Source organism: Anticarsia gemmatalis, chromosome 22 (assembly GCF_050436995.1).
Source record: "Anticarsia gemmatalis isolate Benzon Research Colony breed Stoneville strain chromosome 22, ilAntGemm2 primary, whole genome shotgun sequence".
Lineage (NCBI taxonomy): Eukaryota > Metazoa > Arthropoda > Insecta > Lepidoptera > Erebidae > Anticarsia > Anticarsia gemmatalis.
The window spans coordinates 3,548,188-4,082,709 of NC_134766.1; the positions used below are offsets into that span (position 1 = coordinate 3,548,188).

Here is a 534,522-nt window from a genome sequence, read left to right on the forward strand (position 1 = left end):
AAGACTTTTATTGGCAAACAAACATCAGTATTTATAAAAATGTAGAGTGTAGTGTTGTTTTTATAAGATCTAAAGGTCTAGAAGCCTATAATCTGGGATAAGATGATTCATGAAAGAAGCTAACGATTCCGAACACTTAGAAAAAAATGGAAAAGCAAGAATAAAAATTAAGTTATTCGAGATGTAGCAAAACTGATTTGCTAAAGTTTAAAAAGGTAAAGAGTATTTTTATAACAAAATCTTCGAAATTAATTTCATTACTATACATTTTATCATTGTACTAACATAATAAAGACAAATGCGTAAAAACCACTTACTGTATTTTAACTCTTGGGACGTCGTGCGAAGAACGTTTAACACTGGGACCTAAATCCCATGTTTCTTACTATTTATACAATAGTTATAATTTTTACCACCATAAACGAAACGAGGTCACCCACATAATAAAATAGGTCTTTTCAATAAAATTGCATTTAAATCTAACGACTGTTGGAGTAATTGAGACCAATTCATTAATCTTTACTAGTTATTACTGGTTACTTACATTGTATTTTATATCTTTATGACTATTAAAACAAATATTGAGGTAAACTAAAGCCTATAAGAATCTAGTTAAAAAGTAATTATAAGCCTTCTTAATTATATAGTAAAAAGATGCATAATAATTGTGCATCTTTTTACTGACATAGTTTTCATGACTTAAATTTTTAAAATGCTTCAGGAACTGATTTAGCCACTACCAAGGCAAACATTTCCTACCTTCAGAAACATGGAAATGCCCATTGGACTGACGGTCCTAAATGGCTCCAGGAATTTAACTAGGATGCCGTTTGGGATGGATGAAAACGTAAATCCAAATTGCTGTAGGCTTGACGAAGATAATATAATAAAAAAATTAATTAATTCTGCGGGAAAGTGAGGCCAAGTACTTATTACCTGATCATCAGCATCGCGTTAGTCTAATTGCAAGTCGATGTAATCGTCACTGCCAAAATACATCAGAAAAGTCATCGTCAATAGCTGGTTATTATTACCCATTAAATATTCTTCTTTTTCTTGTCCTTATCCTACATTTAGTGCGGTCGGCACGACATCCATCCTCTAAAACATGCTGATTCGGCTAATGTTTTTACAATCGGCCGCCTTCCTGAAGTCAAACCTCCTTGGGAATTAAAATACTTAGAATCTAAATGATGTCAAAAGAAGAAAAGCCCTTCCATCTGTATATTTATCGCATTAAAAATTGCTTCACCATAGTAATTACTGAAGAATGAGTCAAACGTACCTATGACTTCACTGTGACAATTAGGGCACACATACCTTTAATTAACTATGAGACATCATTCTACAAAGAGGTTTGTACCTCAAAGGAACCTTGTTTATATTAGCTATCAATGATGTATTTCATAGATAATAGGCCTATTTTATTAGTTGGTGTTAAAACAATATGTCTAGTTAAGATACTGATGAGTTACGAGCGCGAAAATAACTTCCGTAGGTGTTATGTAATTAGTGATCTTGTTGATTAGGTGTCAAGGTTGCAACGGAAAAGAGATCATCCGTAGTACAAATATGTTGTGAGAAAATTTAATGCTGAGGTGTTATGTGCCAAATTAAATGGGATCTTGTTTATTTTTAATCTTATTTATGTACAACTATTATTTAAAAGTGGTAATTGAAAGAACTTTTGGGTACTTATTTGAAGAGATTTGCGTAATATGTTAGGTATCGGAAACATTTTGAACTAGGATTGTTAAAAAAAAATAGCATATCGGACTCTACTAAGTTGAAGAGATTTGCGTGATACTGTGAACTACTGTTTTGAATTTGCCATATTAACGCTTTTAAATTGGTATTCGTATTTATTTATATTATTATTTTTTTCAAAACATGCATGTTTCAAAGATATTTTCTGTAATTAAAATTACATTATGTAATTCATAAGCTATTAATTTCGATTCGTTTTATAATCCCTTATGATCCAAATTCCTATAGATTTATTAGAGCCCACTTTTATTGTTTTCAATTCATGTAAGAAAAATTTAAATAAAAAACGATAACAACTACGCATATGCGGTTTTTTTATGCAAGAAAATAGTAGGCAGTTAAAAATTAACTGGGTAATTAACTTTACAGTTAATAAAAACAGGTTTAAAAGATAATTAAACGAAACTCTAAGAAGGTATTTAATTTATTAGCTGCGTACGAGCAAAATAATATTGTAATTTTTTTTACAAAATAGCATTTTGTTAATTAAATAGGTAGGTATTTAGTTTTTGTAAAAAGCCAAATTAGTCTTTATTTTAACAGAAAACTAAAATATGTATCGCTAGACACTATTCAAGCATTTACAAATTGATCACAACATACTACCTACTTAATAAACATCAAAAAGATGTACCTATTACGTTTTTTTTAAACTAGAAACAAATTAGGATACGTGAACGTTGTAAGAAAATATTAAAAAAATAACCTAGTACTTAGTACTTCAGGTCTATCGATATAAGGGATGCAAATTCTCCCCCATCCCTATTCCTACCTGACGTCACTTCAGACGAGGGGTGAGAGCATGCGCGGGAAAACGCAGCCATTTTGTTTTTGTTCGTCAAACTTCGTGTAAGTTCGGCAATTTTCGTAGCGTGAGGTCACATCCATCGTTGGTGCCGCAAAATGAAAATTGTACGCACGGGAATATAGACTTTAGTAGACTTAAATTAAGGTTTAAATTTGAGGTATTTTCGTAAGAAATTGGTGCATTGAAATGTTTTCTATCTAGGTATAATGGGTTCCTATGAATTTGCGTCATAACCAATTTTATCAGTGTCTACTGCGTTGTAGAGTATGTTCAGAAATACGATGCACTGCGTCAATGAAAATTGATTTTTTAAGGGTCATGGTCGTTTATAATTATGTGTAAAATACATTAATAGAAATAATATCAGATAGCAAATTTTTATATTGATTTTTAGGTATAGGTAGAGTAGAGTAGAGTTTTACAGTTACTACCTATCCTTGAATATGATTAACTGAACAAATAACTTTAAATGTTTTTTCAGTTCTAGTAATTGTTTAATAATCAATCATTGCAGTTTCAATAGGTATCTCTTACAAAAAGTAAACTCTTTATTAATACCTACTTCTCAATAAACACTTTCGCCTACCTACCTACAAAAAGTTATGCAATTTTAAGAGCATCTGAAAAACTGTTGTTTACTCAATTATTGTTCAAACACGAAAATACCCGTAAACAACTATGACGCACCTAACAAACAAAAATCCAGACGAAAGAACCTCCTCCTTTATTTAATGTCGGCTAATTAACTCATAGCTAAAAGACGATACATGCAAAAAAACTCAAACAAATGAATGCAAAATAAGACAACAGAACGCATCATGAAGCCCGCCATTACATAATGGAGTAGAGAGGCGAAGGAAATTGAAAAAACTGCCAATATTGTTGAACAATGAATGAATGATCGATGTGAGCCAATCACAATATGAGTGGTGTTCTATATTACTCACTAGCAGCCACCCACGACTTCGTTCGCAGGGACTTTAGGTTTCATAAAAGAGCTCATTACCAATAGCCGCGCGAATCGATGAGGTTAAGCTACGCTTGCCGAGGTTGTTCTGTGGATGGGTGACCATCATATTTATATTGAGATCCTCCGTGTTTCGGAGGGCGCGTTAAATTGCGAGTCCCGGCTGTCATTTTCGAAGACTTTTGACAGTCGTTAACAGTAGTCAGAAGCTTGAAAGTCTCACAACCAGTCCTACCGAAGGGTATCGTGTATAACCCAGGTAACTGGGTTGTGGAGGTCAGATAGGCAGTAGCTTCATGTAAAATACTGGTATCCAGGTGCATCCGGTGAGACTGGAAGCCGACTTCAACATAGTTGGAAGAAAAATAAAGTGTTTCCCCCTTTTTATCTCCTTCGGAGGGGAATTTCCCAGTCTAAGTGACATAGACATAGACATAGACATATATTTTATTGCATCAATAAAAACTGTGTACAATGGTGTTACAAAATATTAATGTGGTCTCAACAGTTACCCATTTCGGGTGTTGCAATTTTACATACCTAGTATAGTAATAATATCACTACTAACATTACTGATATTTACAATATTTAAGCCTTATATCTACTCTGTCTTGGTTTCAAGAAACTCACGTAGACTATAAAACACATTTGCAACTAACCATCTCTTAAGGGTATTTTTAAATATATTTCCATTTAAACTTTTTATATTGACAGGAATGTGATTGAAGACCCTAATAGCTGTGATATAAGTGCTTTTGTAGTATATTACATTATTTATAATGGGCAAATTTATATTATATTTATATTTATTTCTTACATTCGATCTGGAGTTAGACTTAAAATCAAACATTTCCTGATTACATTTAACAAAAATGCACAATTCTAATATATATATTCCTGTTAGTGTGAGCAAACCCTTCTCTCTAAAAACAGTTCTCAAAGTCTCTGTGGGCTGGATATTGAAAATGGTTCTTATGCATTTTTTTTGCAAAACAAATGTTGATTGAATATCAGTGCAATTGGCCCAGTGCTCCTCTACATTTCCTAAACTATCTTCATAGCAAAATTGTACTTTCTACGCTCACTAGTTTCGACTGTACATTGTCCATCAGTCAGTCAGTCACTCAATTTTACATAATATATTCTCGTCATGAATATATGCTAACAGCGCTGTGTATTTCCGTGTAACAGAGTTCCGTATAAATAACTTATTTATGAAATTCTCGTACGGTACCCCTGTGGGCTCTTGGATTAAGTTTTCATAAGGACTGATGTCAAACTGGTGATAATAGGTATTTTATCGGGTACAATAATAACAACGTTTTGGAAGCTAGGATAATAATAATTTAGAGGGTATTAAACTGTTTAAAGTAATGTCCGATTATTTCGGAAAGAGCTTTTGTCGTTAAACTAGGTTCCGACCGCGATTTCCTCGCGGATTTCCGATCTATTATCGGTGTAAAAGATGTTTTCCGGTATAAAAGAGTATGCATTAAAATATACATATATAAAATCTAGCCTTCTTCCCATAGGTGTAGGCAGAGACCAGAGAACGGCACTTGCTACGATCTTTGCAAAGTTCCTTTGCTTCATTCACATCCATACCTACATCTTGTCACACAGGACTGTAAAAATATTTTAATTGCAATGCAGTTAACGTTGCTTATAATAAAATATAATTACCATTTTGATACTGGTCTATGATTTTCTTTTATAATTCTAATTCAATAACTAACATCAATCATTACTTTTTACAGGAACTTTTACAAAATAGTTACAGAAATACCGGAAAAGCTTTCTATTTTTAACTAGCCGTGGCAGCCGGCAGCGGGACCGAATGAATGAGTGAATGAGTGCACGAGTTGAAAGCGACGGTCACCTACGGCTACGCTGTGCTATGCATTTTTGAACATTCACACATTTCACTCTGCCCCTGACCTTTTGTTATACAAAAGATATCTTAGTTTTAAAAAACTATTGAGAATTTTTTGACTACCTATTCAAAAGATGTAGTTTAAAATAAGTTTATTTGGTCAATGTACGTAGTAGTTTTACTGCTTTGGGCGTTGTGGCTTCGATTTTCAGTTAAGACAATTTGGTACAGATTTCTTTTTTCAGTTTACAGCGATATTAATTAAATATTTAAACTGCTTACGTAAATCTATGCTACGTGTTTACTAAATCTTTAAATTATTTAGTTTCATCTTTAGTTTATCCCAATTTGTGATCTTAGTTGCGGGGTTTTTTTAATTTCTTCATAAGAAACTATCAACTGAACCGAGAATCGAACCACAATCTAGTTACTACGTTATATTTGTTCACTACCACTACTATGTTACGCAGTACCGACACACAAGACAAGTAGATATTAACATTTTGTTTCCAAACAGCTTAATACCAAAACACGAGATTAAGTGCGAGTTTTCAAATAAAGTTAGTCAACACTAATGGCCGCCGCCTGACACTACACTTAAGTATTTAATCTGATCTATGTGTGAAACTTTACCTAATATTACCAGGATGTTATCACGAAAAGTTTGACGTGAAATTTAATAACTACCTAATAGCATCAGCTTTGAGTAGGTACTTTTTCATAAGATTGTAGCTAAAGAATACAAGTTCCTATATTTTTATGACTCTTTTTTTCAATATTATCAATATTTTATAAGTTTGACGTGAAAAATAAATACAATCTTTGTATTTCACAAATTACATTTCCGTCGGATTCTGATTTCCCGAATTTTTTAATATTTTCCTAACACATAAAATGACATACAAACATAATATCACGCCTTTATCCCATAGGGGTAGGCAGAGACCAAAGAATTTGAATTTCCTAAAACCTTATAAAATAAAACCTTTTAGACTACAATTACACATCATGCAAAGGCAAACTGAATGCATTTTTCGTTATAGCACCTGTCTTTAATTTAAAAGGCGGCTACTCCGACACCAAAAGCTAGGCTACTACTAGCGTAGGCAGCTTTCTTTCGGAGACTTTTACAAACATACAAAAATAAAAAAAACACCGAAATAGATGTACGCGCATAACTTTTCAACAACTAAACTAAATCGGATAATTCTTATTTTAATATTTGTAACTCTCAAAACAAAGTTTGTATGGGATCGATGGGATTAGAATGCCCACAGAAATGGAATCAAAGGGATTAAATATTGTACTATAGGTACCTGGACGAAGTAGGGCCAGTCCGCTAGTTATTTAACATTTTATAAGTATCTACTTGATTCAGAAGTAAGTTCGGCTCCCACTACCAGTTACATGGTATTGTATGTCACCCCTCAGCAACCGATGACCTACTTCACAACTACTTATTTATTATTTATTCGCCAACTCGCCGTCTCGGCCGTGGGAACAATGTTCTGAAGCATTAAGAAGTTTTACACCTAGTTGCACTTACTTCAAGTGAAAAAGTTTACCCTTTAGAATATCAATGATATAGTGTAACTTTATAATGCGTTCAAGTGTAATAAAATGATTGTTTTCTTAACTGTTAAGGCATTGTTCTAAACCAGGAATCCATAGTCCTACCACAATCTACAATTCTACATCATTTTGTGTAAAAAAACTAAAAGAATATAAAAAAGATGTACCTACATGTGTTAGGTACATAAGATAACGTTGTCAAGTGTGAAACTGCAAATGCAATCGCTCCCAGCTATCAGATGGAGCGCATCTCTACGAAAATTCAATCAGAAATAATATATCGAGACGTGAGATACGAAAATCCATTTTCGAAAAGGTTTCCAGCTCACACCGTGAGGACATAGTTACCTAGATAGGTAATATACCTACATATTGTATTCCTATGTATATAATAAGAATATGATTTACAATGAAAATTAGAAAAAGTGTCCAATACGATGTACTTTCTAAGCAGAAATATCGCAATTCCTTTTTTTTTTACCCAGACTCATGATTTATCCACTTTAATCTTTTTTGTTACTACCACTACTACTACCACTGTTTATTATCCAAAAAATAAATATGTAAAATTGTATGTAAGTATAATGATTATGAATAAGAGACTGGTCTTTGAACGTTATGAAAAGTTACCCAAACGATAAATTGACGAAAATTTGCGTGTGTTTCTATAAAATATCGAGCTTATGCTTATATTAGACTCTTAAACGTTATATGTATTGACAAGTTTTTAATCTTTTTCAAAAGTTCCTTAAATGATAAAAAGTCGAAAATTTGTCTATGCATCTTTAAAATACCGAGCTTATGCTTACAGTTCGTTACTAAACGTTATATTTATTTACAAGGTCCTTTTCATCCCTCGGTTTATCGGCAAGTTCCCCCATCGCGGCTAACTACGGATGATGGCTATTTGTTATGGCGAGCTGACCCAGATTTGGAGTTATATGAGTGGGCGTGAGTATTATCGTTTGTTTTGGATACTGTGAAAGTATTTTATATGAATCCATAATTATTTAAGAGGTCTTTAAAGTGGCGTTAAGTAAATAAAAATATTTAAATACAAACAACGATTATATCATAGCTTTAAATAAATCTATAATAATCTAAAGCGTACAATCTAATAAATAATATCGCGCCTTTTTACCACAGGGATAGGCAGAAACCAGCAATGTCCCTTGCTTCATTAATAAGTATGGGTAAAAAAATAAAAGATTTCTAAACAAAAATATCGCCATAAATCTGCGGTCTTTTTTAATACCATAGATATTTCAACTTTTTAATAACAGAAAAAGGTTAGCTTGATACTGTTTCCATTTTCTTTGACTTTGAGAAACTGTATTCTTTTAATAACATTGTCTTTTTATCGCAACAGTTTTCAGACTTTAATCAAACAATAATAATCTTATTAAAGTTTTATAAAAGTTGAACACTGCTACAAATATATTAAATTGCAGAGCGAACAAATAACACTAAGAAGAAATAAAACATTTGTATTTGGAAAACATGTAATATTTATATCATAACTTTTAGCAGCAATATAGACAAGGCATTTTTCCTATTTCTAGTAATATACCTAATCAGTGCAGAAAGCAGTGCCTTTATGGTAAAATGAAAGTCGAAAAAGCCTTATTTAGCCCATAGAGGTAGAGACCAGAGAATGCCACTTGATACGATCCTTGCAAACTTCCTTTTTAATTATGCAAAATTTGCATTTTTTCAACCTTCGAGTTTTGGCAAACTTATTGATTACTAAGAATGCAATGTTCGTGCCTAAATCTACGCACAAAAAGGCAGTATCTTAGTGTTGACCTTCAGTGACATTGCTGGCTGTGAGCCAACGTATTCAAAATCGATGCAGCCGCGCTACTTGTACCAGCTGCCTAGTGCCTACACGATAGAACTTAGTACATGTTGGGTCCTAGGATACCTAGCTTGTAATGTTTTGTATAATGTTCACGAATTTTGGGAGGATGGTTAGAAATGTAGTTATGGTTTGGTTATAGTTTGAACTGAATGATTGTTGATATTTTTTTTAAGTTATCTTGACTTTTGTTTTTCTGTGAGAGTTAGAGATTACAAAAAATGCCTGAGCTAGAATTATCAATTCTATTTTATAGTATATTTTGTTTATAATTGTAAAATAAAAAGGTTGGCATAGTTATTGTTTGAGAATTTTTAAAAGAGCTCTTCTTAGAATATGGGTGGGATTCGAATTTACGTATTCGATTTCAGATCGATAGAATGACACTTTAAATACTGGGATGTATTATGCTGTTTATGTTACTTAAGTAACGACTCGCGTACGTACTAAAATAAACCTCGTTAAAGTAAATAAATAATTAGTACTAAATCCAAATCCTTAAGTAACAAAACTACTTATAGCCGAACTGAAACCACGTAACGCCTACTTAAAAAATAATTTAGAACCCCATTGCGAAATTCATCGAAATCTTTTCAATTACTTTCTGACCTACACACAAGTTATAAGATACGATCACTACCTACCTATTTCAAACACTCGATGCATGGTGTAGGGTGGTAAAGGTGTTTGTAGAAATAATGGCTTGTTCCCCGTGGTAGCATGTTGTGGCGTGTTGTGCATGGTCACGGCCAATGTGGGTGAAGGGCGGCTCAATGGCAAATGTTACGTAGGAGGAGTACTTTGTGGAAAACAGAATGAATTTACGTCATTTTTATAAAGAGTTTAGTGTGGGGTAGATTTGCGATCTGATTTGAATGTGGTGAAAGGTGATGTCAATTTCCGTGATGGTAAATGAAAATGTTGTGTGAACGTATTTGAAATTGTTAAATCGTGGGGACTTACATTTTGTTATGAACTATCCTCTTAGTACCTATTGAGCGCTAGTTTTGTGGCTACTACAAATATACCGAAAGTTTAAACAACGGACACAAAGTACCCACAACCAGACGAAAATCAACGATAAACGGGTCTTACATAAAAAAATATCGTAATCATATTTTTTATGTGTGGAAATCGAATTCACGTAGCTACGCATAACGGGCGACCACTACGCCATGGACGACAATAATCGTTATATCTACCTACTTTTTTTAAGGATCAATATTTTAATTAGTTGTCCTATTTACATCTGACTACTGACATAAACATGCAAAGAGGGATTTAAATACCAATATACTATTCCAAAAAACTACTTACGTTTTAAACAGTCAGTTGTAACGTACAGCAATCATGGAAAACTTGTCAGTTTGTACCAAAACTTCACACAAAGATTTATGACTTTATTCTAGCAAATAAATATATTATCTTCCAGGATTGAAAGCACAAATAAAAGGCCCCACTTCATTCTATAGTTTATTTCAATAATGAATAACATCACGACCATTCAGAGAAACACAATTACCTGGCACTTTACATTACTATGTACAATTTAGCCGAAACACCGCCAGATGGCGTTCTTATGAATAATCACTAACTTTTACAAGAATTCACTAAATAGGAGTAAATGGGTTTATAGATAATTTTTCTTTTTATTTGCTTGACTTTTCAACTATATTGTAAAAAAATATTTATGAGTAAAAAAAATATATCGCCGAAAAATCTAAAAACTATGTTTAATTTTATGGAGTATTTTTCCGTAAGCATTACATACTATTAAATATTCATGAGCTGTTGAAAGTTGAAATGCTCTGTTTGAAACGTCAAGCAAATGTCAAAAATAATGTTGAGAAATTACAAAGATATTACGTAGGTAAATGTAGTTGTAGAAATGTCTTTTTTTGCTCAATTTAAATATAAAGACAAAAGAAAATAGTAGATTTCAAAGAAGAGTCTTATCACTATTTTTCTGAAAGAATATTGAAGTTATTTACCAATATTTTAACTTTAATTTTGTTGCGTTTTGTCAATAAAACTATTTATTCCCGATTAATGACTAACATGTAATTTAATGCTAATACGTTCTAGCTTCTCTATGCTTATATTGAAAACATTAAACTTCGACTATTACAGAGAAGAATATTATTTACAAAAGTGCAGGAAACAAAGCCCAAGGGAATCTAAACTTTATTATTGGAATTTTATAAGCGATTTTAGAACTTTGCCAAGTCTTAACTACTTTTCTAGTCATTCTAATAGATCACGCGCCACTAGCAAATCTAAAACTATAATAGAATAGCAAAATAGATATTTTCTTATTAAAAAAATATTAAATATTATGCCGAAAATACAGTAATTGACAAAAGCGATGACTTTAATTTCATAAAAGGCGCATTACCTGACGTAACTTCTGAATTCAAACTTTACATGTTTTACCGCTAGACGTCGCTTAGCGATGGCAAATCTCGTTTTTTATTGCTTTTTTTCATAGATAATGTAAATTACGTTTATCGTTCATTTATTTGTATTTTGTATGGCCAGTTTCAATGAAACTGACCACCGTAGCCGTATATCGGCTAGGAGGACATTATTATTATTTGTATTTTAGTGTAATACACCTTTAAAGATTGATTTTAGCTTCCCTATAGTTAGGTTTAAGAAATAGATATAATAAAATATAAATCTACGTACATCAACATCTACAACCTTTCCAGTCTATCCAAATACGAATTCAAAGCTTTCAGATGCCTAACAACAATATTTAAAGACAAGGAACTTTAGGTTTAACAATCGCAAAATAAAAATGGTTCAATAAGACAAAAATATCGAAATATTACGAGAGTAGCTAGATATATAAGGGTATATTATAACTACACAAATACATACTTATTAAAATACTAAATTTCTCAATCTAATTTAGAACTAATTAAACGACAATTTGGCAAATCTTTAAATTCAAAAATCTGCACAACTTTTGAAACCCTTATAAAATGCAGTAAGTATGTGGACGTCTTCATAAAAATAACACAGCTGATCCTCATATTAAATTAACAAGTACCTTGAGTAGGAAAATACATACATATTTATCTACTTCATACTAGTTCATGTAGGTATCAGCTGGTATTCTTTTAACCTCTTTTTGTCATATAAGTTGACGATCCCACACACATACTCTTAGTAAGGTAAGATTCAAAATATGACACACATAGCTTGTCGCAATGGTTTCGCCAAATTTAAGGCATTTTTCACAGTTTTCCATTGCCATCAGCCAATCTATGCATGTTCGATAATATATTTACAGCGATATGTCTAATTATAAAGAACAAATCTAATATTTTTTATGTCTACTTTGAACTTTTTTGGCGAATTATATTATAAAAATACTCTCGATTAGATTTCTAATTTAATCTACTTGAAATATTTACATTTTTAAGCATAGATTTTTTTATTTTTAGAATTGTTGTGGCTTGTCTATGACTATTGACTATAGCGCTAGTTTGGGCGGGAAAATCGTAGGTACTTAGAATTAATATGTTTTATTGTTTACTAAATAATCAGTGATTTTGTGAGCATGTTTTATCGAAAAAGGTACTGATTATCTATTACCTTCCTGTTATATTTGCAATACCTTACTAAAGTTAAACTCCTCATAGCAAAATGCATATGAAACGTAGATGAAATATTAGCATAGAATAACTATTGTAGTAAGTATCGTAAAAGCAAAAATAGTCATACAATAACCTTTTTTCATCTACAAATAGCAACTAGTAATTTATATTTCAAAATAAACAATATTATTATAGATATACGTATACAAAATATAGAAATGCATAGACATGTTCAAGAACCATTTAAAATTAAATATGAAGCTCTCCGAACGCCTTATGTCAAACATTTTACAATTTAAAATATAATTTAGTACAGACTATATTCCTTTCTTATGTCATACAAGTACTTATTTTTATTCTTTGGCACAACACCGCATGCGAGCATGAAGCGAGGCATCGTTTTTTATTAATTATAATGATATGCAATGATTTAATTAAAAATTATGAAGATGTAGGTGCAATTTTAATAAATGCAACTCTTGTAGTTATTAGTGAAATAAATTGCTTGTTTTAAGAAAAGCGATGAAAATTGTATGTTAAAGTAATGTAGTAAGATTTTTTTTTATGAAGTAGTAAAGTTTAATGCTTTGTGAAATGTGTTGTTGTTAAAATAAATTAAAAATGATAATTTTTGCATGCTAGAGAGTGCTTCAAACTCGAGTAAAGTATATTTTGTAAATAATTGCTTTAAAATAAATAATAAAATAGGAAAATAAGTGCAAAAACCAAGGAGTAACTGAAAATAAAACAAAAAGTGTATGTATTTGTGTTTATAATTTTTATTTTTCAATATTTTCTCGTAAAAATCCGGCAACAATCGCTTCGATATCACATTTTGAGAGCGATCAGGAACGTTTGCCCCGCTTCATAGCCTCTTCACATATCTACCAACAAGTTTATTAAGAATTACGTCTATCCAATCATTTAAATAGTTTTTCAAAATACATTGATTGTTGTATTGTGCAGTTGTTCGAGAATTTGTGATGTTTTGTTATTTATATTGATTAAAGAAAATGTAGTGGAAAACAAATAAAATAAACATGGAAAAAGCAGACATCTGTTACTACTTGAAAATATTCAATAGTCAGAAAATTATTTATTCTATATTACAATATAATATAAATATTTTTTAGACTATTTACGCAAAAAGTCTCGTATAATTTATGAAAATATTTAAATTTTTACCTTTTTATTATTATCACTTAATATTGTTAAAGTTAAGTAAATGTAAACTTTAACTAATATAAATAACAAAACATCAAATAGTACAAAATAAATAATATATCACCGAATGCCAACTAATAATTTTTCGAACAACTGCTAAAGGAAATATGTTTAAAATGAAACTTATAACAAAAAAAAAACATCATTGAAATATTTCGGAATGGACATCAATGTACTGCACAAGAAACTTTTAAATAACATGAAAATATGATACCAGACCACATTTGACCTCAATAAATAAAAAACAGGGTCATTTTCTGGTTTACAAAAATACAATATAGAATTATAGATTCCAGAATTTTGTTTTGCTGCAGTGTGCAGTACAATTTCTCATCCTAAAATTACTATTTTCTGTAAGTAATTATGTAATACATATCTCTCCAGCCGTATCTCGGTAACACAGTATTTTGTATTCATTATATCATAATTAATATATTATCAACTGACATATAAGTAAAGGATTATCACTAAGATGGAATTTCACAAAAAAAGAAAACATATTTTCCACGATCAAGTTCAGACAGTCAATTTAAAAGTTTGTATACAACACTTTTTAGTCGATATTATTCATTTTCAACGTCAGCGAAAGTTTCGCGAATCGATAGTCCATTTAGTCGATTATTCTCCCGGCACAACACTGTCCCGATTAAAATAATAAATTATGTCCGTAACACAAAATCACATCACTAATCACTGCTGTTTGTACTGAAGTTGGGTAACGTTATAACGCAGTTCCGTTATAGTGTTGTACGTTATTAATCGTCTCATAACGTTACGTAACTGATAACGTTATAACGTGTCACGTTGTCGTTATAACCGTTATAGCAGTTACTTGTTGACGTCACCTTTGAGTGCGCGTTCGAGCACGGCTTTGGAGGCAATCTCGACGGTGACAGTTTTGCTGATGGTGGACAACTGTCCTTGTTCGTTGCCGCCTGTGATCTCCGTCAGAGGTTCCGTCAATATACGCAGGGAAGACACTTTGGCGCGGTGGTACGCGCTCACTGTGTTCATGCCAAGGAATCTGGAAACAAGAATACAACATGTTTATATTTGACATTATGATGTTACTAGGATTGAGGTTTATAGTATTAGTAGTTAACTGAAATTTTGGTAGTTAGATCGAGATTCGATTAGTCATTGTTGCACAAACTGGATTATATCGGCATTTCTGCTGTGCCAATGCAAAATACTCTCGACATACAGTGTTTCTGTTTAACAGAGTACAATCAATTTTGTTAAGTCAATTTAGTACCTGTTATTATGTTTTTTTACCATTTTCACATTTAGTTAACAAGATAAAACAAACAAAAGAACACAGTGTCAGGTTTGAAATAAGATATCAAAGAAACATTATAAGTAACTTATGTCAAAACGGGCATTTGAAAGTTACAGTGTTTTGGTTTGGCAGGACATGCCTACAAGCACACATACCTGATGGCGACATAGCAGACGAGCAGCGCGGCGCCGGCGGCGAGCACGCGCGCCACGGGCGAGGCGGCCAGCTGCACGCACACCCAGGCCGCCGCCGCCGCGCCGCACATGGCCGCCACGGCCAGCGCCGTGCGCGCCCAGTGCGCGCACGTGAACCCGCGCTCCCACACCACCCTAGAGCAAACGACACGCTGTTATACACGAGAGTAAAGAGTTGAGACATCCTCAAAGACTAGCCTTTAAATGTTAAAAAAACTGTTTAAGTACAAATGTGTTATACACGACAATGAACAAAATAGCTTCCTTTACACACATGTTCTATCGCGAATGAAACAACAATCGCGCGTGAAAGAGCGTGCGTGTAAAGGGTGTGCCCGCGAAGAAAATCACGAGCGAAGAGTGCGCTGTCTTTCCCGTGCGTAATCCTGCACGCTTCTAAGAAAACGCGATAGAGCTTGTGTGTAAAAGCGGCCATTGTCTAGCGACACCTTAAAAGACCAGCCTTTAAATGATTACAAAAATTAAGAAACTGTTTTAGTACAAATGTGTTATATACGACATTGAATACTAGACTGTCTGGCGACACCTCAAGAGGCCAGCTTTAAAATGGTTACAAAAATGAAAAAACTGTGTTAAAACAAAAATGTTATTGTTAATTTCTTACCTGTTCGTCTCTTGTACGATGTAGGGTGTGTTGCACACCTTGCATTTTAGACCGTCAGGGCTCTGGGCACTCTGTGAAAAATACGAAAATAATAAATTACCAAATCAACAACATCATAGCATGAAATCAATTTTCGTTCTCAACAATGTTCTCATTTTTATGTTACACAAGTTGACCCGGCGAACTTCGCATCGCATTTATTTTCACTTTTCTTTCCGTAAGAACCATACTCGTACTTCAAGTAATATGATAAAAAAGTGTTATCAAAATTGGTTCAGCTGCTCACGAGTTTGTCGCTTAGTAACACATATTACTATTCATTTATATATTATAGATAAATTTGTTTCACAACATACCTCAACAAGCCAGCGACTGAGACAGTCGTGGTGCACGGCGGACACGTCGCCGGTGCAGCGACACGGACGGATGAGCGGCTCCGACCGCGAGCTGTCGTAGCAGATCCAGCAGTCGCGGGCCGACCCGACGCTACCCACTAGCGAGTCGGTTTCCACATTCTAACACACAACACAACGTTATAAAGATATATCTCATTAAACCTATTAGAATAGTCCTAAATCATTAAACCCTTTGACCGCCGGCTATACTCGACAAATCAGAAAGTGCTCACGACGCTTTCGTCGGCAGATGTCGACAAAAATATAGCGACAGTGGCGGTCAAAGGTTTAAAATAAGGGTTACCAACTAGTCATTCCTAAGCTTTTGACTCTAAAAGTCTTAATAATTACAACAATCTTCTTACTCTCTACTTATGTAGTCCTCGAGAAACTAACGACATGAGGGCAAAAGACATATCTGAACTTGACCTGTCTTTAAATAACTTTACTATCTCAACTTGAATAGGGTAAGGGAAAAGACCTCTTACAGAGAGCGCAACACAATTTCAATCAAAGGAAAGTTTGCCTTAGTAGACAAAAGTCATAAAGTAAATATCCAGTATCTACTCAAAATCATTAAGTAAAAGAAAAGTATAAGACAAAAATACTACTTTATTTGGCACTGAATGTGTATTATTCTCCACACGACACTTACACATCGTTGCTGCTCCCTAGCTTGGATAGACGTAGCGGGTGCAACGTTAAACAAGACCCTGAGTATCAACCACTGCCAGTAGAAGAGCAGACAGCGCACCATCTTACTCCAGCGCACTCGGCGACGCTGGACCACGTTCTGAGGATCACTGCCCGTTAGTTACCGAACCGACACGACAGATAGCGAACATTGACGAAGCGACCGCTTGGACCAACATGAGAGAAAATCTTTCACCATTATCTTATTATACATGTTTGATTTTTTTTAAATATAAGTGACTTGGTGTTTTTTTAAGTTCGTTCAAGCCACAGAAATTATCTTGACCAAGACTTTTCATTGTTATATAACTATTATTGTATGTACCTGGACTGAAAAAAGACGCTACCCGTGATTATATAAGACCACCCATATACTGGTCAGTGCTGATGACAAATTACTGTCCAGGTGAGTGCTTGAGGAATATCAAAATCCAATAATTACGATCAAAATATAAATAGCATCTGTGCTATATCACGATATTGTCAAAAGTATATTAAAAGAGTTTAAAAAGCGCTATTTGCGCAATTTTTAGGACCAACTTATCAAAGCAAAGCGACGTAGCATTGTAAGCTGGAAGACTGGACGACCAAATACAATAACGACATTCGGAGTTCGTTTAGCAACGAGGTTTCCGACACGACGAACATACCCAAATCCAACGGAAAAAGCTTACTTATAACCAAATATAACAACTATATAAATAAATAGTATCATAATAACTCTTTATGATATAAATAACGTCTTAAAATTGCAAAAGTGATATGCTATTCTTATGCTGTCGTTATTTTTTTCGTAGCAAATGCTTAAACGTTATAATATGCTATTTCTCAAACAATTTATAGGACATGGTCTTGTTTTGTATGGAGACTGGTTTTAGGTTCATAGCATTTTTTAAGCAGCTTGAACTTTTAGACATGGATAGAGCATAATGTACAGGGTGTAAAATGACAAAAATAAAAATTCATGAGACCTGCATTTTTTTGTAAATCAATTTTGAAAATTCGTATACTATCAGATTATTATTCAAATAACAGCAACATTATAAGTATTATTTTAATGGCAACATCAGACGCATATGTCGTAGTTGTCATAAATCTGTGGTTGTCATTGTCAAAAGTAGACTGACGTTATACTGCTGACTTATACGAAACGTTCCGTTATACATTGTTTGACAACACTAAAGAAATAAAACGCTCCATTTTATGTAACGTATGCATTATAAGTGTTGTTATTTTTCTCATGAATGCAGGTGTTAAAAAATCTATTTTTTTGTAATATCCGTACACTTTAAGATACTCTATGCATATATTAAAATTTATTCTGCTTAATAAATGTTTGTATTTTAGGCCCAAAACGGGACATGTCCTTTACTATTTTGTTTCTTACAATAAAATAAACAACTAATTAAAATAAAATTCTTTAAGATTACTTTTTTTACCGCCTGAATTTTACATATAACTTTAGGTCGACTAAGTACATCATCATCGTATATACATACTACATTTTTTAAGGGTTAGTACTACCCCTTTTTATCCAACTAAAGTTACCCAATATAATATGTACTTAGTTTATGTATAGAGGTGCTAATGACCCAGCATTAAGATACTAAGGATCATAGTTCAGTTGGACAGATAACTGCAATAACAAACTATTTGTCTGTTTACTATCGTATCTCGTCAATATTGAATATGTATCAATTAGGACTGTTTTCTCAAGGCATTTGTTTTTTATAATTTTATTGTATAAGAACAGATGTTAAACATATACATGTATCTCCGGCCACCTACTTTCCTGAGGCAATAATCGGTACTATATTTGGTTAAGTAAAATTTACTAAAAATATAGAAAAAATATACATTTTTATCATTTAAACAACGATATCCTAGTATCAGAATAATTTTTTTTATGTGGTTAATAGGTCAACAACATCAAACAAATTGAAGCTGCTAAAAAAAAATATACCGACTGCTATCTTAATTGCCAAAAATCATCATTTAACTAACCCCTCAATATTACTAACCAGAAAACATACCACAATTAGCCCATAAAAACACTAAGAGGCTCTTAAAATTCTACGGAATGGAGTACTAATATCTTCAATACAAATATTTTTAAAGTTGAATTTGCAGAGTTTATATAACGTATTTTTCTGATATACCAGATTTCTGATATCAGAAAAATATATTTTTATTTATATATACCTTTGCGTCATGATGATGCGCGAGCAGGTCCGCGAGGCGCGCGTCGTCGAGCTGCTTGGCGAGCAAGCGGCGCGGGTTGAGCAGCCACAAGCGCTCGGGCGCCATCGAGTTCCACAGCACGCACGGGAACCATAGCGCCACGCCGATCTCCGCCAGACGGAACACCAGGTCGTGCCAGTTGCGCGATACTACTGGTACTCTACACAGAACAAAACAATACCATTTACAATTTAATATTCCAGTCTCACCGGATGCAGCTGAATACAAGTGTTTTACATGGAACGACTGCCTATCTGACCTCCACAACCCAGTTAACTAGGTTATAACACGATACCCTTCGGTAAGACTAGTTGTCAGACTTTCAAGATTCTGACTACTGTTAACGACTGCCAAAGATCTTCGAAAATGAGAGCCGGGACCCACAATTTAACGTGGCTTCCGAAACACGGAGGAATTCGATATGTATAAGATTCACCCATCCACAGATCAACCTCGGCAAGCTTAACTTGACCTCAGAGATCGATCCGCGCCGCTGTTGTTAACTAAGCCACGAGCTCCTCGAGAATTTAATATTCTGATATATTTAACAATTAAAGTCTCCAACCCTCACTTGGCTAGTCTGGTAGACTCAAGATCTAACCCCTTCCTCTAATCGAAAGGATACCTTGCCCAGCAATGGGACCGGTGCAGGGGAAAAAAGTGTTACAATTACAGTCGATGTATCTTAAACTGCCTTAAATATAAACGAAAATATGGGTGACGAAGATAAACATGCAAAACTAATTGGCAGTAATTTGGGGCAGAATAGTCATATTATCAATTTACTCTAGTTTACATTGTTTTTTAAAGAATATTCAGGTAATTTTTAACAAATTGATCGCCAAAATGAGGACATAGATTAGTAGAAGGGAGAAGTGAGACGTAGAAATAGCAAAACGTTTTGACAAAAACACTTAGCATCTTTAAAAATGACAGCCAGGACCTACAATTTAACGTGCCTACCGAAACACGGAGGAACTCAGAATCAATAATACGGTCACCCATCCACATATCAACCCCGGCAAGCGTGGCTTAACTTGAGAGAACGATCCGGGCGGCTAATACTTACTTAGGCACGAGTAGGTACCACTTTACTAAGGTAATTTTTTACTGTAAAATACATATACTTTATTAACCCCCGGTTTCTGAGGTACATTTAGTTAGCGGTAGTTTCCTATTCCATAGCGTTTAACTATTGAATAGATAAACTACCGCTAAATGTACCTCAGAAACCGGGGGTTAGTCTGTCAAAAGGTAATGTAAGCCACCTACTTGGTCTTCCAGAATTCGCTAAGAGTCTCCGAGGCGAGGAAGCCAGCGATAAGTATGAGCATGAGCGCCTGACTGATGAGGCCCACGCGCGACTGGTGCAGCTGCGAGTGGTTCACGGAGCGAGGGTCCACCGTGCCGTCGCGTTCCGCCAGGTCTGTCTGTATACCCTGCAAGGAAGATTACTGTTGTCATATTGGCAAAAACAAGAATGAGTCCAGCAGAAGATGCATCCGTGGCGCAGTGGTTTAAGTCGCCGCGCCGATACCACCGCATCGGTCGTGGGTTCGATTCCCACACGGAACAGTTATTTGTGCGATCCACAAGTAATTGTTTCGGGTCTGGTTGTGCTTGTGTCCTTTGTCTGTATGTTTGTAAAAGTCCCCGCGACACAAGAGCAAGTCTTAGTACGGGAGTAGTCTTAAAAAAAAAAAAGTAATGGACCACACCTCTCGATTTCTTAGGTTTTAAAAAGAAAACCGCGAAACTGTGAATTAGTATCGTGCAAATTTGTGGTGTACTTCATAAAAGTTTTTAGTATAAAACCTCATATAATACTTAAGTGACAGAAGTCTAGTTAAATTATTGAAAAAATGCTTTCCTGCAAGAAAATAGGTTAAATTTAGTTATAATTCGGATGAAAAAAAGCACGATAAAACACCTGTAGGAACATAATGTAGGCTGTCTAGGAGGAAACTCTTCAAAATATAAAATTGCCTCATCTTGGATGCGGGAAAATACATAAAGAATGACATAACGTCGTGATTGTAACATAATTGAAAACACATACGATCAATCATTGTGTAAATTACAAGTGATAATAAAATATCTATGTGAAAATTACTTGGTTAAGGAAAACTTAGGAATACCTAATGTACTCATCAATGATATTTGTAATCATTATAATGTAATTAGACTTAGTAAGAAGAAGTTTGTGAATAAAACATCGATGCGGTAACAGGTTAATTAATATAAGAGTTATGTCATTATCTTGTTACTATATGAATGAAATTTTCATACAAACATGAAATCACGCCTGTTATACCTTAAGATGTAGTCAAAGGTGGTTTTGTAATTGTCACGTGCTCCAACGGTGAAGGAAAACATCGTGAGGAAACCTTGCATGCCTAAAATTTGTTTAATACATTTATTGAGGGCATGCAAAGTCCCCAACCCGCACTTGGCCAGCGTGGTGGACTCAAGGCCTAACCCCTCCCTCATTACGGGAGGAGACCCTTGCCCAGCAGTGGGACAGTAATGGGTTAAATTTATTTTATTTATTTATTATAGTCTCATTTTCTATGTGAATGTCGGTTGTCCCGTAATTGGAAAATGTGACAGCCTTAGTAATTAAGAAAATATTTGATTGTATTTATACTCGCATTTTCTGTGGGAAAACCATAACAAATAAATAAATAAATAAAAGGTGTATGAAATATATCCGTGTTTTGCCATCCACAATGTTAGTTCCATGAAAGAGGGAGTAAACCTATTGGTATGGTAATAGGGGACGAGCCTATGGCTAGAATTATTGCTCGACAATATTTAGTATATCGTCCTAGAAGGTCCTAGGTTGAAGCTCGTGTTTTAATGTAATTAATTCATCAACAAAACTGTAAGGGATTTTCGACCAAATGCTATAAATATGTTTCTGTATTCGGCGGTTTGAAACTAACACTACAAATTTGGAAAAAAATGAACCTGTTAATGCCCCAAGTGAAAGTATGAAATAAGTAAGGTTAGATGTGCAAAAGTTAGTATAACATATAAAAGATAAGTTACCTGTTTAGTGACGAGTGTGTCCTGCACGTCATCGCCGTCTGCGGCGGTGGAGGGCCCCGGCCGGGGCGATATTATGGTGCATACCTTTGTCTCCTTCAAGAACTCACCGCGAAGCTGGGGCAGAAAGAGACAGAATTAGAGCATCATTACACCACTCCATTAATTGTCTAACGAAATTTCAAACTACAATTGAGATGTTTTTGTTAAATTATACCAGACTGTGTAAATGAAATCGAGGTTTCAGAAACTCCTAACAATATACAGCTTGTACTAAACACACCTTCTTAAAATACAATACTTTTAAACTGCATTTTTAACAGATCATTACGTAGGATTTAACCGTTAATATAGGGTACTTAATACGACAAATTACAAAACGCCGTATTTTTTTTAACCTGATACGATCCCGACGAGCAAAAAGCTCTTCAAAAACGTCCTTCCTTGTTTTAAGTAAATAAGTACAGAGACCTATTAAGCCCTATGAGAGACCTTGCTGACTAAGTGCGTATCCATCGTTGGACACTTACGCACCGTGTTTTTCTTCGGCGTGTCACAAATGATAATATTATCCAATCGAGCGAAGACAATGCCGCCATCATAATAACAGACAATAAGCCATACGCTCATCATTTACACCGCCATTGTTCTTACTTAGTAGATGGTGATACAGTGGAAATAACACAGTAAAGTTGTGGTTTATTCCTAACCGAACCAAATACGAATGTTCGACATAATTTGTAATATATTTTCGAAATATTTTTGAATCCAGCTTACAATAATATCTAGGACAAAATACCGTTTCGAATAACGAGAGTAGCCTACTGACTGAAGAACTAAAAAACCTACTTATTCTAGTTATTTTTATTACGAATATTTATATTATATAATAATATAGTCTCTATTTTTCAGTAAGCTTCATCGGCTTAGATAGATTGCATTCACTGGTGAACGATCAGTAGTATAGACATTGGTTTAATGGATTGCAGTCGTATTCAAGGTAGATAGATAAAGTTAAGCCATTTACCGACACGGGTAGGCAGAGACAAGATAACGCCACTTGCTACGATCCTTAGGTACAAACTTCCTTTGCTTCATTCGCATCCATACATCTTGCTTGTTATGCAGGACGTAGAATATGTAGATGTATTCTTAACCGACTTCAGAAAAGGAGAAGGTTCTCAATTCCACTTTATTTTTTTTAATATCAGGATATCCGTATAATACGACAGCAGTCGTTAATCCAAGTATATAAATGGTAATAAAGATTATTCGTATTCAAGCAGTAGTTTCTAGTAAATAAGTGCAATAACTGTAACTAGGTTTATGATATATTTTATGTCTACCTTCCGCAAGTCTAGGCCAATTGTAACGTCTAAGTGAGGGGACAATTATCCACCCACGCCCAGTTAAATTGAAACACTAGACTTACGAATCATTATCACGATTACGTCTTCTGAAATGTGTGCACTTGAAATAAGGACGTAAAATCTCATATTGTTCTTCTACTTGATTTGATTGCCTTCGTGGCGCAGTGATTTAGGTCGCACCGCCACTACTATTGAGTCGATGTTCGATTCCCACACGGAACAATTATTTGTGCGATCAACAAATAGTTGTTTCGGGCCCAGTTGTTATTTGTGTTCGTGGTTTGTATGTTTGCAAAAAGTCTCCGCGACGCAAATCTTACTGCAAGCATTGTCTTTAAAGGAAAAAAGCGTCTTTTTGGGGGTGCCTTACACTGCCTTGTTTAGCATTACAAAATGATAAAGAGAGAGAAAGAGTAATTGCTAATTGGAGCAACATTTCTTTATGCTAGCGTTCGTATACAAAAATAAGTTCATACATAATGTAATGTCAAAGTGTGGCTGTAGGCTGCAAATGCTGCTTTAACAAAAACATCTAGTACCCGCAAAAGTTAACACCTCCCAAAATCGTGTTCAAATACTATCTGCATTGTAAAGCAACCGTAGTTTTACTTTACTGCAACTTACTGCATACACTGTGTTATTAGTATGTAATCAATATCGGTATGAGTTGTCGAAGTAATGCTACAATAATGTGATGCATCTATTGTTATGAGAAACAAGTGCACACTAAAATAACACAATCTCATATTAGTCAACACTTTGTTATTTATTGTTGCCGCAAATCTATTATCGTAGTTCAATTATTTGTTAATACTTTCGTTATAGACTGGCAATAACATAGATGTTGATCAATTGCAGTTGTTTGGTTTAACATAATTATTTAAAATCACAGATTATGAATAACCGAGAGATATGTCCTGAGGTAATTTTAATAACAATACATAACCGGTCCTTTCTAAAAACATGCGTTTTTTATGTCTATATAGTATTCTATTCTTGTCTAACCTAAATCGGAGGAAACAGACTTTCAATATTAGTATGAATTCTTGAATGTCCAGTTTTTGAGATTGACCTTTTTCAGATTTAAACAAAATAATTAAAACAGTTATTTTTTAAGACCATTCAGCACATATATCGTACTACAATCAGCAAAAACGTACAAACACACACGCTAACACGCATTTCATTCGACGCTATTTTTGTGTAGTATACATAAAAACACTTTTAGACATCTTATACAACACTACAGGCTCGATTTAAACACAAATCGTTCTATTTCTTTTTCAATTTAGGACAATGACTACGTATTTGGGCTTAGTTCTTTAACCTTCATGTTTCAGCCTTGACGACGCTTTACAGTCGTGATATGTCCATAGACACACAATATAAGTACTTCTTGTATACAACAAGCATGGCTGTAATGCGCTATTGTGAACCATCCTTGTATGGGACTGTTATTGTAGCTTTTCGCTGTGATATTGTGTTTGTTTTTTGGTTTGTTTGGTTTATGAGTTTAATATGCAGGTGTGATGTCAAAATATCTTATAAAATGTTATATATTCTATTTATTGCTAAGAAAAGATTTAGAGAGAATGTCTCTTTACCAGTATGGAATGATGCAGAAAACGTATAACTATATTTTAAAATATACCTACTGTTTGCTGTCTGCATAAAAATGTGGTAAACAGCGTTTATTATGCAATACCAGAAGATTCTAGAAGCTATATTAATGTAAACAATTACCCTCTTATTCATAAACACACTATAAACCTATTTTAGTTAAAAAGCTACTATAATATGTTTTCTCTTTTTCATTTGGCTAAGGAGCGAAAGAAACAAAAAACTTTATAAGCTTTTCATAACTTCATATATTTTTATGTATAAGAGGGTGAATGTTTAGAATAAAATATGTGTGTAAATATGTGCATACCTTGAAGTAAACTTCGACTCCATAAATGAGGAAGAAGATGACCACAATGAACAGTAGCACCGCGTAACAACCGTTGAACACGTGCTGGTAGAAGCTCTGAAACAAACATCACATAGTTACATACTTTTACAAGAGCTGCCATGTCATACTTCAATTTTATACAAACAAGACTACAAGAGCAGAAGCAAGCTCGAAGTCAAATAAAATGTAGTAAATATTGAACCGCCCAGATTCTACCCAAGTTCCACATCTATACTAATCTATACTAATATTATAAAGCTGAAGAGTTTGTTTGTTTGTTTGAACGCGCTAATCTCGGGAACTACGGGTCCGATTTGAAAAATTATTTTAGTGTTAGATAGCCTATTTATCGAGGAAGGCTATAGGCTATATATCATTACGCTAAGACCAATAGGAGCAGAGTAGCAATAAAAAAATGTTACAAAAACGGGGAAAATTTTAACCCATTCTCTCTTATGTGACGCAAGCGAAGTTGCGCGGGTCAGCTAGTCATTCATAAACTGCCGTGTCGTGATGTATAAGCCATAAAGACACACTGAAGTATATATAAAGAAGCGTGTGTAGAAAGCATTGATCACGTTTTAAGGCTACTCTACGTAAAAAACCTATTGGAGAGACCAATAGCGCGATTTTATATAGTCAGTAGTATCGAGTAACAACAGTTTGACATTTAAAATATTCTGTAAAAATAGTTCATACGGCTTCCGCTAGAGGCGCTAAACAAATTTTCGTACAATATTTCTCTACAGATAGCCAGTTGTCGATAGTGGTATAGAATCGTGCTATAAATCTATACTAATATAATAAAGCTGAAGAGTTTGTTTGTTTGTTTGTTTGTTTGAACTCGCTAATCTCAGGAACTACTGATCCGATTTGAAAAATTCTTTCAGTGTTAGATAGTCCATTTATCGAGGAAGGTTATAGGCTATATATCATCCCATTCTCTCTTACGTGACGCAAGCGAAGTTGCGCGGGTTAGCTATTCTTTTATAAAGATTTCTTCTTCAAATAAACACGACGGTGAGGAATACCTCTAAATATTTACATGCTATTGTCTATAATATTATAATGTAACGGGTGTTCAGCGCGATTGAAAATTAAACCCGACGTTTCGATCGAATTACATTGACCGAACGAAACGTTGCGTGTACAAGTCGCGAGTTTAAAATAGTTAATAAAATTAATGCCAGTGTGTGTATCATACCTTCTTTTCAGCAGAAGTGTCAGCAACGTTAGTCGTCAAGACCTCGGCAGCAAGCAGCGAGTAGCTGATCACGTTGAACGTGGCGAACGCCAGGAACGACTTGGACAGGAACCGCGGCCTCTCCCAGCGGATGTCGCGCAAGTGGAATACCTGTAGACAACACAAACAGTCAAAGTTAGAGATGTTTAAAATTATATGGATATTTTAATTACACTTTACTAGAAAACTTGCAGATAAAAGTTATGCAAATTTAAGAGAATATGTATTTTTTTATGATATAGAAGAGAACATCATATGACGTTGCTTATTAAGCACTGCAGCAGACTGAGATAAAATTAATTTTGTACTCCTGAAATATGGCCACGCCCTCAAGACAGTAGTAAGCAATATATTATTATGTCTCAGTAATTTCTTCTTATCAATTTAAAAAGTTAATACTCCTTTTTCGTAGTCTAATCGAAGTTTACATAGCAATATATTCATAATAATATATTTATTATACACTTATTTTAGCGCTGATAGTCTAAAAGATCTTTAATTGTCCTTCTACGTTAAAGACTTGTTACTAAACAATTTCTAACACAACTTAGTAACAGCAAAGCTTCAAATTCTCACGCACGAAAGCTAACTTAGCATACAAATACTTTAATTTCAGATATTATGACGTATTTGCGAAACACGTGAAGAATGAACAATACGGTTTAAGTTAAAAGCTCTATACATTTCCATAGAGTTTGCTCTCGCACGCTCGTTGCATACGAAGTGTTTAATTACGTCTCATTAGTAGAACAGCATGCAAGCGACGGGTTTGATTAACATTCACGTGGTTAGAGCCTAAAATGGGCATATTGGCTCTTTGCAAGGTTGTCACTTGGTGTATGTAAAAGATTCTTATTATATCAAGCTAATTCTACTTTGCCACTGAAAATTGCAATTAAACGTAATGCATATGATAAGTGCGCGTTTTATCATATGCATTTTTCTTTTACCAGTTTCAAGGATCAGCATTATATTACGTTTCTAGTAATGAGAATTGGGTTTGAAGTTTGCATCTATACATTTTCCCCCAAGATTCATATCATGGCGCCTCTTATAGCTACTTTTGCACCAGGTAGTACACTGTAGAAAATATAAACGGATATGCTTAGTAACAAATAATAGTCAAAATTAAGTGTTATGATCAAAGTGTTTTCGGTGGTGTTGGTAGCAGCTTCTTACATCATCAATGATTTATACCAGACATAATTATATTGTTAAAACCATTTGGTGATTAAAAAGAGTGGCCAGGAGTTTGTTGCCAGCTCTTCTCATTGGCGCTACCTTCCGAACTGGCGGTAAATTCAATAAGTGTCAGCATTTGACCTAAATGAATAAATGATTTGATTTTGATTTTAGTATTGCTTCATTTCATACTGATTCACTTATCAGTTGCTTTTCCACCAGCATGTTAAGTATGACATCACTAGTGGAAAAGCTACATTACGATGTGACAAATAGCCTAATTAGCACTGACGTACAACTAGACAAACAGCTCCATTAGTAAACAAAAAGGATAGGCCTATATTTAGGAGTGAAGTGATAATGAAATAGACTTCACATTTACATGTTAAATCCATTGTCTTAGCACTCATTTTTAGCCTCCTTTTATACCTTACTGTGAAGTATATATTTTTTTTATCAATACTATATTTAGGTCTACTGACCACTTTTAACTTAATTTGTGCTTTAGCGTATATTTCTACTAAACACAAATCATCCATTTCACATAAAATGATTTTTTTTTATTCCGTCAAAAGATACAAATTTAATTGAATTCAGTTATCTTTCTGAGAGTAGGAAATGAAAATCCATCCTATATTACATTTCCAAAAACATCTTCAATTTAAACTAATTACGAAAGGAATTCTGACTTTAATTTAATGCTTTTATCTGGTTGATTTGCCAGCCCTACCCGTAGCGTGTGTGACAAACGCGTAAACTACATAATACATAGAGAACTTCATGTGCCTCACGTACCAACATTTACATATATTAACTGTTCAATAATAACATGCCACTCCTACTTGGGACATGACTAGATCGGTGAAACATATCTTTGCCATAGCCATGAGCCATTTTTAGCCATCTAGATGTCTCTACCTACCCCTATGGGAAGAAAGCGTGCTCATCAGCCTAATCTAACTTCAAACTGCGTTAAATTCAGCTTCCAGTCTCACCGGATGAAGCTGAATACCAGTATTTTACATGGAGCAACTGCCTATCGGACCTCCATAATCCAGTTACCTGGGTTATTACACGATAACCTCTTGGTAAGACTGTGCTATGAACTACTGAACGTAAATATTTCTTGTTGCCGCAAGAATTGCTGAACTAATTGTAGACCGATCAAGTATTTATTCTGCGTATCCATTCATGTATCTATACCATTCTTTAGTACATAAACGAGGTTCCTATAGCAAAAGCCAGGATACTATTAAGTAGCAGACGCCATCGTAGCAAAAACAAACATACGTAATTACATAAAAAAGTTACAAAACAATGAATAAAAAAGTCACGCGATCAAAACAGTATCACTTAACACATAATTAACTAAAAAAACAATATATAATGTAAAACGATTACTGTAATAGACTTGCAATCGTTTTACGTTAATAATATAATTGTTTTGTTACTAATTACTTACTCAGAAAATGCGATAATTTTTATCTACTCACGACAAGTAGTTGTATGTTTGTATATTCGGATAATTTCACATAAACTGCTTTAACTATTTTGGTGGGACTTTCACGAAATTAAAGTTTAGGGGTTGGTCTATAACTGTGACTTATTGCATGATTATTTTATCAAAATTAATGGTAAAGTTAGAGTTAGAGGATCACATCGCGTTGTTGAATGGTGTTTAATGTTCTCATGTCCTATTGTCACTGAAAATTATATGGATGTAACAGCTAATTAAAATGAGAGTACATACACACGGACAAACAGAACAATTAAGGTACTAGAGTGTTTATAACTCGACACTCGCAAGTGAGAGGTTTTGGTTAAGACGTTAGTATATGTAGTGTGATTTAACTTAAACACAATTTACACAATATAAATGTACACAAAATAAGGGCTATGAAAACATACTCTACTACTTTTTAAAATTACACCACTATTGTAGAACTTTTTCAAGATTTTCCGACTATTAAGGTTTCGTAGATTTCCGACTTTTTCAAGATTTTACTACTAAAAAAAAAGAAAAAATAAAGAAGTATCATGATGAAATCTTTTAATTAGCGTTGATTTTTCTATCAAATCGTCAGCATTTGTCAGGCAAAACAAGTGCCGATTGCTTATTTACAAAACGGTTTCTAAGCCGAGTCAAAGGGTTATCGGCAACTTGAACGCTAACTATAAAATAAAATAAAAAAATAAGCTTTGAATAAAGTCTAACATTTTTATTATTAAATAGGTTCTTTAGAAAAGCGACAAAGACGCAGGTTTACCTCATCAAACAATACTTACAGCTACAAAGTGCGTCGTATTCATATCATCACGTTATCCATTGAATGGTCCGACATAATGCAGGCACATTACGGTAATACCGGCAATATGTCTGTCAATTGATGAGCTTGTTTAAAATATATTGCTTTATTTACATTCCTACTGAATGACAAGATTATATACATTGGTGATATCATATCGCCACTTATAGATGCATTTTATTATGCCAGTTAGAAGGCTTTCGAGCTTCGAAAGAGTGCAATACCGAATTGTTACTTTTAGACACCAAAATAACAACCTTTACTACAAGATGCGGTTCTTTTAGGATACAATATCGACAGCCTAACGTATGTTAGAGTCGGCTTCCAGTCTTACCAGATGCAGCTGAATACCAGTATTTTACAAAGAGCGACTGCCTATCGGACATCCACAACCCAGTTACCTGTGTTATAACACGGTTATAACTAACACTGCCATATTAAAATGCAATTTATGTTTCGCTTCTTAAAATTGACTATATTCCGTTCAAAGAAAGAATCAGTCCTGGATACATGGAAGTAAAACGGAAATAATATATAAGTTTATTATAATTGACTGCATTATGTTAAAGGAAAGGTACATCTATGTTCCATGGGACTAGTTAGTATATTTTTCCTTACTCCTTTTTCTTCTATTAGAAAATTATATTTAAAATTCTGTAGAACATACATTCAGGAAGATCCGCCTCACAGCCTTGCTCCACTCCATTAGCCAAACACAATACGCACAATAGTCAACAACGACATGTGCAATTAAATATCTCATTAAAAATTGTATAGCACATTAACTTAATGGCACTAACATACTTGGTACAGCCTTTTAAAGAGCCTAGTTGCTGTAGGTTATAGCGAAAATATGCTAATTGTTTGTTTACTGGTCTGATGGGCAAAACACTAACGTATCGCAACGAATAAGACGAGACATAGATACAATATGAAAAGGCTTGGTCAATAGTACCTAGGTATCTATTTTTTTTATCCTTGAAAAAATGAAACAAAATCAATAGACCGGTAAAAATAGAAAATAAGTTACAGGAAACACTTTCGTTCTACAGTGGATTTTGCCATTTGTCCTGGCAAGCATCCTAGTTAGCAGTAAAAAAATACGTACTTATTTTTCAACGTAGTTACTTATTTCGAAAATAATGACTCAACTTCGCTTTCTTCTGCTCATTAGACGAATCCAATTGAATCTCTTGCTAAATACGCAAGTCTTCTGACAAAATGTCAGACTAAAAATAGTCTATATTTTTACAAGCTACACATAATTACTTTAGAGCAATTTCCTCAAGTGTTAGGTAATCATTTGTCATCATTAATGTGTCAACAATAATAAGTTTCAAGACGTTCTTTAACTATCAACACCCCGTGACGAATTTTTGACTGCAGATGCAAACAAATTAGGTATAGTTGTTAGAACAGTCTGGATTGTAATCTTAGACTATTGCGTAGGTGTTTGTAGATTACCCGAGCACGAATATACGGACGAATTACTAAGTCATGTGAACGTTCGAGTTTCCTGTTAAGATATTAGTAGGTACCTGGCATTTGGTATACCTATAATAATGTCCTTGCCTATAGCCAGCTACGGCGATCTGTTTCATTAAAACTGGCCAACAGTGCAGGGCTTTGTTTATAGTGCCCAAGTGTGTGCACAAAACACAGATACACGCTCTATTCCTTTACTCTCATAGCCCGGTTTGCTACCTGTATACCACCAACACTATACCTACAAGATATAAGATTCCTTCTAAAATTAAATAGCACTTACCAAGCTGATAAGCCAGGCTTTTCCGCGGCAGTAAATATTATCTTACTAACATTGTAAACAAGATTTTTTTATGTTTGGATGGAAATTTCATACTCAATCACATTAACAAAATGGAAAAGATTATGATAGAATTTTATACCCAGATTGTTTATGCCTGGATTAACACCTACCACACACTTTATACCCCAAGAAAACTTTCCACGGACGAACTCGCAAGCAAAAGCCAGGATAAATTAATTATAAGTAAGGCAACGTAGGCTATCTGCGGTTACAGTAAGTTTTCAACAATGATTAGTAGGACAACGTAAACTAGCATAAACTACATCAAACGCGAAATAGACAGTCATCTTCTAGCGGTAACTATATAACTGTTTTTGATCAAAAACTTGTGAATTCGAACAGTTCAATAGTCCACTGAGTCAGGCAGTGCAAATCTATTGAGCAATCAGTGATAATAGTCGCACAGTCGCACTCAATAGTCCTGGCCCACATTCTGTGCTCCGGTGACTTTTCACAATGGAGGGAAACGTACCAAATAACATTAGAAAACTAAATAAATTGTAACTGCTTATTCATTACGAAAATATAATCTGATTCACTTGCAAACTGTTTTTTTTTTTTTGCAAAATATTTTTGTGTTTGAAGTAAGTTTAAGCACGTCTAAGCAATTATTGTATGATTCTTAAGTGTTTTCTTTTTGTTTTTAATTGCCTAAGCACGCATAGACATTGTACAAACAATGATAACTGAAGAAGAAACGCACTTACTGTAACGAGATAAGGTTTGATTTCTTTTCATAGTTTATAAGGTATAACTAGCTTAAAAACTACGAGATCTCATTAGCCTTAATAATATGTTATAAATCTATATATATAAAAATGAATTGCTGTTCGTTACCGATTTGACTAATTTTGGTCTTGAATTATTTGTGGAAGTCCAGAGAAGGTGTAAAAGGTAAATAAATTTGAAAATGCGCGGTATTAAATAAAGACAAGAAAGCGTGAACGGAGCTGCGCGGGTCAGCTAGTAATTAATATTTTTGGCGATTAAACGTTATTCTATTTTACAGTTACATTAACATCAAAACATCTATCAATTTGAACAATAACAGAAAAAATCTATCACATGTTTGTAAACAACATTTAGGATTAACATAATATAACAATGATCAGAAGCATCGCGTTGTTTTACCTTTTTTGTAAATATTTACGTGTTTCATTCATACTACGACGTAACGTAGTTTTTCATAGCCGTCATACCAAACATAGCTACCGTTAATTAAACTCATGGCGCGATAAAAATAATCAAAATTGTTTGTTTTCACATAAAAATTGATGGAATTCTTGTTTTAGATTGAGAAGTAAAAATACTAATTAGTTGCTTTGTTCTCGTAACTTTTTATTGCATTTCCTTTGATTTGCTTGTTGACATTATGTAACTTTATGATTACGGAATAATTTCTCATTCGATAATGCTTTTTACAAAATACTATTAGGTCCACAAACTGTATTAACAATGATTGAATAAAGCAGTTCTTAATAGCTAAATTTTAATTGAAACTAGCTTCAAATAACTTTATTCAATGTAAAAAACATTTAATCTATAAACAAATATATACAATATTTAAGGGGAAAAAATAAATAAAATCGACTTTGGGAAGTGTGCTATGAGTCGTAGTATTTCTCCACTTCGCTATCGACCGGGAACGTTCGCATTTAACAATACAAATAAACAAAAATTATTACTCTAAGAGAATGCTGATACATACTACTACTAACTACTAATCGTATGGTTAGTGGTCAACCTAATGTCAAAGTTGTTCACGCCGCCCGAAGGCCTTTGACGTGGCTTAACGACTGTTATCTTAATTGGCAACAACCGGGACGTACTTTTTACGTGCCTTCCGAAGCACGGAGACGCCCAGCTCAAATACCACTACGCGGTCACCCATCTATGGAATGACCGCGCCAAGGATTGCTTAACTCACAGATAGTTTACCGAGCGGTGAGCGCAACTGGCTATGGGCGCCTCGCTGATACATAGGCCTATCAATATTTCATACATAAGTAATTTGTACACTATTAGTAACGCGTATTTCATAATTTAACTACAACTACTACAGATCAGATATCATTACAAATTTACGATATCCTACGACCTTCACAAGATCCGTTGTTTCTATAGTAAATGGTGCCTTATATATGAATTGCTAAATTGAATTATTTACATGTAAATATGTTTGTCTGTACTGATTTCATGAATCGCGGTCGATGGAAGGATATCGATCATTTTGGTAGACTAATGAAGATGGGGCATAATTAAATTTTAAAACTTGGTTGCTAGTATTTACTGTAAAATTAAAAAAATATGGTATTCTACTGCACTATCCAAGTGCAAATATAAAGTTTAATACTCCTACTTATATTATAAATGCGAAAGTTTGTGAGGATAGATGTATTTGTGGTACTTTTTCACGAAAAAACGACTGAACAGATTTTCATGAAATTTGCTACACATGTAGTTCACAACCTACCTACACATATATGATATTTTTTGACCCCTCTTTCATTAAAAAAAACTACAGAACGGATTTTCATAAAATTTGGTACACATAATTCATAACCTAGACTAACACATAGGATTTTTATCCCGGGGGAACTATTCACGCAGACGAAATCGCGGGCAGAAGCTAATCTTTATATATATAATTCTTCTGTAAGTGTGTATGTCACTGAACTTCTCTTAAACGACTGGACCGATTTCGACGAAATTTTTTGTGTGTGTTCAAGGGGATCTGAGAATGGTTTAGATTCACAATTTTGTCCGCTGGACAATCTTTTTTTAATTTATTAGACAGGACAACGTCTGTCGGGTCCGCTAGTAAACTTATAATAACAAAGTCATGAGATTTCTTACACAGTCAATATTCATTACAATTTTTATAACGGCTTTATTTTCATTTCATTTTTGTAAATAGCATTGTTAAATACGATATGTATCTGTTATTTATGGTTCTAATGATATTTGTTAGCAGTCGTGAGTGCGTAACGTGTGATAAAATTACATTGTTATCTTACATGTGGGTGGTATCTGATTACAGCAGTTTGGTCAGTCAATTAATGTTTCGCTCATTAATTTGGTGTTATAAAATGTTTGGTAGAATTTTGTTACTGATTGCGAAGTAAATATTTATTGAAAATGAAAGTTTTATATTAAACTAGCTGACCCGCGCAATTTCGCTTGCGTCACATAAGAGAATCATAATTTTCCCCGTGTTTATAACATTTTTCACGAGTACTCTGCTCCTATTGGTCGTAGCGTGTTGATATATAGCCTATAGCCTTCCTCGATAAATGGACTATCTAACACTGAAAGAATTTTTCGAATCGGACCAGTAGTTCTCGAGATTAGCGCGTTCAAACAAACAAACAAACAAACAAACAATCAAACAAACAAACTAACAAACTCTTCAGCTTTATAATTTTAGTGTAGATAGTATAGACGAGCCGCAGTTACAAATTTAATTTAGCTCCCATAGTTTTACGAGATTGTTAACGTTGATATCTTTACAGAACATTTAAAAATCTAATCCTATGTCTAGTTTCCATATCTAGTTTATTTCAATAGATGACGGATTGATCTCTTTAACGCAAAACTATCGACTAGTTCTTGATACAAATTGGTTCACACATAGATCGTAACTGGACTTAATTAACACGTAGGATATTCTTTCTCGGAAAACCTAACCACGCGGACGATATGACGCCAGCGGGAAGGCCTAGGAACTGGCTTTTCCAACGACTATCAATAGTGATAAGTGCTAACAGTTTAACAAACTATATTCTATTTTTTCTTATATTGATCTATCTAATTATATACATTCACATCAAACTGTATATTTCCACTTTAGGTAATAAAATACTATGTTTAAATGCCTAAAATACTATGTTTGATTGCTTCCGCGGCGCTGTGGTTTATGTCGCCGCACCGCTACCATTGTACCGGGAGGTCGTGGGTTTGATGTCCACACGGAGGAATTATTTGTGCGATCCAAAGATAATCGTTTCTAGTCTGGTTGTACTTTGTATCCGTCGTTTGTATGTTTGTAAGTCCCCGCGACACAAGAGCTATTCTTAGTACGGGAGTTGTCTTTAATAAAAGAAAAAATATATATTACCACTTTTCAGTACTGACACTGTGTATAAATCTAGCAGTTTCCTTAGTAGTCAATCATATTAACCTAGTTTTCAGTCTAAACTAGCCATGTACAAAAAACACGTACGTTTCAAGATCTGTGATTACCGTTGTTGGCACGAAGGCGGTCAAATGTGTTATTTTTACAGACAAACTACTCGGTCTACGGTCTACGGTACTACGGTCAGTATCAAGTTATATAGCCATTAGCTTGCAGTTATGTGTTAAAATTCATATTTTTTTAGTTATTGTTGCACTGGTACATTCTTGTATGATTCTTTACATGGGTTCTGGATCTCGTGTAATTAATGGTTTGTAGCAAATCTTATATTGTCAAACTATAGTGAGAGAAGTGTCATAAAAACCTTCACGCAATTTTTAGAAGATAAGCTCTACGAATAAGCTTCTGTTTTAAGTCTGCATGAGATAGATATATTGAGATATAATAATTATTTATTTGAGTGTAATCGAAAGCTTTTTTTTTCTTGGCTCTAAACGCTCCCGCCTGCCTAGATACATTAGGTAGTAAATTTGACCTCCTCAAAAAAACACTTTACGTAGTCAATTGTTTTCAAGAAAAAGGAAATCTGTCAAAATGTACTGAAAATAACAAAGCAAAAACAATGAACAAAAAGTAAATAATGGACCTACAAGTCATTGACATTCCATAAGAAATATATTTACAGTTACATAGAAGGTAAATATTTTTTTGTGTTTCATTGTTTACTCGCAACGGCACGAGTGCGTATTTTGTTAAAAATACCGTAACCTGAAATGTTTATAAAAAAAAGCAAATAATTTAGACCCATTACTATCCTACAAATTTCTTCCCGTAATTAGAAACCTTGCATACCTAAAATTTGTTTAATAAAGTTATCGAGGGCCTGCAAAGTCCCCAATCCGCACTTGGCCAGTGTGGTAGACTCGAGGTCTAACCTCTCCCTCGTTCAGGAGGAGACCCCTGCCCAGCAATGGGACAATAATGGATTAAAAAAAGAAAATAAATGAGAGAGAACCCAATGTGGCGGGTTTAAGCACTTTAGATTTATTTAAGAACTGTTTAACCTTAATCATCACAATGTCTTTCTTTATCGCTGAAGCAAGATATTCTGAATACACACGCAAGACTTCGAAGTTTTGAGTGTGTTGTCCTGGTTTTGAACCCTTGATCACATGCGTGGGGTGCTTTTACGACTTAGAGCTCTTGCCACTCCCTAATCCGGAAATATATGCGTTATAATCTATTTTATTTATTTTTCAGTTAAAAATTCGCCTTGATTGTGATATATTGGGGTCGATTGCTTTACGAAATTGACTCTAAAAGATCTAATTACCAAGGATGATTTCCTTTTTAGGCAAAAGGTTCTTTAGATTTAGCATATTAGAGATGTCATACATAACAGAAATGTTTGTTATGAATATAAAATGCAATAAAGTGTTAAATTACGGCATTGTCCTCATCACTTATATGGTAAAGCGACCTCGGTCTAAGACATTGATTTTAATATGAACTCCTGTCAAGTTTACGTCAAAATTCATAATGTATACTAATATTATAAAGCTGAAGAGTTTGATTTAAAAAAGTCTTCAGTGTTAGATAGCCCCTTTATCGAGGTAGGTTATAGGCTATATATCATCACGCTACAACCAATAGGAGCAGAGTACCAGTAAAAAATGTTACAAAAACGGGGAAAATTTTGACCCATTCTCTCTTATGTGACGCAAGTGAAGTTGCGCAGGTCAGCTAGTTTATAGATAAAAATACATTGTCAACTTCCGCCATAATTACTGTGTTGTTTATTAACAAAATGCATAATAATACAAGCGTTATTTTTTATTAATGATTGAAAGCAATGCGGAATATACAGTTATTTACGGAATAAGTGGCATTAAATTGTATATTTATATTTTTAGGACACAAAAATCGTTCACGTCAGTATCGTAATAATTGCGTGCGTTTTTGTTTATCCTCAAGGTTGACAAGAGAGGCTCAAAAACACTCAAATTACAATAGAGACGAGAAATGTTATTGTTTTTTTTTCTAAAGACAACTCCCGCACTAAGAATTGATCTTGTGTCGCGGGGTCTTTTACTAACATACGTACAAACAACGGACACAAACTAAAACCAGACCCGAAACAGTTATTTGTGGATCGCACAAATAATTGTTCTGTGTGGGAATCAAATCCACGACCTCCTGACGCAATGGTACGACGCACTGCGCCACGGAGGCAGTCATAGACATTTTATTGCCAAAACTATAGAAATCTAGATTACATTTATAACTATGAACATTAGAGCAACATATACTTATTAAGCAAAGGATGATTGCTTCGATACACGAGTAATTGAACTTGCAAATTCAAATGTTCATTACCAGAAACAAATATTATGCAAATCGCTTGTTATTATTCAATGGAAGTGAGAACTTTTTTCTCAGTTCTTTCTATCTCGATGACGTCAATTTTGTGCTTGAACCCTTTGACGTAAAAACAGTTTATTACTAATTAATCACCGAACAGAGAAACTGACAAATTTCAAAAATACCTACTGACCTAGAAAACCAAAAATAAGTTGAATTAATTTTTCAAAAAATTTATCACTGTAATTAATTTAATTGATGTAGTCAATTAATTGGTCTTTTGACATAGCCTAAGGTCGTAGTGTCTAGTGTATCAGGAAGTAAAGATACATGCGCATATTTTGGTGACAGGCCATGATGTCATAATTGTCTGACAGTGGGACAGAAGCTAATTTGGATTAAAGAGCGTCAAAGGAAAACCTCCGATTAATCATCCTAATCGGTTCTGCTTTAGGTCTTTGCTATGTTACTAAAATAAAATGGGTCCTAAAATCGGTTTCCGAGCTGGTAGATTACGGGTTTTTCTATTAACTAAATTTCAGTGACAGGATGAAATTTACTAAAAGAAAAAACGCAAAAGGGTTTCAAAATACACCCGTTTTTCGCCACATAATATTCGTCCAATGCTACAGAGAGTGAGTCTATCGCTTAGTTTCAAAACACTTAAGCCTAACCGTCGGGAATATACATTTTTACTATGCAAACACATAATATAATTACGCGTATATTTACTTAGTTAGATAAAGGTTGCCGAAGCTCGGTCAATGTTAAGACCGAGGCTGTCTCAACAGGTTGTCTTATGAACTGTAAATGCTGCAACCTGTTTGAACTAGGAAGTTTATTGACTATGAGGGACATTGAGGGACATTTCACTTGCAGATTTTTATTAATATTTTTTAACCCATGACTGTCCCACTGCTATGCAAGGGTCCCGAAAAGGGAGTGGTTAGATCTTGATCCTCCTCCTTCTTTTGAAGTCGGTTAAAAATGTATATTTGTAAGTAACATTTGGACCCACTACGCTCGTTTTCACCCTCTCTTTGAGCACCTTTATTCATAAAATACTTGAAAAAATGGGTATAACATATATTTAACGCTAACTGTTCCTAGTTTAACATGCGTGTGAGTCATATATTAGCATCTTCCCTGTACCTCAAACTTGCGGTCAAATAAAAAAAGGTTCTAATACTTAGAAAGGTATTACAAACATATGATTCATAACAAACACTGATATTTACATGTTCCTTCGTACCTTTTCATATTAACATGTGGTTTTAACCCGCAGACGAGTTAAAAACATCTTTATATTTATTTTTCAAATGACGTCTGCACAAAGCCTATTCTAGAATACCAGGAAAACTAAATTGCAGACTAATACGGCATGAAACTAAGACTATCTTTCTAAGAATTGTTGCAAAAAGTACAAAAGGCTCTTGGAAAAAACTTAGTTTTGTAATTGTCCTATTAAATAGGATTATAAAAAGAGAGATTCTTTAGGAAGTTGATTTTTTCAATAAGTCCCAGTTTCATTACTTCTGGATACCTAATCTTTCAGATAAATTCAAGTTTCAACTAAATTTGTGTGAGTTATCTGACACATAAATTTAACAGGAACTTGTCAGACATGAGTGTAATTAGCCGTAATATTTAAGAGCTATAGTGCTAAGCATCGCCATTTAAAAAAATTATCTCAATATACTTTAACAATTTCAATTTCATATTTTTATAAACTCAATTGAAAAAAGGCGTAAATCGTATAGAAATATTGTTAACTAACGCTTTTTTTATCCAAACAGAAGAAAAGCCTTAATCGTTAACTATCACTTTTCTCACAGTAAAATTCTCATCTTAACTTTGTCAATCTAAGCATTACTAAGATGTCAAACTCAATAACTTAATACCTATCATAAAAGACCTTCAACATAAAATATGATATATTAATATGTTATACAAATTACGCAACACAAATTACATATGTTTCTGAACTGTTATAAATTGCAATATATTTAAGAGGACAGGCGACGTTCTTATGAATACTTTGAACTTATGACAAAGTTATTTAACTAAGTTTAAGTTAAGATACCTAAAATAAAGTTTTTTGTTATAAAAAGTAGTTTTCAATGTCACCGGTTTGGTAAAAAAACTTTGTGACCAAAACACATATCTGGTGAAGTTTTACTTAAACCAATGTAACACACATAAGTTTAGGATAAGTTTGCATCTACGTGTTTAAATTTTCTTAGATTATTTTCTTATTTAAATAACTTTAGTAATAGTAGAGATAAATACACTACACTCTACCCATTGCCGTGCGAATTAAACATGTAATTTTATCAAACTCTTTCGATAGTATATAACATTATCTCATTTCTAAGATTGTTTCAATGTGTTCCAATTTGCGTAATATTTATTTATTTATCTAAATAATAGTACTACTCCTAATTCAGGCAGAGTTAAAAAAAATCGGAACAAAAGTATAACCAAACTTCTATTACAACGGAAATAACACAGACCAATAAATATTAAATAAAAAATAGACATAAAAAGGTCTATACTAAGAATCATGGTAAACGTCAAGTCGCTAGACAAAAGATATTTCTTTTAATGTAAAAAGTTTATAAAACAGTAACACAAAGGAGTATTGTGTTCATTCATGAAGAATATCAAGTTATAAGTTCATGGACAGGCTTGTTTGAAAATACCTTTATTCCCTATTGATAACTGAAAGCCTACCCCACTATTATGAACATTGAGACGTGGAATAAAACAAAAACATTCTACAGTTATGAAAAACGATGGTAGCCATGTTTAAACAGTGACAGTATTTCATTTGTTAATCAAAATATTGGCGCCGACTTGCAGTCGTTTAGTTGTAGTTATTTCAAGGCCCTAATGATAAAGAGAAGTTCATAATAGCATTTTTTATTCATCGTATAGTTAGTGGTCAACTGAGTATCAAAGTTGTTAAAGTTTAAGGCCTTAAAACCTTTGACGTGACTTGACGAATGTTATCTTAAATGTTATCTTTGACAACAACCGGGGCCGCCTTTTAGCTGCTTAACTCTGTGGCGCGGTCAGTTCAATTCGTAGGTCGGAAGAAGTGCTACTAGTCTTATTCTTTTTTATTGAATTATTATCAGTCGTAGTCTAGAGTTTGGTAACGTGTATATAGCAATAGCCTGACATTCTGAGATATCATAACTTTATAAAAGTAAAAAATGTACTTAAATACTTAATTTCTACTTATTTATAAATGCTAATGTAGCTCTATCTCATCTTCATGTCTAAACCATACAACGGATTTGCATGGACGGATTTCAAATTTTGTACAAAGATCGTTTGAATCCTGAAGAAAAGACGTAGGTTTGTTTTTGACGCCAGGTGGACAAGCATTGGACATCGGTGACCAGTACTCCGAACATAAAACTTATAAGTATCGAGTATTTATATCCGAGTATGTTCAAAATACAAAAGGTTGACGACAGTCTGTGAGCCCTTGCAAGGTCATCAGACAATGGGTCAGGCGGGTCAATTATATGGCAATACGCCAGGCCCTTTGATACTTACATTATTACTAAGTTAATTCTTAAAGAAAATAGCTTTGTTTGATTCCATGTTTGATACATGTATTAATCAATACTTGGATCGATATTTAAAAATGTGCGGGGCATACCTTGGTTAGGACAGGATCTGAGAGCGTGGTGCAGATAAAGAGATGATCTATTTTCAGCAGTCAGAAGAATTAGATCGTGAATCATTGTAATTAAAAATGAAATAAAATCAATAATTCAATGTATGTTGATGTTAGGTACTATTACCGAATATGCGCAAAAAAAGAAGGAAGGCAACTCCCTCACTAAGAATTGCGCTTGTGTCGCGGGGACTTTTACAAACAACGGACGCAAAGCACAACCAGACCCGAAACAATTATTTGTGGACCGCACAAATAATTGCTCCGAGTGGGAATCGAACCCAAAACCTCCGATGCCGTGGTATCGCCGTGGTGACCTAAACCACTGCGCCACGGAGGCAGTCGCATACATAGATATTTTCCTCCTACTTCCTATTGTATAGGATTTTCTCGTACTTGTCTAATCAATTAAAAAGACATTGAATAATGAGTAACTAAGTAAGTAACATGTTATCCTTCGCATCATCTCCAGATATGACGTATCTACTGAGTGTAAGTTATTAATACTCCAAGGTACTTTTCATTAGTAACGTTCAATGTTCTCAACTAAGGGCCATATTAAAGATGAACATAATTCTATATGCTAATTATGAAAGTAAATATTTACGTCACTACTGTGTCAATATTTTTGATAGACACTTACCTCCGTGAGACCTTTTAATCGAGGCTACTAAGAGTGACCAAAACTACTAAGCTTTTTACCCCCTGAGGCTTGACGGGTCATATCTGGTACGTCTAAAGAAATAAAATAATGTGCGTTTCGTGCTTGCTTAAATTAAAATAACCGTACGGGAAACGAAATGTTACGTCTTTGTCAACATAATGAAAATAAGAATTGACATTTGCTGTCATTCGGCGTTTGTCAACGTGGCGGACAAAAACAGACCTGCGCGGACGCCGGGTAGCCGTCGTATGCCTCATCCTCAGAAAGTTAAAGGTTTCTAGGGGATAAAAAGCATCCTGTGTCTGTTACTCCTTCCCACAAACACTATTTTAAAATTGTACAACTTTTCCGGAAGCGTCTTTTCTCGTACCGAATTCGGATATACCACCCTATATGCCTCCATTACTCCCGGTTTCAGAGGTACATTTAGCGGTAGTTTATTTATTCAAACTGTCATTTTTATATGAGCTTAAACGCTATTGAATAGTTAAACCACCGCTAAATGTACTTCAGAAACCGGGGGTTAGTGCTCCCCTACACTCCAAGAAACATACATGATAAATTTTAACATCTTGCATTCAGCAGTTTCGGCTGTATTTGATCCGTCAGTCATTACCTTAGTAACGGTAAAACTTCCGTTTATATAAAGATAACACGTAATACATTTTACCTCGAACAAAAAACATCGCATTATGTGCAGAAATTAGATGACAATAACTTTAGGCCGGGACTCCACCAAAGCAGAGATGTGTGCGGTGTGCTGTGTGCTGTGCGAGAAGAGATGTTTTTCAGCTCGCGGGACTCCACCAAAGCGGAGATGTGTGATCTCTCGTCTCCACTGCGCGTCGTCCGCGCACAGCTCACATCTCCGCTTCCATCGCGACATACAAATATTACACATCTCCGCACAGCGATCTCCACTGAAGCTGAGCGGAGAGGAGACGTGTCAATAACTCAATTCTATTGGTTGTTTAAAAAACATCTCCTCTCCGCTCGTCTCGTCTCCGCTTTGGTGGAGTCCCGGCCTTACACTTCCACACAGCAACAGTCTAAAAATAGCGCACTCATCGCAAAAAATCGCCTAATACAACAGAATATAGGTCATAGTGATAAAAATAATTGATAATAAGTAAATCTATCGTGATTAGCATACCGGTTGGACTCGCCACATCGCCGGCGTGCGCGAGGTGAACCGCACGAAAATCAAGGTCCACATCATATAAGTTACTTATTGTTTGTTTGTTCCGTGTTTCATGAAATTTAGAAGAGTCTGCGTACGTGATGTGGAACAGATACTTTACTTAATACTTCTTTTTATTTTGTTAATTGGTTAATGCCAGTTAGTGGTCAAAGTAATGCCAGCTTAATATGCCTAAACATCTTTGGCACAACTAAACGACTGCTTTGACTGTTCTTATTGATAAAACGAGATCGATTTTAACGTAGAAAATCATAGATTAAAGAGAAGATACAGAAATGAGCTGGCCTAAGGTTGATCCAAGATCCACCCTGGGTCACGAGTCTCAGTGGCACATGGCCTATATTTTCGATTCCTTTTTTTTCTTAGGAAACTTTCGTACTTCTTGGCTTAGTACTATATCAATTTCAGAAAGTATCTATCGTCTAACTTTAACAATTTAAATTAACAATAATATAATTGCTTGTAAACGAGTATAACCACTTGATTCAAAAAGTCTTTACTTCCAACATCTTCCAATCAATCAGTCGATTAATTTCGCGGAACGCTGCACAATACAATTTGACCGCAACATGACTCAACAGTGGATTCCGTTTATTTTTGTTATATTGTACCCGAGAGTTCCTTATACCTAACAGTTCTTGAAAGAAAAGCGAAGTCTCTAGGAAACAAACATCGGAATGAAAAACATCGATGCATATAAACATCAATTTATCGAACCATCAATGTTTTTAAAAACGCGATAATTGCGAGCAAAAAAGCTACCTTTCCTCTCTTTTAGAGCACATAGAGTTGCTGATTTTCAACATCTTAAAGTTGATTCAGATCTGAGACCTACCGTTATTTTTCCCGCGTCAAAAACATTGATACTGTAACATCAATACATTGATATTTTCCTGTCAAAACATAGATGTATTACTTGCATTCCTAAAAGTCCCCAAACAGCAATTGGCCAGCGTGGTGCACTCAAGACCTATCGCCTCCCTCTTTCCGGGAGGAGACCACACAGATAAACAGTGTGGAGCTCTTTTAGATTACGTCGCCTTGTAAAAAGTTTTAAAATAAATATTTTTTGACTGCTTATTCTTAAAATAACGATTCATAGTAATAAGTGGCATAATAGGTATGCAATTAGACAATTAGTCGCTAACTCACTTAGCAACGACTAGTTAAACGTATTTTAGTATATTTTAAATAAATAAAACTCACGTGCGAAGAGCTATATTAAGAAATTTTTTGGACTAATTATAAATAAAATCATTTTATTATTAAAATAAATTAATGCATATTTTTAGTAAAAAGTTCGTTAATGTCATTTTCCGGAGTATTCTTGCACACGGTAATTATTTTTATACATTTACATCATAATTTGTTTTTTTATTCTCAAATTTAAAAACTAAGAAGAGCTTTGTACTATGGTAACCAATGCGTGATTTTATGTATTTATGTATGATAAAATTACCTAATAATTTTGTATGAACTATGACAATGTACTGTATGGATTATGAGACTTACATTGTTAATGGCGAAACGTTGGTGTATTTCATACACCTCTACCTAAAACAGGCGCTCGTCGGGTAAAACATGCGTGATTTTATGTATATTTTTATGTCTATATCTGTAATAGTTATGGCCATTTCAACTATGAATTCAACACCTATTTATCGATTTCTATTAATTCTAATTACCGTATATTGTTTCCCAGTTGTCTGTTCTCACGACTAGTTAGTAATTCCACAGGACGGACACCTACACATGACAACGGTCACAGGAAAGACTGAATCGATCAATTAATTCAGCTTGTTAAGGTCTAAGGAAACTAGACTATCCAGGCTGATCATTTCCTGGAGATTTCCGGGGCCACAAACGGAATTTCCTGGACATTTCTGGGGCCACACAAACGGAATCAGAGTTTTCAGCTCCGGTCCGAGATTGTGCTAAGTAAGAATGATGCAATACTACTATTTCTTCATTCCGGGACAGGAAAATGACATGACTAGACACGGGACAACACGTAAAATTCCGGGACAATCCCGGAGATCCCAGCCATCTGATAACCCTAATTTACCTTAGTTCGTATATAGCAGGAAACGTTAGTACTATTAAACATCTTCAAGTAAAGTAGGGTTCTAAAAAAAAAGAAAACATGTAGTGCTTCTACATGTATTATTTATTTTCAATGTTGTGAAGGGATTTGGCTGATTTACAATCGACAGCCTGCCTCTACATTGTAAAAATAAAATTAATTGTTAAATGTCACAAACGCATTATAACTAAATATTATAAAGTTTTTCATACAAAAGCTGTTCGACATATTACTATGTAGTAAGCCGTTTAGTAAAATTTACGAAACAATTAAGTGCCTATACCGAATATTCAAAGGTTTTAAATACAAAAGCTTTTCGACATAGTAAGCCGTTTAGTAAAATTTACGAAACGTTTAAGTACCAATGAAGGAGAATCTTAAGGACACATCGTGCACAAACACTGCAAAACACGATTTCTTAACTATCTACCCATCATCCTTTATAAATTATATTTTTGTGTTTTAATGAAGATGTAGTTCCGTCTTCACTTCCGATTTACCATTTAACCCAATTTGAAAACCAAAAAACTAAGTTTGTAAAATAAATACGTAAATTATGTAGTTAAAAAATAAAGAAAAAGAGTGGTAATTAAAATGATTATTTTGAATAAGCTAGGATCGAACCGTTGACTACACAATTTATTTTGTTAAGTAAGTATAGCAAAAAGGTTCACCTATATACGAATCGAAGTAGATTCATAAAAAAATAAAGAAGAGATTAAATATAGAATATATGTCTATTAGTATTTGGTATAGACAATCATAAGACTAATATTAATATTAGGCAAAGGTAAAGGCCGCAATATGCCAAGTACAACAGAAAGTTGCGAAACTACTAAAATGTATTGTATTACATTATAAACTGGTATGGACTGTAACAAAAGTTATTTACATAATATATTATAATAATATTATTAATAACATAGATAGCTGAACTTGACATTTACAAAAAAATATATAAGGACGTTTAATTTTTAGCAAACCACTTTGATTTTGAGCCTCGCCTAGAAGTCATAGGTTTAAAAAAAACTCTTTTTAAAGCTACTGCCGCACTAAGTATTGCTCTTGTGTGGCGGAGACTTTTACAAACATAAAAACATTGGACACAAAGTGCAACCAGGCCCAAAACAACTATATGTGATTATTTGTCATAGCTGATGCTATATAGCCTATAGCCTTCCTCGATAAATGGTCTATTCAACACAAAAATGTTTTTTCAATTCGCATCAGTAGTGCCTTAGATTAGCGCGTTCAAACAAACAGACAAACAAACAAACCCTTCCGCTTCATAATATTAGTAAAGATGAGCATACCTCAAAATAAGTTAAAATATCATATACCTAGTTATATTAGCCTATGCTTCATATACTGCTCTCAACATCAAAACTACATTGAAGGGCGGTTTCCACCCCGACGAACAGTTAGCTGCACCTGAGCGCTCCCACGTTTCACCGCGAGCAATGTCACGGCAACATGAAGGTCATATTAACACGTCATTATTTAATCGAGAGTATTATAAGAATTTGTACGAGAATACCGAGAAATTATAACTGTATGGCCGTTGACGAGTAGCATTTAAAGGCCGGGTTTCATCGTTTATTAGATAGCTTTAGATAGTAAATTAGATGGAACTTTGACAGTTGTTTCCAATATTTACTCTGACTTTATCCAGCAGGTTATCTAATGCTTAACCAGAAGCCGTGAAACTGACCCTAAGTATTGCAATTTTCGTTTTCAATAGCCATGAGCCAATGAGTGTTCAAGAATTTATAAATGGATCCTGTCCGCATTAAAGAGATTCCTTGTTTAGTGTGTTCGGATAAACCACTTTTTTATTTAGTTTCAGGACTTCATCGCGTTATTGATATTTAAGTTTTAGGTTCCCAAGCACTTCCTTTATTTTTTATATTTTTCCTTTTTGAATGATATTGATTTGAAATTGAGAGAAGAAAAATATATATTTTTTTTTATGTCAGCATTTATCAACATAAAGTGATATTATAAAAAAGACCTAAATAAACACCAAAATGAGTCGCACAATAATAAAACGATTACGTCATTCCCACGCCTAATAAAATATCCACTGAGTGTGAATTAACATAAATTAGTAGGTGCGATGTAATGAATGAACACAAATGTGTGTGTCGGTGTGTGTGATCATAAGCGAGGACCTTGCACTACATCACGGATGGGACAATACATACAAACAAACAAAGAAAAACGACCTTATATCTTTATTATAATATTTTTATAATATTTTTGTTCAGCCTCTGCCTACCCCTATAAGAAGAAGGCGTGAATTTATGTATGTAAGTTAAATAAATTACAAATTTAACCCATTAATGTCCCACTGCTGAGCAAGGGTCTCCTCCCGTAATGAGGGAGGGCTTAGGCCTTTAGTCCAGTATAGTAAGTTAGCGATATTTTTTTATGGAAATCAATTATCGGTTAATTGATGAAAAAAAGATGCTTTTTATTAGTAGGTTTAATTATTCTGTAAATCTGTTTGTTTTTTTTTTCTTATAGAGGATGCCTCCAGATGCGTCAGATCATATATTATTGTATGCTATAAGAACGGAAATGCCTTACAAGTTTTAAACTCTATCTAACCCCAAAATAACAAAAGTTGTAAAAGTCTAAGAGAATATGACTAGACAAGTCTCATGCTAAAAAAAGTATCGCGAATTTAAATTAATCTGTCAAGTCAGTCTCTAATGTGCTACGGCCTTTATAAAGCCAATAAAACTCAATTAGAAATTATAATATTTTTTATATTTCGGTCAAGTGCAAGTCTTCGTGCCCGCGCCAAGGATGCACAGATAATAAAATTCGTAACGTATAATTTTATGCTCATCGAGATAAATATCTTTGAACGACGTATATGGTATTATGATGAATATTTTCATACTTCCTCGTAATTTTACCGCTATTTTAAGTGCATGAAAGGTAAGGTGAATGTATATATGTGTCATTTATCGCTATGGTTATGGTTTTTTATCACTATATAGTATAAAGTAAAGTTGCTTCCCGCGTCTGCCCTTATGTCTGTTTGTATGCTTAGATCTTTAAAACTACACAACGGATTTTGATACTGTTTTTTTTTTTAATAAATAATTAGAGTGATTCAAGAGGAAGGGTCTTACTTGAAAATTATAAATGCTTTTTGTAAAATTACTTTTAAAACCAATTTTCAATGCGATGTTTGATTGGGCAACCATTCTAGGAATTGAATTGTGTAATTCACAAATACTTATTTCGGAGATCACACAATATCTTTATCCTCATTATTATTATAACGCTAAATAATTAAGCGCACAAATCGGCATTTTTTAAATGTTTGGGCGACATAAAATATCTTCTGTCAGTGAGACGACTACTGTTACTAACATCATAACATATCAAATGAAACAAAACAATCCGATCAAGTCCAGTAATGCTTATACAAAGACGATACACCGATAATATTTCTGAACACACCTTGTACACGTCATAAGAGTATCATTAATACAAAAGTTTACCACTACAAGCTTCTTTCAACTTCATAACTTTTAAACTCTCGCGTTGCATGTGTAATGTATAATAGAATACGGGAATTAACGCGAACACGCATTTTACCTTAAAACCTTTTCTTCGACTTTTTTTCTTTCAACTTGTTTGACTGCCTCTGCGGCGCTGTTAAGGACCAATGCGTCGGGAGGTCTTGGGTTCTATTCCCATAGGGAACAATTATTTGTGCGATTCGCAAATAATTGTTTCGGGTCTGGTTGTACTTTGTGTCCGTTGTTTGTATGTTTGTAAAAGTGAAAACACAAGAGCAACTCTTAGTACGGGAGTTTGCCTAAGAAAATAGGGCAACTGGTAGGATATAACCTGTATTAACACATAGGATACTTTTTACCCCGGGAAATCTATTCACGCAGACGAAACCGTGGGTAAAACCTAGTATATTATGTTTGTTTGTCGTATGGTTAGTGGTCAACCTAGGGTCAAAGTTGTTCAAGCCGCCCGAGAGGCCTTTGACATAACGACTATTATCTTATTAGACAACAGCAATCTTATAAGCACAGATAAAAGAAGAATTTTTCTACTCTAAGTAGGTCAGTTACATAATAAATAATATTATGGCAATCGGCCATGTTTACACTCACTGGTATGTAGTATCAAGTTCACGCCGCGAAGTTGAAGGCTATGTTGCAAAACTCGCGCGGATTTGCGCTGTGATAACTAAATATATAAATAACTATTATTTACTAAACCTTCAGTTATAATGCTGTTATCTTGCTGATATAAGTTGACCTTATTTATCAGAAGATCGGGGTTGGAATAAATATTCCTGGATAGTGCCTAAACTGTGCTATTTGCGTGAAATTATTAGCATAAAAGTAGTTTGGTGCTCAAAGATATTAATTAATGTGTTTTACTTTAAGTTAAAGATTCTTACGGTTTTGTATGACAAATTGTCATTGTATACATATGAATTATTAATTAACAATTTTGTAGAGAGCGTAGCAAATGACGTTCTCTGGTTTCTATCTACCCTTTGAGAAAAAGGCGTGGGTTTTATGTTACGTAGAGATCAGTCAGGTAGTTCTTGAGATTTGTTCGGTAGATAATCTCTACAGCTATGTAATTAGTTTACCTTTGTATATCTATACAAATATTATAAAGCTGAAGAGTTTGTTTGTTTGTTTGAACGCGCTAATCTCAGGAACTACTGGTCCGATTTGAAAAATTCTTTCAGTGTTAGATAGCCCATTTATCGAGGAAGGCTATAGGCTATATAACATCACGCTACAGTCATTAGGAGCGGAGTAGCAACGAAAAATGTTACAAAAACGGGGAAAATTTTTGACTTATTCTCTTAAGTGACGCAAGCGAAGTTGCGCGGGTCAGCTAGTAATAACTATATACGTTTGATACTTATAAAATTTACTGTAATAACGTTATAGTAATTACCGTTTTACCGTTGTAAGTTAAACTAACTCTGCAATACTAAACAAGATCTGCTTATTTGGAAACTAGTAGTATACCTTTCGACTGTTATTTTTAGCAATACTTAATTATAACCCACAGTGAGTATTTATATCGTTACTTAATAAACTATTTTAAGCCGGTTCTACATTTCAATATTTAGAGGTTAAATATTTAAAATAGAGGTACTTTTCACAAATATTTTCTGAAATATACGTCACTAGTTTCTGTCCATGACTTCGTCCGCATGAATACATTTAACGGGGTGAAAAGTATCCTATGTGTTAATTTAGGTTACAATATATTTTATAGTCATTTCATGAAAATCCGTTGAGTGTTTTTTGTGTGAAAGAGTAACAAACATACTTACACACAAATAATTCCTCTTTATAATATTATTATTATATTATAGAAGTATAGATAAATCCGCTCAAGATATATTCGCTTTTTACTAAAGAAAGTTATTAACTCTCATTATAAAAACATTCAATGTAAAATTAAGTCCTTCTTATTTTTATTACTACCAGTAACATTAACCCTTTACACTTTTGTCAATTTTTGCCTTATAATAAAATACTTTTACGAGAGACTATAAAATCCTACACAAACGAATACGCCCATAAACTTATGTCCTTATTTAATTTATACTTTTATTAATTTTGAAACTTATTATTTAACATTTTTCTTATGCCTAAGTTTCCGTTTTTTAGTGGACGCAATTTTATATTTTTTTTGTGTATGGGGCTGGCCCCGACTCCATTCTCTAAGATGGCTGCCGAGGGCAATGCTGGAAACCCTGCAAACTTTAACTTAAGCTTCTATGGACCTCCACTACACATTAAAAAAATAAAATTGCGTCCTCTAAATATAACTTTTCGATGGAGTAATGTATTATGAACAAATAGTTTATCTTTTCACCGTATGTATTATCACTGTGTACTGACACAACCTGTTGTCTTAGGTGTCCTACATGCCCATATTATAATTGAAGATGACCTTAATTAGACCATACACAAATACACAATGCAACCTCACGCAAGGATATAGAAAATCTAATAATATAATCATTACTTCGTAAGTCAACGGGTAAAAACTATTGGTATTTTTTTTTGTTCGATTTAAATTCAGGCAAATGTATGTTTGGCGTAAAAAATAAGAAAACGATTTAGATATTTTTAATTAAAACAGTCAATTTTCTAACCTGTGTTAACCCAGGATCCCGTGGGAACTTGTAGTTGTAAGCAGAAAATACAGTTTTCTTTTAACTTTTAAATTTCATGATTTTATTCACAGCCTGCGGCCAATCGCATATATTATTTGTTTTGAATTTAATTACTTCAAGTAAATATCCGACTATTACCGGATATAGCAATTATAAAACAATTAGTTTTACAGGAAATATACGTTAGTTTTATTTATATTGATTTTAACGTAGAGAAATCTTTAATGAACTATGAATGTTTTATTCGTAACGCATGATATCCGTGACTTTTAGATTATGTACTTTAAATTTAATATTTAGAAAATAAATTATAAGAATAAAAAGTATTTTTTAAAAGTTATTATATTTAAGATTTATTTGTGTTTTAATCGTAGAAATACTAAAATAATAACACACCTCGTTAACAAAAAATCATATAATTTTGATTTGAACGCGTCAAAGTTATTTATCGTGTAATAATTAATAATTTATGGTTAATTGTATACTTAACTATAATATTGAACTTTTATGTTGAATTAAAATAATTCATTGCAGCCGAAATTATTTTATCGTAATTTTTAACTCACATTACTGTCAAATTTACGGCCAGTTAAATACCGGAACAGTATATTAACACAACGTAAAAATCAACAAAACATAATCTTACGACATTACTATCGAGTTTCATTGATAATATATTTGTAACAGTACTCTTGAACTTTAAAAAATCAACAAGTAAGGGCATAAATAAAAGAAAAAGTCGCCGGCCCGGTGCTATAGAAAAGGAAGTGCGTCCACAGTTCATTGCACTTACCTTGCTAACTTATCCGTAAGCACTTTTATCACGACACTTAAAAAGTCATTTAAACTACCATTTTTAAAACCATAATAACCAATTTCACTTTTAACTTACAACCTTTTTTTTTAAATCATGTCCAAAAAACACTTGCTTCAAATAAAAAAAAATAAAACTGTAATTTTTAATTTCGAAATTTAAATTTATTTTTCTTCATAAAAAGTTTGAAAAAAAAGTTTGTGATAAATGAGGTCGCACTACGTAGAATTGGCGCGGCAAAATTGGCGCGCGCGCGCCTTTACCGTGTACGGTGTATTGCAACACTGGCTGAATGGGCGGTGTGGCCGAATGCCTGACCCTTGATGTTAGAACCGCGCTCTACCAAACACTATGAATTAACTAACTATTAGGTATAGTAAAATTCTATACCTACTAGGTATATGAATGAAAACAAAAAGTTCGTTATATTCGCTTTGAAATATAATTTTTTTCTTTCAGTATCTAATAACAATTTTAGCCTTTAATATAATCGACGTACCACTATTGCAAAAATATCGCATATTGTGGACTGAATTCGTACGCATATCTTTATTATTATTTTTAATAAGATTCTTCAGGATATCAATAGCAACATTACTTGCGTTTTCAACGGCTATAATAGCATTTTAAGTCAATATATCTACTTAAGACCCTTTTTCTTAAACATTCTTATTTAAAGCAATTAAAATAATTATTTACTTCAAAAACGGTGAGGAAGCGCCTTCGGCTCGGCCTCGCTATTCGTGTCAATCGAATGATTTATAAAAGGTATAACATCAACTAACAACATTCCGTCTATTTGAACATATTTCAACTCTACGTATTAGGCTTCGACACTGCCGTGCCTATAAACACCAAAAACGTATTTTGACAAGGTTTTTATTGAATTCAAAACGTAGTTATAATAAATTATCTGAATCTTAATAAAAAATAAGCCTATTGAAATTAGTTATATAGTTAAGCAGACGCAAAAACAAATGCTGATATGCGAGTTGCAGTGGCTAAACTTAGATCTCAGGACTTGAAATATCTCGTATTATATCAAAATCGATTCCGTAGTTCAACTTTGAATGCCTAGACTATCAGACAGATCGAATTAAGTGTTTTTATTAGTCCTTTAAAGGTTAAATAAAACATAATTAAAATACAGGAAGATACAAGGAATTTAAAATATGTCCACAGTTGACAAAATAGATAGATAAATTGCGAGATCGTTGTCCAACACTGGTTACCTCTCTTGGTAACCAATACTAAAACAAAGTCTGATTATATCATGAAGGAAAGATCAGGAACAATGCTTATTGTTTCTACTTTCATACATAAATAATATTGATAATATATAAGACTATGAGCACTGTTCATTGAACAGTATGCTACTTGAAATATCCTGCTTAATACGAATATAATTTTTATCTAGACACGTCTCTTCTTCACTATAAATGACGATTAAGGTATTCTTAGGTAATTGCGCTCACCGGTCGGTAAACTATTTGTGAGTTAAGCAACCTTCAAGGTGGACATAACATAGATCATTTTATTATCATAGATCGGTTAGTGGTATTCGATCTAAACATCTGAAATTCTTCTTGTCGTATGGTTAGTGGTCAACCTAGTGTCAAAGTTGTTCAAGCCGCCTGAAGGCCTTTGAACATCTGAAATGAAAAGTCGGCACAAATAATATAATCTATGCCATCAAAAACATTCTGTAAAAACCTCAAGTCTCGCCGTAAAAAGTTGTGAGATCTATATAATACCAAGTCGATTAATCTATTTAGTCTCTACTTAAAGGACCTTCTGTCTTAAGTTATTACGTATGTTATTATCATGCCAATTTAAAAAACATACCTCTAAAACAAATAGACCGACCTGGCCATCGCATGATTTGATTATTAGTATGTATCACACTACACAGCACGACAAGAAGTTAATGCTCCTGAAATGTTAATGGCGAATTTGTGTTTTCTTGCGATGACCAAGTCGATCTATTTGTTTTAAAGGTATTTTTTTTTAAATTGGCATGATAATAACATACGTAATAACTTAAGACAGAAGGTCCTTTAAGTAGAGACTAAATAGATTAATCGACTTGGTATTATATAGATCTCACAACTTTTTACGGCGAGACTTGAGGTTTTTACAGAATGTTTTTGATGGCATCTCACTTCTTTTTGTAGAGCGAATAGAGCAAACATAAGTCCAATTTGTATGGAAAGCCGTATTTTTTTCATAATTCAACATATTTTCCTATGGGAATGTTGCTCAGTTTCATGGGCTAAACACCCTTACCCACCCTATACCCCCTCCCGTTATGTCTCATACAGTAGATACATATTTACACCTATTTATTTTATTTTCTACAGAAATAATAATTTAATTCATTAACTGCAAATGTAACCTTGTAATCTTATACATTTATATGGGATTACAAAGTTATTGTTGCAGTTAGTGTATTTAGAAAACTTGACCGAAATTAGAAAATATTGAAATTTTCCCATGATTAAGACACTAAACCCTATTTGTATTCTAAATTTTAAGCTTCTAAGTCTGCTAGAAGTACCTTAGACTTTTGATGATCGGTGAGTCAGTGAGTCAGTGAATCAGTGAGTGACAAAATTCAAAATTTTAACAAGTTGTCATTCTTAAACTACTGGTTCAAATTGACTGAAATTTTAAATATACCGTGTTTATACAATGACTGATTAGTTGCTGAAAATCCAGGCTTCTTGTTTTATCCACTAAGAAATTATAGGGATGTCAAAAATAGCCCGAATTGCTTCGAGAAAAGGATGTTACGGCCGTGCCGCTTTTTTTTTGCTCGACTTGCGGGGGCACTTCCGTGCCCCCAGATTACGATGACAGTCGTTAAGTCAAAGGTTTAAGTTTTTGACATGGCGGGTTGAAACTTTGACACTAGGACCTATATGTAATCATTAACCAATAACAATTCAATAAATACATAGCTTTTTTGAGCAGTCAGTGGATCGAAATTGATTATATTGTTGTGCTCATCGAAGCTTTGTTCATATTATTTCACCAGTGAATTTTCTTATATATGTATACGTATGTGTATAATTTTATAAATTCTAATGAATTCGACGGTAAAACACAAATTATGTAATTCAATAAATTAATCAATCTCGCTGCGTTCTTGTCACGTCGTCGTATTTACTTTGATGTTGTTTATTTATACTCACTATAAACATACTGTGACTAATCTTCGTAATAAGGCCAATTAAGAATTTATTATAGAAGGATAGCCGGAGAATATAAACGACCCAGGGGGTTTTCGAGGACTACAGGAGCGACCTTTGCGCAACAGTGGGACACTAAATGTTGACAAATAAGTAAAGAATTTGTAAACTAAGAAAATGTTATTTTTCATCATCATCATCATCATCTCAGCCGGGAATCGTCTACTGCTGGACAAAGGCCTCCCCCATCGAGCGCCAATAGGACCGGTCCTGGGCCGCCCTCATCCATCGGACTCCGGCAACCCTTACCAGGTCGTCGGTCCATCTTGTGGGGGGGCCTGCCAACACTACGTTTCCCGGTTCGTGGTCGCCACTCCAGAACCTTTCTGCCCCAACGGCCGTCGGTTCTGCGAGCTATGTGCCCTGCCCACTGCCACTTGAGGTTCGCAACTCTTGTTAGTTATTTTTAATGAAATAGGTATATATTTATATAAATCTCCGATCAATAAGTTATCAACTAAGCGACCATTAGTAAGCCATTATATCGCAACCAAATACGTACATTAAATAAAGGTCCATCACCCAAACTACTGATTGAATTTCGTAAAATTTAAAAACAACTTCCTTATTATCTGTATACAAAGTAATAACTAAATCGCCGTTTATGTGTATACAAAACCTTTGGCCTCATTACCAAAACATTCGTTTAAGATAAAAGCTCTAGTTTAACAACAAAATAAGTATAGAGTATTATCATTTAGTCCCCGGTTTCTGAGGTACATTTAGCGGTAGTTTATCTATTCAATAGCGTTAAAACTCATACAAAAAACATTGATAGATAAACTACCGCTAAATGTACTCAGAAACCGGGAGTTAGTCACCGGTTTTACCACGTCTAAATATAATTTCACTTATCACACGGATATTTGTCGGTTACTTGCATACATTTTTGCTGTTACTTTATTTATAGGTTAACTAGTCCTCAGGCCCAGTTTCACCACTTCTGGATAACTGCTAGATAACGTATAATTTAAATAAAATACAGTTTGTTTTCATTCATTTGCTTTCACGTAATCGGTTAGGATATCTGATACTTATCCACAAGTCCTTAGTAACCGGTTTTTAAACCGAGTTAAAATGTTATCGTAGTATTGTTTCGGATATAACGTGTTATAGCATGAAGGGCACTTAAGTACATTGTTATTGATATTTTGAAGGTGATTAAAAGATATATACTAGCCTTCCTTATTATGGGTGTTTTAGAGCTGTTTATCAACGGCCCACATGATTCAAAAGATGGTTATTGTTGTTTAAAAAAAATTTGATCGCTACTTGCGACGAAAATAGTGTCCGTTCAATTCTCGGGTCGGACTGGGATTAGTTATTATTGAGCCTAATCCCCTGCAACACGGGTTTTTCCTTAATTAGAGCAAGCTGGACTTTCACATCTTCAAGACTTGTTTAAAATAACTACCACGCTTGCAGGGTTTTTTTAATGTTTTTCTTTTGCCGGTACGTAAAAAATATTTCTAACAACAGAGCCTTAAAAACCATCGATATATGTTTCTACACGATACGATCTTCACTATTAAAGAACGAGGAAAAAAAATCTAAGGCTGATTTTAGTCTTACGCCGACGGCACGCGCACCGTCAGCGCTTATGGCCGAGATATATGAACTTGTAGGAAGCGTTTTTAAATGACGCGTAGCTATCAGCGCGCACAGACGTCAGCGCCGATAGCTGCTAAGTAAGGAGGTCAGTACGATACTGATATGCGCTGAGCTATGAGCGCTGACGGTGAGCGTGAGACTAAAATCAGCCTAATACAGATCTTGGAACACTCATTAAGTTAAAGCCCTCGACCATTCAGACGGATCCTTATACCACTCGGTTCTATTGTGCACAAAAAATCGAAAAACAGCTCTTATTTCCCAATACCACGGACCTAGTATTTGTTAGCTCATTATCTATACAAATATTAAATTGAATTAGCACCATGTAGTATATTTCTAGACATAATATTTGCCCAAGTTTGTCCCCGTGTCAAAACATCGGCTGTTTTTGTGACCTTTCTATGGTATTTCATTGTCGGCCTACGGATGCATATTTTGCAATGAGCTTGTCAATTAATAGAGATGCTCACCTCTTGAGAGGCTGTAGTGAATTAATTATGTAATTAATTGTTAATGCGTGTGTGATAAGATATACTTTGTCGCGTGCCTTCGTACATTAACTTCGTAGTTAACCGACTTAGGAATGAAGAGGTTCTGTGTCGTACTGTATGTATTTTTATCATGTGTATATTCACCGATATACAAAGCTTTTACTTTATTGAAAAACATACATATAAAATCACGCCTTCTTCCCATTAGTTCCCATATGAGTAGGCAAAGCCCAGAGAACGTCACTTGGTACGTTCCTAACAAACTTCCCAATATTTGAATATCATTGCTGTTAGATCTCATACTGAAGTTGATTCCAACAAATCTGGTACCCAGAAAACTGACTGCTGTTGTCCTTACCGTCAACGTCACTACTTTTTTTGGGTTATGATTTTAGAGACGAGTTGCCTACTATCGAGTCCGAAAAAGTGGAATTTGTCCCAGGTCCGTGTTTCAAAGTGGACGATTTGCCTCCTAACCCTTTTTTTATCCCACTCTTTGGTAACTTAAATTAATAAACAGAACGGTCATAAACATCTATGATTAACAGAAATATAATGTTGACAGATTCATTTTGTAAAACTGACAACCGAAAATAACCACTTTTATTCAGTCATTTAAGTCGTATCGGTCATGCCTGTTACGTTTTGTTTGGGAACCGATTTCAGACAACCCACGGCACAGTTCTTTATAAATTTTGACATCTTTGATTGACGCAACGAATAATGTAATACTCGTAATATATTGTTTATATACCAGATAGCAACAAAAGTTGCTGCAAAGTGTTACCAACAAAATAACGCAACCACTCAGGACGACATACATACATACATAATATCACGCCTTTTCCCATATAGGTAAGCAGTGACTAAAGAACGATACTTGGTACTATCCTTACTCAGGACTAGTCTCTATTTATTGATGCTAGGCCATATACAATCGCAATACCACTCAAAATTATACCGAGATCCCATTCATATATCCAAGAAGAGTAAGTAGTCTTTACCATAAATCATTTTAAATAAGAAATACCATAAGTTCAGCAAAGATAATAAATGCAAAACGTCTGCATCCAGCCCGAGACGCAGTTAAAAAATAAACAATCAACATATTCTCGGAAAGACGTTTTGTGGTTTATCCTCTTGAGTTGTGAATAGCAGGCTCGTTTTATTCGTTTATTCATAGTGTTTAATGATATTCTAATATTGGGAAGTACTTTTTAGGTAGTAGTGATAGCCATGTAGGTCCCTTGCAGTGGGACAGTCGTAGTAATTTGCTACTTACTGGGACTGGAGGAGAGTGAATTCTAAGGATAGAGGCAAGATGCAAATGGGGGGTGAGCATTGTTACGTAAGTAATCCTAAAATATTGTTACAGGAATAGAAGAACACTCCCATAAGCTTTTTTACCTCTTATTTCGTACCTCGACATAAGGGACAAGCCAATTTTCCTTAAATTTAGATAAGGTAACACAACTAAGGGCTTACACTGGCTTCAGCTTGCTTGGAATCAATTAAATCAAAAAACTCCATCAGTTGCAATAGCTACGGAACCGATTCCAAAAGTTCACACAGTATTCGTACATATTTCGCAAGATTACTATGAATTACAAGATGTCATTTGTGTGATAACATCTAGATGCTGCTTGGATACCACATGGGCTCCCATCAAGGCGAGCACGTGACCATCATCGTGTTTAATTGTCATAGAGGGCGCCACGTGACCGGAAGTCCAGATATTACACATTGGAATTACATTTTAATCATATGTTTTGGATACATGTGGATTTTCTTAAGTGTTTTTTTATTATGTTACCTTCCGCATTATAAGAGCGGACTTAAAGCGCGCACTAGACGGTTAGCGATCAGTGAGCATAGACTTATCGCGGACATTCTATAGATGGGTAGCCGGGTAGCATGAGCTAAGTATCTCCGTGCTTTGGAGAGTACGATATAAGTCGATGCTGGTTGTTGTCAATTCAGGACAGTAGTTAAACACAACAGACAATTTCAAAAGTTGTCTGGCAGTTTGAACAACTTAGATACAAAGTTGATTACTGGCCATAAGATAAATGATAAAACGGATTGATTTACAACATATGAATAAGCATCAGATAACCTATCTGCAGGATAAAGTGACAGCAAATGAATTGTAACAAACAACTATCAAAACTACTATTAACTATCCGCTAGCGGTGGTAAAGGGGACTTACTCTTGTATAGAAGCATATCTAGTTTGAGTAGTGACTCGAACCTACGGCAGTCGGTATAGCGATAGTAGTATTCGCACCACTTTTAGTACTTAACCATAGAATCACGCGCGATGTCAAACACGTTTATGATGTTTTTTTCTACGACTAAAAAGGTTTATGGTTTGTAATTTGGATAAATTACACTTCAAAAAGAAATTAGACTTAAAATACATATTTTTGTTTTCAATACTTCTAGAAAAAAAAGTATAAGACGCAAAACAACTGTGCAAATATATTGCCCGGTTTAAACACTTTTCGGTACAATAAAAAAATACTCGTATAAAACCTTGTAATAATACGTACATTACTGATGATTGCAGGACTCGTTGTATTCACCCGAAATCCGATAATAAGTGCAAATATTTGTAAAATCCGTTCGACTGACCGAAATCACTGTAAAATTTGTCAACAACTACGATTTATATAGGCTATTTTAAGACAATAAAGAGACCTGGGGCGACATCTATATCAGAACAACGAAACGGTGGAGCTTTGAAATATCGATCGATGTAAAAGTACCGTAACGCCATCTAGTAAAAACATATAGTACTCGACAAGAATAATTTACACACTGCAGCGACAGGTAACGACGCCTACAGTGCATAAGTTTTGTTTGAAAAAACATAGATGGCGCTGTACTCAAACAATTATTTCGAGTATACTTTTAGTTTCTAAAATACGCTTTGTAGATTTTTCATGAATCTTCAGTAGTTAAATAACAATATTGTTGGACTTACCTCTGCCCAGAAGCAGACGATGAGCGATGATCCAGACATGAGTAGAGGGTAGTAAGCTGACAGGAGGCTCGTCGCCCATCCCTCTTGGAATGCAGACTGAAAATAACAAAATACCGGTCAATTTCACAGTTCAACAAGTTTCTATATCTATTATAAAGAGTCTAAAACGCCAAAATTACCCGCGAAAAAATACATCTACAGATGGAAAAATCGCAAATGTTGTATAAATGGTTTTTTAATGACAAGTAAGACCGCCAATTTCATGATCGGATGACAATGAATGAACAAATCACAACCTCTCAAAAGTAAGCAATGAGTAAAAGTGGAGTTGATAAATACACAAATGATTATGAAAAAGTGACAGATAACTTATCTGCTAGATAAAACGTCACCAAACGCATACAGCTGTCATTCCTTCAGTTAAGCTATCTCATACTTATTCTATTCCTCTTATCGTATTCTCCTGAACTATTGATGAGTGAACATACCCCAGGGTCGTTGCCGCCACTCACCGGAGACACAAAGTAAGCTCCCCTGATGAGCGAGGCGAGGAACGCGACGAGGTACAGCATCTTCTGCGTGGTGACCTTGCACGCGCGGAGGAAGGTCGGCGCCTTGAGGCGGCGGTACTCCGTGATGATGCAGATTGTGAGCTGAACAGCGCACACGAATGCTACTAGCAGGAACACGCCGCCGATGCCTGGAAGAAGGGAAATTGGGGGTTAGTGTAAAATGAATATGAGTATTTTGTTTTGCTTTTGTTCTTGTGATGAACGTGTATTAGTTCTAGCTGAGTTCGAGTCTATATCTTTATTTGAATTCGGTTCCATTCGATGTTTTTTGATCAGATAAGTAACGCCTTCTGCACAGACGATTATGTTTGAACTCGATAGGTCACCATAGATCTTCAGTTAGCTACGTTAAGCTCAGTAATTTAGACAACTCATTCCTCTGAAGGCAACCTTTATATTTGCATAAATGGCACTTATGGCACCTAATTCCTAAAAACTGTAAGATTGATATAACACAAAGATAGTTCTTTAAAGATCACACACAGATTTTCGACGATCGAAAGCCAGGAACTCGTTGATTAGATAGATAATGTTACTCACATGCATGATAAGGCATATTAGGTCCAGCGCACTCGTCCCCCGAGTACCGTATCTCGCACAGGCAGGTGCCGTTCATGCAGTCGCCGCGGCCGCTGCAGCCGAGCGCGCAGCCGGCGCCGCGGGCCGCCGCCGACATCACTGCGTCCGCGTAGTACGCCAGCAGCGAACGCATCTTACGACGAGCGACGGACTACGCCGCGCTGCGGTACTGGAAACAATAGAAAGACATCTTTAGTACATTCGGTATTCGATATTTGAGAGACTGAACTAGTTAAATAAGCTATTGCCCTGACAAATATGGACGGGTTTCCTCCAAAGAGGTAATTATATCAAGTCGGTGCGAGAAGTCTAGATTGGCGTTTAGTACAGTAAATTTAGTACAGTAAGTTACTCCTCACAAATCTGGTGGAAAGGTAACATAGAGATAACTAGGTCCATAACAGTTTCGTTTGTATCTGCTATGCGTTACTCAAAACTCAGGTGTCATAGTTCATTCTTATGATCTAAATTATTGAGGATCAGTATAAAAACATTTTTGTTTACGTGTTTCTCTGTCAAGCAGTATGACAATTTCTATGTTTCATGCTACTCTACTTTACGAAAAGCATTAACCAGTAAGTGACAACAACGACCTAAGATAAAATTTTCACACTTTTTCGATTTCATTTTCAGCGTTCATGAACCCTTTTCACCAAACCTACTAAAGCACACACAATCTTAAACTCAATTCAACCTTAACATTATTGCAATTCTAAACAGATCTATAATTCTATAAAGCTGAGCCTTGAACAAAAAACCAAGCTTATTTACGACACGTACCTAGCAGTTTGGGACAAAGTTTCGCACGAGCCGCGAATGTGTGTGGCCGTGAGTTTATCGATTATACGTTTCCGTACCACTTTAGTGACGATACGTAGATGCGATAGTTCCGTGTGTACAAACGCATACATACATAACTAGCTATTACCCGCGACTTCGTCCGCCGCCTGAATTTCCGTGAAATGCGTAATTTTTCCGGGGTAAAAAGCCTAGTAGCCTATATTCTTTCTCGGGTATCATTATACCAAATTATATATATATCTCTATACCAAATTTAATGCAAATTAAGTCAGTAGTTTAGGCGTGATTGAGTAACAGACAAACAGACAGAGTTACTTTCGCATTTATAATATTAGTATGGATTATCATGTCTTGTTTCAATGGGGATGGACAAAGGCGATACATGATTAGTTGCGATCCTTGTAAACTTCTTTTGTTTCTACCTCGAGTAGCCTTTGCCCGCGAATTCGTCCGTGAGTAGATTTTTCCAATCGATCTAACCTCATTCTGTGTACCAATTTTCATAAATCGTTCCATGATTTAACTAATACCTTTTATGGCAGCAACGCATGAAAAATGAAATTGTGGCTATAAATAATAAATACACAAAAGATGCCTAATTCCAAGAGGAGACACTTGCACAGCATTGGTACATTAACTTAAACATTTTTTTAGAAAGCTAGTTGCAAAACGTAGATAACAGAACTGGTATAAAATTCCGCAATTTATTGGTAAAGAACCTGAACGAGAGAAGCTCAAAATCCCAAGAGTAATTCTCGCGTCGATAAATTGTTTGACCCATCCCGCTTATCTTTGCGATATTTCCCAGCGCGTTTCACTCGCGAACTGTAGGCCATTTAACGTAATACGTCTGGGGAATTGCTGGTTTTCCAAGTAATTTATCGAAATATATGAATGTGATTTAATGATAAAAAATTAAGAAATTTATGTTTATATCAAGCAGATTTTAAAGGTACCACTAAGCTTTTATTTTAGTAAACTAAGCAGTCTTATTAAACACGTTGTCAATTGGTTAGAAAGAACTATACTCGGGCCATTTCAAACGTGCGAACTAAGTCATGTCATTTCATCGGAGTTTCTCGCTCGCACTTAGACATCGTCACATTCCTATGATTTTTTTATTATGACGTAGTTCGCACGTTTGTAACGACCTGAGTATAGTCAAAAATTACATAACTATGTACCTAGTTATTAACAACAAATTTTCCTGAAATATAATTTAAAATGTGAGAAGTGAATTAATGTGACATTCTTTTTCTTCACAATTTTATTGCCATAATACGCATACTGGTTGTAAATTTTTGATTCAAGTTTACTTCTTAAATAGCTATATTATCAGCCAGTTTTCTTACAATATGGAGTTTGGATCGGTGCCAATCAAACTGCTTGTTACTTACAAGATGTCTAGCGAAATGTAATAGAAAACTCTACGGCCCTTTTGCGGAATCAGAGGCGTGTTATATAATCTTGTTTACTATTTATATACGAGTTATATAAGTTTTTATAGGCAACAAACTCTTGAGTAGTCGACCAACAAACCACGTTATTATTGCGGTTTTCTTACAAACCGATTTCTAGACAGACAAATAGAGTTTTGATTAGACTTTTCTACCAAAATAGAAGTATATACTTTAAAAAAGAGATTCACAGACGTTCTAGTCAATCATCTAAATTTTTTTACCTCGAAATTAAATAAATAAGCTGAACACTCCAACATTATTTAGATACTCTTAAAATCACATAGGTTTGAGGAGCCCTTAAATATTTTCTCAAGACAAACCTCGCGTTTTTGGAAATAACTCGCTAGTTTTGTCTCATATCGTCACATTTAAAGAGCTGCATAACTATACCCTTTTGCCCTAAAACCAGTGTCAAACACCTCTTAATTAAAGGGTAAAATCCACTTAACGTAGTAGCAGAATCGATTAGTACAGACAGTAGTAACACTCTACTGCTATCGATTACAAAACCTTATAAATATTTTTTACTCTTACACGTGCTATTAACATAACAATCATATAAATACAATGCCTAACAAAATTACAGGCATGTTAATGTAAATTTTACACGTACAAGCTTTTTACTTAACAAAACATGATTAGATCGCACGATTAAATGGCGGAGCTATGATTACAAAATATTTGTTGTTTAATATAGTTTTTGACTGTGACTTAGTTCGCATTTATTTGTGATATTTATTGTTAAACATATACAAGACCTCGCGTCTCGTTTCAATTAGGTTAAACACATATTATGCAATGCTAGTATATAAGATCTCTCGTACTTCCCTTGCTTCATTCACATTCATATATCTATCATAATATGTCGTTACGAGTACTATCATAGAACAAATAGTATTGCTTTGCCCTTGTGCCCTTTTTAAAGAGGTTTTTAGGTAGGTACTAACATACAGACAAATAAAACCTTTTTACTTATTAGAATGGCTAATGTAGATTAATATCCAACCAAAAGCTGTCACCTTCAAAGGCATGGAAAAGGCCCTTTATAATTACCATTGTAGTAGTTTAACCCTTGACCATGAACTCATAGTAAGGTCTTAAACCTGGATTAAAGCGAAAAGGTCGAGGTTTTATATTACAAAACTATCACGTAAAGGATTAGACAGAGTTATATGAATACGCGAGCATTTCACGACATTATTTCTGAAGTTTTAATAATTTTGCTCTCGTTAATTCTCTGCTATCTGGTAACACAGATTCTCAATGGATTGGAAGATATAAAAAGATGCTTAAAAGGCTCAAAAACTGCTAAGAATTAGAGTAAAAGAAAAGCATGAGACAAATAAATAGCTTGACCACACGCTTATTTACACCTATATACATTTATACCTATGAGTAAAGAAATACTAAATATTATCATAATTATAGATAGGTACATCTACCAATATGGTAATAGTGGCGAAGTAATGTTACAAAAGTTGTTAGTATTTTAATCTCATACAAAGTAAACATGTACATCGCCCTTTCCGAATCATAAACAGTTACCTTTCTCTTGCGACACGAGTTAACTTCATTATTGCACTTCCTATTCACTTATACAATTGACTAATAACACAAAACTTTCACATAATTATACCATTATTCAAACCGCCATTAACACCTTAATATTTATTCAAACTTTTTATAACATTTCTTTAAGAACACAAGAATAATAAGTCCTTTCTATGAATTCAAACTTTTGTCATCAAACTTTTACGCAACACAACACAATTTTACAATGTTATTTCAAACTGGAATCAAACACGAGTTAGGTTAATCTTCTCACAAATTTTTAACAAAAATATCCCACTTCTTACTAAAAATCATCACTTTTGACCACAATTTCGTAGTTTTTTATGACATTTTCTTTAAATTTTCTCGACACTACACAACATGAGAAGTAATCAACACTTTTAGAAGTAATTTTGCAGTATTTTATCAACTTTTCTATCAATTTCCACTACACAGCATCAGATAACTATCGTCTCAATCTAACTGGTACAACGCAGTCACGTCGTACTGTGTGTGTAGTGTGTGTATACAGCGTGTTTACGTAACGCGACCACGTGGCCGAGGTCGATGCACCGCTGCGCCTCTAAATATACTCGCGGCCTTATCCACACCAAAAGTATACGATACAAAGGTTGGACAATGCAAAAGGTTTATGGCAAACGAGCTTCTGCTCACAACTTCGCGAAAAACTACATATTATAAACTATCTGTGTACCAAATTTAATTTAAATCCGTTTAGTAGTTTTGATGTGATCGAGTAACAAACATACATATATTCTCATAAACTCTGACATCTAAAATGTAGGATTATGTTGAATGATGATCTGAAAGGATGTGGCCACCACCTCTGGAATATACTTAATATGAACAGTGCGACAAAAATCTAATATTGAAGTAATATCATTGAAATCAATATTAAACAACCTCAAGGGCTATTTTCTTTTGCAAAATTTCCAAGTACTTTTAGTTTACAACTAGGAATTTATGCGAAATAATTTGAGCCGTCAACAGGTTGTTATATCTGCGAGCACGGTTGATGAGATGTGTATGAAGTGTTCAACAAAGTGTAAATATTGTGCGTAAGAATAGATTGGAGTAAACATTATGGAACAAAATACTAATACTGCCTTAGTACTTGCTGATCTTGAGGATGTGGATCGGTAGGCTGTATTCACATACACAAAATTGAAAGTTTGTTGTTAAGTAAAAGTATTGTATTGTACCTAGGTTAAAATAGCATAGTGTGTAAGCGTCTTGATGTCAAACTTTTATTATATTGTTTTCTAATAAATAAAAAGCGCGAGTACTACTATTCTATGTAATGAATAACTGTACAAAAAGTTCCATTACTCCTACGTCCTCTAATCGTCCATTTTTTATAGAAAATTGTTTATTAACGTAGTAATGTCATTACACATGGAATTATTATAAGTAATTACTTAAAAAAAATAATGAATAGTCTAACTAATTACATTCTATTATAATATAGTAAAGAGTATCGTAGAATGTGTGAAGAACGATTCAACTAAATATTAATTTATAATGTACGCTAAGGTCATGACATTGTATTATCCTAAAAGAGAGTTGAACTACAAATATTGTGTACATTGAAAATGAAAGCTAAAAAAATGTTCTAAGTGAAAATACTGTAACGAAAACAGCTGTAGAAATAAGATGTGATTCTGAATCCCATGTTTAACATAATGGAAGTTGTTTTACCGCAAACACAGAATTCAGTAGTTGGTTATTTCCCTTTACAAACTTTTATAAGCCAAGCAAAACCAAGCAAAGTTATTTTATTTATGTTCTTACAAATTAGCTGTACAAGACATCAGCTACCCCCGGGTTCTGAGTACATTTAGCCGTAGTTTATCTATTCATTTGAGTCAGCCTGCGACCACGGCGAGTGCAACCTGCGCCGAAACGTTAGGCATTTTAAGGTAAAATGCGTGTTCGCGTTAATTCCCGTATTCTATTATACATTAAACATGCAACGCGAGAGTTTAAAAGTAATGTATTCAATTGAGTTTTTTTATATGAGTTTAAACGCTATTTAATAGATAAACTACCGCTAAATGTACCTGAGAAACAGGGGGCTAGCAGGTCAATGTTTAAAAAAACTTTTGTTACAGACTGCACAACGTAATTTCACAAATTATTTTAATAATCCATTACTAAAACGCTCTAATCAACACACATATCAATTATGAATCATTTTCAACAAACAGATCCATTAAAACGCGATATTTTCCCAAATTCCCAGCACGATAACGTGTGTTGTGTTCTAAAACAATGAACATCATAATATTTACATGTTCGTAAAACAAATATATTTTTCCAATAGAAAAAGAGCTTATAACACAATCATATTAGGTCGGGGAAAAAGTCTTCTCGCATTATAGTATGTATGAACTTGTAATAAAATCTCCTTGGCTTCAAATATCACAAAAGAGTACGCGGTTCATTAGGTTTCTTTCAGTGAGCTCGTGAGGTACCCAAATATCGAGCTTTTTTGTGTAGAGAAAAGATTTTATTACAAGTTCATACATATTATAATGCGAAAAGACTTTTTCCCCGACCTAATAGTAGAGGCACTTAAGTCTTTTTTCCTTCTCAACTCGTTGATGCAGGCTGTTGTTATATTTTTACAACGAGCTATGACGCATAATCCTTTACGTTTTATAATGTTCGAGAAGGGCAACTCGAGGACAAATCAAATCCTTTTAATAAAGTTATTATAAAAACTTCATACCTGATTTGTACTGGCATTTATACCAGTCTTTTGTACTGAATAATTATTTTTACAAACTGAGGAAATGTCCTTCAAAAAGGTCACCCACAAAATATTACACTTCTTTATAACCTACCTATCGACTGGCTCGACCTTGTCCGAGTAAAGTGCAATTTTATCCCGATAATTAATGAACATTTTAATCCTATCGATACCGCACAAAGTTTGTACCGACATTTACAAACATATCTATACTATTTGTTTGTTTGTTTGTTTGTTTGAACGCGCTAATCTCAGGAACTACTGGTCCGATTTGAAAAATTCTTTCAGTGCTAGATAGACCATTTATCAAGGAAGGCTTTAGGCTATATAACATCACGCTACGGCCATTAAGAGCGGAGTAGTAACGAAAAATGTTACAAAAACGGGGAAAATTTTGACGCATTCTGTCTTATGTGACGCAAGCGAAGTTGCGCGGGTCAGCTAGTCTAAAATAAAAGCCGAGACCCACGATTTTACGTGCCTCCCGAAACACGGAGGAAATCGGTATAATTTGGTCACCCGTCTACAGAACAACTTCGACAAGCTTAGCTTAACCTCAGATATTCGTGCTGATATTGTTACTTACCCACAAGTTCCTCAATCTAATAGCTACACACAAATATATTGAAAAATATACGAATATAAACGTTATTACTAGCTGACCGGGCAAACATTGTCTTGCCATATAAATAAAAAAGTGTCACTTAGGGGTATGAAAAATAGATGTTGGTCGATTCTCAGACCTACTTAATATGCTCACAAAATTTCATGAGAATCGGTCAAGCCGTTTCGGAGGAGTATGGCAACGAAAACTGTGACGCGAGAATTGTATACATTAGCAGATAGGGAGCACTAAAAGGAAACTAAATACACAATGTCTATGGTTTCAAGTCACTCATCAATCATGCTTACAAGTAAACATGAGCTAAACAAATTGAGTTCACAACGAATCATTCAGGTCAAACCGCTATTGTGACGTCATAGATGTCGTGACCAATTACAACATAGTAATTGTAGTATCGTAGGGTACTATTACATTACGTTTAATAGTTCGTCCCTTTTATTTGTATAACATCCTAATTAAAACACGAAAAATGTAAGAATGTATAAAATTGTATCTAGTACCTACGCCTTTTAAAAGGGTTTCTTTAGATACCTTTTTTATTTGCATTATGCTATAATATTTATATTATGCAATTTAGACGACTGGCCGATCAACATTTTTCAATAAAAAGTACATAGGAAAATAACGTCTTCTTTTCAGAAACATTATTTCTGGCAAGAGCGAGTTTAGTCAAACAAAATCATGTAATTTCAGAATGGGTTACAATTTACAGAAAAAAAGGCTCCTTTGTTGGGTGATTAATTTCGGGATTAACAATAAAGACCTACAATTACGCCAACATTTATAAAAAAACCAAGAAAGCAATGAAAAATGCACACGAACGACTTAATCTCGTACGTATTATATGTAAATGTGAAGTGTCTTGCTAAAAGAAAAAACATTATAATTCACAGACGTGTAAATAAAAACAAAAACTCTTTAGCTTCTGTAAAACGGATAAAACCGGCCGTACAGCCTTGACAGACAGCTTTGATGGTACCGTTTTTATACATAACTAGCTGACTCGCGCAACTTCGCTTGCATCACATACGAGAGAATCGGTCAAAATGTTCCCCGTTTCTGAAACATTTTTTACTGGTACTCTGCTCTTATTGGTCGTAGCGTGATGATATATAGCCTATAGCCTTCCTTGATAAATGGGCTATCTAACACTGAAAGAATTTTTCAAATCGGACCAGTAGTTCCTGAGATTAGCGCATTCAAACAAACAAACAAACTCTTCAGCTTTATAATATTAGTATAGATATATACAAGTTGTATGTACATATGTACACCAACGGGTTCAGAATAACTACCAATTTTATACCACGTGTTTGTGCTTTTATTCCTTCGTTTATCTTTATTTTACAAGTTACTGTTATTTGAGAGTTCGTATTTTGGTTTTTATGACTGTTTGAGTGCTTGCTTTAAGGAATAATGTGGAAGTATGTTATCAGGCAGTTACGGCATCCTACAGTTAACTTCTGAGTTATGTTATACAGTTTTAGGCATGGGGAAAATGTTTTTTCTCAAGGATAAACTACTTATTATTCTTCTAGTCAAAAGTAATAGCCGAAAAAGGCAGGTGGGCCTTTGAATTTTCCTGGACTATCACAAAAAACATATCACTTTAAATAAATTTAGCACGGTGAACATAAAGTCACTAACTACGAACATAAAGAAACTACTTCCCTCATTGGGAGGAGACCCTTGCCTAGCAATGGGACAGTTTTAGTTTAGTAAAATTTATTTTCTTTGAAATATTTATTATTATTATTATGTTCGTCTGTTTCATATCTCGGGACTACAGAGTCCCGGACATTTGGAAGGCGTGCGTGGGGCCGAAGCCAACACGTAGAGGCCCTTTTTAGATATAATTTATTCCAAAATTAGACTGCAGTGTCAATAACTGATTCTGGTCAACAGCAACCTCAAACCATCTTGTTATCAGATAAGAACACTCGAATCTTGGAGTAAGCAAACGTGATACATTGTATTGAAGTGCCACTTTATTTGACACTGTTTATGAGTTGAGTAGATATCACACAATGTAGCAGGAATTATTGTTATCTCTATCTTAAATAAATAGTAATACATAGCACATAATGAGTTATATTGTACCTGTGTAAAGTTTACGAAACAACACATTTTAACTAACATTTTTCGTTTAGTTATTTATCTTTCTTACAACTATCTTTATAGATTTGTACCCAATACAACAATGTGGCATATTCATAAATTTTACTTAGCCCGAATTAAATATTGTAATTAATTGTCTTAGTATGACTATACTTAACATAGTAAAGTGCAATTTTAAATATATATCCATTAAGCAATTCTATATTTTTTATAAATAAATAAAATTATAACACTTCCATATTTTGTCAGAAAGCAGCACTTTCAATATTTAATCCTCACACAACTTTACAGTGCAATATTTCAAACTAAAACATCAGATAAAGTACCCATAAATAACAATTCTTCAGCAATAAAAGTCACAAATAAAATTAAAAATACATATCAGCAAATTAAATTTTGCTAAACAAAGTTACTCCAATATACTTAGTGAACGGCCCTTCGTATAAAAGTCATTTACCCCTAAAACTGGGAGAATTCTCCACATCTCTCGTCCAAGAGTCATTGCCCTACAACACGAGATTCCTCAGAAAACCAATTTTCTCCGTAATATTGACCTTTGATCTCAAGTTTCTCACGGAGTCACACTTTCACTTAGATATTTATTTATGAGTCGCCCACGATTCTGTTCCCGGGGGACATGTAAGTCAGTAATCCCTTCAAAGATGCTTTATGGGTTCAGCGACCTTGGTACCTAACCCATTTCTGAATAAATGTAAAAAACTTACATACTAATTTCAATATTTGATTTATTTCTAAAATCCTCCTGTTTAAACTCTCTTCACCTTCCTTTTAAACTTCCTATCTTTTAATGATACGTCTTCAACCAAAATAAAGGTCTTGCTATCTCCATCTTAGTTAGCATTGCTTCTACGTATAGTAGTCTACTATGTAACCCTATGTCTCATTTTTGCCCACATTCATACCCTATGGGGCTTTAACCCGAACAATTTTTTTTTATAAAACCCCATGTCCGAGACATAGCAGACATAAACACCCAAATTCCATTCATCAACTCAATTGACTACTAGATCCCTTCAATACCGGATGTACGCTCAAACAACACACAATTAACCGGAACACTACAGTAACATGATCTACAATAGTTTACGTAACAATGGTATCGGCGGTGTTATAACAACGCAATTACCTATTACCACACCGGTTGTGTAATGGCACATAAAATATAATCCGCTAAACAAACCGACGGAAACCTGTTGTTGTGTACAGTCATAAGCAAGAAATATCCGCCTGGTCAATATTCGACTATGGCCGCCAGTTTAATAGAAAGCCTGGTAGGACTCCGTTTATCAATCAAGTGTATGCACAATGCACAGGTACACTCTCTATTCTATCACTCTCATGGTGAGACGAATATTCAACGAACAGTGGGAGGTAAGGCGCAACCCAGGATCAACGGCTCTAAGTGCTCTTCGAGGCACGAAGGTCTACATCCTCTGAGAACACAAACTCTGAGAATTTCTTAACAAATAACTCAGAAAATATTTTTTAGCCCGACCCAGGAATATATCGTTACGCGGCTTTTGTAAACCAATAAAAATGCTATTAGAAAAAGGGCAGTCCGTACATATTATTGCTTCTGACTGTACAAGGACTTACTTACACGAATACACAATGTGGACGTACTCTCTTATACATACATATACATTATACATACAAATGAACAGCAAATAAACTTTAGTTGATGTAGGTAAGTTTTCAAGGGCCTCTGAGGCAAAAAAACTACTTTAAGTTTTTTGTTATGAATAACAGACAGGGTACTTAGAGTATAATAAATTTAATATGTGTATTTTTATTTGATTCTCACATTAATAAGGTGGAAAAAGAGATCAATTCTATGAACGTCAATAAAAAATGTTAAGTACATTGTTTTATATCCTATTTGGTATACCACAAAAAACTTAAATTAAAAGTTCATCAGACAAACTAACCTAAAGAACAATAATTACAACCATTTTTCGTAAGTAAAATTAATCAAGGACAAGTGGTATTCACCTGTTTTTTTTTATGAGAAATGTTTTCTTTAGAGGTTACCAAGACGCTGCATCTGTACATATTCATTTTAGTACTTTTATGTTTTTAACAAAAAGACAAACACCTCATAAACATTATATTATTATAGCTCTTTCATTTACTATGTCAACAAACAGCTACTGCATACAACACAATGCTAGTTTTTTCCTGCACGGTGTCCTCGGACGTGCGCCCGCGCATATCACACTGTGTCAAACTAACATACAACACAGATAAATGTACAAATTAATTTGTATTGATAGACTTTAATTTAATATCTATTGTTACTAATATTATAAATTTTTGATATTTGGTTAAATGTTGAAGCTACAGAACTGATATTAACGAAATTTGGTACAACAAATTCATAACCTTGATTAACACAAAGGATAGGTACTTTTGACCCAGAGAAATCGTTTCACGCGGACAAAATCGCGGGAAGAAACTAATATTTCCTTGACAAAAGGTGTACGACCAGATACCTAAGTGTCACTGGAGTTCATTGCATAAGGGGCGGGGCCCAGGACCACACGTCACGGTCTCCTGTGGGAGAATTATCTATGTCCAGCTGAGGACGCTTTTTCATTAACACGATGATGGTTGTGATTCATATGACCGAATGGGCGGCTGTGAAATGGCGATTTGATAGGAATAACACAACTTAGCATTATAGGAATTAATAATATAGTATTTTGGTAAAACGTTTTTACTCTACGTGGACCCACCGTTGCAGCGATTAAAATCTAGTTATAAGCTGTTCAATTTCATACTCAAGTAAGAATTTAAAGCTGATTGTCTAAAACACAAAATAGTAACAATTTGAATAGCAGCTAAATCCTGTTTAGAGTCTTATCTTAATCGCTGTAATCTCTTAATTTATCTTACTTTTATACAATTCAATCAACAATAAATTGTTATCTTTCAATTAGACAAAAATTATATTAAAGAATTGAACTACCAATGAAACGAAAAACAAAATGGGGATTTCCAAAAAAATGTGTGCAATGAAGGTATCTATGTTATCATTCGAAATTATCTAAAGAAAAATATTGTGTTTTTTGATAACAAAAAATGAAAAAACAAAATTTTGTAGGTACCTTATTTAATACCATTAGTGACGTATAGCTGGGCACGGGTATTATTTTCAAAGTACAGAGAAATAAAGCTTTGAATAGACCAGTTAATATAACTTCACAAGTTCAATAAATCAACTATAGTTATCTTATTGGAACTTCAAGCTCAAAGAAAGGAGCAGTACGCTTGTAGCAATTCCCGAAATTTCGTGAAGTAGTGGTTAAACATACCCATCTTTTTTTGGCTTTACTCCAAAACCTCGTGAGGTTTTAGGAGAGAGGCACACGTGTCCACTTCTATAGTATAATCGTCTATCCATATTTCAAGACCATAATTACAGTCATTTATTTCTGTAAAGGCAATACAGCCTTGAATAGGGAGGTTATTGGTGATTGATTGGCTTCAAATGGTTTTACAATCACACTTAGTTTCTTGGTTTAGATTGGAGTAAGAAGGTCGGGTATTGAGCAGAGGTATAGCAGACCCTGGGGAAAAAAGTGACAACATGATACGTAACACCTGTGACAGGAGAGGACGATGATTTAGCATAGTTTATCAAGAAGACAAGGTAGCGATTCCCTTTCACTACACCCGGGTACTATAGCGCTACCTTTTTTTTTTTTTTAAATTTGAGGAAAAGCTGACAGCGCTTCTAACGTACTTCGCATTAATACTTTTTCAGGTATTTTTAAACAGCAAAAAGTCCCTCATCCATAGTGATATCGCGCTATAGACCAAGAGAGAAACAAAACAGCGATGACTAACTAAAACGGGAGAGGACTCTTATACCCAGAAGGTAGAGAAAAACTTTCAAAAAATTAACTTCCTTAGAAGATTGTTTTCACAAAAAGTAACCCGATAGATTGTTTCCTCAACAAACACGTAAGGTTAAAAATAAATCCTGTAATACCATAATGATTCACTCCCAATCCGGCCTCCGTATCACGTGCCTTTAAGGGCTTAACAATAGATTCGCGCGTCGTCAATCAAACAGGTTAATGTATTGTATTCTAATTATTATTCCGGTGATTTATATTCAACACTTCGAAAACTGACCGAGTAAATTTATGTGATAGGTATTGAATTGTATAGAAGCTTGATTTAATACGGGTCATTGTTTTAAGGTGCTATCGTTAGCAGTCCCATGGCTACTCCATCTATTCTAGCTATTCGGCCCATTTTTACCCACTGTTGAACATAGATCTCCTCGCCAGTATGCTATTTTTTAAGATATCTACTCCATATACTGTAATACTGAGCCTAGCTGTCTTACAAAATTGTTAAAAATTACTAAAGTTTCATAGTCCACTTAAATTATTCAATTAAGTTTACATTACCCAATCTAATGTATTATTACAAAACGTGTACAAACTATCTCTATTAGTCATAAATTAACGTGACGTGCTATCAATCTAGCAGATTAAGATATTATTAGCATATCACAACCTCTTATCATCCGATAAACTTTATATCAAGCCGTAAATTATTTACTAAGGCTTGCTTATGTGTCGCGGGGACTTTTACAAACATACAAACAACGGACACAAAGTACAACCAGACCTGAAACACCTATTTTTGGATCGCACAAATAATTGATCCGTGTAGGAATCGAACCCTCCCGACGCAATGGTAGCGGCGAGGCGGCCTAAACTTCACCACAGAAGGCAGTCTAAAATATTTTGTGAAATTGTATACGCACACGGAACCACAGCCATGTTGTTCGTTATGAATGGAGTCTGGAGTCTGGAATATTGTCTAGATCTAGCACAAAGGCACACGTGTCAGGTTTTATACAACCTAGATGAATACTGGCTGTATACTCTTACACTCTTTCCACGTGCAAAGATAAAGCAACCATTTCTGAAAGGTGTTATTGCGGGGTGTTTTCTCGTAGTCATATTTTTTTTGTTTTTTTGGATGAAGAGTACTGTTGTGTTGTAGCAAGTGCTGTCAGCTGCAGTCCGGTGAGCTGATTGGTGAAGAAACAATTACAGGATGGAATATAATTTTTGCGAGTGCAAAAGTTGCCGCGTCTTAGTATTTGAACTGAGCGTCTCCGTGCTTCAGAAGATACGAAAAAGATGTTCTTGATTGATTAGTAATCGTGAAGTTTTGATTATACCGTCACAAATCTTAGATGCCGTCATTCCTTGCAAGTTTTTCTTTCCAAAAACTAATTTACATACAAAGGAAGTACGCAAATCGAAAAACAAAACAGTAGTTGCTACCCATTGATTTCGCTACCTGTTAATTTCGTATCTAACTATAGGTACCTACCTAAGGCTGAGCTCAAATGAAGACTGATTGAAAACAGTCTCATGACAAGTCTATTTTCTTTCTTCTTATACCTACGTATCAAACAACTCTGTTTATGAAACGTCTAGTTCGAAGTGTGCATTGTCTAAAAAACCTATGAAGTTTGAATGTGTGACGTCATTTATGCGATGCGACAACGTAACGCAGTGTTGTGGCTTGGCCCTTAGCTCTACCCTCTGCTTAACACTTCAATAATATAGAGTCGATTACGTCATAACATATCACAACTCTTTCCATGCACTTTTACTAAACCAATCATGCAAACGACATCACAGACCTATCAACTACTAGACGTGCGATTGATTTACGAGCACTTATCAATATTATCTACCACCTATAACAACACATTTATCTAATCTATTTGAAATTTTCCTATGATTGCAGATGACTTTCAATACCACACAGGTAATGTAGCAATATGATTGCTAAGATTTTTCGAGATTTAGCTGTCATAAGTAGGTAGACAAAATGGTATCTACGAGTAAGATAAAAATAGCTCTTATACAAACATGTCAATACTTTGAAGTTAAGCAAATATTGACGGCATGAAATGAACCTTCTGCGTGGGAAGCGGGTATTATTGCGTGCAATTGGAAAATTGTTGATATTATAGTGGAGAATTTTGTTTTGTTATACAACTTATATTGTGGTAAGTTCTGCACAAATATCGACCTGGAAGGCAATAATGTGTAATCGCTTTAGATCTTCAACGATAGTCAATTATAATGCCAAAATAAACTATCACGTAGTATTTTTTCTATGGTAACTTGTTTAAAGTCCACTAACGATTACAAAGTATTAAAATTTCTTATGAATAGCTACATAATTTCGTAGAAATTCTACGTAAGAACGTACTCAAGCTATAAATTCATAAACGTCCACGTACGCGTATGGAAGTAGAATCATAAATAGCAAACATACAAACAACACCCATTCAAAAGAAACGTTGTAAACATCGTAAAAACACATCGTAAGTGAACGTTATTGCTACAAATACTTCATTAAGAAAACAATTTAAGTACTGCATACTTTGTTCGCACTACAATAAAAGATTAATTGATAAAGAATATTAATTCATTTTATACCAACTCAGTTTACAACTGTTTTAATTTATAGAACTCAACTGTATCTATACCATCATCTGCAGACATAAACTATACTGATTTACTGATCTTTAATGTGACAAAACATTTTAAAGGCGATTTGTAATTTATACAAGCCAAACGGATCTATGTTTAACAACATTGCATAGGGTACACACACACACTTAAACCAGAAAACATAATAATATCTATTTCTAGTCAAAATGTTCCTAAAAATTCGCAATGCAGACATCAATAAAAAGACTCTATCTCATCAGAAATACATATCACTGTTTATCCATTCACCAACACTACAAATTCAGGGCCATCAGTACAACAGACTCAACATCAAACGTACTAAAAACAAACCCCTGGTTTCTTAGGTACATTTAGCGGTAGTTTATCTATCCAATAGCGTTTAAAATCATATAAAAAAACGCTATTGAATAGATAAACTACCGCTAAATGTACCTCAGAAACCAGACAAAAGCTACGCGAAACATCTGCATCATAATATGACGTTTGAATGAATGCACCAGATGTTACAAGTACCTGTCCAGTCTAGACGAGAGTACACGCATTGCCAAACGTGACTAAGTAGACTGTTTTATACGTACAAATATATTCAAATGACCTATGAATAGTATGAATGAGAAATAAGGAGGAAAATGTGAAGTACATTAGAATAAAGTGTCGCAATTAAAATTATAATCTTTACGATTTTGAATAATCTTTACGATTTTACTTACAAATTTTACTATTAAAGGAAATTAAGTAAATTAATTCCCCTATATATACTTCAGGATATCACCTTGGCTATTGAAAATTCGCTTAAAAACTAGAATAATGGGTAAGGTCTTGGTCCCTTACTAAAATCGACCAAACACTATGGGCCCCTGATCACAGGAGGGAAGCTGGATATGGACCTGACGCACGATTTTGTCACGAGCGTCCGAAATTGTACCTACGCTACTACCCTCATGAAAGCTAAAGCTGAAGAAATTTCGTGAAACAAATAATAGTTTAGAAGTGAGTATGGCCGAGTGGTAAAAGTTGACACCTCCCACGCATGTGGTCGCAGGTTCGAACCCGAGGCAACACACCAATGACTTTTCGAAGTTATGTGTGAAATGTCATTCATCGAACTTTAATCAATCGTAAAGAGTCAACAGCAATGACGCGAGATAACCGTCAATTAAGCGGCTTCTAATTTAATTCTCATTGATTAACTGAAGCACTAGTAATTGGCATCATCATTGTTTACTTAACCCTGGTGAACTAAGATTATGACTCGTGGGAAATGGGAAATAATTGTGAATGTTGCAGACGATGAGACGTCGATATTCTTCTATCCATTGAGTATATAGCATGTCTTGTACAGTGGAGAAACACGTGTAGATCTACCTTCTAGAGTTCTAGACATATTATTGTACTTTGTGAACTTCTAAACTTGTCTGACACTTCCATTTATCATAGTTTAGGATTGATACCTTAGCTATTGATGTGTTTTATTTATTTAATTTAACTTATATACATATAATACACTTACTAATATTATAAATGAGTTTCTTTCCGTTTCTTCTCACGAGCAACCAGCTTTTCCGAAAAGGTCAATAAATCATATGAATATTTCAAAGACTCTGTACAAAATTTATGACAAACAAGAATTTAATTTGAAAAACAAAACGTCTCTATGACATGTCTAGGACTCTAAATAATCGTATTAACTCAATTCTCAACGAATGAGCTGCATTAAAGTAAAAAGCCACTATTAAAAAATCCACATTAAAAAATGTAATGTTTTACTAAGCAACTCAAAAAGTATATAATATTTCGGTCAACAAACTCAAAAAGAAAAAATGGCTTCATTACTTGGTTTTGTAAAACAACGCTCACAACTAATTACATTTTCTGAATACTTAAGCCATCAAAAACATTCTGTAAAAACCTCAAGTCTCGCCGTAAAAAGTTGTGAGATCGATATAATACCAAGTCGATTAATCTATTTAGTCTCTACTTAAAGGACCTTCTGTCTTAAGTTATTACGTATGTTATTATCATGCCAATTTAAAAAAAAACACCTTTAAAACAAATAGACCGACCTGGCCATCGCATGATTTAATTATTAGTATGTATCACACTACACAGCACGACGAGAAGTTAATGCTCCTGAAATGTTAATGGCGAATTTGTGTTTTCTTGCGATGACCAAGTCGATCTAATTGTTTTAAAGGTATTTTTTTTAAATTGGCATGATAATAACATACGTAATAACTTAAGACAGAAGGTCCTTTAAGTAGAGACTAAATAGATTAATCGACTTGGTATTATATCGATCTCACAACTTTTTACGGCGAGACTTGAGGTTTTTACAGAATGTTTTTGATGGCATCTCACTTCTTTTTGTAGAGCGAACATAAGTCCAATTTGTATGGAAAGACGTATTTTTCATAATTCAACATATTTTCCTATGGGAATGGTGTTCAGTTTCATGGGCTAAACACCCTTATCCACCCTATACCCCCTCCCCCGTTATATCTCATATAGTAGGTACCTATTTACACCTATTTATTTTATTTTCTGCTGTAATAATAATTCATTAACTGCAAATGTAACCTTGTAATCTTATACATTTATATGGGATTACAAAGTTATTGTTGCAGTTGGTGTATTTAGAAAACTGGACCGAAATTAGAAAATATTAAATTTTTCCCATGATTAAGACACTAAACCCTATTTGTATTCTAAATTTTAAGCTTCTAAGTCTGCTAGAAGTACCTTAGACTTTTGATGATCGGTGAGTCAGTGAGTCAGTGAATCAGTGAGTGACAAAATTCAAAATTTTAACAAGTTGTCATTCCTAAACTACTGGTTCAAATTGACTGAAATTTTAAATATACCGTGTTTATACAATGACTGATTAGTTGCTGAAAATCCAGGCTTCTTGTTTTATCCACAAAGAAATTATAGGGGTGTCAAAAATAGCCCGAATTGCTTCGAGAAAAGGATGTTACGGCCGTGCCGCTTTTTTTTGCTCGACTTGCGGGGGCACTTCCGTGCCCCCAGATTAACGTAATTTGTAAGATCTTCATTACATTCAGGGTCGGACCATTTGTCTGAATCTTTCTTCCCATTTCCTACACATAAAGGGAAGCTCGCACATTTTTCAAACTACCCTCGGAAGCCTGTCTCGCGGGTACATAGAGCGAAAAGAATTATGAGGATACGATATCTGGGAAGTAAAATGTGAAAAAAAGTAGTTCAAGCGAGAAAAGTTATGAGAGTCACAATGTTCTCAAAATATTTTATTATTATATTTCGGACTTTATCCGTGTAAGAATCATCTCCAAATTATTCGGACAAAAAAGGCAGTAAGAGTCTGACAATTTAGTTGATAACCTTACCTTGGCATGGACAGTCTATCCAGCTTATAATTAATAGTTTGTGTATTAACAAAATAAACTAACCATATCTAGAAGACCAACATCATCTGCATAAACCTACAATCAATGACGTTTTTAATTCTAAATTTCGTATACCTCAGCTAGCCGCGAACCTTGTATAAATATAAGGTTCCCTACTAAGTTGTTGGACTATAGTTTGTCTTCTATTCTGCTTAGTATCGTTTAAACCAATTCAATAGTTTCAAAGATAGAGCTGCAAAAGAATGATTTATTTCTCTATAACACACTACTACGGATAGTGTCAAATAGTTTGCTTACTCATCCGTGTGCATAAAACTATAATTTATAACCCTTGATAACGTAATTGGATAGAGGTTATTATCTGTGGTAGAGAACGTATAAATTTTATGAAGCATGACATGCTGATTCATTTCGAAAGGCCTTTTTTATATTAAAGGTCCATATCTTATTACAGGAGAATAGCTTTGCCCAGTACTGGGACAGTTAGTTTACAAATATTGTATCAGTATTTTATTTTCACCGACTCTCTTTCCATCCTAAGGTTGCCAGTAAGAACCTTGTAGGTAAACCTATGCGATAAGGCCGCCATTAATACCTACATTATATATTTCCTTCCTTCATTTTCTAATTGTATAGTGTACGAATAAAAAATACTTTTATTTCATAACATTTTCAGTATTTATTCCTGCGTAAAATTGTTCAATTGATGTTCAAAATAATAAGTCTAAAACTACTATCAGTATATACCAGTCGGCATAATGAATAGAATTAACGGTATCATTGTTATCAACGTTAAAACAAACAAGTACTTATTAGCATTTATCCCTTTGCTTGATAACGTGTTGTGTCTTTTTCTCTCAGTCGGATCTTTCACTTTTATTAGTTTATTATTTGTTGTAGTTATCTTGGTTTTTACATAATTATATTGTTAAAACCATTTGGCGGTTAAAAAGAGTGGCCAGGAGTTTCTTGCCAGCTCTTCTCATTGGTCCTACCTTCCGAACTGGCTGGCCCTAAATTCACTCTTTGTATCATTGACTATCATAAGTGTGAGCATTTGACCTAAATGATTTGATTTTGATTTTAATTCTGTGATATCTTAAAAAGAAAACAAGTTTTTCAACCTGAAGATTAATAATTTTCAGATGACATCATTTTGACTGATATTTCTATCTTTATCGAAGCTTTCTATAAACTTTATAGCATGAATGTATTTGTAAATTTTACGTTTGTATTAATTAACAATTATGGCGAGGTTTTGAAATTAAAGGTAAAGGAAAACTTTGGCATATTTCCTAGTAATTAACTAATTCCAAAAATATAAAACTAAAGCCCAAATAACCTTGTATTTCAGCTTATCATACAGCGTTAATTAAAAACAACAGGCAAACTAATGAAAATGGGTTAACTTTAAGTGATGAATTGGCAGGAAAAAGTTAATAAATGGCAGTAGCTTACGCATACGACTGAAAATAAAAGTACCTATACTTTCCTTTAAATAATAATTACCAGTAATACTACAATGCAGGGAAAAATATATTATTCAGTTGGAGAAATAACTGCCAAAAAGTACAAGCCAAGGAAAATAAAATTTAATTGTATTTACTACCTATGTCACTGAATGCCAAATCGGAATCTCAAATTTTCCGGTTATTTTCAGAACTACTAGTTGGTATTATATTATTATGTGAACAGAATCTTTTGTACTGTAAGTAAAGATATATGGATGTGAATTAAGGGAAGTTAGTAGGCATCGCAGCAAGTGGCGTTCTTAGACTTTGTCTGCCCCATAGCTATGGAAATATTACGACTTTTGTGTCTAAAATGTAATCGATTGTTAATTATTTTAGTGCCGTCATAACTCAAACCAATACCTTCTTACATTCTACAAAGTTACGACAATATCTTCCTACAATATACGAGTACTACTACTAACCCATTCGGAGACATATTGACGTATTAATACACTCTTCATCCTTTAAAAAATACGTGCAGTAATTACAAAGTAGCGCCCATATGGCCATGAACATACACCATGATCGTAGAGCCCAGTTAAAGGGAGACCGGCCTTGGAGGATCATTCGTCAACATGCTGATAGCTACTGTTTACATACTTCATCGCACGGGACTGTTATATCTATTAGCACATGTAAATATTATTTAGTTATGTACTCTTGCGGTTCATTTGTAATTCGTGCGGAAATCGTGATAAAGTTGTCCGGTTTGTCAAATACCTACTGGTGATGTTTTATGTGTTGTGTGGTTTATTTTGTCGATTGTTCGAGAACCATCGACCAATAGTTTATTTATCGATCAGTTATTAAAAAATAATAATAAGATTATCGGTCTATCTATAATAAACTATTTAATGCTTTTTTGTTGATAAAACTAAGCAATATAACGCTTCTTTTCATAATTTCCCATCTCACGTGTACCTACTATGAAACCACGAGCACGTTTCAGGTCGTTTAATTATAAAAATAATAAAGAAATAAACTCAATAAGAATTCCAAAAAAGTACCAGTTTTAATTAAAAAGTGTAAAAGACAGACAGTAATTAACATTTTCGAATTCTAATGAAGTAACAATCAACTGTTGCACTCGCAGTACAAGATACTAACAATGTAATATCTAATTAGTAAAACTAATAGCCTTAACATTCCAAAAAATGAATAAACGTGGACAGCTGCAAAAACCCAAAATAATCACATCTATGTATACTAATATTATAAAGCTGAAGAGTTTGTTTGATTGTTTGTTTGAACGCGCTAATCTCAGGAACTACGGGTCCGATTTGAAAAATTCTTTCAGTGTTAGATAGCCCATTTATTGAGGAAGGCTATATATCATCACGCTACGACCAATAGGAGTAGAGTATCAGTAAACAATGTTACAAAAACGGGGAAAATTATGACCCATTCTCTCTTATATGACGCAAGCGAAGTTGCGCGGGTCAGCTAGTTTAAAATATAAAACAATGACATAACATAATAAGAGAGAAATAAATTTGAAATCGTACTCGGCTCCAAATACTTCCACACTTCAGGTGATTTGGCAAGCTCGTGGCAGACACTTGGCAGAAATACTGCCGCACAAGTATGCGAACACATACTACTACATAACTCGATTTATAGAAAAAGTTGGACGGTACATAGAATTTATACTTTTGAAGGTTGGAAAATGGAAATAAAGATAACTTTTTGAGGTGCGGCCAACTGTTCTTTTATGATCCTTATAATCATTTTGAAGGGTTTCTGGTTACTTTATACTTAATGATAGATCTATACTAATACTAATCTATACTAATATTATAAAGCTGAAGAGTTTGTTTGTTTGTTTGTTTGAACGCGCTAATCTCAGGAACTACTGGTCTGATTTGAAAAATTCTTTCAGTGTTAGATAGCCTATTTATCGAGGAAGGCTATAGGTTATATAACATCACGCTACGGTCATTAGGAGCGGAGTAGCAACGAAAAATGTTACGAAAACGGGGAAAATTTTGACCCATTCTCTCTTATGTGACGCAAGCGAAGTTGCGCGGGTCAGCTAGTGATAGATAAATGTTCAACGTGTGCCTTATTGAAAAGTCTCCGTTCATCGTTTTCATTAACTATCATACAGTCCACAGACACCTAACGTGCATGACACGTAACCGCACAAACTTCGGGGATATGATCTTCCCAAGTGCGTTTGGAAATAATTATTTCCATGCATGTATGTATGAACTTAATTACAGGTTTATTAACCACATAATATTTAATTTAACCGAGCCCGCTAGTTTTCATGAACCTTTAAAAACTATTATAATTAGAGCAATAATACAATTTGTAAAGATCAATTTGAAACAATAAGAAAAAAATGTGAACACTGTACTTGAAAAAGCACAGCACTAAATCAAAAGGCATTTAGTAAACAACTTTGATATACGATTGACCCCTAACCGCTTCAAATAAAAAGCTAGTCGAATATTTTATAGTTCATCAGAGTATTTTTACTGGCGACACAAAGGCGCCCTTGATGGAAGCCAAGGGACGGGACGGGACAAATTCTTGTCATTTTATTACACCACAAATAAAATTCTTGATAAAGAATTAATATAGCTCTTACAAGCTAATACTTTCTGTCTACAACTTAATATAAGAAGATTTTTTATGCTCTCTACATTATCCTATGCTATCCTGATACACATAATATACATATAATTAGTATACCTAGAACTTATTAAGATGTCCATTTATACGTCCCTCTTTTACGACTCCTTCGCTACAAATAATCTTTATTTTTTCACGCAATTATGTATATCTTCTGATTTTTGAAGACACTACCTAAATCTTCTGCAATAGATGGACCCAGGCCAAAGATGATGACGATAATAATTGGGCAAACTTTCCTCATTCTTGCCAAACCTCTCTTTTTTACCCAGCTATCTATTATCTATTCGGTGGAGTAGTTCCCGAGGTTACCCCATACAAACAAGTTGATACGTAATATTAGTATAGATAACCTTTCAAACAATATTGTTACGTTCCTCGATTGCAATTGAAACGAGTAGCAGATAATGTCCGTTGCATCAGAGATGATAATGTTTCAACATTTACGTAATAATACTAATTGATTTGTTTATGTCTCATTGAACACCATAACAGTGTGAGAGACGTAGAGACGTACTAGCTTGGTATAGCTGTGTGTAGAAAGGATTGGAATATTGGTGTGATGATAAATATTTTTTGTCAAAATATCACTGTCAAACTTGTGGTCGCAGACTGACTAGAGCCTGCGACCACGGCGAGTGCAACCTGCGCCGAAACGTTAGGCATTTTAAGGTAAAATGCGTGTTCGCGTTAATTCCCGTATTCTATTATACATTAACTTATATTTTCTTCTCAAGGCAGTATATTTGATACTTAATAAAACTGTGGTTTTTTTTTGGAAAATAATACTTCTTTTATGAGAAAAGACTGTATCGTGACGTCACGACTAAGCATTTTAGTTGTAATATTATAATTGTCTATTTGTAATAACTTGTAGTACAACAATATAAAAGAAGAATTTCACCTATTTTAAGTCCGCTATAGCTTAAGATTTCGACATCATAAACGTAAGATTTTCTCTATTTTCAGCAACATATTTTACTCAAACAAAATTTTCATATTTTCCACCTGGACTTTGTCACGTCTAACAAAACAAATGGCCATTATTCTCCATAAAAAGCTGTCAAGATGACATAACTGATCGAGAACAAGTATGTAACACGTACACGTGTCTTCCATATCACCGGGTGCATATTGTATGATAATATAACACTTCAGACACCACACATGTTCAGCAGATCAATAAATTACTTCACACGGTTGAAAATATTACACATTTCTTTAAAAATAATTGTTTGTACATTTCGCATAAAATATATTGGTGTTTGAACACTTTTAATCTTTTACATATAATAAAGGAAGTAGATATTTCTCTTTATGCACGGTTTAAGCACCCTTTACGAAAAGGTATAAATAATAAAAAAATAGTGCTGAAAAAATCGTACTAAAAGAGAAAAATTACTATTAAAAAACAACTATTGATATTCAAACTTGACGTAGACGATAAAAATATATAAAAGACGGACATACGGCTACTTTTCACGTTCGAGAATTTTCCATCAGACAATGACATATGCCAACAATTAGTAAAAATAAAACACAAGACCTTGAACTCGACAAAATTCATGAAATTCACAAGTCAAGGAAAATGCTATTAAATTGGCGAAAATACTTATTTTTCACGTAAACGGAAGTCATTATACAATGTTGAAGAGTGCGAAGCGATCATTTGTTAACCGATATTAAAATAAGCAGGAGGTTTTAAAATTTTCTGTATTTTTTCTTTATGTTTGTTTAATCATCGTTTTTCTATAGGCGGGAGGCGATTTTAATTAATCATTTTTAATGAAATCTGGTACTTCCTAAGTAGTATGATTTCAATTTGGTCCAGATTTGACGAGTAGTTTTAAAAATATATTAGCGAATTCTGTGGTTTCTGTCTAGCCCTATGGGAAAAAGGCGTGATTTTATGTGTGAATGTATAATAATTATATTATTTCAGGGTTTAAAAAAAGTGACATTTTCCTTTGAAGTCAGTTTTTATATAAGAACTAGGTGACCCGGCAAACATTGTCTTGGGGGTATGAAAAATAGATGTTGGCCGATTCTCAGACCTACTCAATATGCTCACAAAATTTCATGAGAATCGGTCAAGCCGTTTCGGAGGAGTATAGCAACGAAAACGGTGACGCGAGAATTTTATATATTAGATTATTTTTTGTGGAATGTCTGTAACGCTTCATAACACAGGTTAACGAAAATAGACCGTACACGTGCTCACGCGCAGACTAAATGTCACTTATAGATAGGGTTGGCAAACACTTGAAAGAGATTTGGCTTACATCTGTTCTGAATTATAAAAACATGTTGAAATAATGATTTGATTAGTGTTTGAACAATAAGTGCTGATGCAATTTTGCATTTGTTGAAGAAACACTATGAGTAGAAGTAAATTACACTAACCAGTTCCAAGTTCAATTGGCAGTAGGTACCTTAGTATTGTCTTTATTGAAGTACGTTAAGTAGTGATTGAAGAGAAAGATCTATATACAGCAGCATAAAGAAGTGGGTTTAACATAAACATTTATAAAGTGTTTCTATCGATGCTTTATTGTATTTGCATGTATGCATTTCGGAAGCACAATTTTCTCAAATATACTTAAACACCGTATTGTCTCTGATCACTGAAAACTAAGATCTAGAATCCCAGAGTTACAAAGGAATTATAGGGTACTAAGCGACAGCCCTGCGGCAGACCCGTCGATGTTTGTCACAGCTCTCAATACGGCAGCATTTAGTATTGAATTATTTATAGCAAGCATCGAGTATTATATTTAACTCACAGAATACGAACGGTCGAACACGGCTCCCTTTTGAACCAAGTAAATGATAATAATAGATAGGTAATAAAATATAAATACACAAGCATTAAGTATATCAACGAAACAATCTCATAACTATATTAATTACCTTCTCTTCAGACTTAATTTCTTAAAACATTACAGAAAAATATGTATATACGAATACGTCACCATATTTTTTTTTATCATTACTCGTCCTGCATAAATCTGCTTGTATTGGGCTCTTACCATTTCGGCTAATTACTGATTGAGTATTTCACTTCAAACACTATAAAATTGTACACATATATATCTTGTAAATACATAGGCAACTGACATACGTATGCAAAGATGCTTTTAAACTGTGCGTGGGAGGCAATCAGCAATTAACATCGCTGCGAATTGAATGCATTTTCAACACTGATTGAAAAGTTCCAATACGTCTAAATTTATACGTTTTGATTTAGAAATATAATTACTATAGAACATTTCTACCTGCTTGTATATTGAGTGACTATAAGTAACTTTTGTGTATGACACTAGGTCCGTTTTAAAAACTGGGATTAGTTTAACGAACTTTTTAAATCTAATTAGTCGTCTAATTGTCCTTATATTTCCAAATAATATCTATATATTTTGAATATCGGACTTCTTTGTTACGCTTAAAGTGAGGAAAATCGTTGTCATGAAAAATGAGTAATAAAAATCACCTCATACTAAGATAAAAGTAAAATTCAGTCATCATTATGCAGCAGAAAGACTTTCAATGCAGGTTTTAGTCTTTCCAAGATTTCGATTAGATTTTTTAAACATAAAACCTCTCTTTTTAATATTTCACTTACATTAACAAACAATTATTGGGACAATTGGACGCATATCCTTAAAATAAACTGAACGAGAACTTATGTCATCAAAATAATAATAGTCTGTACTAACAAATAGGACCCACACAAATAATTTATTAAGTTAGATCAAATATTGATAATAGTGTAAGAACTAAGTTAAGCTCACAAGTTAGTAAAGCTGAAAAGTGTCAAATTGATATTTTAATATATAAAATTCTCGCGACACATTTTTTGTTGCCGTACTCCACCGAAACGGCTTGGCCGATTCTCATGAAATGTTGTGAGCATATTGAGTAGGGCTGAGATTCGGTCATCTATTTTTCATGCCCCGAAGTGACACTTTTTTTATGACAAAACAACGTTTGCTGGGTCAGCTTGTTATTCATAATTATAATCTTCTATCTATAGAAATCATTATTACAATAATGGCAATGACATCGTGATAGTTAAGAATTACTTTAAAAAAATTACGTCTCTAAGCTCAAATCCATGACAAATCACGAAGAAATCTTCAAATATACTAAACTTCACTCTCATTGCCAAGTTTACACACCTAGACAATATTTCTGTACTCATAACTTTTAAACTCTCGCGTTGCATGTTTAATGTATAATATTCATGTATAATAGAATACGGGAATTAACGCGAACACGCATTTTACCTTAATGCCTGTCAGCCTGCGACCACGGCGAGTGCAACCTGCGCCGAAACGTTAGGCATTTTAAGGTAAAATGCGTGTTCGCGTTAATTCCCGTATTCTATTATACATGAATATTTCTGTACATTTATAACAAACTTCACTCTCTATTTCACTTATATCGTTTGTTCAATGGCGTCACAGCCAGACAGCGATTATCATCCTAGACGGTATGACGTCTGACTACGTCACGCGCAAAGGTTACCTAGTACCTACTATGAAAAGGGTTGGTATTTATGAAAAGGGCAGGTTTTACTTTGTAAAGACGAGTAGTATATGCCCGTAGTATCGTCTGCGTTGGTTTTTACCCGACTGTGCGAAAGAGAGTAATGTGGCTTTGTACTTTTTGTTGAATTAGGATCTTATAAAGTTCTTTTTCAGGTCATAATATATCTATAATTTTGTAGAATATTATCTAAATCAATCAATCAGTAAAAGTATAATATTAATTAATAATGATTTCCAAGATTCTACAAAGCATTGGAAAAATAAATATACAAGTTCTAAATTATCAATTTGAAGTTTATCATATAAGAATAGTCGGCATATTAAGTACAAATAAAAGAATTATTGTTATAACAAAATTACCTATTATTTCGTCATTACTAAAGTAAGTAGGTAAGTAAATTTAATCTCAATTTCTGGAAACAACTATAATTAAACAAAACTTATTTATTTCCTCAGACAATAAAAGTAATGACAGTTAAGGTTATCAAAGTCACTAATAAAAATTATATCTAATTTTAAACAATTTAAATGGAAATTATTATTTCACCTAGATATCCATACTCCATTACTCGTTAACAGTAGTCATAAGCTTGAAAGTCTGACAACCAGACTTACTAAAGGGTATCGTGTTATAACCCAGGTAACTGGATTGTGGAGGTCTGATAGGCAGTTGCTCCATGTAAAATACTCATATTCAACTGCATCCGGTGAGACTGCAAGCTGACTCCAACAAGAAAGGCTAGGTTGATGGTGATGATAATTCACACTCTTTTACTAACACTAATCAATAAATGTGACTTGGTCTGCAACATTTTCACGCCTAAAACTCTAAACCGATTTTTTACGAATTTGTACGGAGAGTTCAAGACCTGAAACCAAACTCCGGTACTTAACTTTATTTCTTTCAGAACCAACCTATAATTCTTTTTCTTTACTCCTCTACCGTAAATGGAGCCGCACCATTGAGCTAGTGGTTGTATAAAAATGGCTTAAAGCTGACCTGCAGTTTCATTTAATTTTAGCTGTCAATGGACCTTGATCTATAAGCTATTATCCACCGCTGACCTAGCCTTATTTCTGATACTATCTAGTTAATTCTGGACACACCAGATTAGTGCTTAATTTTATCTCTGGAAAAAGATGTTGTCTCGGAATTATTGACCAATATCTATGAATTGTTTGCCATCTTTTTAGAAAGAGGAAAATCTAAATGATGAGGTTGAAAATATTATATCTCGTATATTCGTAGTTTAGTCAACCTAGTGTCAAAATTGTTCAGAGCCTTTGACATGGCTTAAAGACAGTTCTTTTTACTAGCAATACTGGGACTGACTTGCTTACGCGCTTAACAATGCAAAGAGACGCTCAGTTAAAAAAAAAACCTCAAAATGGCCACCCATCCACAGAATTTCCGCGCTAAAGTTGCTTAACCTACGAATCACTAACCGCTATAAGTAAGATTCCGAGCGCAAAGTCCACCTAAACATCATCACGTATATGCTAATTTACTTGTTATTTTGATTTATCGTTAAAGCGATAATGATGATATCACTAATTCATAAATATTAATTAACATTATACTGCACGCTAGCAGTGAATCTAATTAAAACGGGTTACTTCGACAATAACAAATAATAAATTATCATGAACATGTATCGATGAAATTTTATAAAATTTGTTCATTTGCGGAATATAATATTTGTAATTATCAATAAAAAATACGTGCTACTGTTTTTCTATTTGTACAATTGATAACTTTTTCCTATTGATTATCATAAAGGCAATGTATTTATTGTACTAATTTATTAATCATTAGCTTAAACCTTTTATACAATTTAATTTTTAGCTGTTTTTCAGCCATTTTATAAGTTTAAACAACTGCTACTATATTAGTTAAGACAATTTTTATTCAGTAATTTCTTCAAACTACGTAAAAAGTCCGAATTATTTAACTCTCTCAATGGTTTGATATCCATTCTAATACAGAATTACATACATTTATATGTATAGAAGTCGTACAAGTGCCCACAAATGCAATTTGTAGTGTTACATAGTACCAGTCTGGTCTATTTTAGATATCGTTGCTAAATCTATTAAAGGGTTTCCTACTACGAATAGAACTGTCAGACGGCCTGTCTAATATGTATTTAAGTCTGTGATGCAAGTACTTTGAAAGTAATGAGCTAGTGATGTGGGGATTATATATTCGTAGTTATGTAAATAATAGGTTTTGTTTGAGTTAGTATTCGAATGACCGCCGGTTTCTGAGGTACATTTAGCAACAGTTTGTCTATTCAATAGCGTTAAATTTCACACAAAAATAACGCTATTGAATAGATAAACTACCACTAAATGTATTCAGAAACCGGGCATAGGCGAGTACCTTACTTCGTATATACCTTACTTCGAATTTAAAATATTGTGGCTCTAGTACATATTTAGCTATAGTTTTAAAAACATTTTAGTCTGTTATTTAAAAATATTAAGAGATGAAAATAAATAAGTTATTATTGCCAAATACACGTATACAAAAACACCAAAGCTTCGTCCAATAGGTCAAAGTTAATTGAGTTAACAGTCACAATAAGGAAAATATTCGCGAAAATATCACACATACCTACAATTTATCTCCCTACACAAACATTGTATAATATAAATTTGCTCCACATTGCACAAGTATAAATATATGTAGGTACTTATATTTCGGTAAAAAGCGAATCTAGGAAGGTAAGGATTCAATTGATTCATTTACCCCCCATTTCTGAGGTACATTTAGCGGTAGATTATCTATTCAATAGCGTTTAAACTCATATAAAAAAACGCTATTAAATAGATAAACTACCGTTAAAAGTACTCAGAAAGCGGGGGTTAATCTTTTGTTTACTTCTCACAAACACATTTTCCCGCTAATTTGCACGAGTAAAGTAACCTATCGGAGTCTTGACACTTGAACCGAGATAGCTTACGACGGTTAAACAAACATATTGACAATCCAGGCCAACGTTCCTAAATAAATATAGAAATATATTTCTCTATAAATAACACGATAAGGGTACACGACTCGTACAATTTACGCATTAAATCCGTCCCCTTTGTGTCCTTTTCGATAAATACCGTTATCTGAATTGCAAACAGATAATTTCCTTTGACAGTTATTGATTGTATTTTCGATATTTTTTGATTTTCACGAAATAAAAATTTTATAATTCAAATATTTAATAACAATTGATGAAAACTTTCGTTTAATGTACTCACTCGGTAACATTCCCGTGTGATTCACAGACATTTTGTGACCGTTACTTCTGCCAAAATATGATGCCAAAATACGAGAGAGCACAAGCTCTCACGAAATATATCCCAAACTGTGTCACTGAATACAATAAAACACAACACTTAGTCGATTAAGAAAAAAAAACAGGAACAATCGACTGGATACCACAACACAAGTATTAATAAAACGATTTTTTTTTCACTTCACTATTTTTGGAACACAAACTTTTTAAATCGCGTTGTAACTTTTTAAATTAGAGTGGGACACGTGCGATCACTGCGCTGAGCACACAACACTAGAACTACAAAGTTCGCGCGCGTTCAAAGTAAATAAAATAATTATCAACAAAGATACCGATACATACGTCGCGCACTCAACGCGTACTGCGCGCCAATACCGAGCGCGAATAATGATATCCAAATGTAAAACTCGTTATGTATTTATTTATTCCGTGTCATATACACTCCTTTGTTCTTTTTTTGGGTTCCGTAAAGGGTAAAACGGGACCCTATCTAAGCCCCTGCTGTTTGATTGTCTCCAGACTGTATCTCATAAACCGTGATAGCTAGAAAGCTGAAATTTTTACAAATTTTGTATTTCCGTTCCCGCTTTAACAACATATAAACATTTAAAATAAATATTAAGGGGTTGTAAGTCCTCATACAATAAATGTGTTTTCTCATAGTTTTTGCTCAATATTAAAAACAGTAACAGGTAGACGCTTCAAATCTTCACAGAATATTTACTTGTATATTAGCTTTCAAAATAAATAATTAAATAACAATAAAGTAAATATTAAAGGACGCCTCCCAAATAACAAACGTAATTTTTAAGCAATTTTTACTCGATCTTAACAAAAAGGTAGAAACTTGAACATTTGTAAGTAAATATTTATAAATATTATGACTTGACTTCGTCGATTGACTCGCACTTGGCCGGTTTTTTTTACATATAGCACGTTGACTTTTGACACTATGACATGGTGTCAGCGGGAAATGATAACGAAATATGCATTCGTTTAACGGACTCGTATTTTAGTGCATGAGTCAGAGTTTAATCGCCTGGTGACGGAACTAGCTATTTGATCGTCCCGAGGGACTCGTGTCCTAAATACGAATTTCACGATTATGTACATAATTTGTTTGATATTTTAACACATTGAGACTTCTATTCTATAGTAAATATCATATAGATAATATTACAAAGATCTATATTTTTTGTTACCTTAACTTTTGCATACAGAATTCATATCCGAGAAAATTGGTCGATCAGGCCCAAAATAATCATTATTAACCCCCAGTTTTGAGTACATTTATCGGCAGTTTATCTATTCAATAGCGTTATGTTTTTGTATGAAATTTGACGCTATTGAATAGATAAACTACCGTTAAATGTACCTCAGAAATTGGGAGTAAGAGATCTAAAACTAAAATAACCTCTCTCTAATTCCGTTTTTTTTACATTCAGCCAGACATATTGCCGCTGCTTTTTTAATTAGAGCAACAAGATAATCGTCTAAAATCCTAATCTTAGTCGATCAACTGTTTACTAACTAAATAGTGGAATAATCCTTGAATTTTCGGCCGCAACCTTCACAAAATGGCAACGGCTCACTTCCTCCTAATTAATATTTCAAAATATAACTAAACATTGAGCCTTCGGACATTAGAATATCCGTTTTAAAACGGCACTGAAATAAACTAAATTTGACGTGGCCATATTTTATTTTCTCTTTGTGATGTTATTAAACAATTTCACAGCTGGCAATTTATATTATAATAATTATTTTGAAACAAAATAGTTCTAGAACTAATTTTTCCGTATTAAATTTGATCAAATACAAAAATTAATGTACATATTACAATCAAAGGATAAAATAATTTTGTAGTTATATCAATTAAGTACCTAGATCACTAAATAAATTATTTATGTAATTATTCCGTTCGCATATATCAATATTATTAAGGTATAATATACTCTTTGATATAAATTAAATAATTATCTAGTTTTACCCTCAAATTCGTTCGAGTTAAATTATCCTGGTTATAAACTGTCTGTGTGCCAAATATCAAAATTCTTCAGCAGTTTTTGAAAAAGTAACAAACACCTATCCAAACACCAAAACTATCGCAATTATAACAGGAAAGGAAAGCTTCAAAAGCTTGGTCAATATTTCAATAATGAAAAGACTAGTTAACTTTCCCGTCATATTAGATGCAAGATTCTTATGTAGTTCCTACACTATGCAAATAGTTATTCACAAGTCACTTCTGTCTGCGATTTACCTCCCTAAACAAACCACTGAACCAATCAGAAAACCGGAAAAGCGCCCCAAAAGAAAATTCCTGATGAGTCAACGTAATATAGTTAGAGATATCGATAAGCCGTTAATTCGCTATCAGTGGAGCACGCGATAATATCGACATATCGACGTAACACCAATCGGAAATGCCGATACATTGACGCTCAAACAAAACTACGGTAAATAACCGATATTCGACCAATTTATCGTTGTTTCGACGTAATACGTTTGTTGTTATTGTATTTATTGCGTTCTATTCAACCTTGATATAAACTATAGGTTTTCATAATATTGTGGACTAAATTTACAAGGAAAATTAATTCGGCACCCTCCTATACAAATAAATATAATTTTTTGGTTAATTACTATTCCTTCTGGATCTCTTGCCGTTGCCCTTGCCCCACGAAACCTCGGCGCCCACTAGGAGGTAGCATTGCCCCTGTTGATGACTTATGAAATAAACCAATAAACTGTCTTATAATGTAAGAGAAAAACCTCATTCACTCTTTGAAAAAATACACAGACTATCGCTACAAAAGAAATAGGCCTTTTTCCTTAGCTTTTCAAAGCTGGAATGGAATTTCTTAATTTAAAACCAACAGCTTTTACATCAAAGCATACTATACATATATTGTTAAATTTTTGACAATACATAATGACAAACAATGTATTTTTAAACAACAGAAGACTTATCCATTCTCTTACTTCACTTAATATGTCACCAATATATGCCGTTTCCCAGATACCACTTCACAAATATCATTTTAACAAACCCCAAACCACTACGTACCTCTAGCTACAACAAACAGGAATCACATTGGCACATTGTAAACAAACGATCTATAATTACTATAGTAACTTGTTTCTCAGTTCAAGGACGATATAAACGTGATTGGTGGCTTTGAATATTACTATACTATTATTATTTCGCATAAGATGAACTTTGTTTTCAAATGTATAGTTTGTTGTGATGATAAGAATAACTTCTGAGAGTTATGGTGTCTAATTTTGATGGTTTATGTTCACGGTAGAGTATTTTTAGAAGTGGGTTGAGGTCGACTATAGACAAGTGAATCTGTGTTTACGAAAAGCTAGATGAATTCTACCTATATAGAAAATCGACTTTACAATACACTGAATTGAACGATCAGCGTTCAAAAAATCAAAAATAGTTGCAAGCTTTGCAACTTAAGAAAAAAATATTTGACTAATTTTGTTTTCAGTGTCTAATCATTTGATTGCGGGAATGATTTTGACGATAACCATAAAAGGATGAGAATACTATAAGTAAAAAGTTAGGCATGAAATAGCTTTCACTATTGGACAATCATTCTTGCAAGTTAAATAACAAAAAAGCTATACAAAAACGAAAACAAACAATGAATGACACAGAGTGACCGCATTGAGCGTCTCGCGGCCATATTGGTGTATCAGATCCGGTGTATGGATGCAAGTAAACAAACTGGTTGCAGGGTCAACGACCCCGCGGTACAATTACCACTCACTTATATAACGTGTACTTTGTGTAGGTCGAAATATCACGAGATACATTAGCATATGACTATACTCTATAGTTTGGAATAATAAAAGCGAACTTTATATTTCTTCGTAGAGGCAACATTTGAAAAAACTGAACTGAAATTTTAGATAGAAACCCAAAGACCCCAAATCACTGTTTATCAGAGGACAAATTAAACCTTTAAATGTCCATTGTTTCCCCCCCTACAAACATGAAAGGGTTAAAAATATAGGCATCAATTAAAATGTCTAAACTCCACGTAAATAAATACAGTTATTATAAATTTTGGTGCTAGTTTTAAATTTATCACACATGTGCTTAAGTGCATTTAGTCCCTTTTCACACATGTGCATAACTAGTTAATTTCAGTAACATCCACAGTCCGTACAAGTATTAGTAAATAGCAACACATGGCTCGCATATTACCTTATGAGCATACAAACACAGATCTTCAATCACAAACACAAGTGTGACCTCCATTAGAATAAGCATATCTAAGCTTAAAATTACAGCCATAGATTCACTAAAAAAAAACCAGCTATATTAAATTAATCTTTCAGTCTCTATCGGATCAAAAATGAAAGGTCATGTTTGCTGAAGCCCATCAAAAACGTATAAGTTCACCCGAAAACCAGGAAACCAGAAATTCTGGATTGGTCAGTTCAGCCAGTCCAATAATAGACTCCGCAGTTCTCAACGAACCACGGTCCAAAATAAATCATTAACCATTAACTCTTTAAAGGCCGAAAAATAGATAAATAAAACCAAAGTACCAATACAACTAGCTTTTAAAGTTTCCAGGTCAAACCATCATCCTAATTACTCATCCGAAGCAACAATAAAAAGCGTAACCAACCGAAATACATACAGTTTATTATGATTACAAGCCAAAATAAACCTCAATGCTCCAAATATCTGTTTGGCAAGCAGAACCACATGGTACAGCTAGTTAACATGCGTTGTTTAATTATAGATATCGGTATTTATGTGATTAGTCATCCGCTATTTAGGTTCGAACCTAGATTCTTTTTCAATTATGGTATACAAGATGCTAAATGGTTAGTCGTTTTTTTGTAAGCAGAACATTGTCTGAAAATAACCTTAATGAGTAATCGAAATGAGCAGTTCAATGCAACTTCGACAGTTTTTAAAGAGGCTGATTAATACAAAAATGACTACGTATCTACATATATCTTTGTATGTACATCGTGCTTAAAATAATTGTAAATTAGTCTATTCCACATTCAGGCATTCAATTTAGGGCGCATTCAGACAGAGGGTAAGAGGGAGGGTTTATTTCTTAATCGCTTTAAGTCGATAACTTCAAAGTTAACACCATAACACCTATTTAATACTCATCATCAGCCTAGCCAGCTGGAGCGATTGCCTATCGGACCTCCACAAGCCAGACACCTGGGTTATAACACGATACCCTTCGGTAAGACTGTTAGTGACTGTTAACGACTGTCAAAATTCTTAAAAAATACAATTCAACACTAGTTAGTAACTGATAGTACATGAGAAAAGAGACAAAAAAACCTTAACTACCAAACCAAAACAAAAAACATACTTCATATTCCGGTTGCTAAGCTCATCAGCATCCAATCAACTACATCACACGATAATGACGTACAAAAAGAACTAGCAATAAAACCTAGTGACGATAGACATGCGCGAACGCATGCCGCAGGGCTGCCAATTTAATGAGACATTAATCAATATTGAATTATTAATACGGATAGTGTTTTATTTGAGCAATTAACATACATTGACAGAAAGTTTTTTGGCGCTTGTTCATGATATGAACATGATTCACTATAATGGTTTTAATACTTCTGGTTAACAGGGGAATATAGAATTTTATTTTAACATGATTTATTTGTAGAATGCTCCATTAAAGACCAGCACTTCCAATTCGTTATTTTGTATCATCTGTGGTATATGTGCACTGTGGTCGTTTTGTGTTAATTCACGAAATAAAGATATGCGACAGAAATCCTCAATTGCATTTGCATATACATACATACATAATATCACGCCCTTTCCCATAGGGGTCGGCAGATGCCAAAGAACGTCACTCGGTAAAATCCTTACGAATTTCATTTCAGAATCCCTTAAATCTAATGTTAATGAAATAACTTGAGATTAAAGAGATTGAGATGCGTTTTATTGAGGAGTGTTTTCTGACATAACATGTTATGTACAATGTATAACACAACTGTTCACATTAGATTACAGTTCGTGATTTACACCGCTATCCTGTTGATATTGTTTATCTTAAGTGTTTGCGATTCCATAGTGGTCAACTCACGTGTCACGCACGCGATATGAAGATACACCTAGTTTATACATTGCAAAGGCAATTTCACTCTATGAAAAAGAAAGACAAGACCGTAGAAATACATCGACACTTTGTTGTTTATGTCATTAGTCTCATGAACATTCATATCAATTTATTCTAACACCAGTTGCCAATTTCGAGCTACTGCTGTAAATATTCAATTTGAAATAAAAATATCACAATAACTTAGAGTCTTACCAGCAGTTCCCCGGTACCTATTAGAAGCTTGATTTGATATTTGAACAATAAAATAAACTCTTTTGATAGAGTCAACCCTACAAGGTTTCCGGCTCATAGCGTCGTTTTTATTGCGTCATTAAGACTAGATCCTCTGTTGTATATTCGCTTGCACGTGTTTGATAGAGACGGCAAAAACTAAACAAGAAAAATCTCTGAGAAAAATCCTTCAAGTGAAAAGATGCTACTTGGATAATGATAATTTAATTAATCAAGATTGTTTATTTCAAAATTAACATAAAAAATATTCAAAATTCTTATCCATATTATAATTGGACATTTGACATTTGGTACACAATAAAGATAAGTATGTTTAAGAAACATATGAATTAAACTAGCTGACCCGCGCAACTTCGCTTGTGGCACATAAGAAAGAATGAGTGAGCATTTTCCCCGTTTTTGTTACATTTTTTATTGCCACTCTATTCCTATTGGTCGTAGCGTGATGATATATAGCCTATAGCCTTCCTCGATAAATGGACTATCTTATACTGAAATATTTTTTTAAATCGGACCAGTAGTTCCTAAGATTAGTGCGTTCAAACAAACAAACAAACAAACAAACAAACTCATCAGCTTTATAATATTAAGTATAGATTAAGGGGTTCATATACCGTCAACATATATTACAATGCACTATGCATAATGGTTCCTCAGGATATTCTAATTGTACCTAACGCAGCATGATATAATCTATATCCAGAGTATAGAAAAGGTTTCAAAAAGGGAATATAGTGCAAAGTATAAAAATAAATAAAATTCATCACCATCCCACTACTGGGTAATACATACTACGAGAATAAAGAGGGTGCAAGGCCTTGAGTCCGACACGTCAGCAAAATACATATTGGGAACTTTATGTTCATCAACTTAATTAAAAACGCTTCTGTCAAAATATCGCTGCATAACATGCATAACTTCACGACCTTATAAAAACATTTTCAAGGACTGTTTGTATCAGCAGGTGTTTCCACTCCATGAAGTACCCACAAACATTTACTTTACAAACCCAAGCTTTCTGCATGACACGTGTTTGTTCACTCGTGTTTTGACAAATGTCCAAACATACGTTTGTTTTCTCTACAGTCCCTACGGTATTAGTGTAAGCATTCATTTGTATGTTGCTTTGCTAAACATTTTTGATAAGGCGCTTATACAAATCAGACTAAAATATGGTAAAATTTGTGCTAAAAAATCCATGTTGATATGATTTTTAAATGTCTCTTAACTAAGCCAGTGTATTGGACTATACTAGTGTGCGTAGTACTCGTAACTAGGTCCTGTATGACAAGATGTATGGATGTGAATGAGGCAATGGAAGTTTGTAAGGATCGTACCAAGTGGCGATTTTTGGTCTCTTTGGACCTACCACTCTAGAAAAAAGGCGTAAAATTATACAAGTATGTACCTTAATCCATTAAGGTATAACTTTATGTATAGTATTTAAACACAATTTTAACATACAGCGAGACGGAAAATTAACAAACTTTGTTCATTTTACGACGAGTAATACCCGATAACATTATATGTGGTTTACCTCAAAGGGGTCACGTATACACGCACCTAAGTTATAAATAACAAAATTTATGACCTAGAAAACTGTTGAAACTATTCATATCAAATAAAGCACGTAAAACCTTCATCTAAAATTCCTTTAGTATGCCCGGATCTATTTTCAAAATGGGGTCGAATTAAGGTCACAGTTCTTTCCGTTGACCTAAATGTTGACACACCTTAGAAAATGACTAGATTTGATGACCCTATTACAATTTCTTTTGTATACTATTACATAGGGACAGGGAGCTTTTCTTAAAACTTTTTTTGTAGAAAGGAAGACTGAAACCTTTTTGCGTGGGCAGTTTCATTGTGCCAACTAAAGGCTTAGAAATGCGGTTTTATAACGGCTTTTCACGAACTGTACTGAAAATAGGCTTCCCTTTTGTTAGCAAATAATCCAGCAACATGTTCTAAATAGAGTTATCGACTATTATCAATTTACCTGGAAACAGCCTACTGCTTGATTCTGGGAAAACTATTTAAGGGTGTGCACACATCGCATTTTAATGGCTGACCGCGTGTGAGATGGTATGTTTGTATTGTATGCAATGTCATGTAGTTATGTTAGTAAAGCTGCAAAGTTCGTCTTGTTTGTGAAACTTAAGTCTGTCAACGTTATAAAAATACCTAGTGTCGCCTTAATAACTAAAAACTGCGAGAGTTAAACTGAGTTTGCAATTTCTAAAAGAGCCTATTTCACATAAAAAGATATAACGCATATTTAATTGAGCTGTACAATAACTACTGCTCTTAATTCTTGATTACTGAACATTTTATTTCAATTTTGATTTATAAAATAGCATTAAAAAAGAGTATATTGGCTACAAATACGTAGATGCTTTATAAATATTGACCACAAACAATTTAAATATAGACAGGCTACTTGAAGGTTCGGGGAAAGCTATTTTATTCAGCGGTTCTTTGTAACTATGATTGAATTCATGCCCTTTGGAAAACACGTAACTATAACTTATGTTTAATGGAAAAAGGTGGACAATATACGAACAACTAAGTATTATTTATTATTATTGTATAGTATCCAGATAACTACAATGAGAGGAAAGTTACTGCAAAGAACATACTCTGGAACGTAATCTCCTTGTTAAGTCGTTAACTGAAGTTTAAACGCTTTAAAAATAACAACTAAAACATTACTACTTAAACTATTACATACTTTATTGAGATAATTACTCTAATATTACAAATATACTAATAGTTCCTACGTCGCATACCTATATTAATTTCTTTTTGTAGGTCTCTCGCAGATGCAAATATATGAAAAATACACGCACGTAATCATTTCAAGTTTTATACTTCCATAACGAAATACCGCGCTTTCACTGACCACAAAAAATACGAAAAGAGGAAATCCATGCAATTTTCTCGAATAATTACTCGTTTGGTGTCAGTTCTTTCCTAAGAAGGCAATTTATATGAGTACCATGTACCGTTCACGGACATCCGGAGCGCCGCAGCTGGTCTGAACTTTATATCGGAAATCTGGCGCCAACTTCGACACCCAACTAATAACTAAGATTAAACTTAGTTGGAGAACTTCTGAGTGATATTTTATCTACTCCAATATCTCTACAAATTAGTTACTGCAGATACTCGAGCAATTTTATTATGAGCAGGATTAATAATGAGATTTTGGCTGCCCTTTTTATGATTCTGCTGTCATAAGTGCTGTCTGTTCCTTTGCCTTTCTCTCTGAATAACTGTAATTAGAGTACTAAGTTTCTTTTAAAGCAGTAGGTTTACTACTTTATAAGGCACTCTGACACACGGAATGCCATCAGCTAGTCAGACACTTTGTATTTGAATAAGACCTATTAAGCAACGACGACATAACACCAAATTTACTCTTCCTTAGGTCAATTTCTCCACATCTGAATAAATATCTTATACTGTCATTATTTTCCCACTTTAACTATCTAATAGATTATCCGATACTTGTCAATAATCTGTGAAACCCTTAATCTTTCAACGAAGCAATCCTCACAATCAATTACATAAGACAGAGGTTCTCAAGTACACATACAAACATGTTCCAGCGTTCCACGTGTAGTCTTGAACGAGCCAATTGTCAATATTAGTGTTTAGTGTCCATTCGGTGATCGTTTGACCTGAAACATTTCACTCGGAGTGCATGATAACATGATGACATGATTTGGGCTAAGGAATATTGTGATAGAAAGGCGTAACTTGGCTATTGTAGATAATTATTCCTTTTCCGCCCTGATCGACCTGAAGTAAAATTACTCACAGCTGAAAAATAAGTTTTTTTGACAAAGGCAACTCTCGCGCTAAGAGTTTTTCTTGTCGCTGGTACTTTTGTAAACGTACAAACAACGGACACAAGGTACGACCAGCCCCAGAACTACTATTTGTGGATCGCATAAATAATTCTTCCGTGTGGGAATCGAACCTTACCCACTGCGCCACGGAGGCAGTCATATGAAAAGTTGTTACCCTTTTAGGGCGGATAAATTTTGGAATGACGTATGCTGACCATAAGAAATCAATTTACGATAAACGACGTATAAGCTGTAAGTCTCAGTTCGCACTCGTCACACTGCATAGAGAGATCAGAAATGTATTCAGCCTGAATCCTTTAAAAACTTGTTTATATATTTTCGCATTATAATTTGTTTTGCAACTCGTTTATTACTTAAACGCGGAAACGCGGAACTCGTCAACGCACTACTTCCTTAAGTCAATCAGAGTTATTCAAATGATGCCGTAAAATAGTCTGTTGTCTGTTACAGTTGCATATTGATCTTCCGACAATGCGTAAAGCTACGCAGAAAGGCTTTTTCATGACTCTCACTTAAGTATTTTTGTATCGACTTATTACCCTAAATTACACTAGAAGAATCATAAACCTTTGCTTTGGTTAATCAATAAAATCATTTCTTCGAATAAGGAAACAATGTGCTTTCACATACCTACAACTACTATATAAAAAATTGTTGGTAAATCTGCGCTATTTTCCTCGTGTAAAATAATTTTACTTTGGTGTGTGCTTATCGTTTCGTCGTAAGCAGACTTCCTGCCACTAAAACAATAAGCAAGACTATAGGCATCTCATTAAAACAGTCGTTTAGAGGAAAAATACCAACCGTCTGTTTGTACAACTGCTTAGCGGATTATTTAGGTACCGTTATTTGACTTGTAAACATACAAGTAGATGTCTATTATATGTCATAGTATACCAGAAACGCGTTTTATAAGCACTATTCACCTTTCCAAAAGTTTTTTGTGTTTTCAGTTACTCGTCTCTTTCTTATACATTTTATAACAAGAGAAAGAAAGAGAAGAGAATATATTAAATATGATTTAAACGCCAACTGTGTAAATATTAACACCGAAAACTCCATGCCTAAAAATGTATCCCCGTAAAAAGCTGGCCAAACGCAAACACTGCTATAGGCATAGTTCATATTCGCCACAACATACTTTTTCCGCTCAATACAGTCTGTGTTCTTAAAAACTAAACTGTCAATACCAAGGTTAAACAGTAAACAAGGGCAAAAACGGAGCAAATCGATTTTCCGCTTGACAATACATAACAATCAGCTAACACTTAAATTTTCTAGAAAATACTAATCCTGTCTTGTCAATTGCAAATATATTTTCCTTAAAAAATATAAAACGTATATTCAAAGTTCGCTTTTCTGTTCACTAGATGGCGTTGTCTAAACTAAAATCTTCAACGTATTGTTAACTTAATCAGGCATACAAATACAGGTATTTATTTTATTTAACTATGCGCAGGAGCACGCGTTTGTTTCGTGTAGTTTGTTTTCATTTTCACAGCAAAGGAAATTTCTAAAGATTACAATATTTAATAACAATGATATATACTGATAAAACTTGTGATAATTTCACCTAGATATAAATAAATACCTTTTTAGTGCTACCTACAAACTACATACGTCATTGATAAAAGCAGGCGATCGGATTAACAGTGATTAGCGAATTACGAATCCGGATTCATTTATACGTCATCTTCGCTTTACCACGACCACGTGAATTCTTATCGAAAACTCTTTAAGTGAAAATAAACTAATGTATACTGTCAAAACTAGTGCATTTTCAGATCGGATAGGATAATTATTTCTAAGAATTTGAGACCAAAAATAAGTTTTAGTTCCAGAAACTTAAGAATAGTCTCCAATGTTCGTACTTCTAAATAGTCCCCGACAAAAAGCCTGGTTTCCAGACAGTCTTAGTCAACTATGTTTAAAAACAAGACTTCCTAAAAGCACTTAAAAAAAGATCAAGTGGTTGTTTTCTCACATCGATGATGCAGCATCCGCTATACATTCCTGGAACGGAATCCAGATATAACAAAAGTGTTCACAATGTCAGCTAAACAGTTTATGTTGTAAATCTAGATTCTAATACTTTTTACCTTGATCGTGATCTAATAGAGCGTTAATCATGTGATAATGTGGGCAACACTACACAGAATATGGTGTAACAGGAAAAGAAACTAAGTATTACCCTGTTGATAGAACAGGCTTTGGAGAAAACACCTCAAAATCAGAGGAAATACGTAAAAGAACCATGAAAAATAGCTTATTAACTAGAAAATTAAGCAGCTTTGGAAAGAATAACAGCAGATTTTTTGCCACAAAATGATTCTCCACAGATCGCAATAGACTTTCCCACTATTACATGCGGCTAAAATTATAAATGGCGAAAAATAGGTGTGTTTCATGCTCTCTGCCCATATCTTCGTGTATAAATAATATAGCAGGTCCTCTGTTTATCCTAGAACCGTACTATTGGGATTCAAGTTTATACACCATTTTAATTAAACTATGTTCTGATAATAGTCATGATAATTAACAATTTGCCTACGTGACTAATAACCAACAGTAAACAAAGCTTAAGTACATAGAGACGAAGAGAAACACTTTAATTTGTTTGTTGACTCTAAAGAGTACATTGAAACAGTGACGCTTTTTTGATAATTACTGAATAATATTTATGTTCAACAATGTCTTGGTAAATAAATATTGAAACTACCTATTTCCTCTGAACAGTGCTGTCTGAACGTGTGTTTGGAAGCACACACAAGTCTGTTCTTTAGTAACTTTTAACAATTTTTGGTGTAGGTACTTATAACTGTTGATCATGAGGTCTTGGGTTCGATTCCCGGGTCGGACAATTTGTTATTGGGCTTTTTTTATTTATATTTTAATAATCCTCAATAGTTGTCCAGAGTTTGGTGACGTGCCGGGCCTATAGCAATAAACCCGCCTTCTGTTACATTGACCTAACATTGTATATGGCAAGATCTGGGTCTATTATTTACTTCTCCGAGAATAAAATTAATATGTGAGACTGTGCAGAAGTCTTTTCTTTCAAAACATTTGATATGACTAGTCAATTTCATAATCATTGCATAAATCTATGACACTGCACTTAGAGTATCATTTTACAATCGTAAACTGCGACTAAAAGGTGTCATTGACATTATTGCAAAACAGATTATGCGGTTACGACCTTCACAAAGGCAATATTGAAGGACAGCGAACTGCGGTCAGATGACGTATATGAAGAGTGTAATGAGATACTTGGATACTTAGGGAAAAACTGCCTTTTAAATTAACACGAGCCTATGTGAGGAAAATGGAAAGGTATTGTGGTATGGAGATTTTTTATTCATATTCCTGATAGCTCCCGGTATAAAGTTTGTTTAAAGGAGGAAAAGTTGCCCATTCTGTGAAATTTTAGAGTGTTGCCATACAAAAAAAAACTGTTTCATATCATTATTGTTTCTAGTTGCGCCATTCTACAGCTGAAATTGGCTCATTTTGAGGTATACGGACAAGATTAATTACGGTATTTTTATATTTTTTTAAAAATATATCTTTTATAATTGACAGTAAGCAACTTTTGTGCAATAAACAAAAATTATATGAGCCACGTAATCATAGACTTTAAAAACTAAATAATCTTCTAATTAGAGCCACTTGTTTTAATTAATATCCACGGAAGACGGAGCAATTGCCTTTCGCTACGTGCGAATATTTCGCTACGTGTGACGTCACGAGTGCGCTTGCACTCAACGCACCGAGCGTGCTGCGAGCACGAACAATTGACAATCAGGCATATAAAAACTGTTTTATGTTTAACATTTGATCACAAAGATGTTTACGTTAATTGGTAGCTGATTGAGGGTGTGGAGGTTCCTATTTCCGCGATAGGTTATGGAACTGTTCTTTGATATCTAACAGTATATTGTTTTAAAATGTTGTGTGAAGTGAGACTTTTACGGTAGTTTTTAAAGCCTTGTCTATCCTCTATTTACGTAATAAAGGACTTGTTTTCTTTTTCTTTATTTAATCATTTACTGTTCCACTGCTGGGCAAGGGTCTCCTCGCAAATAAGGGGGAGGGGTTACGCCTTGAGTCCACCACGCTGGCCAAGTGCGGGCTGGGGACTTTGCATGCCCTCAATAAATGTATTAAATAAATTTTAGGCATGCAAGGTTTCCTGGCGATGTTCTACATCTATCATTTTGATCTGACTTCGTTTTCTATAACCCATTCATGGATAGCAATTCTTACTGAAATTACTAATTGGTAGATGATTTTAGCATACTCTACATTTACAAATCTAGATCATGTAAGAATACTAGATATTCAGCCTTCATCTAGAGTTGCGTTAAAACTGCTACTCGTAAAAGTCGCTATGAATGAAATATATCTTTGTGTTTATAGTTACAAACCTCCTACACAATTATATGTTTAGCAGAAATCAGGTTTCAATAACAGGAAAATTGGAACAAAGTTCATTGCATATAAATATAAATGCACTCTGTTTTCACATTAAATAAGTACAAACACATATCCTTATTAGTTTCTTTTTATATAAGTACTGCAATTAAAATGCGAAAACAATTACTAATTAACACGTGATCTAGGTCCGAAATCTTAATCACGTGGATTTAGATTTCGGATTTCAATGTAACTAGAATGACTTGAAACTATGATGCAATAATTGAAAAAACTCTTTAATCCATACTAATATTATAAATGCGAAAGTAACTCTGTCTGTCTGTCTGTCTGTCTGTCTGTCTGTCTGTCTGTCTGTCTGTCTGTCTGTCTGTCTGCTACTCAATCACGCCTAAACTACTGAACCTATTTGCATGAAATTTGGTATGGAGATAGTTTGATACCCGAGAAAGGACATAGGCTACTTTTTACCCCGGGAAAATGACGCATTTCCCGGGAAAATTAGGTTTCGCCACCGAAGTCGCGAATAATCAATATTACAATGACATTGAATTAACAAAATTCCGTTGTCATGGCAACAGTTTTAATGGCGGATATGCTTAAGCGCGAGTTATATGAGATACAAGCTGACCCGCGCAACTTCGCTTGCGTCACATAAGAGAGAATGGGTCAGAATTTTCCACGTTTTTGTAACACTTTTTACTGTTACTCTGCTCCTATTGGTCGTAGCGTGATGATATAAAATATGCTTTTTTTTCACGAAAAAAAGCATATTTAAAAATATTCTTAAAATTATTTATATCCCTTATTATAACGAAGTCGCGCTAAGGCATATCCGCCATTAAAACAGTTGCCATGACAACGGAATTTTGTTAATTTAATGTCATTATAATAGTGATTATTCGCGACTTCGTTCGCCACCTGAATTTTCCCGGAAAATGCGTCATTTTTCCGGGGTAAAAAGTAGCCCATGTCCTTTCTCGGGTATCTAAATATCTCCATACCAAATTTCATGCAAATTGGTTCAGTAGTTTAGGCGTGATTGAGTAGCAGACAGACAGAGTTACTTTCGCATTTATAATATTAGTATGGATAAATAATTTTAAGAATATTTTTCGTGAAAAAAAGCATATTTTGTTGTTAAGGAATAATTAAGCTTTGTATTAGTAAAAATAAATCACTCACGCGAGCGGAGCCGCACGGGTCAGCTAGTTTTGATATAAATGCAGTCGCAAAATTGCATGATATACATATGTATATACGATAAGCAGTATGCATCGGTCCTCTCACATGATTTCAGCATACATTACTTTATTTTAATTAAGCAAAAACGACGTGAAACTATGATACAATAACAAAAGCTATTTCAATTACGTCTAAATATATCAATGCAGTAGCAAAATTGCATGATACATATACGATAAGCAGTATGTATTGGTCCTCACATGATTTCAGCATACTTCCAAATATACATTAGAAGTATATTAAGCGGGAATATCTCCTACCCCCGGTTTCTGAGGTACATTTAGCGGTAGTTTATCTATTCAATAGAGTTTAAACTCATATAAAAAACGCTATTGAATAGATAAACTACCGCTAAATGTACTCAGAACCGGGCACTAATCATAAAACTACGATAATAACGAAGACAAAAGCAGTTCAAAGTACAACTGCAAAATCAACACTCCTTCGATGAATACAACGGCCAGGTGTCCTCTCTGACGTCACAGCACACGAGTGCACGTGCACTGAAATGCACTTAAAACACTGCGCCCGCGCATATGACTGCACTCAATGCACTGTATTATACACTATTGGTAATTACTCGTTTCACATTGTAATTTTTAAGTTTATTAGCTGTAGATAAAAAAGTGTTATAATTACAAAATGTTATTTATAGTGGTAAAAATATAATTATAAGGAAAAAAAATACATATATATACGTGTACAGGAAAATTCTGTTTAATCAAAAAGTCACGTGAAACCATATCGGAATGGAAAAAGCCATTATTACTATGACCAAAGTTCCTCTTTCAAGAGCAATTTTACATTTATCCTTCCCACATAAAAAAAAACACAGTAGCGACAAAGAAAACTAACTATATTACCTATTTTGATAAGAATCGAGCCATCTAACAACCGTAGCGCCGCGTGTGGTGGGTTCGAATCCCACCCGGGACAAATCTTTGTGTGATGAGCACGAGTATTTGTTCTGAGCCTGGATGTTAATTTATCTATATAAGTATGTATTTAGAGGTATATAAGTATGTTTATCAGTTATTTGGTTACCACAGTACAAGCTCTGCTTAGTTTGGAATCAAAATGACCGTGTGTGAGTTGTCCAATAATATTTATTTATCTTTGGCTACTTTTTCAAGTCTCCCCGACCTAGATTTGAACAGAATTGAGCATAATTATGTACGTAGGTCTGTACATAGATCCTTCTAGCAATATTGCATGCAGATAAACACGTAATTGTAAGTACATGTGCACTCGAGGCGTCGCCAGCGAAACGAAAGTTAACTCATATACTAAATGATCTAGCGGTATTTTGTAGGTGTTTAGAACTAACGCTTTGAAGAGATCCGTTGACTGAGAGTTACAGCGACAATATACTGTATTAAGTAGCGATTTTTTGGACGTAACGTTATCCGAAGGATAATTTTGATGTTTTGACATGTATAATATGGTAAAGCTGACAAAACTGCATTTTCTTTCGTCGAATATATTTATATATGGCGATGGATAAATTGGTCCAAAGTTAAATTTTTACGGTACCCACAAGGATTTTTTGAAAGTCAACCATTATAGTAATTTTTCAAAATGTTATCTGCAAAAAAGAATTGTAAATCCATTTTCATATGAGGACAAAGTTCCGGTGCTATATTTGGGCTAACTGTATTCTGTATGATATATTTTATTTTAAATATTGGAGGATAAAAAACTAGGTTTGGCTGACGTCAATACTTTGCTACTACATTGACCCTAGTATAAATAATATAATTATAACTGTAAAAAGAATCGCGCCTCTAAAAATAATAGATAGAGTTCTACCTAGTAATTAAATAAAACTACACGTCTCTATCTTTACCTGTTTAACTGTCAAGCTTAAACTGACACATATGCATGAAATCATGCCATTTCGTATGGGTGTAGGCCAAAAAAGAAGAGTAAGAGGAAGAGGGAAGAGATCAAAGACTGGCAAAGACTGCCACTTGCTAGGATCAATTTATCAATATTCATGAACAAACTCACCAAAAATCTGCCATTAGTAGAAATGAGACTCCGTAAAAAACGCAAATTTATACAACGTAACAGGCAAAGTAAAAATATACTGTAATTCAGTGCACTTAATCCGCAGATACAGCAGATAGTACCGTTGCACCAAAAAGTTTACAACAAATAAGCTCATTATAATCGAATAAAAATAATCTAGAGTTTTTTATCAACAGCGAAGTGAACCTATGACCTCATTGAGAACAATTACACCATTCCAAAGAGGTAACAACAATACTTATCGGGAGAACGATAATTTTACTGCGGCAAAACATGACTGTGGAACTGATAAAATTGGTAGGTAACCAAGCACGCTGACAAAAAAAAATTGTAGGCTAAAATATGTAATTTATCATTAAAGTAAACATTCACGCATATTAGCAGTAATAATAGGCAAGTAATAGGCAAGAAAAATATACGTCTTACTTCGAAAACCCATTCAATGAATCTTGATAAGCTGATCTCTTATTTAATTTTTGGATCACACAACAAAGAACCGTAAGATTAACTCATTACATATTACATCAAATGGTAGTTAAACATCAAAGATACTTATTCAAAAGCAGTGAAACCAGCCATTAAATAAATTTTATAAAGAATGAGCACTTGTTTCTGCCATAGAGTCAATTTGTTTAGCCCCAAAGAATGTTTCTGCAGCCTTCGACGCCATATTATTGTTACGTGATGTAAATATCTAGAAGTTTATTATTTACTTTCATGATGCAAGTAAATATTACTAATTCCAGTGCACATTCATCATAAACATAAAACTCATTGTGGGTTAAGTTTAAATCAATAAAGACGATAACGCATTGTTTATATACCTATGTACCTTTTTATATTAAGTTGTTTTTTTACTGAAGACTTGTACAACGACCTACAGCATTCTACTGAAGTTTCTGGGCATCCCTCTGACCTCCATAACTTATGCTAGATAGGTGATTTTGTCAACAGTTGCTTTTTGGGATTCCATACCCCAAAAAGGAAACTCCAGTTTCACTTCTTCTTAATAATTTGCGGGTACTTTATGTATCAGATACTGACTTATCGATAAGTCGAAAAACTAGCCCTTAAAGAATTACTAATTGGAATAACGTCTATTTATTTTATTATTTTTTCAGTTTATTACAAAGAAATTATCCAATATTTTAATTTATACATAACTGTAGTTTATTAATCAACAGTTCCCACGACAAACTACGTAGCAGTTTAAGACAATTGTAGTTTTTCTACAAGAGTCATCGGCCGGCGGCTCCAGTCCTTTTATCGTAATAATTTAGTAGGAAGTTACTACCATAAAAGACTAAGCAGCCGTGACTTGCATCTACGTTACATATCTCCATTTTAAACCAAACTGTTTCTGAATTCCAACTATATACATGCCCAAAATATTATGTAGAGCAAATGCGTCACATTATCTCTCTTTATTACTCACTACTTCCAAGAAATAAAATAAACTGTTGTCTTTTTATGCCAAAATACATAGTTACAGAAGACAGTAACATCATAATATGATAATGTTATCAAGAACAGTAATATATGGCAGCATTGTCTGTGTTAGAGCTTATCTGATCATTTGAATATACAAGCACTTTACTTAAGACTCTTGAAAACAAAAGGATATAAGAAAACTGTACGATCTGAAGTTGAGACTGTTGGGTCGTTATCGACTTTAGTTCAAGTAGGACATAAATTAATTAAGTTATAGACTTCTAAGCTTAAAAATGGCCTACTAAAATGTATTTTTTTGTTCATAATCTTCAGATGGCACCCCAATTTACCACAATGGACAAAACCTTCTTCTTATCGTATGGTTTGTGGTCAACATAGTGTCAAAGTTGTTCAAGCCGCCCGAAGGCCTTTAACGTTTGACTTTGTATTTCAGGCACCCGAATAGTGAGGATCAGAGAATAAGAGGCGCGAGAATCCTGACTTGATCCTAACATATTAAGCAACGGACCCGAAATAGGTAGGCCACCAGGTAGACACCATGTAATTTTAAAAGAGTAACTGCTTTAGTTGCCAATCTTGAATGTATAGTTTTCTTCGTAAAGAGTTTATTGTTTAAACAACTCCCGGCAATGATTCCAGGTGGTGCAACCCTGACACAATAATGACATGACGTCGAACATCTCGTGGCAATGGTCGCGATGGCGATGACTCAACACCGGAATTCATGGCGTCATTTATTTACCAACAGCACTGGAAAACTATAGGTTCTATAGTAAACAATTAGAGACGCATCAATAGATGCTTAGAGCATAGTACCCTTTTCTTTTCTCTGAATGCTTAGGGCACAGTTATAGCGGTCCATGCCTGAGACAGAATAATTGCTAGTATTTTTCAAGATTGTCTGGGCTTACTTGGCAAAATTACGACGAAGTATAGCTTTCAGCTAGAAAAAAGATTCTTCGTAAAATAAAATATAGCAATTATATTATTATATTCCAGATATTTTCGGTAGTCGTAGTAAGTGATAATAAGATCCCGAAAAAGATAATCAACTTGGACAATGTAGTATTGACCTGACCCGAAATATGCCTGTAAACGGCTTTACACTTTGGAGTGTACTATCGAACCAACTGAATCATGACCCATTTTGCCGATAATTCGCTTGACACCGTCAAAACAGTAAGAATTTCATCTTTATCGTCAAATAGGCACTTAGGACATTTTAAACATGCATACGACTGTGTTATGATGTATTACGACTACAGACAACTTTGACCTTTGTTATTACAGTACGAAGATACTTTTTCGATAAATCACTCTTAATTTGAATCTAGAATGTAAATAGTCTAAACTCTTTTCATTACGAAAAAACCTATTTGTGTCAAATATCAAATAGCACGTCATTTAGAAATCTGTGAAACGATTAGGGTAGCCACTATAGTCATTGCCCATCATACAGTGATTGCCAATGTTAAGGAATAATACGTTTATCTTAATTTCTAAAGTAACCAGTTCAAATTAATTGCGATGCGATATAAGTAGGTATGTCACTTTTAGAATATTGGTAACATTTTTAATTTATAGAGCTCATGTCCGACGTTTGTGCGACAGGTGTGTAGTTCGAAAAGAAAAAGTAGGTAAGTTAGTTGCAATATTTGTTAAGGATAACACATTTGAATTAACAGTATTCGCTAGTATTTTTTGTTTTTAAGTGTTTTATATTGAATTAGTACAAAGTTATTGAATTTGTTTCATTTCATTGGATTGATGTTCTTTTAGAAAGAATATTTAAGTTGCGTTTATAATAGAGTTTATGTCAATGTTTTACTAACTAAAGATACTATTGACCAAAATTGTGTACCAATTCCTCAACCGGGTAATAACTATGCTGGTTACCCTATATTATTTAAATTTTTATAGTTACATTATTTCCTCTAATGGCCGAATAAACCATGTCCTGAGTGGGTATCGAACCCACTCCTGACGCGTCGCAGTCGTAACATCAACCCACTACGCCACAGAGCCTGTTGAAAACGGTAGCAAAGCATTATTGTATTGGCGCACAAAGATTTGTCGCAATAATGACAGATAACAAATTCATTACTAAGGAAACGTAGGTTCAAGCCAATTTCGACCTACGCGTATATAGACGTGTTTTAGAAAATGAGCACATGGTGGGTCATGATTCAGTTTGTTCGATAGTACATATTCCTGTACAAATTCCGATTAGCTTCAAAACAGTGTAGGCACGTAATCTAGTTAAACTAACATTTTCCTCAAAGATAGCAACCAATAAACACGGTAAACAGAATCGGTAACAGCTAAATTGCGTTATAAACTGAAGTCTGAAAGCATTACAGATTTACTACGGAACCCGTGCTCTTATGTAATATATAGTTTAAGTGGTATGTGGAGTGAATCATCACGTGATGACGTCTTTTTCCATAGAATATGGATGATAGGAACAAGAGTAATGATGCTTTTTATTGTCACGTGGCATGATATAAGTAAGTCGTTTTTCGACCAATGCGATTCATCTAAAGAAATCGAGTGTTTTTTTTTATTACATCATCCCTGCGTTATATATCCCAGGGTGAAGGTTTCACCGTTTAAAATGTTAGTTCCATAAACCACTTCACCAAAATTTACCCGATCCGGGGATCGAACACGGAACAAGCAGGCAGGGCAGTTTAAACATAATTTGCAACGGTAATCAACAACATAATGCGTCAACGTACTTAAGAACTAACGTACGTAAAAACTGTATGTCAGTTTTAAACAGTAAAGTTACCCACTGAAAAAATACGACGTCAACTCACAAAACCTTTTTTCCAAAGGCCTACAATTCTATACTTCACGTTTCAGTAAGTTTAAAGCCAATTAGTGCCGAGAGAAAAAAACTGAATGTTGCAAAACAACCTAGCTCGTACATTCAATGTATTCATATACAAAATCAAATAAAAATCTACTTAATAATGTTCTTCATAAGTATCAAAATACCTTGACACTCGTTTTCATGAAAGCAAGCGCGATTTCACATATATAGAGTAAAATAAACTCTATACTGAACACATAAGGTATATTTTCGCATACAATATGTTTGAGTTCAGTGCAAATGCACTAAGTTTGCACTGACACTGTTCACATGGAGGTATAAAAAGTGTATGGAGGAGGAAAGGCATCAATAATAATTATTGTGTATTATTATAACAGGGTATTACCAGAGTATTATAATGGGCAATGGTTTTTGGGTTCGTTTGTTAATAAATACAAGGAAAAGGCAGCTTTATGTGTATTTTATAGACTTATGATTGTATGACAATAAGTTGTGGATTATTACTAAGTGCTTGGTCTAGACATAAAGTTTAGTTTCTAGTTTCTCTATAAGAATATTCTTTACCACCTAGCTTCTGCTCGCAACTTCATCTTTCATGAATTTCCTGAAAATCTATTCAGTAAGCTTTAAGTGAAGGAGTAACAAAGAGACAAACAGACAAACAAACAAACATACATCCTTATAAACATACTTATTTATAATATAAGTAGGTAACATAAAGACATTTTCCAAGTACAAGTGCACCAATAAAATCATTTATTTGTTTGACTTTAAATGCCTTTGAAAACATAAATTCGTGACTAATACAACTCATTGTGGACATTTTCTAATCAGTAGCGGTAAAAACAAGTGTACCTAGTTTTATTTACCTTCAGTTTGCGGTTACACTAAGTATAGACACTAACCAAGAACTGTCCTAAAATAGTGACCAGGTTTTAGAGGTTTGTGGTAAATATGAGTAATACTGAGTTTCTATTTAATTTAGTTAACTGAAACCATTTTAGGGCATGTAAAACCTTTGTTTTGATGAAGACTATAATTTTAATTTGTGTCATGTCTTATATTTGTCATCATATTTTTTTTAAAGACAATATATTTACTTAGAATTGCTCTTGCATCTCGGGGACTTTTACATACATACAAATAATGGACGCAAAGTACAACAATATGTTGTTCTATGGGTTTGTAGTGGATTTTAGCTCCAAAGAAACAATATAAGTCTAGCTATAAAAATAGTAAGATAGTAAAAGAAAACCTGTAGTTTAAAATTGGTTGTACTCTGAGTACATACATAGCGTACATTTAAATCCCAAATTAAGGCTTAAAAACTAGCTTTTAAAAGGTGTGACATCCATTTTATAGTTCTCAGTCACAAAAACCTATACATAACAAGTAAAACTGAAAAAACTGAAACAAATATGTTTCCACAGACTAACAAATACACATGTATATGTTAAAATCTTATTTGATATGTGCATATTTCTTCACATACAGATGCTTGGTTGTTATCATATTTATAACTTTATTTTACATATACTACTGTGATATATTGTGGACTCAAGCTACCTGGAAAATTATAATTATATACAGATTTGCTTTACAGACAAAAAGCTATATGTATGTATGATAAAATGTATGAGGCAAGGTCTATAAGGATAATCCTTACAAATCTTGCTTCATTAATTTCATACAGCAGTTGCATTCTTTAGTCTGTGCCTACTCCTATGAAAAAATATATATTCTATGTATGTTTGCTGAAAAAGCTATGTATGCATTCTTTCATGAATGATTGTCAGTGGTTTAAGCGGTCACCTCGCCGCAACAACCTTAGCGCCGCGTGTGGTGGGTTCGAATCCCACCCGGGACAAATCTTTGTGTGATGAGCACGAGTATTTGTTCTGAGCCTGGTTGTTAATGTATCTATATAAGTATGTATTTAGAAGTATATAAGTATGTTTATCAGTTATTTGGTTACCATAGTACAAGCTTTGCTTAGTTTGGAATCAAATGACCGTGTGTGAGTTGTCCAATAATAATAATAATAATATTTTAATATTTTTAATCTATGCTTCTTCATCAGTGCTAAGTGGCCAAATCAGTCAAGTTTGGTGTTTACCTAAATGTGTTTTGTGCATTACCTAAGGCTGTAAAGAATCAAGTGCCCCTTATTTTGCTAGTCACCATGTATTCTAAGTTATCAACTTGGAGTAAATTGATTTAGGACTATTCTTTAATCAGTGAAGCCATCAACTAGCTTTGGTTCTTCTTTGAGACATGTGTTTTTGATCTACTTACTTTAAACATTTCTGTGAAAAGTTAGTCATAAAATTATAATAAGCATATGAAATAAGAAGGTATAGGAAAATATGAAAATTGCATTTACAATATTTAAGCAATGTAAATTTAAAGTAGTGTGTTTATTATGTAGAAGCTATAATCTGGACATAGTGATAAAATTTCAATAACTTACCTTACCCTACCTTGTAAAAATTGCAATGCCTGAAAAAGGTTACTAAGTTGCCACTACCCTAATATAAGATCCTTTTGTATATTACTTAGTAAGCAATAAATGATTTGAATTTGAAATACTTAGATTAATTTAGTAATAAGTGTAACCTATCTTATTGCCTACTGTTTTTATCTCTCTTTCATGACAATATGCTTAAATGAATTAATAACTCTGTATATCTAGAAATCTAACAATGTAAATAGTCCTTATAAAATAGGTAGCTGTAAGAATGAACTTGGTGGTGCAATAAAATTGAGGCGCCCATAGCCAGTTGCGCTCACCGGTCGGTAAAAAAAAAACGATCTGTGGGTTAAGCAAACCTTGGCGCGGTCATTCCATAGATGGGTGACCGCATAGTGGTATTTGAGCTGGGCGTGTCTCCGTGCTTCGGAGGGCACGTAAAAAGTTGGTCCCGGTTGTTGTCGATTAAGGTAACAGTCATTAAGCCACGTCAAAGGCCTTCGGGCGGCTTGAACAACTTTGACACTAGGTTGACCACTAACCATACGATAAGAAGAAGGTGGTGCAATCTCTAGTACATTATTTCTTAGCAATGGAACCCAGGAATGGAAATACTTCCATTTAGAAGTCAATGTCACTCAATACACCTTTAATTCAGTTAAAGGTTTAGAATTTTATGTTAGAAGGAATTGGTTTCCTGTGTAATTAAAACGCAGCTCATATTAAACTTAAATAAATAAATCGAATAGAAATCATCTCGTAGTAGAAATCATTGATACAAATATATCTCTGTATGTATCATAAAATCTATCGTGTAACAAACATTATTATAGAAATGCATCATCTTTCAAGTGGGCAGTGTGTGAATTAGCACTCCACACCGTGAAAAACGTCCTCCATTGAAAAAGACCTAATACTTTGAACATTGCACTGTATTTGAAAACAATGAGAATTTAAGACAGTGATGCTACTACGTCACAGAAAGAAGGCAGCACTAGCAATCATAGTTACGCGATAGGAAGTCCATAAATCCTGTTCTTAGCCTTTACGTAAAAAAATAGCCCTGTTGTCTTTGTCAATAGTAATTGCTACCTCGTGAAAGTACATTCACAGTTTCGTTCCTTTCAATCGTAGACCTTCGTACTTCGATGGGCAGCGTTAAACTTAACAATAAATATCACGTTCTACTCCAGCTTAGAGTGTAAAGTAGTAAAACAAATAATTAATTACATAAAATCGTACTCACCAATTTTTGTTGTTATCGTGATTCCTGCTTACACAATCGCCAGAAAAACTGCCTTTGGCACAACTAAACACAAAACTAATAAATCACACACACTGGTTAATTATCGCACGAAATTTGGACAAGGAAAAAGAACAAAATAAATTCAAATAAGAAATATCGGGGAAACAACAATATTCATTCGACAAGTCGTAATATCACCACTTGACAGCTGAAATATTATTAATGGTATAGGGTGGTAACCAACTTACTAATAATAAAATTCACAATAATTGAGAAGAAGCATTAGTCGAATATCAAATTAGAAGTATCATTTTTTTTAAATTAAGAAATACAATGAGTTGTATAAAAATATACAAAACAAGCTTAAAGACGGTATAATAATTTTATAAACGAGCTTACATTAGTAAAAAAAAATATATATAACCTCAACATCTGTTGTCATATTAGTCGATCGTATTCACGTTGACTCTATTTAGTAACATGATACAGATAAACAAAAAATAGAGATGTTACTAAGATAAACGTGAATCCGACTAAGAATCGGTTAAATAACAAGAATGGATAAAATTACTTTAAAAGTGTTAGACAAAACACGAAAACGACTCTTTTTACAGTGTTTTGTCGAAAATGAACAGGAATTTTAATTTGAATATGACTTCATTTTATTAAAACATACTAGAGCATACTTGGGATGGTATCATTTTATTGATTTTCTAACATTGTTCTCAAGCAACTGGTTTGATTGTGTTTATAATGGCTCCACTGTGTGTTTTATCGCTATCATTATGTATTTTAAGTTTAAATGGAATACACGAGTGTATAGCAAATCAAACTCCCGTGACGTTCACTTTTAAAGAGTATCAATACAAAGATTCTCCAAAGAATGTAGGTTAAAAATATGCCGCTATAAATAATAAAATAAATACATTTTTATCACTTTGCTTTCAGTTGCTTGATTACAGACACTATTGATATAAGTCTGAATAAAATAAAAGTTATGAATTAAAATAATTCGAGTTTATTTACGATTTTCCCGATAAACTGCGTTGAAAACAGAATAATAATCGTGGATGAGAATTTATTTGTTCCAGCGTAATAGAATTTAAATCTTTTCAGGAAATGACATTCAGAGAATATGAAACAGCATGTGAACAAAGTGGTGCTTGTAGCCACATGACTGGATTATTAAAAACACGCTGCGTTCGAGAATGCGTTTCACCATCATGCTACAGAGAACTCTATCAAGTTGACCCGGTAACAAAAACTTTAAAAAAATAATCTTCGACATACGATATAATAAATGAATGATTTTTTTAAAGTTCTATTGCTAATGTTTCAGCTCGAAGAAGGAGAAATCGATGTTCGATTGAATTCGTTCAAGGGCTGCTTTGTTCAAAGAAGTGGTCGACCTAGAAATTGATTTCGTCCAAATGTAGCATCGTCATTAGTACTGTGTGCTAATAAAATTAATAAAATCCGTCGAAAAGTGCGCTTTATGTTATTAGTGAGTATAAACACCAAAATAACTAGCACAATAGCTAATATTGATTAACACCTCCATTTTTACACGGGGTATATTTTAAACATGAAGGAGTTACCAATAGGTACCCAAAAAATATTTTCAACTTAAACATGCTCAAAAATGACAACTAATAAGATATGGATTTTTTCAGCTCCTCAAAAGCACTGCTGGTGACGAAGTTACATTTGTAAATGGCGTAGCAAGGAAAGTGTATTAAATACAGACTCAAAACGAATACAAATAATAATATTTAAAGTATCCATTATTCCTTAAAAATGCAAGATAATAATGTGCACATGATCTCTGCCTTAATCTTCTTTAGCATTATTTTAAAATATATGACTACCGGAGTGTACATACCTACACAATTGACAACGCAGGTACGAGAAGCGGGCTGGCACGGAATACCTATCTTATTTTCCAGCTTCCAAATCACATTCACAGGCGAGGTGGCAGAGTATAACAGAGAATATTTAAAGGCTCTTTTAAACTGAACTGAATGTTATAATATTTAAGACTGAGAGTTTTATGGAACGTGTAATTCTATTTCCAGAACATAATATTTGATTGTCGACTGGAGGACTTGAAGGACTCAATTCTTTCTTCGCGCTACTTTAAGCTTATTACATTTTCCTGTAAACATAAGTGATTTAGATAGTGCATTCTAAGTAAATAAATCATTTTAAAATAATTATATATTTGTTTAATTAGTTCCCATAAAAATCGTAAAGTAGTTACGCAGTTTGATATTTTGGCTGATTTGTTAAATACCGACACCAGTAGGGTCCCCTACCGAGATCTCATGTGGTAGAAAATTCGTTATCCCGCAAATACCGAGGTTAAAAATGGTGTACGGTATCAGAACAGAAGCTCTAACACTGACTACTATCTAAAAAATTAACAAATTAATATAAAGCAATAAAAATGTAATATAATGATAATAAAAATACTTCAGTGATAAACCTATTAGTTCGAAATAGTAATTGTAGGTAGACTTTATCATCGTTAAACAAATAAATTTCTCAAATTGCGTTTCCACTCGATACCTAGTATTGTCTTACTGTCATATAATTTGACATATTTAGTCGAGTCTGTCCCACTCTAGTTTGATTGGAGAAAAAAGTTGTTTCACTTGCATTCGTGAGAAGCGGTCTAGTGAGAAATTCAGCAAAATGGCATCCTTGTGCAGGCAAATTATTAGAGGAAATGCATTTAAAAGTGTTCTGTTCTCCACTGCCAGGCGGGGATATGCCGACAAAAGTAAGACAATTCAATATTACCAACCAGGGTTTTTCATGAATCGCCATCCCTGTCACTTTAGTTACGTAATGTCAAAAATCGCGTAAAATTACACCTGATTGAAAATACATTCATGTTTATACAATTTAAAGTAGAAATTTGTTGACGGCCGACTTATCTGGTCTCACAGACGCTGATCTAGGAAACGCCCTTTGAAGAAAAAAAAGAATCTGATAATGTCATATGACAGGCACACGTTTTATTGATTATTTTTGTTATTGTTCATTGATTATGAATAAAAATATGTGATACCTATTTATTTTAGAACCCTTCCGCCTTTTCCTATAGTTTTTAACGGTAGCAAAACCTTCGTTAATATATTCATTTACAAAATCTGTAGGTAATTTTTAGGTTATCTGTCTTATCATTATATCACTGATATCTGCTAAACCTTTGCTACAGTACACTAATAAGAAAAACATGTCCGTTTGTTGTAAACATGTCAGAAACCATTATTGCAGCCAGACATTAGAAAATAAAAGTTTTAATGCTGTCTAACATTTATGTCTATTTTACTTGTATCAGCAGAAAATGAAGTAGGTCTGAGGGAGAAATAAATTTAACATAATTTGTTCACGATATCTGCAAAAATGTTGCAACTCCAATTTGTAAAAAGAAAACTTGTCAACACTGTACTATTATAGTTAATTTAAAAGACAAAAATTTTTCATACTTTTTTAACTATTCTCATTACAATTCTTAAATAATTTCACCAATCCCAGTGATGCCCGACCCCCTGGAGCACGCCACTGGTCTGGAGCGCAAGGAGCTGCTGGCCATGCAGGCTGGTAACGAAGATCCCTTCAACATGAAGGTCCTGCAGAAGGCAGCCGGCACCCGCGAGAACCCCACCCTCGTGCCATCCTGCTTCGATGCCCGTATTGTTGGTTGCATATGTAAGTATTACTTCACAATTGATAGTTAGTTCTGCAGACCCAAAAGTAGGTATTTTAGCAACTGGCAGACAGGGTCAGCGTATCCCTATCGTAGAAAGAATTGATTTTATCTATGCTTGTATCTAAAAGTGAGCCCTTAGTACCACTTGAACTATTAACTTAATACATCTGAGGTTTATGTTAACATAATCCTAAGGAATAATCCTATGTCAATATGATGGATCTCAATAAAATCAATAATTTTAAGATACTTTTGTCAAATTTTCATATCCTATTTCACCTTCTATGATAAGATCAATAATATAATTATAATAGATAGATTGAGTAAAACACAATTGATTACTCTGAAGATATTGGTTTAGCAATCTGCTATATCACAACCTGATGTACTTCACCCATATTTTATGACCTGAAAACTGATGGAGAATGACTTCCAATTCTATTTATTACATAGTATGTTTATGGGTTTGCTATAACCAGCTTCATAGTCAATAGTCACAGTCACGGTTATTTGATAACTGTTGAGGTAAAACAAATATTGTTTTCCTGCTCTACGCACACCATAAACTAAGTTCTAACACTTAAATAATCTGACACATTGTTAAAGTTATACTTATAAATATCTTTGGACAACTCACACATGGTCATCTGATTCCAAACTAAGCAGAGCTTGTACTATAGTAACCAGACAACTGATAAACATACTTGTATACTTCTAAATACATACAGTATATCCATACAGTTATATTATTGTGTTTCTTGCCTTTGGCTTAATGATTCGGGATTGGCATATAAAATTAAGATTAAAGACCGTATATGTTGGCTTTCTTCAATTCTTTTAGATTTGCTTAAAAGAAGATTGGTAACTAGGCATTGTCATCATTACAGTGAAGGACCTTTATTCTTTCTCTCAAGTACCATGGATGCGTTACAATGTGAACTTACACTTGTCCTTTCTGGGTGGAAAGTTATTACTTATTGTAGTTATTATCGCATCTCGTGACTTTCTACTTATACCCTATACATAATCAATAAAAATAATGTATAGAGATAATTTTGGCGATTCGCCAACTAGTAGTGGCAGTGATCAATAAAATGCTTGATGCTTGCTTGTGTTTATTGTTTATCACTATAGTGACAGGATATCTCATCTAAAGTCGTGATCAGAGCATTTCTAAATTGTTGTCAGGAGTGATTAACTATATCATAATTAGTTGAACGAAACACTAGATCGAAACAACATTACATGAAAAATGCAAATAAATAAATTGCAAGGAATATGGTCCTTCTTAAATGATGCGACAGATATCTATCTTCTTCCGATATAGAATGTAGGCGACCAATAATATCGGGTCGTGTTACGTAAAAGCGGGCAATGACCCCAATGCTTACCTATGGAAAACCTATTTCAGGCTTTTACTACTGAAACCTTTTGAATTTCACCTTCAATTCACTATAGACTTGTATTGAAGCAAATCAGTTATTATATTTTTAGTTTTGGTAAAGGAATGGTGACATGCTAGAAGGAAAAACACAACATAAATATTACGTCCTTCATAAAGGTCAAGTGCACGGTACTATAGAGATTATTTCCGTCCTTCGACGAACATTATTACAAATTTTAGTTAATTAGTGTTTTACTTAGTTCCACGTCCGTGTTACATAAGTAAGACGCATTGGCGTATCAAGGTATTTTTCCTAGTGGAAGGGGGATGTAGGTATGTTCTACTCAGCTGCTCAGGTGACTTACTCACGACTGGATCGAATTTGAAATTGATTGAGTTTGAATGCTAGTTTAAAGGGAAAGTAATGTGAACCCAACAATTTATTTAGTTACAATTATAGTTAGTTACACTATAATTCAGCTTCAGTACGATTTGACGTAAGCTCGATCTGACTAGATCAATTACAAATTCGGTCCTGACGAGAGTCAGTCACCAGATCGAGTTAGGTGTCTGATTCACTAATTCAATTTTCCCGTTAGAGGCGTTTCGTCCCTTGCTCTTTCCTATCCACTCTCGGAGGGTTTAGCAAAACGCCTGAGTAATGAAATGTCTTTCAATGATATTACGGGAATATGTATTTATTATTAACAAATATTTCTCTTTACTTTCAGGTGAGGAACACGCGACCGCAGTCACTTGGCTCTGGATACACAAGGTAAAGTTCATAAACTAAGGATTTTAACTATTGAACACAATCGCCCATTGTTTGATAAATAACAATGGCTAATTATGCAGAACTGATATAAGTGAATTAGTACGAGTGTTCAGGCCGATGTTTTTAATCAATTATGTTTAGTATCGTCTAGATATCTATACTCATCATTAGACCAGACATTTTTTTTTATCTTTCTTTTCTTAATGCCAGCTGATGAAGCGGTTATGTATTTTAGTTGGTTAAATTGCAATTACTTTTTTTGACTAGAATGTGTTATGATATTGACTACTAATAGATTACGGATCAAGATGTTAAAAAGCCTTGCGCCAGAACGCTTGTTCGTGGGATCAGATAACTCGAGAAATAGTCCCTAGCTTTTATGTGTCAAATAGACTTACTTTTACATTTTTTTATAATCGAATATATATATATTTTTTTAATTCCAGGATCATCCCCGTCGCTGCGAGTGCGGACACTGGTACAAACTGGTCGAGAAGCAGCCCGTCTAAACGCAATATTTTAGTTTTTTAGTAGTGGTAATACTTCACACGCATCGCACTCTATGGTCCCAGTACTGCCATATAAATAAATGTTTGATGCGATAGTTTCAACTTGATTACCAAATCGACAAATCATTAAATAATTATAAGCATAAACAGTGTTTTATTCTGCCTTGCGTTAGTGTAATTTGTTGGGTTCTTGTCTGTAGTTAAATAAATAATTTAATTACTTACACTGATATTTTATTTGTTACTAACAAGAAAACTGCTCATGTTCTCTGAAGAAATCGGTAGCGTACCTAATGCAAGAGGCGCAAGCTGAGCAACGCTCCACTCTTGACTCCTAATTACCTCCAGCTTACGATTGATCCAAACAATCTCCACACAATAATTATTAATAATGGCTAAACTATGAACAAGGTTTGTGTAGAATTAAACGCCAGACTTTCAATTTAATGCGTTACTTAGGCTCTATTAATTTAAAAATATAAAATAAATACCCGAACTTGAGTCACAAATCATTAATCTAATAAAAATAACAACGGTTCTCTAATTATTATAACTACTAAGTAAATCGTAAATAAACTGCGAATAAATGGATTTTATTAGGCTTTGCAATACTGCAGAGTACCTTTACTTTTTAGTAAATCGACTAAAACTATTTAGTGACATTTTGGCCAGCCTCTAGTGACCTCGATATATCAACAAAACGTCAAACTCTATTGTCATTTGTCAAATTCAGACAATTTGGGCTGGAGACGAAGTTGTATTTATTTGAATAAATATTTGTAAAAAATAATTATGTTCCGAGCGTAAAAGACCTCGTATATAATTAGAACTAGATTTATTTGGTACAAATAACGTAAAGCAACAGGTATTTGCTGCACAATTAATTTGTTAAACATAAATTAAACAAAACATTAAAATACCTAAACTTAATCAATTTTAAAGAAAACCATGCTTTTTTCAATGTTAAATATATATTTATCACACTTTAACGTTACTATAAACTTTAATTGATCGTGTAGAGCTCTTTTTTATCAGTAAAAGCACATATTTTCTTTAAATAATAATAAAAATTTACTTCTTAAATAAGTTATTCTCTTTTAGCGATGGCTGCTAACGCATTGCAGTCACATATAGCAGATGGGTTTGCGGACGACTGTGACGAGCTCATGCACAGATGTCTCAAAGAATCACCAGTTAATTTCAAAGTATTCTACACAGTGTTCAGAGACATGCAGATGTCTAGTTTATTTGAGTAAGTATATTAAATACAACTTTTATTACTAATTGCATGACCAAGTGCAGCGGTGTAACTAAATCTTCAAGGGTGCCGGGTGGCCTTTTGTTTAGCAGACCAAAAATGTGTCTTAGTTTTTTTTCTATTTATACCTGTGAGAGGAATTATTTATGCTTTACTGTGTATTTTACTGTAACTGGCTCCACCATTAATGTTACTGTATTAAGGTATCACTGATAATATTAATGATATCATTAATGTTTTTAGGGAAAGAAGCTCAGGTGCAGAAATAGCAGAATTATCTGAAGAAGTTATAAATATAGCTAAATATTATATGGTTGCTAATACTAGCAACTTTGAGGTGAGTTATTAACTATTAATTAATTGTGAAGAAAAATAAAATTATTGTTTTCTCTTTCTTTGATGATAGCTAGGTAATTAAAAATGTAAAAAAAAATAATTCATATTATTTGACATTGTTACAGTGATCACCTATCTTTGTTTAGGCATTCTAAATTGCTACATGAACACATGATATTAATAACAAAATAAAACATCTTTTAAATCATCTTGAAACATTTACCCTCTTATTCATAAAAATATATGAAGTTATGAAAGGCTTTTAAAGTGTTTTGTTTCTTTCACTCCTAAGTGAAATGAAAAAGAGAAAACATATTATAGTAGTGTTTTAACTAAAATAGGTTTATAGTGTGTTTATAAATAAGAGGGTTAAACTTCATTATTCACCATCTACCAATTTCTTTCAGGAGTCAGTAGTGGGTCTATTCCTAGTCTACGCTTTAGTAAAACTGCAGCCATTCAAGGACTTTGCTCACTTGCACTTAGTGGATGAAGATGTTCCATACATCGAGAGGATAGAGCAAGTGGCTCGGAGGGACAAGCGGGTGGACATATTGTATATACTGGGGACTATACTGGCTGAACATACGAGGTTTCATGCTGCGGCCAGAGAGAGGGGCATGGAGCAGTCTTATAGGAAATATTTAGAAGGTAAGGTACTTTTCAATATTATATAGTTGTTATTTTATGTGACGAATGTGAAGACATGTCTTAGATTTTGCATTTTATAGTTGTAGTTTATTTATGATTTAGAATGTTATTGTTATAGGATTTATCATCATTTGATGTTGATGTAACAAATATTTTTTACATTGCTGGCAGAAGTTGTATGACGATTTTTCATTAAAATGTTGGCATAGATAAACAAGTTGACTTTTGATATTCATATCTTATGAATATCAAAAGTATTCAATAGTAATTTACAAATCATACCTTTTAGTTATAAGTCAACTGTTATCAATAACATCTCAAGGTTAAGAGGTGCAAATGTCGTCCAACAGAATCACTGCACAATAAAACCATTCGGGGAATTCCCTACATAGTCAATCAGTGTTGCCGATAACAAAAAATCTAAATTATCTTTAACAGGGTGTCCAGCACTAGACAATTTGAGCATGCGTCCCAAAGGTGTATTCCTGCGACAGAATGAAGAACTGGATATAATCAAAGAAATGAGTGGCCTTCATTTGCAATATGAAAAATCTAAGCAAGCTATAAATGGTATGTATGTATAAGTGAAAAAGTAAGGCTGGCGCTCATAGCTCAGCGCGTATCAGTATCGTACTGATCGCCTGAAAGCAGCTATCGGCGCTGACCAATGTGCGCGCTGATAGCTACGCGTCATTTAAAAACGCTTCCTAGAAGTTCATATATCTCGGCCATAGGCGCTGACGGTGCGCGTGCCGTCGGCGTAACACTAAAATCAGCCTTATATGTTTTGTGTAATACAGTTAATAATATAGTTGTTTAAAACATATTATGTAGATCTGCTGATCTAAAAACCTTTAGGGTCATTATTATCGTGTAGTATGCTTTATTTTACAATATTATTTACTGTCAAGGAGTAACCTACACATTAAAAAAGTACATCAAAGTAAAATATGTTCCATCAGTCTAATGTGAATGCGGCTTTCTTTAATCTGCCTGCCCTACCTACCGACCTGGGAACAAGGCGTTTTTATGTATGTTTATATCTCGTTAGATGGAAGAGAGGGAGGGAATAACATGTGTAATTGTATTGTACTTAATAAATTATTTCTTTGTTCCCAGCTGGTCATGTAGACTATACTGATAAGAACTTTGCCAATGACTTGGGCACTTCATTAATGGACATCATTTCTGGTATACATGGAAACAAAAAATCAAGTAAGTGCTTTTATAGACTTAATTTGTTTTTGTCAATATTTTAAACGATATGTTGGCTTACCCACGACATGAGTTCGAATTCAATCATTTTGTGTTCGAGCTTATGGCAAATCGTATGTCCTTTTTATTACAAAACTAGTGCTTAATTTTTATCCTACTTCCTACTAATATTATAAATGCGAAAGTTTGTGAGTATGTACGTATGTTTGTTACTCTTTCACGCAAATACCACTGATCCGATTACGTTGAATTTCAGTATGTAGGTAGCTGAAGACACAGAACAACACATAGGCATTTTATCCCGGAGTTTCCGAGGGATCGGGATTTACACGGGAAGGGCTTCCACGCGGATGAAGTCGCCTGTAGTAGAAAAAATATTACAAACTAATTTATTTATAAATATTGCAGATGATAAAACTGAACCAGCAGGCTCAGATGATGATGAAGATGAATATGAGGAAGAAGACGCAGACAGGGTCAAGTCTATCAAAGCTAAGGCTATGAAAGCCAAAGTGAAGCCTGTTGGACATCTTGTAGGTGCTAAAGAAAGGTAATACAATATAATAATTATAGCATAAGTGGCTCTCATATGCAAAACCACCGTCTCAATTTTGAGAAAACTTGTAATTAAATTCTTCCAAACTTACTTCAATTATAAATGAGAATGTTTGTAAGTACATATGTTTGTTTGTTCGTTCGTCTTTCACATAAAATAGAAAATAATCTGAATTAACTCGTAAGATACTTTGCTTGATTTACCTAGAGAAATCTTTCCACTTGGCCGAAGATGCGGGCATTAGCTAGTATAAAATACATACCAGTAACTATACATAGCGCTATATACTTTCGGAAAAGCAAGCATAATAATAAATTATATGATTCTTTTACAGAGCTACAAAGAAAAGAAAACCACAAGATGAACCGAGTGGATCACAATCTAACCCTAATTCGTCTAAAAAATCGTTACTGAAGGGCCGGAAACGGAAAAGACTGTCGAGTGTATCCAGCACCAGCAGTTCCCAGGAAGATGAGCCTCCTCCACTGCTCTCTGAACACGAGAGCGATGGTGACGTCATAGACATAGACGTAGGCAGCTTCGACAAACCAAAACTAACTGCTGAAAACACATCGCTTGAAGAAATATCGGAAGTGGCAGTTGACAATGATAAAATAAGATTATCATCGTTACCATGCGTTATAACTAGCGAAGATGGCGGCCAAACTTATCAAATAGAAGTAATCGATAAACTAAAGGAATCGACTAGCGCAAATACTGACACCTCTAATTCTGTAATCGTAAGGAATGTAGGGGTGTCTTACAGCACCGGCATGGCTACTAAAATATTAGGGCCAAGTGATAAACGCGATCAAAAGAAAACGATTCTCAAGTCTCGTTTCAAACGTATGGGAATAGACCCTATTGCTAATTTCCAAAATGGGACATGACAATAGGCGGTACTTAGTGCAATTAGATGTTTATAATTGTGTGTGCGAGCGAGATGGTGATAGTCATGGTATATAGTATAAGCAGAACAGCATATATTAATATAAGGCTCTAAAGACTATGTATAATACTGTGATACTCTCGATAAATAAACTATTATAGAGTAGTTTTTTGTATTTTTTACGCTCTCTGCCTTCTTCATGCATAAACTAGAGAACCGATTTGGATTAAATTTTTTATTTAAAATAATTTCGGGTCAAGCAAAGACATAGGATAATATTCATGCCGGAAAGCCCATGAGATCGGAAATTATCCCGGTAATAAGGCCTATAGCGAATAACTGTCGACCACGCGGACAGAGTCGCGAGCAATGAGTTAGCTAGCTATATGTGAACGCAGCCATTTCAGCAGCTACCTTTCCCCTTCCTGAACGCCTTCAACAAGATATTATTCGTTTCTGATTCACTTCGCTTTTTTCTAATGATAAATCTATACTAATATTATAAAGCTGAAGAGTTTGTTTGTTTGAACGCGCTAATCTCAGGAACTACTGGTTCGATTTGAAAAATTCTTTCAGTGTTAGATAGTCCATTTATCGAAGAAGGCTATAGGCTATATATCATCACGCTACGACCAATAGGAGCAGAGTACCAGTAAAAAATGTTACAAAAACGGGGAAATTTTTGACCAGTTCTCTCTTATGTGACGCAAGCGAAGTTGCGCGGGTCTGCATAAAGTCAAACACAAAACACAGAAGTAATACACGACATTTTCTTTATTGTTATCTATAATTAGGTACATTTTAATTATATTCTATACAATTTATCGTATATAGGACACATGTTTGAACTTTATTTAGGCCAATGCAAATAAAGGGTAGTTTGAAAAAGTACAGTGTGAGAGTGAGACGGCAATATAATGCTATTGCACATGACGTAACGTAACATTTTCAAATGAGAAAGAAATTTTATTAAAGCATAATTATTTTAGGTCCGTATCAATAGGCTGATATCAAACTAGGAAGCATGGTTGTTTGAACATCAATGTTTGTTTGTCGTATGGTTAGTGATCAAGCTAGTGTCAAAGTTGTTCGAGCCGCCCGAGAGGCCTTTGACGTGGCTCAACGATTGTTATCTTAGTAGACAACAACCAGGACCGACTTTAAACGTGCCCACCGAAGCACGGAGACGCCCAGCTCAAATACCACTATGCGGTCACCCATCTATGGAATGACCGCGCCAATGGTTGCTTAACCTGATCGTTTACCGACCGGTGAGCGCAACTGGCTATGGGCGCCTCTGAACATCAATGACATAAGTACACATCAACATCAATAAATAATTTAAGTGCTGTCCAAACTCAGAACAAAGAATATTGTTGTTATAAACTTGTTTTAGTATGTCCAATGAGTTTTTAAAACCGTGTTTCCAAGTCTATAACAGTCTAATCATACGGACGTACTGAAAGAACAAAAATATGGTCTCGGCTCTAAATAAAAAATAATAATTTTAGTCACAACACATACACAAATATAGGTGTCATTTTAAAAAGTTTTTTTTTCTTTAATAAAATTGTCATTGAAATATTTTTGTGGGTATTCTAAATTAAAATAATCATTTTGGATTCTAAAGCTGGTTTTAAGGGCAAGTTAAGCAAATAAATAACTTAATACAATATACAAGTTACATAGCAATTAGGCCTTAAATTAAGTATTATTATATTAACTGTTTTATTAAAATATTCGTTATGATTATAAATTATCAATGTTATTCGTAACTATCGGAGAAAGAATTTAAAATTTTCACGAACTGATTCTGTATATCAGTATCATATTATTATCATAATGGTTCGGAAACCTGTCGCAAGAGGGCTTTATAAAAACGGGCGCCGTAAAATGAACGAAATATCAAGTTTCCGATAGTTACTGTCATTTATAAATCCCGTTTCAAAGTGTCCAAGGCAAAAAAGACCAAGACGATTATTATCATTTCATACAAACTGACAAATAGGAATTAAGAAACATTTTTGCTGAGCCTGAGCAAAGTAGTAAACATAAAAATGAAATTAATTCAGCCACTTTTTAGCTTAATCTATGTGTAATAAGGAGATTATTTTCAAATCTTGTCTTTTTACTTTTTATGTAATGGACAGAATAAAACGGGCCTCAGTACATCCGGGGGCGGCCTAAAGTAGTCCTACTATGTAAAACTAGACTATCACAATGATCAACAATCACTATAACACCTATTTTGTTCTATTCGCAGTCGTACAGGATCGCTATGTCGACATACGGATAAAGTTACATTGAAAAAATACAAATTATTATGTTTTGTATGAAAAAGGTTTAATAAATTTATAGTTTTTTTTAAATAATGTAAGTCACGATTCTGGTCTCTGCGTAACCCGATGGGATAAAGACGTGATTTAATGGATGTATGGAAGTAAAGAAATAAATATATTTATGATTTTGACTAAGCTTAAAACGCTTCATAAAGTAAAGTTTTCTGAATAATAATATGTATGAAAGATGCGGTGTTTTCTTCGAACGTAACTTTATCCATGTCATAATCTAAATTTCAAGAATAAGCGTATATTTTTAATTCGTAAAATGTTTTCATTACGTATTTATTTGCAAATATCTATCCACAATGGAATGATTTTAAATGCATCCATTATATTTTATTTCGTGATAATTATACAATTTTGTAATACTTAAATTATTTGGCGGTTTTCTCTCGCACAACCATTCATAACGAACAAAAACCAAATTATCGTTACAAACTGAAGTTTTCAAACCTAGATAGAGGTACAATACAAAGGTTTTTTCATACATCTCAGACTTAATACAAAATCATCCTGAGAGTATAAAGACTAATTTTGTATATTTGAGTATTTTACGTAATAAAAGAGGAAGAAACAATAATTGATAAGTGCCTTATAATCAAATAATAATAAGGTAGAACATTATCGTGTTCTCAGTCAAAGTGAATTGCAGTTAATACAACCTTTGAATATCCCCTGTATCAAATAAAGAGCTCAAGTTCTAAAAGTTTCTGAAATTAGCCTTAGAATTTGCACAAAACACCTTTATGAGATCCAACAGTTTCTACTTTTTGACTAAAATAATAAAAATATATTTTACACAGTATCATCTCACGCCCGCCAATAAATACGTGAAATTTTCTACTCGTCACTAACTAATAAGACGCATATAACGCACATTTGAACTTTTTATTCATCTTTGAGCTCTGAAAGAAGAATTAAATGCAATACCAGAGAGTAGAGTGCTCTGTACATAATTTAAATTTGACATACGTAACATTTATTTAATTTTCAAGTTCAACGAGAAGATTCCTGTAGGCTGGAACAAGGTATTTTCAACAATTATCATTTCTTTCTACTATCGCTAGTTCGTCGTCTTCACCGGAGGTGTTGGTTTTAGCGTCGTAATGCGCCAGGTTCGCTTCAGACGAGCCGTTGCTAGACTCGTGAGATCGCGGACTCGCGCTCGTCTTCCTGACGTACAGTATATTAGAATCCAACCTGTTGTGGTCACTGAAGTACGCGCTACCATCTGATATTCTATTCAACTTGTGTATCTGCTCTCTGAGCTCACAAACCTGTCCATACAGCTTCTTATTTTCTCTAAGAATAGCTATATTCTCCGTCTCCAACAACTCTCTCTTGCTCCACTGTATCGTGTTCTCAGATTTAAGTCGTTCTATCTCCATTTTCAACTCTGCTGTTTTTTCTTCTAAAACTTGTTTAGCTGCTATTTCGTCCTGTAATTCGTTCTGTAACCTCTCCACTTCGCTGTGGCTCGAGTCCGTCGACCCTAACGTCCTGTCACTGTGCAGTTCCACTTTAGTGCTATGTAGTTCAGCTGTTAGACCTTCGATTTTGGACAGAAGGAAAGCTTTTTCGTCTTTTTCGCTCTGCAGATTTTTGCATGTTTCATCTAACCTTAGCCTTAGTTCACTCAACTTATTGGCGAGTACGTTGTCTACATTGGAGAACTTGTGCGAGTCTAAAGAAGCCCTCTGTCGTATCGAAGGCTGGTCGTTAGGTGATATGTAGCCTACGTTCTTTCTCCTTAACTCCACACCATCTTCAGTGGTAAGGTCGCCTGCTAAGATTCTGCTCTCGCCTATACTTAACAGCTTTTCGTTGTCACGTTTCAGTTCGATCAGCTGTTGTTCCATGTCTGTCTTTTCAGTTTTGGACATAGATAACTCCTTAGAGAGTGTGTCCACTTTGTTTTTAAGTTGTTTGGCTTCTTCCCTGGCTTTATTACGTTCATTACGTACCTTGCTCCACTTTTCCCGCCAGTTTGCGGTGCAGTCGGACCACCAGCGCATAGTTTTTTCCATCTGTGTGGCTCGTGCTCTCGCCTCATCGAGTTCTCGCTGGTAGAGAGCCTCTTTGGCTTCCCAGTCTGTGTTGGTGTACCTCATGCCTCCTCCGTCGTGATCTCTACTTCGTCGGTGACTGCCACCGTGCGAGCTTTGAGCCATTTTTCATTTGTTGTTAATTCCTGGAACAAAATAATATTTTACTCTCTCGACAGCATATCATCACATGCTTTAGGAATCTCGGGCTTGGGCCTATATTTTTAAAGGTAAGAGAACCGTAACGAGCCATAAAATATCTAAGGGCACTTACATTCGAAAAAAAACTATCGCTTATACAATGTCTAACACTTGTCAAAAACACTTGTTTTTCCAGTTTATTTCAGCAGTATGAAACAGCCGTGCGAGTTGCCTCCGTGTCCGCCGTGCCCGGCGCCTACGCCGACACCGTGCCCTCAGATCTGTCCCGAGCCGCCTGGCCCGCCGCCGTGTCGCCCGAAGCCTATCATGCGTGGCCTGCACTGGGCTCAGACCATGAATATAGTCAGAAATGGATTCATCATGGCAGGCATTGCGGGCGCTCTTCTCTATGTATTTGTTAAGAGAGTAAGAGAAGAGACTTATAGAGATTTCTATGCGTAAGTATTATTTAAATACTCAATTAAAGTAGGAGTCAATCCTTATTCATCACTTAAAACATAGCCGTCAAATTGACAATCTGTTACAAGTTAATACAAAACTGGTGAAATACTCTTTGATTTTTATTTAATAAGTCAAATAAGTCCTATGTTCAAAAAAAGGCATATTTCTTTAAAAGACAACTCCCACACTAAGAATTGCTCTTGTGTCGCGGGGACTTTTATAAACATACAAACAACAGAGACAAAGCACAACCAGACGCAAAACAATTGTTTGTGGATCGCACAAATAATTGCTCCGTGTGGGAATCGAACCCACGACCTCCCGACGCAGTAGTGTTGGCGTGATGACCTAAACCACTGCGCCATGGAGGCAGTCAATTTCTTAAATATCTCAGTTTTTGGCTGCCAGTGTGTAGAATTTTGTACTTCTATGGGAAAAAGGCTTCATTTTATGTATGTTGAAAAGTGAATGTCAATCTGGCTGTATTTTAAGTCATGTAATCAGTAGGTAGTGTGCAGTGACAAAGAATTTGATTTTCAATAATTGGTATTGAGCTGCACCTTTGAAATGCATGTTATTAGACTTCATTTTTCGCCTAACAGCCCTTTTGGAGGTAAATATTGAATTAATATAGAGACAACACACATTTCGGTTCTGAATGACTCTTTTTGTACAATATAACTCAATGCTTGTTAATTAAATTTTAGTAGAAATCGTAGTAGGGATATTTTGACCAAATAAAATAAGTTGTCCAGCTGAATAATTGATAATTCCTGCCCCTCACGACGTTTAATTATTATGAAATTCAATATCAAGCAGGGCAATACAAAAATGTACAGTGAGAATGCCATAGTGGTACCTTTTTTTTTATATGCTGTACATTTAAAAAAAAGTGAAATTCAAAAGATTAAAAAAAAATGTATATACATTTATTTTAATTTGTTTGTATTAGTACCTACACGAAATGAAAGTAATCGATTGCCGAGTTGATCTGTCATAACTCATAGTCCTTTCAATATAATTAATATTAGGCTTAATCAGTACCAGTTAATTAGCATATATTAATTACAGTGGGAACCTACATAAAAAATATAACAAGAAAGTATTTTAACGACAATATTAAAACAATTACCAGTTACTTTGTTAGGATCATAAAGGTGTTTGTCTGAGTCAACAACTCTCTCGCACTTGTTTATCTTACGTTAACTAAAGTATATACGCATTTGTACTCAATTAAGCATACCTTGGTAGCATATAATCACTATTCAAAACATATTGACGTTGATTTTCGTAGAATATTTCTTAAATTTAAACTCTAAATAATAAAAGCATCACTCACTTCGTTCGCCACTACTTTTTTATGCGGTACTGTGTTGCTATAATAAACAATCTGTCACTCAGTAGAAATAGTGTCGCATTTTTTGCACGACAGTAAAGTACTGACAAACCGGGTTAGATTGTCTCCTTACTAGTAAGAACAAACATCTGAGATTATCTGGACAGTTATTTCTGCTTATATTTGATATATCTTCCTATGAAACTGTTAACGGACTGTTAAAATTGGCACATTATAAAGCTATAGCTAAATGAAATTATGAGAATAGTTTTATTGGCAAGAAATATAAGTAGTGAACAAGGCTAATAAATTCGACAACCGCAATTTGGCTTTCTATCTGCCCCTCGAATTAAGTTAAATTCTCCCCAAGTTTCTATACCAGATTAACAAAAACAAAATGATGATTAATGAATGGCGTAAAGCGATGTGGTGTATATCTATTGCATATTGCTGTTAATTTCTGTTGCTTATTTTAGTTAATTGATTACAAGCGAGCCATATATATTTATTATGGAGATATTTAAAGAATAACAGGAAACATGTTCTAACGTGGGTATTTTTTATTTTCCAGAAAAGCAGAAATGGAGGATTGGGCAGATGAAATGGCCCGAAAGGGACTTTTTCAATCAGTACCAAAAGATTCTTTGAAAGATAATCAAAAGCCTGCTTAATAACATTACATACTGTGTATTGGATATAATTATTTACTTTTTAATGTTGTCTTCCTGATATAAATGAAGTTATTAATTACCATGTTAAGGTGTTATTAATATTTATGATTAAAATATATGATGTTTTCAAGGCATGGAAAATATGTAAATTATTTTAATGAAAATTAAAAAAGGTGCATTTAAAGAAGGATACCTATTTTATTTACATCATCGAATCGCATTTGTCTAGATAGTGTATAGCGCACGATAATGAAAAAAAATCACTCTGAAAAAGGTTCATACTAGCTTTTCTAAATTAACAACAGGAAGTGATTCGTGTCCTCACGTTTCGTGGCGGCAGCCAATCAAATTGCTTTAAAAATATGAAGATTACATTATTATCCAATCACAGATAGCTTTCAGTGGAGCATGAAAAACTGGAGATATGACTTTGTAACAGCGGCACGAATAGAAAAATAAATGTAGTAATTATATTATTAACATTTAATATCATTTTTTAAATGCCCCTTTTATTAACATCTGTATTTATTGGACCTAATAGTGAAGAAATATTTATTTTTTAAATAATTTCCGTACAAAAGTTACCAAAACTTACGCTTGTTAAAAGCTACGTCACGTATCTATGTTTGTCTACTGCGAGTCAGTGCGCATGTCAAGTTGAAAATTGCAAATGGCGGCCGTTGTTATTGTTCGTACCGAATTAACTATTTGTAAATTATATACCAATCTTTTTAGCGATTTTTCTAATGGACTGTTATATTGATGCGATGCTTTAACTTCTCATAATTCGGCGCGTCACGTTTTATGTACGTTTTTAAGTGTTTTGAGTGTTTTTTTGCTATTTTATGTGTGTCATGCAAATGGGGTAAGCTGGAATTATCGGATGTCGCTTAGGTTGTTTTGGATAGTTTCAATAAGAAAATGGAGTGAAGTTCTGTGATCTAAAGTGTAAAAATGGAAACTGCATAAAGTTTTTCAACTATCGCTCTAGCATTAGAGTGTAGCGAGAGACGGGAGCGGCTGTAATTTACGAATGTTCCATGCTGTGACTGTTCTCCCCGTACATTTCAAAATGGCTGCTGCTCTTCACGATATATGAGCTTTGCGTCACTGGAACATAATTCAGTGGATTTGATTCGTGATAAAATTGTAGTGTTTCTAGTCGTGTGATCGTTTGTGAAAAAGCAAAAATAAGTCTCGGACAGTTACCCGGGTGCACCAAACCGGGACAGCAGTGGTGTGTCATATGTTTTTGGTGTAGAGTGGACACTGACCATAGGACCGATATTGCTTTGCGTCCGAGCCGGACGGTAATGTTGCGCTTCATTTTCCATGATGATTTGGGACACCAGGGAATAGAAATTGTGTGGAATTGAGCGGAATGTGACATTGTATGAGAGGTGAGTGCAATTTTTGGTTTATTTACATTCGGCGGGGTGTCGGGACGTGCGATGTTCATTTCAAAATGGACACATTGGTGGGTGACAGGACGTCGGTCGACCGGCGAGGACGTGCCTCGCACGGCGCCCGCCTGAAAACTCCGATAACAGGCGATATAAGCGACTTTAGAGTCATAGTTTAGGATTTACGAAGTTGTGTAACATGCCGCCGTGTTGTCCATACTTTAACTTTGTTGTCACACGCGCTACCACAATAATGATTTCAGTCGTAGTAAGTGTACCTATATCAATGTCTATTACATCTTCATTTGGTGCCCTACTTGCTGATTAGTGTTTGCAAATATACAAACTGTCAAATAAATATCATAAGGTTACCAGATCAATGCACTCATGAACTTTGTGTAGTTTTACTACTAACGTGAATGTGTATTTATTGTGATTGATGAATAAACAGAAATATGATAACATAGTTGGTAAAATTGCATTTGATTGAAAAACCATAGACAAATCACATAACCTATTAGGACAAGATGTGATGGATGGACTGGATTGATAGTATGTTATCATACGTGTTCTTTTTATTGGTTTTAATATTTAGAAAAGTAATTAGTACTAGACAAGTGAATTTTATACAGAACTGAGTGATGTTGTTACTAATCTTACAACAAAATCTGTGAAATAATAGTCTCCCTTTGATCCCCATTATCATGATAACACTGTGACTCCCATAAAATTCTTAGATGTGAAATTTGTCATATCCACATACCTATTTGAGGTACTTAGTAATCATTACAGTACATTTTCTTGACTAAAATATAACAATCTTATTTACCTATGATTATGACTTTTGTATAAGTGTCATGTTCATTGAAGTTATTTAGATAGTTTTTTTTTATCTTGTTCCTGTAAGATGAACATACCATTTTTGAAAGTCACTCATTCATTAGTTATAATAAGCAATAAGTACAGTTTGTAATGAAAATCTCATCTAAACTTGTTGATAGGTACTAGGTAGATAATTTATTGGCCATAAAACTAAATACTGTATTTATGTATAGAGGTATTTACAATTGAATACACTATATTTTAAAAATGTTTTTAGGAATATGCTTACTATAACATACTGCTTGAAGCTACCTTTATGATAAAAAACCTGTTAGTCCCTAACAAATGAATGAATTGAAGTAGGTAATTAGGCTTTTGTGTAATATTTAGTAAAGTTTGTATAGAATATAATAGATAAACTTATAGAATATCAGCCTTTACTTAACAAAATAAAATGTCATTTAAATATGAAGTTATTAGTTCTATACCTATTACAATACCCATTAGTTATAACTAGCAATTAACTTCAATTTGTGCTAACTTACATTACTTCATTATATTCATAATCTTCACATTATCAATCTTTAGGTATATATAAAGATATCACCCTTGAATTTTTGCATCTATTTCTTGAATTTGAAATATTGATTTGCATCGATTCCCACACGGGACAATTATTTGTGCGATCCACAAATAATTGTTTCGGGTCTGGTTGTGCTTTGTGTCCGTTGTTTGTATGTTTGTAAAAAGTCCCCGCGACACAAGAGCAATTCTTAGTGCGGGAGTTGTCTAAAAAACATAGGAAAATAATCAATTTAGGAAAACTTTTCATATAGCTATTTCAAGATTTTTGATGAATAAGGATGTCAGATAATGAATTGGAGTTTTTTTATCAATTTGTTACGTCAGCCCCAGGCTTTAATTTAGAGGAAGTGATTATAATATTCAATTTCCCCATACCAATAGGCAAGTTTGAGTAGACAATTTACAAATATTATTAGCATTTTCAGTCATATTTGTAGTTTCCAACACATTACTTTCAACTTTCTTGCTAATAGTTATTTGTTAGTATAAAACGTAATATTCAGGATACTCAAACAGGCTAAGGAATATAAATTGGTAGCTACACAAACTAACTCATTTTTTATCATCACAATATGTTCTTGTATTTCTCCTATTTCAGCGGTTTTTCCATTTTTTGTTCATTTTTTAAATCAATATAATCATATACCTTATACATTTAGCAGTTAATATTTTAATGTCATTGTGATCAAAATTAATAAAAGAATACTGACAATCAAAATGCAAAGATACATATTCAATTAATTAAATTGCATTTCATGGTATTAATTTGTTTGTTTATTTATTGAAAAAGCCTGTATTCCTAGGTGTCACATTATCAAATACAATAACAGTAGAAAAACATGAAATACTGCTTCTTTGCAATAATACATTCACTGTTCATCATCATAATAAATTAGTCATTATTTTTTAAAACCAAAATGCCAAGATTATCAATGTTTTATTGTGGTTCAGATTATAGATTAAGTATGCACTTTGTAGTGTAAATATTGTTGAACTTAATTAAAAATTACATAACACATATATTTATTTATGTAGTTGCAGTCTGATTAAAAGTTTTGTGACAAATTGGCCATGAATGTAAACTAAATCTTATCACCATTTTTGTTTTCTTAGTAAGGCCCTGTTTCACCTCCTCTAAATATCTATCAAGTTTATCAGATGAAATTTTGACAGTTGCTTTCATACTTTTTTAGCAAAAAAATTGCCTGTCACTTATTTATAAACTATGAAACTGGCTTTAAGTGGAATAAAATACATAAGTATGTTCATTGTTGATGTGTGATGTTATGTGACCGAGAAAAAACTATATAATAAAATTGATAAATCCTGTACCTGCATTCCTGTAGGCATTCAGTATTAAAAAAGATCTGATTTTATTCTAAGAAAAACATTGATATAGAAATTGGCAAACAAACATATCATTAATATTTTAAATAACATTTTTTCAACAATTTGGCTCAACTGTTAAAATATTTTAATCATAGTTGCTATCTTGACCAGTTTTTAATAGCAGATGAGTAATCTTTGTAATTGATTGCACGGAAACTGTTAGTTTTATACAAAATATAGGTAAATATGAAATGATTGATGGCTCCATATATAGTATATAATTATGTATAGTGTTATATATTATTAGGTGGAAATAATAACAAACCATAATTTCATAAGTGAAAAATATGTATTTTAATTAGGTAATACAATTATAGTATTGCCAGTTTGTAGATAATATTTTTATTTTGATTAATTAATAGATTGTATTGTTACAAATATTGAGCATCTGATAGGAAGATAGGTTTTGGAAGTTATTGAAAATGAATTTTATTGGTAGAAAAATGTCTTAATTTGATGAACTCACTTGGTAGTACTTTTGCAACATTTGACAACAACTATCAATAACATAATATAATCAATCAATTCAAAATATAATCATGATCTTGTTTTAAATTATTTCACTGATTTCAACAAGCTAATTAATGATGTTTTCTGAAAATTTGCAATTCGTGTAATAATGTTTTTTTTAAGTAATAATGTAGAAAAAATATTTTATTGACCTTGTAAAATTTGTTTCAATAAATGACCTTTATTTTGATTGTGTAATTAATGGTGATGTTATTGTTGATGCAGCATGGCAGCGGACAGCGATGGGCTAGGCTCAGCGGACGGAGCTGGCGGGGGCGGGTCGTGCGGCGTGGTGGTGACGTGCGAGGGCGACCTGCGCGACCCGCGGTTCCCCGCGCGCCTGCGCCGCCTGCTGCGCGAGCTGCGCGCGCTACTCGCCGAGCCGCATCCGCACACGCTCAAAGTTAACAAGGTAACAATACACACTTGTTCTATACTTATACTGCTTAATTCACCGCCTTTATCCCTGTTTTGACGTTATCAAACAGTCACATTCAATTTAATAACCCACTGTGTGGGAAAGAGATTCCAAGTGATTTAAGCATTGGATATTAACTATAGTTTTTCATTAGAATTAGGAGATTTCGCGTATGACGCTTGCTGTATTATATTTGACAAGAATTTTTATTATAAGTAGCTCATAATATCACTTGTTACAGTCTGCATGCACCTGATGTGCATGTAGCGCCATCTAGTTTTATATGATTGCAATGAACTGTAAGTTTCATATCAGCATAGCATAATAATATCTATTCAAACATAATTATATTTATTAATTAAAATTAAACAAAAAATATTTTCTTTTGATAATTCTAGTGCCAGGCTTCCAAAATAGGTGTAGTAATAATTTAATTTCTTTTTTTGGAACAAGTACCTCTTTGTTATTTTTTTTTGGGTTAATCAGAATGAGTCATGGCTGGCCGCTGTGTTTTTTCAATCATTTTTCACGCTTAGTTATACTCTCACTCGCTCGAGACACGCAATAACGTTCGATAAATAGTGACATAATACCAATTAGTCTCACTAAAAATATTTAGTAAGACTATTGTGATGAATCAATCTTTGTCTCAAAAAACTGTTATATGTTTAGAAAAATATAATTGACAAATTAACATACGTATGTTTTGTCACATAACGATTCAAGAAGACAAATGTAAAAAATGACAGACTTTGAAACAAAAAAAATAAATCTCTAAAAATAAATAAATCTATTTTAGGTATCTTTTCCACGAAATTTAATTCGTATTCTCAAAGTACTTAAGTAATTTTACAACTAAGCAGGCTAGATATTTGTGAGGGAAATTTTATAGATGTATTTACTTGTAATCGCGTTTTACTTAGTAACTTCCTTAGTGCGTACAATGACTCGAGTCGAGTGTTTGCACGACAAATGAGAGCAACATCTAAAGGCTTTCACACATTTCGCTCGAAATATTATATGAATAAATACTAATGTTTATACCATCTCTTTCCTAAAGATGTAGAAGGAAAAGGATAAAATATAAATAATCAAACATAAACGGTATTTTCTCTCACTTTTGCAGTAAATCGGTATGACAAACTATAAGTTTACAGTTGTATTCGAACTCCGAAACCTAAAAAAAACTAGCCAAAAAATTAGCAATACACACTTTTCAATTTGAATTATTTTCATCTCTGTCTCTCCAATAAAAAAATACTATAGGAAGGAAAGAGACAGAACAAAACGTAACATTTCTGTAATTTTCTACAGGTTTTCCCCAAAAAATATGTTTTTCCCTTACGCTTGTGTTGACCCTTACCGGTTTAGTTTCGGTCGGAACTGGGCCAGAGCACATGCATAAACAAACACACTAACCACCTGTTATCAGCCGGTATGACACCTGTTAAGACAAATATAACTTGCGTCGCGATATTCATTCGATTCTAATACAATTTATTAGGTATTTATATTTTTGTTAGTTTGTATTACTTGATAGTACTGATAATGGTTTGTGTCGCGCTGGTTCAATGAAGCAGATTACATAGATTGGTTAAAAATAAATCGGATATACCCATATGATATGTTTTACATAGACGTATATGTTAAAGCAACACTACTTTTCTGATTGTATTTAAAGCGGTAACTATTAAAGATATTAGAAATATATGTTTAGTAGGTATAATTTGAGTGTCCTATAAGATTTTTTTTATACAAATAGGGTTTTTTTCAAAAGGCGATCAGTAATATGACACTTTAAGAAATATTGATAGAATTTATTAAAACTGTATGTATATTAATTAAATTCGCGTGTTCTCCAGTTAGAAAAAAAAAAGTTTGTGGATTTTATTTCCGTAATTATACCATTCACAATCAAAACCATAGGTATCTAATCAACTTCGATTTCAGTGCACCTTTTAGTAGTCTAATTTCCATAAATTTTATAGACCAATAAAGTTGGGTCTATTAAACGAATTGGATTTTAAATAAATCTACTAAATAGGACTGGCAAATGGCAAAGTTTAAACATATCGCATGTATCTAGAAAAGTGATAGGTTTCCTTTTCAACTATAAAATATTTATTATCTGTAATTTACCTTAGCAACTTATGAAATTCTTTGAATTTTGATGACATATCTACTGAGTATCTGTAGGTCATCGAATATATATCCTTATACGGTGACTCAATATCTAGCAAAGCCCACCCCCTTACTATTGTGATATTTCGAATCCACTAGTTAAAAGATCCAGAAAAGTCATTGTGACACATCATTTCTATCTACTTTCACGTTCTAAATGTGTTAATGACGCGGTAATGTATAGGGCCTATTAGTTTCTCGATCGTAAAAGCTAAGTTTGCGATTGTTATTGGGGCGGGCTCAGCCAACCAGCCACAAAAAGGTTTATGGCTCAATTTATGCGTTCGTTTCTTTATAGCGGGTCGCTAGGCAAAGGTCGGAAAATCATTCGACACGTGTCGGTTCATCGTAGTAAGTGTATAGTGTCGCTAATCCGTGTGTGGTGTGTCAGGTGGAGCCGTGGAACTCAGTGCGCGTGACGCTGTCGGTGCCGCGCGCGGCGGCGGCGCGGCTGCGCGCGCTGGCGGCGGCGGGCGCCCCGCAGCTGCGCGCGCTCGGCATCCTGTCCGTGCAGCTGGACGGGGACGCCGCCGTCAGCCTGCGCCTGCAGCACGGCGCCGAGCTGCGCATCAACACCGACCCCGACGGTGAGACGCTACTTCTGATTGTTTGCACGTTCACCTATCCGGTCTCAAGATAAAGCCCTTGGAAAGGCTTGCTCATTTTTTAAAACTTGAATGTAGTTTATTTCTCGTTTTGTCTTTCAATCTGATCATGCGCACGCTGTGACTTTCTAAACAATATTGTCGTTTAAACAATAATATGACAGTGATATATAATGATATATCCATTGTAGATGCGAGCACGTCGAGAAGTCAACCGAACGCGGAGCTGCTGGCGGGTCTGAGCGGCATCGGGCACATCCTGAGCGCGGAGGAGGGCGCGTCCACGAGCAGCTCGGAGGCCGCCGCCGCCGCGCCGCGGGACAACTTCAAGTCGCCCAACACCGTGTGTCCCATGGACGGCAAGATCCCCCAGAACATCCCCACTCCCAACACGCAGGACCGCTGCGAGTTCCCCTTCGGCAGTATGACGCAAGCGAGGGTCATACATCGGAAGGAGAACACGCTAGGTGAGAAGCATATTAATCGATACGATAAGCTTTGTAGTTTCATCACTATTGGACATTAAAATTTGTAACTCAACATTTTGATGATGAATTTGTAATAGAAACAAATCTTAATAAATAGGGTTAGAAATGTGTAGATAAATACTTATTAGGACTGAATCAGTGAGCTAACCATAATATTTTATTATTTCAGGAATAGGCGGTCCAACCGGTAGCATAAGACCGGCGGCGGACGGTCCGTTCGCGCGGCCGTCGACGTCCGCTTTCTCGGGGCCTCCGCCCCCGTACCCGGTGGCGCCCCCGGCGTCGCCGGCCCCCGCCGCGCCCCCGCCGCAGCAGTCGCCGCCGCAGCCGACGTCGACCGTGGCGCTGCCCACCGTGGCGATGTCGTCGCCGCTGCTCGTCAACCTGCTGCAGAACGACGCGCCGGCGCCGCAGCCGAGGCCGAAACCGCCCCCGCACCCGGCGAAGCTCGATCGGTTGGAGGACGGCCAGGTGAGGCGATCGGTTTCCGAACGTTCCGTCCCTCGAATGCGACGATTCGCCGTTAGAAAAATAATTATTATTGTAAATAACGAACGCTAAAGTGCAATGGTGTCTCGCGACAGGTGGAGCTGGCGGTGGGTCGGGCGCACTTCGCGGACTACCGGTCGGCGCGCACGCCGGCGCCGGCGGGGTCGCGCTCGCCCGCTCCCCTGGCGGCGCCGGGCGGCGCGGGCCCGGGCGGTGCGGTGCCGGCGCGGGCGGCGGTGCGCGCGCCCGCCTTCGTGCGGCGCGGCGTGGCGCCGGCGCGCGGGCCTCCGTCGCCGGCGCCGTACCGCGTGCACATGTCGGCGGCGCCGCCGTCGCCCGCGCCGCCCTCCCCCGCGCCCGGCCGCTCCGTCGTCATGCAGTCGGGTACGTCATTTTCTATATTCTTTGTCTCGATTCGCCACCCCGAAAGAGTATTGCGATCCCTCAGATTCGATCTTCCCCCGTTCGGTTGACTGACGTCGATCGTGTTCGTTTCCAGGCGGCTACTCTGCGGTGGCGTTTCCCCCGCCGCCGCCGCCGCCGTACCGGTCGCAGGTGCCGCGGGCGCGGGGCCCGCCGCCGCCGTCGCAGTCGGCGCCCCCCTCGTCCCCCGCGCCGCCGGCCCCGCACGCGCAGCACTCGCGCGTCACGCCGGAGGACCTCCAGGCGTTATTGCCTCCTCCTACCGCTTCTATGGACCAGAAGACGCAGTCGAGTTTCCAGGTGAGCGAAGCGTTGCATTGTGTTGTCGTTACTGGCTTTGTATTAGGTTAATGTTTATGTGAAATCTAAACCTAGTGCGATTTAACAATTCTAAACATACATATTGCGATTGATCGCAGGAATTCCAGAGGTATCAGCAGCAGTACATTGCCCGTCAGCGCGCGGCGTCCCGGGCCACGACGCAACCCGACTGGAACGAGCCGTACCGGGACTCGCTGGCGTTGCTCGACCTGCCCGACAGCGATCTCGAACACCTCATGCCCACGCTCGGGGATGACCTCAACCTCGATGATACCGCCTTCTCTGCGATATCAGGTAACACATTACTGCCACTGACAGATTGGTCCCCTGAACCGCATAATTTCTTTTGAGAGTACTCGTTATAAGATCGAGAATATATTGATGTGTTTATTTCAGAATTGGATGCAAGCGCGAAACTGGACATGCTATTATCGGGGAACAACTCGACGCAAGCGACGCCAGACTCGCTACTGCAAGAGATCACTGGCGACCAGTACGTTAACAACAGCAATACGTTTACGGAACCGCAAACGCCTCGCAACGACGTGCCTTCTAACCCTCCCAAATCGGAGCCCTATGAAAATTCCCCGCAGACTTTTATGCTCCCTCCCCCCGTCCCCCACCAGTCCACCTCCAAGACGTACGGCGCCACGCCCAACCACTCGGGCGCGGCGCCGCTGGCCTTCAAGGCGGCGGGCGCGGCGCCCAGCCACGCCATGCCGCCGCCGCTCAAGCTGCCCGTGCGCGCCGCCAGCTCCGTGGCCACGGCCACCGTGGGCTCGCAGGCCAGCGCGCACGAGATCGAGGAGCAGAGCAAGCAGTACCTCATCAAGACGCTCATGCGCGACGACGACGTGCCGCCGCCCAAGGAGGAGAAGAAGGCGGAGGAGCTCACGGTCGCGCAGTGCAAGATCAGGGAGAGCGTCGAGGCCGCGCCCGAAATGTTCGGCATCGCCAAGACCACGACGGACGACGACCCGCGCCGCCCCGACGACGAGCTGAGAAGGAACAAGCTCGCGAGAAAGGAGAGGGATGATAAATTAGCTCAGAAAGGCGGTAAGCCCCGCACCGTGGGCGCTAAAGAAAAACCCGCCACGCTCAAGGACAAGATTGTCCGCGATGGGAAATCTACCAAAGTTGCCTTACCGCGCCCCACGCCCCCCAAGACCGTGGCGGCCGCAAAGCCCGTCGTGCCGGCCAAGCCGCAGGCATCGCCCGCCGACGCGCCCAAGTCTCCCCAAACGGAAAAAGAATCGATAAAACTCAGGTTAAAGTTAGACAAAAACGAGCCTGTAGTTCAACCGGTCTACAAGGCCGACATCAGCTTTGTCAATCAACAGAAAGGCGAGAAAACGCCGGAAGGTGAACTCAGAGTCCCGCCGCTGCACATCAGTCTTCGAGGTCGAAACTCAGCTGTCATAAAGAACTCCAAAAAGGAGAAGAAAAAATTTGGTCCCGGGGACCTTCATACGAAGAAAATCAAGATCAGGAAATCTTCGGAGTCCGACGACAAGTCTCACCGAAGGGACTCAGAGGAGTCGATAGCGTCTAAGTCGGGCGAAAGCACTGAAAACAAGACTGATGAAGAATATCTGAACCTCAAAGGCATAAAGCTTAACAACCATTACGAGGGGGACGCGATCAAGACAGAGATCACGGGCGACAACAACGTTGTGTACAGAATGAAGACGATATCGAAAAACGCTCACATAGTCACCAAGTCTCACGACTACAACAAACTAAATAACAAAGTGCAAAGTATAGACTTGAAAATGAAAAAGAAGTTAAAACTACTCACTGAAAGTAGCAAATCATCGGAAAAAGAGCGGGACAAAGAGTGGCGGAATGACACGCTCGACAAGGAAGGCAAATATGCGCAAAACGAAGGTTACAGAGAGACGCCCAACAACCATGAAGTGAAAAAGAAGTTACCGACTCAAAAAGCGGACAATGGTGCGAAATGTGATAGTAAGCCCAGTGAGGGAAAAACAGTGCAATCGGACGTGGATAGTGCAAAATCCGGTGCTAGTGAGTTGGATAGTAGGTTGCTCAAGTGTCATAAGGACTTAGAGTGGACGCTGAGTGGTGAAACGCCAGACGCGAGTTACGACCCGCGCTGCGCCGACGATGACAATAAGTTGAAAAGGACACTCGCCGAAAGTGCTATTACCTCACCCAACGGACTGATCACCTCTGATAAGAAGAGGAAAACCAGTCACAGTTCCTGTACAGGTATGTATTTCCTTACTTAAATCATGCATTCAAAAGATAATTACATATTTAGATGCATCCATTCATCCTCACACATATCCATTCCTAAGAAATTTGGTTTTCAGGTAGACCAGCAGAGGAGCCGTCTTTCTATGCATTAGTTCAGTAAAACATAACATACAAAATATGAAGAAGAGTACAGGATCATTCCAAAATTTGTATGGGGATATTTATAATTATATTTGGTTGTTTAATGAGTGAAGAGTGTCTGCACATATCGCCTGAAATGTATGGAAGATATCATATTAGTTCTTGCAAAGTGTTCTACATCAATAGGGATGTTACCTAATTTTTAATTTTTTTGTCTGTGTGATTGTAAGAAAATATTTTATTGTTACACAATTACGTAGATACATTGAGTTGAATAGGTGCATGACGTCACAGTGTTGTAATTTTTTTTGGAAAAAAAGATTGCCTTCCACTTTGGAACTTTCCTCAGTCCGATTTATAGAAAAAATACGTGTCAAATATTTTCCCATTTCGTGATTGATGGACGTATTAGAATTTCTAACTTTTAATCATGGAAACATCCCTATTATGTAACCAGATATGAATAACTTTAAAACTTTCTGCTTACAGAACCGCCGGGCTCGACGAATGTCGGGACTATACCGACTCGGGTAGAGTCGCCTCCTGCCTCGCCACGGCGGAAAGAACGGCCCAAAGACAAGTCTTATTGCAAACTGGTGGCTGAAAGAGCAGCCAGACCCGACGCCGATAAGTTCGGTAGTCGCTCACCAGCCTCACAAGCGCAGGGCGAAGACTCTGGCATAGAATCCATGGACGCTCTATCGGAGAAGTCGCCCAATCAAGCGAGCCAATCACCGCCCGGTCCGCAGCGTAAAGAGAGACTCGACATGCCCCGCTCCACCAGCCCCGCCTCAGTGCAGAGGATAATAGGCGTGATCGATCAACCTCCAGCCTCCGACGAGTTGCTGGAGAGGCTGTCGCTAGCGGGGAGCCAGCCGAGGTACGAGCCGGTACCGCCCGATATCGACGACCTCGGAGACATCGAAGCCGAGCTGGCGAAAATGCACGCCGACCACGTGAACGGGGACGACGCGCCGCGGCGCCCGCCCGACGAACCGTCGCCCAGTGCGGCGCGCGCTCCCACGCCCATCCTGCGCCACGACGACGAGCCCAAGCCCGCGCCCGGCCAGCCCGCCGAGCGCGCCGCCTCCGAGCCCGCGCAGCCCGACCCGCCGCGCTCGCCGCCGCCCGCGCCCGAACGCGCCGCCGCCGCCGAACCGCACCGCGACAAGCCCAAGCTCGACGACTTCGACCCGCCGCCCAGTCGGGTCTCGCCGCCGCTGTACACCTACTCCAACCAGGAGAAGTTGGGCCCTACCGAGCCCGACGTCAAAGAGGAGCGCTCGGCGGGGACGGAAAACGGTGACGCGACCGAACGGAACGAGATCGACGAGACGAAGCTCGAGCGGCTCCCTCTGAAGGCCGACTTCCCGGATAAGAGTTTGCTGGAGCAGCTTCTGATCGAGATTCCGACGCCCGACTATGGCGGCAAGCGGCCGGAATCGCCCTCGCCTTCTGCGCTAGAACGCGTGGCGCGCACCAGCGTGCGGACGCGTTCCAGCAGTAAGCTGAGCAGCCCGGCCGACGGCCCGCGGACGCCGCGCCTCAGTCCGGCGCTCGCCAAGCTCGAGCGCGCCGACTCGCCCGCCCTCCAGCCTCGCAACTGTCTACGAGGCGGCTCCGTCGACAAGACGAGCCCGCGCGCTCCCAACGCGCCCGCGCCCGCCGCCACCCCGCGGCCCGCCGTCGCGCCCGTCAAACGACGACGGCGCGAGTCAGAGAGCTCGGGCGCTTCCACGCTCAGCTGCGAAGAGGGTACCTCGCCCGCCGGCCGCCCGAAGAAGAAGCCCCGACGGACGGACGGGCCTCGGCCCGCGGCGCCGACCGTGCCGCCCACCGCCGCTAAGCAGAGAAAAGACTCGGACAGCGATAGCGACGAGCCGCTAATCTGTAAGGTTCGCGGCAAAGCGGGTAAAGGCGTGCGAGGACCCGGAAGGACACCCGCGAAAGGCGCCGAGGGCGTCGGGACGCGCCGCTCCGTTCGACACGGGACGGTCCCGCCCGGACCGGGACCGGCCGCGCCGCCGCCGCCAGGCCCCGAACCGGCGCCGCCGACCGCCGCCGCTACGCCCGTTCGCAGGAAAACTAGAAGCGCCGGTGAGTCCCACGAAGCGATCGCTTCGAAATAATACCTAGCGTCGTATGTAACTCGGTCGGTACTAAAGTGCGTCTCGTCCACAGTCGGCGAGGGCCCCGGCGGAGGAGCGGCGGGCGCGGGCGCGCGGCGGCGCGAGGCCAAGTGACGGCGGCGGCGCGCGGAGCCGCGGCCCGCGCCCCGCGCCGCGTCGCCCCCGTCGCCAGCGCGCGGCCCCGCCCCGCCCCGCGCCGCGCCGCTGCTGCTGACGCTGGACTGACCCCGCGACCCGCCCCCCGGGAGGTAACGCGAGCGGTCGCCGCGCGCCGTAGACCGCTCCCGCCGTTCGGTCGCCGCCGCGGCCCGACGGGCGGGTGCCGAGGACGCCGGACGAAAAGCTGCCACGGATCGCCGAGCGCGGAGCTCGCGGTCGACGGTGGTCGTTCTCGCGCCTCGGCCGAAGTCGAAACGGAGCTCTATCGGTGTAGGTCACGCTATATTTAAAATTGTAAAATATTTGAGCGAGTTGAAATTCATGAAAGTGTTCATTGATTTGCGATCGGTAATAGTTCTTTACGAATCTCAATTTATTAGATGCAGTTGTGAATTAACATCTGAGTGTGGGGACTAGAGACGTTGCGATACTGACGTTTGAGACATACTATGTTGATATTTTAACGAAAAGTTACATGAAATTGTGTGTTTGTGTATTTATTGAATCGGACTTGTCGCCGACTTAGTGTTTTTAGAGCTCGACGACCGACGACGATGTGGCTTGTGCGCCTTTCATCGTTTCTGTGTGGAAACAAAACTTTACTGGTTTTAAATTTATTCTTTAGCAAATTATTGTGGCATGCATAGCATGCTGGAAACACCAAATTTTATTGATTTACAACCGCGTGGTCGTCGCTTGTTAAGCTCTACTGAGCTCGTCGGAAATAATATAATATGGATTTAGTTTAGAACTTAATTTAGAATAACTTTCTTTGGTTGATGAATTGAATATTCATGCGATATTGCCGATAAGACAGATTTAGAATTTTGTTTATATCGGGTTGCATGTGTACGTTGACAATTTATTGTACGATACACTATATAATGTTTGAAAACCAATCTTCCATAAACTTCTGACTACTGGATTACATTGTTACGTAGAAGGAATTGACTTGAACTGGTTTCAGAAATCAGTTGAGTCTTTCAATAAGTAGATTAAGTTGACTCAAAGTCCACAATCGAATTTTATTAAAAACAACCATGAAACCTGTTCTAAAATGAGTTCTTTCTAAATTCATCCTAATTAATCTATTGATATTCAACTATCGATAACTAGACGTTCAATCGATTTCGCCGGATCCAATCAAATACTGACAGTTATACTGTTAGTATATTTATTTTTAGTGAACAAATGTTACCATTCACTATAAACACTCGAGTTTTTGTTCTTTTAAGTGTAAGTTAATTTCTATCGAGTAATTTTAAGAGTGTTTGTCTTTAAGTGTGAGAGCTGACACACTAGTTTTAATACTCCAATTAGTTGATTTTCTTTTCAATCAGGCCTTGTAGGAGATACTATAGTAACCAGGTATTGGGGGTAGGTTGAAGGATCTACTAATTATAGTGTTAAAAGTAGGGTAGTCTAGGAAAACTTGAAATGTTGCCACTTTGCGCAATCGGCGCCGTGGAGAGCCTTAGTTTACTAGTGAATAGATGTGTATCATTATTGTACAAAATGCATTCGACATATAGGCACATTGTTATAATAGTATAAATACCCGAGAGATATAAAGAGAATGAAATAAATGCATAAAGTTAAATATTTTCATACGTTTTTGCACGTAACTTCGTGACGTCGATTCGGTGACGTGAACGCAGCGTTGTAGTTTTAAAATGTTTTGGGGCGGGAGGCCAACATATTTTATTTGTAATATATTAAAAATCGACCACAATTATATCGATGTTCAGCAGATACGTGACGCTGAATGAATAATATGAAATGGTTCAACTCAAAGATGATGTCCTCCCGCACAAAACGCTGGCCGCTATTACGATGTAACGTTAGCGTTTTTATATTTAAGAGAATTCACGACCAATAATTGTAATTAAATGTGGAACTTGATAATTTCTTAGTGAATGAGATAATAATTGCGACTGAATGTTTTAACAGTTTGTCTGTTCGGGCTTCCAGTAAAACTAAAATTTTATTTTGACGCCCCGTTTATTTAGTTTTCCATCCATTTTTCTACTGTCGTTCCCACCATCGATTGAACTTATTTATTACCTAACGTTTTTACACCAAATCTATAGACAATGAACCAGTGAAACTTAGCTTCTTAATTTGCACTGTACATAACGTTTATCAAATGAATTTAGTTTTCTAATATAGACGCTAGTGTTTTTTATCACAATTATTAAATAATATATGATCACCTCGATATAGGAACGCAGTGTCCGGAAATTTATCGAATTAATGTTCATCATCTTCACTAAACAATTGGTTGTTACAAAATTGAACCTTGCAATATGAAATTAGCTAACTAAAACAATTTTATAATGATACTTAATGAAAGAAATGGTGGACATGAGGACACGGGGTGGCCTACAGATATATATTTAAATAAGGATAACGGTGTTTCAGAATGAACACGAATCTGTAGGCGTCTGAAGTCCTTATAGACTTGTTTTGTTCCTGTGTATAGGGATATCAACTCAAAGCAATAATTTTGGATGTGACGTTTTATTTAAAAGCACATTTTAGACAGCTTTACACTATTAGCTTAGATTGCCGTTACATTACTGTTTTTGTCATAATTTCCTCCCAAACTATTGGTTCGTTCGTCCCCTCTCCCCTTAATGATAATGTTCAATGTTGTTTAGTCGAACAGTGATAGTGCTACAAAACAATACACACCTGTGTATAGTACGTACGTAGAATATAATGAGAAAATATTTTAATAATTAGTAATGAATTTATTGCCTGGATAAATTGTGCCCTATAACTGTGTGCCGTGGTAATGTGTCTGTTAATGAAAATATTAGTGTTAGAGCGAGACGCGGCTAGTCTGAGCGGTGGACGGCGGGATACTGTTTTGTAAACGCGTTTGTTTTTTCTTAAATTAAATTATTAATTACAAAGATCGGTCCGGCCGATGTACAATCTCTTGTAAATTTTTATGTATAGATGGGGATATTAATATATGTTACGTTTTAAGTACTTGTTTTTCTTTAAAAATATCATTATTTACTTTGGGGAGTAGCGTTGTATATAGATGGCGTCGAATAGCGATTCGTTCCTCCCACGGACCGACTCCTGTAGACATGCAAAAGCCTTATACTGTAATATAAAAGTATGACTTGCAAGCTTGTACCATATAATTATAGTGAATGAACTCTCAACTAGCTGTGTATATTGGGTGTATAGTTATCATTTTAGTTTATTTTGTTTTGTTTTTATTTTCGACTAATGATAGTAATTTATGCCGATAAATAAATATCTATATTGTACGTTTATATATCTACAATGAAGAAAGAGAAATACAAATAGTTTTTAATAACACTTATAAATATAGCATATAGGGGTTACACCACACGAGAGTAGGTTATAGTTTTGTTTACATTCTATTGAACTTGTAAATAGATTGCAGAAATAGTAAAATGATGAAAGAATTGATACAATAAAAGTTAACTTTATGTTATTTGTAATATTTTTTCTAGTACGTGTTGATGGCTGCGGCAAGCGCGCGTGCCGCGCGTGAATCAATTTAGGACAATGATAAAGAATGCCTGTAATTATTTTTTGTTGCTGGCAATTTTATGAAGTTCACTTTTTTATTGTGCATTATTTTCTCTGTAAGTTGCTTTCACTGTCGTTTCTAGATTATTTTTAAAAATCATATAATTATTATATTGCTAAAAGTACGATGAGTCATGCTGATTATCATCATATTATTATGAATGAAGAAATTATATTGATAAAAGTACGATTGAGTCATGCTGATTTATCATCATATTATTACGAATGAAGAAATAAGGAATATTATTGTTCTGCTATTATTAAATTTGTAAAGTTAGTTTATTAATAAATGAATAAAAAATACTCTTGGTTTTAATTATAAACAACCTTTTTGTTTAAGCTGGTAAGTATACAGGTAAAGAGACTATATAAGACCTACTGAATTACTTAACAAATATATATACTTATTACAATAATAATTGTTGAATCTGAGTCTACATTCATGAAAAAGTACGAGAATCACGAAAAGTAGAATGGAGGGCACTTGTACAATAAAAATACAAAGAACTTGAGTAAAGAAAACAATGCGATATTTCTACATTAAAGTAAGAAATATAAGTATTTGTACCGGAATATATCGCTCTAGCTCGCTGAATAAAATATCTAATTCAATCAACTGAATATTATATTTCTGATGTACCTACACGAGAAATATTTACTTTATTTACATGTTTTATGGAGAAATTAGTAACCTGAAAAGGCTAACGAGTAATAATATAAATAGACATTATACTAGTGCATAGTAATTTGATTTTAATAAATTCCTCCAGATAACGTGCATTGAGAAAACGTTTTTTATTAAATCACCCGTTTATTTTTGTTCTCCGGTGGTAACAATATTCAAGTAATAAAAAAATATTAAATATATTATCAAAGGAACTTACCCTTGTTGCCTTTCAAGGAATCGGATTAAATTTAGAAATAAGGTCTTTAGAGCTATTTTAAAACACCAACTTGCGCTTAATATTATAATCTAAGTAAATAATATCAATTAGAATTGTTCGTTAATGCTATCATTACAAATAAGTACGTAAAGATTATAAGATAGAGTTTGGCTCAGTTTGAATTTCCCGCTTGTTTAGTTTTTTTTAAGAAACGTTTTTAAATTACAACCTGCATGTTACGTACATACAAATTAAATATTAAAATATATTAGAATTTTGTGTTAGAAAACTAAATCGGATAATTTACTCAGTAAACACAATGCAAGGAAACAATTTTGACAAGGTTACTGTAATATTTACTAAACCATCAGTAAGCAATTTCACCAAAAAATTTATCACTATTCACTATTTAGCCATTATGATATCTTAAAATATGCCATATTTTGTTTTATATATTTATAAAAATAAATAAATCGAAATTTTTCGTCAAAATATATTGTTACTATAATAAACGGACGACGTGAAACGAAACGTTGATTAGAGTTGTACAAAGAAAACATATTGACCTACTTAAAATGTGCCGTGATTGGTCAATTTCTTATGCTGTGGCCAATAGAAATCAATAACTGCTTATAATTTTTGGTGTGATTTGTTGTAGAAAACAGTCTGAATTTGCACTTGGTGTTCAGGTGTGTTCGTGAAATTTTCACAAAACTACACAAATAAAAGTGAGTATTTTAGTATAAATCTCATTATTCTTCTTATTTCTTCTGGGGAATTAATTTTCTGATGTGTTTTCTTTACTTTTACTGGCATTACTTTGATATCGAAGTGATTTGCGTGTTATGTAAGAAGGTTGTCAATAGAACATCATTGCTCACGAGTTTGATAAAACACGACAATTTTATCAGCTTAAAGAGGTATTGAATGTCTCTTTCATAAAAAAATACAATTATATCTTCCCAGTCCCGTTTTGTACTCTTCTCTGGCCGGTAATTAAAAGTAAAATATAGGAAATACTGACAAACGTCAAAGTACCTAAGCATTCAATTTTGGAATAATCCAATTGATTTTCTGCCTCTTGATTCTTCTTTTGAAATTTACTTAAAACATAGGAACATCGTAACAAATTCGTAAAATGCTCGCAATTTTTCATTTAAAATGTTGATAAAAGATAAAGAAATGATTTATTGTACATACTTCCTCATTCCCTATATATTAGAGAAGTTTAAAACTCCTAGTACTGACAACATAATGTTAGTTAATAATATATTATCATCGAAGTAAAAAGAGCTTGACCACCATTCTTTTTTCATATTTCTTTTTCCTAGGGTGGGGTTATGTTGTATATCCTTATCAGCTAACCTTAATGTTGCTCAGCCGAGTAAAAACCAACTTTTCAACCAAGGGGATAACAGTCCCCTTAGTTTCCTATTAAAACAATAGGTAGGAAACTACAAAATCTATGGAATTGGATGGACATACTAAAATTGTTATTGCTATGCATAAGTTAATGTTTTGTCCTAACCTATACTGTCCCTGTATCTAGTAATAGTAATGTAGAAGTACTAAGTTACTATTGTCTATATCAACTACATAATATAATATATAATGTTGTTGGGGAAAGTCTACCTCAAACACTTCCATAAGTTTTGATCTTTAGCTATTTCCTGCATACTATTCAGACAGACCTAAGCCTACCACTAAATCTTATTTCCTCTCTGAGATTCATCACTATTCTCGCACTAACTTAGGCTCGCTCTTTCTAATGAACATTGGAAAAATGTCTGAAATTTATAAAAATTGAATCATTCTTAAACTACTGAATGTACCACTGTATGTAATATACCATGTCTATAATAACATATTTTATTTGTATCAGATGGCAGACAAGGCAGTGTCGACTATCGCTAAGCCGCAGATGCGCGGGCTCCTCAACGGACAGATCAAGAAGAACTTGATCATCTCTCTGGTCCTCGCCGGTATCTCCGGTGTCGCCTTCAAGCAGCTTGTTGGCACTGAGCGCAAGAGGAAGTATGCTGAATTCTACAGGTAAAGATTCAATATATTTAAATGTGTATAGGTAGCTAATAAGATTAGACATGATTTTGGCTAGGTTTTTGAAATCTACTAGTGAAGTATCTTAATATGCATGTGAATATTCCTAAAACATTAGTTTTGAGAATTCCACAATTAACTGGTTTCGTAATTCGGATCAGCTAAGCGCCATCAAAGTAATATAAACATAAACGCTATGAACTTCCCAAAAATCATCAATTTTACCATAAATCTTATTCTGCAAGAAATGTTAAAAAAGGATCTTCAATGTTATGATTCTTTCAGAGTAACCTAATGATTTTCTTTTAAATTAGTGAAGCCCTGATAAAAAATACTAATTTTAACCGCATTGTAATAATGTACCGCATAATAATGTACCTAATAAGTTTTTTGCTTTTTTCAGGACATACGATGCCGAGAAGGAATTCGAGATCATGCGTAAGAAGGGTCTATTCCAATCCTGCTAAACATAGACAGTTCTAGTGTAGTATTATTTTTATTTTGCTGTGAAAATGGTTTAATTAAATTAAATTCCAAATACCTAAATCTGTTTTATTTTTCTCCATTCAATTCCTTGAGTGTTGCCATTAAAAAAAAATCTAAGTGTGATTTTCAGGGAGGAATTCATGTGTTGTTTCGCATCAGTAATAGAAATAAAAGACCACATAATATTTTCCAATAATTTAATCAGGACATCAAGTAATACGTAACTTTCCAGAATACATAAATAATTTTAACAATTCAATCGATTACACCGTCGCCTTACCGTTTATATTACATTAGTCGCTTAGATTTTAGTTCAAATTGATTGCTACATTGACTAACATAGAATATCAGATGAGACAGGGACCAGCCTGTTTCCACTACAAAGTATTATTCAACGCTAAAATAAATTAATAATTTCATCGAAACTGTTCACACATCAATAAAATCTATTAGAGCTTCAAATTGCCGCTGAAACGCTCTGTACTTCATGCAACAGTAACGACAATATAGATTTGATTGATGTTGCAACAGTCAAAATTGTGTATATTTAAATTGTTCGCTCGAAAAAACGCAATGAACATTGTGCCTATCCAGCGAGCGAATTGGGAACTCGATTAAAAAGGATTCTTTAACTTTCTAACAACTCCGTTATCCGAAACCGATTAACGATCGCTGGGTTAGAAAATCAAAAGTTCCTATTTTTGTGCGATAGATTATCTTATTTTATGCAAGCCATACATACTTGTATGATTGTAGGGTTCCGTAAACTAAAACTTATTGAGCAAAAATTACTTATTAAAATAACATTGAATCCTAAATAGAAAACACAGGCATACTCAAAAGGTATGGAAGGGAAGCTGATTTCATGCACCAGGCATATGAAATTAATCTTATATTAGGCTGCGGACGGACAAAATGGACGACTAAAAAAAACAAAAAATAAGAATTTACGGAACCCTAATTGAAACATAACTTACACAGATAAAAGATTTTAATACAAATTGTTATTAATTAAATTATTAGAAGTTAAATATGGCAGCGGAAGTTACGATAAATAAATCACATAGAAGACATTAAGATTCAGTTCAATCACTTTACACGATAAATTTAGATTAAGAATGAGATAAGTAGTCATCACTCATCATACATTTAAGTATATTAATCAAGTTAACTTAAAATCTAAACCATAATTTAAAATGTTAGTCAAAAGAGGTATTTAAGTCATAAAATTTGGCTTTATTAAGTTTATATTATAATAGAACAACCTTTTAATGTACGTACGTTTTTGTTAAGGCAAAAATGTTAATCTAACTTAAAAAGAAATGTTGCATTAGTTATGAAAAGTACACTATTGTGTTATTAATATCTTACTTCTGGTTAAAGTGTGGTTCTATTAAATGTAACAGCAGTGATTACTTATCTCACAACTAGAGATTACAACTAGATTATAGTAGATTGCTTTGGTCGTATATAGTTTTACAGCCACCGACGAAATCAATATTTTAAAATATTATTTATCGATGCAACATCGATACATGGACTGGGAGTATCTGTATCAAGTATGTTAATACCCTGTTGGGTAAATAAGCCGATTCAAATGTTTATAATGGCTTGACAAACTTCTTTTTGTTAAGGTTTTTTTAAGCTCTGTTTATAATTAGCACCAGCTAAGTGGTCACTATCCACCACTAGATGGCGCTGTATTCACATTTTTTCATAATTTACTGGCAATATAACTCGTCTCTGGTTAATTTTCGAATTATAATGACACGTGTATTTTACTTTAAAGAAAGGTATTTTCCTCGTTCCATCATCGATGTTACTCCGATAATAACATAAATAATTATTGTGCTTTAGGTATCTATTGTGTGCAACCCTTACGTTTATTCAAACACGAATATATCCTATGTTTAATTTGCTATTTACTTATAATGTAAGTAAGAAGTATAAAATGGCAGTACAAATCATAATGAGGGCATTTACAAGAGGTATGGGAATATAGGTATCGACGAGTTGATTAAATATTCAAAATTAATATTAAAATTTGGATATAAAATGATCGAAGTGTGAGCTGTTGTGTAAATTATTGTGTATCACATAATAGGCTGTTTGTATGGAATACCTCAGTTCGGAATAAAATTTGTTTTGACAGATGACACGTGGATATAACTTTTGGCGCCAATACAACCTAATTAAAAAGTCATCACACATTTTAATTTATTATGAGTAAGTAATAAGTATAAAAAATATCGAATAAAAGCGAGAAAAATACAAGGGTAGGAAATTTTGGTAGTTTAAAATGAATTAGACTTAGGTATACTCTTATTCTAAGTTTCACCACAAAATTACATCTAAACATCAACATTACAGATAAAGAATTCACTAAATACAATTAATTTAATTTCAATAATGTAATTAATAAGCGTAATAGATCAAAACATTAATGTTTTTTTTATTTAATTTCATTTTCGTGTTTACTTGGCGATATTAAGCCACTGTGATTGCTTTAGCGATTCTCGAAGAGGTTGCAAGCCATTTTGTTTTAATTTACTTTCGGCCGATGAATGAGAAAATTAACTGGAAACGTTCTTATATTCTTATATTCAGGAGGTAGGTAAGCAGACTTACCTATGTTTTTTTGGTACTTTATATTTTAGAATTTTTATTTCTCATTTTAAATATTCTATTCTGGTGTCTAACACAAAAATACCCAACTATGACATGGCTGCCAAGAAAGATGCTAAATCGATAAGGGTATTTTATAGTTGGTAACATTTTACTAAAAATGTTTCAAAACTCTGAACTGTAGTAATTTAAGCGATCATGCATTAGTTACCTCGGTTTGTCGTTGCTACCTGTATACCAATACTTAAACAACTCGAGGTAAATAATGCATGGTAATGTGACTACCGCACCACACGTTGAGAAACTTATTCATAGCCTTTTATCAAAAATATTATAATGCAACGGATCTTAAGCGCGATTGAAAACCCAAATATTGAAATGTTTATCTTAATTTTCAGCCTTCAGACCCATTGCATTAGATTTTTTTGTCGAGTTTAGAATCGTTAAGACTTTTATAGTTAGACACCAGAACAATAAACCAAAAAGCAATAGTGGCTTTCAAATCCCTTGCCCGTAGTAATCTTATATTCGGCCCCGCTATGAGCTCTCCAGTCCCTTCACATCAAACGTCTTGCCATCTAACTTTTCATTACCATAACCTCTGTCATCATATTCGACCTCCTTGCCAGTGGCTACCGACTCTATGGTCGGACCATAGAGCTTAACACAGAGGATTTCCTTGTAGTTTTCTAGAGCAAGGGCGAGGACTGATCCGCCTAGCAGTACCTCGCATGATGTGATTCGCTCTGGTGGTGTGTATACTGCTATGAGCTTGCCTGTGGAACAAGAATAAATTTATATAGTATTCGCATAACATAATGATAAACAAGAATATTTTTTTAATCCGTAAGTACCGTAACAATCGGAGTTCACAAAAAAAAAAACACCATTCCTGTGTCTATGCATTGTCTTCTCCTATATTATGAGAAAGAGAAGAAGAAGAACGAAAGAAGACCATCAAATAATTTCAAGAAATATTTTGCATGCGACGTTCCCTGGCGATGTCTTTCTTAAGTAAACCAATAGAGCATTATTCTGATACACTGTGATGTAAAATACGCCGTCGTCGTTGTTCCACGCTTTTACAATGTCGAACAGTTCTCAATAACAAAAGATAACTACAGCTAGTATATTTATGTACCTGTGTGTAAGTCCCAGAGCCTCACAGATAAGTCCTTGCATGTGTCATCAGTAGACATGAGCACTCCGCCGGACTTCGCCAGCCGCAGGAGCGAAGGAGCTGCCACGTGTCCCCGTAGCGTCAGTCGACAGTTACCTGTGTATTAGATCCTTATGATGATATTGATATGGAAAAACCCAATTATTGGAGGCAATGCATAGGACCTTAGTTAAAGGGATATTTAAACCACAAAGCTGAATTTAAAATTTCAGGTATTATGATTAAGCCTGCTGTTTCATTCGACCCAATAGATAAAAAATATATAATAAGTATTTTACTCTTTCTCGGAATAATTAACGCAATTAAAATAAAATTGTGGATTAAGTATTAAAAAAGATATAAGAAAAATTACACGATAATCGAAGGGTTCTTGTTTTTTTTGTCTAATTCCATTAAAAACCAAGTCACCTTCTCAAGCGAACTTCCGATAAAAAAAACACAATCAAATATCACATGTCTAATGGCCAAACATTATTTTGCCACTCACCAGTAACAAGGTCCCACACCAATATCCTAGTATCAGCAAGTCCCGACACGACACAGCCGTCAACGGAGCTGATGGCCAGCGCCACGGTGTCGCAGCCAGGCTTCCACTTCTTGAACAACGTGCCCGACTGCAGGTCGTACACCACGATGAAGTTAGGACTCGGCTCGTCGAGCTCTCGGGATACTACGCACACGTATGAACCTGCGGAATAAATGATAATACCTAGTTATTATCTGTCGAAATATAATCAGATAATTTTGTAGCGTCTCAAATTTCAATCGAAAAAAAAAACTTTTTTTTCAATTCATTAATTCCTAAAAAAAAAGAAATTAAAAAAAAGTGTACAAAAACATCTATGGAAATTTTTTTTTATTCTTCGTTTGTTAGCTTATGCACGCTCGGTATGGTATGAGTGTCAGATTCTACAAGTAAGCATATAAATACAAGCGAGGTTGACATAAAATGCGAGTACCGAAACGTAACAACGACTGCATAACTGCTATAACGTACTATACTGTGGTTTAATAAAATTATGGACCGTTTAGTCGTACTCCTAAGAAAAGGGTTACATCACGAGTAATATCAAAATCAGTACCAATATTAAGTGGTGCCATCTGGTGCTCCTTTCTTCAAGCCCTTGCTTATTACAAAAAAGTTACTAAATGTGGTTACCTTCATAAGTAATAGCAGCCTTAGAGGTGATGAAGTCATGATGAGGGATGCGCAGGTCATACAGCAGCTTGCGTGACGTCAGAGACCACACCAGCAGCGGGAACGGCTTCTGAGTCTCGTCTCCACATACTAACACCCTGTATCATAAATGTATAGTTTTATTGTTGCCATTAAACTAAATATGATAAAGTTAGAAATACAATACGATGATGTTTGTAATTTAGGGAAGCTTGACCAATTGAATAACAATTTATATAATAATACGTGTAGTGCAAAAACATTACCTACGTGTAAAAATGATTTATCAGATGTATTTTTTATTAATCGTTACTGAAATAGATTGCGACAAATAATAATTGTAGAGCTCTTACTATACTTATACTAAGATTCTTTTTTTTAATAAAAAAATCTTCAATGGTTTCTTTGACTCTACTGAACGGATACAGATATCTATACTTCGTTAAGCCAGTAAATGAATCAATAAAAGCAATGTAATAATGTATCCATTTAAATATAAGTTTTGTATTTTTTTTTATTTGACTGATTTTAATAAATGATTTGATTTTAAAACAGAAACATGTAAGGAAACGTAGACAATCTCAGCAGCAGTTTGTTATTTATCTAGTAGGGAATAGATGTACGGCTATTCCACAAATTAGGTCGTCTAAATATAACAAGTTAATGTGTTGACGCACGCAACGTTATGCGTGGTTTATTTGAAACATATCTCTTATACGCCATCATGTTATGAAATGTTAATTCTGAAATAATTCTGACTAGTTAGCTTCGTCTCTGTCCAGAATACAAATCTACTTTTACACAAATATAACCCATGTAAATGTGGAATGATGTATTACTTTTAAATTCAAGTATTTTTTTTGTCAAAAACATTAGTTATAGTATCTACTTATTAAGTCGAAAGAATCTCGTGTTATATGGATACTAGTAGTATGTATTAGGTATCTACGTACCTTCCGTCGCCAGAAACCAGCAATGAATTGAGGAATCTATCTTCACCAGCTTTGAACGTTGTGACACAGTCACCTGAAATTACATAAAAAATTATGAGTCTAAGAAGAAGAGTCTAAGAACTTTGTCCATGTTTTACACAAAAGTAAACTCGTAAGTGTACCGTGTGTGTTTATAAAATGGTATCAATTAAGTACAGAGTGTACCGACAAATAAATAAAACATATTGTTAGAAATTTGTGAAACATCACAGTAAACTTCTTTAAACCATCTTGTAAAGAAAAAGGATCGTTGTTGGATTAGATTTACACAAACAACTTTTCCGTAAATAGCCCGGTAAATAAATAAGCACTTCAAGATCATCGGTAGTAATAATACAGTAAGGGCGCGTTCCCACTATGTCGTGACGACAGATAATCGTGTAGTTTTAAGTGTCGTGGCTTATATGTTTAAATGGAGGTGTTCACATACAGAACGACACGACTTGTCGTCTTCGACATTTTTTGCAGTAACGACAGATTACCGTGACAGTGGGGACGGCTAGATACGACAGTCACTAAACAATAAAACATTTTGACGACAAACAATCGTTGTAATGGGAACAGCTAGAGACGACAGTCGTCCAACGATAAATTAATCGTTACGACATAATGGGAACGCGCCCTAACACGATACCTATTGAATAACGTTGGTAGATAGTAACCGAATTTAGCATTTTTTCTTTGCTTACCAGTCTCAATATTCATGAGGTTGACATACATCCTGTTCCGGGAGAGTGCGACCAAGTGTTTAGGGTCGTGCAGGCCATAGTACGGCATCTTCTGGTTCATCACACCCTTCAGCGCCACTAGGAACGTGCCCTGGATTGTACAAATAGTGTGTCATTGGCAAAAGATTGACTACCAGCCGCAAAAACACAATAAAAATCTGAAGAAAATGCAGAATGCACTTCGTAAACTATAAAAAAGACATAATAGTAAGAAATCTTGTGATCTGTAGCACGATTTTAATTATCAATACTTGATACGTAGGTACAAGTTTGTCATTTTTTTTTTCTTGCGGAATACACTAGGGGCGCTGATTAGTTTACCACACAATTTCTCGATAACTATGGCGGAAAATGGTCGGTATGAGAAAATCTACCCTCTGACCAGACCACATCATTATATAGTTAATAATATGATCATGAAATTGTTTGTTTCAGCACCAGTCACACGGTGACTTACCTGGTCGAGGTTATAAACCCTGAGCTCCCTGCGGCACAGCACCACGCACTTATACTCGTCGATGGGCACCAAGTTGATAGGATGCGTCACACCTGTCATCTTGCGGACCATCTTACACCTGGAAAACACGAGTTTTTTCTATAACGAGGGATGGAAGAGATTAGAATAAAATTATTAACCTTCTCTAAAACTTCTGAAAGTATCAACGTTTAAATAGGTCCAAATTGCTTAACAAAACGTACGCATTCATTACGTTAGTCGCATTGATAGAACTTCAAACGGAAGTTATCTTACACCGGTTGAAATATAACAACACTATACTCACTTCGTAACATCCCACACACAAATCTCTTCTCGTTCAGTAGACACGGTCGCCACAAACTTCCCCCTGCTATCAAATCTCACGATTAGATCATAATTCTTCGTATCAAACCCGTCTCCCATAGAAAACTCCCTCTTTTCCTTCACTTCTAGAAGCTTCCAAAAGTCCTCATTCTCAGGATAAAACGTCGGTACAGGCGGTTCCGTAATCTCTGACATCCAACCTTGAACGATAGGACTTTTAATTTGATGTCCATCGCGCTGTCTCTTCTCTAGCGTCATTCGGAGTAGCCCATAAAACTGGCGATGGTCGTAATCTAAAGCGTAAGAATGTGTTTCGAGGAAGTCTTTTAGTATTTCTATGTGTTCGGGCAGTGGGTCGAGGTGGACTAGGGCTATGTCTTCGAGGAAGTGGCAGCAGTCCGTGGCGGCCAGTTTGTCGTGGATCCAGTCCAGTTTGGTGAAGTATGGCTGGTGGGCGAAGGTCTCAGGCTCATCTTTGTATATGTGGTAGTGCTGGAACGGAAGCTCGTCGAGTTTACGAGTGTTGTAGCTGTAAGAAAAGAAAAACTTTAGTAAAAAGGCCTTCAAGATAGATTTTTGTGGATAAATGACATTAATAAATGGTGAAGGTAGACTTACTACTCATCAGAAAACATATTCTCCTGTGAAACAAGACGGCCCGCCATCTTGGGATCGTTTTCTGTGTACCACACACCCTGGAATATATAAAAATCGTTTAGTCGTTTATTCTCTGCACACATATTTTTTTTATGTTGACATAAACGCCTATGTCTTCTTCGATTACTCCCCTAAGATAACTTAAGATCTTACCGGAGAATTGTAATTTACTTAAACTTTTATACAGAATCTAATAGGGATCAGAATCGATTAATAAACGATTGAATATACGCTATTTAGAAATACAACATTATTTTGCATTACAAATGCCCTTTTTGCAAATCTATAACAGTTATTCACCATCATTCAGTCACATTAAGAAACCGAAATTTTATGAAATACATAGAAAAAAGCGTAACTTAAACAGTTATTTACCTGATAATACTCGACAAGGATCTGCCTGACAGCCTTATCGCAGTCAGTTAAGTACCGGTCGGCGGCCGCGCTGGCGAGCGCCGCGTCCCGCCAGCGAGCAGCCCCGCGCGAGTCCCAGCGCAGCCATGGGGACAGCAGCGCTGCTAGCTGTGGCCATACTAGAGATGCTGGCGCCCACGGTACTAGGGAAAGAGAAAAATATAATGGTACCAAGGGAAAATTTAATAGAAAAGCATTTGCGATGGATATGTATAGGATAGGTATGGATATATAATAGAAATATGTTTAATGACTGATTAAGAACGTAGCTGAATTTTTTGTTAGTAGAAATTTAATTCGATTCGAAACTTTTATGTAAAATAGAGAATGTAAAACCTGTATAGAGTAGTCTCATCGAGCGTTATATGCTAAAATACGTTGAAAATTTAGTAAAGCATCTCGCCTAGAATACAGGGAAGAAAGAACGCTACTACATGCAATATTCCGATTATTTTTTGTCTACATTTCTTACGTCATTATAACAATATGCTCCAAGTTTTGTCTCACAATTTTCGTGCAATTTAAACTTATGAAACAGAAGTGCAATACTGTAACGACTTACAATAAGTCTCCTCACTCCTGAACAGTTCATCATGTGCCAATATATCCAGTATCTCAGTATCATCGAGTCCTCTCCTGGAAGCCGTGAGCAGCGCGAGGCAGGTCTTCACTCGGTCCGCGCCGAGCGCCGACTCCGTGGTGATGAGGATCTGCGTCAGCTGTCCCTCCAGGTCCTCGCAGATCACCAGCTCGGGAGTCGTTTCTGGCTCCGACACTTCCGTGAATGTCTCCGCTGAGAGAGAGATCTGCCACGCTAGGATCTGTAGAGAATTAAAGTCATTTAAGTTATATAATTTAAGATTAGTAATAATTGCCTCAAAAAAGAAATGTGTATTTTGGATCTCAGAGCAAACTACGTGTTCAAAATACATATCTTAGAGCTTTTTCTCATTTGAGAAAATACTCTTTTTATTTTATCAGTTAAGTGAAATTAAAAACAGCTTGAGGATATTTTCGGTAATCATTAAAAGCCGGAGTCTGAATAATGGTAGGTCCTCATTGATTAATATCGATAACTACTACTTTTGCAATAGAAATAAATACATTTTACGCCTTATCAGATTAACTCAACTTCTGTGTACAACAAAGTGGAATCGTTCAAAAAAATATTTTTAAGAGTTATAGTATAGTATACATTCTTGTCAATCAAAAACCAACCTTAGCATAAAGCGGCAGGGTGCACTTCTGCACGGCCTTCACGGCGGCCTCAGGCGGTGATGCTGCGCCGGTCTTGCTGTAGGTGGCGGCACACGCCGTGAGGACGGCCTTGGCCTCCTCGGGGCCCACGGGCGGCGCGCGGACCACCTTGGGCCCGTCCTCTGATGATAGCACTGCCATGATCGCTGAGCTCGACGGCTCGTCTTTTTCTGGTGATAAAAGATTTTTTAGCTGAGTCTGTTTGCATTGTGAATGATATTGTTTGTTTGTTTTGCTTTGTAAGTTTTTCGTATATTGATTTTTCTATACGCTTTTGGATAACTCGACAACAGTCTGTCATACAAAAGGTATATCGATATTAACATTTGTAGAAACATTTTATGTCAAACATATGATTCGATATTTAGTAACAGTAAATTACTGTAAAGGGCGTTTAAACCACATTTATTTGGGTTGAAATTAATTTAAGTTCAACATTAACCATAAAACTGGATTTCACAGTTTTAAATTAGAAGTTAATAGAGAGCATCGATACTATAAGACATGTTTCTACCCAAAGGGAGCATTCGATACTACATGTTTTACCCAAAGGTTTAAACAGAAGTAAATATTATCTGTCTACAAACCAACCTTCAGTGACAGTGACGATCATCTTGACATTATGCGGCAGTCTCTCGGGCAGCCAGCGCGCGGCTCGCAGCGCGTCGGCGCCCACCACGCACAGCAGCGCGCCGCGAGCGCGACCCACGCCGCCCAGCAGCGCCGGCAGCGCGGCGGATAGCGACCACACGTCCTGCGGAGTTGAGAATCCTTATAAACAAGCATTTACAAATAGAATATAACAACAAGACAGAACAGACAACCTCCGTGGCGCAGTGGTTAGGGTGGTCACCACTCCACTACCAGAGCGTCTGGATGTCGTGGGTTCGATTCCCACACGGAATAATTATTTGTGCGATCCATAAATAGTTGTTTCGGGTCTGGTTGTTCTTTGTGTCCGTTATATCGTACATTTAACAATGCGGTCAAACAATAGTTTATTTTGTTTTTTTAACAATTCCCAAGGCAAATCAAAAAACAGGGTATAATTTATTAAATATAGATAAACTCAACTAATGATGATTACTCACATTGCGTCCCCTATACACGGTGCCGGTCAACAGCACGTGACACTGGTCCACGATGGACTTGAGCAACTGATGCGAACTGCTCGACTGCGGCGTTAGGCCCACGAACCTGCAAGCGAAACAAACCATTATTGACACACTTCACAACTTACATTGCATAAGATCAATGAGGTCGAAAGGTTAAATTGTATATGTCTCCTCTACTTTTGATATGATTTATTAACATAGTTGTCTTTATCTTCCAATAAATTTAGGTCTGCGATATAATATACAGAATTACAGATATAATATTATATTAAATAGAACCTGAACTCATTAAACAATTCTAAGCTTAGCTACGACGCCAGGTCACATTGGAACTAAAAACTAAAAGGACAAATCAATCGGTCTGAATTTTGCACTCGTGTAACATCTTTTAAACTAGTATGAAGAGGTGATTACCTGACAATAACAGCTAGGTCTGGCTGGTATGAGTGCGCTAGAGTGACAGCTCTCGCTACCAGCGTGGCCTTGCCGCAGCCCGCGCCGCCGATCAACGCCAGCGGGACCGTACTGTCGCCTGTTATATATCTGAAACACAGAAATTAACATGATCTTTACATTATAGAATAGAAATTTACAAAAAAAATTACTTTATTTACAGAAGATTTACTATAGGAAATAGTTCCTAAGTAGACGATACTCATTGATGAAATGATGTTGACAAGAATATTATAAGCACCAGAGTCATCGTTCTTGATAATTTCGTACATAACTACCTACGTGGCGCAGTGGTTTAGGTCACCACGCCGCACGGAACAATTTTATTTGTGCGATTCACAAATAATTGTTTCAGGTCTGTACTTTGTTCGACACAAGACCAATTCTTAGTGCGGGAGTTGTAAAAAAAATAAAATAAAATAAATATATTTTAAAGTCATTAATCGCGCTTTAAATCATTAGATTTGGCACTACAAACCTTATAGTAACCTAGCTAAGAGTTGAAAACCAAAAATTACATTATACTAGATACATATAAATTTATTTAATGTACTTCCCTTTACTCTGTAAATACAACGACATCGTCTAGGTAAATGTATTAATTATACTCACGTCTTAAGTTCATTGAGCGTGATCTCTCTGTTGGAGGTGCACTGCGCCGCCTTCTGACAGAATGTGAGGTGCTCGTTCACCTCGTCGAACACACTGCAAATACATAAACGATTTATATGGTTAATTTATTAGTTATCACATTTGATTAAAGGCAATTGAGAGGATTCGACAGATTTAGTGCTATCTTGTACAATTGCAATTCAATCTGTCAACTTAGTCTATCCTCACCAGAAATCATGATTCAGAATTATATTTTAGGCAGAAAAGTCATTCAAGGATTTGTGTATCTTAAAGATTGAAAGATACGGCTTAGTAGCATATACTTATATAATATATTAAGCATATTAGGTAATATAATAGCACATTAAGTATAAAAAAAAAACCATTGACATATCTATTAATTATTATGTTTGTTTGTTTTATAAGCACAAAAAAATATCTTGAAGTTCTAAATAAATGAATTATGGTAAAACATCGATTGAAGAGTGTAAATAAGACAAGCAAGTATTATAAGTTCACCTGGTAGGTATCCCGTGGTATCCGGCGGGCGCGTCGTGGTCGGCGACGAGCGCGTCGAGCAGCGCGTCGAGGCGCTCCTGCAGCGCCGCGCTCACGCCCTCCGTGTACTCGTCCTCGCCGCCCGGCGCCGCGCGCCCGCGCACGCTCGCGCGGATCACGTTGCGCTCGCTCAGGTGTTGCTGGGGAACGAGTACAAGACAAATTATGTATTTAAATTTTTTTAAGTGCTGGGTGTTACGGCTGATTAATAAGAGTATGATAGTCAATTTCGGCTAGACTTCTTGGTATGCTTTTCCAATGGGAGGTAAAAAAATGTATTTTAAAAGCTTTGTTCAAAGTGCGTTAGTTTTGTTAATGCCGAAGTAACCCTAAAGTTAACCATTATTATCAATGACTTTGGAAACTTTATAAATCCTGCTAAAAACCCTTAGCTTATTTATATTCTTAACTTTAGTATATTAACCTCCTACCGTTAATAGTAAAAGTTTATAATTTTTAGCTTTTCAAAAGACACAAAGCTGTTGTTTCCCTTACCTTGAGGTCCTTCTGCAGGTTGTTAAGTCGTCGCTGCAGCTCGTGATGATGTGCCGCATCAGCGACGTCGGCGGGCTCGGGCTGCGCGCCGCCCGCGCGGCACACCCACACGCAGCGCCGCGCCGCCTCCACGCTCATCAGTACTGTGTGCTGCACCTCCTGCAACAGAAGAAGATTATGGTTTAGAGCAGGGGTTCCCAACCTTTTCTTAGTTCGGGACCACTTTTATATTATTCTTGTTAGCAGGGACCACTATGTTAGTATATTAAAGATAAAGTGTAATAATCATCCTGAAAATTTAAAGTTGTAGAGTTATTCGCGGACCACATTTTGACTTCCGTGGACCACTGGTGGTCCACGGACCACCGGTTGGGAACCACTGGTTTAGAGTATATTAACCTAATAAGTTAATTGGTGACAATTTATGTTTAGGTTTAAAATAAAGAAGCTACGCAAATGAACTGCTCCATAAAACTATAATAGACAACTCCAATTAGTTGCAAATGCAGGGATTTAGAAGTAACTTTAGTAGTTGATGGTAAAATAACCATATCTGATTGATGAAAATTACACTCGATGTGATCAAATCAGGGACTTTTTATTTCTTTCTTATATCGTTAAAATAACGGTACATATCTAAAGAAGCTAAGAAAATGTTATGGCAATTCATGACTTGAAATTGAGTAGGTTTTTTAACCACATAATGAGAATAATTTCCAGAGAGCTATAATTTCTTTCACACCACGAATACTCATGTAATTTTTAACAATATGAAATATTCACCGACCTGTTCAACAACAGTAGTGAGATAGGCATCGCAGGCCTCCTGCGGCAGCGTGCGGACCAGCACGTTGAGCGTCTTGGCCATCTCGCGGCGCCAGCGAGCCGGCGCGCCGCGGACCAGCCGGTAACATGGCGGCGTGGTGCTGCAGTCTAGGCTGTACCTGGATAAAGAGGAAATAGGATGAATTTAATAGCTATTGTGTACTAACATACGAGTAAAGTTAAAAATAACTTTTTTAACGGTTATTCAAAATATTAGTTATTCGAATACCCTCTTTATGGGTTGTGCTAACAGTCACATCTTTTACTTTTTAAACCAGATTATGGCTAAAGTTTAATTGCTCTATGATCAAATCTGTGTCAATATGGATCTTAACTTTAAGATTATGACTATAGCAGATTGATCAAATTGGGAATTTCTCATTCTAGTAATGGTAAAGTATTCAGTTCCTTATTTCTTAGAAAACGTTGCGATCAATGAGTTTGTATTTTTGTGCGTTGTCCGTAAACATTCATTTAAATTGTTATTTGACTAGACGCTGTAAAAATGCAGTTCAGTCAGTTAAATTCATTCCAAACCATCCCAACTTATATAATTGTTTTACCATTTATTCAAGAGTGCTTTATCATTGTCGTCGTCGGCCGCTTCCAGCGCGGCCTTGAAGTCCGCGCACTCCAGGGTGTGAGGTAACAGCGGAGTGCCCAGCCCAGAGTTCAAGAACAGTACAGGTACCACCGCGCCGAGCTCCGACTGACCTGCAATATAATGGTATAGGAGTTGTAGTAGTGTGGCCTCAATATGCTACGATAACTATAATATGAGCAGTAATAGCCGAGTGGTATAAGTTGATTCCTACCACGCAAGTGGTCGCAGGTTCGAACCCGAGGCAACACACCAATGCACACATGCTCAAACGGTGCAGGAAAAACATCGTGAGGAAACCTTGCATGCCTAAAATTTGTTTAATACATTTATGGAGGGCATGCAAAGTCCCCAACCCACACTTGGCCAACGTGGTGGATTCAAGGCCTAACTCCTCCCTCATTACGGGAGGAGACTCTTGCACAGCAGTGGGACATTAATGGGATGAATTTATTTATGATATAAAGGAGTGTGGCTGATTTCCTCAGGACGCTCCAGAAAACGTCGTGTATAAGTTTCTATAATATAAAATTTCGTTTTATTATACTAATCGAAATCCAAGGGGTGATTTCTAACTAACTAAAGAGACTTTATGAAAACCCGTTCAGATTTTCAGGCGTGTGCCGTAGAACATTTTTTGTGCAGAAAATCGTAGATCGTAAACAAAAAAATGTTTTCTTAGGTCAATAAAATAGAAAATAGGTATGTATGAATAAACATTTGAGGATTGTTCTACTTTCCTAGTCAGAAGCAAATATTTACAACAGGAGATATACGGGTAGTATCTGCAGTCGCCTTGTGGAGGCTAGTTTACATTCAATATTGAACCAGCGCTACATTGACACTTGCCAACCTTGCTTTATTGCTAGTGGACAGTTCTGTATATTTGCTTGTATCTTGGACTCGAGTAAGAAAATCTCCTATGATCTCTATTAAATCTTCAATTGCAGACAGTAAAATACAAATCATTATGCATCTATTTACGTTATGATCGGTGTGTATAGGGAGCAATCACACAGGCTTTTACTCAACTGAACGCGTTAAACTGTTACTAGTAGTAGGTTATAGGCGGAGTATCTTCTTATATGTAAAAATATGTTATATCGCCAAATATGTTGATAAGCGTAAATCTCAAGAACGGCTCAACCAATTCGACTAATTGCATGGCTTTAAGACTCGGGAAAGGTTATTATAGTGAGAAAAATAAACAGAAAAAAATGCAAAGAAAGTTTGCGTGCGGCGCCGCGTGGGTCAGCTAGTCCATTATAGAACATACTTAAGTAATATGACAAGCAAATAAATAAGTCTTCTTCTTATCTTATGGTTAGTCAATAAATAAGTAAAGTACACTTACGAGCAAGTTCCGCGATACACAGCACAGGGAAGCGATGGTCCCTCTGCTGCTCGAGCGGCGAGCGCCAGTGCAGGTCGGCCACGTGCACGCGCCAGCCGCGACGTCGCGCGCGTACCCGCAGTCGCGCCGCCGCGCCGCACTGCAGCGCGCCCTTCTCCGCACAACAGTCTACAACATGGATGTATACCAAATATAGTTGTGTAAAGACACTATTTGTATTATATTTTCCTTATGACTAATGAAAAAATATATTATGCTGTATTAGGACAGCTTTCTGATCTAGAAAATCTTGAAAACTTTGCCATTGCAAGACGAGAAAAGTATGTTTTAGATTCAATTAACATACAATTAAGAAATGTACAGCTGATACATTCCAACAAAAGAGATATTTTATTTAAATATTTATCGATTGCAGTTAGACGCGTAATCTTAGGTCACGATTCACGAGCGGACAAGTTATGTAGAATCTCAGAAAACTATTTGAAGGCTGACCTTTTATAAACCTCTTATCCCCGGTTTCTGAGGTACATTTAGCGGTAGTTTATCTATTCAATAGCGTAACAACTCATACAAAAAAACGCTATTGAGCAGATAAACTACCGCTAAATGTACTCGGATACCGGGGGTTAACTAACTATTTACAGCTCTTACCTTGTGAATCCGCAGCGCAGACATAAATAAGCATAGCCCGACGCCTGCGCTGCCTGAGTCCAGGCACCTTGCCCAGCAGACAGTTCCTGTGCTCCTCGGGCAGCGCCTGCATGGACGCCGGCATGGGCGGACCCTCGGCATCCTCGCGCGGAGACGTGCACGCTACCGGTGATGACAGCGATATCGAATCTGGAAATTAAAACAATATTTCGAACATTTTATTTTGCTTTTTGTTTTTTTTTGAGGTAAGTATGTGATAAAATGGGAAATAAATAAAAAAAAAATTAACTTTTAAATGTTTATTAGCCGCGTACTGACTGTCCAGTGTCCGAGCAGCCTCGCGAGGAATTATCTAGGTCTCTTTATTTCAGATCGAAATGAGCGGGACCGAGTACAGATATTGTTTGTCAGTACGCGGCTATTCATAAATTTGACTATATTTGCAGCTTTGCCTTGATAAGGTGAAGTTTATGTATGGTAGGTATGTTATTATATATGAGTTTATGTTCTTTCTTAGTCACAGAAATGTCTTATGTTAAACAAAGGAAAATTGCACTCTAAAGTTTCATTCTATAACTCTCAAATGCGATCGACAAAACACCCTTCAACAACATATAACCTTAAAAAACATGACCTAAAACCCTTTCGACGCTCCCAAAAACTCTACACCAATCGATACCGAACCCTGTCAATTCAAAGAGCAGTGTACTTAACACAAACAAAGTGAAAATGTTAATATTTCACCATATACAGTATTACACAGTTTTCATTAAAGTAATGGAGGTTATGGAAGGCATCGGACGCCACATTATGCTTATTAAAATGTTTTGAATAACTATTATTTAGTGGTCAAAGTAATGTGTGATGTATACTCAATTATACCTAATGGGTTTGGTTAGATATTTCCGTGTTATGTTTACTTGATATTTCTCATTTTAGAAATTAACATGAAAACAAAAACAGTAGGTATAAAGACTTGAGTTTTAGATAATGCAGGAGAGTTTTATGATAATATCTAATATAATACAGACATATTCTGGAGTTTTAATATTGAAAATAAAAATATGCGAAAAGTAATAATATTTTTTTTTATGCGGTAAACTTCATAACAATTACGTCCTATGCATCAATTGAGTTACATTTATTCCCACTGAATTATTAATGCGATACCTTTTGTTGAATAATAACGTTTGCCTTTATTTTTAACACTAGTTTTAGAGCTATTTTGGAAACATTTATTAAAGAGTGAAATCTAAAACAATTTAATTGTTTTTAGAAGTACAGAATATATGAGTTTCTTGCCAGGAGTTTCTTCACTACTCTTCTTAGGAGTTTCGGCTCTTTTCAGTGACCCTTCCTCCCGAAATGGCTGTAAATTCACTCTGAACTCGTCCTCACTCAGTTCGGAAGGTAGGGCTGTATGACTATCATTATTCGTCAGCATTTCACCTAAATATAAATAAATACTTTGATTTTGAATAATTCTTACCAGAAACACTAGATCCGACCGGCCTTGGTCCCTTCAACTGCGGCTTACTCTCAGACTTGACGGAGGCTGACGGCTCCAGCAGGTGATGAGCCGGCGCCGCCGCGCTCTCCGCCGTGGCGTCCACTGACGGCTTCGTGACCCGGTACGAGGGTGACCTGCGCGGGCAGCAGTTTGACCTAAAGTGACAGTTGGATCTGTGAAATGGGGGTGAAGTGATGGGTTTGCTCTATATAAATTACTTTCTAGGTGTAGGCAGGCGGTAAAAATATGTCTTGAAAAAATCGCAATTTTTTAGTAATGTCTCGGGATATTGATTGCAAATTCGTGTTTTTTAAGTATATTGCGTTTTATCCCGAATTCAACAGCATTGTCATTGGACCATACGACTCTCAAAATGCCTTAAAGAGTTTAGTACTTGTATTGAGGTTACAGTTTATAATGTAATTAGCAAAACACTCAAAAAAGTATATTTCTGAGGACCCGTTAGACGTGCTTTGATTTAATTTAATCCGAGCCATTTAATATTAGGTAATTATTTCACATTTTTACCACCTACCTACTATTACAAAGCGATGAGAAAACATGACATTATTGAACTACAAATAAAAATTCAGGGAGCATTTACTCATAATATCTATTATATTACGTTGCAATGCAACATGCTAAATAAATTCATTCTAAAGAAAACATAAGATATGAACTATTAAGTATGTAGATGTAATTTGGAACTAGAAGAAATACTATAGGGATGTATTTAATTGTATAATTAATAAAAATATTAGTTAAGTTATGTATAATTTTGTTGTACGGTGCCGCAAACTTATATAATCGGTATACATTTTTTTTAGCTAATATTGGTTCGTGACGAAAATAAAAGAAACGACGTTCCACAGATAATATAATTTAGCCTACCCGCGAGTTTATAAAAATAGTAAATATACCTACAACAACACGCAATACATATGTACAAAGTCAGTAATCTTTAATCGGAGAATAAATTGCACTGAATGAAAAATGTACTGCTTAACTAATTCAATAACCAAACTAAGATATTGGGTAAAAAAGTATAAATGAATTATTTATGTAAGTAACAAATAATACATCTTGCGATAATCTCTCAATATGTTAAAATATTTCTGATAAATTTTAATCTAATTTCATTATTTTATAACATAAAACGGTTACGACAAAATATATTGTCACATTATCAGATATTTTGTAATAAAATAATATTTTGAACAAATAGGCTTAAATAACTACATATTCAGTTCTATACTATAAATAGAAACATAAAAGTATTAAGGTAAACGAATACACCATGATTTTATATCGACCTTGTATAGTAACAACTGTTGCTACGACTGCTACGCGTAAGTGCTACGTCGTAGCGATGCCGTAGACGGTCTACAGGTGTTTTTTTTATTGATAGTTATTGGTTTTGGGGTTCCATAGCTCCATAATAGAATCCTTTTCGAATAATAATAATGTGTTCAATAGATAAGTTAAGAGTCTATTCCAAAATTTATTTCGTTGAGATTTAGCCAACAAGTTTTATTGTTCGTAGAAATATGTAAAACTATGATTTAAACTCTTGTATTTATGGATTTAATACAGCTATCTTTTAGTGACGGATATATTTTAAACAGGGGCGGAGCACGTTTGCCCCTTTGGCGCAGTGGTTTAAGTGGTCACCTCGTCGCAACAACCGTAGCGCCGCGTGTGGTGGGTTCGAATCCCACCCGGGACAAATCTTTGTGTGATGAGCACGAATATTTGTTCTGAGCCTGGTTGTCAATTTATCTATATAAGTATATTATATATTTAGAAGTATGTTTATCAGTTATTTGGTTACCATAGTACAAGCTCTGCTTGAAAGCTAGTTTGGAAATCAAATGACCGTGTGTGAGTTGTCCAATAGTATAAAAAAAAATGTGGCATTTAGTTCGGACTTTTGTAATGAAAATATTACCTAGTCCTGTACATTTTTCAAACAAATAATACCTAGTGCACACAATCCATATTTCGTAGGGTCGCGCCCTCGGAGGGTGAGTTGTAACGGAGGGTGGTAAGTGTACACTCACAATATTTAGGGCTCTACAAAATGGACGACTACAGCAAGTTTGTGTGTTTATAAATCTATATCTATATTAATATTATAAAGCTGAAGAGTTTGTTTGTTTGTTTGTATGAACGCGCTAATCTCAGTAACTGCTGGTACGATGTGAAAAATTAGGTAGGCTATAGGCTATATAACATCTCGCTACAGTCATTAGGAGCGGAGAAGCAACGAAAAATGGTACAAAAACGGGGAAAATTTTGACGCTTGCGAAGTTGCGCGGGTCAGCTAGTATCGTTAAACAATGACTGTAGTTTTTTCCTTTTATACCTCATCATAGCTTAGCTTTTGTTCCAAACTATGTTGGAGTCGGCTTCCAGTCTCACCAGATGCAGCTGGATACCAGTGCTTTACATGGAGCGACTGCCTATATGACCTCCACAATCCAGGGTACCTGGGTTATAACACGATACCCTTCGGTAAGATTGGTTGTCAGACTTTCAAGCTTCTGACTACTGTTAACGACTGCCAAAGATCTTCGAAAATGACAGCCGTGTTTATATCGTTACTGTAGGCTTTTTCTTTTGCAGCTGTTAAGTACATTTATTTTCTCCTATTCTTTTTTTAGAGATATTTTGTATTCTTTTTGGCATATAGTTAGATTAAACGACCAGGCGTCTAATCGTTTGGTTTGAAATCGCTTCAATACAAGTTGATGTTGGCTATACATGAGATTGCTATAGTTTTTATACTATAGTACATTGTGATTTACGAACTTAAGAAGAACTAGCAATTTCACGTCGTAATGGTCTAAATCTTTGTACCTATTCGTATATTTTTACAACGAATTGAATAGACACGTAATATTGAGGTGTAATATCCTACAATCTAAATTTCTCATTTCGTAACTTGATTTGTATTTTAGAATATTTCTTTGTCAAATAACAGGCACTTTAGCCTGATACTGATAACTTTGTAACAGAAAAATTCACTGTCGCTTTACCTGGAATCCTAAGTATTCGAAATCAATGTAGCAGCTTTTGTAAACTTAAGATAAAGAGCTGAGAAATCAATAAATCTTAGTTTTCATCATTAAAAACATTTGATGATTAAAACGGTACAGGTATACCACATGACAGAGAGACCGGATATATATTTTACTGCAAGAGGAAAAGAGACAGCTGCATTGATAATGGGTCATTCATCACTTCATTGAACACTTGTATCACAATATATGTACCACGAATGTACGGAGAGATGAAACAATGCATAATACAATATAGTGTGTATGTGTGTGTGACAGTGTGTGTATGTGTGTGTGTGTGTATATAATATAATGTTATATGTATGTACGTGTGTGCCTGCATAAGTGCATGCCAGGGTTGATGGTAACGTAATTATTTGAAAACTATATTTATAACTTTAAACTTTCGCTATGTTTGTTAACGAACACGCATCTTTTAGCGTATTTCAGGGTGAAATGTGTGCTTTCGGTCATTTTAGTGTTCTGTTAAATATGCAATGTTATTTGAGTATATTTAATTAAACGAAACGAAATTTACTTCTGAATTATCTAACGCGATTTCCTTCTAATAAACGTCACATAAACTCAATGATATTGCAAATGTAAAACATGACAATTTAGTCATAGAGAGATCTTGATTTGATAGAAACAAACATTCAAATTTAAAAAATCTGTGCTAGCCCCGATTGGCAGCAAATTTAAAAAAATGATAATATTATAAAAAGTTACGATAACATGTCTATAGGTGTAAGTTATCAATAAAATAAACACAATTATTGTCACAAAATTTAATCTTAAATAAAGCTACGTCACAGCTACGTAAACTATTGTTACGATAAATGTAAAGGCAACCATTGCGACCAAACACTCATCATGGCTTAGCCTTTCTTTCAAACTAATAGTATGTTAGAGTCGGCTTCCAGTCTCACCAGATGCAGTTGAATACCAGTGTTTTACATGGAGCGACTGCCTACCTGGGTTATACCACCGATATCCGTCGGTAAGACTGGTTGTCAGACTTTCAAGCTTCTGACTACTGTTAACGACTGTCAAAGATCTTCGAAATTGACAGCCGGGACCCACAATTTATCGTGCCTTCCGAAACATGGACCATTGTGACCAAACACTATTACTAAATAATCTAAAAAGTAATAATTTAATCACAAACTACAAAACTAAAATCACCTTATAACCAAAGAAACATCATCATTCGGTTCTCATCTCCCAGCCCTACGTAGCTCTACAGTGTACGTAGTCGCATACGTACGTAGCGGCGTAGGTACGTAGCAGCGCGGGGCGTGGCAGGGGGAGGGGCGTTGACGTCACGCTCGCTGACGTCACCGTGACGCGCGCTACGACCTACTTATTGTACACGCTTAACCAACGACTGAGCATTCATATTATTTATTATACTTTGTTATTCACTATTATATTCATTATAAAAGAGAAATTATTTAAAAAACCATGTTTTATTTTAATTTAACTATACATATTATAAAAATGAAGGTATCTAGGTACTTTTTCAGGGGTGAAAGCTTTCAGCTTCCAAGTAAAATGGGGGCGTGTCTGTTGCCAATCTCCTAATCTAGTTTCCGAGAAACTTCAGATTGAACGTATTAAAGACTTTTTGGGTTTTGCTATCTTTTTAAAGACGAAATTCTGAGCATGAAATTTTCAAGGATTTTAAGTTTAGGAAAGAATAATATTCCTCTTAGATTTTTGGTTGAAATAAATAAGAATATCCTTAGAAATCAATCTTACAGGTTATTTTTTGATATGACTTCGAAATGACGATCAATTTATTTGTTCTTATAATGTAATGAAAGGTAAAGTAAATGATAACATTGTAAGGAAACAAGTCTGAAGATTCAAGTCCACATCAGGCTCGTGTAGTGGGCTAAGGGGACTAAAGCTTAATCCCTTCAGTCTAAAGCCTTAGCATTTCTAGGCTGAGACTACAGTGTGTCCGTACAACACATACTAATGGGAAATTTATGTTCAACAAGGAATCGTGCCGTGCTGATGCACATGGATTTGCTTCTAGAAGAATTAGAGTGGCCAGGAGTTTCTAGCCAGCTTTTTTCATAGACCTTACTCTCCGAACTGGCTGTAAATTCACTTACTGTATTTTTGACAAATAAAAGTGTCTGTATTTGACCTGAAGGAACAAATTACTTGATTTTGATTTTAAAGTTCCGGTGGAGTTTACTTTTTGATCTAAAACATCTAATTTAATTATGAATTCATCATTTACTATTTTGCATGAAAAATAAAAGAGGCGTTAAACGTGGATTCTGAAATATTGACAAGTAATGTAGTGTTGCAGAACCACAAAGAATTGTTCGCAGGTTTATTGTCTGAAAATGTCAGTGATTTATCTACCTATTTCCTACAATTTTCCGGTACAAAAATTAACCCACGTTCAACCAAAATAATGTAGCTTTCTATTTTGTAAACACATTTACATCTAAACCCGGAAAATATAAGCAATACTCTCTATAAAAACAATTGATTTCACATTACATTTTCCGCTTTTTTACACACAATGCGTAACGAAAATACGTTTTTTTTTAAATTTCGTAAACACTTTAACTACCACGCGTAGAATATTTACGCATAAAAAATCATCGCTTTCTCATGACGCATTTTACTATTCAAAATGACCAAACCTCCATACATTTGAAAGGAAATCCATCACAAATCTATCATGATTGAATTTAACTATCTGCGTCAGTTCAGACTGATGGTCTGTCAGTCATGTCCGTGCACGCAACAGATCTTGTGACGACGTCCATGTTGTGACGTCAGCACACGTCAATATTACGTTGGCAACATTCTTCACACAAATACTTCATCTTACTTGTACTACTAGAGTAACAGAATAGTGGAAGAGAAATGACGTGACTGTGTGGTTTGTTTTTGGTCCTATGACCTTTTTCTAATAGGTAAGATAGTCCGCGTAATTAGGCGATGTTTTGTCAGGCTAAGGGCCAACTTCTAAGGCTAAAATAACAGGAAACATACCAAAACAACCGTTAAAATTCCACCCTAAAACGCTAACTGTTAGTCTAACATCAAAATTGCCATCTATTTTAAGTAGATAGTATCGTAAGCATAATGTGATAGAAATCAGAACAAATTTAACCAAAGAAAAAAATGAATTTGATACATACTCAATGTTAATCTACTTGGACAAGACTTGACATTTTTGATTAGCCCGTAATCTAATGATTCTCATAATTGTCTTACGCGGCAGTAGTAGTTATTAAGTTATAGTGTTAGTTTCAGGTGACGTTCGAAATGAAATTAGTATTCCAGACCCAACAATATAGTCAATTTGTTAGTTGAAAATGTTAGTCCGGTTAGTTAGAGGAAAACTATCTAAAAACCTGTCCCGCGCGCCAGATGACAACGTGTACCTGGACAGAATAGACATACATACATAAATACATAATATAAATAAGCTATCATCATCATTTACCTAATAATCGTACGAAGATGTCGAAAGATTCTCAATAAGAACAAAAAATGGTTAATAATGGCGATTGAAAAAAGTAAAAAAAAGAAATTATTAGGGTTTTTTAAAATTGTGTAGGTACTAAGTTTTTTTTATTTTCATCTCGGAAAAGTCCATTACAGTTCATGAAACTGATCAACAGATGGCGTTACACACAAACAGTAAAGGATTTACCGCAGAATCGTTTTCACAATCGGCTTACCTTACGCTTTGATAGGATTAATACTCCCTCAGATACAACACATACACGTATTATTTCTACCTTTTTCAGGATAAAAAAGGTACATTTAAAAATATGCTACTGTTTGTCTGAAAGATTAATGTCGCTTAAAACAGCTATGTTTTAAAAATAAATGGTTTCTTTTTTTAGTTCATTTTTAAGACTATAAATGGGTCTGACTATAGGCACAGATATTTATAGTTTATGGTAGTCATCAAACATTATGTATCTATAATAATGCTACATTATATTTTTATAATGTTACAGCAAAACGCGGCTTTGAGAGAAATATTTCTTTCAGTCGTAATTAATGAAGTAACAACGGCTACATGAGGAATTAATTACTTTTTTTTTTCAAGAAAAGAAAAAAAAACAATTGCCTGTAAAAAAATATTAGATATATTTGAAAGTGCTGAAACTTTTGAAAATGTCGGCATCCCTTGCAACCATTGTTCTCTTGTTTCTCTAAAAACATTATAACTACATAACTTTGCCAACGGCCTTCATAAAGAAGTAACAATGTTGATAATTATAACCTAAAATTCTTTCAAAACAGCGCACAGATGATAAAATATTTTGATAAAAAGCAATAATAAGCTCGTACGAATAATGTTTACGTTTTTCATTGTTTACGTGGAAACTAGTACAACTACGTTTATTTTTAACAAATGCCACGAAATACTCAACACATACATACTTACATACATTTTGTTATATTTACGTGTTTTTAAATGCCAAAGCAATTGTTTCAAGATGCGTTCCAAGTGGTTTTGTTTTTATTGTTGGTAACATTTAAAAAATCATGTTCGAATTACAATTTTTTTTTTAATTGCATTTGGATTATTGTCTTGCGATTAGGCTGATTGATGATCACAAAACTAGTTGAAGTAAGAAAAAAATAAGAACAGATTTATGCAATCGGTAATAGACAAGAATAATTTGGATAATTTCCCTAGTCTCTGCCTAAACCTTTACTCTTTAGCGTAATCAATATGGGAAGAAGACGTGATTTTAAGTATGTATTGTACGTAATTTGGATAATTTTGGCATGTTCTCCATAATTAAAAAATAGCCAACTGTTTACCACGGATTTTTTTTCCTTAGTCTATCTTTTAAAAACTTCAAGAACATCGCATTGAGTTCTAGTAACTACGTTCAGTGGTCTTTGCCTATCCAACTACTACTACAACATTTTACGTATACATGTATAAACTCTAGTTTAATGTGTTAATTGGTACCTTATTAGTAACCAACTAACAGCTAGAGAACTTAACAGGAGTTTCTTTGTGATCGCAACAAACTATGCATTGAAACCATTTAACACTAGCGGCCGCCTACGAATCGCTCTTGAGGACTTTATGTAATGTTTCTTTATAGAGCGATAGTATATAGGTAACCATTATATAGCCTAAATCATTTGTCATTAAATAGACTCTTCAACACTATAATATTTTAATTCGAACTAGTAGATATTCTAGATTAAAGTATAGATAGGAAAATTGTCCGGAGCCCCTGACATATTTCAAAAAAGACCGTACAATAATATCTTGTTTCTTGGCTTGTGCAATCCGACAAATAGTTGGGCCGGCGGGAATCATGCAATTTAATTTATAGTGAGCCGACGTCACTCCGAGACAAATAATGTTATAATTTGAGTGCATTTGAAAGACTAGACTATTTGCTTGCTGATAGATTTGTTTTGGCTGAACGGTAAGACTAATAGTAGATGAGACTGGTTGAAAAACATTTTGTAAAATCTGCAAATTGTGATTAGATTAATAGATCTTTTTGTCGCTGATGTCTGTGGAGTTCCTAGAAAAGTTTTTTTTTATCATATTTTTTTATCATAGAGTAATTAGCACATAGGTCCTTTTTGTAGATAAACGTAAATTTTTAATATCTTTCTCGATGAAAAAAGGTCATCATAGAAAGCATGATTTTTGTTGTATTTAAAATATGTTTGACTGTAACGTACTCTACTACAATATTTATAAGACATCATATAGGAAAGATTTACACTTCCGAAATAAAGTCCGAAATCACGGGAAACATTTCGCCTTAGATAAAGTCGCAGGCAATGCCTAGTACCTTTTTTTTTATCTCATACAACTACGAAACTCTTTATTAATTATTTTTAGAACCAATTTCTTCATCCCAATCTATCATTAAAAGCTATTTATCAATGACATAAATAGCGAATGTAATCTTGATATAGTTCTATAACAGTTATAAATCAAAAGTAAGTGAGTGTTGAGCGATAAGTTCATTATAGCTAGCGTGATGATACGATGTGTTGTGTGAGTGTCAGAGACGGCCGGTGCACTTTGATGTTGTGCCAGCTAACTGAACATGACACAGGAAGGAAACAGTAGGTTAAAAGAGGAGAGATTTTGTAGTTTTAGTAGTGATTGGAGATGGTAAAATGCTGCTGACAAAATATTTTTTTCTGGTCATAGTTAATCTAATATTAATCAAATACTGCTCATTGGATTGTAGAGTGTCAGTAATACATTTTGGGCTATTAATGTAGGTTGGTTATCCATGTTGCTCTACAATTTATGCGAAAATGTCATTAGGTAAACTCAATGAGCTAAAATATTTATATCCAGTACGACAAGACGGTAACCGGCCCCGTGTTGACTATAAAATTGATAAAATTACGCACAAGTTAGAGGCAAATATAGTTTTTAATAATCAATAATTATGTTTCTAATTATTATATTGACAAATAAATTGTGAAAATAACACAGCTTTGACAATGATAAACTAAAATCAGCGGTACTTAGTATAAGAGCAAAAAAAAGAACTATAAAGATGCACTTACTCCTAGGTCACTATTTGCAAATGCACGACTGAACGAATAAAGGGCGTGGTGTTAACTGATACTTCTGCAAGTTACCTGCACAGTCCTCTTATCGACAGTCGGCGATGACGCGGTTACAGCGCTAGGCTATAAATGTTCTAGTATTCTAGACCGCTACTAGAAAGCCTGTTGAAATACGTCTAGTTCAATGTTCAGGGTTCAGTCGTTTGTACATGAAACAATAGGTATGTAGTGTAGTGTCGTAGTGAGCCGTGAAACTGTTGGGAGATTTATTTTGATGTAGGTACTCGTTGTAGTATTACGATAACGTTCTCTGGTTTACTTCTATGAGAAGAAGGGGTGTATGTTTGTAGTATTATGATTAGTTATTGTATTGTGAGAGATGTTTGTAGAGGTCTCGGTAAAAGATAGAAGAGACCGTATAGTTTAGACATGTGTTACTTTACTTTAGCGCCACGCATAAGCGGACCCGGGATTGTTTCTTAAAAATACCCTGTGTCCTGTACAATATAAATGTTTACCATATTCAGTCGGTTCTTTGTACCAATTAGTTATCGCCATTTCCACTCCTGGACCTACAATCACTCTACAACCATTTTCATAGAAGAATAGTATTTGTCAATAAGTTTCAAAGACTTTGTCATCCACAGAAAAAATATAAATATACTTAGATGAAAGTTTCAAGTTGCTTTTATTCAAACACAAGGCTGGCCATTTACAATCTTAAATTTCAAAGTAATCATAGAGTCTTCAATTATTTTATTTGTCTATAATAAATAACTGCTTTGAGTTTATTGCTGGCTATCAACTGAGAGCCTGAATGTCTGGACGGTAGATGTCTCAAACTGAATTTAAATTAGCTAGATCTTATCTTAGAATACCAAAACATCTGTTCCAAAAAGGCTTTATTTAAGAAGATGAATAACTTTTTGTTATTAACACAGATTTGTGTTACAAAAGTAATTGTGAGACGTAAAGATTTTGATAGTTACTATGCTATTAAAAATGTCCTCTCCGAAAACTGGGAAAGCTTTTGTACATTTAGCTGAATGTGAAATACTAAAGAACGGAGTGCCAAGACGTTGGGAAGATATAATCAGAAATATTATGAACTTCTAATCAAGCAGATTAAACCAGAGGTAGTCATGTGCTGCTGTAGAGCCTTAAATGATAATGATGTTGATGTGTTACGCCCATAAAACTTAAAATGGTTTGGTCTGTCTCCTAACTCGGAAAACAAATTTAGAATTTATAATCCATCCCCTGTCCTATTATAGTCCAAAAACTTGCTTTGTGTGCAAGATTCGCGGATGGCGAAGGTAAGTCGGTGGCCTGTTTGATACAGCCACATAATTTTAGAACTACAAAAAAATATTCATTATAGTCTAGCTAGACAACTAGTCTTTTTAACTAAAGGCAGGCGAAAAATCATACTGAAAAATACTTAGTTGTTGAAATAGTATTTTTGCCTCGCGGCAGGCGGAAAACCTTTGTCAAAAATACGTTAATATTATGAAAAGTTCGACAGGTGGCGAATTATGTAATTAATGAAAGGAAACAAAGACGTCAGTGTAACGTGATCAAAGATTATAACTCAAAGGTTTTGCCGCCATTTTGTGTGAAACTTTCCAAAGAATGAACAAAGTTTAATTTGTTAACTGTTCAGGATTCTCTTGTTAATTCACAATGTGTATTGTAATATTGTAAATATTGTGCCTTGAGGTACAAGAGCCACGGTATTACCAATATTTGATATTTGATTGAAACACGTGATTCTAGTTTTCGTCTATTGCTTACAAAATTTGAAAATTATAGAAAAACCTTTTTGAAAGTTCGTCTGAAATATTTCTGTGCGTTTTCATATCTTCTCATCCAAAATCCTATTGTTAATGCCTATATTTTGAACGAATAGTTTATTACCGCCTTTACCGAGACTGGCTTTATGCACTTACATAATATATATGATATAAAACTGTCAATAATATGTAGGTATATACAGTCTACACCTTACCAAACGGTAAAAGTTCTTTTCAAATATAAATCTCTCTAAATACTAACGTTAGTTTAGTTACAACAAGCTTAGTTATATGTCAAATATAAGCGGCATATCAACCGCTAAACCTCATGTAGATTACATATGTACAATGAACATAGGCACATAGTAACAGAAGCACGGGGTGTATAAATCATATTTGTTTCAGTTTGCGCGCAGATTTCAAGGACCGACGCCCTTACGGGACCCGCCGCGATATTTGTTACTAGATATGACTTATTTATTCCATATTCCTATATTTGGGTACGTTTGTTACTGGGTTTTATTTTTGGGAAATAGAGACTTATTTATAAACTTAGTAACGTTGATAACTTTTTGAAACGTCTCTCGTAGAAATGTGCGTGGAAAAATGATTTTTGGACCTATTTGCTGCAGGTAGATTCATTGTTTGAAAAGTATTCATCAAAAGTAAATCGACTTAATAATATACATAGACTATACTCTTTAAAATATAGCTTGATTAGAATGGCAGATGTCAAACTGTTTTGACTAGGGTTGTACAAGTATTGATCAAAATCGATAGCGAAAAAATCGAATCTAAAATAATTATATTCGATTCAATTATTTTTGAACTAGCTGACCCGCGCAGCTTCGCTTGCGTCACATAAGAGAGAATGGGTAATATTTTTACCCGTTTTTGTAACATTTTTTACTGGTACTCTGCTCCTATTGGTCGTAGCGTGATGATATATAGCCTATAACCTTCCTCGATAATTGGGCTATCTAACACTGAAAGAATTTTTCAAATCGGACCCGTAGTTCCTGAGATTAGCGCGTTCAAACAAACAAACAAACAAACTCTTCAGCTTTATAATATTAGTATAGATTAGCTTTTTACGAATTGTTGGTGCGCATCCTAAATCAGTATCATTCTCATCGCTATCATCAGAATCGCTGGAACAATCTTGGAGATTAATTATTAATTCTTGGTCACAAATAGTATCAAAGTGTACTTCGCGATTAACGATTAATCAGTCGATTTACTCTTATCTATTGTGTCTCCTCACTAAAATTTTTGCAACATGACGTAGCCTTGTAGAGAGGTTGAAAATTATTAGGTTTATTTTTAAGACTAAAGAAAATAGTACAGATTTTTAGTTTAAAGGCTGATTGTACTGAATTATTCTGATTTCTTATTGAGGATCTGTATTTAAAAAATAGTTATAATGCTAGACAAGACAGATTTTTCGTGTTTCAATTTGTAATACTCGTGAGACGTCACTACAAAGTTGTGTCATCTGTTTTGCTTAGAACTGTCATTTTAATCAAGCTATATTTTAAAGAGTATAATTACAATTAAGTTTATATGATGATATAAAAACATATTTTTTTCAAGTTAACTGTGACTACTAAAGAAATTCTATAAAAAACTTGTAGTATTCTCGGAATAAATTTCAAATAGGCGAGACCAAAGGTTGGTAACAAATAAAATATTCTATCAGGTTGTCCAACCCGTTCAAATATCCACTACCAATAGACAATTTCATGTAGAAATTCAGTCCGAATAAACAATTCTCCTGCACAAACCAATTCCCTAGTGAAGAGGTCCACAGAGGGAGCCACTGGCTGCGATAGTCTGGACTCTGTATAGCTAATTTCCCTCGAGGTTATCGCCTCCAAGAACCAGCCTTCAGGCTCTAAAGCCAATCATTTAACTTATTAACGTCGTGTTATACGACAAATTGCATTTTTATTGCAAACAAGCTGTTTCAATATGGCCGCTTTTGTATCCGTAAATTGAAAGCTTGCCTTGGGTACAGAATAAAAGAATTTAATATACTCTTGATTTTTAAGTAAATTAGGACATGGTTTCTAGTCTAACCAGATATGGTGGTAATTGACGTTTTCACTATTAGTACAAAATTAAAATCCTACTATTTTATACGCGATATTATCTGGGGGTAGATATTTGTTGATAGTTGTCTCTTTTATGCAAAAAACTATAAAACAGATTTGATTAAAATAAAGTCCTTTATCCTTGCATTTTTCCTCGTGGGAGATAATATAAGCTAGTAGGTAGGACTTAACTTGACATTTGATAGTACTAAATGACGGCTAGATACCTATCCTTCTGTGTAGAGTCTAGCGCTTTCCAAGGAACGGGGAAATATGAATTTGTTACTGGCCATTATGGACTTCATTGTTTTAGTATCTATTCTTATCTTTGTACACGACTTCGAAATAGCTGCAAAAATATAATTGTTTATGAGATAATTAAATTGCTGCTGACAAATATCATTTCTATAAAAACTTAAATCATATAGGACATCATCAGTACCGTGTTTATCAACAGTAAATATGACAGATATCTTCTGCAGAATTTATTTGTGACGAAGGGACGCATTCATTAACGGCAAAAAGTGTCTTAGTATTATATCGATAGAGTACTTTGTAATAGTGTTCATAACTCACGGGCCTCTCAAACAATATCTACAAAAGTTTAAAAATCTAAGACATCAGTCCGACCGTTTCGAATCGCATTGTGATTCTGAATGCCAGTTGTATTGGTGTGCGTGCGTAGCGTCCGTGAACAGCGTGACCTAGTTACTGTATGACGCACGGCGTGACGTCACGCCTTGTCTTTACCCCCTACTATGTACCGGACAATTGTTCCGACGGTCGATACGTCCTTAATGATGGGGTTAATGGGGACCACGGCTTGGGACCTTTTTGGGGATGTTTGGGAAAATTGGAAAAATATTGGGTGAAACATTCTGCTTATGAGATTTTACGGGGTGTTCTTATGGGGTACAAATGTTGTGATTTTGTTTCTATATCTTTATCATCTTTGGTCTCTGCTTACCCTTGTGGGAGGAAGGCGTGGTTTTATGTATGTATCATCACACCTGTTTTGCCGGAAAGTGAAGGCAGATTTGGATAAAAAACACTCTAGTTTTGCTATTAATTAAGTCGGTTTCATGTCAAAAGGGGCACGTTCATTGCCATAGTTAAACCGGATATGTGAACACACTATATTCAAATTTGAAAAAATAAACATCAAAAATAAATTAGTTTTTTCTTCACAGTCCAAAGATCAATTTTCTTTAAGCAAATTGTTTCAAAATCTCGACTGTAATATGCAAGTGGTTTATCCCTTCTTAGGCTGTCATTTCGATAAGGTCTGTGGTCATGAGTGTCTCATAAAGGTCATGTGAAATATCTTCAAACAATACTCGTTGGCGTAAAGTGGGGATAAGATTAGATTTAAAGGGTAAGATGTAACGATGTCTTGTTAAAATAGATGACATTTTGAAACTAATTTCTTAATGTCAAACCACAACTAACCTTACTTGGGAAATGGTATATTTTCTCGTTATAAATCTAATGATTAATTGATACCTACTAATTGCAAAGGTCTAATTTTAATGCATTGGTATAATTTCTTTTTCAAAGCAATTATTTAATAAGGTTGCTTATCATTTTAAGACTTATTCTGAAAAATATCAGTATGAAAAATAATTACGAAAGCTTTTTTTAACTTATAACGGTCACACTTCTAGACAAAGGCCTCCTTCCGCAAGATAAAACACAATATTAAATTCGAAAACTATAACCTAACACCAATAAAGAACCTACGATTCTTATTCTATTAACATAATTTTCTACATCTACATTATATATTTTTAACATAAAACCTGTGCACAGGGTGTATGCAACGCGAGCACACGAGTTATAAGCGCATTACTGTGTGCAGCACAAAGCTGTCTAGAGCGTACAAAGCTCTAAGGAAATCCTGTACGTCTCATACTCTACAAAGGAACTATTCCTTTTTAGTTTTTTTCAACCTAACAATGGCTGCCGAGAATTGGAGGGCTTGAATATGGTAATGTAGATTTTAAAGACAAATGTTGCTTTGATTTTTGAATTTAAATAAACAATTAAATATGGTTTTTATATAGAGTACAGATCATTTAAAAATATGATTGCAAAAGAGCAGAAAGCTTAAAAATATGATGAAGAAATTAAAAATTGTGTTTATGGTCTCTTCTGAATGAAAACGAGAGGGTTAAAAAGTTTCTTTACGTAATTAAATAACCTTTAAAATTGTAATGACTTGTTGGGATATTCAATGGAAGGATGAAAAAGGCTAAAATAAAATTATTTTGTGTAATCTTAAAAAACAGTATTCTTCCGTTTTGCGGAAAATCTCAGGAAAAAGCTCTGTGTAAAAATATTTGGATGCATAAATAATATCACCACACCTTTTTCTTATGGAAAAATATACACAACGTAATTTATTCAGAGCATACTTCCTTTGACACTTTATTTCAGAATCTAAAGCAACTCTACAAAGGTAAAAGGGAGTAAAGCCGTAGCACAAACTATGTATGAGAGTGCCAATTAAACCTACATAAATGCAGAATGTGCGGAATGAAATCGCGACACATTGAAAGTGTCTATTAAATTATACAGTGGAACAAATATCTTGTATTGAATCATCTACGTTGTTGCTGGCACGCCGCCAGCACTCGCCGTACTGCCATTTTTTCCACTGCTTGTTTACACACGATAAGTATTCACCAACAGATGATCCACGCATCTAAATACCTATTTAATTTATACCTTTTTGATTTGTTTTAATTTTTCCGAAAATATTAATATTGTTGCCAGCGAAGAATATTTCAAACGTCGCAAAGTCTATGAAAATACTTCACTTTGAACTTCTCTATACATTATTTTGATCATATTTCAGTTCCTAATCCTCACGTGATACTTATTTTTCACATTAATAAAGATTTACAACATTGAACGTTCAACAATTTATAAATCTCGCATGCACTTAACAGCTATTTCCCTCGGCCGCCACTTTTCATACAAATAATTTCCCGCCAACACAAATGTCAAAAACTTTTTAATAGAAACGTGGCACGGCGCTAATTTGCAAACAGCCATTTATCTAGTGTTTGACGTTGATGTTACGCGTTCATCCTCCATAGTATTAATAAAAGAATTGAGTTAGAACGACCGCGGAAAATCCTTTAGACATCCAACATGTAAATTATCATATACGACAATATTGTTATTACTGTGTACTGTGATATTACATGTTACGAAAACATTTCAGTCCCTGCTTCAATATACGAACGACTTACCGGATTTCTTAGAAAACCAACATAATATGTTAGTAATTTGTGTATTTACTTTCCGTATCATAATATGATTATTGTATAGTATTTGCTGACGTAAATAGGAACCTTCATAATGCGAGTTACGAGGCTATGATACATAATATGTGATGTGATATGTTATTATCCCGTGAGGGAACAAAGCACGAGAGTGTAATAACAACAAGTATTTATTTGATCACTAATGGAGGTGAAGGTCGGACATCGCGGAAGAATGGCGCGCGTCGGACTAATGAATTCTAATGAACCAACGGAAGGATTATGATTCACTATATCATATTTGTAATTGATTCTAAAACTATTCTATACCGACACCTTAGCTTCTGTAATTAGCCTAAAAACAAAAAAAATAGGGGCCCGAAGCCAGTTGCGCTCATCGGTCGGTAAACGATCTGTGGGTTAAGCAACCTTTGCAGCTTTGGCGCGGTCATTCCATAGATGGGTGACCGCATATTGGTATTTGAACTGGGCGTCTCCGTGCTTCGGAGGGCACGTAAAAAGACAGTCCCGATTGTTGTGAATCAAGACAACAGTTGTTAAGCCGCGTCAAAGGCCTTTGAGCGGCTTGAACAACTTTGACAGTAGGTTGACCACTAACCATACGATTCGAATAAGAAGAAGACAAAAAAATTGTAACGAAGTAAATAAATAAGTGGAACCCCGAAAGAGTAAAAACGGAAAATTTACTACTATTTTAAAATGTATCACCAAACAACATAGAAATACAATGCCTATATTACAGAGTCCATAAATAGCTGAGAGATCGTTTTGTTTTGCACAATATTAATCAAAGTGGATGCATTTTGATTCGCAGCGATTATTACAATTGAGTGTCAATGACTCTCAATTTATTTTCATAACATGAAGTGCTTTTATAAATAAGAAACTAAATATAGGACATTGTTAACATTTGAAATATTAACTTGACCTTCTTCCTTTTACAACAAAAAAAATACAGTGCAGCTTAATTTTAAAAACTCATATTAATATTATAAATGCGAAAGTTTGTCACGCTTTCACGGCTAAACAGCAGTACCTACTGATGTTATGAAGATAATTGAAGACCTAGGATTAAACATAGAGCTAAGCAACGCTTTTTTTATCGACTCCTAATGTTGCTAAATAGCTGAATGAAATTTTTCGAGCAGAGCCGCACGGTAGTCTGCCTAGTAGGTACATTTTTTTTTGCTTGATACGTGAATGCATAGAGCTGAAACATTCATAGACTTCTTGTAGTGTAAGGTTTAAAGAATGAATGGGATTGTGGAAGTCCGACAGGCTCGCACCATGTAAAATACCGGTATCCAGCTGCATCCGGTGAGACTGGAAGCCGACTCCAACATAGTTGGAAGAAAGGAGCTGATGATGAAGATTTATAGTATGAACGATAAGGCCTAAAGAGTCTTAATATTTAAATTATGTAGATTTGTTAGTACTTAGGTAGTGTACGCACAAATTGTTAAACTATTTCATCAAGTGGAAACTAACAAACTTGTTGTAAACTGTCTAGAAGTTGTTCAAATGTTTAACGTACCTAATTGGTGTTTAATATAAGGGACAAGTAAGTGTGAGGATTTTAGTGGCTGTCGTAACTATGTCTTTACAAGCTAGTTTTATAAGTTCCTGAGCCTTTTCTTCCCTAATGAATTTTACCTTTATGCTAACATAGGGCAAACATGATCATAGAGAGTTAAGCTGCCAGTCACTTATAAAGAATATTGGATTATTTTTCGGAATAAAATTAGGTCCCGACTTCCATGGAAATTGCGTTAATCCGTAAGAACCACACCGAGAATATTTCTTATATTATTTTTTTAATTAATCTATTTTTACAAACGTTTAAAAATAGATTTTCTAACATTCATATTTTATAATTTAATTGTAATAAAAATACTTTATACCATAGAAATAAACGCTATTTCTTTCTTTGAAAACATTGCTAGAAAACCATTATACCTACATTTAAATAAAAGCTTTTTAAACATCATAATTGGCGGGAAGCATAACTTTTTAATAAAAACAGGACACAGGCAAACGTCATGTTACGTCACGGAGAATATTTTAACATTATAAATATTTATTTTTGTATCTGTACGCTAGCCGGCCTTCATAGAGCTCATAAAGTACTCGTCACACATTTCAATGGCGGCTATTGGTTAATTCTTAGAATAATAAATGGCATATTTATTATTACTTACCCGTTTAATGGTGATTTTGGCGCGCGTGTCTGATAATATTCCGTACTCAGAATATACTGTATGGAGTTTAAACCTGTACTCCGTAGAATAAAGAATTTCACACCTACTCCCTATAAAAATGGTTGATGGTTTAAAAAACACGGTAATAGTTTCACGAGAAGATCAACAATAGAAAAACATATTATACGTGGACCTTAAATAGAATTAGACCTATAAATGTAAAAGTTGAGGGTGGTATATAAAAAAATGTCGTGAAGTTGATGACAGAAATGAGTCGCATATTATCGCTGGCGACAATATGCATGATGTTTTTTTAGTTAAAGATAGTTGCATAATTAAAAATTACTATAAACACAAAGAGATTCCATATAAAAGTTGCATAATTGCACCAATGCTATAAACATAAAAAAATAATTATAATATAATATAAAAATTATGACCATGGGCTCTGTATGATAAGATGCCTGGATCAAAATGAAGAAAAATAAGTTTTCAGAGATCGTAAGCAAGTGGTGTTGGTTCTAACCTTGTAAATGGCGTGATTTTATATGTGTATGTTATCAAAAAAGAATAAAATGTTTGCTAAATTATATTTCTATTCGACAATGTTATTATGTGAAGCGCTTCAAACATTCGTCTGCGGGAGCGTAGTCCATAGAGTAACCGGAAGTTCCGACATGTTTCCCAAATTCCGGACATGGACCTCGGTATTTTGATATTATGTTGTAACTAAAATATCGCGGAGAGGAACACATTATCTACATTTTCCTCAATCAAAGAAGTATGTATGTATATTCAATTACAAAAGAAAAATATAAGTTGTGTTTTGGGAAAGTATCTATTATTGTTAGTGTCGTATTGTTAGTGTTAGTGTAGTATTGTTAGTGTGTTGAAATATATAATCCATAAATATAAAAGTTAATTTTATTATTTGGCCTTCTAATCCTTCGTCAAAGCTGTGGAGCAAATTTAGATAAAAACAATTGCCGGGAAAGGAATTACTCAACCTTTACAATAAAAAAACCGGCTTGTATACTTACTAATAAAACGTAACATTAAAATTTTGAATTACACAACTCATTCTGAATAATATTAACCGGATAGAAAACACATATTTTCAATATTTTCTTATTTAAAAATGCTTTACTTGTTAGTATGTTGGTATATATTCGCACAGATAATACACGTTTTATTGGTCACATTAATTGAACAGTGGCATCAAGTATAATATCTTAATAGAGCTTATGAGGCAGAATGTTAATTGATCGCCCTGAGAACTAGAACTGCATATACTGCATTTATTAATAGTGCAATGCGCTATATCACAGAAATGCATTGTATTTTTATACAATTTCTTGAAGAAGACTTTAAAAGACCAAATGAGAGAACCAAAAGCTTGTAAATAGATGTGGTTATGTGACTCTGCTAAATTCGTATTTCATATATAACTACTAATTGAGCTTTACACTGAAAATCATGGTTTTCTAGAAAATGCGTTATTTTAATTCTCAATCAGGCACTTCTTGAAACCCCACATAAATGAAGTCGTGTTTCAAATATTGTTCAAACTAATAGTTCTCCCGAAACCGATGAAGATCGTTTATGATATTCTTCTCAGTATTAAACAGTGAAATAGGTATATGAAGCCGGAACCCGTGGGATTTTCTTAAAAAACCTTGTTTAGTGGGCGTATACGTCACCAAACCTACGTGGGTAATCTCAAAGCGATACTTTCAATCGTAAGTGTCTGTGTTGATAGATCACTTAACTCATGTATCCAAAATAGTCAAATCCTTTGTAATTGTTCTGTATCTATTTTGAGAAAAATAAAGCGTTTTTAAGGCGTCTGTTCATACTTGTACTTTTTTAGGGCAAATCTTTAATCTGGTGACAAAGTAAAAAAATCTGTTTCTTCTAATTGAACGATGGTCTTGAATTGACTACATAATTAACGTTATAGGACACCAACGGGGGTCGTTTTAAACCAAATCTTTTGAAACAAAATCCTTTTTTAACGGTAGGTCGAAGATCGCGAATCCAAAATTTTTTTGCATGTACGACTTTCTCGTGGATGGTAATTTTATTACCTGAAACACTAGGGAGGGACTAGATACATAATATATACGCATACGTACATAGATAACATCTATTGGATCACAAGACTTGTAGGCTGTATTTCGTTCAAAATATTTTTTTTGAGTAATATGTTTATATAGCTTAGCTGTATGTATATTGTCGCAGTTAATATGTGTATTATGACGCGTTGAGTGTCACTACTGGCACAGCTCAATTGTGGCACATTGATGTGATGATCCTCGCGCAATGGTAATTGATGCAATCATGTGCCGGCTCCTCATTTATACACGCGGATCGATGGATACTGTCGACAGTACCTAGGTATAGTAGGTATGCTAGAAATAAACTTGCATTATTGTAACCTATGACTGTCCCACTGCTGGGCAAGGGTGTTTCGAGCGAGGGAGGGGTTAGGCCAACTTAGCATGCCCTCAAGAAATGCGTTAAACAATATATTATATAAATAGACAAATTATTGTTGGATTCGTTATAATTTAATATTAATATAACTATTTGACCCGTGTTCCTCTCGCAACAAATTAAAAAAATAACTCCTTCCTTTGGTAAATGCTTTTCACTTTATATCATTTCGATTTTATTTTTACATTATATCATTTCGATCAGTAACTAATTAAGTTTATTTCTTACTAATAGGTAGTATAGTTACTAATAGTTTCTTTCTTTGGTCTCTGCCTACCCGGGAAAAACGGTGTGATTTTACGTATGTAAGTATGTATGATAGTTTCGTATACTAAAGTCTCTATTAATGCAGACGTGATATAAACGTATATTTGCTAAAGCTTTTAAAAACTATTGTGATATACATTACTGCAGTGAAGTGCACTCTAACTCAACATCAAATACGCTTTATCATAAAAATAAGTATCAGTCAAGCGTTTTGTACTATTCAGTGATATTTTCCTGCTTTTTACAGGAAAATGAGAATCAAAATGTATCGTTATGTCACAAATTTATATTTAGCAAAGAGCTTATTGAGCTTTATATTATTAGTATCGGTATTTCTTACCTCTAAAAATAATATCGTAGATATTCATTTGCTAACCTATTGCTAACTCCGAAGTAATGTTAGGTAGGCCTTTGAGACGACTAAAGTACTCGCACCTTAATTAATAACAGCCGGAACTGACGTTTTACGTGATCTTCGAACGGAGAGGCCCAGATCTAATACTCCTATGCGGGCACCCATCGCGGAACGAACGCGCCAAGGGTTGCTTAATTCACAGACCGTTTAGCGACCATTGAGCACTACCGGCTTTGAGCACTTGACTAGTTATTTTTCTTAATAATAGATATCGTTTCGTTTTGAATTAAGAATTAAAAACCCTACTATTTATCTATTTTCATCATAAAAAGCTTGAATAAAATAGAACTAACATCGCAGAAAACATCAATCCTTTCTTAACAGTCATTCTTCTCAACAAATTAACGAGAAAGAAACCCAACCGTAGACATTAAGTAGAATAAGTAGGTAATCTTTAAGTCTTTGTTGAAACAAACTTATTGCGATTTTTATGGCTAAAGTAGCCGACTAACTTTCAGACATTTTTCTTTGTCACCTCACCGGGTTTCCTTCTAAATATAGAGTTATTAAATCAATGGATTTAATGTCCCGATATAGGAACTGCTTTGACACCTTGGATGATTGATGTTCCTGTTTTTGCGGTTGGCAACACTGGAGACGCGGGAATTAAATTACAAAATGGCTAATGATGTTTAAAATACGTTTTCGTAAACTTTTCATTTATATAATTTGCAAATATATTAAAACAAATTTGAACGCAAAATGGATCAAAACACAAGGAACTTTGAAAAACTTTTTTTAGCACCTTCCTCGTCGCATAATCAAATAAATGTTATGAATACTTTTAACATTTTGGCAGACATAATTTACGCACATGTGTGTTGTAATTTAATTTGTCGGATAGGTTATCCTACACTTATAATAAGCCGAAGAAACCGGCATTTAAAGTTATCAAACGACTTTAGTTCTAGTAACACGTAGTTCCATTTTTCAAGTCAAATATTAACTCCAATACAGAACAAAATATTTCATGACTACGCAGTTGTTTTAAAAAGACTGCTTAATTAAGATAAACTCCACGAACAATGGTCTTGAAGAATTGTGAGTGAAAGCAGAATACAAAGAAATAATTAAATTAAAAGCTTTTTAATTTGTTTTGTGAATAATAAGCTGATCTGATGGAGAATGCCGGCTAATGCAGCCTTTGTGAAAATTGTTGTTAATCACCGAAGTATTTAAAATAAATGTTTATGACCTTATTTTTTAACAAAGAGTTTTATTTACTTTCTGCTTTATGTTTGGTTTATTGATTCTTTATTTTGTTTTGCAAAAAAATTGGTGTAACATCGTGACGTGAAATAAATCGATTTATAGTAATATGTCTGATGTCTTTTTATTCTCCGTGAATTAAATATTGGGACAACTGCGGTTTCTTTAATATTTTTTATTTCCGTCATGAATTGTTTAAAGAATTTTCTAGTATGAAAGTATCCGCGATCCTTTTACATTTGAATTATTTCTGCTCCAAAAATAACTTCGATAAGTTTACTGACTTAACTTGAATACTTGCATTGCACTTAATAAATTTTGTTTAATAATGTGTGCATATTTTTATTGCCTTAATAATAATAGTGTTTTTAGATCAGGACGCGTTTAATCTTGATACTAATTCGTAGAAGTCTATAGAGAGTATAGACTATTTGCTCAATAGGTTGATTTATATAAGGCAATAATTACAAATATAAACATACAGAGCAATAAACCCGAACCACTGAAATGATTAAGAAATAGACATCAAAATGACAACATACTGGATCGATTCCAATGATCTTACGCTAATAGGAAGCTTCAAGAAAAACAGACATAATAAGCTTTGCATAAAATTATCTACCTAATTAATTTGGAATTTTTATCTATTTACCGGAAATCCACTTAATACGTCGACGCGTGAATAACAACTGTCTGATCAGTAAACCATCAGGGGGTTGAACAATCCCTAGTCCTGAATTTCTAGAGCAGATCTGTACTTGGAAGAGTCAAACGTCAAACGGTCGTTATACCATGGATAGGATAGTATGACATTTTAGACTTTGTTGATGACTAACCATAAGAAAGAAAGCATTTCATTTTTTCATGTATTTGTAATTAGCAGTTCTTAAAGTGCCAACATAGTTCAAATCATTGGATTGTATTGTGTCAGTATGGTGTTGCAAATATCTTACATTATTTTATTCATACTTAGGAGAAATAAAGTGCCAGCGTAGTTCAAATCATTGGTTTGTATTGTACCAGTATAGTGTTGCAACATTACCTTTTTCGTAGTTAAGGGAGCCAAATGCCAGAATACAGTAACAAGCTAAAACATTATCACATTTACAAGCACCAAAATTGCAACAGTACTCCTAAAATGCATTTAGTTTTAGTAGCAACAATTATTTGTAGTCATAATGAGGTCTAGACGCCGTCTCCGAAGTCTTGTGAGTCAACGGTCACATTTCTATGCAAACATTTAAAACAAACACGATAACTGTGACTCAGACTGAAAGAAGGAAGCCGGGTAGGACTTGAGGTGACTCATTTAAGACTCGTTTTAGTCAGTGTAGAGTAAAAGAAATATGATAAATATGCATACATAAAAACAGCTTTATAGGTAGACAGTACGATACCCGCCACGATACCTACAAACTTCCATATTTTTTATACAATAGCAAAAAAAGAAGTTCTAAATGGACGACCAAAAGGTAGCCAACGACTAAAGATTTTGGAGATCAACAGCATAGGCCTTCGTACAGCGCCCAACCGCGCTGGTTATTGGGCTAAACAAAAAAACAAGTTTAATTTGACATCTGCAAGATTAGTAAAGAAGAATATATAAATTTTTACTAATTCTACACAACTTTATTCCATTAAGATTGGCTTGTAACCGAACTAAAACAGAATTTACATATTACCATACTAGCAACTGGCTTTTCACTTCCAAACGGTCGACAGTAACCCAGATTTCAGTCCAAACACCACGAAATATGGAGACGTTCTGTCCAAATACACAGACCACGTCTAAAATGGAATGCATATTGTAAAATATTTGACTAGCACAGCCAATATTTGGAAACTTGCAACCAAATGAAGTTTGAAACCGCAACAATCTCAATATATTACATTACATAGCTGAACTTGCAGTGAATTATGCATCACAATGGATTGCTGAACAGAAGATCCTTAGGTATTTGCTGTGCGATGTACTGAATATAATATTATATGCTTTGTTCTACAGATACTGACAATTTCGTACGTTTCGAACAGCCGATCTCCGTGTGAAGGACATGGCATTTTTCCGATGATGTGCATTAGTTTTATATCTGTGCTGGAGTTTTTCTCTTGCTGGACACTCTATACGTCTATAATGTAGCGTCCAAAAGATGTCATAATTTAATCAATTTTGCAGATTTTTTGTGTCTGTGTGATGTTGACTCTTTTGGGTCCTGCCATTTTACCTTTTCTCAGGTATGGCGTAATAAAAAGGTCTATTGTAGTTTTGAAAAGTACAATCATAAAATACCACAAAACAAATTGATATTTTCAGTTCTTTACACCAACTAAAATCATAAACCCAAAAAAGTAGTCATGTAAGATTGCAAGATGAATGTCAAGCGCCTCAAAACTCATTTTACTCAGTAAGATTATGATTTAACCCGGCCATTATTTAGAGTAACATAACAATCATACCGTAAACCCACCACGGAACCTTATTCGACTATCACGTACATATATGTACATAAGATTACTCCATTCTACAAGGAAATTACGCCAAAGATTTATACTCAGATGTACCGCGATAGTCAAACAATGGTCAGATAGTGCGCCTTAATGTGCACGAATCGCATTAATTTTGTTTATGCCCGCTTTGCATCGCAAGAAAGCCATTCTACTCCTTTACATACGCGTATTACGATAATATGGGGAAAAATAAATATTTGTATATAATTTCGCCTTATTTCCCATGAGAATGTGATATAGAAATCCTATGGGATGTAAATATTTTATTGTTGCGCGGTTTGTTGCTTCCCTTTCTTAGCTTATGTTTATCTTAACCTAATTTAATATGATTTATGCATATTTCCTTATAGGGTTATGTTGAGAGGATCTCACACTTTATTTGTATCTTGGAATGAGAATGTACAATAGGCTAGCTATATGATATATGTTGTGTTATGAGTGCTTTAGATAAGCAAACATAACTGATACATTTTCAGACTAAAACGATTATGATTAATTTGATTATAATTTGGTAGGGTCATACCAACTTTTTAGCCCAAAAAACGCAACTTTATTTACAAAAATTTACGCAACTGGAACCAGCTAGTAAACCTAGAGTTTAGAAAGTATTTTTATTAGTAAACTCTCATATAAACGTTCCTTTTTTTTCGCAAACGTGCTGAAACATTAACTGTATTCGAAGCCTTACGAGACCATGCACTAAACAACTGCCAAAAAGGCTTTGCAGTCAAAAAAATAGTAGAAAAACTAAACAAAAATCCAGTTGCAAAAGTTTTCTGCTCTCAAGTGGTTTCAATTTCACCTGTACTGTGTAGTATGCGAGATAAAAAGTGTAGCTTTACATTGTGTTGGCTACAAAGTGCAGCGTAACTTCGTTCCTGTTTCTATAAATTTGGCTTGCTTTTCCACTTTTTCGAAACAGCCAGATTTTAGTTCTAAAGTCTGTTTTATTGTTTAAAGAATTCTTTTGGCTATCTTTATGTTATAGTTAGCGAGTTATGTCTTTTGACTAAAATAAGAGTAAAGCCTTTTAAGTTAATATCTATTTTTTATGACCGAGTCTAAGTTTTTGTTCTTTGTGAATATGTTTAGTAATAAAATATACATTTATAGAGCTAATTACTGTTGTTGCAGTGATTTTACTTGTTCTAGCTTTTATGAATGGAGTTCTAGACAAGATTTTTCTTTTTTTGGGGAGTCCGTATGAATTGAGTAAAAGATTGATAAATATCTGTGCGTAGTTCTCGTTTCCGGCGGTTCTATGTGACAAGACGTATTGATGTGAGTGAGGCAAAGACAGTTTGTAAGGATCATACCAAGTGACGTTCTTTGGTCTCTGCCGAACCCTATGGGAAAAAGGCGTGATATTATGTATGTATAATAAATATCTTTTATCTTTCGTATGTAAGAGATTTTAAGTAACAAGAACACAGTTAATATTATACATTTTCTATGATTACTGTTTACTAACATCATTTACATCAAAGTTTTCAATTATTTAAATGTAGAGCTTAGTAAAGTATAGTATTCACGTAAACTTTAGAAACTATTTTATGGAATCAGAAATTCAACCAACACTTATTTCCTTTTTACAATAAACAAACCGAGAAATATAAAACATTCTTAGAAAAAGCAACTGTAATACATAAAATTGTCCAACCTTCGTAAGCTTATGAATCCATCCATCACTCAGAACACACATTTATAACGTCGTGTCTACAGTACAGTACAGGCTGTAGTTCACAAGTTTCTCACCCCTAAGACAAAACTATGACGTAGGTGACGAGGGTGTAACGGTGTAAAATATTGCTCGCACTTGCCAGGTACGAAAGGGTTGCATGTAGGTACTTAGTTGCTGAATTGTGGTTAAAACTAGTTAGAATAAAGTTTTTAAACGACTTAAAAAGACGATTGATTATGTTTTTAAAGTTATTTTTTATTACGTGGATCGGTTTTTGATGATTATTTTTTTATTTAAAAACTGCTGCTTTTCATGTGGCCCTGTTTAAATGTAAAAAAGATCTGAAGAATCGTTTTTGAGAAATCTACAAAAATGTAAATATATCTAAGTCTACAATGAGTTACTCGCGTTAAGACAACAGTGACGTAGGTGTAAGGGGTTAAAATACTGCTTTCACTTGGCAACTCGGAAAGGGTTGTACAATTTGTATGTTTCTGAATTGCGGTTGAAACTAGTTTCAGTTAAGTTTTAAAGACTTTATTAGGACGAACTTACTTTAAATAGTAGTACTTACATACATAAAATCACGCTTGTTATACCCAAAGGTAAAGGCAGAAGTATAAATTATGCGTTACACCGCTTACAATGTTAGTCGCATGAAATAGGGGGAAGCCTACTGCACTTTTAAAATATTTTGTAGTTACTTTGAAATGTCATTAACTTTGTCGGGATACTAACTATGTATTAATTTCGTGCCATATCAAAACAAAATCTTACGTACAAACAAAATCACGCCTTATTCCAGAGACTAGATAATTAACAAATCTTTAATGCCCGATTTCTGAGTACACTTAGCGGTAGTTTATCTATTCAATAGCGTTTTTTTTATGAGTTGCAACGCTATTGAAAAGATAAACTACCGCTAAGTGTACCTCACAAACAGGGGGTAAGTTGATTATGTCCCAGTTTGTTTTGAAGTACCCTTGATGGTTCAAAATCTTTCGGTTTTCCTTCCTTTGACAAGAAATAAAATAATTGGAAGGTTCCCCAAATTTTCGCCTGATTAGGTGTTATTTTGTCATCATTATATTTGTATTAGGGGTGCATTTACGGAAGCAGAGTTCGGCCGAGCGGAGCGTAGCGGCCTGCAAATCGACCAATGTCACTGTTTCTGCTGACGCGGAAAGGAGATTTCAAGCCCTGTGATGGGTCAATTTACGGTACACCCCATTCCGTTTCGCCTAACACCACTAGTGTAAAAGCACTCTTAAAATTAAAGCCATGTGGTCTTGTAAATAACATAATTTTCAGCTAAAATATGAAAACAGAAGGATACTTTACCAATTTAAAGTGCTGCAGTGAAGTTTCAAATTTCCATTTTAAAGTAATTGTTTAAGTAAACACGTCGGCCACAATTTATTCCGCATTGAACATCAACACTCTTGGGGACCTTTCTCCGGTATTATATCTTACAAAGTTATGTTTAATTTTACTTTGCAAAGCTGCGTTGATACTGAAAGATTTAATTTATACACTAGTTTTGTCGTCTTGGTAGTATTGTATACGACTGGTGAACACGAGGTTTAGAGTTCGATTTCAATGAGCAATTGTTAAACTTTTCTTATTTGTTTTAGAAATACTCGCAATAGTAGCCCAGAGTTTGGTAATGTGCTCGGTAAAATGCAATATGCCCGCCCCCTATTATTTGGGAACATTAAAAGAAAGTAATTCGGCTTTTCTAATATATGTTTTTCTCAAAAGTAACTCAGAGTTGTGTTACACGCCCGGTATATGGCTATAAGCTCGCCCCTATTACACAGGACTAAAAATTGAAAATGTCGAAACGTGGTTGTATTTTTTACACCTTTGTCTACACCTTCGGGTATGACAGGCATGTCTGTATGTACTCGTATAATGCCCGGTTTCTGAGGCTCATTTAACGGTAGTTTTAGTAGTTTATCTATTCAAAATGTCATGTTTATAAGAGCTTCAACGCTTTTGAACAGATAAACTATCGTTAAATGTACCTCAGAAACTGGGGGTAAATAAACCATATTTTCTACTGTCCATTCAATATTTATATAAAGACTGTTTCACAAATATTAAGTAATCCATTATCAATTACCGAACTCTGTTCATTACGGTACAAGTTCGTTATACTATAAATATCTTTGTGCCCTGCGCCCTCTCCCTCCGCCCTCTGTCCATCCGACCGCTGTACATTGTCTTTTGTTCATAATTTACAACATTATTTGAGTAAATTGTTGTTTTGATGGTGCTATTGTGAGAAAGATCGTGAGGATCCTTGCCTGTTCTAAGGTTGTAAGATCTTTGACCTTCGATGTACGTGTTGTTGCTTGTAGAAATTTCGCTTTTCTAGGTGTAAGGGAGTCTGATAGTCTGTTTATAGTGGAAATGTTTGGTGCTTAAAATGTGATAGTATTGTCTGTTAACTTCATATTGCTATTGTTTGTGTAATTCTTGTCACCTTTAATGTTTTTTTTTTTTTGGAGTCATGGTTTTGTGTACATAATATCACGCCTTCTCCCCATAGATGTAGGCAGAGATCAAAGAACGCCACTTGGCGTGTGTGGGGAGTTTGTATAAATAGATCGTATTCTTACGAACTTCCCTTGCCTTGTTCACATCCATAAATTTATAGTTATAGTTTTGTAATCTACGGAATACCTTATATATACTGTATAGAAGTACAATTATCTTTTGAAATTGTCTTCCAAGCTTTCAATTTAGAGCTTATGCATTTTAGACTATATCAGTTTTACTCAGGTCAATCTCGCTTACTGGACCTTAGCTCTTCGTAGTAATTCTTTGTTTATAATTAAGTATTATAGTCCTTTGTTTTTCACACATAAAAATAACATTCCTAGAATACTTGTCTATATGGCGTAGGACTGGCTACTTCATTGACAAGCCGGTTTTAAACTATCTAAAACACAATTAGTATGATAAATGTGTAATCGTTTAGCACTCGAGTGAAGCGTTTCGTCCTAAGTAAGGCCCTTCGCTCATTATGCCCGCGTTAAGCCAAGTCAGAGGTTACTGAGCCCGCAAGTGGCTTATGAGCCAAAAATTTAACACAAACTCAAGCTGAATATGAACGTAATTTGCGGCCAACTTTTAAAAAAAGTCATCTACATATTTACAATCTTCTCAGATTTTTAAAAGAACACTTTACTTAAGTAAACCGTTTGATTACATTTTTGGTTCTGTGCTGACTGCTTCTGTGGCGCGGTCGTTAGTGTACCCGACTGCTGAGTATGAAATCTCGGGTTTGATTCTCGGGTTGTGCAAAGTACTATTCGCCTTTTCAAATATTATAATAGAATATTTCTCAATAGTAGCTTGGAGTTTTTGTAACGTACGCCTTTATATTGCATGGGACTAAGTTAGTTAACAACGACACGTGTGTGCGTTTCATACACCTCTGTCTACCTCCAGGTTTCACAGGCATGAGTACCTACCATCTTTTTATTAACGTCTGCCTACACCTTTGGGTATAATAGTCGTGATAATATGTGTGTATGTAGCAGTCCGATCTACCTAGATAAGTCTTAAGTCTAGATTGAAAGTCTATACAGTATGAAAGCTCCAATAGGATGAAGGATCGATGAAGCTGTTTTATGAAGCACTATTACTGTAGGTCGTAAGAACACAATACACTTAGGCCTCTAAGCCATGTGGAGTAATAATATCCAGCTACTGAACCTGATAAGTCTGGATTACGAGTACTGGATTATCGGGAGTTAAGCATACAGTGGAACTTGTGAATAGAGTTTAGAACTTAGAATATATTGGTAAATACAAATGACTTATTTCAAAATGATTATATGTAAGTAGTTTTTGTTGTAAATGGTTAATGATGGAAAAGCTTGAAAATGCATCTTTTCTCCTATAGGTTTTGTGTTACGTGTACTTTGGACTGTTTTTTCCACCATCGGTCATCTCTATCTGAAGAATAATTTTGTCATTACTGTGCTCCTAGCCGAAAAAGGTTCTAAGTCTGAGTTTTTCGAAAATTAGTTGAGAAATTAGAGTGAACTTATATCCCACTTTCGCAATAGTTTTCGTGACAGATTGTGTGTGTAGTTTTAGTTTAATTTCGATCAGTATTTTACTGAACACATTTTATTACAAGAACGTCGGCTGATTGATGACGCAGCTTGATGTATAATGTATGATTATAAAACATAATGAAAACTTAATGGACATTATGCCATTACGATATTTACGATGTAGACACAAATATAAGTACATGACTAAAATAAATAGCCGTTGAGTTGCTTATTTATTTTGACTGCATTAATTTTTTGAGAGATTTTGTTGCTGTGTATATTACGAGTTTTTGATAATTTCAAACAGGTACACACACATATTATCTCGTTCACATAATCTCTAAAAATTTTATTTTGCTCATGGCATAATTTCGGATACAACGCATCCTCTTTAATTTTCAGGAGAAGCAGCATATCTTTTTCAAGAAAGGCCTGCGATGAGACCTCTGCTATTAAAATGTTAATTGATAATATTTTTCAGATGTAGAGCATCATCTATCTTAGCAAGGTTTTTAGCTTTTAAAACTTTAAATGGAAGATGTTCTTTGGATGTATCAGAATGTCTAATCTTGGGGTGCGCGCTCGAATGATGAAAGTCTCGGGACAAGCACCAGGGACTATCCCCCTGTTTCGGAGTCAATTTAACGGTAGTTTATCTATTCCATAGCGTTTTTTATATGTATATGAGTTTTGACACTATTGAATAAATAAACTACCGCTAAATGTACCTCAGAAACCGGGGGTAAGGGAGCTGTGTCCATGAAGATAAAGCCAAAATAGAGAACCAAAAGTTCACAAGCTTGCCCTTATTTTATACTCGAGTAAATGTGAACCTTCAATAGAAAGTGAAAAGCTCCGTAACCTTTCTACCAAACAAAGATGAATGGTCATTTTCAAAGAATGAAAAAAGGGTTTAATTATATTTATTGTCTCTCCTTTTTTAATGATACATTGAGTCGTTACAAAGAATCGTTCGATATATTATGTTGTAAATGTAATTAATAAAAAGGGACCATGAAACCATGAATTGCCTTCAATTTCATTGTTTTATCTTGAATGAGGTTGACTTTCTAGTAAATGTTTTCATTCATTCAACTCCATGTGGGTGTGATGTTATAAAATCTTGGGCGTAGCAACTTTATGTTTGTCTCCTGCCTACATCCCTGTATCTGATGCGTATTTTAAAAGATTCATACGAGATATGCTCGGTTCTATCATAAATAATCCAACCTGTAGGCAAGCGCTGCCGATGTATTGATTTATATTGACGATTTCACAACAGTGCGCTTATCTCGCGAGCGGCTACCGTACAACAAATATTATACATAAATAACTATGTTGTTTTCTTTCAAGCTATTTAGCTAACGATAGTATTGTAGAGCGTCTGTTCGACCTTCACGCTGCGTCAGTCCACGGCCGCTCGGTACTCACTCCTCAGAATGTTGTGATACATTATCCTTGTCCTTGTGTGCTTGCCCCGAGCTGCAAGAGTTGCCCATCTCGTCGCCGGCTCGGCCGCGCCGCTCTTAGCTTGTCATCACCCGCGACACCCGCGCCACCGTCACCTCATGCACTACACACTGTCGCAACACGTACACACGCGTCCAGACCGGCTAATATCTACTGTCATGTAATTATTTAACATTTCCCGGCGTCGCGATCGTTTCGGGCGGTAAATGCGAGCGTGAGTGCGCGCGTGCAGTCACGACGCGCGCTCGCCGCCGAATAATCGATGCGCGGCCTCGCCCCCCGCGCCCCCCCTCGCCCGCCGCCCCGCGCCCGCCCGCGCACGCCTCTCGCGCGCGCGCTCATTATCTACGCTTTTCACGACACATGCTGCGATGAGAGCTTTTCCGTACCGTAGAGGTTTCTGCCTCATTTTCTATATTGGCAATCTTTTAACAGCGTTACTGTCAATGACGTGTAAGAATAAGACATTTTCTAATTCTGAGGAATCCATTTAGTCGCCAGATCGATCACGTCGGGTTCAATTTTTGCCGCCGAGTCATCAATAAATTCATAGATTCTTCACTGAAGTTAATGACATCTTGGCGGGAGATCAAAAGATTAGTCACACACACCGCGTCACAAGCACTCTACACTGTTGTTATACATAACTTGACTAGACAACACACAAACAATCGATAACGTATCAAAATATTTACTACGAAACGAATGTTTGGACATGTAGAGAAAACGAAATTAGGGAACCAAATACTAATCATAAAGGTTCTAATACGTTTGTTTTAATAGAAAAGTTTACTAGCTACTGGCAGGTGAAGGCCGCTAGTTTTGAATAGAGAATTCTTAAAATAAAATTTGATGTCGCTTGTTTCTGTCTTTGCTCACAGCAAGTGCTCACAAGTACTACGAACTACTCATATTTTGAAATATAATTTTATGTAATTTGCATTATAATAAAATATTTTTCTGTCGCTGGCATCATGCCCAGGTGTTTCATAAACTCCGTGCGGCGTCTCAAGAGGAGTTTCATACAGGAATTTGGTGAATTTTCGTTTGAAAGTGAGTCACCTTGTAGAGTTTGAATTATTTAATAATATTCTTTTGCTATGACTTATAGGACTAGTTCTAAGATTTATATATTAAAGATTACCTTGGTGGTTATATTGGCATCCCTTTTACTGGGATTTCCATGCATTTTTACACTTTTAAAAGCATTTTTATAACTTATACCTTTTGTACTTGTTTGACAGTGTCATTGATTTTTTTACGTAAAAAATATAAAGTTGTCAACTCGGTAAAGGTTACTTTCGTCTGTGTTTTGAATGAAATTATTAATATTTAGAATTATTTTCAATTTAATCTCTCGCATTGATAAATTCTAGATGGCTTCTGTGCCTTTGACAACAAAGAAAACTTTATCGAAATAAAATTTTGAACATGGCTGTCTAAGAAAGGAGAGTAAATACAAATTAATTTAAAATTGTACAGCCAATTTTCGACTTTTAAGACTGACTCTATCAGGAGTTAGATTTGCTTTAAATTGAATCTGACTTATGTATTTGTACACTGTAGGTATTTGTATGCATACCTACTTAATATAAACATGAAACTTAACTTGAATATAGGTATAATTAACGCGATATACTTACCTTATTAGATAAAAGTCATAAATAGCTTGAATGAAGTTGCTGAAATTATTGAAAGAAATAATTTAAGCTTATATGTAAGTAAAAATACATTATCTTATCAGCAGAATTAAATAATACTAGTTGCGTCCAACAGTTTCAGTAACATTTGTGGTGAGTTTTCAGTTATTTCATGCGAGCCATAGCGAGATATTACACAGCATTCTTTATAATTAATGTAGCTATAATCTTTACAGACGAAATAAAACCGACAAGAACTTCAAAACTGAACATCAAGCGGCAAAGGAACCTTTTGAAAATAACAGAAACAATCTACAACGACAAAGTTCCAATATCCACACGATTCTACCTACAATTGTTGAAAAAGAGCCAGTTCCTACAACAATTCATTGACGCAGAGACTTACGAATACGCTTCTGAAACAGAAAAAGCGGTTAAATCACCAGAAATAACTAAAAAAGTTTTAATTAAAAAAGATACGACGGATAAAACTTATAACTTGAGATCGACAGAAGCAAAAACCGAACGCAAGACGTATGAAAAGCCGGCGCGCAGAAAACGCAACGTGTGCGATAACGAAACGCAATCCATTTCCGAACTGATACAGGAAGTTAACAGGAAACGGAAGCCGCGGAAGGAGCCGTTGGCGCCGATTATTGAAGAAATCAAAAGCAGGGAACCTCTCAGGTTCAATAATAAAGGTATGATGTACTGATTTACATTGTTACGTAGATTGAAGCTCGTTTTCCGATTACTTATTTATTTTTCCAAATTCTTTTCGATATAAAATGAAATATAAAATTCTTTAGTCTCTACCTTTCCCTATGGGAAAAAGGCGTGATATTATGTATGTAAAATAAAATGGATTATGTACAAGATTTACAGTTTAGGTATTTATTTATAGCACATTTTTTGAGGGCATGCAACAAAGTCCTTAACCCGGACTTGGCCAGAGTGGTGGATCCAAGGTCTAATCCCTTCCTCGTTTGGGAGGAACCCTGCCCAGCAGTGGGACAGAAACGGGTTAAAAATAAATGTTACATAAGTATATGGGTATATATATAGCCTATTTAATTATAGTTTATCAAATGAATATCACGTAATTCAATAAACATTGATCCAATCAAAACCCAGCACAAACTTTCGCATTTATAATATTAATCCTTCGTCTACTATAAATATAAATTTAATTAAACTTTGATGACGTATTTCGCTCATATTAATAACTCTATAGAATTCCTAAAATTATTATTTTTAGAACACAATAATAGATTTTTAATTTTTCTTTGTAATATTTAATTGTGTTATCGTAGGTGTAGAGCGTAGGATAATATTTGTATGGCATCCTTTAGTCTACAAACCTGTGGTAAATTCCCAGACATAGTTAAATACACTTTATTTTGAATATTTATAGACCTCTTTAAGGTCAGATATTGTCTCCTCGAAATTCTGTAGATTTTTGTCCCCATAATGCCTATTCGCCATTCTAAAGAAAAACATGTTATCGTAGAGATATTTACAGCATACAAACTGTGAAAAGCTCACAGCGTAGAGGAATTTCAGACGTCCTGAATCTTTATTATAGCTTTTATCACACAATTTAAACCATGATCGTGATTATTTTCAGAAAATTAAGACAATACATTTATGTACATATTGTATATGTACCTGTATAAAAACTTGAAATGAGTAGTTTTATTTTTGTCTGATAGTAGCAAGTGGCGGTCTTTGACCTCTACTTGTCTCTATGGAAAAAAGGCTTGGTATATATTTTTGTACCCGATACTGTCCTAATGCTGGGTCTCTTCCCGGCTGAGGGAGAGGCCTTAAGTCTAAAGTGTACCCTTTATGTATGCATATCTTGAGTACAGAACTTGATGTTCCAAGGTGGTTCAGAGATAGACAAGATAGCGGAGAAGCTGAAGAGCTTGGTGAAGGCGACGGCTGACGACAAACTGGACAGAGAACTGCTCACGTGTACCGAGTCGTTTGATAAAGACAGCCTCGATGGAGATAAAGAAGATGCCAAGGAAAATGGTAATTATTCTTCTGTTAATTTTAGTAATTTAGTAAGTTAAGTAAACGATCTGTGGGTTAAGCAAACCTTGGCACGGTCATTCCATAGATGGGTGACCGCATAGTGGTATTTGAATCTGGCGTCTCCGTGCTTCGAAGGGCATGTAATAAGTCGGTCCCGGTTGTTGTCAATTAAGATAGCAGTCGTTAAGCCACTTCAAAAGCCTTTCGGGCGGCTTGAACAACTTTGACACTAGGTTGGCCTCTAACCATACGATGAGAGATGAGAGAGAGACTTAGAAACTATCAAATAATTGCCAACTGCAAAACACAATAGCCTCCCGGGCTGTACTTTAGCCGTTGTTTATATGTCTGTTGCATTAGGTACTTGTAGTTTAAGCTTTCCATTCAAAATTTCCTGTGTAAAACAAGCATTTCGTTCAGATATCCCCGACCCCCGCGAGTGGCCGGAGCCGCGGCGTTACCCGCGCGCCACGCACACGTGCTCGTACTGCGGCAAGGGCTTCGACAGACCCTGGGTGCTGAAGGGACACCTGCGGCTGCACACCGGCGAGAGACCCTTCCCCTGCCCTCATCCACACTGCGGGAGGACTTTTGCTGATAGGTATGGTTTTGTATTCTATTGTACAAAGAAACTGTGGTTCTAGTTTTAATGCCGTTGTACGGATTGAGCCAGCCAAGATAGAACTCTAAATTACTTTATCTATTTTTTAGGCCGACCTAAGTTAAGTTGACCATAATACATAAGTTGGTTAGTTTCTTTGAATGGTGAAAATTATAATTACTTATCGATGCCGTGTTGCAATGGACATCGTTTAACGATAAATGAAACGATAGTCGGTTGGATTCCCTTACTGAATAAATATCCGCTCATATATAATCTATCCGTGTTTCTTAAACGATAATAACAATTCAAATGACGCTATTTATACCATTCCTATCTACCTATTACAAGTAAGTGTAGCTCAACACTAAGTAAATTGAAAGTATCTTCAGTTTGAGTCCTGGTTGTGTCAGATCAAACCTGCGCGCTCACCAGCGCACTCGCGGCCACCACGCGTGGCAGTGGCGCTGCGGCGCGTGCGGGAAGGCCTTCAGCCAGCGACGCTACCTCGAGCGACACCGCGGAGACGCCTGCCGCAAGTACAAGTGAGTAGCTCTGAAATTGCATTACATAGTCCACAGGTCAATGGAACACGCACAAGGAGCGTAAAAAAGGACTTCTGACTACTTTTCTTATGTATTATTATTTCAAATCTTCCCTCGACCTCAGCAGGCTCTTTCATCTGCTAAAAATGCGGTCGCGGTCATTCCCGCATAGGCCTTTTAAGCTACGAACGAAGATGTTCCTTAATAACAAATGTAACTCTGCCTGACTTCACCTGAATCATATCTGCAATAGATGGACACAAGCCAATGATGATGATGATGATTATACTTATATGTTTTCAGTTAACGTACTTTTAGCTTGTGTGGAATACTTGTTGATTATCAAGTGCAGTACACTGTGTTTCTGTTCTATTGTACGTTTCTAGTGAGCAGACGTCTAGTTGAGTCTTTTTTTGTTTATAAATAAAGAGGAAAACTATCTTTATCAGGAGAAAAGCTACTGACCTTAAAGGGTTTATACGATTGTGAACACTTTTGGTCCATCTATTTATAGAAGTGCAAAAGCACTGAATTTTGGTACGTTTTATTGCCAAACGATTTATAAACTTTATCTCCTATTGCAGACAGCATACAAAAAACTCAACAAAATACAAATACACAAGTAAACTCCTCCCGAAGCCTGAGCTCCCGGCTCCAGTACCATTGTACGGTGTCATACGACACAACGATGCGAGAGTCACTGGCGACGACTGCGAGGGACCAATCGACCTCTCCATAGGGAAGAGGAGGACGGAGGACACTGTAGCATAAGATTATTTAGGAATAAAGTGTAATTGTTTTTATATTGGAGTTTTATTTCGTAGCTTGTGTGTTTGGAATTTCAAGTTGGGATTTTTGGCTACGATGAGGCTGACATACCTCGCACAGTAAAAGCCTCTAAATAAATAAAAATTAAAAAAAGTTTGGATATTTTCCGGCCTTTTCGATCTGCCGTCGCGGTAGTCCCAATATTTTTTTGTGGGTATTTGGGTTCATAACCAAATATTGGGGTACTATCTTTTCAAATCCGTTAATGATTGATTTGCCTTTTAATTTAAAAGTTGCAATGGCTAAATGGCATCATATTTGTTTATATAACTTTCAGGAAATTTGTCTGATTTAGAAACTTTCAATGATGATCACTGAGTTCTGTAAAGTGTGTAGAGATAGAGCAAGAAAATAATAAGGGTTAAAATAATAACAAGAATAATTTTGGAAATAATTTATTACAATAAATTAAATAAATACAATTTGTACAGCTCTTGTTTAGTTAGAAATACATTACGATTGGCACTTCAAAGTAAAACTACCTCGAGTTTATTATCACTGAATCCGTATTTACCGCAGAATTTGTTCAACATATTTTACTATAGCACTAAGCCGATTTTTCAATAGTCAGATAACTCCATATTATTATGGTAAATATTTTTTCCGTGTTTGCCGAATAAATTCTAGAGATTTTGTCAAAATTATTCGACAAATAGTTATCTGACGTTTAGAAAATCGGTCCTAACTCAAGTTATTATGAAAACAAACCGAAGTAACGTATTTCTAACACAATTTACACAAAACATGCAATAAATAAGTTTATTCACAATATGACCAAGCTTCTCACATTCAAATAAAAACATGACATGACTTTACTACAATATGACAATGCGAAATTGGCACTTAACGCACTTAAATATTATTTGTGATAGCCGCTTGCGTTCTTAAGAGATCATGGTTACATAAAGTGTTAAGCGGGGATTTCACATTACGGTGTCCAACGGTAACCAAATCGTAAAGGATATAATATGATCAGAGCTTTGGTAAATGTATTAAGCTGGGAATTTGGACGGAAATGTCCACGGGCAAGTCTGAAGACATGCCAGCCGGACTTCGTAGCTATATAATTATGTTTGCCAGTGTAGGAACGTCGCAAGCAGTCATACGGCATCGACACACCGGCACTAGCAAATATCGTACAAATCTATAGTAGCGATGTCTGTCAGGCATGTTTATCAGAGCCATAATAAGCCATCAAAGTTTAACCCTTATCAAATAATTAATTCCTTTATCAAAGCTCTGTTCATTTCTACACGAATTCTTCACGATTTGATTGGAATTCGAGTGACAGGAGTAAGTTAGCTCATCTTTACACGTTTTATGGGCCCTAAAAGTTTAGCTTTTCTTTTTATATGGCACTCATTTTATGTATTAAGCGCAACAAAGCGGTTTTAAGCACCTTAAGGTAAGGTAAAATTCACGATTTGTATCCATTTGGCACTATACATTGACAAGATGTTACAGACAAATAATAAAATAATTAATTATAGATTGATGTAATTATACTAGGTAAGTATTTATTTATGAAATAGAAAGCTCGATGAAACTAATATTATGTACAATAACAATAAAACAACTAAATATACACTTACGATACACGAACGTAGATCAATTAAATTATGCAATAATAACAAAATCAAAAACATATTTTACACATTTATGATTGTAGAAAAGTACACGTAATAATTTATTTATTTTATTATTATTTCGGTACTTCATAACTCGGTATTCAGTTTTAAAGCAACTAAGCCCCGGTTTCTGAGTACATTTAGCGGTAGTTTATCTATTCAATAGCGTTTTTGTATGACTTTTGAAGCTATTGAATAGATAAACTACCGTTAAATGTACCTCAGAAACCGGGGGTTAGTCGCGTTAAAACCAATTTTAAGATACAACATTAATCGTTAATTTTGAAAAGGACACAAAATCACCTTAGAAATAAATAATTTTCATATTCAATTACAGATCAGAATATCACGAATCCAGAAAAAAATAAGAATATTTAATTTTATAAAGAACCTATCAACGAAATATCCAATATATTTAAATTTCCGTCTCTTTCGTCGGGAACAAGAAGGATTTAAATCGATAGCCCTTACGTCAAAATTTGACGTTTAGTCGATACGATAATATCGAAACTTTTTAAATACTGCTTCAGTAGAGGCAGAAATAGCTCAAATTAAAGAAACATTGCGTTGTATCTTATATATTTACCTTTATTATAAATGTATTGCAAGTAAATAAAAAATGCATTAGTATATTGCGCATCCAACTAATATGTGACTGACTAGATGTAAACAAATCGTTATGATATGAAGAGCATGGGTCAGTAAAGTAATGTGTTCATTAATAGTCACAATATTGAAACATGATCGTATATTATGTATTGGATAACATTATAATAACTTGTAAACACATTTTGATAAGTAGGTTATATTGACTGCCTCCGTGGCGCAGTGGTTTAGGTCACTACCGCGCCGCTACCATTGCGATGGGAGGTCGGATTCGATTCCCACACGGGACAATTATTTGTGTGATCCACAAATAATTGTTTCGAGTCTGGTTGTACTTTGAGTACGTTGTTTGTATGTTTGTAAAAGTCCCCACAAAACAAGAGCAATTCTTAGTGCGGAAGATGTCGTTTTTTAAAACAAAGAAATATCTCAAAATTAGTCTGATGGTTTCTGCTTTCATTTCGGGAGAAGATGTGAGTGTCGTGAAACTTTTAAGAGATATAATTCCACTTTTTTATTTGGACTGTGAAAAAGCACTATGTCAGAGACGTTCAAGCCGCCTGAAACTTTTGAAGAAAGAGCGTTTTGAGACGGGATTTGTTTCAACGTATACATACGTATACGTGTACGCACGAAACAATAAATAAAAGACAACCGTCATAAAATATGTACGTACGAAAATATGCTAAAAGAATATTTGGTGAAAACGCTTTCACTTGACGCTTGTTTAATAGTCCTACTGTATGCCTAGCCCCCGGTTTCTGAGGTACATTTAGCGGTAGTTTATCTATCCAATAGCGTTTAAGCTCATATCTGTCATGTAAGACAGTTTGAACAGATAAACTACCGCTAAATGTCCCTCAGAAACCAGGCTTTAGTAGTTTTTACGGATAGATTGAAGGAAAATGTTGTTATGGAGAGTTAGTAAATGAGTAAATCATTGAATAGATCTAGATATAACATTATCATAACTCACAGCGATGACTAGCGGCGACGATGAAACTAATAACTTATACGTTTGACAAATATAACTAGTCACTTGAAAACACAGCTTTTCTAGGACTTTAATCTGTTACTAAACTTACGATTGATGGTAACGATTGACTTCAATTGACAGATTGATGAAGAGTGCATCATATCTATCCATGTCAAGTCCCAATCGAGTCTACGACTATTTTCTGTGTTAGGATCCAGTGACTAGTTTTACAAAGTTTGATATCTTAAGCTAAGCCACAACAAATGTACAATCAATATTATTTAAATTATTATTTTATATGTCGGCTACTTGAACAATAAATCAATTATTTATTGGACTGCGAGCACAGTCAAGTTACGCTTAAAGGGCAAAAGCATGACCGCAAGAGCAACTGTACGCTGCTAGTCGCGTCCACAAGCCGCGAACCAATTTTCAACCTCATGTTCTAGTGGCGGCGCTCGAGCCACCAGCTATTAGGTCGGGGAAAGTCTTTTCGCATTATAGTATGTATGAACTTGTAATAAAATCTCTTTGGCTTCAAGTATCACAAATGAGTACACGGTTCATTAGGTTTCTTTCAGTGAGCTCGTGAGGTACCCAAATATCGAGCTTTTTTGTGTAGAGAAAAGATTTTATTACAAGTTCATACATACTATAATGCGACAAGACTTTTTCCCCGACCTAATATTTACGGCCATATTTTACTGCTTACATTGCAAGCACTTTCAGCTACAGTAGCCAGCTTTTTCTCGGCACACGTGTTCAACGTCTTTGCAACTATTGGCCGTCTTTATTACACTAGTGACTACGATTGTCAGCCGTCTAATGGCTTGACTGAGCCACTAATGATTGAGTCTTGTGTTCACTAGTAGATTCAACGTATATTTTAATCATTTTTCAATATAAGACAATATTTGTTCCTGCTAGCCGACATGTATACATAAATAATAAGCTACACTAAACAAACATAGATCACAAAGGCACCTCACATTAAATGCACTTTTTATTGCTGATTATATCTATATATTTATACATTACTATCAATATAAGCCTAGTACACACGATACAAGTGCCCTGTAATCTTAAGGGAATGAGTCTTGTATCGTGTAAACTAAGCTTTGTAAACACGCTACAATTATTTTAAGCATAAATAAAAGTTTTCACAGACAACAGCTAAATTAACATTAATAAAGATCATAAGATAAGCAATTTGAGATGCAACCATACCACAGGTAATTATGTTTTTAACTTTTATAGCCATTTGTTAAGTATCTTAAGCTGCGTCTACGCTTGAGGAGCCGGGCACGAGCCGAGCACAAATTTGTGTAGTGTGAACAGATTTAAGATCCTCGAACGAGCACGTTTTTACAAGAAATTTGCGCCCGGCTCGTGCTCCACTCGTGTTCGGCTCTCCTGCCAAAGACGCAGTTTTACCCACGCTACCAATAACGGCAAGGTAAGTTTTTGCAAATAGACGTAGCTCGACACGTTTTCGACGACAACAGGTAGCTGTGGTAATGGATACACCCACTATACACAAATAAATTGTTTTAAAATCTAACGAGAATTGATAACAAAACTAAATTGCTTTATTCTACTTTGTCCTGTCTACTTTTGGTGTATCTGGGTTCGAGCAAGCTCATCAAAATGATAATTTTATAATTACACAAACGTATATGTTTATAAACACCTATTTATAGTGTTTTTTCTATAACGATATTATAATGTAACGGGTCTTTAACGTGATTGAAAATTAAAGGTTAGAATACCTTATTTGTTTCAGTCTACCCGTGACCACGGTCGATGCAATTCGATCGAAACGTCGGGTAAACAAATAAGGTATTCTATTCTAACCTTACATTTTTAATCGCGCTTAAGACACGTTGCATTATAATATTATGTGTACAAATCAAGAGAGTTTAAAATCGTTATTTTTATTATCTATTGAGTTGCATATTCACGCATAGCAGGAAAGTTACGGTGAAGCAATTTTATACTTATCAATCCTCGTTAGACAAACTATAGTAGAATTGTATTAAATTGTGCGATACATTCGGTATTGTTACTTTGGACGTATTCAATAAAGGACTCCAAATTTCGATTCGATAAAGGTACAGGGTGTTTTAAAATTCAACAGTTTAATTATTATCCAATATTACATGGGACTTAACGCAATTTATGTATTTAAGTCAAGCCATTTTGATGATTGTCGTAAACTAACGCACTGGCTGCTAATGCAATCGCCGCAAAGTGCCGAAACGTCAAGAAAATTATAGTAAAATGCTCGATCCGCTTTAATTCCTAAATAATATTAAATAGATTTTAATTAAACGCAAAATTTTACAGTAATTTCATGAGTTTGAATTTTAAAACACCCCATTTTTAAACTAAAAGGTATTTAAGAGATAGTCATAAGTAAGTATTTCGTTAGAAAATCGTTCAAAAATAATTAGATCGATTTTATTCTCGATATTGTTCTAACTACATTAGGAATTTAATTGGCGTACACATCTATCTATATTATCACGATTTTAATAAAAGACTAACCCTCTTATTCATAAAAATACATGAATTTATGAAAAGCTTATAAAGTGTTTTGTTTCTTTCACTCCTTTCCTCCTTTCCTCCAGCGAAATGAAAAAGAGAAAACATATTATAGTAGTTGTTTAACTAAAATAGGTTTATGAATAAGGGAGTAACACCTTACAAACGTATTTTGAACCCAGAGCTAGATTTTTTTGGTATTTGCCAAACTATAGGATAGTTAGGTATATTTGGTAAAGTTCTTGAAATACAAATTAAGGGCATAAATACGATACAAAATTGGAAAATTTTTAACATTGTTTAATTTAAATAATAAGTTTTCTGTTTACTAAACGATTTGAAATTTAAAAATATCTAATGTTCTTCTTAACAATTACAACAATTTTCTATACAGTATGCTTACGGCAGTAACGCCCTAATGCAGGCAAATACCTCAATTTTCAACAGTACTTTAAGCAACTCATAAGGTGGCGGTTTAAAGTGATACTCATTAATTTTGAGTATCACTTTAAATTGAGTGTCTTTTAAATACTTGGCCGTATGTCACTTTGACGGGTATCGTTGCGACAGACTAACTTTTGAGTTTAATTTAAAATTTAATTATATTTCTCCATTAGGTCGTTTATCCTTTTTAAATGTTTAAGATAGAACGGGACAAAACGCGTGCCTCTTCTAACTGTCGTAAAGATTCAATACATCATTTTTATTTTCACATTTTATTATTATTTATCTAGATATTGTATAAAATCTAGACATAATGGCATCAGCTTGTACATAGCCAAGTGTTATATATAAAGTTACAGACACATATGTTCTACGTACTCGTTTACTGTACGTATACGTTCACTGTAACGGGCGTATACGTAAAAAAATTGAGTGAAGAACCAAAGTGTATCTATAACTTTATACTAAAGTGTTACAAAATATCGTGATTTTGACATCTTTTTTATAAGGAAAAAAGACTTACCCCCCGGTTTCTGAGTAAATTTAGCGGTAGTTTATCTATTCAATAGCGTTTTTTTTATAAAGTTTAAACGCTATTGAATAGATAAACTACCGCTAAATGTACCTCAGAAGCCGGGAATTAGTAAGTAAATTCAAATACATGACTTTTTATTAACCCATCGACAAACTATGACGGTTTGAATCAAAGGCTCAATATGATTGACAACTAACTACAAGGTTTCACTAACAACTCATTTTTACCAGCTTTTTCACAAAAACTTAGACAAAACTTTCTTCACATAAAAAAGATGTATCAAAACCACTTTATTTCCCAACACAATCACCACATATTAATGTAATAAATACCTACAAATAGCTACACAGTATGTACATTACAGCGGCGGCGGTTCTCTGATGCCCTCGCTGTGTCGCGTGCGGCCCGCCATGTCGAGGATAGCCTTCGCTTCTGGGTTCGTGTCTAGCACGCTCAAGTCTCGTTCATCCTGTCGGGAAAAGATTAAAGCATGAATAATATGAATAAGTTAACTAAAGGAGAAATGATATAGTCGTACACATTGCAATAAAAAAGATATTTAAATATAATATTTAAATGGAGATGAATTGAGTATATTTTTATAGAATGCGGTTGATTATTTGGTTTATTATGAATTATTTGGTTATTTTAATACTATAGAGAAATGACAGAGTAATAAATTATAATTGAAATTTATGTCAGGTAAGCGACTTGGTAATCATAGTGACGGTAAATGTTTAAAAACAACTGTTAAAATTCTATGTAATATGATTTTTGATAAATATTTATAAATGGTGAAACCGGGACTTAATGATATTAACTACTAAAAGTTTAAGAAAGATACTACAATAAAATCTTATGAAAACGAAATATACTAACCTTTTAAATAATAAGCTACGATTTAATATCTAATATATAAAATTCTCGCGTCACAGTTTTCGTTGCCATACTCCTCCGATACGGCTTGACCGATTCTCGTGAAATTTTGTGAGCATATTGAGTAGGTCTGAGAATCGGCCAACGTCTATTTTTCAAACACCTAAGTGACACAATTTTTTTTATGGCAAAGCAACGTTTGCCGGGTCAGCTAGTTTACTTAATAGATATCTAATATTACACTTAAAATCTAGGAACGAAATAGAACAGATCAATACAATTTTATAACTAATATGTTCACGCTCCTATATGCACGTACATACGTGTACGCAATGCGCGTATATGATTATGTATACAAATTTTTCTAATACAAGGATATTCACCTTCGCCCGTCCGGCGATAGGAAACTCACGACAAAATAATCAAATACTCTACAGAAACTGTCTAATGCTACAAATATGTTGTAAAACTAACGGCACAGCTCCATTATCTATCGCTCTCCCTCATGCCCATGCTGGTCTGTCCCTTGCCGAGCATCTTGAGGAACTCGCGGTCGGAGCGGTGCGTGTCCAACACACTGCTGCGACTTGTTGTCGACTCCAACTGGGGTGGGGTGAGGGGGAGGAGGGGGTTTGGTGGGGAATTAGGATTGTATAGGATCTTTGGAACATTAGCTACCTTTTTGAGGCGGTTTTAATAGCAGGTGTAAATAACTGTGTAAGACTTTGTTTATAGTGGCCAAGTGTGTGCACAATACACAGGTACACCTTCTATTCCTTCAATCGCGTAGCCCGGTGTGACGGATAACCGACACAACCAGTAAGAGGTCAGGCGCAGGACGGACGGCTTTACATGTTATCTGAGAGACGGGGGTCTATGATCTCAACTTCCTGACGCCATGCAATCTCGGAGAATTTTTTAACAGAAAACTCAGAGAAAAAACTTTTTGACCCGACCTGGAATCCGAATTCTTATACGCGGCAGTCGACTGCCGAATAATAGAATATAGAACAATAGAATTAAAAAATAATTAAGGTAGGTACTGACCGACTCCTTGACAGTGAGCGGCTTGTCGCCCACGCCCCACACCTCGAGCGAGCGGATGCGGAAGGCGGGCTCCTTGCTGAGGCGCTTGTAGCCGCGGTAGCTGCTGCACGACTCGGCCGACGAGCCCTCGCCGAACGGGTCCGCGTTCACCCAGATGCCGCCGAAGTTGAACTGACCGCCCATTAACTGCGAAACATTGAAACTATTAGATAAATAAACTCACTGCTATGTAACAAACGATAAAATTTATATATGCTTAGGATATTTAAACGTGACTCTTTTTTAGTATTTAATTCGTGACCTAAATAATACATGAGGATAAAAATGTATGAATGTTATGAGACTTTTCTTTGTGGTTTAATAAAAATAAAGGTCCTTGTCCTTGGGATATACTCCATCGGTGGACAGAGAAAAAGCGACGCAGACGCTATAGAGTTATCCCTTTCTTCGCTTTCGCACATTCAAGTACGATATGGGTCATAATTTTATCCGTTTTTGTAACATTTTTCGTTGCTACTCCGGTCCTAATAGCCGTAGCGTGATGTTATATAGCCTAAAGCCTTTCTCGATAAATGGTATATTCAACACAAAAGAATTCACAATTCGTTCCTGAGATGCACGTTGAAACAAACAAACAAACTCTTTATAATATTAGTATAGATTCGTACTCACCAACCCATTAGGCAGCGTCTTAGTATCTCTATTCATATACTGATAATGGTTGTTATAAGTGGTGGCGGGGTATATCCTCATCTTGGGGTGCAGCGTGAACAGGAAGGACTCGTCGGAGCCGTAGAACGAGGCGCCCATGGCCCACGACTCCGCCGCGTAGCCGCCGAAGATGTAGCCCGAGTTGTCCTCGATTATTATCACTGACGCGCCCTGGTCTATTATACGACCTGGAAAGAAAGTTGGTAAAGACGGCGTTTTGATAGAGATGAAATGATTATTAAAAAAAATATTATAAGTTGTTTGAGGCAATTCAACGATATCATAATAAATCAAAATTTGATTTGATAAAAAATTTGCGTCTTTTTATCAAATCAAATACTCCGTATGAAGTCAAGTAAATTACATTTGTGCATACTAATGTAGTGTTGTTAGCGTTAATTACGTTACGATCCGGTTTTCTTACGCGGAATTAGATTTGTTCGGCTTTCCTTAATTATTAATGTTTACGAGTCATTTTTTCTTAATTTTAGCCTGTTTCAGTGTCTCACTGCTGGGCAAAGGCCTCCCCCTTCCAAATCCCCCTATCCGCGGCTAGATCTGAATAAATTATCATATATTAATAAATTTAATTAATTTATTTCTTCTCACCTGCCATAGTAGAGAATGACTCGCCGTGTATGTGCGAGGAGAAGAGGAACCGCCACTTGTGCTGATGCTTCTGAGGTAAGTGCGCGTTGAGCCACACGATGTGCGCCAGGTCGATGAACGCCGGGTAGTCCGGCATCGCGTCCAGACCTTATAACGTATAACAATAACTATTAATTGTTGCTAGTACGTCTAACGCCATCTATTGTCGAAGTTGTTAAGTGTAAATGTTTTAATTTGTGTCAGGGAATTATAGATGGCGTTAGCTAAGAAGTTAGTAATTTTTGTTTATTCTGTAGTCTATCTTTTCCTACTTCTAGTAATTTGTAAAGAAATTTGGCTGGAGTAAGCCATCCTGTAAAATGTCTTGAATAGCAATTAAAGAAAGCTCATAATAGATATGCATCGTTAGCCATTTTTTTACATCTAATTCGATTCTAATCACTTAGTGATACGAAAACTCCTTCAGCCATTGAGTAATGGCAGCCATTTGTCAGAGAAAAATAGAGATTAGGAACGAACGTAAAGTCAATCTTAGTATCCCTATAATTTGAATTTAGTAGTGTACCTTCAGGACTGGGCATGAGAGCTTGCACCATGGAGCACTCTGACTCTTCCTCCGTCTTCCGCTCCACACCGTATAGGTTCACGAACACCGTCTCAGACAGCTGCTTCAAAAGAACGTTTGATGACACCCTGCAATCAAACATTTATAGTGAGACACTGGCCTAACTCCATTTTAGTTCATGAAATATGGCCCAATTTTGTGGTGCAGTACCATAGTTTAGGGGACAGTTTGCCCGATTTCATCTCCCATCTGACTCTATTTGTGGCTGAGGCTATTGCTCTATGCTGTCGTCCGATTACATCGCATTTTTAAGAAAAGCCGCCTTTACACATACAGCTTACAGAATTACGTGCGGAAAAGCAGCGCGATTTTCTTCGCGGGCTTGACAGACGAGCGCGGCGCGTAGTCTTTTATTTCTCCTTACACGCGCGCTCTTTTACGCGCGATTGTTGTTTCATGCGCGATAGAGTGTGTGTGTCAAGTGGGCTAATGCCTTTATTATTTGTTAGAGTTAATTAAGTGTGTTAGAGCGACGTGTACATACCAACAGTACAGCTGTCCGTTGTTGCAGCTGTCTGAGAGCGAGTCGTCGTCGCAGACACTCGCGTAGAGCCTGCACGTGACACTGTGTGTTAGAGCGACGTGTACATACCAACAGTACAGCTGTCCGTTGTTGCAGCTGTCTGAGAGCGAGTCGTCGTCGCAGACACTCGCCTAGAGCCTGCACGTGACACTGTGTGTGTTAGAGCGACGTGTACATACCAACAGTACAGCTGTCCGTTGTTGCAGCTGTCTGAGAGCGAGTCGTCGTCGCAGACACTCGCCTAGAGCCTGCACGTGACACTGTGTGTGTTAGAGCGACGTGTACATACCAACAGTACAGCTGTCCGTTGTTGCAGCTGTCTGAGAGCGAGTCGTCGTCGCAGACACTCGCCTAGAGCTGGCACGTGACACTCAGTGTGTCAGAGCGACGTGTACGTACCAACAGTACAGCTGTCCGTTGTTGCAGCTGTCTGAGAGCGAGTCGTCGTCGCAGACACTCGCCTAGAGCTGGCACGTGACACTCAGTGTGTCAGAGCGACGTGTACGTACCAACAGTACAGCTGTCCGTTGTTGCAGCTGTCTGAGAGCGAGTCGTCGTCGCAGACACTCGCCTAGAGCCTGCACGTGACACTGTGTGTGTTAGAGCGACGTGTACATACCAACAGTACAGCTGTCCGTTGTTGCAGCTGTCTGAGAGCGAGTCGTCGTCGCAGACACTCGCGTAGAGCCTGCACGTGACACTGTGTGTTAGAGCGACGTGTACATACCAACAGTACAGCTGTCCGTTGTTGCAGCTGTCTGAGAGCGAGTCGTCGTCGCAGACACTCGCCTAGAGCCTGCACGTGACACTGTGTGTGTTAGAGCGACGTGTACATACCAACAGTACAGCTGTCCGTTGTTGCAGCTGTCTGAGAGCGAGTCGTCGTCGCAGACACTCGCCTAGAGCCTGCACGTGACACTGTGTGTGTTAGAGCGACGTGTACATACCAACAGTACAGCTGTCCGTTGTTGCAGCTGTCTGAGAGCGAGTCGTCGTCGCAGACACTCGCCTAGAGCTGGCACGTGACACTCAGTGTGTCAGAGCGACGTGTACGTACCAACAGTACAGCTGTCCGTTGTTGCAGCTGTCTGAGAGCGAGTCGTCGTCGCAGACACTCGCCTAGAGCTGGCACGTGACACTCAGTGTGTCAGAGCGACGTGTACGTACCAACAGTACAGCTGTCCGTTGTTGCAGCTGTCTGAGAGCGAGTCGTCGTCGCAGACACTCGCCTAGAGCCTGCACGTGACACTGTGTGTGTTAGAGCGACGTGTACATACCAACAGTACAGCTGTCCGTTGTTGCAGCTGTCTGAGAGCGAGTCGTCATCGCAGACACTCGCCGCGACAGCCTCGCCTAGAGCCTGCACGTGGGACGCTTTGCCTTTAAATCCCTTTTTAATCCACTTCTGTGTGCGTCTGGATGATGAGCTCTTGAGGATCTTTATGTACGTTGAGGCTAGAGCTTCGCAATACTGTAAAGAAATGACAAAAGATTATAGACATTTTTAAATGCATAAGGAATAAAAAGTATGCGTTTTCCTTCGTGTTTTGAGTCTTAAAACTGCGTAAAGCGGATGGTCAAATTTAAAAGTGCTCCATTTGAAGACATTTGCCTCCGTGCTACGAAAGCCCACGCGGGGGCACTCGTTATGTCCAGCGCTTTGATCTAGAAACACTGGGTAATAATCCGTACCCCGCGACGGGCACCGTAGCGCTCCCACAGAAACCGTCCACGTGTACGTACGCATGTGCACGTACATGTTGACGCAACGGGTACACGTCGCGGGCGTATGTTTGACACAGTTTCGGGACTGTGAGATAACTAAGCACGCAAGATAAAAATCTATGTATTTCTTGTCATGAAAAATTATATTGTAAACTTCAAGCTGGTGGTGTTTTATTCATTAGGTGCCTTTACATACTCGCTCTTTCGCGCGTGAAACAACAAAGAAAAATGCTCTTTCCCAAAGCACTTATTGTTTTAAGTAAAATAATATAAAAATAAATAATGATTATATATACCTCTCTTAAAAGTTGATAAGGCAGTTCGACGGCATTGTTATAATCTCTGCCTAAACTGTTGTACATCGTCGTCATGCGCTCATCACTGTTTCCTACAAACACAATATAAAAAAATAGTTGAAAAAAAAATAGTCAGACGAATCAAATAAATGATTTCAATCTCGTTTAAATGCTGATACGATCACGATTCAAACTCAATTCAACCACTATTCAGACTACTAAATAAAACAAACTGCTTTAATTCATTCAGTTTCGATCAATTCCTCACTCAGTCTCTCCTTTCGGTCATTATTTAATATTATTTAGATTGTATTTGAACTGCATAATTATGCACTTTATAAAGTTTCTATAAAGAATTATACGTCATCGTAATGGCAAACTCACCTCTAAGATTATACACATAGAGTTCAGCGAATCTCTGAAAGTCGCAGGACTGAGTCTTGCGGGTCCCGTAGCCGAACAGAAAGTTTGACAAGTACTGCGCCAGCCGGGGGTCTATCTGAGGACCCCAGTATCTCTGCAAATGTACAACAAACCATTTAGAAAAATGTCAAAACTGTCCCGAAAGGGAGTCCTATATCACTTTATCTCTTTTCAAATTAAAGAGTCAGAACGAGATGACACTATTTTCCTTGTTTCTGCTCTAAACGTGAAAATAAACTATCTTTCCTAACTCGCGCTGTTTTCACCTTAAATGTTAATGTTGTTCGTCTCAGAACTTATAAGGTAGAACGAGACAATACTATAATTACAATAGCATTGATCTATCGGCATCCTTTTCTATGAATATCACTTACCAATATTGCTGTCTCTTTTCTTGTTATATGATTAGTAAGAGATGACGCATAATATTGTGTTAGCATCTGCATGATTTCATGACAATAATAATGTGTATTAGTGTATTTGTTAATTAGCTGTCTGACTGTTCTCCCTATGATTAAAAGCGTGAAGATATAGTTATCTAAATCTAAAGTTAGTTAGCAGTTATACGGTAGAGCGACGAAATAAATAATCGTGCTACGTGCTTCATGTTATAAGTAACGCAAATAATAGTCATATGCTCTACAAATAAGATGTTTTTGAACTAAATCTAATGCTAGACAACAATTATAAAAGTAAACTATCTATAACTTTTTACGTAAAATAAGCCACGAAACATATAGTTATGTAGCATACAAAATAGGTAATATTTATTGCAGTCTTGGAACACTTTCCATTTATATCTTAACTTCGACAACACCTACATGTCTTTAATTGTTCTTAGAGCAATATAAAAGTTATAATTATTATATTTCATAATAAAAAAATACCCAAATTAAACGACAGTCTCAGCCTCTCAGGGCCAGATTCACTAACTTGGGTAAGCATCGGACCAACCATTCCATCGATAAAATGAGAGCAAATATATTGAAACAAATACAAGAATTAAACCTCATAGGCTAACCGGCACTTATCCAGAACTATTAAAACTGGTGACTAATATCACATCATCAATGATGGAATGACTTTATTAAAAACTTAAAAAACATCATCTAAAAGTTGATAGGGCACTTTTTAAAGTGTCTTCTTGGTTATTATATACACTAAAGTAGATATGATTTTGTCGTCAAATGGCTCGATATTAAATAGCGAGAAATTATACAACTATGACGTCATTTCGAAGCGTAACTACTGAATGAATATAGCCAGTGACATACACAATAGTCTACCTTATAATAAAATTAGCATATCTATAGTTACTACGTGTTCATACTCCTCTACACAGACTAAACTAATTATTGAACACTACATGGCCTACATGCAGATAACCGGTGTATGGTTGCAATACGGTAAATTAAATATTTTTATGCTAAAAAAAACATTTTCTTCCAGTTAAATTACTCCTTGTGTGAACGTCATATCTACGCCAAACGCCAATTTTGTTGAGTTCAAATAACTTTTACCTATCAAGCTTTGTCGATTATCAAGTACCAGTTTTCTTTGATCGTTTATAATAAGAGAGTTTCAAAAATACATTTTTGCAAAATTAGGCTGTTGAAGATTTCCTTTCCAACCAATTATTTGAGTTTGAGAAGCCATACTTCTAAGTAGTTTCGATTTCTACATCTGCGAGATAAAGTCTGAGATAAAATGTTTGAATAATTCATCCTTTATACATATATACATGTAGGTTAAGGGACCTAGGATAATTCCTGACCATTATCAGCGATGGGCAGATGATCGAGTATCTTCATACTTAGGAGAGACTTTCCTTATAACATGTAAAGCCCGTCTTCCAGTCTAACAGGAAAGAAGCTGACCGTTTACTAGTGGAAACTAGCGGTGAGTGTTTAGACAAGGAAAGTTGCATCGAGGAAAACTACTATACTCAGGCCGTTACAAACGTGCGAACTACGTCATAATCAAAAGAATCATAGGAATGTGACAATGTGTAAGTGCGAGCGAGAGACTCCGATAAAATGACATGATGTAGTTCGCACGTTTGAAATGGCGCGAGTATTGCGAACTACGTTTCCTTCACACAGTAGCATAACTAATGAACTGCGATGTATTTGTGCAACTGTGCTACACGACAGGAATGTTACTACTTGCACCCGTTAAACTATAAATATATGGTAACACACTAAACATGAACAGAATGCAAGGTTTCATTGTTCAAATGTGTTTGTTTGAAAGCTTAGGAGTGCCTATTGTACCCGCAGACTAACTATAGATATTGCCAAATCGGCACCACCAGCAAAATGACGACCTTTCGAACAATATGTCAATTTAAAAGGAATTTAGCTTGGAGTATTTTGTGTGAAATAAATTAACATGAAAAACTCTTCATTAGGAAACGACGACACCTTGAAAACTTTTACATAGTTCAGAACATAAGTAAAATTTTTTGTTCAGTATCAGTGCGTTAAATTCTTAAAATCTGGACCCTTTTCGCATGGATCGAAAAAAGTCCTTCTAATGCCCTACCATCCTAAAGAGAAATATTTTGTGTCTACCAAAACCCACCTACCATACAGAGAGATTGAAGATAACAATAATTCAGTTGCATATGAAAAGTTTTAATCCCACATTAATTGCAACAATCTTTATCACTAGAGTTCATAGTTGCACTAACATCTTTGCTAGATTGTTACAGCGGTAAAGTGTACATCAATTAACTTATTTATTTATTTATTTACAGGTAACTCAACAGGTATAGTATACATCAAAATTGCAAACAGACAATAAAAAGATCGAAACTTATATAAAATACCCAATTACAGAGTTACCAAAATTTATACAATAGAAATTTAATTTAAATAACCTAATATAAACTTGTAACTTTACTTTTATATATTAACTTGTTATTTAGTCATCAGCTCGTCTGTTCCCTGGCCAGTTAATCAGTGTTTAGCGGTGTGGTAAACAGTGTGGGCCACAATTAGCCGGTGAACTATGGTAATGGTCTATCTGGTCGCGCCAGACGCTGACCGCGCGTCATACCTTTGTTTATGCTGGGGGAACAATGTATGGAATTTATTGTGTACGGCTATAAAGCTAGCGGGAGATAGGAGCGATTTAAAAGGAGCTTTCTGAAAATATACCGATCTGAACTTATGAAAGATAGAATTAGCAAAATTTGAGTTATCGGTTGAAATATCCAAATGCGAAGACAGAAGTGCATAAAGTACACCATAATTTAACTTTTAATCCCGCGCAATAGGACACCAATATCATTCAAGTACCGAATACACCACTACTTAGAATATTCCCTATAAATTGAAGAAATCTAATTACCTAATATAATGCAAACTTCGTCATTGTTATACCAATACTTAAATCACTCAGACTCCGAGGTTGTAACTGAATCCGAAAATTCTTCAGTGACTGATATTACAAAAGTAAAACCTATAATCGCTAATCGCTAACGCTTAACACACCGCTATTTTTCTAGCCTCAATCAAACAATGGTAGCCAGTACTAGCATGGCCCGAGATTGACGAAAACCATGCACCCACCATAAACACACGAGGCTGACCTTAAATATTGTGAGAAAAATATTAATAACATGGCCGTCCATCGAACGGTTTACAAAAACATTTCGTTGGAAACAAGGAAAATGGCTTGTGGATGAAAAAAAATATTTAGGAAATTACGACTTTTATATTCCATAGGTAAGAAGGAAAAATCTTCTGAACAGCAAAAGCACTGGTCATTTCCATACGCGAACGCCAAACACCAGTGATCCCTCACACTAAGTTAGTCTCGGTTGTTCTGGGGAAGGAAAAATAGCACTGTTATGGTGTCTGCAGTCCCATTACTGCCCACATCATAGGCCTTTTGGGACAGGCGGAATTGATCTTCCTTTTAATGCCTTCTCTCGGCCTTTTCTGGTGTCAAATAGAGATTCCAGTACCGATTAAAATACGACCAATCGTCGCGATTATCCGCTGACAGTCAACTTTTTCTTTAAAACAAAAGCTATAAAACAATATTAACTCAAAAATCCATTTCTATTGAAACGTATTCGTAAAATTCTTCACAAAAACATTTATATTCGCGAACTATTAAATTATTTTCGTGTAAACGTCTATAAACTGGGACATAAAACGTAGTATGAAAATTCGCTGCCGTTACTTTTTATTATTGAACGCCCGTTATTCTTGCATCAAACTGCACAACTCGCCTGTCAATAAAATAATAAACAATAGGAACATAAAGACACCGACGGTTTACTAAATGTATGAAAAAGAGTTAAAACGACCGTGACCGTTATTTTCCTGATCTTGGCAAGCTCCAAGGATTGTAATGAAATCTAATACGTAGTTACACCACTTGCGGCTACATTTTTCTTAGGACAGCTAACGTTTCCAGGGATCTTGAGCCCTGAAGGGGCGTCTAAGGACATTATATAGTCTTAACGACCCCCAAATTATAAACCATAAATTGAATATCCTGACTGGGGAGGCTCGGAAAGACTCGAACTTTAAAACATGCATGTTCATTCTATTATCTATGGTATACATCTAGCTCCACACCCTGTCGAGCTAGCGCAAGATTCAATTATTGTAACGACTATCAAATGTGTGAACAATTGACCTGAATGAATAAATGATTTGATTTAGACACAAAGAGACGCCCAAAGCCCCTTTACCAGGACCCACTCTCTATGAAAAAGCCTACGACACCTCCAACCTAAGCTCCAAGGAAACACCATCACAAAATAAACAAAAAGCAATAAAATGTACTACTACATTAGTTAATTGCCCAGACAGTAGATAGTAAATTTAAAGGTCTTCAGCAACTAATTCACGTTACGTATGTCTATAAGTGATAGCCGAGTGGTATAAGTTGACACCTCCCACGCAAGTGGTCGCAGGTTCGAACCCAAGGCAACACACCAATGACTTTTCGAAGTTATGTGTGTATTAGAAATAATTGTCACATGCTCCAACGGTGAAGGAAAATATCGTGAGGAAACCTTGCATGCCTAAAATTTGTTTAATACATTTATTGAGGGCATGCAAAGTCCCCAACCCGCACTTGGCCAGCGTGGTGGACTCAAGGCCTAACCCCTCCCTCATTACGGGAGGAGACTCTTGCCCAGCAGTGGGACAGTAATGGGTTAAATTTATTTATTTTTATTTTTTTATGTCTATAAGAGTAATTACGTAGTAGGCGGACATTTTACTGATACATTTTTATAGCTTATTATCGGAGTTTGTGATTATAAGACTTTTTAGGTCGTTCAACAGTTTTTTTAATAAAAAAACGAATTCAATGTAATTACTAGATCTCTCAGAAATTCTTCGTTCACGAGGACTTTATATACTTATCACACTAGGAACCCGTAACACATACATACTAACAAGAAAATGTATTTTGCCTGAGGTTTCGGCGCAGCTCACAGTAGCCGTGGTCGGAAATTTAAAAGTTAGGTTTATTCGAAAAATAAGTAACTTTACATTGTTGTCTGTTGTATAATCATCTATCAAACCGTCTAACTTATCGAAATTCAGCCTTAAAGTCACAAGCCAATCGAAGCCTCTCTGAGTCACAAGGTCAGGTCAAGGTCGACTTATCCTACGTAATTCAGTGGTACGAACATTACAAGCTTTGTATATCGTACAGCATACAGTACGAAACCGCATCTAAAATATTCATATCGATCGTATTCTGTGGTTGCGGTTGAAAGCTTTACTAAATTATAAGTATCTATTACTTACATAGTCTACAAACAATATATAAAATCAAGCCTTTTTCTCCTTAGAAGTATGCAGAAATCAAATAACGTCACTTACCACGAAACCTGCAAGTATTACATACATAAAATCACGCCTTTTTCCCATAGAGGTAGGCAGAACCCAAGGAACGCTACTTGCTATGAAACCTACAAACTTCCATTTCTTCATTTACATTCAAAGATGTAGTAATTCAGGACCGCCGGTTTCACACCTGACCAGTTTGCAAGACATCACCGATATGATCTGGGTATGTCGTTCTAGGGCGTCCCCATTCGGCATTTCTATTAACATCCATTTAGGAAGTAGTGCTAGATTAAGTACTAACGGATAGACTATCCGGGAGATAGTATGACGGATGTCTGAAGATGTCTGTCAAAATTATTTTAAATTATCGCGGCTTGTATAATATTAATAAACACTTTTCACTATTTGTTTAATTTGATCGAAATGTCGGGTAAACAAATAACCTAACCCTTAATTTTCAATCGCGCTTAAGACCCGTTACATTATAATATTATGTCTGTCAAAATTCCGCTCTTTAACTGATACTTATCCAGAAGTATTACCGGTCGTAAATATTAAGCTATAAATCTAGAGAATCTAGGCATGTCCGTAAGCAATAAAACAATGTTACAACAATAGAATTTCGTACCGATGAGAGTTAGTAAGTATGTGGGTCAAAGTATACTCTGTCATTGTTTATCGTATGGTCTGTGGTCAACCCCGTGTCCAAGTTATTCAAGCTTCAAAAATACCTTTGACATAGCCAAACGACTAGTATTGGTAACAAGCGGGAACCGACTCATAAAGTGGTTTTCGAATCACGAAAAAGTTCAGTTCAAACCTCCATACGTCTATAAAATGTCCACGCTAAAAGTTTCTTAACTGACTGACCATTTATTGATAAACGACACTGGTAATAAGATGTGATGTCTAAAATCGAACCTAACGGACCATAGGCCATCCATATATTTAATTAATAGTTTAACAACATTTTAAATTGTAATAGACGGACGGGTACAACTGGCTACGAGTCTTTTCCTACAGTAAAAAGTAACTTCACTAACCACAAAAGCTATATACTTTAAAGAAAGTCTAGACAAGCGAAGCCGTGGACAAAAGCTAGTCTACACTAGCGTCAATACAAAGTAATGTATTAGAGAGTAGTGAGGTGGGTGTGAGGCCAGACAATCGCAAATAAATTAGACGATGGAACAAACAGCGCTGTGACGTCAACATACACCAATGTACGTATTGTACTAATGTTCCGAGAATTTGTGACATTAGGGAAGAAATATTACGAGTAAGAGGAAATATGTCCAAATCCCGTTCTTTGTAACAGAAATTGAAAGCTCTTTTTGGTCTAAGTGTTCTATTAATCTTTTCTGGAATATTTTTTTAAACCAAACTCAAATATACTAGAAATGTATCGACGTGAAGATGTAAAATTTTGACTATGGAAAAGGAAGGAATAGATCTCAAGTGGTACGAAAGCTTGGAGAATATAAAAACTGTGAAAATCAATTGCTGAAGAATAAAACCAATCGCAAAAAGACTCCTACGTACTCATAAAGCCAAAAAAAATGCAATTAACAGAGATACCTTTAATCAACATCAAAAATCGAGATCAATCATCAAACAGCAAACAAAAGACCCGTCCATCACTTCACATACGACTCAATCGCAAACGTTTACTCGACCTAATTACTGCCTCCGAATTGAACGTTAAATGTGCATAAAAACCAACATCAACTGCCAATGTTTTGAAACACATAAACCTGGACATTTCTGTTACATTCCTGGGAGTTTCCAAAGCGACCACACGCAAGAATACAGTTTGCGAGAAAAATTAAAGATGAAAAAATCTGAATCATCATTGGCCTAGCCTTTCTTTCAACTATGTTGGAGTCACACCAGATGCAGCTCTACCAGTATTTAACATGGAACGACTGCTTATCCACAATCCAGTTACCTGAATGAAACCATATTAATTTTACTTAAACCCAGCGTTTGATATGCGCTAGTTTGGAATATAAGCATACGATTTAACATTAATTCAAGTCCGACTGGATTGATTTCAAATTCGACTGTCGGGAGTAAGGTAACTGTTTGTGATTACATGTAAAACCCCTATCCTTAAGCTATCGTACTGTCAAAGATCTCCTTAATCAGTTCAGCCTTGAAAATATATTAAACAGAATCACTTTCGGATGTCCCGTAGAGACAAGACTTAAAAGGTAATCTCAAAAACCTGAAATCTGAAAAACGATATTTTCATCATCAAATGACTGCTTTTTTCTAGACACTCTCCAGTTTTTTGTTAGAAATTTTATAGCAAATAAAAAATGTATTAGTGCAAAATATTTTAAGAACATTTTTCCTCAAGTTCTACCTACTATAAAAAAAAAACATTTTATTACGTTTTTCTTAGTTCACACCAGTCCTTTTTGCGCAAACGTGACGCATTGTTTGGCCTTTTCAGTTGAAACTGGCAACCCGAACAATATTTATAAACATAGCAACACCAGTATAAGAGTATAATAAAACATGTACAGTAAATACATCGCGTTTGTCTTTTAAATTAAACCGAATTGATATTTAAATAAACATTTGAACTAAGTACAGGTTAATAAACGGGAGTACATTATATAAACAAACGTTCAGGAAAGTTGTTAGATAGATTTAAGATACTTTAAAAAACTCTATTGGAAATGCACCTATTAATTTACTCAAATCGAAGTAGAGGAATTTAGGTTTATCGTTGAATGAATAATTGCAGAAAAGTAGTATAAGCGATTCGCATTTGTACGATTTTCTTTCTTTTTAACAGACACACGCTAGCTGAAGATTCTTGGTAAAAGATCAACTGATTCTTTAAAGCTGTTTTAGGTCATCTCTACTAATAATATAAACGCGATAGTATCTTAGGGCTCTTTCAATTTAGACGTTTCGTGTCGTACGGCTGCCGCACGTTAACCGTGCCGCTGGTTATAGCCCGCTGCCGTACCGCTGCGGTACGTTAGCCGTCCGACACCAAACGCCTAAATTGAAAGCGTATCTGACTGCCGTGCGTTTGTATGTTAGTGTTGTTTTAAATTCATGTGACAGCAGTGTAGCCATGGACTCTGACGAAGAAACATTACTGTTAGTGCTCCTGTTAAAAAATATCAAACAGAAACAAAAACGCCGCGCCCGTAAAAGAACACTACCGATGTTTTCATTAACATGTAATTTTGGTGATTTCCATATTCTTTATCCTAGGTTAAAACAAGACCCAAGCAATTTTTTTAATTACTTAAGAATGTCAAGAGAATGTTTCTACGAATTACTCAATAATTCAATTTCATTTATAAATTCTTCCACGTCTATATCATCCATTTTAAGCAAATAATAAAAATGAAAATTCAATGAAATTAGCTGTCACGTTTAGTCACCGCACTATTCAACAGCGAAATGAACACGTGGAGCTTGCGACGTTGCCGTCCTGTCGTCGTGCGTTCTCGGTACCGACACCGCACTGTTGCCGCACCGTGCCATTTGTATGAAAACAAATGACCGTCCGTGCACCGTACGACAAACGCACCGTTTCGGTACTGCTGCGGTCCGACACGATACGGCTAAATTGAAAGAGCCCTTAGTGTGTATCTTTTGTATGCTTAAATGACTAAACCGATTTTAATAAAAAAAAAATGCAAAGATATTTGAGACCTGCGAATGGACATCGGATAGTTTTTTCAACAGCCATGTTACTATAGTATACATAAAAAAGACATAGTTGGGATAAATTACGAACGTTAAAACAAGTCCAGAACGTAAAAAGTGAAAGATTTAGAAAACAGCGTGTTACCGGCTGCTACTACAGGAAAAATATAGTAGCAGTATTTAAAAAGCCATATTCGTAGCTATTAAATAATCTATTTGTGCACAAGTTTACGCGGGCACGTCTGTTTAGCGGGTCGTAAATCATTTGCGAACGGTTCCCGATTGGTCGGAACAACTATAAATTGTACCACTGCCGGTGGAGCAAAAATATGAAGTGGATCGCTTGAGTGTTGTGAATTTGTTAGTGGTTTTTAAGAGCTTTCAGATTTCAGATGGAGTTTTAAAATTACCTTTTTTTGCTATGATGTGTTTCGGACAAGTTCTTTAATGATAAGCTACAGACTTCGACGTACAAACAATAAAATTATTCCTATAAATAAGTGAAATAACAGCGTATTTTTCTATTCTCTAATTTTTCTTCCGACCAGGGAATTTAACCCGAGAATTGTGTCAGATACACTAGCGACCACGCCACATTGTCGTAAGCGTAACGTAACCCTGAAGAAACAAGGGACCGTAGTTTAAAATATAAACTGAACGTAAACCAAACAAACCGCGAAATAAATCTAAATACTTATTTGATGTTTTCTTACAAAATATGCCAAATAATTCCAATACATGTTATTGTTACATGAAATATTACAAGACCTACTGACATTTTTAGAGCACGTTAAAGAACTCCGATCTATTCCATAAAAAAAACATTTTTAGCCGCCTAGTGAGTCTAACCTTTTTGCTTAGCTCATTTGCACATACTAACTCGTGTTACAACCTAGGCAACTGGATGTGGAGGTCCAATAGGCAGTCGCTCCAAGTAAAATACTGGTATTCAGAAGCATTCGGTAAGATTGGCAACCGACTCCAACATACATAGTTGAAAGAAAAGCTAGACTGCCGACGATGCATTTAGTTTACACAATAAACTGCTTGATTAATTAAAAACAAAATTTAATGTTTATCAACCCGTTGTAATCCCATTAACGGGCGATTTTTTAACATATCAAAGAATATGTCGACCTCCAAGGTCCGAGTGACTAATGTGGTCCACTCCACTAGATCTCTCGACTACGTCAGGAGACTTTTAAGACAAATATTTACGTGTTTCATAAAAAGTTTAGTCTGGTCGGCTTTGTCGTGCACAAAGGGTTCTGTACCATTGTTAATAAAAAACCGCAAGAAACTCACTTGTACGTGAGCTCACTTGAATAGGAAACCCTCAAAAGAAAGGTCTTAATCGATAATCGTTATAATAATGTTATCTAATCGTTCGTTAATCCAACCATTCTGTTACAGTAGAACAGTCCGATAGTCTCACTATAACTTTTATAGTAGGTATATTTAGCACACAATAACTGATACAACTGTCATATTTGATAACGTAAACGGCAACAGTTTACGATGTTTACCGTTATTTGATGTTTCAACAAGTCTAACATCACAGGGATATGATCGGGTATCAATATTGATGACCTTGTCGAGTGTTACGGTTATTAACCTATTATAGAGATTAAAAGCTTGGAATAATAGGTTAGTAGGTTAAACGTGGCGAAAATAACTTCAAATAAATCTAGCTAAAGAAACTTAAGCTACATTAATTTGAATGGCTTATAAAGTGCAATAAATCTAAGAAATATTTTCAAAAACTTCTCTCTTTGGTTTGCTACAGACACATTGAGTTCGGCACTAATCGGCCTAGCCGAGCGGCAAATCCGAATATGTGTAGAAGAACCCGATCGGCACAGCACAAGCCGAACAAGGGGGTCGAGTCGATTTTGTTGTTCGATAAATATTGTCGAACCGAACGAACCGAATACTTATATCATTTGTGTGTAGTAAGCCTGACCAACAGTTATTTAGTCTCTCACTCAAACTTTCATGGTAAAAAGTAACTACTTTAACAAAAATCAAAAACGCTTAAAATCCCTAATAAATTAAGTAATACATTTGATTCTTTTACCCATCTTTAAACTATCCAAACACAGCTTTTCATAGTGACGGAAAAAGTATTATTCACTAAAACGTTGAAATCCAGCTCTACTTTTTAAGTAACCTTTTAGGTAATAGCAGGTTGTTTTGATTCATAATTTAATCGTTCATGAACGAGTACTCCACAGGAATGAGGATGTACACAATCGAACAATAACCCAGAATAATATCGCATCAATTTGAGTCATAAATCGCGCGCTGGCTTATTTACTAAATAAACGCTGAGTGTATACCGACGACGTTATATTTGTATGGACGATAGCTAACCTGCTTATAACGTACTGTGAGAAATATCGCACGTTGTAACCGCTAGGGAAAAGGAATAGGTGACCCGGCAAACGTTTTGCCATATAAAAAAAGTGTCACTTAGGGGTATGAAAAATAGATGTTGGCCGATTCTCATAGATACCGGATAAGCACAAACAATTTCATCAAAATCGGTCAAGCCGTTTTGAAGGAGTATGGCAACGAAAACTGTGACGCGAGAATTTTATATATTAGATGTACATTCCTGCTTTTTTCCATGTGGGTTTTCCAGAGCACAAATGAAACAAAAGAAGTTTGTAGTGGTCGTAGCAAGTGGCGGTTTTTCTTTGCCAATATAATAACGCTTGAATGCAATTTATACGTCTTATGGATCAGATCAGGATCGAATAATCTAGAAAATACAGATGATGTGACTGCAAATTTATGAGAAAATTGGACCAAATTTTGTATTTCGGGTGAGAATCATTACCTAGATAAAGATAAAGTGACTGCAAATGTATGAGAAAATCGTCCAAAATTTCGAATTGGCGGTGAGAAGTTGGTCATAAAAAGAACATCTCTTGCTTAGCTTTTAAGCCCCATTAAAATTCCTGAAAGAAAGAAAGTTTGGATCCATAACTGTCTAAGCTACTACTGTAACTAAAGAGTCAAACAGCAGTCCATTCATCACATGTTTGATTCACCTATTTTCCCTAAACATCATTTATATTATAGTTCTACCCACTATCATCACAGTACTGTACCTACGTCATGAAAACATCCTGTATCATCTCCCACGCTGATCCAATCTGATCCAAGTATCGATTGTAAACACAATGTGTATGAGAACTAATTAGTTTTGACATTCGTCTGAAACCGTGGCTACGTGGAACAGTCTATGAGACGGATTTAGCTTCGAAGTCGACCATTCGGCAATTTAATACGAAAGCACTATGATTTAACTTGCAACCAGGAAACTATTGTGATATTTTAGCGAAGAATTAAGGATTGATTTAATTATAGATCGGTCTAGCCTTTCTCTAACTGTGTTGGAGTCGGCTTCCAGTCTCACCAGATGCAGCTGGATACCAGTGTTTTACATGGAGCGACTGCCCATCGGGCTAAGACTCGGTAGGAGTAAGACTGGTTGTCAGACTTTCAAGCTTTTGACTACTGTTAACGATTGTCAAAGATTTTTGAGATGACAGCTGGAACCCACAATTTAACGTGCCTTCCGAAACAGTATGTAATTCGTATGCTCATATTGATGGTAAAGATACAGCCGGAATTTTGTAACAGCTTAGATGATAGTATTAGGTTATTGGGCGTTTCTTTTTAGTCCAAATGGGATGTTAATAAGAGTATTAAAAATGAAATACATTAGTTACAAAACGCTGAGGGTTAAGTAAGTTTAAAATAACTAAAAATGAGCCTTCCACATTTAGTTGTGTGAATAAATTAGCATGAGTATGTATCCTGTATTTGCTTACCCTCTCGAAGAATTCTTACTGGCTGAAGATCCGATTTAAAATCTTTCACTATAAAATGCTTAACAAAAAACGATAGAATCTCGCACAAAAACACATGCCACACGACTGTGAAAAAAAAACTGAAAAATAGCTTCACAAACTTTACCTCGGAGTGCCATAACCTTAGGAAAAGATGCAAAAATACAAGAGTGCGTTATATAAATGTACATAATAGTATTTCACCATTTTTGTAGCTGTAGGTACCGTAGAAACGGGTCAGACTCACGGGCCCAAAGGGTCATTTTTAACCCTGACAATAACATAAAAAAACAATTATGGGCTATTTGCTGCAAAAAGTAATTTGACCACTACCAACTAACTGGAGTCATTGCTGCAAAAAATGGGTTTCTGGGTTAAATTTTCCCATGGGTCATAGTAACCCGCTTCTACGGTTAATCGTATGTATATCTTATTTAGATAGATAGAATCACACCGAAACAGGCAAGGTCAGAAAGTATAAAAAATATTTTGGAGAATACTAAAAATGTGTAAAATCCATCCATATCGACAAAACGAGTTTTTGGAGTATTATGTATCTGAAAATTTAGTAACAATTTTTTCAGCCTTTTTATAACCCACTGCTGGGTTTTTCACTAATTATAACCCAAAGATATCCTCCCATCTTTTCAGTCTTTATCTATAAAATTACTTAAATGAAGTAACTATACTAGGCTATGGAAATGTAAATTTTTTTAAACGGATCGATGGATGGATAATACACATCAGCAGTATTCAAATAAAGCCGCATATTCACTAAGGAACATACTCCGGCACTGTGCTAGGTTGTCCAACAGATTCAGGATACCATTCAACATCGAGAACATAGCCTAACATCAAGAAAATATCGAGTGCTTATAAAATAACCACCACCTACAAAATTTCAAGCTTTCAAATTGGGGACCAGACAAAAATAAAAATTGGGACAGATTTAAACTAAAATTAAATTAATTGACTACATACAAGTTACTTTTGAAATTACTTAGTTTAACGATACTTTATTACATTACTTTACGGCTAATGTTCTCATACATAAAATATTACTATCGATAATATGAAATAGTTATTTGTTCCCATGGTCTTGATAGAGGTGATGATAATATAGGCTTAATGTATCTTTAAGACTAAACAAATCTAGGAACAAGACCTTTGTTAATTTTTTTGATTATGATGATCTTCAACTCCGTCTCGGAAATGAAGATATTATAGGTAAGTCAATCCAACCTTGAAAAATACGTAGGTTTCTATACAGTTTACACAACTGAACTTATTTTGTCGTATTTGTACTTAATGTCCGTTGATAGTATGTTTTTAAAAGTCTCCTCGACACAAGAGCCATGTTAGTTGAGTGCACGAGTAGACTGTTTTTAAAAATAATAAGTACTAATATTAATCAAATATTACTGGTGTATATGCAAAACACGAGAGTTCCAGTCTATTAACGCCATCTATTGCTAAACTGGCGACATTACTACGCAAGTAATATAATTAAATACCCGCTTTTTACGAAGCCTGTATGTATGAGTACATTAGATAATACAAATTCAAATTACATGAATCTAGTACAAAATCTATATTTTTACTTATAATTAATAAATTAGATAATTATTTAATTGATTTACTAAACCTTGTATGTAATGAGGAGCTTGATTGGTGATAAGACTGATAATTTAGATTAAATATGATAAATACATAGAAAGTCATATTTTCGCAATAATTTGTAAAAATAGTATAGAATATACAGAAACTTTCATACTTCATACTTGGTGTAAATAATTGCGGTTTTAATAGTTTAACGTCATCACTTTAATTATTTATTCAGAAAACTAAAAGCCGTGTTTTCAATTTGCTAGAGTTTGAATTTCCCCCTTCATTCACTTTCGCAAGAAAGTAACAAACAAAATCAATTTTATAATCAACCAGTTTACAAATTACAAGCACCATTTTCAATAAACTTTTTTTAAGTTGAGTTTTTTTTTAAATTGAGTTTTTAACTCTATTTTTGTAAGTAAAATAACCTCAAATAGAAGAGTAAAAACGTTTCCAACCATAATGCTTACGTCTCATCACCAACCAAACAACTAAACTAAACTGAAAATAAAAATGAACGAACTTCTAACAACACAGCGTCTATTGTGCCACTCACGATGATGTCCTCCTCTCGTATCTTGTCCGAGTTCTTGCTGGCAGCCCTGAACGTAGCCGCCAGGTACTTCTGCTCATCACGGTCTAGTAGCGTGCATTTTGCCGCTAATTTTTTGCTTGTATTACCCATTCTGGAAGAAAAAAGAAATCTGTAGTATAATTCTATCTATATGAAACTGAAGAATTTATTTGTTTATTTGTTTGAATGCGTTTATCTCAGATACTATTGGTTCAATGAAAATAATGATTTTGTGTTGAATAGTCCATTTATTGAGGAAGGTTACAGTATACACTGGCGAATCCAGATTTTTGGTTTGCACTTCGGTTTTCGATGGGGACGGTTAACCAGACCATTGCAGCCATTAAACTTCACCTAAATGCAATGAAAGTGACTTATATCGGATGCTTTTAATGAATTCTTTTCGAGATGTACCTACACTTTCATACGCAATTAAACTTGGCTCATTCAAGCGTTAACTCTTTCACGTGATTGAATGTGTTTCATTGACCTCTACTACGAAGTAGAAGAGGCAAACTAAAACGCTTAAGAACACGAAACTTGACTTATGTGACCATTTTTATTTGGATCAGAGCGGGACTTTTTAAGTAAGTATTTGAGTAACATCAGTCAAACCCAGAACCCAGGACATATACACTCTAAAGCGGAACACAAGTCCTTAAAGCGGTACGTTTTTGCTGCCACTGAGGACACAGGGTATGGCCTGAAAGCGGGACATATTGTAACAGTAATAAAACAGTTAATTAAAGTCCCTGGATCTACTAATAATATAAATCAAAATTAATCTTTAAATCAGGCATTGGCATTACTGTCCATCGTAAACCGAATAAAAACGTATCATAACTTTCCTACAGCCGACTTAATTAGACTTTTTATCGTACAGTGTAAACACAAGCGGCAATATCAGAGCGTCCGTCTAGTGATCTAGTCCCGAGTTAACGTGAGTCATGAGTTCGATGCTCGGCAGTTATCACACCGATCATTTCAAGTGGCATATTGAATGTTTTCTTCCGGAGATATGAATCGTTTCATCACCATTGTGAAACAATTGATATTTTTTGGTCATTTTCCGAAAATTTACGTAAAGAAAAATTTTATTTGCCATATTGATTATTCCTTATTAGAGTTTAAGGTTTAAATTTATTTAAAGCGATAGTACAATTTCTCCATTATTTTAGAAGGCGCCGTATTTCGCGGGAACATTTTGTCCACAAGCTTTGCGCGAGTTCAAAATACGCGCGAAGCTTGTGAACGAACTGCCGTTTCGTTCAAACGAATATAAGATTTCTGAATAGACTTTACAAAAGTTCTGTCATCCGAAAATTGGTTAAATATCTATACGATCTTAGCAATCTATAAACTGAAGACTCCAAGGATAAGACACGAATCGTAAATAGAAAATCTATAAAAACAAGCATTGATCTACTGACTAACTGTTCATATCAATTACTATAAAATAAACAGAACCATAAATAAAGGCATTGCACATCCAATAAAAATACATACGCCTCGACTAAAAGCAATAACCTAATCAGAAAGACAGAAACAATTATTTATATCTAAAAATCAATACAGTATATTGCCACCCAATTTGTACAATATCAATTTCTCACACTCACAAACCACGACGTAGGCGTGTATGTATGTTTATTACGTAATAATCTCGTGAACGGCTCGCTCGATTTATATAAACGAGGTGTCATTCACGCTGAAAGTAAACTTGTGTAACAAAAGACTTACAGCTCATCAATGAATGTGTTTTTGAAGATGTGGGATTTAAAAACAGTATAGTATATTTTTAAATGGTGTATATTTTTGAATCATGGTTAAAAGTGGTATATATAGTAGCAAAGCATCTTACAGTATTCTAAGGAAATGTGTAGGTACTGAATCAATATACTTAAGTTTATCTCACAACTCAGTGAGAGGAAAATGGTTCAGAGTGCTTCACTCCGATAGCATCCTACATTTCAATTGTAATACTTTTTGAAAGACTCTGCCTAAAATGTCAATACAATGCATACAATATAGGATCAAAGAAAACAATATCAAAACTGAGGGCTGTAAATCACACTGCTGTTGTGCTGACCACAATATTATTTATCTGTTGAAGCATGTCACAGACCTAGATTATTATTAAAAGGAATAAATTAAATACATTATTGCCCCATTGTTAAGTATAAAGACCCTGCCAAAATGGGAGATGACTTAAGACCACAGTCTGGCCAAGTTTTGGGTTGGAGTCTTCTTTCATGAATTTAATAAAGATTGAAAAGGCTTGTTTTTTAAATGCATTCATTAGTTAACTATTCTAAATGGAACTTAAAAAACAACTTGTCTAGTTGTATTATTTGTATAGTTGTATTTATTTTTTTGTAAATGTGAAACTCAACTGTAGAGGATATAAATATATGATTAAAGGGAGATTATAACTAATTATAAGTGCACAAATTCTACCTGAAACTATATTTATCATCAGCAATAGATGAATACAGGCCAATGCGATGCTTAAAGAAAATAAATACCCTAAAAATGGGTCAATAGTTTTCTATAATAATTATTATAGAAAACTATTGACCCAACTAAAGCATGTTATTATGAATTTGACATTGAAGATCCTTGCTCTTTTCTTTCTATGTACTAAACAGTATTGAACATTAACTGTTCCTATAATTAAAGTTATTTACTTAGTAAATCTAATAAGAGAGATAATAAAAAATCTAAGGATCATTATTTACAACTGGTCCAGGATTTTTATTTGCACTCATACAAACTTAAGCATAAAAGGATTTATGAAATAATGTATTATTGTATTGTAAGTAATAAATAGACATAGATAGTCTGCAGCCTTGGTGACAGCAGGAAATACTAGCGCTCCTTATTACAAATGTAATACGTACAGTGCAATAAACACTCGTTTTCCTCGATTACCAAACTTGAAGCGCAATGGTAAGGTCTCGCTATAAAAAAGAATATCCGCAATATAAAATTGATGGTTCCTTAAGAAAGATTCTTAACTGTTTCCTTTATTAAAACAAATAATGAATCAACAATAAAACTAAAATCTTTATGTCAAAAAGACCCTGTGACGTAAACACAACATAAACATTACCTTTATCACTAAAAACAATAACGACGAATACACTAACACAAAATTACTTATTTTATCAACTCAAAACTTCTATTACACATAATCTCGAGTATTATCACAACATTAAACTAAGCATTATTAAAGATAACAAGCCTTGCGAAAAATATTGAACACATCAATCAATAATTTTGTCAAAATTATTAATTTTAAAATAGGTTACCTGTCAACGTCAATGTCAAGGTATTTTTTTTTAATAACTTTTTCCGCTCGGAAAACGTACTTTTTGATACGTCAATGGGCTATGTGGCGTGGAACGACTAACGCGCGTCGTCGCGTCACAGCGACTGCCTTATCTCGATTCTAAAGGCTGGAAATAAACCACCATAGAATACAAATATTTGAGGTTTATTTTACCTAGAGAACTTTATTGATTATCCATTTTTTGTTCTCTTGAAATTCATGACCCGCAGCAATATAGATAAACTGATAAAAGCCTTAGGACAGGTATACAATGATTAGGTACCTACTTATCAGAAAATAATTCAGACTAGAGACGTAAACGTGTGGTCTATTTCATTCATTGAAGACGATCCATTAGCGTGAATCGGTTGTGTAAATAAACTTTTATCACGAGACTTTTACTTGCTTTGATCTGAAAATTAAATTTACGCACGGACTTTAATTGATAATGGAAATAAGAACAACAAATCACGAGGCTATATTTTATATTCATGTATAAATTGTTATAAATTAGGAAAAACCTTGCGCAGCTTGTAGTGATATAAACATTTTCTCTAGCTATTTTATGTGATTGATTATAATTTGTTTTCTTGGGTTATAATTTACAGTTCGAAAATTCTTCAAGAAGTTTCAGCTTTGAATCATGCAATGCAGAAAGCAATTGCTACGATAATTTTATAGTAGTAATATACCACAATTTCAAATTATTTTCAGCAAGTTTCTTCAGGCTTCTCGTTTTTCAAAGCATAATCTGTTTATTAGGTATTTAATTGGTCAGCAATGAACCAACCGTCCATACTGTGGTAATTATAGTAAGTGCTGTATATGCTTGCACAGTTTTGGCCACGGTATCATTTTCAAAACGTCTTGTCACGTGCTTATGCAGCAAAATTAACATATGAATTTGAGGAGGTATGCTCATAACTGTTGCAGCATATTTAAATCTAGGGCATATAAAGGCTGGTATGAAGGTCCCAAGTGTTATAAAGGCAAATAAACTTGCGCTGACCAACATACCTTTTGATTCTGGGGAAAATGAATTGCCAATAAGATAACTCCAATGAGCCAAAGTACCCATACGTATTATCCATAACAATTTAAAAACGAAAGTACTTATTACAATAAACGTTACTGTTGCTATTATGCACATTGTAGCTATTTTCATGGTGAGTCCGGTCTATTAATTTATTGACAGTTGGTTGATGTTCATTATAACGAGATGGTTGTGGGTCCTACATGTTAGTTTAATTTATTTTCAAATTATGTGAAATAAATTTTATCGCTCCATACCTATCATTTTTGACATGTTTTTGTACAAAATGATTTCCAAAGAGAATATTACCACTACCACTACTTTTGGTGACGTTGTATATTTTTTTATGAAATAGTTAGAAACAAAGAGGTATATAGGTACATTTGGTAACATTTGTAAAATGTGTTTAAAAAGGAAATTCTAAATAAATGCAACTCGTTTCACAAACCATACAGCGAGTAGTCTTTGTCTAGACTCGAAAAACTAGCCCTTATATACCAATTTGAACTGGAGCTCACGCTGTTAAATATATGGAAATGGTCGTCGACATAAAGCTTAATAGTATAAAGCCAAAGAACAAGAAATATAGTACTTACAAAGAGTACTCGTATTAGCAAAGTCGCAAGATTCTGACTAAGTTGATCATGGATTTCGTAGGTTTGCACTAGATTAGATTTTTTTTATTTGTGAACGCATTAAAAAACGATGTTGCCAGATCATTAAAACATTGTTGAATGGTAGAGCTGAAAATCTATTGTAACTGAATATTAATTTTTGAATGAATGCTTAAATTTATTTACCTCGTAAAAATCGAATTAATTTGGTACTAAATTTTAAAGGCATACATTATAGGGCATTCAGAAATATTAATTAAGATCATCCTTATGCGACTTAGCATTAAATTGTCATGAGTTGGTAGATTTATCAATTTTACGCCGTCACACGTCATCGTGACTCGGGAAAATATTGTGTCAATTTGTGTGCCGCTGAATGAGACGAGTTTTGCGAAATATTTGGTCATAATTAAATAAAAGAAGTGTTATCTATCGCATGAGTCCAAAATAAAGCACCAAGATGACTCTTACCACAAAAATGGATGTGGATTCCGGAAAAGGAGAGGGGTTCCGGCCGTACTACATAACAAAGATAGAAGAACTTCAGTTGATTGTTGCCGAGAAGTCTCAAAATCTTCGTCGTCTTCAAGCCCAGCGTAATGAGCTTAATGCTAAAGTACGTATGTTGCGTGAAGAGCTGCAGCTCCTGCAGGAGCAGGGCTCGTACGTCGGCGAAGTTGTCAAGCCCATGGACAAGAAAAAAGTTTTAGTCAAGGTGCATCCTGAAGGTAAATTTGTTGTTGATTTAGACAAGAACGTGGATATCAACGATGTGACCGCCAACTGCCGTGTCGCACTTCGCAACGAGAGCTACACTCTTCACAAAATCCTGCCAAACAAAGTCGACCCACTTGTGTCACTCATGATGGTAGAAAAGGTGCCTGACTCCACTTACGAGATGGTAGGAGGTTTGGACAAGCAGATTAAGGAGATTAAAGAGGTTATTGAGTTGCCAGTGAAGCACCCTGAGCTGTTTGATGCTCTAGGTATTGCACAGCCTAAGGGTGTGTTGTTGTATGGACCTCCTGGTACTGGTAAGACTCTTCTAGCTCGTGCCGTAGCTCATCACACCGAGTGCACCTTTATCCGTGTATCAGGTTCAGAGTTGGTACAGAAATTCATTGGTGAAGGTAGTCGTATGGTGCGAGAGCTCTTCGTGATGGCTCGTGAACATGCTCCCTCTATCATCTTCATGGACGAAATTGATTCCATTGGTTCATCCCGTATTGAGTCTGGCAGTGGAGGAGACTCCGAGGTACAAAGAACTATGTTGGAGTTGCTGAATCAGTTGGACGGTTTTGAAGCCACTAAGAACATCAAAGTCATCATGGCCACTAACAGAATTGATATCCTTGACCCTGCTTTGCTCAGGCCTGGTCGTATTGATAGGAAGATTGAGTTCCCGCCACCAAATGAGGAGGCTCGTCTTGACATCTTGAAGATTCACTCAAGAAAAATGAATCTTACAAGAGGAATCAACCTTCGCAAGATTGCTGAGTTGATGCCTGGAGCATCAGGTGCTGAGGTGAAGGGTGTGTGCACTGAGGCTGGTATGTATGCCCTCCGTGAGAGGAGAGTGCATGTCACTCAGGAGGACTTTGAAATGGCTGTAGCTAAGGTCATGCAGAAGGACTCTGAAAAGAATATGTCTATCAAGAAGTTGTGGAAGTAATTCTTATAATTATAATTGTGTTTTATGTAATAGAAAATTAATAAGTCTTTTTGTAACCATTGTTTTATTTTTATAATACCTGGCACTCAAATATAATAAACAAATGTAATGGAGTCAGGGCTCAATTTGCTATTTTTGTTGTAAAAATAGTTCTAATTGTCTTCTCCACTTGCATGCAATTTGATTTTGATTAAAGTAAAAATAAAACAAAACATACTGAAATAATGTTTTTATTTGCACACTGTACAAATTACATTTTAAAAATAAGATCAAAAATTATGCTTATTCATAATTAGCTTATTTTCAATTATATTAAAATACATTACATTATATTTTATGCCTGAATAAATAGATACTTAAAAAGTTAAAACAAATGCAGAAATATAAAACAATTTTCAAATTTTATACATATTATTAAGCATAACAAATATGAAGATAATTTAAATTTATTAACATGAAATGCAGATTTCATAAATTCATGGTGAATCATCATTTGCAGCTTTTCAACCACTTCCTATACAAAATAACAAGTCTTTGTTTCTTTCACTAGTTCTCAATCATCAAACGTCGTCGGCAGGACATTGCATATTATATGCTACAGGGGCACATTTCAGACAAAACAAATCTAGAATTCTTGTCTATGAGCGCAAGAATTTTAGCTACAGATTTTTCAGAAAAAAACTATTTTTTTTTATAACTGGGTAGAAGTATCAGATAAAAAAATATGTGCAGCTGTAATACTTGCCTTTTGGCGAATTAGTTATTGAGAACGACTAGATAAAATATCAAAAGAATAAAACCACACAATTTATACAAATACTCTACAGTCTGTGTCTTAGTATTCTCTTATGCTCTTTGTCATCGAGGTCTGACTCCGTATCTGACAGGTCTTGTTGTGGTGGTGAGCTCGGCATGTTCACCGCTACTTCATTTAGGAACTGGAAGAAAATGTATGTGCTTTATAATGACGATGCTAAATCTTGACAAAGGATTGCATGAAAGTAAATTTAGGTCTGAGAAAGTTAGGTTTCATGCTCGATTCGAGAAGTCGAGCTTGAAATGTAAGTACATAGGTTTAACAAAATCCTAACTGCTTTTATTAGGTTCCTAAATATAACACAAATTTGTTATTTTACAAAAATTATATTATCAGGCATGATATAATATTCTTTGAAGGTGGAGACAGAGTTGGGAAGTACATCTACATTTTGCCACCTTGGCATTTTGGAATCGAATCTGGACCTCCTGATTGTTAATGAAATAAAAATAATTAACTTACAGTAGGTCTAGTTTGCTTGCGGAAAGAGCTGTACCACATGTTTCTCACATACTGCAGCGGATTCACGAACTCATGAGCCACGGTACTGTAAGAAAATATTTATGAACTTAACACACTAATTAATAATTCATACTCACACAGTTAAATTGACTTAAGCCGTTAGTTTAGTCGAAGTTACAGCTTGATCAAGTAAAATTCTGTTTAACGATCGATGTCTTAAAGCAGGTATCTAAAATTTTTGCTTCTTGTTAAATACTTATATTACCTGCCGTACCTATACCTACGGTTAAAACTTACCTTCCTGGCTCCGTGCTCATCTGAATGGTAGAGTTGGAAGAAATAGCTGAGCTATTAGGTGATGTGTTCTGGAACCGCACCCTGTTGGTAATAAAAGAAAATATTACCTATTGTATAAACTATTGTAATTGAAAGAAGATATTTTATAGAAATAACTATGAACTATAAGTCTCCAACCCGCACTTGGCCAGCATGGTGGACTCAAGGCCTAACCCCTCCCTGGTTGAAGAGGAAAGCCTTGCCCAGCAATAGGACAGTAAAGGGTTAAAAATTAATAAAAAACTTTATATCTAATACGAAGGAACGGCGTTGCTAAGCGTTATTGTTTCCTATTTTCAGTCCGTGATGATAAAGCGGTTTGGTATAGTTTCATAGGGCATGGATAACCTACCCGATAGATAAAGTATGTAAACAGAAGTTGAAATTCTGCCTGTTAAACTAACCGATAAGTAGGTACTTATTCAGAAGTGGTGACACTGGGCCTTAATCCTATTTATTATCAAAATACTTAATCTGTTATACTCACTCAGTGTAAGCCGACGCTCTGGCGCGCTTCGGTTTGAAGACGAAGTGGTAATACACGAACACGCAGAGGTACAGCGCGAACAGCACCAACACCACCGTGATGATGTTGAACGACACGCTGTGGGCCGTCACCATGTCCTCGTATGACCACCCGTTGAATAGTGGTTGCTACGAATATCAAGCATTTAGGAAGCTAGCAGATGGTAGGCAATAGGCATAGATTGTGATCTTGGTAGTAATGAGTGCTCATACTGGTCACTAGGTCGTCAGGTTCGATTCGTGAAGCGTTATTGGATTTTTCAATTTCTTTTGGAAAATCCTTAATTTTAACCCGAAATTGGATAGCAGGCTTGGTGTAATACTAACAGCGAAAAATGGGTAGATATGTTTATTTAATATACTTCTACCCACACCTTTGAGGTTACCAGGCGTAATGATACAAAAACAATAATTAGACAGCAATTGCCAATTATCTACTTACTAAAAAAAACGAGTACACCTACTCTGGTATCCTGTAATAGGTTATTGGAGACAGGTTTAAGTAAAAATCTTTTTACTATAGGTAACTGAACTTACCAGACTCTTCTCCAATTCAGGACAAACACCATCCACCGCAAGACTTCCATCATCACACACGCACTTCGGCCCATCAGCGTCCAGCGCGCAAACATTTGAACACACGACTCCCTCACAATCATCCACCAGGTCATCTCTTTGTATACTATCATGGCGGATCACAAATGTGTTAGCGTTGAAGACTCTGTACAGGTAGTTCTCGCATCGCTTGTGTCCGAACAGCTGGCAGCGGCCGAGGCGTGAGGAGTTGGCTACTAGGTAGTAGACGTGGTCTTGGAAGATCACGAGGCCGTGAGGAGCTTGTAGCTGGGGCTGGTCTGCTAAGATCTTTTTGCTGGAAAAGATTTGGTTTGGTGTTTTTTCATGTCTGTTACATACATAGACGTAGACAGTTTTTAAAGATCAGTTCGAACTAGCTGAATTTCTCTTCGAGCCTGAGGATTAAAATCTTTTATTGCTGTATCAAAGATTTTTTTTATTCATTAGGTACTGCTTTTCTCGAGGTTTGAAGTTGCCCTCGTCATAGATTTATCTTGACAGAACTTAATAGGAATCAAAATAAATTGGGTAAGTACCTAATGTAATTGGAGGTAGATAGTTTAGTTTTTTAAAAAGAACAGGTGACTTACTGGCTTTCTCCCTCATAATCCATCCTTAAGATATGCGAGGGTCCCGTCTCAGCGACAAACAGCTTCTTCTTGAAGGAGTCGACGGCGAGGCCGGTGCAGTGCTTCACCGTGGTCAGGTCAGTCACATGACGGCCTGACAGACTTGCCGACCACACGACTGACTCCAGCTCGCGGGTCACGCAGTAGAACATGCGACGAGCACTTGGGTCTACGATTAGAGCTGTCACCTGTGGAAAGTGCAAGGAACCAGTACTAATAACCATGCTTCTTTACATGATAGTTAAATATTTTTCGTAAATTGCAGATGAATGTAATGAAAATTTTTTTTTTTGAAAAAAAATATTAATGATGATATGTAATATCGCCAATATTGATATCAACTTTTTACCACAGTTTTACCTACTATTTTTAAAACTAAGTAATGCATAACAGACGTTGCGTTCTAAAATAAATCCACTTTAAATATTGGAATCCTTTAAGATGCTAAAGAATATGAAGTTTCGACCTTACCTCAGCATCAGAAGGCAGTTTCTGTAGTGTGGCACATCGCTTCTTCGTGACGTGACACACTCTGACGCGCATCGCCGTCGGAGTACTGTCCACGAAGTACACATTACCTGTCACCCAGTCTACCGCCACCTGGAGACAATAGTCAAAATGGAAGATGAGTTCTGTTGATAGTGGTTAATTGACGATAGCCGACCTTAGGAGTGAGAGGGCCAAATTGTGGTATTACTGCGAAAGAAGTGAAATAGTTACGATGTTTCAGCAAAATTCCGCTGCCGGCAGCACCGGGACAAGCACATTCATCCTTTAATAATTCTAAACTTTATCAACAAATTAAAAAACCAAAAATCGCTTGCTAAGCTCGAGATGGGCACGTGGTTGCCAGCGGTGGCGCTAGCACTGGGTAAGACTTTAAAGAAGTAGATTATATACTTTGCCATCAGCACATGACTTACCCTGGTAGGACGTCCAATGTTGGTGACAGCAATGACATTCTGCGAGCTGTTCACTTCAAGCAACTTGCCTGTTTCCGTCGATGTCACGTACAGCTTGCTTTGCCTATAACATCGACCAAACGAATAAGTAGACTAGAGTAAATTATTACGTTAAATCCTTGACATTCTTCGAAAATCAAGAAGAGTAATAACGTTTTGCTTTTTCTGTCATACAAGTACAAAACCCTTTTCATGTACTTATTTAAAATCTTTAGGACGAATGTTTAGTGGCAAAACGAAATGAAATAAAAATTCATCGCTTACAGACACCCGCCTACCTTGCTGCCATGGTTTTAACATCTAGTTATCACAGTTATAAAAAAGAAAAATAAAATAGGAAAAAGAAGAAATAGTGACTTCTAACACTTCGAAAAAAAGTATAACAAACTGCAGCGCTACCTCAGCCTCGGCCACATACCTGACGTGGACGTCCAAATCAGTGATGCCAGGAGTCTTCTGGTCGAAAAACTCCACAGCACCGTGGCCGTCAGACGACACGGAGCGGACAGAGTTGCCAGACACGTAGAGCACTGCCATGTTGCCTTTGATGGCCTTACATGAACGGCGGTCGGCCCTGTTCAATATTAATGCGTAAGTATGTAAGTAAAATATTATTAATGAAAATTATTGGACAATTTCTTTTATCCATCAGTTTTTGTGTGTAATTAGAATCTCATAGACGTTTACTGATGATTTTAGATATAAGTTCCATTCAAACTTTTAGCATTACAGATCAGCCTTCTATTGCCATCGAGTTGTAGATAACTTTTGACTAGTTTTGACAGTAAACGTTGTACGAAGTGCGAAACTAGCATAAAAAGCAACAAACATCATTTTAATGTTTGTCAAAGTGTTTTTACATCAGGAAAACAAGCCTAAACATTTTAAAAGCATGTCCTAAGTTATTCATGTCCTCAACCCACAGTCGAGGAGATGATCGCTACTCAGCAGTTGGACAATTATACCTTCCTCATACCTTAGCGCATATCCATGGTGGCAGGTACATATAAAACCTCCAGGTATGTTGTGGCAGCCTTGCGAGCACACGTCCGTCTCACACTCGTCCACGTCCTCACACGTGTACCCGTCCTGTCCCAGCGCGTACCCCTCGTGGCACGTGCAGTGAGCACCCAGGGGCGTCGGAGTACATTCGTACGAACATTTGTCTGATATGCACGATGTTACTGAGAAGAAAAAGTATAAGTGGTTTACAAAATTCGGTTGAATACGAAAGGAACTTAGCATAAGAGCCGTAATGAAGACCTGTAGATGAGTTGCAGAAGGATCTGTGTAGACTTTTGTATACGATGACAAAAAAACTCTCGAAATAGATAAAGACTAACAAAAACTAAAAGAGTGCAGAAGACAGTAAGAAATATAGCCAATACCAAACTAGGCTATATGATTTGAAGTTTACCAAAAGCCTGAAGGTCTTTTAAACCAGGAACTTACGGCATAGTCCTCCCTCATCGCTACCGTCCACGCAGTCGGTGCGATTGTCACACAACTGAGTCCATTCCACGCATTGTCCGTTACGACACCTGAATGCGTCAATGCAAGGCCCGGACGAATGCGCCGGGTATAACACTGATGTTCTGTTCACTAAAACAAAAGAATTTGAGGCATCATTATTTTGCAACGTCGCGTATACATATATATCCTCTTTGTCCGTGAGTTTTGTGTACTATACTCCTACCTACATTGCAAGGAGAGGTATATATAGTACATAGAACCAAAACACAGGCTACTTAAGTCTCTTCAAACTATTAGGTCGGGGAACAAGTCTTCGCATTATAGTATGTATGAACCTGTAATAAAATCTTTTCTCTAAACGAAAAAGCTCGATATTTGGGTAGGTACCTCACGAGCGATTTGTGATTCTTGAAGCCAAAGAGATTTTATTACAAGTTCATACATACTATAATGCTAAAAGACTTTTTCCCCGACCTAATCTTCTTCAGAATTGTACAAATGCGCACACAGCACGCATCTCTTTTGCGGCGCAATACAGTTTCGACTCATGATGAGAGTGATCTCTCCGACCGATCTCTTTCATGCATCACTTTAAGAACCATGAAAATAGGAGAAGAGAATGAACAAGAACAAGGAAGTTTCAAAGTACCTCTCCCGCAAGCATCAGGTGTCTCATCGGAACCATCAGCACAGTCTCTGTATCCGTTACACACGCGGTGTAAACTGACGCACTGCAGCTCTTGCTCACACGCGAACAGACCTAGAGGCGCACATCGCTTCTCACAGCCGGCCTCGTCACTGCCGCCTGGACACTCTGTCTTCATGTTGCAACTAAATATAAAGTGTTCGTAAGAAATTTGGAAGTCGTTCGTAGAAGGACTTTACAAGGACAAGTCACAAATCCTACACCGATAATAATAGCTTTCTTATTACAGACACTGTTTCAGAGAAAACCGAATATAAGAAGACCTTTTTACCAGTCACGAGGTCTATTTTAATTTAATAAAATCGTTTCCCTTCACCATTCTATAGTCAAATTCCCATTTAGCAGAATCAGAGCTCCAGGGAAGACGTTTTAGTCTTCTTCAAGTTAAAAAAATACATAAATATGAAATAGAAACGAAAAGACTACTAACAACAACAGCTTTTAATTGTGATCATTGAAAGCAGAAAACCATCACCTGATTATCTCTATACTTTATGTATGTAAGAAGCCTATGTATCACCATTTTCACGAATTAAGCCATCACCCAAAGAACAGAGAAGAAAGAGCATGCTCATTTTACCGAGCACTGTGCGGTAAGCAAATGCTTGTGTTGTGTTCACACGCAAACTCGCCGAAACCGCAGCGCGGCTCTACCTCCTGAAGAATTCTTACGATATTAGTAAGCATAAGCGTAAAGACCGTAAGCAAAAGAAACAGAGTAGGTATACCCTAGTAAATATATTATAAGTCAGAATTAGAGGATTCTGTTTATCAGGGAGTGCATTATAGGTTTATTCGATTTCTGAAATATTTTTTGATGCAATACATCTTAATACTTATATTTGTGAAAAGTACCGTCATTTGAGAAATACAGCTGAAGCAAGTATTGCTATTTTGCAATTGTTTTTTGTCGTATGGTTAGTGGTCAACCTAGTGTCAAAGTTGTTCAAGCCGCTCGAGAGGCCTTTGACGTGGCTTAACGACTGTTATCTTAGTAGACAACAACCGGGACCGACTTTTAACGTGCCATCTGAAGCACGGAGACGCCCAATTCAAATATCACTATGCGGTCACCCATCTATGGAGTGACCGCGCCAAGGGTTGCTTAACCCACAGATCGTTTACCGACCGGTGAGCGCAACTGGCTATGGGCGCCTCGAATTTTGCAATTATTTAAACTTACAGTTGCTATTTCACCTGTGCTCAGGCTTTATAGAGCAAAAAGACAAAACAGCGGGTAGTAAATACGTATTCTCACCGTGACGTCTACAATGGTCTCTTCATCGCAGTCTTCTTCATCAGAGAAGTCGAAGCAGTCTTGGTGGCCGTCACAGCGCTTGCTCAGCTCAATACACTCTCTACTCCTGCATCTGAAGTTACCTGGCCTGCAGGTTGTGTGCTCTGCGATACAGTTCATAGTATAAGTACTTGAATACTTTATTTATAAGTTTTTATTGCTTAGATATCATAGACGGCCTCCGAGGCGCAGTGGTTTGTGGTCACCCCACCACTTCCATTGCGGCGGGAGGTCGTGGGTTCGATTCCCACACGAAAGAAATATTTGTGTGATCCACAAATATTTCGTTCGTTTTTAGTCACAATAAAAAGATATTTTCACTCACCACAATCAATTTCATCGGATCCATCGCTACAGTCGAGGTCACCGTCGCATAGCCAACTACTTGCTATGCAAGATCCCGATGTACACCTGATATCAAAAAGTGGTATAATAATAAACCTTATAGTAATCTGGAAGTATATTCTTCAAAACGGTCAACATGTCTCCTGCTGGATTGACGAAAAGGTCAGGCAAAGATTCCACTAAACTGGTAAAGTCCTTCATAACTTTAAACTCTAGTGTTGCATGTTTAATGTAAGTATAACAGAATACGGGTTGAGTCAGCCAGAGACCACGGCGAGTGCAACCTGCGCCGAGACGTTAGGCATTTGTTCAGTTCAGGTAAAATGCGTGGTCAAAGTCCTTCTTCAACTTTGCATCCCTTCAAGAAATGTTTAAAGAACTCTTATACATTCAAGGTATATTTATACACATAACTTTTAGAGGTATCCAGAAGTTTCAAGATACTTACATGAACTCAGTATCGAAGCACGTGAAAGTATCACACTCGGAGGACAGTTCATCATCAGCGCGAGGACAGTCGGTGCTGCCGTCACACAGCAGTGAGCGAGAGATGCAAATGGAACTGTTTGCACATTGATACTCCGTCACGATACAGGGACTATGTTCTTCTGAGGAAAAAGAAGAAAATCAGGTCAGACATCATCACGTTTTATAAATCAGACGAAAGAAAAAGTTAGACTTTACAATTGTTGCATAAGTGGGTGTAAAAGACATGTAAAAGGTAGAATAAACAATTAACCTCTCAACAAACAGAATTATTTTGGACCATTTCTAATGAATTCCAAAGTGTTTTGTGATGTTTAAAACAGCTGGGAGCTATAGAAGATAAGAGTAAGAAAACTTACCCGGATCGATTGGTTTTCCATCACACATTGTAGTGGTTCTCTTATTCAGACACTTGTTATTGCAGAAGACCTCATCTGGTCCACAAATATCTGTAGGTTCCACTGTTGAAAACGAAAATTACACATAAAAAGACTATCCCTAAACTCGGATGGCTCAAGATTCGGTTCTTGTATTGGACAAAATAAACAAAAGAGTGATAATGTAAGTTTGTACAAATTAAATGTGAAGTTTATAGAGGAAGTAAACTGATAAATTGTGAATAAAAAAATCTGCTAAAAGCCTTACAGTCAAACAGTCGAGAAATTAGAGAAATACGAGGCTACAAAATATTACAATTGATAAAATGAAGTCGTATATCGATCACATTGTCCCACCGAGAAAACAAGCGTACGAGAAAAATCCCTTCACTTACCAACAGGACACCCTTCTTCATCCTCCCCCAACGGACAGTCAGCAACACCATTACATTTAGCTTCCTGATCCACACACGCATTACTCTTATGACAAACAACCTCATCATCATCGCAGACCACCACGCTGTGACACTTGCCGTCTCTCAGCACATACCCTGGACGGCACAGACACTTGTACCCCATGTGGAAGGTCGAAGAGTGCGCAGGGTCATGTGGTTCTTGAACACAGACGTCGGAACAGATGTTCTTGAGACAGGGATGATTGAATAAGGGGTCTTTTTTGTCGGGAGGGGGCGATGTCGCTTGAATTAGGAGCTGGGTGTTGTTTGGGAGTAATGCTGAAACAAAAAATCTATACTAATATAATAAAGCTGAAGAGTTTGTTTGTTTGATTGTTTGTTTGTTTGTTTGTTTGTTTGTTTGAACGCGCTAATCTCAAGAACTACTGGTCCGATTTGAAAAATTCTTTCAGTGTTAGATAGCCCATTTATCGAGGAAGGCTATAGGCTATATAACATCACGCTACGGTCATTAGGAGCAGAGAAGCAACGAAAAATGTTACAAAAACGGGGAAAATTTTGACCCATTCTCTTAGGTGACGCAAGCGAAGTTGCGCGGGTCAGCTAGTTCTAAATAATTCAACTGCCATATAAGTAAAATAACCGACTCCAAGAGCTCCTGTTAGAATATGTGACTTTAGAACATGAAGTAAAACTTTTGGTTATGTTGGCAAAGTACATTTCTTTTTGGTGCTATAAATCAACCTGCTATTAATGCAAGCTTAATAAAAAGTCTCAAACTTATTAAAAAGGCTCAGCTTGAAGTCACCATAAATATCAACTAATACACGGTGATGCTAAGCATATGTGGCACTCGGCAGCCACCCACCGATGGACCGCCTAACTAAAAGCTTACATAATCCTCTGGAGTAAGCAATAAATAACTTACCCAGATCAATCCTGCGTATCTTGTGCGTGGTCTCATGTATATCAGACCAGAAGAGGCGAGGAGTGCGTCTGTCTGTCCAGAACACGTAGTTGTCGGCTACGGCCAGACTTGCGACCGTTGTGGACAACTCACGGTAACCTTCTAAACCGGTGCCTGAACATAAAAAGAGTCGTGTTTTAAAGGCGAAATACCGTAGTTTATGGGGAACATTTGATAATATAATGTACGTGTAAGTGTTCTAGTAGTCTTTGGTTGTATGTTAATAAATAATAAGATTCCTAAAAGAAGAGTGCTTTAGTATTATTCGCTCGAAGTTGATTCCTAATGAATAGAATTTTAATAATCTCCATAAGTTGAATCCTAATATTCAATGCCTAAATATTACCGTTGATTTTTATTCTGAAGTAAGATAGGTCTAAGTTTGTTGTTTAATATTAATTAAATTATATAATTGTCATTCAAGATATTAGTATATTACTTATAATCGAAGAACTGGTAACCTGTTATTTTTAAAATTGAGAAGTTTTAGATATTGTACTCACCGTCAGGATGCATGAAGTCGATGGCTCCATTGCTCTCGTCTGAGATGAACACGTTGTCCAAATGTTGCACATAACGGAGACGAACATGAGGACCTGACAGTTGAAAGAAATCATTCTATAAAAAGATAATTTACGTACTAAATTGTTAATTGGATACAAATTTAACACATTACTGTCCTCCTGCTGGGCAAGGATCTCCTCCCGTAAAGAGGAAAAGAAGAGAAATGAGGTTAGGCCTTGTGTCGACCACGCTGGCCAAGTGCGAGTACCTACTTACGATAAAAATTAATAAAAAATAAAGAGAGATTCAATTCAATTAGGGAACTGTGTTTTGTAAATATTGTACCTTTCAGATTGTTCAGAATGATGTGCTTCCGATCCTCGCCGTCCAGTCCCATGCTGTCGATGTGTATGATATTGTGTTGTTCACTTTCCACCACCGCTACCATCATTCTCCTGAACGATTAAAAAATATTAAAAAAGTACTAAACGTTAAGATTACCAATGTTTAAAGGTGTGATGAAAATCCTTTTTATGTTTAGCTCCTTTACAATATCAATGATTTGTATTACGTAATATAGTTTTCAAAATTATTGCACGACGTTTTTTGTCAGTTTTAAGGGAAAATATTGGATCTAATAGAACATTTTTTTGGTTTTCGTACCCATAATCCGGCATAACACAGAGACTAATAGGCACTTCATGGGTCGGGAAGCGGTGCACGAGCGCGCGCCTCTGTGTCCTGATGGAGAAGGCTTCAACCACGCGGCGACCTGCGTCCGCTATGTATAGGTTGTCACTCGCGTAGTCTGGAAGCACATAGCGTTTCAAAAACAACTCTCGCATGTCATCTCATTTTGCAGTAACTTAAACTACCAATAGCGCCATTTTCGTACAAAAGCTTCAAGAATTCGAAATCCGCACCACTCAAAAGTCTCTGCTGTATCCTGCTGGGTTATGCAAATGATGGTACAGAGAGTGTAGCTCTCTGTGTAAAGTTTAGACCAACTTTTACGCTAAAAATTAATAACAATAAAACTGACCGCCTTGGCCCAATTTTGATCTGGAGGACCTTATTATGCTTCGCTTGATAGATATAGCTGCACCACAACTACAGGAAGGACTCACCATAATCCATGTCGACAACGTTTTCCAGCCCGTCGAAGACGACTCGCTGCGTATGCCCCAGTGTGAAGTCACTGATATTCACGCAACTGATCATTTTGCGCTGACCATCGTACAGGTACAGGGTATCTGTTGATACAGGCAAGTTAATATGGACACAGAATACAAACGAAAGTGACGTCCAGGACCATAGAAATGCAATATTTGAGATGAGTTCAATTTAATTTAGTATTTTCGTGATCTACTTCATATACTTTATGTACACTTCTACGTAAACTTTTAGGTATAATAGGCGCAAGTGTATTTTTTATTCATTGCTTTTGAAATCTTGACGCTTCACCCAGTGTCATAAATGAATCGGTAGTAATTTCTAGAATTGATGCTTAAGCTTCTTACCTCTAAAGCTATCATAAGCCATGGCCTGCACGCGTCCGATGGCGAAGTGCGTGGCGTGACTCTCAGGGTTGCCGAGCTCATCGTACTGGAACCTCGTGAACAGCTCCCCACCGGCTACTACCAGGTACTTGGCTCTGTAGTCACTTGGACCTGGTGTAAGAAAAAAATATAGGCCAAATAAGATACACACTAGAACTAACTTCACAGAGCAAACATCCGCAGATTTTTACAAGTTGTTAGAAAACCTGGCAGGCTTGTTTCTTGTCGTCTTGACATCTCTGAACTTGCACCAATCGCACTGTTAACAATTATCATCCTATTGCAGCAGTTATGCACAGTCTATTGGAGAATCGTTTAGCATTTTTTGACTTCATTACAAACAGGGGACTAAAAAGTAGTGATGATGATGAAAATTAAAAGCATTTAAGGCTGTAATATATATGCGTCCGACTTCGGGTAGTACAAGCTCTATCAGGTCGGAATATTATAGGACATTAAGACTGTACAATAGAGAATACTTACGGGTACACGTATTATCGTGTATGTCCATGCCGTCGGGACAGGCGCAGACGTGGCTGGTGTTGGACGTGACGAAGCACAGGTGCGAGCAGTTGTTACTGCTGCACGGGTTCGAGCTCGCGTTCACCAGCACCGGGTGGTACATGTGCATACCTGGACACAAAGTGACATAATTATTGTTAAAGGACATTAAACTATCGAGGATTGTACATAAGTAGACTCGAAAAAAAAAATAATAAAAAAAAAAAAATGGTATCGTAAACATTAGAACTTTGTAAGACCATGTCATAATAATTATTTTTTTTTTTTTTTTTTTTAGCCAAGGAAGCTATATAATATATTATGGTGATAAAAATGCGGAAACGTGATCGTGAAAGTTGATAAGCAATTTGGATATAAAGTTGGAAATCAGCTGATGAATCAGTGATTGATCGTTATCACAAGATAGTAAAAATACAATGTTTGTCAACGAACATTGACCTCTTCACGCTCAAATACCTCGTGACGTTGATGACATAATCTTGGGTTGAGAAACATGATTACCTACTTGTTCCTATATTACTATGTCTCTCTCTTATGTCTTTATGTGGCGAAAGCCTTTTTTTAATTTGACTGCCACCTACGTATTCAACGCCGAAATGTCAAGCGATCCAAGATTTTACTTCTGATATAAAACCGTCTAAGTTGTGAGTCGGACTTGGGCACGTTCTGTTCCATTATCTATGAAAACAGCGGAGGTGGTGACGGAAAGACAGACAGCGGAGTCTTAATCTAAGATCCCGAATTACCCTTATAAAAAAACTAGCTTTTACCCGCGACTTCGTCCGCCACCTGAATTTTCCCATGTGAATGCGTAATTTTCCCGGGGTAAAAAGTAGCCTATGTCCTTTCTCGGGTATCAAAATATCTCCATACCAAATTTCATGCTAATTGGTACAGTAGTTTAGGGGTGATTGAGTAACAGACTGACAGAGTTACTTTCGTATTTATAATACTAGCTGACCCGCGCAACTTCGCTTGCGTCACATAAGAGAGAATGGGTCCGTTTTTATAACACTTTTTACTGTTACTGTGCTCCTATTGGTCGTAGCGTGATGATATAAAATATGCCTTTTTTTCACGAAAAATATATCAAAATTATTTAAATATCTCCTAATATAACGAAGTCGCGCTAAGGCATATCCGCCATTAAAACAGTTGCCATGACAACGGAATTTTGTTATTTTAATTGTCATTATAATATTGATTATTCGCGACTTAATTCGCCACCTGAATTTTCACGGGAAATGCGTCATTTTCCCGGGGTAAAAAGTAGCCTATGTCCTTTCTCGGGTATCAAAATATCTCCATACCAAATTTCATGCAAATTGGTTCAGTAGTTTAGGCGTGATTGAGTAGCAGACAGACAGACAGACAGACAGACAGACAGACAGAGTTACTTTCGCATTTATAATATTAGTATGGATTTAAAAAAATAGTAATAATAGTAATAAAGAATGGATTATATGCTTGCAAAATGATTTATCTTCTACATACCAAGTACAGGAGTATCAAGTTTAAGCAGAACGTTTCTCTTCTGCGCGCTGCCATGGATCTTATCCATGGTTTGTATGGTGTTGGACGTCCAGTCGCTCCAGTACACCGTGTTCTCGAACACCGAGATAGAGTAGGGATGGTGGAACGGCTCCTCGAATAGTGACTGTAGTAAAAGAAGATTATAATAATATATTAAGTATATTACAAATTCGCGAAAAACGTCATATTCAAAGAGATGTCGATCCCGGATGAAGTTAGCCAGAGTAATAAGAGATTCTTCCTCTCTTTTTTTTGCAGCCGCGGCAGTATTTCTTGCACTAGCCATCGTGCTACATCAATCTCAATATTGAAAGTAGGTACCCAACGTAAAATAAATTACAAATAGTAAACTCCACAACTCGATCAATTAAAGACTGTGTGTGAATAAGCAGCATTATAGGTAAAGTTTTTAAACTATAGCGGTTTGGACACATACATACCATGGTCAGCCTGGGACCACGGCGAGTGCAACCTGTGCCGAAACGTTAGACATTTTAAGATAAAATGCGTGTTCGCGTTAATTCCCGTATTCTATTATGCATGCAACGCGTGAGTTTCAAATTTATGACATACATACTATATTATTATATACATACTATATTATTTATTAATCGTATTAAACGGTTCTTTAACGCAGTCTCTAGCGATATAGTTCTCATCACTTACATAAACATGTTTCCCATTAAGCAGCACAACTTTGATCGTATGGTCGACGTAGTACAGACGTCCGTTGGGTGCGTCGAGGGCGAGGCCTGATGCAAACCCGCGCAGGTGGTCCACCAGCACGTCGGGCTGACTGCCGTCCATGCGAGCTGACATTATCACTGCCCGGCTCTGCCAGTCCGCCCAGTACATTTTACTGTTGGAAAATAGAAGGTGAAGTAAAGGGATAGTAAGTTACCTCGCTATTGGGAAAATATACAGGAATATAGAAAGGCACGTCAAAAGCAAAGTCACTACTTTATTTTTAACTGCTTTCAGTATGTATTCGTCGTTTTATAAAAAAAAAATGGATCATAAATTATGTTGGAGATGGCTAGCGACTTAACTTTTTTTGCACATGTACCTATCTAATATACTTTATTTGTAAACGTTTCATTTTTGTGCGTTGCAAACTCTGAGAGCTTACAATCTTTACCAATTGCGAGTAACTTTGCCCGTAAATCGGGTTAAAAGTAGTTAAACGTAATACACGACAAAAGTTAACGTTAATTTATGCTAGGAATGAAACAATCATTTTAAGGATATTATTATGTAAATCCAATAGCTCACCCGTTCTTCGCATCCAGTGTAACAAACCGGGGATGTTTGCTCTGCGTCTTCACAGTGGTACAGATGGAACCATCAGCTCTGCACGCCGAGATGATCCCTCGCTCCGAGTCGCTGAAGTAGATGTTACCTCCTAAGTAGTCCACTGCGATGTCTCCCGGCTCCTCCAAGCCAAGGCCTACCAGCACCTGACGTGGGATATGAAAATATGTAGGTATCAGTCATATAGCCATTGCGCTCATCAGTCGGTAAACTATCTGTGGGTTACCTTTAGCGCGGTCATTCCGTGGATAGTTTAATATGATCTCAGGTTTTTGCAATACCTGTTTTTTCTTCTATCTTTTTTTATAAGACAACTCTCGCACAATGGATTGCTCTTGTGTCGCGGGAACTTTTACAATTTTACAAACAACGGACACAAAGTACAACCAGACCCGCAATAACTATTTGTGGATCGCACAAATTATTGTTCCGTGTGGGGATAGAACCCATTATCTCCCGACGCAATGGCGACCTTAACCACCGAAGCAGTCATAAATACCAGAAGCCTATGGCAATGCTTCTTATAGAATCAGTAAGTATAAATTCTTGAGTTGAAATGCGAACCTGCTTGGTTTCCTTGATGTCGTCGAGCTGAGCTTTGAATATAGTCTGGTGACCCTGCGCAGTTTCCACCCAGTATACGTATGTGCCGTCGAATGATACGCCGTGAGCCTGATGAACGAACACATAATTCTATTTGGCTATAAGTTTTTAAAAACAATTGTTTTTATAAGAAATTCCAAATAAATATGTTGATTCGTATGTTGAATTTATTCACAAATAAATGAGTAATATTGTGATTAAGTTGGTTTCTCTATTTTATTAAAAAATATATATTTATACCAATTTTACAAAAAATGGGCCTTACAAGGCGTACCTACCTTATACAGCTATACAGTTTTATTTATGACCTTTTTAATCCGTACATCCTTTACAATCCGTACAATTTTAGATTATCTTTATCTCAAAGCGAATAAATAAATAATCAATTGTTTCCACGAAAACATTTAACTTTTTCAGCAGTAACAAAACAATTTCTTACTGTACGATGTCATGGAACCATTATTCTTTTTAACACCAAATAGAATACTAATCAGTTCTCCATAAGTAAATACCTGCTTAATATCAGAAGCGACGATAACCATCTGTTTACTCTTGACCTTCAGGTACCTGATGTCATTGCGTGTGCTGAAGAACAGCATCGCCTCGGGACCTACAACATTCACCGAGAAGAATGGCTTCCTTAGACCAAAAGTATTATGACGAATTGTCTGTTACTGCCGCCTTCGCATCGAGCTTTTGACATTTAAAATGTATTTTTAGACATCTTTAGAAGACGTATCCAAATATAAACGCAGCAAGTCTTAACTGCTGCAAACCAGATTTAAATTGTTCTTCTTTATATTTGAAAGCTGGTTGTCGCCATTTTGGTCCCAATAATATTTCATCTATCTTTTTTATAATATCCCTAAAAAATATGTATAGATTCTTGCTGTAACTGATAAAGAAACTCACCAGTAGCATAACAGAGATATCTGAACTCATCCTTCGTGTACCCTGGCTCACACTCGCAGGTAAAATGTCCGTCTCCATTGATGCAGGTCTGCGAGCACTGCGGGCGCTCCATCGCGCACTCATCTACGTCATCACACTGATGGGTCACGTAGTTGTACTGACGCATGGACAGGTTGGGGACGCAAAGACATGACGGCCCGTGCCGCTCCGGAGAACAGCGCGTCTCGTTGCCAAGGCAAGTGTAGTTGTTGCACATTGTATGCCCTGATTTAGTGAAAAAAATACGTTGATTAAAATCAAAGGTAAGTAGTTTCAAAGTCACGATTAGTTAAGACAGCTCCTAGATCATAGGTACTAATAATATAATCTTGTGCTGCAGACAGCTAGCAAGAACGCATTTCTTCAATAGTAACTTTCACAGGATCAGAAACCGCTGTAATTCAGAAAAATAAGCCTGAAAATCGTAGTGAGGACCTCCGTCGTACACGTTAACGCCGGCATCGGGAGGGATGCAGAGGAATAGTAGACATGACTTTAAAAAAAATAGACAAAGCCATTCCTGACTCTTGTAGGAGATACATCTATGCATAAGGGGGACTCATGTGACCTAAAGCATGGAGAGAGGAAATTGAAGCAAGTAAATGGCGTAAATCATGATCTATTAACATGATTAGCAGAAAGAGACCATGTCATACTTACAATTAGCACAGAAAGGTCCCTCGTCGCTTCCATCGCGGCAGTCTTGCATGCCATCGCACATCATGTGGCTCGGCAGACAGTATGAAGAGTCACTGCACTTGTAGTTGCGCTCGCCGAGACTTGGCAGCTCTTGGCAGAATGATCCGTCTAGGATCGCGTGCGGGAGGGATACGCGCCCTGCGAAATAAAATTGTTATTACAGGTTATGTCACCGGGTGTAAAACTATTTGATTTAAATAATAAGGTCTGCTGGCTTTTTATACTTTCTTTCGATTATGATGAAACCATTTAAATCAGGCCTTATAGTAATTGGGGCTGTGAAGCTGAAAATGCAATAAAAAAACGAGTTTCATGAAGCTAATCATAAACAACAATTTTACGAAAGAATTTTTTTAAATATTATGTTTATGGGTATTATTTTATCATCTCTGAACCTAAGAAAGCTTGATAGATAGAGCTGAGGATAGATAATAAACTAAGTAACGTAGACTTACTGCACAAATCATGTTTGTATTCATCACTCTTGTCTTCACAATCATACACGCCGTCACACACCCACAAGTTAGAGATACACTTGCCGTCGCCGCACTGGAAACCTTTGCATGACGACTGTACAAAAAGAAACCAAAAGTTAACAACTGGCGATTTGACTCTTGTTGGACTAATATCTTAAGCAGATACATACCTACTTAAGATATTAGTCCAAAAGGTAAATGAGATTATAAATATTATTTATAATCTGTAACACCCAAAGGTATAGGCAACGAAATATGTAATATGTTTAACCATTTATGGTATTAGTTCCATGTAATCGGAAGCAACGCTATTGCTACGTCACCAAACTGCCGTTGAGAATATTCAGATAAAAATTTAAAAAACGCAATAGTATCTACTTTGCCTCCGTGACGGGTTTCGAACCTGAGACGTCCTGTTTAGCAGTAGGTTACACTACCGACCGCGCACAGAAACAGTCTGTCTTATACACACTAGTGGCAGAAAACCGGCGCTCATTTCCTGTTACTCACATTATTATTGTCTGGCAGCTGTGTGCAGTTGAGTTCATCGCTACCATCATCGCAATCGGTCTCGTTGTTACATATCCACATGTTGGGGATGCAGCCATTGCCGTCCGCGCAGGAGAACTGATGCGTCATGTTGCATACCTCTGCATCTGGCTTGTGCAGCGCTATGGAGAAACGTCATCTATAACTTTTATCTGAGAGGAGTAACCTTTTGAGAATTAAGATAACGTATAAGTATGTCTCAATCGCGGGTATGACGTCCTCTATTTCCTTCAAGAAAACATGCTACGCTTATGTAAAAATGTTGAAAAGGCACGAATTTAATCAACATAGCGTAAGCTGTTGTAACGTGTCTACACGTAGTTTTTTTATGAGAATGTTCCTGGTGAGAACTAAGCAAGAAGGGTGTGTGTGTTAGTGATTCGAATGATCTGGCTCCCCATAAGCCTAAGGTGAAATATTTTAAAACTATATTTTTGAAAAAAGCGCATTGTAAAGTACAAAAGCAACTCACTGCAAAAGTTTTCATCGCTCGCATCATCGCAGTCTATATTGCCATCACAGAACTGTGACTGTAGGAAGCAGCCGCCGCTCCAGCACGGCAACGTGTCCTCATCGATGCACCCTGCCGAATATTCGCTGTAGTCCATCGACTCCAACTCGTTCGCGTATTGCCACGAGAACGCCACGCATATGACTAGGATTATTATTGATGATTCTAATCTGTTGATTATAAGAACATTTTTTATAGTTTTTTACAATTTATTGTTTCCCTGCCGGGTAAGGCTAAATAAAGAACTACTTTACCCGCTACTTTATAATATATAATACAAATTAATATAATAATTGTCCATCTTTTTTCTAAAGGATCACTAGGTGTGTTGCTCCTGCTCTGAACCTTTAGAATGCCAAGGCACTGATCAGTACAAGAAACAATACTTATATTTTTATACGGGTCTTGTATGTTGGCACTCAAATAGTATCTATAAACTTTATTATATTTACTAAACGCTGAAAATACGAATTGTCCATCCAATATAAAGCTAAAAAAGAAATTGTACTTACTGATTCATTTTGAAAATTCATTAAATGTAAAAAATATAAATTGTAAAATTAAAACTTGGTAAATATAAACACTAATTAATTTTAAAATAAATATGTAAAATAATGTTTCACGTGGTTTGCTAGGCGGAAGAAGAACAGAGCGGAAGTAGGTGTACTTTAGTAAAAGTAATTAATTTGTAACTACCCACTTTCAATTAAACTCGACAACAAAACGTAGATGCGTACAATAAGCAGGTAAAAAGACAGACAAAGAGTGAATTAATAAACATAATATTCATAAATTAATTACTTTTAATCTCGGGAATATAAAGAAACTTTGTAAATTTTAAACTAACTCATCGATGCAGTCTTTAACATTTTCTAAGTTGTAGAGCAAGAACAAAACGTAAATGTCAATATGACAGAATACGATGGTATTGCTATTAAAAATAAAGGTTATTATATTTTCTGAAGTACGTATTTTTTACCTATTGATTTATTTTATCGGAACTTCATCAATGGATTAATACATTTTTTATCGTAATCCACTATAATATTTAACAAGTAAATGTTAGTGAAGAAATTTTTTGTTACATCCAAATAATTCTGTGTTAATTATTTGTTCTGCCAACACCATTTATACTCTGTGGATGACAGGTCAGAGTCCAACTTTCTTGGAAGTTTATTAGAAGTTTTATTTAATTCTAATAGCATTATTCATTGTAAGCATTTGTTTTAGAAGTGCCCGTCGTGTTCAGTGACAATCGGCTTTAGTTTCCGGCAATTATGGCATCTCAAATATCGAAATCTTTATTCAAAGTCTCCCACGTTAGCTCGACAGTGAAATTCGGTACGTTTTCTCAAGAATTACATATTTTTTCGACTATCTATCGACAGATTTTGAAACATTATTGAAAAGATTTTCATATCTTATTCAATTTATTTATATAATAGTTAATTTTTTGGTGTTTATTATGGTTTCTTGTATGGGAAGTAAACTTTGGACTTTCATTTTATAAACTTAAATTGGCATAGCTACAAATTAATTTCCATTAGTTCCGTGCCAGAATGTAAGTGCAAAGTTCATACCATATCTATAATCGAAGAATTTATGGACTTAAATGGACATTATAACGATAATTTTAATGAATTACTGTGATTTTACGTAAATGATTTGTTGTAGACACTGCGAGACGGGCGCTTAGTGTAGGAGCGGCTCTTCAGCAGAAGAAGACGCTGCCAGACCGCACAGGCAAGAATGTGGTGCTGGTTGATGGTGTGCGAACACCTTTCCTGGTGTCCTTCACTGACTATGCCAAGATGATGCCTCATGAACTCGCCAGACATTCCTTGTTGTAAGCCTTTCAATTAAAATTAAAACGTAGTACACAGAAACATCATTATTATATGTTTCAGTCAGTTTTAGTCAAATTGTAGATGGTTATTCTTATAATATGGGAAATGGGATACAAATTAAGCAAATTCTTTTAAAAGCCAATCTTTTGATTAATATATGACATAATGCTATTTGAATAAAATTATGTCACATTCTTAACACAATAGTCTTAATGATTATAATTATATAAATAAATAATAATAATAATTTATTTATTTATAATTATTATAATTATATATAATAAGAACAAAAATATAATTGTTTAACAACAATTTGTAGCTTTTATATATTTGAGTGTGTTAAATCATTAAGCATTTTTAGTTTATAATTGTAAAGAAATGTGCTCAGCTTTAATTAATTTACCTCTTAGTAAAACTACTATTATAATGTTACCCTCAATTAAGAAATAATCATTTATACTTTTATACTTAGGTTATATAGGTATTTATCAAATTTCAAAATTATCAACCTGTTGATTGTAAACAAAATATAACTTCTCATTTTGATAAGACCATTGTCCAATAGTGGGACAGTAATGGGACAATTATTATTTGAAGTATTAACATTATAAAAACAGAAACAATCACAAGTTATAAGTTTTCACATTATACAATATGTATTCTTTAACTCATAGCAATCTTGTAGCATATGACTAGATAATTCTTGGCAATCATTCTAGTAGGGCAGGTCTAGAATTATTCTATGTACGGCATAACAACACAGAGACTAATTTATTTTAGGCAACAATTTCATTCTGCATTGTGTTGAAGTTCTCAAACTTACCATAATCATAATCATAATCATTTATTAGTCCACGAACATGGGTACATAACAGATCTTATAAATTACACTTGTATACTCATATTATATGTTTAAAAATGAATTGATCTTAATAAAAATAGACTGATTGGGGTTTTTTATGACAAACAGAATTATAATTTGTATCTGACGGAACTGTAAAGTCAACAAATGTACAGCGACAATAAACTTAAACACCCCTATCTCAACATTAGGGGGATGACAAAATAACTATTTGCTAGGGTACACTGGGGGACCACAAAAGTGATAAATTCATATTACTATTCTACTTTTGGGCAAGGGTCTCCAAGTCCCAAAATGAGGGTGAATCTTTGAGCCCACCACTTTCGCCAAACTTCACAAATGATCAACTTTAGCTGCCATCGCTGATTTTAATGGATTAACTATTTTCCTTTTATTACAGGGGTCTCCTTCAAAAAACTGGAATCTCGAAAGACGTGATAGACTACATAGTGTACGGCACTGTCATCCAGGAGGTGAAGACCTCGAACATTGGTCGCGAGGCGGCGCTGGCGGCCGGGTTCAGTGACCGCACCCCCGCGCACACCGTCACCATGGCCTGTATATCTTCCAACCAGGCTATTACCACAGGTTAGTACTTATCACTGTAGGTTAGTAGTACACTGCAGTCTAAGCCATGTCCAAGGCCTTTTGGGCGGCTTGACCTTTGACACTAGGTTGACCACTAACCATACGACAGAATAGAATAGTAGTAGCCTTTACATAATATATTATTTGTCTATATTTCCGTAAAGCAGCTCCCAGTAGATCTCAACAACATAAAGACGGACAATAGGTTGACTATTCACAAGATATTTACTGACGTTTGGCATTTTAGTATGCAAGATTTTTAATTCAAAAGACTTGTATACTGCAGTGTTTTGTATTGCAATCTTGCGTTTTCTGTATTTATTTCATAGTTATAGACAGGTAATTTCATGAAAATTTAGTTTAAAGGTATGAGGGTAGATCAAGAAATCTAAATTTTATAATTTGAATATAACCAAAGCTCGAAAGTGATGATGTCAAATACTTTCAAGAGGAACATAAACCCTCCTTTATAGCTCATTCTAATGTTGTTCAGGTGTGGGCATGATCGCGGCGGGCGCATACGACGTGATCGTGGCCGGCGGCGTGGAGTTCATGTCGGACGTGCCCATCCGCCACTCGCGCAAGATGCGCTCCCTGCTGCTGCGCATCAACCGCGCCAAGACCCCCGCGCAGAGGCTCTCGCTCATCGCCTCCATCCGACCTGACTTCTTCATGCCAGAGGTAATGACATCACTTGTTACATCCCACCATTGATTTAGTATGTTTATAAGCCTATATTTTTATCATGATGAGTACCAAAAACTCGACAGACATTAACTGTTTCGACAGTTAATCAGACTTAACACACATTTAACATTAGACATTATTTAGACACAAAATATACAAATAAGAAACAACAGTGTGAGTTGTGAGTGACAAAAATAATGTTCCGTGTGAATAAGCAGTAAACACAATCTTAACCGCTGCACCATGGTCGCAAAAATAATGAGAATTTGCCAAGTTACTGAAGTAAGTCTATCTCTATCTGATGTTAGTTTATTGAAACTAATTGTTAGACAAGTGATAACTATCAACAAAATACGATAGGCAACTATGTATGAATAATTTGTAAATATAAAAGTACATATCTTACTAATGCACTATAACTAAATATAATATAACCAATATTATTTGCATTATGTATATTCTTTGATCTCTGCCAACCAACCCTCATGGGAAATAGACCTAATTTTATCTATGTATATGTATAACCAATGTTCATTCACAGTCGAGACTTTTCTTAATAATAAATACATCTTATATATATGTAAAGTTCATGTGATACAGAAACGACTGAATCGTTACATTCTACTTATAGATAAACTTGTTGGCAATAGTCACAAATATGGGCATTCCATTGGCAATATTGCCAGCAATCCACTGGCAATATACTGCCGGTGCACATTGTGTAGTAGTGTGTTGAAATTCCAGAATGTATATAACAGGTATGTGTAAAGGACAAAGTACTGAAGTATTAGTGTAATAGTTGCTAGGCTAATGTGTAAAGATTATATGCTGCATAATGGCACCTTTAGAAAATGCAATATTATCATGTCTTTTATGTAAATTTGTAAGAAAGAAGAAATCTTTAATGACTTCAGGCATATAAATTGTTTTTTATGCCTAGATAAGCACATATCTATCTTTAAATATGTTATAGTACCTGTACAAATGTTAGAACTTACTTTTGAACTCACCGAGTGCACCTACGCTATAGGGATCTGCTTATCGAATAGCACACACATCTATTAAAGGCTTACTATATTCATTCAAATTGACCATTGATTTTTTATTTTGTACTTTCATGAATTAGGCGAAGTAGACTAGATCTAATTACTATGTTCCTTTAATCGGATTGGAAACGATTTATTATTTTGTACTTTCGCAAATTAGGCGAATAGAATATTAATGTCAACCATCTGTAAGAACAGTCTTAAGAAATTTTCGAAACTTCACTCTAAGTTTAGATTTTGGTCAATACTAATTATAACTCCGTTTTTAAACTTTTGGAGATAAGAAAAGTATTATCAAATACATTGTGTTGTGCAGTTGCCGGCTGTCGCAGAGTTCTCGTCAGGCGAGACGATGGGTCACAGCGCGGACCGGCTGGCGGCCGCGTTCGGCGCCACGCGTCAGGAGCAGGACGACTACGCGCTGCGCTCACACAAGCTGGCCCACGAGGCACAGCAGAAGGGATACTTCACTGATCTCATGCCTGTTAAAGGTAAATGCACTACTAAACTGTAAAATTCGTTTATTTATGACTGCGTTCTATGTTTCTGAGAATAGAAATTGTATCTCTTTCCTCTGAATGTAAGTTATTGTGAAGTTTTGTCCATATTGATTCTGCTTTTAAGTCATAAATGAAAAGACAAAATACACTTCAACTCTTACTATTATCTGTATCTCTTACTTAAGTTTAAAATGTTACCGCAAAATAATACTTTCTATGACATTGACACCCATTAGACACCTAACCCCCGGTTTCTGAGCTACATTTAGCGGTAGTTTATCTATTCAATAGCATTTTTTTATATGAGTTTAAACACTATTGAATAGATAAACTACCACTAAATGTACCTCAGAAACCGGGGGTAAGAAGGTTAAGTTAAATAAATCTAATCTATTTTGATTATTAATGTTACTCCCTTGCGGTACAGTGGACGGCAAGGACGGCGTGGTGGAGAAGGACAACGGTATCCGCGTGTCGACTCCCGAGCAGCTCGCCAAGCTGAAGCCCGCCTTCATCAAACCGCACGGCACCGTCACTGCTGCTAATGCTTCCTTCTTGGTCAGTATCAATCAGTTCTAGGGTTTATTTCTGTTTTTTTGCAAACCAGGTAGGCCCTCGAAGCGGCCTGTGACAATAAATTTCGTTTGGTTAGTGTACGACCTTTATGTACTAGGATTTATTTGAGTTATGTGTAAAAGAGACGTTTTAACAAGTCCTTCGTGCGCTGATGCATCCAGGATTTTGGTATATAGGGGAGCAATTTGATAACTAACTAAATAATTATTAAATTTCTTGAGCTCCATTCAGTTACCATAGCAATATAAGCAAATACTTAAGGATGATTGCTCCTTCTGTATAAGGTTACGTTATAAACTAGATTACTATTTGTCCTGCAGACGGACGGTGCGTCGGCGTGCGTGATCATGTCGGAGGCGAAGGCCAAGGAGATGGGACTTAAACCCAAGGCTTACGTGAGGGACTTCACTTACGTTGCACAGGTAAGAATACTATGTTCATAACTTACCTTTAAATGATTATTTTATTAAGTGTTGTTCGTGTTCAGAAAGCTTTTACTTTTTTAGTAAAATTAAAGTGAGGGCATGATAATAATAATCATAATAAGCCCGCAGGGCACCTTGAGGCGAGGTGACGGGAAGTAGCGACCCCGCGGTACCTGAGTGCTCCAGGGGGAAGTCACCCTTCCTCATCTCCGGCTTGCCTTAGTTGGCTGGTCGGAGTGAAAAATGACGAGGAAGTGGTCCCCCGCCTCTGGCTTGCCTTCATTGGCCGTCCAGAGTGGAGTCGCGAGAGCAGAGCTCCCACTCTGTTCGGAGGACTAGTAAGTGGCTAGTGGGCCAGTGATGCCGGACCCTCAGGGAGCAAGTGATCTGAGTTTAACGTCCAGCGAGGCCTCTCCGTCCTTCAGCCGCTCACGTCCCTGTTGCCCCCTTGTTGCTATTTATGCGACTTGTTTAGGGTGGCCCAGTTTGTGAGTTGGCAAGTCTTCGCCTGCCATTTTTACATGTTTTCAACATTGTTTTCGGCAGGCGCCATAGTCCCCATAGATCCCCTGGTTTCCAGTCCATAAGCACCCCATCCCAATAGCCCAAGTAGTTTTTCCCGTTAGTTTTGCCATAGTTCCACACAGTCCGGTGATTGTCCTTGGGTGCATTTTATAGTGTAAACAGGGATAATCACCGGATTGTGACACCACACATTATTGAAAGATTAAAACCGTCAAGAAAGGGCCTCTACGTGTTGGCTTCGGCCCCACGCACGCCTTCCAAATGTCCGGGACTCTGTAGTCCCGAGATATGAAAGAGACGATCATAATAATTTTGCAGTGTGATTTTGGGTACAGTAGACCTTACAGCTTAAAAAATAATAGATCTCCAAACACACACAGTATAATAATAATATATATATATATATTCGCTTAGCCTTTGTTCCAAACTATGTTGGAGTCGGCTTCCAGTCTCACCGGATGCAGCTGAATACCAGTGTTTTACATGGAGCGACTGCCTATCTGACCTCCGCAACCCAGTTACTTAGGTATTAACACGATACCCTTCGGTAAGACTGGTTGTCAGACTTTCAAGCTTCTGACTACTGTTAACGACTGTCAAAGATCTTCGGAAATGACAGCCGGGACCCACAATTTAACGTGCCTTCCGAAACACGGAAGAACTCGATATGAATAAGATGATAATAATATGTCGGTAAAATATTAGTTGGAACTTTGCCTCCTCTAAAATGAAACTTGTTAGAAAAGGTTTTTATTTCTTATCAGACTATTATAATTACTCCCATAAAAATGAACACTCCTGAATCATGCATAAACAAAATCTGATAAGAAATCGATTTTTCAGCATGATATAAACAAAAAGTATATTTCCAATGTCATTGACCTCTACCTTTGTTCTATAGGACCCCGTAGACCAGCTTCTACTGGGCCCCGCGTACGGCATCCCCAAGATCCTGGAGAAGGCCGGACTTAAGATGACCGACATCGACACCTGGGAGATCCACGAGGCTTTCGCTGTAAGTTTACATTCACTAAACGTAAAATATACACATACAGTATGCTTGGTCATTAAGTTTAGGAAATTCAACAGAAATATACAGAGAAAAGTCGATTAACTGTTTCAATTGGGTAATCGAAATTCTTGTTACGTAGTTAACATTATAAAAACGATTTTTGTAAGCAATAGTACTTTATCGACCCTAAAAAGAGTGCCAACTTGGCGATCGCGAAAGTTTCAATCATTTTCCTTGAGGTACATAGTACATATTACTGCTTTATTTTCTGTATAATACGGTCTCTTGCCATGCATATTTGCATGTGTTTGTGGTCGACAGTCCGAATAATGGTGTACAAAATATAAAAACACCCGAAGAACCGTGTAGTATTTTTCTTAGTCTAATACGCTTTTTTTGTGTCGTGGTGTAGGGTCAAATCCTGTCGAACCTGAAGGCGCTGGACTCCGACTGGTTCGCGCAGACGTACCTGGGCCGCCAGACCAAGGTGGGCTCCCCCGACCTGGACAAGTGGAACAAGTGGGGCGGCTCGCTCTCTATCGGACATCCCTTCGCCGCCACTGGAGTAAGTCACTACGATTATTTTAAACTCGTAAAAATAAATATGTTTTTTAACTTGAGACTATAAATGGATAGGTTTGTAGCTACGCGGTTTTGGTGTTGTAAGCTATAATATAGATTGTTATTATTAATAAGGATCTTAAAGAATGGGTTCAGTAATAGCTGACAAAATTAAAAAAATTCAGTTGTTCGGACTAGATTCCTGTCTGTTAAATTCTATTGAATTTATGGGATACAATTCTCTTTCCTGCACTTGGCCAGAGTTGTGAAGTCAAAACCTTATTGAGGGAGGCCTCATTTGGAAGGAATTAAATTTAAATTTATTTATTTTTAATCTTTATATTTAAAGATAAATAATAATTTTCAACCAAAACTAATGTCCCAATCCTTTTTTTGTGGAGCTGTTTCTATTTAACTTGTCTATTTTAACACTAATGCTCATTCCCAGGTACGTCTAGCGATGCACACAGCTCACCGCTTGGTCCGCGAGGACGGTCAGATAGGTCTCATCTCGGCCTGCGCCGCGGGCGGACAGGGCGTCGCCATGCTGCTTGAGAGGCACCCGGACGCCACCGCCAACTAAATCATATCACTAGATCGTTACATCATGTGGGAACGTGTTTGCAAAATATCTGAAGAAAGTTAAACATCCTATAAGACTTGCTCTATAATTCTGGCTAAAATCAACTAAAAGGCCGGAAAAAATCGATTAGAATGGATTAAAAATAAGTTTAAGTTAACTTTACGAACATCCATTTTGATTTTTCATCTACTTAGAAGATATTTTGTAAATACTTTGTGGACGAAATGGGATGACTAGTGAATTCTGGTCTGTGTAGTAAAGACTAAAGGGTCAACTTTCTATCTGCTTGTGTCGTTAAGATAAAATAACAATTCTTCCAATGCTTTATAATAATCAGAACTATGAAGACTCGAAACAGTAACTACTAATGAAAATCGTTCAAATTTGCCTTTTATAAAGTAGTGTAATTAAAAGTATGCCAAAACGTCTCATTTTTCAATTACTAAGTAATTGAAGAATTGTGTTCAACACTTCGAAATTATTAAAATGTAGGTTTTTTCAGTCGGTGTCACTTACAACCTTACGTTTATTATACTTTTCATAAAATTCTAGGCTTTTGATATGACTGAGGTGCAAGTGGCGCCACCTGTGTTTCGTCGAAGTAAACATGTATTTAGTAAATCATTGTCATGTCCTATAATGTTAGTTTGATAGGAATAAATGTGTGTAAGAGAGATTTCCTGATATTTATTTCATATTCACTAGGTGTAAGTTGTAATCTGATGAATATTATTGTTAATAAAATATATTTAAAAATGTAATGGTTTATTTTATCACCTTTTTAACCTTAAATTACAATAACAGGGCAGTAATTTCAAAAGCAATGACGGTCCCTTTTCCACAAAGCATGCAGTACATGAGTGCGACGTTTGATACAAATGTGTAGGTATGGTGTAATAGATCTGTTCTTAATTCGTCGCTAATATGTTAACAGATTACGTTTATGATCTATTCGAAAAAAAATCCATGAATAATATGGTGATTCCGAAACTATCTTTTTAGATTATCGGCTGGACCGTTATAACAACAAGAACATTTATTTACTGTCACTGCTATAATATTGTATAATCAATATTTGATATGCATGACCCGAAAAATAAAAAATAATGGTTCACTTTCCATGTTTGCTTTGCCTCAAGAGGTCCGAGGAGGTACATATGCCCGGTTTCTGAAGCACATTTATTGTAGCGGTAGTTTATCTATTCAAACTAACTTGTTTATATGAGCATAAACGCTATTGAATACATAAACTACCGCCTAATGCACCTCAGAAACCGGGGGCTAAGATTTGGGCCTTATGAGAATACACCATCGGCGTTGCAAAGAACGTTAATAATTGTTATAATGTTTACGGTTTCTGCACATAAGAAAATCTATTTGATTAAAATCCAGCATTTTGTTGGCTGATGCTGGGGCTACATTAGCGAGCGAAGATTCGTATGGTGTTGGCGCGACAAAAACATCGTGTTCGGGTATGGGCGATGTTCTTGTCTACATTAAGGCGGGCGAAGATTCGTGTCGAGTTGACGCGATGCATCGTGCCTTGTGCTGTTCAGTTTGTGTTCTGAATTGATGTAGATGTAGCCACCTAAGCGAATATTGGCGCGACAAATCCCTTTGATTCGCGCCAGTTTACCGACAGCTCCTCGATACTACATCGTCTTCGCCCGAATACTACGCGATGACACGATGAACCCGGCCACATTCATCGCGTTAACACGAATATTCGCCATAGCCCGCTAATGTAGCCCCAGCATAACATATCGACCAACATAAGTCGAAATAGCTATGGGTAGAGGAACGAATGAACAAAAAGCTTCACAAATCATAGACAACCACTGTGGCGTCGTCCGAGCGGATATTGTTTATGATCGACATTTTCTAATCTTTTAGAAATTAGTCCTGTGTGCGTATAAATCTAACTAAATTTCGTCAAATTGGCCGATATTTTACAGGAATCTGTGTTTAACAGAAGCGCCTGTAAAATCTGTGCAAATACACGCAAGATAGTGACGCCCGAACGTTATGTGTACGCCAGTAAGGCAAAAGTTTTTTTCACGACCATTATAGCGGGAAATCTACGTTGTGACGCGCACAAATCGTGATTATTCGTCGCAAGCTCTGGCGAAGTGTCGTAACAGCCTTGTTATGTGGCCATATATATTTTGACAGTGGACTCGTGATAATTCTTGTTGTATTTGACAATGTCGGAGGAAATGGCGGTGTCTGATAACACAACTGGGGAGGAAGCTAAAGTGAGCAGCGATGAGACGGCAGTACCGGAGCCCGAAGATGCAGTGCCGGAGCTTCCGAGCGAACCCGCCGCACCTGAAGCTGAAGATTCTCCAGCTCCGCTTGCAGGTAAGTCAAAACTTTCACATAACCTAAGTGCCAACATCACGACATACTTTATAGTCATTCCGTATGTATTTTTTGCTTTTTGTTATCCTAGACTGCAGTTGCAACGTTAGTTGCAGTGAATTGAGGTCAATTTTCACAGTTTTGCTGTGCAATTTGACTTGTATAACATGATTGAGATTCTCATTTTGGAGTTTTGTAGACATAAGTCTGTTTAGCACACAAAGCGACACATATTTTGGTAGCAATTAGACAGTAATTATCAGATACCGTCTCTAATGTGTTTGTAATGCTGCAGCGAGCTGATTTCACTGTTACTCCGTTAGAGAGTGGTTGTCCGACAAAGATTGTTTGTTTGGAATGGTCGGTGATGATGTCATAGTGTTGCTCTATGTGATAAAGGGCACAACATGACCTGAATGACTTGTGTAAAGTTAATTTTCTCAAACAATTAGCGATTTTAAAGGAGTTGGACAAATATTTTATTTATTCCGACAACATTGGGATTGATTTCTATGAAAAAATGCTTTACTTTGACTTTTTTTTGGGACCTTATTTTAGTATCTTCATAACAATTACATTATATACATGGGGTTTTTACAGTTTTATGCTATTTTGATGTATTCTGCTTATTGGATTTTTGTATGTTTAACTCGGGTAGCAAGTACAACAAATAATCTAAATAATTTTCTTCCGTTCTTATATTACAAACATGTTAACTTTTGTTTGAATTTTTTTGTATGAATCTAGTTGGCTATGACAGACAACACTTTGATTAAAGCGAGCAATCTTATTATTATATTTATATAAAATACCAATGATTGCTTTGATTTCTGTAACTTTTTTAAAGGTTCATAGTATAAAAAGCTTCACTACCTTTGAATAAGGATTGCTCAAGTTAAAAACTGTAAAAAAAGGTTTTTTTTTTGCCATAACTTTATATATTGAAAAGTCGCTCAAATCGAGTTTGTTCTATCTCACCAAATAGTCAAATACATAATAATATAGAAGACTGCACCTGGTCGGAATATGATTTTATTAATATATACTTTATATTCCGCAAATACATATAAGGATAAAACAGACATTCTAGATAATTGACAAACATAATTAATAAATCACAATTTTGGTTAATTGTTTTGTTAGTAAATTAATTCATAACCTTACAATGTTGATGTAATTAAACTGGGTTTTTGGCTACTTGGTTAAACTCTTTTTAGCAAACTGATGCAATTTAAATTTATGCTCTTAACAATGTTGGTTCCTTAAACATATATTATCATCTGTGCTCGACATTATAAATATTTAAGACAGAACCAACTATTGTGGATATCTGAATCCAGTTGTTACCTTTGCAAGCAGTATATAGTTTATACTGTAAACTTCTCATATCCTGCAGATACCCTGTCTACATAATGTTGTGTATAAAATATTATTACTCAAATAAATAATGTGATTTGATTACTGCATTTCCATAATAACAATAAACTCTCAATCATTATGCATAGTCTTAAATAGTCCAGTAAGAATTACATAATTACTGTAGCTAGCTACCATTAATTGATGTAAAACATTACAGTTGATGTTTGAGGCGAATGTTTAGTGCAACTCATTTCGTAACTTCCATTGATTGCAGTCTTGATTTACCTTATTTTAGTGTTAGTTGTGCTATGGTTAAAGACATTACTTGCAGGCAGCTATTTATGTTATTGATTTGAGATATCTCATACAATCTACATCTACTTTACACAAATTTATTTATTTTTAAATTCTACAACCAAAGGAATGTCACATAATACATCATAATAATTGCTTTTCATATCATATCTGTTAAAGTAAAAGTGACAAACAGGATTACAGAATGATTGAAGATTTTGAAAAACAGTGTCATAGGGCTTACAAATAAATATACAATATTGTCCACTTGTCAACAGATTCTCCACCACCCGAGGTGGATCCAGAGGAACAAGGTGAACCGGCAGAGCCCATCCCCCCATTAACAGACTTAAGAGATGAACTTGACACTGACGAAGTGGACCTCCCGGCTGAAGGGATTAAACTAGAGCAGAAACCTGACATAACAGCAGAAATTGAAGAGGAATTACCAGAACAAAAGTATATTTGTTCAGAGAACGGAGACGATGACGATGACAAGAGAGGTATTAAGAGAAGAGCATCCGCTGCATTTAGTGATAATGGAGATGAAGAGTTCAAAGGTTTTGAAGAAGTTAAGGAGGAGATTAAAGCAGCAGATTATTGTAGGGTTTTGGGTGAGTAGACTTATTTATGTTCTGTTAACCATTATCAATAGAATGTTGTGTGTAGTTAGAACCGTGTGTTGATTTGTTTATACATGTGATTTTTTGAAATTATATTATTACTTTTGAAGTCACTGTTGTTGTCAGAATATACAGCAGTTGTTAAGACAACAGTAGTAGTTTAAACAACTTTGACTCAATACTCTTAATACAATTATTTGAATAAATTAAATCTAAATAAAATAGTATTCTGATCTTTAACAATATTTAATGGAAATGTGTATTTTGTGTGTAGAACGGCTAGAGGCAGAGGTGACAGCAGCCGCCAAGGCCTACGTACCAATTAGGACTGTGATGGCTACGCCACCTGCGCCTTCTAGGGCTTCGAAACGACCACGCAAGGATACCGGTGAGTTGATCACAATACTTTTACTTATTGATATTTAACTCTTTTATGATTTAAGGTGTTTGTTATTTCTTAAAAACAAAGAGGCTTTTCATAATCAATGCATAGAAAGCCTTTGCAAGTCCAAACTTAAAACATGTAGTTTTAAGTTTGCTTTAAGCAGGTCTTTATATTTTGCGAAACTACGTTGGTGCCAAACAATTTAAATTAGCAGCATAAGTATTTTAAAACAATGCTATATATTATTTTATTTTTATATTGTAGAGGGTTCCCGGCCATCATCAGCCATGTCTTCAAGATCTGACGGCGACGGATCCACAGATGTAAGTTATTCACACTCTTATTTATCTATACACATGATTTACATAGTATATCACGCAGACGCTTCGACAAAACTGAACATAATTCACAAACATGTATTCGTGGGTTTTAACACTTAGGCTCTTCGTACATGTCGCAGACAGTCTTACCAGAGTACAACAGCCAAGATCGTAAGGACAAGCGGTTTGCTTACCGTCTATAGCCTAGCGAGTCACTTAGCAAAGAAGCTTTGTGAGACGTCAGTTCAATAATTTTCGCTTTCGGCCGCTTACTGTCATTTAAATCTCAGTCACGACAGACAGACGTTAAGCAAACCACCTGTCTCTGAGACTCACTTAGAGACAAATTTAGTCGGGTATAGGGTATTTCGGTCGAGGTGTGTACGAAGGGTCTTATTCTTGCAACAATTAGCACTTAACCCGTTTTCTGCATGAACCCACTACACTGATTGTGTTTTGACTGTATATTTTAACAGCACGAATTTTACATGAGGTTACCTATCAGGGAGAAGTCTCAAGACACAATATCTTAGGATTTATTGCCACAGTCAACGTCTTGTACAAAGCTTTACACATACCTACTAACAGGGAGGGAACAAATTTGAACACAATCAAAAATACATACTATTGTTCACCAATCAGTGTCAATTTCATATACAGGTGTTGTTTTACCATACAAACCATATTTTTTTATATATTTTAATCAATAACTACAAATAGAACTAATTAGAACTACTATAATTATGAAAATAAAGTTCTAATTCAGTTAATATTTAGTAAAATTATGCTTTTAAGTTTTTTATTGTGCTAACATTTTGAATATTTTCTGATTTTTGACGTTTATTTTATTTTAAGTTGTATTATGTTGTAGTTTTTGATTAAAATAATGCTGTAGATATAATTCAATTGATCTACATGCATTTATCACATATCATTTTTCTCGTTCATAGCTGCAAGGCATTCGAGAAAACTCTGTTAAAAATAATATTAACAAAGTAAGTTGTTTACTAATATTATGTTTGTTGTGATATAATATTACTGCTTCGGTGGAAGAGAAATTGCCATGAAATATAACTTAAGGTGCTCCCACACCTGCTTACAAATATTTGTTGATATTTCAGGGACATTGTGTGGAAGCAGTATACAGAAATAAATTTAATAAAATATTCATCTAACAATTACACCTAAAAATATTTTAAATAGGATACAAAATAACATTAAATTTCTGTATTAAAACTGTTTTAGACGACATTTTTTTTTATTTTTAATTACTGGGAAGTAAACAGCTTAATACATTTTTGGTAAAAAAAGGGGTTGGGTTTTTTTTTATAAAATTAATATTTTTTCAGCGGTTATGCTTAAATTCGTTGATGTGGTAGCACCTTTTAGCCTAATTGTTCATATAACTAAATGGCAACATGAGCGAAGACTTAAATTTTGCAACTTTGGCCATAGAAAGACTATAAATTTTGTAAGATAAGCCTTTCTTGCACCAAAGACGCAAATATATTTTGAAGAATATTTAATACTGATGCACCGAATAACCAGTCTTGCTTAGAAACTAGTGACTAGGAATAGATCAACTAACCAATACAATAACCAATAGCAGTTAGCTCTCTAGAGTAAAAGGAACTAGCGATCCAAACTAAATTAAATTAGCAAGCTGTCTTGAAGCACATATGTTAAATATTTTTAGAGACTTATATTTTGATACATTATCACCACTCTTGTGCAGTCATGACTACTCATTACATACATAAAATCACGCCATTTACTCATAATGGTAGGCAGAGATCGAAGAACGTTTTATTAATGAGGTTTCTCATAAAATGTTTAGCATGTGTGTTTTACTAACATAATTAGTCATGTATAATAGTCCCAATTGCCACAGAATCAAGTACATATTTGACCCATTGTGTGACTAATATATGAAATATTAACAAATGAAAATGTAGTATAATAGATTACTAAGTATAAATTGTCTCCTATTCGGTGCATCACTATTTTAACGTGCATTGATATGACCCGTTTGAAGTTTTCAGAGCATATTTGACAAGCATTTTGTGCTGTCTGAGATTGAGTTTTGATATGAATTTACTATAAATTTCCACTTCTCTAGCTAAAGACTTTCATAATTGACTGCTACTAAATAAAAGTAAAGTAAGGTGAAATCTTGCGTGCCTATATATTTTTTAATACAAATCTTAAAGGCATAAGTCTTAATTTTTATGGTAGTCAAAGATGGTGGACCCAAGGTCTAACCCCCTCCCTCAATCGGGAGGAGACCCTTGCCCAGCAGTGGGACAGTAACATGTTTAAAAAATGTGTCTAAGTTCCAGTTTTAAGTTATAAATATTCTATTAAAGGTTTTAGACTTTATAGACGAGAGAATTTCAGTACAATTTCTGACAATATTCATGCTCTTTAGTATATTTGAAATTTGAACTCGGCTAAGTAAATTCATTTGAAAATTCACTCTCAGGCCAGTAATGTATAGGTTTCACACGTGTCATTGTTTTTCTCATTCATAGCTGGATGCGCCTTTTTTGCCACCAGTGAATACATTAAAAACTAGGAAAGTGAGTTGTGTTCCTAATTATTTTAATTAAACGGAATTACACTTGACTGCTTGGTACCTGAGTAATATATATACCATGTTTAAGAACTTATTAATCTGAATGTAAAGAAATAAAATAAGTTCCTTTAAATTTACACTTTTGAATCTATAAACACCTTGCTTATTCTGTAGAAAAAATATAAGCAATCGTTTCACTATATATTATTACACTGATCTTTAACAAGCATTTAAAAAAAAAGTTGGTATTTTTTTTATTTGATCATTTCTTTCTTGCCGAGTCCGAGTTGTAATTATTCAGGATAACAATAAACAAATGACATTTCACTTTCAGGATACTTAACTGAAATCTACTATATCCATCTACTATTCTTCTGATTACACATGGTCCCACTTAAAGTCAAACTTAAATCCAATATGTTCATAGTCACTGCAAAGATATGACTGAAAGTACTAAACAAAATTAATAGTTGGTTGCCAAAACCTACGATATTTGATTTGATTTCAGTATTTGAATTTTCGGGTACCAGGAACAATTTCAAAGGCCATACCTCAAGCCGATCCTTATAACCTTGTTCACATACTGGGCATTATCAATTAACCAAAAAAATAAATCAAATTAAGATTATATTGACAAAAAACTGCCATTAATAGGCAACATCAGATCTACCCAGATATATTCAGGCCTGGCTGAACAAGTAATTGGGATTAGCCATTATTAAATCCTTAAAATTAATGATCATTGTATCCAAATACAATGTTTGATATAATAAAATAATAACTTTGTTTAAGTCAAGTGTAATTCCGAAATGTGTTCGTGAAAATGCATGTTTATGTGTTTTGAATAAACAATCATAACAGAAATCTTTGAAATAATGCATGAATCTTGCCAAAAAAATTGAAGAATTTATTTCAGTTAGTTCATATTATTCTGCCATGAAAAGAAATCAAGGGTAGACATTTAAAATCAAAGCTTTGCCAAAATTGGCTTTTTATAGAAAAATAATCTAAAATTGCTTTTTTAATACTTTTTATTTCTTTAGTAAGGTCAACGAGATGAGATAAAGTATGCATAACTCGGTTTTCTAAATCTCTCTTAGCTTAAAGTACTGCAGGCAATTATGTGGCAAATTTCGACGTGCAATCGTTATAAATTCGAGTTATATACAGAGATATATCATGTGGTAACCAATACTAATTTGCTAACAAGATCAGTATACCTTTGATTTTTGCACACGCTATTTTGGCATTGCTTAATCATTGATAATGGTCGAAAAGGTCAAATATAAGATTCGATATTTTTTTATATAACAAAACAGAAATCTTAGTTTAATATTTCTCTGTACATACGATATCTGAGACTACTCTAGCTAAAGTGAACCAAGTTTAATTGCGAGAAAGAGACAGCGCTATACAAACAATAGCACTATCCCTTTCCCTCATTAAAACTTGGATCGCTTCGGCATGTCTACGGTCATTACTCTCGTTGGCCTTTCTAAGTAACCATTTATTTTTGAACAATTTGTTTCACCTATTTTTTGTCACTCAGCCGCGAGGCCCAAGACAAAAATCGTATGCCCGCAGGAAAGTGAGTGATAACACTACTAACGGTATAAATGTCAAGATGTTTGCATGTTTTGATGTTTAACTGTATAAACATAAACTATTTATATATTATATTTTATATTCTATATTATTTTACACGCAAATATATGTATTTATGTATATATTTATAGAAATATGGAGTTGAGTACATTTTATGAACTTGGAGGTTCTATGAATGTATCGTTTGATGTTTAGTTTTGTTATAACTAGATGGCGTTACCATCTGACACCTTGCTTACTACTAACTGCGGCGATCCCTTTCATTCTAACATTACAATATTTAATTCGCAACGATTTATATTTTTATCAGTTTCCAGTCATTCCCTTATCATTTTCATCATTCATACCTGCAAGGCTCTGAAGCGAATTCATTATAAAATATCATCATTTTATTGGCCGAATACTAAAATACTCAGTTTTTGTGAAGCAATCGAGAGAAGCAACAACTTAATTAATTAACCATTACTAACTTTTGTGATTATTATGCTTGTTGCTATTGGTTGAATTTTGGGCAATATATCCATGCATCATGTACTAACAAAGAATACATTTTATCATCAAATGTTGCCTACCAGGAACATTTAAAATTGTTGCTCTAAAAAAATGTATGAGTGTTTTAGTATCCGGTCATATATTTGCTTTATATAATATCAAATTATCCGCATGCATTTTGCATCTTGACTTTGTGTTATTTGCAAGCAACATGACTGTCACCCTGAAAATTAACCAAGGGCGAAATTGTCTAAGAGCTTATACGTACTGGCCAGAGATTTCCTATACTAGGAAAGGAGAGTTATTCCCAGTTGCTATTTGCCTTGACCCCCCCTTGCATGGGAAAACTGGGAATAATTTGTTGTATAAAAACAAGTGTTTTTTTGTATAAAAAAATAATAATAAGTTAGATTAAAGCTTGGCTATTCATCAGTGTAAGCTTTTAGACCAAACTCTCGTAGCACGATAACGCAAAAAATGCTAGGTCGGGGACGAAAAGCAAAATTTTTCGATTCCCAAAAATATTTATAGATTATTCATAATTCATTATTTTCGACAAACATTGTGCTCCGGGGGCAGTGGCTTGTGCCCTGGTTCTCCCTGCATGGTCGTGTTCTTTTCCAGCTCAGCGTCATTGGCAAAATGGGGGCAAAATTCTAAAACAACGCTGTGCTAGGCTGGTTTACCACCATAGATGTGCGAGGTGGCTAGGCAAAACGTAACGAAAAAGTCCACCATTTGTGATTACCGGCTATGCGATTTTAGGGAAATTGAGTAATGCATTTGGTGGGATTTTTCCTCGCTAGATGCCTAACTACCTAGCTCGTCGTGTTGGAAACACAGCCTTATTCTTGTATGAAACGCTCGCACGTACTTGGCGATGAGCGGAGGTTTGAAACGTATACATAGAGTGACTAGTACTCTACAGCCTACGACAAGAGTGGCTTATATTCAAGAGAGAAGATCAGCGGTGAAGTCAGCGCGTCCGGCAGCAGAGAGTCTCGTCGTTGCTAAGATTCGTGCTAGAAGCTCTACGTATACGTTGTCAACGTGCATTTGTACGCAACGCCCAACGTCAAGCTGTGCCGAGCCCTTGTTGATGTTTCTTGTTCATTGATGTGTAGTAGTTACTTAATACGATCCGGGAACCGTATCTTTATGACATATTTATTTATCTCGTATTTATTTATTGTTTATTATAGTTTGATTGTTTTCATACCCGATCGTATTATTTAAAGTGTGGTCATATTTAAACATCGTAAAATCTGTTAACAAAAGTTACAAGTTTGTAATTATTTTATTTGATTGATTATTAATGATTATTTTTTATTTGAATCATGGATTTTTATACGAAAAGCATCATCAGCAATAATAGTATCATTGGTTTTGACGTTTAGTTAACCATTTTTTACAGTCTCTGTCGTTTATAACAATAAATAAAACGACATTTTACACATCTTAATTTTTACACTTATTAAAATATGACCACACTTGTTTGAAACATTGCTCTGCGAACGTCCACAATCATTTTATACCCAATATTAACTATGGTGGCTCGATGTAGGCATCAGCGGCGGGGTACTCGCCCGCGGCGCGCGGCGGTCGGCGCGCCACCACGGAGATGTCGTCGCCGCTGCTGCGGGTGCCGCTGGAGCGCGGCTGGAAGCGCGAGCTCGTGTACCGCGCCGCGCTCGACGCGCACTCCCGGAGAAACGCTGACATATACTACTACACGCCGCAGGGCAAAAAACTGCGATCTACCAGAGAGGTAAATATTTACGACATCTATCCATACTAATATTATAAATGCGAAAGTAACTCTGTCTGTCTGTCTGTCTGTCTGCTACTCAATCACGCCTAAACTACTGAACCAATTTGCATGAAATTTGGTATGGAGATATTTTGATGCCCGAGAAAGGACATGGGCTATATATCATCACGCTACGACCAAAAGGAGCAGAGTACCAGTAAAAAATGTTACAAAAACGGGGAAAAAATTCGCCCATTCGCTCTTATTGGACGCAAGCGAAGTTGCGCGGGTCAGCTAGTAGTCCATAAATAATATCGCTAATACTACTATAGGACCTCTGTCACTAACAGGCCTACTAATCTGATACGTTTCCCAGAGTATACTAGACTTCCATTAAGCTGCTCCTATGGGATCCTCACCCTTTTTTAATCGCGGCTTAACTCTCGTTGAATTCTCAGAAACACTTTACTTTATCTCTGTCTCTTAGTATGCAAGCTCAGTAATTCCTTACTGGCGTATATTTCATAAAATGAACTATATTTTTATTCCAGGTCGCAGAACATCTAGCAGGAACCGGACTGACAGTAGAAAACTTTTCATTCTTCAAAGAACCATTAGGGGTCGACGACCCAGAAAAAGAAATTATAAGGTAATTATTTCTCTGTAAGCGTTCTCTATAACTTACATTTTAATAAAAGACAACCATTTTTAAACAATAACAGTATATTATGTGAAGTAATGTGTATGTCTTTCAACAGAGACGCAAAACTCATCCGTCGTGTGGAGTCCCCCATAGCGGCGACGACCCCCGCGGCGCCGCTGGAGGGCAAGCGCACGCCCAAGCCCAAGGCGCCCAAGGGAGCCAGCCCCGAGCCCGCGCCCGCCCAGGCCGCCGCCGCTGTCAAATCACCTCCTGCTAAAATTAAGGTCAGTAGTGTTATAATAATACTATTGGAATTATTTTTAATGAGATTCTTTGGTCCGGTTTTTGGTTCCTGCCAGTATCTTAAGAAATTAGCCTTTATGTCGTGTAAATGAATGTCTTTTAGACGACCAGAGTAGCTATAATATAATATCAAAGCATTAAATTTTGGTATGTTTGACATGCAACATTACTATTATCTGCTGTTTAAACAACTTATTACACAGTATAATCCAACTGTTGAGGTAAATGCAAGCTATACTTTCTAAGTAAAAGTCTCAAACCATTCAGGGCTTTACGAATAAACTTAGACGTAATTAATAGTGTTTTGTAACTACTAAAAATGAAAAACATTATTCCATTCAAGCAGGTAAAATCGGTGGGGTCCCGTCTGAGCAGCAGCACACCAGCGCCGGCGCCGTCACCGACTCCGACCCCGCCCGCCGCCGCTCCCGCCAAACAACAACAACAGCCGCAGAAGAAAGCCCCCGCGCCGACAGCACCCGCGACACCCGACAACAACAACACCGCCGCATGGAAGAAACCGAGGTACCGCATTATGTACAATTACACAGACCTACAGCAAATACTCTCACTCGGGTTTGACTAGCGACCTCTCATTGCTGATTACGGGTATATAAAAAAAAAAAACAAATTGTCTAACACGACTGCGTGATCAAAGAACTTAGAAATGGAGTCGCAATAAGTCCGTACAAGTATGTCACGCAGTCGGAGGCTTTCATGTCCATTTTATTTTTAATGTAAATACTCCTTGCACGGGGCCTCCGACTGCCTGACACGCTTGTAAGGACTTATTGTGACTCCATTTTTTATTTTTATTTTTTAAGTGATTTTTTTACGTAGTCGTGTTGTTTTTTGAATGATTTGTTTTTTTTTTAATTTGTATCCTTTTAGGGACAACGTGCCTTTTTATTTTAGTGCTGACGGTACCTCATTAGCTAGAGTCGATTTTATTCGCGATTTGGCGGTTGTAAAGTACATACGTATTTTGTATGCATTTTTTTATTTTTAGGATCCATCTAATGGCGTTTAGATGGTATAGATGTTAGTTAATGTCGTATGATGGCGCTGTTGAATACGTAATTGATTGGTATACAAATATAAAATAATACTGTTTCAATGAGAAATCAATTTAAAATTGAGTTTGTCTATTATTCTTTCTATTAAAGTTACTAATGAAATTCGAAACGAAAGGTTGCCATTGTAAATGGGGCCCAGTTGGATAATTAATTCTATTGATTTGTTTATTCTCTATCATTGAGCCAACTACATAATATTCAGGTGCCTGAAATGTCAAAACCTGAAGGTTTGCCATACATATTTACTAAGATTATATAATGTTCATAATAAGCTGTGAAATAAAACGTAAACTGTCAGCTAACTAGCGCCACCTACGACAAACTTTGAACATCACAAAGTCGTTATAATTGGGTTATATCCAATCGTGCATTATTTCTACTTATGAAGATATATTATTTTCATAAAATTACATTAGGAGTAGTTTAATTGCGTACTTTGTTCAAAACACTGTTATTTTTGGCCGTATTATACTTGTTCGATAGGATAAGATTATTTTTATAATCAAGCATTTATCACCTAGAATAGTAGATGTACATTTTAAACTAGAAAGTAAATGTAAGGTTATATCTATACTAATATTATAAAGCTGAAGAGTTTGTTTGAACGCGCTAATCTCGGGAACTACTGGTCCAATTTGAAAAATTATTTCAGTGTTAGATAGCCCATTTATCGAGAAAGGCTATAGGCTTTATATCATCACGCTACGACCAATAGTAGCAGAGTACCAGTGAAAAATGTTACAAAAACGGGAAAAAATATGATTCTCTTATGTGACGCAAGCGAAGTTGCGCGGGTCAGCTAGTTATCACTATATAAACGTATTACATATTATAAAATATTGTCCCTCGCAGCGCCTGTTGCGATATAGTCAAAATCTACGATCGGGATTTCATGCACTTTTCACTAAACGAGTGATTCTCGAAGAAGTGTTACTGTATAATTTGTTTAGATTAACACATACATATTACAGTAACATTCAGTAGTATTTTTATATATACATTTGACTTTCAATCATATATTTTTGAAATTGATTGAAAGCGAGAAATCTCTGAATAACTAATGAAAACTTACACACCGTTTATTAATAAGTCAGTTTAGGAGAGTTTCACAGTTGATGATAAAGTGTTAGATAGCCTATCTGCTACATACAGTAATTGTATGAAAACAACTGACTAAATTTCATCTGATAAGCTATCTTATAGTTATTCGAAAGTGGTGAAAATATAGTGAGATTTAGTGCCATAAAATAACAGTGTTTTGAAAATCTTATGTTTTTGTTGCAACTGAAAAACGTTTTTAATTTTTAACTAGAGTTAATTGAAATTCGGTTTTTTGTACCGGATCGTATGATTTTGTCCATAACTAGTATTCCTATTTGACTACGCTTATGTCGGTAGATGTTTCGTTCGAACTGTTCCAAGTCTGATGGTCATAATGTTTAGTTTAAGATTAGTTATAATAAAGTTGATTGTTCCTTTCTCAACGAGTGTTTTCTTGTGTTTGACACCTAGTGTCTTAGGTGTAGCTACGTTAAATTATGCCGTCCCTACTTTTAGAAGTAGCAAATTATCGACCCCTATCTTAAGATGAGACCATATTTTTATTAGAAATAACTATGCATTGGACATTATGCAAAGTGCGTGCACGTATTGCGTATACGAACGCATGCACGCAACATGTACACATGTCAGGTCTTTGTATCGTATAGTAGCTATATTACAATCATTTAATCGGCTTCTTTCGTTTCGATTGACCAAAAAATATAGGTCTGTGTAGTATTACAAAGAGCAAAATAAAATTTGCGATAAACACAGAATAAGATAGATTTAAATTAAAAAGTGTAGCGAAATAATAGACATTTATATTCGTAATCAGCAAACAATCCCTAAAACTAAATTTTATTCAGAGGAAAGAGCACTTACAAATTGTGCAGGTCTGTGTTCTAAAAGGCAGTTTTTCAGTCAATACTATATTGACGTTAAAACTGCCTGAAGACTTTCGTACACCTTGAAGACTAAACGCCAAATAGACCTAAAGTAAAGCATATTTTTTAATAAAAGTCTAAACAAGTTTAGTTTATTTTAAGTTAACAATTCAATGTTTATTTCGAAGTCTATTTTTCTTAGAGTGATCAAGGTGTACGAAAGCATTTATACTAAAGAACCATTACTATATTTGAACTTATTTTCACGTCAATCATTGTCGACAAGAACTGGACACATACCCGTCTCTTTTACATTTATTGACAAGTAATATTAGATAGAGCGAGATATATTCACTTGTTATTTTATTGCACTCGATATCACCGCGATCTCTCGCTTTTTCCTATTACTTGTTATGAAGTAAAAAGGAAGTAAACATTTTGAGCATTGCTGTTTTTCGCAATGATCTAATTGCGAAAGTTAGTCGGAGAAATCTTTCTACAGTTATTAAATTTTGATGGCTTGTCCAGTTTTTGCAGGCAATAAATATTATAGGTACAAAATTTTTAAATAAATAACGGTTATATTACGCACGGTTCACGTTTGATACATTCCCAAAAAAATAACTATTTTTTTATTATTTATTTATTGTGTTTTAAAACTTCGATAGCTGATCGCTTCCGATCAGTGTTCTAAGTTTGTGTGATGTTTGTTACGTGGTATAATACTATACTTGGAAAGAGTTTTGGAGAGCTTTATTTGTCCAAATTATGAGATATAGCCGTCTTTGTCTTTTTGGGGATTTAAGACAAAGATAGAATAACAGTTATCTTACGTATTCTTCACATAATTGGCTTGACTAAAAAATAATTCGGGGTGATGAAGTTAAGAATAAAGTGAGTACATTCAATTATTATTTTGAAAAGCAATTAAATTATATTTTATCTATACACGCGTTTGTGCAAGTTGACGTTGCGCAAATCTGTTTTTGCGCAAGTTTACATTGCGCAAATCTGTTTTTGCGCAATTGAATGTAACATGTTACGAAGTTAGGGTTTGATATAGTATAGTATTATGCCACGTGTGTGGGTACCTCGCGTGGTGGTACTGAGTAGTGGCGAGTGTAGTGCGTGTGGCGCCAGGCCGCCGCCCCCGCCGCCGCCGCCGCTCGTCAGCCGCCCGCCCGACGTCGAGCACGCGCCGGACCCGCAAGTCAGTACCATACATACTTCATATATTTTTATCTCTAGTATTCAAAGTCAGAGGTCTGCCTCAATTCAAGAATAAAAAAAATATTTTCGTTAGAACAATAAGCTTAATAAAATATGCGCCTCTGATAAGGACATGTCTCTTCTCGTAATGTGGGAGAAGTTAGATCTTTACTCAGCTATGCTCTGGCCAAATGCAATTTTGAGTGATTTTGCACGTCGTCAAGAATTGTTAAGGTATGCACATCGCACATGCCTTATGCGCTTGTTAGAAATGAGAACGAACAATTTCATTTGAAGCAACTGCAGTAGACCTGCTTTCAAAACCAATAGTAAAACTACTATTTTGTAGATGTAGACATGCTTGAAAATTGTTCTGAATTGTAGTTTTATGTTAATAAAATCATACAAATATGCATGCAAATAAAAACATTGTAAAAACATTCGAATCCATAGCCTGTCTATAAAACCATACTGGGCAAAATTCTACGATGAAACTGATGGATATAAAGATGTAAAAATATATTTTATATTTCTGTTCTGAAGTAGTTCATGAGAATTTCAGATATACTTAAAGTGCGGTCAAATAACAAATATATGATCTGCCAAAAAAAATCTGTAGAATGAGCATTTGAACAGTAAAATTACAATTTGGTTTGCGAAGGAATGAATATGTACTAGAATATACCACCTAGCCTAGTCCACGAAGGTCCCGATTACGAATTGAGCGAACTAATTAATTTTGAATTTGAACTACGAATCCGTCAATCGCTTTGACGGATAACTGTCATTGACTACATTTTATTTTTCTAGCTATTCATATCGCCAGTCGCTTACAATATACTGGCACGATAATACCTCAGCTAAAGGACCGTATCTTTAAGTACACAGTCTAAAAAACTATCAGAGAATAGTTAGCCAAAAGACCGAAGTTTTGACGCCACAGTGTAAAAACTATCAGAAAGAAGATAGCCAAAAGACCGCGTCTTTGACGCCACAGTGTAAAAACAAAGAGTTGTTAGCCAAAAGACCGCGTCTTTAAGACCACAGTGTAAAAAAACTATCAGATAGGTAATGCGTTTGAGCGTTAGGAGTAGTTGCGACGTTGTTTGTATATTACAGAGCAGTGACGACGACAACGCGGGGTGCTTCGTGGCGCAGTCGCCCCGGCAGCTGGTGCAGCCGTGCTCTATGACCTGCGGGCGAGGTGTCCCTTCTCTGTCGTGTGCGGCCTGCCTGTGTCTTTATCACCCGGCGTGTGCGGGCTATTTGCATACTACGCCGCCTGATCCGTTTTTGTGCAAGGTGTGTGTTTAATTATATTGAAGTTAGCTTTTTGACGTCAAAGGCAATCAAAGTACCCTTTTATTCATAAAAATATATGAAGTTATGAAAGGCTTAGAAAGTGTTTTGTTTCTTTTACTCTTTAGCGAAATCATATTATAGTAGCTTTTTAAGTATTTTAAAATAGTTTTATAGTGTGTTTATGAATAAGAGGGTTAGTCATTAAAAGTAAAAAAAAAACGAGTAAGGACTCAATGTATGAAAATTTATAGAAACAATAATCTGCTGGATTGAAATCTCACTTGTCTTGTTACTGCAGTTATTTTGTCGACACATTTACCGAATAAACTATAACTAGCTCAATTTTATTAAGATCGTAAAATCTAACATACATAACTTTTTGATTTTGCTCAATCACAACGAAATAATCATTGAAATTAGATTTCATAATTTTCTTTTACTATAAATATTTTCGTTTTATTCATACAGAACTGCCGCAAATCGACATCACCACCACTAGACCCGCCTCCCCTCACCCACAAGTCCGGTGTGTGCGGTACAAACATACCCGTGCCGGTCCCAGTGCCCGTGCCCGTGCCCGTCGTGGCGCCCGTGCCGCGGCGCGTGCCCGTACCCGTGCCCGTGCCCGTACCCGCTAAAGTACCCAGGGATAAACGTGTTATGTTAAGAATGAAGGTAATTAATTGCAATATGATTGATAAAGATGTTTGTGTGTCGTTGCTACGTAGTGCCACGCGATAGTTTTAGCTGATAAATAATGATTTTGTATGCAGTAATTTTGCTTTCGGTAGGTTCTCAAAATGATTTTGTATGACTGATAAGGTAAACTAGACCTCTTCCTACAAGCAAATGTCTAGCCACAATATAATTTGTAACTAAATTGTGTCCTTGACAACGGCTAAAATAGTAATTTTTATCTCTATAAAGTCATAACTGATCCGGTTGAAATTTAATGATTATTATTGTGTTTGATACATCAGCAGTCGACAAGTCAAACAATAGACTAAAACAAATACTTCTATAGGTGGCAGGTGGAACACCAGACGGCGAACGAGTATGGGCGGTATCTGACCAATCACAAGCGCAACAATCCAACCAGGCGGGGCCTCAGCAGAAGGCCGCGCCCCCTTCCGCCCCGCCCCCTCAGGCTATCGGCCGAGCTCGAGGACCCCGGCCGACCTTGCCGCAGTCTCTAGCGGTGCTGAACGGGCGACGGTTCATCATCGTGCCTCGCTCCATGGTGCACGCACAGCCACAGTCAGTTGTATCGTATTGTTCACTCTTATATACTTTATGTTAGAATACAAGCGCGCTGTCTCTGTATACTACTACAAATCACGATGTGTTGGGTGCAAATCCTTAGTCAAACAACGTTTTTGTAAACCAGCGCCTGATAAGAAAATTACAGCTTCGTTAAAAAAACGCTTCAATCCTTACATCGAAAGAGAATTCTAATTATAACTAAGTAGTTTAAATCGTCCTTTCTATAGTGACTGAACATTTTGTGCTGTAAAAGTTTCATATAGTTTCTATCGTAGCATATATGTATCGTAGGTTCGAATCCTTCACTATGTGATCCACAGGTAGATCCCGACTGCTTTATTTAAAAAAGAAGTATTGATACAAAATTTGGAACTATTTTCTATAATCTCAAAATAATATGATTTCTTTATCAGCTCTCTTACAGTTTGTCTTTTATATATTAACAAATATTTATTTGTATTACAGATAGCACCGGTGTAAAGAACAAGGAGCGAAACACATCACTACAATAACGCATGTTATCACAATTATTTATAACAAACTTTAGTTTATCTACTTAGTTTTAAACAATATATCACAATATGCTGAAGCACCCTTTAATATAAACAATATGACTACAAGGCTGATAGATATTCAGCTAAAAAGTTAAATATGTAGTACTCGTAACTAGCGGTCCTGTATGACAAGATGTATAAATGTGAATGAGGCAAGGGAAGCTTGTAAGGATTGTAGTAAGTGATCTTTGCCTACTCGAATGGGAATAAAGGCGTGGTTTTATGAATGTACATGTATAAAACTTGAAAGGATTTGATTAAAGTATAGAATTGCTTTTAATTGCGACTCAAGGTATAGCTGCTCCCTCATATTCGGGAAGAGACCCTTGCCCAGCAGTAGGACAGTAATGAGTTCAAATATTGAATTGCTTGACGCAAATTCTGTTAAAAGTCTAAAGCCAGGTTTCATCTCTGCTGAAATTCTGACAGTCGTTTTCATACATTTGCTGTCACTTTATTTAGCAAATAGGTTATCTAATACTAAAATGTGGAACTAGCCGTAATAACATATAAAATCACACCGAGCGATTCGATCGCTGTATGAAAGATACGTGTATGCATGTATACGTTACACATGCGAACACTTGCATGTACATATTACGTGCAAGTAAAGAGCTTACAAGTAATAATTGAAGAATATACTAGAAGGAGCTTCGCGATGATAAAATTCCTTATATTTGAAAAATAAATCTTATTTATCTTTCGTCTCTAGATTACTACTGAAATACAGTCTGAAAATAATGTAGTTTGTTTCATAAATACAATACTTTTTTTTAACAGTACAATGGTCGCACAAAACACAAGTTGCCTTACAAAAGTTCCATAACTCATACATTTATAACGAAAAACAGTTTAAAATATACAAAAGGACTTTCTAATTATTATAAATATTTGCACTAAGCATTTAAATTAGATAGGGGTGCTTATTATTCGTTAGATGCAGTGTTCGAATTATTCGTGTTAAATTAGACTGAAAACTGTTATCTAATATTGAACGGGAATTCGCGTATCGGTTTTTTGGTAGTCCATACTTACTAATATTATAAATGCAAGTCTGTTGGGCTTTAACGCTTTTAAGACTAAAACGTTGTATCGATTTTGATGAAATTTGTGGTACAGATTTCAAGAACAGGAGTCGAACATAACCCACTTTGATTTCTGTAAAAAAATCAAATCCGAAATGATGAAACTTTACACAACTTTTAGTTGTGTGGGTAAACTAGATCATTAGTCGTTGCATACCTCGGCTTTCTTGAGGTTTCGGCAAGGTATCAGTGTGCCGAACCGTTAACAATATCCATGTAAGTAGCTATTAATTCCCGTATAATATTAGATAAAAGTTGTAAAGCAAAAGTTTTAAAGTTATGATAAACTAAAAAGATTCGAAAATTCTGCTATGTGATGTATAGAAATTAAATTCGCAAAGTGTTTGGTAAAACCCGTGTTACGATTTGGATTTTATTGAGTCAGGACTGTTTGTATATAAAAAAATTATTTTTATTCGAAAACTACTAAAACGATCTTGATGAAATGCGAAAAACTTGACTTTTTGTACGACTCTTAGACCTGTCTCAGTGATTTTTAGCAAAGTTTCATTTGTTATTTTGGGCACAGCCTACTGGCTAATATCACAAATTATTTCTAGCAATAGCAAAAAAGTCCAACAGCTATGTACTTCTAGGCCCTAGGACCCTTTAGCAAACATCACAAAATATCATAATTAACTAGCCAGTTAGCACGGCTCCGCCCGTAATAATAATATTTAAAGACAATGTTAATTCATTGTACTATGCCACTGGCTCAATAGAATTCAAATCGGAAATGTATATGAATAACTCACCTTTGGCTTAAAATTGTAAGTCTGAACTAACTAGAAATAAAAATGTACATAATTCAAAATTGTTACGTCTTTGTAAGGCTAAATACTGTTCTTGAATGTTAACAAATTGAATGAGTTACTGTTCTTCCATCTTTTCACGTTGATTGTTCCTAAAAACTTTTTGTAATACGCAAATGTTAATTTAGTACAGTGTGTGAATTTATTTATGTTTTCTTTGTAATAATACAGCTATAAGAATTATTGTCTTAATATTTAAAAAATTCATACTTAAATATACTGAATAGAATAAACCTTAAAACGAGCTGATATTGTAGGTTTCAATGTAATGAAATATAGTAAAATCAATTGTAGTTTTAAATTGCATATGAATTTAATAAAATACATAGTTAAGAACTAATGCTACGAAATGGTTATACCAATAATTCTTATAGCTGTGTTACAGTCAAATATTGTATGTATACTATTTCTTCTTTATTTTTCTCTATGTTAAAGTTTTGCCATGTAACCCATATACCAGTGACAAAATAATTGTAACAAATATTTTACACGCCTTGCCCTCTCGTTTTATTCACTCATATAATTTTAACACTATCCGTATATAAGGGAATGTATCAAACGAAAACAGTGCAACAATAAACGTATTTAACGCGTCCCACGTTTTGATTTGACGGTACACGATTTTTTTTCTATCAAAAGGTATGTAATTTGAATAATAATAGAGATATAAGTGAGAAAAGATGAAGAGGTGTTTTATGTAGTGTGTGTTAGTACATCGTGTGTGTGTTGTAGCGAGGGCCGGGCGCGCGGGCGCGTGGCCAACGGCGCCGCGTCGCCGCCCGCCACCAGCATGTCGCCGCGGCGCCGCGGCCGAGCGCGACCCGACGACACCGACCACTTCACCGCCTTCTACAACAAGGCGCAGGAGAACAACTACAACGTTGTCGTACAGGTACTACTCACAAACAATACAATTAATATTATAACTAGCTTTTACTTCGTCCGCCACCTGAATTTTCCCATGGGAATGCGTCATTTTCCCGGGGTAAAAAGTAGTCTGTCTTTTCTTGGTTATCAAAATATCTCGGGTATCAAATTAGTTCAGTAGTTTAGGCGTGGTTGAGTAGCAGTCAGAGTTACTTTCGCATTTATAATATTATAGTATGGATTATGTTGTTAACGGTATTTTGTATAGTAGATGAATACGGATGTATTGTATTTGTTGCAGATATTCCAGTACTTGGGCATGCGTGACTTAGCACACTGCGCACGAGTGTGTAGATTGTGGCGACAGCTCGCCGCCACGCCCGCCCTCTGGAGACACGTGCGGATGAAGAACTCACACGTAAGTCACTCGACACTCGACCGTATACTTCGACTATGTTTTTGAAACATTATGTGATGCACGTTTCTCTCCTACAGGTGAGCGACTGGGGCGGACTATGCACTGCGTTGAAGCGACACGGCACCAAACGGTTGGACTTGCGCAAAATGTTGTTGCCACAGAACGACACTGTGTTCTGGGATCAGTTCGCCGAACACATTTCCCGAGTGGACACGCTCGAGCGTATCGAGATGTGTCGCTGTCCCGCCCGCGCCGTCGAGGCAGTGTGCTACGGCCTGCCAGGGCTGCGGGCCCTGTCCGCGCTCGCCATCCGGGACGCCCAGCTGAACCCCGTGCCGCTGGGCGCCCTGCCGTTGCTGCACGAGCTGCGGCTCAAGTCCATGGCGGGGCTGTCGCTGACGGACGACCTGCGCCACCTGGCCACGCTGACGCGCCTGCAGCACCTGTCGCTGACGTCCATCAAGGAGCTGGGCATCTGTCTGTGCGACGTGATCGGCTCGCTGCCCGCGCTGGAGTCGCTGGAGCTGGGCGAGTGCACGTTCCGCGCCGAGTTCGCGGGCGTGCTGTCGCGCCTGGCCCGCCTGCGGCGCGTGCGCCTGGAGCGCGGCACGCCGCACTGCGCCGCGCCCGACATCCTGCGCGCGCTGGCCACGCTGCCGCTGCTCACGCGCCTGGAGCTCGTCAACATCGACGTCAAGCCGGGCTTCGACGACGCGCTGGCCGCCTGCACCAACGTGCAGCGCCTGCTCATCATCCCCACCTACGTGTCGCAGTCGGCCACCACCAACCGCCAGGTGCTGAGCGGCGTGCTGCGGCTCAAGGACTCGCTCACGCACCTCATGTGGGGCGTCACCATCGAGCTGCTGCGCGTCACCGAGCTGTTCATCGACCAGTGCGAGCAGGCCGGCGAGGCCAAGCGCCGGGACGTGGGCGAGTGCATCCCCGTGCTGAAGCCGGTGCCGGGCTGCCGCCTGCCCGACGAGCCCGCGCACGTGGCGGGCCCGCCGCAGGTGGAGATCCTGCCGCTGCCCACGCTGCAGCGCCTGCTGTCGGCGCAGCTGCCCGGCACCAAGCTCAAGCTGCTGCGCATCCCCTTCCATGCCACGTGGCGCCAGTCGCTGGCGGACTTCCAGTAGCCCGCGGAGCCGCGCCCCGCGCCGCCCGCGACCCGCGCGCGCCCCCCGCCCCGCCCGCTGCTCGTCGTGCTGCTGCCGCCGGGCCGCGCCGCGCGCAGAACTGACGTGTCCGGTGTACATAATGCATAGCACATACTACAACGTGACCCACACTAACCGATGAAACGAAGCAATAAAATAGTTCCACTCGTAACGAATATCTCATATTAGTTCAGTCCATTGTTATCTGCTAGTGTCTTTATCCCTATCCGTGTAACGTAGTGGTAAAATAGCAAACCTTATATCTATACAGTGAGAATGTTGTATATTTATCTGAACATTATAACTCTACTCACTTAACACAGCACTAAGAAGTCTCGTCAATAATTATTAATGCTCATATTATCTGTAGTAACTTCAATATAGATACTATGTATTGAAGCGTGATAGACGCTAGGTGTCGGGGCGTATTCGCCACTTACAAGGCTACGATCTATAATAACTTATGCTGTACATACTTATAAATAACGTCATCATTGACTAATTGATCGTCCAAATAAATATCAGTTATACAAAGAAGAAAAAGTTCCGCAGTAACTACCTCGCTTCTCAGAAATAACTTAACTACCGATGTCGTTAAAAAAGAAGAACATTCTTCTGATAGATATTTGACCACAGTGACCATTGTCATTGAAACCCTACACCTGCGCAAGAGTGTCATATCCATAGTGACTAAAGTGAATGCACAACACAAATAGTATTCCGTCACTGTTATATTTTAAAACGGTAGACTGTCATGGCCGTCGACTAATCTAGCTAAGTTATCATAGATAGTATGTCCACTCTGATCCACATACCAATAAGCACATCAAAATATATATTTCGTTGCTATATACAATAGTTATAGCTGATTATATAATATACTTTTATATCATAACGAGGTTGATTGTATTTATTTACCGTTCGATGTCGTATTGAAATAAAATGGTACATATTGTGCTAAGAGTATAGATATTTTTGCGAACAATACCGACCGGATAGATAATGCGTTGTATGCATTCATGTAGTTCTATCGAGTTATTAATAAGCAGTTATATTTGTTTAATTGAATCAAATTATTCTGCTCTTAATTTCATATTGTGTTAGCGCCAATGAGATTGTAATTTTGATTATATTGGAGTTTCATTGGCTGACATCGGCTTTAAAAATGTATTAGCCGGTGATATTATAAATGTTTTGAATTCCTAGCCGTCATAGGAGTAAACAGGGGTATAATTATTAAAATAACTCGATAGAACTTAACATATTGTGTTGCCAAGTACATAACGGAATGATACCACGGTGTGTCCTTAAGTTGCAATATAAGGGGGAACCTGCAAGCGGCGCGACGGTGTTTATATATTTTTTGGAACATACAGATATATTTTTGTATTAATTAAAATATGGCATGTCATTAAATTACCATGTACCAAACACACTTAAAACACCAAACAGTTGATCGTGAAACAATTGTTGATGTAAATTAATTAAATGAAGTACTAAAGTATATTATCATTCAAAGTTTTATAACGTGCATAGAATTATAAAGAATGTTTTTATAGATGTAAGGACTTGTAAATATTTTATAAGATAGTTTAGTGATCAGTGCCTACGATTATACGATTTCTGTTTATACAGAGCTGTAGTCGCTGTAAAGCGTGTATGATTATTTAATCTCGTTTACATGGTTCCTATATGTAATACTGTCTACTTATTTATTGCACATTCATTGATTTTGGGATTGACTCGTGTTATTTTGGGGTAAATTGTACTAAATTTTATTGCTTGACTAGTTTATTATTCTTTTATTTATTGCTTCGGTAGCCTAGTGAGATTCAAAGAGAGTCGTGTTAGAACATTCTCAGTCTTGATGTTGCAAATTTGGTAGGTAACAAGCACTTTAAAAATGTGCTTTGTTTGCATCCCTGTCTAGCCGTTTGTGAAAATTAAAGATAATATTACGATAGGATAAAAAATAGGATACTAATTGGGGACATATTGCGGGAATTTTAAATTAATTAATGTCTATTGAATGTGAAATGAGTGAAATATATCCTGAATCTATTAAGAATAAAGACTGAATCAGTAAATAAGGCTATGTTTAAGAATTATTGTAAATTATATTATTGCAAGTGTTTGGGACAAAATATTATCAGTCTTATTCTGTAATATGGACTTGGACGGTATTACATGTGGCAGCCATCTTACATGCACTGTTTGAACACAGATTAAATTATCAACTCTTTAAAAAAAACGCGCCAAAATTCGAGTTGTAATTTCGTCTATAGACAAACAGCTTTTTTTCTTTATTATAAATATTATACTTACTAAATAATTAGTAGTTAAAATTATGTGGCAATGTTTGAATATATTATTTTTTTAGACTTGTATATTTGAAGTACAAGGGTATGTGTATAGGTGGCGCCTCGGTCGTACATTATTTTAATAAGCAGGGTTTTTGAGAGAATAACGGCCGGTTTTGTAAATTAATATATTTAGAAGAAACAGAAAGGACATCTTTCTTTTGGATTGATACTAGAAAACGGGCTTCAAGTATATTCTTTTATTGTAAGTGTGACATAAATAATATCAAATGGTGTAACCGTGAAAGCTGTATGATTGCTTGGGTATTGTAAGGTCGCCTGTAACAGGTGAAAATTATTATCAAAACATTGCTATTTTAATATCCAGACCCACTTAACAAGGGCTCCCAAGTTCACCACTTAAAACAATCTATAGACAATTCTCTGAAACGCAAATAAGTATGTAAAATTGGGGTCAAACTTAAATCATTACTAAATATATATACATTAAAGGCCTTCTTCCAATAGGGGGAGATCAGAGAATAATAATTATTGATACTTTATAAATAAGAAATGTAAGTGCAATATATGAACAAATCTGGGTTTTAAAGTAGCAATGACTTCTAGACCTAAGTACTTTTAATTTGACCGAGGCGATGTGTGAATGAGCGCTCACTCGGCTATGGGAACACCGCGCGGGCTATGACATCTTATTATAACATTATTTGCGGGACACATTATAATTGTTAGGTCGGAGAAAAAGTCTTTTCGCATTATAGTATGTATGAACTTGTAATAAAATTTCTTTGGCTTCAAGAATCACAAATGAGTACACGGTTCATTAGGTTTCTTTCAGTGAGCTTGTGAGGTACCCAAATATCGAGCTTTTTTGTGTAGAGGAAATATTTTATTACAAGTTCACACATACTATAATGCGAAAAGACTTTTTCCCCGACCTAATACAACAGCTGAGACTAACCAAAATTCACGATCTCAGTTTAAAATAATTTGCTGAAAATTATTATCTAACTTAACTTTCGTTTTCTCTCATTGTACCTTTGTTTTTTGACTTTGGAGCAATTCGAATGGGCTTTTACTTCATCAAATGTATGTCTAATATTTGGTCCAATATGTTCGCACCATTTTAGATGGACTACTGTATCAAAATGTTTGTCAAATGATTTGGTCCAATGTTTGGAGCATTTTGGATGGGCATTCTACTTCATCAAATGTATGTCAAATGATTTGGTCCAATATATTTGCATTGTAGTATAAACTGTTGTAGTGAATTAAATAAATATGTATTCATACTCCGTGTTTTTACTTAGAGCTAGTATGTAATGATTTAGCTTAATTGATGCCATTGTTATCGCATTGTCGAATTTGTTACAGTTGAAAATATGGATTAATTGACATGACATTTTAGCTGGCGTAGGTTTTTACAAACATTCATAGTCCTTTTTCTGTAGTCACCATAAGTTGGTCTGCTAGAATCTAATATCGTAAACAATATATCGATCGAGATGCCTTAAATTTACTAAAAATACTTAAGATAATTACTCCTTTTTATATAATAAGACAAGTTTTTATCCTAGCCGACATTAAAATTCGTGATTTTTAACTAATCTCTAGAACATTCGAATTGCTCCGAAGTTATATACAATTTAGCCCCATGACTTTTATATAAAAGCATAGCTTTTTAGTATAATTTATACTTGTGACGTGTACTGTGCATAATCTTTGACGTAATTGTGGAGACGCAGGTAGTCGCGCACGTATCAAACTAGCTTTCTGCCCTCGACTTTGTCCGCATGGGATTTCACCTCAGGGAAAATTTCCAGAAATCCTCTCTTAGTGTTTCACTACACGTACTAAGAAGTCTTAAAACCAAATGTCAACTTTTACACTCAGTAGTTTCGGCTGTGCGTTGTCCATCCAGTCAGTCAGTAACGGAAGAGATATAATAATATGTTGATTGATTAGGGCGCCTGCTATCTTTGTTTGTCTGATTATAGAAACAAGTACTAAATATTAAACTTAGACAATCTGTGCGGATGACGGAGACGTAGCAAGAGCGTTAATCCATAGAAAATTGATTAGTAACATAACTGATTAAAGTGATTTAATAAGAGGAAAATTGCAGAAGTTTTCAATAAATTATTGTACAACAAATCGCGCGACTCTTTCAACGATTAAAGCTACGCATCCATTGTAGATATCGGAGCGTTCGGATCGTAAGGATTTGTTGCTTTAATTTCTGTGCACGCAGTTACATACAAATTACAAGGTAACGAATCCTTACGGTCCATACTCTTCGATGAACGTGTAACATCGTCGTCTCCACAATTACACTCTCATTTTTCTTACATTTCTTGTAGTGTTATATTTTGGCGGTTTTAATAATGTATAAATTGTACATTGCTCATTAAAATTGGTTCATATGTCTGTACGTGTGCGGTACAGACGATATAAAGATGTCTACATGTAATGTTGAAGGTGACAGATCTATTATAATTAGGATAATATAGTTTTAATGAATACGTTAGTAATGGGCGACTTGTGAATAAATGGTTGCCGATATAATCGATTTGTTTTATTTATACCTCCTTATATAGGCTTAACCTTTTCACCGCCACGGACGTTAAGAGACGTAAAATTGAAAATCGCTCACGACGCCATCGACGTGATAGCACGTCAAAAATATCACTTTTTTATAGTTCAAAATAAACATACAACAATACGTTTCAAGTGTTTTCTTTCTCCTGTTATTATTACCTAAACATATTTATTACATTATTACACAAAGACATATAATAATTAGACAGTTGTACCTGAAAAAAAAACAAAGTAAATCATCATGCAAAATGTATAAATTTAGCCCGCAAATCCACGCCACAGACGTGAAGACGCGTCAACTAGTGATGTGCAAGGAAAAGGACTACAATCTAAACACTTTATGCAATATTTCGAAAACAAATTGAAATACTTCACTCCTTTCTGAAAAAAAAATTTTTTGTCTGATATGTTTTAAATTAGATTCAATACAAACCTAAATATGTAATAAAACTACCATATCTAGTGATAAACTCATGACTAAATAAGTGCAAATCGATCATTTTGTGGCAACTCTCGCGCATCTCTATTAGCGGAATCCCTTACAGTGCTTCGTACGCCACTGACGGAATCAGACGGCGCGCTCTGACGTCACCCGCGCTGCTGGACACTCGTAGTGTTGTTGCAATACGTTATTAATAATAGGTACATAAATTCTTGTGTATAATAAATTTTTCGTACACCATCTGCGCCACAAAAATGTCTTCAAGTCAAATGACGACAGAAGAGCTGTTGAGAGTGTTAGAAGGTGTAGAAGATGATGTTACATATTCTGAAGCAGAATCTTTAAGGAGTGACGATTTAGAGGTAAGTTATTGTTTGAATACATTAAACAAACAATAAAGGTATTATTAATGTTGTAGGACTAACAAAAAAACACAGTTATCATGCCAATACGTACTATCTATGTTTATTGTACCTTTTAGGTATAGTTACTACTTTTGATACGAGTACGAAACAATTGTGCAAAATTGAGTATTGATTATAATTTAACGTATTCAGATGAATGATTAAACGTAACGATATATTATACTTCACTCCGACTTGCCACACTGGTACATCTCTAATATAAGGCGGCAAAATTTGAAATCGCAGCGCTGACCACGCCAGTGGCGTTTCTTAACGTCAAAAGGTGTCGTCACAACTGGGATTAGTGCTGTGACTTTTTGAATAAAATATTTGAATTAAGTACTTTTTTTATGCAAATTGTTCGTGTATATCATTGTTATTTTTGGGTAATGAGTACTGAGTAGTGTAAAGTTGACACATGGGAGAAATTCAATAAAATTTTGTGGTACTTTTATGCAATTTTTACTCATAATATAAGAACACGTAAAATTAATCGAAGTTTTATCGATATACACTTTTCCCGTGACTATTATTTTGTAGGTATAAACGAAGGAATTTATTGCTTGGCGTGGGGAACACCGATTTTCAATATTACTCTGGCGGTGAAAAGGTTAAAGAATTAACACAATTCAGGGGTCGCAATGTTCGTAATAAATGACTTTATTTTGTTCACTTCTACAACTTGCAAAACTTAAACTTTGTAAAAATGTATTTAAGACACATGAGTATAATTATGGAGAGAAGACGAAAATAATGAGTGAGCAGAGCTGCTTATCTTTACGACTATCATAAAAATCGGCTTAGCTGTTAAGTAGTAAGAGAGTATCAGACACACACGTTGAAAAAGACCTGAGTATTTTTAATGCGTCAAATGCTAACGAATACGCATTTGATGATAGTATTAGCAGTCATACTTGCTCGGGGAATAATCTAAACAATAAAACAACATTAATACGAAAGGCACAATTTATTTATTTTTCCTTCTACCGCCTGCTTGCTTCGACGCCTGTGGTTTACCAAACGCCTTCCCTTGTTTTCCTTTACCACCCATCGGTTTGCCTCTCCCCGGCTTTCCGCCCATACTTTTACCAGGCTTACCTCCCATAGCCTTGCCACCAGGCTTTGCTTTCCCAAAGCCACCTTTCTGAGCCTTATTTGCATCATATCTGAGACGTTTTGTGGCGGACCGGGAAGTGTCGGTGAGGTCGTTGGCAAAGTTAGATTGTTTCTTTTTCTTTTGTTTATTTTGTTTGGGATTCTGTCTCGGTCTGTCGTCTTCGTCGTCGACTGCGCGGATTCTACGCTGCTTCTTGGTGCGTTTCGCCATACGAGATTGGAGAAGCGCCACCTGTGGCGCAATTGTAGAGTTAGTTTTATTGCGACAAATATTTATGATTAGTGGCACTGACCATTTAATTAATCTTGTAATTTTTTCCCAATAAAACATAAAAGCATATTTTGGATCATCTCTCATTTACGTCAAAAAAGGTGAATCGATTTGGATGAAATTTGGCAAGGTAATAGATAAAAAGCGGAGAAGGACATAAAAACTCTAGAAACCGCAGACATAAGATAGTTGACGTAGTAAGATTGATCTTTAAACTGTTGATCAATATGAATATTATTAAATTTTAGTGTGTTTGTTTGGTTGAAAGCGCTTATCTCAGGAACTACTGGTGCGAATTGAAAAATATTTTACTATTGGATAACCTATTTTATTGAGGAAGGCTAAAGGCTATATAACATCACCCTACGACCATTAGGAGCGGAGTACCAGTAAAAAATGTTACAAAAACGGGAAAAATTATGATCCTAGTATTTTCTAAAAACTCATTAATAATTCATACTTGCGGTAACAAACATTACCTTTTCCATTTCTCTATTGACTCGTTCTTCAGGCGTGTCCTTAGGTTTATGTTTGGTTGGCTTCTTCTTCTTACTCTTGCCGTCGTCCGAGTCGCCGTCGTCTTCGTGCTTGCGCTTACGTCCCTTGCCTTTCTTTGGACCTAGGCAAATAATAAAAATATATAATTTTACAGATTTTGAACTAAAAACATTTTGAATGTCATACTTGAAATGAAATCAAGTATCATTAGATTAGAGAATACAAAAATCAGAGCATATTTTTTTATAATTTTTTCAACAGAAAGGAGAATGGGCAAAATAGTATGGAGCCTGGGCGATCCGCGGCCAAACTTGTTTTTTTGTTTTTTTAATGTAGTTTAGTCCTATAATTACCGTGTAGAAGTTTTATTGCCGCGACGCACTTATATGACGAACAAAATACATTTTTGTTTTTGAGCACTTTTAATAGTATAAAAACATATTTTTGGCTTATATTCGGAGATTAAATAAAAAGTACTATTTATATTATTGCATACAAATGTAGACATTATTAATATTCAAACAATCATAACATGTAAATATATAAATATCGTAACAAGTAAACATCTTGCTCTTCTATAATATATTCACTGAGACGACTTATCTGTCTTGAATGCTCAGCTTAAAAACGAGGCGTTCATAGCCAGTTGCGCTCACTGGTCGGTAAACGATCATTCTGTTGGTTAAGCAACCGTTGGCGCGGTCATTCTATAGATGGGTGACCGCATTGTGGTATTTGAACTGAGCTTCTTCGTGCTTCCGAGGGCACGTAAAAAGTCGGTCCCGGTTGTTGTCAACTAAGATAACATTCGGGCGGCTTGAACAACTTTGAAACTAGGTGAACCATATGATAGATAGATAAGAGTTACGATTATTGTTCATTTTGATGGCATTGCAATCGTTATAAGAAGATGTAACGTTATTACACAACAATAAATGCATTACAGACACGAAATAATTGTATTTGTTTTATGAAATTCCATTATATTTACATGTCAATATATTGTTTCCTGAAAGGATTGCAGCGAAACGTTCTTAGTAAAAGTTGTTCCTAGTTATCATTACTTTAATTTGACACTACTTTCATTAATGGCCGCCGACCGCCCAGGAGTGCCCATTCTCCTTTACTTTTATCAAAATGCCAAAGTTATTAAGTTCGTATTTTAATTTAAAATATAACAAGTCAAATCTCAGTTTATCGTCGTTTCAACTAAAGTAGAAACTGACAAACTGCACTTAAAACTAATCACAAAACATTAGTCATCAATCGAAAAGCGTAAAATGGCCCATATTTATACCTTTATCAGGATGTAAAGCGAGTGCCAGCCTCTCCTTTTCCTCCCTCTTCTCCTTAGGGGTCTGGAACCACTCCCTCTGTCGCTGCAGCTCGATCTTGGGTCCTTGCGGCTGGTCCTCCTGCTTGATGGCACCTTCCAGCTTGGCTGTCTGACGCTCCATCTTGTTCATTTGCTTCTCTGCGTATTCTTCGTCGAGGATTGCAGCTATAGAAATGTGGTTTTAAGTTATTTTGTATCTAATAAAAAAATGCAGTAGGTATTTATTTATTTGAATTTTGTTTTATACTGGTATCCAGCTGCATCCGGTGAGACTGGAAGCCGACTCCAATATAGTTGGAAGAAAGGTTAGGCTGATGTGGGGTTTTTAGTTAAAGCTTCTAATGCCAAATATAAGTTCACGACGCCCATATATTTATTCTTGTAAGAAATTAAGCTAACATTCGTTTGAAAATTAGTCTTCAACAATCTCGACTCGAATTCCAGGCAAAGTAAAACTTACAGAATTGACTTGGGATTCGAACCTATGATCGTTGCACGGCAGTCACAAACACCACTGACGTGCCACAGACGTACTACCATATAGAAATTCTAATTACGTACCTATCTCAGGTTCAAGCCTGGCCAGCCTGTCCCGGTACTTGGCGACTATATCAGGCGGCACCTGCCTGGACTTGACGGCTCTGCGCGCTCGCTTCACTATGGCCTTCACCAGGTTGCGCTCGGCCTCGCCCGCTAGAGACACGGACACGCCTGCACGACCCGCTCGAGCTGTTCTACCTACCTGTAGAGAAGAGTGGGCTATCAGTATGTTGGATATTTAAGAATAAAATTTTAAAAGATAATAATAATAAGACTTTACAGTTTAGAACCTTACGGTATTACACCATTTATAATAACTTTAGAGGTATTAATATATAAGAGAATTTTGAATCGCAACCTCTTGAACACGCACACTCGTGCTCATCAAACAAATATTTGTCTCGGGTGGGATTCGATCCTACCACACGCTACCGTTATTGCGGTGAGGTAACCACGTTAACCACTGCGTGCAGTTAAATACTACCTTTTCAAAACTGTGAGTAGGATTTGAATATAAATATTTTTATACAATCTACATTTACTGACTGAAGCTTCAAGCAATCTACCATCACGCTCTGAAGCGAAATAACCACCATAAGCGCAAGTGTTCAACAAATACAAGTAACAGTAACTCACTCGATGTATATAATGCTCGAGCGTGGCGGGCAGCGTGAAGTTGAGCACGGTCTTGACCCCCGGTATGTCCAGACCTCGCGCCGCCACGTCCGTGGCCACCAGCACGTCCACCTGCTCCTCCTTGAAGCGCTTCAGTGAGTCCAGACGTTGGGGCTGGTTTAATGCACCGTGCAGTTCTGCCACCTGTGGAGTTACAGGTAATTTTATAATGCTTGAAACCTATGTAATATAATGTGTAAAACATACAAATAGTTTTTTTTTATATTGTTAAGGTATTTAATATTCAATTCTAGTACCAACATCGAAATAAATTATTTTGTTAAGTCTTTGTCAATTTATGAAATCACTCTTATTCCATCATTTGTTTACAATAAAATACTATTCGTGTCATTTTATAACTTTGATCATACAGAACAAAACGCAAATAAGTAACATCTATTCTGTATTACAATGTAGATCTACGTTCGTTTAATATCATCTTTTCATGTAATACTCGTAACAAAAACTGATTCTTGTGAATTTTTAAACTTTTTCAGAATCTGTAATGTCACGATAAATACGTGTAATACATATATTATATCAGGACAATGTATGGATATTGTAACAGATTTTATGTCAATAAAATATTTTTGATTTTTTGATTTTTGATATTATGTAGTGTAGGCACATACCTTAACCCCCAGCAGGCCGAGCGCCACGTGCAGGCGGTGCGCCTGCTTCTTGGTCTGCACGAACACGACGGCGCGGTCGCGGAACGTGCGGCACACCAGCGCCGCCAGCATCGCCTCGCGGTCACACTCACGCTCGCGGCGGATCCTGCACAATATAACATGGAATTTAAGCCTTTTTCTATTATACATAGCTAGAAAATGGAAATATGAGATTAGCGTTTTTTGATAGCAGTACCTGACCCTGACACCTGATAATGTAATGTACAGAAAGTAATAAAAAAGGAACCCTGTATTTTTCTTCAAAAATATTTCTATCTATTAAAATCAAGAAAAACTGAGTCCATTGGTTTATAGAACATCCAAATAATAGACCGGCCGTGGCCGTGAGTTTCTTGCTAGCTCTGCTCATAAGGCCCTACCCCCTATCTGAGCTACTGGTAGATTCAGTAATTGTAACGACTATCATAAGTGTAAATATTTGACCTAAATTAATATATGATTTGATTCATTTTTTACCTTTTATACAAAATATTACAAATATCACTCACCTAACAAACTCCTGCCTCAAGTTAAAAGCGACATCTTTGTTCGAATCAACGAACAGTTTGACGGGCTTGTTGAGCGACACGGCGGCCAGGTCCTTCACCTCCTCGCTCATGGTGGCCGAGAACAACATGGTCTGACGCTTCGGCGAGCACTGCCGGATGATCTCCTTCATCTGCTCCGCGAAGTACTCGTCTAACATCCTGGGGAAGAGATAAGTGGTTGAAAAAGGTAAAAAGTTGTTGTCTAGATTACTATGGTGGTGGACAGTTGTTATAATTGCAGATCAGTAGAGACAGGGTTTGATATCTGCTTTTGAATATTTTTTGCTACTTTTTTTGATATAACCTTTTGGCAAGAACTGCTCCATTGTTATCATAATAAAGTTGGATAATATAAAAAGAACTCGCTTTTTTATTTTCCAGCCAAACTTTTTCAATGCCCAACACAAATTTGTTTTCAATACTATTTTACAGTACTAAAACACTTACATATGGTACTGTAACGTTATTTAAAGTGATAACGAAACAGGAATATAAACTATGACATATTAACACAAAACGTCTGCAGCCGGTTAAAATGGTAAAAATACAAATAAATCATATAATACCTGTCAGCCTCATCGAGGACCAGTACTTCGATGGAGTGCAGTCCGAACGAGGGCGTGTTCCTGATGTGATCGATCAGACGACCCGGCGTCGCTATTACTATGTCCGGGTTACGACGTAGCACTGTTTCCTATAATAGATAGTATTATGTTAGGAATAGAACGAATTATGTATTGTACTGAAACTTTCATGTGGAATAATTGAAATATAAGATAAATGTTTTATTTTAACCTAATATTATGATCATCAACTTAACATTATATTTACTTAAGAAATTAATTAATTTAAGACCTCGAAAACAACATTTATGTACGTCAAAAAATTTGAAGACTTTTAGGTCAAACTTAGATTACAGTTTTGCTGAATAATCCTTTTTCTTTTGTTTCTGAACAAAACTAACAATTTGGTAAACTTACTTGATATTTGACGTCTAAACCACCGACAGACAGTCCAACGGTGACTGATGTGAACTGCGACAGTTGTCTCGTCACTGCGTGTACCTGAGAAATAGACAAGCATTTTAAACATATGTGTTCACAATACGTGCTTGAGTACACGTGTACGGGCACTTGTACGTAACGGAAGTGTGTACGCATCCGATATTTATACCGACACTTGAAAATAATATCGACAAAAACTCAACTGGACTGGACTCAAGGCCTAACACCTCCCTCATTACGGTAGGACACCCTTGCGCAGCAGTGAGAGATTAATAGGTTAAATTTATTTACTTTTATTTTATTTTATCGACAAAAAATTACGCAAACTTTTTAAGAATTCAATTAATTCAGTGGGTACTCAAACCTGGATATTTTGCTACTTTTATCAAAGTTGGGTGCAACGATTATTTACAGAGAGATAATGAAAATAGCACATATTTACCTGTGCACCAAGCTCTCTTGTAGGCACAAGTACTAAGACCCTTGTGGTGCGGTCGCCGCCCGCCGCCTTGTACAGCAGTCGCTCCAGTATGGGCAGCATGTAGGCTGCCGTCTTACCCGTGCCCGTCGCCGCACACGCGCATATGTCCTTACCTATTAGGCACAACACAAATGAGTTTTAGTTAAGACTAGCTGACCCGCGCAACTTCGCTTGCGTCACATAAGAGAGAATGAGTCAACATTTCCCCCGTTTTTGTAACATTTTTTACTGGTACTCTGCTCCTATTGGTCGTAGCGTGATGATATATAGCCTATAACCTTCCTCGATAAATGGGCTATCTAACCCTGAAAGAATTTTTCAAATCGGACCGGTAGTTCCTGAGATTAGCGCGTTCAAACAAACAAACAAACAAACAAACAATCAAACAAACAAACTCTTCAGCTTTATAATATTAGTATAGATTAGAAGTACTGTTAGGAATGTTTTCGTATACAAATTAAATACAGCATTAAGTACATTGATCAGTTTTTTAGTATATCAATGAATACAGTTTTTTTTTTCATAATAAACCGAAAATGTAGATAAAGTTTACGAAATGCACCTACTATTAATAATACTGAAGATTTAGCTTAAGTTTACGAAAGTCTTGCCAGCTTTTTATAGGAGGGGTTAAAAAACTCAATATTTGAAAAACATTAATTTTGTATTACATTATTCGAGTTGTTAGCATGTCGATATCTACTAATCGCAAACACTAAACTCGGTTCACAGCTAAACACAAATTTCCTTATACATAAAAAGAAACTAATTTAAAATTATATTAAGCTATAAGCCTGCTTACCCAACAAAGCAACTGGGATAGTAGCTGCTTGTATAGGCGTAGGATGCACGTAGTTGAGTGCGCCGATAGCCTTTAGTATCGGCCGCGAGAGGTTCATCATGTAGAACGACGCGTTCTCGTCGTACGGCGGCGGCTCCTCGAAGAAGTCTGAGTCGTACTCTATACGAGCACCCTGTTCTCCTTCTGCGTCTTCTAACTCCTGGGTAGGAAAATAACTGTGATATAAGCTAGTTAAGAGTGTAACAAGTAATGACAAGTATAGATATTGATCCCAGTAGTAACATCCTCCTAGCCGATATCCGACTACGGCGATCAGTTCCATTAAAACCAGGCAACTGAGCAGGATCTGGTTTATAGTGCTCAAGTGTGTGCACAATACGCACACTCCCTATCCTCCCGTTGAGACGGATAATCATCATGACCAGTGAGAGGACAGGCACAGGACCGACGACTTTACGTGCTCCCCGATGAAGGTCTACGACCTTAACTTCTTAACTCTGGGCAATCTCTGAGAAATTTGCAGCAAAGTCTTTTTGGCTTGATCCAGGATTCGAACCTGAGACTTTCTACGCGGCAGTCGCATAGTCTACGAAACCCACAGTGGCAGTGTATCAGCCCCAAAAAAATTCAATGCCTATTTTAGGACACCCTCTGTAACGTTTTTTCAGTGATTCCATAACTTGGTAGCAGAAGTAAATAATACTATGCAGAATTGGCCCTGTCTAAATAATTACAGATTGATTATTTCTGCCTCTCTGGCTCTCCCTCACAGTCAGTAGAATAGAGAGTGTAGGTACCTGTGTATGCTATGTTTTGCTATATTTTTAGTGTATTTCTTATATTGTCTTTCTTACCTCCTTTAGTTTCTGTTTCTTAGTGATTTTCTTCTGTTTAGTTTTGATCTCATCTTTCTTGAGCTCATCGTCTGATATCTCTAGTTCATCTACTTCATTATCTGTAATATGGACAATATTGATCTTGTTTAGTTTACAAATGCATCAGTTAAATGATATATAGCATATTAGACAAGCTGCAGCAACAAAAACAGTGAAATTTGTATTATCTGATTGGTGACTTCGGTAAGTATCTCACCTTTCTCATCAATCTCAGAGTCAGTGTCCACATCCTCCGCATTGCCATTGACTTTGACCTGAGCTCTCCTCCTCTCTATCTTCTCATCTATAGTCCTCTTCACATTGCGTCGCACATACTTCTGTAGGTCATCCCATGTGTTCTGCAATAAATAATAAAGGTTTAGATTTATACATGATTAATTAACTAAAGTACATAAAAGCATAAAACAAGTTCTCTGGTATGTAATTGTAATGATAATATGTTGCTTCAACTGTTTAGGGAGCAGAACTTGCTATACATTTGCAAAGACCAATAACACTCTGCCTGACTTAGGAATTGAACCCAAGAGCTTGTGATCAACAGTTATAGAGGCAGTGGAATTATTAGTGAAAAAAAATCTCATGAGTAAGGCCTAACTACCTGACAAAGGACGACTTGACTTGACTCTTTCATAAACAGGTATTTTTTCGTACCTATCAATTGGTTACTACTTTAAAATCGACTTTAAAGATACTTTCTCATCATAATTACCTTATTATATTCATCAACTGAAGCGACAAACTGAAACTTCGGGTTGAAGTCTGCTTTCCGCTTCACCTTCTGTTTTGATGGCTGGTACTGAAACGGTGTAACACGTTAGTTACTGAACTTAGCCAACATAAAAATTTCTTGTTTATTTGTAAAAATACATATTTTTAAGGGCGAAAATATAAATTATGAAGATTGATAATGTTGATTAATTAGTGGTGAAGTGTTTTTATGAAGCTACAAGCTTGTGATAAGGTATTATTGAGGACGTTTACAAATACTTTTGCAATACAACTTACTTCTACTTCTTCGTCCGATTCCTCAGAGAAATCCTCGACTTCCTCTCCATCTTGTATAGTTTTTATGAACTCCGGTGTTTCTGTAGTTTTCTTCATTATTATTTAGTTAAATAAAACAACATGCTCATTTATTTTGGTAAATAAGTGTGCGGTTTGAGGTTATCCTTCAAAATCGCATGTTGCTTTTGAACGTTTCGTTTTACACTTCATGATATTCGGTAATGACACAAGAGAACCTAAATTCTATCGTTTTATCGGAGAAAAAAATTACTCATGTACCTCGTAATTTACTCATCTTAAAGATATTATGGAATATAAATTGCCCTCTTTAACCGAAAAAAATAAAAGAGAAATACATAGTCTGTTAAAAGTTCTTCTAATTAACTACCATGCCCCGGTACAGCCAGTTGATAGAGAGGCAGAGTAAAACGTAAGTACTAACATACTTTTACTCTTCGCGTACGGAACCCTATAATAGTGCAGTCAATTAAGCTTAAATTAGGTAAGAATCTCGGAATTCGAGATACCCAGCTGTAAGTCTGTAAATACTTGTATATTGACACCCTAAAAGTTGTCTCAAAACCTACATATGGTAGGGTGTACGCAACTATAAAATTTCAAGGTCCAAAGTCCCAAAAACCGGTTTTTTGAGCTTTTTTTGTAAATATCTCATTTCCTATGGAATTTTTGCATTCGTATTTATTACCAATATTGTACAGTATAAAATTCTCTACAAATTTTGTTTGAATTTTTTTTTTTACGGTGAACCGTTTTCGAGATAGAGGGGGGAGAGCGCGCGGTCACAGGATCATTTCAAGTCAACCGGTGCCTCCGGTCGAAGATGCGCCATATATATTATAGTTGATGAACTATCGATAAATCAATGATTAATAAATATTTGTCAATTTCTATTAACTATTACATTATTTTTTATCATTTTTTTCATAACCTATCCACTTTTTATTCAGTATTAATTAACTTATCAACACTTACCTACCCATGTAATTGCAGAATTTTTCATGAAAATATAGGCACTATATTTGAATTTTAACCTAATTAATATTAATAACTTCTTACATGATGAAAAAAAAACAAATAAATCAGTATTATTGAAAAGATATGGATTTAATATAATTATGAAGAAAATGATGACACCAATGACTTTTCGAAGTTATGTGTGTATTAGAAATAATTGTCACATGCTCCAACGGTGAAGGAAAACATCGTGAGGAAACCTTGCATGAATAAAATTTGTTAAATACATTTATTGAGGGCATGCAAAGTCCCCAACCCGCACTTGGCCAGCGTGGTGGACTCAAGGGATCCCCTCCCTCATTACGGGAGAAGACCCTTGCTCAGCAGTGGGACAGTAATGGGTTAAATTTATTTATTATTATAATCATTGATTTATCGATAGTTCATCAACTATATATGGCGCATCTTCGACCGGAGGCACCGGTTGACTTGAAGTGATCCTGTGACCGCGCGCTCTCCCCCCTCTACCTCGAAAAAGGTTCACCGTAAAAAAAAAAATTCATACAAAATTTGTAGAGAATTTTATACTGTACAATATTGGTAATGAATACGAATGCAAAAATTCCATAGGAAATGAGATATTTACAAAAAAAGCTCAAAAAACCGGTTTTTGGGACTTTGGACCTTGAAATTTTATAGTTGCGTACACCCTACCATATGTAGGTTTTGAGACAACTTTTAGGGTGTCAATGTACAAATATTTACAGACTTACAGCTGGGTATCTCGAATTCCGAGGTGAACTTACTATAATGACTGGACTATAAATAGAAGGCATCTCAAAAGTTTTAAATCTATCTGCAAGATTTACAAAACATTCGAAACGCTACAAAATCTCAGTGTAACGGAACGACATTTTAATTCTATCTTTCTCGGTTGTCAACAGTCAACTTGTCTAATCAAATATAATGTCAATTGTCAAGTGTCAGCTGTTTGTCATTTTGTGAATAACCTTATCTTCTTCTTATCTTTTTTTACGATAAACTCGTACTATTTGGCTCATATTTAACACTTATTTGTAAGGTTGGGACGCAGTAGTAGCATTTTAGATTTACCTTAGCGTTAATAATAATTTAGTCGCCATGGAAGGGACATTTCGTTCTGTTAGGCTTTTCAACCGGCTTTTTAGGAAACCTCTTAATGTTACCTCATACAGAAGTGTTACGGGAGTAACCGGTACAGCAGTAAAGGAAGAAGTCAACACAGAATTGCTGAATAGCTTCAATCGTGATATTAAAAATGGTAAGTGTATTTTCAGTCACTTGGTTTCAAATACAAGGTGTCAAGTCAAAATCATTTATCATTGCAATTATTTGCATTTTCATATGTAAGACAACTTAGGAAAATAAGTTCCTATTTAACAAGAGATTTACTTATAATTCATGAAATAGGTAATTCGAAATAAATGTTTATTATCACACACAAAATAATGGACAATACCTAATGTGTGTCTTATCTTACTCATACAAAGTAAAATTCCATGTTAGATAGCCAGAAAAAAGACTAATAAATACATCTGTAATAAATAGCCTAGTTAAGTATCAGGGTCATTTGTATCATCATCAACAACCTTTGTTCTACAAGTTCTGACATAACACAAACAAAAAAAAAATGTTTTTTTTTTATCTGAATTTGTTTAAAGAAAATCTGTTACTCGCAGCCCCTCTTATATAAACTTCGCATTTCACTTAGGTTCATTAAAGTACTCCAAACAGATTATTTTTTAAACATCACTTTTTCCGTAGTGGTAGGCAGAGATCAAAGATTGCCACTTTGCTACAATCCTTACAAAACTTCCCTTGCTTGCATCTTGTCTAAAGTATAATAATATACAAGCAATGTATTTTATGCTATAAGTCCCTCTGCTGGACATGTTTCTCCTGCTGAAAGAGAGAGGCTAGGCTCTGAGTCTACCATGCTGGCTGTAGGTTGAGGACTTTAGATACCATTAAATAATCTAAACAACTTTTAGGCATGCAAAGTTACATCACAATGTTTTCTTTATCTATTATATATTTTTTACTAATAAACACATAACTTCGAAAAGTCTTTGCTTTGATTCCTCGGGTTCAAACAGTCAGCCACTTGTGTGGACAGTACCAACTTATACCTTGGCTATCACTGTATTTACAAGCTAATTACGTATATAGTGTAATATAAATATTTGTTGCCTCCTATTATCTGCTACTTTATTTTTAAAGTAAAATGTGATTCCAGATATGTTTGTCAAATAAAAAACATTCCTTATCTATGGTTGTTTAACTGTGAATCTTCAAAATATATTTTAAGCAGCTCTTGAGATGATAATCTGTGATGTAAATAAATGGGTAATGTTACATAATGTGTTGATGGTCTCTACTGGCCAAAGTACAAAAAATGCTTGTCATGTTTATGAAAACAGAAATTTTTTTTTGTTTGGGTGGAGTGCAAATTGTACTTAGTATAATATTTCTGATGATGTGAGTGGAATATTTCATCTGTTTAGATCATATTTCCTCAATGCAGAATAATGGTTGGGTCCCCAAAAGTCATTTAATTTTCTCTTTATACATCTCACCAGTTTGACAAACATCTAGTAGATTTTTAGGGTATAGGGTGAACATTACCAGAATTGTAAAATTATAATCAACTTAATATAAGAGAACCTTTTGATGGTTTTTTATACTTTGAATCATAGTTTTGTGGCTGCAGTTATACATCTTAAGACTCAGTTGTAACTGACAGTGGCTGGTCTAATCGATACAGTTACTTTATTTGCAAATACAATTATTAATTATAGGTACATAGTTTACTTCTGAATCTGTCATTAATTTAGTCTAATGCAAAGTAATAGTGGACTTTGATCTCTTCCAATTAACGCCAGGACAAACAGATGACCTTGTGCATTTGGCAGTCACTTGACGGCAAGGGTTTTCCTCAAGGCGATGATAGGCTTGCATGATAACACATTGTCAGTATCAAGTGTTTCCATGTAAACAACTTGAGAGTCATGCTCACAGGCCGGCTCGGAGATCACGTCGTGATTCAGCAACATATGTCTTTGCAAACATCCGAAAATGCAATATTGGCAAATATAAAAGATATCAGTAGGTACCTATATGTGTAGATGGGGTGGATTTTGAGACGTCTGATGAGTCGTGTTAAACTGCTTCATAATAATATATATTGTTATCGAATATTTGTAAATTTAAACAGCTGTCTCGCTTACCTTTGTTCTTTATTAAGTAGTTTTTTATACCGAAGTCGGTGGGTAGAATAGCGCGTGGAAATCGTGGGTACATTTCTTGGTTTGGGTCTATCGGTTATTGGTTCTAGCGCTGCTGTAGTTTACTATAATTTAATTTCGGTAAAGGTTCGGTTAAAGTCTGAGCATGCACACCCCTCGCAAGTGGTCGATGGTTCGAACCCAAAGAACCAATGATTTTCGGAGTTGTGTGTATTGGAATAATGATCATTTGCTCCAACGGTGAAGAAATACTTAGTGACAACCTTGCACGTCTGAGAGTTTTATAACCCAGTTCTTGAAAGTATTCAAAGTCTCCAATCCGCACTTGATTAGCGTGGTAGACTTAAGGCTTAGGCCTAACCCCCTCTTCATTGCAGAAGGTGTCCCGTGCTCAGTAGTGGGACAGAAATTGGTTAAATTTGCTTTTGTATAAAAAAATGGATTCGTTCTCATCACTTGTGTGTGAAAATGCCCTTAATCAACCAATCCGTGCGCCAAATCCTCATACTAAAGTTGCAGCTACAATATCATTTTGATTTTCTTATATCATTTAATATGACATAATCTGTATCGCTGGTTTATGGCACTTTATTATCTATGTATCGCTACCTTTAATCTACGGCCGGGCTATTGACGTTCATTGATAGCAATTGGATTGCTATCCTTTTGAATAGCGTCATAAAATATTGAGAGATTTTAGGGTTCTTTAGCGAAATCAGAGGCTACAAAACATTTTCAATTTTGGTTAAACCGCCGCTATTTTTGGTGTTTAGAATTAAAACTGCGTTTTTAATCTTCACTTTAAATCATAATTTATTTTTCCATTGATATCTTTGCAGGTCGTTATCGAGAATGTTTCCTGATAGACAATATACCGAAACGAAATTTTACCCATTTATGTTAACAGTCACGTCATTACTTGTATCTGCATATCTGCAAGTTATGATAACTTGCGGGCAAGTAGTATCTAAACTCGTCGCGTCAAAAAGTTGCATTCCTACTTTTAACAAAGACAGACTTTATTCTCAAAAGAATATCACTACTTAAATATTGCATTACTGCAGAACCCCTAAACCAATACCTACACAAGAAAACACTGCGGCATAAATATCTAATCTTATATAAAAATATGTATATTTTGCGTGCGAAGCAACCCATGTCCATTATCAACAAGATAATAAGAACAGTTCATCATACCTTCCATGATAACCAACTAGTTTCGGCCGACAGCGCTTATATACATAAATGAATTACATAAGAGTCTGTGGGCCTTTGACGTAGATAGCATTATAGAGACGATTTCAGTTATCTATGATAGCTTATGCGGATAGCGCAGTTAATAACAATGACTGTACTGGCTTTTTGTCCAGTGAAATAGATTTTGACAATGTTTTCCTGGTCAATTAAAACCTCGGGCTTACCGATCGCGATTATAGCGTTAAATTGCAGCATTTTTTAATCATTTATTTATTCCATTTGATGACTGTTTCTATGGTGCATGATTGCTGCGACTGTAGCACTAAGCTTGAGTTTCTGGTCGGGATAAAAGTCCCTTATTCTCGAGTCTCTCTGTCCAAATATTTACAGTAATTGTCTGAAGTATTGAGAGCCGAGATCTTTTTGCATCAAAGAGCGTTTAAAGCCGTTGCCTGACAATTCGCTAGTTCTGTTGGTTACCGTCCTATCAGCGTTTGATCATCATTAGACAGTTCCTGTATTGTGCACTCATTCACCACCAAAAAAACTTGAAGAACTTTGAGTTTGGCTTATCTCACCACAAAAAAATCTTTCAGGTTGGCTAATTTCAATAAAACAGGCCATTGTGGTCGAATTTCAGCCCAAAGAACATTATTAGTAACAGTTACTTTATATTATGGATGACATAGTTTAATGGTGGTTTATTTTGTTCATAGGTGGAGCAGTGCCAGTGTTTCGTCGAGCGCTCCTCTTCCCTACGCGAGTGGCGTTGCAGGATGAGTTCGGTATCTACACATACGCGGGTCTCTACCAGGCCGCGTCAGTGCTCAGCGCGGAGATATCCGCACAACTTGGTACGTATATAGTTTGACAGTTAATGTTAGGATAGCTAATTTGCACCATTTATCCTTGCTTATTGACACTCGAGGTCAAAGGTCAACGAACTTGTCCTTTTGGAATTTTGAATCTTTTGTTTGTCGTATGGTTAGTGGTCAACCTAGTGTCAAAGTTGCTCAAGCCGCCCGAAAGGCCTTTGACGTGGCTTAACTACTGTTATCTTAGTATACAACAACCGGGACCGACTTTTAACGTGCCCTCCGAAGCACGGAGACGCTCAGTTCTAATACCAATGACCGCACACGGTGAGCGCAACTGGCTATGGACTAATGGGCTGCTATGACTTTATTCTTGCTAGGATAAAATACAAAAAAAGATCTCTGTATGGTAATCACAGACTATTTAAATTTTCAGTCTTATCTTTGTGTTATGTGTTGAATTACAGTGATTCCTTTTGCATGGTTGAATATCAATAAATATTGACAAATAGTAGGTCGAACAGCCACACAAATTCTCTTTCGAAATGCATGATAAAGTGTTGTTAATTTTTGCATTTATAATTTTGTAAATATCTTTGTTTTTGTTTGTTAGTTGGAGAGACGGAGCGCACCATAGCTTACATGTGCAACAACGATGCGTCACACGTCATTGTGCAATGGGCTATCTGGATGTCAGGCAATATTGGTAAGTGAAATAGTTCTCTTTGATTTGATCTAAGTCTTCTGTACAAGACCCCTGAAAAACGTCTTTGAGTTCTATTTACATATTTTGATAATTGACACTCGTTTGTTAACTATGAAAACACGTTCTATCGGTTTGCATAAATAATATAAATAAGTAATGTCAAAGGTGTCAAATATATGAATTTTGTTTTGCTCATTGCTGTAATTGTAATGCATATGTTATTTAAGTTATTCATCGTCGAATTGATTTTATTATTTGTTATATGGAATTGTTTTATTCTAGTTACATTATAATAATACTAAATTAATTGCGTAGGTACATGATTTACAAGAAAGTGGTTACGACGCATAAAAGTACTTAATTGCGCTGGTCGTGGGTTCGAGTCCCATGCGAAACATAACAACAAAGTCTCATAACTCCAAAAAAAGGCTCGCACCAAAAGCAATTTAGCCAAAAGCACTTTACACTATACACAACAAATCCAAAATATTTCGGTCTTCAAACCCGTAAATACAGAACTAAAATCTGGGATCCGACATTGGTGCTACTACTAACTACCGACAGAAATTAGCAAAAAAACAATCAGCGACTCAAAAAACCCTTATTAACCGACTTTAAAAAAAGGAGGAAGTTCTCAATTCGACTGTATGTTCTTTTTTTCACGACAACATAGACTAATGCTATATATTTGTTACAGCCGTCCCCCTAACTCCCCTCCACCCACCAGACATGCTCAAATACTTCCTATCAGACAGCTTCGCGAGCCTTGTAGTCTGCACCCAGGAGTACGAGAAGGTCCTCCGGCCCATCACCCTGGACGTCAGCAAGCCACTGCTCATTACTGGGCGAGACAAAGAGATCACGGCGCAGTTGTACCAACCTAACACGTCGTTCTTGAAGCCTAAGGCTGAAGACCAACTCCCTGATGTTGGTAGAAGCAATGAGTGGTACGGGAGTAGTGATGCGCTTATTATTTATACTAGTGGTGAGTTTTTAAACTATTTTTATTCTGTGCCCCCGTGCTGCAGTGGTTTAGGTCGTATTGTCGCTACCATTGTGTTGGAAGGTCGTGGGTTCGATTCGACAGAACAAGTGTTTGTACGATCAACAAATAATTGTTTCGGGTTTGATTGTACTTTGTGTCCGTTGTTTGTATGTTTGTAAAAGTCCCCGCGACACGAGCAATGCGGGAGTTGTCTTAAAAAAAAGAAAAATGAAAAAAAAACATCGTATGGTTAGTGGTCAACCTAGTGTTTTGATGTATCTAATTGACACCAACCGGAACCGACTTTTAACGTGCCTTTCGAAGCACGAAGACGCTCAGTTCAAATACTCGGTTACCCATCTATGTAGTGACTGCGGTAAAGGTTGCTTAACTCACAGATTATTAAGACTAACGCACAGTTTCATGCCTAATAGATAAGTGTAGGATATCCGGTAGATAAATTGATAGGTAATATTGATAATAGCTGTCAATGATTCATCCGATAAGCTAAACCATTTTCAGAAGTTGTGAATTCAAACAATGAAAACCTACTTGTTCTTTTTAGGGATTTTGAAAACCTCAATATTGCCGATTTGCATAGCGTAGTGGTTTAGATGTTTGTAATTTCAATTCCTACATGAAATTAATATTTGTCTTATTCACTAAAACCTATATGTTTTTGAGTCGATCCATACACTGTTATCGCTTTTAATAAAATGGTAATAGTTTCCGCATTAATAAAATGAAGGACAACAGCTATCTTTAAGAAATAATAACTTTCTATTCTATACTATCAAACTATCAGAGTTATATAGCATTCTTTAAATAAAATAAAAATAAATAAATAAAATATATAACCCATTAATGTACCACTGGGCAAGGGTCTCCTCCTTTACATACCTTCAAGAACACATTAATGTCCCACTGCTGAACAATGGTCTTCTCCTTTACATTCAAGAACTGTTCTAAAGAACTTTCAAGCTTAGGTTGCATCACGATGTGTTCCTTCACCGTTGGAACAAGTGATAATTGTTGCATGAATGTAGGAACATTCATGCAACAATTATCACAGTTGTCTCTTGTGTGTAGGTACAACAAGCAAGCCCAAAGGCGTGGTGTGGACACACAACATGCTGCAGACGCAGATCTCGTCGCTGCACAGCGCGTGGCAGTACGGCGCCAACGACGTGGTGCTACACACGTTGCCGTTGCATCATATACATGGACAGCTCAACTCTATGCTGTCGTCCTTAGCCGCTGGCGCTAGGTAATATTCATTCATTCATTCATCATTCATTACGATATGTCGTTGAGAAATATTTTGGCTTATGCTGTCTGATATAGAATCTGTTCTGATCTATGAGGTGAAACGCATCAATGTCCAATAGTTTAATCCTGTTATTCTTTCAGTCTTCATCACTTATTTTTGTATTATTTAATTGTAAACCAACTTTCTAATTTCTCGAGAATTGTGGCTTTTAATAGTTCCAACCTTGAACGTTCTAAATTTCACAGCAAAGGTTCTTGATTGTTGTGCTCTTTTATTGACGTTAAACATCTTTAAAACTATGAGTAAAGTTCCGAATTCACTGAAACCACTTAATTATTATTAGGCTACGAAATAAACTTTGAAATGTCTTACAGAACTTTTTAAACATTTTGATTTACTAAGATCTCTTAAAAAGCAGTTTAATGTTCACTGGCTTAAAGCCGTTCATTGTGTCCTAGACCCGAACAAAGGCTTTCTTCTTTTTTGTTCATATTTCCAATCTTGCATAACCTCCATCCATACTGGTCCTATGAAGTTAACATAAAAATACATGAAATTTAACATAATACAATTTTGTCAGAATCCGCATGCTCCCTTCCTTCGCATCGCACGCAGTCTGGTCCCGTCTCCTCGGCATGGGCGAGCGCGAGGAGGCGAAGGTGACGGTGTTCCACGGCGTGCCGGCCATGTACGCGCGGCTGGTGGCGGACCACGAGCGCATGTTCGCGGACGCGCGCACGCAGCACTACGTGCGCGCCACGCTGGCCTCGCGCATGAGGCTCATGTGTGCTGGGTCGGCGCCACTACCCGCCACGCTGTTCACCAAGTGGGAGGAGGTGAGGAAACAATACCATGTTCTTATAACAATAGGTGCCTTTACACACACGCTCTTTCGCGCGTGATACAACAAAGGAAAGAGCGCGCACCGCGCTCATCTGTCAAGCCCAAGAAGAAAACGTGAACGAAGAGCGCGCCTTCTGGCAGATGAGCGCAGCGCGCGCTAATGGCATAGTAAATGTAGTCTATTTTGACTTGTCTCCAAGGCTTTTGATGTAATGCATAACAATTTAGCAAATTAAGGCTGATTATTTAATCTATAAATGTGTTGCATTAATTGAATATCAATGTTTAGATGGTACCAATCATTTTTGCAATAAAGCTTATAAGTACTTGAATCGAATAATTTTTAGATTTTTTTTTAATAGCAGTTGCCTTATCATATCTATAGGACCTGCGGTTAGTTACTGAACAGCATTACTTACTTTTATTCTAATACATAACTAAATATATAAATAAATGAGACAGGCCTTTTAACACGCGAGAAGAAGTAAGAGAAAGTAAGAGATTTAGCCAGTTTTCAAAATTTTTCGAACACCAGCCAAATCTCTACGCTTCTCAAAAATGAAGTATAACTAAAAATAATCTATGTACTAATAACACTATTTATCACAGATCTCCGGCATGCGTCTACTAGAACGTTTCGGCATGTCGGAAGTGGGCATGGCGCTGAGCAACCCCTACCGACCCGTGGAGGGGCGCACGGTGGCCAGCGTGGGGGTGCCGCTGCCGGGCATCTCGGCCAGGATCGCGCGGACCAGGGAGGACACCGACGAGGTCGAACCTCTAGTCACCGTCGAGACGCCCATGCCGGAGACACAGGTGAGAACGAGACGGAAATAGATAATGATGACTTTAGATTTACTTTGAAAAAATCTACTATAGCCTGCTAACCTGATAAAGAGCCTTGGCATGCAAGATTAATCTTGCATAATTTGACTGCCTCCGTGGCGCAGTGGTTTAGGTCGCCACGCCGATACCACTGCGTCGGGAGGTCGTGGGTTCGATTCCCACACGGTGCAATTATTTGTGCGATCCACAAATAATTGTTTCGGGTCCGGTTGTACTTTGTGTTCGTTGTTTGTGAAAGTCCCCGCGACAGAAGAGCAATTATTAGTGCGAGAGTTGTCTTTTTAAAGAAAACAAAAGAAAGAAAGAAATCTAAAGTATAATTAACAATTCTATGTATTTCTAAAAAGTAGCTGTTTCAAACAGGCTTCCGTCAGCTGCGTAAACATGCGTGTCACTGATGCACTAAATTTTGAATTTTGAGGTTACAAGCAACTTAGCATCTGATGCTCTCTATTAAGTTCTTGGACTATAGTTAAGGTCCTGGTACATACTCCAACTCAACTTTTGGTACCAATAGCATTCAAAGCTTTATGTCGTATCACATAAGAGTCAATTTTTAACGCGTGGACCAAACAACGTTTTGTTTACTTTCTGACACAATCAGGATTAAGGAAAGGTATTATCCATACTATAGATTAAATGGTTCTTTGGTATCTTAGCCAGTTCTGTCTAATAATTATAATACAAATGTGCTTTTTTATATGTTTTGCCATTAGATTTCTCTGGATCGTCTCGGTCTACACACATCAAAGGACTTCTTCGTGGAGTCAGACAGCTTCGACTGGCAGCCGCCTACAGTGACCAAGCACAAGGAGGTGGAAGACGACGTGTTCCAGGGAGAACTGCTCATCAAAGGACCTGCTGTATTCACTAGGTAAGGATCTTGAAGCTTTATGTAAATAGACTTTAACCCATAACGGTTCCAGAATTATGAATATTCCAATTTTTAACCTCAAACAAATTTCAAGAAGTACATATTCGAATACTGATGGCGTAGTTTCGGGTCCGACGTCAAACGTTTACAAAATCAAATCATTTAATCATTTAGGTCAAATGCTGACACTTATCATAGTCAATGATACTGAGAGTCAATTTACCGCCAGTTCGGTAGGTAGGGCCAATGAGAAGAGCTGGCAAGAAACTCGTCGTGATAGAATTTTTCTTATTTTTTATTATTTAGCTATAAAGTGATCATTGTTTTTTTTTAAACTGTAATTTAACAAAGATTAGTAACACATCTTTTTATCAAACTATTTTCTTTTCTCAGATACTGGAACAGAGCTCCCCAACTAAACTCAAAAGACTTCACATCGGACGGTTGGTTCCGTACCGGCGACACGGCATCATACGGCGACGGCAAGTTCAAGATCCTAGGCCGGACATCAGTGGACATCATCAAGACTTCTGGCTATAAAGTAAGCGCTTTACAAGTCGAGTCGGCCATATTGGAACACCCACATATTGCAGACGTCGCTATTCTAGGCATAGAAGATAATAACTATGGTGAAATTGTATCTTGCGTCGCCGTTTTAAAAGAAGGTACTAAACTCTCGTTAAAAGAATTAAAAGATGTTGCAGGAAAAAAATTGGCGCCTTATCAGTTACCCAGGACATTGTTAGTTATAGATCAAATGCCTAGAAATGCGATGGGTAAGCTTGATAAGAAGGAAATTAGGAGACTGTTTGGTAAACAACTTGGACTCGCTAAGTAATTGTTGTTGGTACTTTCAAAACTTTTTGTTATTGTTTTTTTGTAAATGAATAGGTTTGTGAAAGTATTTTTAATTGCATTTATCTATGGGATGGTGGTGTTAGATTACACTGTAGTATAATAATAACGTAAAATCATTGTTTTAGAATACTATTTCGGTCACCTGAAATTCAATGCTATTTTGAAAAGGGCGCATGTCCTATATCTTTTTAATGTGATATGGGCCATTTTTGAAGCTTTATAAACTATAGTGTAATCTATACGACTGGAAAGTACATAGAAAGATTTATTGATATAGTGTAATCTATACGGCTTGAAAGCACATAGAAAGTTAATAGTTATATTGATGATTTAAACGCCTAACACGGATAACCATCACAATAATGGCGCTTTAAGGAGTCCAAGACAGTTTCGATCGTAAAATACTCCACTCGCATTTATATTGTACTTATTTATTTATTAATTAGTGCCCGTACATACATATGACAAGCGCTGAACGTGCGTTTTGGTGCAAACATTTTTTTCAGGCCGCACTAGCGTTGCCAATTTTTATTTGACGAAAAAGATCAGATTTTAATAGAAGTACTTAAATGAAGAGTAAGTACTTATAAAAGAGAGAATCATTAAGGTTTCAATACAGTAAACATTGTGTAATAACATAAAATTTAATTTTACAAATGTGCGAACTATGTCATAATTAAAAGTATGACTGGAATGGGACAATATGTGAGTGCGAGCGAGACAGCTCAATAATATGGCATGACGTAGTTCGCACGTTTGAAATGGACTTAGTAGAGTGTTATTTGGTCATAGAGTATGCTTACATGATTAAGATTACAATACTCTGTTTGAGAGTACGGTTGACAACACACTGTAGTTCACTGTACACATACTAATGCGTGTAAGCTTTGAAAAAATACTGTGAACTGAAAAATAATGAAAAAATTTGTTGTTTTAAACGCACGTTCAGCGCTTTTTACATGAACTGGCTCTTATTATATTTTATTCATCCATACATACTTAAATTCTGCAAAAAAATTGTTTCATGTGAGATGTTTGACATTTTGTCTATAATTATTAATTATTATTTACTTGTAATACTTTTATGTGTTGACTTATTTATTTAATTGTTTATTATAAGCACAAATTACGTAGTAGTGTCATGTTAAACATAAATGTTCCTTTATCATAGTGATGTCAAATTATAGCTATAGTTATTTCTTTGCATAATATTTAGTATTTAATCTTTATTTTAGAGCAGGACGGAGAATATTTCATTATTAAAGCGGTGTTGGTGAAATTAATTTATAGACTAGATGGCAGCACTTGTACCTGTTAAATGTCATTATCTATTGCAAGCAAGGCAAAATATCGTTCAATTTTCTTTCAAAGAAAAATTACGTGTATTGCCTAATTACTAAACTATTTAAAGTCCCCGTTAATGATCGTTTAACATCAGTTGAATGTGAAAGGTAAGAGTTTTCTAAACTTCTTTCTGAATAAAATATGTAGTCTTGTCTTATTGATATTTTTACCTCAGACCCAAGTGGTGCCATCTAGTGGTTATAATTGTTTAAACGATAAAATCATACAAATTGAAAGAGTAAATGGAAAGACTGATTGTTTTGGAAGTGTCCTTTAAACAAAATTACATTAAAAATTATATAAAATTGTTAATAAAATCATTGACACGATATTTTCATAGATATCTTGAAGATAGTTTTCATATCAGAAATTCGCAAGGATTAAATGCTTTAGACAATTAAAAATGCTATAAGCCTTGAACTTTGAATAAAATGTAAATTCAATTAAAATATGAATGAATGTTAGTTATATTGTAATATAATATTTATGTTAATTTATTTATGCTTTTAATATTTATGAAAAGTAAATACGTAATAATACGCTTGAATATCGCAAAAATTAAAGAATGCGACAAACGACAGACACGCCCTCTTTTTCATACATCAACAAATAATAACTTAATTTTAAAAGGCGCTTCAAATCTTTTGATTTCTACAATAAATGCCAAAATGGTAGAGACACCACGAGTGTTTGAGCATTACCTAAAATCAAATCGGACACCACCTTAAACTTTTATACAACTCATAAGGGACAGCTGACACCAGCGACCAGCGATGACCCTTTTTCACATAGAGCGATTCAAAATTGTACCTTATTTTCTACACGAAAAGATAGACATTGCGTCACTTATCAAGCGGCGCAGCATATATCTCTTCCTGTCGTGTTGCGTGTCGCTGTGAGCTGACATCGTCATTTACGTGTTTTGATCATTTTCTTCTAAAAGAGGGTAAAAGGTTCAAGATCTTCCTTTTTATTACAAATTTTTGATAATTGTCTTCGTTTGTGACCACTGCCATTTGCAAAAGTATAAATATTTAATTATGAAAGAATATATTTTTAAGTTGTTTTATGTATCAGGCTTTATATAAGCGACTGACGTCTTGTTGTTATTATTATATGTTAAATAAAATACAATTTTAAATTCTTACGTTTTATTTACAGTTTTCTAAAAAATATACATCGTTAAGTGCTGTTTTGAGTGACAATTAAATAAACCATTACTATTCCACTGCTGAGCAAGGGTCTCCTCCCAGAATGAGGGAGAGGGTAGGCCTTGAGTCCACCACGTTGTGCGGTGGTTCAGTATAGAAACTGCATTCCTTCAAGACTTGAATATCATTATTGTCATTCAAATAACTTGTTATATACGAAAAATAAATGCGTGAGACTTAATAACACACTAATAATATGACATTTTTCTTACACTTAGTTAATAAAATCTTATAATTATTAATATTTAATGGCACTTACTATTAAAAACAAATCATAGACTGGGCCATTGCAAAGTACACACAAACATATTTTTTGTTATAATAGACTAATAAGTCATAACAAACTCAGAGAGCTGATTTTTGTAACCACTTTCTCATATACAGATATATTAAAAAAAGTTATTTAAAAACTGTGAAAAATTTTAAAGTATTTTTTTTACTGTGCATATATCAATATCAATTTAGTTACTGAACAGTTACAAAGGACATTCAGTTTTGACAAAACTTTCAGTGTTTTCAATTTATAATTAGAAACAAGATTTACAGCAATTAGTGACTGTTGAACTATTATTATACATGAAACGAAACTTTAGTTTTTTTTAAGGAAAAGACCTCATATAAAATTGACATTGACAGATGCACAGTTAAATATCAAGATAAACTTATGTCTTACACACAGCATTTATTATAAATACAACTAACAATGGACGTATTGCTGTATCACTTACTCCGCATTTCAAAGATTTAAAGCTCGTTCTTGTATAAAGTTCCTTGCAGCAGCAGTCGCGTTCATCAAACATGGCGGGCTGAAGGTCGCATACTCGATAGAATTCGACCAACTTGAATACGTAGCTACAATAGTCGCTATAGTACCTATACTCATAACTACCAAAGCAAGTAAAACATCATACCATTTTATAGCATATTCATCCTCTTCCCTCATTTCCACAGCGAATTCAAAAGTTCTATATTTAATCTGTGGGTCACAAATGAGCGGGCTTTTTGACAGGTCGTCGCCATTTTGTTTCAAACTGTCAATTAGTTTGATACCGTTTTGTTTTTCGGATTTTCTTTTGGATTTCATGTAGCATAGTTTTAGGAAGAATAGTGGAGGACAGATAAACATTAGGGGTCCTGTTAACGTGGAGCCAACTAGACCCATGACTAGGTCGAATCTTGGGACGGATTCTGCTAAGAATATCGCTAAAGCTAGTATGCTTGATCTTATTATGCAGCGCTGGAAGCAGAAATCTGTGGAAAGAAAATGCTTGATAGAAGAATAATATAAAAATATTAACAGAAAATATGTACTAGTTAGTATGATGTAGTTATTTTTTGTGAGGGTAGTCAGAGGAAAAGGGAATTTTCAGTAAGTTCTTATTATTTAGCTAGTAGAAATGAAAAGGGACCTAAAAATGTAAGTTAAAATTAAAAAGGTTTTGATTCTTACCTCTAGGAACTTTGAGTATGTCTTCAATATGTTGGAACAGCGCCGAGTTGCTGACTGCACTGGACAAACACAGTTGTAGTGTGACTAGTAGCGCCATCATGTACAGCGGGATTGTTGAGGGGATCGCTGGGAAAAAGAACAAAACCGTTACAAAATAAGCGTGGTCTATATTGTTATTGTGTTAGTTGAACTAAATTATCGGTTTGAGCGGACTTATATGTTGGCACTTTCGTCGCTAACGTCTTCAAATGAATCCTAAGGTTAATTAAGATTTAATAATAGCGAAATAAACAAATAACGACGTCTATTGGCATTATCCAAAACTAACAACAAAGGTAACATTACGACAGTCCTGAATCGCGCGTAGCGACCTATTTTACAACTTTCACTTTCCAAGGTTAAACCAGTCGATTTTACATTGTTATTTTTTTGTGCCGAAGTAAATAAAAGTTTACTCACTCTGCAATATATTGCTGTCTAGCCCAGCGCCGTATCTATTAGCGGCGAGGAGAGTAGTGACGGCGAACATACAGCCGGTGATGCCGAAGCCGCCCAGCACGGCCGTGTTGATCTTACGACTGTCCTTCATGTCCACCTGCAGCGTCAGCAGCATTGGGTGGATGTCGAACTGGAAACAAAGTCACAGAGATGTGTTAAAAAAATGATAGCTTAATGATCCAGTGGCGGGCTAAGGTCGTCCAAGGTCCGGGGCGGGATTAATGAGGCCCAGTCAAAGAGCAAAAAAAAGCTCAGTACCAGTTCAGCTACCAGCTACATTGTAGTTTAGGGATTATAATTCTGGGAGGCCTCCAAAACTCAAGCCTAGAGAAAAAAGGCTCAGTTACAATTAAACCACTATGTGCGTAAGTAACTACAAAAATCGGATGCCCGGGGTAGGCCGTACCTTCGGCTGCCGGGTAATTTTGCCACTATAATGAATTTGTCTACACAAAGCATAAAACATGTTTAAGGGCTTTTAAAACGGTTCCTGAAAGGATGCAAAGTCTTAACCAGTGAATAAGGCCAGAAATATTTTTCTTTTCGGAAGGTGACCGGAGCCTGGCTGCGTGATATTGTCCAATCGGTTAGGTTATGGCCCTTTCGCAAAGTATTCCACCTTTAAAATAATACCATGAATGTTTTCTCACCTGGAAGGCCAATATCCCGTAAGCTATGAGGAAGTCCTCGAGGCCGGGCTGCAGCGCCAGCACGCTGTCCACGGGCGCCGGCGACACGTCGTCCCTGATGATGCACGTCCACGTCGTGATGGCCACCGTACTCACTATCAACACTGACGATATGGCTATAGGCCTACAAGAAATATTGTTGAAGGGACTCATGAAATTTGATAATTGTTTTGGTATAAGACGTATTGGGAAAGTATAGGTGTAGACATTATCATCTACGTAGCCAGACGGGCCTACGGCCGTGGCTTTCCGGGGGACTCAAAAATATTTTAAACTTTTAAAATTGGAGCGTTAACTACTTTTTTATTAGATTACATAGGGAACACCGGCCATACGAATGTTCTTAGACTGCTTGACAGGTCTACAGAGTGCCATTTCTCAATAAAAAAATTCAATATTATAATATCGATCCAGTTTAATAATGAGTAATGATAATTAAGTTTAACTAATTAAGTTTATTCACAAAACGGTATGGATCTGCAGCTATGAATAAGCACACATGCATAACTGCAATCTTTGGTCGCCATGACCTTCTAACCTTATCCAATACATATTTGTTATTTACTATATTTTTTTACTTTAGGTTTTAAGGAAACAGCTGTGGCCTTTTATTAGTGTTTGTTTGACGTCATAGATGATACTATGACGTCTAGTTCAAGTTAATGTCCTTGCAATACCTACGCTAGCATTCGTTATTTATTAATATTTAGTACTAATTTATACAAAGGTAATAGATTAATGTCTAAAATATTAACTATTGTTTAGTGTATGCCAACAGCTACACCAGTGTTGTTTAGTTAAACATATGGATGCCTATGTTCTTCCCTGATATACAGGGTGTGGTGAAAATAATGGATAATCCTTTACTAGGGGATGGGAGACCACCCGACTGACCTAAAAATAAAATTTATCTCTGGCATAAGTATCATAGTTTTTGAAATTTCGGCCATAACGAGCGTAAATCGCTTTCTTAAAAAACACACAAAATGGCCAAATTTTTAGATCAGTCGGGTGGTCGCCGATACGCTGGTAAAGGATTATCCATTATTTACGCCACATTGTGTATAATCTCCAGGGTGGATTTTATCTAAATTGCTTTAGACGTTAAACCTAGAGTCAGTACAAAACAAAGAAACGCTCAATCACATCATTTATTTCGCACTTATGATGCCTTTGTCTTAAATTGATTTTGATCTTTTATTTTCGATATTATTTGTGCAAATTAGCGACTGTCACGTGTTGTCAATTATATGCAGTCGTAGACAGGTGACCTTTTGAATGTCAGTCAAAACCTAAGGCTATTAACCAGAATGCACTTAGAAAACTTGCTGTAGATATATGTTTATTACAAATGTGTAATTAAAACAAGCATAGCATGGTAGTGTCTTCTGTCATAAAGTTAGCGTATATTTATTACGATAATTAAATGAACGCAAAATAAGTTTGAAGATCAAGCTGTGATTTTCTTGCTATAAATCTATTTCTATTTTTGTGCTATAAATATCAATAAACTACTGGCAAATGAACCCCGAAAATCCATTTCAACCTGCTTGACATTTCGGCGTAGAGTACACTGGCTGCCACTTCCACACCACACCTTCCGAATCCATTTATCCATCAATGTCGAAATAACATCACATGATTACCAACACTCAGTTCTAACCAGATTATTCAATAAGTAAGTGAAGCAAGGTACTCACTTCATATCCTTGGGTGATCCGAGCCACATGACTGGGCACAGCAGCAGCGCGAGCACCACCATCCACACGCAGTACGTGACCGTCACCAGACCGCCCGAGATCTTCCACCAGAATATCTGCAGCGTCTGGGAAGCTACATACAAAATACAACAATAAAAAACATACTAATCTCCCACTAACGGATAGATAGACTGTCTATGAATTCGAACGCTATTGAATATTAGGTCGGGGAAAAAGTTTTTTCGCATTATAGTATGTATGAACGTGTAATATAATCTTTTCTCTACACAGAAAAGATCGATATTTGGGTACCTCACGAGCTCACTGAAAGAAACCTAAATAAATAAATAAATAATAAATAATAAATCTTTATTTGCTTAAATGTGGTACATTAAAGGTGTTAACAATTGTTAAGTTCAACACATTTGCCAACAGTTCTGGCATGCAAATTAGGTATTTGTAATGAACCGTGTACTCATTTGTGATTATTAAAGCCAAAGAGATTTTATTACAAGTTCATACTATAATGCGGAAAGACATTTTCTCCGACCTAGTAGATACCTAAACTACCGCTAAATGTACCTCAGAAACCAGGGGAAAGAGACGAAGTGAATGGTGTTAACCTTAACTTTTCCACTGGTAAAACAGACCGATAGACAGGCGAGATAAATCCAAGTGATTCTAGGATCTAGCTTCAGGTTGATTAAGAAACCCTTTAGGCGAAGCCGGCTTGTTCTGAGTTTTACTATAAAAACTATATCACAACCTTGTGCACAACAAGGGTTAACAAACTCCCAAATTGATTAACCTATAGGACAAATATTTAATTAAGATCCGGTCTATGTAACCTCTTGCTATCTGAGGGCAATATTTTTTCATGACAAGTTCAATAAAACGTAACAAAGTATAGTTTTTTTTAAGATGTACCTATCAACCAAATTGTAACTGAATATAAAATACAAAAAAATAGTTTCCAGTCAACTTACCTATAATAAAGTTAGGTACTCCCGACCCGAATATCGCAGCATCCATGAGAAAGGTGATCAGTCTTTTTGCTGTAGTTCCGAAAGCGAGATCTGCTATAGCAGCATACGGAAACCTGTGGTTAGAAAAAGCACCTGCTACTGAAAGCGTCTTAATATTGAAGCATTTCTGAAGTTTATATTGCTTAGTACAAACCTATTTTTCTCTTTGATGTATGGTGTGATCTCCTGGGCGATGAGCCAGCATCTTCCGAGTAGTACTGCTGTGTACAGTTGCAACCCAAATACTGACAGCACCAGCGGTAACCCATAGATGCCTGATCGAGAAAAACACAATTTGTTTGATCGCATTTTATTTAGCTAGAACAATATCTAGAAGCTTTAAACAACAGGTCTCTTGTCTCATTGTTAAGACGTAAGTTTTATACCATTGTCAAACTAAGATCTCTGGGATAGCTCCGGCCCTAAGTTAGTTTACGATCTCAAATCTTGTAGTTTCGAAAAGCAGATGTAACAATACAAATCTATAACTATCTAAAAACATAATTTGGCCACTAAAGCCTAAGATTAAACAATCAGATACTACTCACCACAAGAAATAACACTCTTCGGCAGAGTAATAACAGGGAAGACTCCAAACAGGTCCACGATACACAGCACAGTGAACAACACACTCAGTCCTCCAGTAGTCTCCCGGACGGAGTAGTCCATGTGGCTGGTCACTAGTGTCGTGGCCTTGGCCGGCGAGCTGCCGTGCCCGAACTCCAAGCGGGGCAGCTTCATTCTGAGGCTGTTACGTCATCTGGAAAAGTGGGTATGTTTGATAATACTGTAGGGCGGTGTGGCCTAATGGACAGTGGTAGATAGTAACTCACGACAGGATTGATATTGCCAAAGAGCCTTGCAATTAATGGACTATTGAGCTTTTCCAAAAACGCAATTTATCCATCTTAATCGGTGTTTGTAAACATGCTTTTGTTCTGGAAATCCTACCAAAATGTTCCCTTGCAAATGCATAGGTTGTACCTGCATGACAAGGCTCCACTAAAAGCTTTCTATTATTTCAAGCCACGATGTAATTTTTACTAATCCCAAAACCGAAGTATGGATTTCGGGAGTAACTTTAATACCAACAAATTAGTATACAAAGACTCTTTCAAGCTTGGCCTCGGTACTCCAAATAACCAGTTTAGTTCAGTTTCCAATACACTAGTTTAGACCAGTTTTTATGCGTGTCTGTTTTTGGCGCCTAGAGCAAAAACTATCTATACTAATATTATAAAGCTGAAGAGTTTGTTTGTTTGTTTGTTTGAACGCGCTAATCTCAGGATCTACTGGTCCGATTTGAAAAATTCTTTAGTGTTTTGCGTTAGTGTTAGATAGCCTATTTATCGAGGAAGGTTATAGGCTATATAACATCACGCTACGGCCCTTAGGAGCGGAGTAGCAACGAAAAATGTTAGAAAAGCGGGGAAAATTATGTGACGCAAGCGAAGTTGCGCGGGTCAGCTAGTTATGGATATATCTGCATAAATAATATCTGTAATTTATTGATCTAGTCATTCCAAAATCCGATGAGGGTGCTAAACCAGACTAATTTCTAATTAAACTACCAATGAGACACATATTTGCATTGCATATTAGCCAGCCGGGCTTAATTTTATTTTTGAGCCTGCATAAATTATCGCTAATTTATTATTTAGTTGCTCTGATATTAAATAGCACATTACGTCCAGATAGGCTGCTATGGAAATAGGCAAATTGTTAATATTACATAACACATAGCTAGCATTTTTTTTACATTCTAGTTTTTGCGGAATCTCGTATATAAATGAAAATAATCACCATATTTTTTTGGAGTTGGGTGAAAACCATTTTATATTATACCGGTCCTGTCATCTTAAGTGGCTGCCAACAGTAAAAAAATAGTTAGAATGGAACTGAATCGGCAGAAAGCATGGGAGGGTTTTGATCTATCTTCAAGGTAAAGGCGAGATGATTGGGAGCATTAGAAGAAAAAAGATGTAGATGTCCCTATTCTAGAAAAAGTTTCAAAAAAATAATTTAATTAGAAGAATAGTAGCAGCCTCTAGTTATTTGCATTTAAATGCATTCGATAAAATTAGTAATGATATGTATCCCTGACATTTATTTTTTATGAAGTATAACTATTTAGTAAATATGATTCCTGTATCAATAACTAGGTGCCAGGCGATCGTTTTTCATTTCAGTGAATTTATAATTTAAGTAGCTGACCCGCGCAACTTCGCTTGCGTCACATAAGAGAGAATGGGTCAAAATTTTCCTCGTTTTTGTAACATTTTTCACTGGTACTCTGCTCCTATTGGTAGTAGCGTGATGATATATAGCCTATAACTTTCCTCGTTAAATGGACTATCTAACACTGAAAGAATTTTTCAAATCGGACCAATAGTTCCTGCGATTAGCGCTTTCAAACAAACAAACAAACAAACTCCTCAGCTTTATAATATTAGTATAGATAAAGGCGAGATGATTGGGACCATTAGGAGAAAAAAATGAAGCTGTCCCTATTTTAAAAGTTCCAAATAAAATAATTTTAATTAGAACAGTTGCAGTCTCTAGTTATTTGCATTTAAATGCATTCGATAAATTTAGTAATGATATGTATCCCTGACATTTATTTTTTATGAAGTAGGTAACTATTTAGTAAATATGGTTCCGGTATCAATAACTAGGTGCCAGGTGATCGTTTTTCATTTCCGCACAATACAGTGAAATACCATTTATTAATTATTATGAATTAGGCACTTAAGAACAATTTATAAAGAACAGTTAAGTTAAGAATTACATAATTTACTTACGGGGGAACTATCTTAGTTAACTGACTAACATAGATCTATTATTTGTGATCTGTTTATGAATTAGTAGACTCTTTATAACTCAATCTAATTATTGCATTTCCAACCCAAACCATATTGATTAAATCTTAGTACCTGATCAACTCCATTGTACGAAACACTGCACTTTTCAGGTTTCTTTTCACACAAATAACTTTATAACGACCCAATTTTACACTTATTTTTAAGCTTTACTTATTCACAAAGTTAATTTGATTATTTTCGGTACATTTTATTGTATATTTTGTATAATTTTCGTGACATAACCCCAAGCTTAAGAAGCCGGGTTTGAACTAAGGATAGCCAATAGATTGACCACTTCAATTGGGAAAGTACTAGCATACAATGGCGAAGAAAAGTGCTATGTTAATCCTTTTTTTAAACGAGTGTTTAAATAAGATTGTTGAGAGGACTTATTAGAATTACAAATCAGGTAAAGAATGTTGATATTGTGTTAAAATTATAAATTGATATTGATTGAAAAACCAAAAAGTTTAGGAATATTAAAGATTTTTGATTGATCCTTTCTTTCTAAACCGAGTTTTGTAAGGGAAACTATAGTCTCGATTGTAAGAATTTAAGTTCTACAGATGCATTGGATTTTTATTAACAAAATACTTTTTCTTCAACACTTCTGGTATGAAAAGAGCTAAGAAGGTATGAGCTCTTCAAAGAAACTAAGTTTTATAGACTTTTGCTGAAACTTTGAACTATAAAAGTCGTAGCGTCTTTTGTGTATCATAGTTTAATTACCTTTATCTCAACTTTCAATTAATTTGAAACAGGCACTTCCTTTTAGATACTGGTACACAAGTTTTGTCACTAATTTTAAATCACGGATTTTAGCCACAGTTACAACTTAATTACTTAAGTATAATATTATACCTGTAATTAATTACAGCACAACCTATTCTCAATACACGTGTAAACTAAATGAATAATAATTCGTATGATGATCCGAATCGCGAAGTCCGGACGGCCTTCAAAAAGTCGCTCTACCGTCTGATATCCAAATGTATTCTAACTGGTCTAAACTATTTGTATTTGCATATTTTGACTATATTTATAAGAAAATTTATGTAAATAGTGTCTAGAAGGTGTTCTATGAAGTTCTGAAAAAATGTACCTACTTATTTGGAGTTCCATAAGGATCTATTTTGGTACCCTTCCTAGGCATTTTATGCCAGCATTTAGCAGTATCTTTATTTTTTCGTGTATTTTTTTTTGTCTTTGGTGGAAATGCAATATCTACGTTCCGTATCCCTATCCGGGCTGAACGAGGACGTAAGTAGAACTCCCAGCTGGACCTACGGTCTAAAACCACCTTCTTCATATTTGCGACGTGCCTGTGTGTCCCAGGGAACAGCTAGGAAATACTTTTATATCTGAACTTGTCTCTTTCTCCAGACAAAAGCGATTGTTCATTATAGACAGCTTTGAATTAATTTTGATAAGTGTTCGTCGCAGTTGTTGCCGTATGGGTCTATCTAACATTTCACTATTAGGTACCAACAGGTACCTACCTATCATAAATTCTAAATCAACGTTAATCTAAGACACAAATAAATCTCTAAAATATCAAAAAGTTAGAATAAATGCAATTTCCAAATTATTAAAAAACATCTCAAACAAAACGCGGTCATTTGCCTTTTTGCATAAGGAGTCCAAGAGATAAAAAAGCTAAGATTAAAACTGGACAACCACGGTCATTGTATTTTGACCTTGCTATTGATACGTTGATAAAAATCAATAACAAAGAAGGAGACTCTATGGTCACGTTTTGAAGATGCATAGTAATAAAAGTTTTACAGCTATAGATGTAATCAGTAGCATTGAATATGATAATATGACGTGTGCAGACCGGTAATGGAAGTGGAATAGTTTATAATTTTTTTTAAATTAATGCAATGAATGCTGCTACATGTATTTTAGATTAGAACTTAACACATTATTTATGGACTTAAGTTTGGTTCCTAACTTTTATTGGTTAAATAATTAAACCAATGTAAGTTGTTAGTTAGGTACCGTAGTGGAGGGTGGCAATCCTTTCTAGTGGTCCCTTCCGTTAATTGTAACTAAGTTAACAATATTGTCGACAAAACTTACAGCTGCACGATTTCCCTCTTGTGTAGGTACCTACATATTATAATCACGCCATTTTCCTATAGGTAAGGGTAGACAGACACCAAAGAACAATATCGACAAACTACCTCTCTAACTTTTTCGTTTTTTTTTTCATATGAGTTTAAACGCTACTGAATAGGTAAACTACCGCTAAATATACCTCAGAAACCGGGGGCCAGACCTCATTCATAATGAGATATGGGATCACACAATCATATATTATACAGGGTGTAAACGACAGCCTACCGAAAACGAAAAAAAATGACTTTAGACACGATTCTGGTGCTTATGGCGTTGAAAATTTTCATCGGTTTTTTCTTGATTTTTCCGATTTTTTATGCGGTTTTTTTTATTTTTTCTGGTATTATTTCGTTAATACTACACAATGCAACATGAATATGAAAAAAAAAACCGTCATATTACTGTTTTTCACAAAAAACAGCAATGGATTAAAACAACGTATAAATTCGCTATCAGCTGTTCGGCCAACGACACCGCGCCGGCGGCGGCCGGCCGCGACGGTCGACGTCACGCCGCTTACCTACGCGCGCCACACAGACACGATTACGCACACAGCTGTCAACCTCACACTCACTAGTATGCAGCGTTACTTAGTATTTGTTCTATGTTAAAAATGAAAATTACATAATTATCCCGCTCTCCGATAAAAGGTAAATTCATAAGATTTAAAATGTGTGATATCTTATTATTACACGTACAAATACATACAGAACAACAAAAAATCCTATTGATATTCTTTAGCGCTATAAAAATCTCTAATAAACAATTTAACATGTATTGTCGCTTCGTTCCATTTGTTCTTGCAAAATTCTATTCGATATTTACACGCTCATTCATACTTCATACAAGCGCGGTGCGACTCGAAAAGTAGATGGCCGTAGTGACGCGTGACGCCGCGACCGCGCGTGGATGTTACATAGATGGGATGCGGCAAAATGGATGCTAAGTAATTCTCCGGGGATTATGAATTATGATAAGTTAGTTTCTCTGATAAGAATATTAATGGATATTGATTTTTATCATTGTTATGTACCTACATTTTTTATGGTTTAATTAAATAAACGTTTCGTGTTTATTTTATTTACTTTAAGCTGATTTTATGTTATAAATATCAAAGTTTTTTAAACTTACATCAATAATGTTTGTAATGTTATTTGGTATTTGAATAAAACTACAATGCAACCAGTAACAACTGTGACAAGTAAAAATAGTAATGCCACATCAATATTTTATTGAATCTAATCTCTCGCTGGGATCCTAACTCGTCGCTCGTCACCAAATCGGCGGCGCGCGGGCGGACGGCGCGGAGGGAGCGGGTGGCGCGGGCGAGGGGCGGCGCGAGTGAGCGGAGAGGCGCCCGCGCCGGCGGCTCTCTTTGATCGATAGTTCGAGCAATTCGCTCGCGGAAGACGGAAGCTCTTCACCGGTGTCGTTCGTTATGTCCTATTCGTCGTGTCGTGTGTGAACTGCTGTTTATTATGACTTGTTATTGTTCCGGTTTTGAGTTGTTAGTGTTTTTATTGTTATTATTTTTGTTGTTATTGTTTTCAAAGTGCAGTTGTGTTCGTAAATAGGAAGAAATGTTGATGTGTTATGTATGGTGAAGCACGTGGAAGTGCACGGCGTGCCCTGCACCTGTACGTCCGGATCCAAAGGTACTCAAACTCTCGCCACACACCAGGTATTTGCGTGTTGATAGACATTGATAACAATTTGTTTTAGCACTTCCTTATTATTGGTTACGATTTGCTATTATTGTTTGATTTCACGTAAGCCAAGTAGGTACCTACCTACTTACAATTTTACTATGAGCTATTGTAACATACGGGCCTACTTACGATACCATAAACGATACATAAGATTGTTATCTAATGATAGCGTTGCATACTAGTGAGCGCATAGACGTGGTGGTACGCGTATGTACCTACGACGCGTCGCGACATGTCGTCGCTCAGCGCGCCGCCGCCGCGCCGCCGCCAGAAATCTCGTAGGCATGCGCGGAGATACATCGCGTTGTTCACTATACATTGAACGCTCAAAAATGACTAACTCGGGAACCAATCATTTCCGAGAAATATCGTTGGAGTAAATTTCGCGCATACAATGTCACAAACTTACCAGTAAAGTTTTCGGTTAGCTGTCATTTACACCCTGTATAGCCACCTGCAAGAAAATAGATTAATTGCAGACGTACGTAGGTATAGTAAAAAATCCCTTTCATCAAACTGAACTTATTTACCTTGCATCATGGTTTCCCTTTTTCCGCCAACATTTAAAACTATAACAGAGACTATATTGGCTCGAAAAATACTAATTCCTTTTACCCGGAAGTATAATTTAATTATTATTAGTTACATGTAGTTGTGTGTCCGACTGTACTACTGTGTGGACACGAGTAATTCAATACGCGTATCAACCGCGTATTGCGAACGTTGACATGCTACACGACGACACATTCTATTTATTCTCCTCACTTTCTAACATTACCTATTTGTATTTTCAGGATAATATTGAATCTGGTATCGATCCTACTCTATTTTAAGTTGAAACTGATGATCTTCTTGACTTGCAAAGACAATACTTAGAGATTAGATATGAGATAACTATTTGTGAGTTTTGTTGCAATAATACTTATTCCTTAAGTAAAATATACCTAGGTACCTAGTTTATGAAATTTACTGATATACTTAGGTACCTATGTACAGATGTTTAATAGGTGCTATGTTTCCTTGTCGTTGCTATCATTGCTTACAAGCGCAGCTAAAATTTAGCTCAGCCTTTATGTTCGTGTGGTACGGACATACGAGTGTTAAAAGATATTGTTTGAAAATCGGTGGAAAGGAAATAGCAATCCGCTGCTTTACAAAGATAAGAATATTCTACTCAAGCACTAGGGTCTATGGCAGTCAGCAGCAGCCATTTTTTGCTAAAAAGTGCCATCTATTGACACACGAATCTAAATTAAGATTTTTATAACAACACTAACACAAGAAGTTTCTACAACTATGCGATAGAGGTCGCTAAAACTTTATTAAACACGTTTCGGTTTACGCAGGTCTATCTCACAATAAAAATGTGTAAACCATAATCCAATATCAAGATACAATAAATCGAATTATTAAGTCATCACTATGAAAATAATAGAAAAATATTCACTTGTTTTATGATTTTTCTAGTAAAATTTGTTATTTTTCCCCTGAATCGGAGTGCGCATGCTCCATTTTACGGATCGAAGTCCATGCAATGAGTTGACAGACAGAAATAGATGGCGTAGCAACTTTGCAGTTTGCACGTTTCCTTCCCTTTCTCGCTCCTTCCGTGACGTTTTTGCGAAACGACGGTGTCGTTTCCTGTGAAAATTCATCTTAAAAATCACATTAGGGCATGGTCGGTAAAGTTTTTCACACGAAAAACCGTGACAAAAAATCTATAACCGTGGTTAAGTTTTTTTGTGCCAAGTGCAACTAAACAATCAAGATTCCGCCGATAATTCAAAGCCTACCCAGTGGGTGGCTTAATTTGGTAAGTTTACTGCTTATTTTATCATTATTTGTATAATATTTATCATATTTTACTATGTATTTACGATATTTTTGTTGCACGTAACCATACGCCTCGGTAATGTTCGATTCATTGTGTCCAAAGTCGAGGATCCATACTCTCTATTCTGTATCTAAAAAAACGTTTTATCGCGTCATTTTGCCTTGGGAATTCGGTCTGGTTTGTTGTAATATCGTCAATAAGCATTGTGAATACAAATGCTTAGTTTTACCTCGGTATATTGTGACGAAATTTGCGTCATCAACTTTACAAGGTGCACCTGATAACGCGAGACTACTATCTGTCATTCGATACATTTTACACATAACCAATGCGTAATTGTTATTACAATAGCACACGTACAATACCGCAATCTCATTATCTATTTAATCAAAACAATTACTTTACAAATTCTGCAAATTTAATCACAACTTTTCAGAAATATAATCATTATCAGTCTCAAATAATACATTGTTAACTAAGTGATAGTAATGTACTTTCTAAGCCTACATAATGTAGCCACAACACAGAGTTATAATGTACAGTTACAAATGGCCCCTCAAGACCGGTTAAATCCAGTAATTATTACCAACACAATATACTATTAACTCGGTGATGTTTTGACAGGTTAAATTACAACCTCTTTACTCAGCTCAAGTACTATGTTTCAATTGTAGTGTGCCTATTCATAAATTGCTGTTACATATGTTATACAGTTCAATACATGGCTGAATCTGTCTGGATATTTTAAATTGAAAATCTTTCTCATTGACTTTTCAATAAAAAGTTAAGTTATTGAACTGTCAGTCAAATCATATTTCTAGTTAATTATTAAGGAGAATAAAGGCCATGAAACTATTTAACTATTAAAAAAACTCCTAAAACTAGTAAATTTCCTGTATTCCTTGCTTTCAAAGAGCTAGGCTCAATAAAAAACAATCTACTGTAATTTTTACTCCAGTCATGCACAGGAAAAGTTACTCAAACTGCCAATTTTTTTTTTTTCATTTTAAGTACATACACACCAAAGGAATGTGCACTCAGCCTATCTGAGCTGGCCTTTGGCTTTGAAACTGGCTGGTCATAATTAAACTTAAATACCATTAACCTGAATTTGAACTTAAACCTCATTTATTATGATTTCATACTATGTATTGATTTATCTATGGACTATAAACAAGCATTGACCTTTAGATAAAAAGTATATTAACATAATCCTTCTAGAATAATGGATTATTGTATCTGTTCTATATACATAATTTATTTTTCTAGAACATTCTATATAAATTTTCGTTTGTTCATGAAGTTAAGTAGGTAGTAGTCTGTTCAAGTCTATTTATGTCTTTTTTTTATTGAGAAATGAATATTTAATGACTTGTATAATATATAATATACTGATTACCATAGTAATATTGCATTCCTAGAATAGTTATGTATTATAGAGTAAAATGCCTATTGTTTTGACTGTAGAACATAAAAAATGTATTTATATCTATTGTACCTAGTTTTCTTCTATTTTGGTGATGGTCACTGGGTCTTTGAATGGATATTATTTTCTAAATAATAGTATATTTATATTAGAAACGAAAAAGCGTGTTTTAATATTTATTTTATTATATTGCATGCAACTATATGTAAAGGGCAGCCAAGTGTGTTTTCAAAAACCTTGTTTTCGCAGCCCATTATAATACTTTAATTATCATATCAATTGAAATTAAAGAATTATTTGTTTTTGTGATCATTTCTTTATTAAATGACCGCAAATAAATAAATGTAAAAATACTTATTTTGTTGTCGTTTTTGTATAACTTATTGCCAAATGTCAAACACGCTTTTTCGTTTCTTTATAGGTGTAACAAAATGGAAAAGAAACGGGACTCATTTTTCTTGAAACAAAAGAAGGAAAGCAATGGAAAGCAGGACAAACAAGTAGGAGGACAAAAGTATAAGAGACAGGAAGAATTCAATAAGAACAGGAAAGGGTTTGTGGAGAAACAGAAAAAGACAGATGGAGAGAAACCAGAAAAAAAGCCATTTGATAAAAAGGCTTACCGTTTAAAGAAATACAGTAAGAAGTACAAGCTTGAGCAATGGGAGGAACAGCGCAAAAAGCGATTGATGCATCAGTATCAAAAAGATATGAAAAATGACCCTGCAGCTGGGACTTACAAACCAGTAACATTTGATGAAGATGTCCCCGATGGTGAAGAACAACCAGGCAAATATGTAAGACATCCTGATGCCATAGAAAAGAATGATTCTATCAACAAAAAGAAAGACCCATTTGCCAAAGCTAAAGAGCAGTTTAACAAGGTTAAGCAAGAGAAATTGGAAAAGAAGGAAAAAATGGAAAAGATTAAACAAGAGAAGCAGCAGAAGTTAGAGGAATATAAGAAGAAGAAGCAGGATAGGTTCAAGAAGTTGAGCAAGAAGAATAAGAAAGGTCAGCCTATGATGACTGGCAGACTGGAACTGCTTCTAGAAAAGATACAGACTTCTAAGTAACTTGTTTTGTCCAATAGTTTTCAATTAAAGACTGAATTGCCTTTTTATAGAATTAGTATAACCAATTGTTAGTATTTCAAATTTTGCAATGTAATCAGATATTTTGTTGACTCAATCAGACTTTGGTTAGGAAATAGATTTTTTGTGATGTTAGAATGTCAATATAAGTAATGAATTAAATTTGTTTTTGCAAATGTAGCAACAAAATATTTTGTTTAAACAGTTTTTAATGGGCTTGAAATAGATTTAGAACATTTGCGGACAGAGTCACCTATGGCAGTCAAATAGTAATTTATAGCAACAATTTACATTTAAAAATGTCTTTTAATGAATATTCATCTTAATGAACAATTTATATCGTGTCAAAGCAGACACACAATTTTAATAATTATTCCTGTACGTATACATGTATTAAACCAATTTAGCATAGAAATTAGAGGAATGAAGAAATTATACGGAATTATGTACGTGTTCAGACTCGATTTAGATAATTCGTTGTTTTATATGCATTCTATTTTGTGCTCAGTAAAAAATAATTGATACTATTAAAGTGTTTGATCATTACTATGGTAATTTAGTCTGTTAATAAGTCTTTTTGTTTTTAATTAGTTCATCTGTTGCAGATTCTGGTCTTGTTTTATTATGGTCTGTACAATGTACTGTGTTTTTCTTGTTACGTGTCGTATTTGATATAAACGCGTAAACGTAAAAAAGTCTAGTGAATTTTTTTGTAATATTGATTACAGTCATTAAATTCAATTTGTGAGTATTATCGACTTTTTAATTTAACTTTTGTCTTTACATTCGTAAATAGAGGGGTAATGAACATTTATTACGCTGTTGAGTAAGCCATTTTATTAAATCATTTTAAAAGTACCAGATGAATGTAGATCTTCTATTTTACCCTAATAATTGGCAAGACATAAGCTAATATTTGGCGGTACGAATAACGCAATGGAGTTTACTGCGCCATTGCACCGAGTAATTGAGAACAATTTCAGTGCAAAATAAATGTTTTCGTGATTCATAGATACGCTAAAAGATGCCGTTTATTTTTTTTATTATTGCCGTTTTACACGTGGACGCACAAAAAATAGTCATAATAAAAACTTATTACAATATTTTACTTGGGTTCTGATATCTTCTGCCCCCAATCACTTCTATTAACTTTACCTAAAAACTGTTATATCTATACGCATCACAGGTCAGGTTACGTATACACACTTCGATTGTCATCACAACTAAATTGGGAGTGACGCCAGATAGCAACAAGATAACATTTATTAGAATTTATCGTCTATATACGAGTTTATTGGCATACTATCACTAGAAATACTTTGATAATATTATATTGATTGATTATTTTGTGGCAAGTCGGAAATAATGTTTATATTATCGGTATATAGTTATAGATAAACGGACAGTATAGATTGGAATGTCTATAGATATAGGGGCCCAATTTTATACAGTTTTTAACTAGTTTTTTTACTGTCTCACTTCTAGGCAAGATCAAAGAAATGGTTAGTCTAAGTACTCCACGCAGTTAGACAGTTACTCTTTTAATTAAATTTTATAACTACAATCTACATATTGGGTCGAGGAAAAAGTCTTTTCGCATTAGTATGTATGAACTTGTAATAAAACTCTTTGGCTTCAAGAATCACAAATGAGTAGGTACACGGTTCATAAGGTTTCTTTCAGTGAGCTCGTGAGGTACCCAAATAAATATCGAGCTTTTTTTGTAGAGAAAAGATTTTATTACAAGTTCATACATACTATAATGCAAAAAGACTTTTTCCCCGACCTAATATATTATTTGAGCTATATTCACTATGGGCATTAGCCACACAATACAGTTCAATAAAATACGCGCAAGTCTAGCCGGCAAATAGTCTTGTCGAAGCTTTCGTGTGCGTTCGCGCAGCGGAATGTTGTTGAATTTAAAGATATTAATTATGCAGATATTTAGTGTATGACGTCGTATAATTGTGTATGGTAAAAAAAAAATTGTGTACGCAGCCATTGTGGAGAAATTCACCAAAAACTGATTCCGCTGGGCGAACGTTGTCCTGGCGGAACTTATTTTAATCCATAGACTTTAGAAGAAAAGAGGTGTGTCCAAAAATTAGTGTGTATTTGTGTGTAATTGTGTATGTATGAATAAAATGAGTGCATGCATAAACTTCGGAGAAATTCAAGTTTCCGCTACGCGAACGTTTGGCCATTAGCTAGTTTTCATATAAAGCGCTTACATAGAGAGCTGTAGATTTTTACATACGTTGTTTTGAATTTGTTTATATTTGTTTAAAAAACAGATTTAGAAAAAATCGTAGGGCTTAAAAGATAAAAATATAAACGTAAAATACACTTAATAGGTCTTAGTTCTTAAAGTATGCACTTTGGGGTCTAGATTTTCACGTTTATACAAACCTTGTAAGTATCTGAAACATGTTGCCAAGTATCAATGATGTTCCGTTAGTAATTAAAGAGTTAAAGGACAATTTTACCATGAATAGATCACTGTTTACAAAACAGTCAAATATCACGACGTTCTAAAGGAATTGCATGGTAAAATGTATGCCAAAAATTAGTTTATTCATTCAACTATTCACATGCAAAATTTCATGTCATTAAATTTAGTAATTAAAGAAAACAATTAAAATACTGACGAAGCATCGAAAACCTACATAACCCGACCAAGTTCGGATAGCTACAAAAAAGCGGCCCAGCCATATATCTAAGAGACGTTCTTAACCTTACAATATAGTATTTACTAATATGGTACAGTTCCGTACACAAGCGTTAGGAAAAAATAAAACAATTGCATTTCTTGAATTAAAAATATGATTTTAATAATAACCCAACTATCTACGATAAAAACAAATCTTCAATTAACAAGTACTTTTCTATTTAAATATCCGTGTACAAAAATTTTTTTTATTAAGTATATTACATATTATTGCCCTCTCTTTTCTTCAAGGATGGAAGTACCGTTTCAAGCGGGAAGCCGCGCGCGTCCTGTTCGACTAGCAGTTTGTGGAATATTCCACAGACGTTAAATTACGTGCGTTCACAAGAATATAATTAAATCAAAATATTAACTTTAAAAAAATGTGAATACCTATCGGAACTCCGGAATTATTCCAGTCAATTCTGGAGCTGAAAAATCAGAACAATTGAACAACAATTTGGTGTACAAAAATAAATGACCTTTAAATTATATCGAAACAACAACTGTGTTATCACCTATACCAATTCAATACCGGTATTATACGGTAAATTTTGGGATGTTACCTAAATATATTGCATGGACGCTTTTTTGTAGCTATCCGAACTTGGTCGGGTTATGTAGGTTTTCGATGCTTCGTCAGTATTTTAATTGATTTCTTTAATTACTAAATTTAATGACATGAAATTTTGCATGTGAATAGTTGAATGAATAAACTAATTTTTGGCATACATTTTACCATGCAATTCCTTTAGAACGTCGTGATATTTGACTGTTTTGTAAACAGTGATCTATTCATGGTAAAATTGTCCTTTAACTCTTTAATTACTAACGGAACATTATTGATACTTGGCAACATGTTTCAGATACTTACAAGGTTTGTATAAACGTGAAAATCTAGACCCCAAAGTGCATACTTTAAGAACTAAGACCTATTAAGTGTATTTTACGTTTATATTTTTATCTTTTAAGCCCTACGATTTTTTCTAAATCTGTTTTTTAAACAAATATAAACAAATTCAAAACAACGTATGTAAAAATCTACAGCTCTCTATGTAAGCGCTTTATATGAAAACTAGCTAATGGCCAAACGTTCGCGTAGCGGAAACTTGAATTTCTCCGAAGTTTATGCATGCACTCATTTTATTCATACATACACAATTACACACAAATACACACTAATTTTTGGACACACCTCTTTTCTTCTAAAGTCTATGGATTAAAATAAGTTCCGCCAGGACAACGTTCGCCCAGCGGAATCAGTTTTTGGTGAATTTCTCCACAATGGCTGCGTACACAATTTTTTTTTTACCATACACAATTATACGACGTCATACACTAAATATCTGCATAATTAATATCTTTAAATTCAACAACATTCCGCTGCGCGAACGCACACGAAGCTTTCATAATGTTTATCGCAACGGGTGTGTCTATATTCCACTATCTTTCATCATTTTTCTCGGAAACTTATTGCATTATTATGATATCCGTTTTCCTCCGCTCGTATAATTAATTCTTATTTGTTTTATGGCCGTGTAAAGTAATTACTTACTAGACAGTTATATTGTTTGTGAAAATTTTACGCTTTGGAAAGTTTGTCGCCTTGTGCTGATACGAGTAGTAGAAAATTGTTTGAAGAATGATAAGGCTATTAATTATGTAATATAGTTAGGTACTATCATATTTGATTAGTAAAATATTGCTCGGCAACTTTATTGCCAAAATTGAATAAATTATCTAGTCACCATTTTGGGCGCAGACATAGTTGCCGATTTTGTGGAATTTTTGCATTTACATTTAAAAATCTGTTTAGAAATAAAAAAAAAGCTATAGTTTGTTAGAAAATAGCTTTACCTACAAGTATTATAGTCGAATAAGCTGGGGACTTTTACTGGCACGGTAAGAGGGAACATTTTCTTCCTAGTTTTCGTTCAGAAATTTCGCACTTACCTGGTCTTGATTTGCGAGACACAGCAATTTTATTTGATCCAAATGTCTTGATTTATAAACTTTTACATGTTAATCAATGATTAGTTAAAAATTTGAGCTAAAACCAACACTAACACTAAGGTGCTTTGAAAAAAATGGCGTGTTCAACTAAAAAAAAAACTGACACGCACGAATACCGCGAAATCGAAATTGGCAAAAGCAAAGAACACAAACAGCCTACTTTGATGAAATATAGAACGCAATGCAAAAAAAAGACCAAAATATAATATGTACTTTTTTAAAGCTGATTATTAGGTAGTCTAATTTACTTGAATAGGTAATTAATATCTTGTTAGTAAAACGCGTTTATTAATGCGTCTTTTTTGTTGCTAATGGTGATCGAGACATCCGGGATTTCAACACAGTTTCGTTTGGATCATACCTAATGATAAATATCTGAACAAAAAACTCAAATGCATAACATTTCAAGACTCATAGTCAATACGGCTTTCTTTGATAGACCAATTGATAAACAGTGACAGCAATACGTGTGAAAAGATTCACTTGTTAAAGTAGCCAAAAGTAACGCAGTAAAATGCTTTCAAGCCTGCATTTTCGTCCATAACCCTAAGGAATAATAATAATCATTTAGTCCCACCGGCTAGGGCCGTATTATTAGGTCGGCAACGGGTTGAAAGGTCTCCGATGGCCAATTAAATCCGTAAAGTGATACTAAAATAATAACACTCAGGCCACACACCTGACGTCAACATGACCCTCGTCATATTTATCTCACAACACCAGAATACGACGCCATCTTAAAAATAATAATTAATTTTTGGCGCCTAATTAGCAAATTGACAGTTGACATCCTCTGACAGATAGCAATAGTGTTGACCCGTGATCAAAAATTATCATCACTCGTGTCAGTCGTGATTTACGTGATGTTCGGCGGTTAGATTACGTAATCTACTTACTGCTTTTACACGAGACCTCATTCGTTTTATCAGTATATTGGGATATTGTAGTTTATATAAAAAAAGAAAAAATCCTGAATGCTTTATTTAATAATCTTGTAGGTAGCCGTTATTACTTCCTCAATCATTAATAATGCTTGAAAAAATTGCGATCATAAGTTGACATTATGCGTTTCTGCAGCAAAATTGTTTGTAAACTGGAAATGATTCAATGAACATTCGTACAATGTTGTCCAATTTAGGGGTCCACTTAGTCGACGTCGCAAATCAATCGATTGTACCAATTAGTTGGCATTGTTGGACCTTGGATGGCCAGTTTAATCGAAAACCCATCCGTGCCTCGGGAGAGCAATTTAAAACGTTAGCCTGTTATTCAGCAAACGTTTATCTACTTACTATAGTGGTTTACAGTTGCCTTATTATTGTCTCTAAATGGATAGATTTATTTATTTATTATATTATATTAAAAATACCGTAATTAAAGTACACGCTTCAGGTTTTGATAAGGCCTTTTCTGTGAATGTGATGAGCTTGTAAAGTGTTCTTCGTGGTCCTCGTAAAGCGGCTACGTGCCAGTAAAAATCGATGCGAATAATAAAAAAACTTATTTTCTATTGCAGTAGCTTTAGGTAAGATTTCATAATAAGTCGCAATATTGGCAACCCATACCATAGAAATGCTGATAAAATTCTAGATTTAGCATAAATAGAAATGACCAGTTTTCTGAGTCATTGTCATGTCAAGATAAAGTGATATTGTTATGATTGTAACGCATATATTGTAAATAACAACAAATTCCATGAATTTAGATATTTATTTTACCCTGACACAATTCTTGCAAAACAAACAGCCTTAAAAATATTATTGTCTTCAATTTGATTACATCGTGGACCCAAAACAAATTTGTTTGTAGATTGACACTCAAATTGTGTTTAAAGATAATTTTATTGCGTCTCGATGAAACGGGTAAAAGCTGTTTTTAGGTTCCCAAACGAACCGGGAGAGGCGCTGTTGCAAACTTCATTAATTTGTCATTTATCGATCTTGCTTCAGGCGCTATTTAATTGATCAAATTCTGCATCAGAGTCTGTTCAGTACCAAAACAATATTTTTACCGTTTTACCGTTCGAGAATTCCGGTTCTTGCACTTTTGTAATCATACCAGCTAAGACGAGCACGAAATAATATTTATTCGTTTGAAAACTATGCAAGAAAATAGATTTCATCTGTAATTTTTGTAGACATTTCAATCAAAAAAGGTTTTTTAGCCAAAAATATTTGTTGTCTTATTAAAATACTCGTCTGTTTTCGTTCACCGTCTCCGTTCTCTGTCGTTACAAGAAAGGTTTTAGTGCAGCACGTTAGTTAACATGTGAAACTTAATATCTTCTGCTACAAGCCCTTTTGTTTTGTCTAAGATAATACAACAGGTCTACTGAAGGTCACGTTCTGATCACATGTTTCTAAACGTGATAAAGATTTACACCATTTCCAGACGTGCAGTTCTCATTTGCGACAAATGTGAAAAATTTAACTGCTAGAAACTTACGAATAGACACATTTTAAAGAGTCGGGACAACTCCAGCGAACGTTTCTTGACTTCTCGAAAGTTTAAGATGATTTTGTTAATGATAAATGCGAATACCTTTTATACATTCGGCAAAAAAACAATATAATAATGTAATACAAAAGTTAATGTCACTGACACGATAATATCTATATTCTCATTTTTATATCACTTAGCTAAGGAATAAGGACACGTTTCTTATGCCACAGATGGTCCTCAAACTGTCTGTCAAAAACGTCCAAGTTATTTGACAATAGAAAAGTAGCCTGAAATCAATTAAATCACATTCGAACCTAAAACTTTAATAATACCACCTTAAATCAACAGTTTGTACTACACATAATATTCGACCACATCCGAATCAAACAACCACAAATCTTTTAACAATACATTTAGATATTCTACGTGATAAAGTTCGTGCATTAATGTATATGACTGCACTGCAGATACGTAGTGCAAACATGCCAGCCAGTCTAAGAAACACGATAACGACTCAATGCAAATAGCATATAAAACTAATGGCTTATTTGTACAACAATCGTACTATTATGTCACCCGCTTTTATCATTAAGATTATATATGTATTTAGTTTATTATATAGCAATATAGATATGTATACATGTATATGGCGCGTGGATAGAGGAGGGAGTTAATTGATAAAGATGTACTGTGACCTCTCTGATTTTTCGAGCGCTGTTCAAAGTTCGAGCGCTATTTAAAACTGATCAGGCGATGTTTTTAGCTCAAATACAATTGAAATAAAATGTTCGTATCAATAAAATATAGTAAAACTGTTTTCAAGTCAGATATTTTTAATGAAATGCAGAGGTACCGCGTTGGGCGCCAATTATTCCAGCCAATGGCATGAAACTTTTTGGCATAGTGAAATGAAAACTTTACTTACATTTTGATTACATTTTTAACTCAATTATTTTCGTCGTGCGTAAAAAAATACAGCTGCCATACCTAGTCAAGCATAAAACTAGCAAATAAATTATTTGCTAGTAAATATTTCGATTTATATACCACTCCCTCGTGGACTCAAAGCCTAAGCCCTCCCCAATTTGTACCATTGCCCAGCAGTGGGACAGTAATGGGTTAAAAGAAATATTATTCTCATGCAATCTTACATAGGTCAGCACAAAAAAAATATAGCAAAATATCGTTCTTCAAATAACTTTTCGTGAGCCAAACTACTGCAGCATAAATCTTGGCACGTATATCCATATGTAGAGCATATTTACCGTTGTTTTAATGTCAAGTGCAAGGCTTTAGTGTACTGAAGCCAAGGTCAGCACTTAAAGGGCAACCGTGACGATGCACTGGCTGTATAGCACATTTGAAGCACTGCGGCAGTATATTAAAATTGGATTGCATAATACTGAAATTTGTGGCGTAAGGGGTGTTTTTAAAAGCTTTTATTATAGTCTAGTAATACATGAATTATAGAATTGCTTAATGATTTTGAAACTTATTCCATCCTGCCGTTGATTTAGTTACTTTAGTATGTTTTCTCTCAACAAAGTCTTACAAATAGCGATTCTTTTCTTCTATCTTTTCAATCTATTTTCTATCTGTCATTCTATCTTATGTTTTCTAAAAGTTGAGAGCATTTTTCTAGGTTGCCTTTTGGCACTCCAGTTTAAATGCTTCCTACCCTGATTACTTATATGGACGTTTCTGGACAATCCTGTAGTCTTTACTGAAACAAAACAATCTTCATTATTTATCTATATTCTGAAGAAAAAGATACATTCCGCCCACAATTTCCGATCACGCAACAAGAGGCTTTTTGTCATCTACCAAACACGTACAACACATTTTTACATATTTTATTCTTTTACGATACAAATGAGAAGCGTGAACGTTATCGCTATTGACTCAGAACAATCAGAGCGGAGATCAGTTTTATTACACGTCCATAATGAAGAAATCACTGTTTGTTCCCAACATTCCTTCTTGTTAGTTATTCAACGTGACATTTTAGAATAGGTGATTCGTCTTTTTGTATTTGTTCAACGTGCCAACTAATGCTAGCTGTTTAATGTGATATGTTTTTCTAACGTGAATAATGTTTTCGGCTCAAGAAACAGAATCTAACAATTTAGTAAAGAGCCTAGTCATGCGATTTTCTTTAGATTTTAATTGTTAATTCCGTGTATTATCAAAATAAACTAGCTGTATCAAACAGCCCTTTATCAGCTGCATAAACCTGCATTACACTGCTGATCTAAAGTTAGAATTTTGTATACTCCCGCCGCCCGCGAAGTTTTCATACAAGGCTCTCCATTTAGTTGCTGGATTAATGCGAAATTTGCTTTTCTAAGGTAGAAAATGTTTTCTAAATCGGGTCGAAAGACAGTAATATAATTTGGTCTAGACAGTATCGTTATGCTACAGTACATGGATAGTTGCCTACAGTCTGAAGCGTGGGAGCTAAATATTCAATGTTGATCAATATGGACATTCCATTTATGTTCATCATTTCGTATAGAATTATCTAGAAATTGCTGTTAGTCATTTCTTATTTATATTAGGATATTTAATAGTAGTTTAGTTTTATAACGTGGTCTGTATATGGCAATAGGCTTACCCCTTATTACGAAATTACGAAATTAGTATTGTTAATGGCAGGTGTATTTCATATATCTCTGCTACACCTTCGTGTATAACAGGCGTGATTTTTTGCATGAATGTTTTTTGTTTCGTATACATCTATAATCTTATAAGATCAGGCATCTTTCAGTCCATCTTTGTTCTTTAGACCCGTATTTGGCAACTTCCTACCGCTTGGCAGTCTGTCAAATGATTCGATGAACCAGTACCGATGATTTATAGTTGCAAGTGGAGAAAGTCATTGCCACAGTCATGATGATGACTCAATTTTCTGGGAAGACTAAAGGGATAATGCTTAGTAATTGACTAGAGATTGTTCGAGATCTTGTACCGGTACAAACAGATTATAATATTTGTTCATCGGAATCTAGATTTAGGTGAAGTGTCGATGACAATTTTTATCTGCCGTGCGATTTGTTCTAAGTATCTTACTGTCTAGATTTTTTTTAGTTTTTCACCTACTTTCATGATGTCTTTTATTGTTAGAGACTTGAATCTTGAATGGTGTTCAACTGCCTTTTTACGATTTCAGTTTCAGTATTGTTTTAGATATATTCAATAAGGGGAAGCGTTTTTGTCTGCCGCATACTTGGCTATTTACTTGCATCAATGTATCGAATATTCCCTAATATAAATCCCAAATATTCTAATATTTAAAAACCCTTTATCAAGCTTAATATACCTGTAAACAATATATTTTGTTTTTCTTTCTTACTTACCCGGAAACTCGAGGGAAAAACATTAAAACGTAAACATGATCCATTTACTGGTTCTTCTTTAACACAACAATTCTTAGAACTGCGCTGTTAGAAGAGTTTAATAGATAGAGTTTACGATGAAACAATATTATTATTATGACTGATAAATGGCACGTGTTTGCCTTATTATTTACTCTGATTATTTGTTTTTATTATAATATCAGTATGTTTGAATAGGATGTGTTTGCTTAGTGACATGTGCCTTTTAAATGTAGTAATTAAGGGCCATTTGTTCCGAAAGTAAATCAGAGAGGGAACAACAACAGAAAAAATGTGGACACATTTTTTTGAGGATTTGCCTCATTTGCTTTTTTATTTTCAGTCAGATCAATTCAAGAAAACAATTAGTATGTTTGTAAACTTGCTATACATTCAAGCCTGGTACGTAGTTTAGTAACCGCCTGAAACCAACTTTTAACACGTCTTCTTCTGAAGTAAAGATTCTTTAAGTCAAAATTCCAGTCCGCGACAATACCTAACGTCTCTAGATTTCCCAGCATTCTGCAACTGGTTATGAGCACCCAAATTAAAATCGGCACACGCATAGCGTATCTAGTAATTAATTTATTCCTGGAGATAAAAATTCTGCTGTGATCATTTTACGTTTAAACACTTGAAATTGGGTCACAATGGAACCTCGATAGCGAGTAAACACTGGAGTGTTAAGTAAATAGGTCTATTAGTTCACGTTGAGCGCTATCGGGTAGTATCAGTCACGCGCCGACCGCACCCCCCCAGATTGTGAGGCCGAAGGTTATCTATACGGGAACAAGTTTATTGGGAACGTAATTATGTGACCTAGTCAACTTAGATCAGGTGACTAAGGGATTAGATGATATGGTGTTGATGGATTTGGATAAATATTTATAGTATAAAATGTTTTTTTTTTGGTGACACTTAAATTCTGCGTTTTGCGTTTAAAAAAGACAACTCCCGCACAAAGAATTGGTCTGTAATAGAAATTATTGGTGTGCCATTATTTTTTGGGCATCTAATGCCAAATTCTGTTGGAATAAAAATTACTAAAGAGGCTTAAATGTAAAGAGGGATCGGAATTGATCAGATTTCGCGTTGAAATTATGAGATTTTATATCTACCCTAGAGTAACATTTCTTGAGCCAGAATATTATAATTTATTACACAATCGTCGTTCTGATATTCTTCTTTTATATTGCTCCTTGAATGTAGTTTTCTTTCTCCCGCGTGATATCTGCCTGTCTTTCATTTCAACATAATGAATTTGTCTCTATAAAATAGTGAAATTATTGCCCAAATGTGGTTTCAACACCTCATATGTCTCCCATGTGTATTGGTTCAATTTGATAGTATATGTACAGCTGGGTGGCAACAATACGAAATGTTGCTAACACTTCCATTATCTAAATAATTTATACCTATTGTATAATTTTAATTGCCAGTACCATTGTCCAAATTGCGACTGCTGGAACAATATTCTAGAACGCTGTAAAAGACGATAGTGGTCAAATTACTTCTAGAACTCCACTTGGCTGGGTTCCAGACGTTGAATACACAAGTGGGATTAGTTTTCAGTTTTATCCGATGTACAGATATTAGAACTTGTAACCATGTTCCAAGGTGAATAAAAGGTTGTAGGTACTATCGGTGTTAAAATATTAGCGAAATTATCTTAACTGGATTTGGAATGAATGTTATTTATGAAAAGTCAACGTTCGTTTTGACTTTCAGTAGAAGAAAAATGTTCGTGTCTTTGTCTAACAAAATACGGTATATTTTTTGACTTAACGCTATTGGACTGAAACCAATCGCTACTGAATATTTTACACTTACACGCTAATTTCATCCAGTTTGCGTTCGTTGGCATCTTCTGAACAAACTTAAAGGTTTGTAGCTAATTGTGAAGTTTTCTGATAAAGTCTTCCGGTGAATTAGTGATACTTGTATAGACATTTTGTACTTTTTCTATTAACCTGTACTGTCCTATTGTTGGGCAAAGGTCGCCCCCAAAATCTTTCACCGGTTTCTGTCATTGGCTGTCCCAAATCCTCCTTTTTTACCTACTTTATTTTAATCAATCGACATTCTTGTATTTGCTTGCTATCACATAAGTATAATTTCAGCATGAAGGCTTCAAAATTATTTAAAATTACCGCTAGCTGAGCAAAATAAAAAATTGTGATAGCGACATTCTTGATTAACTTTGTTGCATAAATGAGTTGTGAGTTGTCATGAAACAATACGCTTGGTGATCTAATAGGGGCCGAGCGAGACAATAAATCGTAAGTGGGTGTGCTAACTATCCGCTTAGCACAGGATTAACTAAAGCAAATGAAATTGATTTGTTTCTAATGAGCTTACCCGCAAAAAAGTAATTTCAATAGATTTGGGTGTAAAAGGGATTATACCAGCCAAGAGATAACTGTTTCTGACTTTTGAACAATCAATACAGCTTATAACTATTATCAAAAACAGAATAATAAGTAGATAGGTACAAAACATAACATAAATCATTGAACCCTCATTAAAATCGTCTTAATTATCACTCGTTATTTACCTCGACTTTACAACTTAATACGGCGTAATAACAAAAGCAAACAAGCTCTACGACCGGCTAACACAACTCAAGCTCGTGTCAGAAGTGACGTCATTGAAGCGGTTCGTGGCAGTGCAGACGAGGTTTAATAATTACATCAGAATTAGTACTATCTTACTGATAACTGGGCCATCCCGCGGAGCTGATAACACACCACATAAATACAAATCAAATCCGCCATTTTTATCAGTTTGCCGCCATCGCGCTCCAGTGACAGTTGTTCATCAGTTCGGAAATTGAATGTTTTCGCGACGCGGACCCTCTCGCGACGTTGTTGCGTTTTGTTTTCGTTAGTCCATTTATTTTAGCAACAACCTCGGGTTGTTGCTTAAAAAAGTTACAAAAGCTTTGAGAATTTCGCTATTAAGGGTAAGTTTTCTTTTTCAAATTCTTCTTTCTGTTCATTTATTAATTAATTTTGCAGATTTTTTACTGATTTAAATTGTACATGTGTTAAATCCTAAAGCCAAATTATATTTCTGAATTAAATATTCTTGTGGCTAGAATAGGTACCAGTAAATTAATCTAAAAATTGGAGTACAAATTCTTGCGCCCATACAGCGAAAATTTGAATAAATTAAATTATGAGATTGTAGAGTCTTCGAGGAAAACATTTCAATTTAAGGATACCTTACCATTGTCAATTATTGAACATCACGTAATATAATAATATATGTAAACCACAAATAAGTGTTCAAATAAAATTTCCCGGGAAATCGTCTCCATGTCAAACACACGTAATGGAAGTATTCAGTAACACTGACCTTGCGAGTGCGCTGACTCAACATGGCGCCGGCTGTTACGTCACAGCTCACAACTCTGTTTGATGTGCTCGTCACGATACTACACGAATACTATGAGGAAGATTCCTTTACACATGTCATCGAGACTTATACAGATTTGTTCTTTAGTTGTATTTGAAATATTCCATAGTCGGAAATTATTGAAAAACTATCGGGTTTATAAAATTAGACCGTTTTGCTGAAAAGTGGTTTAAATTCTGCTACCACAGTGTTTTAGTGATTTTAATTATTGTACGTCTTAGGTGCAATTTTCCGAAGTATTTTTGTACTTACTTTTATGAAATGTATTTTTCCCCATTGCTCTTCTCTAAGAGTTTTCACGTGCAATTTCTCTATAATTCTTAAGAGTATATTATAATGTTTTCGGTTTTATGACGATTATGTCAGCGGTCAAATGTTCGCTATGAATTTGTTTCAAAACATTTGTTTTCGCCTGTTGCCAAGCAATTAAGGAGAGACTTATTATTATGTTCTTTCTAAAAATAAGCTCTATTACATGAATTTTACCACCGACGCGATTTGCTGAGGTATTTTCGAGATCTATGGCACAGAACGTGGAAAAAAGGGTTAAGGAATTAATGTTAGTTTATTGTGTTATTTTATTTCTTCGGTTGGGGATATACTAAAAGGAATCAGTTTTCAGATCGATGCATGATTTTTGAATAAAAAATACTACTAATAATATTTTCTTGCATTTACAAACGTTCTACGGTCTATTTCACCCTACTGAATGAGCATCGCTTAACTTATCAAGTGAAACATTTAATTTTTTTCATCTGCCATTTTTGTATCGGATAGTTTATCCGACAGTTATAGTTTCGTTCGTTCGTAGTTTACTAGATTCAACGTGTCGCAAAAATCCTGAGCATTAATGCATTCAGCTCTAGCATAGACTTGATCCTCCTACATTTCGCGAGCGAGAGTTAATCACAAAATCGGCTGTAAATGTTCCCACGACTGCCAAAAGTGATATTCATGTCACACGTTCATGCTATTTTTAGATACGCAATTAGGATTATAAAGATTTGAATTTATCAGTATATTAAAGTCCGATCAAATCCGATAATATCTATACCGATAAAAAAGTATTGTAGTTATTGTCTGTGGCCCTAAATAGTTTTGATAAGATTGCAAGAATAGTACGATGTATGATTATATAATGTAATGGTGTTTTAAATATGTGTTCCGCGTTCAGTATCAGTATTTGCGTAGATTTCCTGAAATTATGTTTCCTGGTATTAAATTGTTTGACGTCGTATGCAATATTATCAGGAGAATATACTTCTGACGGTGAAGGAAAACATCGTGATAAAATCTTCCATGCTTACAAGTTCTTTAACACATTTATTGAGGACATGCAAGCCATTTGGTCAGCGTAGTACACTTTACCTAAGCCTAACCCCTCTCTCGTTCGGAAGGTGACTCTTGCCCACTAGTATGATAGTTATGAGTTAAAAAAACATGTCTGTACATGGTTTTCAGCCATGTAGGTTATGATAAATACCTCATAGAGAATTAATTCAGGTATTTATCGCTCAGCTGCCTTATGATGCTTCTGTTTTCTTAATCTCCACCAAAATAATAAAATATACGAACTATTAATATATTCATTAGCGGTCATGGTCACTCATCACCCTCGACCGGTATCGTTAAACCAGAGTAAACATTTTGTGCTAAGTCTACTTCCCATGATACTTGACGTCCTCCGATGGAATTTTGGACTTAACTAAAACACCCTTTCCAGAGAAAATGTCATATCATGATTAAGTTAACGCTCAAGAATTATTTAGCAATCTCTTATATTCATGAAACCTGTTTTCCTTTTTCAATGTGGAGCACGTAACAAAATTATACAATTCTTTCTGACTCGGGCAACTTCGCTTGCGTCCAATAAGAGAGAATGGGTGAAAATTTTCCCCGTTTTTGTAACATTAATTACTGGTACTCTGCTCCTTTTGGCCGTAGCGTGATGATATTTAGCCTATGTCCTTTCTCGGGTATCAAAATATCTCCATACCAAATTTCGTGCAAATTGGTTCAGTAGTTAAGGCGTGATTGAGTAGCAGACAGGCAGACAGACAGACAGAGTATCTTTTTTCTACTTTCGCATTTATAATATTAGTATGGATCATGAAGAAGAAATCAGTGACATGGCAAGCTCTGATACAATCATACCACAAATAAATAGATCATGTGTGAGGATCATACTATCTAAGTACGTAGTTCCGTGTTATTTTTTACACTGTACCCAGAATTGGTAGATGATTGCTACTGCGCATATCTATGTATCTGCGTTGTTCACAATCGACACGTGCTACTTTACTAATGTTTACATGATTAAGATCTTTTGTCGCTTATCACCGTATTTTAACTTATAGTAGCGGCTACTTTGTGGTATATGTTCAGTCTTTTGTATGAATTGTTTAATGGGTATGTTAAATTTTATTGCTAAAGGCGTTAGTTAGAAGGAACTGGTAATTAGTTGAATTGCCTACGGTTGTTGAGCTTATTATGTTAAAACAGCCATAATACTGTCTGTTCCGTTTCAAACATAACGCATTCGAAATATCGAAAAGATTAAAATCAATAACTTGTTTAATAATGCCTATGAAAAAGTGTTATGTTCTTTCATAGGCAGCTGCAGCGTCTATTTATGTAAATGGTAGTTGTTCACGTGAAAACACAATATTAGATGTCTAGGAAATACTGCGATTCAGTGTGCGTACGGTACGGTCAGTATCACAATCACAAGCAACCGTTCTACAAAAACAATTAAGAACAGGCCGTTCTTGTACAAGTTTGATCGCCCAGTTATCCCGTTATAAACTTGATCAATTATACACTTAAGGTTTTCTCGGAAATCGCTCTATCTACTGAAATCTAGATAAAAATCGGTTCAGTAGGTTTTGCTTTTAATATTTATTTTAAACAGACGTGGCAATCGACTTTTTTATAACACGAAGTTCTGAAGTCGCCTCTGGTTTAAATGATAATTATATTTTACCAATTATTTTCTTAAACTTTTCCATCGTGTGACTTTTGAAAAATAAAGCCCTTATTCAGCGATGTTTGTTGCTACCGCTACATGAAAACTCAGTATATCAAATTAGCGATTCCGCACCCTATAATCAGAGACCGACATGTCTTTCATTCAACAATGGTTTATTCACGATAATCATAGTGTCTTGTAGTTCAGTGCGTTTACAACTAATCGCTGTAGACTACAAGTTCACGATCGTTACTGAAAGGTCGGCTTTTAAGGAGTTATAGTAAATGTATTTTAACTTTGTGCCTTGTGATTTTCATGAAATTGTTAAACGAACGTGGCGTAGTTAACAACAGATCGCTGAGGTTAAGCTACGCTTACCGAGGTTGTTCTGTGGATGGGTGATCTTATACATATCGAGTTCCTCCGTGTTTCCGAAGGCACGTTAAATTGTGGGTAACGGCTGTCATTTTCAAAGATTAAACAGTCGTTAACAGTAGTCAGAAGTTTGATAGTCTGACCAGTCTTACCGTGTATCGTGTTATAGCCCAGGTAACTGGGTTGTGAAGGTCAGGTAGGCAGCCGCTCCATGTAAAATACTGGTATTCTGCTACATCCGGTGAGACTGGAAGCCGACTCCAACATAGTTTGGAAGAAAGGCTATGCTGATTAATTTAGTTTATAACCTTTAACACATAGAATACTTTTTACCCCTAGAAATTTATCTACGCAAACGCAGTTGCAGGCAGAAGCTAGTATGCTATGCACATGACCTGATTACCACTGCAATCTTGACATTGAACTTAATACATTTATTTTTTCATCCATTTTTATATGAGTGTGACAATCTGACTTTTATGAATTTATGAGTTATTTTTATTATCTCATTGTTGGCTACAAAATTTGCGTGGATAACTGTCGTCAGCCATTTTTATCACACATTATCGGAAGTCTAGAAGTTATCGCCTATGTTTAGTTCAAGGCTTGACTGATATCAAGGCACTTGTTTAATAAGATACGTTTTTAAGCAAAATTGCGAGTACATGATTTTTTTCGATGTGAATAAATCGATTTGTGTTTTTTTAGACGTTTAGGTAATGATGTGATTGGTTTTTTTATTGTCTTTGGTTAGAGTGTTGCTAGTGACAAAATATGTGATATATTTTATGCTTGTTAATGCAAAATTAAGTATGAAGAAAGTTTTTATGTTATTTTGGTCTCGAATGTTCTAACTATGCAAAGTATGATCGAAAATGTCCGTATATTCATTTTGTGTATTATGTAGGCATGAATAAACATTTCTATAAATAAAATAATGCTAATTAAATCACGTTATCGTTGTCAATCAAGTGGCTATAATTAGCCGATAATGATCAATCACTCTAAGCATCAATTTGATCGCTAGCCTTCCTAAATTGTTTCAGTTTCAGACTTTACTAATTAAAACTTTTAATGTTTTCGACAAAACGAAAAAGTGTAACGAAATGGCTAGAACAGAGAGGTTTCGTATTTTGGAAAGTATTTTAAAAGTCCGCTGCCGATCATGGCTGTTCTTGTTGTTTTTAATAAATGTGAGTGTTGATAAAATGGTAACAATGAACAATCATGGCAGAATTTTGACCCTAGTACTATGAAAATTTTACCTATAAATGCATTGTTTGACACAGTTGTTTGATAGTACGTTTGTTTGTTTGCCTGCAGGGAGCACCGGGCGAGTCCGGCGCGTGTATAAGTGCCGGGCGTGTGTGGCCGCGCAGGAGGCCCGAGGAGCCTCGCCCCAAACCGGCGCCGCGCTGTTGGCGCCGCGCGCTCAACGTCGACCCGCCCTGGCTGCGCCGTGCTAAGGCCCGCTGACGCCACACACACATTACGTATGTAACCACTTACCGATTTTTATTCTAGCCAATATCAAACAGTTTCCTATTTGGAAAGTGTTAGAGCACCGAAATGCTGTAGTCATCTCCTGTGGAGGTCCTTCAAGAACACGCAGAGGTATTCATCATTATAACAGTCAAAAGACGACCACTGCTATGTTCAGGCTTTCTCATAATGTCAAAATCTTGATCCATTAAACTATCTCACTAAAATGCTGTAAAATCAAAGGTACTACCTTATGTCGTAGAGTTCGAGGAAGACCAGAATTTGGAAAACGTTCAGCAAAACGTTAAAAGATGAAGTTTAAAATCTTCTTTCTGAGAAAACAGCAGCTTTTCATTCATTCTTTCAATATTTCTAACAATAACTTTGTATTACAGCTGACACTTGTGGACTAGCGCTAGTGGGCCACCACCACCCGGCTCGGACACCTGACACCCCCTCACAGGCGGCACGGTACTCTGGCACTTATCGTGAGCCGCACAAGGTTCACAATCGCAACTAACATGAAGGTCGTCGACGAAGAACGCGTGACGGTGATGGAGGGCGAGTGGTCGCCGCTCGACGTGATCCGCGAGGTCGTGGCGGGGGGCGTGCAGGAAGACCCCTTCTACGTCATGGACCTGGGCGAGGTCGTCGCCCGGTACAGGCGCTGGAAGGAGCTCATGCCCCGCGTCGAACCTTTCTATGGTGAGTACGTTTTACTGCTTTAGAAGGTTGTAAAATTGACAGTCGTTGGTTATGTTTGTCCAGAAATCTAAGTAGTTCAGAGGTTTACGATGGTGTCCTCCACTATAATTGCGTCAGAAGGTCGTGGGTTCGATTTTAACACGGATCAAAATTATGTGTGACCTGCAAATACGTATCGTTTGAGATTCTGGTTGTTGTTTGTGTCGTTGTAAAAGTCCCTGCGACACAGGAGCAATAAAAGACACATTAAAAAAAAATTAAAAAGATAACTAAGTATTTTATACCTTCAAAACAGTTATAAAAAATATGCTTCCTGTTACAACTAAATCCTGACCACTTTAATACTAAAGTAGCTAGTCTTACTAGGTATTTAAAGTGGCTTTATAATAAGGTGTATTTGTTTTGTTGTAGCGGTGAAATGCAACGACGACAAGTTGTTGGTGACGACGCTGGCGGCGCTGGGCGCTGGCTTCGACTGCGCTTCCAAGGCCGAGATCGAGCTCGTCACCTCCATCGGAGTTGAGCCTCAGTCAGTACCTTAATACCTCAATTATACTTATAATACTGAACACCATATAATGTGTCTGCTGTGTGGTCCTGCGAATTCGCATGAAGTCTAAATAGCTCAAATGTCTTTTACAAATACTAATTTCTAGGCATGAAATTTATAATCTGTCGGACACAATTTGATATATCTCTGCAAATTGCAAGCTAAATAATCCAAATACTGTCCCACTCTACTGAACAAGAGTCTTCAGAAATGACAGACGTCTTAGATTTATCACATAGACGAAATGAGGACTGAGGATTTTGCTTTTCTTTAAGGACTGTTTAAAAATACCCGGAAAATTAGACCCTCAGTATAATTGTTCATTTTTTTAACCCACAGTAAAAAGTATGAAAAAAAAAAGTTGTATAAATAATATTATATTCTTCTATGGTGTAAATATTACTGATAGTTGTTCTATGTGTTTGTTTAGGCGCATAATATTCGCGAACCCAGCTAAGATGGCGTCTCACATCCGTTACGCCTCGGCGGTGGGCGTGGACGCCATGACCTTCGACTCGGAGACCGAGCTCATGAAGATCAAACAATACATGCCGCATGCACAGTAAGTAACACTACAACAATATTTATTAAAATTTCGTTTGATTAGCTATCAAAATATAGTTAACTAGCTGACCCGCGCAACTTCGTTTGCGTCACAGAGATAATGGGTTTTTGTAACATTCTTCGTTGCTACTCCGCTCCTATTGGTCATAGCGTGACGAAATATAGCCTATAACCTTCCTCGATAAATGGACTATCTAACACTGAAATAATTTTTCAAATCGGACCAGTAGTTCCTGAGATTAGCGCGTTCAAACAAACAAACAAACTCTTCAGCTTTATAATATTAGTACAGATAATTCAACTTCATTATTGTGAAGTCCATTCGTTGCTAAATGTACCTGCCTGATTAAATTATGAATGACATTAAATACCTACACATAAATTTTAAAAATTATCTCTTGTGGGCCTACGACATTGACAATAAATTTGTCATAATAATATGCTGACTTCTTTACTACAAAAAAATAAGAGCAAGACGCGACGGCAACAATTATTGATCACATGATTGGTAGATCAGTCAATCGAGTGTCCTCTGTACTTTTTCTACGTTCCATTAGCTTATTATTATAGCAATTTCTGTTCAAGTTTGGCAGCATAGTGCAGATACGTTACAACAATGGTGTTATTCTGTTTCTAATTGTTCAATGACTAATGAACTTCTGTGTTATCTCGTAGGCTAGTGATCCGTATCCGCTGCGACGCGGAGTCAGCGCAGTGTCCGCTCGGCATCAAGTTCGGGTGTGACGCCGTCACCGAGGCGCCCAGGCTGCTCAAGCTGGCCGCCGTGCTCGGACTAGAGGTAAATAACGCTACGTATATCAGCTATGGAATTACACACACTATAAAAATATAAGATTTAATTCATTGTCTAAGTCATCGTAAGTACTCCGATTTTCAGAGTCTTAATAGTTTTCGCATGAAATAGTAGCAAACACACGTTTATTCCCATCTGCCACCGGGGTGGTAAACGCCACTTATTAGTACCAACCATCACTCCGGTGGCAAGCTCAGGGGTGGCAGATGGGAATATTCCCATACACCTATCTTTTGACACGAATTTTCACATCTGTAAAAACGATGTTTACAAGTATTTGCATTAAAAACTTAACAATTACTTACCAAAAGAGGCTAGGCTAAGAGAGGTTAATTTATACCTTACATAAGTAAGTCTGTTGATCGGAAGTTAATCTTAACGATATAATCCTATAAGTTCATTATGTTTTCTCAATAACACAATGTTCTCAGCAGTATTAGATTACAATCGTTATATGGACGTTACGGTCGAATAGGAACAGTAATGACCGCGACTAGAAGACCTTTGTGTTAATAATATCATATTATTATATGTATCGGACTTATCGATGCGTAATAAAATAATAATATGTTAATCATATTAACAGAACACATTTCTGAAGACATATTGTATATTTTTTCATATAGAAGTTATATTAAATTTGTAAATTAAGGGTGTGTTTTTCTAAGTACGTATACGTGCACGCATATTGCGTATACGTATGCTTAGCGAAAACTTAAGTTTTAAGTTAGTATAAAGACTAATAGAACTGCTTAAATATACCAATGTAAATGACTAAAGTATAAAGTAATTCAAAAAAACGTTTTTGAGTAACAAAGGTTTATAGGTTAAAAGTATAATTTTTTATCTTCTTGTTTGTTGTCCAGGTGATCGGTGTATCTTTCCACGTGGGTAGTGGTGCGAGCGAGACGGGCGTGTACGCGCGCGCCGTGTCGCTGTGCCGCGCGCTGTTCACGCTGGGCCGCGGGCTGGGACACGCGCGCATGCGCCTCGTCGACATCGGGGGCGGCTTCCCCGGGGCCACCGACTCCGATATATTTGAGGTAAACATCTATACTAATATAAGAGAGTTTGTTTGTTTGTTTGAACGCGCTAATCTCAGGAACTACTGGTCGGATTTGAAAAAATATTTCAGTGTTAGATAGCCCATTTATCGAGGAAGACTATAGGCTATATATCATCACTCTATGACCACTAGGAGCAGAGTACCAGTAAAAAATGTTACAAAAACGGGAAAAATTATGACCCATGCCCTCTTTTGTGACGCAAACGAAGTTGCGCGGGTCAGCTAGTAATAAATATACATTTTATAACCGTATAGCTTCTCCTTGTTCTATAATTAAAGTCTATCCCTCTTATTCATAAAAATATATGAAGTTATGAAAGGCTTATAATGTGTTTTGTTTCTTTCACTCCTTAGCGAAATGAAAGAGAGAAAACATATTTTAGTAGTTGTTAAATTAAAATATGTTTAATGGTTTATGAATAAGAGGGTATGTTTTCAGTTGATCATCATTTTCCGAAATGATGACGTTAATTTCAATATAAATGTTTATGGCGTAATCAGATCCAACAGTTAAAGTTAAACATATCACTGAAAACTGAAAGTATTTTTTCATCGTCTTTTTGGGATATTCCCAGTAATTCCAATAGTCCCAAAAACAAGTTGTGACTTTTTTCACGCTGTAATACTAACTGAGATACAAACTTTTTTTACTTCATCGAAATACTATTCTTTAGCATTTTATCATTAATTATGTTTGTTTGTACGCGCGAAACACTGGCAGTTTATCTTATTATTGTTTGTATGTACGTGCAGGTATCTCAAGTGATCAACGCGGCGCTGGAGGAGCACTTCCCGGAGCGCGGGGTGCGCGTGATCGCGGAGCCGGGCCGCTACTTCGCCGCCGCCGCCTACACGCTCGCCGCCTGCGTGCACGCTAAACGTGACGTGAGTCGCTTTCACATACTAATATTATTATTATGTAATTTATTATATTTTGTCCAAAGAAGTAGCTACGATTGCTTATGTGGGTTCGATTTCGGGTAGGGCAAAGTGTCGCTGTCACCCGGGGTGACAACGGAGAATAAAAGTAGGAAGAAAATTCCTAGTACACTATTGTACGGAACTAGCATTGTAAACTGGAAAACGTAGGAATTTGAAACATTATTTCAGTCAAATAGTATCACATGCCAAATTTCATTTTGACTAGGCTGATTGTGTGTCAGCAAATATCTAATTTGTATTGTTTGTATGATGTAGGTGGCCGCGAAGGACCCGGAGGGCGAGGTGGACACTCACACGATGTACTTCATCAACGACGGCGTCTACGGCTCCTTTAACTGCGTGCTCTACGACCACCAGCAAGTCGCCGCTGAACCTCTCTATGTAAGTACCACATATAATTAACTACGAGTATTTTGTGTCTATTCACGCATAATTAGGTTAGAGTTTAAGTCACGGTTTATAATTACAGTGTGAAATACTGGCTAACTTTTATTTGATTAAGTACTCAATCTTACTCTATATGTGACGCAACCCTTCATTGCTATGAAAAAGTCCCAGCCCGTGTCAAAAAGTTGGCCCTAAGCTTTTGAGTTCTTGTTTGATGCCAAAGGTTTTGATCTTCTTGCTCAGAGAGCTTGTAAAGGCATCAGTCCTGTGCTTGGCATCTCGCCAGTTGTGTTTTGCACCCCCCTGCTTATGACAGTGACGGCATAAGCAGTAACGTTGCATTGTACACACGATTCCCGCAAGTTTCCCTCAAACCAAAACTTTACTAAAAGACATATTTTCCCTCCAGCCGAGCTCGGAGAAGGAGCTTCCATGTTCGGTGTGGGGTCCGACGTGCGACGGTCTGGACTGCGTGCTGCCGAGCACGCGCCTGCCCCCCCTGCGCGCCGGCGACTGGCTCGTGTTCCGCGACATGGGCGCCTACACCATCCCCGTCGCGTCCAGCTTCAACGGCTTCCCCGTGCCCAAGGTGCGCGCGCTCGTCGATGCGCATCTGTGGTATGTATCTCAACATTAATAAATTGTAGTTACTATTATATGGTGTTAAGTATCTTTTAGTATATTACTTATTTTCAAACCAAAAAAGACTAATGAAAAAAAACGAATATCTAATCAATAATTTATAAATTCAGCTTCTTTGCGCCATCCATTCAATTAGATTTCTGTCTCTTTTGAAATTACTACACGTTACAGTTACGGAATTGTTCTAACCATAATGTTTATTTCTCAGGTCGGTGTTGAAGGAGCTGCACCCGCTAACGTCGGCGCAGTTCGTGGTGGGCGAGCGCATGTCGCTGCTGCCCCCCTCCCCGCCGCCCGCGGCCCCCGCGCCCCCCGCGCGCGCCGTGTTCGTGGAGTGCGCGCTCAAGTGACGGCGCCGCGCCCCCTCCCCCCCCTCGCACCATGCGCTCCTCTCGTGTCTGTACCGCGCAGTGCTTCACTGTACACACCTGTTCACAAATATACTCGTATATCCTTTATAGTATGTCGATAACGACTCAAAGTATATCGCTACTTTTTATTAGCAAAATTGTATACATAAAATGAATTTACTACGTGTATTTTTAAAGTGATTTAAGATCTATATTCTGCGCCTAAAAGTAGCTTTATACTATGAGCTTATTATCATATGTGTCTATAAAAATACGGCCTCAAAATCATTCTTCAACCCGTTACAGTTTCAGAATCGTTTAGCATCAATTCTTGTTTATTAGATACAATTTACAACTATTAAATACCAATCGATTCTACTATTTGTCTCGGGTTTATATCTTACCCTACTGCGTGTCGCAAATGAGGGTTATTATCAATTATGGTGTGTATATCGGCATGTCGAAGTTGCATTTGAAATTTTTTTCGTTTTTAAATTAACTATGGGGGTCGTCTTTGTTTAAATAATTACATTTTGGTGTGTGGAGTAACGATGAGATCGTTTCATATTAGCAATATTTATATAATAATGTAAATGTGCTGTAGAAAATTCTTGTTGATTTGAGTCTTTCAAACAAGAAAATATGTTGCTGTATTTAGTAAAAATACATTTGAAAAAGTAACAAAATAAAATTATATTTAAATAGACTTGTGTTTCGAACCTAATTTGGGTACAATATAAGGTTCGATTAAGTTAAAATTATACTAAAAAAGTAAAATAAATCATGTATTTTTGTTATTTGATAGTATTCGGCTAGTTTAAATGTAAGTTTTGGTATTGTGTCGTTAAAATAACGACTAGTTAAGGGCCAAAGATGCGTGATATATTTTATACTTTGGACATAATTTTAACTTAAAATGACATAAGATTATTTAAAAATGAATTATATTTTGTGTACTTTTGTATCTTGTATGTTCAAGGGATGTCAATAATGTCAGTTTTAAAGTATAAACAGCGAGAAATAAATGTTATTTTATTGGAAAAGTCATATTATTGAGATTCTTTGTGAGTAAATTGCGTATGTCTTATCAATATAACTATTTTATAATTCTAATTATCTAAGAACTCTGCAATATTATGAAAATGACTTAACTCGACGATGTGTGAACACTTTTTTCATTAGAAATGCAAAACAGTTATTGTGATAACTCATACACACTTTATCTTTGAAAAATGCGATAGATTTTCAAATGAGCAGTTAAATATGGATTTAAATACTTTTACTAAAGCTTTCAAAGTCTTTAATACGAATTAATTAAGCGCTAATGATAATAAATACTCTTTTTCAAGGCATTATAAACCTTTAGCAAATGTGTCAAAGTACATATTTCATTGCTCATTTGACACCGCGTTGTTCAGTTGATGTGTTCGCAACATATTTTCTTCTAAGACTCAATTGTTTTCGCTTACTAATATTTTGTTGTTGCAAAAAAACTGCCTAAATATTTGTATTTAACTGTCGATTTGTTTACGGTTGTATGTGATAGCATAGTGGCCACATTCCTGTGTTGTGCTGGATCTTTACCGACATGTGTAATGAATTTTATCGATGTTCAATGTTTCGTCTTTCATAGATGGGTTTCGCAATTTGTAGCAAATTTGCTTTTTATTAATAAAATTTCGTGGAATTTGATGAAATGTTTTATTTTTACTGCTATACCTGTACTTATTTACTTTTAATACCAAGAGAGAAATAGAGGTATGAACATCATAAGGTTAGTCAAGATGTTCGCGATAATACAAGGACTAAGCCAATAGCAAATGCAAGAACTTACTTCTTAAGTTGTTAACATAGAATTTCAATACAGAATTTTTAATCTTCCGTTTCGGAAGAACTAATTACTAGTGAGGAGAAACTAAATTTAACAATAACGATGCCGCACTCTCGAGCGCTTTTGCCTGTGCCCGTGTGACTGCCTGTATCAAGAGCAAAATAAGGTCCTGTGTAAAAAAATATAATCATTTCATGATTTTTATAAGACACCATTAAATAGATTCAGAGCAACAATTATATAGACAAGTTGTTAATAAGACGTTAATAAAATAACAATTTATTATACATGAAACGTTTATTCCACGAACATGTTAGAATTCAGTAGTACAAAATATACAATGGGATATGACTACTTAGAGGAAGGAGCGACGCGCAGCGCCTTACATAACGATACATAACAAAACGCATACAATAACATACATACATCATTCATACTGACTAACAAAAATGACTCAATTCTGAAACATCACCAAATTTTAATAATTATACTATATTTTAATTATTTAGTCGGTTTACACTTTACTCCACCAATACAGAGGTTTAAAAATATCTAGGTTTCACGGCTTATAGATAAGAATCTAATATCTTATTCAATAAATAAAGTGATAACTTGAAATTTTGTGGAAAACACGCGAAGACAAAAATCGTCGCGTATCGAAGACTGGTGGCGTTGTGTGCGAGGATTTAAGGTCTGTTGTATTCTTAATACAATGTAAAGAAAACTGGTAAATACCTTATATTGTTAATTACTTTTAATAGCCAGCTCACACCGAGACGCAATGATACGAGCACACTTAAGGGCGATTCAAAGTATAGCTTTTCTTTCTACACGAAAAGATACACATTTCGTTGCGAGAATTCAGAATACCGTGCACGGCGTAGTGTTGCCCCGCGGCGTAGAGCGACAGTCTCGGTGTGAGCTGAGCCTAAGAGCTCAGTTTCAGTATTTAGTCCTAACAAATACTCCTTACATACATAAAAAAATTCAAATATACCTTACTTACATTCCCTAACACACACAACAGCCAATCGGCTTTCTCTATCATAACCATTACTTACTTACATCACACTTAAGTATTGAGAACATACAATCTTGTAACTGAATAAACTCGGTTTTAATAGTGCAATATTGAAAATAAATGAAACAAATATTGTTAGATTAATGTACTCCTGTTATTTACAATTATTATTTATAGTGTAAGTGAAATATTTTATGTAAATTCTAAGCTAACTTTATTCATAAAATTATCCCACACAGTATGTGCTTAACCATACCTTCTGTTCAGATTTCAATGAGAACGTACAGACTATAAGTCCAACAGTTCTTGAAATTAGTTTGTTGACAGGTGACCAAATGTCAAAAGTCGATTGCATAGGACTCTCTGTAGATAAAATAAGTATGGTGTGCACTACTAAAACATAACACTACAGTCAATCTGGGTAACTTTGACTCATTTGGGTAACATTGACAGTGGGAATTAGAACTAGTTTCGATTATTTTTTCATATGAAACCAACACAATTGATAAAAGTTTGCAAAACTAAGATAAACCTTTATCAATTGTGTTGGTTTTTCCAATTCTAATTGCCACTGTCAATGTTACCGAAATGATTCAAAGTTACCCAAATTGACCTTACATCAACTCGCAACTAATATCATCATCGTAAAACGACTCTGAACCACTCTGTGATTCAATCACATCACATTATTTATTTATTATCATATCATCATTAAGCACAGGTATTCATCAACAATTGTTCAATTCCTTTTACTCATTTATCACAATATCCAAGATACGCTCACTTACATTAGTTTTCTATTTAAATAAGGCTAAACGGTTTGTTTTACATTTATATACAAAATGTTTTAGTACAATATGTGTTATCTAATACTAGTCGAGTTGGGAGACATTGCTCATACTGGAAGTACCAATCTTTTTTCTAGATAATTTACATAGAGTATCCTTAATATTAAAATCCATTCAGAATACATTATACCAACCACAAAAGAAGGCTCGGCAAAATAGTATTTTTGTGGCAATCAATACTTTTTCAGAGGAGTAAACGGGAAAAACATATGTGGTTCAAATATCATACATGAATAATTTGAATTGTGGCAGACTATGCTTTCTTCTTTTACATGTTAACTGCCATGCAAACTACTAACATTTTTTTGCGCGCATAATTATGACATAATCTCTCGAATCTGACATACATTTTACAAATACTAGTTTAACTTGCTGACATAATTTCTCACATGATTTTCACACGAAAGTCACTCACTTATCTTCACAACACACTAAACCACTCAGCATTATTTAAACAGACACTTTATTAGTTCATATTCACACACTTATCGTTCAGTTGACGCGCACAAATATGGAGAGGTTGAAGCCGTTGGGCATGAGTGCTTTGGCCGCCAGTCAGTATAGCTGGACGGTGTATGCGTCTAAGTAGCTCTGCAGGGCTTGCCGGTGCGCCGGGGTCATGGCCTCGAGGCGAGGAGGCACTACCCCGGGAGCCTCGTGGCACATTTTCTGTAAGGACTCCATTAGGTAACGCTTCGGGTCTGTTATACCTGGGAAAAGAAGATAATATTTTTAGACTTGTGTACAAACGAAAAAAGGAATTGAATATAAACATAATTAAAATGTGACTTGAACTGACTTGTGTTTAATGGGCATTATATGGAAGTAAGGGAATTTACGTTTATCCATTTTATTATGATCGCAACAGTTCCTATATTATTAGTAGTACTAGATGGCCCGCGTAGCTTTGGGCTTGAGAAAAATGCTAAAGATTTAATTTAAGATAAAATGATTTAACTTTTTTTAAAAGTCTTCAGTCATCTCCACGCAAAATCTAATTTCAATTGGATCATCAGTCGTTTTAAGCGACAGAGAACATAAAGTCTTTTAATATTAGTTGTTAAGTGTGCATGTTTGTTTGTTCCTCTTTTACCTGATACGATATCGATATAGATACTGAAAAATAACATAGGCTTCACTACATTACAACTCCGTTGGTCACAGTAGATAAAAGGCAGACACCATTACAAGTTAGTAGTAATAATAAACGTGTAATGTGTTCTTACTCTGCAGCGGGTCGTCGTTGGCTCCCTTGGCACAGGTGAGGTGCGCGTACTGCGCCTGGTAGCCCGGCGTGTCGTCCACCTCGATGAAGTGGTCGTCCGGGAGACTCGACTCGTCCGGGGGGAGCTCGAACAGGGATATCAGCGCCTGGACAATGTCACACAATAATAAGTACACTTAAATATTAACTCATTACTATTCCTTGCTAGGGAACAGGACGAAGAAGGAATTAGGCTCTGTTCAAGTCCAACACGCTGGCAAATGTGGTTTGGGGACTTTGCATACCTTAAAGAATTATTTTTAACAATTTTCAGGCATGCAAGGTAGTCCACTGAAATGTAATTTTTTTACTTTCGGGTTACCTCAGACTAACGATTGATCAAACCACTACACCAAGTCACACTAAGTGTAATTTCTCCAAAAAGTAAAGGCGGCCCACTTTTTGGAGAAATTACACTAGGGTGGTGGGTAAGCGTCCTTTTTAAGAACAGTACATGTTATAGTGTAGTACCTGCATGAGCCTGGTCCACAGCGGCGCCAGCGGCCCGTCCCGCAGCTGGCGGCTGGCACACAGCAGCTTGACGCAGCCCACGGCCGCCGCCTTGCGCTCCAGCGCGCCCGACACGCGCTGCAGCTCCGGCACCAGCACGCGCTCCACGTACATGCCGAACATACTGCGACACACAAACATGGTTAATAACGCCTTAGAAAATATTATCCGAAGAATTGATCATGTCTTCCTAGCCGATATTCAGCGACATCGCCTGTTTTCAGTCCTGGTTTATAGTACACAATACGCGTGCTCTCTCATAGCACGGATAACCAGCACAACCGGTGAGAGGTCAGGCGCAGGACACAGGATTTAAGTCGTCTACGAGGAGAAGAGAGAAGGTCTACCACCACAACTTCCTAACCTTTAAATTGGCCAAGAATATAATATAGAATTAAAAGCAAAAAATTCAAAAATATATTTATGGCTCGACCCGGAATTGGAACCCGAGACCTCAGGTCAGAACCACGTCATGACCAGTCTACACTACCGAGGGCGCCACAGACGCAGTTTATATACAATAAATTAAACAGCATAACTCTTACCCAGCTTGCACAGAGTCGACCAGATCAATAAGTTCATCGGCACCGAAGTGCGCGGCGTAGAAGCCGAGGAAGGCGATGAGGCCGCGCACGTACTTGGTGGTCTTGGACGACGACAGCCGCTGGAACAGCAGCGTCATTATCTGACGCAGGTACTGGGACATCACCTCACTGGAAGGAAAAAAACTCATTAAAATTGATTTTGTAGCACATTACTGTCCCACTGCTGGGCAAGGGTAAAGAGTCTTCTTCCGAACAAGGAAGGGGTTAGGCCTTGAGTCCATCACGCTAGACATAAGAGTTGAAAAATACTATACTTCGAATTGTGAAGGTTTAAGTGCAGAAGAAAACCATTGTTTTTTTTATATAGTGTGAATGTTACGTATATGCGTGTAACGTATACGTATTAGTATTCAGTGCAGTGCGGACACGTAAATTTTACCGATAAAAATGTATATTTTTTTCGAAGTTTTTAATAAATTTTCCGGTCAAAGGCGGATCTAGAATTTGGTATTGACAGGCGGGAGTAGCACATGAACTATAAAAGTACTACCCCTTTTGATTTCTTTTCGTCATCTATTTGTGTAACTTAATTTGTAGAATTTTACAGATAGCTTGTTATGTTTATTTCTGAAATATGCGATCATTAAATATAAACACTAAATAAAATAATTAAACACTTACCTTCCAAATTTGTAGAGCATTGTTTGTATTAGGTAGAAACCTTCGTGGTCGTTCGTCTTGGACGCGATCAGCTTTTGGAACACACCCAGCATCGCGTTCTAAACGATAACAAAAGGCATTTAAATGAAGTAAATACTAATAAAAAATAGAAAGTAATTAAATTTTTAACATTATTGGATGTAATGACAAATTGACTTAGATTAACAAAAGTTGCTAATATTTTCATAATTTATTTATTATAATTTATATTCAGACAATGGAAGTATACTGTGATATTTAATTTGATAGTTATTTAGTATACTGTTTTTGCTTTGCAATGACCAGTTCCAGAAAAGAATTGTAAGCATGATATACTTTCAAATGTAAAATAAGTTTTGAATATACTAACGAGTCGTCCTGTAGAGAGCACAAGTTCCGCGCGCGTGGCGAGGAAGGCACACAGTAGGCGGACGAGTGGCCGCACGTTGGCGGCGCGCTCCCACAGCGCCGGCGCCACCACGCACGGCAGCAGCGCGCCGTACGGGTCGTCGCCGCCCGGCCCCGGGCCCCCCGCGCCCGAGCCGCGGAGCTCCAGGAGGAGGGACAGCATTTGGAACACGTACGGCATGAACTCTAATGACAAAGAAATAAAACGTAGCTAAAAACTTAAAATAATTTCATGACGGACGTAAAAATAAAATCAATTAGGCCCCTCCCCCACGGCGACTTTTTGTAGAAATGCAAACGCGATGCTGTCGCACGTAACATCGATAATAGTGCCCTCGCCCACGAGCCCAGATTCAGTCGCGATTGTTTGTTGTTGTCGTATGGTTAGTGGTCAACCTAGTGACAAAGTTATTCAAGCCGCCCGAGAGGCCTTTGACGTGGCTTAACGACTGTTATCTTAGTAGATAACAGCCGGGACCGACTTTTTACGTGCCCTCCGAAGCACGAAGACGCCCAGCTCGATTACCACTATGCGGCCACCCATCTATGGAATGACCGCGTCAAGAGTTGCTTAACCCACAGATCGTTTACCGACCGGTGAGCGCAATCAGTCGCGATGCAAACGCGATTCTGTCGCAATTCCCACTCACGCGCCGCCCCCCTACCCTTCCGTTCTCTCCCCGATGTCGCTCGACGCGGTCGCGCTTGTATCAATACAGTCACGATGCAGTAGCGCGTTACAAAGGAGACTACCACGTGTCAGAAGTGTTGCATCGCTAGTCGCTACAAAAAGTCGCTTTAGGCGAGGGACCATAAATAAAATGTTGATTGACAAATGTTATTACGCATTGGCCGAATTTTTTACGATTAATTGTTATTGTAACAATAAATTTGATATTATACCCTTAAGACAAACAAACATAGCGTACTCAAAACCAATATAACAACTCTAATTTAAAAAGTATATTTTCCTAATTCAAAACATCAAGGTCATAAATATTCATGTTAAATGACTGACCGGTCAGATATTACTTAAGACAAAAGACAACCACTATATCATTATAATAATATTTAAAAGAAACCTTACAAAATGCTTATATAAAACTAGCGGACCCGACAGACGTTGTCCTGTCTACACGTCTTTAATTTGAAAATTTTACGGGACAGACTAAAAATATTTGACACTGCGATGGTAGCGCCGTCTGTCGGATCCAATGTAAAACATTCCAAAATCAACAACTACTAATAAATTAAAAATTAATTAAAAAACATTGTCCAGCGGACAAAATTGTGAATCTAAACCATTCTCAGATCCCCTTGAACACACACAAAATATTTCATCAAAATCAGTCCAGTCGTTTAAGAGAAGTTCAGTGACATACACACTTACAGAAGAATTATATTAAGATTAGAAATCTTACCTTGCACATCGTTTTGTAGAATCTCTTGGAATATCGGGAACAAAGCTTCTTCGAACGCCGATATCGCGTTAGGATTTGATTTCGTCACGACACTGTCAAAGGAATTATCAGATTTCTCATGACGTGTTACCAGAAAATTTACTACTTGATTACCAGTTAAACCAACTACTCTTTATGAAATGTCAAAAACAAGTTTCAGTATAGAAATAGGGTTTAGTGATGTCACAGTTTCTTATTTTCGTTGGTATCAAATGAGTGCGTAATAAATTGTTTTAGTCTGTATTAGTTACAATTTCAATATTATTTACGAAAACAAATACATAGCCTGAGCATTTATGTTAAACCATTTAACAAAATTTCGTTAACCCAATTATTTTTGAAATTACCATTATTTAAATGATTCCAATTGAAACATAAGTTAAATGTATAATACCCTGTAACAATATAATGAAATACTCACGAGACAGCTAGCGAGAGTGTTTCAAAGAGGTAGTGGTTGAAGTGTGGCTTGCACGGGTTCTTGGCGACCACGGACAGCATGTGAGCGAGCTTGGGTAACGCGTCGCCTAAGTATGCGAGTGCTCCGTCTTGTAGGCACGAGAGAGTGCGGAGGATCGCTACGAATAAAGGAAGTTTAAAGTTAAATATTTTATGAGTTTGGCATTATGTTGTTGATGTGTTTGTATTGCATAGATTCCGTTGAAATTTGGCATAGCGATAGTTTAATTCTTGGTTAAAAACATACTAGTAAAAAAATCGATCCTTATTTCAATAATTTCTTTAACATTTTAAAATATAGATAAAAATAGACATAAAAAAATTACAAAGTTAAAATAGTTTTTTGCTACCAGTGTTATAATGATAGAAAAAGTTAAGTTATTCATGCCCATTTATGGTTCTCTAATGAGCTTCGAGATTAGTACATAGCTAAGACTACGATTACATAAAAAAAAGAAATTAAATTTGTATAGGATCGTGGATTTGGCAGAACTATCAAGCTATCCCAAGGTAAAGAAAACGAATCTTAATTAAACTAAAGCACATTTTAGTGTTATTACCTTTCATAACATATTCGTTATGGTCGGCGGGGTCGAGCTGCTGGCCCAGCGCGTCGAACAGCTTGGCCAGCAGCGTGGCGGCGTGCGGCGTGAGCGCGGCGCGCGGGACCATGCCGCCCGCGATCAGCTTCTCCATGCAACACGCGCCGTATGTGCACACCACGCCCTTGCCGCCGATGTGAGCGATCTATAGAAAAATTATAGGTTATTATAAGATTCCCCAAGCCTGTATGAGCCTCTACTTTAACACTCGACGATTCTTAACCTGTACGGAACCTGTTAGTGGACCCCCCTACGAAAACAGGTACAATTTAAAAGACCCCCTAAATAATAAAAGAAAGTATTTTGCTCTTAAATAAGTAAGTGTTTAATTGCTGGTATTCATGATTAGGCTAGCTAAAAAATCTCGATTCCGATTTCCAAAGTAAGTTTACGAGGAACTCTAAATATAGGGATCCGCGGGTAACTTGCTGCAGGATATGTAACACTGATTTAGGAAATGATTATGGACAAGTAACATATTATGATCCCTCCTTGTTGGTTATAGTCTGCAATATTGTGTTAAAAATTATTATGATTATCTACAGATGCTGATACACTGGTCGGAAGACCTTTCTAGTTTATTAACACGGGCAGTAAAGATATTTGAATCGAAAGTGATTCTCACCAATAGCGGCACAGCAGTATTGATTAGTTCTTTAGGCAGTAGGGAACGGAACGTCATGATGTATTTGATGGCATCCGCTATTAGTACTGGTAGTCCGGTCACTGTAACAAAAATAAAATATTATTATCTGTTTACTAATGTTCCCCTACAAGTGACAGCGTAGAAGCCATCATCGCACGTAATACGTCTCCGTAACCTTAGATAAGTTTAGTTCATATTTGACGGAAGATGCGTCGGTCGTAACTTAAATTTGTATGGGCTTCGCACCGACGCATCATCGGTTGAGTGTGAACGGTCGAGTGTTTTTCTATACATTTGTCTGTTCTGACGTTTCGCGACCGATAATACGCGACGTATGTTCCGTCAGATATGAACCTTCCCTTACATTTCGTGCATTCTTCATCCTTTCTACGGCGGCTGGAAGCTGACTGGTAGGTGCTGCCGCGCGACGCCAGTGACGTCACAGTGACGTGACAGTGACGTCACAGGTACATACCGTCAGGGCGCTGCAGCTCGGGCAGCACGTGGTTGGCGGCGAACTGCGCGAGGTCGACGAGCGGCGAGGCGCGCGTGACCCCCGCGGCGTGGGTGCTGCCGCGCGACGCCAGTGACGTCACAGTGACGTGACAGTGACGTCACAGGTACATACCGTCAGGGCGCTGCAGCTCGGGCAGCACGTGGTTGGCGGCGAACTGCGCGAGGTCGACGAGCGGCGAGGCGCGCGTGACCCCCGCGGCGTGGGTGCTGCCGCGCGACGCCAGTGACGTCACAGTGACGTGACAGTGACGTCACAGGTACATACCGTCAGGGCGCTGCAGCTCGGGCAGCACGTGGTTGGCGGCGAACTGCGCGAGGTCGACGAGCGGCGAGGCGCGCGTGACCCCCGCGGCGTGGGTGCTGCCGCGCGACGCCAGTGACGTCACAGTGACGTGACAGTGACGTCACAGGTACATACCGTCAGGGCGCTGCAGCTCGGGCAGCACGTGGTTGGCGGCGAACTGCGCGAGGTCGACGAGCGGCGAGGCGCGCGTGACCCCCGCGGCGTGGGTGCTGCCGCGCGACGCCAGTGACGTCACAGTGACGTGACAGTGACGTCACAGGTACATACCGTCAGGGCGCTGCAGCTCGGGCAGCACGTGGTTGGCGGCGAACTGCGCGAGGTCGACGAGCGGCGAGGCGCGCGTGACCCCCGCGGCGTGGGTGCTGCCGCGCGACGCCAGTGACGTCACAGTGACGTGACAGTGACGTCACAGGTACATACCGTCAGGGCGCTGCAGCTCGGGCAGCACGTGGTTGGCGGCGAACTGCGCGAGGTCGACGAGCGGCGAGGCGCGCGTGACCCCCGCGGCGTGGGTGCTGCCGCGCGACGCCAGTGACGTCACAGTGACGTGACAGTGACGTCACAGGTACATACCGTCAGGGCGCTGCAGCTCGGGCAGCACGTGGTTGGCGGCGAACTGCGCGAGGTCGACGAGCGGCGAGGCGCGCGTGACCCCCGCGGCGTGGGTGCTGCCGCGCGACGCCAGTGACGTCACAGTGACGTGACAGTGACGTCACAGGTACATACCGTCAGGGCGCTGCAGCTCGGGCAGCACGTGGTTGGCGGCGAACTGCGCGAGGTCGACGAGCGGCGAGGCGCGCGTGACCCCCGCGGCGTGGGTGCTGCCGCGCGACGCCAGTGACGTCACCAGGTACATGGCCGCGTCCTTGCCGCGCCACGCGCTCGCGCCCAGCTCCGTGTACTTCGACAACATCAGCTACGACAAAACAACAAGTGTGTTAACAACTTAACTCCCGTCTTAGCACCTAATAAAGAAATAGAAAGTTTACGATTGTTAAGTAAGCAGTTGACAAACGCGTCGCGTTGCATTCGCCTCGCATCGCGTCCTAAGGTGACACAATATAAAGCTGATAAAACAGTGCCTATTTGTGTTTGTTACCTGCACGTACTGTCCGAAGATGTGCATCATCTTGTCCTCGTAGTGCAGCGCCAGCGTCTTGACCAGGTCGCAGGCGGCGCGGCGGCGCGTGTCCACGTCCGAGCCCTCGATGTCGCGCCGCACGTACTCCTCCGGGTTGTCCTCGAACAACTCCATGTCCGACTCTAACACAACAGAACACCGGGTTAGGCTTGCCCCTCACATATTCAGCTTGGCACGTTCGGTTCGTTATTTATCGAACAAGAAGACTGACTCACTTGTTCGACTTGTACCGATGGGATCCATCTAAAATTATATTCGGTTTTGCCGCCCGACTAGGCCGATTCATGCCGAACCCAATATGAATTTGTCAATAATAGAAATTGATGCGGTGAAGGAACAATCTCACCTCTATACGTACAGAAATGGCTACTACTACACTAGCTGATCGAAAAAGTTCAAGATTTTAAAATCTCCAGAACATTGTATATCGAAATCTCGGCAATTTATCACTTTTGAGCAGTTAAACTTATTGTCATTTTAAATATTGATGTTTTTATTGCAGAACCTATGGGAACAACTGTTAATTTAAGACTTACCTCTAAACTCCATGTTAGGTATGACGACTTTTTCACAGATACTGCTGAGCGTGGCGGGGTCTTCAAACAAACTCTTGTAGTTATTCTTCTCCGCTATCTTCGCCAGGAATGTGAGAGCGTTTGACACCAACTGTAGGAAAAATAATGATTTATAATTTAAAACAAAATTCATCTTTACCTTGTAATCATTTGGTCAATATTTCTTTAAAATTAGCAAATCTAAAATTATTATTTTTCATATTGCAACAAGACACGGTCTAGTACAATTTCCCTAACCTATACGTACACGTGCACGTGCACTAAAAAAACAGTGACGTCAAATCCGTAATCAAACATTTCAAAGAAGATAGCTTATTCCTAGAAGAAGACAGTAATTAATTTTATTAGCCTGTTTCTGTGTCACTCTGCTGGACATAAGACAGGCTAGGCTCTTGAATTTCCAGTCCCCTCAATGGATTTTCGTGTCTTTATATGTATTGTTATGCCAGAGGACGGCCCAAAACTAGATGGGAAACTGTAGTGCAGAAAGACATGAGTGAGTGTGAGGTTTCCAGGTATAGAGCGAAGTGGAGGAGAAAGACCAGGAAGGCTGACCCCACTACCATATGGGACTCATAGCATGGAAGAGAGAGAGAGAGAGAGAGAGAGAGAGATATATGTATTTTTATGTACTTACTAGCTGACCCGCGCAACTTCGCTTACGTCACATAACAGAGAATGGGTCAAAATTTTCCCCGTTTTTGTAATATTCTTTACTGGTACTCTGCTCCTATTGGTCCTAGTGTGATGATATATAGCCTATAGCCTTCCTCGATAAATGGGCAATCTAACAGTAAAAGAATTTTTCAAATCGGACCAGTAGTTCCTGAGATTAGCGCGTTCAAACAAACAAACAAACTCTTCAACTTCATAATATTAGTATAGATTGTACGAGACAAGAAAAAAGCAACACCGTACTTAAAAATAAATGAATAATGAGTAAGAACAGTATACATACCGCGTCGTACTTGGGCTGCGGTCCGGTGCTGAGCAGCACGGTCCACACGGCGGTGACGAAGGCGGGCGCGTGCGGCGCGAACTCCTCCTCGTACTTGAGCGCGTACAGCGCCGCGCACTCGCACACTTCTGTACGTAGCTGCTCTAACACGCCGGGCTTGTCGTCATCGTCCTGTATACAAGAATACTCTCATAAAACTTAAGAGCAACACACAAGACTTGCATTGCTTTCAAAAATTTGAAGGGCCAAAATGTGTTTTTTATAAAAAAAATCATACATCTACTGTTAAATGCTTTAACGGATTTCTAACTTCACAGACTGAGTAATGGGATAAAAAAGAAATTAACACATAAACTCTGCGAGCTTGAGAGTGTGCTTTATAGTTACAAAACAGTTTTTATGTTGCTTTACATAGAAGTCAGTCAACATGTAGATAACATGAGTCTACACTCAGCAATATCCACTGTGGGTGTACTATACAAAAATAGATTATCTTACCTTTTACGAAATAATTTCTGCCCACATTAATGACAATTTAAAATAGATTTTAGGCATCAGAAATAAGTCTGGTAAAAGCGAAGCTTTATTAGTATTATGGTACTCACATCAGTCTCCAAGCAAGGCACTTTAACTTGCAGCAAGTTGAGTAGATTAGGCATCCAAGTGGGCATGTTGTCTTCAAAGAACTCGGGCAGGTCTTGGTAGTTAAGTGAGTAGAACACTTTACATATAAGTACTAGAGAGCCGTAGATCACGCGGAGAGCTTGCGGATTGTCGCCGTGTTTTGTTGTTAGGTCTATTGTGGCCTGGGGACAAAAATACGTTATTTTATACTTTTTATTTTAGCAATTTCCTCAAATTATTGTTAAGGCATAGTAAATTCTACAACCACTGTATAAATGTGTATATGTATCTGATATCGAGTGGACTTATTTATTATAATCTTACTCCCTACTTTGTCATGAGGTAGGTAGGAAGAGATGTGTCAAACACGGGTATATTACCCGTGTTTCGTAGTTTTTGAACTTATAAAAAAATACACTTAACCAAATAACTGATAATAACTGAATCTCTAAAGAGAACATTCTGAAAGAAGTACTTTGCTGGACTCGAGAATTTAAACTGAGATCTTGAGACCTGTATTAACATATAAATATGTATGTACTAGCTTCTTAGATTACAAGGCCACATTAAGTAGCAATCTTCAAAGGCATTTCCGCATATGGAGATCCCTCGGCAAAAATAATTTCAATACCAAAATGTATTTATTTCATAATTCTCTATATTTACCACCAAATCCTTTTCATTGTAAAGATTTAAGGCAGTTGAATTATTATATGCTACAAACAAAAATAAACCCTTATAACAAGTTATAAAGTAATAATTACCACAAAGAGATCAGTGAGTGGTTTGGCGAAGTTCTCGAGCACGTGTTTGATCTCCTCCCACAGCTTCTGTGACTTGAACTCGTATCTGTACCTTTTGAACAGTGAGTGAGCTGTTCTTAGCACCCCGTTGATTACGTGGAAGTCACCTGCAGGCGGGAGTTTACAAGGTTAACATAATGGTAAGAATCAAGACACCATTATCTTTATCGAGTAATATAATTTCCTTCTTATTGATAAAGTTTAAAGGTTTTAACTTTATGGAACTATAATATTATCACAATATACTTAAATCTATGTACAATAAAATCTGTAAAAAATTCAGAAAATGATTTTGTCGGCAATGTTGTAAATTGTTATTTTAAAAATTTTAATATTGTAATAATATATGTTGAGAGCAACATGAGAAAGTAATGTTTTGGGTGCATCATCACTAGTCTTCTTTAATTCCTTATTACATATTTAATGGGTTAACATGAGGTAGAGTGGCCATAGAAATGCCAGAATGAAGAAGATTGGAGGAGGCCTTTGCCACCTGGCAAACGGACATGCAGAAGTGGAACAAAGGAACAATATACGAAAATTAAGAAAATACTGTCATGTCCAAATAGAGGCTATAAATTAAAAAAAATACATATTTATTGGTAATGCAATTTTCTAAAGCTACTTATAAAAAATCTATCTGGAGGTTTAGTGTTAATAACTTTGATTCTTACCAGTGTTAAACTTATCCACCATTTCCGGTATTAGACTTGGCCACTTGTCCGGGAAGTCACACTTGCCGATGATGGAGACTGCATCGCTGAACTGCCTCTGTATAGCTTCAGGAGACTTGAGCATGAGCGACACAATGAGTGTCTTGATTGTGTGCCGGTCCGATGAGTGGATCCTGTCTACACCATCCTCCTCCTAAAGGGAAAACATACATTTACGTAAATGGTCATACAAAACCGATTTTACCATCGTGTTGATATTAAATCAAATTGCAATTTCTATAAAAACATTGATGCAAACCAGTTTTAAGTTCTATAAATCAATCAAATCATTTATTTCATGTACGTAGCGCCTGGATAACCTACTGGCATGTTTTGCAACAGTCTTTTACATATACACATGGCACACTCAACATATTAGAGTAATTTCAAAAGACAAGAGCTGATGAAAAAGAAGCCTATGACGTCTTGATTGAAAATGTAAACAGACAGGCTTCCATTATAATATTATTGTATTAATATTATAATATCTATGAACTTGTAATAATATCTCTTTGGTTTCAAGAATCACAAGTGAGTACACATTAAGTTTCTTTCAATCAGCTCGTGAGGTACCCAAATATCAAGCTTTTTTGTGTAAAGAAAAGATTTTATTTACAAGTTCATACATACTATAATGAGAAAAGACTTTTTCCCCGACCTAATATTATGTTGAAAGAATAGCTAACACTAGGAGTACACTTACCACAGGCCAATTTCTTTTGATATAGTTTTTGAAGGCGATGGCAGCTGCCACTCTGATGGTGAGGTCCACAGCATCCTTGTCAATAAGATGCAGCAGCAGTATGGCATAGTTCTGATTTATTTCCACACTTTCTAGAAACTTCTCAGCTGAAAGAAATAGTAGGTATTAAATAATTTTATATGTCAAGACAACTTATCTGTTAATCTCTATATTATAATAGAAAATAAAGAGAGAATAAAACTAGTTTGAGAAGTTAACTAACAAACATAGGTGTCATATGGATTTAAGGCTTAATGTCAATGGCTTAAGTATAGCCTAAATGTGTTTGTCCACATCGGACACTTTGCATTCCTGGTAGACAATAAAAAGATTTTCCTACTTGTGCAGAAACAAGTTTTAAAAATAAAAGGACTTCTTGTTCTTGGAGTAGTTTACCTAAATAAAAGAACATTTATGCACATTCAACCATAGACAATTGCTTTAACTAAGGCAACAAATACAACTACAGCAGTGACACAGAGTGACACTATACTATAAATTTTATAATATACAGTTTTGTGCTTTGCCTCTATTGCATTTGTCTATTTTTAGTAATTATGGGATATAATTTGAATCATGCAAACTAATGTTGTGAAATCTAGCTATAAAACTTATGTGTCATCAGATCATCAGATACAGACACATACAAATTGCACAAAAAAACATATTTTTTAAGGTTATCAAAACAAAATGGATCTCTATATAGAACAATAAAGATATCATTATACGTTTTAGTCGTTTTATGGCATCTTAAAATGTAAATTTAGATAATGTGTTAATTACCACTGCATAAAAACGATAGTTAATGAGAAATAGGTCGAAAGAAACAATAGTATTGCAGACATACCGGGCCGTCTGATGTTCGGGTCGGGATTCAGTGTTTGCTGAAGATAGTTGGCTAATGTGGCTAAATTTTCTTCTGTGACCTCCATTTTCGAGAATAATTGTGTAAAATATCAGCAATCCCAAAGCACTTAAACTGAAATGTGTTAAATTGAACAAAATTTTCCAACGGTCCGTTTGACTGCTTTGACAGCTGAATTGAATTTACGGGTCTTGACAGATGTTGGCGTTATGACAGGTGGCTTTAGTGTGGCCAGATTTAATTTATTACAGAAAATAATTACAAAACGACTCTCTTATAACTGTTGGTAGGTAAAGAGCAAGTAAATATGTCCCAAACTAGCTCACTATCTATTTCTTCTATTCCATAAAAGTCATATCTTGCTAAAAATACATTATTATATTAATATTTTTTTTTATCCATTTTTTTCTGGATATTTTTTGTAATAACGTAGTTTAGACAAACAAACAGATCAGCGCTTGACCACAGTGGTCATTAAGGATTCCACACAGAAAAACAGTTTTAATCCACATAATAATATACATGACCTTATCATTGTATGGATTCTTTAAAATTCCTAAGCACTTTTGCATTGACTTTCGTCTACCAGCTTACATCTATTATTCAAGATAACGTCTTACCACTTTAACTAAAAAATAAGGATCAAAATAAACTTCTCTGTAAACGTGTAATACATTGTATTATTCTTTCATTAAAATACTGGTAGCCATGCCATACCATGACACCCAGCAGCTAACAAAGCTGCTGGGTGTCATGGCATGGCCATGGGTTCGATTCCCTGGGCTTTCGAGAACAAATATTTGTGACACATAAAGATACTTTTTGACTTCCATATCAGATAATCCCACATGGCAAGGAAAGGGCAGCTCTGACATCTGTTTACAAAAACTCTTGTGATATAAAGGTAGGTATATGAAAAGGACTCAATATAATTGTTTTTTTATAGATTATAAATATAATTATATAAAAGGGAAGTTTGTAATTTGTAAGAGTTGTACTAAGTGACCACAGAGTACCTACTTTCAAGTGGTGATCGTTGGCCTCTACCTACCTATAGAAATAAGGCGTGATTTTATGTATGTTGGCATCTAATGACACAATGACTGGTAGGTACATTAGGGATCACATAATTTATGAATAAAACACAAGTTGATTTTTATTAAAATTTATTTTTAAAACTAATAAAAAGAAACATTACTTAACACACATGGTCCCAATGCGTAACATTTAGACCGAAAAAGAAATAGAAAAACTATAATTATCTTTTTTGCGTAAAATAATTATAAACTTAAGATTTAGGAATGTGAATAAAATGCTTTAGGTTTTGTTTAATTAAACTTTACTGGCTTAGCACCAAATTGTTGGTAATTTGACTGTAACAATATGAAAAGAACCACTCAATATTGTTCCATACAGATAGGCTTCAATAAAATTTTAAAAGAAAATAAATAAAGTTTAAAACACCAACCAATAATAATTTCGTCCTTTTTTAAATAAATTCGTTAAATAATAATTTTAGTTCCCTGTATTTTTAATCTGGACCAGAAACTGGAAATTTTGAAAGTTTTTACATTTTTTGGAATGATAGAGGTCCAATATACACAGGTTTTAAATGCCCTTAATAGAATGTTGAAATAAATTGAAGTGAAAATAAAAATAAATGTTTGGGAAACAGAATTTGTGCAGCGATAAGTTATGTGGACAATAAATGTTATTATATATTTAATTATTGATATAACACTGCATAACTATGTATTATTATAACCTACATACTATATTATTTCAACTTCACTTCATACAAATGTTATCTAATTTAAATAATCTATGATCAGACTAAAATAATTATTGTATCTACATTGATTTAACAAGTAATCAGCCAGTCTTAAATTCACACTGGTTTTATAAAAGGAGATAGAGTTGAAATTTGATTTCCTATCTAGATATTTTAGTCTGATCAGTGTTTATTTTCTTCTAAGTACAATAACACACAATACAACAGTCTTCAAATGAAGGACAAACACCGCAAGTGCGTCAAACAAATTATTTATATAGATTGTTTCAGAACTCAAAAGTTCTAAAAAATCAGCCATTTCTTTTCAATAGATAATCATGATCATTTTTTTTCTAGAATGTTTTTTTTTCACAGAGGCTATCCGAAGCTGTTAATAAAAACAGGAAATGTTACAAGAATGTTGCCAAATTATAGCAACATTAAAAAAAAATGTAAATGAAGGTTTCATGTAAATGTTTTAAAATCAGGTTTCAGAACAAGTTTGAATTTGTTTACATTAGATATAGAGGTATGTTTTGAATGTATTCTAATCAGTAACAATAGCATAGTTATTTGAAAAACTTATTTGAACAGATGTATTAACATTGCATAAACTTTTTAATCTAACAGACATAGATAAACAAACTTGCATTACATTGTATTATATGAATTATCTTATATGTATGTATTTTTTGACCCCAATGAGGTACAATTGTTGCTATAGTTGAGTAATTTTAAACCAAAAGTCGAAGTAGGTCACATTTATTATCTAAATATAGATACACTATCATTATAAATGTATGGAATCATCAAAATAAATGTTTGTGAAACACCTAATGTAAACATATTTATGTGATATGCAAGTTATCAAGGTAGATAAACTGAGGATATCTTCCATTAGTAAAAGTAAATTTTATCATTATAATAGCTAACTTGTACCTTACTTGATACAGTTTGTAAATTTTAAACCGCTACTTAAGATTTCTTTGTAAAATTCTGATTACAATACCGTTTATATGACCATCATTACTAGCGGAACAACAATTAAATATTATGGTTGCCTTGTTTTACCATCCAGATAAGTATTAGTTCATTTTAAGTTATGGACAGTAATGTTTTCACGCATTTTCTGTCATTTCGACCTTAGGTCTATCTCGTAAAAGTAAATGGTAAAACAGGCTCAATTTGAAACATTTACAGTAATTCTTTATCTATCACCATGCTTGTCATGTCACGAGTAAAATGCTTTAAAATTTGCTACAATAGCAACATTCTGGTAATATTCCAATGACATTTCCTGTGTTCTTATCAACCGTTGGTATACAGTCTACTTCCTGGGCTGTTGGATGTGGGGTTTGGGCGCAATGTTGATATGTGCAGGAGGCTTAGGGCTGTGAGCCACCTGAGCGGCCTCCGGAGTAAAGTCCGCATTCCCTCTGTTTGGTGCTCCGGAAATAGATACAGGGTTAGAAGGCACTGGAGAAGGCCCTGACAGACCTGTCAGGTCCTCATTTGCAGGTTCTTTGCTGGTGTCTTTTGCGTGTGGTGCTTTGTGCTGAGTGATCCTCATGCCACCAGCTTTCACTGTGGAAGGAGGAATGTTATGTTACCTTCATATTTTCAATTATTACTTTAGTGGTAAAGTTATGGGAAGCATATTAGCATATTGCTGTTAGCCATAGTACCTATTTATTAAGACTTATGAATGCAGTAATATAACTCAAGCTTAGTTTATTGGAAAACAATAACTATGATTATCATTATTTAAGCACATAATTTAAGAATAAAGCAAATATATAATCGTCATATGTAACTTGTATATAAAATGTCATAACTTGTACACATAGGTATATTACAATGGTTTAAATTCGATTTAGATTTGTTTCACTTAAATGAAATCAAGTAATAATAAGAATAACCAACAGGTAAACAGATTCTTATAGGTTTGTTTTCATTGTACATTTCCATGTTGCAAAAATGCGAATTTACAATTTTATGTATTTGTTTTCGCTAAATATTAATAAAAAAAACTAGTTTTTTTTTAAACATGAAGGTAGGTAATGTATAATCAATTTAGTGACCGCCTATTGACCTTGAAAGCTATTTCTTTGTTTGACAACATTTCATTTTGTAACATAAAACACACTCCACTTAATACTGACGTCATTATCAAACTCAAGGTCTCGGATAACTTGATTGCATTGCCGTGCAACATAAAACAATAAGCAAATGTAATTACATTTTACAGTTCTTTCACATATTTGCGGAAGGATTCAGCTAAAATAATAAAAAAATAGACAATCTAGAACTTTTGCCGCCATATGGTTGTAAATCATCGGTAAATAAAAAATAAAAAACTTTTTTTAAACGCTCTATTGGTACATAAACAAAGACTAGGAAACTTAGTTTTTACCTGCCGGAGGATGTCCAGCTTTGAGTTGAGAGGTTTCTTCGGTGGACGACATGGTTATTGTATGATTTTTATAAATTTAATAATCAAAACTGCCAACGTTGCACTTTACAGATTAAAGGTAAATTGTTCTTCGTAAGACGTGTAATTACGATTCGATGACACGGCACGGGCTCACCACGCACGATTATGTCAAAATTTTAGTGATGTTCCAGTAGTACTAAGTTAATACTTAGTCGAGTTAAGTATATAATAATATTTTAATTCACATTTAGTACATATGTAATTTTAGTAAGAATTAATTTGAATACTATTCATTAAAGTACTAACTTACTTATTTAGGTACATACTTTAATTATTCGAATCATCAAGCAGCCACGATTCGCAATTGGGATACATGAGGATCTCATCTCAATTTAATTTCTACTAAAAATCGTTTTCAATATCGTCTAAGATTGTTTTTGTGTGACTGTTTTGAATTGATTTCGTTAATAATCTCTAATGTAAGGTGCTTCGTAAGTATTTGTCTTTTTTTGTCGAGTATTTTTTTTTATTTGCTAATAATATTACAAATAATAAAAGCTAGCCAAACTTGACAATAGTCAATTAATCAAAGTAAGCAATCTCAGATTAAAATGAATTAGCAGTTTACCAATAAAAAGGAATAAAACAAACAAATGAAACACATTTATTTCCAAGCTTTTATTCTTAAACGTCTCGGTACAACAACATCTGCATCATCTTTTCCAGGCTTCATCATATCTTTTTGTAACTCGACTATCATTCGTAACATGAAATTGATAACTTGACTGCATGTCCCATCCCTAAGCCTCTGGAAGTCCTTGCGGGTGGGAAGACATCTGCCACTGACCATGACAGTTTGATGTGTCAAAGATGCAAGAAGACGTTTTAAAATGTCAACTTTTTTGTTGGCCGCTAGAGGTCGCAGGCGGGTCACAAAGCGGAGGAGATACTCGATCAGCATTATGTCCTCCTGGGAAAGAAATATGAGACATATACGTTAAAAATAAGAGTATTTTACTGTATTAATTTATGTTTGTTTAGAAAGATGCTTCTTGGTGCCGGTTTCACACGAGCCAACGGGCTTGATATTGCTGGATTGATTAGTTACACAGGGTTTTAATAATTTCAATACTCGTTCAGATTCCTTGTCCATTACATTTAATTATATTATTTAAAGAAATATCTAAACTATTGTAATCTAACTATTTTATATGTATCTTGCGGTTCTCAAATTTTAATGTAGGATAGTGATGTATTTACCAAATTCAAAGCGAGTATGCAGGATTCAACGTTGTATGCTCTGCCCACTATGACGGAGAGGTCTTCCCTGTCCAGGACTGGCTGCTTCAAACCTTCTAGCCACTCGAACAGTAGACCAGTGAGAATCACGGGGTCTTCCTGGGAAAAACAAGAATGGAATTAAAAAAAAACCTAACCGGATTTTGACATTCTCAGAGTTAATGTATTATTTGTTTTATTTATGCAACTAAATTTCTGCTTTTAGTTTTTTTGCATTATGTTCAAATATATTCATCGAATGCGAAAATGACTGTCAAGAAATATACCTAATTAACTGTGAGCACGGATACGAATGTAAATATTAACTTGTTCACTACCAGTTCCAACTTAATTACTGATTAATGTACTTGGGAAACTTTTTAACAATACATAGTAAATGATCTCGCGCAAAATATTGTTAACGAAAATATAAGTCGGATGGTCTCGTTCTAGAACATTCTGACACTTATTCTGCCCCGCAGCAAAAAATGCCGCATCTGCCTATATTTTTTATATTTTTCTTTGTCACTCCGTTACATGTTAACCTATTGAAATAAAGCGCTTTTGTATACGTTTTAACACTTATGTATTTGGAAGTTAAAATATATATTTTTCTGTTTCTACTTCTTGGTAGATGCATCTTTTCAACTATTGGGTGCGGAATTGTTATAGCTACCTCTTTGTTAATTTTGTTGAAGGCGTCTCTCTGCTGGTTGATATCATTGCGCAGTTCCTTGAGGTACTTCATCCTGTCAGCTGGAAGACTGTTGTGGTCTGCTGTGAACGCCTGCCAATGATATAAGCATTTAAATTAAGAAAACGAGAAAGTTTTTGTACTACCTAGAGTAGGATACCAAATCCGGGCTGATAATTTTCTAGACATTGCTGGGGCCACGAACGTAATCAGAATTTTGGTCTCTACACTAAGTAGGAATTAACTAGAACTATAGGTTGATCAAGAAATACTATCGTTACTAAACTTGACACGGGAAAACGCGCAAAATTCCGGGAAGATCCCGGAAATCCGGCCACTGAGCAACCCTGTCTATGGGTTGGTATATACAACAGTAATACCTACTTACCTCCACGAAAGAACAATAGCTAACAGTGGTCTGCTCTCTAGAAATAATGATTTTTGATCGAAAAGAATTGGCTTCAGTCTTTAGCCCTAGTTCTCAAGGTCTGCTAGTGGTACCTCATGTATCTGCACGGCTGGTATGCTGCCATTGCTGGAGGTGCCCGTGATCCTCGTCACCGACTCCAGGTTCCTCTCGATGTCTTCTTCCACTGGATCCCGCCACTCCACCATCGGAAGGGTCGTCACGGTTTCTAGAAATATTGTGAATTAATAGCAACTTAGTAAGTAGGTAAGTATTACTTAATAGATAATGTTGTCTGTCTTCATTAGAGCCTATAGGTAAGTTTGAATTAATAAGTGAATTGAAATGAAAATAAGTGGTATTTGAACAGGGCGTCTCCGTGCTTCGGAGGGCACGTAAAAAGGCGGTCCCGGTTGTTATCAATTAAGATAACAGGCGTTAAGCCACGTCAAAGGCCTTCGGGGCGGCTTGAACAACTTTGACACTAGGTTGACCACTAACCATACGACAAGAAGAAGTTAATTTGAGTAGTAGTTAAGCACCCAATTATAGGTCAGAAGCTCGACACTCGATAGTACTGCGGGTAGGAAATTACGCGACCATTCTAAGTTAAGAGAATTCGGTGCCACATACCAAGTTCTGTAGCCACTTCATCAGGAGTAGTCGGGTCAGGAGGCTTGGCCTTCCTCAGCCGGTAGACCATGAAGCTCTTGTAGAACGGCTTGTTCTTTATGCGGAAGTCCACGCCAACGCTTTGATGACAACCACATAGTTTCAGCAGACGTTCACAGAGGCAGTATACTATCTGAAAAATAAGAACCCGTTACTGTCCTACTGTTAGGCAAGGAGCTTCCGAATCGAGGAAGGGGATAGGCCTTGAATCCGCTGACTCAATGCAAGCTGAAGAATTCACATTCTTTTAAGGACTGTGTTTAAGATCTTTTAGGCATATTTTCATCACGATGCTTTCTTTTACCGTTAGAATAAGTAATATTTGTTTTTATTACACACATTGGTATGGTGTATGGAAAGCTTCTAGAAAATCTTATTGTGAAAAGAATTACGATAACTTTAAATTTAATTTTATAAGTAAACAAAGGATAATAAATACTGTAACAAAATAAATAATGAACAATGACAGTTCTACCCTTTTTATTTCATACCTTATTATCTTACTGTCAATTTTATTATTTTCATTCATTCTTGTGAAAGCGCGTCATAAAATCTGAAGTCATTGTTTGTCATTTATTTTAATATTTTAGCAGATGCTATTTATGACAATCAAGTTGCTTTATTTAAGGCAAAGCCGGGAGAGAATGCTCTAGAAAACACATAGCGATGTTTCACGGCAACAGTGATTTCTGTATATTATATAGGTACCTGCTCACACTTAGATCACCGAGCCTACCTTCTTAACTCTTAAATTACGAATTTTTTGACAGAAAAACTCAAGAATAACTTTTTGATCCAATATAGGATTCGGGCTAGAAAACTTGTCGCGGCTGTCGCGTAGACTTAAGACATATGTGTAACAAAAGTAAGTACATGTTTTTTTAAATGGTTTAAATGATCTACAATTTTGTGTATGTGTTACCTTGGGCAACTGTCTGAAGGCTCGTTCTTCAAGTCCGTGTAAGGTGGCACGTTGTCGATACAGACACTGTTTGATCGTGAACTCCGAAGTCTTCTTGTCCTTCGTCAGGTTCAGGGTTTCTCTACAACATAACATAGTTGTATAAAATATATGTTTATTAATTATATTAATGGTTTAGACTTTGAACCGCCGAATGTCGGCATAATGGTTTTAGATGAGATTCACCTAAATGCATAAATAATTATTTATGTTATGTCATTTTAAGATACTTAAATAAAAAATATTTATTTATTTCAATAAGCATTCAGTAAATTATGCAAGTGGCCCCTTTTTATAATAATACCTGTACTATTAATTAGGCCCCGAAATTATTAAATTTGAATGCTGATGAAAATGAGAGGTATAACTAACGGCAAAATAGGTGTCGCGCAAGGAAGAGCTGCTCCTCACTTTATGATACTGCTACTTATGATGTAATTTGTTGCTATATTCATTCACACGAAGCGCAGTAAAGCATAATATACAATCTTTTTATCTCCAAGGCAAGTCATAAATAACTTACTTGGAACTAAAAACAACTGTCTGCGGGAGTAAATAGTGTTCAAATTGCTGAACACAAAGGATTTGTCCAGAGGTCTGCACAGACTTGGGCCTCTTCTTCCTCACGAGGCGTATGGCGTCGTTGGCCCTCACCCTCAAAGAGTACACCAGGTAGCAGGCTATTAGCACACCTGTACGACCAAGACCTGGAAATAGAGACACTGTTCAGAATACCCACCAATATAATCTATTAAGTCAGGGAAAAAGTCTTCGCATTATATGTAGTACGTATGTATGAACTTGTAATAATATCTTTTCTCTACACATAAAGGTCGTTATTTGGGTACCTCACGAGCCCACTGAAAGAAACCTAATGAACCGTGTACTCATTTGTGATTCTTGAAGCCAAAGATATTTTATTACAAGTTCATAATACTATAATGCGAAAAGACTTTTTCCCCGACCTAATATATAATTTGTTCGTAGGATCGTAGTGCTGTATTTTTTGAATACCTTAAATGATAACCATCATATCTGAATTAATTTACGCAAATATTTTCCATGTATCACACTCGTCTGAAGGCAAAATCGCATGAACTTAGATTTTCTTTTAAACTATTTAATAGTTTGCGATGCCGGTAGTTTAACCTATATCTTCTAGATTCGAGGTAAACAGCTTAAACCGCAGACGCAGTCCTCCGCAGCAGTCATCCAATGATGGTATGTAAAATTCTCCTCACGTCATCTCAGAAGGTTATGTCGCATATTATGTTGTAGGTAATCCTTGTAAAAACTGTAGCACTTTATTTATTCTCTGAATAAATATGTGTTTACCTTAAAAGGAGGCTGGTAATGTGGTTGACTTTGCATTCGACATTTTGTTTAAAACGATTGCCTTGAGTAGAGAGAAAGATTTTTGTGACATTAGATTGTATATTGAAATAGTTTAGGTCCTAAAAAAGAGAGTAGTGAGGGTTGGATAATAGGATAGGATAATATTTTTTTGTGATTATTACTAATATATTTTTCGATGTGACTTGAGATCCCTGCCCAGCAGAAGAACTGAAGGACGAAAGTTAAGTTTTATATTTGCTATTTTATAAGCAAGCGGAGTCGCGCTAGTCTACTAGTATAACTTCATCTATATAACTACGACTTGTCCCCGATTGATACGAAATTTTCACAACGAAATTACCTATTCCAGAATGATTAATTTGCAATACTTTTAAATTTCATGGGAGAATTAACGTAACAAATTTTACGAAAATAGCTTAGGTACATACCTACTACAATACTACTGAATATAATTATTGAAATATTTAAAAACTGATCGTTTTCGATATAGTTAATTGAGTATAATAGGTATAATGTACTGATGATGTGAACTAGTTACACTTGACCCGAATGATGATCAACAGCAAGGTCGATATTGAAGCGATATTGACCGACAAAATATAATCATTAGTTTGTATAAACCGTATCTATTTACGTTAATTAAGTAGGTTTATGTAATTTTTGATTATATTTTTTTAATAACAGATAATATTGTGTATGGACGTAATAAAGAAAATAATAAAAGTGAACAAAACTGAGATGAATTATCTTAAAGTTGAATTCATTAACTGGAAAATTCTACACTTTTCAATCTAATGATATATTTTATTATTGTAACTTTGAGTCAACACATAATGGCGAAGAACAACGGAAGATATTCTTCATTTAGTCCATTGAAATGTAACATTTTTAGGCTTTAGCTTGCGTTTTTCACTGGATGCAATGTAATTTTTTCAGTATATCATGAAAGGTGGGTCAGTAAAAGCTTAAGTTCGAGTTTTTGGGGTCGCTCCCTTTGTCCTCTGTCCGCCATCTTTGATAAAGGGATCCGGGCTGTCCTATTGACATATTAAACAACTGTCTAACAGACTGATATTCAGTAACTGTCCTTAGTCCTACATATTTAAAAAAAATATTGCGGCCTCTGAAAAACGTAACTCTAAATGTAACTTTTCAATGGAGTACTTTTCAAATTGTAGACAATATTAGACATTATTTCAAGTGAAATGAAATTAAACATATTTATATTACACGGTAAACATTATTCTATATGTATCTCGAGGAATGTTATTGTCCGCGCACGCGCTTGTCATAATCTAAATGTACACTGACCCTCGCCCTAACTATCTAACTGAACCTAACATTTAAATACCTTTGTATAAAACAAACGGTTAAAGGTGAGCTAACGGGACACAGATAAAAAACACCTTTGAATATTCATTAAAAAACTATTTAATATGCTTCTAGTTCACATGCAATAAAAAAGAAGTCACCTCACTTAGGTAGGTTCAAATCTGATGGAAGATGCGTCAAACGTAGATTATTTAGTATGGTCTTCGCATCAACGTATCATCGGTTAAATGTGTAAACTAAAACGTGTTATATTCAATTTCTTCGTTCTAACGTTACGCGACGCATTTTCCGTCAAATTTAAACAGACCTTTAGACAGTTTCACTCAAAAACAATAGTAAATTCAGTGTCAAAAGTTCAAACTGAATTCATTAACTTGACAACGCGATACTTTTGTTCCAAATCTTTTCGACTAACTCATCATTGTTTGCCAAAGAATTATATTTAGCTGGTTTACACTCCATAAAGTATTTTCCACTGACTCCGGACACTTCTTCCGACACAGCCAAGTAGACAGTCGTTTGAGAATTCTCTTTGGCACTTTTGAATAACACATCTAACATGAAATTTAACCACTGGCGGAATGGACTTTGGACTCTCTTAAAAATATCAGTTTTGACAATCCCTGGATGAAGAGAATTCACTGTTACGTTGCTAGGCAACCTCTTCGCCAATGCTTTGGTCCATAGCACGTCACACAACTTGCTGTTGTTGTATTTTTGAAGATGGTTCTTGGTGTGCATTCCATTCAGCTGATCAGGAGTCAGGCGACCAAAGAGATGAAGCACCGATGACACTATGACAATTCTAGCGGCCGGAGAAGCTTTAATCTTGTCTAACAGTAAATTCGTGAGCAGGAAATGTCCCAAGTAATTGATTTGCATCACTAAATCAATGCCATCTTCACTGGCTTTGTGTTTAAGACCTCCACAGCCTGCGTTACAGATGAGTATGTCTAAACCGTCGTAGGATTTATTGAAATCTTCAGCAAATTCTCGAACACTGGCAAACTTGGCCAGATCTAAGTATTTATATTCCACGTTTTTGTTGCCTGTTGTTTTCGTGATGTCTGCGATGGCTTCAGCTGCTCGTTTTCCATCACGACAAGCGATGATGACCCTCGCTCCTCTTGACGCGAGGTTCCTTGCAGTTTCGAGCCCGATTCCTTGGTTTCCTCCAGTTATTAAAACAGTTTTACCGTCCAACCTTGCTTTAGATTTGCACACTGCTTTGATAGGTTCTAACCATAATTTTAGATACACGGATATAGTGAACGTTAATATGAGAAACGTAATAATTAATGTAGCAATAGTGACGAATATAAAGTATATCAACGAGAGAATCATGTTTACAAGTTGGAATGGACAGAGCGACTGAGCGGCCGATGTTTGAGTACACGTTAAGACGCATTTGTGTGGAACATTGACAAGTCTATGTACTTATATTATTGTAGCCCGGTTGCCTTCGCTTAACTACAATAGTGTTGTACTCGTATTTAAAATATATATTAACTTATTTATTCCTTTATCTTATTATGTAGACTACAATTATGAAGTTATGAGAGCTACATTATTTATGGATTAATAATAGCTTTATTGATATCGATTAGCGAATTATATTTAATTGATGCATTTAAATTTATTTTGAGAGATCATAGTATTTTATATTTCCTTTTTTATTGATTGAGTCTTATAGAAGATGGTTTTTTGTTAAGGCTTGATGCATAATATCAAGACAGAGGTATGAAATACACTCACGTTTCGCAATTGAAGTATGAAGGTAAACACTTAATGAAACCAGTTACTTTAAGTTTGTTTATAAAAAAAATGTTTTTACATAAAATTGTCATTTAGTTATTATCTCATAAACGAAGTAATACCTTTGTCTGCCAAAGTAACTATTTGTATGACAATCACTCCGAGATACAAAAGGCGTTTCCCTACATTTTTATTTCATACAAGACCCGTTTTGTAGTAATATGAGCACATATTACTTTCAGTTTCTAATGAACTTAGAACTTGTTTATAGTTCTCGAAAGTTTACAAACGATTGTCATCTTTTTTCGTATCCATTATTAAATTTGTAGGGCAACTCCGGGCAATTTCTGAGAAATGTTTAACAGAAAATCTCAGAAAAGACTTTTCGTGCATGCCGCGGCTCCCTACTAAGTGGTTGGATAATAGTATAATATATCTATAATCTATAAATATTATAAAGCTGAAGAGTTTGTTTGTTTGTTTGTTTGTTTGAACGCGCTAATCTCGGGAACTACTGGTCCGATTTGTAAAATTCTTTCAGTGTTAGATAGCCCATTTATCGAGGAAGGCTATAGGCTATATATCATCACGCTACGACCAATAGGAGCAGAGTACCAGTGAAAAATGTTACAAAAACGGGGAAAAATTATGATTCTCTTATGTGACGCAAGCGAAGTTGCGCGGGTCAGCTAGTTATAAATATTTTACTCTCGGTTTAACATAAATCTCCTGCAATATCAGATTAATTCTAAAAACCTGCTAGTTGTTTATAGCATGTTTAATAAGGACACTCGTGTCTTATGCATAATTACCATTCATTGATTAATTACGCATATATTAGTTATGCCTATTGGTCATTCTTTGTTGAGTCATAGAAACGCATAAACAATACAATACAGCTATTTATCTTATGTTTTTGTCTATTTCATGTCTTTTTCGGTGTTGCATCTTTAATAATACTTTTTAGTAAACTCTTTACAGCATAGAAGTCGTGTTTGTTAAGCTTAAGTTATAGGTATTATTAAACAGCGCTGCCATAAATATAGACTTCAATAAAAATAAAAACTTAATTATCTGATGAAGAAACAGTATTTTTAATTACGTTAGTAGTTTATTTAATACTAGATATAGCAATAAAAGAAATTGAAAATCAAATTCAATGAAATTTTGATTCAAACCATTCCCGAATTGTCCAATGAGTAAATTCCGAATTTGAATGACTGTAATCCCCGGAATAATGCAACGGATTTGAAGATAATTTTTCCGTTTCAAAGGTACATTATATAATTAACCCGCAAAATGAATAAATGAATAAATTAGCTATAGGATAGATTACCCGAAAGTGACACGAATTTTGATGAAATTAGGTTCACTGATAAAATAATCTGGATTACATAGGGTATTTTTTACTCCGGAAAATATAATTTCGCGGACGAAATCGCTCGTAGCTATTAGTACATATATATCTCAGAGTTTAGCTGTTACATAATATTTACAGTTTTAGTTTTTTCACAAACTTGTTTTATGATCTTTAAGTCGTTAATGTTTAAGGTCTTGTCCTTGACGCATTAGCTACATTTAAAGCTTTTAACATAATAGTGTGACAGAAAAACGGCTTGATTAGTTCTATTTATCAAAGATACGAGAAATATAACACTCGCTTTTTTGTTTTAGTTCCTTAATTTAATGTTAATTTTGTGATTTTGTAAAGAAATATTCGTTTTGCTTTCTGATTTCTACCTTTTCCTACGAAAAGAAGGCGCGATTTTATGTATGTACGTAGTACTCACTTAGCCGTGTTCACAATTGCGTATAGCTTAATTCACGGATTCGCATTTGTGCATTTTTTGCTAGCCCTTTCGTTGTTAGTTGCATATCTGTCCTACGGCTGGGCAAAGACCTCTCCTCTTTTCTTTCAAAATCTGCTTGTCTTATGCCATACCCTTACCGTCCCATCTGCGTCGTGGTTGGCCTCGACAGTCTCTTTTGTTGTTATTTATCAAAAATCTTTGAATTCGATTACTTAGTATTTTTTTGAATAAAGGCTAATTTCTTGCAGTTAATCTAGCTTTCGTCAGTATTTAAAGTATTTTCCTACTTGTTTTGTATGTTGAATAACAACAACAATAAAAGATAAATGATTTAAATAGGTAAATCACCAATATGTCGTAATTTACTGTAATCAATGCCATTAAATAAATTGCAATGACGATAGAAAATGCGAAAATTTATACGAGTACCCCTACTACCTTAGATCTTATAAAATACCTAGAGTTAATACTAACTGGTATATCTATACTAATATTATAAAGCTGAAGAGTTTGTTTGTTTGTTTGTTTGAACGCGCTAATCTCAGGAACTACTGATTCGATTTGAAAAATTCAGTGTTAGCCTATCTAACACTGAATTTTTCAAATCGTATCATTCAGTGACTCATTTATCGAGGAGGGCTATAGGCTAAATAACATCACGCTACGGCCATTAGGAGCGGAGTAGCAACGAAAAATGTTACAAAAACGGGAAAAATTATGACCAATTCTCTCTAATGTAACGCAAGCGAAATTGCGCGGGTCAGCTAGTGTTATATAAAATGTAATGTCGTCCTGGCCGATATTATTACCTACTTATACATATATGTGTGTTATAATATCCTGAAATAAAACGACATAAAATATGTTTATTGGAAAGTTATCGATGTTAACACGAAATATGTTCTTTTTTAAAATGCAGAAAAACTATCCATACTAATATTATAAATGCGAAAGTAACTCTGTCTGTCTGTCTGTCTGTCTATCTGACTGTCTGTCTGTCTGCTACTCAATCACGCCTAAACTACTGAACTTTGCATGAAATTTGGTATGGAGATACTTTGATACCCGAGAAAGGACATAGGCTATATATCATCACGCTACGACCAAAAGGAGCAGAGTACCAGAAAAAAATGTTACAAAAATGGGGAAAATTTCACCCATTCTCTCTTATTGGACGCAAGCGAAGTTGCGCGGGTCAGCTAGTATTTTATAAAATTAACTTCGTAAGGTATTGATGATAAAGTCAAGACTGTAAAAACCACAACAGCAAAAATATACATGTTATTAAACTTAGTGCCTAAGTTTTTTTATTATTTTTAATTATAACAATGCTTGTAACTGGTTAGACAACTCGTAGGTGCTTAAAATCAAGGAAGACTATTAAAGAACCAGCTTAATATATTAACTTAATTTAAATTTGGCTCAAGCACCATTGTTTTTTTTGTGGTGTGGTGATTTAATTATAGAAAAAACTCCATAATAATTGCCAGTTATAAGATAAAGTGTGTGTAGGTTTTATAAATAGGTACTTTAGAAATAAATGTATTGTATTATGTACAGCCTACGAGTCAAAACTAAAATAATTTACGTATTTCAATATTCTATGATGAAGTGATTATGAATCCTGCCGAAATTTGGCTTCTGCCGCCAGTTTCATTGAAATCAGCCAACTGTGCAGGACTTTATAGTGTCCAAGTATGTGCACAATACATTTACACTATAAATACACTCTCTATTCCGTGACTCTCATAGCCCGGTGGGACTGCTAAAACAACGCGACCATGTAGACGTCAGGTACGAGACTGAGAGCTTTACGTACTCTCTGAGGAACAGAGATCTACAACCTCGATATATGGTACAAACTAGATAAAGGTATCCTATGCGTTAATCTGGGTAACAAACTACCTGTGTATTAAATTTCATTAATATCTGTTCAGTAGTTTTTTCTTGAAAGTTTAACAAACTTACATACGTCATACATACATCCTCACAAACTTTTGCATTTATAACATTAGTATGATGGTATGTCTACTAACCTGCATGACAGTGTATGGCAACGCGTCCTTCTTGTAATGCAAAGGATAGCACTTTGGCCATGTTGAGAAGACCACTCAGACTTGCTTCCCCGTAGTCCGGCCATGCGAAGTTGTAGTAGTATACTACAGAATAAGAACTAAAATTATTGGCGTGGAGATCGTACATCAAACATGACTTTTGCGTTTTGAGTAATTAATTAAGTTTATGAAAATAGCTTAAGAAAACGCATGTTAGGTAAGAAAGGTTTAAACCCCGTTTAAGGTTAAGACTGATAAAAACATGTTAACGTGTCTGAATTCTCGATTTTGCGTATAACTGTTTAATTGATGCTCTTGCATCCTGTAAAGGCTGTCCTCTAAAGTAACTTAGTCTACTATTCTCAGCTTTACGTGAGTACTAGCTATAAATGACGTACTATCGTTTGCCATGAAGATGGTAGGATCGTAAGTGAAGCCAGACTTGGTGAGTGGAGGTCCACAGCTCGAGTGTTCTCCAGGCGTCTGCAGATTGATCACTGTGCGGATGCCCCAGCTGAAAGTAAACGCAGTACTTAAAGAACATGACAGGATAATCATTGACTTATTTAATGGAGTGTTAAGGGAGAGACTGCAGAAATCAGCTGCCTCAGTCGACAGCTCTTCCTGCAACGTCATGCGGCATTTCTTTACAATATTGATTAGTATGAGTGGTTTCATATAAATCAATTTATCAATTATAAGGTGTAGGGGAACCTGTTGTACCTTGGCACTATGTGTACCTAGGCCACTGGGCTCGTTTTCAAATATTCGCGCGATACTAAATTCTACTGTTTACGGTATTCGATACGTCACTACAGACTATTCAATGTGCAGTTAGTCGCATACCGCCATTAAGCCGGTGTTTGGTGTTATCGACGCTGAAACTTTTTTGTGTGAAAAAGTAAGTATTTCTAATATATTTTGAAGTCTAATAGTTTTAAAAGTTTTCTAATAGTCACTTAACTGTTATATGCTATCGGTTCTTTGATTTTACAAGTCTCAACACAATAAAAAACTTACGAGATACTTAAATTCTAAACTATATAAAATCACCGTTTTAGTGAAGTTGGAGAGTGTTGTACCTCGGTCACTGTCGATCAGTTGTACCTTGGCCACTGGCCAAGGTACAACCTGGATGTTATACTTTGGCCAGGAGGATGTTTTATTAAATTATTTCACATTTACGTAATAATATTCCTAATTCAATATCTTTATTATTTCAGAAATCGATGCAAAAATCACTTAAAAACTGGAAATGGCCTGAAAAAGAGGAGATTAAAACCCCGCAAAAAGTTAACAAGAACAGAGAAATTTATTATGTTCCAGAGATACAGAAGTACTGGGGTTTCTACTAAATGCTTAAGGCTGAATAATATATCTACATTATTGATAGTGTTTTTATAATAGCTAGTCCAAATGACTGATTAAAATTTAAGAGAGAAATAATAATTTATATATAGGTAAAGATGATCTATACTAATTATCTATACTAATATTATAAAGCTGAAGAATTTGTTTGTTTGTTTGAACGCGCTAATCTCAGGAACTACTGGTCCGATTTGAAAAATTCTTTCAGTTTTAGATAGCCCATTTATCGAGGAAGGCTATAGGCTATATATCATCACGCTATGACCAATAGGAGCAGAGTACCAGTAAAAAATGTTACAAAAACGGGGAAAATTATGACCCATTCTTTCTTATGTGACGCAAGGGAAGTTGCGCGGGTCAGCTAGTTGTTTCAATATTTTGTTTTCCTTTGCTATGCTATATAGGTATATTGATTTGCTATATTATATTATGTGATATCGTCGCTGCGCCTGCCAAGTTCCACATGTGTCTTTTGTGAGATTTTGGAAAACTTTTGTTTTTATTTGGGACACAATATTCATTTTTTTTAACATCAAAATACACATATGGAGTTTGGCAGGCGCAGCGATGTAATGTAACGAAACGGTGGCCAAAGTTAGTTGTTTTTGTTTAAATATTTTGTTTGAAAAGCATAAAAAATGCTATGAATATTATTTTAATTTTTATCATTTTTAAATTTTGATCATTTGAGAATTTTTTAAATGTTTTGTTAAATACTGTATACTGTAATAATACTGTGTACTGTAATAAATCAAATAAAATGATTTTAGTTAACAAAACTTGATAATTTGCTTAAATTACCCCCAAATTTCAATGTGGCCTAGGTACAACGTACTACTGGCCTAGGTACATAGGGTATGTTGTACCTTGGCCACATTTCCCATTTTTTTTTAAATTTAAAAATATTATGTAAATATTAAATATACATTTCTGATATTTTTTTGGTGAGTACCCAAATAATTGACATTTCAAACTATGCAAATATGATTTGTGTGCTGCACGTCAAATCACAATAAAAAATATATTTCTAAAAAACCGGCCTAGGTACAACAGGTTCCCTTACTGCAACTAAAAGTTTTTAGCAGTTTTTTTCCCGACAATCTGTCAGCCGCTGCTGTTTGCGGGCTGCAGTTGAGAGCCTTGTTCTAAATACATCAAATTTACCAAACCATTTTTAAAAGAGAGAAAATTGAATATTTAAGTCAGTGATAATACGACATAAGAATTTGAAAGTAAAACACTTTTTGAAATCACTAAAGTTGTTGCGGCTGTCTCTAAAGTTTCATGACCGTGAATCTTTTTCCCATCGTCATATTCTAAATAGCATTGTGTCACGCGATTTCAGATTGCTTTCATGTAATTTCTAGACTTTTATGGACTATATCGAGAAGTTTTGCGCACATTACTGTCACTGATATTTTTAGGGTTCCAATCCTTTCATGGAAAAAGTTAACCCCATTAGCCTTGGCTCATAAGATGTAGTGTGTGTTCGTAATTGCTAAATTTAATTTCTATATAAATTCACCTACTCGTATACCTACTTTAAGCAACAAACAAAAACTATTGAATCTATCTTAACTTTTAGTATGCCAAGAAAATTTTCAAAATAGCACTTTTTCCATCTCCAACAGGCAACACTAATGAACGCAAAACAAATGAAAAAAGTAGTTTTGAGTTAATATCCAACTTTACAAAAAAAGCAAGCCCTCAATTAGTCTCTATAAACAAGTTGAATAATTCTGAACGAACCGCAATTCCCAAAACTCTTTGTCTTTTTCAATCTTTACTACTACTTTCCCTCCTCTATCTTTCACAAAGACATCTGACATTTTTCTTGTAAACCGTCAGTTAAGTATCAGATATAAGACGTTACCTATGGAACTGTTGTATAATGTTCCTGGCTGCGATGGCCGCGGTGCTGGGCCGCGCCATCGCCAGAATGTCCTCCGTGACCCTGCGAACAACACATGTCAGCGTTATTGTATCTATAAATTGAAATAAACATGTAGCATGTTGTTTTTCTGTTTAGACTTTGAGATATACTGTGATTAGAGTATATAAACTGTGGCGGTTTGGACAGTGGACACATATTACTAAATTATTAAGCGGGTCCTAAACGAGATGAGAATTTTAAAGCTACGATATATAATTTATTGCCCGATTTTTTGGATCGATCATGGCCATGGGCTGAAGAGTCAGAGAAAAAGAAAGAAAGAGAAAAATAATGTTACAGTTCTCATTGCCTATAAAATGCTTTTAGCAATTTAGTATTATACTGTGAAAGAATTGTATTATAGTTTTCAGTGGTGCATGTTTCAATCGCGCAAAACTTACAAAAATATCATTATGTCCGTTTCAGTATATTTTTCATGAATGTTTTTTAAGTTAGTCTTAGTTAGATGCGAGAAATAAGAAGATGGAAAAGGTTGACATGGCCATCTAGCAGCTATGCAGTTGTTATAAATTATATCGATCCATTGAATACTTGAATAACGCACGTTAACGAAGTATTTCAACTGTATGCTACAAAAATTATATCAGGCACACAAGTCTCCATACTTTTAGTCTAAATTTAAGTCAAGCCTAAAAAAGTACACACTGGCTTTAAAATAAGTACCTACTTAGATGTTTTTTTCATTACTATTAAAATGTTTGCTATTTTCAACACGAAATTCGCATTTCTTTAAATATTTGACTAAAAACAATTTTCTACATATTTAGTAGTGAATGTTTGTGTCACGCGATGAAACATATTTGCATAAGTAGAAATAAATTGGCTTTTTAACCTTAAATCACATGACATTACATTAATCAGCAAAAAAATATATAAAGTTACATATTGCATGCGCTCCCTCAGCCCCTACCCTCAGCATAATTTAAGTTTGCTTAGGTAATGTAAGCAAGAAAAATAATTTAGTTTTTAGCTAGTTTTGTAGTTCAGTTGTTTTAGCCAGTTGCATGACGAAAGTTTGTTCATAGTTAGAGTATAGGAAACCAATTAGAAAAAAAACGTTGCCGACGAATAGAGAATCTCCTCATGTTTAGGGTCTTCTACTTCTACTATACTATGCAAGGAAATGGTGATTTTGTTAAGAAGGAAATTATAATAGACTATTTTGGATGAAACTTTTTGTACAAAGTTACAGAAGTAACTTTTTGGTAGGTATGTAGAATTGAATCGAGAACAATTAGATGTTTTTATAATTTATCAACATAATATAAAATGTAGTTATTAGTTTGGATCACGTATAAGTAGGTAAGAAATTTCGAAATATTGTAACTAAAGCTGTAACTAGCTACTGTTTCCATTCAGTCTAGATAAACCTAATAAACTAATCAATGCATTTAGTTAAATCTTTTTTTTTCTTTTCTTTTTTTTTAAAGACAACTCCCGCACTAAGAATTGCTCTTGTGTCGCGGGGACTTCTACAAACATACAAACAACGGACACAAAGCACAACCAGACCCGAAACAATTATTTGTGGATCGCACAAATAATTGTCCCGTGTGGGAATCGAACCCACGACCTCCCGACACAGTGGTATCGGCGTGGTGACCTAAGCCACTGCGCCACGGAATCAGTCTATATTAAATGCTTTCAACGTAAGATTCATTATTTTGTCATCGAGCTTTAAGTTTAGTTAAAACTACAGACAACATTTAAAACGATTTTTTGTGGCTTGCACCCACTACCTACGGCTATAATTTTTTCATAACGTCATAAGTGGCAAGTCGGACTGCAGCATTACTAGGCCCAAACATAAGTAACAAAAAGTCTATTATTAAAGCAATTAACATAAAATAGTCGCGGGACGGAAGTCACGCGAACTGACTTATTTTATTTCACATAATTTTACTCAAGGATAAACTTGTAGATGTCAGAATTTTTAGTCGTAACTACTTATGGATTTTTAGAATTAGAAAGTCCACAGAAGACACACATTTTTATTATGCCAAATATACGTAGCACAGAGCCAAGTGGTCTAAGCATTCGCTCTTCGCCCCCGACGCATCCTACGCAAGTCGTCGACGATTTGAACCCAAGGCAACACACCAATATATTTTCGAACTTATTTGTGTGTTAGAAATTCTCTTGAACTAACGGTGAAGGCATCGTGATGAAAACTTGCAGGCCTAAAAGTTCTTTAACTTTTTTGAGATCACGAAAAGACCACAACCTCCCAGCGTGGTGGAATCGAGGCTTAATCTCTCCCTCTTTCGAGAGTAGACTCTTACCAGCAGTGGGATAGTCATAGGCAGTTACTTCAAGACTCAAATTGGTAAGTATCGAAGGTATTCGTAGCCTCTACGAAGGTTCGAGTTCAATATAATGACTTATCGATCAGTCAATTCATTAAATGCACAGCATACCTATTGTACTATACATATATAGCACTAATAAATAATGCAGGCTGTGGTGACACTGTAAACACGGTGTGCACCACCGGTGTTAGTACATTAATAATGAAGTACAGTGCCCATTATGTGTTTAATACACCTTGTGTTTTGAAATGTAGACTTTCGGAATAGGCACCTATAATTCATTTGATGTTTGCATTGCTACTACACTTATTTACTGATTAAGTATTTTATAGGTTTTAAGAATCATGCTGTGCTGCAGTAATGACATGATGCTTAACTCGTTTTAGTATAAAATTCTCTGTCTTTTTAGGAGTGTATAGATAGTATGATAGAGGATTAAGTATTTCTACAAAATTGTATACGAGAATATAATCTTTTGAACCAGGTTTAGTGATTGCACAACGAAATCAGGAGCAGTTTGATGGCATTCAAAACCAGATGTACTAAGTAGAACATGAGTCTTAGCATATTTAAAGCAGAATTTCGTAGACAGTTCATAGAGAAGTGGTTTTGAAGGGCAGGTTAAAATTGTCCCTAGCTGTTGTCAGTTAAGATTAACAGTGTTAGAATAAAAGTAAAGTAGATTGAAATAAAAAAATAAATAGCAAAAACTTGCAAATGTAAATGAATATTCAGCAAAAAGCATTTAACATAACAGAGTAATAAAATACGCGAGAAAGTTTCCTGGCGGGAAGACATGAGTGTAGTTGTAGTTTTTACAAGCGCCATCTTGAATTATGAGCGTGCTATGAATTATGTGTGTGCGAGTTATTTCTGTGGAGTTCACGGCTGATGCACTGATCGATGAATCTAAACGTGTAGCATTTAGTTATTTTATGAGAGGGATGTTACATTTTTATCGTTTTCTTGGGGCAAATGGGTGCTATTTTGAATTTTGAAATACATTTTTTTTAATCTTTTTGCAGACTGCTTTTAGTTTAATATCAAAATTATTGAAGCCGCCAACTGGATCTTTGAATTGACTATTACTTCTATTTGTCCCTCCGTAGTACATAGACACTATCTCAAATGTCACAACACTGTCAATACGCTGGTCACGTCAAGGATACTACGCAAAAGATTGACTAACAGATAACTAGTACTTTGCAACAAGCCAGAAGTAAAAAAATGGAGATTCCTTGTATATTTGGGAACAGGATTTTGTCATTACAAGTTCTTAAGACAGCTTAAAAACTGGACAATCCAGGTTTTAAAGTAAACCAGTTTTCAAGCAGTACTTCCACTCACCAGTCAGAATAAAGTCCCTGTATAGCGGCGCCAGTCTGCGGCCTCTCGTAGGGACATCGTGCTCCTCCACAGAACAGGGCACACTGGAGACCACGAGGAGTGGTGGTGCGGAGACGCTCGCCGACTGCGCTGTACAACGCTGCGGGCGGGTGGTTGATACGGCGACGGGACTCACGACTCCTGGGGATAGGAAAGTAGATTTTAATCCATATTAAATTTCCATATAAAATCCATTGAATTGGTGAATAATAATAATATAACTCACTATCTTTCCTCTTTTATACACCTTCACAATAATCCCTACATCACGCCAAGGTAGACTGCAAGAAAATGCCCCTGGCATTAAGTCCGCGTTTATACAGCTTTGTATAGTAAGTTTTTAAATAAATAAAAATAAATAAATATAATTCGTTGAGTTGTAGCCTGTTCAAAATCTAGGTTGGGCAGCAAGTAATGAAAGACTAGATTTAGTAAATGGACTCCGTTCAAAACACTTGACATCATATTGAAACAAGTGAGACTGCGCCGTGGCAGACCATAAAAGCGGTGATGGGATGGGCTTAACAGAGGCGAAACAGGCAGGATCACGATGGTAGATGCTCTAGAAGAATGGATATTAAGAGCAGATTCCTTGCCCAGCAGTGGGATGATCAGACTTTGAGTTAGTATATGAAATACGAAATTTAAGTTAATTTTAATGTGATAATTAGATATTTTATATGACTTCATTTAATGCGATTGCATCACAAAAATCTTCGCTAGGCTAGCAGGGTAGCTAGTAGCCAACTAATTCAAATTCAAAATAACCTTTATTTCGTAAACTGTCTACACTTATTTGAAATAGCCACTAACTAACTAAAGCTAGGTAAGTCATAGGTAAATCTAACGATTTCTCATGATTGACGAGGACACCTCTGATTACTGTCCTGACAAATACAGACAGGTCAATCAATCACGATGTGTTTGTCAAAATGTCCAAGTTAAAATGATTGTGGACTTTACGTAATCATTGAAGGGAAAGTTAATTGTCTGAACTGTTTGATGTTATGTTTACTTTTGATTATGATTTAGATTAGCTGATGATCGAGTTGATGGACTATTTGAGGGTCGTACTAATATTTGTACTGGGAAAAAGGTCGTAATGGTCTTGTTGAATAGAAAATATATTGAATGGAAAGAAAAAAAGCTTGAAATTGTTGTTGATTTCGTTTATAAAACAGCTTTCGCAATAATAAGGGTATGGTGGAATTTTGACATTTGATTTAATACCTATACTTGCTGTCCCTTTATCCATTGCATATATTATTCAACATTTCAGCTAATGGCTAACCACTAGCTGAAATTAGCTCTTAATCTTGTATTGTTGAGAAGGTTATAACTAAATCGGAAACTACCATCTATTCCTTTTTAGCGGGCATTCTTAACTCGTTAAGTATAATAGCCCTTTGCAATAATATATTATTTAGATGCGTGGTAGCTACCTTTAAGTAAGCTACACGTGCCACAAACTAGCAATTTTATTTAGTTAAGTAACTTTTATTTTTATAACTGTATAAATATAAGTACATAATATTGCGTAAACTTCAATTACACTAATTGATGATTAAACACCATCAGATATTTATAATCAAAGGATAGTTCTTACTTATCTAAACAAAATATGAGATAGATTTAATAAACGGCCAAAAATATGAATTGGGGGGTACCACGTTCTTCAGTTGACAGCTATTTGAAAGCCATGCTATAAATTGTTTTCTCCCTTAGATTATCTATTTACTAGCTGTTCCGCGCAACTTCGCTTGCGTCACATAAGAGAGAATGGGTCATAATTTTCCTCGTTTTTGTAACATTTTTCATTGCTACTCTGCTCCTATTGGTCGTAGCGTAATGATATATAGGCTATAGCCTTCCTCGATAAATGGGCTATCTAACACTGAAAGAATTTTTCAAATTGGACAAGCAGTATCTGAGATTAGCGTGTTCAAAACAAAACAAACAAACAAAGTATTAGTATAGATTAATACGTGAAGCAAAAACTTTGGACCTACTTTTAAGAAAAACGTGCGGACGCAGAAGTATGAAAGGCACACTTACAGTTTATGTGTAGGAAGATATGATAGGTAGTATATTTTACCAGTGGGACGAAAAGGTCGTGGGACGAAACACTAAACTAGCCCGCAGTTTATTTTATTGATGGAAAAAATTCGGCCCACAGATAAAAAAAAGATCACAATTTAGATTCATACCTGTCTAAGAAGTGGAATCTTCGGAAGTTAATAAAATTAATACTAGATTTTCTCCTGTCTTTTTCCCAGCGTATATTGGACATAGTATCACTCAAATAGCTGTGTTTTTTACAATAACTTGAAGGGCGGTGGTGCGTCGTTGTTCAATACGAATGTAGTAAGTACTGTGGCCGCGACCCTTCGTGGAGGACTATAAACAAACGAGCTGCCCACTGAACATTAGTAGCGTTGGCATGTATAGCAAATGATGGACATTTTGTACCAGAAATATACATATATACTAGCTGACCCGGCAAACGTTGTTTTGCCATGAAAAATAAATAAAAAACATTGTCCAGCGGACAAAATTGTGAATCTAAACCATTCTCAGATCCCCTTGAACACACAAAAAATTTCATCAAAATCGGTCCAGTCGTTTAAGAGAAGTTCAGTGACATACACACTTACAGAAGAATTATATATATAAAGATTTTTTTTTAAGTCCGGGTTTGTGTTATAAGCAAAGGTAGTGTGTTCTTAGGCATGCAACTGTTGAATTGGTTTCTTTTCTACCAATAAATAAGTAGTCGGCAAGTATGCAGTATGCGCTTGCTGGTTTAATGGAGTCATTAATGGGTCCGCTCCGTTCGCAGTGGCAACCGGGCTTAAAGCTCGGCTGCCGGGCCTCACAGTGTGTTGTCAGACTTTTCTGAATTCTATTAATGATTGATAGCCCCGATACAGGCTGCGCCTAGTGGGGTTGTCGTAGTTATAAGCATAATTATGTAATTCTTGAATGGTAATAAATTATTTTTATTTTTTATTTTTGTTTAGGACCGGAGTTTAACGTTCCCGGTATAATGGTTGTAGGCTTGCTCTCTGTAGCATGAGACTGACACTGTAATTGATAATATGTGGCTGTTTTTTATATACCTCTGCCTATAAACGGGTATAACAGGATTTAAGACATAAAAAATACAATTTTAAAAGTTCCAAATGGGAATACTTATAATAGTAAACGTACAAACTCATTTAGTACCAACAATTTCAGTCACTACTAATACCTATAATTTAACAAAATTTATTTGCTGTCGGTCCTCGAGGGTGAAGGCCGAGCATTAATGCTAATGGGCAAGCAGCGCCTGGTGACAAGCCACTGCGATAAATAAACATAATATAAAATACGCCCACGTTTACAACCTCACCACTTCACCGCTTTACTACCCCTGAATTTTTTTTTTAAGTGGGTGTATAAAATATTGTTTTCGTTATTTTTATTACTTTTTTTAGGTGTTTTGGTAATTAGGTGTTATTGAAATAAATTATAATTATTGTACTCTATAAATAGCCAGTGATAGCCAGTGGTCGATTCAAAGCAAGATAAAAGATTTTCGAAAGTATATAAGAGCTAATTATCAGTGGTTAGTTCTACAGTGAAAAAAAGCTTTTAAGTTTTATTTTGAATTATATGTACGATATGGAGCACGAGACTGGACACATCCGATTTGGCATCAATCGGCTTAGCCAGACGGCAAAACCGAATGTGTGTAGATTAATGATCGTGTCAACAACGCTCCTGGACATCGTCGCGTCTAAATATTTAAATCAAATTGTGACGAACAGACCTGAAGAAACTACACCGATTCGGTTTTGTCGTTCGGTAAATACTGCTAAACCGAACGTGCCGACCAGAATATTTTTCTATCAATCCTTATGGACTTAAAGTACCCCATTATTAGCTTAAAAAGAAAAGGCTTACGAATCTTACCTAACCTTTTTTTTGTAGACTATTTAGTAGTTACCAGCAGTTAATTTAGTAACAGTAATAAAATACCATTTCAGAGTCATAATTCGTGATTAATTTATTCAGTTACTTAATACAGCTTTCAGTTTACGTCCATGGCAGGCTAATAGGAAAGTAATTTGTCATTCGTCTCGTATCTATTTGTAGAACCATGGTAGAATCATGGTGGAACATCAATTGTCTGAGTCGTGACGTGAAAGGATTTATGGCATATTGCTTTGTGAAGGTTAAGGTGAGTAGCGCGAGGTATATTTTTGGATACTGTTATTGAATTAGTGGGCAAAATTGTTGTGATAGCCGGATGGTAAGTTCCGTGCAAGTGTATAACGAAGGTTCGAGGCCAAAGCAAAACACTAATTATATTACAGACTTATGTGTAAATTATAAATATTTATCGAAAAGTTTTGTGAGTGGCATCTATATCTACAATTCCGAAGGAAACGCAGACTCCATCCGCATTCGACCTGCTTAGAGTCGAGGCCTAAACCATCACTCATCCCGCGAGGAGTCCCCCCCCCTACTTAGTATGAAAGTAGTTTTTTATTTACAATTATAGGTAATAGGTTTCTCCGACAGTCTTATGGTTTACAGAACCTAGTTTTCATTTGCCAATTTCATGGTAATAAAGCGTTATAAAACTAAATAACACACTAAACTAATTGGACTCTTCGTAATAAAGAAACTCGAAGGTTCTTCCATAAATCAGCTAGCTAGTAAAACTTTATTATAACAGTTTTTACAACATATAACTCCATCCAACACCACAAAGTTGTAACTATCGCCTAAAACTTAAGCCTGGTGTCCACTGGCGGTATAACAGGACATTTTTAGCAACTTTCCAGGAGAGACAAATTTCAATTTCGTCTTTCGATTCTCTAGCCAATGACATCAAAATATCAAAACTGACAAAAAATTACTTACGTGGTGATAGAACTTAAACGACGATATGGAAATTCATATCGTCGTTTAAGACAAAAAGAGGGGTGTTATAAGTTTGACGTGTCTGTGTGTGTGTGTGTGTGTCTGTCTGTCTGTGGCATCATAACTCTCGAACGGATGGAGTGATTTCAATTTAGTTTTTTTGTATTAAAGGTTACTTATGTGCGAGTGTTCTTAGATATTATTATGTTTGATGAAAACCGGTTGAGACGTTAAAAAGTTGTAGAGGGTAAAAGTGAAGGGAGAAGAGGAAAATTACTCCGTTGGGTTCTCAAATAGCTTCGTATGATGAGAAAGCTGTTGAGATTGTTCCCGATATTAAAAACGTAAACAGAAACCGAAATACCATGGACTGTACCCAATATCCATACTAATATTATAAATGCGAAAGTAACTCTGTCTGTCTGTCTATCTGTCTGTCTGTCTGTCTGTCTGCTACTCAATCACGCCTAAACTACTGAACCAATTTGCATGAAATTTGGTATGGAGATATTTTGATACCCGAGAAAGGACATAGGCTACTTTTTACCCCGGGAAAATGACGCATTTCCCGGGAAAATTCAGGTGGCGAACGAAGTCGCCAATATTCAATATTATAATGACACTGAAGTAACAAAATTCCGTTGTCATGGCAACTGTTTTAATGGCGGATATGCCTTAGTGCGATTTCGTTATATTAAGAGATATAAATAATTTTAAGAATAGTTTACGTGAAAAAAAAGCATATTTTATATCATCACACTACGACCAATAGGAGCAGAGTAACAGTAAAAAGTGTTACAAAAACGTGGAAAATTCTGACCCATTCTCTCTTATGTGACGCAAGCGAAGTTGCGCGGGTCAGCTAGTTGTTTCATAAACCTGCCTATTCCCTATAGCAACAAGGTCAGTTACTATAATATTATGAAGAGTAAAGCCTGAAGGTCACACAATAATTATAATATAAATATTCAGTGTTACTTTTATTCGTAATCACATCATTAAGTGTATTAGTGGCCTCGCGCTTAATATTTAATTTCACTTGTACACGAACACTACGCATAATTACTCACACTTCACTAAATTATTATATTTATACCATTCGTACATTATACTAGCTGACCCGCGCAACTTCGCATGCGTCACATAAGAAAGAATGAAAAAAAAATCCCCGTTGTTGTAACATTTTTCGTTGCTACTCCGTTCCTAATGGCCGTAGCGTGATGTTATATAGCCTAAAGCCTTCGTCGATAAATGGTCTATCTAACACTGAAAGAATTTTTCAAATCGGACCAGTAGTTCCTGAGATTAGCGCGTTCAAACAAACAAACAAACAAACAAACTCTTCAGCTTTATAATATTAGTATAGATTCTTTCTAAAATGCGTGTAAATAATTACGTTTTTACTATCACGACTTGTACAATGTACACACATTGGACTACAAATCAAATTTCAGAGCAATGAATATGAAAAAAAACACCGTTTTTCCATTTTCCGCAAAGTCAAACTGTCTTTGGTCTCAGTACTGTTAGAGCCCACTAGAGTTCAGATTTTTTAAAATCAGGGTATTAATGTTAAAATGATCTTTATTACATACCACAATTGTTAAGGTGAACATAATTATTTTATGAAAAAAATAATCAATCACTTAGATGACAGTTTTTGGCACGATTTAGTCCAACGTCTCTTTTCCATTCTCTCTTTCTACAGAAAAAGTACCCGATAAAATTTTTCTTCAGTAGTAGATAGATGCATAATACGCTAAAAAAAAGTATTCATCACTAAATATTATTTATATCTAATACATGAAATACATACAGCATGGTGGACTCGAGGCCTAACCCCTCCCTCATTACGGGAGGAGACCCTTGCCCAGTAGTGGGACATTAATGGGTAAATTTTTTTTTTCCATGGTATACGAAAATCTATCATCAAAGAGTACATCGTTCTCTATTTTCGTCCCATTTTATGAATCCATCATTCTGCCATCGTTTACTAAGTTAAAGATAGCATGTTCGCAATAGATTTCGCATTTCAAATTACTTACATTTCATGTCATCCATCATTTATTAGAACAGGTAACATTGCATAACTGACGATACTGACATGCTATTCCATTTTGTAAATTGAAAGACATTACTTAATGCTTCGTTTATTTACAGAACTAGAAAGGTTTTCCAATGTACTTACTTCCTCTACAGGTATTTTAAATGAATTAGAAAATGCGCCAAGGATGTATGTGTTTTTCAGGACATTTTGAAATCTGCCTTAGAGTTTTTCAGTAGTATTTGAATGTTAGTCAACGATTTTCTGATAGATTGGCTAGCATTTTCATGGACAATATGGTGTTTCCTCTCAATAAATATTGGAGTTATGTTCAAGAAATTTATACCAAAAAAATATTTTTAAGAATGTATTGTGAAAGTAGTGATCAGCCTATAATGCAAAGTTTGCAGTTTTCAGAAATATACAACCTTAAACTTTTAGAATTTCCTACATCAGCGACTTGCAGGCTTACGCAGCTGACGGTGGACTGTCTGATAGAGCTGTTTTATTGGCAATACTCAGAATTATTAATTGCAGTCTAGATTAATCTTTTTAATAAGACTCCCTATTAAACCAGTGGTTCCCAACCAGTGGTCCGTGGAAGTCAAAATATGGTCCGCGACTGATTTTAAAACTTAAAATTTACAGGATTATTATTACATTTATTTTTAAGATACTTACGAGTACATAGTGGTCCCTGCAGACAAGAATAATATAAAAGTGGTTCCGGACTAAGAAAAAGCTGGGAACCCCTGTTCTAAACTATCATGACAAAAAAACAAAAGAGCGCTACGATCGTCCCCCGAAACTCAAACTCCTAATTCCACTGGTCATAAAGTCATGAATAATGCACCAAGTCCAAGCCTATTCACCCCTAATTCCACAGCCTTATCAAGATCTGAGCATAAACATCAAAGTTGCACTTACTACTTACATACACTTCGTGTCGTGACCGAATGCTTTATTTCCGGATATTACACCACGAGTAACCACTAGCCACTGGCGGCTATAGCCACTATAGCCAGTACTACGTTACCCATTGACCTTTTTTTGACATAATTACGTCAAGTTCTGCGTATTTGTAAGCACTAATATGTGGCTTTGGGTAAACAAGTAATCGTTTCTTGGAAAAGCTGTTTGAATTAAGGTTTTATAAGGCCTTTAGATAAGGCTAATTGTAAGACTATTTTAAGCCAGTTATTCTAGATTGTTGTTTGACGATTTTTGCTACTACAGAAGACCAGGAATTTCCTCAAACTTGGTTCAAATAAAAATTGCATTAATTGACCTTTTTTAACATGTATTTGTAAAGTCAAAACGTTCTTAGTAAAATCATTTCAACATTAAAATATAGACTACTTAATAATATTTTACTCTACTATACTTAATGCTTACGATAGTACATATATTCCCAAAATTTAATTAAGCTCATTTCCGGAAACTATTAACACATCAATATTAGATCCAAAAATAATTTAAAACGCTGGAACATCGATATATACCTCTAGCGTTTTTGTATGAGTTTTAAAGCTATTGAATACATAAACTGCCGCTAAATGTACCTCAGAAACCGGTGGTAAGTGACTGATTGACTGACGTAGTGATCTATCAACGCACAGCCCAAGGCGATATTTTTTAGTACGAGAAACCTTTTCACGCGGCTGTAGTCGCGGGCGGAAGCTATCAAATATAAAAACATAACCTATAAAAGTTCGCCACCTGCGGCCACGCGTCTAAATTCTCAACAACATGGGGTGGGAGGTAGCACACGTATTGCGTGACACTTGACCGGGTACATTTCCACTTTAATTCACGAACTGGCGGCGCACGCACGGGGAATATAGGTTACTGTTTATAGGACTTCCTATGTCGAGGTCGGAACACCCTTATTAGACTTTATCCGCACTAGCGACAGAGCAGACGGCGCGGCGTGACAAAGAATGCTAGATGACATTATTAAAAATTAATAAAAACTTTTCTAGTTGCTATCATCTAAGCTACTAGAAAAGTTTTTATTAATTTTCATATTAGGTCGGGGAAAAAGTCTTTTCGCATTATAGTATGTATGAACTTGTAATAAAATGTCTTTGGCTTCAAGAATCACAAATAAGTACAAGGTTCATTAGGTTTCTTTCAGTGAGCTCGTGAGGTACCCAAATATCGAGCTTTTTTGTGTAGAGAAAAGATTTTATTACAAGTTCATACATATTATAATGCGAGAATACTTTTTCCCCGACCTAATATTTCTTAGTCCGTAACGATTACTCTCTTAATCTAATCTTTACACGAGAGGGAGTAGTCGTATGCTGTGTAGACTGGCCAATTTTACCGTCTTATCTTCCCTACAGTATCAATGATTCATAATAGTAAAATTAAGATAAAGTTTCGAGAACAAGCTTTAAGGAATTATGTTTAGAACCATTGTAACTTTATGTCAATCTTTAATTCATCTCGGTACATTATGCCTATCGATTACAGCTAGATCTATTATTTATATATGTATATTACTTCTAAAACCTGTCAAATTACAATAATTGCATATGCGTGAGTGAACCCGTTTTCAAATGTAAATAAAGGTTATATAGTCCATTTGTAAAAGCAATTGAAATAAACAGTAAAAGCCATTATAAGTACAATTAATGATGACGACATAGAACTCTGATTTATTTACAGTACTCCGTAGATTGTAGCGATAGGAGGGTGCTTTATGATTTAAATGATGGATCGTAAAGCATTTGGGCAGTTATTTGTTAAAATAAAATGGTTTTAAGGTTTAAAAGATAAGGGTTAGTGATTGAAAACCGAAAATGCATTTTATTTTTTATTTTTTGACGTTTTGTGCAGTTCGGCAAAATACTGGCCGTTGTCGAAGATGAGTGCTGGCTGAAAGCTTGACTACGGCAAGTGCTACCATGCGACGCGATTATTTTTTAAATTATGATTAAAAGCCGTTTAGTAATTAAATAAACAGATGGGGAAGTAAGTCAACATTAATTATGACCACTTTAATTAAGTCTCTGAAGTGTTACAAAAATGGACATTTTGCAACTAGGTAGATGAAAGTTAATAAAATTTGGATTTTCATTGCAAACCTTCTTATTCGTACAGTTTACGAGAATTTTCCATTGGATTCTTACTTACTATGTAAGTCAACCTCGCTTACAAAAATCATCTATCTGTCCTAAAAATATAAAATTGGTTGGGTCCAAATTCTACCAAGGGAAAGCCACAGTACAACAGCGTACCCTGCATAGTGATTTTCTTTTCTAACTTTGAGACCTTTAGGACTTGCATCACTTTATTGACTTCAACATCATTTTACGTTCATAGTGCTAACAGCTTTTGATTTTAATGAACACAGTCTAATACTAACCTGCTACAAGTCTTCCCATTAGGCGCATGGTCGGGAGCGACTCGCCTCCGTCGTCTGCACAGTCGCGCACACACCCCTCGGGCGCACCCCAGACGTTCCCACAACGGACACGGCGCTGGCTCACTAGACTCTGTACTCTCCACTATGTCACCGTTCATTGTTTTATAGTAACTTTTTATTAACTTTCCCTCTTATTCATAAACACACTATAAACCTATTTTAGTTAAAAAAACTACTAAAATATGTTTTCTCTTTTTCATTTCGCTAAAGAGTGAAAGAGACAAAACTCTTTATAACCCTTTCATTAACTTCATATATCTTTATGAATAAGAGGGTTTGTATCTTTACATAGTACTTTCACGAAGGATTTGTCACTGGTGAAGAGTTAAATGGAGATTTGGTTTTTGAGTTTTTCTGTAGGATTGTCTTTGGGAGGGTTCTCACTTAGTATTATGTTTTCACAAGATTTATTTGTGTTTTTATGAAAAGTTTAAAGATGCTCTGTGGTTATTGACTTCTGCTGTAGATAAGGATTGGTTTCCTATAAGTTTAAGTAGAACAGGCAATGCCTTTTAGTAGGTAGGTAGGTACTGTCATATATTAAGAACTAGAAATCTTGAATTAAAAAGATTAATGAGTCGTTTATTTTGCATTGTTTTATGTCAAATTCCAAAGTTAAGAATGACCTAAATAATATTCTAGGTATTGTAAGTCTGTAGGTACCTCATCTCGGGACTATGGAGTCCCGGATTTTTGGTAGGCGTGCGTGGGGCCGAAGCCAACACGTAGAGGCCCTTTTCGACTGCTTTAATATTTCAAAAATGTATGATGTCACAATCCGGTGATTTTCCCTGTTTACACTATAAAATGCACCCAAGGACAATTATTATAATGTGTGTTCCGTGAGAAAAGCTACATAAGCATAAAAATTGGCAGAATTTCATAATTAGGCACTAGTTTTCAGGCAGGAAAATAAACTGACAGATTAATTTATTTTGAATACCTATTTTCAAATAAGATATAAGTACGACTATACTTCATAGTTATAGTTATAATCTGTCAAAAGCTTAATGTACCTACAAAAATAATGTATTATTTTGAACTAGTGTACAACGACTTCACCCGTAATGGTCTGTCATTATTTGATCGCTTTCATTACTTTGTTACTATCTGGGATCGCAATATTTGGAATTTACTTTGTAAATGGACTATTATGCACTTAAAATATAATGGAAAGAGAGTGCCGTGTGGAAAGATGAAAATATACATGATATTTGCATCTTTCCCCGAGGATTATCAATATTTGTTTACTTTTCTTTTTCTTTACATTCAGAAAATAAAATACAGAATCCTAATAATGAGATGCTAGATTATGACTGTGGAGAAGCTGTTCTCCGCTGATGGATCTTGTAACGATTTAATTTCGAAGTAAAAAAGTTAGTAAAAACTGCAGAGCATGTCGTACTTTTGAACCATTACGTACCTACAATAAGTAAATCCTAAAGCTTTACAGGAATTTCTTAGGAATATTTTCATGAAGCCCAAACGGCTTTTGCACTAACTTCTTAGACATTATTTGGGAGATCATAAACTACGAGAAAAGATAACAAATATCTACAAAAAGGGAATGGACGCTACTAAAACTAAACTCAAAAAAAAGTATGAATTTAACATATTTTATAAGATAGTTAGCTATGAAAAATAAAATAGCGTAGAAACATATAAATTATAGGTAAGTACGTGTACCGCTCGTTAGTAGCACCTTTCAATCAATGCATTCAATATTCGTCCCTGAGTCCATCGACAATAGCTATTTCTAAACCTTCATACCCGTGTCTATGGTTTACTAATGACAGACTGCAACTCAGTGTATTGGCAGCTTGGTGCCTGAATTAATTAGTATCATCGATCGCTTTCGTAATTAACAAAGGTATTTTAGATAACAGATTAGGTACTTAAAGGTCTTAGGCCATATTTAGAAAATAATTGATCCAGGCGCTTGGCTCTTAAACTCTCATTGACCATTTCAGCCCCTGCTGGCATGAATAATGCTGATTTTGGAAAAACATTACTTGTGTTTATTTCCGGGTTTTCAGCTATCTGTTACTTGCTAGACAGATAGTATAGTTAGCTGTACATATTGATGTAACGGAGGAGATAATTAGAAGTCATCGTGTTTCAATCAACACACAACATCACTCTGGTTATTAATGGAAAACGCATGAAAATCTGTGCAGTAGTTCTTGAATTGTCGCGAATATAGAAGTAAAAGAGATTTTTTTAATAAAGAGATTTGATTTTGTACCTATATCGTTCGCTATCTAAATAAGTAGTAATTTTAAGTTACTTCTTTAGGTATTTCTAAATCGGATAAAATAACTTATTTATTACTCTATACGTAAATACTTATGAATATTAGGAAAATTTTAATGGCAAACGCATAGTTTTACCTTGTACGTGGTTTTGGTATATCATTATTACGAATGTCCATATTTAATTTTAAAGGAAAATTTTATAATACGATTGCGTCAGAAAAAAATATAGATACGAATAAAACTTATACATTAACTAATTATTTTAACCTAGGGACCTTTTTCCAAAGTGTAACAACTCCAAAGCATATAAACGATATTGTGGATGTAGTTTTTACAAAAAAGAAACATTTTTTAGTCTTCATTTCATTTTGGTAAAAAAATAAGGTTTGGCAAGCAATCACGTGAATTATAAGTGCCTAATTGTTATGATTTAAACACTATGTACACATAATATTAGTTAAATAAGTTATTATTTTACTTTAATACAGTATTCGCGTGTGCACTTTTACGTGAACTAATAAAAAGTATATTAAATTTGTTATTTGTAACTCGTAATAGTATAATATCGCGTGGCGGCGTTCTGCCGGCGACTTCGCGCGTAGTGACTGTAGTGAGGCGAAGGAATTACTAGTTCAGCCGACTTCAGCCACAACCAAGACGTATCGACTATACGAAATACGCGATCTAGGAAACGGGGGCCTACTGTTGTTATTTTCTTATGAGTTTCGGCTGCCTTGATAAAGTAGTATAAGGTATTTCATTTCGGTTCATTAAAGCGTTGTTATTTTCTTATGCATTTCGGCTGGCTTGATAATATGAAGGTAACTTTAGTTTACAAAATTGACGTTTGATAATGGTTTACGGTTATTCCTTTAAATAAGTAGATTTCTTATATTAAAGTAACATGATTCCGATGTATGTTGAAGATCACGGGCAGAGGTCTTTGTCCATCGATGGATTGACGCATTTTACGGAGGCTTGAAGGTTAATATTTATTTGTTTGTTATTTACCAAAAACTTCTATTCAATTAAAGAATTCTGAACCGATTTCGATAAAAGCCATTAAAAAGGCGAAAGACGGCTTCAAGTTAAGTAAAAATCGAGTTTCGTTTTCGAATTTCCGTAGTATACCCCAAGTGAAAGAATCACAAATGAGTTTTTAATAAGTTACTGTACTCCTACGTAATTTCGTTGGGTAGTTAACACGATAACGACTTTAACGAGTTTATGAGCAATTGATATCAAAATCTACACGGAAAGACAATGATAAATCATTTTATAAAGATTGTTATAATATAACTTTAAATAGAATATAACTACAAATGCCTATAGGTTTTCCGGATTTTCCACGATAAATGGTAAGTGAAAGATCTTTTGCGTTATTCTGTTTAGTAGTTTAAACAAATAAACGTCACTATTTGAATAAGTATATAGTTTTTGCATAAATATCCGAAAAGTAGTGTTTTATAAAGTTAGCAGCTATGGTGGTTAAAATGGTGATTAAATTTTAAGCCAAATATCAGACCTTTTGCAGATGTCGAATCTTTAAAAAAACCCGTCATAATTATTCTTAGAATAAATAAAGTGTGTTACTTAATATAATGATAGGAAAAAACGTTCTTAATCAATAGAAAATACCTTCTGATATGAAAAAGGGCAAACATATCAAAATGTTATCCTATACCGCCGGTTTCTGAGGTACATTTAGCGGTAGTTTATCTATTCAATAGCGTTTTTTTATATGAGTTTTAATGCTTTTGAATAGAGAAACTACCGCTAAGTGTACCTCAGAAGCCGGGGGGTTAGCCAAGTCGGTATATAAAGTGTTACTAAGAATAAATACGCATGGGAATTAAAACGTATTATTTTTAGAAACAACATTAATATTTAAAATGAATGTCACTGATTCTATATTTATGGCTTTCTAACCCTTTAATGACCTTACTAAGAATACCGTGATACTCAAAATAGCCACGCATTTGAAATACTTTTCAAAATGTACAATGTACGTATACATACATAAAATTACTCCTTCTCATAGGAGTAGGCAGAGACCAGAGAACGCAACTTGCTACGATCCTTACGGATTACAGGATTACAGGAGGACCGGCAAAAATGTGTAGTAGCTGGTCCAAGAAGCAATAACGACGTGTGATATATGACATTAGAAAGGTCTTATATTATACTATAATAGTTACTATTGGAGCTCATTTCGAATCACTGTGCGAAAAAAGTTATGGCGATATGAAAAGCTTATTTTATCCATACATCAATTTAATACGGATTTAAGGAATAGGTTCGAGCTGGGCTCCAAACTGCAACCGCAGGCTATAATGCTGGGTGTGGACCGTAGGGGCTGTAAGGTCGAGGGTGCAGTCCAGAAGGCATTGGAAGGAAGTAGCAGCCTTAGCCTTCTCCAGTTAAGAATTCCAATAAGGTAAGATGCTTTATACCGAAGTATAAAAAAATTATAAGGTACCAGAGCTCACACAGTCGCGCATGTAAACGGCTATCGGGAGAGATTTTTAGTGGGCCTGATTGGCCACAGAAAACAAAACGTTGTCTGTTTTCCGTCGGTCTGGCCACAAAAATGCGTTTTTATCCGAGTTCTCATGATTATTTTATGTGTGGAAAATCACTGTTAACGTTGTAAAATGGTCTATTGCGCTTGATAAAACCATTTTTATTTTATACACAAGTATTACAAAATCCAGTTACTTACGAAATATTTTTTGATACCTATCTTCTTCCTCGCCATGAAAAGACATAATATAAAGCGCATTATGTACATATATTACTATATGCACCAAAAATGTAAATAATTCCCTTTACCTTATACCTTACCAATACACATGACATAAGAAGTACATGACATAGCTCTATTTATATAAAACTAGCTGGCCCGTGCAACTTCGCTTGCGTCACATAAGAGAACCATAATTTTCCCTGTTTTTGTAACATTTTTCTCTGGTACTCTGCTCCTATTGGTCGTAGCGTGATGATATATAGCCTATAGCCTTCCTCGATAAATGGGCTATCTAACACTGAAAGAATTTTTCAAATCGGATCAGTAGTTTCCGAGATTAGCGCGTTCAAACAAACAAACAAACAAACTCTTCAGCTTTATAATATTAGTATAGATTAGTCACAAATAATACCAGTATAAATAATAACTGCGAACACCTAGTTAAAATGTTATTCCAGATTATAACCGAATCCATTTAATTATTAGTTCGATAACAAAGCATTGTTAGACTTTAATAAGGAAAAAATCTAAATATGGATAGCAAAAATAACTACAATATACCTTTCCTGTACAACATTACTTTGTTATGTCAGTTAACCGGGAGTTCTTGAACAATGTGGTTTAAAGAGTAAATAAAGTATTGTTGTATTGAATTAAGTTAAAATATGGGTAAGTACTGTTTTTTCGTTTTTATTAGATATTATTTATAGAAAACGTGAAACAATTAAACTTTTCTTATGATATTGAAAGGTTTTTAGGTCATACTTATATTTAAATGCGAAAGTTTTGTGAGGATGTATAATGGATGAAATTATTTTTTACTCTTTTACGCTGCATGGACAATTTTTTCCTCGGAAAAGAAATGGGTGAAATCGCACGAAGCTGGTATAATATACTGTTTTACTGATTTCAGGATACACAGAAATTGGCCTGGTTGTGACAGCCACCGTGCTGCTTTGTCACTATGGATCCGGTAAGACTATTAACCAATTTCTGCAGTTTATTTTTTAGTTATAAAGGTTGTAAGTTTGTCGGTTGAGAGTAATCTCTAGAATAACTAAACTCATTTTCGATATTTAATTCTGTTTCAGGAATCGCCGAGGTGTTAATATTTTTGGTGCAAACCATCATACTGACAAAACAAATAATAACAGGTAAATAAATAATCATATTTGTTTTTATAGTAGAGGAAATTTTAACGATGATGTCAGGCGTAAATATTACGCTGACTGAATTTGTAGATAATTTAAAAGAAGATTCTATAGTTAAGCACTCTTTTTATAGGGTTATTTATATAGGAAAATGACATTCGGCCATAACGATAGGCACAAATTTAAATCATCTGCAACCAAATTATATGACTATCTCAAGTCAGTTATTCTGGTGATAAACATATTTAGCAATTATCCACCTATCCTCAACATTTTTAACGGTTAACTTTCATTCACTAAAAACAGTATTCTCTAATAAATTTATTTGTACTTCCCATTTCCAGATGACAACACAAATGACAAGATACTAAGCCGAAATATAAAGGAATCATTAAAACACTCACCCTCTAAAGAATCTGAAATTGACAATACAACAAGTAAAAAGGAAAATAAATCTCGTAAAGGATTGTCGAAACTATGGACAGACTTCACTGGTATTTCAACCAAAGTGAAAGCTAGCAAGCCAAAGACATCTAAACGGCAAGAATCTTCAACTGTCTCCAATCAATTGGTAGATGATTTGAAACCACCTCCAGTGCCAAAACGATCTACTTCCAAAACAAACCAAGATATTCGCACAGAAAGTTCAACGTCAGCAATTCAAGCAAATTCTTATGATATTCCAAAACCTCCAGTACCTGTAAATCCATTACGTCACCCTCATATTCAAGCCCCGGCAATCGTCTCACGGAATACTCTACAAGGCACGACTGACAATGGATCTCCATCACCACCTCTCCCCCATAAAGATACGTCTGATACTAAGCCCGAACTACCACCGAAAAAGCCTCAAGGATTTAAGCCTTCATCAGACAATCGTATACTCGTACCACCAGTTCCTGGGCTTAGTGACAAGTGGACTGTCGTTACTGGACTTCCTAGCACGTCAAATAGTCCAAAATCGATTAAAAAGTCCATTGAAATTGACAGTGACGAAAGCTCTGACGTGTTTTTCAGTCCTACACAGAAACCTGCGGTGCCGCCAAAAGACTATTTTGATTTTTCTACAGACTTGAATGGAAGTCCTACTTCATTAAATGGTGTGGAAAATCGGCTACTCTCGCCTGGTAGTGTGTGTGCTACGGCTAAGCCAAGGGTAGTCGAAACTAGCGATGGATTGAAAGAAGCTTTGTCCAGTACATTGTCTAAGCCTTTAAGGCCACCAGTGCCTCCTAAGAAAACTTCACAAGCAAGAGAAGAATTTCACAATGATAATAATGAGGTTAAAAGTACTATGGAAATGTCTCTAACTGATCGTGTTCAGCCTTTAACAAATGATGTTTCCACTTTAGCACAAAAGCGCACAAAAGACTTACCCAAAGTTCCTCCCAGACCGTCTAAGGATACAAAACTCGATAGACAGGCGGAAACTCCTATACTCCCAACTCCTGCCCAAAGGTCTTTACAAACTAGAGACAAAGAAAATATTCAAGACATACCTCATAGTGTAGAAGATAGACCAGCACTGCCTCCAAAAGATTACATGACGCCATTTTCTGAACCAAATGAAACTTCTGTGCCTTCATATATGACGCAAAAACAACCAGTCTGTCATGAAAATGTTCTACCTCCTGTTAGGCCGAGAAGACTTCATGAATCTTTGGACAAAATGGCAGAAAGCAGCAATGATAAAAAGGACAAAAATGTGGAGGAACTTTATAGTACAATCTTTAAGAATAAGAGTAGAGCTACGGCTTTACTACCACCTAAAGACTATCTAGATTCATCAGATTGTGTTCTAACTGATACCGAGAAACAGCTGTCAGAAAAATACTTTAAACCTCCCGCTATGTCTAAAGAAGATGAAATTCCAGCACCAAATTATAAGCTTTCAGCAAACTACATCAAATTTCCACGTGTGCCGCAGGAATCCCAGATACCTTCACCAGCTATACCTCCAAGAGCTACAAAGAGATCTATCGATGCCAATGATGAAAATACTACTCAAAGTTTACCAACATTTCCAAAAGATTCTCTAGAACCGGCGTTAAATAATGAAGTATATTATGAACATGAAGTCAACTCTTTTAATTATTTAATGGAAAAGAGAATCAAAGACTCTAAAACGGAGTCTTCTGCTTATCCAGATTCGCCTCGTAGAGTAAATGGAGTTCGCGTTCTGCCAGATGCTTTCGGTATGCTGCCAATGATCTCACAGGAACTTCTTCAACCTTCTAAACCGAAACCTCAGGTTATTGTTAAATCTAAAGAATTAAAAAATACTTTCGAGACGACTGAATTATACAAGGAAGATCCTGGTTTTTCAGAAGTATCTCGACCTATAGGTACTACTAAAGCTTTTGTTAAGACTCCTGGAGGGCCATTTGGAATAAAAGTACTCCCTAAGGTACCAGTTATAAAGCCTTTCAAGAACACAGAATCTAAAACTTTATCTAAGAAGAATCCTCATAGAGAATATTTTGAACCACTTAGAAGAGCACAAGAATATAACACGAGAAGTGATATGCCTCGCCTAAACTCAGAAGAAATGGGTACGAGTATACTACCATCAGACTCCACAGAACAGCTAACGAAACGTTCAAATGCTTCAATTTTAAAAGCATTTTTTGAGTCTGAGGTGTCTTCGAACGATGGAACTGAGTCATCATGGAGAGGATACTCTGGTGCTGTCAGTCAGGATGAAGATCGTGCTGCTGCCGTGCCTAGGCCAACAATGAGAACGGCACCACAGCCATCTCAGCGTCCCTCGCTGCGACCAAAGACGGTTGATCAGTTTTTATAGAAAATGTTTAAAAACTAATGTTTTCGAAATGTATTTTAAGATAATTTGTACCTATATGAAACCAAATACTTATCTTTTACTACTTTTACCTTTATATTTATAATAAAAATATTTACATTCCTAATACTCAGGTATTTAATTTTATCACTACAAGTAAAAAATGATGACAATTTTTACCAAGGTAAAAGGTAAAGGTAAGGTTTAATCAAGGTACTGGCCATATTTTAACGTCGAGGATCGTTTTACAACAAAAATTTGTTGATGAGGATGTCTTCTGTCCGTATTCGGTACATTGCTACTTCGACGTGACGTGTTAATCATCACAGTCTAAGGGAGAAATCAATGTACAGCATAGGTTTTCAAATAGTTGTCAGCTGAGATACTCAAAACCCCCACCAAGATCGGAATAAAGCCTCTGGTACATGGTAAACTATATTCTCCAAGCTCAATTGATGTTATATTATAAGGAAATAAAATTAACAATATTTTAAAACAAAATTTTATTAATTAAATATAATAATAATCTGAGTTCCTCTTATATCAAAATTTTGTATAAGCTAAATAATATAATTTTTCCTTTGGCGTCCTAATCAGGAAAACGAACTTTACCTCATAGAAATATTAGTTTAATAAAAAGGAATAAGTTACAAAAAGTCTAATAGTAATTTAATCCATTAATAGATTTTTTAATTATTTTCTTTTTGCTACTTTTGTTTCTTCAATGATTACGATGAAAAGATACGGTAAGACTGTTTCCTAATTAAGACGTTTAAGTAATAAAGTATTTCAATAATAATTTAAGGTCGGCTGCACTTCATACGCTTGGTGCGTGGGTCCTGCTTGCACACCTCACCGTTGCCGCACTTGACATTGTCGCAGTACACGCCGGTGCCCGCTGGAAACAACGCAAACAGATTCATTTAGAACAAGAAGCCACTGATATAAGTGTCAACATTTTACAATATAATGCTTTTCCCCCGACCTAATAGTTTTTAAAATGCAGTCATCTGACACGTTGTGGTAATGTCCTCCTAGCCGATATACGGCTACGGCGGTCAGTTTCATTGAAACTGGCCATCTATGCAGGACTTTGTTTATAGTGTCCAAGTGTGTGCACAATACACAGGTACACTCTCTATTCCATCACTCTCATAGCCCGGTGGGACGGATAACTGACACGACCAGCGGGAGGTCAGGCGCAGGACCGACGGCTTTACGTGCTCTCCGAGGCACGGAGGTCTTCGACCTCAACTTCCCAACTCCGGGCAATCTCTAAGAAATTCTTAACAGAAAATCTCAGAAAAGACTTTTTGGCCCGACCCAGGATTCGAACCCGAGACCTCTCGCACGGCAGCCGCATACACTACCGACCGCGCCACAGAGGCAGTATTATATTAGCACGTTGTGGTAACTGGGTTATTATTAGGGGTACAGATCGACTAGGGATGATGCATTCATTATTGATTAAAAAACGAGTTTTGTTTTAAGTGACTGTCAGTATTTTCGGACAAAAGTAGCTCAAAACTTAAATACACAAAAGCAGCATGTTTGGTTGAAAACTAACAGGTGTTCGCAATTACCACGATTAGGCGCAAAATGGGGAAAAATTCAAGATTTTCTAATTCTTATTTGCCTAAAAGTTCTTTGACACATTTCGGGAGAGTATGCAAAATCCGTAACCCACACTTAGCGTAGTGGACTGAAGGCCTAACCCTTCCCACGTCTGGCCGGAAACCCTTGTCCCCTAGCAGTGAGTCAGCGATGGGTTGAAAAAACAAAATAATAGTTTCTCTTACTCTGATGTTTGCTGCTACTACCAGTACCGCTGCCGTTGGCTGCAGGCTCGGAGCATGACTTGGCGCCGCAAGAGTTGGAGCAGCACACCTTGCCGTGCTTGCAGTCATAGTCCTGAATGCACTTCGGACTGCAGCCGTAGACCTTCGACGGCAGGGGACAGGAGCCGGCTGAAACGCAAAATGTTTACTTATAAAATACCGTTTGTTACTGCATGACAAGATGTATGGAAGTGAATGAGGCAGGGGAACAAACTACTACAAACTTGTAAGGATCGTAGCAAAGGTGTTATTTGGTCTCTGTCTACTTCTATAGGAAAAGGCGCGATTTTATGCATGTTTGTTGTATTCGGAAATAGTGAGAAATATATCTATGTATCGTCATTATAATATAGCTTCTTGGTAGATTATTTTAAAGTAATATGATGCGAGTGTAGGGAACTTATTACAAACCTTTGTCTCAGAAATAAAAAAATCAAGTATTATGATAACACATGTCATTTCTAGGTGTATAAACAAACGATTTAAAGATCAATGTTGTGAAACCGATATTTCGGGAAGTCTAGTATTCACTATTCATCTTTTCCACTCATAAAATTCAAAAGTTTGTGATAAGTGACAAATATAAATTTTTTGTTCCGTAGTAACATTAACTTTATTTGTAAGGACGATAATATTTCTGTCTGACGTTATTAACCTGATAAAGGAATGACGTAAGAGGTCCAGTCACAAGGAAAATATGGCGAAGGATATTATTATTGCAGCTCTTAATCATAGTTAATAACTTTGATTGGATAATTTGAACATAATTGAGCATTATGTATATGTGTAGAGATCCTTCCTAGAAATCCTTGAAGAAGGATATACTCCGAGTGACAAAAATGACTTGAATTAACTGTCTGAAACAACAATAAATTCAAGTAACTTTTGACAATAAGAACTATAGTCATTCAAAATATTAATATTATATGCCTTTACCGTATGAGTTGCGATGGTAAAACCTCAAAATACAGAGTGCATGGTTGTAAATTAAGGATAAATACAAAAAAGAAGAGCCATTTTCCACCAGCCATTGGTAAATGATTACTCACAGAATAATATAATTACACTACGTAACACTTTGCATGCAGACATTGTTTGCGCGATGCAAGACTCTCAGTTTGTTAGTTTACGGCGCTAGATGGCGTTACTCTCTACTTATGTATTTGTCTTCTTTAACACACAAATTGTTGATCGATTATGAATAAGATGATAACTCACCTGCTTCAGTGTAAGACACCATCACCACTACGGCGATCACAGACAGCAGGATCGTTGCCGAACCTGAAATTCACAAAAAAAAAAATTAGGATTTTGTATCCAGCTTCTTTAGTCTATCAAGGGGTAGCGAGACTCACCCCCGGTTTCTGAGGTACATTATGCAGTCGTTTTTATATTCAATAGCGTTTAATCTCGTATAAACATGAAACTTGAATAGATAAGCTACCGCTAAATGTGCCTGTGCCTTAACCGGGCGTGAGAGACATAACTTATAAATAAAAATAAAAGCAAATTCTGCATGTTTTGCTTCTAAAGATTGTTTTATGCCTTTTTAAGATTTATGTACCTGCATATATTAATAATAGTGTAATTTCAATTACCCTTGCTAAGTTAAAGTCATGTGCAATATCAAGTTTTCAATGTTACTAAGTCAAGACCACGATCGACATGATCAGACGATTACTTTCAGTGGTTATATGCTGGTATTATATTCGAACCTTGCTTTTAATATATTACCTACTCTCTTACTAAGGGCTTGTTACTGTCAACATTACATGACAACTACTGGGGCGACTTTTAAAGCATCTGAAGTTCGGAAACGCTCAGCTCAAGAAGGTACCATAAGCAGCTACCTATGATAGGAGTGTCCCTGGAAAAGTTGCTTAACCTACTGATCGTAAATTATCTGGTGAGCAACATTAAATAAGCAGGGAATAATAAGATTAGGGTTTTAAGGAGCATACGACTAGGTAGATCAATTTAATTTAACCTAATACTTTTATGTTTTAAAGGTCTGAGCTGATGATGATTGTCCTCTGATGATCTTCTGGGGTAGCGTCTCTTCCCGATTAAGGAGGGACTAGGCCGCTTGTTAAAAACTAAATAATATAATCCTTCTATGTTGGTTATTGAATGTAATGTAAATACTTTAAAAGATCTTGACTTTCAAATATTAATAGGCAACTTCTGAATGTAATGTAAATAACTTTAAAATACGTCTTAACATCTAAATATAATTCAACATCAGTGTTTTGGCTAAGTTTATTGACCAAGTTTTCTGTTGGTTTATCGCTTAAGTTATTTACTAAAGTTAAGTAATTCTAAATATAATAATTATTGCCAGGTAGATAGGTAGGTACCTATATAATTAAATAATAATCATGCACCGGGAAATTTTTACTGTTAAGATCAGCTACTTAGATATTGATTTCAATCTGTCTTAAACTTGTTCGACTGGTATTTCTAGAAGTGTTGGTCATAGCATAGCAACTATATATACCTATATCGCGATATAATAATAGTCCAATTAAATATAATAACCTTAATAACTTATGTTTCTTCACGACATGTTGGTAACTGTACAATAATTACGCCCTTAGGCATCTCAAGCTCTAGATTGCTTGAGGATTTACATAATTCAATTACTTAAGGCGATACTTGATCTATATGTAACATTACTTCGTACGTGTTGCAGATAAAAATCTTTTGCCACGTCTGTCTATCTCAGGGGTGGCCAATCTTTTCGTACGTATGACCGACTTTTCCTCGTAAAAGTTCGCCGCGATCGATTTTTCTCACAAAAGTTCCACGTGATCAAATTTTTTTTACAAAATATTACCTATTTCGCAGTAAAATCGAAATGTTCTTAGGTATGAGGCTTTTCTAAAGAGAAGTGATTAAAGCATATTTTAAGCCAAAATTAAGGGCTGCTTTTAACCCCGGCTGTACAGGCGATAACTACTCACTTTTTGTGAACCATTTCGCAACAACGTATACAAAATTTTATCGCGTTAACAAGACCTTATTTTTTCCATCGGAATTAACATGACGTCGTAAGAATGCTTAGAAGTGCAGCAAGAAGCTTATTTACTTTACCAGTAATAATAGTATGATGATGTCATGAATCCATTAAAGTGTCTAGACATGAAAATAAACAATATAAGAAAAAAACGCTGTACCTATCAGATAGCATCAATCAAGTCTGTTTTTTTCTGAATTTTGATGCAACAAGGACTCAGTTTATTGCTTACCTGTATGATAAAATAACAGGAAAAAATACGAAAATTATCGACTATACGTAGTTGCTACTGCAGGTAGGTACTGATTAAGATAATCTGCCCTCATAACTAGTTAGTGTGTTTACCAGTCGGTAAATAATTAGATGGGTGGCCGCAAAGTGCTATTTTGCTGAGTATCCGTGCTTTAGAGTACACATGTAAAGTTAGTCCCAGTTGTTTTCAATAAGATGTTAGAGGTCTTCGGGCGGCTTAGACAACTCAAACGCTAGATTGACCGTTAACCTAAAATCTCCCCTCGTGTGATTGCGGTTGTGTTTCAGGTTGTACTCCCGAGATATAAATATTAAAGAATTAAGGTCACATTTTGTCAACAAGATTAAGAATCATTTTCATGCTTCATTAAATAATTTTAATATTCTGCCTGATAAATTGACCGATACTAATTCAGAGGTGGCTATGAGTTTTATAAAGTGGTGTTATTGAAGTTAATGTCGTATTGTATCGTTAATTTAAAACACTAGTGTACAGTCACAAACTTTAGTTTTGTATAGTGTAACTTTAATAGTAAGTTATATACCTAAGGCTCCACAACGCACACCTGTGCAAATAAATTTAGTGATTTTTAAGAATATTGTGTTAAAGTAAAAACAAAATACTTGCACACGTTTAGTTTCATATGTAGATGTATGCTGGGCCTTTGCTGCACAGGTAAATCGGTTCAGTTATTTTGCAGTAAAAGTGGTACAGACATACTTTCGTATATAACACTAGCGGACCCGACAGACGTTGTCCTGTCTACACGTCTTTAATTTGAAAATTTTAAACTTTTTTTAATAATCTAAACCATTCTTAGATCCCCTTGAACACACACAAAAAATTTCATCAAAATCGGTCCAGTCGTTTAAGAGAAGTTCAGTGACATACACACTTAGAGAAGAATTATATATATATAGGTATAAAGATTTTGTAAGCAAGTATGGATTTGCTTTGATAGCAGTGTTTACTAAATATTGATTTGTACCTATTTCCGTAACGTTATCGTAAATCAATGCACTGTGAGTTCATGTTTACGATTTCTCAACTGTATGAGTCACTATGAAACGAATTTACATTGAACACAAAATATTAAACACAAAACAAACATATTTAAAGAAAAAACACATTTAGTTACAGAGGTTTGTCCTTTCATATTCAAAAATTTATTATTTAAAATTCTGAAGATGTTTACCAAATAACTAAAGAATATAATTAGGTACTCAAAACTATCATTATCGAGTCTCTAATTATCACTGTGACCTCCTTTTTACTAACACTGTTCATTATCTTAGACATAATATTTGCAAACCACGAAAAGATCTTAAGTTTTAGATTTTGTAAACTAAATAAAGCAATACATAACTAAGTACCTATTTCTGTATAAAAAAGCGTCTCCTTAAAAAAAGAAGATTCACTTGACTCTACCATAAAGTCACAAAAAGTTTTTGTATTTCCCGAAAATATTCCACTGAGACACACATTTATTTTCCATCATCATATCGTTTTAACGGCTTAGTTTATCAAACTACTTATTGACTTAGACCAATGATTAAAATCATAAAGCATCACTTATATTTTAAACACTTCTTGACATTCGTTTTTAAAGTTATTTAGGTATATTAAGTTTACTTTAAACTTACCCATATTTTCTTTGAACAGTACACGTGTGTTCACTACAAAAGTTGTAAGTAAACTGGTTTCTTTCTGTGCACTCCGCAATAAATAAGTGCTATGAAGACATGCGTCGAATATTGAATTAGTCAACATCAACATAGTACATAGTTCATATACCTATTTGTGGTTTTGCCCCGTTACAAAGAATTTTGTTACTAAACAAAAAGATCATCGGAAAATTTGACGTAACTTTATATATAGAAAATGATTTACTGTCGAAGTTAAATCACGAAATGTGAAACAATATGACTTTGACGTTTAAACGATACAAACTCGATAATATCGTACCTATCGAAGATATGTCAATTACCTAACTGCAATATTACTATGCTATCTTATCTTATAATAATGCAAATTTATAATTCAGATATTTAAAATGGATAGCGCATTATGAATCTGTATCTGTAGGTACTAATTTTTCTTCAGGTTGCATATACAAATATTTTTTAAAACATTACGAATGTTTTTATCCAAAAGTACATTAACCTGCTCACATAACCATCCATACATCCTACATTGGGATCCAGCATCTTTCTTTCTCATAATTTTATATAATTCTCGGTAATTTGTATATTTCATCTGTTATCCATATTAACACAACATGTATTCCTTTAATAAAACTCAAAAAACCAACATAACATTTTCTTAGTACCTACCTACTTTTATGCAGAGGTAAGTAATTTGCCAATCTCTTGATGTCAAGGTCTTAGGTCAAGATAAGCAAGAATATAATTGTCTACCCATATTAGTTGTCTTCAAACTTCGTAGCTTAACATATCGCTCCTTCAATGCAAAAGGGCCACAACTCAAAAAAAAATTAAAATCGTTTTATTGCAAAAATGACACCTGAACCGACTATATTTTATAGTAAAAAAAAAACCCCATCATTTTTGCTTATATTATGGCTGCACTGACTTACTGCCCTTTTTGCATTAGCTCACTTTGACAGGTAATGTCAGTGCAAAACAGCCACTTTGTGAGTTGCGCCCGGAGATTCAACGCAAATGCTCGTCAGTTGCATGAAAAAGTGCCACAATCCAAAATATGTCTGTGTTGGGTGCAAAATTTCAAGTTAATGTGATTATATTTTACAATACAAAACTGCCATATTTTGGAAAACGTCCTTTTTGCATTCTAACTATAGTATTTGTTACCATATTTCGTAATACAAAAGTGCCATATTTCTGAAAACGACCGTTTTGCATTCAAACACTAGTATTTGTTATTATATTTTGTAATATAACAGTAGCATATTTTGAAATACGTCCCTTTTGCATTAAATTATTGTGGAATAAATAATCATTTTTAGCGTGCTAGAATGGGAAGGCCAGAAATATGACCGTTTGGTATGATAATAATTTTAGTTTTCGTTACAATTTTAAAAATAAAATAATACATTTTGATGCAGGCAAAGTAAAGAGGCACCCTTTCCTTCAAATTCCTCTTTCAGGGGCTAGATCCGACCAGTCCTTTTCAAATGCGTCTAAATCATCCCGCCATCTCCATTTAAGTCTCCCGCGTCTACTATGACCATCTTCTGGCATCCAGTTGGTAGATATGCGGGTCCACCTTTCCGAATGCATATGGATAATGTGGCCGGCTCAGTTCCATTTCAGCCAGGCGGTCTTCTCCCTTACATCGGCTATGCGAGTTTGGGAGCGCAGTATAGAATTTCGGACGTGATCTGTTCTTTTGATGCATAATATACTATGCTCCATCGCTCTCTGGCTCTTTCTGGTTTTCCGTAAGGGACCATGTTTGGGCAGCGTAGGTAAGGACGGCTAGTAGGTATAAACATGTCGACGAGCTTTCACTTCAGTGACAGTGGAAGGTTACCCTTCATTAGCTCTTTCCTGGACCAGGATCTCTTTCAGGCACTTGTGACACGTTTGTCCAACTCTTTGTCCCGTCGGTTGTTAAAAGAGGTTATCTGGCCCTAGCAAGTGTACTCGTCGACATAGTCTATGACGTGCCTGTCTACCTCGACCCTACGTTTTGTGTTGTTGGTCATAACCTGTGTTTTTGTACGGTTCTTACTCAGTCCAATCTGAAGGTTTGCCGTGCTCAGATCTTTGAGCATTGATTCGAGTTCCGATGCCGAAAAAGAGAAGAGGACTATGTCATCTACAAAACAATGGTTTGTTAACTGTTTACCACTTACAACTATGCTTTTGATTGCCATAACACCGCCAGGCTCCTGAAAATTTCTCTGAGGGTGCTGGTAAATAATTTGGGAGATAGCGGGTCTCCCTGTTTCACGCTTCTTTGGATTTGGAATGATATTGTTGTCTATTGCTTTGATGAGTTTGATGTATGAAGGTTCGATTCTACATAGTATCTTTAAGTAGGAATTGGATGGAGTGATGATTCTATGGCGGAATGAGTAATGCTGTCAAAAGCTTTGGAATAATCCACGAATGCTCAATATAAAGGCTTATAAAACTCAAAAACCTTTTCTATTATCTTATTTCTTTAATACTCCTGCTGCACTCAGTCTACTCGTCACGTTACCCATTGATTGATGATGATGGTTGATGTTTAATTTTACTAAATAATGAAAGTTACGCACTAAGTTGATCTCAATAATTTTACTTACTTAATAAAAAGTTAAGATTTTTTTATTTAGATTGTTTAATACAATGTTTTCCTGGTCTATTCAGTTATGGTTTTACTTAGTAATTATTATTAAACTTTTTGATACGGTTTTTTTACCAAAAAAGTACAATTAACCATTTTTATTTGTAAGACTGTGTTTAATTTTTGACATATTTCTCATAATATTGGTTCAAATTTTGAATGCAAAAGGGACTTATATGCTTTTTTCTCTTAATAGGTAACAGCTATTACAAAGTTTATTTTGTAGAAAGATAGAGCTAAAAAATACGCATCTAATGATATATTAACATCTTATATTTAATAAATAAATATATGAAATGTTATAAAAAAACAGTTTCAAAAATTTGTTTTGGCTCTCCTGTAAAATTTATAGATTTCGATTTGTGGCCCTTTTGTATTCAAGGAGCGATATTTGAAGACTAAGGGCCAGTTTCACGGCTACCAAATAAGTGTTTGATAACCTAACTGATGAATAATTGACAGGAAATCTATGAAAGCTGTCAAAATTGCATCTGATTGCTATTTATCCCAAAGTGCACATTTTCAAACGAGTGATTCTTTTACTGTCTCTGTGGCACTGTCGTTAGTGTAACCGACTGCTAAACACAAGGTCCTGGGTTCGATCCCCAGGTCGGGCAAAGTGCTATTGAGCTTCGTCTAATTTATATTACTTAGTTATTTTCAGTAGTAGCCCGGAGTTTGGTAACGCGCCCGATATATGACAAGACTCGTTCCATATTTCACGGGACTGACATTGTTAATGGCGAAACGTGGGTGTATTACCTCTACCCACAGCTTCGGGTATAATTACAGGCGTGATATTATGTATGTATGATTGTTTGTTATTGTTCTTGTACAAAGGAACTTCCCTAGTGGTGACAAACGGGAAATTTGTTGTGAGGAAAATCTGTGATTTCATTACCTTATCTACTCTCGCATTTTTCCTCAAGGTCTACGTGACAGTCTAGTGATCCTAGGATACCTAATTAACGTAGGTACAACCACAAAGTACATATTTTTTATACCTAGGCATCTGTAGGACCCGAAGGAAGGTGGCAAGATGACCTGGAAACTTTTGAGGGCTGGTCGGAGCTTGTAGCCGATCGTGTGATTGGGAAGGAAAGGGGGGGGGGAGGCCTTAGCTCGGCTGTGGGACGATAGAACAGGCTAAGAAAAAAATGTAGGACTCCACGGATTTCTAAAGAAACGCTACCATATTATTATATTCAATGCTCCATACATTGAATATAATAATAGAGAAAAGTCTTAAAAAGAGAAAAGACAATTTTTATATCGCTTAATCGTGATTTCGATTTTATTAACGCAAAGGAGATCATCCACGCTCCATACATTTTTGGGCCTTTTTTCAAAGTGCCGGCCAACAAAAAAAAGTGGCATGTATCGATAGAGCTAGCCATTTGAAACAATAGTTAGTATGGCACAAAACCGGTAGGATCGCTTAAAACCGAGTTATACAGGTTTGAAGATTCATAATATTCAAACATTTATTCATTTCTGAAAGTTCTGTTAAACATAAAATAATGATTGATTTTGCTAGAATTAAGTATCTAAAGCAAACGACCACTCTGAAGTTGATTTAAGGTCATAAGCACACGTATCAACTCGGAAACGGGTCGTCACCGTATCAACTCGAGCTCATCAGTATTATTTGTATGTAATTCCCTACTGTAACACACTTATCGGAATCGTTATGTGATCGTCTCGGCTCACGACGATGGGAGTGGTGCGTATGCGCATTATGCATACACCAGCACCCAGAGTGAAGTGCGGGACTATGTGCAAATTCCGATAGAAGCGCGGGCATACCTTCTAAACCGCAACATGTGTCCTCATAACAAGGGCCCTCATCACAAATGGTGCCCGTAGCACAAAATATTGTTCCACATGCCGATGAGTCGAACATAACAACCCAACGGCAACACTCTAGATGACCTCTTACCTAGACGATGGTTTGTTAGTTGCACACAATTCCGATAAGTGTGTTACAGTAGGGAATTACATACAAATAATACTGATGATCTCGAGCTGATACGGTGACGACCCGTTTCCGAGTTGATACGTGGGCTTACGACCTTAAATCAACTTCAGAGTGGTCATTTGCTTTAGATAGTTAATTCCAGCAAAATCAATCATTATTTTATGTTTTACAGCACTTTCAGAAATGAATTAATGTTTGAATATTATGAATCTTCAAACCTGTATAACTCGGTTCAAAGCGATCCTACCGGTTTCGTGCCATACTAACTATTGCTTCAAATGGCTAGGTCTATTGATACATGCCACTTTTTTTTGTTGGCCGGCACTTTGAAAAAAGGCCCAAAATGGATGATCTCCTTTCAAGCTGAATGTAAAACTCTCCGCCACTTTCCTAGGTGCACATATTCGCCTATAAATTTTAATATTCCTCTGGCCGTTTGCCAAAGACGTAGAAGAATCAAGTTACTAATACTAGCTACTGTGTTTCTACACTATGAGTGTACGGCTGACTGCACCAGATTATGAATCATTGTGTTTACTATAGTTCTAATAGAAGAGAGGTTTGTACGCAAGGTTCGCGACTGGCGGAGGTATAAAAAGTTCAAAACTTATAGATCAGTGACCCGCAAAATTATGCAGCTGACAGTTGCCTGTTTGATAAAGCTCCTTTATTTTGGAAATACACAGGTTTATAAATATTAAACAAGACAAATGTGCATGCTAAATCTGTCTACTAAGTTGTTGAACTACTATAGCTACTGCGTTTCTAGACTTCGCTATGACTGTACGGCTGACTGCACCAGATTATGAATCATTTATGTTTATTATAATAGTAGTAATTGAAACAGAAGAGAGCCTTATATGCAAGGATTTCGGCTGGCGGAAGTATAAAAATTTATAGATCACTAGCTGACCCGCGCAACTTCGCTTGCGTCATATAAGAGAGATTTTCCCCGATTGTGTAACATTTTTTACTGGTTCTCTGCTCCTATTGATCGTAGCGTGATGATATATAGCCTATAGCCTTCCTCAATAAATGGGCTATCTAACACTGAAAGAATTTTTCAAATCGGACCAGTAGTTCCTGAGATTAGCGCGTTCAAACAAACAAACAAACTCTTCAGCTTTATAATACGTGGGCCACTACTTATATTTTGAGCCTAACTATGAAAAACGGTAAATATGTGAGTGAAAACTACTTTATCGTGTTCTCGGGTATTCTTATGCATGATCTAGATTGATTTTTATCCGATCGAAATATTTTTTTAATATTTTTTTTCTTTCCCGAAGACCCCTCAAAAACAGGGTGTTTAAAAGCATAACCTGTTTCTTGTGCCGATGAAAAATCAAAGTTAATACTATTTATTCTTGACGTTTTGGAACTAAATAAAGTCATTTGATGTCAAACTGTAGTGTGTGGCGAGAAACTAATTTATTCGATTATTTTCGTGCACATAACAGCCGGTTGTTTAACAAGATGTGTTAGGGCGGGCATTGTCATTATGGCACTCGACTTGTAGGATTTTGTGGTTTTTCCATATTTTAAACCAGTCTTTCGGTAAACTTTTGATTGTAAATCAATAAGAATTAACCATTCTACATTTTTCTAAAGACATTTTGGGCCGTGACAAAGGTTTTTATAAAAAATCAAGGGACTATTTGTTTCGAAGTGCTTCGAGCGCGAAAAACTTTTTCTGGATTTGGTTCATCTTAAAGCATCCATAAAGTCGACTGACGTTTACTTTTCGGCTCATGCGCATAGATCCTAGATCTGTGGTCTGTCACAATTTGATACATGTATTTTGAAGCAAAACGATAGAATTTTCAAGCATTTGTTCGCACTAATCGGCGCGAGTACCTTTGCGAATTCTTGTACAAAAAAATTGGCTCATTTAGAAAAAAACTTCTAAACGGAAATGTTTTCTCCAAATATTTTATATCTAAGAGTGGAAATAATGTATAGGATTGTATCGATCTATTGATGTGTCAGGAAACGAAAATGCATAATTAATTTACGCACAGCATCGATTTTTCCGGACACAACTGGTGACCTTGGACGACCTTCAGGAATTTCATTGGTGAGGGAAGAATAATCATGTTAGAACTCTACATATTAGCGTTTTAAATTTTCAAAAGATCGGACTTTATCACCAAAATAATAAATAAGTCGATATAGACACGACTGTTTCTATAAGTCACCTCGAAAGTCGTGAAAAATATTTCCACGAAAATGTTAACATCCTAATACCATTTTCCCGCACACTTACAATTTTCGATCGACGATATTGAAAATATTTTTAGCGCAGATTTCAAAACTTTCTTAGGAATGTAGTAGTCAAAAAGGTCAAACTTTACGATGAAAAAACCAAATGGCGTCTAAAACAATCAGATTCGTCAAGGCTCAAAATATAAGTAGTGACCTAAGTATTAGTATAGATAAAATAGTAGTAATTGAAACAGAAGAGAGCCTTATATGCAAGGTTTTCGGCTGGCGGAAGTATAAAAATGTATAGATCATTCACCCACAAAATTATCTATACAGCTGACGACGGTTAGTTTGTTAAAGTTACTTTATTTTGGTAATACACTAGCTTATGAATAAGTATTTCTCGCTACTAAATTGTTAGATTATAGTTACCTACTGCGTTTCTAAACTTCATTATGAGTGTACGGCTGACTGCACCAACTGAATCATGTGTTTACTAACAAAAGTGGTGTAATGTTTGTGTAATGTTTTGTTCTTAACCCTCGAGGGACAGTCCCTGAGAATTATGAGTTGTTTAGGAATTTACTATTAACCTTTTTCCTCTGGTACCTATCTATACTAATTAATATTATAAAGCTGAAGAGTTTGTTTGTTTGATTGTTTGTTTGTTTGTTTGAACGCACTAATCTCAGGAACTACGTGTCCGATTTGAAAAATTCTTTCAGTGTTAGATAGTCCATTTATCGAGGAAGGTTATAGGTTATATATCATCACGCTACTACCAATAGGAGCAGAGTGCCAGTGAAAAATGTTACAAAAACGGGGAACATTTTTAACGCTTATGTAACGCAAGCAAAGTTGCGCGGGTCAGCTAGTATAGAATAAACATAGGCAACAGAATATTCTCTAAGTAGGTACATACCTTTATTACTAAGGTTTGTATCGTAGTTGTAGAATCATAGCCGCAGGCAAGAAATAAAGGCAGTGGTTTAGGTCACGCCGAAAACCATTGCGTCGGGTTCGATTCCCACACGGAGCAATTGTTTCGGGTCTGGTTGTGCTTTGTGTCCGTTGCTTGTATGTTTGTAAAAGTCTCCGCGACATAAGAGCAATTCTTAGTGCAGGAGTTGTCTTTTTTTTAGTAAAATGCTTAGTGGAGGCAGACAAATAAATAGTAGGTATCCTTTTTTACGTTTTTTCCCGTAGTCGTACTATAATAGGAATAGCAAATAAACTAGTTTGTTCCTCGTACCTAATATTGTAACATTGATAACATGGTTATGCAGTTAACCTAATGACTTGTTCTAGTTATTATTGTATTTACATGACATACTCGGTGGAAATAACCCAACAGAGAACTGGTTTTGGAACATATTACGGTAGTTTACTGGTTTAGATAAAAATACAAGGTGGAGCATAGCGAGATTAATGATTGGTTATCTTCTAACTAAGCATATTTAAGTCATTTTTTAATAACATAAGTCAGAAACAATGCCTTATTATGCGTGCAGCACTGGATTTTTTAGGAAGTAGTCCGTCTCCTAGGACGTATGGCTATCATCAGGGTTAATTTCTTGAATGTCAATGCCGTGGTTTAGCCATGGTAGCGTAATAGACGTACATAGATTTGCATATATTATGTATATTGGTTATTCTGTTCAGAAAGAAAATAAATCCAATAAAATAAAGATGATTAAAATCGGTCCTGTCGTATACGAGCCACTAAACATTATTTGATGCATCAAACTGCATAAAACATTACACAAAATACTCATGTTTGCTCTTTTGTGATTAGCGACATCTATGAAGCGGAAATGAAACTAACTGCATACTGAACACCGAATGTAACGATGCGTATAAAGTACATCAAATAATTAAAATATCATTACTACCTACCTATCCGTTTTCATAAATATACAATCAAGAATAATAATTGTAATATATTATATTACTCTTATTTATTGTAATATTTATGCATCGATCGATTTTAAGCGTTTCAATTTCCGAACGGGAAGCGTTCGTCAGAGCGACGCCTACCGGATCAACTGTAAACTAAATTCAAATTTTTGTTTCAAACGTCAAATTACCAACGGGTGAATGTTTGGTGGAACTGTTTTCTTGTGAGAATATTTTTAAAACTGTTGTTACCCGATAATTATAGTAAAAAGTGTTAACGAATTATGATTACTGTGTGATTTGTGATATTCGGACACTTTTTATTGTGTTATAATCATGGATCCTTTCACTCAGGTATGTGCGAACTGTGATTTTATAATTTATGTTTTAACGGTCGCATAATTGAGAAGGTCATTGCAAAATGGCTAGATTTTATTCTTAATTGTTTAATTTCAGCGCATGTTAGAGAGGGCGCGAGCTAGACAGGAGAAAATAGATCAAAAACTTGCTAACACTGGACAAACCGTTCCTAAAAGGAAACCGTTATCAGAGAACATTGCTGTGGTTAAATCGGAGAATTCGCCGGTTAAATCTCCGAATAAAATTGCTAGAGAGTCGATTACTTCGCCGAGGAGGCAGTCGAAAGATCATTCGAGGTCGGAAACTCCTACTAAAGTTGTTGCTAAAAGGTCAAGTTTGAAGAGTGAGACGGCGTCACCACAGCGGGCGCGGAACGATGTTATTGTGACTAAAAAAGAGTTCAAAAGTCCTAAAAGAGGTAGTATTAACCGCCGGAACTCGGACGTGTCGGTGGAGATCAATATTTCTCATCGAAATGACATCCAGATTGAGGTGCAGGTGGAAGAAAGAGACGCGCCTATCAGCGTGGTGTATGACTCACAGGCACTGTCTGGACCTAATGTTGTTATCAAGGAGATAACGGGTAAGTTTCACTTGCAATCTTATTGGTTTCTAGTTGCTCTCATAGTTGACTAAGTGTACAATGTACTTTGCATCATATTGAGTTTTTAGCTGGTCCTAATGAGATCAATAATTGGATTAAAATCAGGCATGGTATAATGCTTTTCTAACTGACTTTGAAGATACATAATTGGCAAATTACTGATCATAACTCTATGGCTGGAAAATAGAAGTTATGAACTTTGTGGCTGGAACATATAATTCAATTTCCTCACCATTACCTTTACTGCTTATGACAAAATGTCAGCTTCAAGTTCTCCTAATACCGAGTAAAAGTTACCCATATATTGTATTTATTGCTGTTCTGTACAGCAAATGCTAACATATGATAATCATTAACTTGAGTACAAAGAACAATACTAACTGAAAAGCGCAAAAAGTTGTGAACTATTGAGTTTAGTCCTTGGTGCATATTGTGTCTAAGGGAATTGTGCTACAATCTATTGTTATAGCACTACTAGTAGACACTGTCTACTAACTGATATCTGACTAGGTACTTTGTGATAAATTGATATTGATATTTGTTAGATTAGCCATATACCATCATTCAAGACATAATATTAGACAATTGGTTATAGATATTGGTGCTTTAGATTGAAACAAGGTTCAAAGTTTGGGTAAATTTAATATCTGGCACTATGAAAACTTCACCCAAACTTAAAAAAAGTAAAGATAGACCAATAAAATGTCAAAATATATATTATGTAAATTATTTACTTTTGAGTCCATAATGAATTTTATTATCAACATCTCATTATGAGTTTATCATTGTTATTAATTATTTGTTTATCTAAATTAGTGTGAGGTTTCAATTAAGTCACATTTAATACTACAAAATGTCTATCACTAACAAAGCCTAATATTTCTAGTGTTTTTAGTAAAACATGACATAATCTATATTCCCGTCGCCACACTGGCTAGCAGGAAGAATCACAAAGACAATGACCCACAAAACAATTACGTTTTAAACCATTACTCACTATAATGATAACGATTCCACAAATTAATTGCTAAATGTTGCTCTAAAGTTCAACAAAACATTAGCTTATTAGATTCTTGTTAATTGAGCTTTTTGATATATTTGTTTTTTTATTAGTTAGTTTATTTCTTTGAAGAGCAGTTGAGAGTGGTGTATCTTTTACGCAGAAGGTACGAAAAACATTTATTTTACGGATAATTGTCTTTTAAAATATGAAATTGTGTTGTCCTTTTCTATTTATGTTGAGGAAAGAAACGTCTGTTATGTCCCTTTACTGTGTGTTCAAGGTAATTATACTAAATATGTAGTGTCAGTAAACCTGAATTAGTTTGAATCCTTTTAAGTCTTTGACTAATAAATTGTTCATGTGTGTTATTCATGTGTATAGTATATTTATAAATGTTAGTAGGCATATCTTCTGTTTAGTCAACTGTGATACTACGCTACCACAAGACTGCTTATGTTGATGTTTGATCCTGGATTTTCAAGACAAAGACCTCTAAAAATTTCACCATTACTATTTCATAGTTCAACTGCAAAAAATGTAACTGTTAGATAGATTTCATCATTTAAAATATAACATAGTTATTTGTGAAGAATATAAACATAGCTATAATATATTTCCTTGATTTCCAGAAGACTCATCCAATAAATTGGAGAAGGCATCAACAGAGATGGCAGAACAGAGGTCTGATCGAGGACTGAGACACAACTTCAAGTCTCGACTTGACAGACTTGGCAATCTATACTCAGGTATTTTTATTGTAATTTTATTGTAATTATTAATTTATTTATTTAACAGTACTTTTTTTTACATAAAATGACAATGTCAATTCTATCTTAGCTTATATTTATTCCTTTATTTACTACTTATTCCCCTTATCTAAAACTTAAATGTAACCAATTCTCTTGCGGAATCTAACAATAGCTCAGATCCAGGTATCTGTAGTTATTTATTTATTTTATTTGTATAATGATAGCTGAACATCATAGTTGTTTGCTTAGAGGTCTAAGCTGAAGAGTATGAAAGGCACACATGGTTAGCTGATAATTGTTGGTCACATCATAGACTACCAAGTATATGGCAAAATAATAACCATTACACTGGGCTCTCCAGCAAACTATATATACCAACTGAGAATATTCCCATAGTCATTAAAAAGATGTAAGACCAAACTTCCAAATATTAAGGAATTGGGGATTTACTCTTATCAAAACTACACTCTCTGTTCTTATCTTTGCGTTATATCCTGAAGCAATATCTGCATTCGTCAATAACATCTATATACCTGATAAAAATAACCAAACAAAATATTAAACAGTACCTACATCATCTTCATATCATAATTACTATGGGTCAACTATTATATTATACTAGCTGACTCGCGCTGCTTCGCTTGTATCACAGAAGAGAGAACAGGAAATCATTTTCCCCGTTTTTGTAACATTTTTTACTCGTACTCTGCTCCTATTGGTCGCAGCGTGATGTTATATAGTCTATAGACTTCCTTAATAAATCGGCTATCCATCAGCAAAGATTTTTTCAATTCGCACCATTAGTTCCTGAGATTAGCGCGTTCAACAAACAAATTAACTCTTCAGCTTTATAATAGTAGTATAAATAATATGACCAAAAATATTTGAAACAGTATATACAGAGACCTGACATCACCATCATATCATAATTACTATTAGTCAACTTACTAATGTATTACATTTGACTCACGGTAGTATAATTTGTATCCTGCATTGATATAATAATATACATCCTGATATAAACAGGATGTGATAAGGATAAGGAGATATTGTATTAAGTGAAAGCTTGACTGTTCATTCATTACTTAGCTTTGCTGTATAGAAAATACTGGTATTTAATTTTTTTATTGCTACTGGATTCTTCTGAAATAAAATTATTTGACTGTGAAATTACTTAGAAATTAAATTAGTAATCTGTAACTTAAGTTCTTTGCTTTGTTACGTAAGGTCAGTTTTCACAAAAAAAAAAGAGTTTTTCTTGCGAATTTTCAGGATATAAACATAAGTAGGTTTTAAAATATACTCAAATAAATGGTTATAACATTCCTTACGGTCGAATCCTTTCTACATTCATGTTTCTTCATTGAAAATTATTTATGGTATAAATACACATTAAGGAATTTATTAACATTTTAAAAGCAGCTGTATAGCCACAGTACATTAGCAACTACTATAACAAACAAAAAATACCTAATATACAATTTTTTTTTACAGATAAACCGAATCTATCGTCGCCCATCCATCGTACCGAGAACGACTTCTCAGCAGCTACTCCGCCTTCAGAGTTCGAGCCCGCCAAGCCTAAGCCGCGGCCGCAGCTGGACGGCAAGAGAAAGTTCGGGAAACTAGCGGCTTTAGCCGATGAAATCAACAGCTGGGAGGACGACTTGACAAGTCATAGTTATGTAAGTCGATGCTAGTAATCTAGCGCCTTAACACTAGCATTAAAGCCTGTGACTTTGTTCGCGTGAAAAGATTTCTCGTGTTAAAAATACCCTATGTGTTAATTAAAGGATACCTAAAAATTCGTTTAGTAGTTTGGCGTGATTAAGGAACTAACATCTGTCAAAATATTGACTATGCCTGCAAACAAATTCTCTTTACCAAAGATCTGCAGCATCCTAGATAGATTATAGTAGTTATAATCTTAATACAATATTATTTCTCTGGAATGCTGAACAGAAGTCATAATATAATTTATGTTGTTTCTTTTATGGCGTTTGTCAATAAACAATGGGTATAATAAACGTTGTTTGTTTGCATTCCAAAAAAAAAAACAACAAGAATTTAATTATCTAATTGTAGAATCAAAATAATCGTTAATGGCTATAAATGATATCTGCCTACCCATTTCGCAGTTGGCAATTAGTGTACATCAATTTAGACTAGAGCTTACTATGAAGTACATGCTACTATAATGCATGAATCAATGTAGAGCATAGTGCCTATCACAAAGTTGTCAACGGCCGCTAGACCTTTCTTTACTAATCGCACTACTATATAAGTACAATGTGCCTATGCCTTTCGCTAGCTCAAAATATATTTTACTAGCTTTTACCCGCGACTTCGTCCGCCACCTGAATTTTCCCATGGGAATGCGTAATTTTCCCGGGGTAAAAAGTAGCCTATGTCCTTTCTCGTGTATCAAAGTATCTCCATACCAAATTTCATGCAGATTGGTTCAGTAGTTTAGGCGTGATTGAGTAACAGATAGACAGAGTTACTTTCGCATTTATAATATTGGTATGGATATTCAAAGTCTCATTATTTCTTTTCTCTACAGCAACCTGTGAACGCAAAGAAGACGACGAATAAATTGGAGCCCAAGCAAAAAGAACTAGACGCTTCTACTCTCGACGTCTCCATACATTCATTCAAGGACATCAACAAGGCGATAGAATCCGCCGGCAAAGCTAAACAGGTTTGACACTTTGTAGTATAAATGTAGAATTTAACGGTTTTTAGATCTAAGAATAAGTTTTGTCTACAAGGGGACAAAATAATAAAAAAAAATCATAGTTTCTTTATCTGGCAGTTAGGCCTATACGACACGTACCCTTGGTGACGTAGATAATACTAGCTGTTTACTCCGATCTTGTACCGCGCAGCTGAAAGTTCCGCGCGGCTCCGCGCGATCATATAAACTTAGCCTAAACCTATTTTAGTTAAAAAGCTACTATAATATGTTTTCTCCTTTTCATTTCGCTAAGGAGTGAAAGAAACAAAACACTCTATAAGCCTTTCATAACTTGATATATTTTTATGAATAAGAGGGGGGGGGGGGGGGATACATCTATTCATTAGTGCAATACGTTGAATTGGGCTTCTTCGCTTTATCTAGTGGATAGTCTATCCATAAATGTTGAAAATTGGTACTTGATCTCGTTAAAAACAGTCATTTGTGAATCCTGCTCATCAGAATGAGTATGCAAATGTGCATTATGCATTCATTGACTTTTATTTTTATACAAGGTTTGAGACAAACGAGTTCTTTAAGATCAATTTGTATGTCAACCGTTTTATTATTTTATTATCTTTGTGTGCTATAACGAACATGACTTCTGCACATAAAACAGTATAACTCTTAAACTGTTCTTATATTTCATGTCTAGTAAATGAGTCTCGGATTCGAATCCTCCATGCTTCGAAAATAACGTTAAGGCTTGGGTCTTGCGCCTGACTTCACGTAGAATGTAATATCTATTAAAAATACACTTTTAAGGTCTATTGTTTTTAGTCAAAGGGAGATAGATCAAAACCTTTTAAGTTGGTTCCCGTAATTCTCCAAAACGTCTTGACTGAATTTATAAAATTTTGTGAGCATATTGAGTAGTTCTGAGAATCGGCCAACATCTATTTATCCCCTAAGTGATAAGGGTTGCCCAACTCTAACATTAAAAAAAAAATGGCAAAACAACGTTTTCCGAGTCAGCTAGTTGACTATAAAATGTTTGTTGCAGCCTATAAAGAAGTTCGACTCGCACACGTTCACGAGGCCGGCATCGAACGAGTGCCAAAGGCTGAACAAGCAGATTGTAGCTGAATTGGTAAGTACCTAGCGTGTAAGAGTATATAATAGTTATGTATCTCTTTCAGGAACTGTACTGAATAATTTTGTAGGCAAAACATTTTGTGATATTGATACTTTATGTTAGTAATTATATTTTTCTCATTGTTCCGTATTTAGAGGATTTTTTGTTTTTTTCTTTGAGAATTTTAGCAATTGAAAATTATATTGATTGATGTAAAAAAGTATTTTTTGGAAAAGATATTGTTAATGTTGAAAAGGTAAGTATAAATTTTTGTTATTATTTTTATGTAATATTTTTTTGTTGTTAAGTATGTACCTATTATATTATTATTTATTTTCAGCATAGATGTTGATAACGGTACTTAACGATATTTATAAGTAGTTAAAACTAACAAATTTATGATTTTAATTTTATAAACGTAATACTGAGTTACATAAAAGTTATCCCCTTTATTAAAATAATTATTTATCCAAATCCCTACTAATATCCCTCAATATCTTATGATTGGAACAATGGTGAATGGGTTTGTTCGTGTATTTAACAAAACGGTTTTGGGTACAATTTTATATTGAAAACGGCGAAGTTGCATCTTTACGTACCGCGGTACTACACTATGATCACACAGCAACAATCTCACAATAGGCCTATAACTGACTTGAGTTTAAGTGTTTTTCTATCACATCATATCGGCAAATTCTTTGCTTGATGATTAATACAATTTAACAACAAATCCTACTGTTTTACGCTCGTATAAAGCGCCTACTAAGCAAAGTTTACTTGTATCACAGCTACATTGCTATGTTGTGTTTCGTAGGCACTTTCTGTTGTGAGTACACTGCATTTTTTTTTATTAGAAATTGACGGTTTTAACCCATTGTTATAATAAATTAACAACAGACTCAAGGATTGATTAGTTAGTCCAGTTTTACATTTTCCAACGGTAAAGTTTTTCTAAAGACTTTTAGTATCTGGTGTTTCCGATGGATGGCATTATAATTGAGTCACCCTTATTAGATTCGAACTGTTATGAAAATGAGTCTTATTTCTTTACATATATACCATTTATTTATCCACTTTTTATTACTTTTGCGATTTTAGCCCCTCTGTTCCGTTAAAATGGCTAAATATTTTACATACAATAACAATCGAATTAACATACTATAAAACTATCTTTGTAATTAATACAAGTACATTTAAATACAAAATAATAAGTATGTAAATACATATTTGTTGACACATCGTAAGAACACGTGGTCGCCGTGAATGGACAACAGATTTGCGTACGAGCGACTAATGTTTAGACTGTTTAGTACGCAGATAGCGACGCGACCTTTGGTTAGACTGTTCTCAAAAGAAATAGAGTGGATATTCAACTAAAACTTTTTTTCAATAGTTGTTAAATAAAAGTAGTAATACCCCAATGGGCTAAGCGTTTGAAACCCACCCAAGTGGTCGAACACAACAGACCAGACCTTTTGGAATAATGTGTGTATTAGGTTACAGTCATGTTCTTGTGCTAAAGGAAACCGTGTAAATGAAAATTTATAAAAGTTAATTAAATACAGTTTTTGAAAGTATTCAAAGTCCCCTATCCCCGTCCGTATTTGTTGTTTAAATAGGATATTTGTTAGATTTTTTTTATAACCCGTGATTGTCCCCCTGCTGGGCAAGTCTCCTCTCGAACGAGGGAGGAGACCTTCAGTCCATTAATAAGAAAGTGTTATAATATTATACTGATACACTTACCTTTTAAAAACTTATCAAGACCACCGCTTGCCAAATGAAACATAACTGTAGTCTTCCAGCCATTTGCTGTAATAAAAAGCTAACGCCAAAAACAGTTATAATATTATAGTTTTATTTAAGTACATACAAGCAACACAAAGTAAAAAATTATTGTTGTCCTAGTCGACTCTACACATTTTCCTATGCTAGTCAAATCAAGGATTACCATAGTTACATGTAGCGTCAATTTGATGATCCCGCATGGCATACTAAACAGCTGACGTATTTACATAGCAGCTCAGCACACAATGTATCTATCAGATGATTATATTGTAAACACGCTGTAGATTATATTGGTTAAGTAATGATTAGTCAATGTTAGGAAATATATAATACTAGCTGACCCGCGCAACTTCGCTTGCGTCACCGAAGAGAGAATGGGTCATAATTTTCCCCGTTTTTGTAACATTTTTCGTTGCTACTCCGCTCCTAATGCCCGTAGCGTGATGTTATATAGCCTATAGCCTTCCTCGATAAATGGGCTATCTAACACTGAAAGAATTTTTCAAATCGGACCAGTAGTTCCTGAGATTAGCGCGTTCAAACAAACAAACAAACAAACAATCAAACAAACAAACAAACTCTTCAGCTTTATTATATTAGTATAGATAATAGGCTCATGTACAGTGTGGTTTTTTTCTCTAAATAGTTAGTAGTGCGGGTTTAAACCCGACGCGATAGACTAATGACTTTTCGAAGCTATGTGTGTATTAGAAATAATGATCACTTGTTTCAATGGCGAAGGAAAACATTGTGCAACTTTGCATGCCTGAGAGTTCTTTAGAACTGTTCTTAAAGGTATGCGAAGGCCCAAACCCCCTTGCACAGCAGTGTGATATGGGTTAAATATATTTGATTTATTAGTTAATTTCTCTGTCAAAGGGTTGCTTGACCTCATTGGTCAAATAATAAATATCGGTTGAGTCATTTATGACATAAAGACCTTGTTCATATTTTATTGATATCCTTTCATTAAATGATATTATTACCTGGAAGACCATGTCCTTAATCGTTTAACCTACCTACGATTGCAAGGCTTTTATTTAACTGTTGATGTCAAATTTATATTTAAGAACGATTTAAGTTTTATAATATTCATGCGGATTAGGATTTTCAAATTACTGAAATTATATCCCGCCAGGATATAATTTCAGTAATTTGAAAATCCTGTTCTTAAGTAAGCCTATTTCTATATCCTTGTTTAGTTTCTAGTCTATTACGCGTATGATAAAAATTTATCTCTATCTTTACCATCGAGCGACATAAGAACGACAATTTCGGGCGTAGAGTCATAAAAACAATCACTAAAACACTTCAAAAATACTCCTAAGATTAAAGTACAAAATTCTTTGAAAATAGCACATCTCACTTTTCTCAAAAATAAATTCAAGTCTACAGTACGTCCGTTGCTTTTGTCCTTTTCTACGAGAACTTTACGACTTATTTGGACGTTTAACGGCTATATTTAAGTCAGAGTTATTTTTCCCCGACGGCCGCGTCTGGGTGGGCCGCCGCACAAAGGGAGTTTTGTGACGAGACCAATTTCGTGCCTAGGGTTTTACGTGGGTGAAATTATTGAGATGAACGGTTTTGTAGAATTTTATGTACCTTTTGAAGTGAAATAAATTTGTTAGTTAATAAAATTCTTATTTATATAAACTATTAGTAAATTAATCTTTATCATTTGTATAAGTTAAGCAAAAGAAATGAAAATAATCAATTGAAATGTTGTTATATGTACTAAAACGTATTTTGCATCTATTAGGTAAGTGTCTTGCGTGACGTGACAGCTCGCAAATGGTGTACAATAACTTTGAAGATTAAATAAAGATTATACTTTACACAAAATAGGGTACTTGGTAGTCTTACATGCTAAGTTAAGGCAATGAACGGTTATCAAGAAATCTAGAACACTATTCAACCTTTTTCCAACTTATTATGTCACAGATTACAGCTGTGCGTCAGCCCTACAGCGTTATGCATAAAATCGTCGCACGCGCATTCTTTCACTACATCAACGCACTAATAATATGCGGCCGAGTGTGCGCCATTGTTCTTTACACCGTTCCCTTACAAAACACCGTGTTTGCCAGCTTTTGCCTCTTACCGAATTGTTCCTGTGGTCACCTTTGTTTTCAAGGTTTTATAGCCTTTCTGAGAGACAGGACCATGGGGAGTGTAGACTGCTTTGGTTAAATTTACCACGGGTTGATGTTGACCTCAATTTCTTTTGTTTAACTGCCAAATTAAATCGATAATATGGGAAATATTATTTCATATAAATAATATTATGGGTCTGGCCGGAACTGTATACGACTTCTTCTTCTGATCGTAGGATTTAGGCTTTACCCCTCATTACACGGGACCTGTAAAACGGCGTCACGTCTGTGTATACGTTTATAATAAAAATAACAGTACTTATAGATGACCACCAAAAGTAAGTCGATATTTGCAAATTGTTTTAGCAATTCTGGGATAAAACTAATTGTAGCAACCCATTATTGCAGTTATTTCAATCTTTACGTAGGATTTAATGCAGCATCAAAATGTCGAAGGTTAAAACCACCCTGTTTAATCCTTCCAGGACAAAATTTGTTAAAAAAAAATACTCATTCACACATGTTATCATCGGATTGATCCCTACCATCTCTACGTGTGGTCTGTCCGTGACGTATCATTTGACACTGAAACGTTTAGATAAACTTAACCGATGTGCCCATCTGCTTAGTATTCTTGAGTGTGCGCGATATTACGTAGGGTGGATGCGTTTAACGATTTGTGATGTAAAAATGTTTGTTTATTAATGATGAGCATATCATTTCGATAACGACGAGATATAGATTTTTTGGTAATGTTTGCTGTGGTGTCATTGGTAAAGTTAATTCAACCTGAAATCCATTCACTGAAAATGTAAATCGTGATGATTCATAAAATATAAAAATTGACTCCGCAATACCATTGCGAATTTTCCAAATGAATTAGGCAAACTCCAATAATACTGCCTGACTCCAGTTCGACCCTAAGATCTCATGATTCGTTGTTGCAGATAATATCACTCGTTCCACAGAACTATACAAGCTTGTACTAATTCATTTACAGTCAATAAATTTGTAACAGTTCGATTGTGATCTTCACAGTCCCCATCTTCAAATACCTTTCAAAACAAATAAGTTCTAATTAGTAACAACACTAGCTCCCATATTTGCATTGTCATAACAATAAACATTTGTATATGGGTTTATTATGATGGTCCATTCATGGTGGCTGGTGACATAATACACCGTTTACCTTGCGTTCAAACCTAGGGTGATATGCGGGTGACGAGTAAATATTGACCAAATTATTGTGTTTTGTGGTGGGTCACTTGATGGTGTTATTGTTATTTTCTATAATACAGTGCTATGCGTCTACCCACTCTCATTCCGGGAGTATAGAAATAAGTTATTAGATTTTTAGTCGCAAAGATACTTCTTTTCTTTTGAGTAAATTTTAAGAAAGTTTTAGTCTTCGTAAGAATGTAGATTATTTTACTGAAAAAAAAAATTGTTTAAATTGTTTTAAAGACTCACTTAGAGACAAACGATAATAAAAAAGACCTATTATGTGCCTATCACTTATTATGTTGATTAAATTGCAACTCTTGTGCTTCCATACGACTTTACTATGTCGAAGTCAAAGTCAAAGTCAAGTCAGAGTCGTGTGTATATAGCGTGTTTTCTCACGAGATCAGCACAACAAAACTACACAACACTTTGTAATACAATATACTCATACCCATTCATTCATTCCAAATTAGCATTACGTGGTTTTGTCGGCTACCAAAACTACCCACAGTTGAATGAAACCAATGTTTACTACAAGCGGTGCCCACGATCTATCTATCTAGCTGACCCCCACAACTTCGTTTGCGTCACATATAAGAGAACAGGTGATCATTTTCCCCGTTTTTGTAACAATTTTAACTTGTACTCTGCTCGTATTGGTCGTAGCGTGATGCTATAAAGCCTTCCTCAATAATAGGCCAAAACTAAAATATTGTTTCAATTCGCACCAGTAGTTTCTGAGATTGGTGCGTTCAAAAACAAACTCTACAATTTTATAATATTAGTATAAATTTACCAAGCATTCAGTATGCGCAAGAGTTGAATCTAAATCCGCATCTCGCGTGCTTCTGACGGTTAAAATGTCATCATCCATCGCAGCTTCCGTGTAACTGTAATGTGGGTCGTATCTATATCTGTTGTGACTTGTGTTATGCTTCTAAGAATATTATGTCGATTTGAGTTCAGGTGTTTATGACTACGATATTTGATAATGACAGGTTTATGGTGTACTTAAGATGGGAGCTAAAATTAGACGGGTCGAATGTCTTTCTACTAACGTAAGTTGTAACAGACAGACTAGCATTGACAATAATAAATACTACCGTCAAATATCATCATTACTTGTTCTCTAGTATCTGAGTAAGAAATCAGGCATTTATAATTATTTTAATGTTAGGTAAGTACTATTTTGCCCACATGCACTTCCTTATGAGCACTTCTATTACTAACTAGCTTCTGCCCGCGACTTTCCCCGCGTGTTTGTGTCTTAAGACAGAATTTTCATACAAACTTTTATCCCATATTTTATCCCTTTGGTGTCAAATTGATCAAAATCATGCCTACGTTATAACATCTACCTGCTTGCTAAATTTCAGCCCAATCCATACAGTGATTTGGACTGTGCGTTGATATATAACTATGCCAGTCAGCCAGTCCTTTTTATTATACTTTGATTGTATTGGTAAAACATTTTCTCCATATTGGCCATTTATATTTCAAGATTAGCAAGCTAACGTGTTCGTTCATTACTCCATTCGTCACCCGACACTTGGCCCGCCCAGATCCATTATAATTTGATGTCTGCCATTAGTTTATATTGTTTATAACTGTATCACATAATTATACACTTAGCATATAACTACTTTTAAAGATAAACTGCCTTAGGCAATAGGTATAGTTATTCTGTAGTTTAAATACCTAGATAAAAAGATTAAGTACTGGTTTCTGAAGAATAATATTGTATTAAACTAAAAAACATAATATTATATTAAAAACTATCTGACCCGACGAACTTCGTACCGCCTAACAGTCGATTCATATTTTTTTATTTATTCTCTCCGTAAGAATCATCATCGTACTTCAAATAATGTTATAAAATAAGAATTAGCGACATCAGTTCAGCTGCTCCCCAGTTTTGCGCTTAGCAATTCATTTAGTAATTATTTTTTTTATGATAGAAAATAGTGAACTATTTTACAGCCATATTATTTCTCAGCGAAATCTCTGAAAGTTGCGAACAAATAGTAATAAGCTCGGCTTAAGATTGTGTTGTATACTATACGAAATATTACAAGACGTAAACAATGATTTACTGTTAAACTAACATAGTCAAGAAGCAGTAAAGCACAAGATGAATTGAGTAAAATACAGCTAGAGCTCTAAAGCTACTAAGCTATTGAGAGATGTACTTAGTTCGACTAAAGCTGTGTACCTCCAGTATTTTTAGATTATTGCTAAAAACAAATTTTACTAATGCAGGTCTCAAAAATAAGGTTAATATTACTTGCATTTGTAATTTGACAATTATTGTATCCTAGATTTAGATTATATCAAAACTAGTTTTGTTAAACAAATGGACAGTTCAGTATTTTTACCCCTTTTACAATATGGCCCACTCTAATGTACACTCAAATTTATACTGTACAATTTTGTCGATTAAAATTTAGTATCCTGTTCTAGGACTCAAGGCCTAACCCCTCCCTAGTTTGGGAGGAGACCTTTGCCCTGCAGAAGAGCCCTTGCCCAGCAAACAGACTTAGCATTTCGTAGAAGAAATCCTGTTCTATGAGATGCTAAGTCTGTTTGCTATCCAAATGTCCATATTTCATGCGCTTTCACGTAAAATCGTGTGCGTCGAGTCGAGTATGCACCTCTACAATGTACAATACAGGATTACGATTGCTATATTTGTACAGACACTAGTGTTGTGTTTCTCACGCCCGTTATTTACTTAATAGTGATCGTGGTGTTTGTGGAATGTAGACGAACATTGACGAGGTGTCAGAGTAAATGGTATTACTAGACTTTTTGTCGAAGATACTGATCGGACTAAATAATTATAGTCTTTATAGGACAAGCTATTTTTATTCCGTAGCGTAAAGTACACATATCTAAAAGTCTTTCTTATCTGGAGTTATGGAATATTAGGTATTTTGCTAGGTAACTTCTTGGTTATTTATTACCAAAAGTGAGTTATCACCAAGGCAAATTTACAAAATTAATGCAACAAAAAGTTAAGCCTTCAAAATGTAGGTTGAGAAACATCAGCTCAATCAATTCGTAGTTCCGTTTTTAGTCCACAACTAATTCACAAAGAATACTTTTGTACAGCAGTCGGTTATACGTGAATTCTTAGAACACCAAGCTCATTATTATTTTCTTAACGAATAAAAATAAAACATCGGCCACATGGAACAGTCGTTCCTTATCAAATCGACAAACGTAATTCAATACTCACAATTCTCTGTAAAATATCATTCAGCAGTACGTTATGCTTTGTAAGTAATGTTTGGAACATAACAAACCTATGCTAATGTTGTTAATATAAGCTCAATGTAACATGGATATTGAGTAAACTAGATACCTTAAAATCATTAAATTAGTTAGCACTGGCAACATTTGGACCCTTTACAGTCCCACTTCTAGGTGTTTCCCTTCCGTGGCGGAATGAGTAAAGGGTTAGGTCTTTGGTCCATCACGCTTGTGAATAGACATTGAAGATGCTGTCCTTCTGCTAAACATAGTTCTCCTCGCGAAATTAGAGAAAGGTAGAACAATGAGTTCATCATGCTGACTAACCCCCGGTTTCTGTGGGACATTTAGCGGTAGTTTATGTTTTCAATAGCGGTTAAACTCATATAAAAAAACGATATTGATTAGAAAAGTTGGTAGGTAAGTGAGTTTTATGTATTTTCCACTGCCTCCAAAGCGATCTCACTGTAAAAGTTGAAGAAGGTCATTCGTTTAACATTCGGACTATCGCAGTTCTTATAGTAGTAAAGCTCATTAAAAATCTAGGACGCTTTAAATCATCCCAACGATAATTCCCCTTTTTGCATCCCGTAGTCAGATGAAACAACATTCACATTTTCTTTGAAAATTCACATTAAACTTGCATGGATAGGAACGTATATATTGAACTATGCGCTATCCAGTCTTATGTTACTATCTGTGTTGTCTCACTGTTTCTGTTAAGTAAACTATAGCTTAGAATAGACGTATGATCCCATAGATGTAGGATAAATCCTTTAATGTTTGCATTCAGGAGTGTGTGGTTAATGTCTGTTGCTATAAAGGGCTACGTGATGTATTATTCTCACATTATAGGTTGTTATTTTAGACCTATTTATGTGTTACTTCCTGTATTGATAGGATTTAGGATTTGTGAGAGCAGTTCTTGCTTGAAATTGTTCTATTATACTGTTGGATTTTGTACTGCTATTGTAAATAACAGGAAATGTATTATGATATTGCAATAGTGGTTTGATTCTTCTTAGAAAATGTATTTATTCATTCATGGAGTTGTCTTCTGCAGCAAGAGATATCGAAATTAGTGTCCGTGTTGGTGCTTGGCATACTTTTGGAAGAATCTAGAATTCAGGAAAGCTCGTATAATTTCGGGTATTTTCGGCTACCGTGGTCAAATTGTGATGACTGGAGTAGCTTATAATCTTCTTTATAAAAAATAACGTATAAGCCTTTTTATTTCTTTAGCTTTATTGCTATTGTAGAAATAGTCTAACATCATTAGTTTGTGTTTAAAACTTTTCTTCTTTTGCAATGTAATTTTTTTCTAGCCTTAGTTGTACAGTGCCTAAAGCTTGGCAAACAGCCGCCATTAATTTTCTTTTAAACACTTTAGTGTTAAATATTCTGCTGTATTTTTTGCGTTACCATTGTGCGAAAGGTCCGTGACTAGTAGTGGACTGTGACGGGGTATAATGATGATGATGCTGATTCATACGAGTTAGGGGCTTTGACTTTACGCAATATCGCTTGATTGTGCCGAATTATTTTAATACGGTTGTAGATTATTATGTTGTTATAACGCATGACTACTTTTTCACTATAAGCGTAAAAGAAAAATGTGGCGTAGCAAGTCTTACTGGAATTACGGATGAAATCTACTGATGAACTAGAGAAGAAGGAACTTCAATATCAAAGCGATTTCAACAATAGAGTGTCTTCTTGTCCATAGATTGTTACAAAAGCTAGATAAAAGGCAGATTTTTAGACATTTTTGATTCCTAAGGACCACTTCCCAAAATTTACTTCTGTAAACAATTTTTTGCTGAGATGGATTATTTTATGTTAAGTTAAATTTTTATAACACTGCCTATGTAAATGTTCTCCTTCACTTGGTCTAAAAATGCAATTACCAGCTCCTAAAATGCAGGCCGTAAGTCACGTCCGAAATACCCGCATTTGTGTAGAAAAGGCTCATTTTATTTATTTGTTGGGACTTTTGCGCTTTAAAATGCGTGTTCACTGCCAAGAATGCTGTCTGGTAAAATGGTTCGTTTGTTATGTTCGTAAATTCCCTAAAATTCCCTGATACGTAATCTAGGCCACTGATATTCCAGATTATTATAATACGTGCCTCTTTTATTAAATTTGTTCAACCAATGTTTGCATCCGATGTCTGTCATTCCAGAAAACAATATCGTCATTGATCCGTCTCTTATCTTCAAAACAATGTCACAATCCCAACGATTAAGATAAAAATGCCATCTTTATAGTCGTCCAACAAACCCTGTCTTCAGTACCACGTGCACCACCGTGTGTTATCGTAAACGTAGAAAAGGCCCACACACCATAAATCTAACGCATTAAACGGTGTGAATTTACTACCATTTTATACCCGATTAATCGTTGCGACTTTTATGTCGCATGGTTTTTTTTTAATTGCATCATTGTTGCGACACCTTCCTCCAACTTCCCTAGTATAACCCGGCTAAAATTAACAAGCCTATTTCCTGTACATGCTGTGTGCAATTTGTAGTGTTCTCAACTCGGTAGGGTAGGAGTTTGTTGAACTACGTTTTTGCGCATCATTTACCGGTTGGTTCGGATGTTTTTCTGCAAATGCTTTTGCGAGATTGATTTGCTTGAGTGCATCGAACTTTTACGCTGAGATTATTCGCTTGGTTCGTATGTCCATGGTCTGGACGGGTTTCGGTGTCTGCTTCAATCTATATTTTAATAGAATTCATATACCTGTATTTTGAGAATTCGCACATGCTCCTTTCGATTCGATAGATAATTTTTTGTTGAATCCACTGAAACGAATTTGATTTGGCAGGTAGATTATTTGATTATATCAATTTAGTAGTCAGTTGGCTTTTTATTCACTTTGTTTTTTCTTCTGAATTGTCTATCTATCAAGACTTTTCAAGCTTCTAGAACATAACTCGTTTAACATCCCCCAATTCACCATCAATTTGAAGCTCAAACAATGTTCTAAGATACACATTGTATTAGATAAATGAGCCATTGACCCAAAGGGAATGTCTATCACAATTTCGGAAGGGTCCCAAGTAAAGTGAATTGGTTAATAGGTTCAAATCAATTTAGAAGCGTGAAATTTGATATTTTTGTACAGCCCTTATACAATGTTTTTTCTTAACACTATTTTTTGTTTGAAAGTCAATGGGCTTCAATTGTGGAGTCTTTTGTTTGAAAAGCTTAATGATGATATTTTTTGTCACCTTTGTTTTGATATAGAGTTACTTGGATGTAACTTAAGAATTTGTTTACAGTGATAGCTTGTGAATTGTATAGTAGATCCGTTTCTGCTCATGACGATCTCATATTGAAGATCTTTCGTATTGTTTGGGCTATTTCTAGATATAAGAGAAACTTATAAAACCTAGTATAGTTGAAACTAAGGATATTTAGGTGTACAGTTCTTCCATTTCTCATTCCTGGTGGATCTCATGTGCTTGAATATTGTTAGTACTGTTTCATGTATTCATTGTAAATTTAATATTTTACATAGGATATATCATGCCTGTTATAACCAAAGGTGTAGGCAGCGATGTACGAAATAGGCCTACGTTTTGACATTAACTATGTTAGTCCTATGTAATAGGGGGCGAGCCTATTGCACTAATAATTATATATATAGAAAAATTACTTCTATACAGTGGTTTGTTAAATTTTCCTTGATCCAAAAATGGTGTTTGTGTCGTATCTCTGCGGTTTACTCAAATCATAGAATTGTTTGTATTCTGCGTCATGATCCGTCCGTTTTCGTATAAAATTACATCATGCTAGTTTTCCGTATTGTTGAGTATTGTTAACCTTCAGTGGAAATCTTATTCCTAGCGTTATTTTGCAAGGCTATTGTGGTTGACCTCTTGTCAACATAATTATGTATAGGTATGTCTTTTTTTCCATGGAGTGTCATCTAGTCTTATTTTATCTGTAGTTTCAAAAGTCGGAACTTTTGTATACTTAGCTTCTTCTATTGGGCTGTCATTGTCAGTTATTTAAAAATCCAGAAGCATCCCATTATTTAAAAATACGATGCTTACGTGGTCACCCATCTAAGACTAGTTCGCAACAACATAACTTGTCCCAGTTGCATTATTGATCTATCTGCTCGGCATATAACATTTCAGTTATTTTGAAAGGTAAAAAACTATTGAGGCGTTCTATTTCGGTTTATAACAGGTCATTCACTAGAGGAAGACTATTGTTATTTATCGTTCAATACGAAAATGTATTGTGGTTAGTTGAATGAGGCACTGGATATACGTCTATATACAAAACTAAGTATATTGAACATGATTACTCCATGTATTTATATAGAAAATGTTTTATATTATAAGTAAATATGTAGGTTCTATGTCTTATGAACGTTGTGGGCATCGTTAGGGGAGGCCTAAGTCCAGCAGTGGACGTCTACAGGCTGATATGGTGTTGATTATGTCTACTGAAAAACCTATTTTTAACTGATATTTACTCATGAATGGGTTATAGCAAAGTAATGTTAAACCGTCTCTAGTACTAGCTGTCTTTAGTAAGCAAACAATGCATAGATATGGCATTAAAACGGATTGTCTGCCTAACAGTACTTACAACCTTTTTTTTTTCTTAACCCTTGATGATATTATGTCTTTAAATTGTACTAGGTACATGATGAAAGATCTACGAAATTTACAAAAAAAATAATACAACTTTAACTTCTAAGGCGTGTAACCAATTTTTTGTGGTCTAAGTCCTCATAATTAATTCCATATGTTCAGATTTAACTGTTAAAAAAAATTGTGTTGTGAGTTACCGCATATTATTACTATAGCGTATGGTATCTATTGCATTGAACATACATACATTCACATCTAGACCTTTATTTCAGCCAGTTTAAATGCCCCCAAAATCCAAGACTATAAAAAACAAGCCTGAAACGAATCACACATATCAAACTTTTTACATATCCAAATTAATTTACATCCATGTATCGAGATCAATTTACAAGATTCGATTGCTGTACAAAAAACTCGTACCTAATAAATATCTAATTTGTCCATATTAAATCACTTGTACATTATGTATTTTTTGTTATGTATTGTAAAGTACTTTATCTATATAATAGTTATGGCCTTCAACTTATCAAGTTATTGAATACATGTTCATTTTATGTTCTTAAAATGGCGGTGTTTTATTTAAGGGTTATTTGTCCCTTGTATGTCTTCCAAGTTATAGTTAACTGTGCTTCCTAGGTCATAGTATTCAGTAATAAACTTATTTGAAGATAATCAGGAATTGCTATCCAATATTGTATAGTTTTGAATAAAGGCAGCATCGTTCTGACAAGCTAAGATCTTCTAAATATTTTCTTTGAAGGTAAATCCTATTTTTCTATTATAATTAACCCAAACCCATAATTATAACTGGTAAATACCTACCTTTTTCACATTATTATTAATTTTCAATATTTTCATCATTTGGTATTCAAGTGTCAGTAGCTAAGTTCTTCTGACGTAAATACCGCAGGCCCGGTGAAACGCAAAAGCAATCGTGCGTAATCACGGCCTCAAGTTACTGATACACTCATATTACTAATATTTGTATCAGTAAACAAATTACGCCGCGTTTTGTTTCATTTATAGGTATAACGGGTACTTACCTATTACCCCGTTTGGGCACGGGTCCAAATCGTCCTTGGTCAGGTAACAAAATTGACAAGGGTTTATCCCTCCTTAGTCGAAGCTAAACCGACCTGAGCAATCAAAAGGAATTTTAGTGCCTACGAAAACTGTTCATTCATAAATACAGTTTGGAAATTCCAACGTCTGTTCTAATTCCCACAAACATGACTATATTAACATGCATATCGTACCTAGGTTCTGCCTGCATACATTGTTCTCCATTGACATTGTAATATGATTTATCCGCACAAATACAAAAGTCTACCAGCTATAAATCATTTCATATACAAACAGATGTCATTTGGCCGAAATAATAATGTATATTATTTCCTCATTATTTTATACAATGGTACAAAGCGTCGCCGATGCAAACAACGCGATGCGTCAAAATATAATTATCAGCTGTGCCGGTAACGTGTTCGGCCCTCCTGACAGCGGCGCGACCCGCAGACAGCCAGTCAGTTGTAGGACGCCACACGCTCCTCACGTGCGCACACACCCGCACACACGCGAACACACACGTTCATTCAACCCGCCAACATACTACATCTACGTCATACTATTATACTATCCCATTTCAATACATTGCGCAACCCGGGACCCGCCGAACGTGATGCAACTTCGCCAGCCCTTTTAGCTAACCCAGTTTGAGTAACCGCGCGCACCAAACTCGCCCGGCTACAAATCGTATCAATAAACGAAATGCAACCACGTGCTCACCCTTCGCGTTACGCGGCCGTTGTCCAATCGTAGGAGGGCGAGGGCTACCGGCGCGTATCGGCCGGCCAATCGCGGCTCGTCTACGAATTCACCACGAAATCCGCCGATCCCGACCGACAGGAGCCGAAGTGCGCATCGACAACCCCCAGTGCCGCTTCAGCCCCCAACATGGCGACTATGGTGGCCCCAGCGCCGGCCAACACGGCGGTTACAAAAAAGCCGTCACTCAAGAAGTACAAAGCGCCCACGCCGCCACAGAAGATAATTACGGAAGACGAATGTGAAAGTGATAAAGACAAAGAGAACGCAGTGCAACACGAAGAGAACGATAATGACGTAATTGACGATTGTAAACAAACAAAAGTGGAGCCGGCGGGCGACAAGCCGGTCGACAAGGGATCGCCTGTAGTGAAAAAGTTGCTTCCCAAAATAAACGGGAATGTCGACCGGAGTTCTGTGTTGTCCAAAGCGGCTATGTTCGAAGCGGGCAGCCCTAAGGCGAAGGATCCCGCCGAAATGACTTTGAGGGAGCGTAAAGCGCTCTTTGAGAAAAATAAGGGAGCTGCGATCGTGCCAAAAGCCCCCTTCGGGCTCGCACCCTCTGTCAAGACCCTGCACGGCGATAACAAAGGTAAGTTATTTTTGTTTGATTATTTCTGCCAACAATGAAGGAACATGCGAGTTAGCTGCACAATTATTTCGACTTTATGGTCTGTGACCAATCAGCGTCGGTTCTCCTGAGGTTTTTTTAGTATTAGTAGCTTCTGTATTACGTGGTAACAAGATGATTTTTCTGTATCTCGTTAATTGACTTAATTGCTTCAGATTACACGAGAAGCGAGGTAAATTATGTAAACGATTGCATGCACTTCACACATTATAACACAATACAAACCTCTTAGAAGATCCATAATAACAATCGGTATTAAGAAATGTCTCAGTTTGCTGATAATATTTATAAACAGCTGGTTACAGCCTAATGTTGATAACCTACTTACCAAAATTAGAGCCGGTGAATAAACTGTATCAATTATAACCACGTATAAACAAACTCATTAAAACTCCGTGGTATGAGCCACACGAATCAATTTACATGCATACTCCTGTTGCGATATAACAAAAGAAAATAAATATATTCAAATGTCAAAGTCGTGCTTCATGCAAATTCACAGACTACCTTCGAGTTTTTATGCAATTAAAAAGTCGATGGTCTTAGGTATCGATACATCGATTTATTGGACGGCTAGACTGTGATGTTATTATTAAGATATTATCGATTGAAAATATCGATACCGGATGGTCTGTTAATTACATGTCGAGTTTAAGTAACTAGTAATGTGAATTCAATTCTAATTAGTTTTCCGTCGGCTATGTCGTATACAACCAGTTAAGTTCTTTAATGAATGCATTGAAATGAATCAAAATAGTTACAGCAAAAATGCCATTTGCGCATAAAAAAATATCTAAAGTTCGACTTTCTTAAATGGAAAATAGTTGCTCAATAATTGCTTGCGATGTCGTCATCTAATTAGTAATACAAAATATCGAGAATAAAATATGTTTGATAAACAAAGAGGCTGTGCTTAGTCACCATAACTGCAGTGTCACGGCCTTAGGTCATGTCAAAGACCTTTATGAGGGACAGGTTTTGTGACGTCATCGTCACTAGAAAGTACTTAGCAATATTATCGAAAGATCTAGATCACCGGTAACATATGCATTATATATTTTTAGGTTATATTTTCAATTAATATTAGGTCGGGGAAAAAGTCTTTTCGCATTTAAGTATGTATGAACTTGTAATAAAATCTTTTCGCTACACAAAAAAGTTCGACATTTGGGTACCTCCCGAGCTCACTGAAAGAAACCTAATGAACCGTGTACTCATTTTTGATTCTTGAAGCCAAAGAGATTTTATTACAAGTTCGTACATACTATAATGCGAAAAGGCTTTCCCCGGACGATTATATGTGTAATATTTAAACTGTTAAGATATTTTTAAACAAATAAAACTGCTCTACGTGTAGGTCGTCCAGGTTATAAAAATTAAAATAAGATACAGGTTAGAGCAGAAATGACATTGCTAAATTATTGCTATATTTTCCCCAATTCAGATACATATTACGACTGGTTTTGTGACTGCTTATTTTGTTATAAATGTTTTAATATTGAAAATATACGAAATTATAAACGCATTTAAATTAATATCTACAACCTCCAAATTGTGTTAATAATAACTGCATATTAAACTAGTTTATAAGATAACAAGAAGTCGATATAATAATAGACTATAAATAACACTTAAGTATTATAATATGAAATGAAGTAAAAAAAATACATTTTAAGTTAAATTATTATCACTTAAAATATTACATTTATCGACCACAATACATATCTATCGTGTATGTAGTAAACTAATGATATATTTCCTTCATCTAATTACAAATATACGTAAATAGAAAACGACACCGGCTGCGGACACCTACATAACTAATTATGGTTATCAAGAGCGGGCGTGTTACGTTCGACGGTTAGAAAACACGTTACTTGCACATGCCATCGATGCATACGACTATGACAACTTAGCTGTAGTTAAATACGAGAAATTTGGCTAAATACGAACATTTTGTCGTTAAAGTTTTATCACCACGTGAGGAGAATATTTATGAGAGGAATTTCGTTAGGAAAAAAGAAAATACCGAATTTAACTAACTAATACTTGCTATTATAGGACAGAACTAATTTTAAAGGCAGTCGTTGTACCTTGATTTTGATAGGATGTAATGCTACATCTTTAGATTTTCTTGCGCATGATATCAAAACGGGAAACCGCCAACGATTTGGTTGTCTAGTTTATGTTAAAGATATTTTGTGTAGCTTCGGTTTTTCGGACGATTCGAAGGTTAATATGACTAAAATTTAATTGGCCCTAGGAAGCCACTCAGTTAATTCCTTGAGTCATATTACGAACCTAATAATTTATCTTAATGTAGATCGATTACTTTTTGCTATGACTGATAAATCAATTTCGCTAAGCATATTATTATTTATTAAGTTTAAAAGATTGGTGTCATATAAAAAAGGGTCTACCTACTTTGTACATAGTTCATTGACCTATAATAGTTTAGGTTTCAACTCATTTATGAGCTATACAATTTGAGTAGTGTGCAATTAGTTTATCGGAGTTATTCGATATGCGATTGTTTCGTTTTTGTGTACATGTAACCGATTTTTTTGCATAGATTTGCATATTAAGGTGTAGCAATTAAATTACTTATGGCCTCAATTATATACTTTGGTAAACGAATTGTACTTAGCTTTACCTATATGTAAGAGGGAATTGTAATGTAATATAATGTAAAATAGCTACTCCCCTATTCTAATTTAGAAAATAAGAAATAGGGACACGAGGAAACCCCTCCAATATTTCTTGGCTTATCCATAGTATCTATATTAATAAAAAATAATCATTCAAATGTATTTACGAGAATAACGCAACTGAATCAAATTGGTGAATTCTTTTAAATCGTTATTGTAGTTATCAGGACAGTGTTTGTAACGGATCGACAGGATCCACATTCCCACGGGAAGATAAGCGTATTCAAATCCCGGACCAAGTCAGACCTGCCGCTATATGATACAAAACTAGTCAAATTTTCTTGCACCACAAACCAATTTTCATACTAAAAAACTATTTATTTCGTTCGTAAAGCAGACAATTTATTGTTGTTCTTTTGTTTCGTTGAAATACCGACAAACGTGGACGCGCTCGTGTCAGCGTGCACGTATTCGCAAATATACAGCTGAATACCTGTTAGCAACATTGTACTATAATATGTCTGTATGTCTGGCGCCATGGCGGACTTGTAATCGTTGTTTACCATGCGATGGTTGCTATGGTTACCGTGGTTGAAGCATTGTTGTTTAGTCGAGTTAAAGGGCCTTATAAACAACAACGGGTTTATTTGGACCCTTCAAATGGCCAGAAGTGGGCAGATAATAAACTTATTTAATTTGTTTTTGGTTTGAGAAAATCTTAAAGTTTAGTTTGACTTAATTAGTCATGTTAAATAATGGAGACAAAACAGGTAAATCTAATACGTTCTTAATTCCACGTCCTTATTCATAAGGTACTTAAAGTTCCAAGAATTCAATACCTACACAATATACCTATAAATAATAAATAACTAATAATAACTATTGGTTTTCCTACAATTTCGTACCTAATTTAGTATCCAGCAACGAAACTTCATCAATGAACTACTTACTTTAATGTTAAACGTTCATCAATCAATCACATTGATAAGAAAACCCCATTAATATCAATAAAGAAACTTTCAAAATCCATTTATTTAATGAGACTACCCACGCACTACTAACAGGTAAATAGAACAAATAGTCCATTGAAATGTTACAATTTGAGGGCCGAATATTGCATTTATTAGAGGACGCAATTTTATTTTTGGAACATGTAGGGGGGGTCAATAGAAGCTTAACTTGAAGTTTGTGGGGTTGCCACTCTTGTCCCCCGGCCGCCATCTTGGAAAAGGGGGTGGAAACACTTTATTCGCTATATCTCAGAAACTTTGCGTCTTGCAATAAAACTGTAAAAGCATAATTTGTAGCAAATTATTTTTCCTACAAATATGTTAAACATATTTTTGCCCTAAATTAACAATTAAAGAAGTTATAAGCAAAAATGTGTGATTTTTTTTTACAAAAATTTTCTTTCCGTGACCGGTCTACTTCGTAGCGCTGTTACTGAGTTTCTAATTAATGAAGTTAAAAAAAAATATAGGGATAAATTTTCCTCGAAAAATACTCTACAAGATTGGTCTGAGGTAATTTTTTTTGTATTTAGACATATCAGCTTAGCCTTTTTTCCAAACTATGTTGGAGTCGGCTTCCAGTCTCACCAGATGCAGCTGAATACCGGTGTTTTACATGGAGCGACTGCCTATCTCACCTCCACAACACAGTTACCTAGGATATAAAACGATACCCTTCGTTAAGATTGGTTGTCAGACTTTCAAACTTCTGACTACTGTTAACGACTGTCAAAGATCTTCGAAAATGACAGCCGGGACCCACAATTTAACGTGCCTTCCGAAACATAGAGGAACTCGATATGTGTAAGATGGTCAGCCATCCACAGAACAACCTCGGCAAGCGTGGCTTAACCTCAGAGATCGATCCGCGCGGCTGTCGTTAAAAAAAGTTATAGACTAATAAAGAAAATTGTTATAAAAAAATTGCACTTTTTTGCTTATAACTTCTTTAATTGTTAATTTGGGGCAAAAAGTTATGAAACATATTTGTAGGAAAAATAATTTGCTACAAATTATGCTTTCACAGTTTTATTGTAAGACGCATAGTTTCTGAGATATAGCGAAAAAAGTGTTTCCACCCCCTTTTCCAAGATGGCGGCCGGGGGACAAGGGTGGCAACCCCACAAACTTCAAGTTAAGCTTCTATTGACCCCCCCTACATGTTCCAAAAATAAAATTGCGTCCTCTAACAAATGTAAAATTCATGTAACATTTCAATGGACTAAAAATAATGAATGAAAAGACGTAGGGGAAATCCCTTCTTGTACACGAAAAACCTCTTAAATAATCGTATTAAGGATATTGTTTTATTAGCGGATTTTCTGTCTAACAGGAAAATTTAAATTAGCTGGTTATGTCACTACGAAACTTGCTTATAAGTAGATTATTTTGTAGAAATGTAACTTACGATCTGTACGTTAAACAATACATACCTGTTTAAATTTCTGAAAATGTGAATAAAATATGGAAATCTTCCAGACTTAAATCTTCTGTTTGCAGCTAAATAAAAATCACTAAGTTTAAAACTCCGTGGAACATTGAAAACTTCTTTTTATTAATGGAGGGTCCTAAAATAGTTACCAAGTTTCTTATTTGTAATAACTGAAATATTTAAACCAAAGCTATTGTTAGCTCCGTTTCATCCTGTCAGTCTTCTGTCCTTTTCCAATTACTCGCCTTAAAAAGAAGACTTTACATGGCAGTATAATATAATGTTTACTTGATTGCAAATGACAATAATTTCTTCTAAGGAAGTGAACCGGCTAGAGAAAACCAGACAGTTGACACACTTTCGTTTTTCTACCAATTTTCCCATCACCGTACAAGTCTATACAAATTAGTAATACCCAAATATGGACCCGTCATTTAGTACCAATATTAATAAATCACACCTTTGAAAAGAAAAAGCGTAAGCAGTTTTCGTTTCAAGTTATGACATTTTTTCATCGAAGGTGCCTGAGCACTCAGTTTCGTATTATTACATCCTTCTTGTCCTCTGTCTAAGACAAAAAGTCGTATGTTCTCTGTGTATGTATTCTTCTGATCTTACTCCCTTCTTAACCTAGACATAAAGGGCCTTATTATAGGAAATTAACAGTACACCTTTCCTACCCTATTTTGAGGTATTATGTATATCGTATGGGATGTTGTTATTTATTTAATTCTTTATTTAAAAAGACAACTCCCGCACTAAGAATTGCTCTTGTGTCGCGGGGACTTTTACAAACATACAAACAACGGACACAAAGCACAACCAGACCCGAAGCAATTATTTGTGGATCGCACAAATAATTGCTCCGTGTGGGAATCGAACCCACGACCTCCCGTTGCAGTGGTATCGGCGTGGCGACCTAAACCACTGCGCCACGGAGGCAGTCAAAACCTATTATTATATTATATTATTCGGTCAAGGCCTTCCAACGGCAAAGAGGCGTATGTACTCACTTCTCTTATATTCATTTTATATTACACCTTTTTACACTAGGTATCTTATTAGCATGTCAATAAATATTAACTGTAGTAAAATTGCTAGTTATTTGCTTACGAAAACTGTGTCATTAGGTTTTTGCGGTAAATATGTAAAATAATGTGTTACTGTTTGTTTGACACGGATGATTAATTTACATGTATTTATTAAGTGTCAGTTAAAATAGCGGTGTTTCTGTGTAGTTTGACGAATCAATTGTTGCTATAGTCGAACATATGTTTCATTTATTGCAATGGTAAAGAACTACATTTTACTAGCTTATTTACTATGTGATGTTGAAGGTGAACACTGAGGGACCATTTTGTCAGTCCCTCACCTGGTTTGTTGCATAGATCTTCATTTTTATTCAGAGTTCCTCAAAGGCACGGAGATCTTACAGTATATGACCAACAAGCATTCATATAAACCAAGTCAAAGTAAAATCTTAGTAAAATGTTTTAAAATTATGATGATGTCACTCAAAACTTAGCATTATGGCGTCACTTTTCATTTACCATTACGTATTCTCTCCAATCTAAGGGTCGTAAAATTTTACTTAATCGTCAACAGCATAATATACAAATAATTATCCAGCTTTAATAATGTTATGTTAAAGTGTAAATATTATTATTAATTACATAATAACAATAACAGCCCACATATGGTTACAGTTTGTGGGAATTACCCACTATGAACCAGATAAGCTATTATAGACTTTAAGCTGAACATTAAAGGTGATTGCGCGTAAAACATGTTACATAATATTTTAAAGTAATTTATATTGACTGTAGAAACGGTATAATAATAATAATTATATTAATTTGTTATAAACGGAATAAACACTAAAAAAATGAATATTTAATATACAATGCAACTGTCTAAATTTTCTCATTTCTAAGAAAATATTCGAAGGGTCGTGAGGCACAATTCTGAAAGGGGACCATTTTCTTTTGAAGTACGGATACCTGAAACAGTTAACATAATATGTCCTTCAAAATGCCGAGCAAACTAAAAGTCCAAAAAAGTCGATCATTTAAATTTACCTGTTTATTCGGGGTTGGGGAACTTCGATTTGTGTGGAAGACATATCCTACTCCCAAATTCATCAGTTATAGTAAATTTTAACAACATCTCGACAAATCAATTATACCAAAATATTCTAAACCAAAATACCCTTATTTTCTTGAACCAACTTCTACAGTTCTATAAACAACCCAAGCGAACAGCTGACTATTGGTTACGGCCTGCAGCGATCAGACAATACTGTTTAATTACAGTTAACTGTTCTCACATCGCTCGTAACTACTATCGACTAGACGTGGACTTTCGTTTCTTAACTGATTGGAAAGTGGCTGGCTTTTCAGGACATGACTTAGATGTACCTAACTTTGAGTAGTTATAAAATCGATGTATTTCTTGGCGATCTTTTTGTACGTGTGTATGTGTAGTTTAAATGACTTATAAACAGTCTTATTACTAATTCTTAGGACGAAAGAACTTGTAGAATTTTTATACGCAAAAGTGACATTTTATTGATTTTGCACAAATACCTCAATTTATTAAAGTTACATTTTAGTTCAATTAAACATTTCAATAATGTCTGATTAATCTTCTATTCATTAATGAAGAGAAAATCATACCTATGTATGTATATCTAAAAGTTGGAATACTTAAAAAATGTATTCATTATTTAAATATTTATGGGTACCAAATTATCTATTATTATTCCGAAGCTGACCCCTCTTATAAAAATAAAGGATAATACTACGAGCTTCTCTGTGGCTTACTTTTCATACTTTTAAGATCTGGGCAAGTATTCAGAAGGTGAGCAAGTTTCCTCACGATATTTTCCTTAACAGTTAACTTGTCCAAGTCCCATGTATACCATAATTATAGGAAAATAACTAAAAACTGATATTGATATTTTCCTTAATATGTCATTGTATGAATGTCTATCTGTTTGTGATAAAGTATGGAAAAATACGCGTACGTTACGTAAAGACAAGTTAATAATGTTACCACTTATAATATTAAAATTACGAAAATTATTTCCTTCCTCCCGTTAAAGGAAGTTATCTAAGCTTATTTCAACGCTTAGGGCACTATTTTCTCTTGGGCTTTAATCGTGAGTCTAGACGGTAAATATCGTAAGATGCAACCCTATTTACAGTCGCGAGCATAAATTACAATAGTAATGAAGAATTAAACTTTAAAGTTTTTCCCTCTTATTCATAAACATATATGAAGTTATGAAAGGCTTATATAGTGTTTGGTTTCTTTTACTCCTTAGTGAAATGAAAAAGAGAAAACATATTTTAGTAGTGTTTTAACTAAAATAGCTTTATAGTGTAATAAGAGGGTTTATTTATGGCAGTAAACTTTCAAACAAATCTTTATATCGTCTATTCTGACTACCGTTTGACTGAAAGATAAAACTGCTGTAGATTAGATATCGAACAGTTGGGGTAAAGTAGCTAATCCTTGATTGGGGATAGGATATTGAAAATGGCCGTTATTTATTTATTTATTTATTTATTTGGGACATAAAACAGTAATATGCTAAGTAAATACATCCCGGTTTCTGAACAGTTGGGGAGTAGCTATCCTTGATTAGAGATAGGATATTGAAACGGCCGTGAATTTTAAGCAAATTTATACCAGCTATTGTTATGTTTCATTGATAAACATAGGCTTGAAATTGTCTACACAATATAAATACTAATGCTATGGTTTGACTGCGGTTACATAATCTACTTACAATGCTCTATTGAGCTTGTCGGAATAACGGAACCAATCTTACAGTTTGCACACAGGGCTACCGGTGTAACAACAATATAATAACAGATTAACCTACCGTTATAATGATTATTGAATACTACATAATCGAAAAATTATTTATTTTCAAGAACACGGTTAAATTCCTATAATAAACACATTCTGGCTTAAAATTTTTCTGTATGAAAATTTACATAGCACACCGGTTTTGTTAAATGTGCAATGAAAAGCAAAACTACGTATGTTATTATTACACGTTAAAATATAGAAAAGACGGTAGGTATATGGTAAATACAAAGTATGTGAATACTATCGGTATCATAAACTAAGAAAACAGAACATATACGAGATTTTTACAATTCACCTGGTAGTTCCTATATCGTAAGTACTTTCAAACTTTCGAGTCAATAAGTTACCTAATGGATTGTATAGCCCTATCCTAAAGGCGTTTGCAGTCAGCCCTATAGAGTAACACTTCACTGACCTCAGACTATACCGATCTGTTGCCGACAGCATCGAGAGAAAGTTGTCGCTTCGTGAAAAAAACACTGTTGTCTGCACTTACTTTTAACTACAATGCACTTGTACTTACAAATAGACGGTCAGTGCGGTTTTTATGCGCCGTTTTAAAACGCAAGTTGCTTTACTAATCATTCGGGCCAAAAATCACTAAGAAACGATAAACTCTAAAGTATAAGTTGTACAACGAAGTCTTAGTTTGAGCACTTACAAATAGACTATCTTGTAATAAATAAAATGACAGCAATCTGTAAAAAATCTGCCAATATTCTTATGTTAAAGTAACCGGTACTTATGTACAGGAAAAATGACATGTTATTCCATAGCAACTGAAATCATTGCTATTCTTAAAAGCGCAACCGAGTTTCCTTACAAAATACATAAAAGTTACCTTACAATCCAAACATCATTATAAGTTATTACTTACCTACTTAATACATACTGTCTGTTATTCATATATTTATAAAACTAACCTCTATTACACGAGAGGATATTACTACATATTTCCGGGCCACTTGACCGATTATCTCCGCAATGGCGCCAGTCCGAGGTTGACCAATATTTGGTGATCACAACAAACGACACTTAACGCCGTATTTAACGTTATACTACTAACCTTGCATATTATTATGTCATCGTATTATATAAGTGATGCGTGGCACGTATGCAATGTATATACGAACGGTTTATGCTCTCGGTAATGGGCGATTCTCGAATTAAGATTGATTTGGTGTTAAGGGGTTTTGTTGGTAAAACAATTAGGTAAATGTCGATTCATTGCTATTATAAAAAAAAAAAGTAATTTCTGGCTAACTATTGCCTAGGCTAGCTATTACAAAACATTGTGAAGGTTGCTGATGCAAACTAAGCTTTTGAAGCCTGAAACATCCCCTGTTTCCTTCCTGTTTTAAATGACGACGTGCCCATTCGATAAAAGTAATCACAGTAGTAACATCAATACTAAAACGATTTTTGTACCAAAGCTAAACTAATCTTAACCACCTTTAGACTGAAGTACCGTAACTAAATTAAAGTATTCAACCAATAAAAAAACGATCACATACAAACAAACACCACGAAAATATTTGTATAAAGTAGAACATACGACATAAACTAATTTCACAGTAAATTATCCGCTACACTAAGAGTTTTCCCTCCATTTTTACTTTCACAACGTTACGGTATTGTTATAGAATTTGTAAAGAATCATGTCAACGATATAGTTTGACTTTTCCGTATAATTTAGCGCATGATTAGAGGGCGTCGCACATTTGATTATAGTGTCATTACCGAAATATTACCGTCTTACTCTGAAACATTACTTAATACACTACAGTAGAATGTCACTATTCTGAAGAATTTAAGTCCCGAAAATTCCATCGCTATCGTTATCTTCTATATTTTCTTTCCACTGCAGTGTCTAAAATTCATATAATCATATTATCCTTGAGTATGTGTCAAAGTTGTTCAAACCGTTCGAAGGATTTTGATGTGACTTAACGAATATTATCTACGTAGCAATAACCGGGACCGAATTTTACGTGCCCTTCGGAGACGCTTTCTTCTAAAATGTATGGAGTTTAACACGTTACTTTAAAACAGCTATGTACTGCATATTGTCTATAAAATTTTCACTAGTTGTCCACAAGATACACAATATTCCCACAGGTCTCACTTTTTTCGTTTAATAACCACACTATTTTGCAGCGAGCTTTTAACGCCATCCTCCTAACTTTAACCATTCCCAGAACCTTTCAACGTCAAGGAAAGGACGACGTTTCACAAGCAAATATTGTCTGTCAACTCATACCAGTTTTGGTTCATATACAACAGTCACACGTAATACAGAACCCGATACAAGGCACACATGTTTGTACAAGCAAAGTTCTTTAACGTTTTCTTAGAAGAGTATGCCCTCGCGAAAAGGTCTGTGAACAGGTTTTTTAGAGTTCCCTGCTCAATGGGAAAATGTTACCCTATTACCAAGACTCCGCTGTTTGTCTGCCTATTTATCTGTAAACAGGCTGTGTCTCAAAATCAAATCATTTATTAATTTAGATCAATTTTTGACACTTATGATAGTCGTTTTATCTCTTCTCTCAATCTCATGAACTGTGATTGCCAGAAGTTGACATATTCACAAATTATGTATCTAAGTAGCTGTAAATTTAACGACTTTTTTACGTATTCAATAGCGTTTTTATATGAGTTTTAACGCTATTGAATAGATAAACTACCGCTAAATGTACCTCAGAAACCGGGGTTAGAGGTGCTCCCATAGCACATAAGTGTTATTTAATCGTTTTTTTTATAGGTAGACTTATTTTGTGTCATGCTGGGGCTACATTAGCGGGCTATGGCGAATATTCGTGTTAACGCGATGAATGTGGCCGGGTTCATCGTGTCATCGCGTAGTATTCGGGCGAAGACGATGTAGTATCGAGGAGCTGTCGGTAAACTGGCGCGAATCAAAGGGATTTGTCGCGCCAATATTCGCTTAGGTGGCTACATCTACGTCAATTCAGTGTCGTCCAGACTTTGAAGCGAGACGGACGTGCATTTAATTTTTTACACTATGGAGTGGAGTAACATTTTTAATTTACCGCTCACGTCTCCGCACAACAAACTGAACAGCACAAGGCACGATGCATCGCGTCAACTGGACACGAATCTTCGCCCGCCTTAATGTAGACAAGAACATCGCCCATACCCGAACACGATGTTTTTGTCGCGCCAACACCATACGAATCTTCGCTCGCTAATGTAGCCCCAGCATCATGAGTTCCTTAGCACTAAAGTCCGACTAACACTTGTCTGTATCCTTATGTAAATGTGTGTACGTTTTACAACCACGGTCAGTGTGAGGACCTTGATCCTGATTATTGCGATGATAATACAGCCTCTTACATATTATATCGTCGTTAAGCGAGGCACAATGTTGAGGTCTTATACTTAAGTCTTTTATTTCCATCCTTTTAAGTATTTAAGTACATTACTTTTTTGGAGAGCTTGTAAAAATTACTTATAAATATTATATTAGGTCGGGGAAAAAGTCTTTTCGCATTAACGTATGTATGAACTTGTAATAAAATCCCTTTGGCTTCAAGAATCATAAATGAGTAGGTACACGGTTCATTAGGTTTCTTTCAGTGAGCTCGTGAGGTACCCAAATATCGAGCTTTTTTGTGTAGAGAAAAGATACAAATTCATACATACTATAATGCGAAAAGACTTTTTCCCCGACCTTATATGTATACAAACTGTGTAAGTATTTTCTAGATTACGTTTATAAGTAGCATATATTTTAACACATACAGAAAAGTTCCAATTGAGGTTAAGATAAATAAATTGACATGTTACATGTTTCGGTAGATATATGTACTTAAAAGATAAATTGACATCTCTATAAGGTAGCCGATACTTATATGGATACAGTGAAAACTAGGGTGCGAAAAGCTAACTGCCTAGCCTAAAAATCAAACCTACTACTATTCTGACAGATCTATACAAATATTATAAAGCTGAAGAGTTAGTTAGTTTGTTTGTTTGTTTGAACGCGCCAATCTCAGGAACTGCTCCGATTTTAAAAAATCTCAGTGTTAGATAGCCTATTTATCGAGGAAGGTTATAGGCTATGTATCATCACGCTACGACCAATAGGAGAAGAGTACCAATAAAAAATGTTACAAAAACGGGGAACATTATGACCTATAATATTCTCTTTTATGTGACGCAAGCGAAGTTGCGCGGGTCAGCTAGTCACTAATAAAATTGTAGTATTTGAGACTGTATAATTAATGTAACAACTTAATCTTACGAAACAATTATAAAAAATCAATTAGATAACAAATGAAAAAATGAACGGTCGATGTAACTTCAGAATAGTACGTTAATAGTGTTGTGAAACTCTCTCGCTACAGTAGCCGAGTGTAGCCGAAATTAAGTGCGGCTACGTCACTAAATAGCCTGCGAACAAGGCTAGCGGGCAGGCGTCGTCAACCTTGACTCTTCGGATGAGTTACAGGGTACGAGGGTCTTGTGTTGTGTGTTATTTTTAGTTTTATGACTTCTTAGGACGTTTGTTAAATAAATTATGTTTAACTGTTATAATTTTATCAAACGTAAAAGTATTTTGCGTCCTGTAAGATCATATAATTGTATGTTTTTGCTTGCTATTACAATGAGATTATTTTCTCTTATTTTTCCGGTGGATGCAAGGTGCGGTTTTTAATCCGGTCATTTTCTATATTCTTTCCTTGTAACATTGCTAACAAGAAGGTTGTAAAGATAAAGTTGTCGTCGCTGTGACTCTCATAACAACAGCAGATTTCTTCGATACCATTATGTAACACAGATTTATCAACCGCTACCGTAAGATTGAAAACTACCGTTTTATAATGAAAGCGACACGCTATCTAAGTATTTATCCGACGAAATTAATAGCTCAACACGACAGTCGGTCAACGGAACCGAACAACCAGTGACGCGTGAAAACACGACAAAAGGTTTTTAGAAACTGCGATTGTTACAAAAGGTTTATTATCTCTGAGGCGTGGGATTCGGAAGCGCACATCACTAGTTAGAAGTAGAGGTGGTCCAACGGTTGGTGATCCGCGGCGATGGTCATTCCATGCGCACGCGCAATACAAGTTAGACCTTAGAACGAAAGGTTGTTTTTTTATCTCGATTCTCGTGAGTTAGTGATCGTGATTGATGATTTTTTGTGAAAACTTCTTTGGATTTTTGTGATTTAAAATTACCAAATGATAGTGCTTGATCGGTTTGAGATTTGAATTTGAATTAAGGTAATTTTTTTTGATACTTTATTTAGATAAGACACGTTTTTTCTGATTCATCGATTATTTTTAACTTAGCCGATAAATACAGCTTACCGTTAGTGAGTTTCAGTTAATAAAACTAAAATTAATGATCATTTTAAAAATAGTAAAATTTTAATATTAGATAATTTTGATAAGATATTTTTCTTTAAGATAACGTTTTACTAATACATATGTACAAATGTTTTTAACTTAACCAATAAAAGCCTCCCGTTAGTAACTTACTTTATAAATTAAAAGCTAATAAACCAATATTAATGATAATTATCAAAATAACAATATTCCATAAGTCGTAATGTTCCGTGGCCAATGTTTGTCGTAAAACAATGCAGGCTCCATTAAGATTTCCGTCATTATAATAACGCTAAGATAACTACAATGTTGGTGTTTATTCCGCAATATTTTCTTGACCTGAATACACTTGATGGAAAATTGTGAACTGTCGAGGAAAACTTGAACTGTACTTAAATTACTTTACAATGTTGTATTCGTAACGTTGGCATTTTCGTCGCTTAAAAGATTTATAGTTCTAAATACAGCTAGTAGGTTTAATTCTCATTTTTGCCCTATAAATAAATCTTAAATGATTATTCTTACTTTCCTCGTATTTTTTAATTAATTTAGTTAGTTAGTTAAGAAAATATTGTATAGACGATTAACGTCTATACAATATTTTCTTTTAGCTACACTACTCCTTTTAGTCATAGCATGAATTTATATAGCTTACAGCCGTCCTCAATAAATGGACAGTTCAACACAAAAAATATTCATTCCAATCTGTAGTTCCTAAGAATTACGTATTCAAGCAAACAAACTCTTCAGTTTTATATTATGGGTATATATTCATTTAAAAGATCACAGTCAAAATAACTCAAATACGTGCCATTTTTCTCATTAATAAAATAATTTATAAACAGCTTTTCTCTTAACAACTTCTACATCTCAAGCAACGAATACACCTGTCGTCGCCTATAACAAATGCCTTCCCTAACTGCATATCAATACATTCTTCTTCCTCAATCAACGTTTACGATTTCCTACAAATAAATTCAATCTGCGATCCCGTAGCATTCCTGTAGATTGCAGTTTATCTGTAAGATAAACTAAACCGGGTTCTAGATAGGTAAATGCTTTTAGACTTAGTGCTTAGTCATGCTTATTACGCCTGTGTTAGGTGTTGCAGGTCTATGACCTGTGGCCTGTCATTCTGTAATTAGTGCTATTAAAGTATATAAAAAAATCTTTGGACAACTAGAAATGTAGGTATGTAAAAGGTATTGTGTCTTAAATATTTTAATTTGTAAGTTTTATTGCCGTTAAATATGATAAGTATAAAAAAAAACGAACTACATACTAGCTGTCCCTTCGGACTTCGTGCTGTCTCACAGTCGATCCTTGATTTATGTTTCTTTATTGCATTTTTTTCTATTTCTCTGCGTAAGAACCATACTTGAAAGGAATATTATAAATAAGAATTTGCGAAATCGGTTCAACTTTTTTCGAAATTTGCGCTTAGCAACACATTTATCCTTTTTATATTAAAATGTTAAAAATAACTTCAAAATACGTAAGTAAGAATCAGTAGTCAAATAACATGTGTATGTCAATACAAAATTTTCTGTCAAAAGGGTCTATGGAAAGTTAACCAACATTGTGTAACATCCGTGAAAACGGTATCAGTGATATTGATAGCCAAAATGAATAACCCGGTTATTTGTTAAACGCGCTGTTTTTAGGTATTGTTTATCTATACTAATCTATACTAATATTGTAAAGCTGAAGAGTTTGTTTGTTTGATTGTTTGTTTGTTTGAACGCGCTAATCTCAGAAACTACTGGTCCGATTTGAAAAATTATTTCAGTGTTAGGTAGCCCATTTATAGAGGAAGGTTATAGGCTATATATCATCACGCTACGACCAATAGGAGCAGAGTACGAGTAAAAAATGTTACAAAAACGGGGAAAAACTTCACCATTCTCTCTTATGTGACGCAAGCGAAGTTGCGCGGGTCAGCTAGTCGTTAATAGACTCTAAACTTGATAGAATAACATGGTTTATTTATGTATTATTCCTTTTCTGTAAAATTATCTTCGCTATCTGTATAGATACAGACATACAAATACAGTTACGAATCGTAAATTAACTATTTGTACTCATAGATTTTGGTAAATGCCCCAATTTTTCATGCGTGGCGATTATTCAATCGACGGATTACTTTTCGATCAATAATTTTTACGTTTTTGACACTTAATATTATGAGGAAACTGACAATATGAATGTGAATGAAGCTCTGATACTTACACGCATACAAATGATCAAAGTGTGTTTATGTATCTTTATGCTTTAACCGTCAGTGCTATTCCTTTTAAAAAGTTATCCCTATGAATCTAGCAAATCGGCCCTAAAAGTACTTTACAGATAAATATGGGCATGTAGTTTCTATATTATAGTGTGTTCCGTGCCTCGGAGAGCACGTAAAGCCGTCGGTCCTGCGCCTGACATCTCACTGGTCGTGTCGGTTATCCGTCCCACCAAACTATGAGAGTGATGGAATAGAGAGTGTACCTGTGTATTGTGCACACACTTGGACACTATAAACAAAGTCCTGCACAGATGGCCAGTTTCAATGAAACTGACCGCCGTAACCGTATATCGGCTAGGAGGACATTATTATTATAGTGTCAATCAAAGAAAAACAACACATCAATCAATTGGATTTATTCAGTTCACTTGACCTGCTACCACCAGATGTTCTTTGAAGGTTCGCCTTTAACCTGAACGATTATCACGACAGCTGTACACTACACAGTTTTATTCATTCTGTACTCCATTTGTTAAAGGCTTTACGACGCTATTGACCATGGATAGATACGACTAGCTGACCCGCGCAACTTCGCTTGCGTCACATAAGAGAGAATGGGTCATAATTTTCCCCGTTTTTGTAATGTTTTTGACTGGTACTCTGCTCCTATTGGTCTTAGCGTGATGATATATAGCCTATAGCCTTCGTCGATAAATGGGCTATCTAAGACTGAAAGAATTTCAAATCGGTCCAGTAGTTCCTGAGATTAGCACGTTCAAACAAACTAACAAACTTCAGCTTTATAATATTAGTGTAGATTAGTCGCTTTGACTGTAAACTGGTATTCTTCCGCTATCGATACTGATGTAAAATGTTTGAATATGTATAAACGTATAAGGATTTTATGGCAAAATATTCGTTCGCTAGTTTTGGAATAGAAACTGTTAGTTTAAGTAGATAGGCTTTTTTACGATGTTGAATATATTTTCGGAAACGCTAAAGTAGAAACTTTAGGATATGTTTTCAATGCCACAAAAATAACCACGTGTATATCAGTTATAAGTGTCTTGAACTTAAAACTGCATTAACTTAATGTTCTAGTTCGTTCCACACAACATTAGGTGCCTAGTTACCAAAACCAATTACTTCACTACCCGTGCATCAAACCCACACTTACATAACACATATTAAATTAACCGTGCACTTATCCGACACTCGACAATCTAAACTTATCGATCACGTACCGTCGTTCAAGCGTAGTCTATCAGTTTTTGCTACTCAACAATACACACATACAAAAAACCTTCATTGTTGGCACACACATACTTTAACCTTCCAACCTATTCATTTGTTCCTTTTTTCAGACAAGAAGTCATTGACCCAGAAAACGACGCCTACGAAAAATAACTCTTTAGCTAATTCAAGGACAAATTCGAAAGACGATATTCCTGATGATAATATAAGTCAAAGTTCGCTGGGCGGAGGGATTAAAGGGAAATTGGCAGCGTTGTTCAGTAAAGAACAGACGATCAGCGAGTCGACGATTGCTAATAAGTTTAAGCAAGAACGAGAGAAGGAAATGGAGATGCTCAATAACAGATTTCATTATAAGGTGAGTTGATTTTTTTATTTTTTATATTTATTTAAAGCTATTGATTAGTTGCACTGTAACTTAGTTTAATTTTTAGTCACAATTTAAAAATGTGCTTTCACATAAAAATAATGTATGAAGCGCAATATTCGAAATTTGGACGACAGCAAAAGTATCTAACAAAACAAAACCGATTGAATTGAGAACCTCCTCCTTTTCAAGTCGGTTAATTATAACACCATCACTAACAAAACATCTCAACTCCCGTACAATGTAGAAACAAAGCACCATTCTTTGTGAAAAGTTAAGATAAACTCGTTCAAAATCTCATCAATAGTAACAGCGCGCGTGTGTTGAATACAATTTATTTAAATCCCCCACTGAACTGAGGGCTCCTTCCCCCGACACGTAGCGTCAGTATTTCAAACACGAATTGCTTCCCCTTCCAATTGGATTTTCTTTTTCTGTTTTACTTTGGTTTTACTGACATAACTTCAGCTATACTGCATTTAAGTTATTATAAATGCAAAAGTTAGATAAAATGGATGTGTATTTATTACTTTTTCACGAAAAAACGATTGAACAGAGAAAAAAATCTTGATGAAATTAGTAGGTAATACCTACTTATACTACTATACCTACCTATTATTACCTATATTACTTTTTTACTCTTAGAAATCTTTGCAGGCAGATAAAATCGCTAGCAGAAGTTGATATAAAGGTTTTTTTTTTAATTTCCTTGTTCAGCGAATTTATTGTGTAGTTCTATAACTATATTCCCATGTACAAACGTTACATGATCTTCAAACACTATCCGATGTCTATTGAAACATAAAAAACGCCTATCTCTGTTTAAGTCTTGAATAAAAACTAGTCTCAAAGCTATGATACCATATCTTGGTGCAGATAGACGTCTAAAACGATGCACAACTGCATTTAGCTCTCATGCTATTCCCGTCTTAAGGGGAGCCAACTAGCAGTCTATTTATTTCCTGGCTTCGCTGCCAAGGAAATTCCACAATTCATTTTAAAGTAGGTAGTAAAGTTATCTTATGCAGTACGAGCTTTCCGCCCGCAGCTTTGCTCACGTGATTTTCGCCCCATTTTCAAAAAATCCTTCTTTGTGCTCCTCTAAACTTCCTAAGGAATCTATTGCAAATTTCTCCTTCCTACGCTCAGTTGTTTCAGGTGTGCGTTGTCTATCAGACAGCCAATCATAAATTGATGAACAAATAAATACATATATTTTTTGCACTACGACAAGTAACCTTTTTCAATTTAGTAATATGATTAGCACCGCCTGTTTGTATGAGCTAAACAGCGTTTTTTGTACGTTGCAATATGGTTACAGTGCAAATATTTTAAACGGCACATCGAAATTGTAGGTTCCTTGTCTTATTAATAAGCAGCGCCACTAAGATTTGGTTAGCCAAGCCTTGAAAACATCAAACTAGTTGTGATTTTACTGTGTAATGATACTAAATTATTTGTACAATGTACGGCTTTTCTCGGCTATTAGACTTGATAGTACTGTTGATTTGAAAATTAAGTAGAGTTTTTTGGTATTTCGTATTTTCTACTTAGACAATTGACCTCAACGACCTATCTCACCATAGGTCAAAATAACTTTAAGGACCTTACATAACATACTCCATCATTCATATTCAAATAGTCACATTTTCTAGTATTTTGTTTTACATCTCGTGTCTTTGTGGTGTCGCCGACCGAACGGTATTTTAATGTCTCTACGTGATTGCGGGAACTGTCTCAAACCGTTGTCGTTTGGCAATTCTAAATTATGCCTCTTAATGTTTAGAAATCTAGTGTTTTCTTAGTAAACATTATGAATTCTCGCGAATCCATCTTACTTGAGACATTTGCGGCCGGTTTTAGCCTGTCTGGGTAAGTATTAGATAGCTAAACAAATGGATTTTTGTCAAATCGTCTTACGTTGTCTGTGGGACAGTCTATCAGTAAGTCTTAAAAAAATTGTTTCTTTTTCTAGTATTTACTTACTTCATTGTTTTATGTACGGTTTTGTAGATAAATTTCAAACTAAGCTACCCTTCCCGCTACTCGCTGCCGTCCTATCGATCCAGGTCTTGCCCACAGTTCAACTATGTCAACGACCTTTATTCCCCTGTCTTCGATTCATTTCGTATTCATTCACCCCTGTGACATTTAATATTTAAGTTCAAAAGTGACTCATACGAAATTATCTAATACTATAGCTTCTGCCAGCAGTTGGGGTGGAAGGATTTCTTGGGATTAAATATACCTGTTATATGACATGTGTTAATCGATGCTATAGACTTATATGTACGATTAAAGTCCATATCATTAGTTCTTCCATGTTAAAATAACAATCATATACTTTCGCATTAATAACATTCATTGGTAGGATTAGAAGAAAATAATGCGCTCATACATTTTATCTTAGTATTCTTCTCGTCCCGGTACAGAGTACTTGCTATACAATAATTATCATGTAACACCGTTTAAGCCACACAAAGTTTCTTAAGACAAATAATACGGCGTTTTCTTTAAGTCTTGACACATAATTACCATCTATATTTAGTCAGACCCTTTGACTCCGCATGTCATTAACTTCGTACATTTTAAACAAGTAACTTAGAAGCCACACTAATTATCTCTCGTAACTATTAGTTGGAAATTACGACATCTTTTCGCACAGTACCTTTTAAAGGCGACTGCACATTACCGTACCGTAGTATAACCGTAACCGTAGCACAAACAGAATTCGCCTTCATACAAATAATTTACTGTTATTATCTAACACCTTAGAAGGCTATGAATGGCTGACAACTATTTTCGGTAAAGCCTAATTTAGTTACTAGGCAACAATATAAACAACTACAGTTCTAACTCAATCATTTATTGTATTCTATGATGTGTACTAGATCGTAAATTTACACATAGGATAGCATTATAGACCATTTACGTATGTAGGTAGTAGGTACGTAATCTGAATATATAAAACTCTTCAGTTACTGAGTGACTGACTGATGGACAACGCACGGCCGAAACTACTGAGCGTAAAAAGTTGAAATTTGGTATGAAGATTCCTTAGGAAGTGTAGAAGAGCACTAAGAGAGGATTTTTGGAAATTCCACCCCAGAGATGAAATTCCACGCGAGCATAGCCGCGGGAGGAAAGCTAGTTTCTTATAAGTCTCCTTTCTTTTACTTGTCCATCTACAAGTAGTAGCTAGATCGTGTGACTCTTGAACAATTTCTGCCTATCGTATATTACAGTGTGTAGTGTGTGTATAAGCCTTCTTAATTCTAAGGGCGTATTCCATTGAGGCTCAACAACTCAATTATCACTACAACAGTACAACAACACTTTCGTTAGTTCCCGTACGTTTCGTCACACCACGTTTAAACACTCAATGAGTTTTGTGTACTTTGTTGTGCATTTTGAAAGATGCTGTAAAAGTGAAGTTTTTGACGCTTGTCTATTATATTGGGATTCGTGTTGGGTTATGTTTTGTATGTATGTGTGTTAAGTTTGCTAAATAAGGACTATGAACGAGAAAGAGAGAGTTTTCCAAAGTAGCTCTCTAGTTCAATTTCTTTACGACTAAAAGGAAAGATTGTTTGGCTAAATACAAGGCCGTAATAGTTTAATGGTCGATACAGAAACTTCCCGCTTAATTTGACAATGTTCTTACATATGAGACGTATACTATGGCGGCTATATACGCTCCGGTCTACTTTTGCAAGTAGACCAGACCATAATTAGGACTAGACAATCCGAAATACAGGACATGTGTCCGAAAGTGACCTAGCACTAGTGATGTTTGATGTTAACAAAAGCGGGTATGACTAGCATTACGTCCTACAATAGTATTACAAAACTAACAATGATTTGTCTCAAGAATAATGCTCATAATAACGATTTATCCACAGTTTATCGATAGCTATTGAAGACAAATCACGCCCACGTTGCCTTGATAGACACGAATATGATAATTATTTCACAATAGCTACGTTTATGAAGGTTTTGTACCAAATAACAAACATTGAAGTGTTTGATAATTAAATAGAAACTTCTACAATTAACTTAAGTATTATTTTTATATGAAGACTGTTTTTTAAATATTTTGATTAATAGCTTCATTCGTCGGAGTCCTGAGTTTTACTTTTAAGTAATGCATAAATCGCATTATCTTTGAATCATATTATAGTGACAGAAATACATATAAGCGTCTTTGAGAGTTAAACGACATTTTATAATCTATAATTCTCTTTTCTATTATATCCAAATTAATGGTGTCACTAATAAAATTAGCATTTTTTATCATTATTATATAATAGGCATCCCTAACTCGAAAACGGCCGAAAAAACGCGAGATATCTGTTCAAATTCTCAGACCAAAGTTAATAATATTTGCATATAAAATGTAACCTAACTCATAAAATATAATGTACAAACATTATGCAAACACTACAGAGGTGTTCACCCAAAACGGTGTATCGTGACTCACACTGATAAATTGGCGAAACATCAACTTGCCTCGTTTACGCCACTCGTTTGACCCTTTGTTTTTGTCACCACCTGTTTAAAAACACACTCTTATCAATTCTTAGAAATGTACGGGATATCATGACGTCACACTACCGTAATACCTACATGTTGATACTTGTTGACTTCAAAACATACCGAAATGAGACAGTACCGTTTTGAAATTACGCACTTTTCGATAATGACTAACCAATTTGGAAGTGCGCAAATAATTTTGTTCTTCGTTGTTTAATGACGACAATTTCTGTGTCACAAGATTCGTGTTATTGTTATTGAATGTAATAATCTTTATGATTAATTGTCTTTATGATCAGCTAATGCCAAATGTAGGTTAACGAAGGAATTAAAAAACCCAGCGTACAGTGTTATTCACCTAGGAGTTGTATTGTAAATCATCGCGTCTAAATAGTTAACTAACGGATATTATTCGATCACAATCTTCTTGATTTCAAGTTTCAGTTCGAAAAGGTCTCATCTCTCATTTTTAAGACATTAGTTTTGTGTCCGTTTAAGATAGCATCACATTTTAAACTTATTTTTTCTTACTTCCAGCAACCAACAAAAGCTCAAAAGCCAGAGAACCCTAATGACTCAGACGACGATACAAGTGAACATGACCCATCAGAGAAAGCTCCCCTCATGGGCAGCACCACCAGTCTGACACAAGGTACTAAGAAACCGGAGATCATTGCCAATATACCCAAAGTGACATTTGATGAGAAGACCAAGTCGCAGAACGCGTTGAACGATAAAGATAGTGAGAAGGACAGCGATAGAGTTATTGGTTCACAACCTGTTAAGAGACGAAGTAAGTAAAGCAGAAACTTGAGGATCTGATCAATTGAGATGTATACTGTTTATCCAAATAGTCAATAGTTATTGATAAACGCATATATTTTTGGTTTCCCCATGATTTCGTTGGAAGTTAGCCGAATGGCACAGCATCATTTTAATTTTGGGTCACTTTCGTCAAAGTGGCAAAGATAGCATGATACTTATGAGTTGCTTAAATTTGTGGGACGTTTGTGCATTCGTCTTGTTGGTGGATAACGTCAAGCTTTGGAAAGTAATTGGCTTATGTCGTTAACAAAACCTCTAGAACAGTCATAATCGAATCGTTACCATTCTTGTTTCAGGCTCTCAAGACTCCCCAGTAGTCCTATCAGTATTGGACGACGTAAAACGAATAAAAGTAAACAATGCAAAGAAGGACGGACAGACAAATGGAGCCATACTCCAACAGCCAGCCAGTCTTTACCCTCATCTATCAGACATAGAGACAGACACGTCACACACTCAAGAAGAATATTCAGACTGCGGAGGCTCAAGGTGTGGGCATTATACGCTCGAATGCGTATTCTTCTTCCTCTGTATTTAACTTTACAGGTGTAATGTTGCCGGTATTTAAATCATAGATGGCGCTGTACTCAATTTCGTTTGAAACAAGATGGCCGTGTTACAGCAACTGTTTTACAAACCGTTCTTATTTTGACAGTGATGTTACTCAGTGAGTTGGTTATATTCTCGATAAATAAGTGGTTTTATTTATAAGAATATCAAGATTCGCGGGCTAACTTTTTTCTATCTGAAATATAGAACAGGTTTGATGATGTTGCTGTAACAAAAAACTAGACTTTGATAAACGATAGTATATTTATTAATATTCCTATTAGTTATCTATTTAGTATAGTAAATTATAGACTTAGGCTACGTCTAACCAGTTCTAAAGATAAAAATATTGAACTCGGGAGGTTGGCATTGAATCTCAGCGTATAATTCATGCATGCATTATGATGATAACAATCATTTGAATACCTAAGCAATAAACGTATTACTCGGTGATAATAACTGCAATTTATATCAGGATTTGAGATAAACTTAATGATTTTAATGGCCTGACTTGTATGCTAACTGTGTTACTTAGAAATGTCGTGTAACTCCTTCTAAAAAATCTAAAGGGAAACACTCCTGGCCTCGGTCATTCCATAGATGGGTGACCGTATGGTGGTATTTGAACGTCTCCGTGCTTCGGAGGGAACGTTAAAAGTCGGTCCCGGTTATTTTCATTTATATCGGGCGGTTTGAACAACTTTGACACTAGGTTGACCACTAATCGTACACTAATCGTAAAGAAGACAAAACACACTTTAACTAATCAGAGTTTACACGATGTTTATTAGTAAGACAGTTCATGTATTAAGCAGCTGCTTACGTTTCGCGAGTGCTAGATCCTAATTAGGCAAAGTATATTGCGGATTTAGAATGTCGTTATCGAACCTAAAAGACTTACTATAAGACTAAAGGGAAATAATAATAAACCCTTTTGTGAAGACTACCAGAGGACGAATCTCTATTACTATTGACTACCTAATTATTAACGAAAGATATTATATGAGGAGCATTTTTAATGGTCGTGTCAATATTGTATGTTGCACGCTAGTGTGCTAATTCGCTACAAGTCTGAAATCTTTAATTAATCAAATTTTTCGTCAGTTTGCTAATGCCTATTATTGTAGGTCAAAACGGGTTCCATTGATACCCAGTTTCCTATCTATATAGATACGGCTCTAGATGTTTTGAAATGAATTTAACGCGTGCCTAAATTGTGTATTGACTGATTTTTTAAACCTTTTGATAACATATTAAACGTTTGATCACAATCGCTGTAGGTTAGGGTCCTAACATTGAAAAGATCCGGTACGTAACCGGTTGGCCTATGGTTAATAGGTATATAACATATTTGCTTATTCAATGACTGTGTATTAAACACATAATAAGTAGTATTTAAAAACCTTTTCGTAAAAAAGACTTCGCTAAGTGAATTTTTGACGTATCTTTTTAGATTAAAATGAGCGGGTATGATTTTAACAGACTAACGCATTTTAAAGCATTTATTATGAAATAATGCTAAAACTAAAAATACATAGAATTGTGTAGTATTGACGATTTGTGTGAAATTTTGTGCAATGATATTGAAAAGAGAAATTTTTATCCCAGAAATCCCACTAGATCGGGAATTATGCAGAACATAAGCTATTAAACTATAGTTTACACGGACGGAATAGCGAGCAAGAGCTAGTTTTAAATATTTTTAAGTATCAAGAAATTCGATACAGCTGTGTACGCATGTCTGTGTGTAATATTTCACAATATTCCGTCACTTTACACTACGTTCGCTTGTGAAATCGTTCGCGAGAACTATCCTGTTACTTGCGATGTACTTGACTGTGTGAACTTGGCAATAAGTCAGTAAACTTTGAAAGTACGTACTATAGTTTGAATTGCTAACTTGAAGATGTATTTCTTTTATCTGTAAAGGAGCGGTGTTAATGATGCTAAAGTCAGAATTATGTTACGAAATATAATGAAAAAGAAATTTTTAAAAGTTCAGCAATACGGTTTTTAATACCGAGTTTCTTATAAAAAATCTGATTTCGAGAAGATATTTCGTAACGAAGTAATTATCAAAACCTTTTTCTCGCAAATTTCTTTCAAAATTTACACAATAGAATCTTTCAAGTTCTATTCAAATATCATGTCTAATTGAACGCTAATATTCTCTCAATAGCCACAACTACGCAATAATTAGACCCATTTCTTTGAAGTCAATTAGCGTGTGCTAACGTATACGTAGGTATACGTGATTACGTATTCACGAAACGTGCGAACATTAATAGGTCAAGACAATTTGCATGGTGATGGTGACCCATGGTACTTCGTTAAAAAACGTCCAACCGCTTTTGTAGGAACCTTTTCAAAGGAAAAGAGGCCTTTGCATATGAGATTCTATAGACTTTATGAAAGGATGCAGGAATGCTATGCAATTAAAGAGAAGTGAGAGGTCGTTCACAATGTGTTGATGGTGAATTTTACCGATATGGTTATGTAGCTATACCATATTGTAATCTTAGGAGTTCATTAATTTCCTTGTGGTACTCTGAAAATGAGATAAAGTAAGGGAAGATTTAACAACTAAAAGTGATATACCAACAAAAGAATAAAGTAATGAATGATCATTTTCTTATAAAATTAACGCAAAAATGAATTGAATGGCGTCTCTTACTAATGAACAAAAAGATAATATCTCGATTTTATCCCATGTGAATACAAGTAGAGAAAAAGTAAAAAAATATTCGGCGGTTAATATTCAAAGTCGATGATGAAAATCAATGCTATATCTAATAAGTACACTAAAACAATAAATCATAAATTAAGACTGTAATTTGCCTATTAGATTGTAGTGGTTTTACTACTCTCTTTACTATATACTTATCTACTTAACGCAATCGTATAATAATTTAACCCATTAATGTCCCACTGCTGGGCAAGGGTCTCCTCCCGTAATGTGGGAGGGGTTAGGCCTTGAGTCCACCACGCTGGCCAAGTGCAGGTTGGGGACTTTGCATGCTCTCAATATAACGCAATCGTATATACTTCATACAATTCGTTCTTTTAGGGGTAGGCAGACTTATTATTATGAGCATAATAATATGAGTACATTACCATTTCGATATAGGACCGTTACCCACTATAGCGTATCAGCGATCTCCGTTGCACAATTTGTTATATCATTGGATGTACCGCGAACTTGTGTGACAAAATTACACTGAAGTGCATGTGATGCATTGTTATTGATTGATATCCTTAAACGAAAGTTGTATACGGCGAATAAGAATGAAAAAAAATAGTAGCAGAAAAGGTTATATTAATTTTTCATGCCCTTTTGAAACTTGGTAAATAGCCGCCAATTTTTTTTCTAGACTCTTTTGTTCTTCTAATACATGGAGAACTTTCGTTTAGCTATTATTATAGATATCTATCTCTGGTCATGTCTTAAGTTGTTTGTCACATAAGTTCGTGGTAAATCTAGAAATATCTGGACTGAAATGTTACGCATATCATTGAAGATTTGTTACGCTGTAGTGGGAGACGTACTTAAGCTCTCATTCTTAATGAAAATCGAATCTCTACTACTTTTAAAGTACTTCAGTATTCAAGTATTCAAAAATGACAAATAGCTATCACTTGGTTTCTTAAATATGCCTTTTTATCGTATGAAATTCGACGAAATAGTATCACTATTCGGTAGGTCTTGCACGAAAACATGCGAAAAAGGATTCGTATCGAATTCGATGCCAATTTGTATGGGAATTGAATAAGCGCCCTCATTTTTGAACACAAACCTTCGAATCGTAAGCTTTTGATAGTTTTACAGAGCTTCAAAGTTCGAAAAGTCGTGAATCGTCATTACGAACCTTTGAATTGACATACGGTAATGTAAAAAACAAATGCTGGTTATCAATTACTGGTTGTTAGTGCTTGAGCTGCAAAACAATAACATGTCTATCCTTATTTAAATGATTAACCCCTGGTTTCTGAGCAACATTTAGCAGCAGTTTATCTATTCAATATCGTTAAAACTCAGACAAAAAAAAAGCTATTGAATAGATAAACTGCCGCTAAATGTGTCTCAGAAACCGGGGGTAAAAGGCATATTAAAGATTCCTATCGTTAGTCAATGCAAAACCTAAATATTACTTATCTAGCTTAAATTACAATTAACACTAGGTCACTAGGTCTAGCGACTAATCCAGAATAGATTCATGCATAATGAATGCACCGCCGTTCTATGTAATATAGACTTTATGTACTGTATATAAGGTTGAAATTATTACCGTTGTTTGAAATAGATTCTTAATGGGAGTTCTATGAGTGCTATTGTGTGTTGCTATTTGGATTACAACCCATATGAGAAAGGAATATGATTAAAGGCTGATTTTTCTGTTGATAGATTCGAGGAAAATTTTGATGTTTTCGAGAGTTTTGACTGACGGATGCATCATCTGTCTGACAAAACTGTCAAATTGCTAACGACGGAAACGACGGAGACTATAAAATGTTGGTTGTTTATGTATATACGAGTATATGTAATAATAGCGGAATGATAAATAAGCCACGTGTTATAGCACTCATAGAATTACTTAAGCGCCTTCGTACACTAGAATATTCTTTTAAGAAAATAAGGGAGGAATCCCAGATCAAGAAATGAGACTCCTTCTATTTTGTATGAAGATACATATTATTATGCTACTTAACAGAATAATTGCATTGAAATCTTTATACAAAACTATGATGAAACTTGAAAGTGATTTCTCCCTTAACTATAAAACAGTATCAAATTAAATTCAGTAAAATATAGCAGTTGACCGAGAACCCCAGTTCAAAATAGCCATCTATAATAAAATGCAAACTATAATTTAAACACTAAGCCCTAGTTTCACGACTTTTGAATAAGTATCGGATAGATTATCAGGAGGAAGTTTGACAATTGATTTTATATTGGTTAGGCCTTGAGTCTATTACCCTGGCCAAGAGTGGACTTTGCATGCCCTCAATAAATGTATTCAACAAATTTTAGGCATGCAAGGTTTCCTCACGATTTTTTCCTTCACCAATCTGACAGTTATCCATGACTCGTGAAACTGGTACTAATACTTATTATAAGAGTCCTTTTCAGGTATTTTATAAATTACGTTGTCTGTGATAATATTAAACTTAATTAAGAATTTGTTTTTGTAAAATAAAGCTATTGACAAACATTATTTGGTTATTTTATTCCACCTTGTTTTGTTGTGAATGTGTTGTGTTATGTTTTTTTGTGTTTGGTTTTACCTGCTAGGGATTAAATTCTACTTTAAAGGTTTATCCGAGTTATAAACTGTCCTGTGTGCTAATTTCATCAATATCCATTCAGTAGTTTTTGTGTAAAAGGGTAAAAAACATACATTCATCCTCATGAGCTTTCGCATTTTGAATGAATAGTAGGATATTTTTAGTAAACTGCAGCAATATTTGTAATTACGTCTTTATTCTAAAGCTTTATTATTCTCAAAGCGATGAAAGTCTGAATCTATCACGTTCTGCCAAGTTTAACTGAATATAATTCCTTTACAGGCATATTTTAAATTCTCGATGAAGCTTTTTATTTTCTTTAAGATACAGCTAGATAAAATGAAGTAAGTCCGTAATATCTGTATGAGAAAAGCAAACTTCAAACCTTTACGTCCAATAGCTTTGTTCATTGACCTGGCCATAGTTTTTTGTAGGTAGGTACTAGTCTGGCTACTTGCAAACCCAATTTAAAAACAATATTATAAGTAAGTAGTTTACTTTATACAACTCAACAAAAACAACTGCAATTTCATGCAAACCCTTCCAACATAATTGCTATTTTATTACCATAGGCGTTATACAATTATCCACTACAAACACGTGTCTCAAGTCAGCTTGTAAATTATCTCCTTACATTTCCGCTTGTATACTATAATATTACAACATGATCGTGCTCTATAATTCTATATGATATTTGTAAAAACGTAAACAGATGGTTGACTTGAATGTCGGCTACACATCTGTCTTGCACGCCCCTTTGACGATATTTGAATGAATAAGGCAGATGGTTTTGCTGTTAGCTGTTTTGAATATGAGATTATTTGTATGTGTGGATTTCGTAACGGTATATAAAGGATTCATTTGAAATATCTGAGGTGAATGGAGGAATAATAGCTCTCTGGAGAATGACGTCTTACTCTTAGCTAGTTTGGATATAAAATACAAAAAATTGTCGACTAGCTTCTGCCCACGTTTTCGTCCGTCTGAAACAATTTCTTGAAGCAAATAGTATCCTATTTCTTAGTCTGTGTACCAAATTTGATTAAAATCCGTTCAGTAGTTTTTTCGTGAGACTGACAAACATATATCCATTTATACTTACAAACTTTCGCATTTATAATATAAGTAGGACTTTTCGTAGTTCCAGCATTTGATATGTAGTTGAGAAATATGGATATTAATGATCTCATAGGTGAAAAAAGGTAATGTACAGACCTGCGTAACACTGTCAGGCATAGGTATATACAAAGATAAGGATGGTATTTGTCATATTGATTCCCATCCTAATTAAAATAACAATGAGTAACTTCAAAGATTCGTAGATACCTCCATACTCAACTTGGTACAATTATGGTTGCACCTTATCAACAACTAGCTGACCCGCGCAACTTCGCTGGCGTCACATAAGAGAATAGTAATTTTCCCCGATTTTGTACCATTTTTCACTGGTACTCTGCTCCTATTGGTCGTAGCGTGATGATATATAGACCATAGCCTTCCTCGATAAATGGGCTATCTAACACTGAAAGAATTTTTCAAATCGGACCAGTAGTTCCCGAGATAAGCGCGTTCAAACAAACAAACAAACTCTTCAGCTTTATAATATTAGTATAGATATACATTTGAACAACTCAATATGTCAGCTTTTGAAAAGCAAGTTTCCATATAACGCATAGTAATCAAACCCATTTACGGAGAGATTAAGCCATGAGTACGAAGGTAACCTTGTCAACATCATTATGATAGTAAAAAGTGAGTAGATACTTATGGCGTGATTGTATTGTCGCCATGGTGTATTGAAATAAAAAATAACGTCTTGCTTTGTTGGTACTCGTTGGAAGGTCACACTATACTATGTGAAGATTTGTTCATCTGAAGAACTACATTTAGGTAGAAAACTGCTAACGTTTTTTTTTAAAGTACTCAGGCGTGATAATTGCTACAGATTTTATATATACTTATCGATTACTGTATAGAAGAAAATCTTGTTATAGAGCAAGCAAGAAAGCTTTCAATTGAATGGAATCATGGACACGTAGTTATAAACATCATGACTAAAGTTCTTAATTTGTTGGCAAACTTCCTGTCACACAAAATGCTAAGAGAATTCGCACAAGAGAAAATGAATTATAAATTATTATTTTATTATATGTAGTGATAAACATAATCAAACCAGCTGCATTAGGTATATTAAATTAGCAGTCGAAATCACACGTTAAATTAATTTCGATTTAAAACAATTATTTTTAAAATCGTTGTTATTAGAAAAATACACGAACCAAACATTCACAACAAAACAGAGGAATAAAATAATGTGCATGAAAAATACTTACTGGGATTTCCGATCAATCGTAATAGTCTTACCCTCTTATTCATAAACACACTATAAACCTATTTTAGTTAAACAAATACTATAATATGTTTTCTCTTAAAGAGTAAAAGAAACAAAACACTTTATAAGCTGTTCATAGCTTCATATATTTTTATGAATAAGAGGGTTAAAGTCTTTGCATTGACAAAACGAATTACTTAGCGCCTAAAACAAGTCTTTAGCAAGAAAGAGAAAAGTTCAGTAATGCTCGTAAATGTTATAGCGCGTTTTGCGTTTTGCTAGAATTTAATAGGCTCCTAGGCGCTATAAAAACTCGTTGTCAATGTAAACTTAGCTTTACTATTAATAAAGGAAGACCATGTGTCTCATCTGAATTATTTAAACCATTTTTTTTACTTTATATTATAAACTGTCTTCAATAATTACAGTTCTGACGAAACGCCACAGTCGGCAAACGATAAACTGAACAAGTCTGACAACTGGGCTGAAACTTCGTTCGGCCGTGAAGTTATGAATGTAAGTATAATATTATTGAATTAATTCAAACATTTCCTCTAAGTCAGTGGTTCCTAACCGGTGGTCCGCGAATGACATTAAAATTTAAAATTTTCAGGATGACTAATACACTTTATCTTTGACTAGCTGACCCGCGCAACTTCGCTTGCGTCACTTAAGAGAATAAGTCAAAAAAATTCCCCGTTTTTGTAACATTTTTCGTTGCTACTCCGCTCCTAATGACTGTAGCGTGATGTTATATAGCCTATAGCCTTCCTCGATAAATGGGCTATCTAACACTGAAAGAATTTTTCAAATCGGACCAGTAGTTCCTGAGATTAGCGCGTTCAAACAAACAAACAAACAAACAAACAAACAAACAAACAAACTCTTCAGCTTTATAATATTAGTATAGATATACTAACATAGTGGTCCCTGCTAACAAGAATAATATAAAAGTTCCCGACTAAGAAAAGGTTGGGATCCCCTGCTCTAGGTATAAAAGGTGTATTAAACCTTATATGAGAGAAATATTTTGATCCATGTTTTCATTCTGAATCGTATTTCGTTTACGTGCAAAGAAGCTACGGGTTGAAAATCATCATAGTAATCTATTGGCTAAAAACTTTTTATAGAGGCGCCCGTAGCCAGTTGCGCTCACCGGTCGGTAAAAGATCTGAGGGTTAAGCAACCTTGGCGCGGTCATTCCATAGATGGGTGACCGCATAGTGGTATTTCATCTGAGCGTCTCCGTGATTCGGAGGGCACGTAAAAAGTCGGTCCCGGTTGTTGTCAATGAAGATAAAAGTCGTTAAGCCATGTCAAAGGCCTTTCGGGCGGCTTGAACAACTTTGACACTAGATTGACCACTAACCGTACGGTTAGTAGTAGTAGGCTAAAGTAGTGTGCTCGCTTCTATAATTTTTTACACGGAAAAGTTACAAACATTCCATAAAAAACCATTCTAACTAACTTTCACGTTCAGTAATTAGATAGCCGTAGTAAGAATTTTAAAAATGACTCAAAACTTACTCATTTCTACTGGCTATATTTTTAACAATACTTACTTCATACTCAGTAAAGGAAAACCGCATGTTTGTTTACAATAGCTTACAAGCTTATCTCTATTATAACTTATGTGTATATGTAACGGGCGCGCCTAACCTAAAACAACAGTCGTACATTTGTAAAAATAGGTTTCATTTTCTTCTTGTGGTGTTTGAGTTAAGGTTAGTTCCTTTTTCTATTTAAAGTGATTAAGTATATTGGGTTAGTTATACCCTTTTCTATTAAAAGTTATTCGTATTGTAAGAAAACGCGACTTCGAATTCTATACATTTTTAGTGCTATTAGGTAGTTTAAGTTAAGCGTAGACCTTAGTCAAGACTTTGAAAGACTAGTCATACGTAGACAAGTTTGCTTTCTTGTTATGAGTATTATTTTTATATGAGACTTTTTTTAAGACGTGCGTGTCTCCACAAATACTGTAAGTCGGTCTTGACTAATGTCTGCGCTCAGTCTAAATTACCGTTACATTGATTCTGAACTCAGTATCAATTTCTGTATCTGGGAAAAACAACAGCGAAGACTCTAAAACTTCTTATTTCTGTGTTTAAAGGTGGTAAAGAAAAACAACAGCAGCTACAGGAAGGCTGTGAAGGAGAGTGACTCGGAGAGCGAGACGATTGACAGTGAGTTGGATGACATGCTGGATGAGGCGCTCGACCAGCAGAGCGAGGGACCCACACCACCTAAGGTTAACAAGGTAAGAAACTGTAAGAAATATGTTACGTACTACATGTTACATAAGTACTTCTGAATGTGTCAATACTTGAAATGTCTTACCAAAAGATTTCTTTTAAAAAGCAATTTGATAAACATTTAGATTAATTAAAAGTCAACTAGTAAAACAGCTGCAGTCTACTTTGTCTATAATTTTGAGATCTCCCCATGTGGGCTGATTTTTCCATTATCAGATAACTTGGTAAGGCAAATAGATTTGCCGTTTCGATTCTCAATACACTATCAGTCTGTCGAAACAGCAAAATTATTCGTCTCATAAAGTTATCTGGCAATGGTAAAATCAGCTATAAATCAACCGTGTGACAACGGTTGCAGCGTTCAGTGGAATCATCATCAAGTTTCGTGTACCAGGAGCGAGCGACGTTCAAGTCTCCGTTGAAGCAACAGCCGGCGACGCCGTCCTCGCGGCTGGATAAGGGCAGCGAGCTCGTACACAGCGTCAGCTTTTATAGGAGGATGCAGAATGCTGTGAGTACACCAATACTTACATATTTCCTAGGCCCTAGTACGTGGCTAAAAAGTGGGATAGAGAACCGTAACCGTTCTTTGAAATTAGAGTATTAATTCAGCCTGTTAAAGAGTAAAAAAAACGTGTGATAAAAAACTGTACTCGCTTTAAGGGTGCAAGTTGACTTTCTTTTTATGATAGACCCAGTTAGCTTTTTTATCTACTAAGTTTAACTTTTATTTATGTAGAATAAACAATTCATTTTCAAAAAATAAATGCTTAAAAATTTCATCTAAACCAATCATAGATGCCAGCCGATCAAAAAATTAGATGCCATATCTATTTCGATAAAGCTTTCATTCATCTTAAACAAATATAATGTAAAACCTACTAAATACACGAGCTACATATATATTTAAATTCCAGTCTCTAACCCCATCAACTCCGATGCGTATAATCCGGCACACGTCCCCGGAGCGCGAGCCGCCCGCCACGCCCGACGAGCCCTCCGCCAGCGTCACCACGGTACGACAGAGGATCGCTGAACTGCAGAACGAGATTGTTAAACAGCAGACTGTTATATCACAGGTAAACAGAAAATAAATGTTAGTCCGCTCAAAGAATACTCCAAAAGCGGGTGTAGAGTGCGTGAGAGGGATCCTTAGAAATTTCTTAGGATCCCGCTCACGCACTCTACACTTGCTTTTTTGAGTGGTCTCTGTCCTGACATTGAAATAGTCTAACTTTTGATTGAACGCGTATGCGAACTTATTGGTTTCGTATACGTACGAGCGTATACCGTGTCACAAATATTGTACTTGTTTAGAAATTTCGAGTCCTTTATCTACTTGCAATATATTATGTAAAAACTAAAGTTAGTATAATCTGTAAATTAAGAATAACTTAATTTTGCTATGTTTTATTTGCAGGCGAGTCAAGCTCTAAATCTATGCGCAGCTACAGTTGAATTCAGTGGATCCACTGAACAGGCTGAAGGCGAGAGATTGTTGCTATTAGCAAGTAAGTACCCTAAACTTTGTTTTTTATATAACAGCACCCCACAGGACAATTAGACATTCACCTAAAGTATTTACCCCTCTTAACTAAGTGACTTTAAACTCAATACAAACTGCAGTGATAAAACAACGTACGTGGACGATGTATGCGTACGTGTATGTGTTCGTGTACTGTCAAGAGAAACGAATACAAAGTTAGACAATATACCTGAAGTTTGTTCGATACTCATTTGTATTTACTATTCACTCTTACAGCCCACCGTCGTCAAGCATGTCTGCACGAGCTACAAAGACTGCAGGTAGAGGGCGCTGGCCCCGCCGCCACCGCGGGCATGGCTACTCTACACCTGAACACGCTCTCCGTTCCACTGAAGAGGGATTACGTTAGGCAACTAAACGCAGGTATGTATAAATAAAACCCTAAATGCTGTATTCTATTCCTTGCTGTTATGTCTACTATCCTGTGCAAAAAATATTAAATCGCTTGCCTTGTCTGAATATTATTAAATATAATTTTGTCTAATAGGATAGTAGTAGTAGTAGTAATAAGTTTTTTTAAGTGTTTGAACTCTATTAAAATGTATAATGTTCTTTATTGTAGATGGCGCCGTAGGACACCACGCAGTATGTCTGATCAAGTGCCGTGATCGTGTACTTGCTACAAGTATGCAGCAGACAAAACCGACCAGTAATATTCTGCACTTCCCTGATGAAATACGTATGTTGGGACTTGCTAGCGATTTTAAGGTATGTTTATAAATAAATGAAAATGTTTCATTAAAGTTAAAATGATGCCACTTGCTATAATGCTAAATATAATTTTTAATTTTCAGGTGACAGTAGAAGTATATTTACTGCAAGCATCGAAAGAATTTCTACCGCACGATGTCAAATATCACATTTCAAGTAAAAAGGTAACATTACATGCACACATGCACAGATATTATAGATTCCAGCACTATTTTCTATATAAAACATCAAAGAAAAGACACTATAACAGTAATTGTATGTTCTCAGTCGAGCTCCAAGCTGCTGACGCCCAAGTCCAAGGTGTCGGAGCTGAAGGCCCCTCGTGTCCAGAGCCCGGCGGGCCCGCACGCCGTGCGCTCGCCGCAGTTCGCGCTGCACGGGTACTGCATCTTCGCGCTGCAGCAGGCCACTAGGAAGAACTTCACGCTCAATAAGGTACAGGCAAAATTAAAATATAAATTATGCTTTGTTTTGTATATACAAATAACTCGTAAAAGTGTTTTTGAAGAGGTATTTTTAACCAAACAATTGTTCAATTATTTTTGGTTGGCTTTACCCCCGGTTTCTGCGTTTTTTTTTTCATATACTTAAGTATAAACGCTATGGAATAGATAAACTTCCGCTAAATGTACCTCAGAAACCGTGGGTTAAAGATTGATCGTCTTTGCTTATAAAAAATAGTATTTAACATAGTGTGTTTATTTCGGATTTTATCATGATTTCATGAAGGATAACTCTCTTATTTCCCAGTTTTACTACTTTATATCATACATCTGTACTAATATTATAAAGCTGAAGAATTTGTTTGTTTGTTTGAACGCGCTAATCTCAGGAGCAGAGTACCAGTAAAAAATGTTACAAAAACGGGGGAAAAAAACACTCTTTCTTTCTAATGTGACGCAAGCGAAGTTGCGCGGGTCAGCTAGTTTTCAATAAATAAATCTTCTTCTTCCCCCAGCTGCCGGCCGGCAGTCCGCTGGAGGGGTCGGTGAACATGGAGATCAAGGCGCGCGTGCAGGTGGCCGCGCCGGCGCCGCACGCCGCCTTCCTCACGGCCTTCGACGACGTGTCGGGGCTGGGCGCGTGGCACCGCCGCTGGTTCCGCCTGCACCCGCCGCGCCTCGCCTACTGGAAGTACCCCGATGATGTGCAGAAGAAGGTACACGCTCTACACTTTTTATAAACTTTCATTTTCTACAGTTAACAGTCTTCCAGTCTTGTAGGAGAACAGTTAAATACGTCGCGTGCTGTTACTAACCCACCACAATTCTCAAGATTGAAAGTCAAGCAGGGATGTAAGTCTACTCTGGCTAAATGCGAATAAATGACTTGCTAGCAAAATATTGGTGAACATTGTGTGTGATATAAGTGGTTTTTAGGTTGTAAAATGGATGATACAAATCGTAAGAACTCCATATTGAATATTAGGTTGAACTGTGCGACTCGGTTGATTACACAGTATTTTAAAATATAATTAAAATTTTGCTAATATATTTTGCAATAAATCAAATGATTAACCACACCTATTCTCCCCATCACAGATGCCAATAGGCGACATCGACCTTTCAACAGTAGTCTCGGAGCGAGTGATCCGTGCACCACGAGACCTATGCGCTCGTCCCAACACCATCCTCCTAGAGTCCGCCGTCCCCGCCGGCCTCATAGTCCCGGACAGCGGCTCTCTGGTCTACGTGAAGAAACCTGACGGCTCTGTAGTCAGGAGACACTTGCTAGCAGCTGATACTCCTAAAGACAGGGACATCTGGCTCGACTCGTTGAATAAAGCGCTTGAATATGTCAGATGCTGTGGTACGGATGATGATTAGAATGTGAAGTTTGAATTGTATTGTTAGTGTAATTTTGATACGGGTTGGTTACTTGGGACTGCATATGATATGGTTTGTTTTGTAGACAATGCATCGCGTGATGTGATGGAAGGAATACACAGATTTTTTCAGCTGTAGATGTAAAGTACATGAGTGCTGTTGAACTGTTTTAAAATTGACTATAGTTAATCCGTGCTTGTAAATTTTGAATGCGCATTGTCGTAACTCAGAATAGGGTTTCTGTTGTAATTTATCCATATGACATGTAAGGAATCTATACTACAAATTATGCCATAACATATTTTAGTCAGTCGAAACCTTGTTATATTCGCCTGCATTAAAGTCCCATCTGCGCAATCTTAGTAAAAAAATAGCAAGTAACAGCCGAACTATAAAATTTGCCTTTTTACTGCGTTATATTTCACAAGCACGTTATTTTTAACACTCAACTACATCAATGTCAAAACGCTATCATAATGAGTCACACCAATGATTTTTGTTATGAGCATATTTAAAAACTAGGTACTTCAAGGATAAAAAATCTGTTTTTATTTTTTTCGTATCTTCAAAAATGACCGAGATATTAAACGTCAAAGTATGGTCTTCGCGCTAAACTCCGGCGAAGCGGCCGCACGGACGTGTGACGTCATCTCGCTACACTGCTATTTCGTCAGTACTTGTCGATACCTACATAGGCTCGTTGCGCTCTCGCGGTTTCGCTTTAAATAATTTGTATTGCTTATAGTGGACAAACAAAATGGTTAGAAAATATTGTATTGTTCCTATGTGTACTAACTCCAGTGAAAAAACACCCCAAAAATTGTTTTTTTCTGTACCATGTAAACTGTTTTATATTTTTGCAAAAGACACCTAATCTAAAACTTAAAGCCCGGTTCAGATACTGTCAAGCGCAAATGTTAAATAGAAGTTTATTGCCTTTTGAACACTTCCTCAAGATCAAGATCCTATATCATGTTCATACCTACCTAGCAATGAACTTCTACTAAACAGTTGATACTATTTAATGAGCAGTTCAATGACCTCACAGGCGGCGGCGAGCCGAGCGCGGCGGTTGAGTTGGCGTTGGTTTTTTGTATTGAAAAAAGAACCCATGTTTATTAAATCTTATAATATCAAAATTAAAATGTTAGTTTAATTAAAAGTTCTCATTACCACCTAATCATATAAGACTACCTACAGAGTAGATTCATAGTAAAGTCAGAGGCAGGGGTGACAATTTTTTTTTATAATATTATTTTAAAACTATGTTTTCCAAATTTACACTTGGTAGGTACGTAACACTCATTATTTGTAATGCCAGTTGTAACAAACTTTCAATTTTATTGTTAACTACACACAAAAATATTATTAGTAGTATACGAGTTCAACTTTCTTTACCTGGGTCTAGTTGATGATTGTGTGCGTGGCGATCGAGATCGAGGATATCTTAGTGGAGGCTTATTTTACAAAAAACACGATGATTAAATTTATAACACATACACATACACAGACTCTTTAAATATTAAATGCAAATCACTTTTCAAATCAAAACTCCGCATCACCTGCAGTCGAACAAGCGTGTCTGTCACGACGTGACGTCAGCGCATAGCGCGCGAAGCAACGCAAATTTAAAAAAGCAGTGAAACTTTATAACGCTGTAACTTCGGTAATTTTGACCCGATTTTGATAAAACAAAAACTATTATTATCAGCATAAGTACACAAATTAAATACAGTATGTTTAATAGTCATATTTTGATGTGCTGGTGTGACTCATTGCACTAACATTACATAATACGATGTTATTCTTTCAAAATCAGTGTCGCGCTATCAAAATATAAACTTGACTATCGTAACGACTTGTTGTTACAAGTTTGACCTGACATGAGCTCAATTATCTACCACTCGATAGAGTTTTACGACAGGTAGATATCTCTCCGCCTTTACGTAGTATTTCAATGGCTGGACCATGTATTATAAATATGTATTGAAACGACATTCCTACGGGACCAATTTTATTAAATAATCTTATGGTAAAGTTGTACTTGGTTATTTGTTTTTCCATATTTGTAATGTTGTCTCATTCGCTCTTGTTACGAATTTAAGACACCGAAATATTCATTTTGACAAATAACCAAGTGAATTTCCACCATTACTTTCATTGATGACATCAGATACTTTCTGATAAAATTCATTTTAACGTTATATGAGGTTCTAAAATCTTACTACGAACTTGGATGGCTTGATGTTCCGCCTCATATTAAACTAGCCGAGGTTGAAGACTGACTGCTTCAATCAGCGTCGCTTTAATTACCGTGTTTATTAAATAACAGTTAAGTAAAGCAAAGGTTGATAGTTTTAAAGTATTTTAACCGCTTTAGAAAAAGCAGTAGATTCTCAATTCGACGCGATTTTGTATAAAGTAGCATGCTTGCCCATATATTTCAAACCTTCATCTCATCTATGATAATTGACAATATAACAATATAACATAGCTATAAAAGACATTTTAGTTTGTATTATCAGTAGGCACTAAGGTCGAAAGTAGCGTGTGTTGGAATTGAGTGCGTATGTACTTTTAGTATAGTTTGACTGAATTTAGTAGCTTTAATTTTAACAACTAACACATAGACTTATAACTACATTTAAATAGCAAGTTCACTGTCCAAGTAGCAGACCCAATAGGCGTCTACTACAATAAAAATGGTCACACTGACTAAATATCAATTAGGTAAAGTATGCACTGTTTAACTCTGTATGTTTGAATGTAGCAACAAGCTGGAACGAAACAAAACTGTCGTAATTACTTCCGTTAATCAAGTTTACTACAAAAATCGACTCGGCTCACTTGTTCGGCTTGTCTCAATCTGGTTCATCCACACATATTCGGTTTTCCTTCCCGGCTAGATCGATTAATGCCGAACTGAATACGAGCGCAGCAAGCCTTACACTCCTTGCCTCCATGTTTTGTTTTGTTATGTCATCTTTAATACAGCGGCTTGTTGCTAAATTCAGATACACAAAAATAAGTTGCTACTAATTTGTAATAGAATACGGGAATTAACGCGAACATGAATTGTGGCCACGGCGAGTGCAACCTGCGCCGAAACGTTAGGCATTTTAAGGTAAAATGCGTGTTCGCGTTAATTCCCGTATTCTATTATACATTAAACATGCAACGCGAGAGTTTAAAAGTTGTTACTATACTGTAGGCTATTTTGGTCTTTTCAGTTACAGCAAGGCAAAGAGTTCTTTGTTAGGAGAGACGTTAGGATATCCGATGCTTGGACAGTCATTTATATTTCCAATACGTCATTACCAAAGTCAACAGAGCGCCTGGTCATTTAAATGTACTTAAAATTTTAATTTTGTAACAAAAATCACTGACAAATACTAACATCATTTAGTTGTTAATCTTCCATTTATAGTGCCGATAGTGCATTTAAACAATGCAATTTAATATTAATGATTTTAAGAAATATTATATTCCATCTACTTTAGATAAATGTTTAGTTAATCATTTTCATTATTTGAATAAATATCTTGACCGAAATGTTCTTAGAATTTTCCACAATACGACTTCTTTTTCTTTACTCACAGATCAGTCCTGGATAACTTAACCTGTAGATAAAGGTATAGAGAAATCTGAAACTATCTAAGAACTATTCAGTTCTTATCTTTAGTGAGTTAAACAGCCCATGAACCCTTAACAATGTAAACAATTCCTTATCATGAAGACAAATTTCAGGTTTTTACGTAGAAAAATAATTTAAAATATTCAGATAGGAATTTTATGCCCGCTGTATAATAAAAATATGATTCGCAACTTTTCATGAAGTAGAAGTACCATGACATTTTAATTATAATTAATTAGTTGGTAACACTAGTGTAATGTGATTGATTGATTGGCAATAATGTGTGTAGCTTGTAATTATATTATATCTGTACATAAAATCATTTTATTATCATAATATAACACGTTTTAAGTACAACTACTGGTTTTATTTCTAACTAGCTGACCCGTGCGGCTCCGCTCGCGTGAATTTCGAACTGTTGCTTATTCGTTTGAGCACGCGAATTGCGAAGCACTCGATACACCTACACATAAAAATGTTAACAACTCTTTTGTCATCTAATGGTTATTTACGAAAGGGACCCGAAAGGCACACAATGTGACACAGGCTCAGGCAGGCCTGATTTCCTGTGGTTACCTTCTTTTCCGCTCTCGTCTGTATCCGTAGCAGTTTACAGTGTAAAATATAATACCTTATAATAGACTGACCATTGCTTACCCGTCTGGATTCAGAATATTATTATAGGTCCTATCTGCGCCGGAGCTCTTCAGACGCGTAATAATGTATACTTGCGATGATACGTCCGAAACCGCGTAACCCGTAATTATTTTTTATACTTATATCAACCGTTGTTTATTTTTTAAAACTTACCACATAGTCTGTTTCATAGCTATCCAATTTATTTCCTTAATGCAACCAATTAATTTTGTTATTAAATATTATGTGATTCAACGCCATCTGTCAGTTGCGGCGAACAACGACAACAAACGAAATTACTCGGTTTGCCATCTAGGATATCCCGATCGCACCGGACCCACGTAAACCAACATTTTTGTGTAATATATCATACAACATTTATGTTTAAAAATCTTATAAATGTATAGCATGTTTCAAAGGTATTTTTTTACAATAAAGCCATCAAAATAAATTAATTAGAAGAAACATGCTTTGTTGCGGTTTATAACGCCATCTATTGGTTGGTGTGAACAACAGGTATCGATACGGCAGGCGCCGCGTTAACTATGCGAATGTTGTGAAATGGATTGTAACGCCATCTATGGTCTCTATAGGGAAACGCAGGTTCAAACGATTTCTACGTATTTTTTTCAATTTTCTAAAAATCTTTGAAATTTTATGCTATAAAAAGTATCCTAGAAATTGCTCCACTACTTATTCTATGCGTATACCAAATTTCAGTGCATTCTGTCCGGTAGTTTTTACGTGATAGCGACACATACAGACGGAGGACAGACAGACAGACAGACAGACAGACAGAAAAGAAAATTATAAATTGCAGATTCGGTATCAGTATCCGTTACTAAACATCCCCCATTGGTTTTTTTTTAAATATATTCAATGTACAGAATTGACCTCTCTACAGATTTATTATAAGTATAGATTTCTCTATTTTATCTAAACCTGCCATTTGTATAACGTAAATGTGTGTGTAACATCCTGGAAATCTTTTTGAATAATTGACCGAAAATGGTCGAGCGGACAGAACAGTCCAAGGGTGACTTGCCCAAAGACGGCTTAGATTAAGAAACACATCGTTAGCTCAACGAAAAAGAATATTCATCACTGTGACATCACTATGTGGTTAAAAGCTGTATTCTTCTTGAATTGAGGTTGGAAGTAAACTTCTGGAATGAATAAACTTGTGTCCTGAAGAAATTGTAGGATACAGTAAAGAATAATAATAATAATAAACTTGAAAATTGCTCGTAATAATTTAAGACAGTGCCTATTAGCAATTTTGTTTATATTAATTGTGTTTGTTTTCTATAGGCGACATTTAGAACCATGACCTCTAGAAAGTCCATTATCTGCAACTAGCTCGGTACGGTGACTGACCAATTAACCATAAAGCAATTAAAGGGAGTGAGGATTTCGGTAGAAAATAAACCAATTTAATACATTTTAATAATTTATTGATACATTAGAGAGTGTCGGTTTGTCGTTGGTAACAAGACGCGGTGTGGGATCGTCATGCATTTACTTACAGTTAATTACATTATATACCTAACTACACTACACTAAATAGTACATAGTAAAGCGTTATCGACTACAATAAGAGCTGTTATCAAATAAGTTATATCATTTAAAGGTATTTTTGATAAATAAGATGTTTATTTCATATTAAATTTGTTTTTGAATCTGGTTGTGATCAAAATGTTTTAAATCTGAGCTTTTCCCCAATGGTTTTGAAAATGAATAAGTGCTGCCCTCTGTTTTTCAGATAGCAGAGTGAGATTTTGTTTACTTAGATTATTTTTTGGTAGATTTTTTATAAACTTTAGCATTATGTTAGTTAGTTAATATTAAATAAATATGCTTCTTACTAAAATTCGTTGTCCCAATAGGCAAGAAATGTAACATTTTTTTATTATTCTGTAAACTTTGCATTGACATTAAAATAAATCCAAAAGCCACTCAAATCTGTATACGTCAGAGTTATGTATAACTGTTTAAATCACAAAACAAATACTGGTTATTTACGAGTTACTCATAAATTCGTAAACTAAAACTATTCATAAGCATATTTCAATTAAATAATCATCAATATTACAATACAATGATGTGTCGGTGCTGTCCGTCAGTGAAACAAAATGGAGTCCCGTTAGGATCTAACTGCCGCGGAGATACTGTCGCAAGTGAAATGTTATTCGTCGTCGTAGAGCGGCGGCTTGTCGAAGTCCTGCCGGTGCTTGCTCGCCATCTCCGATGTCAGGGCCTGCTTCAACTCGTGCTGCCAACATTTTACACCATTTATGGGGTACCTTCATTCACAGTAAATATGAAACTAAATTGAAATCAATGCATCCGTTCGGGAGTTATGATGCCACAGACAGACACGTCAAATTTATAACACCCCTCTTTTTGAGGCGGGGTCAATAATAAATATCATTGGATACCTCACACACGGTCATCTTATTCCAAAATAAGCAGAACTTATACTATGGAAACAAAAAAAACTGATGAACTTACATAACTCAATACCCACTGTCATAAATAGATAAATTTTCAATCAGATCAGAACAAATACTCGTGCTAATTACACAAATATTTGTCCCGCCTGGGATTCGAACACACAACACGGTACTACGCTTATTGCGGCGAAGTGACCACGTTAACCACTGCGCCAAACGTGCAGTAACTAGGTACTTGATAACAGTCAAATCAGCTTCTCTTTATTCATTATTCATTAGAAGTCGTATGGCTATTGGTCAACCTAGTGTCAAAGTTGATTCAAATGAGTGTAATAATTATTATTTCAACATTATTATAAAAAAAAATACGTAGTCTGTGCATTTAGATGAACAAGAACAAGTTTCATCCTTTTTTGTTAACCCAGTCATGTACTCTCTAAGAAAATACTTACGAACAATGTATAGTCAGTATTTTTTTTTCTTGAGTACCCACACAAAAGCATTAACTAGTAATATGAAGCATTGACATAAGATACGACTTGCTTCGTGAAAGTTATTTACATATTAGTTAGGATTATCCTAAAGTGAGCTTCATTTTAATTCAGAAGTATTTGCAGTGGTAAGTAGTAAAAACTAATTTTTCACGTCTTTATAAAGATATTCTTACAAATTGAATTCATGTTTGTGGTCATTGGTAGTTCCACTTGCGAATTTTTGTGAAGTAAATTCTATAGCCACTGGAGGTTTAACACTGGGTAGTTTTCTGTATTAGTCAGGTACAAGAGAAGAGCGAAACATTGTTAACTTAGTGATATTATATAGTCGATTAGTGACAGCAGAATGGTATAAGGCGATTAACACACTGCCCCGCACCACGCAGCGTAGCGCGTGAATGCGTGTTCGAACGTTGCTTGTAAGTATCTCCGTTTGTATGGAAACACGCGTGTATGCGCGTGATCCGCATGAACGCGCGTGGATGCATTTTCTGTGTGTTAGACTGTGCATGTTTTCCATACAAACGGAGATACTTACAAGCAACGTTCGAACACGCATTCACGCGCTACGCTGCGTGGTGCGGGGCAGTGTGTTAAGCGCCTTAGTTGGTAACTCCCACGCAAATGGTTGCAGACTAAACAGAGGCATCACTCCAATAACTTCAAAGGGACCTTGCAAACGTTCAAGAACTGTTTTAAAGAATTATCAGGCATTCGTGACATTCAGGAAGTTAAAAAGTGTACTAACTACAAAGTGCTTGCAGAGCACCTCCCACGCAAATGGTTGCAGACTCTAAACCGAGGCAACACTCCAATGACTTCAAAGGGAACTTGCATACCTTCAAGAACTGTTCTAAAGAACTATCAGGCATTAAAGAAGTTAAAAAGTGTACTAACTACAAAGTGCTTGCAGAGTCGTGTGAATTGTCCGCAGTCCAGCGCGAGCTGCGGCGCGGCACGCTTGCCGCCGGTCCAGTCGCGGCTGAAGGTGATCTGCGCGGAGACCAGCGCCGCCGCCAGCAGCCACGCCGCCACCACGCACACGCCCCTGCACAACACATAGAATAAGATAAAACACATTAACATAGGCATTTCATACGAAAACAAGAATGCAGATAATCAGAGCGCAACTGGCAAGGATGTGCTGACTTTGAGGTAAGCATCTTCCGTATAGAATTTTAAGACCTCCGATTTATACAGATTTGACATTAGGTTAATCACTAAGTGATAGTCTGGACATTGAAATCCTAACTTGCATTTGGCCAATGTGGAAGCCTTATCCCTTTTATTCTAAGAGAAGACATAGTTACCACAAAAACAATTGAATTTTACGTATTACAATACAAGTTTGCGATATGTCCATATCGAGCGTTAGAGCAACTTAATAGCTGCATACATATGATTAATACAACAAAACTATAATTAGTAAGGTGGAGAAGTCATTTCGATTGAAGAAGAATAAAGTTTGACCATTTCCGGAAGCAAATGTTGTCAACATAACCGTAAAAGACATTTACAAGGGTCTTAAAGTGTGAACATTGCGTACGGGCACGTTAGTTCCAAAGTGAACTTTTCAAACGACATCGAAAATATACTGCTTGTATAACAAAACTATTTTTAGATGAACCTTTAAGGACAAATACACTAGTCCCAAAAATTAAGGGATATAAAAAAAGAATCCAAATTTTTGGGTGATTTTCAACAAGCTGTAACTCCGAGGAAAATGGTCGTACAGAAAAAATAAAAAAAACAAATTGTAGCTTCAAGTGTCTAATTTTTAGATATGACCATGAAATTTTTTTGTCATGGCCATGTCTGGAGAAATCCAACGAAAACTACCAAAAAAAAATTTTTCAAAATTTTTTCCCTCCTAAAAAAAGGTCCACGGGCTTCAAACATTTTTTTTTGATTCTTTCGTTCTAAATTTCTTTTAGAAAATTTAATCTTCTTTAATTTGCCGTATTCAAAAAGCCTGTACGACGATTTGCCACGGAGTTATCGTCAATCAAAGCAAAAAAGTTATTTTTGACTTTGATATTCAATAACTCCGGAAATAATGATCGTACAGGAAATCAAAGGAGGGTTTTGAAAACTGCACAATATTCTCTATAAGAAAATGTAAACATCTTCTAAGAAAAAAAAATTATTTGAATTGAAACCTCGGACTGAAAAAAAGACAAAAATTCGCGAAATTAAGGATATTTGGATAACTTGGTATAACTTTGGATAAAATCGATGAACGAAGAATATAATCGGTAATTTTTCAACCTCAAAGTGTCCCCTAATATCCCTCAAAAATTCAAAGCGCTGCGATTTTTTTTTCATTGTGCCCCGAAGCTTCAAATTCTTTGTTGTTGCAAAAATCACCATTGTGAGCAATTTTGTGATTTTTATTCATTTTTTTAATAAACATTTTTTGTTCTCTCTAAAATCTTTATTTTTATTAATCGCAAAACGAGAGATCGTCTATCGCTGCCATGAAGTCAAAATCGAGATTCGTCAGTCCATAAGACACTGGTCCACTGTCTACGACCCCAATCGTGATGGTCATGCGCATAAGCCAATCGGGCTCGACGATGTCGTGGAGTGAGCATAGGCACGCGATTTGATTTTTAATCGAAAAAATAAAGATTTTAGAGAGAAAAAAAAATGTTTATTAAATAAATGAATAAAAATCACAAAATTGCTCACAATGGTGATTTTTGCAACAACAAAGAATTTGAAGCTTCGGGGCACAATGAAAAAAAAATCGCAGCGCTTTGAATTTTTGAGGGATATTAGGGGACACTTTGAGGTTGAAAAATTACCGATTATATTCTTCGTTCATCGATTTTATCCAAAGTTATACCAAGTTATCCAAATATCCTTAATTTCGCGAATTTTTGTCTTTTTTTCAGTCCGAGGTTTCAATTCAAAAAAAAATTTTTTCTTAGAAGATGTTTACATTTTCTTATAGAGAATATTGTGCAGTTTTCAAAACCCTCCTTTGATTTCCTGTACGATCATAATTTCCGGAGTTATTGAATATCAAAGTCAAACATAACTTTTTTGCTTTGATTGACGATAACTCCGTGGCAAATCGTCGTACAGGCTTTTTGAATACGGCAAATTAAAGAAGATTAAATTTTCTAAAAGAAATTTAAAACGAAAGAATCAAAAAAAAATTTTTGAAGCCCGTGGACCTTTTTTTAGGAGGGAAAAAATTTGGAAAAATTTTTTTTTGGTAGTTTTCGTTGGATTTCTCCAGACCTGGCCATGACAAAAAATTTTCATGGTCATATCTAAAAATTAGACACTTGAAGCTACAATTTGTTTTTTTTATTTTTTCTGTACGACCATTTTCCTCGGAGTTACAGCTTGTTGAAAATCACCCAAAAATTTGGATTCTTTTTTTATATCCCTTAATTTTTGGGACTAGTTTAGTCCAACTTGGACAATTAATTATGAAACTAAGCACCAAATATTTCACTAAATTATTATGTATTGTTAACAATTTCTACATTTAAATGGCGAGCTAAACTTTGTATTTATGTATTAAGCTCAAGAAATCCCTAGACTTCAGTTACTTACTGTGTAACTTCCTCCACATTTACAGCTGAAAACTAAAGCTTCGTTAAGCTACACATAATTACCTATTACCTGATGCTGTTTCCAGCACTCTAAAATGTATTTCAGTGACAGAAATACATTAGAACATCGTTTGAAGGTATCCAACGTAATTAAAATTTCTTACTCAAGTCATCGTACCTATGGTTAGAGCTCAACATCGCCTTAAGGGTATTACAAGGCCCCCGAAGGCCTTTAACATAACCTAAAGACTGCTACTTTAATTTAAGTTTTTTAGTAACAGGGATCCACTTATTACGTGCTCTCCAAAGCACGTAGACATTCAGTTCAAATACTTCTATGCGGCTACCAATCTGTATGAATGAATATCCCTGGGTTGCTTAACGCATTGATCGTTTACCGGACGGTGAGCGCAACTAGCTGCGAGCGCCTTGAAATTGAGATAATTTCCTTCGTAACATTATTAACATAACACATTGCTAAAATGCGTCTACCACGTGTGGCAGATCGTTAACAATATGTCCAAATTTTACAGCCATAAAAACAGTATTATTTACTTTTATTACCTGAAATAAGCTTGCTTTTAGGTAATAAATTGTAATGGAAGGTGTAGGTGTTCAAATCGATATTATTTACCTTCTAGAAGGAGTAGGAAGCAGCATAAAAATAAGTGTTTTACGTTTGTCGAATATACTACTAAGATAATTAATGATAAAAAATCTATGAAACTATTTCAATATATATACAAATTATCTTATAATCATGATCTTCAAAAAGTTACTAAAATAATTATTGCATTTTTTTATTTTTGTAACATCACTGAACGAACATTGAAACGCTTTGAAAAGGAAAACACGATTTTTTAAGACTTCTAATCGTAAAAGAAATAATAGGTGCAGCACCCATGTTGTAAAATCCTATTGCACGCTGAAATTATAACCTATTACATTAAGCTAACTAAACCGCTTTGCGCTCACCGGTTGGTAAACGATCTGTGGGTTAAGCAACCCTAGGCGCGGTCATTCCATAGATGGGTGACCGCATAGTGGTATTTGAACTGGGCGTCTCCGTGCTTCGGAGGGCACGTAAAAAGTCCGTCCCGGTTGTTATCTACTACGATAACAGTCGTTAAGCCAAGTCAAAGGCCTTCGGGCGGCTTAAACAACTTTGACACTAGGTTGACCACTAACCATACGAGAAAGAAAGAAGAAAGACTAAACAATAACCTAGAATCACTACAGTTAGGTATCCTAGGACTCTAAACATCGGATTTGGTCTAGATCCTCAAAAATCACACCCACAAGTAGACAGCAAGCACGTTTAGTCTTTTGTCATCGGATAACCGAATTACTGTCACAATAAGTTCACGTTATCTGCGTTGTAAAAACACAATAAGATGGAATTAACACGACATGTGACGTCTTTATCTTGGCTAAGCTATAGACTAGTATAATTCTATTTAATAATGCGCTATGGCGGTTATTCTAGAATCTGTAAAGTCCAACATCCTACTCAAGTGAAAGTTTGTGGGTATGTTTGTTACTCAATCAGAATCACTAAACGAATTTAACTAAAACGTGGTTCACAAACAGTTAATACAAATTAATACGTAATTAATTTTTCGGCCATTAATATTATAAATACGAAAGTTTATGTGGAAGTATAAAAGAGTAACTCTTTAAAACCCTAGGTTATAACCTAGATTAACACATAAGACACTTCATACCCCAAAGTATTTTTACTTGCTAACAAATCTACGGGAGAACCTTTTACAGTATTCTGTAATTGGAATAGGAAGAGTGACTTAAAATTGAATCAAATGTAACAACATCCTTCCTTGAAACAGAAAACAAATTCCTGATTAATGGAAATCAGGATCGCTTTTATATTCAAATTGAAAATAAGTTCCATAAAAAAATCCATTTCTTATGACAATTTTTGCAGAATAATTAATGTTTTTAGACGGTTACGGGAGTATCCAGGTTATAAGATCGTTAAAATCCCTTGACATCATGTTTTCAGTAAAAGTAGTATCTAGATTGACAAACCCTTAACCAAAATATTATTTTATAATTTGCCTTGCTAGTATGCATGTACCTAAACTAGGGCTGAAAGTCCTGGGTCTTTTAACAGGCTGAAGCAATTGAAGTTCCATCGCTCAGGGTAGAAGTACGGTACTTAGGTAGTTGAAGTCTATCTTTCTTATAGGGTAAAGATGATCTGGATAAAGAGTGACTGACTGACTGATGGAATTGAAAGCACAACCGAAACTACTGAGCGTAGAAAGTTGAAATGTGGTACGAAGATTCCTAAAGAAGTGTAGAGGAGCATTGAGAGAGCATATTTGAAAATTCTTCCCCAAAGTGGGTGAAATTCCACGCAAGCGAAGACACGGGCGGATAGCTAGTTCTTTCTAAAAGCAAACTGACGCAGATCTGCGACGTCTGATATGCTATGATGTTTAAAATTCAATTCATTTGGTCAAGTCTTCATGAACTCTATCTCGAAGTTCTAAGTACGAAAGACCTCCGGCGTCAGTAAATACGCATAATAGATTTCCTTAATTATAACAATGGAGTGTAAGACAAGTTAATAATATACACCAAGTTATCTTAAACTTTAACTAGTTTCAAGATGGTTGGTGGAGTTTGTATTGTTTTTGGACAATTTAATCACTTTTCCGCAGTTAATGAACTGAGAGGTCGACTCACTTAATTTACAACAACGATTTACACTACTGGGCATACCTACAATGACTATTTTACCCGTAAGGTGAAATTAAATTTCAGAATAACGTAAAGATCAATTGTAATTTTGAAATAAATTTAAAAAGAAAGTAGGTACGTCCAAACGGATTTTTTAAAGCAGCAAATTCCATAAACGATGCTATAGTATTTTTCCAGAAAATACTGCGATAGAATGTCATGGAAATCTCATAGCTCTATGACACCGGAGTGTAAGAAGGCGGAAGGAAAATCACGAAAAATTATAATATCATTTAAACAATGCTAATCTTGATACTTAACTCATATTTTTAATATTAAAATGCAACGGGTCTTAAACACAATTGAAAAGTAAAGGTTAGGATTTGCTTACTTTATTTGTTTACCGTAGACCGTTATCAAATTATGTGTACAAGCCACGACAGTTTAAACTTATATTGTTGTTTACACTCTGAATAAATCAAAGCATTTCCGCAAAACTCAATGTTATATCTAAAAATATGTCTTCCTCTGATTATATCTCATGATTAATATTATATTTTATCGATGGGTGCCTATTTCGTAAAAGAGAAGGGTTATAACATCATCGTTTATGAAAAATCGCTATGGTGACAGCTAATAGAAATTAATGGAGAGAAAAGACAATAGATACCTACTACTTTTTACGGAAATAGCATAGATGTTATAGAAACACGGGATAAAATAAAGGCAGCTTTTTTTAAAAGCAATCTAGCGGCCCGCCCCGGCTTCGCTCGGTTTAAAGAGTTATTTTCCAAAAAATACTCTTGTATCACCATATTTATAAAAAAACTGCATCTAAATCTGTTGCATAATTCTAAAGATCTTAACATACATACGTACAGATGTATGGACAGACGAGAAGCGACTTTATTTTATGCTATGTAGTCCCATAGCCCTGAGAGACGCGAGCAAGACGCGCAAATTGCTAAAAAAAAATGTTGAACGTAGGAAGGAAGGAAGGAATAGATATTTTACCTGTACATTTCTTTACTTTCTGGTAAGTATTTAAATCTTTCTTTAAATAGAATTATTAATGTACCTTACTTTGTTTATGTTTACTCAAAAATAACGTTAACTTTGCATAGGATTCTTTGCTAAATAACTCTTAAAAGCTTCCCTCTGTCACGAAGGCTGTTTTATTTCGTTTGTATTTAAAGTGAGCTCTTTTTTCCACTCTTTTTATATTGTTTGTTAAATTAATATTCTTTCCATCTATTTTTTATTGTCTTCCGAAAGAAGCGATTAACTGACATTATTAAAAGTGCCTTCTTTCTTATGTAAGTATTAGATGTAAGTACTTAGTGAGTTCGACTCTCGTGTCCTAATCCATATTATCTTGAGCATATTTACTGCTGATTTTATCTGATCGGAGGTATTCTCTACCGGTCTCTTAAAAAGAATATATTTTAGGCCGTTCTTCTACCCTTAATATCCCTTTAAACAACTATTACCCTATAATAAGTCCTCACTGTGATTACAAGATAATCAAATCCCTATAGGAAAACCTTTACTTATAACAATTTAAATAACAAATTATCTCAAAAGTTTAAAAAGATAACACTATGTTTTCCAACTTTCTATACAACCAGCTATATCTTTTCCCAAAATTCGAACACAAAAAAAGTTTCGACACCTATCAACCTCTTTTGACATTTCACAGATTGTTAAAATCAAAATGGTGTATTTTGCATGTTTTATTCGTACTCACTCACCTACACTGCACTGAACTCATGTCACAGGTGTGATCACCACGGCTGTAGAACAACAGTGCGCCGCCCGCTGGCCACTGCGCTTTATATAAGGGTAGCTACCCTCGGACCCCGCGCCCCTAATGCTTGTAGGCGGCACAAAGGATATGGGGATGAAAGTATTTTTAAATTATGCAGTTTAAAGATATTTTCTTCTAAGTACGAAGCAGATTTTACAAGACTAAGTACAGATTTTAAAGAATTTAATATTTTATATGTATATCTGACTAATTACGGTATGTAATAGGAGAAAATTCCATTTGGTAAATCGCAAAAAGGTTAAAACCAGCATCATTTCCAAAGCCTTCTTAAAAAAGTGCGATCGATGAATAAATATTTTCGTCTTTCTTGTAATCTAGCAATAACTCATTACTATGTTAGGCATGACAAAATGATATTAAAAAGTGACATGACTCAACAACAAACAACTCTCTCCTCGTAAGTTAAACAAATGGTCCATGAGTCCATCACATAGTGCCTGCGTTCGATTCTCGAATACTGTTATCGATATTTCCAATTAAAAATTACTTATAAGCATCAGCTCAACTTATAATTCACCTGTTGGGAAAATAGTTATTTACTTCTAAAATTATTTCGTATTTTAGGCGAGGCTACCTCTAACTTACCACTATTTCGGCAGTCAATGCGATTGCGAATGCGATTGCCATTGCGATGATTATAAAATTTAGGTTTCAGACACGACATACGAGTAACAGCTAGCCTAAATAGTAATTATCATGCAACTACAAAACAGAGAATGACCTATAAACTAATTAAGACAGTTTAATAATTATAACAATATTCTCAATCATTGATAAAGGCACGTTGTGAAGGCGGACACGAGGCATAGACAATATGGACATCTTTATTAACTTCTCTTTGTTTATGGTACCGGCGTTTAATCTGTGGGATCATAGACCTTTGGGATATGCATAATTATAACATCAAGCTTCTATTGCTTGGGGATCGGGCACAGACTGGTGTTTTAAAAGTACGGTATTTTAAATAAGCAATTAGTCTCACATGAATTGAATTATTTAACTTCACAAAAAATCTCTCAAAGGTTTGACCGTTATGTTCGCGAAAATCTCAAAATATACTAAACTGTTTTTCATGTGGTTTTCACCAACTAATTCATTTACTTAGGTCAAATATTGTCACTTAAGATAGTCGTTACAATAACTGAATCTACCACTAGCTCAGAAAGGGGGTAGAGCCTTATGACAAGAGCTAACAAGAAACTCACGGCCACTCTTTTCAGTGGCCAAAAGATTAACAATGTGGTTGATATAATAATTGATCATGCGAAGAGCTTCTTTTTAATCTAAAGAATCCCTTATTTTTACTTATCATGAATATGCAATTTTAATAGCACCTTGTCAAGTTCTAACCCCTTATCACAGCAACGTACGCAGTACACACCCAAATACTTTATATGTTTGTTCAAATATTGTACTTACTAAAAACCTTATAAGGTTATCAAACAAAAATACGATTTATTATTCCTAAACTTAGATAATTGACACGCCCACAGGTCAGAAGCGTCAATAAAAATTAAACGCTACTCCTTATTATACCAAATGACTGACAAATTATAATACCGCATTTTTACCGACTTTAAAAATGAAGTACTATGTTCCACTGGTGTTTAGTTCATGGATTACTTCGCCTATGTGTAGCTAGCTTCCTACATATTTTCAATTATTCGAAAGAGTATACCTTTGAAATGGTTCCATAGAATTTTCATGGCATTTGACTTAACTTCGGAGGTACACCAAAAAATTAAGTTTTTCAGATCAATAGTATTTTTATCTGAACACAAACCTCTTCATTACTGAAAGTGCTGTTTAATTAGTCGTTTAAATAACGTTACAAAGAAGTTTGTTCTTATAATTAATTAGATTAGAAGAATCCACACTTAGAATTATAAATGCGAAAGTTTGTATGTGTTAACACACTTTGCTTTTTCAATACAAGCAAAAATAATGAATTTTCGTGAACGGCATGAAATAGTTCCTAACACGGATTAATAGACATGATGATCTCAATGTTTTATTTATTTTTGTATGTATTGAAATGTATGAAAGTATGAGTTATCAGCTACCATATGGTACCCATATGCCATAGTACAAGCTCTGCTTAGTTTGGAATCAGATGACCGTGTGTGAATTATCCTGAGATATTAACTCCTATTTATATGCAACGAGTCTTAAACGCGATTGAAAATGAAAGGTAAAGATACGTTTGTTTACTTTTCGAGTTGTTTAAGACCCTTTCCATTATAATATTAGGTCGAGGAAAAAGTCATTTCGCATTATAGTATGTATGAACTTGTAATAAAATCTCTTTGGCTCCAAGAATCACAAATGAGTACACGGTTCTTAGGTTTCTTTCAGTGAGCTCGTGAGGTACCCAAATATCGAGCTTTTTTGTGTAGAGAAAAGATTTTATTACAAGTTCATACATACTATAATGCGAAAAGACTTTTTCCCCGACCTAATATTATGTTGTGTCCAAGTCTATTTACGATACTTTTTACACGTGAAAATTACACGTGGACGAGGTCGCGGGCATAAAGTATAACTAGTAACTTTAGTAAGAATATAATTATGAACATCCTACGCGTGTCAAAAGTAAGATTGGAAGGTTAACTAGAAAAACATCTTCAGTTAACTTGATTGTAGTGTTTTAATACTTGTTCAATTAACCTGGTTTCGCTCTAGTTATGTAATTAATAGACATACTTAGTAGGTTTCACAGGTACTGAATATATGCATCTATTGATAATCAGGTGAAATTTCGACATTTGATTTCATACATTTGCTCCCAGCAGATAAGTCATATCACACTTTTTCGTAGCCTGTGAAATAGTTTTAAACGTTTTTGGAAAACATAAATATCACCTTTCATCAATAAAATTTCAGCACATTATTTTATATTTTACGAGGTTTTATTCTTGCGAATTAGTTGTAAGTGACCTGCGCCGAAACCTCAAGCAATCCCAGATTAAAAGCACGTTGCGAAAATTCCTGAAAGATATTTAGTTGGGTAAAGTTTAGCAAATTCTTGCTAATTCTGTCTTGTAAGGGTGTGTATCGATTGTTGATAGTTTAAGGTATTTAGATATTTCCATAAAACCATCATTTCGCATGCTACAAGACAACTAAATATTTGTAACGAGTACTTCGTCCCACGCTCTTTTTATTTACAGTTGCTCTTCATAGAAAACGTGTAAATTCCTCAAAGAGTTTTACACAAACGGATTTATTTTAAGCACATAATCTTCTTAACATACTCTTTCATACGTTAGGGCTAGGTCTCACTGCACCATGCAATTTTTAAGGCTTCTGAAATGCAGCTAAGCGAATGCTAAAGATTCTTCTTCAGATGCGTTACGACTTCCGCACGGAATAGCATTTATATTCCCATCTGCTACCCCTGAGTTTGCCACCGGGGTGGTGGTTCGCACTAATAAGTGACGTTTACCACCCAGGTGGTCAATAGTACCTATTTAGTTTCATCTGAACCCTTCGTTATAATACATGGGAGTAAACGGAATAGCAAGTACAAAACAGGAGAGTGTCCGTTTTCTACACAAACTGATAATGGAAAAGAGTTAAATTATATTGAAATCTAGCTTGGGTTCTCTGCTTTATCGTCCTGTCTGCCATAGAAGGTGTTTAATATAAAAGGAAGAATAGTCAAATCAACAATGATCCGTGTAAACTATCTAGTGTAAAATGCATTTCTTCAATTCATTTCACCGAAATTTTACTTGTAAAAATCTATATTAAGCATCGGATTTTAAAAGAAGTTAAAAAATATGGGATTGTTATTTTTTACATGTCAACTTACGAACATGTTTTTTGCTCACTGTAATTTTGCAATGTAAAATCAAGGATATATGTAGGTTACTCCATTCTTGTCAATCCACAAGATAATTCTATGTACGTAATTTAATCGACCAAAACATTCACACTCTTTTCCATTCGCTTCCAAATAATTATGACAAGTTACATAGTCTCCCTACGGGCCAGTTGCCTCCCACATTCAAAAGCGTTACACAAATTAATATATAAGTCCCTTCAGGGCTCTCACCCTAGACATATCAGCGTATTACCACGCCTGCTACCCTCTGAAGGGCTTGGCAGAGGTACACTTATAACAAAGACACTGTGATAATGTGCCTTCATAAAAGTGTTGAATTATGTTGAGCAAAGAATTTCCTTTTAAATAAATAGGAAAGTTTGTTTGTTTTGTTTCGGGGAGTGTGTTGTGTAAAGATTATATTTTCTCTATTTGTATCACGTTATTGATTGTAATAATTGTAACCCAAATACAGCTTCTGAAGCACGGTCGGTAGTGTATCCGACTGCTAACCATGAGGTCCCAGGTTCGTTTTCCAGGCCGGACAAAGTGTCTCCAAATCTTTTCTTATTTATATTAGAAAAATATTTCTCAATAGTAAATAGAAGTTGTAAATGGCAATAGTCTCCCTCTATTACATGTAGAAACGTGGAAGTATTTCATACACCTTTGCCACTCTTACGAGTATAACAGGCGCCATATTATATGGATGTTTGAAGGAAATTCAGCAAAGATTGTCTTCCTAACACAAGCAGACCCACATGCCGGCAGTATACATATATTTTTGTATTTTTATGAATATAAGTCTTAATGGCTTTCTTCTGTCGTAGGGGGAGGCTCCAGGATTCTCAGGTGACTTTTATTAACGTGTTATCATATTCTAAGACATGAGCCCACATTAGACACCCTCGTGAGTGCAATTAAATGGCTCCAGTAACAAATAATTATGGTATTTTGGTGGTTATACTTACTTCTGGTTTATAATACGCTATTCATGTAAGCTTCTGCCTAAATGCCGATTTGGACGGTATGAAAATTTCTTCAAATTAAAAATTATAATATTATTATGTGAAAATACAATTTGTGCTGTTCCATATTTTGTCAAAATATTTAGAACAATTTTTTCTTTAAAGATGAACTAATCATCCTAAAAATTTTGCGTTTATCGTGTTAGTAAAATATGATCTCCAAGTGGTAGAATAGTGAGTATGTTACCTGTAATAATGGGTTTTAAAGGAAAATATTTAAGTTTGTTAAAGAGTTTTTCAGGCCTAAAACATTGGAACTAGGTCAAAAAGTGGGTGTCTTCTGCCTAAACCTCCAAGGATAATAGCCGTGAAATTATGATATTTCAAAGTCTAAATATAGCAACATTATTAATTATTGTTTTCATAGCCATCAGTGACCCCATTAACCTGCTCTTAGAAGCCTTACGTTCCAGTGAGACAACAATTAGCATTAATATGCGGACAGAACCGTGGGCGGAAGCTAGTCGTTATGCAGCTGCACACTTATCTGTAGAACATTAAATCATTGTATAATTTGAAGTGGTCTAGTAGTTTTGCAGTTAACGAATATTGTTGAACATGAAGCATGCAAAGTGTTGATGTGTGGCGGCTGAAAGTATTGAATAAGAAATAACCTATTAACTGGCTGCTATTTTTCGTTTTAGATCTCGTGAATTTTCGTAGAAAAAAAAAGGTTAAGGAGTATATATACCTACCGATACTAGGTTTCCTTCCAGTTATTCGTGATCTGGATAGAACAACGAATGACAAAGGAGTCTGGAACTCTGGAAACTTGCAGACCTCATTTTAACTTTTATTGCTAAGACCTATGATTAATATTCAGTTATGTGCATTGAAACGACAATATTTATTATTATACCTTTGAATAACTTAAGCTTTTTAGGTCATGACTCGCGCCAGTTCACTTTGCGTGTGTCTGAACGTAGCTAAAACAGGAGACATAGACAAGGAGGCTGACGGAACGTAAAAACGCCATCGTCCTTACTATGATAACATGGTGGGATAAAATAGAGTATGTTCATGTTATTTTGAAGCTATAAACACAGCAGTTATCTATGTATAACCAGCTCAAAAATAACAGAAAGCAAGGCTTACGACCACACGATAGTGTTTTATAAGAACATTGTGCGTCACACAATATTTCTTTGATATGTTTATCCATTGTTACTTTGCATAAAGCACAATGCCCGTGCGAGCCGCCAGGTGGCGCTTTACAAAATGTCCGCCATTGTGGACAGAT

General features: G+C 35.6%; 25 protein-coding genes and 1 pseudogene across 46 annotated transcripts; 13 read left to right on the top strand and 13 right to left on the bottom strand.

Moving 5' to 3' along the window:
* Positions 1-10,305: 10,305 nt before the first annotated feature.
* LOC142982522 (uncharacterized) lies at positions 10,306-120,088 on the bottom strand. 4 transcript variants are annotated; one of them, XM_076129044.1, is made up of 13 exons: positions 119,881-120,088; positions 62,626-62,833; positions 62,026-62,213; positions 61,514-61,609; positions 26,675-26,824; positions 25,450-25,545; positions 22,153-22,266; positions 20,374-20,540; positions 19,063-19,261; positions 16,129-16,287; positions 15,773-15,843; positions 15,109-15,282; positions 10,306-14,698 (listed from the first exon to the last, which is right to left on the bottom strand). In XM_076129044.1, the coding sequence occupies exons 2-13, from the start codon at positions 62,795-62,797 to the stop codon at positions 14,503-14,505; spliced, it is 1,782 nt and encodes a 593-aa protein (XP_075985159.1). In that variant the 5' UTR covers positions 62,798-62,833; positions 119,881-120,088; the 3' UTR covers positions 10,306-14,502. The 4 variants fall into 4 exon arrangements, with proteins under 4 accessions (XP_075985159.1, XP_075985155.1, XP_075985156.1 ...); XM_076129040.1 differs by having other exon boundaries at positions 62,002-62,213; XM_076129041.1 differs by lacking the exon at positions 119,881-120,088 and adding an exon at positions 93,877-94,287 and having other exon boundaries at positions 62,002-62,213.
* A 516-nt stretch (positions 120,089-120,604) lies between these two features.
* Positions 120,605-122,089, top strand: LOC142982724 (uncharacterized). The gene is made up of 4 exons (XM_076129397.1): positions 120,605-120,765; positions 120,997-121,134; positions 121,220-121,384; positions 121,554-122,089. Exons 1-3 carry the CDS (start codon positions 120,634-120,636, stop codon positions 121,298-121,300), a joined length of 351 nt encoding a protein of 116 aa, XP_075985512.1. The 5' UTR covers positions 120,605-120,633; the 3' UTR covers positions 121,301-121,384; positions 121,554-122,089.
* A 409-nt stretch (positions 122,090-122,498) lies between these two features.
* Positions 122,499-126,490, top strand: LOC142982770 (cytochrome c oxidase subunit 5B, mitochondrial-like). The gene is made up of 4 exons (XM_076129454.1): positions 122,499-122,662; positions 123,424-123,597; positions 125,714-125,757; positions 126,204-126,490. Exons 1-4 carry the CDS (start codon positions 122,575-122,577, stop codon positions 126,264-126,266), a joined length of 369 nt encoding a protein of 122 aa, XP_075985569.1. The 5' UTR covers positions 122,499-122,574; the 3' UTR covers positions 126,267-126,490.
* A 500-nt stretch (positions 126,491-126,990) lies between these two features.
* LOC142982607 (uncharacterized) lies at positions 126,991-131,336 on the top strand. Its single transcript, XM_076129186.1, has 8 exons — positions 126,991-127,131; positions 127,368-127,518; positions 127,768-127,861; positions 128,268-128,511; positions 128,950-129,081; positions 129,631-129,726; positions 130,135-130,276; positions 130,617-131,336. The coding sequence occupies exons 2-8, from the start codon at positions 127,370-127,372 to the stop codon at positions 131,170-131,172; spliced, it is 1,413 nt and encodes a 470-aa protein (XP_075985301.1). The 5' UTR covers positions 126,991-127,131; positions 127,368-127,369; the 3' UTR covers positions 131,173-131,336.
* A 590-nt stretch (positions 131,337-131,926) lies between these two features.
* LOC142982653 (coiled-coil domain-containing protein 102A-like) lies at positions 131,927-137,573 on the bottom strand. 3 transcript variants are annotated; one of them, XM_076129271.1, is made up of 2 exons: positions 137,501-137,573; positions 131,927-135,704 (listed from the first exon to the last, which is right to left on the bottom strand). In XM_076129271.1, exon 2 carries the CDS (start codon positions 135,682-135,684, stop codon positions 134,548-134,550), a length of 1,137 nt encoding a protein of 378 aa, XP_075985386.1. In that variant the 5' UTR covers positions 135,685-135,704; positions 137,501-137,573; the 3' UTR covers positions 131,927-134,547. The 3 variants fall into 3 exon arrangements, with proteins under 3 accessions (XP_075985386.1, XP_075985385.1, XP_075985388.1); XM_076129270.1 differs by having other exon boundaries at positions 137,405-137,526; XM_076129273.1 differs by lacking the exon at positions 137,501-137,573 and adding an exon at positions 135,833-136,132.
* Positions 137,574-138,813: 1,240 nt separating this feature from the next.
* Positions 138,814-152,443, top strand: LOC142982804 (uncharacterized). The gene is made up of 11 exons (XM_076129488.1): positions 138,814-139,568; positions 143,103-143,289; positions 145,868-146,063; positions 146,273-146,548; positions 146,739-147,040; positions 147,154-147,442; positions 147,558-147,781; positions 147,901-148,096; positions 148,199-150,034; positions 150,653-152,260; positions 152,345-152,443. The coding sequence occupies exons 2-11, from the start codon at positions 143,104-143,106 to the stop codon at positions 152,404-152,406; spliced, it is 5,175 nt and encodes a 1,724-aa protein (XP_075985603.1). The 5' UTR covers positions 138,814-139,568; position 143,103; the 3' UTR covers positions 152,407-152,443.
* A 5,039-nt stretch (positions 152,444-157,482) lies between these two features.
* On the top strand, positions 157,483-159,509 carry LOC142982605 (cytochrome c oxidase subunit 6C-like). Its single transcript, XM_076129185.1, has 3 exons — positions 157,483-157,639; positions 158,794-158,963; positions 159,373-159,509. Exons 2-3 carry the CDS (start codon positions 158,794-158,796, stop codon positions 159,434-159,436), a joined length of 234 nt encoding a protein of 77 aa, XP_075985300.1. The 5' UTR covers positions 157,483-157,639; the 3' UTR covers positions 159,437-159,509.
* A 132-nt stretch (positions 159,510-159,641) lies between these two features.
* On the bottom strand, positions 159,642-210,819 carry LOC142982604 (NACHT domain- and WD repeat-containing protein 1). 6 transcript variants are annotated; one of them, XM_076129182.1, is made up of 25 exons: positions 210,539-210,819; positions 183,910-183,939; positions 177,441-177,595; positions 175,952-176,140; positions 175,301-175,468; positions 173,909-174,059; positions 173,308-173,464; positions 172,521-172,679; positions 171,987-172,165; positions 171,468-171,560; positions 170,817-170,945; positions 170,379-170,484; positions 169,879-170,041; positions 169,249-169,457; positions 168,593-168,851; positions 167,992-168,173; positions 167,578-167,654; positions 166,940-167,488; positions 166,615-166,732; positions 166,119-166,248; positions 165,391-165,463; positions 164,420-164,556; positions 163,748-163,948; positions 163,222-163,356; positions 159,642-162,856 (listed from the first exon to the last, which is right to left on the bottom strand). In XM_076129182.1, exons 1-25 carry the CDS (start codon positions 210,604-210,606, stop codon positions 162,618-162,620), a joined length of 4,056 nt encoding a protein of 1,351 aa, XP_075985297.1. In that variant the 5' UTR covers positions 210,607-210,819; the 3' UTR covers positions 159,642-162,617. The 6 variants fall into 6 exon arrangements, with proteins under 6 accessions (XP_075985297.1, XP_075985295.1, XP_075985294.1 ...); XM_076129180.1 differs by having other exon boundaries at positions 177,441-177,616; XM_076129179.1 differs by having other exon boundaries at positions 177,441-177,634.
* A 732-nt stretch (positions 210,820-211,551) lies between these two features.
* On the top strand, positions 211,552-216,174 carry LOC142982805 (uncharacterized). The gene is made up of 6 exons (XM_076129489.1): positions 211,552-211,630; positions 212,454-212,918; positions 214,105-214,254; positions 214,678-214,858; positions 215,272-215,403; positions 215,988-216,174. The coding sequence occupies exons 1-6, from the start codon at positions 211,552-211,554 to the stop codon at positions 216,172-216,174; spliced, it is 1,194 nt and encodes a 397-aa protein (XP_075985604.1).
* A 442-nt stretch (positions 216,175-216,616) lies between these two features.
* Positions 216,617-250,336, bottom strand: LOC142982646 (MTOR-associated protein MEAK7). 4 transcript variants are annotated; one of them, XM_076129261.1, is made up of 10 exons: positions 250,305-250,336; positions 245,294-245,456; positions 229,761-229,893; positions 229,377-229,468; positions 228,633-228,826; positions 226,773-226,900; positions 226,208-226,354; positions 225,560-225,786; positions 224,888-225,073; positions 216,617-223,433 (listed from the first exon to the last, which is right to left on the bottom strand). In XM_076129261.1, exons 2-10 carry the CDS (start codon positions 245,453-245,455, stop codon positions 223,323-223,325), a joined length of 1,380 nt encoding a protein of 459 aa, XP_075985376.1. In that variant the 5' UTR covers position 245,456; positions 250,305-250,336; the 3' UTR covers positions 216,617-223,322. The 4 variants fall into 4 exon arrangements, with proteins under 4 accessions (XP_075985376.1, XP_075985377.1, XP_075985374.1 ...); XM_076129262.1 differs by lacking the exon at positions 250,305-250,336 and adding an exon at positions 248,656-248,897 and having other exon boundaries at positions 245,327-245,456; XM_076129259.1 differs by lacking the exon at positions 250,305-250,336 and adding an exon at positions 248,656-248,896.
* Positions 250,337-250,646: 310 nt separating this feature from the next.
* Rpt6 (26S proteasome regulatory subunit Rpt6) lies at positions 250,647-252,050 on the top strand. Its single transcript, XM_076128976.1, has one exon. It carries the CDS (start codon positions 250,783-250,785, stop codon positions 251,992-251,994), a length of 1,212 nt encoding a protein of 403 aa, XP_075985091.1. The 5' UTR covers positions 250,647-250,782; the 3' UTR covers positions 251,995-252,050.
* Positions 252,051-252,208: 158 nt separating this feature from the next.
* On the bottom strand, positions 252,209-272,238 carry yl (Putative vitellogenin receptor yl). The gene is made up of 36 exons (XM_076128975.1): positions 272,099-272,238; positions 271,548-271,756; positions 271,037-271,197; positions 270,506-270,620; positions 270,012-270,188; positions 269,313-269,576; positions 268,913-269,010; positions 268,362-268,469; positions 267,759-267,943; positions 267,153-267,345; positions 266,448-266,610; positions 264,915-265,064; positions 264,393-264,542; positions 264,000-264,125; positions 263,536-263,680; positions 263,218-263,327; positions 262,872-262,964; positions 262,330-262,482; positions 261,381-261,719; positions 260,968-261,069; positions 260,571-260,730; positions 260,103-260,188; positions 259,739-259,881; positions 259,061-259,137; positions 258,424-258,605; positions 257,754-257,903; positions 257,278-257,485; positions 256,720-256,875; positions 256,263-256,365; positions 255,811-255,939; positions 255,301-255,527; positions 254,672-255,005; positions 254,097-254,263; positions 253,571-253,651; positions 253,274-253,358; positions 252,209-252,932 (listed from the first exon to the last, which is right to left on the bottom strand). Exons 1-36 carry the CDS (start codon positions 272,104-272,106, stop codon positions 252,816-252,818), a joined length of 5,454 nt encoding a protein of 1,817 aa, XP_075985090.1. The 5' UTR covers positions 272,107-272,238; the 3' UTR covers positions 252,209-252,815.
* Positions 272,239-272,713: 475 nt separating this feature from the next.
* Mtpbeta (mitochondrial trifunctional protein beta subunit) lies at positions 272,714-281,559 on the top strand. Its single transcript, XM_076129153.1, has 10 exons — positions 272,714-272,927; positions 273,261-273,432; positions 274,696-274,883; positions 275,377-275,564; positions 276,933-277,107; positions 277,544-277,674; positions 278,013-278,114; positions 279,544-279,657; positions 280,067-280,219; positions 280,664-281,559. The coding sequence occupies exons 1-10, from the start codon at positions 272,864-272,866 to the stop codon at positions 280,796-280,798; spliced, it is 1,422 nt and encodes a 473-aa protein (XP_075985268.1). The 5' UTR covers positions 272,714-272,863; the 3' UTR covers positions 280,799-281,559.
* Positions 281,560-282,632: 1,073 nt separating this feature from the next.
* On the top strand, positions 282,633-310,059 carry LOC142982895 (uncharacterized). Of its 2 annotated transcripts, none has more exons than XM_076129619.1 (11): positions 282,633-283,159; positions 285,091-285,426; positions 285,710-285,823; positions 286,085-286,143; positions 292,377-292,580; positions 293,114-293,211; positions 293,321-293,489; positions 293,852-294,033; positions 303,467-303,626; positions 303,903-304,019; positions 304,097-310,059. In XM_076129619.1, the coding sequence occupies exons 1-11, from the start codon at positions 283,003-283,005 to the stop codon at positions 305,153-305,155; spliced, it is 2,655 nt and encodes an 884-aa protein (XP_075985734.1). In that variant the 5' UTR covers positions 282,633-283,002; the 3' UTR covers positions 305,156-310,059. The 2 variants fall into 2 exon arrangements, with proteins under 2 accessions (XP_075985734.1, XP_075985735.1); XM_076129620.1 differs by having other exon boundaries at positions 293,855-294,033.
* Positions 310,060-311,886: 1,827 nt separating this feature from the next.
* On the bottom strand, positions 311,887-320,980 carry Rs1 (Dead-box helicase Rs1). The gene is made up of 15 exons (XM_076129569.1): positions 320,782-320,980; positions 320,486-320,572; positions 319,973-320,114; positions 319,735-319,835; positions 318,881-319,079; positions 318,040-318,191; positions 317,574-317,657; positions 317,160-317,287; positions 316,555-316,752; positions 316,007-316,151; positions 315,336-315,518; positions 314,721-314,901; positions 314,121-314,324; positions 312,805-312,944; positions 311,887-312,286 (listed from the first exon to the last, which is right to left on the bottom strand). The coding sequence occupies exons 1-15, from the start codon at positions 320,875-320,877 to the stop codon at positions 311,906-311,908; spliced, it is 2,421 nt and encodes an 806-aa protein (XP_075985684.1). The 5' UTR covers positions 320,878-320,980; the 3' UTR covers positions 311,887-311,905.
* A 1,764-nt stretch (positions 320,981-322,744) lies between these two features.
* Positions 322,745-335,919, top strand: Acsf3 (Acyl-CoA synthetase family member 3). The gene is made up of 9 exons (XM_076129241.1): positions 322,745-323,056; positions 326,954-327,091; positions 327,666-327,758; positions 328,456-328,743; positions 329,833-330,010; positions 330,594-330,849; positions 331,466-331,672; positions 332,419-332,576; positions 332,970-335,919. Exons 1-9 carry the CDS (start codon positions 322,897-322,899, stop codon positions 333,412-333,414), a joined length of 1,923 nt encoding a protein of 640 aa, XP_075985356.1. The 5' UTR covers positions 322,745-322,896; the 3' UTR covers positions 333,415-335,919.
* On the bottom strand, positions 335,913-345,158 carry LOC142982636 (uncharacterized). 3 transcript variants are annotated; one of them, XM_076129242.1, is made up of 9 exons: positions 345,074-345,158; positions 341,900-342,111; positions 341,506-341,626; positions 341,313-341,425; positions 340,327-340,459; positions 338,588-338,750; positions 337,899-338,067; positions 337,440-337,565; positions 335,913-337,240 (listed from the first exon to the last, which is right to left on the bottom strand). In XM_076129242.1, exons 2-9 carry the CDS (start codon positions 342,090-342,092, stop codon positions 336,726-336,728), a joined length of 1,533 nt encoding a protein of 510 aa, XP_075985357.1. In that variant the 5' UTR covers positions 342,093-342,111; positions 345,074-345,158; the 3' UTR covers positions 335,913-336,725. The 3 variants fall into 3 exon arrangements, with proteins under 3 accessions (XP_075985357.1, XP_075985358.1, XP_075985359.1); XM_076129243.1 differs by having other exon boundaries at positions 344,942-345,080; XM_076129244.1 differs by lacking the exon at positions 345,074-345,158 and adding an exon at positions 344,285-344,508.
* Positions 345,159-349,615: 4,457 nt separating this feature from the next.
* On the top strand, positions 349,616-378,894 carry LOC142982932 (ornithine decarboxylase 1-like). 3 transcript variants are annotated; one of them, XM_076129674.1, is made up of 11 exons: positions 349,616-349,855; positions 371,019-371,188; positions 371,573-371,882; positions 372,294-372,411; positions 372,863-372,994; positions 373,672-373,795; positions 374,677-374,853; positions 375,630-375,761; positions 376,074-376,199; positions 376,615-376,823; positions 377,056-378,894. In XM_076129674.1, the coding sequence occupies exons 3-11, from the start codon at positions 371,699-371,701 to the stop codon at positions 377,195-377,197; spliced, it is 1,344 nt and encodes a 447-aa protein (XP_075985789.1). In that variant the 5' UTR covers positions 349,616-349,855; positions 371,019-371,188; positions 371,573-371,698; the 3' UTR covers positions 377,198-378,894. The 3 variants fall into 3 exon arrangements, with proteins under 3 accessions (XP_075985789.1, XP_075985790.1, XP_075985791.1); XM_076129675.1 differs by lacking the exon at positions 349,616-349,855 and adding an exon at positions 365,710-365,897; XM_076129676.1 differs by lacking the exon at positions 349,616-349,855 and adding an exon at positions 370,277-370,411.
* A 412-nt stretch (positions 378,895-379,306) lies between these two features.
* Positions 379,307-394,898, bottom strand: Cse1 (chromosome segregation 1). The gene is made up of 19 exons (XM_076129216.1): positions 394,714-394,898; positions 393,828-393,973; positions 393,086-393,278; positions 392,373-392,518; positions 391,590-391,790; positions 390,985-391,155; positions 389,988-390,117; positions 389,410-389,573; positions 389,037-389,226; positions 387,470-387,570; positions 386,803-386,989; positions 386,205-386,361; positions 385,745-385,836; positions 384,286-384,509; positions 383,898-383,995; positions 383,217-383,384; positions 382,633-382,795; positions 382,124-382,268; positions 379,307-381,607 (listed from the first exon to the last, which is right to left on the bottom strand). The coding sequence occupies exons 1-19, from the start codon at positions 394,796-394,798 to the stop codon at positions 381,453-381,455; spliced, it is 2,916 nt and encodes a 971-aa protein (XP_075985331.1). The 5' UTR covers positions 394,799-394,898; the 3' UTR covers positions 379,307-381,452.
* A 982-nt stretch (positions 394,899-395,880) lies between these two features.
* Positions 395,881-399,111, bottom strand: LOC142982626 (death-associated protein 1). Its single transcript, XM_076129231.1, has 2 exons — positions 398,916-399,111; positions 395,881-398,086 (listed from the first exon to the last, which is right to left on the bottom strand). The coding sequence occupies exons 1-2, from the start codon at positions 398,965-398,967 to the stop codon at positions 397,830-397,832; spliced, it is 309 nt and encodes a 102-aa protein (XP_075985346.1). The 5' UTR covers positions 398,968-399,111; the 3' UTR covers positions 395,881-397,829.
* Positions 399,112-399,600: 489 nt separating this feature from the next.
* Positions 399,601-428,758, bottom strand: LOC142982807 (uncharacterized). Its single transcript, XM_076129491.1, has 12 exons — positions 428,601-428,758; positions 418,234-418,413; positions 414,497-414,577; positions 411,654-411,769; positions 411,238-411,360; positions 403,471-403,654; positions 402,909-403,029; positions 401,948-402,119; positions 401,410-401,543; positions 400,891-401,001; positions 400,197-400,334; positions 399,601-399,906 (listed from the first exon to the last, which is right to left on the bottom strand). The coding sequence occupies exons 1-12, from the start codon at positions 428,756-428,758 to the stop codon at positions 399,601-399,603; spliced, it is 1,824 nt and encodes a 607-aa protein (XP_075985606.1).
* LOC142982586 (retinol dehydrogenase 13 pseudogene) lies at positions 405,719-407,050 on the bottom strand (annotated as a pseudogene).
* Positions 428,759-434,252: 5,494 nt separating the features above from the next.
* Positions 434,253-437,659, top strand: LOC142982712 (uncharacterized). The gene is made up of 4 exons (XM_076129362.1): positions 434,253-434,330; positions 434,575-434,634; positions 434,753-434,815; positions 435,157-437,659. Exons 1-4 carry the CDS (start codon positions 434,327-434,329, stop codon positions 437,613-437,615), a joined length of 2,586 nt encoding a protein of 861 aa, XP_075985477.1. The 5' UTR covers positions 434,253-434,326; the 3' UTR covers positions 437,616-437,659.
* Positions 437,660-438,098: 439 nt separating this feature from the next.
* LOC142982830 (waprin-Thr1-like) lies at positions 438,099-444,459 on the bottom strand. Its single transcript, XM_076129514.1, has 4 exons — positions 444,363-444,459; positions 440,669-440,731; positions 439,412-439,579; positions 438,099-438,510 (listed from the first exon to the last, which is right to left on the bottom strand). The coding sequence occupies exons 1-4, from the start codon at positions 444,364-444,366 to the stop codon at positions 438,413-438,415; spliced, it is 333 nt and encodes a 110-aa protein (XP_075985629.1). The 5' UTR covers positions 444,367-444,459; the 3' UTR covers positions 438,099-438,412.
* An 8,840-nt stretch (positions 444,460-453,299) lies between these two features.
* scra (anillin, actin binding protein) lies at positions 453,300-514,557 on the top strand. Of its 4 annotated transcripts, none has more exons than XM_076129565.1 (21): positions 453,300-453,466; positions 453,569-454,055; positions 455,709-455,825; positions 457,323-457,513; positions 458,392-458,529; positions 459,569-459,655; positions 474,435-475,032; positions 492,995-493,242; positions 498,322-498,577; positions 498,906-499,098; positions 507,202-507,289; positions 508,887-509,033; positions 509,387-509,539; positions 509,946-510,107; positions 510,449-510,539; positions 510,791-510,937; positions 511,137-511,282; positions 511,369-511,449; positions 511,553-511,720; positions 512,244-512,444; positions 512,827-514,557. In XM_076129565.1, exons 1-21 carry the CDS (start codon positions 453,449-453,451, stop codon positions 513,109-513,111), a joined length of 4,002 nt encoding a protein of 1,333 aa, XP_075985680.1. In that variant the 5' UTR covers positions 453,300-453,448; the 3' UTR covers positions 513,112-514,557. The 4 variants fall into 4 exon arrangements, with proteins under 4 accessions (XP_075985680.1, XP_075985682.1, XP_075985683.1 ...); XM_076129567.1 differs by having other exon boundaries at positions 509,423-509,539; XM_076129568.1 differs by having other exon boundaries at positions 474,522-475,032.
* A 4,276-nt stretch (positions 514,558-518,833) lies between these two features.
* LOC142982737 (uncharacterized) lies at positions 518,834-528,463 on the bottom strand. Its single transcript, XM_076129412.1, has 3 exons — positions 528,352-528,463; positions 521,226-521,376; positions 518,834-519,653 (listed from the first exon to the last, which is right to left on the bottom strand). The coding sequence occupies exons 1-3, from the start codon at positions 528,369-528,371 to the stop codon at positions 519,567-519,569; spliced, it is 258 nt and encodes an 85-aa protein (XP_075985527.1). The 5' UTR covers positions 528,372-528,463; the 3' UTR covers positions 518,834-519,566.
* Positions 528,464-534,522: the final 6,059 nt, after the last annotated feature.

Coding starts and splice junctions, on each gene's coding strand:
- LOC142982646 (XM_076129261.1), bottom strand. CDS start 245,455: ATGGGTAATACAAGCAAAAAATTAGCGGCAAAATGCACGCTACTAGAC. Junction 226,901..228,632: donor AACGGACAGCTGTACTGTTG/GTATGTACACGT, acceptor GTTTGATTGCAG/GGTGTCATCAAACGTTCTTT. Junction 225,074..225,559: donor AGACGCTGCCTAATGGGTTG/GTGAGTACGAAT, acceptor AATGTTTCGCAG/TTAATGGGCGGTCAGTTCAA.
- Rpt6 (XM_076128976.1), top strand. CDS start 250,783: ATGACTCTTACCACAAAAATGGATGTGGATTCCGGAAAAGGAGAGGGG.
- LOC142982604 (XM_076129179.1), bottom strand. CDS start 210,606: ATGGGCAACTCTTGCAGCTCGGGGCAAGCACACAAGGACAAGGATAAT. Junction 175,469..175,951: donor CTGCGCTGCGGATTCACAAG/GTAAGAGCTGTA, acceptor TCCATGTTGTAG/ACTGTTGTGCGGAGAAGGGC. Junction 166,733..166,939: donor TGTGTGTGGGATGTTACGAA/GTGAGTATAGTG, acceptor CGTGTTTTCCAG/GTGTAAGATGGTCCGCAAGA.
- LOC142982653 (XM_076129271.1), bottom strand. CDS start 135,684: ATGGCTCAAAGCTCGCACGGTGGCAGTCACCGACGAAGTAGAGATCAC.
- scra (XM_076129565.1), top strand. Junction 510,108..510,448: donor AGCAGACTGTTATATCACAG/GTAAACAGAAAA, acceptor TTTTATTTGCAG/GCGAGTCAAGCTCTAAATCT. Junction 511,283..511,368: donor GACTTGCTAGCGATTTTAAG/GTATGTTTATAA, acceptor TTTAATTTTCAG/GTGACAGTAGAAGTATATTT.
- LOC142982807 (XM_076129491.1), bottom strand. CDS start 428,758: ATGAACGGTGACATAGTGGAGAGTACAGAGTCTAGTGAGCCAGCGCCG. Junction 411,770..414,496: donor ATTATACAACAGTTCCATAG/GTAACGTCTTAT, acceptor GTTTACTTTCAG/CTGGGGCATCCGCACAGTGA. Junction 403,030..403,470: donor ACAGTTGTTTTTAGTTCCAA/GTAAGTTATTTA, acceptor GTTATGTTGTAG/AGAAACCCTGAACCTGACGA.
- LOC142982737 (XM_076129412.1), bottom strand. CDS start 528,371: ATGAGTTCAGTGCAGTGTAG. Junction 521,377..528,351: donor ATGAGTTCAGTGCAGTGTAG/GTGAGTGAGTAC, acceptor TGTGTTGTGCAG/GGGCGTGTGCGTGGTGGCGG. Junction 519,654..521,225: donor GACTCTGCAAGCACTTTGTA/GTTAGTACACTT, acceptor AAATGTTGGCAG/CACGAGTTGAAGCAGGCCCT.
- Mtpbeta (XM_076129153.1), top strand. CDS start 272,864: ATGGCATCTCAAATATCGAAATCTTTATTCAAAGTCTCCCACGTTAGC. Junction 274,884..275,376: donor CAACCAGGCTATTACCACAG/GTTAGTACTTAT, acceptor AATGTTGTTCAG/GTGTGGGCATGATCGCGGCG. Junction 278,115..279,543: donor ACTTCACTTACGTTGCACAG/GTAAGAATACTA, acceptor TTTGTTCTATAG/GACCCCGTAGACCAGCTTCT.
- Cse1 (XM_076129216.1), bottom strand. CDS start 394,798: ATGGAGGTCACAGAAGAAAATTTAGCCACATTAGCCAACTATCTTCAG. Junction 393,279..393,827: donor TCAAAAGAAATTGGCCTGTG/GTAAGTGTACTC, acceptor TTTTCCCTTTAG/GAGGAGGATGGTGTAGACAG. Junction 384,510..385,744: donor TCTACAAAACGATGTGCAAG/GTAAGATTTCTA, acceptor CTTTGTCATTAG/AGTTCATGCCGTACGTGTTC.
- LOC142982522 (XM_076129040.1), bottom strand. CDS start 62,797: ATGCGTTCGCTGCTGGCGTACTACGCGGACGCAGTGATGTCGGCGGCG. Junction 19,262..20,373: donor AGCGAATTCTGGAAGACCAA/GTAGGTGGCTTA, acceptor TGTTCTGTGTAG/AGTACCAGTAGTATCGCGCA. Junction 15,283..15,772: donor ATCGTACAAGAGACGAACAG/GTAAGAAATTAA, acceptor CGTTTGCTCTAG/GGTGGTGTGGGAGCGCGGGT.
- Rs1 (XM_076129569.1), bottom strand. CDS start 320,877: ATGAAGAAAACTACAGAAACACCGGAGTTCATAAAAACTATACAAGAT. Junction 319,836..319,972: donor CTCTGAGATTGATGAGAAAG/GTGAGATACTTA, acceptor TCCATATTACAG/ATAATGAAGTAGATGAACTA. Junction 312,287..312,804: donor TCAATAGAGAAATGGAAAAG/GTAATGTTTGTT, acceptor ATTGCGCCACAG/GTGGCGCTTCTCCAATCTCG.
- Acsf3 (XM_076129241.1), top strand. CDS start 322,897: ATGGAAGGGACATTTCGTTCTGTTAGGCTTTTCAACCGGCTTTTTAGG. Junction 327,092..327,665: donor GGAGATATCCGCACAACTTG/GTACGTATATAG, acceptor TTTGTTTGTTAG/TTGGAGAGACGGAGCGCACC. Junction 328,744..329,832: donor GCTTATTATTTATACTAGTG/GTGAGTTTTTAA, acceptor TCTTGTGTGTAG/GTACAACAAGCAAGCCCAAA.
- LOC142982805 (XM_076129489.1), top strand. CDS start 211,552: ATGCCCAGGTGTTTCATAAACTCCGTGCGGCGTCTCAAGAGGAGTTTC. Junction 214,859..215,271: donor GGGAGGACTTTTGCTGATAG/GTATGGTTTTGT, acceptor TGGTTGTGTCAG/ATCAAACCTGCGCGCTCACC. Junction 215,404..215,987: donor GACGCCTGCCGCAAGTACAA/GTGAGTAGCTCT, acceptor CTCCTATTGCAG/ACAGCATACAAAAAACTCAA.
- LOC142982895 (XM_076129619.1), top strand. CDS start 283,003: ATGTCGGAGGAAATGGCGGTGTCTGATAACACAACTGGGGAGGAAGCT. Junction 285,824..286,084: donor ACGACCACGCAAGGATACCG/GTGAGTTGATCA, acceptor TTTATATTGTAG/AGGGTTCCCGGCCATCATCA. Junction 293,490..293,851: donor CACCTCCTGCTAAAATTAAG/GTCAGTAGTGTT, acceptor ATTCCATTCAAG/CAGGTAAAATCGGTGGGGTC.
- LOC142982830 (XM_076129514.1), bottom strand. Junction 439,580..440,668: donor GGTGTCTTACACTGAAGCAG/GTGAGTTATCAT, acceptor TTTGCGTTTCAG/CCGGCTCCTGTCCCCTGCCG. Junction 438,511..439,411: donor TAGTAGCAGCAAACATCAGA/GTAAGAGAAACT, acceptor CGTTGTTTCCAG/CGGGCACCGGCGTGTACTGC.
- LOC142982605 (XM_076129185.1), top strand. CDS start 158,794: ATGGCAGACAAGGCAGTGTCGACTATCGCTAAGCCGCAGATGCGCGGG. Junction 158,964..159,372: donor AAGTATGCTGAATTCTACAG/GTAAAGATTCAA, acceptor TGCTTTTTTCAG/GACATACGATGCCGAGAAGG.
- LOC142982724 (XM_076129397.1), top strand. CDS start 120,634: ATGGCTCCACTGTGTGTTTTATCGCTATCATTATGTATTTTAAGTTTA. Junction 120,766..120,996: donor ACAAAGATTCTCCAAAGAAT/GTAGGTTAAAAA, acceptor AAATCTTTTCAG/GAAATGACATTCAGAGAATA. Junction 121,135..121,219: donor AACTCTATCAAGTTGACCCG/GTAACAAAAACT, acceptor CTAATGTTTCAG/CTCGAAGAAGGAGAAATCGA.
- LOC142982804 (XM_076129488.1), top strand. CDS start 143,104: ATGGCAGCGGACAGCGATGGGCTAGGCTCAGCGGACGGAGCTGGCGGG. Junction 146,064..146,272: donor CATCAACACCGACCCCGACG/GTGAGACGCTAC, acceptor TATCCATTGTAG/ATGCGAGCACGTCGAGAAGT. Junction 152,261..152,344: donor CAGGAAAACTAGAAGCGCCG/GTGAGTCCCACG, acceptor TCTCGTCCACAG/TCGGCGAGGGCCCCGGCGGA.
- LOC142982636 (XM_076129242.1), bottom strand. CDS start 342,092: ATGAAGCTGCCCCGCTTGGAGTTCGGGCACGGCAGCTCGCCGGCCAAG. Junction 341,426..341,505: donor TACATCAAAGAGAAAAATAG/GTTTGTACTAAG, acceptor TTCTAACCACAG/GTTTCCGTATGCTGCTATAG. Junction 337,241..337,439: donor CATACTCAAAGTTCCTAGAG/GTAAGAATCAAA, acceptor TTCTTTCCACAG/ATTTCTGCTTCCAGCGCTGC.
- LOC142982932 (XM_076129674.1), top strand. CDS start 371,699: ATGAAGGTCGTCGACGAAGAACGCGTGACGGTGATGGAGGGCGAGTGG. Junction 372,995..373,671: donor CAATACATGCCGCATGCACA/GTAAGTAACACT, acceptor GTTATCTCGTAG/GCTAGTGATCCGTATCCGCT. Junction 376,200..376,614: donor TCGCCGCTGAACCTCTCTAT/GTAAGTACCACA, acceptor TTTTCCCTCCAG/CCGAGCTCGGAGAAGGAGCT.
- LOC142982626 (XM_076129231.1), bottom strand. CDS start 398,967: ATGTCGTCCACCGAAGAAACCTCTCAACTCAAAGCTGGACATCCTCCG. Junction 398,087..398,915: donor AGCTGGACATCCTCCGGCAG/GTAAAAACTAAG, acceptor CTCCTTCCACAG/TGAAAGCTGGTGGCATGAGG.
- LOC142982607 (XM_076129186.1), top strand. CDS start 127,370: ATGGCTGCTAACGCATTGCAGTCACATATAGCAGATGGGTTTGCGGAC. Junction 129,082..129,630: donor ATCTAAGCAAGCTATAAATG/GTATGTATGTAT, acceptor CTTTGTTCCCAG/CTGGTCATGTAGACTATACT. Junction 129,727..130,134: donor ACATGGAAACAAAAAATCAA/GTAAGTGCTTTT, acceptor TAAATATTGCAG/ATGATAAAACTGAACCAGCA.
- yl (XM_076128975.1), bottom strand. Junction 261,070..261,380: donor TGAAGAAGGGTGTCCTGTTG/GTAAGTGAAGGG, acceptor CGTTTTCAACAG/TGGAACCTACAGATATTTGT. Junction 260,731..260,967: donor TGGAAAACCAATCGATCCGG/GTAAGTTTTCTT, acceptor CTTTTTCCTCAG/AAGAACATAGTCCCTGTATC.
- LOC142982770 (XM_076129454.1), top strand. CDS start 122,575: ATGGCATCCTTGTGCAGGCAAATTATTAGAGGAAATGCATTTAAAAGT. Junction 122,663..123,423: donor GCGGGGATATGCCGACAAAA/GTAAGACAATTC, acceptor CACCAATCCCAG/TGATGCCCGACCCCCTGGAG. Junction 125,758..126,203: donor CTTGGCTCTGGATACACAAG/GTAAAGTTCATA, acceptor TTTTAATTCCAG/GATCATCCCCGTCGCTGCGA.
- LOC142982712 (XM_076129362.1), top strand. Junction 434,635..434,752: donor GCTTTGTCACTATGGATCCG/GTAAGACTATTA, acceptor ATTCTGTTTCAG/GAATCGCCGAGGTGTTAATA. Junction 434,816..435,156: donor GACAAAACAAATAATAACAG/GTAAATAAATAA, acceptor TCCCATTTCCAG/ATGACAACACAAATGACAAG.